This window comes from Microtus oregoni, unplaced genomic scaffold (assembly GCF_018167655.1).
Source record: "Microtus oregoni isolate MIOR12 unplaced genomic scaffold, Mior012 000026F_ref0000081, whole genome shotgun sequence".
Taxonomy (NCBI): Eukaryota; Metazoa; Chordata; class Mammalia; order Rodentia; family Cricetidae; genus Microtus; species Microtus oregoni.
The window spans coordinates 9,093,704-9,670,419 of NW_024543085.1; the positions used below are offsets into that span (position 1 = coordinate 9,093,704).

General features: G+C 36.8%; 1 protein-coding gene across 1 annotated transcript; it reads right to left on the reverse strand.

Moving 5' to 3' along the window:
• Positions 1–51,803: 51,803 nt before the first annotated feature.
• Positions 51,804–453,112, reverse strand: Thsd7a (thrombospondin type 1 domain containing 7A). Its single transcript, XM_041675563.1, has 28 exons — positions 452,508–453,112; positions 274,703–275,534; positions 228,030–228,278; positions 225,432–225,613; positions 191,377–191,532; positions 189,683–189,895; positions 142,940–143,134; positions 132,424–132,658; positions 127,473–127,588; positions 122,095–122,227; positions 120,845–120,948; positions 104,072–104,266; positions 102,281–102,544; positions 91,458–91,636; positions 89,050–89,055; positions 87,439–87,572; positions 82,895–83,048; positions 79,377–79,521; positions 77,983–78,098; positions 74,384–74,501; positions 74,000–74,145; positions 73,408–73,582; positions 71,356–71,529; positions 63,759–63,854; positions 60,715–60,797; positions 60,159–60,369; positions 57,711–57,798; positions 51,804–56,560 (listed from the first exon to the last, which is right to left on the reverse strand). Exons 1-28 carry the CDS (start codon positions 452,821–452,823, stop codon positions 56,476–56,478), a joined length of 5,100 nt encoding a protein of 1,699 aa, XP_041531497.1. The 5' UTR covers positions 452,824–453,112; the 3' UTR covers positions 51,804–56,475.
• Positions 453,113–576,716: the final 123,604 nt, after the last annotated feature.

Sequence of the window (576,716 nt, forward strand, 5' to 3'; positions counted from 1 at the left end):
ACCTCAAGGATTGAGTTGAGTGTTGTAGAATTATTTTATCTAGGCGTGACATGACCATGACACTCTTTTACTTACATCATGTCTGATTATCTTCACAAGAGCCGTCTATGACCATCTTATCCTCAATGGGAGACATGTCCTTGAGGCACCATGCCTTGCTGGGATTTATAGAAAATTATTGGTTGCTAGAGGAAAACCTTGATATAGTCACTGGTAAGGTGCTCATTCTCCTTCAGCTAGCTTTTCACTCATGCTTCCTTAAGCAAGACTAGTAAAACTCATTGGGTTACATTCAAAAAGACAGGGCTAGCTGAAAGGAATAGGAATCAGGGAAGTTTGAAGGGTACAAAGAGGGAATTGGCACTACAATATAACCACACACATTATATACACGAGAACATGTCACAATGAAATACATTATTATGTACAACTTATATGTGGTAAGAAAATATTTATAAAAGATGGTGGCAGTCATTAAAAAGACACACTATGAAACTGAGAAGAACCAGCTTGTGAGAACATGTGAGGTAGTGCTGGGACTCTCAGGAGTTTCTGGAGTTGTTTGCCAAAGATTGTGTATGATGAAGGTGGTATAAGGCTGGTGGTATGTGGCTCATAGCCACCCATGTGATCTTATAGATAGTTTGTGACTGACAATGCCTGGGGAAGCAGGGTACTGAAGTGAAACATTTCAGCCTGGCTTTGAACTCATTACACTTTCATTCCTACAGTGTTTGTACTGTGACATCTTTCTGCTTTGTCCCCCATGACAAGAATGTTGTGGTAGAGTGGAAATAATATTAGACAAATGTCTAAAGGATCTGCCTATGCTTTGTGTTCTACCGGATAAGGTGAGGCGCTCGTCCTTGAAATTCCTTATTGAAAACTTGGCTATAATACAGTCTTTCAGAGGGTTTTTTATCAGAAGTGAACCGATGTCTATGACATCCTTTGTAAATCACTGTGAATGGCAGGTCTTTCTTTTGACCTGTGATGTCTTTTCCATTAATCATGCTCCTCATGTGACTCCATCGAGCATTGTGACTTTTTATAGCCAGATGATTTCTCTTATGCTCCCGTTTTTATTGTCATCCTAGTTCCTGCTAGTTTAAGCATCATAAACATGTCCGAAATTGAACACCTCTCCCGCGCCAATTCTATCATCATGCTTTATCCACCTTCCAGCATTCAAGTATTCAAACTGAACTTCCTTTAGTGATGCTGCATCTGTGAATCTTTTGTGATAATTTGGAAGTCGGGGGGAATTCTGTCTCATATTCCTCACTTAATTACACACAAGTTTAATTGTAATTGATATCCTTTGCCCATCACCACTGAAATGTCTCATGTGGCACTAATAATAAAAACCCAGAGACAGATACTCGGATTCAGCCTGAAGATAAGGAAAGCAAAGCACCAAGTCACTAGAGAGCCCTTACCTCTGCAGTGGGACAATGGTCTTAGACCCTGTAAAGGTTTGTCAGTTTTACTGATTTAATACAATGCTGATTGGCCAGTAGCCAGGCAGGAAGTATATGTGGGGTGACCAAACAGGAGCATAAGTGGGGCATCCGAAAGAGGAGAATTATGGGAAGAAGAAAGGCTGAATCTACAGTCATCATCCAGACGCAGAGGAAGCAAGATGAGAATGCCTCATGTACCAAGATACATGACTGACACAGACGAGAACTAAGAGTTAATGTAGGATATAAGACACAATAATAAGCCTGAGCTAAAAGGCCAACCAGTTTATGATTAATGTAGACCTCTGTGTGTTTTCTTTGGAACTGAATGGCTGAGGGACTGGGCGGGACAGAAATCCCAGTCAACATACCTCTAAGAAATCCTCAGACTGAGAAGGAGTTACTGTTTCATCCCAACTTATATTCCTTTCTAGTGCTAGGATTAAAAGCATGTGACTCCCTGGTACTGGGAATAAAGGTATGAGTCACTGCCACCTGTATCTCTTTCTGCATTGATCTTGTGTAGTCCAGGGTAGCCTTGAACTCACCGAGACCCATCTGCCTCTGTCTCACGCGTCCTGGCATTAAAGGTGTTTGCCACCATTGCCTGATATTTAGTGGCTTAGTTTTACCTTCTAATCTTCAGACATAAAACATCACTATGGTCTCACAGTTTGGTTGGTAGTTTTTATGTTCTTTATGCATCTGTTCAAAGCTGCTGTCAAATTTACTGCTAGATATCAATAACTACTTTTGTGTGATAATCCAGAGTACTCTACACAACACTCAAATAAATTGTTGAATTCTATGTTCTTTGATGGACAGCGTGGGTGTTAATAAGAAAAGCAAATTATCATTGGATGGTAAGTTAAATTTTGTTTACCAGATTTAAAAAAAAATACTAGCTTTAAAAAGGAATTCTTTATTTTTTCCATTTAATTTTCAGGACAAAGAAATAATTTTAGGAGGACAATCTAAAAATGCAGTTGTGGTTACTTTGCTATTTGGCCCTTGTTCTGTAGTGATTTAGTCTGAACAAGACCCAAGTGTGTGCTATTCTTTGGCTTTATAGTCTTCTAACCATAGGCATTGATGGCATTCACGATTATGGATTAAATAGGCCAACTCTCGTCAGTAATTTGTTACAGCATTCCCACAGAGATCCCTATGGTGCTGCTGAACAATGATGTTGCAGTGTGTTATTTTGCTGTAGGGGAAAGCTACAGCATTCAAGCCCAGAGTTCAGAGCTTGCTACTGCAAGCCTCTTCTCTATTTACTGCAAATTAAACCTCGAGTATACTCTGCTCAGGATCAAAATTAGCATCTGGATTATGATCAAACTTTAATCTGTACAACTGAAGATTGCTTTACCCCATGGGTAAGTCATATAGTCAGTCATATCTTACCTTTGCTATGGAAGTCTGCCTGGGGTTGCTAAATCATAGCTGCATTCTGCCACTGTGTGCAGCCAGTAGGTTCTTGGAGATTTTAGTAGGAAAAGCTCTCAGGAAAATACAAGAACCTTTTAACCTGAAGTTGTCTCCGGGAGACTACTTTTTGGTTTAGTTATTCAATTGTTTCTGAAATTACACTCTTTTCTTTAGCTCTGCTTAGTGTGTTTTAAAGGGACATACTTTCCTAGTAGGTTTTCAGGTCTTGTATTTTCAATTTCACTTGGTGGTGGGGTGGAAGTTTCAGGTGAAATTTGAAGTGTTTTATAGTATGGCAAAATTAATATGGCAAAATAGCAGGTGGTAATTTGCTAATCCAGGACTCTTAAGTAACAGAAAACATATTTTTTTGAAACAGCCAATAGAAAGATTTCTGTTTACTTATGATGATTTTCACAACTTGGAGGTCATACATATACACTGAGGTAAGATTGCTTCTTTGTGAAGAAGCAACAGAGCCCAGCTGTGTTTACATGAGTGCTGGAAATAACATCTTGTAGAATAACTCAGGTCTGCAACTTAGCTCTATAAGTGAAGAATTACTGGGGGACAGCCAGGTCTACTCAGTTATGTGTATTCTCTGGCTAATTTGTGGACATGTAGTCTGTAAAGTTTAAAATAACTACTCTCTGTCTCCTTCTAGGAAAAATTAGTTGACCCATGACTTACATCATTACTTTTATGTTGTGGGATCAGTGATAATTGTGCACAGTCTAACGAAAGAAAAAAAAAACAGTTTACGAATCTGAGAAACAGTTAAAGCTAGGCCCTTTCTGTTCTTTGGACTTTGGTCTAAAAGTGATGAATATTAACTTCAACAACCATTTTCCTTTTTCTCAGATTGTGTGACCCCAACTTTTATCTGTGATGGTGTCACTAGCTGTCTGCATTTGGTAGGTTATATTTTTAGGGTGGCTCTTGTTTCCTTCTGATTTTTTTTTTTTGAAATGGGGCATTCACTATGTAGGTATTCCATGCTGGGCTCTAACTCTTGACCTTCCAGGCCTTGATCTTCCCAGGGCTAAGATCATTGGTGCTTGATGTCAAACCTGGCCCATGGTGTATATTGTTACTTAAATTCTTGGAGTGAGGGTATTGTTTCTTTGATTTGAAGTTTCACACTAAGAAGTGATGATTATCTGCATGTTTGCTGCTGTGTTGGTTAATCTTGGTGGTCAATTTGACTTGCTCTGGAGTCAACTAAGCGATAAGCCCCTAGGGCTACCTATAAAGTAATTTTTGGATCAGGTTATCTGTAGAAAGACCCACCCTCGATGTGAGCTACATTTTCGTGGCAGCCAGATAAAAAGGGGTCAAAAGGAAAAGCTTTGCTTTCGTTTCCTGCTCTCCTTCGTGTTGCCTTCTTATCATACTGTCACCCACCCTGTTCATTCATGCCCTGCTATTGAGTTCATCAGCTCTGTTCACCTACTGCTGCCAGTTTTGGTGATATCAGAACCAAGCATCTTCAGCTATCCAAAATGGACTAAATACTTTTGGGTCTCCAGGAGTATTATCACCAGGATGGGGCAGTAAAAGCCTACATCCTGATGGATGTCTAAGTTCTCAGCTTCTCCATTGTGTAGATAGGCATTTTTGGAATACCCAATATTATATCATGTATGACAATATAATAAGTTACCTTTTGCTATTTAATATATATATATATATATATATATATATATGCAATCTGAGAGTTATATTTTTCTAGAGAACCCTGACAAATAAAGACTGTACCAAGAAGTGGGGTTGTTGCTGTAGAAGACATGACCATGTGTATGTTAAACTTTTGGGATGGTTTTCTAGGAAGACTGTTGAAGAGTTTGATGTTTTGGGCTGGAAAAGCCATTCAACGATGCGAGATGAATTTAGTAGGCCATTCTTGGTGCATACTTGGAAGGATGCTGGAAGAATTACAGGTAATGGAATATCTGCAAATGAGGTTTCAGAGTAGAAATAGGACTTAGTTCTTGGGTTAAAGGCCATTGATCTGATATTGGCCAAGAATCTGGTTTCATTCTATGTGTGTCCTAAAAAGTTGAGATGAGTTGAATATCAAAATAATGGACAAACGTGTCTGATGAGGACATTGCTTATGGGTAAGCCTAAAGTTTTAGGCAAGGAAAGTGAAGCCAACAGAATAGCTAAAGAGTTTAATGCCATTTAAAAGAAACTGACTTCTGCACTGGGGCAACATGAGAGTTTCCCCTCAGGGTCTGTGCATAGGAGTTGACACATTTATGGTCTAACAAAGCTGGGCTCTATCATGAACTGGCACCAGAACTTGGGAACATCATCCATATGGTGTGTATTTTGAAGTCACAAAAGATACAAAATTAAGAGAGCCCTGAAGAACACTTGAGGCCTGGCATTCTGTATAGTAGGGGTAGAATTGTGACAGTTAGTGCTAATTGTCAACTTGACAGAATATAAGATCACCAGGGTGTCAGCCCTCTAGCAAAGCCTATGAGGAATTATCTATTACCTTCATTGTGTTAGTTGTGGTGGGCAGACCCAGTCTTCAAACCAGCAGTACTATTTCCTGTGCTTAATATCTTTAACTGTACAAGAGTGGAGAATGAGCTGAGCACTGCCTTGTCTGCACTGATTCATTGATCTCTGCTTTCTACTGTGGCTGAGATGTAACCAGTTGTTTTAAATTTGTGTTGCTTTGACTTCCCTCATTGATGGGCTTCAGCCTTGAGTTGTGCTAAGTAAACCATTTCTCCATTAAATTGCTCTGTTGGGGTATTATATAAGAGCAACTGGAACAGATAAGAGAAGTTTCATATGATGTAGTTTGCTCTGATAATATAAAGTGTAGTAATGAGATTTTCCTATCTCGTTCTCTAAAAGTGGTCATATAGTCATTTCTGAACTATTGTTAGAGCAATAGGGATATGCATGGTTTGGGGATGGGTTCGCTTGCTCTTGCATTACATTAAAGAAAGAGCAGATATCTGAGCATCAATTTAATAATTCTATTGTCTTTCTAGAATGGCATGATCTTTGCTTAACTTAAAAAGTATTCATTTAGTTTATAGGAATGTATATGTATGTCTGAGTGCATTTATGTATACATATGCCCGTGGGAGACTCCAGAGGTCGCAACCGGGGATTGAGTCTTTTGTAACTGCATTTAGAGGTGGTTTTGAGCTGCAGTGAGGGTGCTAGGAATCAAACACAGGTCTTCTGAAAGAGCTGTAAGGGCTCTCAAGCACTGAGCAATCTCTCCAGCCCTATGATTATTTTTATCTCTATTTCCCTCAAAACCAGCGGTTGTGAAAAACTATATAGGCAGGCATTTTGGGTAATATTCCCAGGGAACTATAATGATGTGAATAACAGAAGCAAGCATTGACAGTGGCATAGCTAATTCATGAGGAACGTTACTAAGGTTGAATGTGAGTTGATCTTATGGGCAAGAGGGGCAGGTGTTTGCTGAGATGTCTCCGTACAACTGCACAGGGTTAGCCTTGGATTTGTTAGTTGTGACCATGGGAAAGGGTGTATTTCTTTGTTACTGTGTAGCTCAAATTGGTCTAGAGTTTCTTCAGGCATGGCTGCTTTCCTTGCATACACAGGTTGGACATGCTGAAGGATGAATGAATAGTCTGGTCTTATATAGGCATCTCATGTAGTGGAGGCCAGAATCCCAGAGGGGCATGGGACCTTTTTGTGGGTAAATCAAGGTTCTATTATTGTGGTTTGTTGCTAAATCGTTGGGTAGAAAAGACGGCAATGGGGAAATAAAATCTAGGATTAGTGGCCTTGTTGGAATAGGTGTGGTCATGTTGGAGAAAGTGTGTCACTCACTGTAGGGGCAGGTTTTGGAATCTCCTATGCTCAAGCTATGGCCAGTGTGCTGCACAGTCTCCTTCTACAGTCTGTGGATCAGGATTTAGATCTCTCAGCCCCTTCTCCAGCACTTTGTCTGCCTGTACATGTCCATGCTTCTTGCCATGTCCATAATGTACTAAAACTCCAAAACTGTAAGCCAGCCAGACTCAGAAACACAATTATCACATGTACTTACTCATAAGTGGTGTTTAAACATAAATCAAAGAAAACTAGCCCACAAATCACAATCCCAGAGAACTTAGACAACAATGAGGACCCTAAGAGAGACATACATAGATTTAATCTACATGGGAAATAGAAAAAGAAAAGATCTTCTGAGTAAATTGGAAACATGGGGATCTTGGGGGAGGGTTGAAGGGAGGAAGGAGAGAGGTAGGGAGGGGAGCAGAGAAAAATGTAGAGCTCAATAAAAATCAATCTAAAAAATAGAAAAAAAAGAAAGTTTGATTACTGAAAAGGATGAGCATTTAGTATAATGGGGAGATTTGCTTTTCTTTACATTTGACTTGATCATAGTTGGTTTTTTCTTACATTCACATATTACTTCTTAAACTGGAAAACTTTTGGGAGACAGAAAATGACTGTCTTTTAATTGAGATTTAAACACGAAGAAAATACAAAATCACCGAAATCAGAGAAGAAAGATGATACAACAAAAGTCAGGATTGAGTTTCTACATGGCTATACATATGAAAGGAGTTAGTAAGGTAGCTTAAATTTAAAAAATTTTTCACTGAGATGGTTCAGAGTATAAGCCATTTGTTAGATAAGCCTGACAATGTGATTTTGGTGCTTGGACTCTTCACAAAGATGGAAGGACAAGAATGACTTTACAAAGTTGTCTTCTGACATCCACATATACACTATGTCACTCATGATTACACACAAAAAGGATTGTTTTTATTTTTAGAAGAAGTTCATAATGTAAAGGAGTAAAATTAATATCTGTACTAGGAATACTGGAGATACAAATAAAATCACATCTTCAGAGAAGTTGTGTGTAACTTAAAATATGTCTTTTAACAATCCTCCCAGAATCTGGAGAATTAATAAGAAAGAAGGCTGTAGGCATAAGAAGACAAATAGAATTTCAATCTCAGACCCCATTTCTAAGAAGAGAACAAACTAAAACAAACAAACTGAACGGAGATATAATACTATAAAACCTTCTTAAAATTAAGAATGAAAGCCTGCATATTAAACTATAAACAGTGCAAACACAGGGAGATATTTACTGGGGAAGAGAAGCAGGTAGACTAGCTGGAAATCTTGGGGTCAAGAAATGAAACTTTATTAAGTTTCCTACATGTTCTATTTGCTTAATGTGTATCTCAGACTTGGACCTAAAGAAGAAAATAGCTCAGATAAAACACCAAGGAATAGACATTTAAACTACTTCAAAGACAAGCTTCATTCAAGCCAAGGGATCAATGTTCAGCTATTTTTTTTTCTCATTGCATTGATCAGATATCTAACAAGATGCAACTTCAAGAGGAACTGTTTATTTTATCTCATGGTTTCAAGGCATTGTCCATCATGGCAGAGAAGCTATGGTACAGATAGCTGTCCACGTGAGGAGTGAGGCTACTTGCTCACTTCTCTATGGGTCAGAAGGCAGAGAAAGCAGAGTAACAGAGCTCAGGTAACTTTTACTTCACTTGCTTCTTATTTCATCTAAGACTTCAGCCTAGGAGATTGTGCCACCAAAATCCAGATGGGGCTTTTTCAAAAGTGTTCCTAGGAAAGGGCTCATAGACATATCTAAATGTGTACTACACTAATGCCCAAGTGTTTCTTAATCCATCAAGCTGACACTGGATACTGACCATGTCAACCAAGAAAGAAACATCACAGAAAGATAAAAAGTAAATGAAAAACCACCACAAAACAAACAAAGAAAACAAATCAAAACCACCTTTTGGATGAAGAAGCACCATATTCTAGTCATACCTACATAAGTTCTGTGATCTTACTCACTCCAACACCAGCACAAGTTGAGGATGATTCCCCATTGTGAGAAAATACCTATCAGCTCTCTTGGGGTAATGTCCTGAAGGGGTAAGTAGGAGTCAAATGTTTTAAACTCCCTGAGCAGTAATCAGTCTTTCACCTCCAACCCTTGAAGTCAATGGACACCATGAGGTACTGGAATTTTTAAGTCTTTATGGAAGAAGTGAGGCTTATTTAGCCCTTCCTGGAGGCATCACGGGAGGTCTAAGGTCTAATGGAAAATATGAAATGAAAATGGAATTGAAAACTCAAAAGCCCAATTGTAATATCTATTAGTTATAGGCACAGAAGAGTCCCAGAATAGAGGTAAGATTAGATATTCAGCAGGATCATAGATGAAAAATGTTGTCTCTTGGAAACCTGCTATTTTTTGAAGGGAAATGGAAGGGGGTTGGATCTGGGAGACAGCAGGGAGACGTTGGGAGGAGTTTAGGGATAAGAAACTGTGGGCAGAATGGATTGTATGAGAGAAGAATTTATTTTCAATTAAACAAAAGAAAACTTCATTTCATACAAAAATAAAAAGAACACAAAACACTAAACATATAGAATCAGGAAAGAGTCCATAATCCTCATGGTATATTGTAGTTAAAATTCCAAAAGAATACAGAATGAAAAGACAGTAGCAAAAGTTTCAAGAGAAAAACCCACAATGAAAAGACACCTGTCAGGGTCCACAAATGTGAGTACATTCCACCTGAACTAGAGGTCAGGGAGTTTCTGCATGTTTTACTCTTTCAACGTTTTTGACAACAAGTGGCTATAAAAGAAGAGGTCCTGACATAGAGTGGTTAATTAATATTTTGAGTATAGAAGTGTATCAGCTCTATCTTGACCAAAGGTCCTTTTATCATGTTAATGAGGTCTGTTGCACCCCCTCCCCTTTTGGAGTGGGTTATAAGAAGCCATGTGGAACACAAAGGGGAGGTTCAGTATTCACTGAATTTCCCTCCTGATGCTGTTCTGTATTTTTGTTTCTTTTTCTCTTTTATCTTAATAATTCGAATCTTCATGCTACTATCTTGGAACCTGTGAATCTAGTCAAGGCTGGTCCTCCACAGACAATAGAATAACACCTGACGTCTCCATGGAAACTTAAATGTCAGAAGAGTCTGGAACGATGTGCTACAAGTTCTAAAAGATCACAGAGACAATCTAGGCTACTACCCAGCAAAACTCTTTGCCATTGTTGAAGCAGAAAGGAAAACTTTCCATGATACAAACAGGCTAAGAGAATTCATGTCCACCAATGCAGCCATATTGTGAAACATGGATGTAATACATCAGCCTGGAGAGGAATACGCACAGCCAAGAGACTGGAGACTGTAGAGAGAAAACAAATGCAACCGTAACTACTGAAATGTAATATAAGATTATGACCGTGAAGCGCAAACAAACAAAAACATCACAGTCATTAAAACTTACCATTCAATATATTTTTAAATATTAAAGGCCTCAACTTTCCTATCAAAGATACAACTTTTACTGAGTTGCCTTGTCTAGCCTTGCTATTGAGGCTTTGTATCTTGTCATATTGAAACATGTTTTGCCATGTTCGATTGATTTCCCTGGGAGGCCTGCTCTTTTCTGAAGTGTAAAGGAGGAGGAATAGAATTGGAGGAGAGAGGAGGTAGGGAGGAAATTGGGAGGAGTAGGGGGATTGTGGCTGGTCTGCAATATATGAGAAGACAAAAAAATGAGATGTGACAAACCATGCTAAAACAAACACACAAAACAAATAAAAACAAAATAAAAAAGATACAAGTTAGTTGAACTGATTGAGAAACAAAATCTATGTTTTTGTTGCTTTCAAGAAATTCATATTACCTTCAAGGATAGGCACCACATTAGATAGTAAAGATGGATAGAAGTGTTCCTAGTGAGTGCACCAGAGAGGGGAACAAAGGAGTGTCCCCACATTTAAACCTGAAGAAATAGAGTTCAAAGAAAAACTAAGCAGACGAGCTAAAGACACACACTTCCTTTTTAATCAAGAAGACATTTCTATACTAAACATACTCTGGCAAACCTAACTTCAACTTCAAGGAAGGTAATCTGCTGGAATGAAAGGCACAGATTCCCTCCAGTTAAGTAAAAGGTTACTTTAATATCCCACTGTCTCTGATGTGCAAGCACACGTCAAATGGACCTAACAGAAGTCTAGAGAATATTCTACCCACATCCTAAAAATCTACATTCTATTCAACAATTCACAGAGGCATCTCTAAAAGACTGCATACTAGAACACAAAGAAAATCTCAAATAGTATATACAAATTGGAATGACTTCATGTGTCTTATCTGACAGCAATGAAACAAAGCTTTTCATAAAAAGAATCAAAAATAAAATAATATTTGGTAATTATATGAACTCCCAGAGATTAAACAACACATTAGTGAATAATGAGTAGGTCAAAGAAGAAATCAAGGAAAAAATTACAAATTCCCAGAATTAAAGGAAAAGTGCTACATTCTGTTTTTAATTGTTTTTATTGAGCTATATATTTTCTCCACTCCCCTCCCTTCTTTCCTCTCTCCTTTACCCTCTCCCATGATCTCTCTGTTCCCAATTTACTCAGGAGATCTTATCTTTTTCTACTTCTCATGTAGATTAGATCCATATATGTCTCTGTTAAGGTCCTTATTGTTGTCTAGGTTCTCTGGGATTGTGATTTTTAGGCTGGTTTCTTTGCTTTATGTATAAAATCCATTTATAAGAGAGTAAATATGGTAATTGTCTTTCTGGGTCAATTCACTCAATATGGTGTTTTCTAGCTCCATTCATTTGTCAGCCAATTTGACGATGTCGTTATATTTTTCTGCTGTGTAGTGCTCCATTGTGTAAATGTACCACAATTTCCTTATCCATTCTTCTATTGAGGGGAATTTAGATTGTGTTCAGGCTCTGACTATGACAAATAATGCTGCTATGAACATAGTTGAGCACATGTTCTTGTGGTATGATTGAGCATCCATTGGGTATATACCCCAAAGTGGTATTGCTGGGACTTGAGGTTGGTTGTTTTCTAATTTTCTGATATCCAAAGGGGCTGTACCAGTTTGCACTCTCACCAGCAATAGAGGCATGTTCTTTTCACCCCACATTCTCTCCGCATGAGTTGTCATCAGTGGTTTTGATCTTGGCCATTCTCCCAAGTATAAGATGGAATCTCAGAGTTGTTTTGATTTTCATTTCTCTGGTGGCTAAGGATGTTGAGCATTTCCTTAAGTGTCTTTCAGCCATTTTAGATTCCTCTGTTGAGAGTTTTCTGTTTATGTCTGTACCCCAATTTTTATTGGATTACTTGTTCTTTTGATGATCAACTTCTTGAGATCTTTGTATATTTTGGAGATCAGACCTCTGTATTATATGGCGTTGGTGAAGATCTTTTCCCGTTATGTAGGCTGCCATTTTGTCTTGTTGACCATGTCCTTTGCTTTACAGAAGCTTCTCAGTTTCAAAAGGTCCCATTTATTGTTTCTCTTCGTGTCTGTGCTACTGGGGTTATATTTAGGAGGTGATCTCCTGTGCCAATGTGTTCAAGTGTACTTCCCAAAGGAAAGTGCTACATTCTTAAAGAGGATTGGGCTCTTTGGCCTCTGTTCCTATGAAAAAGTATAAGTCAGTCAAATACTTATTTGTTACCAGAACCTGAAAATCAAGTCAAGTAAGGGCTTTTTATAACAAAAGTGAAGCTGACTTTGGTTGCACTTTATTGCCTTGAAAAGTCCACCTTTTCTGCCTGTACTGTTCATTCTAAATTCCTTTTAACAGGTGCCAAACCTTCACACTTCAACTCAGAAATAAAACCATGTTGGGAATAAAATGATTTTGCTTTGCTTCAAGATTTGTTCCTAGAAATCCTCCTTGAATGCACAATTTTGTGCACCACCAGGTTTCTGTGTGCTTCTGAAAAACAAGACCACTTACGTGAATAATTAACCACTCCTTGTGATGATGCATTAGTTTCTTTCCCCGCTGCTGTGATGGCAAAAGAAACTGAAGGGAGAAACAGTTTGTTTCTGTTCACAGTTCAAGGGTCGGGTCCACTATGGTAGAGAAATCACAGTGCCAAGAGCTTGAGGCAGCTGAAACCATTGTATCTATATTCCAGAAGCAGAGGCAAATGGGTGCTAGTGTCGGGCTCACTTTCCCCATTTTATACCATCCCCCATCCTCTGCCTAGGAAGTGGTCCTCCCCTCAATAAAGGTGGGCATCAATCCAGCTAATCAAGACAATCCTCTGCAGCCAGATCTCAAACCCTATCTTCCAGGTGATTCTAGATTCTCAAGTCACAATACTGACCATCACAACGCCACTCCTTGTCAACTTGACACTTAACACATCACTGTTAAGCCATAAACTTTCACTTCTTATTCCTGTAGGGTTGTGACAATGTGGTTTAGTCATTTCCTGTCTTAGTTTTGGGCTCCTTGGTAGAATACCCTGATAAAAGCAACTTAGGGAAGAAGGATTTATAGTTCACCTTTAAGTTCTAGCGGCTTGCAGTCTATCGTGGTAGTGAAGACAGAGCAACATGCAGTCAAGGCATGGCCACAGAAGCAAGAACCTGACTGGTCACCTTGTGTCCACACTCAGAAAGTAGAGCACGCATATGAAGCAAGGCCAGCCTCTAACACTTTAAGGCATGTCTCCAGTCACCCACTTCCTCTAGCAGGATTCTACCTCTTTAAAGTTCTACAACTTCCCAAACAACACAACAGCTAACACACAAGCTTCTGGAGACATTGCACATTCAAACCTCAACAGAGGACTTCATTCCTTTTCCAAGCAGCCATTTTCTAGAAAAGAACAACAGACTGTTGAAATACGGAGCGGCGGGCTGTGTCCCGCCACCCGGCTAGCTTTACCCGAAATAATTACACGGAAACTGTATTCTTTTAAACACTGCCTGACCCATTAGTTTCAGTTTCTTATTGGCTAGCTTTTACATATTGATCTAACCCATTTCTATTAATCTGTGTAGCCCACGAGCTGGCTTACCAGGAATGATCTTAACCTGCGTCTGTCTGGAGTGGGAGAATCATGGCGACTCCCTGACTCAGCTTCTTTCTCCCAGCATTCCGTTCTGTTTACTCTGCCTACCTAAGGGTTGGCCTATCAAATGGGTCTAGGCAGTTTCTTTATTAATAAGAAATCACTCCCATATCAACAGACAAACTAGAAGATTTTTAAGCTAAGGGCACTTTTTGGCTATGTTGATTAAAGTGATAGAAACTTTTCTGGGCCGGGCAGGGAAAGCCATATGTCAGGTCCCTATGATAAAACTCTCTCCCTCTCCTTCTCTCCCTCCCTGTCTGTCTTACACACACACACACACACACACACACACACACACACACACACACACATTGTGGTATGAATGTTCATAACTTCAGGTTCATATCTTGAAAATAATAATCAATGGGATAATCCTGATGGTATTAGAAAGTGAACATTATCTAAGTAGTTAGATCATGACGACAGGACCCTCATAGATTGGATTAAGGGGGTTCCATGTATGAACCCAAAAGTGGGCATTCATCAAAGACCAAATTTGCTGATGCTTGATTTTGTTCTTCATAGCTGCTAGAATTGTGAAAAATATTTTTTATAGTTTATAATTTCATAATTTATTCACCTTTTGGTATTTGGTTAGAAAAGCTTATAAAGACCAAGACATTGTGCGGTACCCTTGTGTTTTCTATAGTTAACATGAGATGAAATGATACTTCTTTTTTTCCATTGTCAATATTCAGTCCTCAGATGCTTCTGGATTTTTTGGCCTGTGTAAAGATCAACTAAATTGAAAGCTTTAACATCAAAATATTGAATAATACACAGAATTTATATTTTCAGTTATATCTGATGCAGCCTTGCTTTCTCTTGCCTCCCACTTGGAACAATCTGACAAGCTCCTGTTTAATCAGGTGGATCTCAAGAGCCTGTTCAGAATCCCAACAAAACTTCCCACCTCCCACATAAAAGATGGGTTTGCCTTGTTGGGAAGGTCACCTTTTCTGCGGCTGTAATTAATTCTTGCCAGGCTAATAGTGTTCCCCGTGAATCACACAGGTCTTAAGGGGAGAAAATTGATAATCTAATAACCATAGCAAAGTGAGACAACCTTACTGCCCAGGCCAGGTATCTGGCTCTTTATCTTTTTTGGCTGGGTTGACTTGGTCTGTACCTATGATCACAGCTAATAGAAGAAGGTTAAAATAAAAAAGCTCCCTCATCTTATGTCAAACGGCATCTTGGCCCCTGTTTTCAAGTACAAAGGCATATTCTTTGTCAGACCATTCCTCTCCCGGAAGCAGAGCCTTCTCCTGCAATAAGATACAACAGCTTAGCTTGCATGAGGTTTTTGGTAAAAGGCCAAGTATTCAAAAAACCATCTGCTTGCACTACTCATAAATCACAGAAATGATTGCCCTTGATCTGAAGCCATTCCCCATTATAGAGGATATTGGTTTCCAAAAGATGTCACTGCATATTGAAATGAGGGGGCCTCTTCCAAGCAGAAAATTCCTCTTCGCCATTACATTATTACAGCTGAGTAGAATTATGTCATGTGAGTCCTCAAAGGCAGAGAGGCTCTCAGAGAAGATGCAGGTAGAGAGCTGGCTGTAAATTTTGCACCTAGCACAAAGGACAAGGTGTTAAAACTTTTAATGCCCTACTCTAGCTACATGCTGTAAGAATCTAAAATGATTGGGAGCAAGATCTATTTCTGAAAATGTCTTTTAACTGAATGTCCATCTTGTCACCCATGACACTCTTCCTTACCAAGAGTGGAGACTGCAGTAGTAAATAGAATGCATATAAAGAATGACTGTACTGCAAATCGCCTATGAAATCTAGACAGTGTAATTATTTAGTACTTGGGAAACCATCTGCGGTATACTTGGCTTTCTGCAAAGCACAGGGGAGAACAGGACGTCTGGCCAATGGCTTTGATGATCTAAGTGAGACACAACCTTTGGAGGAGCTGGCATGACACAAGCATACTCCACTGATTTGTCTTCTGTTCTAGGAGCCAACGGAGTGCAGGCTCGAAACTCACAAAGCACAGTAACATTCCTGCGACATTCTTTGACGCCAGGGTCCACTCCAGCTGGCCTGATCTGACAGTATGCTACCTGGTGACCTGCAGAGAACTGGTTGCAGTCACAGGTTCCTGTGCAGTGTGTTTGTCCTGAAATAGGTTGCAATAAGGGCTTGCTCATCCTGAGATTGCTTCACCATCTGTTTGAAATCATAAGGAGGCAAAGTGGGCGAGATGCACAGGGAGCTCTCTCTAAAACTATGATGAGGTGAAAGTTTCTCAAAAATAAGTCTATTGAGAACATGGTCTCTAGCCAAACTCTACTCTATATGGGTAAATTTCTTTTTATGAACTTAGGTTCTAACCAACATCTAACTTAGAAATACTAGGAATCCATGGAGGATGCACTTAGCAAACTGGTTAACTGGAGAGTGAGGGATGAAAAAAAAATGAGTATGTCATGATTAAGTAATTACCTGGATTTGTGCTCCAGTACAACAGTCTTTGAGGTAGGTTTCTTTAGGTAGGTTATCTAACTTCTGTAAGTCTTCATTTTCGCCACTGATGATAATTGTATTATCTAAAAACCATGTAAAGATTAAAATGAGGGCGTCTATGCAACATGTCTTCAGACACAACTGACGCCATGATGGAGGTAATTTTAGACAGTGGAACCCCAGCCCATAGGCAGCAACACCTGCCGAAATGAGAACAAAGACTCAACTCATTAAAATCCCTAATTCTCAGAAAGTTTCTAAATGGACTAACGTTGCTCTCTGGCTTCTATAGTTCTACTTCTCATTACTGTTCTTACTAATTGAAGTGTGTAAACATGGGATGTGGTTTTTGTGCTTAAAAGTCCATCCTGAGAAAGGCTTAGAATCCCATGTGGGCTCCCAATACCCGGTGCTGTTGCCAGATGGCTAATAAAGACTTTCAGTTTGTTTGAGCTTATGTCTGAATGGTCTTCTCTGGTGGACATGTCACAAAGTGTGTGTGTGTGTGTGTGTGTGTGTGTGTGTGTGTGTGCCTATATCTATTGTTATCTTGAGAAACATTCAGAACACGAAGTCTGAATAAACACCCAATAAAGGGGAGATAGAGTCATTCCTCTTCAAGAACCGTTTCTAGAGCAGACTTGAGTAGTTGGGAGAAGTTAGTGCTGAGGCAACCAAAGTCCTGGTAACCCCATAACACTGGGCAGGCCAGCTGCTTCTCTGTTTCACCAGGTCCTGTGGGGGGCAGCTTAAAAATTCATATTGAGCCAACACTGAGCACCTTGTGAACTGGCACATGTGTGTGCACACATGTATTTTTCTGTGTGCATGGATAGTTCAGTTTTTGAGGAAAAGAAATAGGCTTAGTTACTGCAGGAACAAGGCTTTATTTCAAGGAAACCTAGGCCATGATTAAACACAGGATGCTCTGCAGCTATCCTGGGCTTCAAGAGCCTGGAATGAGGATCCCAACTGTGAGGACAAGAGTAGCAGATCCAGGCCCTGCAGCAGCTACAAATGCTCAACTTTTCATCTCCCAGAGAGGGTTGCTAACTCCCCACGGCACCATGGATCTAGACAGCACAGTTGTCCCAGTTCACTTTACCTTTCCCTGGTCCTCCAGACTTCCAATAGCTCACTGACCATCTTCAGTAGCTTCTCCCCCAGAGCTGGCTTTCAACCACTGGGTATGTGCCACAAGGTCTTTCTACTAAACTGATTGATCAGCAGCTGGATACATCCCCTTGTCAGAGACAAGGATTTTTTTCTTTCCTTCTAACTGGAATTGTAAAACCAGAAGAGAGGCCTGATGTGGAGTAGCTGGGTTTGTCTGCCTTAGCACCGTCGACATTTTAGAGTGTGTAATTTGCTATGGGACCTGTAGTGTGGAATGCATAGCTGGACCCTGTCTTCTACGCACAGCCTCACTTTTTTAAAACATGGGACACATGAGCAGATAGATTGTTCACTCTCAACAGTGCATCCATGACAAAGTAAAGACCTGATAGTCCCCAAGCCTAACTTGGTGGACCAAGGAGTTTATAGTGGTTATGTACAGGGTCATGGGTGAGGAGCCATTTCTAGAAGCATGGATTGATGTGGGATGTCCTTCTGTGTTGCTTTTATTGGTTGATGAATAAAGCTTTTTGGGCCAATGACTTAGCAGAGCAAAGTCAGATGGGAAATCTGAACAGAGATATAGAGAGAGTAAATGGAGTCAGGGAGATGTCATGTAACTGCCAAAGAGACAGACTCTTACTGGTAGGCCACAGTCTTGTGGTGATACATAGATTGATAGAAATGGGTTAATTTGAGATATACAAGCTAGCTAGAAATACACCTGAGACATCGGCCAAACAGTATTGTAATTAATATAGCTTCTGGGTGATTATTCACATCAGGGCAGCTGGGAAAGGAACAAGCAGTCTCCAGTTACAATGGGTGACTCGGTGAATGACTGAAGTCTCCTCACCCTACACCCAGTTCATCACCCACAAACTTGTAACAAATGCAAATCACCCCTAACTGATTTATGCAAATCAGAAGATCTGGGGATGGAGTCTCCAGTGATCAGTGTTTCAGCTAGCTTTGCAGGTGTTTCTGATGCAGCTAAAGTTCCGGCTATGACTGCCAACTAGAGTCAACGTAGCATTTAAAGAATATTGAGGCTTGGGCATCAGCAAGAGATTTTATAATGAACTCATGATTATAGTGTGCGGTCAAGCCTGAGAATCAGTACCAGCATGAAAGGCCTTAAATCTCTGCTGTATATTTCTCAGGGTCCCATGGCTTCTTCATATCTCAAATCATCACTCTTCAACTCTTATTATTTGTAAGGTACTCTTATAATCTTCCAATAATGTTTTTGATTAGGGTATCCAGAATGCATTTCTGTTTCTTGGAAACTTACCTCTACAGTTGCTATAGTCACTGCACTGTGAGAATGTAGGCAGTGGGCTCTCAGGAGATGTAGGTATTCGGAATTAGTCATTGGAGTGTATATGTAAACACACCCTTTCTTACTTCAATATGAACTAGCATCATGTGATATTAAGGCCCCTAGATAAATTCTTCTTGCCTGTAGCCTTGACAATGTCACAGCTGTGAGTAACCAGCACGCAACGCAAAGCAGCTGGGCTTGGTCCCATTTCAGGTGCGTCCCCAGGAGTAGGTACTGTGTGGGTTCATTATATTGATGATGTCTAGTAATGGATCTGGAAGAACAGGGGGTGAGAAGCACCAAGAGAATTTGGCTCAATGGGAAGGAGGTGACTGCCACTGGAGTTGGCGAGTGTGAACTCTTCACCACTTTAATGATGTAGAGTGTGTCGAGACATCATTTACAAAGTAAAGGAAGTATTTCCACACCCGGTGTCCCCTATCATGGAAAGGGTAGGACATGTGGTGTGGTTTTATGTCACACCATGAAGAATCATGTTTTGCAGTCTCTGGTCTTTCTATCTGGACCATCATCTGCCATTACTAATTTTTGCTATACCAACACCAAGTACCTCAGTTGCTCACAAAAACAAGCATTCATCTCTCTTTCACTTGCATTGCACAGTGACCCTGCAGCTCTAATCCAAGGTTGCAGGCAAGGCTTAGCTATACTCCATGTGTCTTCCTATTGCAGGACTCAGTCAGAAGAATGTCACTCTGTGGGGACATGATGTCTGGTTGGAATTTATGACTATGCTTACAAACATATTTCCTCTTTAATTTTCCTTTAGCATATGAAATACAGTTATATTCACTCATATCCCTCTGATAAAAGCCAGCTAGCATTACAGTCTAATCCAAAGTCCATGGGTGTGAAAGTGAGCCCTCACCATGATAGGAAAACAAAGGAAAGTAGTACCTCTGAACATCTGAAAATCTCTCAGGACAAAAGAAAAAAAAGCTGGCTCCTATGACAAAATTTACCTTGCTTCTTCCTCAGCTCTTATGACTGAGAAATTCCAAAGGTGCTATATGATATAAATCCATGCCTTGGAGAACTGACTATCTCTGGTTATTTTCTTTGGAGTTGGTCTCTTGAGTTTAAGGAAAAGCCATGTTGCCTTTGGTTGTGTACCCTCTTCAGAACACGTATCTAGTTTTGTGTGGAGTTTGGAGAACATAGAAGACCTAGTCTTGGAGATAATTTTTCTTCAAGCTACTCTTAAGCCAGTGATATATGTGATAAGTATCTTCAAACTGGCTGGAACTCAAAAGTATTCCATCCTAAGTCTAGGCATAGAATGTGTAAATATCTTGTGCAATCTGGGCATACACACTCCTGTTGTTAGCATCACTGTGTATCAGTTGGCACTTGATAGAAAATTAAACCTCATTCCATCTTGGTTCAGTGTGAAATTCTGGCATTAGCTAATGTGTTCAGTTCAGTGTTACAACTGTAGGCAGTGTCTCTGAAGATACCAGAGAAGACCATGGCTGTAAATATAACACTTTGATGTTTACTTTGCCAGAAAGAAAACATGTCTGGAAATCAGGCTGTGTATAGATTCCCCGAAGGAAGTCATTGGTTAGCCCTGGTTCTTCTAAAAGCTCTAGGTTAGAACACCGGGGACAAGGAGGTGAGGTACGGGTGGGTATGAATGCATCTTTAAGAAAGGTGCTTGGCTGAGAACAATTGTTTCTCAAAGAAGCAGAATAGAATATTTGCCACTGGATATACAATGTAGCCTATAAATATCAGCAACTTTCTGAAACATGATTAATAAAAACTCAGGGTCAGAAATTGGCTTCAACCTGAAGATCTGAAAAGTAAAATAGCTAGTCATTGGCTCTTAACTTGACCTCAGTCTGAAATGGCAATTCTACCTCCTGGAATCTCAGAAGGAGACTGCATGACAGAGAACTGTTTCCTCCCATTTTATAATTCTCCCTAGGGCTAGGATTAAAGGCCTGCACCACCATCATTAAAGGCATGCACCTGCCAGTTTCTATGGAAACAAGTGTGGCTACTGGGATTAAATGTGTGTGTCATTATGACTACTGAGATTAAAAGTGTGTGTTACCATAGTCTGGTCTGTAAGGCTAACCAGTGGGACTGTTTTACTCTCAGATCTTCAGGCAGTCTTTGTTTATTAAAATACAATTAAAATCTGCTATAACTTTTGTTTATTAGTTAGTATGGTGTTTAATCAGTGCACTCAAGAATGTGGGAGGCATGATGATAGAGACAGATGCTAGGCTTGCTCTGGGCTCAGCTGCATGAATTTTCCAAGGAAACATGAAGTGAGAACACACAAGGTCTGGTCAATAATTTATTAAGGGGTGCAGAGGGAAAACAGACTCATGAATACAGAACAAGGTAGATGCCACTGCTGATCCAGCTGGGGTGTCCTGCCATTCTGCCCAAGAGTGATGAGGATCAATCACAAGGCTTGCTCCTGCTCCAATCACTGAGAGAGAGCATGAGATCCTTCTCCTTCTTTCTATTCAGTCATGTATCCAGGAAAACTATGCTCATAGACATTAGTCACCCAAATGTTATTGGCTAAATGGAACAAGCTCCTGCAACATTTCCCCTTTTTTATTATTAAGAACATTCTAATCCTAACACAAAACTATACACAAGAACTATCAAGTATTGTCCAGAAGAAAAAAGGTAAGAACATAAACAAAAATGAAACTACAACCAACAAGAACAACATCAAGCAAGAAACATATTATAAATATCCAGACCATAGATAAATGGCAAATTACAAAGATTACTCCAATAACTGTTTTATCTCGAAGAGTGTTAAGTCTTGTATCTAATATGTCCTTAGTTAAGTTAAGAGATGATTATAACTCTATCTAGTCTTCAACCCCATCAAAGACCTTGGAAAGAAATTATATTATCCCCAGTAAATAGGAAGTACAATCAAGAGTCTTCCAAAAATGCAAGAAATGACAGGAACAGCTGGCTGTTTGGAAAGTCACCCAATGTTTATATGTAACATTGGGGCATCCAACTGTGGCCAGACCTAAAATATCTGACAGACAATTTTCAGAAGCAGGAAAATTTGAAAGACTGTGGTGGCTTTTCATTTGCATTTGAATAAATAAAGCTTGCCTGAAGACCAGAGAGTAAAATAGCCCCACTGGTCAGTTTTACAGACCAGTCAGTGATAGCACACACCTTTAACCCCATAGCCACACTAGTTGCCATAGAAACTGGGCAGTGCATACCTTTAATCTCAGTGCTACATGCCTTTAATCCCAGCCCTAGAGAGGATTATAAAACAGGAGGAAACAGCTCTCAGTCATAGTATCTCATTCTGAGATTCTTGGAGGCAGGATTTGCCATTTCAGTCTGAGATCGAGGTAAAAGCCAGCGGCTGACTGTTTTGCTTTTCAGACCTTCAGTTGAACCCCAATTTCTCTCTCTGAGTTTTTATTAATCATACATCAAAAGACTGTCCTATTCTATCTTGGCAAAGTTCAGCAGTCCCTTTTCCTTGTGTCTTGCCTGTCTAGATCAGACAGTGTGCTTACTGTCATCAGTTGAAGCAAGAACAGTTTTTTTGCATAATATGCCAGTTTTGCCTGAAAATTGCTGGATTAATTTCATGGCAGTAGAAGTTTCAAAACAGCCTAATAAAGACTCTGTCTTGTGGTTTTTAGTAGCAACTCTAATGAATATTTATAATGAGTAAGATAAATCACAAAATAAACATTTTGAGGAGAAAAATAGCACCAGGAAGTGGAATGGAGCTAAATCCTGTATTCAAGGAGATACATAGATTAAGAAGTTGAATAAAAGGGAATGGTGATCTCAGGGCAAGATCCTACTGAGCCAAATTTCCAACTTGTAAAAAGGAACTAAAGAAAAACTCAGAGTCATGTGTGGTGGGGCACACCTTGAGTCCCTGCCCTGGGAAGGCAGACGCTGACGGATCTCTGAGTTTGAGGCTAGCTTGGTTTATAGAGCAAACTTCAGGACCACGAAGCTTAGACAGTGAAGGACAGAAAGCTGATGATGTAATTGAACTAGGGGGCTAACTTCCAGCTCCAGTAAGCAGCAGACCTTGATGGTTCTGACTTTAGAGTTAAGGATAGAAGAAATGCATTACGGAATTTGCCTCCGCACCTAAAAAAAAAGCCACTAAAGCTAGGAATGTGCTAGGAATACTCTTGAATGGAGGCCTAATCGAGAGATCATTGCATGGAGCTGTGAGTTGAAGCCTGGATTCCTTGCAGAACCCAAGATGGTAGAGATGCCAGAGTCTTGGGAAACCTGCCAAGGAGAGCTAATAACAGGTAGTAGTACCAGCCCATTAGAAAGAAGTGTGTTGCAGTCAACAAAGTGGAAAGAATTTGGTGATGTAGAAAGCATTTTTCATCAGACCTGGGGATACAGAGTGTAGAGTTTGCCCAGTTGATTTTTGCTCTTGTTTAGGTCCAGTATTTTCTTACTATGCTTTCTTTATTAAGTTTTGAAATGGTAATGTATATCCTGTGCCATTATATGTTGGAAGTATGTGATCTGCTTTTGGGTTTTTAATTTTACAGGGGATTATAGTTAGGAGAGTACATGAATCTCAGAAGAGACTTTGAACTGTGGATTTTAAAACAGTGTTGAGGCTGTGATAGACTGTGGGAATTTTTGAAATTGAACTAAATGCATTTTGCATTATGATCTTGTTATAAGCTTATGGGGGCCAGGGAGTGGAATGTTGTAATTTTGGTGCAATTGGCCCCTGTATTTTCATAGTATAAGAACTGTAAGAGGTGTGGCTTTGTTTGAGTGGATATGGCCTTCCTGGAGGAAATGTGTGATGGTAGGGGTGAACTTTGAAGTTTCCTATGCTCCAGGTTGTTGTATGAGAGCTGCGCTGCAATCCCACCACCCATCTAGCTTAACCCCCAAAATAATCACAAGAAAATCTGTATTAATTAAATTGCTGTCTGGTCCATTATCTCTACCCTCTTATAGGCTAACTCTCACACCTTGATTTACCCCATTTCTATTAATCTGTGTTTACCACGAGGTCGTGGCTTATGGGGAAAGCTTTTAACCTACGTCAGTCTCAGGCAGGAGAATCATGGCCTCTGCCAGATTGCCTTCTTCCCAGCATTTTGTTCTGTCTACTCCACCCACCTAATTTTCTGCCTATCAAAAGGCCAAGGCAGTCTCTTTATTTAACCAATGAATGTAACACATAGACAGAAGACCCTCCTACACCACCAGGTACTGTCAAGGGTCTCAGTTGACTTTCCATTTCCTGTGAGATGTAGGACTCTCAGCTACTACTCCACACCACATCTGTCTGCATGCCACCATACTTCCTGTCATCATGATAATGGATTGAATCTCCGAAACTGCAAGTGAGCCACCCCAGTTAAATGTTTCCTTTATAAGAGTTGCCATGGTTATGGTGGCTTTTTATGGCAATAGAAGCACTAAGATAATATGTCTGCATACACACACACACACATGTTTAGATATGGAAGCTTCTGCAGTAGTGCGTTTCCATGTTTTTACCAAAAAGTCTTCAGTGTTATTAATCACTCCTCATACTCCCTACCCTCCACTGCCCCACTGTTGTTTAACCTTTCTGCTATATTTTTCTATTTTAACCTTTTATACAAGAGCATTTATTCTCCTACCCCTTAACAGCCCCTAATCACAACCCCCTTGTAACTAATTTCTTGACCTTTTTATATCTCATGTAAAAGAGTAATACAGTTTATCTTTCTGTGAGTGGTTTATTTCACTCAATAGACTTTTCCAACTTACTCCCATGGTATATCATGTGATATAATTCCCTTATTTTATAAAGATTAATAATTCAGTTGTTGGCATACCACATTTTCTTTGTTCATCTATCAGTGGGCTAGAGAAATATCTCAGTGGTTAAGAGCACTGACTGTTCTTTCAGAGGACCCAGGTTCAATTCCTAGCACCCACATGACAACTCACAACTGTCTGTAACTCCTGTTCTAGAGAATCCAACATCCTCACACAGACAAAGATACAGGCAGAAATACCAATTCACATAAAATACAAATAAATAAAATAAAACAAAGAGTACCAGGAGATATATAACCTGTTACAAATTCTCGATGGGAATGTGTCATCTCTGAGCCCTGGAGCAGGAAGGACTCTTGGAAGTCTGTCATTAAAACCTCATGCCAGGATAAATGCTTGTTGGTGGCCTGTCTTGCCAAGGACCAGGCTGGGGACCTGGGAACAGACTCTCTTCTGGTTTTGTATTCTTTTGCAATGTCACACTCATCTTTGCTTCTCTGTTCAGGTTTTCCCCTCTTATTCCAGGTTTACTTTTGACTCCCCTCCCTGACCCTGCCACATCTCCATTTCTGCTCCAACTTTTGCTTCCTTCTGTCCTAAAATAGACTCCCTCTGCTGGCCTATATGAAGACACTTTGTATCTATGGTCTCTTAACCTTAAAATTCTGAAGTAAATCTGCTAATTCCCTTTTTTTCACTGACACAGCAATCACAGGCTACAGAGATCAGGACACGAGTATCTTCAGGACTATCCCTCAGTCGGCACGAATGCTGGCTCCCTTTTTACTTCTACATAATCAGAAAGAGTAGCATGGTATAGTGAGCCACCTTGGGATGTCTTCTGAACTCAGACTTGTAAGCATAAAGGACTTACAGAGGCAGCGAAAGAAAGCACAAAGGTGCACTTGAACCTTCCACCCAGAGAGATGATTTTGATGGTTTCTAGAGTAAAGAATCTGCAAAGAAATAATCAAAGTTGTTGGTTGTGTTTTCTGGCTATCAGGAGCAGGGAAGATTATTCTGGGAGTGGATAAGAAGAGAGAGGAGAGGAGAGGAGAGAAGAAGAGAGGAGAGGAGAGGAGAGAAGGAAGGAAGAGAGAAAGAGGGAGGGAGCATGGGAAAATGAAGCGAAAATGCTTGTCTGGTAGAAACCTGAGGCTTCTCTGTCCCACTGCCTGTACCTTACCCTGTTGCTTAAGTCTTCCTCATGCATGAGTGACTATCTCTGACTTGACAACAGCTTCCCACTAGGTCATGAAGTGAAACTTCCAGGATGCTGTGCTTGGAAATAGCTCATCCTATGAATGATGCTGTAGCAGGCTGCAGAGAGCCAGTCAGGGAAGGATGGGGCAGGAAGTGAACATAAGAGAGAGCTGACAAGGGCGTAGGGCAGTCAGGGAAAATGAGATTACTTGCCCAGGGGCTGGCTGTGCCATTGGAAACCGTCTCATGCAACTCATGCACAAAGGCGGAAACCTCCAAGCCTTTGGAATTAGCTGACTAGAAATCAGGTCTGTTGTTAATGCGCTTCATTCGGCGTGATAGTGGAATGTGATAGTCTCTGGCTCTGCATAGGGACGCTTCACTGGAGGCTACGAGGAGAGTGAGCCTACCGTGTGTCAAGTCCTGTCTAGCCCAAGAACTAGCTGACTTACCACAGTGCAAGAAGCAATCATCCAGCCTCACGTATACGGAGCACATTAGGGTATCTATATGTGGTACCCATGTCTCTTCAAAGTATGGTGCCATACGAGCCAGCACTGGGAAAGCAAAGAGATTGTCTCTGAAAGAAGCAAAGGGTTAGAAATGGCAACAGCACTGCAGGGGTGTCCTGAGCAGTGGGCTTCTGGCGGGCAGAGTAGGGATGAGGCCTTGAGAAGCTGGCAGCTTTTGAGTGCAGTGGAGTGACAGCGCCATTCATTGTCCCCAGGCTGAGTTCTGCTTAATTCACAGAGCAGAGTGACTTAAGAGTTCTCGTCTTCCACTTGTTTCCTGTGAGAGACGAGGCCATTGGTTGCTAGGGTTACCTTCTAAATGTGAACTCCACTGACACGGCATCTCTTAATAAGGGCAAGTCCTTCATGTATTTTTGATAGTGCGCCGGTGACAAAAATCCTTCTCAGTTTAGCAGCGTAGTTCCGCAAGAGTGAATTGTCAATGACAACATCGGTGTACTCTCTGGGCTTCGGGGATTAAGTGAACAGCAGCCACTGTCAGGCCCTGATGTGGCTTCAGGCTGCCTTAAAAACAGCAGCTGAATTATAGGCCCTTACCTGAGGGGAGCGAAGCCTTCCTTCCCTAGCAGGGAGACCCCACGATTAAGGCTCAGCCTGACCTTCCTGCTTCGTCTCTGCGGAAATAGAGACGCCTTCCCTAAATGGCAGGACTTTACAGAATCATAACGAGCAAGGACCAGGGTGCCGCGAGCGGCGCGCTAAATTTCCATCTTCATTCCTAGGGCCCGCATAGGAGGAAATAAAGGAGGCCTCTATTATTTGTTATCAAAAGAGAGCAGCCCTCCTTCCCCCTTGTTTCTTTTGTGCGGAGACACAATTATCTGTAGAACAAGTAATTCATTCTTCAGCTCTCTGGATTGCCTTTCTGCACACCGAGTTCGTGGGGTATTATCGCTTAGTGGGTGCCAATGGTGTCATGGGGCGGCTTCGATGTTGAGGGTGATATGTATTAGTAAAGAATTTGCGCTGGGGAAACAGCCCAAGCTTCAGGGAATTCAAAACAAAAACAAAGCCGCACAGACCAATCTGTTTCATACTTAATGAGGATAAAATAAGCTCGCGGGGTTTTTCCTGGTAGGTTCTTTGATGTTCCATTAAGTCATAATTACTTAAATTACAAAATGCGCTGGTAGCCTACGCAATCTAAACACTTTTCTCCTTTAAATCACTATGTGTAGGAGTTAAACAATTTCTAACAAATTGGAGAATCTATATCCATTGCATCGCTGTATTGTTATTTGCATATTAAAATTTAAAAATTAATAAAAAGTGAGACTTTATGTTGCCAGCACCCTCCATTTGAGTGTGTTTGCGAATGGACAATGGAGCCTAGTTTCTTTGTGACGTCTATGAAAGATCACAATGTTCCAATGTTCACAGTGCTGGTTGTTTTGAGACCAAATCCCCAGAGAATCTTAAAAAAAATGTTTTTAAGGCAGAAATCGGAGAGTTTCGTCTGTTGCGTTTACACGATTCATGATGACCACGAGCGACGCTATCTGTCAGTCTCGGTGAATCTGCGCTCACCGAACAGAGGAAGGCGATTTTCTGAAGGGCAGCAGGACGGTTGGAAAGGAGATTCACGCAGTTTGTGTAGGGTCAGTTACCTCATCTCAAACAGCACCTAATGCCGGCTCAGGGCAGTGTTCCTGCAAAATGAGAGCATGTCTCCAATAAAAAGTCACCCGTGTCTGCGAAGGGAAGGAATGCATGACCCCACATCGCTTTTCCAGACCAAACGAAACGTGTTTGTACTTTGCAACTGTAAGCATGAAGCGGGGGCGCGAGGGGGGGGGGGCGAGCCGGAGAAAGATTGGAATTTTTAATTAAAATGGCAACAAAACCCAGTAACGAATTCATTTCAAAACTAAGGATATGCTGCCCTCTGCTGGCAAAGACAAATATTGACATGCGCTATGTGGGCACCCCAAAACCTGTTTTTTTTTTTTTTTTTTTTTTTTTTTTTTTTTTTTTTGGATTTCAGACTAACCTGGACAGTTATTCTTATAGTATCTACCCAGTGTTTAATCCTCCCACCTACCTTCTGATGCAGTGGACTAAATCCACACAGCCTATATTTGCCTGTCTGGTGTTCACACTATCGTGACTTCAATTCTCCCGCATCTTCCCTCAGCATCTTCCTCTTCTACCTGGTTCAGGTGAATACAGTTTATAGCCTTCTTGGAAAGATAAAGTGGAGCAATCTCTACATTTCAGGAATTTGCTGGTTTGTAAAAGAAGGTAATTCAGTTCTAGAAGTTGGAGTAAATCTTAACTGAAACCAAAGACAGAATTGGAACAAACTGAGGAAGAGGACCAGGAAGAAGGAAATGGAAATATGGAACTGTCTTCTTCCACCTGCCTTCCCTTCTCCTTGGCGAACCAACTTGGTCATTCAGGCAAGATGCGGAGGACCACTGTGCTTTCTCCCCTTCACCAACAATCACCACGTGTATTCTTTTACAATTTTTCTTGAGTAATTGTACTTATTTGTATGTTAATTTTGAGTTTTCTCTTGGCCCACAATGGAAATATTTTTATCCAATCTATTATTTGTATTTTAGTATTATGTTTGCAACACTTTAAAAGCTATGTCCTTTGCAAAATTTGAATTTCCTTTTTGAGTCTCAGGATGTAGCATAGGCTATTCTTGAACTCATAGTTCTGCTTAAGTGCTGAGATTATAGACACGCATCATTCCACTTCGCTTTAGATTTCATTACTATTAAAATTGGGGTTTTCTTTTGTGTCTTTTAAGCATGTCCCAGCTAGTCAGTGGTGTGTGCTTTTAATCCCAGGACTTGGGAGGCAGATGCAGTCAGATGTCTGCATCTGAGACCAGCCTGGGCTACAGAGCGAGTTTCAGGACACTTAGGGCGACACAGAGAAACCCTGTCTCAACAAAGTAAAATCAAACCCAAACTCAAAAAGAATGTCCCCATCTCCAGCAAACATTTTCGGTCTAAATCTTTTTAGTTCATTGTTTTTTTTCATTCTGCTGCCGTGGCTCCATTCTCCGTTCTCTAGAGACCTCTCCCCACGGGTGCCTCAGACTCAGTTCACAGAGCCTTATTTTAGATGAAATTAAAAACGCAACAAACAGAAATTCTCATGGAGTAAACTTTCAGGTTCACATTGAGTGCAATATTAAACAATAATTTTGGTGGTAGAGAGATTGTTTTCCTTGAACCAAATACTTGATCAGGAAATATATATATATATATATATATATCCATCAGAATTTCGTAACAGGTAAGGCATTAATAATATTGTTTTATTTTACATTTTCAGTAACCATGTACTATTCATGTTTCGTTTGAACATTTCGCATTCTCTACATTTTGAACCTTCAGACTCTGCTTAAATTAAGACTTGGTGTGTCCCGTAATTCTGTGCGACATTCATGACTCCTGGAATATCTCCGATTTACTAATAAAATTATAGGTGTGCACTGTGCCGGAAGAATCATAGAAGAGACCGATCAAAGCATTACGTTTTGTAAAAACGAATAAGAACTCTTCCTGATGCAGCCAGTGAATCTCGTTAGCTGGTTCCTACCAGCATCCAGTGTTAACGATGACTCTAGCGGGAGTAAAAGTTGCCAGTACCAAAGACGCAGGGACAGCCTGTTGTCCATGGCTACACTGACAATTTAGGGCTGCTGGGTATTTAAGAAGCGTTCCGGAATAACCGGAAACTTCATTCCAAAGGCAGGACTGGCAAGCGGAAGAGTTCAGGGGTGAGTAAAGAGATTGTAGCTGGCAGTGACCTGGGGCCACTGACCTCTTGACAGTGACCCTGCTGCTGCTGTCTCCTGTCCTCTCAGTCCTGGGGAGACAGTGTGCCTCAGAGGGGAGTCTCTGAAAGCACTCTCTAGGGCTCTTAGTGATCTCATTCTTACACACAGCATTGCCATTGCTAGAAGAATGAGAGGAATCCTTCAGTTAACTCAAAGCGGTGTCGTGGGGGGTGAGAAGCTACAAAGGGGCGTGGCGAGTCTGTCCTCTTAGTAGCAAATTTGTGCCTTTGTTTACCCTTTATGTGCACTCTCTGCAATAAAGCGTCTTCACACAGACCCCGACCCTCAAGGCCTGTGTGCACGGCCGGGCTGACACCAGAGAGGTGACTTTGGCAAGGTCACGCTGACTATGGCTCGTTCGCTAAAGAGGGTTGGTTCAGCAGAGACTGACAAAGGGACACAGGGAAGGGAGTGAGCGAGCCACGCTGAAAATCCACTCAGCACGGATGTGAGAGCAAAAGCAGTAGTTCCCATTATCAGTCCCAGCTGTGATTTCTAAATATTTCCCTCCGCTTGTTTCTGTTTTCTTATTTTAGCATTTTAAACATCATTTCACCTTCTCGGCGCTTTGGTTTGTCTCTTTTGGTTAAAGCTCACAAAGTCCTAGTTGCTGCATACAGCGTCTGAAGTCTGCCATCTAGTGGAAAAAAACGGCCAAGACGGTTTTCTCCGGCGATCATTTCAGAAGTCGTCCAGGGCTGCTTTGGGTGGAAATGGCTCCTTTCATCAGACTTCAAAGACGCGTGGTCTTCAATTTGCGAGACTTGAGGACTGCAACTAGAAGTTTCATTTAATTGTCTCAAATGGCTTCTAGATGAACCACTATGTTTGCTGCGGTTATTATTTTGAACTTTGCAGAGCTCTTGAAGAGCGGGTTGGGCCAAACTAGTCCTTTCTGTGGCAGTGAGAAAATGGGAGAGATGGACGGAGGAAGAGAGGAGGAGGTTAAGAGCAGGGACCTTCTCCGGGTACCTTCAAAGGTCACAGGGCCATTTTATCCTGTGATTAGGAAGTCCTAAAAGTCGCATTATTAAGTTCCTGTATTAGGAGCGGTTGAGCTGCGGTGAATGTTCTTTGCAAGCAAAGAGAACTCAGAGCTGTTACTGCGAGATGACATGGTGTGGTTTATATCATGTCTTCATATTTTTCTGCATAGTTGGATATACTACTATAAATTGATATTTTTTTTAATCTTAGTTTTTATTTTAAATTGCGTAGCCTGCTTATGAAGATGATATAAGTTTGTTATAATAAGGAAAAAAAGAGATATTTGAAGGATTGCCTGATCAGCTATAATTGATCTCCAGAAACAATTCCTTTAGAAACATTTAATTATTTTAGTTTTTGAATTTATAATACAATTACCTTAATTTCCTTATTCCCTTTCCTCCCTGCAACCCCTGCCATGTATTTTCTTTACTAATTCTTTGTATTTAGTAAATACAAAGAATTAGTAAAGAAAATCTTCTCGATCCCATTCATTTCCCTGTCCCTTCATTTCTGCCCTCTGCCCTGGAACTCCTTGCCCAAGATAAAATAAAATTTAAGAAGAAAAAAGAGAAAAGGGGAAAAAATCTTTCCATGGAAGTTGTAGCGCGACACAGTTAGTCACACAGGAGACCCTTATGTTCACATAGCTTTACCTGCAAGAGTTCAATGCAAGGAGTCATTGGTCTCTCTTTTGAGGCCCCTGGTTTCTGCTACACTATAATGCTGGGCCCTCACTGGGATTCCTCTTGATACCCTGCTGTTGCCCTGTGTCTTGGAGCCCCTGATGCCTAGGGTCTGCACAACCCACTACTTCCCACGTACCAGCAGATCACAGATGAAGTGGATGTTGAGGTGGGCCAGCTCATAAGCCTGGTTCTGGACCTCGGTAGTTGCGGGGTTGGTCTCCCCAGTCCTTACCACCAGGGTGAGCTCTCCAGCACTTCGCTGGCTAGTTCACTTCTTGCAGCAATGAGCAAGGGGCCGGGGCCAGTTCTCCTGTTTTCACGTGGAACCACTTTCTTCTTTGAGGTTCCCTTTTCTCAATTGACTTCATCCTGTGTCAAGTTGACATAAACTATCCAGAAAACACTTGCTCTCTCTCAAATTCATAGCTTGCTTTTAAAAATTGTTCTTACGTACTTACACACATATATGGATCGGAGAGCTTTATTTCCCTATCTGTAGGCAGCAGGTATAAAGAGAGACGCTGGACCTGGCTTGGACTTTTGAAACCTCAAAGCATCAAAACACCCCCTCCCCACCATCCCATCCCCTATCCAGTGACCCACCTCCTTCAACAAGGTCGTATCTACTCCAATAAGGCCAAGTCTCCCAGTCCTCTCAAACAGTTTATCAACAGGGCACTAAGCTTGTAAATATTCTCATCCAAACCACCTCCTTGACACACACATGGTTAATACACACATTTTTCTTGCTGGGTCCCTTTATTGTTTCCTGTATGTATATGATCTCAGTGCTGACTACTTGGAGAGGCTGCCACCGTGAGCATGGCTGCCCAAACAAAATTTGAACAATGATGATACTAATGAAGGTGCTAACACGGGAGGGGGAGGCTGTGTGGTCTCAAACCCAGACAAAGAACTGTGGGCAATTGGGGAATATACCGAGAGCGAGAGACCAGGCTCTGTCTTAGAGTTTAATATCTTTGTAATGTCAAGCACTTAGGATTTTAACTTGACAGAATTTTGATCAGTGTGATTCTACTTTCATAGTTACAAGATGAATATCACCCCTATATGACTCAGGAGAACAAATTTTAATGGTAGTTAAACACGGTATATATATATATATATATATATATATATATATATATATATATATATATATTTATGTGTGTGTGTGTGTATATGTATATAGGTAAGCTTCCTTATATATGCGTGTGTGTGTGTATGTGTGTGTGTGTAAGCCTCCCTATCTGTTAAAAGTATAGGATTTTCTTTTCAAATATTTTCTAACAAATATTGTCATCTTGATCTTGTGAGATGCCCTCATTGATAAGAGTAGCTTATTTCCTGAGGGCAAATTGCCTTGATGGTCAAGACTAACAAGTACTTTGTTTGAATTGACAAAGTTGCCTTATATGAACTTGGAATGATTGACTGTGTTCAGGCTGTCATGGTGTGGCAAGATCGCTTTGTCCTCCTCCTTGGCAACACGGTCATTTCTATTCGGCTGAGTGAACATGCAAAGACTATCTCGTGGGACGGCAGGCTGCGTGTCTTTTCTTACTAAGTGACTTTGTGTTTACTAGAAGTTGCATTTCTTGTGTCATTATTTGAACATCTTTTTCTTGTGGCACTGCTCTGTGTTGACTTATTAGGGCTGTCAGTCCCATTAGCTATTCCTCACAGTGTCTTCCACAGCCCATGTTCCCAGCTTGCTCTATTGCTTTGTTTGGTTTGTGACTTTTATGTTTTCTGTGGGGTAAGAGGCATTGGTGTTTGCTTTTCTCTGTGGTTTCAGCTTTCATGTTCAGAAATAGCTCTTTCATTTCTCCCCTTCATCTCGGGCCTTTGCTTACGCTCTTCTGTTTCCATTCCGTAGAGGCCGTACCTTTTCATACCTCTCTGAAGGCATCCTTCAGAAATGAAAATCAGGGTTTGTTCTTTTATTAAATTGCCTCCTAGTGTAATTTTACACCTAGCCTTTGAGAAAAGGGAAACAGAATTATGTACAGATGATAATTAGTGAAAAGCTTCCAGTTGTAGAAGTCGTTATTAGTTTATTTCTAGTATTATGAAAGCTTTTAATCTATATTGTTATATTTCCATTAATTTCTTATGTGACACAGGGAAATAGTAGAGGATGGATTCCTTGATAGAGCCATTTTAAGCCATGTACCTGTTTATGTCTTTGGTCCTGTAAAGACTAAGAGGGAGGGTAAAGAGAGAGAAGGCTGGAATTGCAGAAATCAAGATGAAACGACAAGTTGGTGTAACAGGGAGGCCGGTGTGCCCAGGGAAGTCAGGGATCAGGTTAGTTTTTTAGACAGCTCAACTGTGGATATTGAACCAATGAAGCTTAGCGAGTCTCAGTGACTGGGTGTTTGGTTGTATAAATATTTCTCTTGGGCTAGGGAGACGACTTGGGGGACGTGGTGGGAAGTGTTTGCTGCGCAAGTGTGAGGACCTTGGTTCAAATCCCAGAGTTCATGTAACACTAACAGTGGTAGTAGGCATGTTGTAATCTCAGCACTCCGATGGGAAATTGGGGACAGAGGCTGGAGAGGCCCTAGAGGCTGCTGGACTAGCTAGCATGCTGCACAGAAAAGCAAAACAAAGCACGAGATCTTTTCTCCAGCAAGGTAGAAGATGAGGACCATTGCTGATGTCCCTGTGTGCCATGGCACACGCACTCCCTCATTTGCAGATGCAAGTATACACACAAATAAATAAATTGCCCTGAAGTTAATAAACCATGGCATCTCCTTTTTCTTCCACCTATCCTCGTTAAAGTGTTAGATAAATTAAACAGATAATTATGACATTTCAAGCTCATGTCCATAGGTGACGTGAACCAGCCCAGCCAGTCTGTACTGTACTATAGCCAACACTTCACTGTTCTCAGCAAGAGTTCATTTGAGGACTGTTAATTACAGCACTCAGAGACGAATTCCTCTGTGAGACTATACTTGTAGCTGCTATTCGACAAGATTTATTTGTCGTTTGAATCTACCATCCAACTACTGCCAACAGTTTAGAAACCTTAAGTGAAATTTGTGTTTCTTGCAGCCAAAGATTAATGACGTCTGTTCTTGGACAAAGCTGGAAATTATGGTTATAAATTTTCTCCTTGTTAATGTGCAAAATAGAAAACTCTGTTTTCCCACATTCTCCCACCATTCTGCTTTGACCTTCCTGGACTTTCAGGTTCCCAGTGTTTTCCTTTGTGTCTTCTTCAGTCTGTCAGGAGAAGCAAACCGGGGTTCAGAGTCCTAATTGAAAATCAGTTTTCTTCTCTCATCTTCACACAGGTATTATTTCAACAGTATAGCAAAAGGCATGTAGACAGTTAATGTGTTTAGCCTTGTATTTAACAAATGTTAATATTTTCTTGTTTTGCTTGAGACCTTTTCGTAACTGAGTCATCTTGCTAGCCCAGTTGTAGATTCTTTTTGTAGCCTGTCCATGAACATTGTAACTGACAGAACAGAGTCCACAGCTAAGGTTTTCTGAGGCTGAGATCTTACCTGGTTCTTGTTGGTCAAGCTCAGAGGTCTACTGCTGAATCCTAAATTCATTAGCGCTGTACCCAGAGCAGGTTCCTCATTTGCTGGTCGCGCTCCATATATCTGCAGCTCCTAGGGCCTTGACAAAGGCAGCATGGCAGCATATTCCAAAGACCCCAAATGGGTCCGCTGGCTTCTCATTTAAGTTCATTTGCACATTTTCCTGTCAGGGTTGCTAGGCGGAACAGGCTTGGCAAGTTTATCTTCAAAACCATTTAGAGTAATTTGTGATGGAGATTGGGGGCACTTCAGCTGCCTGACAGCTGCTCCATAGTCAATCATGATGGCAGAGGTAAATTAATGCCCTGGCTTGCTCTCTTGAGAAACGTCTCTCCAAACAATCTTATCCAGGAGAGATGCAACTGTGCAATATTAAATAACTAAAAAGTGTCTTTTATTTTTAATTTTTAGATGTGCCAAAGCTATGGGTAGGCGCTTCAACTTGACTGCTGACCTCAGTTAGAGATGCTGAAGCACCCTGCTAGGATTGTGAGATGAATTAGAAGCATGTCTATGTCTGATGCCTGGGGAGAATGCAGGGCTGTCTAGGGACTGCAGGTTGTTAAAAATGCTTTTGGTGTCTTATGAGCAGAAATGAAATTTGTGGAAACCTAAGTAGCTCAGACAGGGCAAGGCTGTTTAAACCAGTGGATTCCACTATGAGAGTGAGCACATTTTGTCATGCTTTGGTATTATCCTAGGAAGCAAGGGGAAGATCAAATACCTAATTTTGACTGACCCGAAGTTAAAAAGTATATGATTTAGGTATTTTGGAGGATGACTTTCCATTGTTCTTAGAAAATTTGACAAATAGTTTTTGCAAGTCTAAGAAGCAAAAGTTGAGTATTCTAGGTTTGTTGATAGATTTGCCCTGTTCTACTTCTTATTAGGTAGACGGCATACACATCTCGTTCTTAAAGAGGATGTTTTAGCTTAAAGTAAAGTAACCTCCAACACTCACGCACATCACCCTCTCTATTTCTTTCTGGCTTGTGTAAAGAGAGAGAGAGAGATATCACATTCAATGCACCGTGTTATTCCAGGGAAATGTCTCAAAGAACACCAGACTGGTGTGTTTCTGCTTTTGGTTCCAGTTACAATCAGGGCCAAGCAGACAGATCATTGTTCCCTTGTGTCTCCACACAGACATCTAATTTTTAGTGTTATTCTTTAATTAATTAAAAATTGGTGTGTGTGTGTGTGTGTGTGTGTGTGTGTGGTGTATGTGTGTTTGTGTGTGTGTGTGCGTATGTGTGTGTGTGCATGCGTGTGCACTTGAGTTTATGCCACATGACTGCAGGCTGCCACAGAAGCCAGGAGAAGATGCTAACTCACCTATAGTTGATGTCTAAGTGGTCCAGTGTGAGTACTGTGAGCCAAACTCCGGTCCTTTGGAAAAGGAACATGTACACTAAAGCCCCAAGCCACCTCTCTAGCCCTGAGTTTGATCTTTTTATCTCAACATCTATGTTTTGGACAGAAGGCAACAGGCTCCATTTCCCATGAGGAAAGTGGCAATATGCTTTCTTTAAATCCTTATGGCTAGTTAGTGAGAAAACTAGCAGTCTCACACAGAGGTCAGCCTTTAAGCAACAACCCAGAAGGAGTTATTCCACACCTGGCTCTAGAGCTGTTGCTTCTGTTTTCAGTAGCTTCTGGCTTCAAAGGAGAGTGCTTTCCAGCAAGCAGGGTATCTCCCTCCATTAAAAAAAAAATTTGGCTATAAGATTTAAAGTTTCATGTGTTTTTGTCTTCTCCTTATTTTGATTAATCATCCCTGTCTTGCCCCACCCCCACTTGCACATTTATTATCCCCACCCCACCATTTCCACATTTCCACCCTCTCTACATTCATATTGTCTGTGACCTACTACCCTCCATCCTTAAGGCATCTCCATCCTAAAGGCCTCTTTCTAGACTTCTGGTCAATACAGGATATATAATTTCAATACAGAAAGGTAGAGACTCATAGCTCGGATCCACATTGCAGAAGAACATTTTGGGGCTTGCTCTTTTGTGCTCAGTTTACCTCACTCAGATATGTGTGTGTGTGCGCGTGTGCACACGCGTGTGTGTGTGTATTTCAGTTTCACCCATTTATCTTCAAATTTACAACTTCACTTTCTTCATAATTGAATAACACTCCATGCGCATGTGTGCCAGCGAGCCGCAGTGTGATTACCAATTTGTGGCTGATGGGCAGGTAGGCAGATTTAATTTGTCAGTGAACAGACTGACAATGAATGTGGGTGTGCACACAGACCTAGAGCAAGGCATTGAGTCCTTAGAGCCCGAGATGCCCAGGAGTAAAAGAGCCGAGTAACACAGATAAGTTTCCTTCCTAGATTTAAAGAACTTCTACATTGATTTGCACAGTGGTTCTACAAGTTTGCACTCTCCCAAAAGTCGATAAGTCTTCCTCCCCTACTATGTCTTTGCCAGCATTTCTTGTTATTTAATTTCTTTCTTTATTCTGTAGGATTTCATATAGGTACACAATGAATATGATCACATCTACCTTCATTCCTCCCCTCCATTCTCTCTGTGATCCCCCTAATAATAGAACATTTCCCCCTCTCAACTTCATATCTTTGTATCTTTGTTTTTGATAATCTGTAAGTCTACTTAGTGATTCCCATATGTATGTGAGTTTTGGAGCGGCATCCACTGAGCAGAAACTGCAACCTCTTTGAGCAACTGTCCACTGTTAATAGCTCCTCAGTGAAGGCTGGTACCTGGAGCTCACCCAGCCCATCTATGGCGGAATTTTGGCTGGCTGGATTGTGTACAGGTCTTATGCAGGTAACATCAACCGCTGTGAGTTCAGGAAAATGTTAGCCATGTCATGCCCAGAAGATACAACTTCATCAAATTCCTCTGCATCATTGCAGCCCAGTCAAAATAACCACGAACAGGAATGCAAATCACCACAAATGTTGGTGTGGATGTGGGGAAAGGTGAACTCTTACACATTGCTGTGGGGATGTAAGCTAGGGCAGCCATCTTGGGAATGATCCTGGGGGATTCTCAACACAAGCAAAACTAAGACAAGCAAGCCTAGAAATCGACCTGCTATACCCAATTATACCACCTTTGGGCATGTACCCGATATACTTTATATCCTACTGTAGAGATAACTGTTGATCTTTGTGAATTTCTGATTTATTCACGATAGCTACAACAGATAGAATCAACAGAAGAATGAATAGGAAAACTGTAGTAAATGTAGACAAAGAAATATTACTCTACTATAAAGAAAAATGAAATCATGAACTGTGAGGGTAAATAGGTGGAACTGAAACACATATACGTACATTCACACACATATATGTACATACATACATACATACATACATACATACTGAGAATACAAATAGAAGTCAGGACACTAGAAAAGGTACGTTTAAATAGGCACACTAAAGGATTGAGAATAGTAGATTATATATAAAATGAATGTAGAGAGATGAACAGTAAACTTTCAACAGGTAGGGAATGAGGGTGTGGGGGAAGGCCCAGGATAGAGGGGAGGGCTAAGCCAGAAGAACTGTGCATAAAGTTATATAGCTATCTGCTATCTCACAATCCTATTTAGAGGTAATTGCAGGGATAGTGGGATATGTGCTAAATGAGCAAAGAAACATTAACGAGTTAAATAAAACTAATGGTGGGAGGAGGGGAGAGAGGAAGTAATTGTAAGTGCTTTCATGAAAACCAAGAAATCACCTTATGAAAACCCACTAATTAAGCTAATGTAAAAATATAACATAAAAAGGAGTTGAATGGAATTATTCTACATGGGCCAAAAATGTCACACCCAGAAGATGTGGGTTATTAATTGAAAACTACAATGCCAGGCATGGAAACTTCCCTACCAGTTATTGTTGCAGAGTTCCCAGAAGTATCTAAAACCAGCAGTCTACTGAGGTTGCCTTTGTTTACCCAGCATATCTCTGTAAGACCCTAAGGCTGAGAATTCTTCCCCCTCTGATTGCAGGGGGGAGAGAAATCATTTGACATTTGATGGCAGTTAACCTGATGGAGTGAGATGGAATCTCAAAGTTGTTTTAGCTTGTGTTTCTCTCATAACTGATGGTACCGAGCACTTTAAAAGTGCGTGTTTGCCATTTGTGTGTCTTCTTTTGAGGACCTTCTGTTGTGATCAGTAGCCTGTTTATTGATTGGGTTTTGGTTTTCTTGTTGCTCTGTTTTCTGGTTTATTTGTACACTCCAGATAATCATATCTAAATTTGTTAATGTTTGCGTTGTCTACCAATAAACGGCCTTGCTTAGAGAAACTTCATGTGGGTTCCTGAGGCAAAAACCAAGATGAAGAGAACAGGTTAAATTAAGTTATAAGAATTAGTGGGCTAAGCATAAGCTAAGGTTGAGCATTCAAAACTAATAATATGTCTGTGTCATGATTTGGGAGCTGGTTGGTGACCCCAAAGAAAACCTGCTACACTACTAACCTTTCAGTAGCATGTGGGTAGCTAACTACAAAGTTAGAGGTGAATGACTAAACTTTAACTTGGCCACAGGCCTAAAGGGTAAACTGATAACAGTAAAGGCAACAAGCTATCCCTTCCTGGCCTAACACCGCCTGAGCTAAATGTTAAAAATCACACAATAAATACATTTAGTTAGGACTCGTTTTTGGTCCCATAAACTATTATCTGACTAGAGGTTAAACCAAATAATACTAAGGTTATATCTTGCCTCTTGGGTTGTCCCAAGTCTTATACGATTCCTAGGTGAAGTCGGTTTTTTTTTTTAATGTATTTACTTTTTATTGAAAATTTCCACCTCCTTCCCTCCTCCCATTTCCTTCTCCTCCCCCTCCCTCTCCCCCTTCCTCTCCAGTCCAAGGAGCAGTCAGGGTTCCCTACTCGATAGGAAGTCCAAGGTCTCCCTGTTTCCCCCAGGTCCAAGACGGTGAGCATCCAAACAGACTAGGCTCCCACAAAGGCCGTCCATGCAGTAGAATCAAAACTCAGTGCCATTGTCCTTGCCTTCTCCATCAGCCTCCACTGTCAGCCACATTTAGAGAGTCCGGTTTGATCACTTGCTCCATCAGTTCCAGTCCAACTGGCCTTGGTGATCTCCCATTAGATCAATCCCGCCGTCTCAGTGGGTAGACGTACCCCTCGCGGTCCTGACTTCCTTGCTCATGTTCTCCCTCCTTCTGCTCTTCATATGGACCTTGGGAGCTCAGTCCAGTGCTCCAATGTGGGTCTCTGTCTCTATCTCCATCTATCGCCAGTTGAAGATTCTATGGTGATATGCAAGATATCCATCAGTGTGGCTATAGGATAAGGCCAGTTCAGGCACCCTCTCCTCTGCTGCCCAAGGAACAAGCTGGGGACATCTCCTTGGACACCCGGGAACCCCTCCAGAGTCAAGTCTCTTGCCAACATTAAAATGGCTCCCTTAATTAAGATATCTACTTCCCTGCTCCCTCATCCTCCCCTCCTCCATCCCAACCATCCCATTCCCTCAAGCTCTCCCCATCCTCCACTTCTCCCTTCTCTCTCCCCATCTCCCCTTATCCCCACCCCACCCCCAACCCCGTGCTCCCAACCCGTCTGGCAATCTTGTCCCATTTGATAAAAACTATGAAAACACAAGTCCTAAGCATTCAGCTCATACTCCTTTTCCTGATTTTCCTACCCTGCTCCCCAAGACAAGACTTTTTGCTTGATTTTATTATAAATATAACATTCTAGCGTTTCCTCTTCCCCTGATGTTGTAATAGGAGCGGAGGGGCTGCGTCCCCAGCACCCCGGCTGCCTGCTAGCTTATGCCTCGAAATAATTACACGGACACTGTATTCTTTTAAACACTGCTTGGCCCATTAGCTCTAGCCCTTACTGGCTAATTCTGATATCCCGATCAACCCATCTCTAATAATCTGTGTAGCATTAGTCTTACCGGGAAAGATTCTAGCCTACGTCCATCCTGGGTCTGAGCTTCATGCGTCTGCCTCAGAGAGCAGAGCTATCACGTCTACCAGGGAGAGGGGAGCATGGCGACTCTCTGAGCTCACTTCCTCTTCCTCTCAGCATTCTGTTCTGTTTACTCCACCCACCTATGTTCTAATCAATAAAATGGGCCAAGGCAGTTTCTTTATTACTTAACCAATGACCTTCCTCCATCACCTTGATAGTATTGTCCTGATATTCTGGGCATCTCTTCCTCTATTCCCAGGAAATTGTCCTTCGTTTCCTTTCCCTGACAGTTTTAAAATTGTTTGACCAACAAGATCAAGAGTTGCAGAAAGAGAACTCTGTGCCCTGTGACAATTACAGTGATCACAAAAATATTTATAGCACTTGTATACTTACATATTATATTTTCATGTTTATGCATATAAAACATACAATTTAAGTGGCTTCAAATCCAAGATTATTTAGCTGTGTTTTAAAAAAAATAAAACCTGAGGCAGAAAAATCAATGGCCTTTTATAATCCTTTATAAATAAACCATGACTGTAAACTATTCTGCTTTTGAGTTGGGACATAGAATTCTGGTGGCTCCTTGGTAGAGTAAGTTTTATATGCAGGCAGACTGGGAAGACTTGTCTTAATCGGTGGAACCTGGGCTGTGTTATCTTACATGGCAATGGGGATTTTTACAGATGTAATTAAGTGGCTGATTCTGAGGCAGGAAGATTCTTCTGCTGTTTCTAAGTCAGCCCCATATAGTCACAGAGAGAGGAGCAGGGTAAGGATGAGAGTTATTGGGCGAATGACAGGAGCAGCAAACAGCTCCAATGAAGAAGGGAAAACAGTGGCCAGGGACCTCTAGAAAGAAAGCAGGCCCAGGAAGCTCCTTTGTGGTGCTCCCGAGGGAAGTCTGGTTGGCCTGCCTCATGCTTCACAGCATACGTTGATTTTAGATCCCTGATGCTTAGGCCTTTGGGGGAAAGACAAGTGTGTTGTTTTAAGACACTGGTTTGTATTCATCTGTTTCAGCAGTATTAGAGTACTCAAAGCAGGGGATTTATCTGCCCCTCCTATTCAGAGCTCATTTGTCAAGAAAAAGAAGAAAAATGTTCTTATGATGTTCTTATTATGAGTAAAAGCAAATGATTTACGATGGAATCTTCTGTGTCCTGGAATCATCACTAGGGCCATCAAGGAATAAAAAGAGGACAAACAGACACACACAGGTGCATTAAAGGCACGATCATGCAGGGTTCCACTGTAGAGACCTGGAATCACAACATATTAATTTGGCACAGCACTGAGCACGGGGTTCGTTGTTTGGGTATGCAGGGAACAGTCTCAGGCCATAAGCAACTAAGTGGAGGAGGCTGCATTTGCTAGTCTTTGCAAACACTGAATTTTCACTCATGAACACTCACAGATAATTCTGAAGAAGAGCTTGGCCATCCCTTGTTAGCTTGCCCTATGTAAAAAATTGGCTCCGCCAATGTTTCATGGAATCTAGGCCTTAGAGTACTCTAATGGCTGTGTTCCTTATGGCTTCACTTATGCAGGGTTTCCTCTGTTTCCTACAGGGGTTATGTCACAATAAATCAATCATAAATTGAAAGTACAGGAGAATGAAAAATGCATTCAATACAACACTGAATATCACAACACAATCTACATTAAACATGCTGAAAACACTTGGGTAAGTTGTACAAAACTACCTAGCTTAAAGACTTTTTAATAATAGCTCTGAATATCTCATATAATATATTGACCACCATAGTAGAAGTAAAAGCAGAATGCCTTTTCATCATAAAAAGTAAAACAAAACAAAATAACAACAACAACAACAAACCCCCCAAACCAAACACCAAAATCAACAAAAAAATCCATAATAATGAGATCGTCTAAATAGAAAAGAAAGACAGTATTCTCTTCTTCTATACTTCTATGAGTGCATTGTGACAACTTACTGGTAACGAGTAACTTTTGTTTAATTGAAATTAACTGGCTGATATCTATCTCAAACACCTGTGTTGCAGCTCCCTGATTGGTTGTCAGGCAGGTGTGGTTATTTTCGTGGTCAGGCCTGGCTGCACATTTGTTTTCCTGGAATTGGGGATCTCAGTCTTAGGAAACCAAAACTAAGTAATCAGAAATGGAGCCTTTTACAAAATGGAGTGTTTTTGGTCCTCACAGTGATTTCACGTTTCCCTTGGCAGGACACAGGTTTGTCTGAACCTCTCCATGACTTCTTGTTTTTGACTCCAGCTAACCTGAGGGAGCATCATACCCACCAAGTTGACAGAGTCAATAATGACTGAGATCAGTGTTTTTCGCTCCTGCCATTAATTCTTTGTGACAGATTCTTGTTATTTCCAAGTACATTTTTTCTCTTTCTGAGATATGTCTATACTTTTAGGCTATCCTGTGTTGTTTTAGACATAGTCCCACTGATGTAATGTAAACAATGTTATGTAAGACATAACAGGAAGAGGCCTGCAATTGTACCACAATGGTTGGACACTCACCTTGTATGCATGAGGACCCAGGTTCAATTCACACCAGGTACTGCCATCAGAACAAAACAAAATAGTTTCCAAGAACCTAGATTCCTGATGATGTAAATGAGACAGTGATCCAATTTATCCTGCAGTAGTCAGGTTTCCCTGCTGTGTGCCATACAGGATGGTCATCACTTAAGCAATTTGAGTCAGGATGACTTATAGCTGCAAACAAAAGAGAACATTGGGACCAACTACTTCATCTCTAGGCATTTTATCAATGTCTCTACCAGAGAAACCTTGACTAATTTATACAGACTTCTCAGTCTTTTAAGTTGAACTTGATCTCTCTCTCTCTCTTGTTTTAGTCAGCATGTGTCTTATTCCTGTTGCTATTTAAGTGTAAGTTTTACTGTTCGTCAGAGGAGAAAAATTCTGGGTGATACATTGAGTGCTATTTGGCACATCTTCTCAGCCACTTCTACTCCAGTGTTAATTAATCTCTAGAACTTTAAGTCTTTCCTGATATATCTTATTGTATAGCCCTTTAATTTGGAGTGAGAGCAGCTAATTATATTCTCATCTAATTGCTCTTTTTTTTCCCTCTGTCTTAAATTACTTTTTACTGAAACTTCAGTACTTCAGAAACTTGGGCATAAATTGTCTTAGTGTGAGTACTTGCTTTTGGGAAGCTATTCAATTTCAACCTGCTACCCTGTGCCCAAATCACATGGTACCACATGATAATTAAATCAACAGTGGGCAGTGTGTGGTGTCACATGATGTAATACCAGCACTTGGGAAACTGATGCAGGAGATTCACACTTCCAAAGGATAACCTGGATAGCAAGCTCCGTTTTCCAAAACCATTCTACAGGAAAAGGAAGGAAGGAAGGAAAGAAGGAAGGAAGGAGGGAGGGAAGGAATGAAAGAAGGAAGAAAGAGAGGGAGGAAGGGAGGGAGGGAGGGTGGAAGGGAGGGAAGAAGAAAGAAAGGAAAAGTCAAGATGTGACAATAATAACCACTATGGAGGCATCTTATTCTTCACACACCTGCCATTCCTTCTTTTGTTTCCTTCTCATTTTTATCTTTCCCAGATTAGGATACTAGTTTCCAGTTTCCGGGGCTGCAATATCATTCCAGCTTGTAGCTTTTTAAGTTCAAACTCTACATTATAATATTTATGTTCCTTTAAGCAATATGAATATTTCTCTGTTTAGTCCTAGGTCCTTTCCCTTACCACAGGACAGGGAACCCTGACTGCTCTTTGGACTGGAGAGGGAGGGGGAGAGGAGTGGGGGGAAGGGGAGAAGGGTGGGAAGAGGGGGAAGGAAATGGGAGGCTGGGAGGAGGCGGAAACTTGTTTTTTTTCCTTTTCTCAATAAAAAAAAATTCAAAAAAATATTTCTCTGTTTAACAGAATCTTAGACCAATAGTAATGCTTGTAGAGCTTATTAAATGTATGCATATATTCTCATTTGTAATTTTGTAAGATGAGATGAAGGGGTCTCATTCTTTTTTGCCTTTGTAGGATCAGAACCATACATAGTACAAAGACAGAAAGACGGTGGGGTTCAGATACATTCTCCTCCTAATAGCAAGACTGTATCTGAACCCCACCCTCTCTCTGTCTAAGTTCCCTGTTACCTTACACTCTGCTATGGGGCCACACTAAAGTCTGTTATTATCATGTCTACTGTTTAGTATCTTGTGCATTTTCACTGATTCTTATTATAAATCCTTCACACGCCAGCAGTTTTCAGTAGTAGCAGCTTACAGAGCCAAGTTCCATGTGTCCACTCACCTTCCTGGTTTATCATTAAAGTATATGCTTTCCTTTTCTTCTTCTTCCCATTCCTTTTCTCAGCGTGTTTCCCCTATCCTTAGGGATTCTCTAAAGACATTGCCTTCCACTCTTCCTCTAAGGTTCCTTCTGTATCATGTGGCTGAACTCCAGGTCATCTTAACTCAAAAGACGTGGCTTTTTCTTTCTCCTCTCTGTCTCCCTCCTTCAGGCAGCAGCCAATATTTATAGTTTGCCACCATGGGTTTTGTTCTTCAGTTTCTGATAAAACTGTCCTTGAGTTTTAAAAAAAAAAACTTCATTACCATCATGTTGCAGATACTGATAATTTTCCTTGTATACACTTAACATATTTCTTGGATCGTGCCTCTACAATTTCACACATATATTTCCAAGCACTAGTTTTGACACTGCAATCAGGCATGTAAAACTTACCAATGCTAGACTATTTCTAAGAATTTCTAACATGGAAGAACATGGTTACAGGCATTCATATTTTAAGTCTTTTTACATGTACTACTTAGATACTTGCTTGTAAATAGACTAAGACCAATGTGTGTTTAAAGGAGACAGAGAAGTTTTCTATAGTGTTAGAGGGCTGGGGTGATCCCGACACTGGACCTTCATTCTCCATGGAATTTCCAACAGGAGCAGCATCGTACTGCATGTCTCAAAGGAGAGGTGGGGGATGCTTCCCCATTGATCAACTCACCTTCATTGTTTGACAGAATTCTCTGCTCCACTTTTGACTATGCAAGTTTCTTATGCACAAACCACGTTTCCTCTTGCTTTTTGCACACATGTTTCCTGTCTGTTTCACAGTGTGTCCTTCAGCTTTTCCTCCCAACATATTCCTCTCAGGTGACTTCTATTTCTCCACATGCCAGCATTAGTTACTGCTGTTGTCATACTTTACTTTTGTTACTTGCCTTTTCACCAGTCAGCACACAACTGCATTTCTTTCTGCCTTCATTTATTGTCTAATTCCCATTATTAGAATGTATGCTCCATGAAAGCAAGTTTCATCTATTTGTTTGTTTGTGCCATGTCTTTGAAGGTAAGAAGTTCCTGGCACTTATTAGGCTCAATTATTACTTATAATAAATGACAGGGTAGAGGGATACACATTACATCCCACTGCTCGTGTCTAATAAGTTCACACTGCATTTACTAATTTGTTTGAGAATTTTTTGACATCTCATCAACTGAGTGGTTTTCTATCAAGTGCTTGTATTTAATTCTCTGCAATCCCTTTCATGCTGTAGTATAAATAATTTACGCATGACTATCATATTAGTAAATCAGTTGGGGAATGTTAGAGCTAATTCTTTTTCATCTGGTAAATATCACCCTAACTTCTTCTGTACTAGACATTAGGACCTCATTAGTTTTCAATTTCCTCTAAATAGTTCTGGATGGAAGACAAAAGCGTCCTCTCTTGCTCTTTGCAGCCAAGTTATAATAGAGTGAGTGTGAGGTACGTAGATAAGCGTTTATTTCACTTTTCCTCTACAGGCTTATTGCCCATTTTCAGACCCCTTTCCAGCCCTTTTTATTAGCTTCAAACACTGAGAATGGTTATATAATCATGAAGACAATTATTGGGAATCCATGTGTCCATGTTGGGGTTTTCCTGAGTCCAGATGAGCTGTTCTTTATTGGGTATGTGCTGACCATTACAGACAGAAAGAGCCCCCTTTCCCAGCTGCTCTCCCTAATGTACAGAAGCCTTCTTTCTCAGTTCATTAAGTTTAACCTCAGGCTATTGCTGCTTCGCCAGATACCTCCTCTTTGTTGTTGCTATTATTTTGGCATGTCCAAAGTTGGATCTTGCATTAGCAACATTGATCCAGGAAGTTTTCATTTTTTAAAAGTCTTTTTGTGAGAGAGGGGTTTAGGTTGAATAGCTTTCTTTCTCCAACGACAGATAGCTAACATTTTTTTCTTTTATTTATATGGATGAGCCTCAGTTATGATTGCTTTTAAAGCCAGCTTTACAAGTGCATGAGTTGGAGGAAATAATTTAAATTTCATCCTCTGTCAAAACTCTTGAGCCAATTTCCAATCAATGGTTGATCTATTTAGAATAAATAAATTGGGCTCTGGGTGTAGTTTGGGCATAGATAATGTCAAAATTGATTGCCTAGCATGTGCAAGGTCATTTGTTGCATCCCCAGCAGCACACAATTAAGTTAGTTGTATACAAAAGCATATAAATAGATATATGATCGATTAAAAACTAAATGGCTTCATGGTCATTAACAAAGCATAATTGATAAATTTTTAATGTGTCTGTGATTTTCCACTCACTGTTGACCTTTCTGATGGAGACAAAAGTTAAACGAATGTATGTACAAAATTTTGTGTTATTCATTTACCAGAATCTAGCATTTTGTTATGTCTGCCTATTGCTGAGTTTTTAGAATTCTGTAGCTATAAACTTGTTCCAGTAAATATCACTCCAGCATTAACACTGTGTGGATGCTTTACAATAGCCATTCATTTACCTGTCATCTCCTTCACACATGTGCACACACACACACACATACATAATACAGAAACACAAATATATTGTGTTATCCTGCTAACATATTTTCTTCTCTCTCTCTCATATATATATATATATATATATATATATATATATACATACACACACACACATACACATACAAACATATTTCTATGTATTAGAATAAGTTCTGAGAACTGAAATTATTAGGTCAAAATTATTAATTTCAATTAACATAGTGTTGACATTGCTTCTTCTTGACTTATATTTAATTGCTAATTAAAGTGAAACTTTAAAAGACTTTTTTATCTTTGTAAGATAATATACTGTGGAAATTTATTTTCTAATCTATTGTGTCATCTCCTCAGTATATCAGTTGGTTTTGTTTCCTTTTCTTACCAGACCTGGCAAGACATGCAGGTTCCAGTGCTTGCAGGGGTAGGTATTGTTCTTATTAATTCCATACAACACACTTTTCCTCCGCACGGCATTGCACTCAAAGACAGATCAAGCTGTTGCTCCATCTCCTTTGAATGTGAGTTCCATAATTGCATTTAACTGTTTCTGACTACAAATGCTTTTTGAAAGCCACATGATACCTAGATTGAAGAGGATTCTACCAAAGACTTTAGTATTTATTGCTGAACAAATCTTTCCATAATTATTTTTGCCAGATCTGGCCTCTGTCTCTCTCTTTTTATAAATCATTATGGGGAAATTTTTAATTTTATTTTCCTGTGGTCCCTCAGCCTGTACAAATGCATGCTGAAGAGTCTTTTCCAGGAGCACCAGAAGCTATGAGTGATTAATCTTTGTGTGAACGTATTTCTTCAAGCCAAGTCCCACAGAAGCATGACAGTATCACCAATAGAAAGGGGGCGGAACTCTTTCGTGAAGAAACAGTACAATGTGATAAATGTTGGGAAAAAGAATGCTGTTGGCAATTATGAACACATAGTCCTTTCCTAAAGAGAACTCGTGAAATGAGCAGTGACCCATGAGCTGTCTGTAGATCAGCCGAGGGGGTCAGTGGGAATATGGTTGACAGGATTTTCTGTCAACTCACTGTGTTTACAGAAAACAGATGTGGGCCCTCACTGCTTGTCAACATGCATGCTTTGTCTTCCACACCACCCTCTGGACTGACCAGCTGACTTTCAGTTTGAAATTCGTTTTATTTCTCAGAGAAGTCACATCAGTATTCCACATTGCTTTCTCTGTGGAATGGATTTATTCCTTGGTTTATTATTGCTTTTCATGGTTGCTGAATGGCTGTCTCTATACTCCCAAAGCAATATTTGAGGGTTTGGGAATCACTTTGATTGGCTCAGTGCTTTGTTTTGCTTTTGTTTTTCTATTGTCTTTTGTATTGAAACAAATAGCACATAATTTAATCATTACTGACTCAAAAATTAATTAGTTTATGACTGAATAGAAAAATTAGACTTCGTTTATAGTTTGGAATAAAGGCTTTGATTTTGAATTTTCAATTGTCCCGTTCTTCATTTTCTAGTATTCTGAGATCTCTGACACAGCCACCGTGGGATTAGATGTGCGTCTGGGTTAAATAAACTCCAGGGGAAAGTACAACGGAACTCTCCTTACAGACTTTGCTCTCATTGTGTTTTCAAATCAATGGCACTGCCCACTTAGCTCTTTGATGCTCTGTAGTGCCAGCTTCTATTCTGTTTATACCACATGTTATGTTTGTGTACCATAACTTAGACAGACAGAAATACACAATAAAGTGTGTCCTCAACAGTAGAGTGTCAAAACGGGGAACTTTGGTGGAGTTTTCTGGTTTCTAAACCCCTGTAACCTCTTTGTGTGGAAAGACGTACAGTTTTGAATGACTTCATCAGTCTCCTATGCCTAGGCTCTACTTTATTTCTTGCTATGTTTGTGCTCAGTTACATGCTATTCATGATTGTGCAGCTTATTAATTAACTTCATTAATTAGGCATTCACTAATTGATTATTCCTACTGTGTGTTGAGCATCATTCCAAGCAAGGGATAAACAGATAAGTTTCTCTCCCATGTGTAGAAATGGAGGTGGTAGCATCAGCAAGCAAAATAAAAAGAAAATAAGGAGATAAGGGAAATTATGAAAATATTGATTAAAGCAAAGTAAGGAGAGTGTGAGGGCGGAGTGATTGCGGTCATCATGGTGAGCTTCTCAGAAGAGGTGGCATCTGACTGGAGACCCCACAGGAGGCAAGGGGCTGCTGAATAAAGAGAAGACTTCTGGGTAGAGGTGAAGATTCTTGTGATGTCTTTGACCTGCCCTGGCTCTTACATTCCCCTGACCTCTCTTCGGCAGGATTGTCTGAGCTTGGGCAAGGTTTGACTGTGGATCTTTGCATCTGTTTCCATCAGTCACTGGATGAATGCTTTCTAACAGTAGGAGTAGTCATCGGTCTGATCACAGGAGATGACCAGTTCAGGTTATGAATCCACGATGGCTAGGAGTCTTAGCTGGGTTGTAGACTCATGGGAGTTCCCTTTGCATTAAGTTTCTACTTAACCCCACCATGCCCCCCACCATGTCTGGTCATCCCTTTCAGTAGTCTCCTCCTCCATCCATCCCCTAACCAGACCCCTCTAGTTCCCATCCCCACCAGCCCCTTGTCCACACAAGAAATGTCTTGTGTTTCCTTTCCAGGGAGATTCATGCCTGCCTGCCTAGGTCCTCCTTGTTACCTAGCCTCTCTGGCATTATGGATTGTAGCATGGTTTTTCTTTACAGCTAATATCCACTTATGAGTGAGTGCATGCCATGTTTATCTTTCTGTGTCTGGGTTCTCTCACTCAAGATGACTTTTTTCTAGTTCCATCTATTTGTTTTCAAATTTCCTGATGTCATTGTTTTTAACAGCTGAATAATACTCTATTGTGTAAATGTACCACATTTTCTTCATCCACTCTTTGGTTGACTTTTAAAGAGAAACCTAAATTTCTCAAACTTTTTATATTGGAATTGCAAACAAATGACAAATATAAAACAAAGAACTGTAAAAGACTTGGATAATCACTAAATAGATGTTTTTATCGATGCATAAGAAGCAGATGATGCAAATAAAAGCACAGACCCACATAGTTTGAATGAAAATGACTTCAGATTTATGTCTGTCAGCAATATAGATATTTACAAATAACCCATATGAAAATGTAGAAAAGCACATTACATCTCCACACGCCGTCCCATAGCTGCATTAAGCTCAGTGACAGAGTTTGCCAATCTGCAGTTGTTTGTACATAGACATTTTGTGCATTAAAAATAAGTATACATAATTTAAAATAAATTACATTACACAATTTACAAAATAATATTAACAAAAAAGTTCACAGACAGTTGCCTCCTTACTACAGTAAAATAAATATTCAGGTAGTTAAACTGACAAAAGTGTAACCACTTACAGTGATATAATTTAAAGAAAGAATGAGTATAAATGTAATAATATTATATTTTACAGCAATGGATACTGATCTCTTCAAAAATTCTGTGATAAAAGGAGCAGAAAAAGTACCAGAGAAGGAATCTAAATGTTAACTTAAAAAAAAAAAGCACAAACTATCCAGAAACCTTATTGAGGCTCAAAATTAGTTAATAAATAATTACGTAAAAGAAAAATTAACAACTACAAAACAGAACAATAAAACTTATAATCAGTTATATTCTAATTAAAGTAGGTTTTTGCCCACTGGCAAGTTGGCTTGGTTCCGATGTTTGCAAGTTTCTGGTCTGGTTTGACAGAGCAGAATAAAAATGCAAATTTAAATCTATTTGTTTAACATTTTTTAAATTCTTTTACTATTGCAAACATAAGCACTTCCCACTGTCTTTATTACATAAGGATGATTTTTATCACACTGCAAATATCTTTTTGATAAAAAAACAAAAAGAAATAAAAGAAAAAAAAAGCCACTTACTGGGTCCACACCTCAGTGTTAGAAGCCTGTGCCAGGACTTCTGAAGGCAGTGGGGTGGGGGTGAGGTGGCTATCATGAGGAGAGGAGAAGAGGGAGATTCTGTTCTCACACCCAAAGTAGACCCCGAATGCTCAAGTGTGCTCTGCAGGAATTCTTATAGACTTGTTCAGGGGCTGCTGGCTCCCTCCTTCCTCCGTGCAAGAGAACTGGACAGAATACATTCGAGCTGAACTTAAAAACATTACAAATATTGAGATTCCAGGATGTTTCTGCAAATCTATTCAGGTTTTAACTCCCCCTAGAATTAGGCCCTCCTTTTCATTCATTATGGATAGATACAGACATTTTCACTGTTGTGCAAAGTGGGGAGTGAACAAAGATTTTAGATGAAATTGGGAGAATAAGAGGATACTGGCTAATAACAATGTAAGTATAGAAATCGACATTTTCACACTGAAGATTTTCTATTCTTCTCTTGGCATGCCACCTGCACAACTCTTCTTTACTCTTTATTCATTGCTTTGATAAGGATAGTCCACTTAATTAAAAATGTTTACACTCTAATAGTTGTTTGTGTTTCAATAGGAAGCGTTAATAAATGTGCTTCACTCTTCCTTGTAAAACTCTGGGCGTGTTTAGTGGAAGGAGGTTTGGAAGGAAGTAGCCAAGGCTGTAACAACCAGTAGGAGAGTAAAGTTGGAGAGACTAGGCAGAGAGAAGCATCACACAGAACCAAGGATACAGAAGTAAGAGGAGGTAGGTGTGAGGGAATGCTGCCTCTTCCTCCAAAAGCAATGGCTTCATCTTGGAATATTCAGGAACCTAGTGATTCTGATTAAGCCACTGTGACAATTGTCGCCTCTTACAGCATGTTCTGACACTTAGAGTCCCTGTGGAGAAGGACTAAGCACACTCATAAAGGATCTATAGCCATGCGTTCCAAGCCAAGTGCCTCTCACAAAGCAAACTTTTCTTTTGGATGTCTTAGTAATCTATGCATACAAAAGCCATTGCTAATTTTAAGTGCCCAGCAGAGTGTCTTACATGAGATAACTCATTAAGTATGTCTTCTTATAAGTATTTTGTGCTTTATTTTATAAATGACATGCTTTAGCGTACTCCTTTTCAATTAGCTTAAGCTACACTCAAAAAGTTTTGAAATAGAGCTTATTTATAGTCAGTATATTGGATGGCACTGATTATAGGCAAATCAGTCCCTTTCAAGCAGCCATGCTGCTCCTTCTTGGAAAGTCCAACAAAATTATATAAATGCCTGCATTTGTCCTGTCTTTTAAAAATCAAGTAGAAAATCTCTCTTTTGTCCTTCCTTCCTTCCCTCCTTCCCTCTTTTCTTTCTTCCCTCCTTCTATCCTTCCTTCCTTCCTTCTTTCCCTCCCTACTTCCTCCCTCTTTACCTCTCTTTCTATTTCCCTCTCCTTTCATTTCTTCCCACAGAATTTTTTTGAAAGGCAAAGGGCTCAACAGACAAGTCTTTACTGTTTACCTCCTGAATTATTAGATGAACTAAGAGAATAAAATTCTGGTGAAATTCCAGTATTTATTTCCCTATAAACTCAATAAAGACATATATACATGAATATAATAATCATCTATTTTGTTCAAATTATCCAAATGGATACATTTTTCTTTCTACATTCCTAACATGAATCCATGCGATATCAATTTATCCTGATACTGAATATCCAATGTTTCTCCAATATTAATGTGGTGTTTCAAATAAAATTATTTGTTCATAAAAACCTTTCATCTTCACAATATTTTATAACTTTTGATTTCTTATTATATCCTATGTAGGAGAACACTGATTTGTCATTATAATTAATCACATTTTATAAAATACCTTAAGTGTAGTTCGTGTAAGGCAAAAAATTTTATCCCCTTTCTCAACATCATTAGGTGATGCCCATATTTAATCAGATTGTTATAGTATTACACCGAATCAGAGTAGATTATGTTTCAACTATTTTGGACAAACAGAGTTTATTTTATCCAAAGAGATTAACTTGAAGATTATTTGGAAGACCTCTAATGTGTGTGTGTGTGTGTGTGTGTGTGTGTGTAAACAATCACAGTTTTAGAATAACAACATTATTTTCTTTCCTCTTCATGTTTTACCTCAACTAAATCCTTGACTTAAAGTAAAGCTCATCCTTCTCTCTGCTCTCTTTAAAATGATATGTATCATCTAAAGCCTTACTTTTGGAACCAATAAGAAACACTTATCACGGTTTTTCATATTGAATTATATATAATGATTTTCATTTGGGGAATTACAACATTTTCTTAGTCAGAATTCTTCTGTAATCTTTGCAGGAAAAGCTGTTATAGCGGACAGCAGAGGGAGCTCAGACCCAGTCTATGAAGGTAACTACCTCATCACCCAAATCAGCAATGTAGACTTGTTTAAGATTAAAAACAAACAAAACAAAACAACAAAACCCAAAAGGTGTTTACTGTATTTAAAAGACTGGAAAGCATAATGGTCCCTTCCAGAGGCTATTTGTAGTAGTTACTGCCAGAAATGAGTGACTGTTGTTTTCATTTCACAGTTTAACTTCTTTTTTAAAAGAAGAAAGTAAGATAGATTCCACAGTGGCATTTCTCAGGCTATGCTAGTAAACATAGAACCATCTCCCCAACAATCACTAAGTAATGACTCTAAATTGTTACCTGTGAGATTAAGCCTGGTAGACAGAGAATAAACAACTGAGAACTAGAGATTGCATAATGTAGAACCAGCTCTGAAAACACACCTAGAGTGCAGGATGTGTATATATAGCCTGTTGGTTGTTTTGTGGAAAGGAAGTTCTATTGGAAAACAGTAATGATGTTCTTTTTCCTGACGAGTTTCTTCTCTGGCGACACTGCACAGTGGCAGTGTTGTGAGCTCAACTACAGACTTGACTGAAAACATTTCCTGTTTGATCTTTTGCTTAAAAGATTTGTGACCCTTGCTCTAGAGACTTAAGTAAGCTCTGGATGATATCATTCACTCCTCTTTCTTTTTAAATTTCAGGTTATAAAATCATACTTCTTTAGATTTCAGCCATGAGAACAGCAAAAGATCATGGCTATGAATACAGCCTACATGGCAGAATGTCAACCTCACGCCAAAAAAGCAAATCAAGAAGAAAGAAAAGCTAACACATAAGTTTGATTTTTTTTTTGTTAAAAAATCATTGATACATTATTTTCTCCATCTGCTCAAAATTACGAAGATAACCAGTCCTTTTTTCTTTTCTTTTCTTCTTCTTTTTTTAAACAAAGGTAACAAATATATAAATCTTATCTGAAACAGCCTTCCAAGAGCAACTGTAACCCCACCAGGGGATTCCACCTTTTGAAGGTTGGTGTGTTAGGGATTTCAACACTTGAATTCTTCCCGTGTTGTCAATTTTATAATGGCTGTAGTTGAGAAGGAAGAGTATAGACAGCAGATGTCATAGCAGATTCAATCCTGTTACCATCAAGACTGAACTAACTCTCTTCAAAATACAAACTCTTGCAAATGTCTCCACAGCACTCTTGGCACAGATATCTTCATCCCATATGAAAAGAGGCAGTTTCTATGGCAATACTGGTTAAGTGCCTATCATGCTGCACTAATATAGTGCGAAATGTGCCTTCCATACAGCAAAAAAGATGTTAGGCAACCAGTGTGAAATTAGGGAAAGTAGAAATGTATTAATACACGCTTATTTGTTTTCTAGACAGTAACCACTATAAAATCCCGAACTTGAGGATTCTGTCTTCTAAGATACTAGTACGTGTCCAGCATTCACACATTGGAGAGAGACAAGAGTAGTCTTTTAAAAGAGTTTGTTTCTGAAACGCAGGCCAATAAAAGCCACTATCAACCGTGAAGATGCTATATTGTTCAATGTATTTTCCCTCTAGTATAGGACTTACGTCATCTTCACTGTTAGAGGTTGATTATTAACAAGTATATAAGATGACATCATAATGTAACTCATTTGATCAAATATATGTATTGTTATGCTTAAGTGTAGAATTGTAAAGCCTTCATTATGAACTGTTCATGCTAGAAAGTTTTGTGGGTTAGTGTTGCAAGCAGTCTTGCATGTGGCTTCCCACTTGGCCAATTTCCTCACTGATTTTCAGAGATCGAAGTGTCTCTTTCTTCAATCGGTAGATTTCAAAAAAGATGATACAAAACTCTCAAGACACAACATGCATTCCACTGCATCTCTTAGGATTCTCAAGGTTGACTCTCTGTATGTCAGTGGTTTTGTCTTGAATATTCCCAGTGGGAGTAGAGTTTTCTCTTTTTTTCCCCCTTAATGATGGTGTTCATAACAGTTAAAGTTAATTTAATCAACACATTTCAATACTGATACTGTGGCCCCTGAATGGCTACTACGAAGGCAAAAGGCCAAGTCTGGTTGTTTCCAGGAATACTCCGTGTTACATGTCAGCATCTCCATCATAGGCTAAGGTTAAAGGTTTGAGGCGGTTATTTTGTCGTCTTTGGGGTTTCTTTGGCTTTTTGCTGTAGGAAATTCAGGAAAAAAAACGAAGAAAGAATGTCAGTATTTCATGTTAAATATTATTGTTTGAATAAAAAGCAAAACAAATTGGCTGATCTAAGTTGTCTCTTTTCTAGCCTGCCTTGTAGACTATGACTTTGTGATCTCTGAGTTTCACAGTTTCAAGAAACTGTGTTATAACTATTTTGTAAAAGCCAGATTATTCAATTTCCTGATTGATAACAATGCTATTTAGTACTAGGTATTTTGTTTATTAGAGGTCCGGTTGTTGGAAACCAATTCAGCTGATATTCTAAATATCACTTCCTTTTATACCTGGAGGTTTAAAAGTGTTTTATTCCCTGTTTATTTCCTCTTTCTTTCTCTCTTTCTCTCTCACCTTCTTTCTTTTTGAATTGAGTTCAAAATCAAAAGGACTACTACTAGGTTTCTTTGCTGTGAAAATTATTTAACAAATATTCAAAAATCAAAGTTTAGAAACTTCTAAAAATAATGCACATTTATTTAAAAATACATTAAAGTTTGTGGGGCAACTTGCAGTGGAACCAGTATTTATCCCTAGTGCATGAACTGGCTCTTTGGAGGCCATTCTCTTTGGTGGGATGCTTTACTCAGCCTAGAGACAGGAGGGGAGGGCCTTGGTCCTGCCTCTAGTAATGTGGCAGATTTTGTTGACTCTCCCTGGGAGGCCTTACCCTGTCTGAGGGATGGATGCTGGGTGGGGTGTGGAGAAGGTGGGGGGAGTGGGAGGACTGGAGGGAACTGGGATTGGTATGTAAAATAAGATTCTTTAGAAATAAGAAAACAATTATCATAACATCGTCCTCTAGGGAAAATTCAATGTAAAATATATATTACACACCATTCATGAAACGCAATATTCTATGTCATTTATTCATGAGAAAATTCTTGGGAAAAAATGACCTCGAACAGTTCTGACTCATTGCCACAATCTGAATGACTCAGACAAGGCAGGCAGAGTTCAGATTCTCTAATCTTAAAGTTTGTGTGAAGTTGGAAGAAATACAGCAAGTGCATTTCACACACTAGCCTGTTCCAGTGGTACTGGGAACTGAAAGGGTTTTTTTTTTTTTTTTTTTGAAATAACAATGTTATCTACCCTTCTAGATTTAGAAACCTTTACTCACTCACCAAGCTAGATAAATCATGGAGACGACAAAGACGAACAGCACAAATGCCCCTGCTGCGACACCGTAAACCCAGGTCTTTAGTCTCCCATCTGAGAAGAACAGATATTAATATTGGTGTACATTAGTCTGGAACATATAGGACAGGTTTGAATATGACCCCTGATCATTCACATGTGATCACGGGTTCAAGACTTACATTGAAGTCTTTCCTAGTACAGGCGCCACTAATGGAAAGCAGCTACTAGGGGTTAGGCAGCACCGCATTCAAGGGAAGTAGCAATGAAAACAGTCAAAAAATGACCAATTGTGTTTACGTTCAGGTGCGGAGTTCATGCTGAAATTTTTTATATGAAATCTTATCTCAGATTCATTATGTGCATTGTTCTACCCACTTATGCTTTGACTTTTTCCACCTATATCAGGAATGGTGTATTATATTAAAAAGATATAAACAGTGCAGCTTTTAAGAAATTCATAAACCTAGAGTAGATGCCAGCAGGTATTTGACCATTTGTTGTGGTTTCAACTGCTTTGTACCAGATGAAGCTTAACAATTAACTTATTTGTTTTGCAAATACAATTTTATCTATTCAGTACTTATACTGTATGTAACGATAATAGAATTGGCAGAAATAATGACACAGAGTAACAAGCAAAGGATGTTTAAATGTGTCTTTGCTAACTATTTGATATTTGCAATCACTTGAGACAGGCACAACTTTAGTTCAGTTTTTGGGCTTATTGTCCTTGAAGTCTTAGGCTCTGAGTAAACTTCAAATGTCCATTGCTAGGGATGATATTGTCTAACTTAATTTGATGCAGATATTGTAGGCAATAGGTATGTACAAGTGTGTACTCAACACTCAAATCACAATATGATATGAGTATGAAAATTACACGTGGACAAAAGTGACTCTGCGGAGATTTAGCCAATACTCACAATGAATCAAATGCTATTTAGTACTAGGTATTTTGTTTATTAGAGGTCCGGTTGTTGGAAACCAATTCAGCTGATATTCTAAATATCACTTCCTTTTATACCTGGAGGTTTAAAAGTGTTTTATTCCCTGTTTATTTCCTCTTTCTTTCTCTCTTTCTCTCTCACCTTCTTTCTTTTTGAATTGAGTTCAAAATCAAAAGGACTACTACTAGGTTTCTTTGCTGTGAAAATTATTTAACAAATATTCAAAAATCAAAGGGTGTATTTTTTTCAGAATATGTGCCTCTTTACTATTTTGACATGTTCATCTTGGGGAAATTATTAAACAAAATGAAAAGGATATTTTTTATTTAAATTGAGCAAAGTGATCTCATTTGTGGATATCTGCTTTGATCTTAATTAAGGTCAAAATTGCTAAGTGGTAATTTGTTCCCCTAGCTAGGAGAGGAGAATTTCCAACATTTTAACAGATAAATCAGCTTTTCAAAACTCAATTGTGTTTTCAGCTAAGAATCTAATAAAAGTAGTGATTATATGGATAAAGGTAATCAACCAGGTATTTAAAACACCTTAAAAATTCAATATTGGTTTTCTAATAATGGGAATACTTTTACTTAACAAATCATCAATAGAGGTATGCTAGTTACACAAGTTTTTCCCTTCATTTCTCATGTTTCTAATGAAATAATAAAGTTGATTATGTCTTACTTTGCATGGGTGTTCTTTAGGTGAGAGAGAAAGAGAATCCATGTTGCTTATGGAGTGCTAGTAGGGCACTTTTTGAACCTGGAGATAGGTGTGTACTGTCTATTCCAGTTAGAGAAAATATATAAAGTAGAGCATAACACTTTTTCAAGCCTGCAAGCTTGTTCCTGTGCAGATCAAGTCCATTCCTGGATATACTAAGAGCATACATTGTAATATGACAATGGTTTGGTCCATGTCCAAGTGTGATCATCCCATCAGGAAGGGAAGGATCTAACCCTGTCTCTGTATATTTGCACTAGTAAGGATTCTGAGGGATTGGCAAACATTAACGTTTGGAAGGTTACTTCCATCCGAGCACCCTGTGACATGGGACTGCATTTGTCTTGGTCTTTGTGAAGGTTCACACCACAAACTGTATGTTTAAACCGAAAACTCCAAATGCCTTTGTAGTCTTATTTGTCCTTGTTGTAATTGAAAACAAATTTTTCCTCAATATTTTCATTACTATATTGAATATACAATATTCAATGTGTATTTATTATACTTATAACTTTAGGACTGGGCTTTTGATAAATAATATCAACACTAATTTTTTTCTGAGAAAAGTAATTTCAATTCTACACATTTGCAGCATGGGTTCTTCTTTCAATAGGAAAATAAAATTACATAAAGACAACTGCAATGTTAAAATGAGTAAATGGGCTAAGAAATAATCATTTATTTGAAAATCCTTGGTTGTTAAAAAATGCTGTAGCATTGTTACTGGTATAATGTGTAAGTAAAGAATTTTGTGTTCTTCACCTGGCCCAAATGGCTGTAGAAACCAGGTCCTGCCCCGTCCTGTTGGGTTAGTGGAGGGTTGGGTTGGGTGAACTGCCCGGCTGGTTTTGACATCGCCTCTTTTGTCCTCCACAGTGGGAATCACCACCACTGGGATAAGTGTACATTGCTCCAGGGTGCTGTTGGAGGACATGACTTCGGTGTACCCTTCTTCACAGCGACACACCTTCATCTGCAGAACAGGGAAGTTTACACTACACACTGGACATGATCTAGGAAAGTATCACTAAGCATATTCAGAAAAGGAGTATTAGGAAGCATTTTCAAGAGGACTGACGACATGCAACATCTGCCTTAGCTACCTTAACCCAGCCTACTCATGATACTGTGCCCCATCATTCTAAAGGTAAATAAAAGGAGTGCACTGAGAGTTGTTCATATAGTTTAAAAAAATGCTTCCAAGTGAATGGTTCCAGCCTTAAATCATGGCAATCCGGGGCAGGGGAGGCATTGTACCAGAGACAGTGGGTGACAGTTGTTGGAGAAGGCTTGTCCATTTTAATGAATGTGCACATACCTCACTACAGTATGAGTGGGGTTGACTACAGGGTGGGTTACAAGACCTGTCGGCATCAGGCTGGCTCACCACCAAGCAGCCCCCTGCAGAACAGAAAATCATATTTTAACAAATGACTCCTCTTGCTGTAATAAACACATACACTCTTTTAGATTTGTCTTGGAAGTCTGAAACACTTTGGAAGTTACAAGAAGCTCTGGACTTCTGAAATGGCTGGCTAACCTCCGTCACTTTCATTAGTAACTTGGGACCTTTATACCCAGATGATAGTGTTGTGGCTTGTGTTTTGCAAGCATCCAAGACACATTGCCAAGAGGCTTATTTTGTAGCTGCTATTTTTGAAACACCAGTTTCATATAACCTATTTCTGATAATAGTCAGAAAAAATAGGTCACATAATCTGTTTCCTCAACCCAGGACCAGCAATTGAAAAGCAAAATATTTTAATTTTATTTTATTACTAAATACTTTTATTGACTACTCAGAATGATAGTTTTCACATCCCTTAAAGTAACTCTTCAATTTATTTGATCATTACACAAAAATGCTTATTAGAATGCATATCTGTTTTTAAGGAAAATTACTGTTCTTGTAGCTAATTCCAGATACTTGTGGTTTCTGGAAAGAAGACCAATGTAACCAGCAAGTCTTTTGCTTGTGCTATTTTCCAATTTGCCATTGAAATTAATTTTCCTAGTTTAATTCTCACATACAATACAAATTGTGCATTGCCTGTTATTGCATTTTAAATACGGAACTGTTGTCTGAAGATACAATATTGGTGATATAGGTGTGACCCATAGTTTCGAATTGTACTTACTCAGTTGAACAAAACTTTAGCCAAACAAATGATTTTTTTCATTTATGGAGCTCATAGTATTTTGGATCAATCAAAGGTTCCCATCATCAATTCTTTGTTTTTCCTTTAATCTTATAAATTCTTTTAAAAAAGTTTTTATTAATTAATTCTTTCATATTAAAATGCATATAATAATGCAAAACAAAAGCTATCACAACAAAAGCAGTTAGTCATTGTAAGGCACACATGGCTTAATGACCATACTGTCAATTGCCAAACACAAGAAGAGAAAGAACAGCAGTTCCATGACGTCCTTACAGTGATAATCTGTATATTACAGCAACTGATCCACAGAGATAATGTACTTACACCTGTTTTCATAGGGAACATCATCTAAACGGTGGAAGAAGAATGCATCTAGAGGTTATCGTAAATAATTCCACATTGGCTTCTTGGTAACAGAGAAAAATAATTGTATACATACTTTCATGTATTAAAATAAATTAAAATGTGACATACTGATGAATCATTAAATTTTGACTTAATTTTGATTTGGGAAATAGTCTCAGTTTCATTAGAGAAACAATAGAGTCAGAAGAAAAAGCAAGCAAATATGATTTGCTTCTATATTTGAAAAAAAGCAACCTTAGGAATCATTTAAAGAATGACGTATATTTCCTTCCATGACCTGAGCTTAAAGAATGACCTATATTCCCTTTCAGGACCTGAGCAAAGTGAATAGCACCTGGGATACTTGCTTTGGAATGGCTATTCTTCCTTGTCTGTGCTTTTTTATCCCCCATTTCTTTTACAGTGGAATTCTGGTTCATTGTTTTCATTTCCCAAATAATACTGTTCAGACAGCAAAGAGCTTCCTGGTGGGAATGTTTTCTATTATATATTATATGTCCACTGGGAGATGCTATTATCAAAGGCTTTTTGATGGAGTTTTTATTCACAAAAATTCCGTCTTCATAAGAATGTAGTTTTGCATTCTGTTCTGGCTTTTATAGGGAATAAATAAGTAATTAGGTTTCAATAAACCTGGGTCCCTTGAAATTCGATATAAAAATTGATGTTTTCCAAGAAGCACATTGATCCTGGCTGAATCCTTTGATCTCACTGTATATATGAAAGATAAATCGCAGTGGACTTACTCAGGGTCAACTTGATGCATACTACTTTGTTTTTCTTGCAGAAGAGTTGAAACAAGAGCCCCCAGTCAGCAGGTGTCCTGGGCAGCTGACAGTCAACATTCCTCCTGCCTCTGATATGGAAATCCCTAATAACTAAATTATTTTAAGATGATAATAAAGGGATAACATTTTAAGTTTGTGTTTATGTGCCTGAAGTTGAGATTCTGTTTCAGACCTTGATTTTTTTTCCATGAAATTTGCAGGCTATTCAATATAGATTCATCTTGAAGTCTTTCCTTTATGTTTAGAATGGGCCCTTGACTTTACTGAGCTCATACAAAGAACTTGTATATTAAAGAATTCCATTGGGGATATCTTTCAAAAATCTTCTTTTGATTTTCTTCTTTGGAAGTATAATAATAGTTTGTGATGGGAACATAGCAAATGTTCCTCTCAGATGCCCTGGGTTTGATTTTACTGGTAAATTTTTCTTATTAATCACCAAAATGTCTTTATAATAGATTTGATAATTTAGGTATATTATGTTTATATGTGTATTCTACCTTGGCCTGTACCATTTTCAAAGCACACAAGCAGAAATAGTGAAAGGCATATTATTTTCTTTTCATATAGTAAGTTGTTAATGTCTAAAATCTCTAGGGAAAAGCAGGAAATCACTTATATTCATTTATTAGTGCTAAGTAGTATTTCAGTGAAATATAGTCTAATGTCTAAGGTGACAGATAAGAGAGAACTTGAAAATGTGGTTCAGGCCTTTACTCCCAGTACTCGGGAGGTAGAGGCAAATGGATCTCTGAGTTCAAGGCCAGCCTGGTCTACAAGAGCTAGTTTCCTCCAGGACAGGCTCAAAAGCTAGAGAAACCCTGTCTTGAAAAAAAAAAAAGACGAGAGAGAGAGAGAGAGAGAGAGAGAGAGAGAGAGAGAGAGAGGAGAGAGAACTCGAGATATTTTAAAATAAAATAATTGTCGTTGGTCACCACACATGTACAACACAAATTTCTTGATTCCAACAGTGTGTTAACAATTCAGTGTCCTTCAGCAGTCAACTACACATGTGTTACAGGAGTAAATGCAGAAAGTCAAGATACCTGTCACGTTTACGCCATCTGACCTTTGACACCAGACTGTGCGAGAGGAGCCCTTCCAAGCGCTGGCCATCCACTTATACTCGTAGCACTGCCCGTCTGTAGGCACAGAGCAAGCACTGATGTTGCATTACTCGGGACCACCGTGAGAGAGGGTTATCAACGCATGCGTGAACGAATGAAAGGGGACAGGAAGTCTGCTGCTGGGCTTCCTGAATGTTGCAAAACAAGTTTGATAAAACTGCAGCTGTCAACCTAAGTCCCCACTGATGTTCCAACGTATCTTTTATGCTGCTACTTTATGCCAGACACTGGATACTTCTAAAGTTTTAGCTCATTTTTATTTTTTTATACACTGAAATAAGGAACACAGAGACAAATCAGAGAATAACTAACTGTAGAATATATTCAATTATTTATCATGTAATTCTAACAAACATTACCATTTAGCCATACTGGCTTTATTTTTCATTTGTTTGCTCATCAATAAAAAGAGTTAAGAACTTAGTATTCCCTAACATCATTTCTTGACCCTACTCCTAATTTCCCAGCCACACCACATCACTCTGAGGTAAATATACAGCTTTCTACATCATTTTTACTTTTTACTATAAATATACTTATATGCATATTTTATTCAACATTACTTAATAAAATTAATACTTTATTCAAATTAACATTTACTCAGTATTATGGATTCGCACAAATTATGATTTATATATAATTCAGGACCTTATTTGTCATTGTTACAGATGAACTATCTCAATGTGATTTTAATGCAGCTCTAGTCAATTTATTTTAACTGCCACATGGAGTTGCATTGTATCAGGTTTTATAATTTATTTGTTTTCTTTGGTCATGTTATTTTAAATTAGTGCCATTAACATGCCCTGTTGGTCAGCCTGAAGCAAGTATATTGGTGCTTTAAAAATATAACTATCTAGAAAGGAAATCTCTGATATAACTGCAGACAGCTGATACTTTGCTAAATATTGTTTATATTTGGCACTACATAGCGAATACCCAATGGTAGCTATGACTCTATTGCTCTCTCTACACAAAGGAAGTAACACATTTAATTTATTTTTAATCAGTCTTGGCTGTATAAAAATCTATCTTATCATAATAAATTAAGTTATTGATAAATAAAATTATCAAACAGTTTTAAGAATGTTTTGGATTTCTTCTGGTAAAAATGGCTTATTGCTATTTCAGCCATTTTATTTCTTATTGACACCCATGTCTTTACTCACTGAAATAAGGGAGTTATTAATTTTAAATAGTGATCATTAATGTATGCATCAGGAATCCCAGACTGTCTTGATGTTCCCCAACAAGAGTGTGTAGCTCAGTTCCATGTTTAGCTACCTATATGCCTGGTGTAAGGCTTGATTTGCAAGCAGTTCTGTCTGTGCTTAGAGTTGGTCATAAGAAAAGGCACTAAAATCTCCTGTCCTTTTCTCATAATTTTTGTTTTCAAAATATTTCTTGGTTCTTTTTGTATTTAATTCCCCCAGAATTAACCTTAGTATCCACTTCTCAGATTCCCTTAATAGCCTTTTCAAATTGCATGGAATTAGGTAAATACGTGTAAAATTCACATTGTAGCACTGAAGCTACTATGCATGAAATGGTCTATTGCACCAGTACTTTAGTCCTTTATTCATTTCAGCTCAGAGTTTATGGTTTTCCCACACATTTTTGTTAGACTTAGGTACAGCTTTTTTCCTAGTGAAAACTTTATCATTGAGTTTTCCTTACAAATAAAACTAATTATTTCAGTGTTAGTTTAAAATCATGCTTCCAAGTTTACCTCTTACTTTCAAGTACTTATATATTTAAGTAAATTATTATGAACATTTTACCCAATTTTAGTGTAGAGATTTTGATTGTACATGGGCTCACAGTCACATTTTATACTATATTAAATGTGAATATGAATCTAATATGTTGGAATTTGTAGTAGTTAATAAATCCATGGCATACCGTTTCTGTTAGTGTTGATAGATTAATGACAACCTAACTTGTTTTCATTTAGATATTTATGTTTATTAGTAAAACTTCTTTTTTCTATGTGTAATAATGGAAAATTTTCTTTTTTCATTACCTATTTGCTTTGAAGTAGTCATTTTGTTCCTTTGTCATATAAAACATGCTATCATTTCTGTTGGCTATTTATTCTGCTTTATTCAATTTTTATTTATTAATATAGGCTACATACTACTTACCTTTTCTGACCTTTAAAATTTAATTAAAATATATTTATTGCATTTTTACTATCCCTCTCCTTCATCCAAAATCTCTCCCTTTCCCTTTTTCCCACTCCTCAAATTGTTGTTTTTTTTTCTTGAGTTTTTATTGTTATATAGATACTTCCTCTTAAAAAATAAAATTTCTTGCCAGATGGTAGTGGCATACACCTTTATTCCCAGCAATTGGGAGGCAGAGACAGGTGGATCTCTGTGAGTTTGAGGCCGGGCTTGTCTACAAAGCAAGTTCCAGGACAGGCTCCAAAAGCTACAGAGAAACCCTGTCTTGAAAAAACAAAAATAAATAAGTGAAAAATTAACATTTCTTGATTTGAATACGCAGCTTACTTTTGCTCTTCCCCCCATATGTGACCATATAAGGCCCTTAGTTCTCCTGTAAACACTTATTTCCTTACTAAGAGCTAGCAGGTAACAATCTGTCTGACTTTCAGGTTTTGCTTGTGTGTGTAGGAGAGGATGTCTTTTTCTATTTTGCTATTGATTTCTAATTTTACTTCACGGCATTTAAGATTAACAATTCATTCCTTTGATCTGGGATCTATTTAATTAATTGCAAACCTCAAGCTTCTGTATTTCTTTGCCTACTTGGTCCTAGAAATTGAGGATATTTTATGTGGTTGGTAAATTTAGTAAGATTATATTGACAAACACACACACACGACATATATAATTATATATAATGACATATAAATGACATATATATAATTATATATATGACACACATATATTATACATGTATATATGTACACATATTCATATATATATATAATTCTTAGGTTAAGTCATTAATCCATTACTTTCATCCTAAGTGTTCTCAGTATCTTAGTTCTCTTCCTCCAGTATTTAAACATAAGGTGATATTTTCTTTCATATTTGCTATTTATTGCTTGTCATATTTCTTTTTAAATTGTTTTTATTGAGCTATGTATTTTTCTCCATTCCCCTCCCTTCCTCCCCCTTCCCTTCTACCCTTACCCATGATTTTTATGTTCCCAATTTACTCAGGAGATCTTGTCTTTTTCTACTTCAACTGTAGTAGATACTAGGGTCCTTTCTGTTGTTTCTGGATTCTGTCAGTATTTTATTGTGTATCTTTGCATCAATGTTCATGAGTGATATTGGTCTGTAATTCTCTTTCTTAGTAATGTTTTTGTGTGGTTCAGGTATCAGGTTAATTGTAGTCTCGTAAAAAGAGTTTGGCAATGTTCTTTCTGTTTCTATTGTGTAGAAAAAAATTGAGGAGTTCTTTAAAAATTTTGTAGAATTCTGTTCTGAAACCATCTGGTCCTGGGCTTCTTTGGGTTAGGATACTTTTGATGACTGTTTCTATTTCTTTAGCAGTTATAGGTCTACTTATTTTGCTTATCTGGTCTCAATTTAACTTTGATAAATGATATTTATGCAGAAAGTTGTTTCTTTTAAGTTTTCCAATTGTGTGGAGTATAGGTTTTCAAAATATGACCTGATGATTCTCTGAATGTCCTTCATATCTGTTGTATGTCCCCCTTTTCATTTCTGATTTTGTTAATTTGGATACTCTCTCCTTGCCTTTTGGTTGGCTTGGATAAAGTTCTGTCTGTTTTGTTGATTTTCTCAAAGAAACTATTCTTTGTCTCATTTAATCTTTGTATTGTTTTTTTTGTTTCTATTTTGTTGATTTCAGCTCTTATGTTGATTATTTTCTGCCATCTAGCCCTCCTGAGTGAGTTTGTTTCTTTATGTTCTAGAGTTTTCAGGTGTTCTGTTAGCTAACTAGTGTGGGATTTTTCCTGCATCTTCATGTAGGAATGTAGTGCTATGAAATTTCCTCTTAACAATGCTTTCATTGTTCCCCATAAATTTGGATATTTTGTGTGGTCATTTTCATTGAATTTTAGGAGGTCTTTAATTTCTTTCTTATTTCCTCCTTGACCCATTGGTGAATCAGGTGAGCATTGTTTAATTTCCATGTGTTTGTGGGGTTCTGAAATTGGTATTGCTTTTGAATTCTAAGCCATATTGATTCATAAGATACATGGGGTTATTGTGATTTTTGCATCTATTGAGGTTTGTTACTTAGTATGTGGTCATTTTTGAGAAGGTTCCATGAGGTGCTGAGAAAAAAATATATTATTTTATGTTTGGATGAAAAGTTCTGTAGATATCTGTTAAGTCTAGTTGAGTCATAATATCTGTTAGTTCTCTTATTTCTCTGTTAAGTTTCTGTCTGATAGACCTGTCCAGTGGTGAGAGTGGGGTGTTGAAGTTTCCCACTATTAGTGTCCACTAATATGAGATTTACATTTTAGTTGTGTTTCTTTTACTTATGAGGGTGCCCTTGTATTTGATGCATAGTTGTTCAGTATTGACATTTCCTCTTGATGGACTTTTCCTGTGACGAGTATAAAATGTCCTTCTTTGTCTTTTTTGATTGATTTTGGTTTTAAGTCTATTTTCTTAGATATGAGGATAGCTATACCTTTTTGTTTCTTAGGTCCGTTTGATTGGAAATTTTTTTACCAACCCTTTACTCTGAGGCAGTGTCTATCTTTGAGATTGAGGTATGTTTCTTGTATGCAGCAGAATGATGGATTCTTTTTTATTATCCAGTCTGCTAGCCTGTGTCTTTTTGTAGGTTAATTGAATTCATTAATATTAAGGGATATTAATGACCAGTGATTGCTAGTTCCTGTTATTTTAGTTTTCATTGTTAGTGATATCATTGTGTGTGTTTTTCCCTTCTTTGGGATTTGCTGCAGTAAGATCACCTATTGTCTGTGTTTTTGTGGATGTAGCCAACTTCCTTGAGTTAGAGTTTTCCTTCTAGTATTTTGTATAGGGCTGGGTTTGTAGCTAAGTGTTGGTTGAATATTGTTCTGTCATAGAATATCTTGTTTTGTCCATTTATGGTGATTGAAAGTTTTGTTGGGTATAGTAGTCTGGGCTGGCATCCAAGATCTCTTAATGTCTGCATAACGCTTGACCAGGACCTTCTGGCTTTCATTGTTTCCATTGAGAAGTCAGGTGTAATCCTGATAGGTCCTCCTTCATATGTTACTTGGCCTTTTTATTTTGCAGCTCTTAATATTCTTTATTTATTCTGTATGTTTAGTGTTTTGATTATTATGTGACAAGGGACTTTTTTTGACCCATTCTATTTGGTGTTCTGTAAACTTTTTGTATTGTCATAGGCATATCTTTATATTTTCTGTGCTTTTGAGTTAGATTTCTCCTTTTCCTATCCCTATTATTCTTAGGTTTGGCCTTTTCATGGTGTCCCATATATCCTGGATATTTTGTGTTTGTGTTAAGCCTTTGATAGATTTAATGTTTCCTTTGACTTATGAGTCTATTTCCTCTATTGTATCTTCAGCGCTTGAGATTCTCTCTTCCATCTCTTGTATTCTGCTGTTTATGCTCGCAGTTGTGGTTTCTGATTGTTTTCCCATATTTTCTGTTTCCAGAATTCCCTCAGTTTGTGTTTTCTTTATTGTTTCTATTTCAGTTTTCATGTCTTGAATTGTTTCTATTATCTGCTTGATTGCTTTTTCTTGGTTTACTTCAAAGAATTTGTTGATTTCTTCCAATTTTTCTCTTTTCTTCCCTTTCTTTGAGGGATTTTTAAATTTCCTCTTTAAGGGCCTTAAGCATTCTCCTAAAGTTATTATTTAGGTCATTTTCTTCTGCTTCATCTATATTGGGCTGTTAAAGTCTTGTTATTTTAGTGTCACTGGTTTTTGTTGGTGTCATGTTGTGCTTTGTGGTGTTGAGTGTTCTTACCTTGTCTACCCATCTTTCCCTCTGATTGGTGTAGTTGGGGCTGTACCCCTGGGGATCAATCTTCCAGGTGCCAGTGGATCCAAGGCTTGGATGGTTGCCCCTTGTAGTTCAGTCAGGGCCATGGTACCAGTCACCTCAGAGGTCACTTGGTGTTTTCATTAGACACTCCTGGCAGGCTGTGCAATCCTGGGGGTGATTTGGGCCTGCTCACATGGAGGATGCTTGTTTGGGCTTGCTCCTGCTGAGGTCGCTGGCAAGGGCTGGTTCTTGCAGATGTCCATGGCTTGGGCCTGGTTCCAAGGAGGTCTCTGTCTTGGCCCTGATCTCTTGGTGGTTGCTCTCTTGTACTTGCTCCTGTGGAGGTCGCTTGCTCAGGCTTACCCTGGAAGAGGTTGCTGTCTCAAGCGTGTTCCCTGGCTGGGCCTGGTGTCACAGAATTCTCTGGCTTGGGCTTGCTCTCTTGGTGGTCGCTCCCTCGAACCTGCTCCTGAGGAGGTTGCTTGCTGGTGCCTACTTGCTTGGATGTGCCTGGCTCAGCCCTGCTCACAGCCCTGCTCCCATGGAGGTCCCTGACTTGGGTTGGCACCTGAAAAACCTCTGGCTCAGGCCTTCTCTCTCAGCTGTTGCTCCCTCATACCTGCTTCTCTGGAGGTTGCTTCCTTGTACCTGCTCCTGCAGAGGTCACTGGTTGGAACCTGCTCTAGTGGATGTCACTCTGTAGTCACATATCTTAAACATTATAGAACAAAATCTAAGAATCTGAGCCTTACATTCTCCACTAGATACAAAGTCTTTTGTTGTTCTCAAGATGTCGCCATAGTCCAAACACTAACATTGTAATGCACTGAGGGTCTGGATACCGACTGTTACTGAGTGTCCTGCAAATATTGAAGGACTTCGTCTGTATATGCAATCCATGCATAGACACCTGAACATGTATTCATATAATGCTCTATGTCCAATTATTGTGAATTTAAAATTGCTACTTCTTACCAATGAATTGATCTATTAGCTTCTTAGACTATGTTAAAGGTCTAATTTTGCTATGGTTTTGTAGTGTTTAATTTTGCAATTTGTTTTCATTTGTTACATTTGTTACACAAATGAAAAATACTAGATTTGTGTTTGATCACAGATTTTATTAATATATAATCAGTTTTTCCTAATTATCTTAGGTTTCTGTAATTTATAAAACTAGGAAATATTTTTACAACATTCCACATTTTAAATCAGAATATCCCCCCACCCCGTGTGTGTGTGTGTGTGTGTGTGTGTGTGTGTGTGTGTGCATATAGAGCCTAGAGGCAAGTATCTGAACACTATAGTACCATCTTGGTTGTTGGTCATCCACACAGAATCTGTCTTTTGTTGCTGTTGAATATACTAGGCTAGGTAGCTCTCAAGCTATTGGAGATTCTTCCGTTTCTGCCTCTAATCTTTGAGGATTCATACTCACATCTTCATACTTGCGTGGCAAGCACTTTACCTATTGAAGCACATTCTTGGGCCCTAGGAATATTACTTTTAATTTAATTCTCAAATGAATAGAATTCATGAATTGAAGCACTCACCATCACATGACTTGGTTTCTAACATCTGCTCTGGGCATAGATGTTGATTTTCCAGTTCCTGTATAATCACAGCTCTGGATCGGACCTGTATTCCACCAAAACCAAGATCCTCACCATTCACACAGGTCAGCTGACACAGACTCCATGAAGACCAGTCATTCAAATAACAGTCACCTGTAAGAAACAGGTTGGTAATTTATAGCCCCAGGGAACAGTGTTGCAGATACTTATTTTGATTCCAACAGTGCTAGGCCATGTTTGTAAGTATGCTAATTATACATGACATTTATGATATTTGAATATACAATAAATATCATTTTATATGTACTCAATATGCTATTTGGAGAGATGGGGTGATCTCTGTGTGACTTAATGTTATAAAACGTAAGCTATGACTTGAAGGAGTTTTCCCACCATGGTAATTTCCTTAAAAATGGATAATACTTGTCTAAAACCTAACATGATGTTTGTTACTATTGTCAAAGGAGCTAGTACAACCTAATAATACCTAGAACTTGCCTCTAGATATTCATAAATTTGAGTGAGCTATAAGTTCAAGGTGCAATAATCAGTGATTAAATAATATTTTTTTCTTCCCAGATGCATCTAGCCGAGGCAAGCTGCTGAGAAGTTGACACAGTGGAAATTAGACTGGCAGTTTCTTCTAGTCTACATCTCCAATCAACTGCACCCCCTTTGGAGAAAATGCATAGTATCTGCAAAAGGCCAAGTACCATAAATGCACAGCAAGTTTCCACAGTCTGATTAGGTATCTATGCAATCAACATCTAATCAAGAACAGACCATTCCCAGAACCTCAGAAATCCCCAACCATGTTATTCTTGAAATCATATCCTATATACCATATATACTTTTTTACCTTTGCCATTTTCCACTCAGTCATGTTTGTACGATCTCTTATGCATTTAAATGTTCTAATTTGAAACTCCTGTGACTATTGAAGTAGAAGCTTGTGCTGAACATATGTGTTATATGTGTGATTTTCTTGAGCATATGCATAGGAATAGAATTACATGATGGATCCATGTATCCAATATCTTTTACGATTTTGAGAACAGGCAAGGAGAGAGGGAGAGAAGGGTAGAGTTGGGGATATAAACAGAGGAGGATAGGGAGAAAGAGAGTGAGGGGGACTGAGCATGAGAGGGAGAGAGAGAGAGAAAGAATAGAAGCTGAGTGGGTTCAGAGAGAGGTGGCGGTGGTAGATCTGGGAGCAGTTGTGGGGAAGGGGTAATATGATTAAAATATATTGTATGACATTCCGAAGAAATTAAGAAAATCTTATTTAAAATCTTGCACATTTTGAAAATGCCAAGAAAAAAGCAACTAGGAAAAGAATTTATGAAAATTGTAGGAATGATTGCATCTCTGAGATGTCACATTTTGGGTTACCCAGTGTTTACCAGGAAAACCTGGTATGGGTAAAAATAAAATAGAATAAAGATTAGAATATGAATTAGGAAAAAAACAGTTTTCATCTTTGAAGGGTGTGGCATAAATTTATTACCCCAATGGGCTTAGTGAAATTATACAAGTGTGTTTAGCACTAGGAGTGTTCTGCTCTCAGATTGCTATTACATCTTGACATGGATATTTCAAGATGATGACTAGGTAATGAATGGACCACAGCAGAATAGAATTAGTGGATTTCTCTGCATTCCATGACAATATCAAATAAAGATACATTTAGAGATTAAGCCTACTCATACAAAAGAGAGATGGATGTTTCACTCAGTTTCTTGTCGCTTTGGGAAAGTTATACATTCATATTCTACTCTTTAAAGCTGACTGTGTCAAATTTGTCTAGCTTTCAAGATATACAGCAGAGGGTTGGGGATACAGCTCAGGATATTAGAGACCCCATTCCCTGCAGCAATGCAGTGGTTCCCTGACTCACAGAGTTAGTACAGGTTTTACTGAATAAGATTGTTGATGTTCTTCATTTGGACTATATACATAACCTCTTCTTGACTCTGTTACTAGGATGATGTATCTAAAATATCTAGAATATGAATGGTGTTCTGTTGTTACCTGGACAGGGCTGGGTGCAGGTTTCCTCCAGAACTATCTGCTTATTACCATCTACGATGAGCTCAATATCAGTGCAGAATTCTTCATCCACCGCTTTGCTGAAATCATCAGTTGAGCCGTCAGTCACCACACAAGAAATATTCCGTGTCCTGGTTCCTTCTCCACACTGGGCATCCTGGAATGGAGGGAGAAACAGCTAATTAGAAAAAGAAAAATAATTCATTAGAGAGCTCACGGCTTGTAGTCAGTTTTGCATCACCAATTTGATTTATGAATAGCTAAAGAAGCATTGCAAACCCCTGGGAAGAAGTCTTATAGGGCACAAGCTATAAAGCACACGTGGAACAATTTATTTGCTTCCTAGACAAAGACAGGCAAATAAATTTTCATTAAAATGAATCAGTCTCCAAATGATTTTAAAAGTACAGGACAGGGGGTGCTTGCTATCAAAACTAATTAAAGGACTGGGTATTTGCAAAACCACTAAAATGTTTATGAGGGAACTGATCATCTCTAATTCAAAATAATTCTAGAACCAAGACTTAGCAGATAAAGAATGCTGGCATCCACATAGCTTCCTGAGATTTGATACCTGAACTTGGCATGGAGACCACTGGCCATATTGCCAACAATAGCATGGTTTCACTGGGCAAGGCTTGGACTGTTCCATGAGGGAAGGGCAAGGTCTCCCATCACCTTGAAAGGGCTGGGTCACTGTTCGTCTTCTAAACATTTTTCCTTTAAAAATATAAAATGATACAACTTCAGTGTGTCGTCATAATTGTACAAGTAGATGGATATATTATTGGGAGATAGTATCATATGTATCTTCCTTGAGGGGACCTCAGAGAGTCTTACCTGTGTTTACAAGGAAGAGACCTTTCTGTAGCTCAGTTGATATCATTTAGAGCAACAGAGATATTTTCTTTTGTGTGGCTTGATCACTAGCTTAATGTTAATTGCATTACAAACCAACCTGTGAGTCCGCATGTTTGAGAACATTCTGACCATGGCGACCAATCCGAAAGCTGACAGTTCAAAGGGCATTCCACCATGCAGGAAGTGTTCATTTGCCAGTTCTTCTCCAGGCCAAGCTGAAAGAGCAGAGGTAGATCTGTTTGTATAGGCAGGGAGACAGGACCTTGAGAGCTGTCAGTGGAAAAAGGAATGACAAGAGAGGAAAAAAGTAGAAGAGGAAAGAACAGAAGAGAGCATAGATAGCAGTGGAGACGTGGAGACAAGAGGGAAGAAGAGGAGACTGGAGAAAGGCAGAGGGGATGAGAGAAAAGGAGCAAAGGTAGCTGCCTGGTATAGGGGAAAGTCACCAGAATGACAATGTTCCTAAATATTAAGATTACAGTCAACCAAAAAAAGTAACAGCCAAGGACAGAAAGTGAATTCAGGGGCATACTGATTCTATACAACTAGCTATGTACTATCTAACATTTTCCCAGGGAACTCCTACAGTTGATAAACCCCTTCGGTAATGTGACAGAATACAAGATCAACTCAAAAAAATCAGTAGCCCTCCTATATATAAATGTTAAAAAAGCTGAGAAAGAAATCAGAGAAACCTTAACATTCACAATAGCCACAAATAACATAAAATATCTTGGGGTAACACTAACAAAAGAAGTGAAAGACCTGTTCGACAAGAACTTTAAGTCTTTGAAGAAAGAAATTGATGAAGATATCAGATTATGGAAAGATCTCCCATGTTCTTGGATAGGTAGGATCAACATAATAAAAATAGTAATCCTACCAAAAGCAATCTACAGATACAATGCAATCCCCATAAAAATCCTAACACAATTCTTCACAGATCTTGAAAGAACAATACTCAACTTCATATGGAAAAATGAAAGACCCAGGATAGCCAAAACAACCCTGTACAATAAAGGAGCTTTCAGAGGCATCGCCATCCCCAACATCAAGCTCTATTATAGAGCTACAGTAATAAAGACAGCTTGGTATTGGCATAAAAACAGACAGGTTGGCCAATGTAATTGAATTAAAGATCTGGATATTAATCCACACAGCTATGAACACCTGATTTTTGATAAAGAAGCTAAAATAATACAATAGAAAAAAGAAAACATCTTCAACAAATGGTGCTGTCATAACTGGATGTCAGCATGAAGAAGAATGCAAATAGATCCATACATATCCCCACACACATAACTTTTTCCATAAGTAATGAAAAAATAGAATTAATCTAAAAATTAGTTGCAAGTTCTTAAGTGAAAAATAAAGAAGTATAGATGAAACGGCTTTGAAATATTTCAAAACTCAAAATATCGCCAAAATACAGACCTATAATTTTATCTTCTTGGTGTTATTTATCTTTTATGTAGACACATTAAGCTGAATAACCAAATGGCTTTAAAGACAAACGGCCACTTAAAACCAAAGATAGAATGCACTGAAAAAAAAAAAACATAGACCAATTTGGGAGCTGGAGTGTAGCTCAGTGACAGAGCATAGGGCTATTATCCTGAAGGCTCTGAATTTAGTCTCCTGCACCGAAAATGAATGAATGAATGAATTAATTAATTAAATTAAAGCCTCATAACGATTTTTAAAAACTATATGAGGGTGAAGAGATAAATCTTGGGGTGATATAGTGAATGTAATGTGATATATTAATGATATGCTGTAGTTTCAGGAGGGAGTGTTCAACACAGAATCATCTGTTACTAATTTACTTCATTAGACAGCGTTTGGCTATCCATTAATTACACTTTTAAACTCTGTTTCTTTCTCCTAATATTTATTTCATCTTTTTATTCTGTCTGTCTGTTCCTCTGTTCTTCAATCATCTATTTCTCTGTGTGTGTATCTATCTATCTATCTATCTATCTATCTATCTATCTACCTATCCAAGTATATCATCTGCCCAAATCAACACATCTATTCATGTAAATATGTTTCTAAGTAAATTTTAATAATCTATTTAGGTTTTAAAGAAAAGAAAATGAGACACAATGACTAGGTATCAAATGAGTTAAAAAAAAAAAAGTCAAAACCACCAAAGGGGAAAATGCACTACATAAACACAAGTGAATTTAACCCTAATTTTCCTCTTTGTTGGGCAGTAATGACACATTTCTTTGTGCCTATTAAGGAAGCAGCAAGAGTTACCTACCACTGCGGAATGTAATGCAGGGTTTGCACAGGGGTTGGTAGGTAGGTGGTCTGACCATTGTTTACAAAGATAGCACGGTTTGCAGAGCCAGCTGGATTCCCAGGGATGTATAAAATGATGTGTGTGCTGTTTAATTTCCACAGAGACTAGCTCAGGTTTCCCTAAAGACAGTATTTGCCAGGATGTTTGGATTTGAACCTGCAGTTGTCGCTGCAGACTTCACATTACATGAAGTAATTTAAAATAGTCTTGAATGCTTTGGGCTCACCTTTCACAGAGGTCTCATTTCATGTTCTTGTAAGGAGGGAACTTCGCCTGCACTGGCACTCACCAGCAGCTTGTGTTAGATCACAGACCACTCTCTGGGAAGGTTGTGGTTGTAATAATCTTCACTCACAAAAGTGCTATTTATTGTTGACTATTTTGCTTAAATGGTATTAGTTTAAAAACTCATATTTAACTTACTTTAACTATAACATGTGAATAGGTTGACTCATGGCCAAAGGTTTTAGGTGTAGGCATTTATTAACTAAACAACTTGATGTTTTTAGAGTATCTGAAAGTCTCCCCTATAGACAGAGATGTAAGGAAGTTAAAGTTTTGACAATGGCACTAAGTGGATTCAAGTAGTTCCGCTGATGGCTTTCCCTTCAGAGTTCACACTATTCTGTTTCAGATCTACTGAAGCACTTAGTTAGTCTGAAAATGACCTTGTGGATTGCAGAAGCACAGGGAGCTAAACAACAGGAATATCATTGCCATTGTGGTTTGGAACTCAGACAAAACTCACCGAAAGGTGCAGCTTTATGAAAAGAAATGTCAGTTACATGTTTCTCGACTGTTCATAAGGTTATAGCTAAGAGGGATGACATTACTTTCATTCAACAGTTAACTATAAACCATAGTTTTTCTCAGCCTTAGAGATAACGGTGACAGACTTCATTCCTTTGCTTGAACGTTAGGCTTTCTTCATGACCTAAGTACGTAGATTCTCGCAGCTGAGTAGCAGATATTAATATCGAAATCTGCTCTGAAGCTGCGTGTGATCAATGTTTAGCAACAGAAAGAATAAATGACGGCTCTTGGCAGGTGTCCAAGCTCTGCACCCAATTCACATGAAATTACAAAAGATGATGAGTGCTCTGATTAAGATTTATTGCCTTTATTCACCTTGATTGCTTATTGTTTCCTAAGCATTTCTTCCAGAATGGGCTAATTAGCATACCTTTGAGCTCCAAGCAGAAAAGAATACAGGAAATTATCTGTGGAAAGGAGTAGTGTGGATGCTGTCTCTTTTCAAGAGGGCACTAGACAGTTTGTGAAAACAGCTGTTGGCCGTGCACTGTGTGGCGCACTCGTCACTAGGCTCCATGTGAATTTGAACTGTTAGGGAAGAATTTCCTGCAAAGATTATCACAGCACTCACCCACCTCTTCACAATATTTCAGGTCAACAGACTTGCCATCACTTCGAACACAGTCCAGCATCCTCGTTTTAATGCCATTTCCACAAACCGCCTTTTCACTCAGCTGACATGTGCTCCAGTCTGAACAGAAAACACCCATCAGAACAGGAGGCGATGCACGAGCAGATTTCCGATGAAGCTCTGATGACCTGAATCCCATACCTAATTCACAACTGCTTCCTAAGCCACACAATCCATCATCCCACATGCAGAGCATATGGGTCCCAGCACTGAACATATTAGGAGTCAATGGAATTGCTGCGGTTGCACATAGCAGTGGGGATTATTCTTTAAGGCAGATGTCTACTTGATAATGTTGACAGCTAGCTATTGAGTGATATTGTAAAAACGGCTTTGCTCTATTGATCAACATCATTTCAAAACATTTTTTTAAGAACAGTTGAATTTAAAAATTTACTATTATGTCTCTTTTAGCAAAGTCAGCATAGTTTTAATTGATATAACTACACAGAGTATGCATATATGCTATGTATAGGTAACTACATAGTTATATATACTAGTACTCTATGTAGTTCTAGTTTCATAATGTACTTCATTTATTTCTGTTAGTAGGATTTTTCAAAAAATGCAAACTCATTTATTTTGTAAATAACTTCAGCATATTTATTAAACTCCCTTATTTGTATGTTTTGTGAAAATCATTCTTTCATCTTTCTCTATGCTAGAACTACATAACCTAGACAACTTTGATTTCCTTTGTGTCATCAAAACAAATCATAGAGAAAACTAAAGAGACAGAAGCCAATGTGACTGTTGTTTCTTTTTTCAATTTCTTGAGCTTATTTTATTGTGGAATTCACTTGGGGAAAATTCAAGTTAGCTTTGATGCTGTACCAAACCAAAGGAACAAATGAAATTGTTTTGATGTGTATGCTTTGATAGTATTAAATGAAATTAATGAAACAAATGCAATTTATTACAAGTCTACTTTTTTGAACATTAATTTTTAAGATTACAGACTTTTACATCATGTGAATGTTGTTCATAAATGTCCCTGTACCACAACAATTATTTATGTTGATGTTGTAAGTATCAAACATCTGCTAAAAAAGAAAACATATTTGTACCCTTCCAAAGTGGGAGAAGGTTTTAAGGATTGCCTGGAATATTTACTACCTACTATGAAAATTTAGTCTTTGTGATACTTGCATTCTCTATATTTTGATGTTTACCAAAATATAAATCAGCTAACTATTTCTTCATGTTGTTATTTCTCAGAGTGTAGGCTGTGTCTTCAAATGGCACACAGCATAGCTGGCCTAGGCAGATGAGACTGCCTGGAGCAGCTTTACATGTGACTGTACCCCAGACTCTGTGAAGACAAGATGACAAGCTTACCTGTGACATTGTAGTCATAGTGGTAGCAGTTTTTGTTCAGACTACAGGGCTCCTTCTCCACGGCATCAGGGCAGACTCTTCCTTCATCAGCAGGCTGTCTGATAGGCTCAGCTGACCTTTGCCGGGAACCACTTGGATTGCAAGGCTTACAAAGAACAATATCATTTTTCAGAAAGATAAACTCAGCCTACAAAAGTTAGCATGTTACTGGGGGTGGCAGTAGAGCATTCAATTCATTGACTAATTTGAACAGGTCAGTAAACTTCATTGTTTCAGAGTTTTCATATGTAAAATGTTAAGTGTTGACTAAGAGTCTGATGTCCCATCCCAGCTAGAATATGTTTAAGTCATTACCTCATAGCTATATAAACACATTCATATGGCCATATTTAGCAACAAAGAATGTTAATCCCATATGTTATGATGATTTAAGGTATATGTATAAAAGTGTATATGTGTGTATGCATATTTGCACCCATGTGATGTGTGTTAATTGACATAAACCAATTTAATGGTGACTTCACATAATTCTCTAGGTATTATGACTTTTATTTTCTTAATGCATACATTCATATAATCAATTTAGCATCTATAGAGTGGCTGGCTATTTTCTTCCTGGTGCAGCTTTCTGAAAACATGTGCCTTCTAATAGTAGAAAGGAACAATTTTGGATTTCTTAGGCCTTAAGTAGTTATTGCCTTGTCCTTTGATCTCACTGTATTTTGATCATGTCACTGAAGCAACACTTTCTGTATTTAGAGAATGCAAATTATATAAAGGTCCTGCTACCATCCTCAGTGTTAGCACATTAAAAAAATTTCTGTCTTCTCTTTTCTATATTCTTTGAACACAACAATTCTTTGCACACAGTAAATGCTTTGTGTTTATTTATGAATGTCTTGGATGAAACAAAGTAACTTATAAAGTCCAAAAGGCACACCCATTCAACTAGCTGAATTTTAATCTCATTTCAAAATTTCTTTTGGCAAATGCTCAAGAAAACAAAGCATGTTTCATTAACTCTTTCTTGTTACACATGGTAGAACTCAATATTTTTCTAAGATGGTTACTTATGGATATTTAAAACAGAACCCAGATGAACATAGTTCCTGTTTGGTGGTTCCTATTATTCCTGCTAAGGGATTTAAGAAATAGCCCAAGTTCAACAGCCTCTGTTTTATACAAGCTGAATATTCTTTTAACACAATCTCTGATGTTAAGAATTCCATCATTGTAAATAGAATCAGACACTGTAGTATACAGTTCACTGCAGAATTAAAACAGGAATTCATTTGCAGACTCTCATCCAGGCTGGAGTCTTCACCCTTCTTTCAATACCTGTTCAATTCATATATTGGGTCTGTTTGTTTCTAAATAGTCAATTGGTTTCCAGTTGGCATTTTAACAGTGTTAACACAGAGATCAAAAAGGCAAATCTCCTTGGAAAACACAGACTATAAACTTGCCTGAAGTGGCCCTTTACTGTAATTTGAGCAATTTAATATTAGGTGTATCTTTCCAGCTTTTTTCACATTGTTTTTCGCAGATGTGCAGGGCTAAAATAACTGTGCTGGGTAGTTTTATGTCAACTTGACACAGGCTAGTGTCATCTGAGAGGAGGAAACCCCAATTAAGACAATGCTTCCATAAAAGTGGGATGTAGGCAAGCTGGTAGAGGTTTTTCCTTAATTAATGATTAATATTGGAAGACCCATCACATTGTGGGTGGTGGCACTCTGGGCTTGTACTCCTGGGTGCTACAAGAAAGCAGTATGAGCAAGTAGGAGGGAGCAAGCCACTGACTTCTGTATCAGTTCCTGTTTTCAGGTTCCTGTCCTTCATGAGTGCCTGTCATCACTGCTTTTAATACAGATATATGGAAATGTGAATACAATAAACGCTTTCCTCCCCAAGACACTTTTGGTCATGATGTTTCCTCAGGTGATAGAACACTAACTAAGACACTAACTTTTCTGCACATTGTTTCAAGTGATTTTCTTCCTCTGGTTGGGTCTAAGGCCCTCACTGCTATTGAAATCTAGAGTTCTGTCTGGTGTGAACTCACTTGGCTTCGTAGGAGTCGGAAAGCACAGATTATGTATGACATTCAGGATGTGATAGCTGTTCTTGTTGTCAATTTAACTACATCTGGAATGAACTAAAACTCAAATGACTGGGCACATCTGTGAGGATTTTTTTTCTTAATTATATCATTTGAAGTGGGAAGATACACCTTTAATCCAGATCTTGGAAATGGGAAGATACAGCTTTAATACATATTTTTTGAGGTGGGAAGATCTGCCTTTAGTAGGGGTTACACCTTTTGTTTGCAGCCTATATAAAGGACCTGGAAGAAGGACACTCTGTCTGCTTGCTTACAAGCATGCAAGCTCTTGGTAGCAAGTCCACTCATTCCCTGCATTAGAGCCTGCTTTGGGATTCTGGCACACGCTGAAGACCAGCTGAGACAGACAAGCCTCTTGGACTGAGCAATTCCTGGATTCTTGGACCTCAGTTGATAGACAGCCATTGTTGGATTAGCTGGATCACAGCCTGTAAACCACTCTGATAAATCTCTTTCCTCAAGAGATAAGCTCTGTAACTTGCTCCTGTAGAGAACCCTGACTGATCCACAGGTGAGCTACCTTTACAAGGGAAATATCATTCCCAGTCCCTTCTGTGAGACAGGCACTAACAAGAAGTGGTTCCAAAAAGAAGTGTTCAGGGAGGGTGCAGTTTGGGTACACGATCGTTTTCTTCTCATGATTTTCAGAGATTTTCACAGTAGATTCCACAGATGAAATTCAAATTGTCACACATCCTATTACAAGACAGTTCTATTGTAAAATAGATGCTGTTGCACTCACCGGCTGCTTTTGAACTCAGGGACAGGGATTCTAACAGCAGGCACAGTGAACAGAAACTATGATCGTTTGGTTTCTATTTTAAATGTTCACAAACAATCATCTTCGAATATTTGAGGTCTCACCACGTGCAGCCTTCTTCCTACTTAGTACCTTTCTCAGGATCCTTTACTTCCTGGTGTCATCACGCCTGCTGGAGCACTCCCCGTGTGCAAAAGAGTGTTCCCACTGTTTAAACTAAGCAGATTTGACCAGAAGCAAGGGCTGTCAAGTGGATATCACTAAAGTCACTCCGCTAGAATTTCATTCTTTCCTCACTTTCACTACAGGGGATCCTTATGACCATTGCAGTTTTTAACCTTCTGTGCAATCTGTAAGGCCAGTTGAAGGCACCACAAGCTGGTTTAGGAGTGTAGTTGAAAGGAGCAAAGGAGCAAAAGGTTTGCAAGATGGCAAGTTGTTGTAGAAACAATGCTGAATTTACATTACTTACCCATACAAGGAGGTGGCCAAGAAAGCACACCTTGCTTTTGAAAACAAGACTCATTGCTTTTACAATGAATATTTTAAAAAAGATTTTTGAATTAAATTATTTGTTAGAAAATCTTCAAAAATTAAGCAAACTCCATTTTACCGAAATGCTAATAATCTCACCAAGGCACACTGGGTCCACGGCCCCCACTCAGATATCACACAGTCTTCAGGGCATGGAAGTTTACATTCTCTTGAGCCCAGGGGCATATCTTCTGGGTCGCATAGGTAATCCTCCACATGTTCAGAAGGGCCGTCAGCTGTATTCTGCATGCATCTGAAAGTAAACATGCACACCAGCAAAAAGAACCAGGACAATTAGAATGACAGCCAACACACAGGATGGGTAGTTCTCATTAAGACATTAAGACACCAAACATAGCTAGTACTTCTTTAAGATGAAAAAAAATATGCTGATATGCATGTTCAGAATACTTTAATAAGATAGTTTCAGTGCCCTGGGAAATGGTATCCAGTTTCTTTGCAAGGGAAATGATTTTTTTACACCCATTTGTGAGATGTGTGAGACAGGAACAACTGAAAAATGATCCAAAGAGATTCTGAAAGAAGATACTCTTGACTCATAAGTGATGGGGGCTTAATTACAGTGCAATATCCACACAAAATGCTTCATTAGGTGATTTCCAAGATAAGGCATTGATCAGTTTGTTTTGTCATTTAGAAATTAATTTTAGCTGCCAGCAAGAATACTCTGAACCAAACCTGAAGAACTGATTTCAGTACCTAGAAGTCAGTAGGAAAGAAAAAACTAATCCCTGCAAACTATCCTCTACATAGGCCATGTGACATATTTGTGTGTTTCTGTGTGTGTGAGAGAGAGACATTGAGTGTATGACGTATGTGTCTGTGTGATTGTATGTGTATGTGGTTTTGTGTGTGTGTGTACGTGTATGTGGTTGTGTGACTGTGTGTGTGCTGTGTGAGATGTGTGTTTGTGTGAGACGTGTGTGGCATATGTGTATACAAATAAATGAAGAGAAATAGTTTTAAAAGCCATTAAAAAGACAATTTTAGTTCTCATCCGCTAACTTGAAAAGAAAGCCAGAAACCAGAAGAAAATTCTAATTAGAACGGCACGACTTCTCTAAGTGTGGTTATTTGATCTTATACCAGGATTTATTCTTAATTGTTAGTTTTGCTTTTATTAGAAATAAATTTAAATATTAGTTCATACTATTCCATTATGAACAATCAAGAATTCTTCTTTACTGATCTCTTGAGAAGCTAATTAATGTGGATTCCCTTTACCTTAGTTAATAATCTCTGTGAACTTTCACAGTGGCAGAGAAAACCCTGATCTTTGATCTATAATGTAGAAAAGGTGAACGAAATTAATGGGGCCAGGAAAGAAGGTGCCTATGGGAAGATTAAGAGGAAGATGGGTTCTTAAACCTCCTGAGCCGTGTTTCAGAAGTTGGCTGAGTCATGCCGTACTTATATGCCTGCCATTTCATCTTTGCTCAGAGATTTCTAGTAGGAAGGACAGTGTCTTTAAAAATATGCCCTGAATAATTGTTCATTAGTAATCGCCGATACTAAATTTAAGAAAAATGTTTCTATTAAGTGAGACACCTTGAAAACTTGGAAAACCATCAATAATAGTATTTTGATTGGACATGCAAGCTAAAAAAATCTATAAGTACTGATCTCTGTGATTTTTCAAAAAATTATTCACAAAATTAATTAGCAGATATTTGATGATTTAATTGTTGAAACATTAAATTATAAATTTATTTAAAAGGGCTTTTAGTTATATAGGAAAAGTTTATCTTCAGTGGCATTCTAAAAATGTTCTTTTGACAGTGGTCTGGCAAAGACATTGAAGACAAATCATTTCCACATCCAGAATGTGGAATTGATGCTGAGATCACAGTCTTAGCAGATATTGATGCAGCACACAGGATTAACTTGTAAAATTGCCTATTGATCCAAGTTAAGAAGATATGTCCGATACCCTAATAGGTAACTATACAATACAACTTTATTGGTAAAGACTTTTATCTTTCTTAATTTTGTATTGTAAAAGTAACTCAAAATTCAGAATAAATAATAAACTGCAAATTTACTACTCAGGGATGACTTCTCTTAACAAACTTGATTTGTTTTAAGACAAATTATTATTTTGTAAACACATTTCCATTTCACAAAATAGAAACAAACTCTACCTACCAAGATGTTTGTTTTATTTGGCATGAACATTTTTTTCAATCTAAAATTCAGAATAGATACTTGAATTAAACTTAAGCCCAAATAAAAGTTTTAAGTTTGCTTCTTTCTTAGCCTTGTCCTTTCTATTCTAATGAGCAATAATAGTTGTTTGGGAAGACTGATGTATGTTAGAAACACAGACTGCAGGGCCACTTTGGAGGTGAGAGACTCATTACAGATATGGAAATACAGGACGCATTGCCTGCACGGATGGAACACAATTGCTACAGGAACAGCAACTAAAACGGCCTCTTTTTATTTGTATTGTCACTATGTGCATAAAATTGTAAAAACAAAAATGTCATTGACAGCATGCCCTTTTCTTTGCCTAGCCTCTTTGAGATCATGGCTTGATTCCTCGCACCAGGGGAAGGGAAGAAAAGAAAGATGGAAAAGAAGAAAAAGAGAAGGAAAGGAGTGAGGGAGAGAGATGGCAAGAAGGAAGGAAGCAGGGGAGAAAGGAATTCTTATTAGAAAGGACCACTTCTGTTATCCACTTCCTTATATGCCATTCCATCCTCACTGAGAAAGACTGAACATAGGTAAACACAAACCTGTTCTTTTATAGACTCATCTATCTCGAAATGTCAGTCCACATTTGCAAAACATCCTGACCCTGACTAGCAGACGATAGAGTTTGAACCCTGTGCCACTCAATCAGGGACAAACAGGCACATTATTACACGATCAGAGATCACGATCAATACTAACCTCTCTCTCTATTGCATCAACTTCAACACATAAATTCATCTGAAAAGTTACTTTGTTTCCAAAGTGCTTGGAAACATGAAAAATAGCTATTTACAAAGAAAAAAGAATCATGTACATAACAGTTGGCAGAAAGTGCAATACATATTCTTTTTTTTTTTTTAAATAATTTTTCACTAACAAAACAAGCAACTGACCGAAATTCTTCGCACAAGGGAATGATTTTTAAGTTTGGAGGGTAAAATTTTAATTTGGAAACAGAGTTATAGACAAAAAAAAACTCCAGTTTTACCTTTTCATTTCCTATCTCCTCACATTCCTTCCTGTCTTCATCATTAATCTACCTTTATTTTGGCCCATGGAAATTGTAAATGGGTTTTTGAGACAAACAGATTTTTTTTATCAGAAACAAGGTTATACAAAATTTTCATATGTAAAATTTTTATGGTATTAACATTAATTAAATAAAACCTTTACTAAAATATATTGTGAGACATTATTAAATAATTCTAAAGCTTGTGATAAGTTATAGATAAGAATAAACTAATATCTAGTTCTGGATTTATTATTATTATTTTAGACCCTTTGTGATGAAAAGAATATTCTACATTTCTGTTGTCCAACAGAACACCCACATGTGGCAGTTGAGAATATGAAATTATGAATAGTGTGATTGAAGGTATGCATTCAAAACTTTATCTAGTATAAGGTGGCATTGAAATAGCCACACATGACCAGTAGCTACCCTATCACACATGATAACTGTATTCAAATAAGTGAGAGACAATACTAGCCAGAGGGTGAAGAGAAGGCTTCCTGAAGGAGATGAGAACATTCCAATGCTAGCCAGGATTACAAAAAAGAGCAGGAAGTCAACGCAGGGTACTTGAAAATGTGTGTTTATGACTATATTTGGCTTTTCTGGTAGTGAAGATGGCTTAGTAAGACAAGTGCTTGCCACATAAGCATGAGGATCCGGGTTCAGTTTCCAGCATTCATGTGATAAAATTAGTAGGTCCTGTAGCACACATCTGTAATCCTAGTACTGAGGAGGTAAAGACAGGAGATCCCTGGGTCTCATTGGCACACTCCAGGTTCAGTGAGGGACCATAACTCAAAAATAAGGCAAGGAGTGAATGAGATAAATACCCAGATCTCTGGCCTCCAGACACTCATGAACATATATAAAAAATTACATATGTATAAAAGAAACATATTTGGCTTTTACGAAGTTGCTGAGGTTTAACATCTGCACTTATCAAGCTTGCTTTCAACATGTATTTCCAATGGTCAGCCCTGAGACATACTACATACAAGTAGCATACAGATCTAGCGGGTTGTATTTAGGAATATATATTATCTGTATATATGCATATAATACATGTATGTAACAGTAATTAATGATAAGATAGACCATGAATTTTCAAAAGAGCATGGACCAGTATTGGGATGGTTCTAGAGGAGAAAAGGAAAGGAGATATAATTGTATTATAAACTCAAAAATAAAAATTCAACTTAAAAGTTGTAATGTGGAGCTTTTAAAGTCGGGAACTAGAATACACAAACTGCTGCTTGAAACAGGTAATCTTAATTCTCAGGTACCCAGATTCCCTAAAACCAAAACCAACAAAAGTTTTCAGTGCAGTGGAGAAGAGGGATGCCCCGTGTTATTGCCTGTGAGATGGGAGATGATGGCCATCTTGCCTCTCTGCCATTCTCCTTGGTCTTACCTCACTTTGCGGGTCTGCACACCCTCTCCACAGTTCTCTCGCGTGTTCACAAAGGTCACCTTGCAGACACTCCACGGCTCTGTAACCCATATGTACTGATTGCAGTCACTGTGGCACGGGACGACCTCATACACCTGAAACACACATCTGGTATCTCAGGCAGTGGGATGAGAGTGGAGGTGGGTGGATGGAAGACACCTGTATCATCACAGTCCTTATCCCATCAGCCTAGTTTCGTTCCTTCCCCTTACTGTTCATACTCTCACTTAGTAAGAAAGATCTAGTCTAGTCAAGACGGGGAGGGTGGGCTGAGCTGCATCCCCCGCCTCCTACTACACAGTGGGCATAGATCTAACCCACATTCTGTGCCAGATTCAAAACACAATTTCATAAACTGACATATAACACATTATATTATATTCTTCTGGACTATCTCTTTTGTTAAAACTTTTGTGTCTTTGTTCCTTAACCTAGGGCACTCAGGTGCTAGACACTCAGTGAAAATTTGTCAAATGAATGAATGGATGAATGAATGAAATGAATATTGTAAATATATGTTTTCTAATTAAATGTAATTTAGCCAGCTTTACATATAAATGTGTATAGTTGTAAGAATAATCATTTCTTTTTTGATACAAGAAACTAAAATGATAAATGAAAAGAAATAAACCCATCTTAAAACTAATCCTCAATCACTTGAGGTATGGAAACAAAGTCCTAAATTAATTTTACATGATGCATAGCTACAGATCCAGCTGTCGGCAGTAAGGACCTCACAAAGCACAGCCAACTGCTTGCAATTACTGTCCACAAAGCTCTCAGTTTTGAACACAGTATATTATGTTTGTTTCAAGAATTCTAGAACAATGAAGCTACTGTGCTGTTTTCCAAAGAGAAAAATAAGTAGAAGAAATAAATGGACCATGATCTACTGCAACCAAGAATGCAATATTAAAGAAAAATATTTTAAAAATTTTTAAAGTATGTGAAAATCCAATTTTGTATTCTATTTTACACTCTCTCACACACTATGGTATATAAAGGATTTAGGTAATCTGTCCCAGGAAACAGATTTAAACAGTCCTTTGGAGCTATTTTTTACAATTTAGTGGACTAAAAACCAAAATAAAACAGAAGTACCCCAGAAAAAAGAAAAACATATGCAGTGCTGGAATAAGACTGTAGCTAAACCACAGCCAGCACAGGTCCATTTGGTGTGTTAAATCAGGACCATTGTCACATGGCCCAACATCGCCGCCCAGCACTTCTAGGTAATGGACGAACTGAAATGAAGGAGATCTGCTGCCATTCCTAATCCTTTGATAGATGGATCATTATTCCTCTTTGTTGGGATAAACGCAAATTATTTCATAGTCACACCCTAATAACCATTTTCAGCCCATCGTGCCTTCCTCTCTGCTTCAAGTTAAATAAGGGGTGCCATTTTCTCATCAAAATGGGACGGGTGAAATCCACTCACTCCACCCTACAGGCCCTACAAATAAAGAAATTCTGGTAACTAAGTAAAATAAATAGGGAGTAGGCAGAGGAAAATCTAGTTGAGAAAGTAAGGATGTTTTAAGAACTCGTAAGAATCAGCTGATTGCTTACCTGTGCCTGGAGGGTGTTTGGCAGGAATGAAGAAAATGACAAGAAAAAAGAAAGGTTGAAATGTCAGTTATTTTGATAAGAGCTCACAATCTACATTTCAGTTATAAGGGCTTTAATATAAAACATCATTTTTGTAAAAGATTAGGATGTCTTACTTAGCCTTTAACTTAAAAACTTAACATGACTTAAATTTAAGATGTAGAGACAAGGATTTCACAACTAAGGAAAGGATTCTATGTGCAGGGTGACAAAGGTTCAAAAACTGAGTGGATCTCACAGCCCCTGTCATGGTAAACTGATGTGTGACTGCAAATAACTTAGGAGCCAAGTGATAAGTGGGCTGTTATCTATATATTGACCCACCTTCAAATCCATTTACCCTTTCGTCCACTTTAATCCACCCATTCACTTTTAGTGAAATAAGAACCTTCAGATTTAATCTGAGCTAGGACACAGAATCTGAGTCCACTTTCACGACTACAGACAGGTATATTTACACCGAGGAATTAATTATAGTGAAAATCTCCGTGCTTAATATTTTTAAAACATTAACACACATTTTGTGTATTTTATTTTCGTGTCAATTTTACTAATACTTAAATCCCTGTTTATTTTGGAAAGTAACAGTGAAAGGGTCTTAGACTAGCGATTTGTACGTTCCAGACAACTTGGCTCTGGTCATGTGCCCTTGGAGACAGAAGTGCTCAGGCAAATGTGGAATATTAACATTACTTACTGATTCTTTGGCGCACACACATTGATGTGTTATGTGTATGTGCACATCAGCTTGTTAAAACCATGGGTCATGATTTGTTAATATTTAAATTTGTCACTGGAAAATTCAAGATTTCCTAAGTCATACACAGGCATTCTTCTCGATCATAAATATGTCACTTCTGTGTTCTGTTTCATATTCACACAGTTATAGCTTTGCAGACAAATTTCTGCTTTGGAAATGAACACTAGCAGTGTAGAAATACAAAGTATCCAATGACAAGGCAGTTCACCTGCCAGGAGATGGCGATAGCAGAGTGTATAATTTTGTCTCCATTGTCTAAATTCACCAACTTAGAAAACTTCAGAGTAATTGAGAATACTTTCCGTGGACTTAATTCTTCCATGTCTTCATTTTTATTTACTTAAAATACTTCTTAATGTTTATAATTTACTTAACATAATTATATAATTATAACGAAGATTATAGCAATATAGTTAAAATTTAATAATATCTCTTAATATTTATTTACTTAAAATACTTATTTACTCTTCATGTGGTTTGCTTCTATTGTTAGCAGCAATCTTAGGTTAATCAGAAGGAAACTGCTGATAACAATGTAGTTAGAGTTTCAAATGAGACAGGCTTTGTCCCCGTGAAACAGTTTTACATATTTAAATACTTGGTTCATTTGATCGTGGCTCTAATTCAAAACGCAGCATCTGCACACACTCTGCAAACTCCATTCTGTGCTAATTTACATGCCGATCAACTGTGATAACAATTGTCTGTTCCGTTACACTTAAATTAATCACAATTCCGTCATTAGCCATGAGTCTTTATCTCCAATAGAATACAAATAACAACCATTGGCAGCAGTTAATGAAGTATGCATGCAAGCTCTGATACAGCTTCAATGTTAGAAAAGGCAGAGACTAAATTACTAGTATATATATATATATATATATATATACACACACGCACACACACAAATATATATACATGTATATGAACTTTGAGAAACTTTGTGTATTTCTTGATTTTATTTTGCATGAACTAGGTTAAAATGAATAAATAGAATTTTTCTTTTTCTTTTTTTTTTTTTTAAGTTTTTCGAGGCAGGGTTTCTCTGTAGCTTTGGAGCCTGTCCTGGCACTAGCTCCTGTAGACCAGGCTGGCCTAGAACTCACAGAGATCCGCCTGTCTCTGCCTCCCGAGTGCTGGGATTAAAGGCGTGCGCCACCACCGCCCGGCTAGAATTTTTCTTAATGTTAGAGAATATTCATGTCCTTTCTTTGCTTTATCTTTAGTACTTCGCAACTGAGAACTCTCTCTGGGGGTCTACAGAAACCATAAGAATTATGTGACTTTATCACCACAGTTATGCACAGTTGCATGACAGATTAAATACCTTGCCATTACTCATGAGATAGGTGTCATTTCACCTCTATGGAATTGTATACCTATCTAGACGCTTGCAGGATTCTGAATCCTCAGAGAATTCAGAGATGATATATATAATTCGAGATTTTAGATTTTAGTAAATTACACGTGATTGACTCAGACCTTATAAAAATAGGATAGAACATATTTCTTATTCAGGAGCTGTTATTTAATTTTGTTCATTTTGGTTAAATAATAGATCCTTGGGAATCTCAGAAATATCGTAGTACACTTGGGTTTAGGAAAATACCTGGTTGACATGATCCAGTTTGGGGCAAGGCCTTCCCCCATTATAAGGCTTTTCTCGCAGCCACTTGGACCGGACCTTCACGCCGCTCCCACAGGATTTGCTGCAGCGGGACCAGTTGGACCACTCGCTGAGCTTGCAGTCCGAGGGGCAGGGAATGATGCAGGCTTCTTCTATGTAACCTGAGCAAAGGGTAACAGAACAAGGAACAAGGTGCTGAGTGCCCTTTTCTGACTCTCACGAACCTTTCCAGCTCATTGAGAAGGTCCACTTTTGACTTGACAGCACATGCAAATGCAGAGATGTCTGCATCCTCAGGGACTCAAATTAAATTCTGCAGGGAAATAACACAACTACACCATGACGGTGTTAAAATAACCGCCGAGTAGCTGCCATATGATCTGCTTAGGATTGGTGCCCACCATGTTTCAACATTTCTGACTTTGTGACAGCTCTTGTTTAATTGACAGTAACCTGTCGGCTAACCATCTCACTCTCAATGCTGCCAGAATACTGTTAAAAATCTAACGCAGATTTCTGTGACACCTTATGTGTTAATGCCACACACCGGCAGGGCTCTGAGTCTCCAGCATTCTTCCTCAAGAAAAACCCGTCTGTCTCAATAAACATCCGAAAGAATCTATTTAATTTAGCGCCTTATGCTCCCCCTTCCTTGGAAATCAATTCAGTGGATGGAAACTGAAGGCTGTTATGCCAGCAATGTGTCATATCTCCACAGCACAGTCACTATTAAAGCCACACCTCGTCTTGGGTCCATTTGACTCTCTTGGAATTTTAACTGTATTAGGCATAAACCAGAAAACAAATGCAGAGGGATGATTGACAAGGTCTAGGATCTCAGGGAAAGCGATGGCATATACTCATTCCGTCAGCCCACTAGCTAAATGAATAGTGTATAGATTTGATTTGAAACAGGCTGCTTTCTTTGATTAGTTCTTTACTACCAACTTGACATTATCAAATTATCCCTGTAAGTCTCAAGGCAAATATATGGAAAAGCAAAATTCCTCTGGTCAAAAACCAAATGCCTGTTCTTTTTTCTTCTATAATGTTGCCTTTAGAAAGAAATCAAAAGTCAGTCAGCTTCACCAGTTTAGATCAATGGCACAGACTTGATCATGCAAGTGACTATCATAGTCACAACCTACGAGGAGACAGGTAGATTGGAAACATTTTGAACTAAAAATATATTATAGAAATCAGCTTATGTTTTAAATTTTTGTGTATTTGCTAAATTGTACATTTACCACCATCTAAATTGTAGGTTTCTAGATCATTTTTAAGGTCCTTTTCTGAATGCTGCCCTTCCTATCACCACTCGATAGCTACTTCTCATCTTCGTATGCCAACCATATTTGCTGTTGGACTCTACAAAATTGTCTTTTAATTGATATTTCAAATAAATAAGACCAAATAAATCAAAATCCATTTTTGTTTTTGTTTTGTTTTTTCTTAGTTTAATTTTTCAGCATATAGAGGCCGGAAAAGGCAACCCAATAGGTGGAAAAAAGTCCCAAATGTAGACAATGGATATTATCTAATAAACAACCAACCAACCAAACAAACAAATAAAATAAAATATTCAGATGTTGATGAAATCCACCTTTTTTTTCCCTCTGTGTTTTCTTGTGCTTTGGTTTTATGTCTAGAAAATTGTCTTGGCTGTCCTGGAACTCGCTCTGTACACCAGGCTGGCTTTGAACTCATAGAAATTAGCCTATCTCTGCCTTCTGAGTGCTATGATTAAAGACATCCACAACCACTACCAAGCTCTTAAATTTCTTCTAATGACTCTGCTTGGTGTTTTTATAGTATTCGGGTCTTAAATTAATTTTATTAATTTATTTATATTTTATTTTTATGCTTTAAGTATATCTCTAAGATATAAGTAAGTTATGAATATTGATATCTTCAAATACAGACAAAGAGTTTGTGGCAGAATCTGACTTTTGAAAATGAGCATAAATTCTTGTGTTAACTCACCTCACCTCTATTTTTTAGCCTAAAAAATTTTAGTGAAACAATAATTGATGCATATATAATTTAAGAAGTAATATGCAGAATTTCTTTTATACTTCCTCTGGCTGCTTTAACATAATCAGAATGTACCTCCAGCTGAGATATTGACCCTGACATAGACCACCGAGCTTCCTGAGCTGGCATCAGTTTTGCTTGCACTCATTTGCATGCATAGCAGTTGATGCAAGGGACACTGGTAAGATGCTAGTGACACCCAGAAAGTCTGGAGAAGGAACAGACTCATGGCATATTTTTTAATAGTGTTTCCTACCTTGACTTCTGAGAGTGCAGAATAGTTTTAGTTTTAGAAGCTGCATGTAATTAGAATTATACAGAAGGTGGTTTAGATATTAAGGGTCCCCAGAATGTCCTCATATGTTGAGTATTGGTCCCAGTTTGTGGAATCAACCACTCAGAAGTTGCAACAGGTGGGTTCTAAATTCGTCAATAAATCAGTCATCAATGATTCATAATTTTATGGTATTACTGGGAAATGATGGAAATAGCGGATAAGATCTAGGTGTGCTGTTAATAGGTGTTTTTGACATATTGATCTTTCTTCTACCCTCTTGGGCTGCAATCAGGCAAATACAGATCCATTATAACATTCCTCAAGACAGAAACTGCAAAGTTACCTAGATAGGCACTGTCAACTCTAAAACTGAACCAAAATGAACCCCTCTTTCTTTATTTTTAGGGCTACTCTTTCACAGCAACGAACAGCAGCTAATTAACCTATGTTAGTTAATGTTAGTTAACTATGTTAGTCTATGGTGATTTGTAGCCCTTTTCACTCCGTATTACATTGTGAGATTCTTCCACATTCTGTACACTGTTGGAGATACATTTTATTTTGTGATGTGTTTTGTCTTAAGTTTTCATTGTATTATTTGGTGAGCATTGAAGTAGTTGTAAATATAAAGTTAATATGAATACATCTGCTATGAATATTTCAGAACATGTATTTTGGTAAGTTACGTATATACTTCGGTAATTATATTCCAAGAAGAGAAACATGTGTTGGGGCATTACTTTATATCACTTTATTGTAGAGAAAGTATGAAGCAATTTAAAAATGCAATCACAAATTTGATGTAAAGAGGAAAGAACAGCAAAAATTTCCAAAGGATGAGTGTTCCGATGGACCCGGTAAGGTTATAACAGTCATAGACTGTTACAGACAGGCAGAAGGTGACCATACTATTTTGAATATATTCTTGATTCTGAAAAAGGAATCTAATGTATTCATGACAAAAAGAAAGTCTAACAAAGAACCAATGGGGTACTTCATAGTGCCTTTAAAAGTGTAGTTTTTCTTTTAATAAATTGCAGTGACTGACTTTGTTGACTTTAATTGTAGTTTGAGGTGTGTAAAAAAGCCACCTTGAATGTTTTGGGTGGAAACCTTTTAAAGCCTAGATCCTTTGTTCTGAAAAGATTTCAGGTGTTTGACTTCAGACTGATTTATTGTGTGTCACTGCAGAAGAAGGTATGACAGTTTTACATCTGATTTTTCAATAGAATAATCCAGAAAATATTTCAAAATCCACCTACCTATTAAAATTAAAATGCACAATTTAAGAAATAAGATAAAGGCAAAACAGCAGAAGACTATGTTTTGAATCTTTTGTTTTTATTTCCCAATGTGTAGCCACATTCAATAATTGCCTGTTGTGTTTATCTAGCACTATTAAAATCTTGAATGCTACCAGTGAATTGCCAGATAAGCATTCCCTTGCCTGTTCTGCTAAGATCATTTTTGAGAGCAATTAACATCAAACAATCACAGGAGATGGAACATTTCAAGCATTTTAAGGCTAAATAAATTGCTGGCAACTTAAAGCAATTGATGGTTTCTGAGGAAGGCTAAAGCACAATAAATGACTTCATGTTGAAGATGTTAAAACTTTAGCAATTCAAAACCTATTCTGATACTCAAGAAAATCAAGCTGAGAATTCTGATCATATGTTTTCTGAAGCGTTTATATGTTCTGCATACTGTTTCAGTTAGAAAAAACAAAAAAAAAATCCTAGCAAATTTCAAGGGGCAACCACAGGACATAGTGCCTCTGAGACATATGCAATCACCGCGTTCATTTGATTTATGAAAATGCAGATAAAGAAGCTGTCAACAGCCGGGCAGTGGTGGCGCACGCCTTTAATCCCAGTACTTGGGAGGCAGAGGCAGGCGGATCTCTGTGAATTTGAGACCAGCCTGGTCTACAAGAGCTAGTTCCAGGACAGGCTCCAAAACCACAGAGAAACCTTGTCTCGAAACAAAAAAAAAAAAACAAACAACAACAACAACAACAACAAAAAAATAAAAATAAAAAAATGAAGCTGTCAACAACCTTCACAATTAGTAAATTATGTTCCTGAAAGGTGCGCTGTATATGATTAAATAATTCATTCTGAAAGCACATAATAAGTGTTGGTTTGTGTGATTTACACCTCCGTGAATGAGTAAGTCCAGTGAAGTCTCTGAAACATTAGGATTAGTCTAAAAGAAACTTCAAAAATATCTTCTACCTAATATGCATAAATTATCTGCTTATAACTGCAACCAAGGACAGGGTAATTTTACTAGATATTTATCAGGGACTGGAAAAACCAGAAAACATTACTTTGTAAATTAGGTATTCCAAACTTGTAATTTGATAGCTTACAGAAAACCAAACTATAACATATATTATCTAAACTCCAATATTTAAGTGTTCTGCCCAGGATCATATATTAGAATGAAAGTTGTGAATCAATATTGAGAAATTAATTATCATGGTGAAGTACTCATGACAAATACCATTTTGATTTTATCTGTTTGCTTTAGATAAGTACACATATTTTCTATGTACTTATATACATTCTCAGAAAACTTGTGCATTGTTTGAAAAACTGAAGGATTTCTTATGTTAGCACTGAATAATCCTCTACTTACATCAGAAAGCTTCCATGGGATCAGGGAGGTGGCTCAGCATCAGGGGGTACTTGTCTCTAGTCCTGAACACCTAAGTTTTATTCATGAAGCCCACATGATGAGGAAGATAACTCATTCCTAGAAGCTGTCCTTTGACTTTCATGAATATTGTGGCACATGCTTCCCACCACATACACACAATCAATCAATTAATCAAAAAGCTATTTGGATGGCATTCTGTACTATCACAATAGAAGCTGTGAGAGGTCAAAGGTTAATAGGAAGAGGATTAAAATACAGTGGTGGAAACCATGAGTAGATAATTTTTCTACACTTGGTTTATTATTGAACATAGTCAATTGTTCTCAGCTGAAAATATAATCTAAGGAATACAATGTGTTAATACTAAAACCAGAAACCAAATCCAAACAAACATGGAAGATATTGAAGACTGCACTGGACAGCATAGCCTGGGGAACTCTGTGAAACCATTTTAAGAATGATATTATTAAGCAGGAAAATAAGTTGAAGTGTGAAGTTGTGCTGGCTAGTTTTATATTTTCAGGACACAAGCTAGAGTCATCAGAGAGGAGAGACTCTCGACTGAGAAAATGTCTCCATATGATTGGTCTGTAAAAGCAAGACTGCAGGCCATTTTCTTAATTAGTGATTCATGGGGGAGACTCTAGTCCATTGTGGGTGGTTCTATCCAGAGCTGGTGGGCCTGGGTTCTCTAAGAAAGCAGGCTGAGTAAGCCCAGGGAATCGAGCCAGTAAGCAACACTCCTTGATGGCTTTCAATCTGCTCCTGCCTCTAGGTTCCTGTCCTGACTTCCTTTGATGATGACCTATGTTGTAGATGTGCATGCTGAATAAACCTTTTCCTCCGCAAGTTGCTTTGGTCACGGTGTTTCATCACAGCAATAGAAACCTCAGCTGAGACAGAGGAACAAGCACACAAAACTAAACTGCAAGGACAGCTGTTTTTCAACTGTAGCTGTGGGGATTCCCAAAGTCTATTGCTCTTCACCTCTGTGGTTGGGGCTCCTCCCCTCCATGTTGGGGCTACAGGGAGACCTGGAAGTATGCAGCTGAGAACACATCTATCTTAAATCAGTACCTGCACCATCACTTTCTCTTTGTGTTAGGTGTCTACAGCAATTACCCATTTCTCTGGTTCTTCAACTTTGAGCCCAATTATCTCACTCAGGAAAAGTCAGATGCAAACAATCTGCCTTCTTTTCACATTTGAAAAGCAGAAAAATACTCATTTTTTGGATAACTGTATAAGGCAATACTAGTGGTATGTGTGATCTCAAATGATAAATTAAAAATTCTAAATTGGATTAGACATTAAATAAATTGTAGTAACTGAGAAGACTTTTTGGAAATATTAGAACTCTATTCCAGTTTGTTTATAAAATTCTCTTCATTGTCTCTTCTGCTTTATATAATGAAATACACACTTCCCAGGCTACAAGTAAGCATGACAGAAAACAGCTTTTTATTTAATTTTGCTTGTAATCAACTTTTAATAGTAAATCTACATCCTCCCACTCCAGAATCCTAACACAAATGAAACACATTTCAGTTACTTTGTGCTGAATGGACATATGTCCTATCTGAAAAATCTATTCTATCCACATTCACGATTATTTTTATCAGTAACATTTTGAGTGTTAAATGTAACATAAACCACAACTTCTCAGATTAGAATCTATGCAAAATATCAAACTTGAATGGGTATGCTGTGAATCTTATAGGTGCTTACAAAATCTACTGTTTTTTTTTGTTGTTTTTTTTTTTTTTTTTTTTTTTTTTTTTTTGATTTTCGAGACAGGGTTTCTCCGTAGCTTTTGGTTCCTGTCCTGGAACTAGCTCTTGTAGACCAGGCTGGCCTCGAACTCACAGAGATCCGCCTGCCTCTGCCTCCCGAGTGCTGGGCAAAATCTACTGTTAAAGCCCCTCAATGATGAGTAACCCTTTCTATGATTTTTATCATTTGTTAGCATAGTAGGCAAAGAGAGAAAGCAGGAATAATTTAATACAAATTGCCCTTTTTCAAAATTAAGGTTAGGAGGAAATAAACACCACACTAGTGGGGTGTTAGAGAAACTGTTCACAACTTCATCTTTGAGGTGACAGAAAGCAAATAAAAAAAATAATGAAAATAATGAAAGTGTACTATGCTATCTATAAAGCATGTAGGCTCTGAAATGTCAGCATGACATCATATGGCAAAGGAAGATTAGAGAGTTATTTAGTCATGACTATTGAATTCTCCAAGTAACCTGTGACTAATACGCTTAAGGCAATTTGTGCTCTGCAAACAGAACAGCATATAACTTGGAGTGCTCTCTTCCTTCTTGAGCAGAGATGAAATCACGTTCTCCTGTCAAGGCTTTGACAGATATATTGTGAAGAGTTTTGACAGATATACAGTTATGCTATTTTTATGATTTTAAGAGTTATCTTATTTATTCATAAATACCATAATCAAATGCTAAAGGCGTATTCACCCATAAAATTTGATTTTCCATGAGCAAATTGGAACTTGGGCATCTGATGAGAATCATATAGACATCTTGCAGCACATATAGCTCTTATTTGTTCCAAAGACCACAATAATTTTCAATGATCCAACAGAAATGTGTTGCACAGGGAAGGTAGTAAGAAAAAGAAAGTGTCATAGTGGTCCTGGTCAACTGTAAGCACACCAGGAACCAACTCCTTTCATGTTGGAAAACTGTCTCTAGTATTTCATTCATTCATATATTCTGCAAATATTTATCATGTATCAACTCCTCCAGAGGCTGAGAATATATCCATGTCTCAAGTGTCCTAGAAAATGTGTTTATGCATGATAGTAGATGAAAACACATGTAATGAGCATAATTGATAAAATTTATGGTATATTTATAAGGTGATACATGTCTTTGAAGTACCAAATGTGATTTTATAATGTTGGGTTGGTTTAAGAGTTGCATAATAAAGTTTTATCGCTTACAGATGAATGAAAATCATATATATATATATATTACCAAGTTATCCTTGAGACTCTTTTAAAAAATTAGGGCTAACTAGCGTAATTGTTTTAAATTTCATCATGGAAAGAATAGAAATTTATGTAACCCTACACTTCACATTGAAATCTTATCTTATTAAAAGACAAAAAGTTTATATGGACTGAGCAGAAACCATTTTATAAGATCTAATTGTAGGGATATAACTGTAGCATTTCTCAGCCTAGAGTCTATCATTATATGAAAGCCAATGCTGGGGTAATAAAACCAAGCCCCAAGTTTAGGAAATGAAAAAAGGTGACCCCATGGGAAATAGTCTAAAAGAACACACAATTAAACCGGGGAAAGTCAAATTGCATAACATTGTAATTACTGATAACATAAGTCACAGAAGATGGACGGTAGTGATTAAACAGAATTGCCCCAAGGCTAGTGAGACTTGAGTAAGAGATTAATATCGTTGTACTTTATACACATAGGGGTCCACTTTATGCTTAAATTGAAGCAGGAAGACAGTTTCTTTCCAAGCTACAAAGAACTCCACATCCATCATCCTTAGAGAAGGTTGACTTGACTGGGAGAAGGTATAGAGCATGCCTAGAATGGCGTAGCCAATGCTGGCATTTCGTAAACTATCAGAACTGACTGCACACATCACAGACACGTAATTATAAAACAGAAATCTGTCAGCAGAAATGAAATTTCTTAGCTGCTGCTTAGAATTGATCAGTGTTAGCAAATGTGAAAACACCTCACCTATTATAAATGAAAAGAGATCACAGACGGTGAGGATGATGACAGAGACACTGTCATCATTAGAAATGACAGGGGTACTGAAGAACTCAAATGGAATGGTGATCTTGGCGAAGGGTTTTTCTTAGATTCTTCCACATTCCTCCTGATATTTTTTTTTTTTTTTTTTGCTGTCTGTACCTACCCTGGTGTGTAGAGTTGTAGTCTCCATGCCTCGACGTGATCACACTAGGTAAGAAGTTTGCCTTTGGCTAATATCAATGACATTTCTGCTTTTAATCTTTTAATTATGTGACTTGTTAGTTAGCAAATTGTGATAGTCTTATAATTTTTGAAGGATTTTTTCTAGGCACTGGATATGTGTGCAGCTCCGGTGAAATACTTCCCTAGTATGCCCAAACTTCTCCAGCACCTCAAAAATTACAAGTGTTTCTCTTCTAACACTAAAATATGATTATTAAAGTTCTCATGCATTTAATTAGTAGACCACAGTAGAAGTGAAACTGTATGAAAGCCACGCTGGAAGCTCAAGGTAATATTCAAATTATTTCAGTAATCAGCACACTGAAGAAGTTAAATTTGAGCAAATACTTGTATCCTGTCCTCCAAAAGAAACTCAATTCCAATAATTTTCAGTTTTATATTGAATAACTATGTAAAATTTCATATATTATCATCTCAAAATAGGAACTGTACCAATATATTTAGAATCTAATTGGTAAAGCATTCATTATTTGGTGCAAAGTGATACTTTTTTGCAGATATTTTCAAAGTTTAAACCCTGTTTGCTTACAGCTGTTGCTCAAATGCAGAGAGATCGTCAGTTTGGCAATGCCATCTTACTAACCTGAAAATACTTATATCTACAGCTTCTGCTGTGTGGACTCTTCAGGATTTAAAAAATAAAAACTGTGAGACAAAGTTAAAATAAAGGGCAAGAGTTTTAGAAGCTCCTTTGCTGGGAAAGGCTTAAGGGACTCCAAGAATTATGTCAGCACGATAGCACTTTGAAGATTTATAAACGTGAGACAGTACTATTAGCTTACATTTTCTTCTGGACCTTATAATAAAACTGGACCAGCCTTGTTTCAATTGCAGAAGTTATTTCTACAAGGTTGGAGGGTAACTGCTGTGTACTTGCGCCTGGCGATTTAATTCATCCTTTCCGGGTCGTTTCTATAACAAGGTAGGACATCACTGCCTAACTTTAGCAAACACCTTTCATCCCTGACTCGAGCAAATACACTGAAAAATGACTTCATTCTACAAAAAAACAACAGATTTATTAGGGTTAAGGAATAGTGGTGATATATTACTCCTGTTACATTCAGATCAAAACTCAAGGGTTCATTGTACACACTGGCTCCAGGAGCCACTATTTACAAGTTTTTGGCAACTTAATTATTGTCTGTGCAGTTTACTTTACAAAATAAAATCTGGCATAGTTTTCTAGAAGTATATTTGTTTGCTTGTTTTCCACCCTAGTCTCAACTCAATGAACAGAAGATGGACAGATCTTTGAGAGTTTTGTCTTTTCTCTCTATTACTGTAACGACATTCTGGGCATATTGCAAAGTTTGCCAGTTTGTTCTTTAAAGAGGCAGAGGCAGGTGGATCTCTGTGAGTTCGAGACCAGCCTGGTCTACAGAGCTAGTTCCAGGACAGGCTCCAAAGCCACAGAGAAACCCTGTCTCGAAAAACCAAAAAAAAAAAAAAGTCTCCCTCATCTAAAACATCAATCTCTTTGAATTCAAACCTTTTCTCTTTTAAGTCCCTTTCTATTCACAGATCACTTAGGGATTGGTGGGTCTGTTGAATGAACAGGGTATACATTCCAAGGAATTTTTTTTTTCACAGCTATTCTTGCCTTCTGTTTTAAGAATGTGAGCCTCATAATGTTGCTTCTAGACAACTTGGGACTCATCAAGCAGCTTTGAGTCACGAGACTGTGCTGCTTTGTGTCCTGTAACGCACACAAGGTGGACTATGTGGTGCCCAGCCTTCCATTTAAAACACACTTGTGCAACCTTTCCTTTTCTCTCTGGAACACCTCCACTACCAAAGAGCAACGTGAGAACTGCAGGGACATTGGGTTACCGTGGCTGTTGCATCGCGATGTTTCCACAAGCCTGCCATTTTGATCGTAGCATGCCATTGCTTGGTAACGGTATCCTTGTCCACATTCCTTGGTGTCTCCTTGTACCTTCATTCCCAACAGCACCTCAGCCTTCCCTTCCGGTAAAATACAGTCCGACCAGTTTCCCACAGGCTGCGCGTTGTACTTGTCACAAGGACAAAACTGAGTTTCTATCAGAGGGTACAAGTGGGAGTTTTTACATTTTTCCTTCTTTTTACTTTTCCCTGTAGAAGAGAATTATGTTGGAAAATAGCATTATTATTTTCTAGCATCCTTAGATTTTTTTCACATTCTTATACTTCCGTGTTCTGCTTTTGATTCCATTCAATAGTAGCCTATAAATAAATGATAATTTTCATTTCTAAGTGCTTTCTAAATACATTTTTTGCTGATATTGGTTGCTTTGGACTTTGCATAGTGGAACTTTTCTTGCTTTTCATTTAAAAATAGTCCACTTTGCAGAAAGGATTGTAGTTGATTTCACACTCTTGGAAATGATTGAAATCCTCTTGTTTGTTCTGACTCGGGAGTTTGTGGCATTTGCATAAGCCTCTTCTTTTTAATATATGCAAAAATACAAGCGGCAGAGAGATAGACAACTCACTGCACTGCATTCTCCTTTGATGACTACAAAGACGTAGCAGAGTTACAGGGGTTATATAAGTTATATGTGCATTTTCAAATTATATATTTAATTCTGCTAGTCATATCATATGAAATGCCCATGATATGTAAGTATAACTCTGTCACATATATATTCTTTAAGTGCATTATGAGATTTAATCACGTATTTAATTCTAAATTACTCACACTGATATATATATATAGCTATATATGATTTATATATGTGGTGTATATATACATATATGGTTTATATATGTGTATATGTGGCATATATAGTATACATGGTTTATATGTGCATATATTGTTTATATATGTGATATATATACAATATAGTTTTATATGTGGGACATGTACATATAAACATACACATATATAACTTATATGTGCGGTATATATACACATACACATATATGGTTTATATGTGTGTTATATATGTATACACACATATAGCTTTATGTATGTGTGGTATATATACATATACATATACATATATACGGTTTATATGTGCAGTTTTCCAGGGTCTTCAGGCTTTGGTTCATTTTATAATTTGACATCTCTAAACAGTTAACATTTTTGGTTTCTTTTTTCTTACTTGCCCCTTACAGTGTATTCAAATGCATTCAGCTTCAGTGTAGTGCCCTGTGTTCTGAACTGCGAGCTATGTCATTGCCTTTTCCACTTTTTAAAACCATTGTGACTATATTTCAATGTAGCATTCAGACATAGAATTAATGTCACATTTCGGATCATAGGAGATAAACTACTCACTGAATTTGTGGTCCTGAGAACAGGCTGAGATGGGAAAGGGGTAGCCTCTACTCCCTGTTCTAGGCACTTCAAACTTTCTGGACAATGCACTAATGATGCATGTTTAAACAACAACAATAATGTTTTGCTTTATGTTTTGCTTCATAGAGAACTTAGTTGCCTATTCTTTCTTCTAAAATAATAAGCTTTTATCATTATTACCTTTCATTAAAGTCCACACCTCAATATACTGAAATACTCAGTAGAACTACAGCAACAATAAGAGTTTTCAAGCATATTGTCAGAATGCTCTTGGTTTGAATTTCCGTGTATTTTTTTGTCATGCTGAGAGTTTCCTTTAGCATCCCAGTTATTCTTACCAACAATAGCACGCTTTCTGGTCCTAACGGCACCGCAGTCTCCATTGCATGAGGAAAACTTGGACCAGCTGGTAAATTGACAGTCATCTTGGCAAGGGATCTGGCAAGCCTGTGTTAGGGCTGGCACAGGGCCTGCATGCTGGAGGCACTCCTGGATACTAGCCTGTCCTCCATCTTGCTTTCGACAAGTAATGGCTAAAAGAAAAGCATGTGTCTAATTACTCTATTGTTTAGAAATTAAAAGCATTTTCACAAAGTGAGGAATCCTCTTCTGAGTCCCAGATTACAGGAGAAATGTTGTTAGAGTATTTCTAAGAATCACAGTAGACATAAAAGTTTGTGTGTGAGTGGTGTACTGTGAGTACATTTGGAAGTCAGAGTTTAACACTGAGTGCCATTTTCTACCTCTCTCTGCTTATTTTTGATATAGGGTCTTTCACAGAACCTGCAGGTCAACCATTGTCTGGCTGGGCTACAAACCCTAAGAATCCTCTGGCATTTGCCTCCTAGCACTGGATTATAGTCATGCTCAACTGCATCCTGCTTTTATGTGGGTGCTGGGAAGCACACTAATTTCCTCACGCTTATGCCGTATACACTTCACTCACTAAAGCATCTCCCCAACCCTTGTACATCTTTAAAATAACATATAGACTTCATTGGCTGTTTTGTAACAGGAAAACATACCGTAACACACACACACACACACACACACACACACACACACACACACTGGCATTTCACAAATTTTGCTAGATTCTAAGAATGATATTAATCAATTTTGCATGTGGGTTTGGTTTAGAAATTAATTTTACCAAAAACTCTTGAAAAATGAATCTCATTTGTGTTGACCATGGAATATTTGCCATGGTGCTAGAAGCTTATCATGTGTCTCCAGTGTTGTTTAGGAAATTAAACAATCTAAAATTTCTCTATACAAACGTCTCAGTGAAGACCCATTTCTTAGGAAACTGAGGTGGAGGAACATGCTTATGTCCTTATCTTACAGCTATATCAGCATAGAAAGCACCATTGTCCTCAACAATGAGCATGTACTGGGGTGTCTCCTGAGTGACTAATAGGAAGTATCAAAGCCCTGCATGACTTCTGATCTCAAGTTTATCATATCACAGAAATATTAACTCTGAATTTAAGACTAAATTTGGGAACTTTTAATAAGCTTAAGGTATCATGTCACTAGTAGAATTCTCATGACGACATAAGGACTTTAGCGATGATCAAACAATTTTTATTCACATAGTGATTCCTTCCAAGATATTGCTTCAGTGGTTTATTTAAAGCAAGAAGCAGTTTTATGAGACATGAAACACGGATAGACAATATGCATTTTATGGAACTGATCTTAAGGAAAAAGATAAAATGGTACAGTTTCCTTTCTCTTTACCATTTTACTCTATAGATTATAAAAACAATTCATTTATTTATCAAGGAAGCCAAAGAAACATTAAACTTTCATCCTGAATTGAAATCTTCATTAAATTATCTTAAATGGCCTCATTCACACTGGCTTATATGGCCCTTTCAGGTCTATGGTGGAGATCTATGTCCCTGCTGCCTAGCTTGCTCAGGATCACATCATCAGAAAATTAAGGGAAGAATCTGTCAGGTTGGTCTGAATTCCAGCTGGGACACACGGCTCCCCAGATTAGGCCATATCATCTGTACCTGTGAGCTGAGACATAAAGGACCAGTGCACATTGTACAACGGGCTTCAAAGAGAGGTAGTTGACAGTTGGAGAAAGGAAAGATGCTCCCTGCAAGGTGAGCACCATGTGGAACAAATCCATGAAAGATTATTTTGGTCTGTAGGAGCAGTTCCAGGACTTTTAAGCATTGAATAGAGCCTCATTTGTACACTCTAGTTTTGTAGAGCCAATTTATAGAAAGAGAACAGAGGTCCTTGAATCGGGAAGTCATAATGCTTGGAATGGTGGGCATTGTGAAAACCAGGTGATGACAAAAGGTCACTTTCACCACTTTTGGGGAGGCTGGCCTGGTTCTGTGTTTATCACAGAAGTCTAAGGTACTGGTTGTGTCAGGCTGAAAAGTGAAATAAACTGGTTAGCTTTTCAAATATAGCCTTCTAACTAAACTCAAATGTTTTTATTTCATTGGCTAAGGACATGGTCCTGAATATTCAATTCTTTTGCAGATCTGATGATTTCAATTTGCTGTCTGGATGGAAGCTACTGCTCTAGGAGATAATGTAGTATTGCCTGGAGCAGATGCATCTGGAAAACTATTTAACACTTTGGTTCTTGGATTTATCCAAGATGTGACTTTACTGTCATTAAGAAATAAGAACCTTGCTCAATCTAGGGGAAGGACCTTGGTCATGCTTCAAAGTGAAGTGTCAGACTTTGTTGACTCCCCATGAGAACTTTTACCCTTTCTAAGGAGTGGGTAAGGGAGCAGGGTTGGAGGAAGATGGAGAAATTGGAGGAGGGGAGGGAATGGGAACAGGGATAGCTATTTGATATGAGAAAAGAGTATATTTAAAAAATTCATGATAAACTAAAATGCCTTAAAGACACTAAAGGAAATGTTCAACATCCTTAGTCATTAGAGAAATGCAAATCAAAACAACTCTGTGATTTCATCTTATACCTGTAAGACTTGCCAAGATCAAAAACACTGATGACAACTTAACCTGGAGAGGATGTGGGGTAAAGGGAACACTCCTACATTGCTGGTGGGAGTGCAAGTTGGTAAAGCTTTGGATATCAGTTTGGCAATTTCTCAGAAAATTAGGAAACAACCTACTTCAAGACTTTTGGGTATATACCCAAGAATGCTCAATCTTACCACAACGACATGTGCTCAACTATGTTCAAAACTGCATTATTTGTCCTAGCCAGATTTTGGAGACAATCTAAATGTCTTTGAACCAAAGAATGGACAAGAAAGATGTGGTACATTTACAGAATGGAGTATACATAGCAGAAAAATGACACCTTGAAATTTGTGAGCAAATGGATGGATCTAGAAAATATCATATTGAGTGAGGTAACCCATACCCAGAAAGACAAATATCATAAGTACTCATTCATAAAGCAAAAAAAAATCAGCCTACAATTCACAATTCCAGAGAACTTAGACAACAAAGAGGACACTAAGAGAGACATACATGAATCTAATCTACGTGGGAAGTAAAAATAAGATAAGGTCTCCTGAGTAAATTGGGAGCATTGGAATCATGGAAAAGAGGAGAAGGGGAGAGAATAGGCAAGAAGGTATCAGAGAAAAATACATAGCTCATTAAAAACAATTTTTAAAAATCTTGATAAAAAAAGAAAGAAACACTTTTCAAAGCTGTTCAGTGTTCAAGGCACAAGAGTTCTGGACAGACTAGTAGGTAAGATAGAAGCTTCTCTGGTACTCAGTAACCCTTGCACTATGTCAAGCTTTGGAAAAAACTGGTGAGAAGATCTGGGACTTTAAACAAGTTATTGTTCTCTCAAGAAAGTTTTATAGGACTTGTACAGGCATGGCTCAGTGTGAGCATCCTTTTATTTTGAAGGGAAGTCTTCTGTAGCACCATAGAGGTGGAAAGTTCTGATGGGACTTCCCACTTCTCTTTATTCCCGCCATTTGCAGATAGCATCAACCACTTACACACCATAAATCCAGCAAGTTGCTATAGTTTATTGGCAAAGTTGCCCCAGATATGAGAAATGAAAATATTTGACATTTTACTACCTAGGATATGTAGAACCTCCAAGAATGGTTAATTAGGAATATTAGATGTGTGACCATATTAGAATTCTTCTGTGGTATTTGTAACTAAAATTAATGATTTTAAAAATAAAGTTAGTGGTCTTCAAAATGAAATGAACATTTCTCTCTGAAACAGAGACTTAAATAAAAATCTTTTGAGAAAGTTAGTAAAGTTGCCTTGGGTTCTCCATGAGGATCTCAATCTCTCTCTCTCTCTCTCAAGTCTTATTTCGGAATTACTCCATGTATCCTCACATTGTGGTGTCAAAAGGAAAATAAAAATGACTTCACTACCAACATAATTATATAAATAAATTAACACTGTTGATTAATATACAATTCACAAAAATCTAATGGTTATTTCCTCATACTCAGGCCTGGCATAAAATTTTGTTAGTGCTTCAGTTAGCTGAAATGGAAAATAAATGTGTAAACTTTTCATAGCTGTTTTCAGAAATCTGCTCAGCGCTCTACTTCCCTTATCTGGGATTTTCAACAGTGTGCTTTTGGAATGAATCATACCATGCTATCCAAACAAGACCAAGAACACCGTTTGTACAATATATTGAAAATTTATCATACATCTTAGTCTGTTTGTATTCTAACTTAGAGGAAACACAACAATTCAAACATAGAAATGCAATCTAAAGTGAACTTCCTGCAACTGGGTGAGGAAAAATATAAATGTTTGGAAAGGGAACCATCTGGTCTCTCAACTTTGTAAATCTTAAAAATCATTTGTGAGCCCTTGAAAATAGGGTGGTTTTAATTGGAGCATAGGTGGAGCATACCAACTTGGTTTGCTGGCATTTCAGCAAGCTACACAAACCCAAGCAATTGTGCTTGTATTTGCATCTGTCTTCATGTATAATGATTATGTAGATTCTCCTTTGTGTTGAGGCCTTATTAGGAAGATGGGTCAAAATTATGCTATCCTATGAATAGTGGACACAAAATCTTCTTGGTGAGATTAGCAGCTATCAAAATAATTATTTTAAAGGGAAATAACACACCTTGCAGTATGTTGACTATATTCATTTGCTTCACTTATGAAATATAAAGATATAGATATCACAGCAAGATTTATGTGTTGTAAAATTAAATGACTCTAGCTGGATAAATGCATGAGAGACATAAGTATGAATAACTATGGACTAAAGATGAATAACCTTAGGCAAGCATCAAGATTCAGATAATATGAAATTACAAAATATTATAAAAGTAAATAAAAAATTCAATTTCTTCAGCAAATAAGAGCTATAAGAAAAAAAACTCAAAGTAGGATTAGATCAAGGTAATTCATAAGGATATACTAATCAAAGAAAATTTGCAGACCGTAGGAAGACAAATTTGAAAAAAAAACAGTGTGTAATCATTTTTATGAGTGTACAGGATGTGTGCATATGTTGTGTGTGTGTGTGTGTTTACATGTCTCTGTGTGCTCCCGTGAGAATGCTTATGTCTGTGAATATAGGCATGCACATGTCACCATGCATGTGTAGCATCCAGAAAGTGCCCTCAGAGTGATGCTTACATTCCTTTTGCTTGAAGACAAGGCAGGCTTCTGGTTTTCACAGATGTGTGGATTGGCCTACCTGACCCATAACCTTCCAGAGGTTCTCCCATTTCTGTCTCCCCTCTCGGTGCTGCTGCCTTGGAATTACAGCATGTGCTGTTATATTCAGCTTACATGGGTTATGGATATGAACATTCAGGTCCTGTGCTTGTGTGGACAGTGTCTTACATCCTGAGACATCTCCCTAGCCTGGGTATGTAGACATTTTTGAGATCATAGGGGAAAATTAGATATGGCCTAAATATTAGACAACATTAAATTATTATTAATTATATTTGAAGTAATAGTATCATTTATCATATCATATCATATTAGAAAATAATAAAATGTATACAGGAAATAAGTATCTTATCTAGGTGTTGCTTTAAATACTCCAGGAAAATTATTTTGCAGTGTTCTGGGAATGACAGGGGACCAAGATGGTAACATATCTAAAGCCTATTATGCTGAATAAATGATAGCCACACTGTGAATACTCATTCTGGTATCCCCATTTTTGTGTGTTTTTAAAACATCTTCCAAATTTAAGTGTCAAAGTCTAATAAACTGAATAACTAATTTCAGAATATTTTTGTGTGACCCTCTCTGAACTATGTTTTATATTTATTTTAAGTTACATGATGTGTGCTTCCATGTAGAAGTATGCAAACACCAGAGCAGCTGCCCACAGAGTCCATACGAGGGTACTGGATCCCTTGGAGCTAGAGTGGGTCTGATAGAAATGTTGGGAATTTAGCCAAGGTCTTCTACAAAAGTGCTAGAAGCTAGGAAGGCACGGTACACACAATTTTAATCACAGTACTCAGGAGACAGAAGCAGGTACAACATCATGAACTGAAGGCCAACTTTGTTTACATAGTGAGTTCCAGGATACTCAGGGATACACAGGAACACCCTGTCTCAGAAACAAAAACAAAAACAAACAAACAAAAGCGCCTGCAGCCCATGTTCCTAACTGATGAGCCATCAGCCACAGAAACTGTGTTTTAAATAGAAAAATATTAAAGACTCAAGGAATGAGAGGAAACAGAGATAGCACTGTTAGCAGTTGGAGATGGGTACACGTTTATATGAGTATCAGATTGAAGTTATTGACAGAACTTGGAGTGTGCAAATCTAACAATACAAAAACGTCCCTACTCACCTTCATTTTCTTGAAGAGGTAGAAACTCCCCTGTTATTCTGGTTGCACTAAAGTGGGAATTCAACTAGACTGTGTATTACTCTGCACTATAAGCCCATGCTGTTGTTTTGCTTAACTAATCAGAGTGAAAGAAATTGCTAAATCTAAAATATGCATACAGTTCATTACAGGAAGCAGAATCTACATCTTGATGTAATGAAAACTGCTGAATTATGTGTAACAAAGAGGTCAAGAGGCTGTGAAACCTTATTTATTACATTGAGTTAGGTACAAACGTGTTGTATCCTATCACAATAGTGACATCCAGACATCATATGCTCAGCTGCTAAGTTGAGTGCATGAGTTATTTTCTCATAGTTTTATGTACAAATGCAACAATGGGAATGAAACAATATAAAAAATGAAACAGAAAAGGCTTAGCATGAATAAGAGTTTGTTACCAAGAGACCTAATTGTGCTTAGATCCAGCCTATAAATAATGCAAGAGCTTCCCAGTTGTTTCCTAGGTAGATATAATGATCCTGGTCTTTCTTTGTAGCAAAGAGATTTTCACTAACATAGTTGCTAAATTATACTTTCTAATTACAATTTGTGAACACAAGCCTGTCAGAATGAAAAAAGAAACCACTTCATTTTTTAAAAAAAAAAGTACTCCTAAATAGTTTCCAACGATCCCTATGTCATTGATGCAGATAATGTGTGTGAAAACATCCACCCCTCTTACTAGAATAAAATGTCATCTCCCAAAAGAGCAGCTCAGATCTAGTTCAGCTAGTTTGGAGAGGAGATTTCAGGAGGTTTATTTAACTGCATGGCCATGTGTGGAATATCCAGGAGCAAGCATGGTCACGGGATGGTACCATGTGTATTTTATGAGCAGCTATTTGAAAAATGGCAAATACTGGCAAACAGTTGATAACAACGGTCTTGAAGGGATAAAAGAGTGAATCAGAATGTCCAAGGAAACTAAGATGTTGAGATTCATAGACTATCAGGAGAAAGCACTTGAAAATGGAAATCATTATCAAAGCTTTGAATAACAGTTATAGAAGTGAAAAGTAGAAAAATTAGGAAACAATCAATAAATACAATCTGTCCAGAGAAGGTTTTAAAACTCACTCATAAGTGGTTCTTAAACATAAAGCAAAGAAAACCAGCCCACAAATCACAATCCCAGAGAACTTAGACAACAGTGAGGACCCTAAGAGAGACATACATGGATCTAATCTACATGGGGAGTAGAAAAAGACAAGATCTCCTGAATAAATTGGGAGCATGGGGACCTTAGGAGAGGGTTGAAGTGGAGTGGAGAGCGAAGGAGGGGAACAGAGAAAATGTAGAGCTCAATAAAAATCAATAAAAAAGAAAAAAAAACACTCTAACATAAGTTTCCTTAAAGCAACACTCCCTCTTTTTTTACTTAGTTATTTTCTGTTTTAAATGAACATAGTAATATGTGTTGCTGAAATAAACTGACTCAGATATTTGATCTGATCTTAACTTTAATAATACCTCTAAAAACATTTTTTTTAAAAAAAGAATAAAATGGACAAGAGTCATAGGCAAAGGATAGGGCTCAACACATTGAAATTCAAGATTTAAGCACATTTCTTCATAAAAAGCAATGTGTTGTGCAGTTAAATATTTTTATCTCATATTCCACAAATTATTTCGATTTAATTATGATTACATAAAGTATCTCTGACAGGCGAGAGCATTGGGATCAATATGGATATTGAACTAAAAATACTTTGAAATTATTTGTATGAAAAATTTATATCTAATTTTTTTTTCTTTTTTTTCTTTTTTTTTTAATTAAGAAAACAAGTTTCCACCTCCTCCCAGCCTCCCATTTCCCTCCCCCTCCTCCCACCCTTCTCCCCCTCCCCCCACTCCTCTCCCCCTCCCTCTCCAGTCCACAGAGCAGTCCGGATTCCCTGCCCTGTGGTAAGTCCTAGGTCCTCCCCCCTCCGTCCATATCTAGGAAGGTGAACATCCAAACTGGCTAGGCTTCCACAAAGCCAGCACATTAAGTAGGATCAAAACCCTGTGCCATTGTCCTTGGCGTCTCATCAGCCCTCATTGTTCGCCATGTTCAGAGAATCCGGTTTTATCCCATGCTTTTTCGGTCACAGTCCAGCTGGCCTTGGTGAGCTCCCAGTAGATCAGCTCCACTAACAAGACCTGGTGCCCTCTTCTGACATGTAGGCATAACGTTGTATATCTAATTTTTATGACTTTTGTACCATGCTCTTTCACTAATGTATAATAAATAACAAAATCCAGAATTTCATACTGATATTTCAATAACAGAAGCTGCTCCTTTTTCTTAGAACAACTGTTGAGAAAAAAAATAAGAAAACAGCCTGAAACAGGTCATTACTAGCATTTTTTTAATGTTCATTGACCTTTGAACTTTTTGGCTTCCTCTTCTCCAGAGGTGCTCTGCTTCTCCAGTCTCTGTACCTTTGATCTGTGGTTTCACTGACTCAGACACTGTGCTGCCATCATGACCCTACAGGAGGAGGTCATATTTTAGATGTTTGCATAGTGCTGCTGCTGTCCAGGCACTGAGAAATCCTCTCAGCCCCAGTAGGGGTAAGAGGACTTAGCCTTCAGCTTTCTTTTCACGTCTGGGCTCTGAATCCCCAGCCTGGTCCAGTCCCTTGACCTAATGTATGTCGACCAGGTATACCAGTACTCTGAGATCTTCCAACCATAAGGAACAGTAATCCTTAATGTTCCTCAAACTTTCTGGTTTTGTAGAATCCATTGGTCTCCAAAGACTAATCTCTCTGATGGTTTTGAAGAGAGGCTTCCAGTCTGAGCGGGACCTTTGATCTTTTCTATTATCCCATAACTTTGTTTCCTAGACACTGATTATTATCTATAGGTCCTTGCTCAGCCTAGATTGGATGCAGACAGCCAATCAGCTGTTCTGTGATCTTCTCACTTTGGATGCCACATAATCTCACTGTAACCTGGGCCACCATGTCCGCTCTGATGGCTGGTGAAACAAGACGTGGAGAACTACAAATCCAAAACTTTGGTGCCTGTGTAGATACTGACTACATGCTGGCTAAGAGCTAGTGCTGGTTGATCTGAGGGATGTGAGTACTTTGGAATTAATTGGTGGAGAAATTTGAGGATTTGTCATGCAGTCAGGAGAAGAAGGCATGGGTGTGGGCTGCCCAAAATTATCATAGTTATGAGCTCCATGTTTTATTTCTAATGCAAGTCCAGTAAGATAACTTTACCCTTAAGTATGACTATGATTTAACAATGTATTCACCTGGTAAAGCAGTGACTTCATCTTGTAAACAGCATCTGGAGAGCAGGAGGGTGAATAGAGGGACAGACAGCACAGGCTGCAGCTCTATGTCATTTTTATGTAAAAAATGACTCGAGAAGTATGAATTAAAATTTTAACACCACCAAATCTTGTTGATCATTTCTTTCAAATCTCTTTTCTTTCTTTCTTTATTGATTTTAAGCCATTAGCTAATTCACTACTTCTGTTTATTTTTTTGTTTTAGATTTTAATTGAAAAAAATAATCCATTCTTTTTCTCCTGCTCTTCCAGTCCCTGAGGCATGACTATCTGCCTCAAATACATTTAGAGAAGTACCAGAGAAACCAACCAATACTCTACCCTTAAGTGTATAGATTTTCTATCATGCTCTTTTCTTAAGTCTTCCTGTGTTGAAATGTAATTTCCTCTTTCAGTGGTGTATGGAAATAGTTATCTCTGATATTTTCCTCCAAATTTTCTGACACTGCAGTGCTTATCCAATAATAATATATGCACTGCTAATTTGCCTTGAAACTCAAATCATGTATGTTTTAGAATATTTCATACTATATGAAATTATCTAGATATTTTTAGTCTCTCAACTGGCAAATAACATGAAGCAACATGAGTTGTGTGGCATGTATTTAACAAATGCTTGTGTATGCAACCATTATTATATTGAATACTGTTCAGGAATTTACATGGGCTTTAGAGACTGGTGTTACCCTGTTTATACAGTTTTTTGAGAAGGTTCAGTTTAATAGACTTGTAGACCTTTGTGTCATGTGATAGGAAGTTTAAGACGTTGATGATATGGCCTGAGCTATGTTTCCCCCAAATTCATAGATTGTGGCTCTACTCCCAATGTAATCGAGTCATGAGATGAAAACTTGGGTAGGGAGTCAGGGTCAGATCTGTTCACAAAGAAATGATCTCTTATTATGGGATTGATGCTCTTACAAAATGAGACTAGAGAGAGCTTCCCTTCCATGTTCACATGCCTCTCTGCCCAGCCTGTCTCTGCCTCTCTGTCTCCATTTCTCTATCTCTTTTTCTCTCTATTTAATAAGTTACAGGGACAATGCTCTCTGATGGCCAGGAAAAAAAAAAGCCTTCGCCAGAAATTGAGCTGCTTAGCATTTTGAACTTGTGGTATATTGTTATAGCAACCACAGCATACCACTGATTGTGTATTTATTTTATAAAAGACTATTAGATTTCTATAGGATCACATATTATGTTTAAAGAAAGTTTCTGTCTGAAGCTGCCATGGGGCATAGGAAAGAATCTATTAATACAATCTGTTATAGTTTTCTAGTGATGCAAAAGCTCATGTCTTCTGAGAAAAACTGAACCATAACAGGACCTTGCAAGTGATGTGCTGTGATGTGCTTATTTATTACACAAAACAAACACTTTTGCTATTCTCTATGCAACACATCATGGATAAGCCAGAAATTAACACCTAGCTGTGATATGATTCATCATTAGAGAGAAGAATTGCAAAAACCTAGAACTGTTTCTGGTTCTTTTCTTCCACATTCTCTGAATTTTCAAGTCTTATCTTTATTTATTTTTCCCTTTAAAACTTTACTGTTGGAGTTCAGAAAGCCACCACTGTATTCTCATATTTCCCCAAAAATACTGCCATTCAATTCTAAAGGGAGGTATTTTATTAGTATAATAGATTTTGGAGTCTTCCTTTCTAGTAACATTAAATGGGTTTCTTCACTGATGGCCATAATTCGGAAATTTGAGCTAAGGACAAGATAGAACTATCTGATGTTAATGATTGTAGTACTAATAGAAGTTGAGACTACATCAGTGATTTGCTTCTCATTTACATTGGGACAAATAATTTTTCTGTAAATCTGAGATAGTAAATGCTTTTTGTTTTCTGAAATATATTGTTTCTTGTAGCTACTCAACTTTGCCACATATCTTGAAAGCAGCCATAGATATTGCATACAAATGGGCATGACTGTATTCCAATAAAATGCTAACTACAAAGAAGCAGGTTGTGGACTGGATTTGGTTGACAGTCCATAGTTTAGGCAAATCATTTGATAAATGGTATAAAATAAATATATCTATTTTTAGAGTTCTAGCACTGTGTTCAATAGTAGTGGCTATATTTTAATTTATATAATTGATTTCTAATGTAAAGTACTAAGTTATAGAAATATTAATTTTAATCTACATTCTTTAGACTAAAAGAAATAATTAAAGAACCTTAGAATGTGTGTAGGCTGGAGGAAATATACTAATGGAAAAATATTATTACCATATTTTAATATAAATACATATGATATCTACGAGAGATGTGAAGTTTTCTATAGTACAGCAAACCATTTTATGAAATGTTGATCAAATAACCACCTACCATTTATGTCACCTTTACAGTTACATATCCCTTTCAACCTTAGATTAGGCACTTTGTACTTGGTGACTATACTATATAAATTATACAAATTATAGCCTTCCAAATTAGCTCTGCATTCAGAATTAAAAGTTTCCACCAACATAAGTAATATGAAGTTGAAAATATTGGAGTTAGGGAGTACAAGTTTCAACTTTAATTCTTATTTCTACTACCCATTCTGTTTTCTGTCATGAAGTCATACAAACATCTTCATTATTTTAAATCCAGTATCTCTTTATTTCTGTACATTTTCATACTGTGGCTCTCATCTGGACCTCTGATACTTCAGCCTTTTATTGTTCCAACAGTATCTTAGCCAGAAGCTGGACCCAAGTGTTTTGACGTTCTAATTTATCCTGCACATGCTGACAGATAAAAGGCCTTGCTTTTCTCACTTATTGAACACAGTCTCAAACACTGATCCTGACATTTATAGGTATCCGCAAAAATCTCTCCAGGCTTCAGCTCACATATCTGTGGCCTCAACCTACCCACTTTTTAATGAGCTTATTAATTATATTTCATAGCTACAATACTTAGCTTATAGAACCGATCACTTTGCACATTCCTCTCTCCTTTCTGCTTATTCTAGGTAGATGGGACAAGTCAAGTGGAAGCCGGTGCTTTAAGTCTTTCCTGCTCCTTCAACTTCAAATGATCCGATTTGCAATCAATTGCTTTTAGTGTCTACATCCTATTTGTTGGGTGAAAGTAAATGATCTCATTTCCCTAAGAAACGCTACCTCCTTGGTTTCAATCTCCCCAGCCTTTTTTTCAACACCCATGCTTTTTTCTGCATAGCCTTCTTAATGCAGCCACAAATGAATGTATGGCTAGAATAGGAAGTCTGACAAACTAGACAACACAGACCTTCCTATTCTATAGACTTTGATGACTTAATACAACATGATAACTTCAATAACTAAAGGAAAACATTTTCTTTCATTTTATTTTGCCTGTTACCATATGATGTCAATGATAAAGACACTGAGACATTAGCAAACTAATCATTCACAGTTTTGGAATAAACCATGAACATCAATATAAGAACACATTTCTTTCTTTCCAAGAACAAAAGATAGTTCCCTCATTCTCATGCCCATAGGATCATAGGCAAGAAAAAGAAATCTCCATGGACTGGAATAATAAAGACAAGAAGTTTGTTTTCTTTTTTTTTTTTTTTTTTCGAGACAGGGTTTCTCTGTAGCTTTGGAGCCTGTCCTGGAACTAGCTCTTGTAGACCAGGCTGGTCTCGAACTCACAGAGATCCGCCTGCCTCTGCCTCCCGAGTGCTGGGATTAAAGGCGTGCGCCACCACCGCCCGGCAAGAAGTTTGTTTTCATGAAAGTTGTTTTCCTAAAGTGAACTACACACAAACCAGTTAGTACAATGCAAATTTGTCCTCCCAAATTTCCTGAAATGCATAAGATTTCTGGGGCAGAGTGAGCAGTGTGGGGACTGAGCCAAGATTAGAAAGCATTGCTTAAAGACTGGGGGAGGAAGAGCCACCAAACAGGAAGCCAACAAATGAACCTTCAAAAGTCGAAAGAAAGTGACATTGAGGAAGCCATAGACAACTTTCCTTTTCCAAGAGAAAGTGGGTAAATGTATTAGATATTAAGAAGTATTCGCTAGGACCAGAAAACAACAACGTCTATGAGATTTAGAAACGCTAATGTCAATAAACACCAGAAGGAATCAGCTTCTGTACAGACCGTGTGTCAAAACAGCAAGATGTCCTTGTTCATACTGTGGACGCTGTGCCCTGTGATATCAGTCATCAGGGTTATGAATTGACAGGAAGGGGAAGGAATTATCTTTTAACGAAGACAACATGAGCCCAGTTCTACAAAGCTTTTGTGTTTATCCTCAAAGGGAGGAAGTGAATCACTCAAGTTTGTAAAGCTTTTAATAGCAGAGTTTTGAATTATGAAGTCATTTCACATGTGTACCACTTTTATCATTGTCTTGCTAATGGGTACTATTGCTTTGATTGGGCACGATGGCTAAAACCAACTTTAGAAGGGAAGGGTTTATTTGTATTATGATTTCATATCATTCTTTATCATTGATGGAGGTCGGGACAGGAATTGAAAGGTAGCAGGAATGTGTAGACAGGAAGTGATGCAGAAGGCATGAAGCAATGATCATGTCCTCAAGGCTTGCTCAGCCCACTTTCTTATTGAACCCCGGACCATCAGCCCAGGACGGCACCACACACAATGAGTTGGGCCCTCCTATATCAATAACTAGTTAAGAAAATGTACCTCATGCCTGCCTACATGAAAACCTGTCGAGACAACTGAGGCTCCCTCCTCTCAGGTGCCTCTAGCTCTGTCAAGTTGACACAAAACTAGCCTGCATAATCATATCCAACATTTTCTCTAGTGGTATTCTATAAAATATGCCTTTCATGTTCTGACCATTGATCTCAGAGAACTATTTGTGTGTGGTTATATATTAAAATGGAAAGAATTCTACATTTGAGCCAGAATTTTTCTGTTCCACAGAGAAGGATTAGATGAGGAAATTCCACTTTGCATTTGTACTAGAATTGGAAATGAAACTTGAATATCTTGACTTCCAAACTAACCCATGTCCCTGATCATTAGCAACTCTGTGTGAAGCCAGAAATGTACATAAATTCATACTTGGTTTAAAGGGAGAGTGGTCAGCAAATGATAAGTCTTTGCTTTTCTACATTGTTTTGAAGAAAAATTTACAGTGGGAAGGGTGACTCGGTTCAATATAGCTCTATTCCGAGCTGTTTTTATCTAAGGTTTTTGACAGAGATGAGACTGAAAGATGGGATCAGAACTGTGTGACCCAGAAACCAAGGAAGGCTATCACTTGGATAGTCCCAGGCTATCTCAAGGAATGGACAAGTCCCTGCTAGTATTACACACACACACACACACACACACACACACACACACACACACACACCAGCCAAGGAAAGATTCACCCCATCAGAGAACTTTTCTTTGTCTTCAGATAAATAAATGTACCTGGACCCTAAACCTAGAGCTTTTAACCTGCACATTTGCCAGAACCTGTTCCCATCCTCTTCAGGACAGTCAGCACTTTACTTCAATTTTCAATATTTCTGTATTTTTCACTATCAGTATGAGATGGTCTGTGCTGCCCGACTCACTGCTTGAGACACAAAGGATCAGAACATCAAGTTAGCTCATGGGATATCACAGACAACATCCCCCACAGCAGAAGGGACTCAGTGGAAGCTATTCAAGTAAAGGTCAATCCTAAATATCACCATGTCAATAATTATGGGGGACTGTGGACCCATAGACCCCCTCTCTGCCTGAGTAAAGAACTTGCTCTGCAGCAGTTCTGAGCATGAGAACCTCAGGAGTTCCTGATAGCAGGGGAGTGGTTTCTGAGGGTCTTGCAGCTGAGAGTTAGGGTGTAGCTATTAGTCAAGACACCCTATATAAGCTCCCATGGATCACAATAAGAGGACATACTTGGTGTTACCCGTGTCTGTGTGTGTGTGTGTGTTTTAATCTCCAGCCCCTTGCCCGACTCGTGAACCATACCTAGCATGTAGAGCAGGCATTGCACTACAAATAATATAAATAATAGAGTAAAATTTATATTTCGAATGAAGATTTCTTAAAAGAACTATGTAAAAATATATTATTTTTAAAAGGAATATTTTTTAATGTAAAGGCTCAACTTCATAGTAAAGTCTACAAAAATGGGAATTCTGTCCTGTATTTTCAAACTTTTCTATCCTCATTAAGAAAATAAATACAAATGACAGAGCAAAGCTCATCTTTAGAGGTTAAAGAAAGGCAGAGGCATGTGCAAGTATATATTATGTTACATTTCTGGTATACGTATTAACGATCGACAGTCTGTATAAGTTAAAATAATGAAATATCTAAACCCCAGCTTTTCTATTTCATGCATGGGTATAAACAATATACTCCAAATCTTGAAATTTATTTCCTATAAAAATCCAGCACTTAATGCAAATCTGGAAACTTTCTACCACTCACTTCTACAGGATTCTTTGTTTTGTAGATGTGCAGACAGTCTGCACTTCCTGTACTGCAAGTTTGAATAAATAAATATGCAACTTAAAAGCCAGCACCAGTATCATCGGGGTCATGGATAACTTCTGTGATATTAGGGTTGTCACCATTAGGAAACCCAGGAAAGCTATCCAGCTTTACTACATTATGTGTATGGACAAGTGTGATGTACAAACAAAGATGTATGAATCATAGTGATTTTTAAGATCTCAAATAAAGTTCTATAAACTGTCATTGTTGAAAAACACACAAATGCTTAGTGATATCATTATGCCATAACCAAAACCTGCACCAGATTTTCTTCCACCTATTAACGAGGGAAGAACTCAACAGTTATGTGTTCATTCCAAAGAACAAAATTTCAAAAGCTAAGTTTCTGTTTCTTAGTGTTTTGTAGATTTGTGTAAAGCTGTGCGTACCTGCTCTGCTCTGTATGCCAAACCTGATATCAAAGCAAAATGCAACAAGGCAGTGGTGGGGGAGATACAAGATAAAATAATGAAGAAGTGCGAAGCAAATCGACCCTTGTGTGCATTCTCCCACCTCTTGCCTGCCGTCCAGGCCCGCAGCCTTCCTGAGCTCCAGGGACATCCTGTTGAATGCTCCAAGGGACTAACTGGCACCTGCGCCATTTGTGAGTCTTCCACCTACAGGAGGAGAATAAAATCTCAGTGAGAAGAAGCAAAACGGCAGGCAAATCACAGAGATAATGTGTTAACAAAAAGCAGGCTGTTTATCCATGTTCATTTTTTACCTAAGTTTAATTTAGCTACTCACTAACCCCTTCTAAAGGCAACATTAAATACAAAATTCTTTTTTATGGCACTACAAACAAGACTATATCATTAGCAAGTTCTGTAGAAGCAGACTTCACAGAGTGACAGGAAGCATTTGAACTTCTTATTTATACTTCCAAGAGATGCCCCAGCTGGCACCAGAAGTGTTGCATTCCATTGAGTCAGTGAACTTTGGATGATCACTGCAGAGGTAACAGCGACTGAAATTATAATATCCCCTACTGAAAGCAAATTCCAAAAATCAATACGTTGGGAAAGCAGTCAGTAATGTTCATTGTGTAAATACATAGTAATGACATTTGTCACCTCTGAATTGGTGATACATGTATGAATACGGCAATTTGCCACTAATCACCACTTAGTTATCATGTTGTGATCACACATTTCTTGAGTTAGTGCCATACTATATAGTGTTTCATTTGTTGTCGGAACTGCAATGACACACTTCAGCAAGGTTCAATGAGAAAGTTTCAGTCTTAATGTCAAGGAGGCCAGGTTCCTATAATAAAAATTTCAGGTTATGTGTAGTTTCAATGACTTCAGCTTTCCTAGAATTGCAAATAGATGAATAGAACAGACTTCTCCCTAGCATTTCAGTAGAACAATGTCATTTCCTGAGCCTCAGTGCTCACATTACGAGAAACAGGGGCTCTTTGGAGACAAGAGAGACAATCTTGGTTATTATTCCCCAGTGACAAAGAAGTCCCTTCCTAAGGAACATGTATCTTGTAATTATAAACTCTTTTATGCACTTCTTATAATTTATATCAATATAAGATGTTCTTCTCACCTACTAGAGGTACCTAAACAGTTGGAAATTGACACATATTTTTGCCTTCAGGAAGGTAACATCAGAAATGGAGAGGTTCTCTGAAATACAGGTGAGGGATGGTTGCTTGAGCAATGTACACCTACTGAACTGGTGGAAAGAATACCAGCTTAAACGATGTATTCGGGAATTACCCAGTGCACCATGTACATCCTTTTCATTTTTACCTGTAGCTGTGACACGTGGGAGGTGCCTCACAAGCCTTCTCTTCATACAAAGGGTCTGAGCAGTCCCGGCCTCCATTGGTTGGCAGCTGAATGAGGACCCGATGTCGAGACTGCTTTCTGGTTCCAGAGTTCCCTGAAAGGAAGCAATGCTTCAGCCTCTACACATTGCACATAGCAGAATCTCTCAGCAGCGGTTGGTGTTGAAGAAATTCCCCTCACTCTAGGGACATATGCTGTGACATACCTAAATGAGAGGGCTTATTTCATCTAACCATTTACTAATTGTCTCTTTTACAGACCACTTATATCCAAAGCCCAATCAGTTTATATTTTAAAATGTAAAGAATAAAGAGAAACTCTTCCACATTCAGCCAGTCTTTCTATTGTGCAGTTGCAAAGTAATTGTCGTTTCGTATTTTTTTATCCCCTTGAGAAATATGGCAGACCTAATTAAATCCTTCCCCTTACAGTAAGTTTATTTTCATGTCATCTCATGTAGCCATGTTTGCCACATGGGACTCATATACTTGCTGTGAATCTTCCTTAGGAGGGTATATTCAATGTTATAAGGTTATTTTGTTGTTACTCTCTTAATTTGAAACTCATGACTTATAAAGTATTCCAGCTATTTATTATTCATTCTAAGCAGCCCAAGAGCTTCAATTCAGGCCACACTCTGAGCATCATGCTCCATATGTAGAGAAGCAAAAGAAGTTTCCTAGAGGAAGACAATTTTTAGGGAACTGTCAAAAATAGCAGCAATTACTTTAAATAAATAACTCCAAATGATTTCTAAAAATGGGTCGGGGGCTTTACCTTCAAGAAAGATAACAGTCTGTCAGTATAAACGTATTACTGATTAAAGAATGTTCAAATTTGCTTTTTAGATTTTAAGTAGAGATATACAGTTAATCAGCTTCGATTAACTATATTTCAACTTTCAATACACACATTTTTTTAAGGGTGAGCCGTTGTATGGTAAAATTTCACTTGAAAAAAAAATTCTGTATAGAATTCTGTATGGAGATAATATAATTCCTGATATGTTTAGACTATTTTGCAAGATTTTTAAATATGTCATACACAGTCTACAGGAACAGTGGGGTCTTAAGAACTGAAGCTCAAATGGAAAAAAATAAAACATTTCAAAAGTTATTGTGGTTAAAAGATAAAATGATTTGAAAGTGAAAATTTTCACACAACAGAAGCCATTTTCATGAACTCAAGATATTCCTTAACAAGTGGTGGGCAAACAATGGCCATCAGGCCTAGAGAGGACTCCTAAGCCAGACAGAAGAGCTGTGATTTCTGAATAACTCTTCTGAATAAGCCTTATAGAAACAGTAAGAATAATAGCAGATAGCTGAGCCCAAACCATATGTACTAAGTCAACATTTCTGATAGCAGGGTTCAAGAGTCTGTTTTCAAAGCATTCCAGGAGCTTGTGAAGAATGGTCGTGGAAAGAAAGAGCACAGAGTGGACTGAATAGATGGTTATGTGCACCTTGTTCCAATTTAACATTCTAGATTACTGTAAATTGTTAGGATTGTTCCCATTGTGTGTGAATCATGTTTATAGCCGTGATAATTACGTTAATGAATAATTGGAATACTATAGTTAATGGAGTAGGGAATTGGGGACTGGAATTACTGGCGACTAGGAATTGAAGTATTTGAGAGCACTGCTGTGAACTTTTTATTGTAGCAATATAAATTTGAATACTGACTCTGGATTTTACATATTTAATAAGCTGTGTTCAGAGATCTACGAAATGTCAGTAGAAATTTAATGTTACCAATGTTTCTCTATTTATTATATTGTTCAAATGATTTCTCGCTTCAAGTTCAGGTGATAAATGCCTCTGACAATCCAGAGCTAGGGGTATTTTCATTTCTCTGGATAGTTTTCAGAATCCATTAGGCTTCTATTCTTCATTTTGGTCACTGGAATCTCAGGTCTAATTTTCCTCTCCATTACATGAGCAAACATTAATTTTGAGTTTCTCTTTGTTATTTTTCTTGGTTCGCCTTCATACCCTCCCCATTCACTACTTAGTTCCACCATTCTATCATTTTGAATATTTATTTTATTTTGGTTTATGCTTAGGACCAACATTTAACATTTCTAAAAAGAGTATGCAAACTAAAACAACACCTGATCGTTTGGTTAACGACGGAAGAGGGATTACTTTACCTCCTTCCATCCCTCCCTTCGTTCATACCTCTTATTTCTATGTCAGCAAGATCCTGAACTGGTGTTCCTGCGCAGAGGAGTCTCATGTCAGATCCAGGAGAGAACTGTCACCTAGTGGCAACCTGAGTTTTCACTTCTAACAGTCACCTATATATGACCAAGTGATCAATCCAACTCAACCCATTTTACCTCGCATTATATCAAATCAGCACCCAAGGGTTTCTTCATTATCTTTCGGATCCACGGCACTGTCCAGAGGCATAACTTATTAGAACTTTTTATTTTTTACCACCTCTGATGTTTTTATGTACACACTCATTTGGAATACCCAGTCTCTCATCTTCAGTTATTCACTGAAATTTTCTACACTTCTTTTAATAGACACCACATAGTTCCACTTAGCTATTTCTCATTCTTTCTCCTTCCTTCTAACTTTAAAAATCCTCAAATCTCCCAAACTTCTGACATTAGTCTCACTCTCCATCTACCTTGTGGCAGTAACTTTAAGAATCGTTATTAATTAGTTACTTTGTTATAACCTTTGCTGTAATCATCTCTTTCTACCTGTTTCATTTCTTTGAAAACAGCAAGTTCATTCCATTCTAGACACTGCATTCAAAATGATACTTTCATGCATCTCATGGACTTCTCTTTTATCTTGTGTCGGTTATTCAGTGTTCTGTTAAGACTTTAGTGTCATAACCATCAGTACTTGCATATTTTTATTTTCAAATATTTTGTATGCTGACCATTTCCCCTACTTGATAGGTCATCTAATTATTTAATCTTACTAAAATTCTTCAAATTCAATATGGACCAATATGAACTTTTCCTAACATTTTGTAGTGCTCTAATGTTGCATTTATTACCTCATTTCTATTTCAATGTAACCATTATTATTATAAATACCCATAATCATCCTTCATGCTCCATCTCCTTCTCCTCTTTCACTGATTTTGCTCAAAGAAATTATTTTTTTTTAATTTCTGCACATTCCGCTTGCTGAATATGAGTTAAGTTATACTTGCAGTGTGTTGAGGAATTTCTTTATAAGTGAAAGGCTAAATGAAAATTTGATATTGCCTATACATTCTACCATAGAATATTAGTGTGCTTATTTTGTCATTTTCCAAAGTGAAATTTCTGCTCTTTTTTACCCTGTTTTTATTTCACTGACCCTCACACTCAGTGATGATGCTTTATTTACACAAATTAAGAGATATCTATAGGATATCATCTTGTTGACTGTGATCAAGCTTGACACATTGTAGCTAATTAAAAAGCATTTAGAGTGAAAGAATGACTGTCTTTAATGAAGTATTAAAATAATAAACATATTAGGAAATTGATAATAAGATCCAGTTAAAATTTTCTAAAGGAGTTTTACTCTATTATGATATCAATGTGTTTCCCAGAAGTTTCTCAGAAAAATTTCTTCCAATACACCAAACTAAAGCATTTGCCACGTAGTGACCACGTGCAAGTGTGCTGTGTCCACTCGATAAGATTTTGTAATTATTATAGACTAAACCAAAACCTGAGCCAAAACAACAATAAAAAACACTACAAGGTTTCACATGTAATATGATCTAATGTAATGTAACATAATGTGATGTGATACAATGTAATATATAATCTTTATCACTGACGTGATGAACAGCACCAGATACTTCAGAGATCACAGCTTACAGCAAAGTATGGTAATTGATTATGACCAAGAAACTATAACTATATTTTATATGATTTTAAGGAAAATAAATAAATAAGATAATAAAATCTATTTTAAAAACCAGAAAATGCCATAGCTTTTTAGAAAATTCATGTCATTAACATTTTCTTTTCTTTTTAGTTAAATTAATATTTATTAAACCATTAATAATTTTACAAAAGCTAATGTGAACTGGGGTTATAGCTCACTTGGTGGAGTAGCTATTGGCTTGGTCTTCAACAGAACACTAACAAAATGGTATGGTGCTATAAATCCTCACCTACACTGAGAGAATCTGTCTCAAAAACAGAAAAGCAAACTAATGGCAGTAACCCTTCCTCTACTAAAGCTACTGAGAAGTTTAAAAGACATTGAAAAAAATCTTTTTGTTCCACTAGCAGTTTAATTTTATACAAGACTTATAGTACGCTATAAAACATAAAAGCAAACATTCTATATGTGGTGTATGCACATCTGATTCCAGAAACTGACACAGAGGAACAAAGACTTTAAGTACCACGCCTGCCTGCTCAACATACTGAGGTTATATCTCATAAGCAAAAATTTCCAAAACTTGTGCTTCACCTCTGCACAATGACCATCTGCAAAAACAATCAATTAAACATTCAGAAAATTGAGTGGTTTAAAATAAAATTGAGCAAGTTAAAATCATCATCAAACTGGAAATTAACTCTTAATTGCAAATCTCCACTGAGAGTCAAGAAGCTTAAACATAAAGAAAACATGAAGACAACACACAGGTTGAGAGAGAAAATGAGTAAATAGAAGGTGATTTAGTCTGTCACACTGAGAGAAAATTTGCTGTTACTGTGTAAGTGACATGGAAGGTGTGAAAATTTCTCTCAGTGGGAACGCTAAAAGTCCATGTCCTGAAGGGCAAAGAAAGATTTATCAGGGGACTGACCATGATAAAAAAGAGTTTTTGCAAGCCACAAAAGCAAAACCAAACCTCACAGGAAAGAAACACTCATCCTGAAAATGCCTCATGGCACATTAAGTATTGGCAGGGAGTCAGTTTGGTCGTTTTTATCTTTGCTTTATTCCCATCTTTGGGCCACATAATAGAGTCCACAGTAAACCTGGTCTCAGGCTATTTCTTGCCAGTAAGTTTAGAAGCCATATCTACTGGGTCATTGGAGACACTCTTAAAAAATTCACAAGAGCAGTGTACATTCTCTCATGATTAATGAAAGATAAGATATACTAATAAAATTTAGAATCATTTCAATTTGCTGCATACAATAAAAATCCGAGGCATACTCTGGCATTAAATTTACTGCCTACCAGGTACTCTAGCATGGTATTATTTCCAGGAAGAAACCCAAATGTTTTGACATTCATGAAAAGCTAGGACAAGGCCCTGTGCAAGAATCACAAATTGCTCATCCAGAAGAAATCAAATGCCTGCTGAATGAGGGTCCGGGGGAAAGAGTCTTCAGAATCTATTCCCCATACCTTCTCTGCATGAAGAAGGACATGGTGTCCAGTCACTATATGGGGTCACGATACAATCCTTCCTACAGGGAAGCAAGCAAGGCCTCACTGTTTCGGGCCGAAGGCTTTCAGGACACCTAGAACAAAGAAAAATATTATTCAGTCCTTAACAATCCACAAAGCCAATTATTTTAATTTGCTACCAATTTTTGTTGCTATATGAGTCGCAGCCACCGTCTCTTTTTTCTGGCATTCATGGCTGCTTTTAACAGGCAATTAATTCACTTCAACCTTACTTGGACAAAGCTACAGAGGCAAATACGAATCCTTAATGACATTCACACTATCTAGAAGAAATATAACCACTGTATCTTTCCCTTTAGGATGATCTCTCCGCTAGTAAACATGTATTATCTAGTATGTACAATAAAAGAATTGTAAGAATTCAAATTATCAATATTAGGACAAAATTTTTTGATCTGTAGCTAAATATTTCATGATAATAGGACAAAAAATATTATGACAGTATTTTTAAATAATAATAATAATAGTTATTATTATTACTATCATATGTATGCATGCATGTGTGTGAATAGAATGTGTGTGGGTATTGACATGTGCCAGTGCATGGATCCTGGTTCTCTGATTGAACATAGGTCATCAAACTAACTTCCTTCCTTCCTTCCTTCCTTTTCTATTTTTTTCTATCTGTTTTTTGAGATAGGGTTCCACTGCACAGCCCCGGCTGGCCTGGGAATCACTTTGAAGACAAGGCTGGCCTCAAACTCAGAGAGATCCACCTGTCTCTGCTTCCCGAGTGCTGGGGTTAAAGGTGTGTGTGTCATGCCCAGTTCTGTATTAGTCACTTTTAAAGAGTAAATAGTGAGTAACAATAATTAACACTATTTTTTCCAATAATTTCTTTATAGTATTTTGCTGATATTTCCTATAATTATTTGCCTATATGTTCTTTCTCACACATAAATATAATGCTCTATACTATTATAAAAATGTGTCCTCTTTTCTTGCCCACCCTAAAGTGGCTCCCTTAACTAAGAATTGTGGTTCCGTGCTCCCCTATCCACCTTTCCTTTATCCCAATTCTCCTGATTCCCCAAGTCCCCCCTCCTTCCCTTCTACCTTTTCTCTCCCCATCTCCCCTTACCCCCATCCCACCCCACCCCCAAAATCCTAATTTTCTCCCCGGCAATTTGGTCTACTTCCCTTAGCCAAGAGGATAACTATATGTTTTTCCTTGGGTTCCCCTTCTTACTTAGCTTCTTTAGATTCACCTATTGTAGACTCCGTGGCCCTTATTTATGGCTAGAAACCAATTATGAGCGAGAACATCCCATGTTCATCTTTTTGGGTCTGGGACACCTCACTCAGGATAGTGTTTTCTATTTCCATCCATTTGCATGCAAAATTTGAGAAGTCATTGTTTTTTACCGCAGCATAGTACTCTAGCGTGTATATATTCCATACTTTCTCCCAACTGCCCAAGATGAGGTTCCCAGTTAGTTCCTTGGGCAGCTGAGGATTGGGAACCTGAAATGACCCTATCCGAGAGCAATACTGACGAATATCTTGCATATCTTCATAGAACCTTCATCTGGTGATGGATAGAGATAGAGACAGAGACCCACACATGAGCACTGGACTGAACTCCCAAGGTCCCAATGAGGAGCAGAAGGAGGGAGAACATGAGCAAAGAAGTCAGGACCACGAGGCGTGCACCCACCCACTGAGACAGTGGAGCTGATCTATTGGGAGCTCACCAAGGCCAGCTGGACTGTGACTGAAAAAGCATGGGATAAAACTGGACTCTCTGAACATGGCGAACAATGAGGGCTGATGAGACGCCAAGGACAATGGCACGGGGTTTTGATCCTACTTAATGTGCTGGCTTTGTGGAAGCCTAGCCAGTTTGGATGTTCACCTTCCTAGATATGGACGGAGGGGGGAGGACCTAGGACTTACCACAGGGCAGGGAACCTGGACTGCTTTGTGGACTGGAGAGGGAGGGGGAGAGGAGTAGGGGTAGGGGGAGAAGGGTGGGAGGAGGGGGAGAAGGGTGGGAGGAGGGGGAGGGAAATGGGAGGCTGGGAGGAGGTGGAAACTTGTTTTTTGTTTATGTTTTTTTTCTTCTTTTCTTAATAAAAAAAATGAAAAAAAAATGTGTCCTCTTACTTTAAAAATTCAGGTTTATTTGGAAGTCGATTTATAAAAATATTTAAGATTTAACATGCCAATAACCTTCCAGCTTAGTTGAGAATAAACTTGGATTTTCCTAATTGTTATGACTCTTTAAAATGTTGGGCAGAAAATGTTTAAGTATGAATCATGAATTATGTGTTTTATGCTTTAGATTTTTATAAGACTAGAATTACAATTTTACTTGAAAACATCTTATGACAAAATACAACATATAATCTAAAGAATTCTTTTGGTATTATAGAGCTACTGGTCAATAATTCTTATTGAAAGCAATTCTTTTCAATAAGGCATTTTATAACTTTAACAATGGGAGGCCATTACTCAATTGCATGCTCTTCAAATATGTAACCTTAAATAAATCAATGGAATTTACAATGTTATCACTGACCCTCTACATATTCTTTTAGTTTGGAAATAGCCACAGCAAGATACTGGGCTAACTGTGGAGAGAAAAATTACCAACAATGAAGTCATTAAGCGAACACACAAAAATAAACTATCCAGCCTAGATCCATCCAATAAACTGAATTCTGACTTCCTTTGGTGAGGCAATTGCTTTAGTCAACCTGCTTCTTTTCCCTGGAACTGTTTGTATTTAGCATTTGTGGTTTAAATCAAAGAATTGATTCCTCCCTCCTCCTAGTCTTATTCAAGGTCAAATTAAACAGATGTGATAGGAGTTGAAGTGTGTTACTTGGGAGGATAGATAAGATCAATAATATTGATTTTGCCATCTCTCAGTAATTTATTTTATTAAGAAGAGTTTAAAACAAGGCATCTATTTGCATTTTTGTTTCAAATGACTGGTATTGGAAAGTGTTCATTGAATTTAACCTAGCATTTAGGGAGAAGGGCAATAACATTTTCTTTTGGACTCACTGACTTGGCTTAATTTTCTACAGTTTTAAGGGCAAAGGAACTCTACATGACTCAAGAAATCCATGGGCATATCCAGGACATTGAAAAACAGCTGTAGGGCATATAAGCTTTTACTGGATTACTGTGGTGGTCTGATTTGAAGCATCAGTACACCCTTCTCATTAAATGATCTCATGACGCTGGATTCATTGGGTTCTATCACACAGAGATCCTTTCACATGTACATGCCTCATCCCAGAACAGCATTTTCTTTTGTAGTAGCTCTAATTTGCAATCTTCGAAAGATAGAGGAAGGCATTTGCAAATCAGTATACTATTGTTCATCCTGTCTGGTCTAGTGAGCATTCTGTCTCTGTTCTCATCCCAGCCAGAATCAGGCTCTGCCAGACTTGGGACTTTCACACCCGCTGCTGCTATCACCATTGGATTTTAATATACTGCAAATTAATTTCCTGAGTGAGATTAAGAACAACCTTAGTGTAGTTCCCACTAACATACTAGTTTGAGTCTACCATAGGAAGTGTGTAGAGTTTCTCAGTTTATATGTATCTCTTTGTCACTTATTTTCTAATATATTTTCAAATTTGAAATGATAAATATAACTAGACTATGGTGCTAAATATCTTCAATATCTGGAATGCTAGCCAGATAAAAGTGTATAATAGGACTCTGATTTATTTCCATATATGAGATCAATTGCTCTCATCCCCTTGGAAAATGTCATAGAACAAAACCAAAATCATGCAACTGAAAAAGGGACAGATAAGGAGAAGGGGGCATAATATGGATGGGGAGAAAAAGAGATGGGAGAAAGAAAGAGTAACTTGAATGCTTTTCATACACCCACAAATTTGTCAAAAAGCTAAAGTCACTGAAGCAAAAAGCTAAAGAAATATCTTGCATTCTTAAAACGGTAATTTCTAATGTTTATTGAATAACTACATCAGAGTTTTTTTTTTCATTATCTATCCCTTTCCATAGCTTTGACAACCAAAGCCACCTGGCTGATAATTAGGAAACACAAGACCACAGTTACACCGATGTAAAACATGTTGGTTGTGCTGTCCACATTCCATATGGCTAAGGACATTTGAGTCACTAAAAACATCATTCTGTTTCAGAAAGTAAATGGGATGTTCCCACTCAAAGGAACATTTGTAATTTTTTTTTTTTTAGAAAATTCACTTGATTTTTCCTTCATGACATCACTTGGTTTTGCTTAAAGTTGTCACAAGATACCCTTAACACTTCTAGTCTGTTTTTTGTCCTTCCCACTAGCAAATTGTTTCCCTTGTTGTTACCATCTTCTTAACCCATAAAAAGCTGATATGTTTTCTACTTTATCACAACATCTGTCTTATCCCAAGGCTCTTTGTTGGAATTAAGTGGTTACTCATTTTACCACTGAAAAATATAAGTTGGCCTTATTACTAGTGATGCAGTATTTTTCTAGGGGAAATGAAAGATGACTTCTACTCAATTAAATAGATTGTCAGCCTCCAAGCCTAGGGATATACAGGAGGTCATGGATGACCTTCACTGCTAAAACTTTGTATATGGTCATTATTGATCAGCCAAGCCTAGAGCAAGACTTCTTTCTCTGCCTCAATAGCTTAAGAAAAGCAGACTGTGTTGCAATAGAGTTGAAAATGGGAACCAGGTAGAAAGGTTTCTATAGAATTTATGGGTCCCAGGTACAAGAGTCAGAAGTAGTTACAGCTTTATCAGCACCTGACACTGAAAACAAACAAATCTTCTCTTGAGGAGAGGAATGGCAAGCATCAAAAAAACTCCATTTAGTGAAGCAAGTAAAGCCCAAGCCAATCCTCCGCATGGCTGACCACAGGATTTACTGCAGATATTCCAAAGGCCTTACTTCTTGGGTCCCACTTGGCCCACGTTGACTCGCACACAGATGACTTTTCGTGTCTGCATGCCCACAGAACATGAGGCCTCCCCGTTCCACGTTGTAGTCGTATTGAAGGATGACACTGATGTGTCCTCTATACACTGACCCCAGGGACCAGTTTGCCAGTGGTACACAGTGCAAGGATGCTCATTGCAGCTGCGCACCTCTTGCAAAGCACTGCTGTTGGGGCAGCGGATTCCACCTACAAAAATGGACAATGATAACAGATGAGACAGATAGCAAAAGGGAAATTCATTGTTCTATCCTCCTAGGAATGTGCAGGGCAGGTAACCACGACGCTGACCACTTGCTGAGCACATAGACTGATACCAGCCTCCTACAAAAGAGGAAAATTATTCTCTTTCATGATTTAGCTTAAAATATAAAGCATACAGTATATATACTAGATATTGAAGATAATTTAGGGAGAAGTCATTGTTCTTCAGAAGAGCCCAACATCAAAAGCAAGGAAGCAAACAGTATTGTTAACTGCAAGCAACAGACAACTTCACACTGTGGGTGAAAATATCTGAACGTGTTTCAGTCACCATCATTTAAACTGAATGTCTTAATGAAGGGTTTTAAATAATGTTAAAATTGAATGAAAATGTAGAATCTTCTAGAGTATTATTGAGAAAACAATGGACTATTAATAGTTGTTCAAATCTATGATGTCATTGGTTGTGTAATGCACCATCATTTTATGTGTTCCAAAGAAAAAGTAATGGCTTGAAGTTAAAATATTAATCAATAATTTCTGCTTATTTCCTATTTTTATGCTTATTTAAATAGTATTGATGACTTAATTCCATGTTTGTTTTTTTTCTGTTAGAAGAAAAGATAGTTCTAAACTTCTCTGTTCGGAGTCCAGATCTTTGAAGTCAGTGTACACTCGTTCACATCAAAGTTTGTGTTCCTCGTAGTATTACCAAGTGTGACATCAAAGATGTTGGTGAGATCAGATATTTCATTTTTCTTAAAAAATCAATACATTTATTCATTTTTTGTGTGACTACATATGTATATATTTATGAATATATATGCATATATATGTATATAATATATATATGAACATACAAATGTCATGGTGTACATGTGTAAGTCAAATGCAAAGTTGTGGGAGTAAGTTATCTTCACCATATGGGTCCCAAACTGAACTTAGATCATCAGGCATGGCGGCAAATACCTTTATCCACAGAGTCGTCTTACCAGCCTAATATGATTTTTCTCATAAAAATTTGTTCCAAGACCTAGAGAGATGGCTCAACCATTAAGAGAATATACTGGATTTGACAAACAATGCGTTATTTGTCTTAGCCAGAACCTGGAAACAACCTAAATGCCCATCAAATGAAGAATGGATAAGGAAAATGTGGTACATTTACACAATGGAGTACTACACAGCAGGAAAAAATAATGACATATTGAAATTTGCAGGCAAATGGGTGGATCTAGAAAACATCATATTGCATGAGGTAACCCAGACTCAGAAACGCAAATATCATATTACTCATTCATAAGTGACTTTTAGACATAAAGCAAAGAAAATCAGCCTACAATTCACAATCCCAGAGAACCTAGAAAACAATGAGGTCCCTAATTAAACCGACATTAATCTAATCTACATGGGAAGTAGAAAAGAGATCTCCTGAGTAAACTGGGAGCATGGGGACTTTGGGAGAGGGATGAAGGGGAGGAGAGAAGCAGGGAGGGGAGCAGAGAAAAATGTAGAGCTCAATAAAAATCAATAAAAAAAGGAAAAACATCTATGAAGGAAAAAAAAGGAGCATACACTGATCTTGCTGAGGATCCCAGTTTGGATCCCAGTTTGCTTCTGTCTTATCAGGCAGGTCACACCTGTCTATGTCTTTAGTTGATTTTGATTCTCTTTCTCTCTCTTTTTTTGGCATATCTGGCATTGTTATTGCAGCTAGAATAGCAGAATTCACTATCATTATAAGCAATGATGCCATACCTTCTGCTTAAGTGCTCCATTTTAGAAATGCATTCGGGGTACAAAGCAATAAAGCCAGTGATGTTAAATGGTTAGATAGACACAACTCTATCTGGTAGACTGGGATCTTAGGGTTAACACTCTAGAATCATTTTTGTGCAGCCATATTGTGTGAATTTTATAGGTGGAGTTCTAATTTGCATTCACAACTGTCAAGTGAATAAAAATAGAAACCCAAGTACAAAACGATGTGACCAGTGTGTTAATGAGGAATGTAAGAAGAGCATGTTTTTTTTTTTTTTTTTTTTTTTTTTTTTTTTTTACCAAATGTGAAAATAAAAACAAAATGTATTGTTAAAGGCAGGGATTAGAGAAATTCAATGCTCACTTCATTGATGATTTAATTCCTGTGGTAACACCAGAGACGACCTCCAGGGATTGGAGATATTTTCAGACTTCCCTCTTATCAGCAGCTAATCAATTGGCAGTTTGTTCATAACAATTTAGAATCTTTCCTGCATTGGTGAATAAGGTTACAACAACAGAGTGACCTGTCCTGAACATTTTCATTGGTGTCCCTGCTTCATGAAGGTAAAGACATATGTCACACTTCATGTCCTGTCTGTTATCATACAGTTTGATGACTCTGGACTTGCTTGGACTTTTAGGATCTGAATACACTGAATTCTAAAACATGCTAATTGTATTGGGGAGAAATAAGCGAGAACGCCTAGCATTCCTTCCTCCAGGTGCTAGATGTATTCAGCCTTAACAAATTTTAATACCATATGTATATGGTATGTATTTATGATATATATATAGTATGATTGTATATAATTAACATATATGATTATGTATAATTAACAGTTCCTTTACATTTAATACTAAAATTTCTGACAAAATGTCAAATTTTTGTACCTATACCATTTTCACTGTAAGAATAAGTATCCTGTTTAAATTGATTTTTAAACTCTGAATTGCTTTTGACACTTGAATTGACTGCTTGGCTTAGGGGGAAAATAATAAGAGAAAGAAAAGAACTTTTACACCATCAGCATAACACGTCAAGGAACTGCAAGATAGCTGTTCAGTTTGAGGACACAAAGGCTATTTATTTTCACGCCCTAATCCACATTAAAGCCACATCAGCAGTTTGGATCTGATGGAGGATCCTTGCACCGATAAATCCTAGTGTGGTCTTAATTATTACAACATTGCAATTTTGAAAGTATGGTTTGTTGTAATCTGCCACTACAGCATCACTATGTTGTTTGAGGGATAATTTTATGTTAGAAAATTGATAACTATAATGTTGAAAGTATTTATGGGAAAACCAAATTTTAGACATTTGGGAGTATTTCCATAGTTACGGAGAAATTATAAAATGTGAATGACAAAATTAGTAACAAGTGAACTTTAAACTGTTCTCAAACATGCAAAAATATAGGCTTTACACTAAAACTGTTACTTAGATTTTTTTAAATAGTTTCAGCAACAGGAAAGAATTTATTTACCAGACAAAACTTCTGTTATATAAACAAATATTTAGAGAGGGGGTAAGGAAGAACTAGGAGGAGTTGAAGGGGTAGAAACTGCAATAAGGATATATTATGTGAGAAAAAAATCTATTTTTAATAAAAAGAAAGAAATAAACATTTATATACAATATAAAATGTGCCAACTATCAGGTGAAACTGCTCTATTAAAGCTAGGGAGATGGCTCATCAGATAATGTTACAAACATGAGGACTTGAATTCAAAGCCCCAGAATTCATTTAAAATACTGGACGTAGCTGCATGATATGGTTACTTCAGCACTGTGAGGCCAGAAACAGAGGCTGAAGGATCGTAAGGACTTACTTTAGTAAGCCTCAACCTTAGTAAGAAACTATCTAAAGTGCATAAAATAGTAGCAATTCAGAACACCTAACATCCTTTTCAGACCTCCATGTGAATGCACAAGATCATAGGCACACACAAATACAAGTGTGCATATATCATACACATATATTCTGTAAAAACAAAGAACAATCAGAATATGTAAAATGTGACATAACTTTTCCTATATGCATCAGTCTTGAAGAAGCTTTGTTAGGTTGCATATCGTGAGAGTTAGGAAATTGCTGCTTCTGGCGTTGATGTACTTACCACTGATATGATAGTTCCAAAAAACCCCTACTCACGACACCAGCTAAGACTCATCACAATAGCAGATACGTAGCCTGAACTGGCCATCTCCTGTGAACAGATTGGTGCCTAGCCCAGTTGTCACCAGAGAGGCTTCATCTAGCAACTGATAGAAACAGATGCAGACCCACAACCAAACATTAGGTAGAATTCAGGAATCCTACAGAAGAAAGGGAGAAAGGTTTGTGGGAGGTAGGGGGTCAATGACATCACAAGAAAATCCACAGAATCAACTAATCTGGGCTCATAGGGGATTAAAGAGACTGAACCAACAACCAGGGAGCCTGCATGGGACTAACCTTAGGATTCTGCATATCAGTTAGAGGTGTATAGCTTGGTCTTTTTGTGAGACTCCTAACAGTGGCAACAGGAGTTGTCTTTGACTCTTTTACTGGCTCTTGGTACTGTACTCCCCATATTGGATTATCTTGCCCAGCCTTAATACATGGGGAGGTGCTTAGTCTTACTATACTATACTATACTATACTATACTATACTATACTATAGCTTAGTATGCCATGTTTTGCTTATAGTCATGGGAGACCTGCCCTTTTCTAAATAGAAATGGCGGAGGAGTGTATTGGGGGGTAGGAACAGAGGGTGGTGGTGAAAGAACAGGGAGGAGAGGAGGGAAAAGAAACTGTAAAACTGAAAACACACACACACAGAGCCCTATTCAATATGATATAGTAACTAGATACCTGTGTATGGGTGTGATACTCATCATTTATGTTGTCTTTGTCAAGGTACACCAGAGGGATCAGAAATAGTTCACTCTAGGATATTGTGATGTGGTAAGGAAAATAACTAAGAAGGGTAGAATGTCTGAGACATACACATGAGGAAATTTTTGTGGAATGTCAGAATTATGTTGAGAGGTACATACTTTAATAACAAGAGAAGTAAGATTCATTGTGTTTTGGAGACTTAAATTTGTCTGGAAGAAGGGGGCACTGGGATGAACTAAGAAGAACTAGAATTTTTAAATAGCAAGTTTCTGAGATGAGAAAGAAGAGATTGTTTTTATCTAAGCAAAATTAAAAATAAATGCAAAAGAATTTGTGTAGGTATGGCTGTGGAGATTAGCATGGTGACATGTCAGTCAGAGTGTAGAGTTGATGTGGGAAATAAATGGCTGCAAAGACAAGGAAGAGGATGGGGTGTCCGCTAGGAAGAGGTGACACTGTGTTTCTACTGTCAGCTCCTGTTGCAGCCCCATCTTCTCATAGCAGACTGTGCTTGGTGAGAAGCTTTGGTCCAGGGCATGGTAAGTGCTTGGGAGAGCTGAATCATAAAGAGCATGAGTAGAAATGGGAAGAAGAGTTCTCATTGTGCAGCCTCCTCAAATTCTCTGAAGCAGGAGGATGGGGAAATGCCACCATCGACTTAGACACCAAGTGCTGTTCGTATCTACACACAACCCGGATCTGTGGTTCTTTGAATTCTCTAAGAAACACAGCTGCTTCATGGCTCAGATAATCAAAATCACTAAATTGTTAAACACGAACATATTAAAATAGAAGTATTACTTCTTCCAAGTTTTCTCTGTAAAATATGATTCCGAAGACTTCTAATTATTTGAGAAAATTGGCGTAATTCTATTCCAATCTGCATCTATTCTCTGCACACGACAGATAAGACAGCACAGTGACATTTGGTTAGTAAAGTTATATCAGGTCATTCTAAATTTTGCAGAAACAAATGTCTTCCCATTTTCACTCTGTGTAGGTGCCTGGATATAATTTTTACCTTTATAAATGAAGTTGGTTGAAGATCTTCACGGGGATTCAAAAAATGAAAAACACTGAGAATTTAACACTAAAGTTTATATTTGGTTCAAACTCATCACATCACTACTTACATTACACACACAACAGGTTCAACTGTTAAAGGATTTCTTTCTTTTGGAACTTGACAACATAAAATTTAAAAGTAGGTTTTGGGACAAACCCTAGTATACATAATATCACAAAGACGCTTATTCAAAAAAAATCACACAATACTTAATTAGTAAGTTCTTGATTTTATATAAGTAGAAAACAAGAAGTAAAATTCTGAGCCCAATATGGGCTCCTTACCTTTCCATGTATATGTAACTGTGTTTGTGTGTGTGTTCATATGTGTCCAGGTATATGCCTGTGTGAAATTCAGGGGTCAGCATCAGTCATTGTCCCTCAGGAACTGTCCATCTTGTATGCATTATGATTTCTCTCACTGTGACTGGGACTCACTGAGTAGGTGATGCTGGCTGGCCAGTAGGCCACAAACACCCCTCTGTCTTTGCTGCCCCAGATCTGGAATCACTAACACACCCCACAACACTAGATTCTTTATACATGAGTATTGGGTATGGTCCTCATCTTTGCATAGTGAACATCTTCCCATGGAGCTCTTTTCGCGACCTCTTACCTCCACCTGGTTTAAATTAAAGTTCTCGTCAATTTTCTCTAGTGTTCATGCCTTGACTATCTCTAGATGTTTCCAATTGTGATTTGGTTTCCTAACGATATTTCTGCATGAATTGTTTTGTAGGTATTTTTGTTTATTGCTGATACTACACTGTATAGTGTTATCTAAGACTGTATGGAGAAAATATACTCAAACTATTTTCATTCTTTTGTTTTCTTTTAAATTCTTTGAGTTAATTTTATAATTGTAGCACAGAGTCAACAATTATTTTCATGGACCGTTTGTAAGATGGTGATGAATGAGGTTCATCACTCTGAACAATTTGATGTATATTTTCTGTAAATAAGACATCCTTCCATACATAAACATATCCAGTACTCTGAGCCCCACTGAATCTTCCAACTATCCCCAAATAGTTGTCATAGCACAAAGATTTAATTCGATATCAATCATCACATTTAGGCATCCTGTTAATTGTTGGTCTCCTTTAATTGGAAACATTACTTCTGTATTTTCTTAACTTTCATAGGCAATTCTGAAGATTTAGTGTTCTTTATTTTATAATTATATAGCACCTTCTTGACTGATGCCTTTTCAGAGTAAGATTCTATGCATGCATTTCTGGCAAGGTTTATCATAAGTAATGCCATGTTGTTATTGAAAAACATTCAGGACATGTGATTTTGAGTTGCTCCATTACTCTCAATTACTTGGATCACTAGATTAAGCAAGATTTGTTTGTAGTAATAAGAGCGGCGGGGCTGCGTCCCCAGCACCCCGGCTGCCTGCCCGGCTAGCTCAGTCGGTAGAGCATGAGACTATCAGAGTAAACGAATGCAGACAGATTGTAAAAATATGTATAGCTTTAATGGCAAAATAGACTTACAGAACCACTGTTCCCGCGGAGACCAGGAAAGCAGAAAAAGGGGCGGCTGGGAGCATGCTTGCCAAATTTATAGGCCAACATTAGCCCGAGGCGAACACGCCCCCTAAGGGGCGGGACTTATCCCTACATTTGTTTCTTTTAAAGACATCTCTATTTCTATTTATATGTGTGTACCTGTGTATATGCATACTACAGTGTGTGTTGGTGCCTGGGAAGCCAGGGGAGTTTCAGGTTCTCTAGAGCTGGAGTTACAGGTAGTTGTCAACTGTCCATTGTGGATGGTAGGAGCTGAACTGTGATCCTCTGGAAGACCAGCAAGTGCTCTCAAGTGCTGGAGCATCTCTCCACCTCCACTCCCTCCACCATGCTATCCTGCAGATACAGTACCCAGTGATGACCCAGTCTCTCCTTAATTGGAAGCAATTATTTTATGGCCAGAAGTAGGCTTCCCCACAAATAAAAGCAGTCATCTCAGGATAGTGATGAAGGTGGGGATTCATAAAATAAGGGCTTTTCCAGGATCTTGCCATAGCAGACCTGGAAACACTATAAACTGAATCACAGCCTGGTCAAATAATAAATGTGTCCCTCTTGCCCTGCCCCAACTCTCCCCATACTTAAACTCATATTCACATTAATAATTAGAAAGAATGACTGAAGGTTAAACCCCTTGCCTTTGTGGTATAGATACATTTATTAACAGTTTACTATATAATCTCCCCCATTTTCTGAACATAATCTATTCAAATTAGAAGGGCTGTTTGACAAGTCAAGAAACATAATTTTCCCTCTGGAAGTCTCCATTTTGTTGTGTTGTTCAGATTCCTTTGGGTAAGACCACCCCCTGGCCTACAGATTACTCACAGTTACGGTTATGTCAAAATAGAATCAGAAACCATGATCTGGGACTGCGGATATGGCCCACAGGTAGAGCACAAAGGCCTAGTTCAATCCCCAGCACATGTGACTGACTTCCTGCTACATTACAGAGACCTCACACTTATGCATTTGCCACTCTCATTGATTTCTTCCTAGAAAAAAAAGACTGTATAATCTCATCTCTAAATACTACGTATCACTTTTATCTTTTGTTTTCCTATAAAATTATCACAGCAGTTTTCATAAAAAGAATCCGAGACACATTCCAAGCTCTAATTTTTGTAGAATAATAAAATACTCACTTTTGCAGACTATAATATTGTTGATTAGAACACATAATTTAAGACTTATGATAGATGTATTTCTTTCAAAAAAGAAAGCAGAAACCATTTTATAAAGCCCGGTATCATAGCTGTCTCTTTTCCTACAAAATTAAAGGTTATTTTCATATCCAGCAAATAACAGGTATTAAGGAAATTTATTTTGCAGATGAGCTCTCCATTAGGTGTCTCACACAATTATGCTATGTTTTGTAAATATCATTGGTGGAGAGCAAGACATCCACTTACAGATATTCAGCCTGCTTTATACTTAAAATGATGTTTTGATATATGCCCTTATGGTATATTAGAAAAGGACGTGCAACATCCCAGTATAACTGGTTTATGATACAGCTACTAGACTTAATTTAAAAATTAATGAAGATGCACCCTTTCAAATTAGGTAGATAATATGTATCAAATACCAGCCATGAATTTCTGCCTTTAAAACATTCAAGACCTTTCAGTGTCTCATCTACAGACAAAATGATCTGCTGCAGTTTTGCAAGCACAGCAAAATCCTTGCTATGTGGCCCGGGGTGAAAAGTCACTCATTATAAGTCACACAGCAAATGTCTGCCAGGAATAATGGGTTTACAGGAAGCAGGGTGACCACAGATCTAATTTTAATGAAACCCAAGACACAATCTGAGATGACAGAGTTTGTAGTCTGAAGGTAGTCTTTTCAAGCTGGAGGTGTTTAGGACAGCACAGAAAAGTTAAGGTTTGTTTTCTCTAAAATTTGTATTTTTCTATAAGTTTTCTATTTTCTTAGCAAACAGTTATATTTTTATTGGAAAATATTTGAGGGGTCTATAAAAATTATAACATTTCCCAAAGGATAACTTTTATATATAATATGTTGTACTTGTATATTAAAGCCGAGGTAATTAAACAGTCTGCAAAGTTATTACATAAATAATAGCAAATATTGTTAAATAAGATTATGAGACACTAATATCAAAAAGCCTGGAAACATCAAAAGGCACAGATGACATAAAATCAATCAAAATCAATTAATTTCGGGGATTAATAGGTATGTATGCTTATTATAAAGAGAAATTGTGATCTGTAAGTCCTAAATGTGACTAAGAAGGGTCATTTAGTGTGGGATGGTACGTGGCACCCTGCATTCCTGAAGGAGCATGGACCTCAATGTGAAACAATTTGACTCCCGTGCTTTCCAACACTTCTGTTATCTTCCAAAAATACAAGAGCTTGACACTGTCTCACCCAGTCACACAGAGGACAAATTAGCATTGGGAGAGCAGCACAGAGGCAATTACTGCCTTGTATTTCTTGGCAATAAAGCTTGTGGGCGAGGTGTGATCTGTAAAAGTCATGCCTTATTCACGCCAGAGGGTGAATCTGTGTTTGGGTCCTGTGGATCTCAGAGCCTGTGCTAAAATACAAATGGTAGAGAACACACACAATGTTCAGCCACGCAATAGCCATGCTAAAAATTAAAATAAACTTTCTTATTTTATAAGTGACAATTCTATGAGACATTAAACTGCCAATGGCTAAAACAAATTACTGAAATAGAAAGCAATGGAATGTTTGGATTTTTAGACCATTTCTCAATTTCTTCTGCTTTGTATACTTTGGATTAAAAAAAAACATGAATTAGAGGCTGAATGAAAAAAAAAATTAAAAATCATTTATTCTTTATTAAACATCCATTTTCAAGGTTAATTATAAGGGATAGAATGAAACCATATAAACAGATATTTAAAGTCTTTCATTGTTGGAGTTCTGTCAGTTTTCATAGAATATTGTCTTACACACGTTACACAGTAAATGGCCATCAGTTTTCAGAAGAAACAGTCAGGAGACTGGAGACCTTACCTTCGTCACCTGCATAGGCCAGAATGGACCGAGCTCGGATCTGTTTCCCTTCTGTAGTTTTCCCTGAGCAGGTGTGTGAACAGGAGGACCATGTAGACCATGCCGTGAGCACACAGTCCTTTGGGCATGGGGCATCACAGGCCACAGGAATGGGAAAGATGGCGTCTCTGCATAGCTGTCTGTCCACTTCTTCTCCTAGGAACCACATTTATTAATATTAAGTCCAGATGTATTAGACTATTGCCCATTAACTCTTAATTAATAACGAAGTGAAAAGAAGACATGGTTGTTATGGTGAAATGTTAAAAGAATATCAGAAAAATACAAACATAGAAACAGATACATAAAGCCCTAGATAAATGAGGTTTCCCTAATTATCAGAGTCAAAGGCACAAAAATCAACATATTACTGAAAGTATTGTTACCCTACAGTATCTTCCCATAAGTGATTTTTACATTTTAAATATTAATGTGCAATAAAGAGCATTATGAAATTGTTTCCCTCCATATTCAGAGGTAAACTATGCTTTACAGTGACAGATAGCTATAGCATGTGTCCGTGTTTTCATGAATCAACTCACAGAAGTGTTTATAAATGTTATTGTTTCTACAAGAGAAGGCGTTTTTATACAACTAGCCACCTTTCTCTTTCTTAACAACCCTCCCCACTCTGCAGAAGTAGGCAGGAAAGGTAAAGAGTAGAATAGAATCACCATGCCAGTTCTTAGGATGGCCACATGGGAAGAGGTAACACTGATGACAGGACAGAGCATGGGCAGAAGTAAGCAAGTGTCACCCAAATGCTTTAGAGTCATTGACAGTTTCAATGGGTCTTTAGGTATAAAGCTGTTTCTTTACAGCAAACAACACTTCATATAACACTCTCTACCATTGCCCCAAAACTCTAGAAAGCTACATAGCCAACACATGTGGTTTGAATATGAAATGCTTACCACAGGCTCATGTCTAAATGATTGGCCCCAGAGGGTGGTGCTGTTTTGGGAAGGCCTGGGGACTTTAGGAGATGGCCCCTGACTTGAGGAACTGTGTGACTTGGGGAGAGGCATATCTTTAGGGTTATATTCTGCAGTTCTTCTCTGCTTCCTGTCCTCCATAAAGAGGATAGCCTTTTTCTCCTGCCATGGTATTCTGCCTCATCATCAGCCCTGAACCAATGCAACCAAGGAGCATGGATTTAAATCCCTCAAGCCAGGAACCCAAAGGAACAATACTTATACTTCACTTCAAGTTCTTTTCCAGGTATTTTGTCACAGTGATGAGACAGGTAACTAAGACAATGTTTGTTAATGTCTTAGGAGTGAATGACATGAGATAAACAAAAGGCCAGAGAAAAGAAAACATTATTGTTAATAAATAACAAGGAGAAGAAAGAAGACTGTGAGAAACATGGATAACAGAAGATGTCTGTTACAAAGTCGCGACTCTGTTGCCTTGGTTACAAATGTGCTCCTAGGTCACACTGAGTAGAACGAAACAACATATCATGTAAGCCATTGAAAATCTTTCTTCTGTTTGCTGTGGAACATATCCACAATCCTGGATGATCTTATAAAAATTGTGAGTGTTGTATTAGACATTCAGGGGAGAAAGGTCCCTTACTGTGCTGTTCTTGACAACTATTACACCAACAAATCCCAACTAATTTCTCTGGTTGAAGGCTAGGAACATTTTGTGCTGCACACTGCTTTAGACACGTCTTTGAAAAGTGGCACAGAAAATTGGAAGTAAATTGGAAATGTGCTAACATGTTGATAACTACTGTTTTGATGGGCCTTTTACGTTAGAAAAAAAATCAGAAGTCAATCGAAGTGTATTTATAGCCACTACTTTGTAAGATCCTAAATTATCAGATTTCTTCACTATTTATAGCCACTACTTTGTAAGATCCTAAATCATCAGACTTCTTCACTAGTAGAAAAGGTTCATTAGAATTACAACGAGGCAGCAAGGCCTCATTCTTTAAAGTGGGGCTGGGACAACCTGTCCACACATAATGGGGCCCAAACCAGGTGGGGTCTAGGACAGCCTGGCCACACAAGGTGCCCAGGCCACAAAGCTGCGGTGGCAGGCAGCACCAGGTTTCAGGAAAAGCTGTAAGTTGACATACCACCCATGGAGGACCAACTTCTGAAAAGCACCTGACAGTCCAACCATTAGATAAGATTAGATAGGACCACCAGATGTCCCCGAGTCCAGGACTCAATTTACTCTCCTTTTGCCAAGACACCTAGACAAATGTCAGCCAATCAGGGTCCTAAACCCTGGAAGTCCCCTTACCCTAACTTCTACTATGATAAAAACCATATCCTGACTGGGCTAGGCACTCTCTACTCTCAACTGTTCTGTCTCAACAGATGGAGAGTTCAAATTTAAGGTCAAATACAGGCTCTTTGCTTTTATATATAGGGCTCGGTCTTCTAGTTGGTTTTTGGGGGACTCCATGATCTGGGCATAGCATTTCTACTAGCTGCGAAGTTTGGCATATAACCCAATAAGACAATATGATTAATAGGTGGATACATAAATGTTAAGTAGAGTAGGAAATCATGATTGTGTAATAAGGCAGTTAACAGTTTATATTTTATAATTTACATAGTAATAATAATAATAATAATATCTTTTTCAATTAAATTGGACTTTTTCTTAGTCAAGGGATTATCTTTGTTGTTACATCTCGCCTCTCTCATTTCTTGTCCTGTGGAATGATAGGAAACTTTGAAAATGCAGCTGATAGTTAACAAATGTGACAATTCATGTCTTTTCCAAAAATTTCCAGTCACCTCACTCAGAAAGATATAATTCTGCAGTAACTGGAGTTCATGCCAAGAATACTGTAATGGCTTAAGTAAAATGCTGTAGGTCCATGAGTGGCTGCAGCAGGCAGTGGTCCTGAGATCATGCAGCAGGTCCCCTAAGTGGTGGCAGGCAGGGGGCCATGAGACCACGCCCAGGTCCCCGAAGTGGCAGCAGGAATGGGCTGCAAGTCACAAGAGCAGCCAGTCCCAGGCAGAAATGGTGCAATTCTCTAAGTGGATGCAGTGGGCCATGAGGGGCAGCGAGTCCAAGGCAGAGAGCCGTATGGTGGGTGTGAGACCTCAGTGGGGCAGCCTCTTTCACGAGGAGAGACAGATTGATGGCCATGCATGCCATGGGACCATGCCACAGGTCTCCAAAGGTGGCTGCAAGAACATGTTAGTGAGATTTAATAAGAGGTCATAACACCACTTTTTGATACATATTTTATGTGTGTGGCAGGGTTGGGAAGTGCAAAAATGCCATGTTGTGAGTGTGGAGGTAGAAATAAATAAACAACTTTTTGGAGCTGGCTTTCTTCTAGTGTGTGGAGCCTGAGGAACTGAATTTGAGTCTTCAAACTTGGCACATACAGATTTTATACATTAAGTCATCTTGAGCACCCATCTTTCTTGTTTCCTTATACTGTAATTCTATAGCTGGCATATAGTAGAAAACTAATATTTTGTGTATAAATAAAATAAATGAATGACCATTGTATTAAGGAAACCATCAATTCTGATATATATGGATTAAAGAACTGCATTTGTTCAGTTTTCATGCATTCCAGCAGACTAGGACCCTACCAAACTGTACTCATTGGGAAGCCTTGTATAAATCCTCTGTTGGCTGGAAATGCAGCCTCTCTTTCTTTTAACCAGAATGTGCACTTACAACAGATCCTCAGCTGGCTCACACACTCATACAATCTAAGAAATATCGTTCTCACATTTATCTATGTTTGTTGTCTTCTGGTTTGAGCAGAATCAGACTTTCTCTTTAGGGCAGCTACATAAATTGAATTTCCTGCTTTGTAATTCTATCTTTGCTGGGGGACATGGTTTCCACTTCTTTTCATACAGAGAATATACAGAGGTGAAACTGTGCCTTAAAAAATTGTTACTAGATGTCCATTCTGTCTAATAAATGTTGTATTTATTCATCTTAGCTATGTCTCAGACAGACACTCAGATGTAGGCATCAATATTTTCTGAAACTTATTTTTAAATTTAATTTTTAGTGACAAATATTGAACCCAAGGCCTTGTACATGCTCAGTACATGCTATGACACTGAGCTGTACTCCCAGATCAAATGTCCTTTTTTAACTTTAAGGGAAATTGAGAGTTATAAATCAATTTGTGGTATTTGTGACAAACAACAGAAGCTTGACTAAAGTGATAGAGATGGTAACTAATTTCCCAGTCTTTAAAACTGTGCATTGGTAAGAAGAACCAAAACACAAAAGTAGTTGATGGATGAAGCTTGTCTACAAAGAAGTCAAGAAATTGGTACTCTTGAGTTGCTTCTCAAAACAGTGGTGTATGGTGGCAGCTACACACAGTACAGTCCTCGGTACAGACGCAGTGTTAACCTTTCTATAGTTATGCAAGTATATTGGGCTTATGTCCACTGAACAGACAATAAGGCACCTGTGAGGGTTGAGAATCATTCAAATCTTTGGCTTTATTTTTGATTTTTTTTGTTTTTTTGTTTTTTTTATTTTATTATTATTTTTTTGGCTTTGTTTTGATGAGAGCTTTAATCAATGTGGCTAATTGGAACCTTTAGGGGCTTTATTATTTCAATGTCAGATTCCCAACATCTAGGGCTAAGTCATGTGTGAATCACTAGTTAAAAGAAATAAATGTAAAAAAAATCCAAGACAAGTAACAAGTAAATAGTAAAATGTGCCTATGCTTTTCACCTGCAGTTTCATATCCGAAGCACCTTGAGAATGTGTCATTTTTACTTTATTTGTGAGAAATGGATTGAATATAAGGTCACACAAAAACAGCCAAAACCAATTTTCTCCTTTATAGTCTTAGAACTTGTTTCTTAATTATGTTTACTTTAGTTGGATAAGTATAGTTTTGTGTTACATAACTTCAGAGAGTATATAGATATGAATATGCATATAGTCAAAGATCACGTAGAATATTTCTGAATAAGAAATGGAAATTTTTCTGCTGAGAACTTTGGGAATGCATATTTTTCATCTTGACTCTACAACGATGGCACATTCAGATATTCCCTGCGGGGCCTTTTGAGGCTCTGCTTATATGAATTTAAACCCAGGACATGTGTGATGACGACTCTTGTGGTGGATGAAGTTCTGCAGCTGGTGCTGATATGAGCCAGCACATTCATTTCTTTTCTTTAGTTGCTCTGAATACAGTATTTTAGTGAGACACTTATGATGACATTAAAAATGTTTTGTGTTCTCCTTTGTTTAGTAAAAGGAAAATAGACTCCCTTTGGATCAAATTTAACATATAAATAATTTCAAAGAATTGTTTACATTTACATAACTCATTGTATACACCTACAAAGCTCAGGATTTTTTATAACCTTGCAAACTCATATATTTTACAGAAAACATAGGACACAGAACTCAATTTTGAATTTAGATCTTTAACCTATACTTAATTTTGAAGGCTAATTTAAATGTGTCTGTGAGATTCTATGAAAGAAATTGACCCACAAAATTGAATTGGTGTGCTTATTAATTTTTATAAGTTGAAGTTGAGATATAAATGCTCAAGTTGATATCTGTCTATTCAGTTTTTTAATCACAATTGTAATTTTAACAGTATATTTTAATTATTGAACAATGATGAAAACAAGAGACATGCTTATGTGGACAATAAGGAAGCTTATAAGGCCTCAACCCTTCACAAAGAACTACAAGCAACTATAGAATACTGATTTGAAGAAATAGCCTCCCCCAGGGATGAGCCACACCAATTGGTTGTCCCAGACCAAATTTTCAGTCCGGAGAACATTCATAAAAGTAACATTATACAAAGTGAGCAGATTATACTTAGGAATATATAGGTATATATACATATAGAAGTGTATACTTATATACAAATGTAACCTAAAAAGCAGAGGCAATGAATTTAAAAGAGAGAAAGGAGCAGTGTACAGTAGGGTTTGGAGGGATGAAATAGAAGGGAAAATGATGCAAATATATTATAATCTTAAAAAGTATGTTTTCATAATCAATTTTTTTATTATTTATTTTTCATAAATTGAAACATGTATTTTGACATCTTTAGCTAAATCTGCAAATACTCTGTGTCTAGTCTGTTTTAATGAAGATTCCAAACTGTTTCATAAGATTCCCAACTATCTTTTCCATTCTACTGCACTTCCTATCACTAGTAAAAGACTTGAACATCTGCTTGAAATAATAATATTAAAAATTCATGAAGTTTCCAATGGAAATAAAACAAAATAGGAAAAGAGATTCAACATAGATTTTCTTCCTTTGTTAAAGCACATACCAGAAACTTACCACATTAATTTTCACAGATCTTAAACCAAATATAAAAGATAAACCATTGCTTGTCAAGACTTTGAAAGTATTAAAACCAAGACTGAAAAAATAAAACACTAAGCTCATAATAAACTATGTTTTAACTATATGCTAGCATGTATATCTTAGCACTGTTCCATATAGGCTTGCCGAATTATTCTAGTTTGCCTTTTAATTCTTTAAAATTATTTTTTTTTGTGTGTTTGGGTGTTTTGCTTCAATGTATGTTTAATGTCCACAGAGACCTGAGGAGGGTGTCTGATCTTTGTCACTGGAGTGACACACAGTTGTGAGCCACCATTTGGGTGCTGGTGATTGAAATTGGGGGCTATGGAAGAGCATTGAACACTCTTAACCACTAAGGCATCTCGGCAGAACCGATATGTATATTTTGTGGTATATATCTTGGCTTACACTATATGTCTATGTAAAGCATCTCAACTTACTATTAAAGTTCACTAATATAATGAAGCTGAAATAGAAAACAAAAAAGAGATCTTAGACAGAGTGAAAGTAGATACAAATGTTACCTGATAAAACCAGCCCTGGCTTCTCATCAGCCCTCATTGTTCGCCATGTTCAGAGAGTCCGGTTTTATCCCATGCTTTTTCAGTCCCAGTCCAGCTGGCCTTGGTGAGCTCCCATTAGATCAACCCCACCGTCTCAGTGGGTGGGTGCACCCCTCGCCTTCCTGACTTCCTTGCTCTTGTTCTCCCTCCTTTTGCTCCTCAGTTGGACCTTGGGAGCTCAGTCCAGTGTTCCAATGTGGGTTTTGATCCTACTGCATATACTGGCTATGTGGGAGCCTAGCCTGTTTGGATGCCCACCTTCCTAGACCTGGATGGAGCGGGGAGGACTTTGGACTTCCCACAGGGCAGGGAACCCTGACTGCTCTTTGGACTGGAGAGGGAGGGAGTAGGTAGTGGGGGAGGGGGAGGGAAAAGGGAGGCGGGGAGGAGGCGGAAATTTTTAATTAAAAAAATGTGGAAAAATAAAAACCAGCTCTGTGGTGAGTCCTTAGAATTATAGTTTGAGAATTATATTTGTCTATTCAGTCTCGACAAACTACAGCAACTATGAGAAACATCGTTGGGTTATCTTTTGTATTGTTTAAAAATCGTTGCCAAAGTCATACTAACATCGTGAATATGTATATTTACATATTTATTTGGTAGCCAAAAGCTTAAAAATTAAAATAATGGTCTCATATTTGCATTATCTTTTTAAAGAAGATGTTTTCTTATTGCCTTAATTAAACTCTCTGCAACTAATTGCAAAATTGATGGGTTCAGAATCAGAGTAGCTTTTTACTGTATGTTTGCTCATCCGTACCCCAGTTAGACTATGAGAACCTTTTATTTAGGGGCTTGTGTTACTCTGGGTCTTCAGATCTGGCAATATACTTGGTTCAGACACTGTCACTTTGCTTGTGAAGTGAGGAGAAATGGGTCTGAAATCTGTTACAAATTTGTTTTCTAACAAACAAACAAATCCTCACTGGTGTTTGCTCCATTCCAAAATATGAGTTCATTAGGACCTGGCACATTTGGCCTTAACAATTCCTTCATCAGACTAAACTCTGACTTTCTTCTGCATTCTAAGCCCCCTAGGGTCTCCTGTGCTAGCTGAAAGAGGACAGAGGTACAGTCCAACGCTGCCACCCTCAGCAGTCGGACTTTACCTACAGTTTACGGATCAGGCGAAAATGGGATTTGTGACTTCTGAAAAGAAGTTCAGGATAAACCATCTTAAGAAGCAGTGTTGAAGATTTGTCAATTATATTTTAGTATAGGCTTAAGCCTGAAGATTGGGGGAGGAGCGAGGCTCAGAAGAAAGGAAAACTCACACAGAATTTTGAGTCTGTGAGCTTATTTCGGACCACGTCTCCCCTCATTGTTTTCATGGTAGTCATATACAGGATTCTGATGGGGTTTGAACTTTATCTTTGTACTGGATGGCTGCCGAGGAGTGTGTGACTAGTCTATAGTTCATAAGATATAAGTGTAGCCTCCATATGCAAGAAAGTAGGTGTCTTTTTCTTTGCTGTAAATAGTGGTTTTGGTCCTCAGGTGATTCTGGGTAAGGGAATCAGGCCATGACCATTAAGGCCTGCATGTCCATTAACCCTAGTTCACTAGTACCTTGACATAGATATCTTTATATTATGAAAGGAATTCTATTCTATTTCTATGGCTGGAAGCCTCACAGCAAATGTTAATTGTGCTGGAATTCTTGCTTTTGATTTGAATAGATGTTTGAATCATTCTTTGGGATGAAGGCTCTTTCCACCCGTATTTTCTGTTTGAGCATTTATTTTAAAACATAACTGAAAATTCTTTCTTTCTCCCATTGAAATCTATGTAATTCTCAAAGCTGTTTACCAGTATTAAATCCTAGAAACTATCTTTCTCAGAGTTGAGAATTATCCCTCCTAAGTGATAGCAAGTAAAGTAAGTGCCTTGGGTTCCCATCTCCATGAGATGTGGAGGTGCCTATCATCCTTGTATTGTGGTGTGCAAACACAAATGGCCCATAGAGCAAAGCCTTGAAACTCAGCAACAGCTCACTGTGAGAGATGGATTCCACTGATCTCATCTCCCTGCAGGGCTCTGCCTCACCTTGCCAGTAGCCTGCTCTTGCACTTAAAACACTCGCCGTCTTTTGTTTCTGCCAGTTTGACTTCAGCCTCTCTCCATTGTAACTGTATAAAACAAACCGTGTAATATTGGAGCAATTTTTTTACTTGACAACGTCTTTATGTAATTCACGACATGAAAAATATCTCTAGCTTTCTTTTTATCCAATTATGTATTTACCTATTGATATTTAAATATCTTTAATTTCTTCAAATATTGCTTCAAGTGATTTTTCTTCCTTCTTTGTTTCCTGTGCTAAGATTCCCACAATTATGTCTTCTCTGTCACCTTTCTCAATTTTGTTATTATTTCAAATCCCTGGCCAAGTTTTCATTCTTTCAAGACCATAAAAAAAAGAGTCATGAGTCTCTGAATCCAGTGTTCCCATTTCCTGTGGTCATCTATTCACCTCCCATTCACCTATTCCAGGCTTCAATTTAATCATTATGACCCTCATCTTTTTTTTTTTGTTAGAATCTATCCTAATCAGGTCCAGTAAATAACATGACTCATGAATGACTGAATGCTGAGTCCTAAATGGAATTTAAATAGAATTTTCTTCTTGAATTTAAGTCACCTATGATGTCATTTGGTCCCCTAGTAAGAAAGATCTACCAACCATAGCCAACTCTTCTAAGAACTCCTATGTTGGTGGTACCTTGACCTTCCTATTGCTCGCTAGATTTTAAGTGCATGCTTTCTATGTACTTTATGGGAAGACTGAAAGCCCATGACTTTTGGGAAAAGAAGTGGGACAAGTTTCTTCATTTCTATTAACTGAAGATAACAATCTTCTGTCCTTTTCTACTGTGATTCTGTCTTAGTTCATATTATGGACCCTCTCACTTTATTTTTACTGATTAAAATGTATTCTGACTCAGGTTTATAGGAAAGATTCTCAAATCTGTAGAAAAATTCAAATAACTTTATTTTTGACAAAATTTGAGATAAGTTTTATTTTATTTCACTATTTTTTTTTTTTCGAGACAGGGTTTGTCTGTGGCTTTGGAGCCTGTCCTGGAACTAGCTCTTGTAGACCAGGCTGGTCTCGAACTCACAGAGATCTGCCTTCCTCTGCCTCCTGAATGCTGGGATTAAAGGTGTACTAAATAAAAAAAGACAAAAAGTCTTTTAAAATTTCTTAAAAGACTTTTCGTCTTTTTTTAGTTTTTAAGATTAAGACATAATCACATCATTTTTCCCTTTGTCTTTTTCCCTCTAAATTTTCCCATAAACTTGTCCTTGTTCTCTTTAAAATTCATGGTTTCTTTTTTTTTAGAAATTTTATATATATTTAAATATTTATATTATATTTATATAACATTCTTCATACACAAAGAGCACCTGCCCATGTATTGTAGGTATACGTTTTCACAGATGTACATTTGGTATTAGAGAGTCAGTTTGTACATTCTTCCCTGGCAAAGGTTATTTCTCCCTCTGTCGCATCTCCCAGTTGCCTATAGCTCTTTTTCTAGCGCTGAGCTTTCCTAATTTTCTACTTTCAAGTAAGCATGTCTGTTGTTTCCTTTGTTCAGGTCATGTTTAGAGAGCAATGTCAGTGCTTGGATGTAATTTCTCACATTTCCAGGAGACAAAATCTCACAGCAAACTCCTGTGCCTTTTATTCTCACAATCTTTCCACTCATTTTCCCACAATGATCCCTGAACTTTAGGTATGAAAGTTGTGTTGCTGATGTATTTCTGGTTTTCTCTCATGGCTTTCATGCGTTGTAAAGTCTCCTTACTGAGGAGAACTACACATTTTTGCAAGCACAGGAATAAATTGTTGAAATGAATTTAGGGGATATGCTGGATTAGTAAAGCAGAGGTGCTAGGTTGTCCTCCAAGTTCTAGTATTATGTAGCACTGGGTTATTTGGGTAACTTTTCTGTACCACTCACCATTTACTTCCTGTTGAACATGCCTGACATCCAATTAGAAAGCTATTGGTTGATACCTAGATATATTTGCCAGGACAGCACCCTTAGATTGTTATTGTGCAATACGCGTTGTGATTCATTGATGTGGGAGTCCCTGCTGTATACTATGACTATGTTTTATTACTATTGGTTATCAAAGAAGCTGCTTTAGCCCATAGCAGGGCAGAATATAGCCAGGCTGGAATATATATATATATATATATATATATATATATATGTATAGACAGTATATAGAGTCAGAGAGACACCATGTAGCTGCCAAAGGAGACAGACACCGGATCCTTACCACTAAGCCACAGCCTTATACCAATACACAGATTAATAGAAATGGATTAATTTAAGATGTAAGAGTTAGGTAATAGGAAGAGTGAGCTAACAGGCCAAGCAGGATTGTAATTAATATAGTTTCTGTGTGATTATTCAGTTCTGGACCACCAGGAAACAAAAGAGCAGTCTCTGACTACAAAATCATGCCTCAAAATGGTTTGTATGTATTTGGGACTAACCCGCATGGCCAGACACACATTTTGGGTCAAAATGATTGTACCCACTCATGGTTAGGAGGAAAGTAGGTGAGATCATGCCTGCCGTTTAGCACCCCTCCTTGGGAGAGTAGCTGGATTGGGTCTGCTAGGTGTGCACAGGCAGGAAAGCATGTTGGATTCCCACCACCATATATGGATTTATTTCTCAGCTGCCCAGCATGCTGCATGGCAGATTTAGCTTTTACTATGACTAAGAGGGTTTACATACTACATGGTGCTTCCCAGATTAAGAGTAAGCACTGCTCCCACCCAGCCGTCCCAGAGCTTGCCAGAAACTGCCTGTCATATTGAAAGGTCAAGAGAGGCAGAGCCAGCATCCAGGGCTGCTGTGACCGTGCTTACCATTTTAAAATGTTCCTTGTCGTAAAAGGATTTCAGATACACAATAGGACAGATTCAGACATAAAATATCTCTGAAAAAGACACAGCATGTTTAAAAAATGTACATTGGCTTGAAGAGAGAGGAAAAAGAATATAGACAGTTATAAAAAGAAGTAAATTGTTTTAAAAATAAGACAAAGTCTTTAAAAAGACAGTAAAAGTAATATAAAAGAGGAAAGATAGTAATCGATTAAAGGAGTAGAGAATAAAAAAAGCTGTATAAAGATGAAAAATACACAGAGGATCTGGATTATGTTTATTATTTTGTTTTCTTTGAATTTTTTGACTGCAGAGAGAAATTTGATTCTGCGGACTGCTACGTTAAATAATATAAAAGTATCTTGACTTCAAAATTTGACTCTAAGAATATGTTACTTTGAAAAAGAGATTCTGATTTTGTTTCAAGAAAAGATGGGAACCTGTGGAATCCTTCAAGGCTGATATGGTTTGATGGAACAAGATCCCAAGCAAGGTCTCCATGAACCCTAAAAATACTTCATCCAACAAACAGCAGGAAGCAGTTTGGAGAAAACTACACCCAAATTCCCCAAAATGGTTGTTTATAAATGTTTGTTTTCATTTAAAGGTGGCTGATTATAAGTTATTAATGGTCACAATAAATTTCTAATAAAAAATAAGGGAGATATAATATAGAGATGAATACTTTGCACTGGTATGGATCTTGCTCTCTTGATACAAATTTAAGGTCAATTTCATTATATATATTTATATATAATTTCTGTTCTTGTTTAAGGTATTATGTTTAGATAGCTCATTTAAAAATGTAATATATAATTAAAAATTATAGACTAAAAGTCATTTATAATAGTTAAGCTTTTAATAACATTAGTTAGATTTTCTAGATATACAAAGATATTTCAGAGGGTTAGGTTCTTCAAACCTTTCAAAGACATACAGAATATGGTATTTAAAATGTTTTAAGAACTTAGACTTTTCTTAACAGTGAGACATGTCTGTTTCTGGAAGCAGCAATTACTTCAGAGAGGTTGATGGGCACTGAATAAACTCATTATGGAATTTGCCTTCAATGTGACAAGGCAAGAAACTGCTCTTGCCTGGACTACTTGCTGGTATGCTGTGTGAAATGGACATACAGGATCTACAGAAAAATGACTGCTGAACTTGCCAAAAGAAGATGAGACAGTACTACAGGGATCCTGCTCCACCAAAGAAATTGTAAGACATTCTGTAGAACACAGAAGAAAGTGACTGACAAACTGCCAATACAGGCAAAAGAATCTTTCAAATTTCATGTTGTATACTCTGGGCCTGTAGGCTGAATATGGGTGCATAAAATGTTGAGTGACTTTCCAGAAAGTGAGATGTCTTGGTCAATTCTTGAGTTTTGGAAGTTGCTTGAATAACACTTCCTTTTTACTTAGGTAATATTATGTCATTCTGGGGTCCTTGAGGAGTTGAAGACAGACAGTAGAGTTTTCCTTAGTTATGATAAAAGATGAATTAGATTTGAAAATTTAGGCTCACAAAGATAAAATAGATGATATTATATTTTCTTTAATTTTGCCAGATACAAATAGACTAAATATTATAACTGTAATTCTTGATTGAACCTGGTTTGTTATATGCAATTTTATTATGTTAAAGTTAAAACCTTCCTTTTTGAAATTGTTTTTATTGAGCTATATATTTTTCACTGCCCCCTCTATTTCCTCTCACCTCCCCTTCTACCATCTCCCATGATCCCCTTGCTTTCAATTTACCCAGGAGATCTTGTCTTTTTCTTATTTCTTATATAGATTAGATCCATTTATGTCCCTTTTAGTGTTCTCTTTGTTTTCTAGGTTCTCTGAGATTATAAATTGCGGGCTGTTTTTCCTTTGCTTTATGTCTCAAAGCCACTGATGAGTAAGTACATATAATATTTGTCTTTCTGTGTCTGGGTTACCTCACTCAATATGATGTTTTGTCGATCCATCCAATTGCCTGCAGATTTTAAGATGCTATTTTTTTTCCTTTGTGTATTACACCATTGTGTAAACGCACCACATTTTCCTTATCTATTCTTCAGTTGAGGGTCATTTAGAAAACTTTCCTTTTTATTTAGACAGAAAAGGGAAGATGATATGGGATTACCCTCCGTATTCTATGAATATATTTTATTATTATTTGTTAATAAATTATCTGCTTCAGTCTATTGCAGGGAAGAATATAATCAGGCTGGGATATATATATATATATATATATATATATATATATATATATATAGAGAGAGAGAGAGAGAGAGAGAGAGAGACAGAGAGAGAGAGAGAGAGAGACAGAGAGAGAGTAAGTATGTGGAGCCAGAGAGATACCATGTAGCTGCCAAAACGAGATAGACGTCAGTCCCTTACCAGTAAGCCTCAGCCTAGTGCCAATATGCAGATTAATAGAAATGGGTTAATTTAAGATGTAAGAGGTGGCCACGCCTTTAATCCCAGCACTTGGGAGGCAGAGACAGGTGGATCTCTGTGCCTGGCCTATAAGAGCTAGTTCCAGGACAGGCTCCAAAGTTACAAAGAAACCCTGTCTCGAAAAACCAAAAGAAGAAGAAGAAGAAGAAGAAGAAGAAGAAGAAGAAGAAGAAGAAGAAGAAGAAGAAGAAGTAGTAGTAGTAAGTGTTAATAAGGAGCCTGAGCTAACAGGGCAAGAAATGTTGTAATTAATATAGATTCTGTATGATTATTTGGTTCTGGGTGGGCGGGAAATGAAAGAGCAGTTCTGACTACAATTTATGCTGCCTTCTTGATAGAATGAAAACTAGTCCTTGGGAAGGAGGCATTCATGTTTTATCCAGCTGAGGTCCTCTAAGCCCTGTGTCTGAATTGCATGGTATCTTCAGCTACTAGTTGTTGTTAGCACTTCCAGGATGAATCCAAGGACAGCAATAACAATCAATAGCTTGTAATATTATGGGAGTTTCTTGGACAACCTTGTCCAGCAACTCAAAAGAGGATTTCTCAGGTCTGGTGTTGGGGTTTATTTTTCATACAGTTTGTGGTCTTTGGTGTGGGTGAGGGTTATTTTGGAGCAGTGGGGTTATTTAAACCTTGTAAATTTATTTATGTGTAATATTCATATGTATTAGAGACATTTTAAATATTGATAGTTAATAGGATGATTCTTTATGGCTTTCCAGTCATCTTAACTGTTATATTATCCTCCTCTGGATATCAGTGTGGATAAGCCTCAAAAATCTAAAGTTAAATCTAATGTGTGGCCCAGGAATACTAAAAGAACTGGATATTCTACTTCACAGATATTTGCTCATCCATGTTCATTGCTATTCTGTTTACAAAAAGCCAGAAAATGAAAACAACTTTGATGTCTCTTAACTTACGCATAAAAATGAAAATGTGGTATACACACATTCAGCCTTAAAGAAAAATGAAATTATGAAATTTGCAGGCAAGTTAAGAAAATTAGAAAACATCATATTGAATAACTTAACCCAAACACAGAAAGACAAGCATCACATGATGTTTTCATAGAAGTTTCTAGTTGCAGATCTTCAAATGCAAGTATATAATCTGAAGGAACTGAAGAAAGTAAAGAGGGACCTGTGTGAGTGTGCACACATGTGTGTGCACACGTGTGTGTCTGTATGTATGAAGAGGGAAGTGAAAATGGGAAAATGGCATTAATTATTGAGAGAGGTAGGCAATTCATACTTTCATGTGTAAATAGGCTTTTTTATAACTTCACTTCTCTTAATAGTTTCTGAGTTTGCAATTACCTACAATTTCAATTTCCATAGCTTACAGATTTTTAGTGAATTAAACTAACAAATTACTCTGCTTCAAGTTCTGATTTTTTCCAATATACTAAAAATGCATCCTCGAGTACTTATTTCCATATTTAAAGACTTAGTTTTCCATTTCTCAAATAGAAGCCAATATTTGTATTCACAGATTTGTTGTATATATTAAATGAATTTTTTAAACTAGGAACCTAGCACAATGTCTGCCACACTGTTGAAATATATTTTCTGATGCAATAGTTTAGTACCTATAATGTAATCATACTGTGTTTATGATGCAATCATATCATTCCTATGCCATAATAATACTGTGTCTGTGATGCAGTAATACCACGCCTATGCTGTAATAGTACCATGCCCATGATGCAATTGTACCACGCCTATGCTGTAATAGCACTGTGCCTACTTCATCATCTGTCAGAAGAGACGATCCCTGCCCCACTACTGTGAGGATGAACATGGTCCTTTATTAATTCCATTGTGATCTGATCAACTTGGACTAATGTGCTAATCATATTTTTCTAATTCTACTAACAAGTAGACTTGTATAAAAGTACCCTACTGGTAAACACCATTGTACCCATAGCATAAGTTTGGTAATTCAGTGATTTTCCATAGTTAGTTTTGCAAAAATAATAAAATGATAAGTAAATGAAGAAATGTTAATTTGTTAAACAATTATTAAATGTTATCATCTATTTGAAAATGATTTGAAATTGTGGTATTTGGCTCTTGGTATTTATTTATTTATTTATATATTTATTTTGGTGCTAATATATTTTAGTGCTAATTATATATTTATTTTGGTACCAACCCTTCACTGGGTAAAAGTCATACTATAGTTTAGGAGAATTAGCTCACAGTGATCAACAGAAAAATAAAGCCATCAGCTACCTATAATGTTACATAGTCAACTCTCTCTGGATCAAATGATTAACATGGGATTTTAGCAACTGTACATGAAATAGCTGGCAGAACTACAGTCAGTTATTATACTCTCTGGGGCATCTTCTAGATAAGAAAGCCAGTTCATCTTTGATTTGCTTCAATACTGCTAGACTGACTGAATGACAAGAATTATAGTCAAGAATAAGAGAAGTAATATATTTTGGCCATCTTTATGAGAAATCAATACAATCACCAAGAGCTGTCACATTTTTTTACAGTCTATTGGTTTAAAAATGCTATCTTTAAAAGCTTACGCTCAAAAGTAGCTGCCTTGTAGAACACCATTTCCTTAAGATGACACACAAATTCTTGGTAATCCCCTGGCTACCTCTTCTTACTAAGACATCTTGTAGGGGCTGGAACATTTTGTGAGTACCTCAAAGAACAACACAGGCACTACAGAAATTGTTGTTTTACAATATTGAAATGCACGAACACACCTACAGTATAATAGATAAATTATATTAAAGAAGACATACTGATTAACACAATACAGCATCGGGCTCACTGGTAAAAAATCTTCTGGCTATACATGGCAAAGTCATTAGGGGACATGTGAATATATTTAGGAAGCGTGTATTCTAAACATGCTTTTAGTCCAAACATGAAAGAAAACAAAGGCACATGTTGGAGGGGGATTTTACTCTTTTAGAACAGAGCAAATACTTTCTAAGTTTAAGACAGTGTGGCTTAAAGATGCTAAAGAAATTTATGATATAATTATTGGAACCCTAGTTTCTTATGTGCCCTGGCTTATACAGAAAAACAAGATTTTTACTTTGAAAAATAAACTGGTTAGTCAAGGCATCTGACCTGAGTGGCCAGAGCTGTTCTTTGTTCAATATTATGGACCAATGAGATGAAATTATCATTAGTAAGTGATGATTATCACTTAAAAACTAATAATCACAAGAAAATTACATCACTCTTTGTAAGTACAATTTTCTTCATTCACTAATTACTCTTATAATATTAAATAAAAACAAATAAACATGCATTTAAACTTACGAACCTCTGCCCTTTCTTCATCTGCATAAAGCTGAAATTCTAAACACCATTCTGGGAAAGTATATTATTATGCTACTTGTGTGTTCTACAGCTATGTTTAGGTAATAGTGCTTATTTGGGTGAAAAAAATACACTTTAAAGGTCTTACTGTGTCTAAGTAGTGGAACACTGTAACAGGTCAGGAGAAACTCATTTTGGAAAATAACTTTAAAGGATTTGGAATAAAGCAACCAAAGTAGGCTTCTTTTCCTTAGTTACCATCATGTATTGAATTATAGAGGTAGGATTTCCCAGCACCTTAGTGGCCTTTAAAGTCTTGAGAGAAGTTGGTAAAAATAAATAAACATATTTTACTTAAATCTTTATACTAGATAATTTCCCAAAATATATGTTTTATGTTATAGCCTACTTTTAAAATAAATCAATTCAACGTGGCATAACACAGTTTGGAACTCATCCATACTATGACTTTGGGAAATGAGATTACCACACAGAGACAACTTTTTACAAATGGATATTTAATTTCTTTAGGAGTTTATTCTTTTGTGGAATATGATTATTCCTGACATTTCAGTAATGCTTTCATGAGCAATTTGACCTTTGATACAGTTCTTTGTGAAAACTTGTAGCTTGATAAATAGACAGAAATACTGCATTTATGATAAAAAGTTAAACGCCAAACAAAAGCCTGACTTATAAAACATTGCTGAGTCAGATGAAATTTTTCTCTTTAGTTTAACCTTCCATTTTATTTTTAGCACCTGGCATATATGTGGTTCCTTGATTTAGACTTTTCAAAACCTTAGGCTCAGAACAAAGCAATCACAAGGTAGCTAAGCCTTAGCAAGGCCCTGGGCCATTTGTGCATAAGAAGATAAATGTTAATCACATAGCTAAATATGCGAGTAAAGAAAAGAGAAATAGAATAGAGTTCGCATATGAATAGTCTTGCTAAAAGTAGGTAAGATGCTGAAGAAATCCTTATCACATTCATTTTCAAACTAATAGCACTTTTCATCCCTAATTGTGTCATAATTGCCAAACATTATCAATGAGGAGAATATCAAATCAATTTGAACATGTTCAGCTATAAAACTGTATCTTCTAGCATTGTGTCCCGTAATAGTTTTCTTCAAACCACTAAAATATCAATGCTACCATGACCGAAAGAAATCTTCAGAACTGTTTGGCTTATGTGCATTTGAGATTGACGAATTAAAGACTAGAGACAGTTCGAGTGATCAAATGCAGAGAAAAGATGTAGGCAAAATGAGGTCCTGAAATAACCGTAATACTTTTCAAGTCTTTATCCTGAGGGTAGGAATAATAAGATAATGCACTTGTGTTTGGATGGACTTACAAATCCAGACGGAAATGGATGAGAGTAAATGCATAGACTTAAAACTAGAGGGCTTGGAGAGTTAAGAATTTTAAGCAAGGTAACTTATGAAGTCAAAAGAAAGAATAATAAATACCCCAGTCGGAGAAGACTGGTATGTAGCCTTATAGTTTAAGTATAAATTATAGAGTCCAAAGCATAAAGACTGTTCATTTAGAATACAATGCTCTCTCCATTTTCCTTCTAGAGCAGAGAAACATAAAACCATAATATAGCATTCATGATTGCTGACATATTTTGTTTACTCCTATGTGTTTGGTGTTAGGTGTTTTGTGGCTTTTAACAAGTGTAATTTTTCAATAACTTTATGAGGAGATATAGTTATTATAGCCATACTATTTATATAGATTAGAACTGAGCATGTATTTGTCAAATTCAAGAAACTTGCTAGACTTATTTGACTACTGTGCAATTCTCAGGTGGAATATTTTAGTATAAAGACATGCAGAAAGAAAAGATGCAAGAGATAATTTAGCATAAGGATTAAAAGCGAAGCATGTAATAGCAAAAGAAAAATGTCTTAGGTGATGGCATGGCATTTTTAGTGATCAATCATATGGACCCAGGGTTTAAGGATTTGCTTCCTTAGTATACCTTATATTTATCACAATTCTCAGAAGCAAATCCTTCTTCTTCTAAGAGCCAAGTACCTGTGGCTTCATGCAATAATTACTGTATTCCCTAGATGTAGGACAATGTATCAAGCTTTAAAAGTGGGAAAAACATGCAAATAAAATATAAAAGCAAAAAATTTCATTAAACATCCATGGATTTAAAACATGGATTTAAAACATAGAAAGATAAATAAAAACAAGAAGAGAAATTCATTAATCATACGTTAAATTGAACTCTGCAATCATTGGAGTGAGGCATAGGAACTAAGGTTAAATACTGTGAGGCAATCATGGAAGGTTGTGTTTATGTCATGAATCCGTAAGTTAAACTTTCTAATATAACTCACTTCAATAATTTTAATGGAAACATTTATTCTGCAAAGGACCAGTTGCTTTGATGAGTGTGTCACTCAATTGTGAAACAAATGGCTCTCATAAAAGATACTCTGTTCAGTTTCTTTAGAGGTATCGAAAATAGGGCATTTTTTGAGGAATCAGTCCAAACAAAACCAACTCCCAAACCATGTTTCTTTAAAAAAATATAGCAAATTCTGACCATCCTTTATGTAAACATATTTCTGTTGTATCAGGTACCATCTCTAATCCTTAACATTTAGTAACACTGTGCTCTTAGAAAATGATCTTCTAAGGATTACTACCACGGTGCATTGTACTATATTGTACAATTAAGGAAACAGGTCAAGGACCTCAGAGATGCAGGCATATCACAGAAGCTGTTGTCAAACTCAGTGTGGTTATATCACTGCCTCATCCACTTCACCTGCCATTAAATAGATTTAACTGGTTTAGCCTTGCTTAGGAAAGTCTTCAATGTATGAAGCTTTAGAGGCTGACAAAATTCCATTGAGAGGAAATAGAATTGTGTATTCTGAATATCAGAGGATTGATATTATTTGATAAAATGAGATAATAATGAAAATATCGTGACTCATTTCATCAATTACTCTATGTATTCTCCCAAATGCTTTGAAAGTTAAGATTTGCTAATTCCAAGTATCCACTTCCAACATTAGACATAAAAATCTAATGTTGTTTTTCCTATTCAGCATAAAGTAGTAATAGATTCAATATACTTTGAAAATCTCAGTTACAACTTATGTTTTGAAAAATTAGCATTTCATTGCAAAGGCATATTTATTTTTAGCTCAGAAGAGTTGAATGGTGTTTTACAAGATAGAAATGGTTCTTAAACTTGAAATTAGCATAAAAGCCTTTTCAATAAGAGAAACACTGAAGATAAAAGTAGTATTTTATACATGCATTTAAAATAAATAATAAAATGCATTAGTACATTTATATAATAAAGGTTACATAAGTTCAGAAGAATAATTTTTTCTTTAGAGTCTGTTAAGTGAACAGTTATAGAAATTTTACATTAAGCATGTAAGTTAAGGGTTCAAAATAATTAAGAAATGAAGCATGCTAAATGCTTGTCATTTGTGCTATTATGACAAGTACCGTGACTTGATTTAAGTGAATTTTATTACCCAGTTTCTTCTTATGCTGGTACGGACTTGGCAAGATAAGTGTCTGAACTTATAGGATGGAGACCCTAGGAGCACTTCTGTAAGACTGTCTATCTCTAAAGTACTTCTGATGCAAATAGTAATAAGAAGCCATAATCTAGAAGAGGCCAAACCTTCCATGAGCAATGGTCCTTAGCAGGGACTAAGGCAAAAAAATCAGCAATTATTGATTTCTTGGCATTCCCAAATGGTTCTAAAAGTATTGGAGTGTTTGTATTTTTGGAATTTTTGTTAATTAAATGTTTTCTTATGGAAAATGTGGTGGATTATTGTTACTAATTAAAAATGCATGTTACTTCAAGATGGCAGCTATTATTTGTATTTGGCTCATTTATATTCTGATAGTTCCAATACTGATTTCATTACTTTTTAAGTATACCTTGTATTCAGCAGTCAAACAATAATTTTAGACATAATTTCTGTCATTAATTGTTTAATGCAATTGCCTAGCGAACCCTGCTCAATGTGAAGTATTTCCCTGGTTCTAAATGGGTCTCTGATCTGAGTCTTAGCTATCTGTATACTTTTGTTCTGAACACAATGGCTTTTTTTTTTATAGATAAACACCGTGACCAAAAGCAACATGGAGAGGAAAGAGTTTATTTGGCTCACAGGTTATATCCAACATTTAAGAAAGTCAAGGAAGGACCTCAGTGCAAGACCCTGTAGGCAGGAACTGAAACCAAGATCACGGAGAAATGATATTGACTTGATCTTGGTGACTTGCTCAGTCTGCCCTCAAATACAACCAAGGATCCCCAGTCCAGAAATGGCACTGCCCACAGTGGATTGGACACTCCCACATCAAACATTAATCAAGAAAATGGCCCACAGACATGACCACAGGTCACCATGGTGGAATCAATTGCTCAATAGAGGTTTCCCTTTTTAAGGTAACTCAGTTTGTTACAAGTTGACAAAAGCTGACAACTGACATGGTAAGATTTGACCACTGGTGCCGCAGGGGCACAGCTGGTATGGGGGTAGCCAATCACTTTTTGATAAGATTTAAGACTTGTTCTTCAGGACAAAGTACATGCTTGGTACTAGAAAACTGGCCAAAGATGCCTCCAGTGCTCCCAGATTCCAGAGGTGAAACTAATCTTATTTTGCTAAATGTTTAGGATATTAAATTGGCCTCAAAATTTATATATCTGCACCTACAGATTAACATAATTCTTAAACATCATTTGATAATGACTCTTAACTGGTCAAAGTGTAAAGAACACATTCTGTGGAGTTCTTAGCCACAAAAACACACACACACAGACTCACAGACTCACACTACACTGCATGTTTATACTTCAGGGATTCTTGAGGAAGAAGAATAAACATCTAACTGAAAAATGTATGTTAAAGATGCATATCCTCTCTTCTGGTCTCCATTCTTTTCAACAATTGGTGATCATTAAGGAGATTAGACATTTGTTATGGAAACTAGAAGAGTTTTCACATATTAAATTCTGTTATGTAGTAGAGGTCACAGGATGCTATGGGAGCCATAGACAAACAAAACAGACACATCGTTTCGATGGAAGCGAAAGAGAGCATGACTCCAGAGGCAGAAGGCTCTGAGGGACCAACAGGAGCAGGGTGACTGCTAGATGTGCCGCTTTGGCCACATTGTCTAACTTGTTGCTTATAAATACTGATCCCTACTTAACTTTGCAATCCTCTACAAGATCTACTTGCATAGCTCAAGACAAAAAGATGGATGGTGCACAAGGAAATAAAATGCATGGAAGGCTTAATATATGTCATGACAGAGACACAAGAAAATCATTTCTGGAATACAATGTGGGAGGGCATCAGGTTGTGTCAGGGAAGAGATGGCATTCAGAATGTCTCTTGAAACACGAGAGAAATTTCAACAGAGATGTGAGGAGGAGAGTAAATAAGTTGACGGAAGAGCAGATCTGCTGAGTGTTTGACAAAGAACCTATGAGCTTCACCCAAGTATTTACAGGCAGGCTCTACACACATTGGGTGCCTCGTGGAACATAGGAAGCTGGCATTTTTTCTTTAAAAAGTGAACCAACTACTATCTTAGTAGAATAAAGGAAGAGAAGCACAAAACATATACATAGATATTTCTGTCTGAGATTAAGTTACAAAAGAAATATTTTCTATTCATTATCCATTTACTCAGAACTTGGTTCTTTGGAAAATTAAGACTCAATTGAAATATTTGAAATTTATAATCTACTTTAGTGGACAAGAAATGATATGGAAATTAATTATCATATCTGTGCTTCTTGATATAAATGAAACTAAAGACTGGGAAATGGTTAGGGAAAGATTTAACTCACAGGCCTTTTATAACACTTGTATTTTCAATATTCGCTATAAATTAGTTATTTTTCTATTGCTTGATATAATATCATGACCAAAACAACTAATGGAAGAGTTAACTTTGGCTAATGGGTCTAGTTTTGGGTTGGTTAATGCTCATAGGGAATGAAAAGCATTGCAGCAAGTGACTGAAGCAGAAAAATGAGAAGTCAAATCCACTATACATAGAAAGTGGAGACAGTTTGTGTGAACTCTGAAAGTCATCTGCCAAAGACATACTTCCTCCTATCTCTCTTCACACTCCAAAAGCTCCAAACCCACCACAAACAGTGCCACCAACCAGAGACTAAGTGTAGCAACTCATATATTTAATGTTGCGTACTTTGAATTCATGTAATTAAAGATTTTAGCGATCTTAGAATAAATTTAATATCACATATCTTACTTTTTATTATGCACTTAAAAGTAGGGTCCCTAAGTCATCATTCACGAGAATCTTCATTTTGTTAGACAATGGCAAACTTACTTTACTCCAGGGGTTTTGGAGAGTCCCTTTGCTTCACACCCTCACCAACTCTTGGTGTTAATAATGATTCAATTTTAGACATCCCAATAAGTATATGGTGGACGTTTGGGCTTAGTCGGTGTATTGCAGTTATTAATAAAACACATTTTAATGAATTTATTTACAAGTATTTCTTTTATTATACTAATTTTTCTATTGCAATTACTGTTATTACTGGCTTGTATCAATTTATAATATTTGTGTTCATGTAAACGCAAGTGTGCATTTATGTGCGTATTGATACTGGAGATAATTTCAGATTTTGTAAGTAACATCTATCCTGTTGTCATTTTGTTTTGCTTTGAGACAGGTTTCTCAGTGGCCTGGAATTTCCCAAATGAGTTGGGTAGGCTAGCAAATAAACCCCAGGTATCCTCTTGCTTTCATCTCTTCAACAGCCTGTCTCTTCACTGCTGCCTTTCTTCTCTTTCTCCTCCATCCTTCTTCTTCTCCTTCTTCTTTTTCCTCTTCCTCCTCCTCCTCCTCCTCCTCCTCCTCCTCCCCCTCCTCTTCTTTTTCTTGTTTTTTTGGAGACATGGGTTCTTTGTGGAACAGTCCTACTTGTCCTGATTCTTGCTCTTGTAGACCAGGCTGACCTTGAACTCACAGAGATCTTCCTGTCTCCTAAATGCTCAGTTTAAAGACATGCGCCACCACTGCCTAGCTTCACTGCCTTCTTAAATCTTCAGTACTTCATACATTTTTATGAATGCTTTCTAGGATTTTTAATTGTTTTGAGCAATAAAATTGGTCTTAATTATTACTGTTTTTTTCAGTTATCTTTATTAGAAGTCTTATTGTGTATGAAATTCCTAGCTACTTCACCTCTGAACTCTCTAATTTTCTATGAATCAGAAATTAAATTATTGCCTTTAAAGTATCCTAAGCAATAAGGGGTGGAACAAAAGCTCTTCAAATTTATCAACAAACTGAAACTTTCAGATGAAGTTGGACAACTAGTTATATTTAGCTCTCCAGAATCCAAGAGATCACATTCACGTGCCCTTTCATGCTCCTTGGTGTCTTTGGGCCTCACTTCAGGGCTTCCTCTTAGTTTTTAACTAATCACATTCTTTTCTTCCTGAAAAGCTGAACCAATAATGACCACATTGCCAGATATTCCTGCCCACTATACCTGAAAGGGATTTCTAACTCTGAACTTGAGTAACATTTACTCTTTGCTGTCGGAGAGGCTATAGTCATGGGAGTCAATTGTGTTTGTTAATTTCATGAATCTAGTTCTTTGTCTAATGGAATTAAATAGTCTGGAGATTTGTTTTAAGGGTTAAATATTTTTGATGTAATAGCTTAACATAGCACAGAAAACCTGCAAATAACAGTCAATTGTTATTGGTGCTATGACTCATTTAAGAATAATTATGTATATTTATTCTCAGTTAACTTTAACCATATAGTTTATATGTTTTCACTCATTGTCATTTTTGTCCTTCAGTTTTAAAGTTCTATATCATAGCAGCCACACAAAGATATTTGTATATACTGTTAACTAAATCACACCTATATATGAATATATAATATTTTAGAAGTAGGCAGTGAATATTGTTCAGAAAAATGTGACAATTTTATTTTAAATTTCCAAATCTGACATGATCTTCCAACAACCTAAACCAGCCCATCTTCCACTGACAAATGTCATCCCTGGGAGGTCTGGAAAATCTGTGACCATAAACATATTGATGATCATGCTCCCTAACAACGGACCTCTTCTGCAATAATACAATCAACTATCACTTTGGCATAAAAGAGAAAGTAAGTATGATGACAGGCAAAAGTCTCAGTAAGTCAACGATCAATTTTAGTCATGGAAGCAGCAGGAATCAATATTCAGATCACCAATCAGCAAATACACTGAAAGATTTTATAGGGAATAAGAACGCTGACTGTGCTATTTAGAAATGGTGATTGACAGATATTAAATGTCATCATTTAATATCCCTATAATTCTATTACAGAATTTTCTAAACATAACCAATTGTCCTGGCCCAAAGAACACACAAGATTACTATATACTCAGACACTTCCAACTTGAACATATCTAACTACATATTTGCAAATAGACATACAAAGACTGTTGAAAAATCTTCAGCCTGCATTATCCTTTATGTCTTACTTCAAGCAATCCTACAAGTCACTTCAATTCTCTTAGATCCTCTATGAGTTCAACATGGCCATTACACTCATACAGGCTCATGTTCTTAAAGGAATGTATGTAGACCGTAAAGTTTTAAAAGATCATAATTGGCCAGCATGATTTCTAAGACAGAAAGTTTTATAGACACAGAGTACAAAAGTTTAGGATGTGTGCTTATAGGATTTTTGTTTTATTTAATAACATAATGATTCCATTATGACTTTTCTTCAAATGACAGATTTCGGTTGATTTGTTTCAAAATGTATAAGACAGATAGATATATGCATTCACTAGTTTACAGGTTATCTAGTTTCCCAAAAATGAGATTTAATGTGACTTAACATATACATTATTAATTATAATTAAAAAGAGACTAATGATAAATTTGTTTTTTGAAAATAGAGCTAGAGGATTTAGGTTTAATCAAATATTTGTTTATATGAAATCTTGGGCATTTGTTCCAGGTACCTCAAAAACTTTAATTTTCAGCTTCTTAGTACTCAAAAGGGAGATTAATTGTGGAACTCACCATAATTATTTAAGAAAGGTAAATCTGTTCTTGAGTATAGAACACTAACAGATTTATTTCCATGAATTCTATTATGGGAATATTCTATAATGTAATATACAATTGTTATCATAATTTTCAATTGAATTTTTTGAGGTAGTAGTTTCATTGTATGTACAGTTAAGAAAAATACTATTTATGTTAAGGATGATTGTTTATGGGAATTTAGAATATGCTTTCCTATGGAAACTATTAATGCCTGATGTTTATATTTTAAAATGTAAATCATTTCTAATATAAAGTCAAACAATATTTCTAATGTTAAAGTTTTAGTATTTCTAAAATCATGAGGACCCAAATACAGAGAAATATGGCTAAAAATAAGGAAAGTAGAATTAGCTTGACAAGAATCTTGATAACAGGGCTTTCCATGATAAAAAAGTCAATGGAAGGAAAGAGCCATTCACCAGAATGAGCTCATTCACAGCACCCAAACCCTCCTTTAACTCAGACAGAACACTTAGAAGCCCATAAATCATAGTCTGCTTCCTATTCTCTCCTTAGAAAAGTGCATGTTTCCCCATAGGATACTGGGCACACATCCAGGTGAAGCAGGTCGCTTTTGCCTAATAAGTAACAAGCAGAGATCAATATATCTTAAAATATTCATGAGTAAATATTCATTGCATTGATTTATACAACTTTTTATATAATCTCATGTTTGTAGGTAAGATTTAATAAGAATATACAGTTTTAAGATATTTTGTTTATGTATCTATGTCTTATTTTTAATGCATTGTTTCTTAATTTTGTTTTCTCTTCTATTAAATAGTCTGACATAAATCTACTGTTGGTAGTTCAAAATTAGTTTATTTTTATTAAAGGCTATTACAATACAAATTATAAATAATATATAAAATAATGATGGGTTTATGGCTTAAACATTGAAAATTAGAATGAGATCATATCATTGTTCTCCAAATAAGAAAGAAAGAATTCTTTCAAAGTCTTCACATTGCTTTCACTTTTTTATGGGAAACTAGTTATTGCTTGTGATGGTTTTGTTTGTGTGTTTTTTTAATTTGTTTCCAAAATAGTATAAACCACTAAAAATAAAGGCTTATTTTTCTTAATAGCTGAATAATATTCTTTTATAAATATGTTACATCTTTTCTATCCATTCCTCAGGTGATGGACATGTAGGCTGTTTCTGTTTTCAGTAACTGTGAATAGAATAGGCATGAACAACGATGAGCAGGTATCTCTACACTAGGGTGTAAAGTCCTTCAGGGAATATTTCCAAGGATGGTTTAGCTGAACCATGTGTTAGATCTATTTTCAGAATTCAGAAGGACCTCTACATTGATGTTTACAGTGGCTGTGTTAGTTTGTAGCCTTCAAAAGTGGATGAGTGGTGCTTTTCCCCATTTTCACATCACCGTTTGTCACTATTTGTTTATTTATTTAATCTTAGTTATTTTGAATTGGGTAAGGTGAAATCTCAAGGTAGTTTTAGTTTGCATTTTTCTAGTAGCCAAAGATGTTCCACATTTTTAAGGGTTTTTCAGTCATTCTTACTTCATCTTTCAAAAATTCTCTGTTTAGTTTTATGTCATATTTTTAAAATTGAGTTGTTTGATTTCTTGATCCTTAAAGTTTTGAATTTCTGTATATTCTAGATATTAACCCTTTATTTAGTGTATAGCTGGTGTAGTGGTTTGAATTAGAATGACCCTCACAGGCTTATATATTTGAACGTGCAGGAAGAGGCAATAGGAGATGTTGTCTTGTTGGAGTGCAGGTGGCTTGTTGGAAGAATTGTCACCAGGAGAGGACTTTGTGGTTTCAAATGCTCAATCCAGGTCCAGTGTGTCTCTCTTTCTGCTGCCTGCTCATCTGGATGTAGACCTCTCAGCTACCTCTCTAGCACCATGTCTGCCTGCATGTTGCCCTGATTCCTGCCTTAATGATAATGGACTGAATGTCTCAAACGTAAGCCAGTTCCAATTAAGTGGTTTCCTTTATAAGAGTGGCCATGGTCATGATGTCTCTTCACCACCATAGAACACTAAGACAACTGGCATAAAACTTTTCCCATGGTGTAAATGCCACTTCATTCAATTCAGTTTCTGCTGCACAGAAACTCTTTAGTTTCATGAGATCTCATTTATTATTTATGGATCTTAATGCCAATGTTATTTGCATTCTGTTCAGAAAGCATTGTGTAAAAATAAATTATGCAATTTGCAGGTAGATGGGTGGAGCTGGAAACAATCATTCTGAGGGAAGTAACCAAGACTAAGAAAGTGGTAAGAAAGGTGTGCAGATGTTAAGAAAAGTTGAAAGAGGGCAAGAATGTGGTCAAAACACATAGTGTAAAATTCTCAACAACTAATAAAACCATACAAAATAAATGTACCAATGCATTGCACATACTTAATTTAAAATAACAGCATATTTACATTATGTTTTCTTTGTCATACTTCGACTATCCTTTTCCTGATAGTCTATGTTAAATCTGTTTAGGTGCACCATTTAGAATTTTTATTGATATGATAAAACAAAACCAGCAAAGGGAGGAAAGGGCTATTTCAAGTTACAGCTTGTAGTCCATCATCGAGGCAAGTCAGAGCAAAAGCTCAAGGAACGGAAAGTTGGGAACCAATGAAGAGGCCATGGAGGAATACTGCATATTAAACAGCTCTTCATGCCTGGCTCAACCTTCTGTCTTCTAGCACCCAGGACTAGGTCACGGGTGAGCTTTGTTTCCCTCATAGATCATGAATAAAGGAAAAGCTCTACAGTCTTGCCTAGAGTCAACAGGCCAATCATGGGGTCAAGACGTTTTCTCAATCAAGGCTCTTTCTCAAATGACTGTAGCTCATGGCAAGTTGACATAGGACTAGACAACGCATGGAGGAGTCACATTATCTAAATTTCTCTGTCATTTGAACACTAAAAAGTAAAAATGTAACTAATTGACAAACTCAGTTTAACTATCTCAATGACATAACTATAGAGACTAGTTAGAGATAATATTTTTCACTTATATTAATAAATATTTTTACATAAATACTTTCTTAATATTGAGCACATACGAACATATAATCTTCAGTTCTATATTAACTTTGTACTTTCCTAGATGGAGATTCACAAGGTTCAATATATTATTTGAAAATTATTCAATAGTACAATTATAGCTAAAAACCTGCTTTTTTCTTAATAACTAAAAATAAGATTTAAAACAAAATATTAATTATTTTATTTTGTGCTTTAAAAAATAATTACTAAATAAAAAACAGATATCATACAGTGTGAGCGATTGTAAAAAATAAAATATCCATCTTTTTGCAACTTTATAAAATTTTCATAACATTAAAAAATAAAACAGCAAACCATGGAACAAAAAATTGTAAGTGGTAAAGATAGTATTTTTCTCTAAATTATCTTAAGATTTCCACATTTCTGATAAAAGAATTATAAAAAAGGATTTTTTGAACTGAGACAACATTTACTTAACTTTTTGATGTCATGAATAGAGAAAGAGGAATGTCTTTAAAAATATGAAAACAAACTTTCAAGCTTTGATCTGGTTCTAGTAAAGAATAAACAAAAAGGTGGAGTTAATATAAGAGACAGAGAAGGAGGCCAGAATATTCTGTGACACTTTAAATATGCAGTAATTATCATACTAAAATGTTTTTTTAACCATAAGTTAGAAGTATTTTATATGTTTATTACAGTCACAGAAATAAACCCAAAGAGAGTTAAAAATGTTGCTCTCTTCAGAGACTGCATCTTTTGATAGAGTTCATCAAAATTATCAGTTCTATTATGGATAGAAGATAATTGGTATAGAAGCAATTATTAATAACAAATATTTTCATTGTTAAAGAAAATTGTCTCTAGAGCAAAACACTTTAATTAAATGAGACTCATAGAACTTCTTTTTAAGGTATGCTAAGGTCAAGATAAAGACTACCACAAGGTTATCAACAGAGTGCAGAACTTCTGAGAGGCAGCATCCAGCCAGAACAGAAGCAGAAAGTCCAAGGGAGATTGCTGAGCAGACCTAGAATTCCAGTGAAGTGCTGATTTTAGTCTTTGGTAACAGGGATTCCCGACATGGAGAATAAACATGACAGCGTTTTGGGTGAGCAAGACAGGTGGACAGAACATGCAGGCACAGAGAACAATTTAGGGTGCTGTTTTTAAGTGACCGGACTACTAAAGAGATAGTTTATTGATAGGGTATTAAACTATATTAGTGGCTTTGAAGAGTAAAGTGTAATGGACAGATGTAGGAGAGATTTTAATGAAGGTAACAGCAAGGCCTTGAAAGCAGGTAGTATCTTGAACAAAGGAGAGGGAAGCCAAAGTAGCATTAGAGATTTTATGCATGAGTGACTAGGATAAAGCTAGTGCCATTAGCAGAAATTAGCGCAAATAAAGAACATTTGGCACAATTCTAAGTTCTAAATGTGGTCCTGAGAAGTCGTGCAATGTCTAACCAATGACACATTCCTATATAAACAGACAACAAGATGGAAATTAGTTCTCCCTCTGTATATTTAAGATTATGCAATATCTTCCCTCAGGATGCCCTCATGTGGCAGGGAATTAAGAAACTGCTGAGATATGAAAGCTGAATCAAAAATAAAATAAAACCAACTGGGTATTTTTTCTTGTTAGTAATACTATAATTTGTAATGATTTATAAGTACAAGTAAAAACTTACTATAGAACTATTTTGGGGGGCATTTAAGAAAGGTATCTTAGTTAACGTTTCAGTCACTATGAAGAGACACTATGATCACAGCAATTCTAATAGAGGAAAACAATTTTTGTGGTTTACAATTTCAGAGATTTAATCATCATCACTATGATGGGAAACATGGAGGTATGCAGTCAGGCATGGTGCATGCCATGACCAGCAACACTTACATTAAAAACATTCAATTCTGGTGGTTCACAGTTTTAGAGGTCTAGACCATTATCATCATGTGGGAAATATGAAGGCATGCAAACGGGTATGGTGCTAGAAAAGGAGTTGAGAGCTCTACATCTTGATCCACAGGTAACAGGAAGTGAACTGTGACAGTGGAAGTAGCTTGATCATAAGGAGACCTGAAAGTCCATGCCCACAGTCATAAACTTCTTCCAACAAAGCCACACCTCCAAATAATGCCACTCCTTATGAGATTATGGGAGAGCTAATTGCATCCAAGTTCCACAATAGCATTCCTCTGTGTAGCTCTAGGTGTCATGGAACTTGCTCTACAGATCAGACTGGCCTCAAACTCAGAGATCTGCCTGCTGCTTGTTGCCTTTCAAGTACTGGGATTAAAGCCGTGTGCCACCACTGCCTGGCTAGAACTAAAATATTTTTATTTAAACACACATATTTTCTGTATTCCCAAATTTTCTGGGGTTCTGATTGGGCGGCTGTGTTCATAGTCTGGTCCTCACTGGCAAATTGTCAAGTCAGTGTGTTGAAATCTAGGGGCATCTTGCATGTACTATAACCTAAATATTTCATAGGTTTGCTGAGCCAATCAGCAGAATAGAATCTAGACTTTAGATGTTGACCATGTTTTCTCCTGGTACAACTAGACTCTATTTCTTCTTAGCTGTTTAGGCGGGAGTGGGGTTAAGATGTACTGTTTTTAGAAAGAGCCCAGACTCCAATGACTTAGAATAACACTTTTATGTATTTTAGGAAAACTTAAGTAGAAACTAATCCTCTTCAGAGGAATAATCATCTGATCTGTATGGGATAATAAATAAATATTAAAATACAGAATATAATCAAATATTTACAGTACACAGAGGGATGATTTGGGCTTGAAAACATTTGCAGTGTTACAGATGTCTAATCAGGCAATAAGCAGCTCTCCAAAGGTTGAGCTCTCCAGGACACTTGGAATAGATCGTAGAACTCTTCTTGTATGTGTAGGAAGTCAAAGCAATAATAGGAATTACTCTACTTTGAAAGAATTATTGTCTTTCTCTTCTGTGAAAAAGGGTAAAAGTGAAAAGAAATCAATACATACTCAAGATTATGGTTAATGCATATCTCAAATCCATAGGAAATACAATTTGGTAAAAAGGAGTTTTGAAAAGGAATGCTCTTTGTTCCCTTTTTTGACTTTGACAGAGTGATTACAGGATTATTCTTAAAAAGAAACAGCAGGGAGACAGCACTGCCTTCCTTCATTTTAACAAGAGATAAACACTTCTATTTTCTGAGAACTGACAGGCACATTCTTTATAGAGATTATCAAGTTTTCACATTTAATATTAACCTTTCTATTGACCAAAGCTACATTTTAATCCATCATCAAATCCACTGTAAAATGTTTTATTTTTTATCAAATTAGAACCTGAGTATATTACACTAAGCTTCCTTTATGACTCAGCTTTGACTTTGGTTTATCATTTTCTCCTAACTGAAATCAATAAATTATATAGATCATATTTTCAGTTCCCTTGTATGGCCCAGGCTTTTTATTTAAACCCATACTGCTAAGAAATACTAGTAATATGCATATCAATTATTGGAAAACCTAAATATCATAACATTTTCAACTTAATTTTAAAGTAAAATGTGCAAACAGTCAGCAAATAGTCAAACAGAGTATAAGCAATGGACTACTTGTATAAAGCAGAACTGATGTATAGTATTATTTTATTTTCTTAAGAACATAAAAAATGGTTTGAAATTAGAGGTTTGTTAATATTATATTTATGCTTAGAATGTAAAATTTGTTCAACAGTTTAGTGAGTTTAAACATTTAGTCCCTGTTGTTGGACACGGTGATACACTTAAGATTTGGAAGTGGGTCACTAGAGATCTTTTTAGCATCTCCTCCCTACTTGTCCGGTCTATGCTTCTTGACTAAGGGCACAGTGTGGCTAGCAGTTTCTTGATCATGTAGATCCATGGAGCTACATGAGCCAAATAAACTCTTCCTTCTTAAGTTCATTTCATCAGGTATTTTGGTGCAATAATGAAAAAAGTAAACAGCATATATAGGTTTATTACATACTGTCACATGGTGGCCACAGATGTTTACACACAGAGTTCAGATATAAATTTCTCAACATCATCATGGGGAGGCTACAAAATAAATTAGAAGTGGGTAATATAACTTCTGTCTTTATTTACTTGATGAATGTCATTTGAAACATTTCTTCTTTTGAAGATAACAATTTACAAAGGGTATTTCTTATGAAACCAGACTCTGAAACATATGGTTGTAGATCCCTGCCTTGTAAATTGAATATGTGATGTTGGAGCAAGAGAGCACCAACAAGACCAATTGAAAACAATTGCACTCTACTGAAAAACTTCAGATTGTTCTTTGATTAACTTTCTTTCATTTCTAAAGTTTCTTTCTTTTGTTTTGTTTAATTTTCTAAAGGAAGACCATTTGTTTCAACTTCCCTTTCTCCCCCCCCCCCCTTGCGGCTGGAGTTCTGTTTCTAAATAATGATCACACCACCCTCCAAACACTTCTTATTTGGACAGACTGTTGTGCACATTGTCTCCTCTTTCATGGACTCTTGTCATCCACAGAAACTTGTCTCATATTTCTCTTGGAAATTATGATAGGTCTGAATCCTTGTAGGTTTCTAAATGCTTTCCCACAGCTCTGATTTTAGTCTAACATATCTTAGCCTTCTTAAGAGTTGGTATTCCTCTGTTTAACAGAAGTCTTCCTCCTCCTCCTCCTCCTCCTCCTCCTCCTCCTCCTCCTCCTCCTCCTCCTTCTTCTCTCTCTCTCTCTGTCTCTCTCTCTCTCTGTCTCTCTCTCTCTCTCTGTCTCTCTCTCGTGTGTTTGTGTGTACTTGTGCACATATGTGTGCCACAGTTTACATCATAAATGTCTCTCCTAAAGGTCCATGATGGTTTTTACCTTGATGCTATTAGTACTTCTTGTTGCTGCTGTTGTTATTTTTTAGTTAGGAGTCATGCCTTAGTGGGAGGTTTTCATGTCATTGGACACATGTCTTGAAGGGGAGAGTGAGTCTTTGTTTTTTTTTTCTTCTTTATTCCCTCCCTTTTTTTGTTGCCTGGCCATGAAGTGAATGTAGTATTTTTACCTTGTGATTCAACATCCCCATCAGAGGCAATGGGACCTTTGTTTGTAGACTAGAACTTTCAAAACTGTGAGTCAATATAAGCTCTTCTGAAATAAATTGATTGCTTCACATTTCTTGTTTCAGTAACAGAAATCAGATTAACAAATTTTACACATGAACCTGTGTTCAATGTTATAATCACGGGGTTCCAAAAACCGACTCTCAAAAAAATATCAAAAGATAAAATCTTGCTGGAGATATTCTTCAAAATTCAGGGATTTATTTTTTGGCCTCCTGTTTATTTTTTATCCTCATGAAAAGATAGCATCTATTTGCTCCAGTGTACTGACACTTGAGAGTAATTGAATTTGAAGGCACGTCCAGATGTTAATAGGGTGTGCAATTTTAGGCCAAGTTTTATCTGACGTCTGGTGGGCAAAGCTGGAATTTGCAATGAGAGCAATAACAAAAATTTATGTATAGAAAAATTGAGAATCGTTTCTTGAAAAGAGGTGGTGTCTAGGGATAAAAGAAAGAAATTAGTGATGGGCCAGAGACTTATTGACAGCCTATTATGTGGCGGTAGTATCAAGAAATAGGCATGCAAAGATAATAGGACACTCTCGAGCAGCGACTCACAGTACTACTTGGAGCATTAGACTGATTGCTTTCCAAATGGTGCAAAGTGTACAGCGGTGACATAAAAGGAGGGGTGCCAAGGACAAATGGCAGAGTGAAATGACAGAGAGCATTTTGCAATTACAAAATTGCTTTGAACTTCACAAAGACGCCCCCAGGAAGCCAGCAAGTGATTGTAAAACAGGCACATTGTATAATCTAGCAAGGAAGAATTCATAGTAAGCCTCTTAATGGCTACATAAAGAACACTTGATACTATAACAGCAGTATCTCCAGTAACTTCCCTGGTTCTTCCCAATTAAAGTAATTTTTTTTTCAGACCATCATCCTGGATGGCACTATCAGAACTTTCCTTTAAGATAAGCTATCTTTTCTCACCTGAACAAATGCTATTGCCCCCTTATTCTTTTTTTCCCTGCTCAGGAAAGCTCAATCTCAACAAAACAATGCAAGTGATTATTTGAGAAGATGTCAATGGTTGCTTGTTTGCTCAGATGCTGGAGATGCTAATCTTATGATGAAAGTCCTGGAATGTTCCCTGCCTCTGCAATCTCTCTATGCCCATCTTGCAAGTTGTTTCCCACTACATAACTTCACTGCAAGCACACTGAGTACTTGGCTGTTTCTCTGACATCTAGAGCATTTATCTCAAGTTGTTGCAACAGAGGTACATTCTGCTCTGTTCTCTGTGCTGTCACCACGTGAAATTTGTCTTTCTGTCTACTTTATGTTCCTCTACATCATCACTTCATCAACAGGGTTAAGTTGTGGTGACATATTCTAGGCTCTTAAGGCTAAAGAAGAAATCAAGTTCTTAAAAAAGATGATGAACTTAACTTTGGTAGACAGTGACTTTGGAATATCAGAAGGAGTTGGTTGGGGCTTCCGGGTGGCAGAGAATTGTAAGGAATTCTTTGGGAAACAGAGCCAGTAACCTGTGGTCAATTAAACACAACTACTACTTTTATTGAGTACCTCACATCAAAATGTGTGCTGTTTCACAATTTCTTTGGTCTGCTTAGGCTTTAGAATAACTTTGATCATATGATTTGGGGCAGGGGTGTTAAACTGATCTCTGAAGACTTTTTAGCTGAGTCAGTGAAATTACTAGGAGATAAGTATCAGAGAGGAATCCTTATGACAATCCAAGGAGCAAAGAAGAGGGTGGAAAAAGTAATGACAGAGATGCATTTCTCTGTTGATTTAAAAAACTCTTGCCTAATTTGACCATAACTTATTCTTTTTATCTATTCTGGTTAAAGAAAACACACATACATAAAAACTGGGTGCTCTTTCTGTGTTTTTACCTTACCACTGCCTATGACAACATGGGGTCTTTTTTTCTCTTGAATTGAGCATTGAGAATGATAATTTTAACAATCAAGTGGTAAATTTATATTAATAGGTGGTAAATACTCAAATATTTACCTAAATTTCATGGAAAGTCTTTGTAATTTGATTTACTTAAAAATTGGCCATATATTCCTCTTGTTAGCTATAACATTGCATTCAAAAACCATTGTCCCAGTACCATTACTTTTTTTTAAAAAAAAGAAATTATATTAACAACGTTTCAAAAATGCGTTATAACACACAGAGATCAGTATAATTGACACCTGATCTTTTAAAAAATCCATTATTAAATTGTGGTTACTACACAGCAAGACTGAAGTGTAACCTGTTGTCTTAAATTTTCTAAAAGCGTATAATAACTTTTATCTTTACAACAAATTAAATAAGAATCTTAACCCAATTATATAAAATAAACTCTAACCTACAGTGTTAGATGATCCTAATTGTATGTAAGAGACCTCAGATTTGAACACAATACCCAATCTAATTATATTTCAAACACATTAACAGGCAGAGTGGCATAGCATTCTACCGGAAGGGAACTTCTTAGGAGATTTATTACTTAAATTATAGAAAGAATATTTGGTTATAGGATGGGTTCTTGCATTTACAAGATCAGTCTTTCCATGTAATGACCATATAATTTGTGTTAGGAAATAGATTTCAGTGCCAGTAAATGGTAATACAGGTGAAATGCTATTATCAGCTAGCTGTGTAGAGAAGTGCACTGGACTAAACTCAGAGTTGTCACCCAAGCTACATAAGTAAATTTTCTTTAAATAAAGCTCCGCTATACATATAAATACACTGTGGGTTAATTACTGGTCTCTCATTCTTGTATATCATGATATTCGTATCATTGGTGTTAATTTTGATAAAATATTAAACAAAAGCTTTTATGTGTAGAAAAAGATAAAAATATTTATGAATATATTTTTTATTCAAAGTCATTAAATGTATTCTGATATTTAAAAATAAGAATCAATCTAAATGCCTGCTTTGAGTCTTCAGGTATGAAGCCCTCTAAAGTTCTTTTAATCTCTAAAGATAAAATAGAATTATTTAAATTTCACAGAGGAACCCAGTAACCCAGACACTCTTGAGAGCAAAAGAGCTACCATTAGTAATGAGCTGAAGAAACCAGCTGTCTCTTTCATACTAAAGGGCACTGATAATTAGCTGTGGCCTGCCTCAAGTTTCTTCCATATCTTCCTTTGAATTTTTATTGATGCATTTGATTCCAGACACATCTCATATCTACTACTGCTTTCAAATTTCTTGTATCTCTCTTCAAGATAACAGAGGTGAAGTACAACTTCTCATATTTTAATTTGAAGGACACGTCAACTTGTTTTGGTGTTGCTATTATGCAGGGAAAATAGAGTACACACATTTGTTCACCAAAATGAACAACTGAAGTCTTCTAAAATGAAAATCAACATATCCTAATGGTCAATCCTTTCTAGGCTTGAAGATACTCTCTTCTTAATCTTTTAGTTTAGATACTATTTCTACTCTTTTGTTTATCATGGAATCTTCTTTTGCATCTGTGCCCATGGTAAACATGGATGCCATGGAATCTCTTTCATTGGTTCTTTTTATCCATTCAGATTATCCAGTCCTGATAAAGCTTCATTCTTCATAATTGACTGATGGCCTTTATTTGCTAGGCTCTTGGAATGATGAGGACAGTACTAACTTTGTCTGATCCACCTTCTTTCTTCCAGTTAGCAGTTGTGGTCTAGTGATTGATGCCAAACATATAAAACCCAGCTTATTTCCTTCTAGTATCACAACCTTCAAAGTTTAATTTATACTGCTAAGATTTTATCAAGTTAGACCCAATGTGCAAATCAGGTTCCACTGTAGAGCAGTCTCGTTCCTCTTACCCTGTGGTTCTACTTGGAGAGAATTCCTGGAAGCTTGTGCACTAATTCTTCTGGAATTTGTGCCATGAGCACTTTGTTGTTGTTCACGGCAATTGAACAGCAATAGTATGTCTGTTGAACTTGTCCATATTGGATTCATAATCTCAGTTGATGAGGATGACTGGCCAGGTCTTTTCCACTTCATGTGGTTGCCTTTAGCTGACCAGACGAACCTCTTTCCACCTACGCACTAAATTCCCCAGTTTTCCAGAGGACCTAGCTGGAATTGCAGACAATACTTTGACACCCTATATTGTCAATGACTCTAATGCTGTCAATGTAGACTACAAAAAGAAACTCTTCAGCAGCCATTCAAACACCAGAGACAATAGAAAATATTAAATATTGACAAGAACGAGATAGAGGAAGCTATCAAGAGAGCAAAACACAGGAAGGCCCCAGGAATAGATAATATCACGGTGGAGGAGCTGGAGGTGGCTACACTAGACTCAGGGACCAAGGTGCTTCTCAGACTCATCAGAGAGATATAGGAACACAAAGTGACTCCCATGGAATGGAAGCACTCTGTCATAATTCCCAAACAAAAGAAGAAGGACAAGCTGGACTGCTCAAATTACAGGGGCAGTAGTTTTTTGCACCATAGCAACAAAATCTTCTCCTCCATTATCCTGCAGAGGATCAAGGGCAGAACAGAGGAAATTCTACTAGAGTCCCAGTGTGAATTCAGAGCTAACAGGAGCACAATTGAGCAGATCTTCACTTTGAGGCAACTGGCAGAAAAATACAAAGAATTTGGAAAAGACTTATATGTCTCTCACATCGATTTTGGGAAGGCATTTGATAGCATTTGGAAGAATGGACTTTGGGAAACTATGGGGTTCTACAGGTACCCAGAGGAAACTATAAGAATATTAGAAAATGCCTATAAAGATACCTTGTGTCAGTCAAAGTCTGTGGAGAACTAAGCAATCGATCAGTTTAAGATACTCGTAGGAGTGCTGCAGGGATGCATCCTCTCAATATTACTTTTTAAGGTATTTCTGGAATTAATAATAGCAACAAGCCTGGAGGATGAGATGATAGGCATTCAGATAGGTGGTGTGTGAATTAATAACTAGTGTTTTGCAGATGATACAGCACTATTTGCTGAAAGTCCAAATGAGCTTGAGGCCATGGTAAATAAACTGGTGGAAGTTAGTGTAAACATTGGAATGAACGAAAATACTGAGAAGACTGTGATACAGCAGCACATGGGAAGAGAGCACAAGGATTTTAACACTGTAATAAAGAATCAGAACCTCAAGCAAACAGCCAACTTTGTCTACTTGGGAAGAAACTTCAGTTCAAAGGTGGGAACACTGTTGAAGTACGGAGCGGCGGGCTACGTTCTTGGCACCCAACCACCCACATGGCTAGCTTTATACCCCGAAATAATTACACCGACACTGTATTCTTTGAAATACTGTTTGGCCCATTATATCTAGCCTCTTCTCGGCTAACTCTCACACCTGGACTAGCCCATTTCTAATAATGTGTGTAGCACCCCAAGGTGCGCTTACTGGGAAGATTCTAGCCTACGTCCATCCTGGGTTGGAGCTTCCTCGTGTCTGCCCCAGAAAGGAGAGCTATCAAGTCTGAGCTCACTTCCTCTTCCTCCCAGCATTCTGTTCGGCTTACTCCACCCACCTATGTTCTAACCTATGAGGCCAAAGAGTTTCTTTATTAATTAACCAATGACCTTCCTCCATCAGAACATTTCAGAGGTCAAGAGGTGAACAGGGATAATGAGGGCTGTATTCCAGGCACTAGAAAAGGTTTGGTCAGCAAGAGACCTAACAACAACAACAAAATTAAAAGTATATGAGACATTTGTCTTGAGCTGCCTTCTTTAAACTCTGAACCTTGACAGTGAAACACAACTCAGAACAGCAACTGAATATGTTTGAGATGGCATGTCTCAGGAGGGTTCTAGGCATCATATGAAGAGATAGGCTGCGCAATAATGATATCAAGAAACATCTCCATCTGCAGAAGGAAGTAAACTACAGGATATAGCAACAATGCTTGAGATAATTTGGCCATGTTATGAGAATGAATGACAGAAGATATCTGAAGATAGCACTGCTTGAAGGAGTGCATGAGACAAGGCAAAGAGGAAGGCCCCAAATATGCTGATTGACAGCATAAAGGAAGACTGAAACCTTGCGTATAATAATAATACAAGCAGCTAAGACTGCCCAGGATAGGAACAACTGGAGAACTACCAGAAACTGGCTGGCCATGCATGTTTAATAATTGCTGGGGCATAAATGATGATGATGATGATGATGATGATGATGATGATGATGATGATGATGATGAAGGATGATGGTGGTTGATCACAGTTGTGGGTACAATCAAGTGCTGGGTCCTGTGATTTTTGGTGAATCACTGAATCTCCAAATGGTCTGATGAATCCTAAACCTATACTATTTAATGATAGTTAATTTCTAACTTGAAAGGAATGAGGTGCACTAAGGAGGGAAATGACACTTTGGTATGTGTGAGAGTGAATTTTCAGAGAGGACTTGGTAGAGAAGCATCATCATGGGTTTGGAAAGTACCATCTTATAGGCTGAGGTCCAGATGGGCTGAATAGGGGAACAGAAAAAAGTCAACTAGTAAAGTGTACTCTTTCCATTTCCTGACCACCAACATGTGAGATGCTCCTCTTGAGCATGAAGACCTGACACCTCTGAGACTGTGAACTAAAATAAATACTCCACTTGAATGATTTTCCTTGGGTGTTTGTAACAACAATAAGAAGATTTGACTAACATTCTACCTTTCCTATTTGACTCTTTGATTCATATTCATGTAGTTATTCTTCCTTGGAGTGTGTCCTACATAAACTCCAGGCATTCTAATTTTTGATTACCTCATAATTCCAGAAGAATACATAATGCTTTTAAGTCAATTAAAGTATTAGCTTTGACCAAGAGCTCTAGCATCTTTATTCAAAGAAAGCCTTGGTCTACACCTTCTATTTTTTGTCTCTCCTACATCTATCTCTAAGTGATTTTTTAAAATAAATATCCATGTGGACAAATTGACTCAGTGTTAATTATTTTAATTTGCATAAAATAGTTTTCTGGTGCTTAAAATAGAATAACAACTTGTCTCATCTGTTCTACTTTGAATCCTATTATTTAGAAGTAAAATGTTCAATAGCTAGATATTTATTCTTTTGTTTCCCTCAAGATACTGAAAAGGTATATGCCCTTATTCTTCTTGATACTGACTACAAAGAATCAATGAAGAATAGTAGCAGGAAGTTCTCAGAGAAAATAGGATATATCTTTCCTTTCTTCCACTTAGATGGGGATAAGCACACACCCCATTACAGAGGGCAGAAATTAGTAATAAAATTTCTGAAAAGATTAAGTAGCTACATGATAAGTCACTGCCCAAAATAATAGAACCTCATGTGGGTGTTTTTATTCAGCTCTCTTGATACTTTTAATGTTAAATTGAAATATTTTTCCAAACAAGCAGAATTCTTTTTTTGAAGTTCACCTCATGGTAATCCCAACATAATGCAACTCTAAACCAGATTAGTCACTGTTTTTGTTCTTAATTATTTCATTCATAAATTGCATACATATATTCTTTTTCCCATTCTGTGGCTAAATACCTGGTGCCTAAAATAGAATAACAACTTGTCTCATCTGTTCTACTTTGGATCCTATTATTTAGAAGTAAAATGTTCAATAGCTAGATAATTATTCTTTTGTTTCCCTCAAGATATCGAAAAGGTATATGTCCTTATTCTTCTTGATACAGGGGAGGATTTATTTTGGCCCACAGTTTCAGACTGTTCATTATTTCACGGTAAGAAAGGGAAGTTATAGTGTTAGAAGCATGCAGTTGAGATTCTTCATCACTTTATATATTTGAAGGAAAGGAGATTGAGCTAGGATAGGAGGCAGGGCCTAACAAGAAACCTCAAGGCTAGCCCCAATGACCCTCTTCCTCCACCTTTGCTCCATATCCTAAACAGTCCACAATCTCCCCAGACAAGTACATCAACTAGAGATAAAGGGCTCAAGCCCATGAACCTCTGGTGACATTTCATATCCAAACCATAAAGCGGGTTTTCTTCTGTATTTTGAAAATTGACCCAGAGGACTATGACACTGAGTATTTGGGTGAAATAGTTATTCCACTTGAGAATGACAAAGCCAAGTCCAAAAAAGCAATTCCTTCCTGTGTTCACAACTGCACCTGTAGTTTTGTGGAATGAGGCATCATACTGCCTAAATTACAATATTATTTATAGGACTGCGATATACCTCAGCATCAGAGTCCCTTACTAGCCTCACAAAAATACTTTTTGTCTTCATAAAATTATGCATCAGATGTGAGGGTGAATTGTGCCTGTTACAATCATTAATTAAATAACATTTACTGACAAGAATAAAGTAAAAAAGACAGAACAAAGCAATCAACATTTGAAACTGCTGCTGAGATTTAGCTGCTTATAAGATTAAGTAAGAACACTGAGTGTGGGGGCATTCCTACAGAACAATGTCAACATTCTGAAATGGATCCCTGTAAGAAAACACTGATGCCGTGATTTCTTTCATTCTTTCATGAGGAATATAAAAAAAATAACATTTTGTTTATATATTCAGGCCATACTACTACAACTTCCCTGCACTCCTATTTATTTTATTCATTTGTTATCTTGAGACAGTTCTCATAGTTCAGATTAGTTTAGAACTTGCTATATAGTTCAAGCCTGCTTGATCTCTTCATGTTCCTCTCAGCCTCCCAAGAACCGAAATAATCTATCACACTTCTATTCACCTTAGTGGAGTTTGTTCTGAGTCCAACAAACCAATTTGGAAACAAAACACTCTTAGCTCCCAAAGTGTATACCTTTAAGTAAAATATAAATATATCATGGGAACTAAGGATGAGATTGAATATTCTCAAAGCTTTAACACCACATAGGATTCTGTCTTCCTCTACCCCTGAAGCAGGGCCTCCAATTGTGCTAGAGATCTGGCATTGGCTTTATTCAGGATCTTCAGTTTTGGCTACACATAAGATGTTTATCTCTTCTGAGATTGTCTCCCCTGTGCAGTTCTGCTACATGCCCTCATTTGCAAGAGAATCTGCATAAAACTCCCTTGGCCCTTCTCATCACTGTCCTCAACCCTGTTCCGTACAAGACAATTAGAGAATGAAAAGCAGCAGAAGCCCTAATGGTCTCTGGAAGCCTACTTAAGAATATCTCAGAACAAAGCAGACACTTCACATGGTTTGTGCCGTTAACAAAGTTGTGAAATTTGTGAGAAATGTGGGACCAGAAAACTCTTTCTAATATTTTCCAGATTCATTGTCTCTAATTCTTCATGTCCCTAGTCGAACTTTAACTTAATTATAAAACAAAATCTATAGCTGCAGCTCCAGCCTGAGGGGAGAGTCTGCACTACTAATCAATGTTAATTCCCTGGGCCCAATTTAATTACAAAGCAACATTTGGTACAGCTGCTAAACACTTACCAGGTGACCACAGGATGATACGGGAGCAGGATTTATAAGTCTCCAGTCTCGCTCACACTCTTTCAGCACAGCTACGGATCAGTCATGTACAAATTTTAGCAAACCCTTAGATTTATTCTAAAGATTTGCTTGACTTTGTCTCTCTCTGTAACTGAGCCTAAATTACACCTTTGACAAATTAGTATTGACTTCAGTGTGTACAAGGTCAATGTACTGATGGAAGAGATATCCTAGTAAGGAAAAAAATGTGACAAATGGACAGTATATGCACACCTCTTAGTTGATTTAATTCATTTTTTTCAGTAGACAAATGGAAATGAACTCACACATATTATGAGACACTAACTTCTGTTTTACTTGTAACAAACAGTTTTTTGGAATACAATTAGACTTATCTAACGTATTTCTGCTTTTAAAAAATATTCCATAAAAAGGAAAAGATATGATTTATTAAAGTTTTATTACTAAAACTTTTCAATTTAAAAAAATTAAAGTTAACCACTGTTATTATTTAAATAGGTGGCCCCTCCCGTATATAAACTATTTTCAGTTTGCATGATATTCATTAACATATTTGCATCAAACAAGATAAGTCTGATTATTTTGTGATAGGCTAACATGGAGGCAGAAATTTGATGATTAATTCACTTCTGTTGGAGTTCTTTTGCTCTATTAAAATACTCATTCTGCAATCCTTGGGACTTGAATACCTTCTTCGGATTTTAGAAGGGCAAGAGAAGTTATTTGAACAGAGAAATGAAATTAAGAAGAGGTATTAAAAGAAGAGTTAAAGATCACTGATGGATTTTCAGCAATTGAGACTATAAAGTGGACTCAATTCAAATTAGGGTTTGAAGTGTGAGTTCTCAGTCTTGTTCAAAGAAAGGCAAAGATTATTTCTTTCTTTTGGTTTGCTTTCTTGTGTGCTAGTCTTAGAGTGCTGATCTTTGTCTCCTTTTCTTTCTGCTTTAGAGCAGAGCAGGGGAAAGCTAAGGATAGGATGCATCATACCTTGTTGTACTTCATAAAACAAAGCAGGGCACAGAAATTCATCCTGAGAGATCTGGAGCAATAATCTTCTCCATGGTTCAATTTCAAGCACCCGCTGAGATTCTACCCCGTGTTGCCCTGTGTGGCAACTGCAGACTCTGGACAGGATGACCGATTATGTTTTAGTGAAAAGCTAATTTCAGTGATAGCAAGTCTGTTGCCCACCTCAGAGAGAATTCTTCTTACGACTGAGCAGTGACTGAGACACAAGAGGAAACAATTTTCTTGCTGGAAGAAAATAGGATGGAAGGAATTATGACGACTGCCAGATGCTGCAGTGCCCCTCCGGGGGCCCCAGGATGCTTCCACATATGCTGCAGACATCAGAAACTGTCAGACCATGGGACTCTGGGGTTCAGTGCTCACACTTCACTGAGATGCAAAGTCATGGGATTTGAGAGTGAGCAGGACTCTTAAAGATGATCTGTCCAGAGGGCTTAAACTGTGACTTTGAGTGTCCTATGATTCAAAATGTGGCTCAAGAATTGCTGAGTGTAGGGAGTTCTCTCCCACAGAGGAGCATCATTCTCAGGAAGAATGCAAATGTCATGTCAGACACCACATCAGGAAATAACATTTTCCTACATAATAACTAATCGTAAAGTCCAAGTTCGTATGCTGGTTGACGAAAAGAACTTTGTGGACAGCAACCCTCTACTGGCTAAACTGAACACCTGGAAGGGAGGAGACACTGATTTAGACACACTGTGCTGTGGGAGGCCTTGCAACATGTGGGCTCAGAGACGAAATTAAATCATTAAGACAGATCTAGTGGTAATAAAGGAGTTCTGGAGTCATGCCAATGATCTTTTTGATTATTTACATTGAATAAGCAAGCAAACAGAATATTACTTAGAAAATTTTGCCCTTCCTTGTTATTTTAAAATTTGCTCTTTAAAACATTCTTCCACTGATGTTATTTTTTCTTATCCAACTTCATCTGCTCTACTTTCCAAGTTAAAAGTACTGTGTCTATTGATGGTGGAATGGGTAGAGATGATGCGGTAGATACAAAATGGAATATTTCATCCATAAAGAATAATGAAATTATTTGCATGAAAATGTATTCAATTGAAGATAATTGTATTATGTGAATTATGTCAGTCTTAGAAAGACAAATATCACAAATTTTGGATCATTTGTGGATTCTAAACTTTTATAGAGATCAATAAAATCTTATATGTCTATATGACACAAGACCAGAAAACAGTATGAGTGAAGGAGACTAACAGGAGGAGAAAGGGGAAAAGAAAGGGAGAATGATTACTAATAGGGGGTAAATGCACAGAAATGTACTTATGAAACTTAGAACCATGTATTACAAATATATAACAATCAAAATATTATTAATAAAATGCAAAATAAAATTAATACTTTGGATAGTTAATGAAATATCTATACTGAATAGCAATAAGAAAGAGAGAGATTCATCTGATATTAACATAATGTAAAATCACATCCATGCTGAGAAGCTTTTTGATAAACTATGACAAAGCATATGTCTTACCATCACTGTTGATGCATACGACCTCCTGAACTTGAGTGCCAGACCCACAGTCTTTTCCATTATCTGGTTCACAGTCTCCAAGTCTCATTGCTTTCCAGTCATAGCAGGATGGCTCTTCACAGGGAATGGCTTCCAGTAAGTGAGGGCAGTTTCCAGTTGTCCCCGAACCTCCAGTAGGCTCATTCGTAATGCGCCGCTTCCTTAGCTTGAATCCTGAGTGATTAGGGAAGGAAATAAATTTATTGTTAATGCCAGAGTTATAATATTTCAGAAAGATGATTTAAATCTCAGAGTGAATGCTAGATGAAGGTAGAAGGAAGAGTCATGAGGGAATTGAGTAACAGTGTATATATTACCAAATTGAAATATAATTTGGGACAACCAGTCATTTATTGATAGAAGAAAGAGAGGAAGGAAGGAAAGGAGAGATGGAGAGAAGGGGAGATGGAGGAACCGAGAACGAAGGGAAAGCAGGAAGGAGCAAGAATCAAAATCGTTTATGGTTCAATTATTCCCCTCTGCCCCTTCATACCACTGTATTCTCTCCCACACCTAAAAGCCCCTTCTACTGGCTAAGGTCTTACAGTAATTTTCTAATTTTTATGGTATTTAGACATAAGTGCACATATTTAAAGGTTTCAAGCTAACATCATAAATGAGAGGAATGATACCACATTTGTCTTTCTGGGTCTGGTTTACCTCACTTAGAACGAAGTATTAAATGTTGTGAGGGGATGGAAGAGTAGCACAGAGGAAGAATAGATTAACTAACACAAGACCTTTTGAAAATTCATATGGAAACTTAGCGGAAAATTCTCCTAAAATAGATTCACATATAAAAGAGATTAAATATAGTTATTCAATAATAGAAGGATATTCCAGCTAGTCATCACACACTGCCACAAAATACCCAGCCACAAAAATGGACTTTTCTTTTTTGAGATTGACGGCTACTGGGCGTCATAGATTCTCAAATATTCTAAGCTGTTGCCAGTGCTCTTGATGGTAAGATACTATGTAAGTTGCAGGCCAGGAGAATCTATGCTTGTATCAGTCTGAAAACTTTAGACACACTCAAATAGTCACAGAATGTGCTGTGCACAGACCCGAAAGAGAAATAGTAGCCATCTATCTTACCCAGCTTTGAACCCTGAAAGATACAATAACTGGTCTGGCAAGACATGTCCACTGGTTCAATAGTGACATAACTATTATGGAAGTAACAAACCACTTTCTGATTGGATTTCAGACCCAGTTCACATAAATGAAACCCATATTTGGCAAATTATCGGGGTCAAGAAACTATAGCTATGTATGACATTAGGGGAGAACCTGAAACTATTGTTCTGCTAAATGGACATAGTATTAAAACAACCCCTTATGATTTATCATTACACCCAGAGAAAAACAAGTCTCTAAACTCTCATCAGAGAAGCCTCTGCAGTGGATAGTGATTAACACAGAGATTCACAACTGGCCAAAGGACAAAGAATAAGACTCTAGAATGCTCAGTCCTAAATAAGGTATCTGAGCCATAGCCCCTTCTCCCCAGCTCATCAATCAGTGTGATAGAGGGGCCAGAGGTGGTGAATGATGATTCCAAAGAAACAGTGTTTTCCAAATACAAAATGGCAATTGCTCATATGAACTTACTGCAGGTTTGACAGAATACAAAGGAGGCTACCATTTCCTACCTTTTCTCCCTTGTTGGTCATTACAATTTTCATAAGTACAGGGTCCCCAGGCAGACCAAGGTGAGACCTCACATTCAACTGGACAAGGAATGTGGCACAGCCGCATGGTGCTAGGAAGAGGGCCACTGCATAATTTCGAGTCCACTGGTTTTGAAGCTGTTGGAAGAAAAATACGGACATCTCTTAATACTTAGACAAAGATAGATGTTATGGTCGATACTATAATTTTTATGTGCATGCAGAGGAGAGAATTTCAAGATGTGTCACTAAGATATTATCGCAAGATTTCTCTATTTGCTGAGAATAAACAGAGGGCTCAGGGGGAATGAAGAGGCTAAGTGAAAGAAAGGGAAGCACATCATCAAATAAAACTGGACTTGGAATCTGATGGATTGTGTCGTTTATAACTGATGGGCATTGGAATTAGTAAAACAAATGCAACTCTTCTAACTATCAAAGTAATTCTACAGATGAATCCTAAACTTTAACATCCAAAGTCTAAACAGAGTGGTTTTTTAGAGGACTGATCATGGTAGGAAAGGGCACATAACTTTACTAAACATGAAAAAAATCCAATTATTGCCTTCTGGTAGAACAAAATCCTTTCTACTTTGGCCTACTGTTTGCAGAGATGTCACTTGGATGTAGGGGAAAAGAAGATCCAATGGTATTACCCTTGATTTTCATGGTGAAGTTGATCCAATGATTCTCCAGAAAAAATGTCCACCCTATAATCTTAATATCTGCAAATCTAAGAGCTGCTAAGGAGTCTGATTTACAGTTATTTACGCTTAGTCATAAGTTGGTCAAAAATAAGTAAATGTTGTTTGCCTGTTCATCATTTTTCTTCTCTAGATTTGATAACTGCTGTTACCTTTCTTTGTACCTACATATATTAGACAGCAAATATAAAGATCTATCCATAGATTATAATAGATACATTTGATTGTACTGACTGGTGAAGATGAATGAGCCAGGAAGATATATAAAGTTCCATGGACAGGATAGAAAAATTATATCTGTGTTTATTATCTGTCACCTGTTGTTTGCCATTAATAGCTATAATTACTATCACTTCAAAAATGTTTTCACTATGTCTTCCTTTAGAAAAGAGAGTTTAACTCTGATAATTTGGATAGCCCAATCTTATAGAATAAAGGACTTAAATGAGTGGAGCTGGATAGTACTCGTTATTGTGAGGGAATATTGTCAGTTTCCAACTATCCAAGACTGCATCTAGATACTCATAGGGAGCTAAAATTTAAGTTACTTATCTAACTTTTAAATAAAAGTACTTTAAAGGTTCATGTGTTGTTGAAACTGTAAGACAGGTTCAAGTACTTGAATTTTCTGACATTCCTGTACATGTAACTGCAGCTAACACAAAGGCTTCTAGCGGATATGATGGTGTCTCCTCTCATGGTTACACTTGATATTTAGAAAAGTATTACAATCTTTATTTATTTTTTTTCAGTTCATGATTTTATTTATTTATTTATTAAAGATTTCTGTCTCTTCCCCATCACCGCCTCCCATTTCCCTCTCCCTAATCAAGTCCCCCTCCCTAGTCAGCCCAAAGAGCAATCAGGGTTCCCTGCCCTGTGGGAAGTCCAATGGCAATGGGTTTTTAATCCTACTGCACGTACTGGCTTTGTGGGAGCCTAGGCAGTTTGGATGCTCACCTTACTAGACCTGGATGGAGGTGGGTGGTCCTTGGACTTCCTACAGTCTTTATTTTTGCTTTTTATTCCAACAGATCTTTTCCTCCCATCCCTTACACACACCACAGTGGAAAAAAAATGACAGGGCACAAAGGCTTTGGTTAGTCTGGAGCACAGTAATGATTCTCATTCAAGTCTGGGGGTGTTGCAAGTGCATCTTATACAAGACAAAGCCGAGGACGATGGATTTTATTGCTTTCTAACAGGGCAAGTACTCCACATATCATTGACAGAAGATATGGAAATAAATGTTTCATTTCTCTGAATATAAAAATTCTAAGACACAGTGATACATATTTTCCAATATTCAATCTAATTGAAAATTATAACAGAAAGAAAAACATGTAGTATGAAGTTTAATTCACTGAAAATTAAAACAAATGAAAGCTTTAATTTGTAAAATCTTTGACACTGAAAACCTTGCTTTACTGAGATCTGAATAGCTTCTAATGTTTTGAAATTATAATATAATTGCATCATTTCCCCTTTCCTATTCTCCCATCTAATCTCTTCTACAAGCCTCTCCTTTCTCTTTTTCAAATTCATGGCCTGTTTTCCATTATATAATACACATATATTTTCAAATACATAAATGCAGTCCGATCCATCTATATAATGTTACATATGTATGCTTTCAGGGCTGATCATTTTGTGTTAGCTAACCAATTGGTGTCATCTTCCTTGGGGAAGACTGTTATTTCAGATTTCAGCATTTCTTAATGTCCTGTAGTTCTTTGTTTAGAATTGAGGCCTCCTGAGTTTTCTCCATCCATGTTTGAATGCCTCTTGGTGTCATTCATGTTTAGCTCATGTTTAGGCAACCATGCTGGTAAGGTTTTATGTGTATAGCTTCTGACATTCCTAGGAGACACACTCTTACGAACTCCGTTTCTCGGGCTCTTAACACTCTTCCCAGCCCACTGTACTAGGTCAAAACCCGGTGTGTCCACCTTTATTTATTTTTGTCAGAAGCTTAATTTTAGTTTTGATACATTCCAAATGGATTAAAAACTTGCCCACAAAACTTTTGGGCATTTAGAAGAGGAAGTGATGAATAAAGGTTAAAGAGAGTACTGTTACTGTGAAATACTCTTTGAGTCTTGCTCAACTGCTAAGTCAACTAAGTCAATGCTGTGATAATATATCTTCTAATTGACTTCTATTTAATAGATATAATTTTACACATAAAAACCTAGTCATTAATCAGAGATAGAAAGAAAAAACATGTTTGTAATATTTATAGTCCTTTTGTTGTCTGTTTTCTTAAAAAAAATTTATGTATTGATTAATGTAAATCTCCAACACAACTTGAGTTTCTAAAAATTATGTTAATTTTATAATTGCTATTGTCCCATGATTCATATAGATATATATTAGATAATTTGATATTGTGTAATTGGCTTCATATTCTCAAACACTGAGATAGGAATTTTAGATGTACCAGTTTTCACTCTTTTGACTTAGGTTTACCTGTAGCATGATGAAGATAAAATTTATCTAATACAGTTGTAAGTTTTATTGCTGACATCTTAAGATATTTTGCTTTATTATAATATTTAAACATATTGAAGTGTACACTTTATGCTTAATGAGGTTACAGTGTCTGAATTTCTTGGGGACATCAAAACAAACAAACAAAACCCAACACACAGTGAAACATTTGTAGGTCCGAAATATTTTTGGGCTTTGTATGTTCAGAGCAATTTAAATGGAAACATGTTATTAGAAGAAACAAACATTAAACTTCTATTTCCACTAAATGGTCAACGTATATTTTTTAAATTTAACATTTTATTTTTAGATAATTTTGTCCTATACCTGTTACACCCATGGTAAGATATGACAAAACTAATATGCAATTTGAATTGTCCAAATACCGACATTGAATATTGAGGTAAATGTTTGAAGAGTATGCCTATGAAACACATGTAACTTGAGCTCTGTATTCAGTGCTCTGCCTCATCTGGCAACCTCTTGTTGCATGCTCTCATTTTAAATTCTGGTTAATACCCCACAGCCCACCCATAACCTACAAACCATAACTGTGCCACATCCAACCTATCTACCCCATATCTTGTGCCAGGGTGTAGATATGTGACTCTACCTAAGTCACCCCCCACCTCCACTCACTTCCCCCAATCCCCAAGATACATTTAGGGTCTCATATCCAGGGCCTAGTCTGGACAGCTTTGCTTGCATTTAATCTCCAGGCTTTAGCTAGGACCATAAAGAAACCCTGTATACTCCATGCAGTCTTTCCACCAAATCAGGTCCTGCACATCTTAAGATAGGAACTAAATAGGTACGCTTGCCTGATCTCTCCCTCCATGGAACTCCTTGATATTCATATCTACTGCCAAACTTCAGGTTTGGACAATGTGTGCCAGCTCAGCCTTTTGAAGCTGCCTGACTTCTCTCTACCTAAGCCATATCTTACCTTCAGGTCCAAATCTGACCCACACAACTCTGCTCTGCTCCAGTCCATCAGACCCAGAACAAATAATAGGTCCACATGCACAGATTTCATCACAAAACTGCAGAGTATAAAAGATCATGGAAATATTTCCTCCCACAAATCCATTAGTCCTAAAGAAATGTCTGCCAGAGATAGTTATCTATATGAACCCCAGGACACAAAAATTAAAAGAACAATAAAAATATCAAAGAATTCAAGTTTAAAGATGATACAAACAGCCCAGTGAACTAAATGCTCAAGTGATGTCCCTTATCCCCCACAACACAAGCATAAGGTTGATGGAAATGATGACAATAATCCAGGATTTGAAAACAGAATTCAATAAATATGTAGAAACCTTGAACTTAACTCAAGCTGAAATGAATGTGGAATTGAAAAACTCAATAACTGAACTACAAAACTCAAGGGAAAGTCTCAAAAGCCAAATGAATCAGAGAGAAGATAAAGACTCTAAGATAAAGTACAGGAACTAGACCAAACAAACAAAGGCTATGAAGAAAATGGAAACACAGATATCAGCCTTTAGTTCAGTTCGATAGTTGTTGGCTACTACTGACATGTTGGTGCTACCTACTGTACCTTTACTCAAGGCTTACTAAACAGAAAAGAAATAATATCTGGTGCTAGAAACCTAACCAGCTTTCTAGAGCTACAGAGGTCATGGACCTTAGAAAACAATCTACTACTAGCAATTTTCTAGACTAGAAAAAATCCATACTGCAGCTCAAATTATATCTGCATACTCAAAGGTAAGTGTAGCTATTGTCTCTCATCAAAGAAGCCTTTCTTACAGAAAATGAATACTATCATAGATTGTGTGGAGCCCAGTCCTGACAGATATCATGATTGCTGCCTTTTTGTCTGAGAGGACACCAGAGAAGACACAACAGAAAGATTTTAAGAACCAAAATTCCATTAAACAGTCTTTTCTAGAAATAGTTATATTAATAAGGCCAGAGCAATTGCAAGATCAATGGATAACTAACATGGAATGGGGAAATTTTGTGGGCTGCCACCTCTAGACAAAGAACTACAGGAAAGACCAAGAAAGAAGGAAAGACCAAGTCTTTACTTATAGAAATAAATGAAGAAAAATCCTAGACCAATGGCATAGATCAGTTAATCAACAAAATTACAGAAGACTTACATAAACAAAGAAACCATACATCTATACAGATATAAGAAGCACACAAAACACCAATTGGACAATAGCAGAGAAAGGAACTTTCAGCAGCATATCAGAGTTAAAATTCAAAGTATACAGAGTAAGAGTATTGAGAGCTGGAAAAGAAACAAAAACTACAAGACTATATAAAGAAAATTACATTAACAGCTGATTTCTCAATGCAAACTTTAAAAGCCAGAAGAACCTATAGCAATACATTCTAAGTTTTAAAAGAGCACAAATGCTAATCCGGCAAAATTATCTGCCATAGCTGAAGGAGAAAGAAACAATTTCAATGAAACAAACAGACGTAAACTATTTATATCCAATATACTCTAACAACTAAATAACCTAAACAGAATACAGGAAGCAATACTCTGGGCTGAAGAGAGAGATAAGCATAGCAAACAGATTGCAGAAAGAAAATAAATAAAGCAATAAAGCTATAATTACTGAAACACAAAGTACTCCTGAGAACACCACCACCAATAACAACAAAAACATAACTATAATCAACAGCCATTTTTTTCAGTAAATAATACCTCTAAAATTAATTTCCTCAATTCTCTAATTAAAAGCTAGAGATAGACTGACTGAGTGGATCAAAAAAAAATTCCATTTATCTACTAGCCTTGATTTTCATCTAAGCCATTCCTGGTGGACCAAAGATCGTTACTTTTTGGAGAGTGATCCTAGTGCTGCTAGGATAACTTCTTGCATAGTGCTGAGATCACAAATTAGGTGTTTGCCAAAGTTTTCCATTTACTTTTCATTAGAATACTTAATATTAGGTGATTCATTTGAGAGTCACTCTCTTAGGAATTAGAGTATGCTTGAATCTGCCTTTTTTTTTACTGCAAAGTGAAAGTGATCACAGATCTATTTTAGAAACTTACATGAGGTTCTTCTAAAATATTTCAATACAGGATTTTTGTTCCCTGATTTAAAAAATATTCTTTTCTTATCCTTATCAGCTGTTGATTCTAGATTTAACATCAGAATTATGAAAGAGAAGAGACTAAAGGTGAGGAAAGAGCTAGCAAATTAGCACTGATTGTTTTATTTTAAGATTTATTAATAGATTGCTTAATTTTTTATTATTGTGTAGGATTTTTGAGACAAGATGGTTGAAACCATATCACAAGCTAGCCTAGAAATCATTATGTAGTCCAGGGTGAATCTGAACCCTTGGGAATTGTCGTGCTTTAACCTTTGGTGTTCTTCAGTGATGAGCTATCAGCAGTGTTTTAAAAGGTAGATAAAGACTTCCAAGGCAGTAGACTCTTAATCAGAAGAGCAAGACCAGTAATGTGGGATTCCTCTCTGTATGTTGTGAATACCATTGGTTAATAAAGAAGCTGTTTTGGGCCTGCACAGGGACTAGAGGTAGGTGGGGAAAACTAAACTGAATGCTGGGAGAAAAGAGGCAGAGTCAGAGAGTTGCCTTGGAGCTGCCCCTGGGCACAGACACACTGAAAAGTTGCTGGTAGGCCACGGCCTTGTGGTGATGCACAGATTAATGGAGTTGGGCTAAATTAAGATGTAAGAGTTTGCTAATAAGAAGCTGGAGCTAATTGGTCAAGCAGTGATTTAAATAATATAGTTTCTATGTGATTATTTCCCGGGCTGAGCAGCCAGGAACCAAAAAGCAGCCTCCCTACGACAGACAGCAATACAGTTGCTCTTCTTCTTCTTTTTTTTTTCTTTATTGAGAAAAAAAAAATTTCCTCCTCCTCCCAGCCTCCCACTCCTCTCCCCCTCCCCCCACTCCTCTCCCCGTCCCCCCACTCCTCTCCTAGTCCCCTCACTCCTCTCCCCCTCCCCCCACTCCTCTTCCCCTCCCTCTCAAGTCTGAAGAGCAGTCAGGGTTCCCTGCCCTGTGGAAAGTCCAAAGTCCTCCCCCCTCCGTCCTGGTCTAGGAAGGTGAACATCCAAACTGGCTAGGCTCCCACAAAGCCAGAACATGTAGTAGGATCAAAACCCAGTGCCATTGTCCTTGGCTTCTCATCAGCCCTCATTGTCTGCCATATTCAGAGAGTCCGGTTTTATCCCCTGCTTTTTCAGTCACAGTCCAGCTGGCCTTGGTGAGCTCCCAATAGATCAGCCCCACTCTCTCCATCGGTGGGTGCACCCCTCTTGGTCCTGACTTCCTTGCTCATCTTCTCCCTCCTTCTGTTCCTCATTGGGACTTTGGGAGCTCAGTCCAGTGCTCCAGTGTGGGTCTCTGTCTCTATCTCCATCCATTGCCAGATGAAGGTTCTATGGTGATATGCAAAATATTCATCAGTATGGCTATAGGATAGGATCATTTCAGGAGAGAAAAGTGAGAAGGGTAGGAGGGGGAGAACTTGGGGCAACGGGATGATTGGGATAAAGGAAGGTTGGATAGGGGAGCAGGGAAGCACATATCTTAATTAAGGGAGCCATCTTAGGGTTGGGAAGAGACTTGGACCTAGAGGGGCTTCCAGGTGCCCAAGGCAAGGTCCCCAGTTAGCTCCTGGGACAGCTGAAGGTACAGTTGCTCTTCTTATTAGAATGCTGCCTGTCAGAAGAATCAGAGAGCATCACAGTATAGGACTTGTTAGTACTCCTGGCTTCAGCCTTCACTGCTGAGCTGGAAAGTTAGATGAGACTGATTCTTTTCTACTTCAAACAGACTCTGTTTCGTCTCACAGGTGTTGGCTCTTACCATGGTCCATTCAATTCCTTCAACACTGTGGCATTATCGTCTGAAAGAATAAAAACTTCTCTAAGAGCCAAGCCTTTGGTTGACCTCTTCTTTCACTTCAAGGACTTGTATGGTGTTTCTTTCCTGTTTTCATCAGTCATGTTCAGGAACATAGAAGCAAGTTCAGATTCAATGCTACAGAAAGTAACTGTGGGCATGGCGTGACTCATAAAATAGAATTGTACAATCTGTTTAAGTACTTAGAGAAACAAAAGGAGACATTTTTCTCTCACTGACCCTGTTTCATAAAAGATAAGGACACTCATAAACGTGGGGTTTTCTAAATACACATCTCTAGAGCAACAACAATCATTGTTAGTATTTAAACCTAACATATTTTGTCAGCAGCTTGACTGGAGCCTCCCAGTCCTACTACACAGATGCACCATCTGTTGCTTCCCTGCAAATACAATTTTTCTTGCTTTTCCCTCTTTTAAACAGGACATACTGTAGAACATTACATATAAAAACTCCTACTGAAATTTTCTAACACTTCCTATTGACTCAAATTTCCACTTATAATGGCCCTAACTAAGAGAAAGGTGTGAATAGATACTGTAAATTAAAATAATCTGCTCTCAACATGCATATTACCCAAAATATGATAGAATATTAGCATTTAGAAATTCGAAGAAATACAGTCTTCTTAAAAGTTAGTGTTAAAAAAAACTGAATATCAAAGCAAATAAAATTTTCAACCAGCTCCACACACTGGCTAATCTACCTCAGTAGCCACTGCAGCTATGCAAATGAAGGTGTCTTTCATTCTGCTATGGCTACTAGAACAAATTTCCAGAGATGAAGCGACTTAAGAAACAATGTGACAACTTACTGTATCTAAACTGAAGCACTGTTGGCCAGTGGAGTATCAGTGGTGAGGAGAGAGATACAGGTTTATTCATTAGGAGTCTTTTCAATACTACAACATGGGACAAGTGGCTTCCACCCAAGTATGCTAGTGGCCCAGAACAAAGACAGAAAATAGAGGCAGGGGGATTTCCTGAGCAGTTGTAATAAAGAAAGAGGAGACAAGAATCGCTCCAGAGAATTAAACATGTCATGGGTAGATTGACTGCACTGTCTTGTGTCTGTCTGCTCCTGACTCCCGGTACTGTAGTGAATCTATGTCTCACCCCTGCTTTCAAGTGTTTGTGTGGACTCTGCCCTATACCACACCCAATACGGCAATCCCCTCACTTCCTATTTGGCTTTGCTTAATCTTCATTTAATCCACCCCTCCAGCAGCTGCCATCTGAACTCGCAGGTTGGATTCAAATACTGACCACATTTAAACAACAGAAATTTCCTTCTATGCTCCTCCTTTGTTAGGCTGTAGCATGAAGGGTATATTTTCTGGTCCACTCGTGACTGGATTTGTCGAATCTATGCAGAGTCTCCTTCAAAGAACTGCAGTAAAGCACTACAGTCATTTCAGCTCTAATAAAAATAAACACCAATTGTGGCCAAGATACTATCGTCATGTGGTACTGTAACTTTTTGAGATGTGAGAAAATCCCGAAGCGCAGTCAGGATTCTCATGATCCACGCTGAGGTTTGCAGCAGTAGGTTTTCAGTTTTCAGCACATGAGGTAAGGGAAGAAGAAGTGGGCTTCTAGGAATCAACTTCCAAAAACATGGGCTTGCTCTTTTTGAATAAAAACTTGGGAATAATCTAGGGCTGGGGAGTTTGAAAGTGCCCTTCGGATGATCCCCATGCAGTAAAACTCAGGCTATTCTTCCAAAGCAGTTTGAGAATTGCAGCTAAATTGAACCACAGGATGCCACAAAGCTCTGTTTGACTTCATCTTACCCATCAGAAAAAAAAATGAAAAGCACTCCAGAGTGGCTGTATGCACACCAGGGAAGGACTGCTTGCCATTGTCGTTGGCTACAAGAAGCCAAAGAAATTTCCTAAGGGTGTATTACTTCTTTCTACTGGTAAAAGAGTCATAGATACTTTTCTGATTCCTAAAGCCATTTTTATTTACCACAGCATATAAAGTGAGTTCTGTTAATAAACAGTGTATTCAGCTTAATATACTGCTTAGAGGATTGATGCTGGAGACCCTAAATGGTCTATCGTGGAAGATCTCAAAGCCTGCCAGAACGTCTTTGTGGAGGATGACACCCCCTCCACATACACACTTCATCTTTCTGGGCTAGTAAAGTCCCATTTCAGGCAGAAGTATAAAAATAGTCTATTGAGAAAAGGGAGGAAGGGAAAAGGAAGTTTCCTAAGGCAGTTGTTTCTGTTTATCCCCCAACAACCACCTCTAGTTGTATTGATTTTTAGGTCTCTCCAGTTCTAACTTGCTATGTAAAGGCTAATAATCTTTTAGGGCCCATGAATCACAATGCTTCAGGAAGAATTTGCATTGTTCTCTGGGTAACTGAATAGAGCTTCCTTTAAGAAAGTGATTCTTAGCCTTGCTGCACATTGGAATCAGCTGGAGATGAGACGTACTGTGTAGGGTAATGGTTCAGAATAAGGTCCAAACACCAGGATTCTTTTTTTTTTTTTTTTTTTTTATTGAGCTCTACATTTTCCTCTGCTCCCCTCCCTGTCTTTCCCTCCCCTTTAACCCTCTCCTGTGGTCCACATGCTCCAATTTACTCAAGAGATCTTGCCTTTTTCTACTTCCCATGTTGATTAGATCCATTAGGGTCCGCATTGTTGCCTATGCTCTCTGGGATTGCAGTTTGTAGGCTGGTTTTCTTTGCTTTATGTTTAAAAATCACTTATGAGTGAGTACATGTGATATTTAACTTTCTGAGTCTGAGTTACCTCACTCAAAATGATGTTTTCTAGCTCTACCCATTTGCCTGCAAATTTCAAGATGTCATTTTTTTTTCTTCTGTGTAGTACTCCATTGTGTAAATGTACCACATTTTCCTTATGCATCCTTCAGTCGAGGGGCATTTAGGTTGTTTCCAGGTACTGGCTATGACAAACAATGCTGCTATGAACATAGTTGAGCACATGTCCTTGCGGCACAATTGAGCATCCTTTGGGTATATACCCCAAAGTGGTATTGCTGGGTCTTGATGAAGGTTGTTTTCTAATTATCTGAGAAATCACTATGCTGATATCCAAAGGGACTCTATCAGTTTGCACTCCTACCAGCAATGGAGAAGTCTTCCTTTTACCCCATAACTTCTCCAGCATGAATTGTCATCAGGAACACTAGGATTCTTAAGGGCTATTCATGTGATTTAATGAAAAGGTAGCTTGCCACCCACTGCTTCTGTTTGAACTCTTCTGTTACTCCTATTGCACATATTCTGATCTCAGCTTATTCTAGGCCTGTTCTAGTATTTTCCTTTTCTTTCTCAAATCATTACTATTTTTTAAATGTCCTTGTAGATTGTGTATGCTCTTATCTAGTTTCTGTTGAAATTATCTACTATAACAAACCAATAGTCCTTCCTAAAACTTATTGTGAAGACTTTTGCCTTTATAAATATCTCTGTGTCTTTCATATTAATGTCCAGTTGATGGAAAGTCTAACTGAAGTCATTCAAAATCATGCCTGTTAATTTCTCTATAGTTTTCATTTACATTTTTGTTGAAATGACAAAACTTTCTCTCTCTCTCTCTCTCTCTCTCTCTCTCTCTCTCTCACACACACACACACACACACACACACACACACACACACCTTACTTGTCTTTAGTATGGGGGACTGAGCCTAGAAACTTGCGTTTGTTAGGAAGGTACTGTGTTCTAAGCAGTGCCTGAGCAGTGCCTTTCACTTTTGTTAAATTTTTAAATTTTGAGACTGGGTTTCACTCAAGTGTGCTGGCTTGTGTTGGTCTTAGTCTATAACCCAGAAAAGCTTTCAACCTACAATTCTTCCACATTATCAGGCCTGCTTTATTGTAGTGATATTTAAGTGTCATACCTATATCTTCAATATTTTTTTTCTCTAAATCTTTATTTGCGGTTTAACAACTTTACTTCTAGTCCTTATCACTATTATTGTTATTATTATCGTCATTATGTTTTCAGTGCAATGTTTCCATGTATTTAAAATTGATTTTCCTCTGACAATAAAATGATCATATCCCTAACAACCTCCACGAGAAGGGTGCTCACTCTCGGCATTCAGACTTTCCATTTATTCCCAAAACATCTCTGAGAAATTCCAAATATCACACAAAGAAATGGAATGGCTGTGCTTCCTAGTCTCAGGTCGCTCAAAGCTAAAATGACAGCCCCATGTTTAAATATCCACTACACTTGGCATTTTAGCATTACTGGTTGAGGAGGAAATTATGCCAGCATAACCCGTAAGAAAGATCTACAGGCAGAATATACTGTGGTGATTTGGGCTTCCAGTTTTGCCTTTCTGGGGCATCTCATAGAATAAAATGTGAACCGAACACTTGACAAAATATTGAGAGGAACATCCACAACCAGAGGTCTGGTATCAAATGTATTTAGCTAATTTTTATTTTGATGTCATTTCTGAGTCCATTCTTGAAATCCTCATAGGACCCTCTCGGGCATGGTTTTCCTCAGCTTGTGTCTCTGAAAGGGAATTATTCTACAATGGTCTCAGCTGCACTCCAGATGGGAAGTCACATTAATTTGTCAGGAGTTAGGTTTGACCACCTGGCATCAAACAAATCTGAGGAGCTCCTAATATGAAGAGCGAAGTGGGTTTCTCTTCAAGACTACATGATTTAGTTCCGCTGGGTGAAGCTGTCTGCAACAGAGGAGACGGGGGAGGTTATTGAGCCATGAGGAATTAGCATCTTCTGAGGGAGGACAGAGAAACTGAGCCCTGCATTCTCACTCAGTCCCGTGGGCTTGGTTCTTACAGTACACAATACTTATCCTGAAATAAAACTATTTCTGCACAGCATCTAGCAGTCTTGTTGAAAGATAACCTACTCTAAATCACTGGCTTTACCTAATAATTTAGATCATATTAAATGACGACTTAGTGTATGTCTGATATGATTCCCACTGCAGTACGTGGATTCTTTTATTTAAAATCTCACCAACTCATTCACAGGGAAATGTAAAAAATCATCCAAGAACACACGACGTACACATTCTATTTTCACTTTGTGTATTCCTAAGTGCTTCATAAGAAATGCTTTTAGCTGTCATTTCTTTCAAGACGTCAGTTTGCCATAATTTATAATAAAGAATATTTTCACGGAGAGAATTCTGAATTTCTTTTCAGCAGATGTTCCATTGTTTCAAGTTTTCTATTTTCTCTGACAAGATTTCCACCCTCATTTGTTACCTCCATTCACGTGTGTGAATTGCACTTGATTTTTTCTTTTCTTGTTGCTAGTCTGCCACAATTAAAGCCAATACACCCCCATCGTTGTGCTTTTGTATGCTTTCTTTTGAGACAGGCTGAGTTTCATAGATCTGTCAGCTGAATTGTTTTTCAACAAATTTGATAAAATTTCAAATGCTATCTATTCCAACATGTTTTCTGACAGACCAGTCTTCCTCTGTAATATCACGACCACACATACTACATGCACTTGTTAATACCAGCCATTTACGGTGCCTTTGCCTCTCCTGCTTTGTGTTCGTGCTTTCTTTTCTTTAGATCTGATCATTTCTATGTTTCTGTCTTCAAGAACAATAATCCTTTTGTCTATTGAAACGCAGCAATTTCTATTTTCTTCCACACCACTTAGATTTAGACTTGTTTTTGAATCTCCAATTGCTAAGCCCACTCTATGAGTTTATTTATTGCAGAGTTGGAGCATCATTTATTTCTACTTTCCTAAATGGCTGCCTAGCTCCTCATACCCCTGTGCATTCATTCTCCTACACAATTTTTCCAGTTAAGACTTCAAGCTGGTGTTCCTTACAGCCCTCATCTACTGATTCTAGTATCTCAGCCATTTCAGTGTTACTTCCAGTATTTTTTTTTCTTAATAGAGGGTGTCCTATTATATTTCTAGTCATAGACAGCAACATTTACTCTACTTTATGAACAATGCATGATAAAGGGTCTGGGAGATACACCTATCGTTTATAATGCATTGTTTATTTGATACCTAAAGATCCTGATGATTCTGTAAAGGGTGATATCAATTGTATTAGGCCTAGTTTCAAATTTTAGCTCAACTGAGACCGTATGGCCCTTACTTTTAATGATACGTAAAAAGTATCATTTAACTTTCTTGGATATTGTTAACACTGAACTACGGTGATAATTTGTTTGTGCTCTAACAAATAAAGCTTGACTGAAGATCAGATTGTGGAGCTAGTCACTAGTTAACCATAGAGGTCTGGAGGGCTGTACAGACAGGCAGAAAGTAATACGGATGGACAGAGATAGAAGAAATAAGACAGGTGGAGACAAGGAGTTCAGCCCCTTTTTCACTGGGGTGTTGGCAAGGCAAGAGTTGGCTGTGGCTTGCTCCTTTGTCTCTCTGATCTTTCAGCATTTACTCTGATATGTGATCTGAGTTTTTATTATTAAGACCAATTAGAATTCACGTTACTAGGTTGTTTCCAGGTTCTGGCTATTACAAACAATGCTGCCATGAACATAGTTGAGCATATACTTTTGTTGTATGATAGGGCCTCTCTTGGGTATATTCCCAAGAGTGGTATTGCTGGATCCAGGGGTAGGTTGATCCCGAATTTCCTGAGAAACCGAAACACTGCTTTCCAGAGTGGTTGCACAAGTTTGCATTCCCACCAGCAATGGGTGAGTGTACCCCTTTCTCCACAACCTCTCCAGCAAAGGCTATCATTGGTGTTTTTTATTTTAGCCATTCTGACAGGTGTAAGGTGGTATCTTAAAGTTGTCTTGATTTGCATTTCCCTGATCGCTAAGGAAGTTGAGCATGACCTTAAGTGTCTTTTGGCCATTTGAAGTTCTTCTGTTGAGAATTCCCTGTTCAGATCAGTGCCCCATTTTATAATTGGGTTGATTAGCCCTTTACGGTCTAGTTTCTTGAGTTCTTGAGTTGAGGAAACAACCTAGATGCCCTTCAACGGAAGAATGGATGAAGAAAGTATGGAATATATACATATTAGAGTATTACTCAGCAGTAAAAAACAAGGACTTCTTGAATTTTGCATACAAATGGATGGAAATAGAAAACACTATCCTGAGTGAGGTAAGCCAGACCCAAAAAGAGGAACATGGGATGTACTCACTCATATTTGGTTTCTAGCCATAAATAAAGGACATTGAGCCTATAATTCATGTTCCTAGAGAAGCTAAATAAGGTGAATCCAAAGACAAACACATAGGCATCCTCAGGAATATTAACCTTCATCAGGCGATGAAAGGAGACAGAGACAGAGACCCACACGGGAGCACCGGACAGAAATCTCAAGGTCCAAATCAGGAGCAGAAGGAGACGGAGCACGAGCAAGGAACTCAGGACCACGAGGGGTGCACCCACACACTAAGACAATGGGGATGTTCTATTGGGATCTCACCAAGGCCAGCTGGCCTAGGTCTGAAAAAGCATGGGATAAATCCGGACTAGCTGAACATAGCGGACAATGAGGAATACTGAGAATTCAAGAACAATTGCAGTGGGTTTTTGATCCTACTGCACGTACTGGCTTTGTGGGAGCCTAGGCAGTTTGAATGCTCACCTTACGAGACCTGGATAGAGGTGGGCAGTCCTTGGGCTTCCCACAGGTCAGGGAACCCTGAGTGCTCTTCGAGCAGATGAGGGGGGGGGACTTGATCGGGGGAGGGGGAGGGAAATGGGAAGCGGTTGTGGGGACGAGGCAGAAATCCTTAATAAATAAATAAATTAAAAAAAAAAGAAGCTACAGGAACTGTCTCACCCGAGGGAAAAAAAAAAAAAAAGAATTCACGTTACTTCTCAGTTTTGCAGCTAAAGGTCACCATTGTGCCTCAAAGCTTTCTTCCTGCATACATACAGCCACACTCAGGTCAAGGACTTGCGAAGCATAATGTAGTAGACAACTAGACTCTGCTTCTGCCCTACAAAGCAGATGCCCACGTTCTGTGTCCTATCCTCAGACCCGAGTCACTCCAGCAGCACAGAATGTCGATGGTTGACTTCTTTGCATAGCTCATCCTGACACAACATTTATCTTTCCTTCTCTGTGGTAGAAAGAATCTCTAGAGAAACACAGATGAAATTGTAAAGCTTTGCTCACAGTGTTCACAATCATGGCTGCTTTTTTTTTTTAAAGTGTATGAAATAGCTATTTTACATGTTTTGCCAAATGTCAGAGTTTTATTCATTGGGATGTTACCAGTTATATTATTTTGTCAGGAAATAGAAGTCAAAAGCATTTTGCTGATGATTTTGAATATTTACTTGCTAGGTTTTGTGTTATATTAATAATTATGCATTCTTTAGGTCTTCTGTCCCTAGCTAGTACTGACAGAGTTTGGATTAGTTGCTAATCATATTGATGACTTGACTTCATTACTGAGTGCATTCTTTCTTTCTTCAATAAAAATTTACTGAACATATAGTAGCTCTATTTTAACCCTGTGGACTATGCACATGGTTATATGATATTTTCTTGTTTATTATAACCTGGTTCCTTCAATTGAAATCATTTGGCAACAGAGAGAAGTTTGTGTGGGTTGTTAACAGCTCTGTTTTCAAAATTCAGAATAGTGTCCATAATACACGGAGCACTCACTGAACAGACAAAAGCAAATGCACACACGAATTACAATGTTTGGTACCGTCAGAAGGATAACTTTAATAGATCGTTGGCTTTGAGGCTGAATTAGAATTTTTAAGGCAAATATTCTAAAAGTAGTATCTGGAGGGGAAGTATCTTTTTCCAATTTCAAACTGGTTTGCTCTTAGTAATCCTAAATCCATAGCACTGCAATTAAAAGTAAACATTCAGCTCCTTGGCTCTCCCCTACCCATGTCACCACTTGAAAAGTCCAGGTGAAGAGAATGGGTAACACCATAGTAGCTATGCCACAAGAGGGAGTCTCTAGCAAAAGCCCCTGGTGACCTACCAGGCAGGCAAAATTCAGAAAGGGTTATCTTTCCCAGGGGTCATGGACATCTGGCTCACCACGAGGGTAATCTTTTTAGCCAGGCATATTCCAAGGATGTTGGAAGAACTGAAGGGTGGGGACAGCCTCACATGAATTAAACTTATGACAAGGGAACAAATACCAAACGTATGCCATCGGTCATGTGGCTAGCTGTATGTTTCAACTCCATGGTAGCAGCTCCCTAGTACCATGTGAAGAACAAACTAGTTTTTTGGTTTTCTTTTCCCTTTCAGTTTTAATGTTATGTAATATATTTAAACCCTTATTTAAATAAAACTTGTTTTCGGAAAAAAGTATACATTCAGACTTATTTGATGAAAAATCATGGGTATAACTTATTATATAACTCTATACCTTAATATTATTTAACAGTAATTATACTTATTCATAGGCTTAGGCTCTATCAGCAAATAATTGCAAACCACTTAGAGAACTGTTTCACATACTATAAGCATTGGACATCCCTCTTTTCTCCCTCCTCCCTGTCACTATAACTTCAAAGAAAATAAAGGTCCTTAAACATATTCTGTTTGTTATCAGCCATAGCAAAAGCAGAAAAGAAATACCAGGAATACTCAGAATCAACATTGCAGTCTACTTTCATATTAATGTAGTAAAAAGCTGTAGAAATTGTTTTAAAATGAGTCTTTCTTCTAACTCCATTGTAATATTTATTATATTGATTTCCAAAATAATCAGAAATATATTTTATTATTTTATGTATTTTTTATAAAACAAAACCAAAAATAGCATAGAAGACTGCATCTTTTTCTTACTATTCATTTGTGTGTGTGTGTGTGTGTGTGTGTGTGTGTGTGTATGTATGTTGTGAGTTTTTATTCAGTATATGGTACAGTGCCTTTGCAGGCCAGAAGAGGGCATCAGATCCCATGGGCGTGTAGTGACAGGTTGTTGTGAGTTACTTGATGTAGGTACTGGGAACTAAACCCAGATCCCCTGGAAGAGCAATAAGCAAGTGTAATCACAGAGCCAAATCTCTAACCCTGAAAACTGTTTCTTATAACAGAAATAAAGGAAAATCAGGCAAAATTTAAGGTACTAGCTTTTCATTTTTAAGTTTTGTATTTTTGTATTTCTGCTTATTTCTGAGATTGTAATTTAATTTCTTTTTCCCATTTCTTTTCATTTCATCACCCCAAATTCTTCCATATCAAGCTCATGTCCTCTTTTTCATTAATTGTTTCAGCATACACACACACACACACACACACACACACAACTTAAATTGTAACCTGTTGAGTCTATATAATGTTACTTATATTATGTTTTCAGTGCTGAATATTTGTAAGTAAACAAAAAAATGGAGTGCTCTTCCCTGGGAAGACCACCTCTCATGCTCTCAACTATACTCAAGAAACCACAACCAATCAAAAGGCAGAGTTGTGGAGCCCAGTCTCAATAAATGTACAAAACACTCTTCTGTAACTAAGACAAAGGGAATATTGTGTAATAGTGGGCAGAAAGACCGTGTGACCCAGAGATTATGGAGTTTACCATGAGCTATTTTTCTCATAGTAATATCAGAAGTTATATCCATAAAGTCTCATCAACATGACTGTATGAACATAAGTTGAACAAGGGTAGCACCAATGAGCCAAAGTGGGTGGGCAAATGTCCTTAACCCTACACAAAGAACTAAAGGCAAATGAGTTAAGGAATTTTTAGGCATCAACTCAATTAAAGAGTTCACAAGTCCAGTATAAAATTTGACTTTTGCAATAGTTATTTGAACTAGCATGTCAGAACTTATGGATCTGTCATTTTAATTTTAAGAATGATCAGTTATAGTAATTTCATGTGATTAAAGGAAAAATTACCTTAATGTATTTTGCTGTATTACCTGGCATGAACTTTCCATGCTAGACGTGCAGAAACAAGCCCCCATTTTCTAATGATGGATTGTGGTTCTTGTTTCCCCAGGAGATATATGCTACTTATAGAACAATAATAGTCTTCTATAAAAAATATGTAGGTTCTCCAAAGTAGATAATCTTCATGGAAAAATAACTCATGTTTAGGGCTTAGGAGTGAGTTGAATTCATCAAGAGGCATTTATGCACAGATCAAGAGATATCTTCAGGCAGACGCACACGGCGGAGATCCTGCGCTGCACACAGACGCACGGCAGACACGCGAAGGGCCAAGCATGAATCAGTGAAGCCCACACTGAGAGTAGATCAAGTAGGTTATTTGGTGGCTGGCCTGCAGAGCGGTAGGCCTTTTGTTGGCGAGGTCCCTGGCAAACGGGGAGCCTGGTCCTGTCCCAGAAGATCCTCCTGAGCGGTGAGACTGTTCTTGGTCCTCAGCTGGACCCAGGAATCAAAGCGGGGGCATTCCCTGACCCCCTTGTCTCCCCGGTCATTCTGCGGGAGCCGCCCCCACTCTGCTGGGGCTGCTCCTCCACTGCCACGACTACTCTCTCCCTGGCCCATATCAGCTTATGCCCAGGGGCTTCCTTCCTACCCCTATCCAAACTAATTAAATGACAGAGAGAGAACATGCAAATAAATAAGATCAGAAATGAAAAGGGGGACATAACCACAGACACAGAGGAAATTCAGAGACTCATTAGATCTTACTACAGAAGCCTGTATGCCACAAAACTGGAAGATGCAAAAGAAATGGACATTTTTTTTTAGATAAGTACCATATCCCAAAGTTAAACCAAGACCAGATGAACGATCTAAATAGACCCGTTAGTAGCGAAGAATTAGAAGCTGTTATCAAAAACCTCCCTTCCAAAAAAAGCCCAGGACCAGATTGTTTCAATGCAGAATTCTACCAGAACTTCCAAAAAGAGCTAATACCTATACTCCTTAAAGTATTTCACAATATAGAAAAAGAAGAGTTATTGCCAAATTCCTTTTATGAAGCTACAGTCACCCTGATACCAAAACCTCACAAAGACTTAACCAAGAAAGAGAATTACAGGCCGATCTCACTCATGAACATCGACGCAAAAATTCTCAATAAAATACTGGCAAACCGAATCCAAGAACACATTAGAAAAATTATCCATTATGATCAAGGAGGCTTCATCCCAGAGATACAGGGCTGGTTCAACATACAAAAATCTATCAATGTAATCCATCATATAAATAAACTGAAAGAAAAAAAAACATATGATCATTTCATTAGATGCTGAAAAAGCATTCGACAAAATTCAACACCCCTTTATGATAAAGGTCTTGGAGAGATTAGGGATACAAGGGTCATACCTAAATATAATAAAAGCTATTTACAGCAATCTGACAGCCAACATTAAATTAAACGGAGAAAACTCAAAGCCATTCCACTAAGATCAGGAACACGAGAAGGCTGTCCACTCTCTCTATACCTTTTCAATATAGTGCTTGAAGTTCTAGCAATAGCCATAAGACAACATAAGGGGATCAAGGGGATTTGTATTGGAAAGGAAGAAGTTAAACTTTTGTTATTTGCAGATGATATAATAGTATACATAAGTGACCCCCAAAAACTCTACTAAAGAACTCCTACAGCTGGTAAACACCTTTAGTAATATGGCAGGATACAAGATCAACTCCAAGGAATTAGTTGCCTTCCTATACACTAAGGATAAGGGAGCAGAGAGGCAAATCAGAGAAGCATCACCTTTCACAATAGCCACAAATAGCATAAAATATCTTGGGGTAACTCTGACCAAGGAAGTGAAAGATCTATTTGACAAGAACTTTAAGTCTTTGAAGAAAGAAATTGAACAGGACACCAGAAAATGGAAGGATCTCCCTTGCTCTTGGATTGGGAGGATCAATATAGTAAAAATGGCCATTCTACCAAAAGCAATCTATAGATTCAATGCAATCCCCTTCAAAATCCTATCAAAATTCTTCACAGACCTTGAGAGGACAATAATCAACTTTATATGGAAAAACAAAAAACTCAGGATAGCCAAAACAATCTTATTCAATAAAGGATTGTCTGGAGGTATTACCATCCCTGACTTCAAACTCTATTATAGAGCTACAGTATTGAGAACAGCTTGGTATTGGCATAAAAACAGAGAAGTCAACCAATGGAATCGAATAGAAGACCCGGACTTTAATCCACAAACCTATGAACACCTGATTTTTGATAAAGGAGCTAAAAGCATACAATGGAAAAAAGAGAGCATCTTCAACGAACTGTGCTGGCAAAACTGGATGTCAATCTGTAGAAGAATGAAAATAGATCCATATCTATCACCATGCCCAAAACTCAAGTCCAAATGGATTAAATACCTCAATTACAGTCTGAACACACTGAACCAGATGGAAGAGAAAGTGGGAAGTACTCTACAGCACATGGGCACAGGAGACCACTTCCTACGTATAACCCCAGCAGCACAGACATTAAGGGCAACATTGAATTAATGGGACCTCCTGAGACTGAGCAGCTTCTGTAAAGCAAAGGACACTGTCGCTAAGACACAAAGGCAACCCACTGACTGGGAGAAGATCTTCACCAACCCTGCAACTGACAAAGGTCTGATCTCCAAGATATATAAAGAATTCAAGAAACTAGACCGTAAAAGGCTAATCAACCCAATTATAAAATGGGGCACTGAGCTGAACAGAGAATTCTCAACAGAAGAAGTTCAAATGGCCAAAAGACACATAAGGTCATGCTCAACTTCCTTAGCCATCAGGGAAATGCAAATCAAGACAACGTTAAGATACCATCTTACGCCTGCCAGAATGGCTAAAATCAAAAACACGAATGATAGCCTTTGCTGGAGAGGTTGTGGAGAAAGGGGTACACTCATCCATAGCTGGTGGGAATGCAAACTTGTGCAACCACTTTGGAAAGCAGTGTGGCGGTTTCTCATGAAATTCGGGATCAACCTACCCCTGGACCCAGCAATACCACTCTTGGGAATATACCCAAGAGATGTCCTATCATACAACAAAAATATGCTCAACTATGTTTATAGCAGCATTGTTTGTAATAGCCAGAACCTGGAAACAACCTACATGCCCCTCAATGGAAGAATGGATGAAGAAAGTATGGAATATATACATATTAGAGTACTACTCAGCAATAAAAATACGATGACTCCTTGAATTTTGCATGCAAATGGATGGAAATAGAAAACACTATCCTGAGTGAGGTAAGCCAGACCTAAAAAGAGGAATATGGGATGTACTCACTCATATTTGGTTTCTATCCATAAATAAAGGACATTGAGCCTATAATTTGTGATCCTAGAGAAGCTAAATAAGAAGGTGAACCCAAAGACAAACATATAGTCATCCTCCCGGATATTAACCCTCATCAGGCAATGCAAGGAGACAGAGACCGAGTCCCACATTGGAGCACCGAACTCCAACCCCAAGATCCAAATCAGGAACAGAAGGAGAGAGGGAACGAGCAAGGAACTCAGGACCGCGAGGGGTGCACCCACACACTGAGACAATGGGGATGTTCTATCGGGAACTCACCAAGGCCAGCTGGACTGGGTCAGAAAAAACCTGGGATAAAACCGGACTCGCGGAACATAGTGGACAATGAGGACTGCTGAGAAGTCAAGAACAATGGCACTGGGTTTTGATCCTACTGCACATACTGGCTTTGTGGGAGCCTAGGCAGTTTGGATGTTCACCTTACTAGACCTGGAAGGAGGTGGGAGGTTCTTGTACATCCCACAGGGCAGGGAACCCGGTCTGCTCTTCAGGCTGATGAGAGAGGGGGAGTTGATTGGGGGAGGGGGAGGGATATGGGAGGCGTTGGCGTGGAAGAGACAGAAATCTTAAATAAATAAATAGCTATCTTCACTTGATAGTGTGCTTTGCAATGCTCACTGTGCTCCACTGTATCATGTGGAAATATGTACAATACCGGGAGACGGAATGATTTTAAGGACTGATTTTAAGGGCAAGGACAGACGTGAAGAGACAGGAAATCTAACTAATTGCGAGTGTAATAAAGAAACATGTAAATGTGTGCCCACGATTCTGTAATTTTCCTGAATTAGGTCACAGGCTCTAGGTCTAAGCTTATAATAGTAGTTTGGAGAAAGTAATAAACATCTACTTTAGCCTGTACATTTACAATGGAGCAGATTCCCAGGGCAGGGAAATATTTTTGAATCATGGCTATACTTAGTTACGAAAAAGCTGGCTTCAAGTCTGGCTTTGTCTTTTCTCGTTTCAGAGTGCAGGGGAAAATTATTTTCTAATTAACCACTTAGTCATATAATTTACGGAAAACACTGTGTACCACAACAAATGAGTGACTTTGATTTCTTTCCTATTTTAGTTTTTTTAGAAGTCCCGTAAGAAGTGATCATCTTTCTCATTGAAAATGAGCCTTTATTTTAAAATTACATTTGATATATGTTAAGGAGTTAGGACTTATGGATTCAAGTCTTTTTAAGTAACAGAGCTATCAGAAACACGTAAACAATGAGTTTCTTTCCCAAATATTTCCCATTTCTTTTCAGTCTTACTATTATGTTAACAAGAGTTAAGGTTTTCAGGCATAATGTTCCCTATACATACAGTTTTTACATTTCCAGGGATCCTGTGTGATGGAAGGTGAAGGTCAAAGGTGAAAAGTATTCTTTTCAGAGTAACCAAACAATACAGTTACAAACACTTTTTTTTATTACTTTTAAGCAATACTGTGTTCCTTAATCTTCTCAAGCAGTGACTCACAAAGGAAGGAAACCTGCAATTATTCTGTCTCCAACAACTACAAAAATAAATTATCCATAATTCTTTTTGCTCTAGAATGATAATGTGAAAACTTTGGGAAAAATATATACTTTCTCAAGAAAGGAGTAATTTCATATATAACATAAGCATACTTAAACATATTTACAACATATTATAAAGAGGCTCTCTGCATAATACATCTACCGCCAGGTTTCTCAAAGGCCAACATACAATTACTGTTTTATTGCATGCAAAAGATTTGGAGCAAAACTTTTATTTTTAAAATCCCTCCCCTTTTTTCAATTTAATCAGTAAAGCAAACATAAACAAAAGTAATATTTATTTGCCATGGAATAAAAAGTCCTGATGGTAGACCTCACATGTATTGTACCACTATGTCTTGTCAAAGGAAACATGCAAAAAAAAAAAAAAAAAGAGAAAGGGGTAGTTGATAAGTCAAATAGATTGATTCAAGATGATACACTGTAAGTTAGGTGTCCAGCAAGTTCACATCCACCAACTGAAGAGAGCTCTTTAGCTTTCTTAAATGTATTTCCAAATGAGAGACTAGTAACTGGGTGGAGACATTTGTGGAGAAGGATGTGTTATAATAAAGAACTATAATGGAGAGAAAGCACCATGTCCTCTCTTGGAAGCGTAACATCTTTAGGAGTTGAAATTAATATTCATGAAGTAATTGTAAAAGACTATAAGCATATATATTGAAATAATAATTTTTGCAGAACCATAAGAAGGTTATGGACTTTGAATAAAGGAAAATGAATGAAGATCATAATTTCTTAAAATGGGAAGAGATAGTTGAGTAGTCAGGCAGTGACTGAATACGTTTCAATCTATGAAGGAGTAGTAGATGTCATCTGTCTCTGTTTTGGGGACCTGAGCATCAAGAAAGCTCATGTCCTTTCTTGTGACTATAGATAGAATGGACTCTAACACTAAGGCTAGACAGCTTTGTTGAGTAAAGAAAATATAAATGATAATGAAGTACATCAAATGCATATCATTATAAAAGTATGTTAACACCAAAATAAATGCATTCCCTTCAATATTTGATTCTTAATTATTAAAACTGACAATGTTATACTTATATAGAATGTACTATGTAAATACATATGTTTTTAAAATGACTTCATGTAATAGTAGCATTACACAGGGTTTCAGGCTAATAATATAATAATATGGATCCTTACATTTTATATACAGATTTTGTGTGTGTGTGTGTGTGTGTGTGTGTGTGTGTGTTCAAGCAATAGATAGTGAAATTTTTCCAAGACAAATCTGTTGTCATGGCTTCCTTTCCCCATTGCTATTCTCCCCGGTTTATTTCCCTTTTTATTGCCCATTGCTTTTAGAAGGAATAAATATTAATGAGTTCCACAATGTAGTTTGTACTCCTCTGTTAACACTGGAGAGAGTACCTACTCCCTATTGTGTAATCATTAGTGAGGCAGTGAACAGCTAGTGCCAACCACAAACCATTTCTTTTACGTCTCTACATAGCAGGAGTGTGCCTGCGAAAAAGATGCTATTCATTCTTCAATGCACATCCCTGAGTGCTAGTTTCAGAATTCCTTCTGGAGCTATCAGTCATCTTCAACAGACTCCACAAAATAAGTGCTTAGGGGTTACAAAAAGAATACAAAGCATAGCCACTTCCTCAAGTCATGCTAGGAAACGTTTTATACTCCATATTTCTCTTATTAATGGGATGTTCTGTACTAACAGTTATGAATTTCTTTCCATCTCAAGTAATAGGACTGGTGTACAATGACATTATGTTGTTGCCTCCAAATTTTGTGAAAGATATGGGGAAATTTACAGATGTACAGCCGAGTGACTTCAAATACGACTCAGTAAGTGGTGAGTTGTAGAAGAGACAATTTCACCTCTGAAGACAAGTAGTGACTTCTTTTTATTCCCCTTTGTCTCATGTAAGAACTATGGAATCAAGGCTTTTCTGGTTTGACCTACTGCTTCTTAAAGTGGTGATGCTCTTTTTCCATATATAAAAGCTTAAATTGCCCATATATACAAGCTAATATATGTTGGGATTAAGAAAAGACTAATTGAGAAGCATATAAGAAATTTCAGGTTTGAGGTTCTTCACATGCCGGGCTTCTCCAACTCTATTAGTACATCTTGAGTGATTTGTATTTGGAGTAGTTCATTCATTGTCTTAATTAGAAAATCATTAAAAAGAATGTATCAGCTTTGGGACTCAGCTTTCCACAATCTCAATCACTCCCAATGCTCAGCAATTCAGTTTCAAGGGGTGATTCATTATCATGGTTACCCTCAACCAAGACACAAAATATGTGGTAGTATTATAGCTTTGCTGGGTAACATCAGCAGTTTTCATTTTCATAAAGTGGGGAGGACTCTCTGGGTATGTTTGCTTGTGGTTAGTACATTGATTAGTTAGATTAGGTTGAGATGTGAAGACCCACCTTAACTCTGGGTTGTACTATTTCTTGGGCTAAGATTCCTTACTGAATAAAGATAGAAGACAAATTGAATACTAACATTCATTGCTCTATGCTTCCTGACTGGATAGAATCTGTTCTACAGGCTCATGTTTCATCTGCCAGGCCTTCCTAACCACGTTGGCTCTCCCCTCAAACTGTAAGGTAGAATAAACCCTTTCTATATTAAATTGTTTTTGTAGCAGTATTTTATCACAACAATAATAATATTAACTAATATGGACCATCTTTCTGAAAGATGACTGCAATGCAGCACACTCAGGACTGACATGGATAGCTACAAGCTGGCAAGTCTGTAGGAATTTCCCATGTCAGCCTCATGAAGGGTAAGTTCTGAGCTTCAAATAGAAAAACGCTGTAAATCCAATACTATCTGGATTTAAGATTTCTTATGACAAGGATCAAGGCTATTTATGAAAAATTCTATCTTCAACATCTCAACATTTAATGTAACTGAACAGTTGCTCAACTGTCATCTACTAAGCAGATGAAAGCCAAGTAGACTGCAAGAGAGTAATACCTGGGAGAACAGATACAAACTGAGTTCACTGTCAAACACTTGATCCAGCCTCTTCCATGGATAAACATATACACGTCCACAAACAAATATTTAGGATAGGACTTTAGTTAATATTATCATTACACTAAATGTTATTACTGCTGTGGGACAATGGTTTTACCCTGTAAAGATTTGTTTCTTGTACTTGTTTAATAAAATGCTGATTGGCTAGTAGCCAGGCAGGGAGTAAAGGAGAGGTGAACAGACAAGAAGTAGAAGAGGGGCAGGGAGAACAAGAGAATTCTGGGAAAAGATTCAGTCTTCAGTCCTCACTCAGACACAGAGAAAACCTGATACAGAGCAAGCAAGATGTGACTGCCTCACTGAAAAAGGTGCTAAGCCACGTGGCTAACACAGTGAAGAATTATGGGCCAATATCTCTGATAAGCATAAATACCCAATAAAATACTTGCAAACAAATACCAGCATACATATAAATATCATATAAAATTAGCTTTTCCTTGTAGATACTGGGAGGGTTTGATATACATAAGTTGAAAACTTTATGAAGAATAAAAGAGATTTAAAGACAAAAATCACATAAGCATTTAAATAGATACAGAAAAAGTCTTTGACAAAAGACATACTTTCATGACCAAAGCCCTAGGAGAATGGGATTAGAGGAAACTTCCTCATCATAATAAAGGTTACATATGACAAGCACAAAAGAAATATCAACCTAAATGGAGAAAAACTTGAAAGAGTACCATTAAAAGCAGGAGGGGTACAAGGATGTCCACTACCCAACTCCTTTTCAATAAAGCACTTGAAGCCCTAGAAAAGTAAGATGATAGAAGAAAATTAACGGACTCAAACAAGAGAAGAATAACTCATATTATTCTTATTTAAAGACTCGGTATTATACACACTATACAAATATCTGTCTCGAAAAATTCCACCAGGACTCTTTTAGAAATGATCAATACTTTAAAGAGGAGCAGGATACAAAGTCAACTTATATACCAATAACAAAAAAGAGATCACAGAAACACTTATAGTTACAATAGCTACAGAAAAAAAGCAAATGCAAAACTAGGAATTAAGTGTAACCAAGGAGGTAAAAAACTTATACAATAAAAAAACCTTAAGTCTCTGAAAGAAGAGACAAGAAATACACTTGAAGATGGAAAGACTGCCCCACCACAGTCATTGATTGACAGAATTACTGTTGTGAAAATGACCCTCCTACGAAAAATAATTCACAGATTCAATATAATGTCAACACTATAATATTTTTCCCAGAAATAGAAATTTACTGTTTTTGTTGGTGCAATGGATTGTGAAAGTCCTGTGTTCTCACCTTAGGTATCCCTGTTAGTAGTTTTTACCTTTGTCTTTTTTTTTCAGGTGGTTTCATTGGCTTGGTACCATTTGCTATATTATTTCCCCAGCTTTTATGCACTTAGGACTCCCAGAGTAACCATAAATTTGAAAGTAAAACTTGCGTAGTAGAGGCCCATTGGTATGTCTCTTCAGAGAGACTCATTTTCCCAACTCAAGCTGAGCTGCTATGCTGTCAGCTTCCTGAAAGGGAAGCTGGGATTCCCGAAGCACTCACTCAGAGCTATAACCTCATTAGATGATATAGCAATTTACTATTTCTGTGTCTTGCCCTTATCTCTTCACTTCTCCTAAGTCACAATAATGCATAACCCTCAACCTGCACCATTCCCTAGCCCGAAGTAACCACAGAAAGCATCAGCATAACTTTGCTCCTTCGTTCTGGGAATTCCTTAGTCAAGGAATTCACTTCTGTCCTTAAAAGCATTTGAAATACATTGCATTTTGGGTGCCTAAGTAGTTTTGAAAAGATGATTTTGAGATAATGTAGTCTGTCATCCTGATGAAAATGAAGTGGGAGAGCAACTTTTAAGTATACAGGAAAAATAAAATGAAATGAAAAATAAAATAAAATGAAATGACAAGAATACAAGGAAAAGTAGAATCTTTCTTGAGTTCTGTTTCAGGTTCCCTTGAAGTAGCCTTAAGGACAAAAGTACAAAATACAGTGAATCTAGCTACTTTAAGCCACAAAAAAATGAATAAAGTTGTTTAAAAATGTTCAAACACTTTTAAAATAAAAAAAAAAATTAAGTAACCAAACCAGTCAAAGTACATTAATGTTTCTTTATCTTTGGCTCTAACATGTCTATTCAAATTCAGAGGCACTATTAACTTCCCATTTATAGGTGACTGGCAGAGTGAATATGGTCTCTTCCTGTGTTAGATAGTTTTAAAGAGGAGAATCCATTCACATATTTGAGCAGCCATTTTTCAGAAGAATTTCAAACAGATTGTGTCTGTTACAGTGGGGGCAGTAAGCACACTGAGCACATGACCTAAGTTAAAGGCAAGGAATACTTCTGAACTACTCCAACAGAGTATTTTCTTTGATTGTACTTTTTGTTTGAATACTTCTTGAGATCTCATGGGTAGGCCCTTCCTCCCATAAAAAGTCCCAGAAGTCACCTCTGGGTAGAACACTAACCACCTTAATCTAATTCCCAGGAGGTGAGTTCTCATTAGCATTTATCCCACTGACTGAAACCTCTTAACATCCTGGAGATGTTGAGGAAACTGCAGAGGGTGTCAGACCTTCTCTTTTGTTCTCTCCAGAGAGCTCACTGGCAAGAAAGATCTGATTCCTTCAAGGTTTTTTTTGTGTGTTAATTATTCTATAATTATATTGCATTTCACCTATGTGAAGGATATATTTCAAAAATGTAACCATCATGCCTTTTATTTTTGTTTCAATTTGCCATATTAGACTTAGTCAAGCATGGGACGGAATATTCAGACAAGTGAAAACATTATGGAAAGTGCTTAATTTCTCTCAGTAAGGATGTTTATCACCACACTTTACATACCTGTATGCATGGCTATTATATATAAGGTATAATAGTTACTGTTGAAAGTCTTAAAATATAGCAATCATTGCTTTTTGTAATCTACACCTATAATGATATTATATTCACTCTCAAAAAAAAAATGAGACCATTAACATGTCATGGGATAGCTTGATCCACGCCAAGAATCCTATGTGTGAAAGCACACTCTTCTCTGACACGGTTAAGCATCCCATCAATGAAGCTGTGAAGTCTTTCCTAGGCTCATAATACTCTGATGCATATTGCTGATGGAAAAGTGATGTAAAATAGTCTCACCCATCTGTTATTTCAAAAGTGATGGACAGGAAAGGTGTACCCTCTTCTTTTGTTTTTCAAGATAAAGCACTGTCTAAACTGTGCTTACTATTAAAACTATAGATAGCTACGAGCAAAACGAATTTACATTATACTGAGGAGGAATGTGATTATTTTATTCTCAGTTCTTGATAGAGCATGGGGAAATATGAGTTTATAAACCTTTCTCCAAAGTCCAGTTCAGCTGTATTTTCCTTTTAAGCACCAATCATTTTAGCTATTGTACTTCATCACAAAGGTTCACAGTCTGGGCTGTCTTTTTTTGGTAGCCTGAGTCTCTCTACTCTTATACAGATTTTATTAATGTGCTTCCTACAGAACACCTGTTCAAGATTTCTATGATGTAAATCACCTCGAGTATGATCTACTCTTTCACTCTGTTTTAGTTTCAATAAAACAAACCATGTTTAAACTGCACCCAACGAAAGGATCCCTAGGTTATTGTACTTAAAATCTACTTCAGTTTCCCTTTGATCTCTGGAAGCAATCAATGTGTTCCTACAGAACTGATGATGAGCGTCCAAGAAGAATAATTTTTAGCTGCTGTCTAAGATATACATGGGTGCTATCCTGTCATAATGTGATAAGGGTTGATTTTATTCTAGTATGAGCTGGATACCATTTACAGCTTACTTAAATCCTGATCAGGTATATCAACAAAAATTAGATTTCCACTACTCCTCGGTGTGGATCTGACCAGGCCTTTCCTTTAAAGAGATACAGTCATTTTCTTGTTGGATATTGTCGGAGAAACATTGTCAGGAGTCTGGCAGTAGTATTTTGTGATCTGTGTGGTTTGAATTAGTTAGCAAAGTATATATAACAATGAATAAAGTGATAAAGGTGATTCTGTCCTAATAATAATGTGGGCATAAACATTCAATTTCATAATGAGACCTAGCTGTCAAAATAATAAAAAAGTTTATATGAGCATCATATCACCTGCTTTCTCTGATTATATATGAAGAGATTTATTTTGAGTCAAATTATTTTGAACTGATGTTAAAAATACTTTGTTACTTGTGAAAATGACATCTATAGAACAGTGTGAATCTGTAAAAGAAAGTGTGGAATTTGTTCTTTGAAATAAGTATAATATGGATGGCATATGGGGTGATCTGTTCATGGTAACACAGTCAAGATTTCTTGAGACTATTATCTTCTAATTAGGCCTGTTCGTAGAAGCTGGTCTGAGAAGTCTCTTTTTATAAATAAGATCTGGCCTTTTAGTATTTATTGAAAGAAAACAGGCTTTGAATAATCTTCATAGGGTTCAATTGTCCTCCATTCACTCGTGTTTATAATCCACATATGTCACCCCTGGGATGCTGGTACATTGGATGGGTTTCTATTGGGAAATGTCAACAACTCCTAAGGGACATTCACATGTATGTTTTGAGGAAGGAAAGGAAAGAAAGGAATATAAGCTGTTTTTGCCCAACACACACATACACTTACAAACACAGACACACACATGCACACATATATACACACACAACACACATGCACCTGATGCACACATCAAAACAAAACAAAAAATACAACTTCTAAGAGGCTTATTAATATTCCTAGTACATAAAGGGATACACATTCCTAAGTTACTCATGCCATACATACCAATCATAAATATTCATTTTAGGTGAAGTCATTATTTTCGTATCTACTGACCTTTCTTTGGCATTTGCTTTATTCTAACAGATACATCTTAATAATGATATTCATTTTGTGTTGCTGTCTCTCTGTTTTACTTTTGGTTCTTTGCAGTGGTTTAGAAGAGGAGTGAGGGGACTCTGAAAAAATGATTTAAATCATAACCAGTTATAGTTCAGAATTCTCAAGATCTTTTGAAAGTAATAACCTACAAGACATAATTGACATTCAGAAAGTAAAATCTGATCTACCTCGAGCAATGAAATTATACTACTCTGAAAAGCTTACTGTAATAAATCTACCTAAAAGTCTTAAGAATGCAGCCATTAAAGTGGCCAAGAAAATATCAATGTACTAACATTTGTGTTTTATGCTGGTTCCTTATAACCTCAAGCTACATTAGTAGTAAAATCTATCCTAAGGCTATACTCCTAAATGAGCTGACATGCTGGGTAAAATTAGTGGACTGCAGAACAGTTAAATTTTGTAAGTTGCAAATGCAAACCTTCATTGCTTATCTTTGGTCACTGACATCGCATCGTTTGCTAGGGCAGTGGAGCCAATCTTGGTTTTAAAAGCCTTCATTTGTCTTCCTGCCCTTGCTCCCTCGCCCTTTTTTGATTATTATTGTTCAGAATTTTTCTCCTTCTTTCTCTTCTTTTATTTTATTTTTTATCAACTAGCTTTTTTTTTTTCTAAATTTCTCAACCTACAAGCTTTCTAGGAAGTTCTCTTCTATTCTCAGTTGTCAAACGCAGGATGTGTGTGCTTTGTTTTGACTTTGCTTTAGTGTTGTGCCTTAACACACAGTATTCCCCATGCCTCGTACAGACATCTACAGTTCCTGCCCTTACCCTCTTTTCCCTAAGTAGCCTGTCAGTCGTCATTCTGCCCCAGTGCTATTCCCACTAACCTTTCTGATTCATGGTTGTACAGGTCCCCATAGTGTATTGTAACTATTGTTTTGTGTACCTTCATGATGAGTTTAAGAATTTTATGATAAATATATATCATATGTTACCCTATCATATATGTCTTTGGATATCTGGTGATTTTTTTTTCCTGATATCCAACAAATGCCTGCTGAATGAATTATTCTCTGGGGCTTTGCTGGTATACAGATAAAGAACTGCATGCAGAACTGTTTAAAAGTAATTAGTATAAACTTGATCTGATAACATGGTGATCTTCTTGCAGCCAGGGTCAATTTTAAATTAACTTGCTGTTTTGTACACTTATCTATCTAGTCCCCAAGCCATGATTAAAATATAATAAAAGGGAGGGGTGAGATCTATACTTATCTCTGAGTATAGGTACAAATATTTGGAATGTAGTTAGAAATTATGCTGGTTTAAGTAAATAGCACTTGGAGATTCTCCTTCAATATCCATGACTTTACAAGCTCAAGTATTTGGCAGGTATCTAGTGCCAGGCATGGCAACTCCTGCATCGCATCCAAAGCTCAGGGATCATAAAGAGGAGGAGGTGGGAAGACTGTGAGAGTCAGAGGAACAGCAAGCTTATTTGTCTCCTAGAAAAATCAGAGAATCCAAACCTGTGAAGTCTCATCAACACGGCTGCCTAAACAAAACCTGGAACATGGATTGTACCATTATCCATGCTTTTATAGATGGAAGATGTCTCATGGTGATTCCACTTTAGATAAAGAACTATAGGAAACTAAAGAATGTCAAAATCAGTAAAAACAGTCTTCCCCAAGTAAGAGTCCCCAATATGGCTATCCAGTACTAAGGGGCCAGTTGTGAAATATATACCTAAGTAACATTATACAGACTGAGCAGATTTTATTTATATAATTAGGAAATAGATAATAACATACTCAATCTGTATAATATAATATAATATATATAATAAATTATAAATAATAAATTGCATATAATATATTTAACAAAGTAGCAATAATTGAAAACCAAATATACACAAGAAATATCAATATCATGTTATATTTATTTTTAATCCCAGTTTAACAAAATGAGATTTTTTTAAAAGTTAATTGTGCAATTACTATCCTTTTCTCTCATTTTATATACTTGCGCTATATGCATATAAAATACAAGATAAAATTTTAGTTTTATAAACTAATTACTCTTTCTAAATTTCAATGCCAGAGACCTTTACTATTTTTTTTTAAGAGATCTATAAAAGAAATCAATCCCAACCACAGACAGAGTTGTATTAAGTTTCTTACCAACCATCAAGTAGGTCACTCCTTATCTGACTAGGACTCTTGTCACAGTAAACACAGTAGGGGGCTCTTCTTGTCCCCCATGGGCCCATTTACATTCCTCAATGACAACCACCTGCTCACTCTTCAAGAGCAAGTTATTTGAGGGGAGAATCACTTACCTTCTTTGTCCTTTTGTGTATCTAAGTGGGAGAGCGGGTTGTCGTTGGTTTGTGTGCAGTATACTTCCCGGGTCTGGATGCCAGCTCCACAGAGGGCTGTCTGATTGGCACGCCTCTTGTCCTGCTGACTGAGCAAAGGGTCCACGTGACACTCTGTCCACTCTGCAGTTCTCCAGCCGTACCTAGATAAAGAGAATTCAAGAGTGGTGGCAAGGTTTACGCAGGAAAACCCTTCTCAACTCTTTTCAGATTTTGTTGTAAAACTTAAACTCAAAAGCCATTCCTTTGGATGCAGTACAGACTCTCAGACTGACACAGATTCAGTTCAGTAGCTGTTTTTGTCCTCAGTTGGACCCCGTTAGAGGAACTGAATGCAGACCGTGCCTGTTTTAATTGCAACTACTAGAAGTTACTTATCAATATTTTATGAAATAAGAACATACTGCTGAAAACATGAAATTTCATGTGCAATTAAACTGAACTCAAGCTTGCCCTTTCTCAGAGCTTATAAACGAAGGCAGGCTGAGTCTCAGAACGCCAAACATGCTAAGTGATGACGAGGCCAAACACTTGCTTTTGATTTTAACAAAATGCATGAAAATTGCTTATTCATATCGGAGCAAAATTATAATTGCATGCTAGATTTAAAAATATAACAGAGCAATTCAGAGCTCTCTCATTACTGTCAAGAGTCAGAAGTTTCTCGTGCACATGCTCTGTAAGAGCCCCACATTCCTGATGAATGCCAGCGAATGAGGAGAAGAGCTGACTTTGCTGCCAGGAAAGCGCATAAAAGATGATCCCTGATTCTCAGAGCTCCAATCAAGATTAGGATGTGAAACCACTGTTGGGGTTGTCAGCCTGACTCTCCTTAGAAGGAGATAGGGAAGCATTTCCTCATGTCACCAACAATGGGAAGTGATGGCTTTTCTCCACCTCTAGGAAAGCGGATACCTTAAAAGCCCCGAGGAAATGGCTCCAGTAGCACTCTGACAGTCTAACCATGATGCTTCCCCATGGATCAGATTAATGGCTAACACAGATATAAGTGGATGTGCTCATCTCAATCCGACAAAGAGGTTAAAGGTGCCCTTGGATGTCTGTTCTGGGTGCTTGACTCTGTCAAGGGTGAATAATTTGCTGGTGAAAGTGAGAGGCCTTCCCATTCTCATTTTTATAAGTAGGAGTTTGGGGATGCACAGTTGTGGTATTGTGCCATCAAGGAACAGCAATAAACCTTGTTAATAAAAGAAGAGCATTTCTAGATATATGGATAATTGATAGGGTTAGAGGAAAGTAAAACAGAAAAACGAATTTTCTATGGGAGTTAGAAAGCATTGAAAAAATACTTAGAATGGGATTTCAGTTTAGATCATACTAAGGAGTCCTGTGATAGAAACAGATTTTCAATAATATAAATAGTTGATATATTCCAAGAAAAGTTCTACCCTAGAAAATGGAGACGACAAAGAAAACCAACGATATCGGCTTGTTTTATTAATGGCATTTGAAAATTTGAGAAGATAAACGATAAAGCCCCACAGTTAGACAAACGCAGAAGAAACTGTTGGGAGAGACAATATCCAGAAGTCTGGGCAGTATCCCTTGGTTCCTGTCATGGAGAAGGGACCCAGAGAGCATTAAGAAAGGAACTGGATTTCTCAGTCCCTTCTGCTATGAGAAGACTGTGGGTGATTGCAAAGCACTATAGACAGACTCATGTAAACCATTGTCATTTTGGTTATAATGCCTCATATACTAATAGCAGTAATTTGCCTCCTCGCTGATTTATGAATTTTAAACTATATCCAGGTCCATTGAAAGTGTGGACAGTCCAGAGACACTCCCAGTGGAGTGTGTGCACTAATATTCTCTAAGTTTCTTTATAAGTATTCCATATTCAGATAAACTAGAAATATTGCTAATATAACTCAGTGTTATATCTTGGAATTAGTATTTTTAAGAAAAAAAAACTGGCATACTGGCAAATATTTCAGAACTGGTTTTATTTCACCTGAAGTCAATGAACATCTCTTAGGCACTTAATGTGTGTTAGGCCCCATAATATATGCTGGTGATGAAATAAAAAAAAATGAACAAAAATCTCCACTCCCAACAACTGAAAACCCCTTAATTTTGTTGTAGTTCTTTACTCTTTTTAATTAAAATTGTTACCCGCATTACTGATTACGACCCAACTATCTACACATGATGCTGACTCATTGCAACAAAGACATATGTAGCCTGTTCAATCTAGTGTCCTCAGTGTGAGCCATCTACTAATATAATTCACCAACCGATATGATTGGATACGCTGAAAGAATTGCTGTTAAAAGTCTAGCCTTTATGGAGATTTGGAAATGAAGTTGTTAGTTATATTTTCATTCTGTAGAATAAGCACATCTTTAATGGATAAACTTTGTAATGAGCTATCTAGTGTTCTGCTTAAAACATCTAAGAAAATTCACCATTTCTCTATGGTTGAATCTGAAATAGTGTTTTAAGTTAGATTACTGATATAGCAAGTTTCAAATATTTGTGACATCAGAGAGCTGAAAGGTCATGGCAATTGAGGACATCCAGTCTTCCTTTACTCACGTAGCACAGAGGACAGCTCCATCCCCCTGAGACAAACACGGTTCTTTCTCCTCAAGTTCTGGACATTCCTTTTCAGTTCCAATTGGAAACTGCTTGATAGTCCTTGTCCTTACACGAGTGCCTGCGGGGGATGTGACGTCATGGCATGTTTTTGAACATGGGCTCCATTCCGACCATTCGGACACCTGGCACTCCTTGGTGATCACACAGGACTGGAAGGTCATGGGCATTTTCTCTTGTTGGCAGAAGCTGTAACAAAGCATTGATATTTTTACCTCAGACTCACAGGCAGGTATAAACTTTGTCTTCTACACTCCCAAATAAAATAGCTTGGGCAGTTTAATTGCTAAGTGGACATGCAATTGACAGTTTCACTGAAAACATGCCAACATTTGCAAAGTGTAGTGGAAAAACAAGCTGAACATTGATATTTGCCTTGCCTCCATTTTGGCGGGAGTTGTTAAGCCACTCCCAAGAAATAGAAATAATGGGAGTCAGAGAAACTGACGAAAGCTGAGTTCATCACATTGATTGCTATTCATTCTAGGTTTACTTTAATTTAGAAAAAGAGAAATGTGAAACTGTTAATATTTGTTAATTTCCATTCTATTTTACTGATTGAGATAAGCCTAACCACTTAGCTTCAGTATTTTTGGAATAGAAAACATAATTTAATATGTGCCTTATCATAATCTGATGTCATTTATGACGTATAGTTAATATATGCTTATCTAAATTTATCAACCTTTTTAATGTCTACATTTTTAAATTTTATTTTTTTATGTGGCCATGTATAAGTCTGTGAGTATATGGTGTGTGCAGAGTTCAGTAGAGGGTGGCTGACTCTCAGAAGCTGAAGACAGTTGTGAGTTCCTTGATATGAATGCTGAGAAACAAACATGGGTCCTTTGGAGGAGCAGCAAGTGTTTTTAGTTACTGAGTATTGCCTCCAGCTTATCTAATTAACATGAACTACTTGTGAATATCATGATTAAATACACAGTAAATATTTTAAAAACATTTATCTGCTACATATTATAGAGATATACTCTAAAGATATCTTACCAATAAAATATTTGAGTTCAAATTCTTTTCTTTTTAATTCTCCTTGAAACTGAGGCATATGGATTCAAAACTGTAATGTCAACAAATAAAGCAAAAGATTATGGATGTCAACAGCAAGTGTCCAAGTAGCTTGAGTTTTCCTGGAATTGTACTCTGAGTTGGACCCTTGTTCAGATTCAGTACTGTGCAGTGACAGAGGCAGCCTGTTGTGATCACAGTTATCCAGCCTGGTGGGAGAGGCCACTGATCAGTCCATCTCATTCAGGTTCCATATTCATTTTTTTTAATTACCCGCAGAGGGAGCCAGGTCCATTCTACTCTAACAACTTACATCCTGTTGTCTTAATCCTACTACTATTCATATTTTTGAAAACTGTATTCCCACAATATAATTAGAGCTGAAAACATCAAAATCAATTCATTGAACTTGGAAAGTCTGAGCATAAAATCATATGAGAATGCCTAAAAGGAGTTCCGTTGAGTTAGTTCTATTTCCCAACACCAGAGCAAAGCCCTCCTGTGCTCAAATGTTATGGAAATGCTGGAATTAATGGTGTCCTTAGGTGTAACGCCATTGAATTTTCTTTGCCATAAGCAACTTTTTATCCTCATATTGGAAGTCACTTCTGAGAATCAGGGAAAAATCAATAACCAAATAATGTTCCCTATAACTCCAATTTTACAAAATGCACATAATTTGTTTTCTCTGTTTTATTACCTTTCTTGATACTATTTTCCTCCACATTGGCATGTATTGACCTAAAGGTAATACTTAAAAAGTTCATAATCTATGTACAGGTGAAAGATCTTCTATTTTAATCTTTTCCAGATAATTTTACCACTGGTTTACTGCCTATTAGTACAAGTTACCTTGGTTATCTGACTCAAACTCACATGTCAACTATATTACTATGCCACATTCCCTTGTGATAAAATGAGCCCTTTACAGTTTGTAGGGCTGCTGTTCGTTGAACCAGTATCTATCCCTGTGAGGACGGAAAAGATTTTATTTTTATGCTGGGAACTTGTGGGACTTTGAACTTTACCCCTACCCCTGAGAAAAGCCTGGGTCATTAGCCCTTTTTTAAGGGAAGTATTAGCTAATGGGAAAAATCCAAGCTACACAAAGCTGCCGACAAGATGCTGACCACCTAACTTTCCCTATTGGTTGAGTAACAATGGACCAATCAGATAAATTTTCAGGCAGACCCTGTGTTAGCAAAGGGTCAGCAGATGTCTGGAGGACGTAAATAAGTAGAATAATATACATTGGCATTAATACACTGACTCATAAGTTGAATAGTGTCAAGCCTTTGTCTTACAACTGTACCAGCCTGTTAAGTATATATGGGCTAATAGTCAAAATTGATAACTAAGCCAATAAGGGTCCTATAATAGCAGAAACAAGGGTAATTAACCAAGGAGAGCTATTAAACCAGGATTTGAACCATCCCTATGAAGAGTCTAATTTTTTTGGGGGGTGGCCATTTTTTTTAAACTTTAGCCAAATTATTTTCTATAATCTGAGTGGTTAGTGCAAAAACAGATTTTATTTTTCTAAGACTATACACAATCTTTTTATATAAGGGTGGGTTTTTTTTGTTTTTGTTTTGACTTAACCTCTTAATCAGGAATTACAGGATGATATATTTTTTTAACTGCTTTTGGCTGACTTTGGGGCATCGTTGTCAAGAGCTAACAAAGGTGAAATGTTAGTGAAAACCAAAGAGGCAATTTAGGCAATGGGGTATTTATTAGCAGCATCTTGTTTATGGACTCTGTTGAAGAGCCAGGGAACATTTACATCTGCTAGACTGACTGGTCCATATTAGTTTTTATCAAGTCCAGTGTCCATAGTCATTTGGAGTGGACTGCAGACACAACTGATACTTGTTTGTGTCTGCTAGCCAAGGGGAAAACTGTTGAGACAAATTTAAACTAGGAACAGAAGTAAAAATTTATATACTAAAAAAAAATAATACATTTGAAACTTTTAGGTCTATATTGAAATACATATTACAGACAAGGCAAATAACAGATATCTATAAAACAACAACAGAAATAGACTCATACCTTTGAGTCTTGGCAAAACACAGATTTATGTTAAAAGTGTATAAACTTATATTTAGAAGACAGCCAAAAGAAATTTAAAATCCTGAGTTTGTGATTCAAACAGTAAATAGTCATTGCTCTATCAGCTTATTAGAACTATAACATAGAAGAGGAAAGAAATTTGAAATCTAGCGTTCAGAATTGAACTTCATCTGAAACTCCTAAGGAAAATTGTAAGGCCAGAAAATGGTGTAGGAGGTGTTTTGGTCTATATGTAGCTTTCATTGGTTAATTAATAAAGAAACTGGCTTGGCCTGATTGGGTAAAACTTAGGTAGGCAGAGAAGACAGAATTGAATTCTTCGAGGAAGAAAGCAAAGGGGAGAGCCGTCATGGAGTCACCAGAGTCAGGCATGCTGAATCTTTCCCACATGGCGATATACAGATTAATAGTAATGGGGTAAATCAAGATGTGAGAGTTAGCCAATAAGAGGCTAGAGCTAATGGGCCAAGCAGTATTTTAATTAATACAGTTTCTGTGTGATTATTTCGGGGCTAAGCTAGCCGTGCGGCTGGAACGAACAAGCAGACCCTCACTGCAACAAGAAAAGATTCCATTTTTATGCTGGGACCTGTGGGACTTTGAACTTCACTCCCATCCCTGATAAAAGCCGGAGGCCGCTAGCCCCCTTTTAGGGAAAGTATTAGCTAATGGGAAAAACCCAACCTACACAAAACTGCTGACAAGTTGCTGACCACCAAACTTCCCCTATGGGCTGAGTTAACAATGAACCAATCAGATAAGTTTTCAGGACCAATGAGATAAGTTAGCAAAGAGTCAACAGATATCTGGAGGACTTAAACGGGGGTGTGGGGGGCTGTTGCTATCCCCCTTAAATACTAATTACTTATCAGGAACTAACAGCTGAGCTTTACCTCACACCTTTAGCCAATTGTGATATAGGAAAGGCAATTTTGTATTTTGAGACTGTAACCTTGTGACTGCTTTGTGGTTTTTGTCTTTATAAATCCCTTACAAAAATAGACGAGGTCCTTCTCCCTCCATCTGCTGAGTCAGACTATGAGGCAGAGGACCATGTTAGCCTGTACTTAATAAACGAAACCTTGATTTTTACATTCAAAAGTGTGACTCCATGGTGGTCTTCTTGGGGGGCCTAAGACTCAGGCACAACAACCCCTAGTGCGTGAACTGGCTTTTTGGAGCCCATTTCCTATAACGGGATAACTTACTCAGCCTAGATACAGGAAGAGGACCTTGGTCCTGCCTCAAGTGATGTGACAGACTTTGTTGGCTCCTCACGGGAGGCTCCACCCTCTCTGAGGAAAAGATAGGAAATGGGGTGGGGAGAACTGGATGAGGGGAAGGAGAGGGAGGAAGACAGGGAGATGTGATTGGTCTGTAAAATAAAAAAGACTTTTTTTTCTAAAAAAAAAAAGAAATAAAAATATGAGCGCTTTAGGTAAATTCACTCAGTGAGTGTGGCAAGGCTCGGAGAAGACAAACTCATGGAAAGTTTTGAGACTGAGAATATGAGATTCCTTCAGGAGATGCGGACTCCAGTGTTCCATGAAACTTTTGAGTTATCTCCCTCACCTACCTAATATGAGAGCAAAATACATACATTTCATAAGATGTTCCTATACCTCGGTTTTGAATGTCATCCCACCAGATGAAGAATGTGACAATTAGGGTAGGTTTTATTTCCTATTTCATATCTTTCTAAGTAGGTCTGCAACACATGCTGTTGTGCTATTGTTAGTATGATCAGTTTGAGAACATTTTAAAGCCTAAGTTTAAAACTGAGCTCATATACATCATTTGATAATTTTGTTACCCTTCTATGGGTGTCACTGTTAATTCCATTGTATAATGAAGCATTCTGGCAGAGGCTAGGCTTGCTGAAGAATTTGCTAGTTCTAAATTGTGGTATGTAATTTAAGCTTTGATTTTTTTTTTAAACCAGAGCTCATTTCTTAACCATCCCATTCTCAGTCACTTCTCAATGACTTAACTGACATTAAGTCATAAAATTATTGCTTTAGCTGGGGAGAATGCCAGAGTAAAACTGTAAACAACTGGCACCAGGGCTTCAAAAACACAATTTGTGCCAGTGATAGGCTTCCCAAGAGTTTTGCCATGTAGGGACTTAGTAGTAATTATTAAAATCACAAATAAATTTTCCAAAACCACGGTCACACTGATGATCCTATTTAAACTCAATGGATCTCAAAAATTAAACAAAACACCAGATACTCACGTGCGCGCGCACACACACACACACACACACACACACAAAGAAAAAGAGAAAAAAGAGACATGAATGTTCAAAAAGAAGATGTAGGGAGAAAAGATGGGAGGAGGGGTAGCTAATAAGAATGGAAGAGAGAGCACAGAGTATGGGTTACAGAAACCATTGTAACTGAATGCACTTTATAGATGCATGAATTTGTCAAAGAACCAAGTCAATTAAAAATCTATCACAAGTAGAAAACAGTTTTCTAATAGATGTTAATCTCAGTATAATTCTCAAATGAAGAAAGTGAAGCAAACACAAACACAAGGATAACATCAAATTATGATTATATACTGCTATGTGGGGCACATAGAATGTAAACTTATGTGTGTGTGCTTCTGTGTGATGTTCTATTATGCCTCAAGTTTCCAAAAATACGGATGAAGAAACTCATACACTGGGACTTAGAAACACAATGACAGGATGATAGTAATTAAGTTAGAATCATAAGTATTTGATGAGAGGCACGTAAGGTCACTTCCAGTAGTAGGTGACTGTGGTGAATAATCACGATATATCAGAAGTTTTCAGGTTGAGGTAAAATTAGTTGATGATGATTAACAGAGATAAAACTAATCTGCGATGAAATAACATATTGACCAGAAAAAACAAACATATTGCATTCTTGGCCTAGAGAAATATAGAGTTGGCAATAAGTAGTAAAAAAAAAAAAACATTACAAGCTTCGCTTACATAGCCAGATATTATGCGGAGATTGTCTAAATTGGAGGTCTCTTTAGGTCCCTCCCCCTTGAAGATTGGGTAACCCTGCAGAAGAGGAGGAAAGACTGTAGGAGTCAGAGGGATTGGAGAATACAAGGAGAACATGGCCCATTGAATCTCTAAACTGGGCTAACTTGAACTCACAGAGACTAAAGCAGCAAGCACAGAGCCTGGAAAGTCTTCATTCTTTCCTGCGTGCGTGCGCGCATGTGTGTGTGTGTGTGTGTGTGTGTGTGTGTGTGGTGTGTGTTTGTGTGTGTGTGTGTGTGTGTGTGTGTGTGACTGTTAGCTTGGTGTTTTGTGGGACTCCGAATAGTGGGAGTGGATGTATCTCTGACTCCTTTGTCTGCTTTCGGGAATCTTTTCGTCCTATTGGGTTGCCTTGTCCAGCCTCAATATGAGGGCTTTTGCCATGTCATATTGTATTCTGTTTTATTGTAGGTGGTTGTTGTCTCTTGGAAACCTGTTCTTTTATGAAGAGGAAATGGACAGGAAGTGCCTCTGAGTGAAAGGGGAGGTGGGAGGGAGCTGGGAACTGGGAGGAATAGAGAGAGGGGAATCTGGTTGGCAGGTACTGTATGAAAGAAGAATTATTTTTTGAAAACTTTATTAACATTTCAAGCACTCTTTCAGGTCCAGTATAGTACAGCCAATGGTACTTTTAGATTTCTGAGAGCTCTCCACACTGATTTCCATAGAGGGTGCACAGATTTGCAATCCCACCAAACAATGATTAAGAATCCCTTTACCCTGCATCCTTCTCATTATTTCCCGTCAGATTCTATACCACCCCTTGTCATATACCCAAAGAATTTGATATCCTACCCCAGAGATCCTTGTTCAACCATGTATGTTTATTGTCATTATAGCCACAATAGCAAGGAAATGGAAACAATCTAAAAGCTCTTCCACTGATGAATGGGCAATAAAAATGTAGCAAACTATAAAACTATTTAGTGATAAATAAAAAAGAAACCAGGCAATTTTCAGATAAATTAATGGGGCTGGAAACTATTGTACTGAGCAAGGTTGACCTAGACTCAGAAAGGAAAAGACTATTTGTGGCCTCTTATTTGTTGGTCCTACTTCTGGATCTTAGATTTGCGCATATAGCCTGAAGTATTCTCAGGAGAATCTAGAGAAGAACAAAGAGACCATGGCAGGAGCAGGGAAGGAGTTCCAGGGAGGGTAATAGTAGGAGACAGGTGTTATGAAGTGAATGGTGGAGTTAGTGAGGGAGGAATTTAACCAGGAGAGAAGGGTAATACAGGAGAAAATAGGAGATATAAATAATATTAAGGATCCTTGAAAAGCTATAGAGGAACATTGTTTTATGCTTATTTAAAATATATTTTATGTATTCAATGAAGTTACACCACATAAAGTGATGGTGCTCTACCCGAGAACTATACAGCATTTAATAAAGACCCCAGTCTCTGATATGAGAAACCTCCCAAGAATTTTTGATTGGAGAAATACAACATCTTTCAAAATAATATAGCCTACTGCTATTCTTCTTAATTTACCTCCAAAATTTACAGGTAAGATTGTATTGCTGAAGATGCCACATTCTTTGGACATGGTAAGTGGAATGATTGATATGAAATAATTTGGACTGCCTCCTTAAGGGCTGACTGGTTGTCACAGCACTGAAGTACTCTGTAGCTGCCAAGGGAAAGGAGCAGTTGCCGGTCCTATTCAGCATGAAGCTCATGAAGCACATTGATAACTGGACTTGCACAATATCCAAAACTGAGAAATGGTGTCACTTTTATTCTGGAGGCAACCAAGAGCTGTCTAATTGGACCAAGGACCTGCTCAACAGGAGGGAATTCATGCTGGTTACTATAAATAGAACTAGTTACTCATGGCTGGAAAATCCATAGACCACAAACAAGAATCTGCTGCTGCCACATTCCCAAAACAATGTAATGTTAGCTTCTTAAATGCCTCTCCTTACACCCAAGGCAGGCCTCATCAAAGAAGCTTCATCTTGCAACTATAGAGATGATCACAGAGATACATAACTCCTCGAAGTGTATAGAATCAGTTGGACAGAGGGTGTCTAGCACCAAATAATGTATCCACAATGCTACTCCTATACTCATAGCTTGCAGAAAGTCACATAAGAGTGGGTGGAATGACTGTAAAAGTCAGGAGACCAAAACAGCAGCTGTAAGATAGTGTCCTCCCGACTTGAAGTGCTAAATGCACACATGAAATCTCCACAGTATAATTATTTGAGCACGAATGGCATAATGAAAACACCAGTTGATATGTCAAGATGGACAGGAAAAATTCACATGTTCCCACTCCTCGATTAAGAGCTACAGATGGTCCTTGACTGCTAAGAGAGTGAGAATTAGTTTCCTCCAGGGACCAGATTCCCCATTGGTTATTTCATCCAATATGGGGCTCTCTAGATTTATAGCCATACAAGCAACATTAAATGGGATCCATATGTTATATATGCATGCGTATAGCATATATATGTATATATATATATGTGTGTGTGTGTGTGTGTGTGTGTGTGTATGTGTGCTTGTGTGTGAAGATTTTGAGTTTGAGAGGTTAAAATCAAGGGTCTGGGGAGAGTTGGCTAGGTAAGACGAGATGGGAAGGATGGAGATGTAGTGCTTATGTATCAGTTTCTCAATATAATGTTTTTGTAAAAAAATAAATCACCTCCTATGGGTAAAGATTTGATTAAAAGATATGTAGCATAAAGATGTATTTGTGTTTTATGCAATGCCATGCAGCAAGGTGGAAGAAAAAGCTATAATATAAGATTGAAGACAGTGACTATCACAATGATTAGTATTCATAATAAATGCATTTAATACGTACTATCAGATAATTTTCTAACCTTTATGTGTGGGAAATATATAAAACATTATATAATTTTATGCTCAGAAAAACCTTATGAGAAAATGGTTATTAGTTCAACTTGATTACATCTGAGTAAACTAGGCATAAGGGGGTCGGAAGGCTTTTGTTTCTCCTAACACTCCTGAGATCTTTCTTAGCATTCTGTCAAGTCAAAAGATGTCAAAATGGGGTTGTCTCTCACAGTATGTCTACACCAAATCTAGGTTTCCTAGACCATGCCATATAGTCCTCTGTAAAAGGGAGTTTTATACTATCATCTGTACATATATGAATATGCATGAACAATTTTGGTCATTAAGTGATGGAGGAAGGTCATTGGCTAATAAAGGCACTGCCCTGGCCCATTTTATTGGTTAGAGGATAGGTGGGAGGAGAAAACAGGACAGAACACTGGGAGGAAGAGGAAGTGAGGTCAGAGACTCACAGCTCTCCTCTCGGGAACAGACGCCTGAGAGAGACGCCATGCCCCGCTCCCGGGATGAAGCTCCGACCCAGGATGGACTAGGCTAGAATCTTCCCGGTAAGACCGGTTCTCACAGATTATTAGAGATGGGTTGATCGGGATGTGAGAATTAGCCTGTAAGTGCTAGAGCTAAAGGGCCAAGCAGTGCTTAAAAGAATACAGTGTCTGTGTAATTATTTTGGGGCATAAGCTAGCCGGGCAGGCGGCTGGGGTGTTGGGGACGCAGCCTCGCCGCCGCCCTTATTACTTCAATTAAGACTTTCTTAAATATTGATATTGTAAAAGAAACCTGCATGTATTTCCCGGTAGATTTATTTGGGTGCAATTTATTTTACAAATGATGTAATACAGTCTTTGAGAGTCCTCCATATCATACAGCTAGAAAGTAATGTATAGACCTTTCAGCTGCTGGCATCTATGAGGGTGTCAGTAACAGTAGCAATCACTAAAGCTATTATCAATTATGGAAGAAGGGAAATAAGAAATGCTTTGACCTAGAGGACAGCAGGAGCCAAAAGGAGAGAAGGAGTCATTGAAATCTTAGAAGCATTTAGCTTTGAGTCAGGTAAATGGGTCAATCACGAAGGAATAACTGAGAAGAACCAGTTTTCTAGCAACTCGTAATTAATCTCAGCAGTCATACCCTTTCTTGATGTAGATTCACCATGGATGAATCCAGTAAGAAGTATTATCCAAGGACAAGGTGTTGCTGAAAGTCTTGAATAACATATACATGTATGAAAGTGTAAATTACAAGCTCAGCATATTATTATATTATATACATACATTATAAATAACAAGATCAGAGCCAAAATAACAGGGACAGAGAGGGCTCACACATCTGGGTTCATTTTAGATCCGTTCCTTTTACACATTGTGTTACAGATGATCAAGGTGGTTCCATAAGCAGTCTAATGTTTAGCTGTGTTATTTCACAGTTATTAATGAGGTCCAACTGACTGACAAGATCATTTATGCTTACTAGTTTATTCATCTGTTATCCTCAGTCCTTCCCTGCTTAATCCTGGCCAGAAAAAGCTGACATCATGAGGCTCAAAGGATAAATATATTTTGGTTCCTTACGGTTTTTTTTTTTTTTTTGAGTATGCCCCTGTGCGAAGTGGGGATGCGGATAAGGGATGCTTTGACGAGGATGCTACAGTAACTGTGACAGCTTTCTTTCTTTTATGAGGTGTGGTAGGAGAGCCAGATGGCCAATACTGATAGAACAAAACTCTGGCTTGGAGAGAGAAGCAGATGTTACTCACTTCACCTTTTATTGGAGAGAGGAACTAGATAAATATTGAAAAATGACAAACAAGCTAGTATTTATGTTAACAACTTCCCCCATAGATAATGAGCAGAGACTTTCCTCAATCTGAAAAATGCTATATTTACTTTATTTAACCTCTTTTAATTCATGTTATACTTTAGTAGAAAGGAAACTATTTCAATCTTTTCACCAAAAAATTTTGTAGCCCATTTAGTGATGATTGTGCTTAAGAAAACTACCTTCTAAAGACTGCACATTAAATTTTCTGAAATGACGTGGGTATTTTTTTAGCTTCTTAAAGAGAAAACTCCAACACCCTCATTTTCTTAAGATCAAATTCAAACATTCCCATCTGGTAACAAAGGCTCATGAAAAATCTGTCACTATTTTCATTGCTTTCTCAGGCCATCATCTGATAAAATTAACTCTTATCTGGGTTTCTCCAGCAGCCTGAGGTGTTGCTTATTCTCCTCACTGTCTCAGCAGGAAAGTAACCTAGACTCTGGTTCTCAATCTCCTATTTGCCACTTCCTTTGCTTCTGAGCAAATTCTGAGGATCTTGGTGATATAGATGAAGAATCTCAGGAGCTCATGGGCCAGATAGGCTGGGCCATGCAGAAGAATAACAACAACCTTGTCTCAAATAATAAAAGTGGAAGGCAAGGATTGAGCTTGTCCTCTGACCTCTGAATACATGAAATGTCATATGTACATCTGCATTCATACGCATGAACATGAATGTGCACACAAATAAGCAAGCAAGATGCACAGACATATAAAAGGATTTTTATAAGTAAGTTGACTATATTTGGTCAAAACAGATATCTGTGAATGCTATTTGGTGCCTCTGCTCTGAAATTACTTGCTCTCTCTCTCTCTTTCTCTCCCTCTCTCTCTCTTTCTGTGCCTCCTTTCCTTCTGTTTATGTCCATAGATCTGAACATATCAAAAGTATTTTATATTGTGGTTCATAATATTGAAAAAATCAAAAAGATAAAGGAGGCAATGGTTTAATGTTAGATAATATCATAAGGCTAGCACTGACAATCTATAATCTGTAAGAGGAATCTGTTCCCATGGACTAGTGAAACATAGGGTTTGATTTTCTATTTGCACTGTGCACCAAGATCACTGCCTCTAGATGTGATCTTGTTATACATGTGAATTCTTAGATTCTTTCTAAACAACTTAACTAGACTATGAACTTTAACAAAATCCTCATGAGATTTACTTGGGTAGTGAAATTTTAGGATGAACAGAGATGATTCACCTATGTTCATACCCAAACACAAGCATAAATCAGTCATTAATAACAGCTGGGAAAATGAATCCAAATCAAGGTAATACAACTTCTCACAAACAGTAGAAGTAGCTCTCACACAGAAAAGGAATTTGTTAACAGATAGGTGATTAACCATAATAATTTAAGAATCGGGAACAGAAATCTATGCAAAGTTTTCCTAACAACTTTGAGCACTGAGGATTGCACTGGCACTTCTCTGGTTTATGAGGTTTTCTGTGCTTACAGGAAGTTCTGCTGTTTCTGGCACCAGCTGTTCCATGAAATATATGTGCTGCCTATTTCTCCTGCCCTCAGCTCAGAAGCCAAGCCCAGCACTAGCATGGGTAGTAGACTCTAAATCACATTTAGACCCCTGGCTGCAAGCACATTTGGGAAACATCAGCTTTAGCTTTTAGACTTCACAGCACAGAAATTCCATTAGGGTGTTGGTAGCCAAAATGTGTTCCATACGGGAAAGCAAGAGATTTTTTTTTACAGGTTTTCTATATCACTTGAAAACAGACCCTAAGGCTATTTTGTGGGAATTAATAGATGCAACCCCCCATTGCATACTCAGTGAACTCAGCTGAGGAAGAATGTCTAATATATTGACCATGGCATGAACTACATAATAGGCACAGTAGACATAGTAGGACCATGTCATTTTATCAGTAGGAAATGAAACAAAAATAAAATACCAATCTCTAACCCTTCCACTCAGGTACCTTGAAATGCTCTGAACTGTAGAGGTTGGATTATTGAGAAGTCAACCATATGCAGCACCCTCCCAAAACCAGGTAATTCTTTACTCCTTGAGAATTATTATACTGTGAGGAGTCTATATAACTGTTTATAAATGAGTCATCTTGACATTTATGGATATACTATTTAGAAACAATATAGCAGTATGTCAGTTTTAACACCCTGTAGACTTAGTCTGTAGGCAAACACTTAAAATGTTCTTAATACATTGAAAAGTAAGTTTTCCTTTTTTTTAAAAAAAGGAAGTAAATGCATTAGCATTTCTTAGTTCACCAGACGGTCTCCTTTAAGATGAGAAATTTTATGTTGCTTCTGCACAATATTACCAAACCTTCCCAATATGGGTGATATAACCAAATACATTTTGAGTAAGTATTTAAAATATATTTAATGTGTGTTATACAAAATGCCTAGGCTTGAATACTTTGTCATGTCAGAATGGTCATTGATGCTATGTCATGAAATGTATTGTCCTAAAAAGGAAAGTACTTGTTTTATTCTTGGGAAAGAAAAGAAACTGACATGCATTTTTAGGCAGATAAGTTTTTGTCTTGTACCAATATTAGCAATTGGCTATTATATCTGCATCCCAATCTCAGAATCAGAGATTCTATGCTAGAATACAATGCTAATAAGGCATGCGAATTTTTGATTCTATGATTTATAAAACTGACTGGAAGGTTTCTCAGATCCTCTTAATCCCCAAATTGTGGCATGTCAGACAGTGATGAATACTAGGTTCAGAGCCAAGAGACCTAGACAGTCCCAACCTGCTGATCCCGTGTTACACAACCCTGGTTAGCTAATGAAGCCTCCACCTCATGGTCTTTTAATATGTGGAAATTATATTTTACTAAAAGATCAACAAACTTCTTTCCTCAATAAATGTATATGCCTTAAGTTTTTATAACCTAACTAGTCAGTCTAAATCATGATTTGTTTATATTTAGATGAAACCTTGCTTAGAGACTTCTTTAACTTGTAATCATATTCAAGTTGAAATTCTGTCATTAGCAGAAAATTATGTTTCCTATACCTTATCATTTTTGTATCAATTTGAATGAATACATTTACAAATTCTATGAATTTTATTATCAACCCTTTCTTTCAAAGTATTCAACAAAACAGATGTAATAATACCTATGGAAGCAAATGCATACACATTAAAACCTTTTTTTCTGAGAAAGACAGAGGTCTTTGCCTTGCTTTGATATTTGAAAATCTTTTGTTGAGTTGTTGGGAACGTTGCCAGCTGATGTCACCTGCCAGCTGGAGTGATCATATGCTCCCTATTAAACCTGAGGGCCACATTGCTGGTCAGCAGCTGAATCTGATGTTAGCAGCATGGTGTGTGTTCCGCAGTGGAACACTGCTACAGCAGTGAGGCCCGCCTGAAAGAGCAAATGCTAGATGCTCCATCCTTCCATGTACAGCAAATGCCTGCATGCAGCTGCTTCCTTATCTCCATGCTGCTCCAGTCCTTGCAGTGAAAATTCAAGGCCAACTCTCAAACCTACTCCACGTGAAAAACTGTAACCTGTTTTTAGAAATAGGGTAAAAACTTGATGTAGGTGGGTCTTCTGTGAATGTGTTAATTTTATTGGTTAATAAAGAAACTGACGTGGCCTTAGATAGTGGGTGGAATAGAGAGAACAGAATGCTGGGAGGAAGAGGGAAGTGAGGCAATGACCATGCCTCTCCTCTCTGGGTCAGAAACCATGGATCCAGCCACCAGGTCAGACATGCCGAATCTTTCCCGGTAAGCCACCACCTCATGGTGCTACACAGATTAATAGAAATGGGTTAATAAAGATAAAAGAGTTAGCCAAGAGGAGGCTAGAGCTAATGGGCCAGGCAGTGTTTAAATGAATACAATTTGTGTGTTGTTATTTCGGGGGTAAAGCTAGCCATGCAGGAGCTGGGCAGCACAAAAAAGCAGACTTTAAGACTTTTTTTTAAGACTATGAAAATGATAAAAACAAGATTTTATTAATTTTTGCAATTCTTATCAAAAGTACCATTTAGCAGGATTTTTGCCTGTCAGAATTCTTCTCCACTTCCCAACACTGATAACAGGTCATACTTCACTACCTGCATTTTCACATGAGCACTGTGGATCTAACTTCAGTATCTCATGTTTGTGTAGCAAGGACTTTACCCAGTCAAATATCACCACAGCCCCATGTGCTGGTTGGTTTTTGTAAACTCTACACAAACATAGACATAAATCTGAAGAGGGAATCTTAATTGAGGAGTTGCCCCCATTAGATAGGTCTATAAAGGAAAGTCTGTGGAAATTTTATTGATTAATGATTGTTGGGGATGATGATACTTCTGGGCAGGTGCTTTTGGGTTGTTTAAGAAGTAGCCTGAGCAAGTCATGGGAAGCAAATGAGTAAGCAGTGTTTATCCACAGTCTCTGCTTCAGTTTCTGCCTTAGGTTCCCCATCTCTCCTTACTATAAACACACTGATGCCCAGTTTCCTGCAATACTCCCTAAGTTTCCCTGCTTTAGTTTTCTCATTCTTCACGATTCTTCATGTTCAAATCCTCTCTAAGCAGTTTAGTAACAAAGCATTGCAAATCCTGCTAGGACACATTGGTTCAAATCACCCAGTACTCTCCATTTTCACTTTAAAGTCATGACCAATTGTTCTCCTTCTTCTGACAGACTTAGGAGGCACTACCTTACATTGTTCAGTCAAAAGGCAGTTCTAGTACACCTATATACATCCCATTCATCATCTCTTTGGAAGCCCAGAGTGCCTGCCTTGTCAGACTGCCCTAAGTTAGAACCCTTCCACCTGACCTTCATGACTCACTCTCTATCATCTTCTGAGTGCAAAATACTGCTGTGTGATCTCTCTGTTGATAAAGTTTACTTGTTTCTCTACAACCCCCGATCCCCTCTTTTTCTCCAGCTACATAAATCAGTCAAATACTTGCTAAAGCCCTTGAAGCTTTCATGAAAGTCTGGTTTTAATAAGAGAACATATAAGATATTATATTTAAATGGCAATTGCAGAATGTGTCGAGTTATTGTAATATTGTAATAGTCCTTATAGGATGGTTAAGCAAACTGACAGCTACCGTTTAAGCTTTACACAGAGTGAGGAATCTGTGTTTGAAATTTTAGTTCAGAATATCAGCAGTAAGTTTTCTTATTGTTTATCCCCTTGGAATTTTATTTTAATGAGTAATACCAGCAGTGTGTAGCTGTTGAAAAGTAATTCCTTAATGAATTTGTTGTTATAGTGGATTATTCCTTTTTGCCATTAAACACTTCTATGAGGAAGTTCACTTTTCCAGTGACTCAAATATGTATTATAAGACTACATATGAAATATTTTGGTTACCATCTTGTGTAATTATTTATTAATGTAAAAGATCATTTGAAAAGTTGTTACCTCTCCTCATACAGAAAAAGACATTAGGTAATTTATTGGCTCCCATACCTCTAAATGTCTGCAGGCAAAGTAGTGCTTATTCTCCTATTAAATTTTACACTCTCTCAAAGATTTCAGGGTGGTCTTATTTATTCATTAGCTTATTGTGGTTCAATATAGGAAAAATATACAGCATGTGGTCAGTTAATAAACTGTATAATGCTAACAAACAAGATGAAATTTTGATGAAAGTTGTAGGTGAAGGTAGTAAAAATTATTTTATTTGTAATAAAAGTGGAAACTAGGCTTGAAATTGGAATATATGAAGAGTTCTTGAATGGTGTGGGAAGTCCTTCTGTTTATGTGTTGCTTTCATTGGTTAATGAATAAAGGACCTTCCTTGACCTGTGATAGTGTAGAGTAAAGCTAGGCAGGGAAAACTCAACTGAATGCGGGGAGAAAGAAGGTGGCATCAGTGAGAAGCCATGTACCCCTGCCAGAGAAAGACACTGGAAAAAACCTTGCTGGTAAGCCACAGTCATGTACAATACACAGATTGATAGAAATAGGTTAAGATGTAAAAGATAGCCAATAAGAAGCTAGAGCTTACATGTTACCTTTCAAGCCTTCACTCTTTTGTGTTCATAATGTTTTCCAGGCAAAACTTGCACCATGACTAAACACAATGCTCCATCTACACCGTGTCCCACAGAAATTACACACAACTGAAGAACAAGTTGACAAACATCTGCTTGCTCCAATTTAAGAGCATCATGCGTTTCCACTGGGTCCAGCTCTGGGCCACTGGTTCTCCTACTGCTATCTCTCATCTCCCAAACAAATCCAGGCTCGGTGGTGCTCACCTGTCTTAACCTGTCCTAGAGAGAGCTTCCTCCTTTCTGATCCACACTCTCTCATCTATAAAAGAGGCAGAAGTGATTTAATTAATACAGTGTCTGTGTGGTTCTTTGGGGGCTGAGCAGCCGGGAACAAACAAGTGACCTCCTACAACACTTGAGAAATAGATAGTAATTTAAAACATATTATCCAACCCTCAGTAACCCTTTAATAACTTTTTGAAATACGTGAGTAGCATGGAAAACACAAAATGCTTAGCTCTTTCTACACACACTGAGAGAAGTGGGAAAGCTAAACCTTTTAAAAGAAGATAATCCTGTTTGCCATTTTATAATACCTTCTCAAAGGACTGAAGAGGCTCAGGAAAGAAATTCAGAAATAGGATTTAAAAATCAACATCTTTACATACATTGTAATAAAGAGGACAAATGAAAAGCCATTTCAGCTGTAAGGAAACACTAGAACTAGAACATTTGTTCCACTTGATGGAAGTTGCCTGGTGTTGATAACAGGTTTAGGCCATAACGTCTTGTCACTATGCTTCAACATGTGCACTTTGTAATTTCAAAGGTATTTTTTGTATAATGGAAGGGACCTCTTTTTCCAATTACGGGTGCATAGAAGGCTATGCTTAAGGGAGACTAATAATGAGAGGAGCCAGACTCTGTTTAAATGCCAGTCTGACATGGCACAAGACAGGTAGGAATTCAAGTATTAAACTGAGGGGCAATCTGGGCTTAAATAACCACAAATGTGAACATGTTCTCCCCTTCAGTACCTATCTGTCAAAATGGGTAAGATATTTTTAATTAAAAGGTTTCCTTTATTAAATATTTTCAAGTGTTATAACAGATCTAACTAAACTGACATTTAAAGTAGAAGGAAAAGAAAGCAATTTTCCTTCAGAGAAAAAAAGTAATGTATGAATTATAAACTGATAACATTTAAAATATATAGATCTTCTTTTGGGGGAGGGCAAATAGATCACAAATTTTTATTATGCTACAGGAGGCTATTGGAGATGACAGGTTAATATAGTTAATAATAGTTACTATGCCTGGCAATAATTTCCACAAGAAGTACTTATATAAGTATATATCTTGTCCATGTTCATATAATTATTACTATGAATATTAGCCATGGAAGTGCCTGTGTTTCCTAAGAAGCCTGAGTACTCTAGGAAATGCCCTCAAGCTCATGTTATCTCTTGAATTGCCAGAAGAGAAGGTACCAGATTTTTGCTGTTGAACATCTCTCCAAATAATCCCATGTTGCCCTCCTTCACCACAACGTGGTCTCCAGGAAGACCTGTCACCATATAGGACTCTGATGGTATAAGATGTGCACTGCAGGCTTTCCAGACAATTCTCTCCAGACACTGCCAACATGGAAATGTTAGTCAGGCAGCTCTGACTCACCCAGATTCCCAGATCTCAGGAGGCAAATTTGTCCCAAGGAAAGGTCCCTCACTGGGTGGATGTGGAGGGAACATTAGGTTCCCTCACAAAAAGTACTTCATGAATCATTTCTTAGTATTTCCACGAGTCTTCGTATTCTTGCAGTAAACATGAGGATCATTATCTACCAAATGAAGGGCAAAATGTCTCTACTTATGATTTATGTATGTATTTCTTAAAGATGTATACAAATCTTTTAAGAAAATCCTTAAGCAGATGCTGATATTTATTTGAGTGTATACATGTAAGCCATTATTTGTAAAAGTATCAGAGATCACTTTAATTGTGTCATATGTCCAGCTGTTCTGGTGGAATGGGAATTGAACAGAGAGCCATGTGCATGAAAGAGTAGGTGTAATTTAAAAACATGGCACATGAGAGAAAGACGCCATGCAACAGAGCTCTTGTGTGTGTGTGTATGGGGCAGCTAATAGAAGAAAGGGAATGTAAAAAGGGGGAGGGAAGGAGGGAGATCAGCCTGTGAGGCAAGGAGCAGAAGAAGAGAAAAGAGAGGCAGAGAGAGAGAGAGAGAGAGAGAGAGAGAGAGAGAGAGACAGAGAGAGACAGAGAGAGAGACAAAGAGAGGAACAAACAGAAAAAGAGAGAGATGGGAGGTGGGCATGGCCCTTTTAAAAGGGATCATAGTAAATGTGCACAGGAGGTGCTCTTAGTGGCTGCAGCTGAGGACGTATCCTGTAAGAACCCCAAGGTCAGATTAGTATAGATGCCTAAATGCTAACACTGGGGCTCTACCACCGTACTGCATTCTCAACCACAGGATCACACAGTTTAACCATACCACCAAAACATCCTCTAATGGGGCAATTTCAATTTATATTTCCTTGTCAGTGTATGAGTTCCATGCCATCATACTGTAAGCCATTTCTCACATTTTAAATCATTATGTACATATACACATTAGTAAAAATAATTATAAGACAGTTGGTGCATTGTATTTTCTTCTAGTGACCACATAGCATGGGGTAGGGTTTTCATTTTCCTTCCTTACAGGCACCTCTACATACTTCTAAGGTTTAAGGTGTAGGGGTTCTGTTCCTATCATAATCTGTCCCCCTAGATATCTGTAGAGTTGTCTGTCTGCCATTGAACTCATAATTAGAAAGTAGCAATATAGCGAGTCCAGTGTAAAGTGAATGCTAGAAATGAGAAAGAGATCTGATGTAGATGCAAAAAGTCTCACACGAAGGGTTCTGGATGTCCTACAGTCCAGGGCAACGCTCTTCAGTGACAAATAGCAGTACCTTGCTTCTCTAGGGCCTAAGGGGCATATGATGCTTGTTGAAATTTTGAGTCTTAGAGGAAATATACACACGTTTTTCCAGTGTTTGCTTATGTTTTTCTGTTTTCAGACAGCACCTTCTGATGTAACCTAGAAGGTAGTTCTCTAAGTTACTTAGACTGTCTCAAACTCATGATTCTTCCGCCATAGCCTCTTAATGCCTGGAGTGTGTGAAAAGTAACACCATCCCTGACTTCTTTAGGTGTTTGAATATGATCCATTTACTAAGAAAACTATAAATTGGCAGCATCAAATGAGTCTCAATGTGAAGCAAATGCATTTTAAATTCATCCTATCTTTAGTAACAGCAGCTCCAAACTTGCTTGTCATATGTCTTTGGGACAAACTCAGGATTTAGTGTAGTTGTACCTTTTCTTGAGTTTGGAAGCACAGTAAATTTCCCAGTCAGTTCTTGTATTCTACCATCACCTCAGTTCTTGTACCTGGAATGGGGTAGCCAGACTTGCAAGTATGAGGATATTGCATGTACTTCCGTTCAATGCAGTGAAGAAAATTCTCTTGATTTCTACTATCTGGGTAGTAGTGGGCGGTCCTTGTTTATGAACACCAGTGCATTTTAAAAAACAATGGTAGACTAGACCCTGAGTCCAGACCTTGGCAGCGGCAGCAGTTTAATCTCACTGGAACAATTATATCCTGCTATTAAAATTAATTTTATTCCAAAATGCTCACTAGCAATTGACTCAATGCTTATTTACAGTACTGGCATCCTATTGTTTCTGAATAAGGAACTAAAATAAGTAGCAGAAAGATAAAGGCAAAGGATTGCTGAAGCAGAACCAGCAGATCCTAGAAGGCATCCCAACACACGGAGGAATTAACCTTATGGGAAGAGAAGAGGCATGACACGTTTTAGTTAATTTGTTACCTGGGAAATACTCAGTGTTGGGACTAATCAACACACGAATGTTGCTACTTATCTCAAAGAGCAAAATATATTTCTGGGAATAGAAAAATAGGATAGAGACTTCATGATCCACTTGAAAAATCTAGAAGTTTATTCCCATGACTTTGCAAATTCTGCCATAGCAATTTTAATCTCCCAAATGGTGTATGCTTTCACCCAGAGACAGCATTTCCACTGATTTGGCAGTTAGGGAAACCAACAGATTATCTTTTCTTCTTAATGCTAACCAATCAACTGTGGAGAAAAAGGGGGGAGTATTTGGTGTTGATGTTTTCAAGCAATGGACTTCTGGTTCATAACAAACTGTTTCCTTGGTCTACTCTTACAAGGTTTGTGAAGGCAGATCCACAATTCCAGACCAATAGAACCCTAACACGTTTTCAGTATCTTAGGAATACTGACTGCAGAGATCAGTTTCTTGCTGGAGGCTGTTAGGAAATTGAATATGTACGAAGAACAAAAATATATTTTAATATGGTCTTACAACCAGTTAGAGAAACTGGGATGTTGCAAATTTCTTTCTTTGTCTAGGAAATCTTTATAAATTAAATTTTTGTATGAGTCACGTTAATTTTTTATGTGTTTATCTTTGCATATAAGGCCTATTATATTATATAATATAATGTAGTAATAAGGGCGGCGGGGCTGTGTCCCCGGCACAACGGCCGCCTGCTCGGCTAGCTTATGCCCCGAAATAATTACACGGACACTGTATTAATTTAATCACTGCTTGGCCCTTCTGCCCTAGCCCTTACTGGCTAATTCTGATATCCCGATCAACCCATCTCTAATAATCGGTGAGCACCGGTCTTATCGGGAAGATTCTAGCCTAGTCCATCCTGGGTCAAGCTTCATGGCGTGTGTCTGCCTGGGAGCTGGGAGTATGGCGTCTCCCTGAGGCGTCTGCTCCCAGAGCAGAGCGGTGGAGTCTCTGACCTCACTTCCTCTTCCTCCCAGCATTTTGTTCTGTTTACTCCACCCACAGGGCCAAGCAGTTTCTTTATTGGCCAATGACCTTCCTCCATCAATATAATGTATATTTCAATTAATTGTGAATTATAATTTAATTAGAGGAGAAACAAATGTCATCAAGAGATACAAAACAGTCAAAAAGAAACTTTTTTGGGAAGGCTGAATATAATTTCCTTTGCAAAGACACATGAAATTTCAACAGCATTATGCTGATATTGAAATATCAGGGTGAAACATTAGGATAATTATTAAATACACAAATGAAGGGACTGATTAAGGTAAATATCATAGCTTGTTACTCCATGCCAACCTTGAAGTGAGTCTTTCTGCCTCTCTTACAGCCCAAGTTCTTTGATTGCGTAGTTTAGAGGGTCTAAGGCAGTTGAAATTATTTGTGGCTTGGAGGAGATGGGAACACAATTAAACGTTGGGATGTAAGCTTCCAAAGGTTGAGTCGAGGGTTGTTTGTTTTTTGTTTTTGTTTTTGTTTCAGTTAGAGAGCATCTATAGCTCTCCAGACATTGAGTATTGAGTGAGGAGGCCTGGTCTTCTTGTGGTAACTGTGCCCTGATAGAACAGTACAGTTTATCCAGCCATTTCCTCTGTGGCATCCAAACGTGATTCTGTGACTCAGCAGGAATTCCTCATGATGCCTTTTTATCTAGCTCACAAAGAAGTAAGATTTACAGAGCATATAGTCCAAGTAGAACTTGCATTTTTCTCTTGCTCATTCTCAAATATGTCAGAGTCTAAGGAATCGAGTCCAACAGCATTTATTATATTGTATACATTTGCCTGCTCTCTTAAATTCCACAAAGTAGCTCACTTTTATAGTTTTTTTCTCTGCTCTCTCAATTCCTAGTGCTTCATCTTTCTAGATTCACACAGCTGTGCATAACTCTTCTCAATGTCTTATTCATGTTTCTCAGAAGACACTTAACAGGATATTTTATTCCTATAATTGATTCTTTTGAAATAATACATTCAGTAACATTTTACCATATTGTACTATAAGAAAATGTCAAAGGAAAAAATATTTTTGTAGGAAATTATGAAGTCACTGATTCTATTTGGTGGTTTATTTGCAAATTTGTTTATTTTATTTAAATAATTTTATTTAAAATTCATCATTGTGACATTACATCTGTGCTTTACAAGCAACTGTGAACTGTATTTAAAGATATTCTCAACAACTAGCAGACAGTCATTTGAAAGAGAAACAAGTAGAAGGAACACACAAACATGTGCACACATTTTATTTTTAATTGAAAATAAGATTTTTAAATATAATATATTTTGATTATGGTTTCCTCTCTCCCAAGTCCTTCTAGATTCTTTCCTATGTCCCCACCCCTCAAATCCACACCCTTTGTTTCTTTCTCTCATTAGAATGCAGACATACATCTAAAAGTTAATTATAATAAATTAAAATTATTTTAAAGAAAAATAAAATACCCAGAGTAAGGAAAATAAGTAAGCAAACAGAAGAAAAAGAGTCAAAGAAAACCCTTGAGAAGCTCATATAGACACAGAGACACACACATTCATACACAACAAATCCCTATAAAAACAAAGAACTGGAAATCATAATGTATACACAGAGAACCAGTAATGAAAAGAAAAAAAAGAACGTGTCAAAACATTATGAGATGAAGAATTTCCCAAAATGTCATTGAGTTCCTTTTGTGTTGGCAATCTCCTACGGGGCATGGGCCTAGACTTAAGGAATTTGTATAGCCAGTGAGACTCCGCTGGGGAAAAAATAAGTTTTATTTGTGAGAAGTTAGCAACTGTAGATAGCTTCTTGGTGAACAATGTGGGCTGTGCCTATTTCCCATCTTGCCCCAGACCTGTGAAGGCCCTGAGCATGCTACGACAGTCACTGTGAGTTCATATGCATCAGTCTGACTGTGTTTAGAAGGCTTTTTTTTTTTTTTTGGTATTCTCAATCTCTTTTGCCTCTTACACCCTTCCTTCCTTTTGTTCCATGGGGGTTCTCTGAAATGATAGACACGTCACAATTAGAACTGAGTGTTCCAAGGTTCTCATTCTCAGCACATTATTATCCATCATATTATCTGATGATGGCTGAGTGAGACACTGATCTATGGATTTAGCAGAATGTTATTAGGAGTCATTTTATTGCTGTTCTTTTAAGAGAACAGTATTATTTTAATGCCCCCTAGGTCCATGGCCCATCTAGTCTCAGGTTCTTGAGACCTAAGCAGTTTGGGGAATGGGTCCCATCTTACAAAATGGGATTTAAAAATCCAGTCAGATATTGGTGTGTTAGCATTACATATGCGCTGTGCCACTGTAAACCACTGTGTCTGGCAGGATGGCCGCTATTATAGATTGAAGGGTTTGTTGCTAGGCCCTTGGTAGCATGCAGAGTATCTTCTAGCACAACGAACACTACTCAGTAGGGATGGAGGCTCTAGGTAGGCATCAGCTCAACTTCTCCATCTTCGTTGATTGTTTAGGTGTTGTCTTCAGCAATAGGAGCTTCCCATCAGTTTGGCACGCACAGTTCAAACACAAGTGATTCTATTTTTCAGATACATGAACTAATTTTTGTTTCCAACTGATATAGCCATAATCTCAAGCGATTTGAAATTTTCATAGATCTTGGGTTATATTCTCAATATCGCCTTCATGTGTGTAAATATGTAGGTATCATTAAATAATAAATTCATTTTAAAACTTAATCTTGTTAATGACCCCATAACTTTATTGGAAACACATTAATTATAGCTGTAATAGATGAATACTAAGAGACACGTGGAAGATATAATAGATTTGAGTATATTTGTCTAGCAAATTACGCTAATACACCACACTAGTATCTACTTACACATATTACCAACAGTCAGAGTCCAGTTTCTTTATTGTTACATTACATTTACCTTCATTAGATTTTAGTGTCTATGTAATTAGGAAGAGAACCAGGAAAAGCAAGATTAACCATCATGCTTTTTATTAAAACTTAACTTGCTGTTCTTTAAATAATAGGGCATGAAAAGAACATAGAGTTAAATGAGCATTGCCACATTAAGGGTCTCTTCCCTTAGCAATCAGAAGGAAAGTACATACACTATTTGTGCCTTATTTCAAGACCAGTAAGTCTCCTGGCCAAATCTGGGCAGCAGTGGAAGTTAATGGAACACAATTTCTAAACTGTTCGTGTTTTGCACTTTGTTAAACAGAATTCAATGTTTACAGATTCTGTAACACAACCAATGTTACAAGACTTCTTGTCCGTGATTATTTTATAATAGACTAATCTCAACTTACATACAGAAAAATTTGATTATCCTAAGCATGCGACTTGAAATTAAAGAAGTTAAATTTAAAAAATTAGTATTTCTAAATATCTTGATTTTTAATTAACTTTCAAATCTATCTTAATCATCAAAAATTATTGCTTCAGTAAGTTTAAATGCATCCTCTGCAAAACAAATTTCTTATGTCTTGTCAGTGTTGAAAGTTTATGCAAGTTAAAATATGATGCAAATGAAATTCCTGACAAGAATATTTAAAAGGGCAGACACATTTGTTTTGTTAGCAATGTTGGACACTGACAGCTTGTGGGAATGTAGTAAACATTTTTGGAATTCAAAGGAATTTGATAGAGTTGATGAATAAAACTCATATGTATAAAAATCAATAGTTTTATTCTAATAAGCACCTTGGCCTATGAAATCCTTTAATAATTATTTTTATAACAGCTGGAAAACGCGCAAAATAAGTGTAATGAGAAAAATCAAGCATTTTAATTAACACTATACCATTTTAAGTATAAAACATGACTAGGAAATGGAAATTATTAAGATTATGATGGCAATTACTAATCTTATGAGATATTAATTTTAGCAATTATAAGTAAAAGATAAATTTTTTCTTAGATGTGTAAATCTTACTACTCATTGGGGTCAAAAAGTGATCCAGGTGTGATAGCAAATGTCTGTATCCTCAGGAAGTGGAGTTTGAGGCAGGAAGACCAGGAGATCAAGATGAGCCTGATTATATAGTGACGTCAATATGTAAAGACTATGGAAAAGGAACACTTATTGCCTTCACTGAGTGGCAGAGCACTGTCACTGTGGAAAATGTATATGGTGTTGTATACGAACAGATGAATAACTCAGCCTGAGAAGGTCATAGTCCAGGTAAATCTAGATGAGTTAATCCACCTCGAGTTTCACAGTACAAGCAGGCAGACAAAGGAAAGAGTCGGGAAAGCGAAGCTATTCCTCACATATACATAAGGTGAAACTGAGATGTAAGCTTAATGTTAAACAACTTAATGTAAATATTTCAAGAAATCTAGGAGATTACATAGATGTTTATTAATAGATATGCATTGTACATCAGCTACAATGCAGAAGTTGTGGCAGAAAGGAAACATACCCCAGTGTTGAAGACTTGTATGAGTTATCTCATTATTGAGCTGACATTCTTTTTTTTTATTTTTTTCATTCAAAAATTTACACTTCCTCCCCTCTTCCCATTCCCCTCCTGCTCCCCCACTCATCTTCCTTCCTTCCCCTCCCTTCTTAAGAGGGGGCAGGGAGCCCTGCCCTGTAAGAAGTCCAAGGCCCTCCCTGCTACATCCAGGACTAAGAAGCTTTGCATCCAAATAGACCAGGATCCCAAAAAGCCAGTATATGCAGTAGAAACAAGTCCCAGTGTCTTTATCAATGGCTTCTCAGTCAGCCCCCATTGTCAGCTGCATTCAGAAAGTTCGGTTTGATCACATGCTCATTGAGCTGACATTCTTAATGTTTATTACAAAGATTTAGTTATTATGAAATAATATGAATCACTATAAAACTTAATGCCACAAATAGAAAGCAAAGCTTACATATGCTTTGCTTTTTATCTACATACACACATATAAATAAAAGAACAAAAGAAGCCATATATAAATGAAAAGAGTGAGTAACAAGGAACTTGACTTTGCAGGAAAAGTATTTGTCCTACAAGCTTGGAGAATGAAGTTTGGATCCCCAGTACTCAGGAAAATGCTGGTTGAGTATGTCAGCCCACTGTAGTAGCAGGACTTGGTTCAGACACAGGGGAGTCTAAGAGCAAGCTGACTAGTTAGACTATCCAAATCAGTGAGTTCTGAGTTCATCAAGAAAACCTGCCTCAATAATGTGGAGAGTGAGTGAATGAGGAAGACACCAGACATCAATTCTGGTCTCCACATGCTTCTGCACATGGCCACACATGTCCACACACAAATGCATATCCACCCACGAATATTTACACAATAATAATAAATCATTCAATAACTAAATGTTCAGATTTGTGGCACACAAAAATATAAATTCAAATAAAGATGTAATTTCATTAGACATGCATGAGGCTGTCAGCAAAAACTACTTAGAGAAATAAGATAAAAAAAGATTTTTAGGCCAGGCCGTGGTGGCGCATGCCTTTAATCCCAGCACTCAGGAGGCAGAGGCAGGTGGATCTCTGTGAGTTCGAGGCCAGTCTGGTCTACAAGAGCTAGTTCCAGGACAGGAACCAAAAGCTAAGGAGAAACCCTGTCTCAAAAAATCCAAAAAAAAAAAAAAAAAAAAAAAAAAAAGGTTTTTACATAGGCGATGGAAATAAATACCAAGTGCTATAAACTTTGGAAAAAACACCAGGAGATGTCTTTTAAAATTTAATTTGATCCAGCAAGTCCATATACACTCTATATTTAAAAAGAATATACTCTATATTTAAAATATAGACTATTTTACTGCTGTAGAATACTGAAGTAGAGATACTTCAGCAGTATCTTACTGCTGAAGAATTGGGTCTTGGAACACATAGAAATAAAGCTGGAAGTGACCTGGAAGCTTAGTCCTTAGTGGCTTGCACAGTGTAGGAAGGTGCTACGCACATTTCCAGAGTAGAAAAGCAGTGATCAGTGTTAGCCAGTTTTGAATGTTGTGAGCTGCAGTAATGATGGCATGGCAAGACATGTCCACCTGCACTGGTACAAGGCCTCACCCCTACATGAAGAATTAGAGGCAATTAATGGCTCCTATGTAAGGAAGAATCCATAATCTTCAGGGACAAGCTTGCTGCTAAGTTAAACAACCCCAGTGGTCAGTCCTAAACATGTACATATGAGCAACACTAAGAGGGTTCAGCAAGTTGCACTATATATAATATTTAATATATAAGTATACACAGTATAATATATGTATACAGTATATATTAATATATGTGTATTGCAACAACCAAATAAGAGGTTATGAGCTTGAGAAGGAGTTTCAGGGGCAGGAGGATTTAGAGCTGAACAATGATATAAAAATAGGATTTATATGTGAAATTCTCAAAAAGAAGAATGTTCTAAAACAATAATAAAAACAATAATTCTGCCAGCAATTAATACTTTTATTTTAGCTTTACACTTTCTCCCTGCAAATATTCTGAATTTCAGTTCTAATAGATGTTCAACAGTAATTTTTCTTTTGTTTAAGTGAGCCAGTCTCTGGTATTTTGAATATTTTCACAAGTCATAGAGTTCTGTGTGGAAGATTCTCCAGATACAAACAGCTGGCATTTCAAGAAGTAAGTGGAACAAAATCTGCTTTATATCCAGGTTTCTTTAGAATGTCGTGCTTAAAGTGAAGGGCTAAATTAATTTTGGGTAAAATCATACAGATATGATAGACAAATAAAAGCAAATCTGTGATACAGTACTAAGTTCAATATCTTACTTTAAGGTCAAAATGCTCCGTGATCTTGACAATCACAGATAAACATTTAATTTCTTAGACATCACCAATACCACAAACATGATCTTTACATATTCTTGGCATGAGAGAATGACTTTTGCACAAAATAATTTTATTTTCTGCTCCAAAATTAAAGTTAAAGATAATACCTCTTAAGTGATATATTTGATATTTCTTAAATTTAAAATGGCTCTCTTGGCTAGTACAAATAGAATCAGAAATTTTGTGACTTGGGCAAAATAAAAACATATTGTTACATAATATAAATCTATTTTACTGATAATTTAATCTATTCTAATATATTAAAGATAGATCTAAGCAAGCTTTTTAATTTGTGGAATCACACATATATGTATATGCTGATTCTTGGCCATTCATATTACTCTATTTAGAAAGCCTAAGTAGTTAACAGTTATTATGCTATCTACTTTCCTATTTTTATTCAGGACTGTCTTTGATTCTTAGTATCTAATTATTTTTAAAGCTATCTTTTATTATTAATTGTTTTTCAAAGCCATTTTCTCTTTCCCAGCTTTTACATGCATAACCTTGTGTATTCTTATAATAATCCTGTTATATGTGCAACTATGGGAATACTGTTCCATTTTGGAGTGAAGAAGGGAGTGGCAGAATTCTTCCTGGAATCTAGGCTATCTGATTCTATTATGCAAGTGGCACAAGACCATTCCTCTAGTGTCCAATATCTTATTTTCCAAATACTTTTGAGAAAGGGCACTAGACCTCTCTGACTTAGCAAAAAAAAAAAAAAAAAAAAGTTTACCTAAAAAAGTACCACCAGGGAGTCTCTTGTCCTAATTTCTTTTTTTAACATCCCTAAATATCTCAATGTGTTTACTCAGTATTACTTACTATTAGTATTGTGAGGAGACGTATATTAGTGTCAGGACTAGATTATGTAAGTATTTTGTTATTTTAAGTAGCCAAGCAACTACCATGAACAAAATAAAAGCCTGGTATAATTCTGACTTTATAGAGATAGTTTCTAAAATGACAGAGTGTATGGTGCATGGAAGTTTATCTTTCCCTTTCAAGGGAGAGCCAAAGAAAATGGAATTTATAATTTTGTGCCTGTTCTCTCATACATATTTAAATGTAAAATATTGATAGATTCAGAATATATAAACCATAGGGAAGAAGACCATTAAAATCAACGTCATTCAAAGACTTTTTCAAGGAAAAGATTAGGTAATATTAGATGCTTATTATCTGTTCATTGACTACACAAGTATATATGATGTATATAACCTTAAAGGGAAAAGATATGATATTCCTCAGTGTAACAGTCAATTCTTTTCTATCCTTTTCCCAGTGTGTGTATGTATGAAATATATGTGTATATATACATATGTGAGTTATCTATATAAATATGTGGGTATGTATCTATAAGCAAGTTTAAGCTGGGTATTAAATATGAATGTAAAAAACTGAAAGTGAATGTTTCAGTCCTCTTGTTTGTGTAAGAAAATCATTAAAGTTACATTTGACTTTAGAATTAAATTAAGTGATGCAAAATTCTCACTTTCTATAACATTTAAATGAAATAATATAAAGACTTATTTTGATTTGAATATAATTATCGTCATAGAGTGCATTTCTTGTTGAAAGGCCTTTTGTAGCTGGGTGTGGAGGTACTCATATGCGATCCAGTGCTTAGAAGGCTGGGGCAGGAAGGTTATTAGTTTAAGGCCATCCTAAACTGAGATACAAGATCCTGTCTCAAAACAGAAACAAACCTTGTTTTGTATTATATTCCTAGTCTATTTCCTTTCAAAACTTATTTTATTTTTGAGAATTGCATGCACATGAAATATGATCATAAATCCTTATTTCTATGTTACATGCTAATGGCAGATATTTTCCTCACATTTCACTAAGGATGAACAAATGTACGGGACAGGAATTAGAAAAGAAAAACAAAGTAACTTTTCAAAACCAAGAAGAGAAAATCTGGACATGAAGGATCTGGCTAGCACACATAACTAGAGAATCAAAGGTTCTAAGCCAGCATACTTGGCCATGTATACGTGTTGAAGGAAATTTTGGTGGTTATCATGAAGTCATAGACAGGTACAGCCAAAACTCAAGTTTTAGGATACTTGATTCTCAGGCCTCAGATACTTGTAGTCATTCCCAGTGTCTCAAGCTTTGCTCTACTGAGGATATGCAGTCCAGATAAAAATATACACTTTGAATTGTGTGTATAATTTGAGACATGAAATAATAGAGTGCCAGAAAAGTCCAGAAACTTCTCCTTAATGTTTCAGTTATTGGCAAGGAATCCTGACTATTCTACAATTTTCTTTTATTTACCAGAATCTTGGGGATCGGAGGTTGCTGGTAGGCAGCAATCGGAAGATAAAACCAAACCGTTACATTGAAATTGTTACTGCTGTATTTCATAATGAGTTCTTCCTCCATTGTCTATTTCCAGTGTTGGAACCTTGCACCAATTAAGCTTTCCATGCCATGCCATTCCTGCCCATGGACATGATTTTTCTCCCTAGATTCCTGGAGGAGAATCCAAAATGTTTGATTGTCAGTGCTGTTAGACTTCCTGCCAAGGTTGTTTGCTGCTTTTCTGTCATCAGTTCAATGTAGTATAACTAGTAACTTCCCTATCTCTGTCAAAAAATTGCTCACAACAGTGCCAAAATTATTTTAAACTGTGGGCTGACTTGGAATGTTATTTTACATGACGAGGGTAGGGAGTACTCTTCCCAAGAACCAATCAAATGGTATCAGCTAGTCTTCTTCCCTTCCCTTCCCTTCCCTTCCCTTCCCTTCCCTTCCCTTCCTTTCTTTACTTTTTACTTATTGAATTTTATTTTACATCCCAACCACAATTCTCCAACTCTCCTCCTGCCCTCCTTGCCTCACCATCAGCTAACTTCCTTTCCACTCCTCCCAATGGGTAAGTGCTTCCACGGGGAGTCAATAAAGTTTGGTGCATTAAGTTGGGGCAATACCAAGCCCCTCCTCCCTGCATTAAGGCTGAGCATTTTATCCCACCATGGGGAATGGGCTCCAACAAACTAACTCATGCACCAGAGATAGATCGTGGTGCTACTGCCAGGGCCCTCTCAGATAGTCCAAGCTTCACCACTGTCTCCCACACATGGAGGGTCAAGTTCAGTCCTATGGAGGCTCCACAGCTGTCAGTCTTTAGTTACCTAGTTTTCATGAGCTTGGTTCAGCTGTCTCTGCAGATTTCTCCATCATGATCTTGTCCTCCCTTGCTCATATATTACCTTCTCTCTTTCTTCGATTGGATTCCTGAAGCTCATCCTGGTGTTTGGTTATAGATGTCTACATCTGGTTCTGTCAGTTACCCTTGACTTCAACTCTACTATAGAGCTATAGTAATAAAAACAACTTGTCATTGGCATAAAAACAGACACGTGGACCAATTGAATAGAATTGAAGACATTGACATTAATCCACATACCTATTAACACCCGATTTTTGAAAAAGAAGCCAAAATGATACAATGGAAGAAGGAACGCATCTTTAACAAATGGTGCTGATATAACTGGATGTCAACATGTAGAAGAGAGCAAATAGATCCATATCTGTCACCGTGAACAACACTCAAGTCCAAATGGATCAAGGACCTCAAGATAAATCTAGTTACACTGAACCTTATAGAAGGGGAAAATCAGAAGTAGCCTGGAATGCATTGGCACCAGATACCACTTTCTAAATATAACACCAGTGGCACAGACACTGAGATTAGCAATCAATAAATGAGACTTCTGAAACTGAAAATCTTCTGTAATGCAAAAAACACAGTAAATGAAACAAAATGACAGCTTACACAGTGGGAAAAGATAATCACTATTCCCACATAGAACAGAGGACTGATCTCCAAAATATATAAAGAACTCAAGAAAGTAGACATCAAAATACAAATTTATCCAGTTAAAAGTGGGGTACAGAGCTAAACAAAGAATTCTCAGCAGAAGAATGTCAAATGGCCAAAAGACATTTAAGGAATTGCTCAAATCCTTAGTCATCAGGGAAATGAAATTAAAACAACTCTGAGATACCATCTTACACCTGTCAGAATGGTTAAGATAAAAAATACTGAGGACAATTTACTTTGGAGAGGATGTTGAGTCAGGGGAACACTCCTCTGTTGGTGGGAGTGCAAACTGGTACAACCACTTTAGAAATCATTATGGCAGTTTCTCAGAAAATTGGGAATCAATTGATATCAAGACTCAGAATAACCACTAATAGGCATATACCCAAAGGATACTCAATCATACCACAAGAACACTTGCTCAGCAATGTTAATAACAGCATTATTCATAATAACCAGAACCTGAAAACAACCTAGATGCTACTCAACCAAAGAATGAATAAAGAAAATGTAGTACATTTACACAATGGCGTATTACTCAGCTATAAAAAACAATGACATCATGAAATTTGCAGATAAATGAATGGAACTAGAAAAACCATCCTGAGTGAGGTAACCTAGACTCAGAAAGACAAACATGGTATGTACTCACTTATAATTGGATCTTAGATGTAAAGCAAAGGGCAACCAGACTACAGTCCACAGCTAGCAAGAGAAGCTAGTTAACAAGGAAGACCCTAAGAGGGATACATGGATCTCCCTGAGAAGGGGAATTAGATGAGATGGATTTACAGTGAGGAAGAGCTGGAAATGATGGGAGATGAGACCATGGGGGAACAGGATGGTTGAGAGGGGAAAGGGGCAGTGTGGAAGAGCAATGGAAGAGAGATCTTGATAAAGAGAGCAACTGGGTTAGCGAGAAACCTGGTGCTGAGCAAATTCCCAAGAGTCCACAAGGATGACCTCAACTAACACTCCTAGCAATGGTGGAGTGGGTACCCGAACTGGCCTTCCTGGTAATCAGAGTGGTGACTACCCTAACTGTCATCATAGAACCTTCATCCAGTCTCTGGTGGAACCAGATGCAGAGACCCACAACCAAGGTATCAGCCTTTCAAATGACTGTAGCTAATTTAGGAGTCCTTCTCCTAGATCCCTAATTGTTTTTATGTTAGATTTATCTGTTCATTAAATGCTTTTTTTTACCATGTGTAAGGCATTGACAATACAAAATACCTTCATCAACTTAGATTCTAATCATTCAACTATTTTACATATTATTTTCTATTATGCTGATAAAATTAAAAATTCAAGGGCAGGGACAAGGTATTATACAGAATTGAAACTTTGGAGTGTGTTTTGGTTCATTTACTTCCTACACAGTTTTACTATATAATGCCATGAAGAATTAGAACATGGCAGAGAAGTCAGTGTTTAATGCAAACTGAAAAACTTTGTGAGTTTCAACTTGTACCAGCGCACTATCCAAATGCAGTCACGTGTCAGACAGCTGACAACAGTTTCTAACAAACTCATATCTTCTATTTTTGTACGGATATATGTATTTATTTCAGTGTCTGACTTAGTTCACATCCACTCCCCAGTGGGAGTCTGTGCACGTTTATACCTCTATGGATGTGGTTTCGCCTTCATCTACTTGTGTCTTTTTCAAATGTTTGTTTATAAGGTGAGGGAGAATAATTAGCGTTCCAGCTAATATCTCGGCTCCTTGTAGTCTTGATGTAGTCTTCATCACAAACTTGGTTTGCTTATTTCAGAACACTACACTACACATGGCTGGGTGGGCATTCCCGAGACTTTACAGTCCAGAGGCTGCTTGTACTAAACAGAGCACAGTAATTTTGTTTATCTAAAATCATTCTGAACCCAGCAAGTACTTCTCAAAAACGTTACCATGATTACATCCTTTTAAAATCTAGTGTCTGTGCACACATCTTTGTAATCAACATAAGACAAAGTGTCTCTCAAACACAATCTCTCATGTAATCAAATTATATAATTAGAAAAATAAAGAACACTGTGTAATACAAGTATGAAAAGAAACCTAAAATCATGTAATCAATGAATGAATAACAATTTCAAAAGCCAAGTAAATAAAAAAAAAAACCCAACACATGAAACTGTAAAGCAACTTGTCAGTAAACTCTGCAAGCTAGTGTATTCTTAATTAGATTATACAAATAGAGCTTTACAAAGATTTATTTAATTCCTTATCCTATGGGAATTATTTTTTCCTTTTGAAGTGTTTCCTCCCATTTAAAAACCTTATTGATTTATTTGTCAGAGGAAAAGCCATTACTAGTGATGTGGAGCTCGCCAAATTCCAACAAATATGTGAAAACAATGGGTGAGATCACTTCTGCTGCCAAGGAGCTCCAAGGTCACTACCCCAATCAAAGTCCATTCTGCTGGAGGGAGTGCCGGTTCCCATAGGAAACATGCTCTCTCAATATCTCCAGCAAGGAGTCAAACAGAACTGTGAGGTTTTTATAAATTCACCAAGAAATGTGAGGAGGGTGGAATGAACTACACTAAGTTTGTGTATTGGGAGAAGATTATGCAGGAATATCTCTGATCTGATTTAAGGTTAGTTCGAATTCCAAATCTGTTCCTGTAACTTGAATAACAAATACTTAAAATATCCCCCTACAGCTCACAGTTTCTTTTTGTTCAACGGTCCCAACACAGAGACCTTGCTTTCACAAGAACAGTCCATGCTGTGTTTCATACTTATCATTTGTAAAAGAATAGATTTTAGATATTCTCGACACACAAAATATTGATAAAACCTATGTAATAATAGAAAGGGTCGGACAAAACATTGTGAGGCAAAATATATAATTTTATTGCCTTGATGATTTTACAAATATATTCTTATCATTAAACTCAGCCTGCTTCATCTAAAATCATTCTGAACCAAGCAAGTACTTCTCAAAAATGTTACCATGATTACATCTTTTTAGTTGCTTAGGGATATGAACTTCTTCCGAGAGAGGCATCATTAATTGTTTAGTTCACCTGCAGACATTAGAAAATGTATGTACAAACACTTAGACAGTACAGCCTACTTCATACCTATTATTTATTATTGCATGTGTTATGCCTTTATTTGACTGGCAGCACAATGTGCTCACCCCAGCATGACGGCAACATACGAGCAAAGAAATGTTGTTATATTCCAATGGCCACAGCAGCACTTGGTGGTACAGATTTTAAAGTTTCATTATAATTTTAGTCTAATCAGAAAAACACTGTTATGAGCAAATAAATATATATTATATATGTATGGATTTTACATGTCAATCACACCACTCTAAAGTGATTTAAAGAAAGTGACCTAGAGAAGTTTGAAGGAGGTAAAGACATTTTGGCTGTGATATAGTTTTACCTTTGAACTGGTAAGCTAACCTGATGTTCACTTTGATAGTTGGAATTGCTAGAAGTTAAAAGATAGACATTCATTATAGGGATTTTTATTCCTTCTTTATTAACAACATCTAAGTGACACTGGTGACAAACTACCCTGCCCTAATTGATTAAAGATTTGAAAACAGGGTGGGTGAGATGGGCCAATGGGTAAAAATACTTCCCGTGAATGCTCGCACACAAATTGTATCCTATGAATTCTTTTTTTTTTTTTTTTTGGTTTTTCGAGACAGGGTTTCTCTGTGGCTTTGGAGCCTGTCCTGGAACTAGCTCTGTAGACCAGGCTGGTCTCGAACTCACAGAGATACAGAGATCCGCCTGCCTCTGCCTCCCGAGTGCTGGGATTAAAGGCATGCGCCACCATCGCCCGGCTTATCCTATGAATTCTTAATGGAAGGAGAGAACTGACTCCCAAAGCCCTCTGACCTTCACATGCATGCCATCCCATGTATGTTCCTAACATACAAACATCATATACATAAAAATTAATTAATTAAAGATGTAAAAACAGAAGTAAAAGAGAATACAAACAAGGATGCTTATTTGTGAAGCTTTAAGCTAAATAAACAATTGCCAAGAGAGTACCAATGTGTACTTATGTAGTAATATGGGCGGCAGGGCTGCGTTCCCAGCACCCCGGCCGCCTGCTCGGCTAGCTTATGCCCCAAAATAATTACACAGACACTGTATTCTTTTAAGCACTGGTTGGCCCTTTAGCTCTAGCACTAACAGGCTAATTCTCACATCCCGATCAACCCATCTCTAATAATCTGTGAGAACCGGTCTTACCGGGAAGATTCTAGCCTAGTCCATCCTGGGTCGGAGCTTCATGCCGGGAGCGGGACATGGCATCTCTCTCAGGCGTCTGCTCCCTAGAGGAGAGCTGTCAAGTCTCTGACCTCACTTCCTCTTCCTCCCAGAGTCCTGTTCTGCCTACTCCACCCACCTAAGGGATGGCCTATCAAAATGGGCCAAGGCAGTTCCTTTATTAGCCAATGACCTTCCTCCATCATACTTACAATGTTAAAAATGTACATTTCCTAATTTTAATTGGAAAATATAATTTTAACAATGTGATAGCAATTGATTGGTGTTTACCAGGCACTGTAATATATATATATATATATATATATATATATATATATATATATATATATGGGATAGTGTCTCATGAAATAAACATAAGCCTATATTCTCTTAATTGAATCCAATGTTCCTTTCGGCAACCTTCTTTCATGTTTCATAAGCTCAAATAATTACCATATCTCTCAGTTGACACCTTGTAATTTTCTAAATGTTTCAAGCTCTAAAATCGAAAAAACTCCTTTAAATTTTAGTGTTTTCTGGGAGCTGAATACATGGTAAGCATTATTTAGGTGAGTAGAAACTGTACTGGTTAATTTTGATTCTTTCTGTTAAACTACAGTTTACCTAGCCCTGTATGGATTATAGCCATTTACACATATAAGTAGACATGTTCATTTCTGTCCTTATATATGAAGGATGGGCCACCTACTCATTTGTTTTCTAGTTATTTTCTTAAGGAAAATCAAGTTGAAATCAAGTTGAGGAATAGAACAGAAGAAAGTAGACACGAATTTGGATGAAAAGAGGAAGGTAGGATTATCCATAAATTCAACCACAAATTTTAAGAGAAATGGATTGTGGTTAATAAATGGTGTAAAATGGGGCCTTAAAATACTGAACAGGAAATGTCCTTCCTTATAATTTGACCACAGTGGATATCTTAGATCCCAGCACTAGTTCAATGGAGAAGCTATGATTATTAGCATTTGTTCTCACTATTTGGTGCTCTAGTATTTTGAAATGAATGTAAACACCCTTGGTAGAAAGAACATGAATGGGCATGTTTCCTTCTAACTGATTGTAGACAAGTATATGCTTTATTTCCTTTCTACTATTACACTCTGGGGACAGACAAACGAAGACAAAAGAGATTAACACTATGGCTGTGCACCAACCTTATAAAAAGGTGCAAAAAAGCTATCTGATCAGATCCAAAGAAGTTTTTCCTCATGAGGGAGAATTAAATTATTTCAATTAATTTTTAATGGATTCATTTCATGTTTTGAAACATGTCCATATTTTTGAGACTGAGAGTCAGCTTCCTCAAGAAGTGTACACAAACAGACACACACAAACCTCACACATACATATGCACATATATACCTAATAAATTAAAATTAACTAATATAGTTTACCTTACAACCCCAGTAAGGTATTGGGGAGATAAAATTCATACTAAATTACATTAAATTTATGCTATGCAACCAGTGGGACCTGAGTTAAGCCTTAGAACCGATGTGAAAAACACTGGGCATATGTTCTACATTTGCAATTGTGGTGTTGGGGAGGAAGAGGCAGATGGATACTTGGTACTTGTTGCCAGCCAGTTTAGCTCCTACCTATGAGACACCCTATGTCATCACCAAAGTGGCAGTACCTGAGGAAGGACATCTTAGGTTCATCTTCTGGTTTTCACATGCATGCTCCCATGTACGTGCTTGCCTTCACATAAAAGTGCACATATACACACACACATATACTCAGTAAAAGTTAAATGTAGTATAAATCTATGATGATTATTAAGCTAATTATTTTCTTATTTCTTTACCTTAAATTTAATTGTTCCTATTTTTATACACACAGCATGTTTTAATATGTCCCTGTTTACAATGTATCAGTAAATAACACACACACACACACACACACACATTGGGACATGCTTAATAACTGTGGAGATGTTTGAGCCAGGAGATATAAGGTCCAAATATTTAAGGTGGATTTCACAAGCTCTCTAAGTTACAACAGATGCTCACTCTTCCTCCCCCCACAGCTTAGTCTGACACGTGAGGAACAGGTGAACGTGACAACCCTGTACAATGAACTGCCATTGGCCTCCAGATTTCAGCGCCGTTGTTTTCCTGTTCCCATATTCTTCACTCATCACCCCCTCAACTCTGAGCAACTTATTTAGGATTAATAACATCTAATAGTATCCCTCTGGAACCCATCAAATTCCTCCCAGAAAGAGATCACTGCCTTAGTTGTTCTTTGCCTGTATGAGCTCTCCTTTGGCACCTCAATATCTTGTTGGTCCTTTAGGAGCAACTGTTATAATGAAACAATAAGTTCCTGAAAATGAAGCTTTGCTTTAAGTATGTGTTCCAATGTTTAGCTTGAGGTTCCAACATTGTTCTCTCATGTAGCTGTCACTTAGTCAGGGCAGCAGAAAAGAGGTAAAACTATTATTTACAAAAGAGATAACTCTCCTAGTAATGATGAAGCACATTAGAGCTGGGCACAGCGAAAATGGTGCTTTAGAATGACAAATGGATCAAGGGGAAGGGTTTTCTCAGAACCTGGGGCAGACCTAGAGCTGAGGAGAGAGCTGCCTTTTTTCAGAGAAATTCACCATGACTGATTCTAAGGGCTCCCTTTTCCCCGCTTCTGTAATACTATTGTCCATCCTTTGGTAGAGTCCTAGAAAGAAGAGAACTAGGAAGCCTCATGAATATTCTGCTCACAGACCCTCCTGGGACACAGAAGCTGGCTGGAGAATGCCAGAGAATGACCCTTTCATACCTCTGGCTTAATACACCTACCTGACAGCTCTTCCTTCTGAGAGGATGGAGGACTTCTTGTTAGCTATCGACTCTTTAAGAAGCAGAAATAGTCACACTGACTCTTAGCATAATCAAGAGGAAGCAGAGGCAAGCTTGTAAGATGTGAGGAGGGCCATCTGACAGGCATGTCAACATTGGATACTAAAGGAAAATTGTAAATCTGAAAGCCTGTTATGCATGCACAGGAAATTGTAATTTTATAAATGGATTCTGAATAACCTAAAAGGAGTCAATGCTGCCTTAAATAGCAGGTAATTTTCTCCCTTCTTTTTGGTAAGGGTAGAATTAAATTTGCAATTTCATCAGTTCTCCAAGTCTTAGTGCAGGGAAGGGCCTCAGTAGCCATACAGTACATCAAGTGAGTGAAGCCCTCACAGGCACACACAGGCTGCCTTGCTGGGGCTCCAGATTCACGGCTTAGAAATTCACCCTGCGTCAGGATGAACTGATCTGGAGGACATGCTGGAAGTGAATGTACTTTCTTCTAAGGAAAGTATATAAGATTTTATGTCCACAATTTTTGACATTCTTTTGTTTTTGTTGATGGAGGAGGGTCATCTTTCTATCTGTTGTTTCATTGGTTAAGTAATAAAGAAAACTGCTTGGCCCTGACAGGACAGAAAATTAGGTAGGCAGAGTAAACAGAACAGAATGCTGGGAGAAAGAAGCTGAGTCAGGAGTCACCATGATTCTCCCACTCCAGACAGATGCAGGTTAAGATCTTCCCTGGTAAGCCACCTCGTGGGCTACACAGATTATTAGAAATGGGTTAGATCAATATGTAAGAGCTAGCCAATAAGAGGCTGGAACTAATGGGCCAGGCAGTGTTTAAAAGAATACAGTTTCCGTGTAATTATTTCGGGGCATAAGCTAGCTGGTGGCCAGGAGCCCGGCGGCAGGAATGCAGCCCGCAGCACCTCTCAACATTTTGTTTTTGATTTTCAAGATAGACTTTGTGTAGCTTTGGTGTCTGTCCTGGCACTCACTTTGTAGACCAGGCTGGCCTTGAACTCACAGAGATCTGCCTGCCTCTGCCTCCCAATTGTTGGGATTAAAGGCATATTCCACCAACGCCTGGCTGTGATACTTTTTTTTTTAAGATTTGCTGGTATCACATAATTTGGAACTCTTTTACAAACTGTTTTCCCCCTCATCTCCCTACCCACATACAATTTTATAGAAACACTACTCCATTGCAGGAAATTTACATGATTTACTCAAAACTACACTGAATAGCACTAAATTGAGGTCACAATTTCTCTATTCTTATATAGCATTTCTTTCCAGAAAATTTCTTGCTATTATTGTATGTGTTTGTGTGTGTACACAAACAGGAGAAGACATGGGTAGGAGTTGAGGAAGGACAACAGGGTATGAATGTCATCGCCTTCATATGGAAGTCAGAGGATAAACAATTGAGATAAGTCAGTTCTTTTTCCTTCTATCTTTATGTAGGGTTGGGGGATCAAACTCAGGTGGCCAAGCCTTTCCAGAAACTCCTTTGCATTCTGATCTATTTCACCAGCTTTGTACTCAATTTTCCCTGTCATCTGTTACTTTAATTTCTCTACTTGTTTTGGCCAGTTTTCTGATTACTGTCAAGCCTACAACTTTATATTTATGTACCAATTAATTAATCAATTAATTAATTGACTTTTTTCTTTTCTGTTTTGAGACAGGGTTTCCAAATGTAGCCTTGCCTATCTTGAACTCTCTCTGTGTAGATCAGCCTGGCCTCACCTCAAACTCACAGACATCAGCCAATCTGCTTCCTTAGTAATGAGATTAAAGACTTCCAGCACCATGTACAGTTTATATTCAAGCTTTTTATTATTATTATTATTGCTGTAGAAAGCAGTACTAGAGACAAATACTGGATCAGTTAACAATTGGCATTTTAAGGTAAAATAAGACATGAAGACATTGATTTTGTTGAACAGCAATGTAACTTTCTGATTAACAATTGAAGATAAGAGAGGTTGTGTTACAAAATTCCTGACTATGAAAAAATAACCAGAAAGCCCTATAAGAACCACTACCCCCATCATTTGACATGCTGTGGCTGTTATAATTGTTTGTACAAGCCACACCCACTTCCTCCCCCATCCACTGAGGCAGGCTGATCTTCAGCTTTCAGCCTGAGCTCGCTCTCTTTTCTGTCTTCTTCTCAGAGAGGAACCTTGGCTTCTGCCTCTCTCCACACTTCTCCGCTCACCCCCTTTCTCTCTCTCTGTCCTCTTCTTCTCCCCCCCTCCCTTAAGTAATAAATATCCAATTCTATTGTGTACTATGTGCCTCCCACCCACTCGCCTGCCCAGATGCTTGCTGCTGGGAACCTGCACCTTCCGGGGACTCACCATCGTGGGGACCAGCCCAGCGCCCCATGGCTGGGCCCTGCTTGGGGTTGGCAGGTCTCCCCATCAGGGACCTGCTGCTCAGGACCAGGTACTGGGACCTGTGCGAGCTGCTGGGGACCTGCAGGAAAATCCTAACAGTGGCTTATTTTCTAGGCACATAAGAATAAACTCAGTAACAGAAATGAGAGATACTTTGTCAGTATTTCTACATGTTATTGTATTGTTCTGGTTTTTATGTATTTACCTTTTTATTTTTACATAAGTTTTGTTTTACGGAATTTTCCCAGTACTGGATAAATCTACTTCTTTGATTTAAACACCAAAAATCCTTTTTAAACCCAAATTCATTCCTATTCCCTCAGGAATCTCTTGGGCCGAATTTTTCACTATTTTGGCAATGTTTCCAATGGGCTTGTAATTACAGCTAATTGCCTTTGTTAGAAAATGTGACACAACAAAGTGCATTTAAATGGGAGGTACTTTCTAAAGCTGTCAAGTACTTCCACTAAATGTGTCTTGTTTTACTTACAGCACACTAGCCATTACCGAAACTTGTGACTTAATATGCAGATGGGAGTCTTTACTTCAGCAAGCAACAACGCAGACTGAAGTGGCTCTTATAGAAGAGTTTCAAATTAAGACTGAGCTCACTGCAGGCTGGAGATGGCCGCCTGCCACAGAGTGTTGTCCTAGCATCATTTGAATGTCCCAGCTTCTGTTTGAACACTGACTTTCCTTCCAGTTTGGGACCATTTTGTTCTTTAATGTTTTTGATTTTCTAGAAAAACGATTTACATACTATCCATCAATTCCTAGTCTGAGTAAGATTTCTGTTCAAATCTGGCTAAAAGTCACTGCTGCATTGAAAGAAACTTATGTCCTCCTGAGTAGAATGATTCTTACAACCCCACCCACTGATTCAGTTTTTACCATTGTGTAGAATCTAGCATGCTCACCTAGTTACTTCAAAAGGCAATATGCTTAAGTATGTGAAGATGTCCAGATGTCCCATAATATTACAGCAAAAATGACATTTGCATATACATTTCCCAGAGGATATGGATCAAACATTATAAGTAAGTGAATTGATAATTAATTTCTTCTTAAAACTATTTTGTGCAACCTTTGACAACTTGACACACTGATGATGAGTTTCCTTGTTCAGGCTTACCTTCAAGAATTTTTAAACATAACTGAAGGATGTTTGAGCAATTCTATCCCAAACCCTGGGATAGAATTATAGCAAGGAAATGCTACTCATTTGATGCAGGAGAAACTTGATGCTATGGAGGATTCACTAATACACTTGCCTTGGAAATACTGACTGATACTAAGTAGAATTTGGTTAGGAGCATGACTTCCAATATGACTAGATGATAAATAGTGAACTATCCAGGCTTTTTTGGAGCTGAAAAAGAAATTTGTGCCACATTTGAAGTTTAGGGTTGCTGAAAAAGTTTCTGCTATTGTTTATTCATCAAGATGGACCTCAAATTGGGCTCCTTCCCTATACAGGAGACAACCCTGACTTAAAACCAGCCATTAAGCCCATCCCCATATGAAAGACCATGCCTTTAAGGATAGCTCAAGTGGGCAATGCTAGGTCACAGCCACCATTAAGTCCTAGTTTGCCATTAAGGGCCCTGTGCTGTTATCAGAGAAAGCATAACTCTGCCAGCTGGCCATGGTGACACTGGACAACAACTCGGGGTACTTAAGAAATATTTCTGACAATATGTTTACTGCACAAATTGATCATTCAACTACATGGACAGATTTGCAGCCTCTTGCTTCTGTGTAATGTTCAAACCATAACTTTGGACTTGGACCCAAAAGATTTAAGAATGAAAATATATGTGGAACGCATAAGCCAAAATCAGTAACATTCATTCGAGGCCAGCTTCACGTTGGGCATTAGCCAGAGTCAGATCATGCTATATTAAAAAGCTTTTGCCTTTGTTAATCTCTAGTTGTGCAGAGTGATTTCTTACTGGGAAAGCATATTACTTCTACAACATCTTCACCCCATGAGAATTCAGGCTTCTCTGAGATATTAAGTGCTCACAAAGTGATAAGACACAATGACTCCTCAAGTTTCCTATCTCTGCTACATCTGAACTACCACACTGTGCAAAACTTCTGTGTCAGTAGAGAATTGAGACTGTGATTTTTTTTTTTTACTGTCATAAAAAATGAGATGTACTTTGCATCCACCATCTTTATTGATTGTGATCTCACTGAATGCAAGATATATATGTTTTCTTTTTTTTTATTTTTTTGGTTTTTCGAGACAAGGTTTCTCTGTAGCTTTGATGCCTGTCCCGGAACTAGCTCTTGTAGACCAGGCTGGCCTCGAACTCACAGAGATCCGCCTGCCTCTGCCTCCCGAGTGCTGGGATTAAAGGCGTGCGCCACCACTGCCCGGCTTATATGTGTTTTCTTTAATTTAGACAATTCAGCAGCAACTCTTTGAAACACTTTACAGGCCTGGAGAGAAATTCCCAATGAATCGCTGGTCTATTTAGCTAAGTTATTTTAGCTACTGGAATGCAATATTGCAAGTCTTATTCAATCATTATTTAGTCTCTTATGTCATAAAGATTCAATGGGAGGGACTTTAAATTCAGTGACTAAATCCCCGATTGTGGCTCTGTACTAGTTCACACCTTACTGTACTGGCTTCCTTGATGAAGTGGTGTGAAGTTTGGAGAAAATGTATTCAAAAGACCTGATTTGTGTCACATCTTGACTAGAATTTTAATCTTATTAATAACCTAATAATTTATATTGAAGAGAAATGTTGGTCATTTCACTATTTTATTTCATAGCCTACTAATATTTATGCGGCTATCACTGTACGGGGATAGTCATGTACGGTATTTCTAAAAGGTTATATGTGACTGATCAGAAAATCCCCACATCTTTAAGTATGTTTGTTTGATTCACACAACTGATGTGAATATTAGACTTTATGCAATGGAAGCTAATAGCCTAATTATACTTTTAATCCAGTACTCAATATTAAATTAAACCTCTACAGCATGCTAACCCAGTGACAGCAGGAGTCAACTCAAAGTTGCTCATTAGTGGCTCATTCAGTTACTTAATGGGAGTCAAACAACTTAGATAACTGTACTGCTACAGGGAAGAAGCCTGGGGAACCATCAGAATAAAGACCATCAGGAAAAAAGGAGCAAATAGGGAGTGAATTGAAAATGGATGCAGTGTGGAAGTACAAATACACACGCATCCATGAAAGGAGGCTGCGGTAAGGAGGTGGGGAAACAGAAATGCTTAGCGAAGTCAACAGAATTAGGAAGAGGCTACAGAGGAACAATGGGAAACTTCCTGTGCATCTGAAATCAAATGGAATTGTGTGAATTCAAAAAGGAGAACAGTGGCAAATAGATTCAAGACCACAGCTAGGACTGCACGTGGATCAATGGCGGAGTGCTGGCCTAGCATAAACACAGCCCAAGGGTCAGAATCCAGTAACATAAAGTCTTGAAATGAAATAAAAGGCCACCAGAACAATAGTATTATGGGAGAAAGTTTTTAGCTTAGATGAATCAATCATTCATATTTATTTACTCATTTATTTAAGCTATAACCTCTTCCAAGATCTTTTTACCTATATCTGAACATCCACAGTAATGAAATCAATAACAAGAATAGCTGAAGTAAAGGTAGGGAGGGTGAGGAATTAAAAAAATAAAGACAGTGTGCTATTTTAGGAAACAGTAGGCATGCCACACAATTCTACTCAGGTTTCCAACCTCCAAAGTAAACAGGAAATTGTATCTTTCACAAGATTTCCAGGGGCAACGAGACACAGACTTTGGCTGCTCTGCAAAGGCATATGTGTTGAGACAGCAGGGAAATTTATCTTATGTATTTAATCAGGAGAACAGGTTTCATGATAAAAGAGATAGCAATGGAACCCAATGCTGATTCTATAGTAAATAAGATATCAAATTCTGAGTGATGATGCTGTAATTTCTAAGATTGAGTCCAAATCATAACTTCATAAATATTTCAGAAAAGGCAATTATGCAAATGATCCAGATAGCCACTCCCAGATGATCTGGCTCATTCAAGAGCAACATTTAGTCAGTCTACAGAAATCATAACCTTCCTGTCATTCTCAACGAACACTGTGTTCACAACAAATGAATCACACATGAAGTAGCTTCTCATAATGTAGTCATTACGTACCAGAGGATAATCTGCCAAATAATTTCCTTCTAGGACTTACTGCCAATTAATTACATTTTCAAACCTAAGCCACTACTGGTTAAATACCCTCTGCTTTCTTTATTTCCCGCTGCTTCCTGTTTTCTTCTCTGGAGAGAGTTACTTTGTTTTATGAAATGTGGGAGAATATTATTCTTAGCTATGGTTCCCCAGGTGCTTGTTAAGAACATATTTTGTTTATAGGGTAATTCTGAAAATGCTATAAACCTGGAGAGATTACAGGTGTGCCTCACGCTGTTAACTTACTCAGATAAGTATCTGTGTTCAAAATCCCAATACTCCAAGCTATGAGTTATTCTACTTTCTTTTGTTGTAGGAGAAAAGATGGTATAAAGAAGCTGTCTTGCTTTCTCTCAGTGGTACTGGGAACTGAACTTTGGGCCTCATACGTATGCTAGGCAACTGCTCCATACGCCCTGCCTAAGAATCTGCATTTTGTAAGAAGCCCTAAAGCAATGTGGGACCTACGCATGGACAAAAGAGAAATTGCACCATGAAATCAAGCTCAAAAGCCTTGAACTAGGGAATAGCTGCCTCATGGTTACTACGGGAGTCAGTACGGTGAGTCTGAAGCCCCGTTTTTCTGCAGACAGGAGACAGGTGATGTTATTAAAAGGTTACCTGAGATCCGTGGCTTTCCCAGTCTTGTTCGTGCACATCACGTCCCTGGTCTGGTACCCAATCTGGATGTCCCAGTATCTGTTCTCCTGTCTGTTTTGTCTGTTTCTGTTTCTCTTTTTCTTGATGAGCTCACGGGCCTCTGGGTCCTTCACCACTTTGCCTCTCTCCCTCTCCCGCTCTTTGTTCTTGCCACGACGCCTGGCTTGCCTGGTTTGCCTTGAGTGTGACACTGAGCATGCACTCCAGGGCCCCACCTGCAAACTATACATGCTCTCCTCTGCCTCGCAGGGGTTGGACTGGCACACCTGGAACTCAGTGAGGTTGGGACAACTGGAGCCTCCGAACTGGGGCGGTGCGACCACGTGTCTAGTGCGGTGCTGCAGGCCGCTGCCACAGGTCCTGGAGCACTCGGACCAGGCCGAGAACTCAGACACGATGCAGTCTTGCTGGCAAGGGATGAGGCAGGCCTGTTCCAGGAGGGGCTTGGGCTCAAAGTACTCGCAGATGATGTCCTCTGCGGGGATGTCCTTGTCCTTCTGGATACAGGTTACCTCTCTCACCTGGATGCCTTCCTCTCCCTTCACACATTCTCGAGTTTTCTCCAGGCTTTTGGAAATCACAGGCTGACACTGATTCCAGGGTCCCAGCCTCCAGTCATACAACTCTTTGTGCCAGTCACACACCTTGAAACAGTTCTGCTGGGTACTCGGTCTCCCAGCCTGCTTGCAGTTCGCAGGCAGCGTTGTCCAGCCTTCCACATGAGCACACCACACAGACCGGGATTGGATGCCGCCTGGTCCACAGTCATCTCCCATACACCGTCCCCAGGTACCTACAAATCAGCACAAGAGTTAGTTAGCAGGGCTACAGGAAGAGAGTGACATGCTATTCCCATTTCAGAAAGACGTCTCTAGACTCAGTACATTAACTTTCCCGACATCTTATAAAGTAGGTCTCTGTACGAGACGACTGGAAAGTAATGATCGCCCCTGAGTACTTCTACAAGAGGGAACTGTGTCAAGGTGTCTATATAAGGTAACAGCTGGGGCAATTTCACTCCGGGTCCTTTTGGGATTACTAAAAGTTTGCTTTGATTCATTTCCTTTATTTCAGGTAGATAGAGATCGTTTCTCATAAAGGGCATCAGAAACTAGTGACAGCAAAAACCCATTATTCTTGCCTCAGATCCTGAACTCCGTTTTAGTAACTGGTAAAGAAAATAGCCGCCCTGAAAGCCTTCTCCTGCAGGCGTTCTATGCCTGGGCAATTAACTATTTTGAAGAAATTGGTCTGCCTCACCTGCATTCCGATTGTCACAGGCTGTGACTGCAGAGGTCTAATGGCTGAATACAGTCTTGCTGATAGAATTCAGAGTGGGAACTAAATCAGAGACATCAGACCTTTTTTTCCAAGATATTTGCTGTTTTTTAACTTTAAAAAATCCTCAATGAACTACAGAGATGAGTAAAGAAATTAATTTCTGCTAAGATAAACACAGAAAAACTTCCCAGTTGTGACTCTTTGTTGAGCAATGTCTTTGAGTTCTTTCAGTTCATTCATTTGTTAAATATGACTACCTGGGTATTTTATGGGACACTTAAGTCAATTGTTTCCATATGAAAGGGGGCTTGTCGCCCTGGAACACTTTTTAAGAGACAGAGGTCTTGCATTTCTTATAAATTTCTTCTGTAAATCAGGTTGTACTGTTTTCAAGGTATTTACAAATTCTGATGTGTTAAAATGAGAATACATTTTAGAATGGCAAATAAACACAAAGATCACATAATTACATAATTTTCAAAACATTGTCATGAAGATAAGAACTTATTTGATGACCCCTGAATGTCATCAACAAGTCCTGAGGATGTCAGTTTCATGAGATGGCTACAGAGTTCTCTAAGACACACAGTCTGTCAGTCTGTCAGTGAGTCAGGCAGACAGACAGACACACACACACACACACACACACACACACACACACCAAATACACGGCTGCTTCCCTCTTCCTACAGTCCTGCTTTCATAAGAGAAAGTCTGGCTTCACATTTATTTTTATTCATGTGTGCATTATGCATAAGGTTTGGTCTGCAAGATGTTGAAGAAGAAATAAAGTTTTAAACTAGGCCAAAGGACTTATTTTGTGGCTCAGAAAAACAGGACATGAAAGAGGGCTGATTTGCCCAATTTGCATCTTGAATAAATAATAGAACCAATTGCAGTTTAGGTCCAGTTCTTCTGACACTTGGGCTCTGATAAAGCCAAAATCTAAAGCTTTAGCTTTAGGTGCTTTCCTCTGTACAAAACAACCATCAATCTACACAAGAAGAAGTACAAAGAATGCATTTATAGTATCTAATTTTATTTAACAAGAAAGATGCGTTGGCTTTCATTCAAGTGTCACAATCAAGCTGTAAATAGAAGATTGAGGCTTATCTGAAATATTGTGGTAACTAATAATCTTCTCATTTAAAATAGTACTACATATTTGTTATATCCAAAATATTATTTTATGAGAATAATATATAAAATTGTATTAGACTTATATTTTTAGAAATAGTATTCCTAGGATGTTAATGTTTAGAAATATTTTATAAACTAAAAAGGCAGTGAATTTGTTAAAAGTGTTAACATATAGTACCTAAAAATATTTTAATTCTATTTTTACTTTGTATATTTTTTCACTGATCTTATGATCTTATGATGTCTTCCTGCAGATTTCAAATTATTACATTTGAGACACATAAACTTAAGATCTACCTCAATAAGAACTTTGCAACATGTATAAGATTTTAGAATTAATTCCATATAGCTTTAGTTTTAGTTTCCTCTGCCCATTATGTTTGAACAAAACTGTTACCCTTTTCCCACCACAAACACCTCACAGAAAGATATATCTATATTAGACTCAAGGCTAAACTATATGCTGCTCGATTGGGATGTTAAGGCATAGGTGTTAACTCAGAACCTAAATCCAAAAGCAACATAAGAGAATTTCTTGATGCACTGAAGTAATAAGGGCAGCGGCGGGGCTGCGTCCCCAACACCCCAGCCGCCTGCCCGGCTAGCTTATGCCCCGAAATAATTACACGGACACTGTATTCTTTTCAACACTCCTTGGCCCATTCTCTTCTAGGCTAATTTTTACGTATTAATTTAGCCCATTTTCTAATCATCTGTATGTAGCACCCCAAGGTGCGCTTACCGGGGAGATTCTAGCCTATGTCCATCCTGGGTCGGAGCTTCATGGCGTGTGTCTGCACAGGAGCGGGGCATGGCGTCTCTCCCAGGCGTCTGCTCCAGAGGAGAGCTGCAGACGCTGTGGAGTCTGAGCTCACTTCCTCTTCCTCCCAGCCTTCTGTTCTGTTTACTCCTCCCACCTATCCTCTAACCAATAAAATGGGCCAGGGCAGTTCCTTTATTAGCCAATGACCTTCCTCCATCAATGCACTATAATTTTCCATCCTTAACATTATTTATGAGATTAAACTGAATTATCAATGTTTAGTATTTTATTCCTAGAATAAAGTCAAAAGAAAAATTTTATAGGAAATGTTCATAGTGTTGACTCTACTCTAAAGACTGGTTAGATAATGTTGTGTGCCTTTTCTCGTTAGGGAACATGAGTAAAAATCTATTCACGTTAGACAGGCACCAATAATATACCACAGAAATGGTTTCACTCAACTCTCATTTGATGAACCAGTGAGTTCATTGGGGTTACTAATATTGCTATAGGCGGATGACTCCGAGACATCTGAGTCATTTTAAAGCCTGTCTAGCTTATCCCTAGACTTTCCTGCTCAACTTGCAGCCTTCTCCATAGGAGACAGTTTTCTCTTGCTAGCCATTGTTTACAGGTTACATAAAATTGAGCCGGAGCAATGTTCCTTGAGAAGAATAATATTAGTAAGTTTTCTTCAAAGCCAATGACCTGTGTAGTCTCAGGTTCTTCACCACTTTGGCACTGTCAGTTATTTGTTCCTATGGAATGGCGATGTGGGATTCCTCTCTGTATGCTGTGAATACCATTGGGCGAATAAAGGACTGCTTTGGACCTATAGCAGGGCAGAACTTAGCTAGTCAGGGAAAACTAAACTGAATGCTGGGGGAAAGAAGGGTTGAGTCAGGGAGAAGCCATGGAGCTGCTGCCGGAGACAGATGTGTTGGTAGGTCACAACCTCGTGGTGATGCACAGATTAATGGAGATGGGTTAAATTAAGATGTAAGAGTTATCAAATAAGAAGCTAGAGCTAATGGGCCAAGCAGTAATTTAAATAATATGGTTTTTGTGTGATCATTTTCGACAGCTGGGATGAACAAGCAGCCTACTATAACAGAATGGGCCTTAAATACAATTAGCAAGTAGTTGGTTATTCCAAAAACATTTGAATACTGTTATTCTGCTAAAGGAACATAGTAACAAAATAACTTCTAATGACATACTACTATACCCCTAGATCAGTGCATCACTCAGCCCTCAGAAGAAAAGTTTCTTCTAGCATGGATAACTCACAAATGGACCACTGGAAGAAAGTAAGAGAGTATGAGCATTCGGTCCTAAGTGAGTATCTTCATCAAAGCTCTTTCCTCGGGGTACAGTGGTCTATGTGGAATAGAAAACAGAAAGACTGTAATAGCAAGAAGAGATGAATGACTTCAAGGCAACAGCATCTTCCAGACACAACTGGTATGTATCTGAGCTTGCAGAGCCTGTGGCTTCACACATAAAGCCTGTAGAGGTTCAAGCTACATGATTCGAGCACAGAGAAAGTAAATACAGGCTCCCACACGTAAAAAGCTATCTCCAATTGATACCCAATGCAAAGGAAAAATCAGTTTTCTCCAATGGAGTCTCTCTCACTGGGGGCCTTCAGGTAAGGGGACATCTTTGGGAGTATTTGACCAACACAAAATTATCTAAGTGTCATTTTATACTTTTTTTTCTTTTCTTGCTTTGTTTGGATACTTTTTTTGTCCTTTAAGTTTTAGCTTGTTTATTATGAGTTTTGCTTTTTGTACTTCTGCAGAGTGTTTTTGTGTGTGCTTCTTAGTTTTGCTCTTGTCTTTGTCTGGCTGTTTGTTGTGGGGTAGAATCGAAAATTGGGTAGATAAGTGGGGAGGTTTCAGGAGAATTGGGGAATGGAAAATCATGGTCAAAGTCTATTATATAAATAGTTTCAACAAAAGAAAAGCTTTAAAAACGATGGGCATAGGTCCTGTGAATACTATAACTTTCTAAGCTTTTAGAATATGGTTTATTACTTTTATGAATTGTATTATTCTCCTTCTAACATCCAGGAGTGAATGTTTCAGCCCCTAAGAGGGATCTCTATCACTCAATGTTAATCTAAATCAGTCAGACAACAGTCAATGACAACAGTTCTTGAATAACTGACTTTAAAAACTTTCTATTTGATGCTTTGATGCATAGAAACATATGACATCAGCCATTAATATAAATTTAGCTTACTAGAAAAGTAAGAATATTTTTATTTTGATGTTCTTTTTTTAAACTTAAAAATTTTGATTTTAAATATTTCCCATTTTACATATTCATTGTATGTGGTCCTGTGGTAGGTACATAAGGACATTAGTGTAAGTACATGCTGTATATTTATCTTTTTGGATGTACTGAATATCATACACATATGTGAGCCATCTTTCCCATATGTTTGATTATATTTATATGCATATAAAATTTGTACTGCAACTAATTTAATGGAATAACTTGTCCCATAGTTTCTATCTTTTAATTTCCTGGTTTACGCTTGTGTGAATACCCTCAATACTTTGTTTATAAAGAGAGGAGAGGACTTAGCTGGCAAATAATAATACTGAAGACATTACATGGTTGCTGTCAGTTGCAACAGATAAAGAGATGGAGTTCAAGAGAATTCTACAGGATTTTCTACCAAAAGATAATGAGAATCTCTCAAGATATTTCAATCGCTAGGCAAAACATAAGTTATGAATGCAAGTATGGTCCACTTTCAATTCTCATAATATGAACACAGATTCTTACTGACTCCTTATAGACAGCCTGTGCATTTTCACATATACTCACTCCAAGAACTCTATGACAGCATCCCACAAAAATGCAACAGAGATCCATAAAGATACCAAAGAAAAGCGTGCATGAGAGTAATTGCAAAAGCAGAGGTGGCATTACAATCATTATTGAAAGAACTCATGCGCCTCACAAGCTCCAATGGCTATCTTATCTTTTCATTGCACCTTGGGTATTGCATGTGTGTCCAATTAAGTACACTCATGAAAGATCAGACTTTCGGCCCAGTATACCCGATGAATGCCTGTCCATTTATGCCCTCCGAGCAGTCTTGAAATATTCACACCCTGACTAGAATGAAGCCATATCTAAAATTGCTCTTGACAACCAAGCATAGTTAACCCAATTAGCTACTGTTTCTAAGAGCACACATGGTTTAAAATACAGCTTGACAACACAGTATGCAAATTCTATTAAGGGAAACAAAAAGTCCACTGCCAAACATGATCTGAGAAAGTAACATGTAACATCAAATATCTCTGTGAAAATGTCAAGATTCAGCTCCACAGTTTACATTACAATGATTGAGAAGAGGTAGAAAAGAGGCAGGGTTTGTGCATAATATCTAACAAGATCAGTAAGAATTTCCCTTGGTTTGAAACCTGCCTTATTTATTCTTGTTCATGATAATTTAGGGAAAGTTGGAATTTAATTGGGTAAAAGAATAATAAACAACTTTCTCCTTTAAGGCTTGGATACTATCACTTTATGAACAGAAATGTATTTCTGTGTACAGATTTGTAGGACTGTGTTTATTCACTATCACACAAAAATCTGTCTAGGATGTAGGTCAATAAATATGTATAAACCCACTGAGCTTGACAGATTTTATGCAAATATGAACGGAAACATTGGATGTCTTATTCTACCAGAAATAAATTAAAACAACTGTTTGTATGCCCCAAACATTTACGTCATTAATACTTACAAAACAAATATTTTCAAATAGAATACATGTAAAATTAAATATAACTAAGATAAAAAGCATTTAGTGAATGTTTCTTGGCTTAGTTTCCATGTAGTCAGCATTTAAAATACAACTCTATACCAACTTTGAAAATATGTGGTTAAAACAAGAGCCTATCTTTACTAAGGAGATTTTTTATAATACACCTAGTTCAAAATTCTGTCTTTACATCAGTTTGCAAAAGATGAACTTCTCAGTTTAAAATAGATGGTTTTCTTACCAAGTTGTCCACTCATTTCTCCTAAGACTCTTGATTTTATATGTGAAGGGCATGAGAACAATAAAAGGTTGAGTCTATAAAAGGCCACATTATTGACAGGTGGCCAACAGCTGTTCCAAAGAGCCCTATAAAAGATAAACACTATTAAAGGAACATTAGAAAATTATGCAAACTACTCTCCATCCTTGTTTGCTATAAAACTCTTAAATGAGCCAGGTTCTTGTTTGGCTAAATACATCTGCATCTCTCAAATAGGACAATATGTTTTCCCACCTGAAATTGGTTCCTGAATAGCACATCCTGCTTACCACAAGGTCAAGGAGCATTTGCAGAGCTTTGTTATAGACTGACTGCCCTGTCCTGTTAGCTGTAAGATATTACATTTTAAAATTCACAGATAGTAAAAATGTATCCATTTGTTTGTACTAAGCAAAGTGTGTAAAAATATTAGAAATTTCTGCTATATGGCAGAGAAGTCTTCAGCACTTCACATTTTGTTGTCAACTAAAGGGACAATTAATTTTGTATCTAAATATATATTTAGAATTAGGATAAGTTGTTTTATAACCAGCCTTTGTACCTTACAGAATTATATAAAAGTAATTTTATTTCAATACATATGCACAGACTTGACTACTGTCATTTCTTTAATCTCCTTGACTCTTTGATTTTCCACAGTTATAGCTAAACTATGCTTATATAATATTCAATTTTCAGCTTTTCAACATGTTGCAAGTGCCCCTGAAAATGTACCATTTATCCCTTTTTATGGCAGTTTATGAGGATGTTCTCCTCACCTCTCAATAGCTGTTGCTTCAAATATGGATTATTGCTGTGGTAGTTATATGTTTATTTTTGCCTACTGCCTGCACTTGGTTTATTTCAATTCCAATCCTTTGTGTAATGTATCTCCAGAGAGTCCGTGAAGCTGTCAATATCTTTTTCAGCACAGAAACACAGTCTTGCTTGTCCTGTGCTCATTTATCATGCCAAGACGTTTTTCTGTGAAAAAAAATAGTCATTTGTGCTTAAATTGTCTGCCTTGAAATATTTTCATAACCTTTAAAACGCAGGTTCTCTGCATATCTGTCATGGCTGTTAGCTCAGTGTTTTTGTGGGTTTTCTCACAGTGAAAGCAGGTGTGTCTCTTTCTTTTAGTTGCTCTCAGGACTCTTGTCCTCCTATTGGGTTGCCGTGTCCAGCCTCAAGATGAGGACTTTTTCTTTGTCTCATTGTATCTTGTTTTGTCCTGTTTGCTTGTTGTCTCTTGGAGGCCTGCTCTTTTCTGAAGGGAAGTGGAAAGGGAGTGTATCCAGGGTAGAGGAGAGATGCAGGGGATTGGGAAGGGTGGAAGGAGGGGAACGTGTAGTTGAGATGTATTGCATGAGAGAAAACTGTATTTTCAACAAAAACAAACAAACAAAAAAAACCCCACAAGGTACCATAAAGCATTTTCGTAGATTTTGTTGATGTACGTGCTTTGCCTCACAGATCTATTCGTACACACTGAAGAACACACAAGTATAACACACAGCTTCAATATTTACCAGCCTAAAATAGAAACATTTCCTTTTTAAATAAAAATAAAAGGAGAGTGAAAGGCTTCTTTGACTTGAATTTTAATTTAATTAAATTTAATTTAGAGTATAACTCTCAAATGACAAATCAGTTTGGTGGATGAGGAGCGATTACTGTGAAAGTCAAATGTGCTTTCATCTCAGTCAGTAATTAAACTTTCATAAAATTATAAGAGTATCAAATTAAGTGTTCAAAATTGGAACACACTTTAAATCTGATGAGAAAAGGGGAGAAAATCAGTAACTAGGAGAGCCTTTTAACAATTGCTAAATACAATAACCTATTTTTAGGACCTATCTCACGCTTATACTTCTTGAGAAAATTACTCAGTCTTCTGGGTCCTGGCTTTGATTTTTATAAAATAAAGTATAAAATGAATAAGTCATTTACTCCCACTATCTCATGATGACTGAAATATCATTATTAGAAGGAAACATTGTTTTCTCACACAAAAAGAGTCATTTTTTGGTGTGACAACATTTTAAACACACTTCTTGCCTACACTTCCATTTTTTTATTGTAGAAATTCACCAATATGACTGGCCAAAGCAACAATAATTTAATAAGACTAGTCTCCATTAAAGCAAACAAGAGTTCAAAGCATTTGACAACTCTGAAGATTTCAAATTTATGTTGCGAAACTGATTTTTTTCAATAAAATATATTGAATTTCAACACATTACTGCACCCAAATAAATGCTTATAGTAAGAGTTTTTCTGTGGAATGATACACACAAATCCACCATGGCTTAAGTGACCATCTAACAATTAATAAGCTATCTTCTTGCCCCCGAATTATTCACTAACTTGAATTGACATATTTTCCAATAGCTTATGTATTTGTAGTCTCATAATTGACTTGATGGCATATTTTAAAATATAGAGATTTGTGAGATTGCATAACAACTTTTATCTTTTCATGTTTATTTGTATAAATATTTTATCCTTACTTGGAATTTATGGAGCACATAAAAACTTTCCATTGTTCTAGTATTTTTATACTTATAAAACTTCACAAGCCTATACAAAGATAGTAATGGAAACTTTATTTTTAGCCTTAAATATGGAAATAGCTAATTACATTAATATATCCTAATTTGTTGCTATACTTTACCTATTGTTGGTCATTATATAGTGAGTCATATATATAATCTCACTTGAACTTTTACGTCCAGTGTTAGATATGAGCAAAGATTGTGTCATTCTGAATGGCATGTTTAAGCTTGATAGACTTGGGAAAAATATAAAGTCATGAGCCCCTCAAACATTCTTTTGTTTAAACTGATACAATTACATATCCTCCAGTGTATGAAATCTGTTCATCATCAACATATGCCTTTTGAGGGAGTTGACTGAAGTTAGCAAGATCAAATATGATAAATGCTGTAATCATTGGAAATAAGTTTTCTTAGCACTGATGTTGAAACAGCATTAATGAGAATATAGAATGAAAATTTTCAACACATATAAAATTGAGCATATTTAGTTATAATTGCCTCAGAGAGAGCTGCCTGACATGAAGCTGAAAGGAATAAAGTCAATAGGGCCTCAAAGAAAGCATTCTTTTTATAAGTTATACATCATCCCAAGGACGGAGTACCTGTAAGTACTGAATTTCCTCCATGGATGGGTTCTTCAAATCAAAAGAATTTTAAATATTGTGGAAACCTAACACAGTGGAAACTTCCTGAAATCTATGAGAGTGATCTTAGTGATCCCTCTTAGTAATGGAGGTTACAGAGTTTGTACTAGACATCTTTGTAACAAAGCTTCCAGAAATGTGACTGATTTTCATTTGGTTGATTTGTTGACCAAGGCCAGGGTCTCATCAAGATCTTTAAACAACCCAGGTTGATGCTAAGCCAGAAGGTCACTCTCTGAATACTGACAATAGGCCCATTGTACTGGGGACCACATCCACACAGCTCACTGAATGTAGATACATCAAGCTGGTATCTGCCTTCACCCTACATTTTAGTTCCCAACCCAGTCATAAACGCTTCATTCTGCCTTGCCTGAAAGATGTACCGGGGCAATGATGGGCCAGAACTTGTGGGAGTGGCCAACTAATGTTTGGTTTAGCCCACATCATGAGACACATCCCATGCCCTACACTATCTGGATGGCCAGAAATTCTGGACTAGATAGTACAGACACCTAGGGTAGAACTAAACACTACAGGAAAATAAAATCAATAAAATGATCCTTAATGTTACTCTGCTATACTCATAGATTAGTGCCTTGTCAAATTGTTATCAGAGAGGCTTCCTTCTACATCAGATGGGAGTAGGTACAAAGACCCATAGTCAAAGATTATATAAAGAGGGAGTCTAAATTCGAGATCTCTATCATGTCCCTCCCATCATAGTTGGGAGAGCCCACAGAAGACAAAAGGAAAGATTATAGGCATCAGAGGGGGCAGAGAATACCAGTAGAACATGACTCACTGAATCAACTGAGCAGGGCTCACATGGGCTCACAGAGACTCAAGAAAAAAATACAAAACCTGCATGGGTCTACATGATATCCTCTGCATATATTCTATGGCTGTTAGCTTGGTGCTTTTGGGAACTCCTAATAGTGGGAATTGATGTATCTCTGACTCATTTTGCCTGATCTTGGGACTCTTTCTTCCTATTGGGTCTCCTTGTGCAGCCTTGATATGTGGGCTTTTGTCTTGTCTTATTGTTTCTTGTTTTGTTGTTGACTCTTGGAGACCTGCTCATTTCTGAAGAGAGAATGGAGAGGAATTGGATGTAGGGGAAAAAGGAGTTTCAAGGAGGAGAGGAGGAAGCTGAAAGCAGTGGAATGAGAGGAAACTGGTCAGTGAATTGTGTGAGAGAAAAATCCATTTTAAATAAAAATTTTAAAGAATTATGAGCATTCACAGCACAAATTCCTAATAAAAGAGCGATTATCAATCAAACTTTAAGAGCATGTATTTTCTTATGTCTATTAGAAATAGGACTTGAAACAAAGGACTGCATGTTCATAGCTTATTTTAAATGTTCTATTGTGATAGAATAAGGCACAGAGTAAGACAGAAGGGGATTAAGGACAAGTCAATACAATCATGTGCAATCAATTTGAGCACTATTGATAACTGGTTTTGGCTCTATAAACTTTCTGAAAGGCCTTATAATAGGCATTGTAGAACTGTCACTTCCTAAGGCAGAAGAGCTAAGCACTTTGACTTTGACTTATCTACTAGTAACTTGTCTTGTTTCTGGGACAAAATACCCCCCCGCCAAAAAAAAAAAAAAACTTAAGGAAGGAAGGGGTTTTTTGGCCCACACATTCAGGAACTAGAAAGCTACGCCTTCTGGTGCTTAACTAGCTCTTTCCTTTATATTCAATATAAAACTTCAGGCCATGAAATGGAAGTGACTATACTGATTATGTGTTTTCTTACCTCACTTAACTCAGTGCAGACACTTCCTTATAGACATGTATGTTTGTCCCCTAGATAATCATGTAGTCTGTCATGTCAGTCATCACAGCTCCTATTGCTCACTGCTCAGTTTTCTTGAAGTGGCACATAGGAAGTTGCTGATGTACCTGTTCCTTTCATCATTCAGATACCTTTGTTATGTATCTTAAGCCAAACAAACTATAGTCTCACCTATAAATTGGTGACCAGTTCAAGTTTTGTAAACATGGGTTTTCCCCCCAGAGCTGTCTTCCAACATTGCAGAATTTGAGATTTGGGTATTCCCAATGTGGCTAATGGGAAATTATGGACTTAATTTCAATTAATATTTCACTATTCTGTATGTGTATGTGTGTGTGTTCACACATTCAATTTTTTGAGGTGAAATCTATCACTGAATATGAAGCTAATTGATTTAGTGGGGCTGGCTGACCAATGACTCTAAGGTATCTTTCACCTTCCACTGTTGTGCCTGACATACATCTGAGTGTTAGTGATAACTCAGGTCTTTATGCTCACACAGTAAGTATTTTACTGACTGAGCCAACGCCCCTAAAATTCATAGAAAATAAGAAAAATGGAGAATACTGGGGATTAAAGGGGGGGGACAATACAGGAAATTAATGTCTAGTAGTTACATAACTTCAGTTTGGTATGATGAAATCATTCTGAATATGGGAAGTGGTAGTGGTAATGTAATAACCTGAATCATAGAGCTTAAGAATTATTCAGGCAAACATGATTAAATGGCAACATAGTGTGTACATTTTATATATATATATATATATAATTTGACTATATGTGTGTGTATATATATATACATATATATGACTTCTGTAAACACTAGACCATACTTTATATTCATATTTATAATCCTTTGAAATCTGAAAAAGCTTTCTTTAAACACATGGGAATTACTATCAAGTTTGAAGCTTTAGGGAATTCTAACATTTCCTAAACCTAAAAGCAATTTCTTTGAGACCTTCAAGCAAAAGGAGAGGTTTAATTATATATTTGAAAGCACTTCTTTGTCTTATTAAACACAAGAAGAGGAAAAGAGTAACTCAAATATACCATCAACATCATCTCACTTTTAGTGCCCATTATAAGTAGGTACTCATTAGAAATAATGCATCCTAAATTCATCTTCTGATGATTTCCCTTCATCTTCTGATGATGCCCCTTTGTCAATTGCATATCTGAAGAACTGCAACACAGTTTTATCCAGTAATTTAAAATTATAGCTATGATCTTCCCAGAAGAGAACATAAAAATTAAGTGTAGGTGAGTGCCTTTAGACTTTTATGATGTTTTCATTGCACTTATAAACATATTTATTACTCATTTCTTCAGAATATTTTAACCCACACTTGAGTTATCAAATGTCTACATAGCTGTTACATTTTATATTATAAAACTCATTTACTGGTATATATTAAATTTTGGTATTTATTTTTGTATAATAAATCAGTCCTATAAAGTAGGACAAGTTTCTCTCTAAAGTTATATACCAATTAGGAGGGATGAGGAGTAAAAAGAATATAAATGAATTAATTTTTTTCATTTTGGATATTGGAGTAGGGCTTCCTTTATTAGAAAGAACTGCTAAGAAGAAAACACACAGAAGTTTTGTGAAGATTAACACTTCAGACTTAAGAAAATGGAGAGGTATAACTTTATGAGATAATAAATTTTAGAGATTCTCCTAATCATTAGCCATATGCATTACTGTATATTTTTATAATATCCACATAATTTCTATCCCCAAGTGTTATAAGTTTTAAGAATAGAAAAGTAAAAGATTAAAGTATCCAACATGTTAAATTTTCAGCTTGTTATCTGGTGGATAAATTAGTGTATGTAGATGCAAATTTTGTATTATCTGAATGTGCAATTAAATTGGGTGAACCAAATTACTCTTTCTGAATTCCATGTGACCAGAAAATTGAATATAGAGTTTTGAGTAATAATTTCCATCATTAGTGACTTGGAAATATTTGTTAGAACTTAGATTAGTATTTCTATCCTGGGTAAAAGTGAAGCCAATTTTATAAGATTAAACACTAGTTTGATTTTTAAAATGGAAGGAAAACTAATAGGTAGATATTATATAAAATATTTGAATGCAAATATTTTAATTTGTCAAAGAAATAGGTTAAAGAATATTACAGATTTCAGTAGAACATTCACACTTGTTTATTATCACAATAGATCAGTATTTTAATATCACTTTACTTTTTTAATTTTTTTTTTTTTTTTTTTTTTTTTGGTTTTTTTCGAGACAGGGTTTCTCTGTGACTTTGGAGCCTGTCCTGGAACTAGCTCTGTAGACCAGGCTGGTAATTTTTTTAATTTTTTAATTGGATATAGTATTTTTTATTTATTTATTTAAGATTTCTGCCTCCTCCTCTCCACCACATCCCATATCCCTCCCCCTCCCCCAATCAAGTTCTGCTCCCTCATAAGCCAGAAGAGCAGTCCCGGTTCCCTGCCTTGTGGGAAGTCCAAGGACCTCGCACCTCCTTCCAGGTCTAGTAAGTTGAGCATCCAAACTGCCGAGGCTCCTACAAAGCCAGTACGTGCAGTAGGATCAAAACCCAGTGTCCTTGTTATTGACTTCTCAGCAGTCCTCATTGTCTGCTATGTTCAGCAAGTCCGGTTTTATCCCATGCTTTTTCATACCCAGGCCAGCTGGCCTTGGTGGGTTCCCGATAGAACATCCCTATTGTCTCAGTGTGTGGGTGCACCCCTCGCGGTCCTGAGTTCCTTGCTCGTGCTCTCTCTCCTTCTGCTACTGATTTGGACCTTGGGATTTCAGTCCAGTGTTCCAATTTGGGTCTCTGTCTCTGTCTGCTTTCATCGTTCGATGAAAGTTAATCTCCAAGAGGATGACTATATGTCTTTCTTTGGGTTCACCTTCTTATATAGCTACTCTAGGATCACGAATTATAGGCTCAATGTCCTTTATTTATGGCTAGAAATCAAATATGAGTGAGTACATCCCATGTTCCTCATTTTGGGTCTGCTTAAGTCACACAAGATAGTGTTTTCTATTTCCATCCATTTACAAGCAAAATTCAAGAAGTCATTGTTTTTTACTGGTGACGATTCCATTGGTCGACTTCTCTGTTTTTATGCCAATACCACACTGTTTTCATTACTGTAGCTCTGTAATAGAGTTTGAAGTCAGGGATGGTAATGCCTCCAGAAGATCCTTTATTGTATAGGATTGTTTTGGCTATCCTGGGTTTTTTGTTTTTCCATATAAAGTTGATTATTGTCTTCTCCATGTCTGTGAAGAATTTTGATGGGATTTTGATGGGGATTACATTGAATCTATAAATTGCTTTTGGTAGAATTGCCATTTTTACTATGTTTATCTCCCATTCCAAGAACAAAGGAGATCCTTCCATTTTTGGTGTCCTCTTCAATTTCTTTCTTCAAAGACTTAAAGTTCTTGTCAAATAGATTTTTCACTTCCTTGATCAGAGTTACCCCCAATATTTTATGCTGTTTGTGGCTATCGTAAAAGGTGATGCTTCTCTGATTTCCCTCTCTGCTTCCTTGTCCTTAGTGTAAAGGAAGGCAACTGATTTTTTTGGATTTGATCTTGTATCCTGACACATTACTAAAGGTGTTTATCAGCTGTAGGAGTTCTTTGGTAGAGTTTTGGGGGTCGCTATGTATACTATCATATCATCTGCAAATAATGAGAGCTTAACTTCTTCCTTTCCAATTCGAATCCCCTTGATCCCCTTATGTTGTCTTATTGCTATTGCTAGAACTTCAAGCACTATATTGAAGAGGTATGGAGAGAGAGGACATCCTTGTCATGTTCCTGATTTAAGTGGGATGGCTTTAAGTTTTTCTCTGTATAATTTAATGTTAGCTGTTGGCTTGCTGTAAATAGCTTTTATTATATTTAGGTAGGACCCTTGTATCCCTAATCTCTCCAAGACCTTTATCATAAAGGGGTGTTGAATTTTGTCAAATGCTTTTTCAGCATCTAATGAAATGAGCAGATGTTTTTTTTTCTTTTAGTTTATTTATATGATGGATTACATTGATAGATTTTCATATGTTGAACCAGCCCTGCATCTCTGGGATGAAGCATACTTGATCATAATGGATAATTTTTCTAATGTGTTCTTGGATTCGGTTTGCCAGTATTTTATTGAAAATTTTGCATCAAGGTTCATGAGTGAAATGGGTCTGTAGTTCTCTTTCTTGGTTTGGTCTTTGTGTGGTTTTGGTATCAGGGTAACTGTAGCTTCGTAAAAGGAATTTGGCAATGACTCTTCTGTTTCTATATTGTGAAATACATTAAGGAGTATAGGTATTAGCTCTTCTTGGAAGTTCTGGTAGAATTCTGCATTGTATCCATCTGGTCCTGGGCTTTTTTTGGAAGAGAGAATTTTGATAACAGTTTCTAATTCTTCAAGACTAACAGGTCTATATAGATCATTCACCTGGTCTTTGTTTAGCTTTGGTATAAGGTACTTATCTAAAAAAAATGTCCATTTCTTTTGCATTTTCCAATTTTGTGGCATACAGGCTTTGTAGTCAGATCTAATGATACAAAAACAGGATCCAACATTCTGCTGTTTACAAGAAATACATCTCAACCACAAAGACAGGCACCTACTCAGAGTAAAGGGCTGGGAAAAGGCTTAATAAGCAAACGGACCTAAGAAACAAGCAGGTGTGGCCACACTAATTTCTAACAAAGTTGACTTCAAACTTAAATCAATCAGAAGAGATGGAGAGGGACATTTTATACTCATAACAGGAACAATTCATCAGGATGAAGTCTCAATCCTGAACATCTATGCCCCTAATATAAAAGCACCCACGTACGTAAAAGAAACATTACTAAAACTCAAGGCAGCCATCAAACCGCACACACTAATACTAGGAGACTTAAACACTCCTCTCTCACCAATGGACAGGTCAATCAGACAGAAACCAAACAGAGAAATTAGAGAATTGATGGAGGTAATGAATCAATTGGACTTAACAGACATCTATAAAATATTCCACCCAAATAGGAAGGAATATACCTTCTTCTCTGCAGCTCATGGAACCTTCTCGAAAATTGACCACATACTCGGTAACAAAGCAAACTTACACAGTTACAAAAAAATAGTAGTAACCACCTATGTCTTATCGGATCACCATGGATTAAAGTTAGAATTCAACAACAAGGCTACCCACAGAAAGCCTACAAACTCATGGAAACTGAACAGTCAACTACTGAACCATACCTGGATTAAGGAAGAAATAAAGAAAGAAATTAAAGTCTTCCTTGAATTCAATGAAAATAAAGAAACAGCATACTTAAACTTATGGGACACTATGAAAGCAGTCCTAAGAGGAAAATTCATAGCACTAAGTGCCCACGTAAAGAAAACAGAGAAAGCACATATTGGAGACTTAACAGCCCACCTGAAAGCTCTAGAAAAAAAAGAAGCAGACTCACCTATGAGTAGTATAAGACTAGAAATAATCAAACTGAGGGCTGAAATCAACAAAATAGAAACACAGAATATGATCCAAAGAATCAATGAAACAAAAAGCTGGTTCCTGGAGAAAATCAAAAAGATTGATAAACCCCTATCCAAACTAATCAAACGGCAGACAGAGAAAATGCAAATTAAAAAGATAAGAAATGAAAAGGGGGACATAACCACAGACACAGAGGAAATTCAGAGAATCATTAGATCTTACTACAAAAGCCTGTTTGCCACAAAACTGGAAAATGTAAAAGAAATGGACAATTTATTAGATAAATACCATTTACCAAAATTAAACCAGGACCAGGTGAAAAATCTAAATAGACCTGTTAGTCGCGAAGAATTAGAAGCTGTTATCAAAAACCTCCCTACCAAAAAAAGCCCAGGACCAGATGGTTTCAATGCGTACTTCTACCAGAACTTCCAAAAAGACCTAATACCTATACTCCTTAATGTATTTCACAATATAGAAACAGAAGGGTCATTACCAAGTTCCTTTTATGAAGCTACAGTTACTCTGATACCAAAACCACACAAAGACTCAACCAGGAAAGAGAATTATAGGCCGATCTCACTCATGAACATCGACGCAAAAATCCTCAACAAAATACTGGCAAACCGAATCCAAGAACACATTAGAAAAATTATCTATTATGATCAAGTAGGCTTCATCCCAGAGATGTAGGGCTGGTTCAACATATGAAAATCTATCAATGTAATCCATCATATAAATAAACTGAAAGAAAAAAACATCTGATCATTTCATTAGATGCTGAAAAAGCATTCGACAAAATTCAACACCCCTTTATGATAAAGGTCTTGGAGTGATTAGAGATACGAAGGTCATACCTAAATATAATAAAAGCAATATACAGCAAGCCGACAGCTAACATCAAATTAAATGGAGAGAAAGTCAAAGCCATCCCACTGAACTCAGGAACACGACAAGGCTGTCCACTCTCGCCATACTTCTTCAATATAGTGCTTGAAGTTCTAGTAATAGCAATAAGACAACATAATGGGATCAAGGGGATTCGAATTGGAAAGGAAGAAGTTAAACTTTCGTTATTTGCAGATGATATGATAGTCTACATAAGCGACCCCCAAAACTCCACCAAAGAACTTTTACAGCTGATAAACACCTTTAGTAATGTGGCAGGATACAAGATCAACTCCAAAAATATCAGTCACCCTCTTATACACAAAGGATATGGAAGCAGAGAGGGAAATCAGAGAAGCATCACCTTTCATGATAGCCACAAACAGCATAAAATATTGGGGGTAACCCTAACCAAGGAAGTGAAAGATCTATTTGACAAGAACTTTAAGACATTGAAGAAAGAAATTGAAGAGGATACCAGAAAATGGAAGGACCTCCCTTGCTCTTCGATTGGGAGGATCAACATAGTAAAAATGGCAATTCTACCAAAGGTACTTTATAGATTCAATGCAATCCCCATCAAGGTCCCATTAAAATTCTTCACAGATCTTGAGAGGACAATAATCAACTTTATATGGAAAAACAAAAAACCCAGGATAGCCAAAACAATCCTATACAATAAAGGATCTTCTGGAGGCATTACCATCCCTGACTTCAAACACTATTACAGAGCTACAGTAATGAAAACAGTGTGGTATTGGCATAAAAACAGAGAAGTCGACCAATGGAATCATATAGAAGACCCGGATTTTAACCCACAAACCTATGAACACCTGATTTTCGATAAAGGAGCTAAAAGTATACAATGGAAAAAAGAGAGCATCTTCAACAAAGTGTGCTGGCACAACTGGATGTCAACCTGTAGAAGAATGAAAATAGACCCATATCTATCACCATGCACAAAACTCAAGTCCAAATGGATTAAAGACCTCAATATCAGTCCGAACACACTGAACCTGATAGAAGAGAAGGTGGGAAGTACTCCACAACACATGGGCACAGGAGATCGCTTCCTATATATCACCCCAGCAGCACAGACATTAAGGGCAACATTGAATAAATGGGACCTACTAAAACTGAGAGGCTCTGTAAAGCAAAGGACACTGTCACTAAGACACAAAGGCAACCTACTGACTGGGAGAAGATCTTTACCAACCCCGCAACAGACAAAGGTCTGATCTCCAAAATATATAGAGAACTCAGGAAACTAGACTTTAAAATGCTAATCAACCCAATTAAAAAATGGGACACTGAACTGAACAGAGAATTCTCAACAGAAGAAGTTCAAATGGCCAAAAGACACTTAAGGTCATGCTCAACCTCCTTAGCAATCAGGGAAATGCAAATCAAAACAACTTTGAAATATCATCTTACACCTGTCAGAATGGCTAAAATCAAAAACACCAATGATAGCCTTTGCTGGAGAGGCTGTGGAGGAAGGGGTACCCTCATCTATTGCTGGTGGGAATGCAATCTTGTGCAACCACTTTGGAAAGCAGTGTTTCGGTTTCTCAGGAAATTTTGGATCAACTTACCCCTGGATCCAGCAATACCACTTTGGAATATACCCAAGAGATGCCCTATCATATGACAAAAGCATTTGTTCAACTATGTTCATAGCAGTATTATTTGTAATAGCCAGAACCTGTAAACAACCTAGATGCCCTTCAATGGAAGAATGGATAAAGAAAGTGTGGAATATATACACATTAGAGTACTACGCTGTGGTAAAAAACAATGACTTCTCAAATTTTGCATGCAAATGGATGGAAATAGAAAACACTATCCCGAGTGAGGTAACCCAGACCCCAAAAGAAGAACATGGGATGTACTCACTCATAATTGGTTTCTAACCATAAATAAGGGCCACAGAGTCTACAATTGCTGAACCTAAAGAAGGTAAATAAGAAAGTGAACCCAAGGAAAAACATACAGTTATCCTCTTGGCTATGGGAAGTAGACAAAATTGCCGGGGAGAAAATTGGGATCTTGGGGGTGGGGTGGGATGGGGGTAAGGGGAGATGGGGAGAGAAAAGGGGAGGATGGGGGAAACTTAGGGAAACAGGATGATTGGGATAAAGGAAGGTTGGATAGGAGAGCAGGGAAGCAAAATTCTTAGTTAAGGGAGCCACCTTAGGGTTGGCAAGAGACTTGAACCTAGAGTGGCTCCCAGGAGCCCAAGGCGATGTCCCCAGTTAGTTCCTTGGGCAGCTGAGGATAGGGAATCTGAAATGACCCTATCCTATAGCCATACTGACGAATATCTTGCATATCACCATAGAACCTTCATCTGGTGATGGATGGAGATAGAGACAGAGACCCACACTGGAGCACTGGACTGAGCTCCCAAGGTCCCAATGAGAAGTGGAAGGAGGGAGAAGATGAGCAAGGAAGTCAAGACCACGAGGGGTGCACCCACCCACTGAGACAGTGGGGCTGATCTATTGGGAGCTCACCAAGGCCAGCTGGACTGTGACTGAAAAAGCATGGGATAAAACTGGTCTCTCTGAGCACGGCGAACAATGAGAACTGATGAGAAGCCAAGGACAATGGCTCGGGGGGTTTTTCTCCTACTACATGTTCTGGCTTTGTGGGAGCCTAGCCAGTTTGGATGTTCACCTCCCTAGACATGGACGGAGGGGGGAGGACCTTGGACTTTCCACAGGGCAGGGAACCCTGACTGCTCTTTGGACTGGAGAGGGAGGGAGAGAGGAGTGGGGGGAGGGGGAAAGGGGTGGGAGGAGGGGGAGGGAAATGGGAGGCTGGGGGGAGGTGGAAACTTTTTTCTTTTTTAAAAAGGAGACCTTCATCTCCTCTCAAACAAAAAACAAGCACAGACACACACACACACACCACAAAGTGTAAAGAATGAACTGTTAGCAATTCACAACAAATTCTTAAATAAATGTTGTGTCATCTAATTAATAAAAATGCCATGTGATAAAGTTTACACAGTGTCCTACAGTTGTTGTTTTAGATGGGGATAAAAAGTCATGTACTGTTGGAATATAATCTTAGTTACTTTAAGCCATAACTTCACCTGCAGTTCAGGTTAATATTTAGTTCCTATAGATAGGAGGATGGACTCTGTGAATATATCTAGCGTGGAACAAAAAATAGGAAACCAGGACATCTGATCCATGTAGGAAACTCACGGGTTTGTGGAAACAGTGGGGTTTTAGTTGAAAGGTACAAATGGCAACCATGAACACTGAGGCTGGGCTGTTAGAGGAGTGGGTGGACAATACTAGGAATTGGGAATATGAACAAAATAAGTAAGCTGTTATAGTGAGAAATGGGACAGAGAAAAGGAAACCTGTATCATCAGCTGTCAAAAATCTTGAAATGGGGCAGGTAAATTGTGAGTTAGTGTACAGCATCTTATGATGCTCTAACACAGAAACACACCTGCCTGTCCTTAGTTGCCTACCAGTGTGCTCGCCTGGTCCCAGAGTGTCTATTACATGATCTGCCCAAAACACTTTGAAATACATTTCCATTGTACCTTCCACTGTTGATTATTTCAAGCATTTCTGTAGTAAAATTTTAAACTAGCCAAAGTCAGGCATGTGGTCCTGTCCTTCCTCATTCAGTTCTCATTGAAATGTAAGAGTACCAAGAAAAAGTATGTCAAAATGCATTTGATGTGTAATTGGTATTGGTCACTAATAAATTTTTGGTAAGTTGTAGGCTATAGTATAAGATTCTGAATTAGAAGCAGTATTTTGACATTTTTGTCTATTAGTAAGAAGATTGAACACAGAGAATCTGGCTGTGAAGACCAAGGTCACATAGCACTCTGAAAGTGACAGTAATGAAAATTGAGTACTAGATAATTTGGACCCTTTGCCAGCATCTACAAGAGGAAGTCAATGAGTCCAATATGAAATATGCATTAATTGTAGAGCTAATTAGTGAGAAAAAATGAATTAAAAGGTTAAGGAAACTTGTGCCTAGAATTTTATCTATAATTAATCAAGATTCAGAGAGCTACTCAAAGACATTATTATGTAATTAAAATGTAAAGTGTGGCTACCACTTTTTAGGAAGGGCCACCTACTAAGGCTGAGAATAATAATTAGCAAAGATAAATATTATTTTTCTAGTGGTTTATTTCCTTTTCTCAGAGGTTGTCACCGGAAAAAAACTTGAGTCTATCACGTCTATTTTATTTTAGACCTGTTTGTCACTTGTTAATATGCTTGTGACCAGATGACGGCAAGGAGTGATGGAATCCAGATTATTTTTGCTTTCCATTCTGATGGTGCTAATGCTCTACTCGCTATTTCAGTGGCATTTGCTTCAGCGTCACAAGTTCTGTCGGAAGGTGCTTTACATTTAAATAATTGCTCCCCTTCTGAACACATCTTGGCTTTTCCATGTGACAAACACCACCCCTAGGCTGTAAAATTCATTGCTCTCAAAGGAAATCTCAATCACTGGGAGGGCTCTAGTCATTTTTCCAAAGGTTGAATTTTTTTTATTCCCTGACAAGCAAAGTTTCAGAATTTTGTGCCATAAAATACTCTGATTTTACTTATGTTTCTTGCTGACTCATGACATAACGAATTACAAACCTTCTTTGTTAAAGAGCTATTTTCCCTAACCTATACACAGCTCATGAAATGTAGGCTAAATTTTGCTTTTAATAAAAAGAAAATGACCATGTATAAAATTTATTGGTTGTATTTTGAGAATCTAAACAGAATTCATAACATTACCTATGCCTTAAAAAGGATTAGTGACAGCTATGTAGCTAGGTAAGTAGGTAGGTAGAAATTAAATGGGCTTGAACTGATTTTGGAGACATTTCTAAAAATGACACAATGCTTATTACATTTGATCACATTCAAATATTAAAATCACATCTCTTATTATCGTTTTTTTCTTTTTCATTTGCTACCTATTTTTTCTTGGTTGTATAGTCATTTGATTACGAATTACTTAATTCTGAGTGGCCACCCATTTGGATCTAATAGGAAATCTCAATTTTAAAAGGTGCCCATGAAACTTAAATCATATTTAGAATTGTAAGATTCAATGCCACTCGTGAACTTTTATCCATCTCTAGTTGGCTCTGTCCTGAGAAGCCAAAGGAATCTTGTCAGCATGCAGAGTTATTTGTGTCACCATGCATTAATTGTTAACATTAATTATTAATATTAATTGTTAATGTTTGAGAAGCATTGGTAATTTACACCAGCTACTCTACCTAAGGAGACATTTTTTATCATAATGGATGATATTCATCGAAATAAATGGTTAATGTAGGAAGGCTTAGTATGAAAATTTATGATTTTTTTCTGCTTTGAGCAAGCTGAGACTGTCTATTGACAACTGATCAGGTGCTATGGAAACACTAGATATTCCCGAGAGTTCAGTGGGAAAGTGGGTTATTATCGTCATGCTACACAGCTCCTTCTACATGGAAGATCAACTTAAGCACAACGTATGTAGCTCATTCTACACGGACAGTTAAAGTCAGGAGCAACAGTATAGTCAAACTCATATAAATTAGAGAGAAATCTGCTTCAAACTTCATATCTTATAAAAATCAGCTTTGTAACAGGACAAACTTTGCTGGACTGAAAACATGACTCAGCGGTTAAGATCACTGACTGCATTTACAGAAGGCTCAGGTTCATGTCCCAGAACTCACATGGTGGTTCACAGCTCTAGTTCATCAGAGTTTGACTCCATCTTCTGGATTCTGTGGGCACCAAGTATGCTTATGATTTGATTCATATACATACAAGCAGGCTAACTTTCCCTCATGAAAATAAATAAATAAATAAATGTTAAAGATAATCATTGAAAATAAAAGCAATAACGTGCTGCATGCTTTTCTACATACTAATATTTCGTTGTCACATTAAAAACAATTATGATGCCTCAATAAGAAAAAAGAATTGTGGAAAGATATTAAAAAACATAGCCATATACATGTGTAAGTATATATAAAGATATAAATATACATTGATATTATAGCTGTTGTGTAAGCAAAGTATAATTAATAACAGATAAAACCAAATTTCATTTAAACGATTCTTTTGTGTGCATCTGTGTTTGCGTGTGGGCACGAGTACATGAGTACAGGTACATGTGGAGCCAGAGGCTTCAGACCCCAGGAGTTGGAGTTACAGGCAGTTGAGAACTGCCTGGTGTGAGGGCCTAAGTGAGCTCGGTTATTTGCAAGGGCATTAAGGACCCTTAACCATTGAGCTATCACTCCAAGACCCATGATAGTGTGGGAGCCAGCCATAACAAACTAAGTCTGGGCAGGTCATCCAAAGGAAGTTCTTTACTTCCAACCATTATCACCTGCCAGAGTTGGACTCAGCCTCCATAAATTTAACAAGAGGCCTGGGTCTCCATAGTTTACCCTGAAGCAGTATCTGGTGGCAGGAAGAACCACAAGCTGAGATTACCTGAAAGCCAGGAAAACAGACCTTCCAAAGGAAATGCCTAGCATTCCAACCACTGTAGATAGGACTACCTGCCAGTACACACTCACCAGGACATCCCTAGACAAATGTCAGCCAATCAGGGGTCCTAAGCCTCAGAAACCCCTCACCCCCACCTTTACTACTATAAAACCCTATTCTAACTGAGCTCAGGGCTCTCTGGATATTCCAATATGTTGGACATGTGGAGAGACTGAGTTTACAAACTTGCTTAAAATAAAGGCTTTTTGCTTTTACATATGGGACTCAGGCTCCTTGTTGGCTTTCTGGGGGGACTTTGCAGATTTGGGCATAACAATAGGAAGTCTTAATTATCATTTTTATGAAAAGAACATCAAAACCATAATTTACAGTATATAGTATAGAATTTCATGTATATTAAGTAAGTTAAAAAGAGCTTGATAGATCCAGAAAAAAGAAATGTATAAATGAATATATTTTCAGAGAAACTTTCCCATTTCTGACTCTGCCATTTTTACGCCTATCAGATCAACTTTTCTAAACAGAGCCACTACAAAAGCTGGAATATTTCTAACAACCTTCATCACAACACCAGAGATACATTAATCCAGCTTGGACAGAAAGAGCTGAATTTCTAGGCACAAATAAAGACAGAATAGTGAGTCGGACTCCTGTCTTCATTTGGACTCTTAAGACTTTTACCTTTTCCTAATCTGTGGCCCAGAGCTAAATGACCGTGCAGTTTGAGCAATGGTATAAAGCTTGGGGTAAGAGTACACGATTATTAGCCAAACTGGAGCAACGAGGGTGAATGTAGGCTAGTCGTGGTTTTCAAAGAGCATTTGTGGACAAGGGAAAATAATCTTCTTTTATAAAATCTAAAATAAGGAATATGATAAATAAATATGATTGCTTTTCAAATGAATGTAGCACTGGGGTGTTTTCACAGGTGATGGAGGTGGGTCTTGTATCTTATCAGTTGATTTCATTGGTTAACTAATAAAGAAAACTGTTTGGCCTGATGGGACAGAAAATTAGGTAGGATACTATGGGCCTGAAGGCCAAAGATGGATGCCCCAACAATACAAAAGAACTTTGGGTGACTGTCCTGACAGCGAGTTTGCTTAGGTAATATTATATCCTCTGGAGTCTTTGATAGAATTAAAGAACGGATAGTTATAGTTTTCCTTAATTATAATAAAAGATAAAGTAGATATAAATATTGTAACTGTAATTCTTACTTGATAACTGTTTTGTTATGTGTAATTTTACTATGTTAAAGTTAAAGCCTTTCTTTTTTGTTTAAACAGAAAAAAGGGGAAATGATGGAGGTGGGTCTTGTATCTTATCTGTTGCTTTCATTGGTTAACTAATAAAAAAAAACTGCTTGGCCTGATAGGACAGAAAATTAGGTAGGTGAAGTAGACAGAACAAAATTCTGAGAGAAAGAAGCCGAGTCAGTGAGTCGCCATGATTCTCCCATTCCAGACAGATGCAGGTTAAGATCTTCCCTGGTAAGCCACCTCGTGGGCTACACAGATTATTAGAAATGGGTTAGATCAATATGTAAGAGCTAGCCAATAAGAGGCTGGAGCTAATGGGCCAGGCAGTGTTTAAAAGAATACAGTTTCCGTGTAATTATATTGGGGCAAAAGCTAGCCGTGCAAGCGGCCAGGTGCCAGGAATGTAGCCCGCCACTTCATATTTCAACACACAGGGTCTGAAAACACTCTATGTTCATTTTCTTGCCTTTTCAATCACTCTGCTTAGTACATTAGTATTCTCTGGCTTCAGCCCTTAGTTTAAATCATTCTTATTCATGTTTTATTTAGTTTAATACGTGACATGTTTATAGGAAAGATTTGACATTTTAAAAACATTAGACATATCAAAAAATACTCAAGAATTTAGGTGTTAAAATAGAATTTAGACGTTAGTGTTCTCAAAGGTTCCATATGTGTGTTGTTCCAAGAACATAACGTGTTACTCAACAGTCAGAACAAGTTACAGAGGGAAGCTTAGCTGCCCGGTGGAATTATGCTAGTGTTGGTATTTGTAGTTTACTCTCTTTTTCAAAATTTGGGTTGTTTGCTGAACTTCTGAAAAACACAGTAGTTTTTTTTTGTTTGTTTGTTTGTTTAAGAAGAGAGATAACAGAATCATTTTCTTAGGGATGCTGTATGCTTTAAATAGATCAAACATTTAGTATTGTTTTATTATAAAAGAAAAGACCTAGAAATAAGAAATTTTATCTGCCTTTTATTCTCTCAACAACAAGCACAAAACTGACAAAGACCCGATGTGAGATGTGGGTACCTATCCATGGTAGCATCACTGGAATCTGCTTTGCACATAGGAACGTAAAACGTGAAAGAGACACAATTCTAAAGCACGGTATTTCTCCCCAGCAAAGAGTAGCAGAGTAGATTTTCAAGTAAACAATTACACTATTAAAAGATTTTTCCTCAGCTCTGAACAGGGTACCCACTAGCAATCACTGATATGGAAGCATTGCTTTCCTTAGACACCGCCCATGCATCACCTTGGGGAAACTCTTATCTCTGTCACATTCCTGCTCTTTTTCTTATCTTCTCTTTCAGGGGCAGAATGGAATCAATAAGACAGTGTCACTTTCTAATGAGATGAATGCTAATCAAAGAAACAGGAAATGGTGACTTAAGTATGAAATTGACTGGCCTGTTACTTCTAGCAGAATTTCACAATGCAAAGGCACCAATTCACAGGTACAGCAGCCTCAAAGGCTTTGTGATGTCAATCAGAGTTTATGCAGTTTCTTGATGGCATGAGTGTGTTGAAATCTCCAACAGAATATGAAAAGAACCCCCCTTCCCAGTACTTTCTGCATAAATGAGGGCACAGGGCAAAGCTTATTTCCAAGGAGAAAATGAGAACGCCAGAAGAGGCAGCCTGCCGATCTTATTATTATGCCTAGCACCAAAGGATTTTTTTTTAATTTCCACTGAAAATGTTCATGCCCATTAATGTTAATTACCAATAATTTTCAAACCCTGCCAGCTGCAGAACAGCTTTGCAGGCGTATAAATTCAATAAATATGGTATGAGTAGAACTAATAAGTGGTGGGGTTGAGACCTAAAGCCCTAGAGAAAAATAAGGCAAATGGGAACTGTGTTTTTATAGTGTCCTTAATTGAACCTCCATTGATAGGTCTACCATATTCACATATTCCCACACTGAAATACGATTCTCATAGCTTCTTAGCGTTTTTCTGTATTGTGACTATTACAGGCTTTCCTGATATTTTTACACGAGCAGTGTGCATCATTTATCTCGTTGGGCTATCTCTAATTGCACATAAAACACATTTTACCAGAGACAGCGCTCTATGAACTGTGGAATCCGTGGATGAAAGCACAGCCTGAGAGCCTGAAAGTCTTACAGACTGAAGACCAGATTTTGTGCAACCTAAAGCTTACATTCTTCTCTCTGGAGAAAAGGAAAAGGAAAAACAGAGAAGAAAGAGAACAGTAAAGAAAGAAGAGGAAAAGAGGCTACCATAAACAACGAATTTAAGGTACATTTGTGTAACAAGTGACTTGCTATACAAAAAAATAAAAAAAGAAAAACAAAGTATCAGCTTTTGAAGCACAGCATGTGGACACACATGACCACATGACCATGTGGCCACTGTCCTTCCCACCTCTTTAGAAGGTATCTGCATTGCAGAGAAGGGCTTTACTATTCCCAAGGTGACTCTGCTCTAGTTTAGCAGGATCAGGTCAAACAGGTTATTTTCTGTTATCGATTCCCAATTAGTTGTTTGGTCTTCAAAAGATTATAAGGAATAAATGAGAAACAAAAGACCACAATATTTTTGCAATTTGTCCTGGGCAAAGTTTATAAGTCTTCAATAAATGTCAGGCATTTATTTACATTGGTGTTAAGCTATGTGTGGTTTGGGTTTTATTTTTCTGCCTCTTGCGGAAACTGGATATGGAGAACTCCTATTTCATTGGATAGTATTGTATTTGAATTAAATCTCAAAAGGCCCTGTAAATTTGGTTGTTGAGTGGTGAAGGAAATATGTAATCCCCTAAAAATTCTTCTAACAAAGAGTTTGAATTTTTTAAAACATGTGTACTAAGGATATTACATAAAACATATTAAAAAGCACATAGAATGGATGTTTCTTTTTAAAAATATGAAGACTGACACTTCATTTTATGGTAACAAACAAAAAATTTCACCGAAGAAATAATCAAAGCATTTGAAATTTTATATTGATTGATGCATTTAAAATAAATTTTTGGATTTCGTGCAGTCGCATAGAAATAAGTCACACACAACTAGAATGTTGAATCTTACTAGTGAAGTTTGTATAGTTTCGTTGCTAAAATCCCAGGTCTTCTCAGTGCTGATGCATGAACTTGAGTGGGCCATTCATTAAATATTCATGAGGCATCCTAGACTTCGTTGACATTTTTATATCTTTATGGATACAATATTGTCTCAATCTACAACCCAAATGCTTGAATGTCATCTTTCTCATGGTGCTTGCTTCTAATAGTCATCTTAATCACACATTGTTATTCATAACAATATTGCTGTAATGGAAGTGACATCAACACTAAATTGTGTAAGTGGTAGGGCGGGGGAAGGGAAGCAAGCATCTCTGCCCTGTGACACAGTCACAATGCTCAGTGTCAGAGACACATTAGAGTGAGCAGCAGCTTTGTGGGCCTAGAGCTTCACTGTCAGTCAAGGTGAAAGCTGAGACCATATTTTGCTATCAGTGTTTTATACAGTGCAAATACAGAAAATTGAGGGTTATACAAAATTACTGATTTTTTTTTCATAATTTCCAGTGATTTATTTTTAAAGTTGAGCAGCTTAACCTTAGGGGAAAAAAAAGCTGAAAGGAATTGCTTATTTGCTTCATTGAAAGTAACTATTTGAAAAATGACCCGGGTTGACATTGAACAAAATTATACTAATTTTCACAAAACACTTATGAGCTTCATAAATGTTAATTTTTACAGGAATGAACCTCTAATGCTTAGGAGTCAGAAGGGGCTTCAGAGGTTACTGAGTCAATTGCTTCAACTATGTTCATGGAAAGCAGAGGATGAAATAGTATTTTCAAGGCAAGACTGGGTTTTGATGGCAAACGAGAACAGGAACTACCTATTGTTAAGTCCACTTGTGGTCTTTCCTCTCTCTAAGTGAGATCTGTTATGTACTCCCAAAAGAAATGGAATTATTGATTTTTGGCATCAGAGTGCATCTGCATAATTATGATAGAATGAGCTAACCAAACAATGAACATGTAAACAACATGTAGTGGTTATTGGCCTGCCTAGAGACTCACAGTCTTACATTGTCAGTAAATGTTAAGTCCTAAGATAGAGAAATGAAAAGAGGGGCGTGGAAATATGGAGGATAGCTCCCCTAGAACAGTAAAAATGGACTATTTCATTACAAGTCAATGGTTTATTTTAAGCCATTTTTCCCCCAATGCTAGTTATTATGTATAGGATCCAGGTATGAATGCCTTTCCTCATCCTTAATATTCTACCTAACCTACCAGAGACTATCAATTTCATAGAAGCACTACAATGACTGTGTTCTTGTCAATAGATATGGTATGAGTTTCAGCATCTTATATAGTGTGATGGTTTGACTTTGCCTCCTTTTCAAGTGGTTTATTACTTAAGACTTGAATTTTCCTAGCCCATAAACTATTAATAACAGGAAATCAAATATTCTCCACTACCAAAATACCTAACAAGGAATGTGAAAGGTGGGGGTGAATATGTGAATTCCTTCATTCTAAACAAGCTATCTTGAAGATAAGTAATTCATACAGATAATTAACCTCATCCGAGGTAAGGAAAAGAACCACACTACTGGTCTTTTCCAAAGGAGGTGTTTTTTTACTGTGATGGGACAAAACATGTAAAAAGGTGATTCTTAAGTCAATATTTTGTCATTTATTTTAATTTCATCTTCTTTGCCCTAGCATGCCATTTGTTAGAGATATAGGGATTGAGATGCTCCCCATGCCCTTGAGGAACAATCTAACTGGTGGAAGTAAAGAAGAATAGTCTAAGTGATGAAGTGAGGCAAACAAAGTGTGGCATGAATGTCAATAAAGTAATGAACATTGTTTGAGAAATTAGAAAATGCTAGGATCATCTTTGGTTATAATTATTGAATATTTAAAGTCAAATATTTGGATTTTTAAACTTTTATATTTGGAACTTTTATGATTTTAAATTGGTATTAATTATTAATAACTTGCTTAATATTTAATATAAATGATCTTGGCATAAGATTCTAATGATTTCTTCTTAGCCACATACACAATATTGATGATTATTTTGTAATTAAGTTCTATAGATATTAAGAAGTAAAAGTGTCCTCTTTAAATAATAATCCTCCTTCAAAGATCTAGTTCCTACAGCCCTTTGATTGAGCTTTCAAGGCTTTGATACCTCTTTGGAATCCTTAGAACCATTTTATCTCCCGTGGACACCTCTCCTGAATGTTTAATTACTAGTTCCTGCTGTATGCTTTAAGTGTGGTATGTATACAAACATGCGTGACAAATATGAGCAGTATAATTTACATAGCATAACATTCCACAAACATACAAAAATTGAGGGACATGTACTTGAAACAAGCAGAAAGCAAAAGGATGGCAAAGGCAGAGATATTTGTATTAACATATGGTCGGAGAGTCCAGTTCTGCTACAATATAAGATATGGGGAATAAGAAATAAAACCGAAAGCTTACGCTTCCAGAAATTCTGAAGAGCTTGAGAGGCCTACCTACGGTTTCAAACTTTCAGGTTCTGTTGTATGGACAGGGCAGGATTATGACTGTAGTACAATCTTTGCTGAGCAGGCAGAGGGGGAAAACTTACAAATGTGTGATTACGTAATAAAAAGAGATAAATTATCTAGTCAGCATGCAACATGTCTAGATCCAGAATTCTAAATGTCTATGTTTCCAAATGAATAGAATGCATGCGTTACTCTGGTAAACAGTTAAATTAATGGATAAACAAATAGAACTAAATTTAATAAGTTATAATAAGCTGGTGTTTAATTTTGTCCGGGGTTGTATAAGCACACATGTAACATTGGCCTGCTGGAGACAACCTGACTTTAAACAAGAGGCACAGGCATAAATAGATAGCCGAGGAAGACATTTGTAGACCCTGATAATTCAGGCGGAGGGATTCACATCAAAGTACCGTAGACAGCATCAATTTACTCTGCAACGGCTTACATTTCAAATTCTTGCTTTGAGTCTATTCACTGAAATTCAGTCCTGTCCTTTTGATTTCACATTATCTTGGGCTAAAGTAACTTGGTTTTAACTCTCAAGCTCTCGCCAAATATTTCCAGTTCTTTCTTGCTGCAATGCTAGTCTAATACCTTTTGCTAAACACTCCATCGCCTAAATAGACCAGCAAGCAGTACCGCACTGACCTTGGGTGGTGTGACTCCCTGGCTCTGTAAAGCAATGTATTTTCCAAAGGATTTAACAAGTTTGCTGATGCTTTGAGTTTGATGAGAGTGTTATTGTGTACAGTTCTGGAGGCTATAGAGATAATGGTGAGCATTCCTGTCATGTCTGCAGAATACCTGAGGGCTACAAAAGAGCATTAACAGACCTTCAAGGGCAAACAGTGGGGATGGAGATAGCAAATGTTTTTACTTGCTTTACCAATCCTGTTAACACTTGTGAAATCAATCCTCAAAGTGAGAAGGCAACCTAATGGCTGGCTTCTGCTTGTGCCCTTGGCTCTTAATTGCTTAGTTTTCTAATGCATTACAAACACCCAGGAAAAAGCAGTTTACAACTTTTCAGTTTTAGGCATGATTCAGAAGTATAAATCGTTTGGTAGAAATAAACTAACGCAACTACATTCAAATTATAAGAACGATAGAAGATTTCATAGCCGTGAGATTTTTAAAGTCTGTAAGGTGTCCTCTCACTGAGAACAGTCTATGGAACCGGCCTAGCTTCATCCATTATTCATTGTAATTTGCAGCTTACTACGTTGCTGAGAATCCCATTTGCAGTGTTATACCTTCTTTTAAGAGACAGTTGCAGAAAACTGTTCTTTTTGTTTTTAAAATTTGATGTTAGCTTTATTTATAGGTAGATAACTGGAATAATGTAACATATGTAATGCATTAAAACAGAGGGAGCTCACATTACATAAATATTTTGGGTTATCACAAACTCTTTCTAGGATAATGAAACACTCTGTACCCATTTCACACTGGAGATGAACCTGTGCAATCAAATTAGGATGATTAACTTTTTCATAGCAATTTCTGTTTTTTTTTTCCATTTTGTGGTTATCTAGTTACCAGAGTCCCAAAGGGAACAGGACATTTATTATCAACAGCTATATTAAATGTGTGATGATTTAGTATTTAGGATGAACTTTTTATTTCTACATTGCACTCTGCTTTGCTTTCAGTTTGAAAAAAACTAAATATTACCAACTATTACTGATAACAACATCTGTAATGATTGGAGACTTTTTAATTATTAACCTTTATAAATGTACTCTTGGTCCAGTTCATAAAATATCCCAGGCATTCTAGCACAGTGGATATCAGTGCACTGAAGGCTGGTCCATTTCCTCATTAAATTTCTAATTGCAGATGTGTGGTTTTTCTACCTTTTTTGTTTCAGACATTCTAAGAAGAATTGACTGCCAAATTCAGGATGTAATTTTTTATTTTTTCCTAAGGTTCTACTTATTTCCTTTTGTTTGCTATTAAAGAGTAGCTTCTAGAAGTACAGTCTTTGAAATTGCTGCACTGTTGTAAACTTCTCAGAGATGATAAGCAGGTATTAGAGAGACTGTTTACTGCACCAGTAAAACCCTCTCATTGGATTACGTTGTATCTTAAACTAATACCAGTGTATTAATCTTACAATTATGAGCCACTCTACTGTCCTTCTATTTTGAACATAGTCGCATATTTATGTTCATCATATTATCTGACATGTAAAACAGTATAAATGTCAAATATTCCCTTTTAATATATAGTAGTTGTCTTTACTTTTCTTGTATTTTTTGAATCGAATTTCATTTTGTTATGATAATGTCACATTACCTTGTGGGAGGTTAGTTTATGAATTGACTAGATAGTTATCAGGTGTACTGTGCTTTCTGAAAAGTGTGGGGTTTGTTTGTGTGGTGGTAAATTTGTCAGTCATATTTCTAACATCCACTCCTTTGTGTTTTTCATTCATCAGAGAAAGTTGGAAAGTGGATAAACTTTCTTGACTAAGTGACAGTCAACCAGCTTCACCTGATGTAAAATTAAAATGAACTGCTTTGTTACAAAGAAGACCTGATGCCATTCAAACATTTGCACCATCTATAACACTCTGGATATCCATAAGATAGATAAAAACCTATAGCTCAGGAGGTATTTTTTCCTTTTGATGTAGAATCTGAAGTGTCTTTCAACAGTGGTTATCATTCACAGGGAACACTATGGGAGATGGGTCAGAAAGACTGTAAGAACCAGAGGATCAGGAAATCACCTGTGAGATGATGTCTCCTAGAATGACAGGGAATTTTCACCCCAGGTATGTCAACTTTCTGACTGCCTAAGTAAGACTCTAACAATGACAACTCCAATAGACATGCTACCACAGGAGTGGAAGTCTCACTGGGCCCCACCTGAGAAAAAGAAGTGTAGACAATTAAAAGATGCTGAGAACAGGGAAAGCAATCTTCTCCAAGGCATGAGCCCTCTAATTGGTTGTCTGAATCAGTCCTGACATATGTACGTATGTATGTATGTATATCAGTAAACAGACTCAGTCAGTTGCATTTATATATTTATGCATACATGTATATGTATGTGTATGTGTGTGTGTAACTATGATAATTAAATAAAGGAGTAAGGGTGTAGGATGAAGTGAGAGGAGTTGGAGAAAGGGAAGGGAATGAAAGGAAATGATATACTTATATTTTAATATGAAAAATAAAAAATATATTTTATTCATGGTAGATTTTTGCATTATATTTTATTTTTAGAAATATGATTTCAAATACTAAAATTTTGATTATTGAGGGTTTTATCATCCTACTTAGATTTTTACAAAAAAGTGCTTTGCCCACGTCACCACAGTTTTGGGTCCTCATATACCAAATATGCCAATTTATAAAATACACTAAAATATAGAAAATAGTGAAGAAATAGAATTAATTTTGAGAAAAAGTAAAGAAAGGTTTGATACAATTCAACATAAAACTTGTCATTTTGGTTGTATAAGCATAAATAACTCCATGCTTGCCATACTCACTCTGACCTTAGTGATCCATGGTTTTATTCGTATTGCACAAAGGATCTCTCTCTCTCTCTCTCTCTCTCTCTCTCTCTCTCTCTCTCTCTCACACACACACACACACACACACACTTGCAGTGCACCACACCCGTCTCTGCTCTATGAGCTGCCATACCGTTTGTGAACCGGGCAAGGAGGCTGGAGACTGAAACACACAAACACTCACAGACAGAGCCATGGGTCATCCTTGAAGCCAGAATGCCCCAAGAATGCCCCCTTTAATGTGTCCAGGGGAAGCTTATATAGTGGTAGCCATGCCCCAGCCAAATGGCACCAGAAACCATTCCCCTGCCATCAGGAACTCCTGAGGGTCTTGTGCTCAGAGCAGCTATAGGCACTCAGATCAGGGGCAAACAAGAAATTCAGGATCTGGGGATTCACAGCTCCAACACACACACACACACACACACACACACACACACACAGAGAGAGAGAGAGAGAGAGAGAGAGAGAGAGAGAGAGAGAGAGAGAGAGAGAGAGAGAAACAGAGAGAGTTGAGAAACAGGAGAGAGAGACAGAGAGTGCTTGCAGTCACATTTCTAAATACGAAGCAGATCCTGGTAAAGAGTTCTTTGTAGGAAAAGACTGGATGATTTTTTTTTCTCTTATAGGAAAGGGGAACTGGGTTTGGCTTTGAAGTTCAGAAGAGCTATTACACTTTCAAGTGTCTTATTCATTTAAGCCTTGACAGTGTTGTTGAGAGTATTTCTGTCCTCTTTGTGTAATATTTTGGCAAGAGAGGGGTACTAGAATGCCCAGCTATTCAAACACTCTTTTCCTACTGATGCTGACATCTGCCAGGCTGTATCTAGCCACTGGCTAAAGAGTGGACAATGAAAATGACGAGAGGTTTCCTAAAGGTCAGAGTAGAGCTTTGTTGTGAGTTTGTCTTACTTCAGAACATCTAAATAACAGTGATGAGTAGGCCTCACCTCCAGAGCTCTGGAACTTTCCAGGTGCTGGGACTGAAGTCAATATTGTTTCACCATTTCTCAGGAATTACAAAGTACAGCCATGTTTAGATCTTACTGATTTGTAGGCTAAGGAGGATAAACAGGCCTAGTCATTCTTTCATCCCAGAGAGAGCAAAGCCGTGCTGTTCTAGAAAGGACTGTGTCCTCACATGGGAAGTGGAGACCATTCAAGTGGGATCATCTAAAAACTGAAATGAAGAAAGATGTTTCAAGTACAGAGAAAAGCATGTAAGGGTTTGAATAGAAGGAGATGTGTAGTAATGGCTGCGGGCAGACTGGTTTTCGTCTTGCTCGGTTCCCGCATGGCTAGCTTTACACCAGAATTAACAACACACAAATTGTATTCATTTAAACACTGCCTGCCCCATTAGTTTCAGCCTCTTATTGGCTAATTCTCACATCTTGCTTAACCCATTTCTAATAATCTGTGTAGCACCATGAAGTAGTGGCTTATCAGGAAAGATTCAGCATGTCTGACCTGGTGGCTGCCTCCATTGCATCTTACCCAGAGAGGAGAGGCATAGCGATTGCCTCACTTCCCTCTTCCTCCCAGCATTCTGTTCTATCTACTCCACCCACCAAAGGGCTGGCCTATCAAATGGCCAAGGCAGTTTCTTTATTAACCAATGAAATCAATAAAAAACAGAAGACCCTCCCACATCAGAGACGGGTGTTCCTGAGGTGCAGTGCAGGGATGATGAACAGAAGTTGAGAGCCGGCAGCTCAGAACGTGGAGTAACAACTGTCTAAGAAACAAGTTTCTGATGGCCTCTGGCTAGGGCATGGGAAGGTCTAAGTTCTCTTTAAGGGGCTGCCCCTGAGAGTTTGGCCATGCTCTGAGGAGTATTGGGCGACACAAGTTGGATTTGGTGTTTTTCTTTTCTTGTATTGTTTTTGTCTTTGGGGGAAGGGAGCAAGGATAGGAGGGTGGACCTCAAGAAATGGGAAGTAAGTGTGATGGCATGTGTTATGAAGTTCCCAAATAATTAATAAAAATATTATGTTGGGAGACAAAACAGAAAATAAAAAAGTAGTTTTCAGTGGCTACATTTCAGCCGTCTTACAAGGCCTTCATTTTGCATTGGCACAATAAATACACATAAAACCTAAAAATCAGAGAAAACAGGATACATGTAGAAGCTTCAGTCACAAAGAAAGATATATCAGAGTGTATTGGGATTTCTGTGGACGTTGTGTAAGGATGGACTCAAAAGAAGCTTTTTTCCCTTTTTCTGTTTCTTCTCTCAGTGGGGAAAAACATTTTACAGACTTCCCTTCCATGTTGAATCCAAAGATGGGTGATGACAGTGTGAGCGCTGAACTAGACAGGGCTGCTTCATCGATGATTAAGCTCCAGTCCCTACAAGGGACTCCTTATTTGCAAACTATCTGTCTAGCAATTATGATCAAATTGGATAGAGCTGCTGAAATGATAACTATTATGTAAGGTCAAAGCCCTTACTGGATCACTGACTGCTTTAAATACCAGAGCATGCAATAAAAAAGTTTTCTCTTAACTGACATTTTCTGTAATTGACTGAAGTAGAGGAGTGACTATCACTAGGAAAAGATTATCACTTTAAACAACTGAAAATATGGGGGGTTACAAATGACCTTTATGACATTTGGATAGCCTGTGGGGAAAGGATTTCAAAAGATTCTTAAATGAATGGAAGAAAAATCTCTCTCTCTCTCTCTCTCTCTCTCTCTCTCTCTCTCTCTCTCCTTCATCCTCCCTGGTAGTCTATCCCTTAAAATATAAAACCATGGATTATTTAAAAACAATTTTGATGTTATAAATCTGAATCATCTTCCTAAGGGCCACAGGTTAGCATCTCAGGCAAGATTCCTTGGTCGTGTTACTTTAATAAATGGAAATGCCATCCCCAGTTGCAATTTTCCTTCAGGCAAGAAGGTTAACCCATATTTTCAAAAACTGTAAGCGGTCAGACCTTTAGAAATCAATAGTAAATAGAGTGAAGATAAGCTTTATATGATGAGGTCTATTCCAATTAAAGAAACCCTCATCCACTTAGAAGGACTAAGGAAACACTGAAAACTGGGCCAGCATGGCTGAAATTCCCTGCCAATCCAGACTCCAGGGGATTATATCTGTCCACATACAATTCAAAGTTTTGATTGCTACTACAATTATGCCAAGCTATAAATTTTGGTTCTGTTTTAAGGAAAATGTTATGATGGGATTAGATGCAGCTAATTCACATTAAATAACAAATACAGTCCTAAATTCCCAATATGACCATAGAGTTCTAGAATGGAAAATGTCACATGACTAACTCAACTTCAGTTCCTGAAGACTTAAAGGTATTTCAATCCATCACATCATAGCATAGATAATTTGTCTGTTATATTAGATGATCAAATATCTTCTTACCTGTCCTTTTGATTGATTATCCTTTTGTGATTAAAAATAACCAAGTGATAACTAGATGAAGTAGGAAATTGCTAGGATTGGTGGCAGAGTAAGATCTACCCATCTATTTTTGATGTGTTTGCACTTTCTCAAATCCAAAAGTTAATGGCAGATTGATATTATTACATGGGAAATATATGTATGCTTCAATGAAGGTTACAATAAGGTTCAAACTGTTTCTAGAATCTGAGGTCTAATGTGTATTACAGTTAACCCCACTGGAATTTTATTTCCTATGTTGTCATTGGTAATCTGTTACAGAAAGGAGTTACTCTAATATTGTGAAACATGTGGACCTAAACTAAACTGATTCATTGATGGATTTGCTTAATGAAAGTCTTGTGTTCAGCTCCTCTGAGTACATATGGGTTTTTTGAAAATAAATACTAATTTGTACTGTACTAACAATAGCATATGCTTTCTTCTAGTTTCTCCTTGGGGAAACGGACTGTGTTTCATTTCAATAATATTGCTATAGGTAAATGCATTTGGGAAGGAGTAAGTACAAAGAAAAAAACAGTAGGGACAGAGAAGTAGGAAGGACAAGAACCAGAAAGCTCTCATTTTTTCAGATAAAACATATATATATATATCATAATGCATACTTTTTAAAATATAAATTTAAAAGATTTTAAAAACTAAATATAAAAAAGAACCTCTATGTTTCCCTTAAATGCTATGAAAAGTCAACTGGTGAAAACATGGTTGTGTTCAAGTGATGGCACCCAATGATACTTCCTTCATCAATCTTTAGTTTTCTTTGAAACTCTGAGTGAAATTTTATACAATGCAAAGTTCTTTTTAAAATAGATAGTTGTCTGAATATATATATAAAAAAAATAAGAAATAGCAATGATACAAAGCCAAAGGACATTTAATCAGTTCCTTACACTTTCATTATATTTTTGGCAGAAAAAAAAACATTATTTAGGCATGAAAGAAATCTGTTTAATTTGCTAAGATTGGCTATTTTTTAACATTTGTGATCTAGAAGTTTCTAAAGAAAGAAACCAATACAAATACATTTATTTGACACAATTCTTCAAACTGGAATATGCAGCATTAGTATTGGTACTAAGGACCCATGAATTCCTGGGTCCTCAAGTACCCAGTCAAATAAGGAGACTTTTGTTAGTCAATTCAAAAGGAAGTTCACAGGAAACTGCAGTTGTAATGATTACTGTTAATGAGAAGTGTGTGATGTTGTAAGAGAGAACAATTGGGCATTTAATAAGATTTTTGGGCATTACTAGATACTTTCTGATGAAATATAGTCAGTTTAATCAAAAGGCTGAAAGAACAATATTGGAACAATAACAATAAAAGCTTACCTGGGACCACACGGGTATGCATTTTTGAAATTCATACAATCATACAAATTGATATCATGTGAGGCTTTTAAACCATAACATATAAAAATAATATACTTCTCTACTTATAACACTTTACATGTAATTAAGAAGTCATAGCGTATTTTGGAAGAGTAATGTTTTGAACCAATAACTATACTGAATTATTTCAAAAAAGAATGATAGATATTATGCTACATATATGAGTGAAAGTTTGTCATGAAAATATTAAAATAGAAAACCTACTATTTCTGATGGTAATATGAGCCACTGACATCAACATAGTCCCAATTCTAGTAGGTCCACAGACCTAAACATGGCCCTTAGATATAGCATGTATTGGGATGTCACCATGACCTCAAGTGGCAGCACTGATCCCTAGGATCAATACTGCTGACCTGAGGCTATGCTAATTTCAGAGGCTGTGCTGAGCTGTCCCCACTCCATGCTGGACCTGGGAGAGCCTGCCTGCCCTATGTTAGCCAGACAGCCAGCCAGCCAGCCAGCAATCACTGGAGAGCTTGTCCCAGTGGTGAGCGAGAAGAGCCAACTCCACATCTCGTGGGGGTAGTGCCTCAGTGGAGGTTTAAGCTTGTTAACCCAGCTACCACCAAGGCACACATCAGTGCTTTTAGTTTGCCACTCAACATCCATCCCATCTATGACCTGATGGAACATGTGAAGTGACCAGTCCTGCTGAACTACATCCAGAGACTCTCCATGACTCAGCACAACAAAAAAATACATGAATGATGTGGGATTCCCCTCTGTATGCTGTGAATACTATTGGTTAATAAAGAAACTGCTTTGGCAGGGTAGAACAGAGTTAGGCATGGGGGTGTGTGTGGTAGACACTGAAACTGAATGCTGGGAGAAAGAAGGTAAAGTCAGAGAATTACCATATAGCCTGCTGCAGGAGATAGATGCACCAGAACCTTGGGGATATATCATAAGCCACATGGTAAAATATAAAATAATAGAAATGGGTTAATTTAAGATGTTATAGTTAGCTAAAAAATAAGCTTAAGCCATTGGCCATACAGTACTGCAATTAATATATTTTCTGGGTGATTATTTCAGGTATGGACATTGGGGAAACAAACAAGCAGCCTCTGCCAACAGAACATTGCACCAACATGAGCTGACTACACCCACATAAAACCCGAGGAAGCTTGGAAAGGAATTCTAGACACAAAAGAACAGAGTTAAGCATGGCTTCTTGGTAGCTGGCATTTTTTGATGGGTTCTGCTTGCTGGCAGTGAGCAGAAGCATCATGGCTCCTTTAAGAGAAGGCTTACTGAGTCAGCATAAGGAAAGGCATAAATGGCAGCTTCCTGGTTTGTGCTGGCAGCATAAACTCTGACTCTTTCAGGAGGCCAAGTACTTAAAAGGATTTGTGAATAGCATTCTACTAGTTGCTTAATGGTGACATAGACTCACTGTGACCCTGGAGCTGGTGCAGCATGCATAGCTCTCAGAGGCAGCAATCATGCCTTTACCATGTTGGACTGGATGGAGCCAACAGGAGGGACAGGAATTGGTCCTAGCCATGCGTGCTTGGCATTCTAAGAAGCCGTCCTGGTCAGAAAAGGATTATAGATACACAATAAAAACAAATTCAGATGGAAAAGAACTCTAAATGGGTCATCATGTTGGATAAATGTACATGGGATTAAGAGAGAGAAGAAAGAGAATATAGAAAAAATAAAACAAAGTCTTTAAAGAGACAGAGTGCAGACAGTCATAGATCAAAAAAGTAAAGAAAAATAAGCCATGTAAAGATAGAAAATACACAGAGAGTCTGGATTATGTATATTATTGTGTTTTCTTTGATTTTTTTTTTTTTACTACAGAGAGATATTTGATTCTGAGGGCTGTTAAACTAAACCAACATATATACTTTAAAGGTATCTTGACTTCAAAATTTGGGTCTAAGGATGTGTTGCTTTGGAAAACAAGTTCTGCTTTTGTTTCTACAAAGGATGAGAACCTGTGGATTCCATCCAGGCTAATGTAGTTTGACGTACCAAGACCACCCAAAAACTCTATATGAACACCCCAAAATTACCTCACCCAACAAAAAGCAAGAATCAGTTTGGAGATAAATACACCCAAATTCCCAAATATTGTTTATAAATGTTAGTTTACATTTAACGGAGGATATGCTATAGAAATGAATACATTGCATTGATAGGGATCTTGGTTTATTGATACAAATTTGAGGTCAATTTTGTTATACGTATATTTCTGCTCTTGATTAAGGTATTGCTTTGTGCAGCTCATTTAAAATGTAATGTATAATTAAGAAATACAGGTTAATAGTGATCTCTAATAGTCAAGCATGAAGTAATGTTAGTTAGGTTTTCTAGATGTACAGAGATATATTTCAGATGGATAGATATTCTTCAATCCTATCAAAGACTAACAGAATATGGTATTTAAAATGTTTTAAGAACTTAAAACTTTTCATGACAATGAGACTCAACTCTTCCTGGCAGCACCAATCTACTTCAAGAGGATGATGGGCATTGAAAAGGATCCTTATGGAGTTGGTTTGCCATTTATGCAAGAAACTGCTCTTGACTGGATTGCTGATGTTATGCTGTATGAACTGGACATGCAGGACCCACAGAAAAATTCCTGCTGAACTTGACTAAAGAAGATGAGATTGTCCTTCAGTGTTCCTGCTTCATAAAAGAGTCTGCCAGACATTCTTCAGGACACATAAGAAAGTGACTGACAAACTACCAATATAGTTGAGACTATCTTTGAAATTTCCTGCTTCATGAAAATGTCTGGGAGATACTTTGAATCTGTAGGATGAGGATGGGTATGCCAATGTTACAGAAGAACTTTGGGTAACTGTGCAGGCGGTAAGATGTCTTTGTCAATTCTAGAGTTTTGGAAGTTGCTTGTAATGCACTTTCTGTTAACTTAGGTAATATTATACCCTTCTGTAGTCTTTGATGGAGTTGAAAAGTAGCTATAATTATAGTTTTTCTTATTTATTATAAAAGATCAAGTAGATATAAATATTGTAACTGTATTTCTTGCCTGGTACCTGTTCTGTTATATATAATTTTATATGTTAAATTTAAAATCTTCTTTTTTCATTTAGACATAAAAGGGAAAGTGATGTGGGATTCTCCTCTATATGCTGTGAATGCCATTAGTTAATAAAGAAGATTTTTTGGCCTGCGACATGGCAGAATAGAGTTAGACAGGGAAGACTAAACTCATTTCTGGGAGAAGGAAGGAAGAGTCAGAGTCACCTTGTAGCTGCTGCAGGAGACAGACATGCCGGAAACTTTCCAGTAAACCACGAGCCTTGTGGTAAAATATAAAATAATAGAAATGATCAATTTAAGATGCAAGATTTGGCTAGAAATATGCTTAAGCTATTGGCCAAAGAGTATTACAATTAATATATTTTCTGTGTGATTATTTCAGGTCTGGGTGATGGAGAAATGAACAAGCAGCCTCTGACTACAGATGAGGCATCATGGTGAGGATCCAGTATTGATTGTATAGCACAAGCCAGAGACTAACATCTTATTGTAATGTTTTGTTTGAGCGAAAGGGTACACTGTGTGCCACACCACAGCACCCAATGTTTTTTAAGTTGAACAAAAGAAGTGTCAGATAGGTGAGAAAGATGGCAGAGCAAAGTGATTTCTTTTAAATTTCTATTTTTTAAATTTTTCTTTTGGGGGAGAGGCTACAAGTTGCAGAACAGGCATGGAAGAACAAAGAAGTACCTGGGATTCAAGTGCATGATATGAAATTCTCAAAGAATCAATAAAAATTTAAAATAAAATATAGGGTCACTATGCTTATATTTAAGAGATGTGTTATGAAAATATAAATGTGAAGGCATAGTTTTCAGTTAAAAAGTTCACTTAGAAGAACTACTGTTTCTCTTAAAATTAAAGGCTTATCATTAGTATTGGGATCAAGGATTTTCAGAAAATGGCATATGTTAGTGAGGCACTCAGAGAAGCAGTAAGTCCAAGGGGAACCTTTTGAGTCACACATGACATCACTGAAACCAGAATCCATAAACAAGAAGAACGCTAAGAATTCCAACCATAACTTAGACTGTAAAGATAATTCAATCATGGGGCCAGGCAAGAGCAGTGTCCAGATGGGCCTTATGGGCTTTATATGTCTCAATTCCAGCTCAGAATAGGTAGGGAGAGTGAGGTCTAAAACAGAAGCCAAGATCTATCTAAATAACACATAAGCTAGTAGTAGAGATACAAGTGTATTCTTCCATGACCAAGTCTCTGTCATTTCCCATGGCCAGAGAGAATAGCCATATTTAACACATTGCCTTCTCACTTTAGCAAATTATTATAAAGGACAAATAATTAAGAACAGCAGGAAAACTGACTCGGGTGGTAAAATCACTTGTAGCACAGGCCTGATTATCTGAGCTTAATCCCTGAAACATACTGTGGAAGAGAGAACCAGTTACCAAATGTTATCCACTAACGTTACTGAACACAGTAAAAAAAAAATTTAAGTATATAAAATTAATCCATAATATGAGGTAAGTGCTCAATGTATACAACATATATAAAAAGCTGTGGGGGAGGATGACATCAAGTGCTGGGGTATTTCAGGACTTCTGCTTTCCAGTCAATCAGTCTGCTGATGAGCTACACTCTAGCTGTTAGTGCTGCTGTTTTCTGAAAGTGTGCTAGGCCACAGTTCAGTGAACCACACCCTTGCCATCTTTTCCTAACCCCTCCCCTGAGTAATCTCAGTATTCGTTCTGAGAACATGGAAGCTCATTGTTATAAGACAAGGAAAAGAAAGCATGCTTCAGTTGTTAAGGATGTTGTCCTAGGGAAAGCCTTGTAAATGCTGGAACTGCCTTTTCAATAGAGATGTCCAGACATAAGTATTAAATTGTGTGCATAAAGGATCCTACATGGTATCTAAACTTGTAGCAAATGTTACACTTTAAACAATAATTTAAGGCCAGTAGCTGAAATACTACAGTAAAAGATATTTTTGATTGTCTATGGCTCTCCAGGGGGCTCTTGAGCTCTTTGATTTGCAACCCTAGGTACTTGAAAATAAAAGGAATCTCAACCTAAAATATGTGTTCTAGGACAATATGGAGGTGAAATATCTAATATATTCCTTATGATTCCTCATGATAGTAGTTATGCCTAAAAAGATAGTGAATTTTGGAGCAAGAAAGATGCCTCAGTGTTTAAGAGCACTTACTGTTCTTGTAGGGGACTTGTATTCTGTAACATGAACGGGGGCCTGCTTGTTGGGGTTTTCTGTCCTGCCAGGTTTCCATAGCTGGTTAGCCCCATAGAAAATCACACATAGGTCTCCATAAATTATAAGCTGATTGGCCCATTAGCTCTAGTCTCTCAATGGCTAACTCTCACATCTTGATTAACCCATTTTTCTGATCTATGTTAGCCATGTGGCTCAGTACCTTTTTAAGTGGGGTAGATCACATCCTGCTGCTTTGGTGATCTGGGCAGGAGTGCGAGGAATCAGCTTCCCCCTTCCCAGAATTCTCCTGTTCTCATTACCTCATTTCTACTTCCTGTCTGGTTTTCCCTCCTATATTTTCTGCCTGGCCACTCAGCGTTTATTTAAAACATGATTGACAGAAGACAGACAATTCTCCTGCACCAGTATTCACACTGCAGCTCACAACTTGCTGTAAATTTAGTTACAGAGGATCCAACACCCTCTTCTAGACGCTGTAGGAACCAGACATGAACATAGTATATATACAAGCATGCATGTGCACACACATACATAGTAAGAAATAAATTTTAAAATAATAATCAGTGTTAAGGACCTCAGTTAGAATAATTTGTCTCCATCTTTATTCCCTGTTGTTCTCATCAGGAAAAGAAAGTTAATAATTGCAGAGCCACTGTTGACTAATAGAGACTATATACACAACCTTTGTCATATATCAATTCATCATTTATAACACATGAGAGTTGATGCATTACAGGTGTTATTAACATTATTGCAAATATTATCACTTTCATATTTTATAATATGTGAGCTTGTCCTAAATAGCTCATCTTATTAATTTCTTGAAATGTCAATGAATAATTTTGTATAGTTCCTTCATAAAAGTTGGAGAAATGGTTTGATGTCAGCATTTTTCTCAACAACCCACTCATTACCTTTATTAAGATATTCAAAAGAGTATTCAGGTTGAGATTTGAAGGCATACAGTGAACAAAAGTGTATGTGAAGACATTGAAGGGTTTTGGGTCAGATTAGCCATCAGTGATTTTTTTGCTGTCTCCCAGGGACTTGTTCTATTGCTATCTTGCTTATTTCTCTAACCTGACTCCAAATAACTGGTTACTTCATCTTTTTATCTATTTCTATAATGTCAACCCTTGGGATGTCATTTACAATAATTGCTGCATGTCTCCATGTATTACACATATTGAAAAAGAAAAGTAGCTGGAGTCTCTTGTGCTTAGGCCACTGAGAGCCACATTTTGGCCCTCTGGAACCATCTGATCTCCGGATACAAATAATAATCAGACATAGTTTTCATAAGTTTTTTTTTCTTGTTACATGTCAGTCAACAAAATGCAAACTCTATTATCTACAGTATCTGTTTTCCAAGTTACACCGAACATTCATATATTCAGGTACAGGGTAAAATCCAAATAAAAGTGCTTCTATAAAAGAACAGCCAAATATGTTCCCACCAATCCAATAAGAACCAGATACAATTTCATAAGTCAGAGTCCATATATAATCACCCTATTCACTGGGATTATCACATATAATTCAAAAAGACCAGAAGACGCTTGATTTCCGGACCATATCTTGGGTGGGCAAACTAACTGTGAACATAGCTATTTTCAACATAAGTTGAAAATATTAAGTATGCTTCCTATTTCAGCATTTAACCCAAACGTACTAACACTTTAGAGTTCTTGTCTTATATGATTAAACTCACTTATAAGTTATTTAAAAGAATTATAAATAAATGTCTGTGGGATGATTTAGCATAATTACTACATATTATAATGGCGCAATGCATACTTGAATATAAACTTAATGCAAAAATTTAAATATTTATTGGACATGTGCCAGAACTCTTAAAATGTCTCATTCAATATAAAAAAAGGATCTTTCATTCAAATATTATTACTCATATTTTACACATGAGGAATAAAGAGCTAGTGAGACCAGTAAAACTCTCATAATCATATAGGTAACATTCAAATGGAATGAGACATAAAGTCTGCTCTATTGGACTTTCAGGTTCATAGATTCTCATCATAGAGCTATATTTCCTATCCATCTCTTTTTGATCATAACACACCTTGATTAAAATAGAACACTGACAAAGAGCTGGTTTGTCAGAAATAGAGAAGTGAATGACTTAGAATTTATGAAAACTTGGACATCTTAATGTAGAATGAGCAACTTATTGATTTATTCAATTAATTTTCTTGAATGCCAAACAATAATCAGTGCCTGTAGGAGATACCGGAGTTCAAAATATATTGTCTCCTCCTTTGTCTTTCTTATTGTTTCAAAGAAAAGTTGAGTTACAGTAGTAAGTGAATAGTTGGAAATAGATTCTGAGAGATGAGCTAAATAGTTTGAACTTCAGGTTAAGTATAATGAGAAAACTTCCAGCATCAGAACAAAGATACAGCAGGCATTGACTGATGGCAAGGGAGCTAGGAGCCTGTTGTATTTCACATGTAAATAAGAATGACAGATTTGAAATAAGTCCGAAACAGTTAGGTAACTGCGGAATGGAGCAAGTATAAAGTCCAGAAGATTTCAATCCTGTCATATGGTGAATGTGGAAGTCAGTTACCACGTGAAGAAACAGAGTGCATGTGTTTTTCCTCGGTAACAATGAATGCGCTCACAGTACAGCTAGTTTGTCTTTGAACAGTTGGAACAAAAAGAAAAAGATCTAGAAGTGGTCTGTAGGTAACTGCAATTATGTGGCTGCTCGGATAGCAATAAAATCCAGAAAGGCAGATAGCTTTGCAACAATGACGTATGGTTGCATTAGTTGTTTTCTTTGTGACCAAATGCCTGGCATCAGTGACTTGAGAAAGGAAAGGTTTACCTTGGCTCATAGTTTCATTGGGTTCAGTCCATCGTGGTAGGGAGGCTGTGATGGAGCTGAGCTGTACCTGTCACAGCAGGCCCGAAAGTGGAGTAAAGGGGATCCCTGAGCTACACTGGCTTTCTCATTCTCCCTTTTATCTTCTTTCCATGGTCCTAACCAAAGGAATGGCATTGTTTATGTTCAGGATGAGTTTTTCTCTCTCATTTAATTCTCTTGAAATGTCCCTCACAGATAGATTCACAGGTAAACATCACTCTTCTTCTAGATAGTCATAGTACAATTAAGTTAATAAAAATGAACTATCAGAATGGTAGATATTAACAATTTGAAAGCAGACAACTATGTGATTATAATGTGATTAAGTATGTTTAGAATAAATACCTGGAAGAAACCAGGAGAATAATATCAAATCAATATAAGGAAGAAGTCATAAAACAAGGACGGGCTATCCCAGTAGTAAAAACTTGGTAGTATGGAAGGAAAGGAAGGTAAAATCTTATATAGATGTTAGATAAGAATCCCTCTCATACACTGAGGCTTGAGAACACATATCCTTACAAGCACTGGGGCAATTGACACAAATCAGTGAGGAGAGAGAGAGAGAGCACACATTCTTTCCATAGTGACATGAGTCCAGCTGCAATTAATTATGGTTTTGGTAGGATATAGACCCATTGCCATAGTTGAAATAGAAGTTTTAGAAAGCTACAACTAAGACTTTCGTGTGAAATTCCAATTTTTTTTAAAATAATTTATTTATTTATTAAGGATTTCTGCCTCGTCCCCACAAATGCTTCCCATTTCCCCCCCCCTCCCCCGATCAAGTCCCCCTCCCTCATCTGCTCGAAGAGCAATCAGGGTTCCCTGACCTGTGGGAAGCCCAAGGACTGCCCACCTCTATTTTAAATAAAGGCAATGGATTTAGAACTTTTGAATTTGCCTGGCCAGGGTATTTGCCATTCCTGTGGATTTAAAATAGATTCTGATGATTTTTTTTTCAATTATGAGTTTTATTGTTTTATTTAAACTATTACCAAATAAATATTAGTGTTAAAATGTATATTAATTTAACATTTCCTATATATAAAACTGCCCTTTCATTACTCTCATTCTCTTTAACTTTTTAATGTTCGCTTCAGAGCATTGTGTTTTGCAACTACAAACTTCTTAATGATACTGATGATTGGCACAATTATATGTGTTGTATGACATTCTGTATAATTTAGTATATGCTAAATATTTCTTGAATGACTCTAGAGAAAAGTAGCAGGAGAAAATATCACTTGCTTGATAAACAATTGTTCTTAAGATAAAAGCAAAGGGTGTGAAGAAATTTTGTATATTATTTGCTTATTAGATTCATCCAAAGGATAAGGATTGTTATTCATTCTTCATAGCAGTGGTTCTCACCTTGAAGGTCAAATGACCCTTTCATATGGGTTACCTAAAACCATCAGAAAACACAGATATTTACATTATGATTCAGAACAGTAGTAAAATTACAGTTCTGAAGTAGCAATGAAAATAATTTTCATCGCTTGAGGTCACCACGACCTGAGCAACTCTTAAGGTCACACATTAGGAAGGTTGGTAACCACTGCTTCAAAGTTTATAAAGCACCCTCATATGTCTGCTCATTACCTAGCCTAAAAATAAATCTTCAGATGAGAGAAGCAGACATTGTTTTTAATCTCCTACCTACTTAATGACCTATATATACACCAATGCCAGGATCTGAGTAGTTGGGAAGATCTTACGGAAGGTCACCTAGTTTCCTACTTAGGTGCCTTACTAGAAGAGAAAGTAACAAAGTTCCTCCCCCACCAGGAATAGAGCATCAATTAAGTGCCCTTAAATACGTGAAGCACCTTGCTGTTTTGTAGTTAACTATTCCAGCATTTGATACCTACATGTTATTGCATACTTTCTCCCTCATTATACGGAAATGTTCTCTATGCTTATAAAACAAATTAATAATATTAATTAACATCAGCTTTATTATATCAACGGACTCATTTTTGGAAGATGGCTTGCGTGTCTGTTTCCATGTAATAGTAATTGTTTTAAAAATAAAATTTGTTGCATGTAATATACCTAAATATGATGCAATGATTGTTTCCTTGTTAAATTTTTCAAAAGCAGGAAGCACAAAAATAAAAAGTTCATTCTTTCTCAGATACCAGTGGCCTGCTTTATTTTTAATTTGGAAAATGGGATTTTGGTAGATAGATGCTTCTTGGCTTTAGAGACCTGCAATAATGAATCTAAGAAGTGTTTTATTTAATTTTTTTGCCTTAATTTTTTCATTCTTTCCAATTTCATGGGTTGGTAAATCAACAACATTGTATTCATATAATTTATTCACTGCTGCAAGGAGACAAGACCCTGCAGGGATGTCCCCCATTTATGTAAGGTTGCCTCTTACTGTATTTTTTATTTTACTACAGCTGACAGATGTGACAAAATTTGAAGTCGCCAGGCAACTCTGCCACCTGGGCCTGCAAAAGTAACTCCCGCAGCTGCATAGAAGAAAGACTGCAAATTATTCCACACTCAGATTCAATTATTTCAAGTTAATTTGCACTTGAAGTTCTTTCTCCAAAGACACCTTTATTCCTCTCTGCATCACGGAGCTGCTCAGGATGTGTTCTATTTAAGTTCAAAACAACACTTGAAACTGGAAATCTTCCAACTTAGAAAGGAAGTAAAAAGATGAGGTAATTTGCTGATTTCAAAAATAGTAAAATAAAGTCAGAACAATGATAATTATAGAAACTAACAGTTCTAATGAATTCAAATAATTACCTGAAATCAAAGAATCGGGTCAGGTTTTGCACCAGCTCTCAGCCCAAGTGTATTCTTTACATTACATGAAAGAATATATAGGTGCTTTGAAATGTTTCTGGATTTATCATTGATGCTTTTGTGCACTTACTATTGCAGGAAACCAAAACATTGCCAAGGGGCAGATAACTAATTAAGACCCAGAAAATCCAAATATAAAAATTTGCAGCAAGAAAGTATTGAACACTTGTCATGCTAATAAAACAAGGTAAGTTTAGAGGTTGTCATTTCAGGCTGAATTTTGGGCATGGAACCATAACTTCTATCTCAGCACTACATTCTCTCTCTCTCTCTCTCTCTCTCTCTCTCCCTCCTTACCTTTCTGTTTTTGTTTTTTTTTACAGAAATTGGCTTTTGACACTCATTTTTATTCTTTAAAAAATTGTGCCTTACAGTTATAGACAAGAGACAATTAAGTATATAAATACTTTTTAAAATATCAACTCAACCTAGGTGAGTTTATTTGTATATAGTTTTTACAAATTTCCCCATAGAAACTACAAAAGAAACTTGTTTCAAAATCCCCTTCACTAATACAAAACCAAAAACTATTTATTAAAAATCTTATTTAAAAATCCTAATTTTGTGTCTTTTAGAATACCTACATTATTAATAGCATTGATTTCTGTCCTTAATTTTCTGATTTTATAGTAACAATTCTGGAGTTCTGAATACTCAAAGTCTAAGTGAAACATACATCATAAGTACACATAAATAATGCATAAGGAATTCTTAAAATTTGAGTGTTTCAATTACCTTGAAAGTAACTATGGTTAATTATTTTCACAGTTGCACCATTATGCCTTCTGGACTTCGTTCATTATGTGGAGTTCATTGCCTATACAAAACCTCCAAATAAACACAAACCTCATAGTCCTGTTCTCCTATCTACATCTAACGTATCAAGGAACTCTATTCTCTAATCAGGCTGAGTGTCAAAGTAAAATTTTACTTTATGAGATGGGTGGTGGTGGTGCATGCCTTTAATCTCAGCAATCAGGCAGGCAAATCTCTGTTAGACTGGGGCAAACCTTGGTGCAGGAGAATTGTCTGCATTCTGTCAATCATGTTTTAAATAAACGCTGATTGGCCAGGCAGGAAGTATAGGTGGGTCAACCAGACAGGAAGTAGAGGCAGGGCAATGAGAACAGGAGGCTGCTGGAAAGGAGGAAGCCCATCCCTCTCAGTCCAGCCCAGAACACCAAAGAGGCAACATGTGACCTGCCCGGCTGAGAAAGGTACTGAGCCACATGGCTACCATAGATAAGAAAAATGGAGTAATATAAGTGATAAGAGCTAATGGGCCAATCAGTTTTATAACTTATAGAGATCTCTGTGTGATTTTCTCTGGGACTAAAAGGCTGGGGAGACCTGGCGGGACAGAAACCCCAACAAGCCAGGCACTCATTTTACAAAACCTTGTCTACAAAATGAATTCCAGGACAGCTGGGACTATTACACAGAGAAACTTTGCCTCAAAAAAACAAAACAAATATTGCATTAATTTTAGCCCTTACTACTATAACATACACTAATTCGTGTGCAGTAACTCTTGTTATTATTCATCTATCATTCTTACTAATAAATGGATCAATTACTCCATCAGTATTCACCTGTACTCAAGAGCATAAGTGACTTTTATTAATTAATTTATTAATTAATTTATTTATTTTTGCCTATGTGACTGCTATCACATGCTAGGATTCATCTTTGTCCCCTTGGCCTGGAGTGCCATATCTTAGATAGATAGATAGATAGATAGATAGATAGATAGATAGATGATAGATAGATAGATAGACGATAGATGATAGATAGATAGATAGATAGATGGATAGATAGATAGATGATAGATAGATAGGTAGATGATAGATAGATAGATAGATAGATGATAGATAGGTAGATAGGTAGATAGATGATAGATAGAAAAATAAAGCACATCATGTACCTTTTCGTTTGTTTTCTGACTTACACTCAGTTACAGAATATGACAGTTTTGCTATCTGTTAGCATCATTTCTCCATCTTCAGTTCCCCACCTACAATGTTGAAGTGTTTTGGTTACCACAGAACTGATTGCTAGAGCCCATGTCAGTAGAATGTATTATAAAAAAGTTTATAATTTATACTGATGGAAGAGACAGGATATGGTACTGAAGAAGTACATATAGATGGTTACTCTGTCACAACATATCTTGTCATTCCCTGAACAAAATCTATACACAATCTCTCTTATCTAAAGACAGTATTATAAAAGTGTAAAAGAACATTCATAAAGTTATATGGCGCAGTACTTATTCAAATAGTATAAGGAATCATGTAAACTTAAGTTGTTTATATTTATATATATAATATATATGTGTATATATGTATATATATATATATATATATATGTATACATCTAGTGTTAATAAAATGACTACTTTCAGACAGTCCCAAGAATTACAGTATGGAAAGTACATGATAGTGTTTGTGTCAGTACTGTCTTCTAACAGGCTAGAAACATGTTTCTTGTTAAATCAACTTCTGGAAAGTGTTCAACTTATGGGCAGGAGAAAGAAAGCTGATTAAATCAATTGTGCTTTTTTGTCCAATAACAGTATAAAGACACCGTTAAAGAAACTTCAAATAACAGTCTTATTACTTGATATTGGAGTACTGGATCTGCTTTATTACTTTGGGAAAGTAGTGGAATGTTTTGAAATTCTGTTTTCCCCTAATAAAAATATCTATTCATATCTGACCTAAAGATAATTAAATTCAATGAACAATTAGGATATATGAATAATGAAAAAATTCAAATTCTATAACAAAACAACAAGAACTTTATATGTAAAGTTCTGGAAAACGGTTGGTGGGAGGCTGCATTTTGGTTCCCGGCTGCTCAACCCCAAAATAACCACACAGAAACTGTATTTATTAAATCACTGATTGACCCATTAGCTCTAGCTTCTTATTGGCTAGCTCTTACATAATAATTTAGCCCATTTATATTAATCTGTGTATTGCCATGTGGCTGTGGCTTGCCAGCTAAAGTTCCAGCATCTGTCTCTGGTGGGGTTACATGGCTTCTCTCCTGACTCCTCCCTTCTCTCTCCCAGCATTCAGTTTAGTTTTCCCCTCCTAGCTCTGTTCTGCCCTATCAGGCCAAGTCAGTTCCTTTCTTCATTAACCAATAAAAGCAACACATAGACAGAAGGTTCTCTCACAACAGAAAACATTATGGTAAAGCTGCATTTGGCAAGTATTACATGTAATACTTGTTTATACACAGCCTTCTCTGAAAAAAAGATGAGGACCATATCAGCTCCTTGATCATTTCTGAAAATTGCAATAATTTATTTTAATCTCAATACCTATTTTTCATAGAGATTGTATGTTCTGAATTTCATTACTGTTTGCTCTGGCTACCTTATCTGTCTAACAAGCAATACTGTATTCATGATTACTCCACAGCCCCGGGAAAAATAACAGGCTTCATCTGCAAGTAATTCTAGTTTCCACTTGGAAAAAAATGTCAATTTTAAAGAACTCTCTATATTTAAATTTATCTGCCTAGGATGTTGGCAAAGATTTCTGTAAAGAAATGAGGTATTTGATTTTATTAATTTTATTTTACATGGAGATGAAAATTGTCTTTCTGCTTCATGGAACTGATTTTCAAAACTTTCTTTTCATAGTTCTGATTACTTTTAAAGGTGTGTCTGCAGAACTTGACATTGTACAGTTTGCTTTAGAAATTCTACATGTAATAAGTCCTGGTTGGATTTTTCTTACTTGTAATTTTCTAGATCTACATGCAACTCAAGGTATTAGCAAACATAATGCTTACACAGGAAGTAATTTGATGTGAGCTATGAAAGATACATTAGAACACATACCATAAACACACATTTTGTCAGGCCTTTCAAATACCATTCAGTTGAAGCAACCTTTACACTTTCTGTCTGCAGTTCTTTCTTCAAAGATTTGTAAGTCAGTATTCTCTTACTGTATACTGCATTTGTTTCATCATTAGAGTATTATAAGCTATTCGTATCACTGTAACTCAAGTGAAAGATATTTCATAGTACAAAAAAAATCCAACTCTTTATTCCTTTTCCCTCGACTTCTACTAGCAAGTTGACAGTGTTATACAGTAACTAGTTTGTCCTTAGTTTAATATTTTTCTAGTAGTAGTATACAAATAGGTCAGGCTAGTGGGAATTGTTAAAGGCCACATCCGAGCTTACTAGGTCCTGGTTGGGAGCTGACATTCAGCATCTCTAAGAATCTCCTAGGTGATACAAAATTTGTCAGTTCTCAAGCCGACAGCAACCTCATAATGGACCATGTAGACTATGGATAGATTGCACTTCTCAACCAGGCTGGGTCTGTTTTCATTATCTCACAAGACTCAGGGATACCTAAGGTCATTTTTCTTCCTCAAAGGTGGCCTATCATGTCAAGTTACTTCCCATGGCCACTTTGTTGTTGTTATGCCTCACCTCTATTTCCAGCCTAGATATATTTTGGGGGATGAAATTTATCTCAGTGTCTTAACCCTTCTAATTCCATAGAGCTTCCTAGTAAGTACTGTCATTACTGTAATTAGATTTATTTTTTAATGGTTGCTTAACAAATTACTGTAAAGATCCATTTGAAATAATACCCATTTATCAGTTTACATTTCTATAGTTAGAAATTGATATTGTACTGATAAGTTTACTGCTTAATGTATAACAAGACAGTAATTAATGTATTGACTAAATTAAGTGTGATAATATGAAGAACATGAGGAGTAGGGTCATTTATGATGCTTAATCAGAATGTAGACAAAGTCAAAATTCTTGATACTGTATTACCATGTTTCTTCCTTTCTTAGGTAAGAAATTGTCTGGTCTTCTCATATTATTAGCTACACCATCTAAATATTAATGTCTTTATCATCTTTCCTCTGCTTTATATTTTACACTTTCTTTTCATCTTGCAGCCTGAGAAAACTCTTTAACTTTAAAGTGCTTATATGATTTTGTCAAGCAAACCTACTTGGAAAATATTCTTATCTGTGTTAATTAAACTGGAATTTTAATTATATATACAGAAATTCATATCCAGGAATCTACATTTCAGTGTTTGATTGAATATCTAGGAGCTGACTATCTTGGGGAATTATCTTGGTTTCTGTCTGAGCAAACTGAATTTCCCTGTATTTATTCCACCTGTAAATGACGATAAGCAATCAGCTCAGAAGACCTTTGGAAGGGTGGAGGAATAAATGTAGATCATCTAGACAATAATCTGGCTCATTCAGCACATGCATCAGTTAACAAGAGCAATCATTGGTGTTTTGGTTGCAAAATATCTGGTTGCTCTTGCTCCCTCAAGTATCTTCCTGACTCTGTTGCTAGGTTAATTTAGTGTGATTGATGTAGCTTTCTCAGGGAGAAACTCATAATTATCTTGGCTTAGCTCTCTGGGAACTCTCTGAAGAGGAAACTTTACTGAATATTCTCTGTGTCAATATGCTGGAAAGGGAATGATTTATGCACTAGCCTGTGTATCACTGTACACCATTATCACAGCTTCCTGGATGTCTTTGGCGCTAGAAAGCTCTTACTTAGGCTTGATTGGGTGCAGATATAGGTATACCTCTGCCATGCTTCAGAATTGGCTTCAAATTAATTCACACACTCAAACATCTATGTATTATTTGCACAGACGATCCATGTTTCAGGATCTAAAGACTAGAGATATTTTATTTTCATGTTCCATACTTAGTAAGAGGAAGGGGCAGCATTAAGCCTTGGGTCAGCACAGATTGAATGTCATAGTATTGCTTTGCCCTCTTATTAAGAAAGAAGTCATTATTCTTTGGGAATTAATATTTGACATTACTGCAGGATATTTGCATTTCTTAAATCTTCATTTTAAAATCCCCTATTATGTACCACGATAGTGTGTGGCATAATGCCTTGTATGAAGTATGCATATGAAACAATTCTGTTCAGAAACCACAAAAATCAAGATATGCAGTGTAGTATCTAACTGCACTTGACCTCCTCTTTCCCTTTGATTTCAATACACCCATTATATATCCTTAATGCACTGATCAAATATCTCAGTGGACAACAGAGCCTATTGAAATGCAATGAGTAAATCTCTGTGTGTCATATAGCTTATGATTTTTGAAAGATATGCAAAACTAGAGGATCAGAGAAGCTTCAGTTAAAGGCACTCCTCTAGTGCAGTGAGAAATGAAAATATTCTCACACTGAAACTAGAATTAATTGGGGTATAATTGGCAACAGATACAGACTTTGAGTTGAAAACTAAACAGGTTTCAGAATACATTAGATTATCACTTAATTGGTGGTATCTTTGAAGCATAAACCAATCTTTATTCTAATTCTGTACACAGAGCCAGTATTTAATTGAGAAGAACAAAGCAGTGAAAGCTCTCTCAACAGTTATTTAATACAAGTAGAAAACGACAGTGATGGGCTTTGACCTACAAATTATTTGAACTTTTAATGTAACTTTAAAGCAGAACTACAAGTAATGAATCCTATACATATATCACCATTTCTAACATTCTAAGACTGTCTCTAATTCAAAAATAGGATTTTAAAGTGCATATTGAATTGAAAGAAAGAATGCAGTATTAGTGTAGGTTGTGACATAAATGTCAGCAATTCTTACTATATAGGAAATCTTACTAGTGTATAAGCTAGATATTTTAACAGAGAAGGTAACTGGGATATAGATAGAAAATAATCACTGCTAAGTATATTATTCTGAGAGGCAATGAGAAGCAGCAAGATATATATACATATATATTTTTTTTCAGGTATTCATAAAGTGTCCATGGTTGAGCAAAAGCCATGTTTGATCCTCATAAAGGAGATTTTTTTCACATGAGATCTTTTGGAAGCATTTCCAAATAATAAAGTTCATAAGCTGAGGCTAATTGAGGTAATAAATTAAATGTGTTATATATGGTTATTTGTGTTTTGTCCAACTAATTTCCTCTCATAAAGGATCTATAACTCATGGTTCTTGATCAAAAGAAGACTATAAACTATCCCCCCATAGTTCCTGAGACATTTGTGAGCATAGTTTGCCAAGATGCTTGGTTGCTTGGAAACTATATAATATGGCATGTTAAAAAGAATGAAGTACGCCTCGGCTAAATGACTTCTCTAAAATAAAGGCATACTGTTAGGGATGATTTGTCTTGCGTTTGTTTTATGAGTGCCTGTCATGAAGAACTAATCATCAACTGATACTCCAAAACTAAGAGCCTTCTAGAACACAAAGCTCAAGGCACAAGTTAAGATATTAAAAAATATCAAGAATGTGACCCTGCTAATCTTTAGATGTAACACTTTAAATATGACACAAGTTTCATCATTATTATGTTGAATTAATAAGAGTGACAGAAGTGGTTAAATAACCTAAAATTGTGTTAAAATTACATAAATGAGTAAATTAACATAATAATTAAAAAATAATATTAAACATTTTAATACTTTGACAAATCCAGGGTCAATTTGGCCATGCCTAAGCACACCTCCAGTCCCATCTGCTCTGGCTGAATCATGCTGGCACTAGCAGTCATTGTCACATAACATACATGTGGTCTACTTGTTCCTCACTTTCCTGTCTGTCAACTTGTTCCAATTTGGGCTGACATTATACTCCTCCACACCGACCATCAAAAAGACATATAGAAATCCTTTTTCATAATGCAGCCTGGATGAGTGGGGTGAGATTTACCACAGGATATTTATTTAATTAAAATCTGTGCTTTACTTTTGCTACAGTTCTTTAAAGCTGGTTTAGTTGACAAATGTTTCATTTTTTTCCTGATTGAAGATACCCTGGAGAGTGATGCTCCCTTAGAAATGGGCTGTACATTTGTCAACGAGGCTACAAGGGATTGCTCAAATAATATGCTTAGGCTTCTTTTGTTTTTAATTTTTAGTGGGTTTTGTGTATGTATAAAGTGTGTGTGTGTGTGTGTGTGTGTGTGTGTGTGTTATATCATCGTGTCTGCACATGTATTTGGGAGCAGAGGTTGACAATCGGTTGTCCCTTTCTATCACTTTCCATGTTGTTTGCTAAAGTGGGATCTTTCTTTTGGTTCTCATCAGCTGTCTAGAGTGAAAGCCTGCACAGCTGTGACTCTGTCTGCCTGCCCCAGCCTCAGTGTTAACATTACAGTGTGCATGACAATGCCCAGATTTGCACTGGGGGTTGAGGATGCAACTGGGTCTACAGGCAAATGTGGCAGGTACTTTATCAACTAAGCCATCGCTGCCTTCCCCAAGTAAATATTACGGGTGAGTTAAATACCTATTTTCCATACGTTCCATTTTTTTTAAAAGAATATCTACTACAAAGACATCTTCTAGCTAGCCCTTAACACAGACTGAATGAAGAAAATAAGCACATAATATATGCCCGCAGCATAAATGCTGCCTGTTGTTAATATTGCCCTTTGGTGTACTCAAGTCTCTCTGACATGAATTACACCTTTCAGTAAGCATTGTACAGTCATATTAATCTGGTTCTCAGTGGTATTTCAGTTTGGGCATGAAAGACTATCTGAAGCAGCAAATATGCTTTGAGTTTGCACATAGTAATAAGGAGCCACTTTCCTAGGAAAGGATGTGTTTGCAAAGATACTCATAATGCTTTAGCAACTGCACACCCACCAGCATTAGCAAGTTTAGTCTGTTAAGACAGGACACTGTGTTTGCTTATGTTTAATAAATAAAAGGAGTCAAGACTATTTCCTTCTTAAGTTTTGTTATCACTTACATTATGAAAGTTACAGAGCTGTTATGCATTTAAATTACCAACTGCTTAGCAGGAACATGTTTGCTTCTTAAACCAAGTACATCAATAACCACTTGCAAGAATACAAAGCAAAGAAAATGTGTTCCAATTGCTCTCAAAGATTAAGCTTGAGCTTTACAGAAAGTCTTTAAAATATATCTATCAGAGTCTAAAGAAGCAACGGTTCCTTGGCCAATACATTAGCCTTCACATGCTTGTCATTACCTTAACATTTCAGATACCAGGCAGCCACACCTCTGCCTCAGTGTATTCTGCAGAAGTATTTCTCATTGACACTTTTTTTGTTTGATAAAAATATTGGGAAATGAAAGTGCAATTGAGAGAAAACTTTTGCATAGAATGTGTAGCTGGCTTAAATTCAGAAAGAGTTTCTACATAAGTCAGTTGCAGAACTAGTGGATCACACTGAGCTGGGACAGTGAAATATCCCTTTCTGCTCCCCTGTGCAAAGCCAGCTCTTTGAAAAAGTCTTCCAAATTCTTATCTATAGCCAGGAATGTGTCTGGTTCCTTCCACTGCGTTTCTTTGAATTCATGCCCACGAAGCTGTAAATCACAGCGGAGCCACAGTGGGAAGGTAATCACAGTATTTGTCTTTGCTAATTTTTTTTCTCTCCTCTTTTCATTACTGCCTCTCAGTGATGGAGCTATTAAAGTTTTACATAGCTTCTGTTTACCCTGACACCCTGTGCAGAATGCCAAGAGTCTTGGCTTCCTGCCGAACCAGTATATCTAAGACCGTTGGGTTGAGGAATCGTGGAAAACTGGGTGTGTTATTAGAAGAGGAGCCCCAGCTGATTCTTGTTTCTCCATTTGTTAGTTCAAATCAATACATTCTTTCATTATAATCTCTGCAAAACCTCAAATGTGCATGCCTGGCAGGCAAACCCATGAGAGAGACTAGGATCTTCCCCAGACAGAGGAGAGTTCTTATTTTTATTTTTAATTAATATAAAATGTGCATCCAAACCAGAGCCTTTGATACCCAAAGGAGTCTGTTCTAAAGCCTTCAGCAGCATGTGGTACATTATCGTCTCCAGGTCTGCATCTTTCAATACTGATTTGATATTCCTTTGAAATTCATTTGGCATGGGCCAAACTAACCCTTGAAAATTAAAGAGTTGATGGAAAGAAAATATTTTATTCAAGAATCTCTCTGGTTTGTACTACTTTATTTCTTAGCAGACTGATAAAAGTTGGACTCTACAGTTTTTATCTCTTCTCCATTCATTTTTTACTTCTACCACCAAATATGCCAGTAAACTCAGGAAGAGGAACATTATGCAAAATTAGCTGAAGGACACCAAGCTATTTCTTATGTTTTTTGTAATCTCCCACTGTGTATCTTTCATTCACTTCTGCAATCTCTACATCTCTACAGCCGTCCTAGCTTCTTTCCCCAGTCCTGCCTTATTAATCTGCAGCAGGCCTGGCTCAGAGCCCAGAGGTAAAGATAGTAGATATTTTGTAGGAAGCAAGGATTATTAGGAACAATATTTACAATTTTTAACAAGACAGTGAACTTATATAACTATTCCTATATTCTAACAATACATGCTATTGATCATTGGTATTTTTATAAATGCAGATAGAATTGTTTCATTTTTTTTATTAATAGCAAATGAACTTTTCTGAGGGGGTCCACAGATTTGAAAATATGTCCATGTGTTTAAAGAAAACAAAATACTGAGCAGGAGCCATAAATACTTATTTATTGTGTGCTTTACTATCTCATCTGTTATATTTCTTATGCTGTTGAGGGTATAACAGGGAAGTATCTTTGCCCACAGAACCTCTAATACAGTCAACAAAACAATGATCACCTCTAGAGAACAAAGTACATGTCAACACAAAAGTGAACCTCAAGACATTGAAGATACATTACCTAGTCTCCCAGGAATAAGGTACTCAATGCTGACAGGAAGGTTTTTGATGAAAGTCCTTTTCAATTCCTTCCTGGCCCTTGGTTTCTGCGATACTCTATTGTCTCCACTCAGATAAACAGCGGGGAATTACAAAGAACTTAAGCAATAGTTTGGTGTCCTTCATAATACCTACTTACTCTGATTTAGAAAATTGTCCAACTCAGTGAGCAGTGCTCTGCCGAGTCTCACCACAGTGCAGTGGCATGAAATGCTCTAATAAAATATTACAGTATCATGATATTTCACTCTGCTGACATGAGCTACCACCACAATCATTAAAAGTCATTGTTGATAAACTAATATAAATCCTTAAGGTATTTAAACACACTGTAGTAGTTTGAATGAAAGTGGCCCCTATAGGCTCATAGGGATTGACTTTGTTGCAGTAGACCTGACCTTGTGGGAGGAAGTGTGTTACTGGGGGTGGCTTCTAAGTTTCAATGCTCAAGCTAGTCTCAGTAGCTCTCTCTCTTTTTGCTGTATGCTGATCCAGATGTAGAACTCTAGGCTCCTTTTCTAGCACCATGTCTGCCTGTGAACCACCATACTTCCTGCCATGCCAACTAGGGAATAAATTACTGAAGTGAGCCCCAGTTAAGTATTTTTCTTTATAAGATTTTCTGGGAGGTGGGAGGTCCTTGGACTCCCCACAGGGCAGGGAACCAGGTCTGTTCTTCCAGGCTGATGAGAAAGGGGGAGTTGATTGGGAGAGGGGGAGGGATGTGGGAGGTGGTGGCAGGGAAGAGACAGAAATCTTTAATAAATAAATAAATTAAAAAAAAAAAGCTTTTCTGTGGTCATGGTGTCTTTTCTAAGACACATACCCAAAATATAATTTAACAGAGCTTTTAGATGTATAGACAATTTATGTTGGCAGAAATACTGTTATCATATTATAGGAAACATTAAAAAAAACGTAAGCAATATACAGTCTTAAGTAATGGGAGCTTTTATAAAATGTTATTAAAAAAATTCAGAGGAGAATACATTGAAAAATTTCAGTTTATTTTTAACTCGCTATACATTAAACTCTATATTAAGTCCTACAGATAAATGAACAATAAATCTGAGCTAAGATGTGACTAACAAACAGATATAGAGTGTTTGAGACAATTTTTCAGAATTATTTTATTACTGATTTGTTGTCCTCTTTCATGTTGCATGCGTTCAGTGTGAGATTTGTCTTACTCCTCCTGGTTTTGCGGTGAGTCTGTGAGTGCTCAATGGATATCCCTGAAATGAATGATTGTTTTTAACAACATAAATTTATATCCACAGGTACATTGTTATCACCAGGTCACCCTGCGATAATAAAATGTACTGTCATAATTTACACACTGCCTGAACACTGGGGCTTCAGAACCTTTGATTTATCAATCTCGAATTTGGCCTGTTAAAGGCATCATAGTGTGTTGAATCACTTGTGATTCAGATTTGATCTTATAGCCATAATTCATAGCTGTGATAAAAGAAACCAGAAGGAATTTCTTTTCTACTCTTCTTCATTGCTGTCTCTGTTGTCTACTTTTCAGTTACTCCTTGTCATATTAAAAAACATAAAACTGAGGGTTTGTGCAGACAGATATGTAGCAGTTTATTCTTACTTTGGATGTGCTAAATATTTTGAAGAAATCGGTATTTGGAGTTTGTAGAAAACATTTTGTTTTTCTCAACAGAAAGGCAAATAGACCAAAGGCAAATAATGGCTGGAACTCAATGAAAGGAATAGCAAGTTGTTTTTATCAGAAGAGCATATCCCATGTTTTAAAACGTGTTACCTTTCCAATAAAGATCTAAGCAGAAGATTCTCTGGCTTCTGCATGGAGTTAAAACAAATATGTTTTCTAAAATGCACACAGTTTTAGCCAAACTGACCAGTGACTCTTAAAAAGGCGGATCAAAAAAATGTGCTACCCGCACACATTCAATGCCATTGTGCTTAAGCATTTTGTAACTTTAAGTGTGTTTAATCCTATAATCTGATGCGGAAGAAGATTCTTTTTTATCAAATAAACACATTACAGAAATTGGAGAAATCAGTTACATGCATAACAGGGTATTTTCAAAACTTTGGTAAACAACAAAATCTCATAGACGTTTTAAAAGTATAAACTGTGGGGGGACCATATAAAATCCTTGTGATTGAGCAAATCTGGAATGAGGCTCAGTAATTTGTCTGTAACCAGTTCCCACGCAATATTAATGCCAGTGGGCTAGGTAAGAATCCTTAAGCACCTTTGCATCAAGGCCATAATATATGTATACAATAAGAGAGAAAGAACAGAAAAGCAGATAAGGGTATTGAACAAAGTTTATTGTAGGACTTAAATATTCTGTTGTTAAGGCAAAATCACTATGCAGTGACTTTTTTATGTTCAAATACACGAACTTCCAAGTTCTCATATTTATTTAATCCATGTAGGGAATCTGAATAAATTACTAGCAACTGACTTGTGTAATCTACTCATCAGTGTGAAGTGCCAGAGGTAAAATTGAGAAACAAGTTATCTAAGTCTTCATACGCAAAGTCTGCAGCAGAATCCATAAGCTGGGGTTTTCAAAAGGACAAAAGCCAGAATTAGGGAATAGCTGTAAAATTCTGGGTAGATATCCCCTACCGGATTCCTGCATGATGAAATAACAAACACTTCCTGAGTTCTGATGCAAAGAGAATCTGGATGCTGACCTACTTCTCCAGAAAGCATTACTGATCAAGTCTGGCAAAATGCTCTGAGGTGGAAAAACACTTGATGACATAAGAGGCAAAAAAACTATTTCTAAAGTTTTTTCTAAGTTACTAAATTTCTGTTACCTGCATGTATTTATCCTGTATTTCCTACCACAGTGGTTTTATGAAAGTTACAACAAAAATGTCAAGCTAAGAAGATAGATAACCGAGTTTGAGTAAATTACAGGACCATCATTTCATAATAAAATAGTGTATTTAGAGAGGACAGACAAACTATGTGTTAAAATGTTTAAAACGCATCTATTAAAGTACATGTGTCATAAATAGCTGTTAAGTCAGCAAGCATGGGAGCTGTAGTTTCCTTAGTGGAAATAGTTTCTAGTTTTTTTTCTTCTTTCATTTTTCTCCATCACTCCCTCCTGGACTTACACAAAGTTCCAGAGAATTGAGCTAATATAAAATAGTCAGTAAAGAAAACTAGCTGTATTTGTTTTTGCTGAATAAATAGTTAAAAGCTGTTTAGTTATTTTCTGTATCAGTGATTTAAATCTTAAGTTTGCTGTCCTTGATACTCTATAAACAAAAAAAATGATCCAAGACAAAACTGTCTTCTGATTCCACCTGTTTTGGACTATACCCCACATGCTGCTCAGGTTTGCATGACTTTTCTACCCAGGTAAAATCTCTGGAACGTTGCTTCAATTTTAAATATGACATTTATCTGATCTCTATTTGTACATTTATTTGGCTTTCTGTATAAATCCATACTTGCCCATCATGTTTTAACCCCCTCTATTTCCTCATCATGAAATTCACATTTTTATTGGCCATAAGATAGATTGTCATTACTTATATGAGGTAATAAATGTAGTTATAAAACACTTGAGAAATTATAGGTACCAAAAATAATGTTTTCGTAAAGAAATATTTTTAAAAAGTAATTGCATATTTCTTTCAAAGCTAGAAAGAACTGAAAAAGAATTAGCAGAAGACAACTCTAATTCCAAAGACAAGAGGCATTGCAGTTTCACCTCCCGTAACCTCTCAGAACAAGAGAAAGGATATCAACTGTCACTCAGCATGTTTGTCTCCTAGCTAAGATGATTGTCACCTTTGCATCTCTATCCATAAAAGCTTCAGGGCCATCTTGCCAGTATTTTTTCACATTATTTTGTTTCTTTGTCACTAGAAAGTGTTGACCTTCAGAGTTGTCCAACTAAGACAGGCATTGAGCAAACAGGTTCCAATTATAACATTCTTCGTGCCTAAGAAGTTACCACGGGAAGACAAATACTCAAAAGAATCCTCAAATAGAAACTGTATCAATACAAGCATAGGAGAACTGTTGAACTTGTGTCTATGCTTCTTGTCTCTAGGTGATTTCTCAGCCAGTTACAAAGAGCAAATTAATTAAAAGAGAACATTATCTTCAAAATGACAGGTACCCAAGACTTCATACTCTATATTAAACACATATACCATGTTCTACAATATAGTACTGTAGCTACAGAATATTCTCTGTTAGTTTCCAAACCAGGGAAAGGAATAGATACTGTTTTTAATATTATCACATAGCAAGCAGGTCTAATAGTTGGAATTATGCCATCCAAACCTTACCCAGCTTTCACTCAAAATATTTATCTCTGAAAAAGATCAACATTCTGAGATGTAACCAGTAATCTGGATAGTAGAATTTAGGTATTTTCCCCATAAATATCAATAGTTTTCATTATCCATAGTCCATCCATTAGAAATATTCTAGCTACCCATGACTTAGACGAATTTAATGCCCCACAGACCTAGCAGAGTCTTAGATTTTCTCTCCTAATCTTTGACTATGTCTTTCTTTAGCTATTATTCCTCTTACTGTAACATTTGATGCATACATATTTCCTATTTGATTCTAAAATTAAATTTCACTTTTAAGTAAAGGTTCATATATGACTGGTGTGGGTAGATTATTTTAAATATAAACTGTTCCTGTAATCCATTTAGAAACCACCAATATCTCAATAATTTCTAACGTGTAAGTCATAGGAAAAGGCATAATTAATACATAGAATTGGAATACTCTATCTGCACTGAGTGCAGGTTTTATCCAACTTGAACCTTCAAAGCCTAGGAGGAAGTGTATCATGTATCTTGTCTCTTAATAGCCATAGACTTATATCTGTAATTGCTTCGGAATAAGTTTTATCTCCACATTACTAGGAATATGGAAAGAACAATTAAATTAACACATAATTTTCTTAATTCTTCCAGACAGAAAGACTCAATCTCTTTATGCCATGAGTCCTTACAAACACACCTCTGCACAGCACACTGCCCATGAGCCAGCTAAAAGCCAGATGAAGAAAGATAAATATCAACTCCTAAAGTGTGGGATATTATGTTTCTCAACTGCTTTGTGAAATCTTTCTCTATATGTGTTGCTTTTATTGGCTAATAAGTAAGCTGCTTTGGAATATATATATATATATATATATATATATATATATATAGAGAGAGAGAGAGAGAGAGAGAGAGAGAGAGAGAGATTAGTCAGAGTCTGAGAGGCACCATGTAGCTACCAGAGGGGAAAGATATGAGCTGCTATCTGGAACATTGCCACAAACATCGTGGTAAAATATAAAATAATGGAAATGGGTTAATTCTAGATGTAAGAACTAGCCAGCACTGTGTTCGAGTGATTAGTCAGGCAATGATTTAAATAATTTATTTTCTGTGTGATTATTTCAGTTCTGGGGAGCCAATAATGAACAAGCAGTCTTTTGCAACAAATTGGTGGTCCAACATGTGCTAGGTAAATCCACATAAAACCTGAGAGAGCTTGGAAAGGAATTCTAGACACTAATGAAAAAAGTTTAATGGCATTTTTGTTTCAGCTGGTTGCATGCCACAACTTCCTTAGGAGAGGTCTTCCTGATGCAGCAGTAGCAGAAAAAACAAACAAACAAAATCAACAACAACAAAAAAACTCGCACAGTTTTGAAAGAGTGGCTTCCTGGGCCACTGCCAGCATGAACTCTACTTTTTTGGGATGTCCAGCTATGGAGCATTTAAATGGGGTTTGTGAGCAGAGTGCTACAACTTGCTTAATGGCAACACAGACCTGCTGCGACCTGACCCTGGATCTGGGGCAGAGAGAATGGCTCTCATAGGTAATGAAGGGACCTCTGACATGTTGGACTTGGCAGAGCCAAAAAGCAAAGCAGTCTTAGTCCTAGTAATGCCACTTAGCATTTTAAGAAGCACTACTGGATAGAAAAGGATTTCAGATACACAATAATACAGATTCAGACATGAAAGACCTCTAAATAAGACACAGTATGTTTAAAAATGTACATAAGCTTGGGAGAGAAATGAAAATAGTAAAGAGACAGTAAATGCAACACAAAAGCACACAGACAGTCATACATTAAAGGGGTAAAGATAAAATAAATATTAAAATCAAAGAAAAAGTAATAGAGTAAGAAAAGTAAGCCATGTAAAGATGAAATATATACAGAGAGTCTACATTATGTATATTATTGCATTTTCTTTGAATTTTTTGACTGTGAAGGAGCTAAGTACAGAGAGATATTTCATTGTACAGGCTGATAAGCTAAGCCTACATATATATATATATATATATATATATATATATATATATATATTTTTTTTTTTTTTTGGTTTTTTTTTTTTTTTCGAGACAGGGTTTCTCTGTGGTTTTGGAGCCTGTCCTGGAACGCCTACCTATATATTTTAAAGGTATCTTGATTCCAAAATTGGGTCTAAGAATTTATTGTTTTAGAAAAGAGGTTCTCCCTTTGTTTCAACAGAAGATGAGAACCTGTGGATTCATTCCAGACTAATGTGGTTTGATGAACCAAGATCCCCTGAAAGGCCAGCATAAACACCCCCAAAAATTATTTCATTCAACAAAAAACAGAAAGCAGTTTGATGAGAACTATGCCTAAATTCCCAAATATTGTTTATAAATGTTTGTTTGCATTTAAAGGGGGATATGATATAGAGATGAATACTTTGCGTTGGTATAGATCTTGGTTTATTGATACAAATTTATAGTCAATTTTGCTATAGATATATTTCCGCTCTTGATTAATGTATTGTGATTGAGCAGCTCATTTAATATGTAATGTATAATTAAGGAATACAGGTTAATAGATAATCATTTTTAAGAGTCAAGTTTGTAGTCATGTTAGTTAGGTTTTCTAGATATATAGAGATATTTCATTTAGATATATATTCTTCAAATCTTTCAGAGACCTTTAGAATATGGAATTTAAAATGTTTTTAAGAACTTAGGACTTTTCATGACAGTGAGACACATCTGCTCCCAGCAGCACCAATTCAAGAGGAAGATGGGCATCAAAGACGCTCCTCATGGTGTTTGTTAGTCATTTGGGCAAGAAACTGCTCTTGCCTGGACTACTTGAATGGACTTCAAGGACCCACAGAAAAATGACTGATGAATTTGCTTTAAAAAGTCAAGATGGTCCTTCGGGTTTCTTGCTCCATGAAAGAGTCTGCCAGTAATTCTGCAGTATACAGGAAAAGGTGACTGACAAACTGCCAATATAGCCATAACTGTCTTTGAAATTTTCTGCTTCGTGGAAATATCTGCTGGATACTGTGGGCCTGTAGGCTGAAGATGGATGCTCCAACGATGCAGACCTTTGGGTAACTGTCCAGGCAGTGAGATGTCTCCATCATTTCTAGAGTTTTGGATTTTGCTTACAATGTACTTCCTGTTAACTTAGATAATAGTATATCTTTCTGGGGTCTTTGATGGAGCTGAAGAACAGATAGTTATAATTATAGTTTTCCTTAGTTATAATAAAAGGTAAAGTAGATATAAATGTTATAACTTTAAATTTTGTTTGATACCTGCTTTGTTACATGTAATTTTACTATTTTAAAATTCATCCTCCTGGATATTAGAAGTAGACAAGATAGCTGGGCAAAAGTTGGGGGTGCAGGGGTGGGATAGACAGGGAGGTTTGGAGAGAGCTTGGGGGAATGGGATGGTTGAAATTGAGGAAGGGTGGATATGGGAGCAGGGAAGAAGATATCTTAATTAAGGGAGCCATTTTAGGGTTGGCAAGAGACTTGGCTCTAGAGGGTTTCCCAGGTATCCAAGGGGATGTCCCCAGCTAGGTCTTGGGCAGCAGAGGAGAGGGTGCCAGAACTGGCCTTCTCCCACAGCCACACTGATGAATAACTTACATATCACTCACCATAGAACCTTCATCTGGCTATGGAAGGAGACAGAGACAAAGACCCACATTGGAGCACTGGACTGAGCTCCCAATGTCCAGATGAAGACAGAAGGAGGGAGAACATGAGCAAAGAAGTCAGGACTGTGATGGGTGTATCCACCCACGGAGACGGTGGGACTGATCAAATGGGAGCTCACTAAGGCCAGCTGGACTGGGACTGAATGAGCATGTGATCAAACTTGACTCTCTGAATGTGGCTGACAATGAGGGTGGACTGAGAAACCAATGATAATGACACTGGGTTTTGATTCCACGGCATGTACTGGCTTTTTGGGAGCCTAGTCTGTTTGGAGGCACACCTTCCTAGACCTAGATGGAGGGGGGAGGGCCTTGGACTTCCCACAGGGCAGGGCACCCTGACTTCTCTTAGGACTAGAGAGGGAGGGGGAGGGAGAGTGGGGGGACTAGGAGAGAAATGAGTGGATGGGAGGAGGTGGAAATTTTTAATAAATTAAATTAAATTAAAATCTTCCTTTTCATTTAGACAGAAAAGAGGAGGTGATATGGAATTCTCCTCTGTATGCTATGATTGCCATTGATTAATAAAGTGCTTTGGTCCTCTATCAGGGCAGAGCAGAGTTAGGCAGGAAAAACTAAACTGAATGCTGGGAAAAAGAAGGTAGACTCAGTGAGAAGCCATGGAGCTGCAAGAGGAGAAAGATGTGAGCTACCAGCTGGAATTTTGCTGATAGGCCATGACCCTCATGGTAAAATATAAAATAACGGAAATGGGCTAACTCTAGATGTAAGAGTAATATGTATAAGTGATTGGCCAAGCAGTGATCTAACTAATACAGTTTCTGAGTGATTATTTCTGGTCTGGGCAGCTGGGAATGAATGATCTGCCTCCATAATACTCAACCACTCTCAAAAAACATATAAAAGAAAATTAGTCATTGATTTCTCTTTGCAGTGTTTAAAGTTCATAATCTTTTCCAAGAATGTGGTTTATTCACCTCTTCCAAATAATTCATGCTGCAGTGGTGAAATGCTTAATTGTTTATGTCCTCTCTGCCATAAATAAGTTTCTGAATTCAATTGTTTTTGGAGGATGAAGTCTAAATTTTCTGTCATCCTACTATTTCAATAGGTTCATGAGTCCAAAATAAGTTTAGGAACACAGAGAAATCTTCTAAACAGAGTGGATGCTAAAATCTATTATATGAACCAATAAATATATGTATATATATAAACAGATATATGTACATATATATATTATATACATTTCCATTTATTATGCATGGAAATCTTAATTTCTTATGATTGGAAATTTTTTTATCTTACTTTTTATTGAAGATGTCAGGCAATCTTGACCATTGAATTGTGAAAAGTCAAGTGATTTTTAGTTAACTATCAAACTTCTGAAAATTCAACATGTAAGCTGAAGAGTGAGACAGGGCAATAGTGCAAGCACAAACAAGCACTACAAACTCACAAAACCAAGATTGGCCAAAACAACCTGTCAGTGGACCAAAAGCATGGTACCTAATGATGCACATTCCTAGCCAATCACAACACACCAACAGGGACAGCCAGTTTCAAAAGGACCAATCAAAAACATTCTTGTGATAGCTTAATTTACCTACCCCCACTAAACCCCCTGTCCCTTTTAGAATAAAGAGCCTTTACATCGAAATCTCTTGGAGTCCGTGTCATTTGTCTTCTTACTCCCTGCTCCCTGGAAAATGGGCATCATACAACAGAAGCAGCAACAAGCCCACAACAGAAGTGAAGATTCTTCATTATTTAAATCATAATTCTTATCAATGGGTCTAAATTTCTTAGAATGATGGCTGTAGTTTAGATTATTCATTGTTCCGTAAAGGCTCATTGATGTCATAGGCTCAGTGTAGTAAAATCTCAGGGTTCCAGTCTCATGAATGGAATGATCTTGTCTCCTGGGAAATTTCCAGATTTAGTAGAAGTACATTAGGTCAAACACCATTGGGCATCACAAAATGATCATGATCATTAATCAGTTACATATGCAATGTTTCATGTAAGTGGTTCTGCCATCTGCTATGATTTTTCAAAACAACCAAGAAAATGGAAGTATTGGCTCTTAAATGATAGTTGTGAGCCAAATGACTGTTGTTCTTGATAAAATGTACAGCCTTGGGGGATGTCCTATAACACCAACCAAAATTATCATAAATAATAAAAATGAACAGATGCACACTATAGTTCTTTTAAATGGAATGGAAAAAAGTAGGAGGATATCCATCACACAGAGCTAATTACTTTAATTCTTAATTTGTTAAAATTTATTAATATGAGGTTAGATACCTAAGTGGTCCACTTCTTGTTTATGAAATACATAGTATCTATTTAATAACCAATTCTGTAGTTCATTACTTGTTTGTTTATCAAATATATAAGAAGTATTTTCTTATCAATAACAAACAGCAGGTATGTCCAAAATTATTCAAATTGTGCATTTTAATATATCAGTTACATAAATTTGTCAGAAATCCCTATGTACACTGATTGTATTTGCAGACTCTACTGTTCACTCTCTCTCTTACTTTCTTTCTCTCTCTCTCCCTCTCTCTCTCTCTCTCTCTCTCTCCCTCTTTCTCTCTTTAGGCAATACCTGTCAGGCTAGATACTTGCTATAGTTGTTCAATGTTTTTCATTGAAAGAAAAGGTACTTGAATAACTTGATTCTTTAAGATCAATGAAACATTGGCTCAGGAATTCGATTCACTCATTAGTCAGGCAAGGAAAAATAAGCATTCACAACTATATTTGGAAGAAGTGGATCATTATACTGAACTCATGAAAATTAAATTCCATTTTGAAAAAATCCTATTGTTTCCTTTCAGAATCAGAGAAACACCTTAATCTGTCAGTCAATGCTCCTTTTATGAATGAATGGAGAATCTCATGCTATAACAGGTAAGGGATAATTCTACAAGGAGACTCCAAAATAAAGTGTAAATAATTTGATTTGCTGAAATAATAGAAGTTTTAAGAAGTTTTTAAGAAGTCTGTTTATAAAAGACAACTTGAAATTCTTGTATCATTCCATGGCCTCTGTTTGAAACTAAGTAATAACACAGATTAAAAGCAACAATTCTTTCTTTTGCTGTTTAGCTGGGTCATAATATGACATGAATCAAAGATATATAGTAAGTTTCTACAGAACTCTCATTCTGTTGTACTGTCTCTAAGGTTGTATTAGGGTGTTGTAGGTTACATGCTATGCCCCCTGTGGTGGATAGTTTTAATTTTCAGTTTTACATATGCAAAGCCAATTGGGAAGGGAGTCTCTGTAATGAATTGTCTAGATTCTACTGGCTTTTGGATATGTCTGTGGGACATTTTCTTGAATATGTTAGTCAAAGTGGAAGACCCAGTGACTACTAGAGACTCCGTTACTCTGGAGCACCTAAGCTGTGTGAGTGGAGACCGTCAGCTGAGTGAGCAGACATACTTCACTGCTCTATTTCTAACCACATGAGCAGCTAGCTACACAGGCTGGACTGTAACCTGAAACTGTGAACCAAATGACCCCTTTCTCCAAGTTGCTTTTCTCTGAGTATTTTAAATCCCAACAACAGGAAACAACAACTATAAAAAGTAATACCCCCAAAATCTGAAATACCATCTTATTCCTATTTTTCAAAAAACAAAATCAAACTATATATGTAACCAATTACCTACTTCCCCTCTCACTAACACACACACATATGCACACACACAGTATATCAATTAACATATAATTTGAGCTATGTTTCTCATATTAGGAATGCAATGTTCTCCTAATGAGTACCTAACCTGATTATGTATACTCGTATTTTATACTGTCCACTAAAATATTTGAAGATTAAATGATGGCACACTTTGTCGTTTTTAAATCTTCCATGGGACTAGCAAGTAATACATTCAGTCTTGTGTTTATCATTAAGTGGTAAGCACAACTATGATAAATATCTACTTTTGTTTCCTTTAGTCATTCGTCTTTAGCTCTGTTGCTTTAATCAATAGATCCTGGAATAGTAGTAAATTACCGAATGCATTTAACTCGGATAAGGAATTGACCAAAGAATTAACTGATAAGAAATCTTCACACCACACATGGCACCATTAAAAGTGACTTATAGATAGGATGAAGAGATGGCTCAGTGCTTAAGAGTGTCTACTGTTGTCCTGACTGCAAAATATGCTGGGACAATGGTGTGTCAGAACTTGCAAGAATGGCCAACCAATGACTAATCTAACTTGAGGTCCATGCCATGAGAGGGAGACCATCCTGGACATTGCCTGGATTTATGGGAAACAGAAGCTGGATGGCCCAGAGACCTAGGGCCCCACAAACTGCCCAAGCCACAGAACTGGCACTTACATTCAGAGGGCCTATTTCGGTCTTAGGCAGTTTCACCAGCTATCAGTCCAGAGTCAGTGAGCTCCCAAAAGCTTGGTTTACCTGTCTCTGTGGGTTGCCTCATCATGATCTTGATCCCTTTGCTCAGATAATCCCTCTTCCTTCTCTTTGACTGGACTCTGGGAGCTCCACCCAGTGTTAACTGTGGAGCTGTGGATCTTTGCATCTCCTTCTATCAGTTTCTAGATAAAGGTTTTATGATGACAATTAGGGTAGTGACTAAGCTGATCATAGAGAAAGACCAGATCAGGCAACCTCTCCACTCTTGCTAGGAGCCTTAGTTGGGGTCATCCTTGTGGATTCCTGGGAATTTACCTAGCACCAGATTTCTCCCTAATCCCATAATGATTCTCTCTATCAAGATATCCCTATCCTTGTTCACCTTTTTTGTCCCTCCCCCAACTCAACCATCCTGTTCTTTCCTCCCCGTTCCTCTTCCCCCCTCCTTCCAAGCTCCCAATTTACTCACGAAATCTTACCTATTTCCCCTTCCCAGGGACATCCATGTATATCTCTCTTAGTGTCCTTCTTGTTACCTAGCTTATCAGAGGTTGTAGATTGTAGCTAGAGCCCAGGCTTTCTATGAAGTCTTTACTTCTGTTTTCCTCCAAAGTTCTCATAATTGCTTCTCTGCTCAGTGAACTCCAGAATCTAGAAGCATGCTTTCTCCCTGTCCTAATGTTTTTCCTGAGTGTCTGTCATCCGTGAATCTTGCACATACTTTTCAGCTTTTGTTTTTGAGACAGGGTTTCTCTGTGTAGCCCTGGCTGTCCTGGAACTCACTTTGTAGACCAGTTTAGCCTCATTCTCAAAGAAATCCACCTGCCTCTGTCTCCTGAGTGCTGGAACACACTTTTATATGTCTCATTCCTCATTACTTCATTATCTGCTCATCTTCCTTTATGACTATTACATTTCTTCTCCATTTACTGCTTGTTACTCTTATTCATGCATCAATAATTTTCACAGCTTAAGTTTTTCCAATAGTACTTGATCTTCATCAAAGTGACGAAGGCTGTTGTCACCAGTTATAGACCCAGTGGTTAGATTTTCTTTTCTTCAACTCTATTCTTTCACTTTATTCCTTAGATATAGAACTATATCTCAAACTGCATAACAAAGTAGGCGCTGTTCTATATTTTTCATCCTAAATCTTTACCTTCAAAACCCTGTTCTCCTAAAGCACATTGATTTCAATCACTCTAGCTCTTCTCTATCACGATAGCCTTAAGAACCAAAGGGTAAAGACGCTGTCTCTTCAGTGTATCTCAAGCACACACATAAATATAGTAGCTGTTAGATAAACATTTATGGAATTAATAAGCTCTACTTTCTCATTAACTGTAATTTGTCTTCATATCCTACTGACTAAGATAACATCTCATATGAATAAACACAGCTACTGCTTTGTCTCAGTACTAAATTATTTGCTTCAATTGCTTTTGTCCTATTCCTCTGGCATGATTTCAAGAGATCAGTTTAGTGTTGCTTGAAAAATCCCTTGAGTATGTAGATAAGCACTTCCAAACCAGCACATTGTCCCAAACTTCAATAGATCTGTCACAACAACCCTAGAAGTCCTACTTTGTCACCCTTCTCAGTTTACACTAGCATTCTTTGCCAAGAAAATGTCAAATTTCCCCACAAGTCATTTCCCTCTTGACCTTCTTCCTTAGCATCTGCCATTATATTATAATTTAATGTCTGAAGAGTCTTCAGATAAAAATACCTCACTTTCCATTGCCAAGCTGAAATGATATTACACTCCTTCACATATTGACAACTTCCCTAGCCTCCATGTGTGTTTTCTCAGGAATCTGGGTATGGTGCAGCCTTCATCACTTTTTCCATCAGTTTTTGAATATGTTCAAAATCTCTCTCTCCTCTTTTTTCTCTCTCATTACATTCTTCTTTTCTTTTAAGTTTTTGTTTCTTAAAACACAGGGTAGCTATGTTGCCTAGGTATCCTAAACTCATTATGTAGTCCATGCTGTCCTCACACTAATGGCAAACATCATCCCTCAGCTGTCCCGAAAGCTGAGATTATGAGTGTGTACCTTCACAATAGTTACATAGTGATATAAATCCATTCTTTTGTTCCACCACATTAAATGACTACTTGCTGCATAACAGCTGCTGTATAAACCCTATGGAAATGAAGAATAGCATGTATTCTAAGAAAGAAGATAATAAACCAGATTAAATGTACCTCAAAGCATATGCTAGCCAGTAATATAATACTTAGAAAAGTAAAGCAGACACAGAAAATAGGTAGTGTTGTCATTTTAGTCTTCTCTTTGGTTGGTTTGCACTATAGTTTCATAACTATAGTCCAAGTGCTTAAGTGAGGATTTTTAGTAGGAAAAGAAGCTCCGCTATGCTACATCATGGAGAGAATTTCATAAGAGCACATAACAACTCCCATATCTGAAAAGTAAGTAGAACTTTTGTGCTTTGTTAATAAAGGCAGATCGATGGGACAGAAGCAAAACAAGCAAGATTAGTTAGTACAAAGTTGGGTTAGAGAGAAAGTAATTGATTCTGACCATTAAGACATCGGAGATCATCGAAAAGACTTCAGATTTTGAGTGGTAAAAGGTACCTGGGGGTTTTGTGTACTGTAGATGAAGTACTGAGAATGGGTTCTAAAATTAACAAACATAGAACCAAGACCAATTGGAAGGCATTGGTAAAACCCAGACAGAAAATCATGGCAGCTCCAAATAGGGATGACAAGAGTACAAGTAGTAATGAGTTGCAGAATAGGTGATGGTCAAATATTGAGCACAAATTATTTGTGAAGGGATAAATAAAATGGGATGTAAAGAGACTTCTTGTCCAAGTGGTGGAAGACTAAAAGTACCATTTAATAAGAAGTGACAGAATAAGGGTCTTGAATATCATTCTGAAATCATATAAAAATTTCTATTACAAATTCCAATATAGCACAGTCTTCCTGCATCCGAGGAGGCTTTAAACTATATAAAATTAGAAGAGCAGTTACACAGAATGATACTGTAAGCCAAAACCTAGGCAAAACTTCTTTCAGAAAAGAAAGTACATATGATACACACCAATATATAAACATATAATTCACATACTAACTCAATGTATAACATAAGCACATACTTTTATTCTGAGTAGGGTAAAGTTTTTTTAACTTGTTAGAAATATTTAAGGATGTAGAGCTTTAAAATGAAATATTATTTCTTTACATTTTAGTAAAACAGTTTTTTAAGACCATCATCATAATACTGAAATTCTCATTCCACTGAACAAAACCAAAGTGACTGTATGCAATATATGCATCAGCGAATATCCATTGTTTAAGGTTATGTAGGCACTGAGTGTGGTCATCAACAGCACCACTGAGAATTTCGTCCTAAACTTATCTAGGGAAACAACCTAGCCACTTTTTGTCTTTTAAAATATAAAGAAAACTTTTTGGTAGATCACCCAAATGAAAAAAAAATGCAGAAGGAAGATTAGACAGAGGAGATAGGGGTTAATGCGGTCATGAATAGTGCATGAAAATACACTTGAAAGAAGTTGTCTGTACATAGAGAATATTTTAGTGTACATGCCAAAAAAATGCATGGCAAAGAAACTCTTCAAAATGAAGAGAAAGGACACAGTAGGAAATGCAAGCTGCTTAATCTTCCATTAGTTATTTATGAAACAAGAAATAATGATCAATACACCTAGGTACGAGCTATAGGGAGTTAATGGTCAATACACCTAGGTGAAAGCTATAGAGAGACAAATGTTTTGAAATACATTTTGGTATTCTCTCCTTTTCTCTATTGTAATGAAACAACGGTGAATATTCAACATTTGCTGTGTCAAATACTGAAGTTTAAACAGAATAGGTAAAACTAATAATTAAAAATGAATCCTCTTTTAATTTCTAGGGATAGTTAGGTTTGTTCCTTAATTAGGCATGTAAATGGTGGCGCATGCCTTTAATCCCAGCACTCAGGAGGCAGAGGCAGGTGGATCTCTGTGAGTTCGAGACCAGCCTGGTCTACAGAGCTAGTTCCAGGACAGGCTCCAAAGCCACAGAGAAACCCTGTCTTGAAAAACCAAAAAAAGAAAAAGAAAAAAGAAATATATAATGGAAATTAACATTTTTCTTCTTAAGATTAAGGAGTATCTGCTACAAAGCAGACATAGGAATCCGCTTCTTCAAGCCTCGGCTTCATTTCTTGTGGAAAGACCTGAATACATAACTTCAGAAACACTTGATTTTTTTCTGAAATGTTTTCAATGTTTACATTTACTTAACTTGCTTGACTTTGAATAGAAGCAACTCATAAAATACCCCACTCCCTCATTGTATTAAAAAAAAAGTTTGCCTTAGTTTAGAATCAGGATTGGAAAGTAAAGTGTAAAATGGGTTATATAAACATAAAACAATTTTTTAATAATTATGATTCAACTTTCTGTGATTCATTTTTTAATTTTAAATTCTACTTATTTTTAATTTATTTCTCTTATTTTTGAGATTATAATTACATCATTTTCCCCTCCCCTTCCATCTCTCCAAGCACTCCCATAAAGAAACAACAGCTACAGATTTGATGTAGTCTAGTCTTATTTTCACAAAATGAAATGGTCACGATAACCTTTCCATTTAAATCTGAACACAAAAATAGGTATGCATACACCTAATTATACTCTTGTATGATTTTGTCACTGCATACATTTTTGGTGGGTGGATCTTACTTTCTCTAAACTTCACAACTAGTCACTTTCTTTCAAATTATAGGATTTATGTTTATATTTAAGTAATGGAGTCTTTTAAAAGAAAGATATGTCACTGTTTGAATCTTAAGATCTTATTTATAAGAAATGGATAATAGAGGTTATGAAACTAATCTTACAGCATGTACATGTTGCAAATATATTGAACATTACTCATAGAACGAATTTTATCAGTATTTCCGATAGAATTAATGCTCTCTAAATTGAATCCTTTTCGCTGTAGCTTTCAATGAAAGGTTTGATCACACTTTAACATTATTAAAAATAGTACTTATAGGCAGGCATGGGGGTATATGCTTTTAATTCCATCATTCAAAGGGAAGTCACAATGTAACTACATGAGTTTGAGGCCATCATGGTCGACAAAGGGCGTTCTAGACCAGGAAAGGATACATAGTACGACCTTCTCTCAACAATAAATACAACAAAAATATGTACAATATTTGTGAAATAATTTCCACAAAAAAGAGAGTTAAAAGTTTCTTAGCTAGACTGTCAAATAACCTACTTTTTGCAAAGTTGTGTGTCATTGAATGATACAGTTGATTTTGGCAGCTGGAGGCAGAGTTCAAAAGGGAGAAGTGAATAAAACATCATATTTTATAATCCTAATAGAAAATGAACTTTTCTATTAATAATTTGACAATGACAATCCATCATGCCTCACCTCATCTGCAACTTCTGCCACACATCATAATTTTAGGTCTGAGAAACAATGATTAGGTGCAGCTGTAAAACACACTGATTCAAAATGAAAGGTCCATTAGTCACATAATAGGAACTTTGCAGTGAAATCCAGGATTTCCCTTTTGTCTCCTTTTCAGCGCTCAATCTGTTTTGGCCTGAGGTCTGCATGCAGACAGATGCCCAGAATTGATTTTTTTTTTTTTTGCACTCTAATGATTCCCTTTCCACCCTTTACATTCAGCTGATGGAGGTGGACAGTGATTGCACTGGTATTCTAAATGGGTTGTGACTCCCTCACAGTGTACCTGGATCAAGAATCAGGGCAATGTGAATGAAGGCTTTCTCCACACTGGCCCTCTCATCAGTGTGTACCACACGGACTCAAAGTAGCGTGAAGACACTGCTGAAATTGTAGTTTCCCTTGGGTTTGTCATTTATAGGCTGAAGAAATAGCACTGAATAGGGAATCATACAATACAAACACTTCATGTCTGGAAGGTTTCCTAAACCACATTTTAGTCATCTAAGAATAATTCCCTATGTCCATCCTAGCCTCTGCTTTGTAATGAAAACCCAGTGGTTTGGGGCACAGATGCTGAGCACAGCTGTGACATGCCATGGCTGAGCAGATAGGTTCCTACTCCCACTTCAGAGGCATCCAAATTGTTTCTACGTTACTCTTGAGCTCCTAAGGCTAGTGTTATTTCACATGGTAAGTACTGTATTTCCAGAGAAACGCAGCCAAGCACCCCAGGTGAAAAGAAGAGCAAACTGTCACCAGACTAGGAAGGAAAGAGGAAAAGGAGACAAATTTGTTAGTTGCCACTGAGAAATTTTGGCAACATTGTTTAGCATTCAGTTTTTACCAACTTGAGTTCATCTTTCATTCCTTTCATAGGACCTCTTTGTTTCTCCTCCTGTGTGTTATCTCCTTTTAGGCCATTTGATTTTCACTTTTCTTAATATTAACAATATTCCATCTTGGTGTCTTTTTCACTAATAATTAAATGTGAAATCTCAAGACACTGACCTTCCCAGTAAAGAACTGAAGAGTTTAAAACAACTATATAATGGCAATAAGTAAATAAATAAAATATTTCTAGAAATGCCTTTTAAAAGTATACATTAATATACTATGCTTTCTGGATATCTTTTGGGGTTAAGAATATTAACATAATTAATATATACAACAAATACCAAATTAGACTGATGAGCAGATATAGACCATAAAATGTGGTTTTATGCTTAATTAATATGAAAGACCATCAGCATATTTTACTGGTTTATTAAGAATTAAGTTTAATATCTTTGTTGAATAAATAGAAGAAATTTTTAAAATAATTACAAGCATTTCAATAACTGTAGGATATATTTATTCATAATAAGATAGGTCTTTGTTTTAGGATCTATCTTATTTTTATTCTACACAAAAGTTAGAACCAATGGTATAGGTATAGTGTGGGTAACACTTTAAAAAAATCATCAAATTTAAAATGGCTTAGTTATTTTATATAATTTTAATGATTTATTTTTGTGCGTACATGAGAGCAGGTGCCCACAGAGTTCAGAAAAGAATGTTGGGTCCCTGTAGCTAAAGTTACAGGCAGTTGTGAGTCCTTTGATGTGGGTACTGAGAACCAATATAGTTCTTTGCAAAGAAAGTGTTCATACCTTCTTGCCTGTTAAGAGAGATTAGCCTTAATCACATTTTTAGAGTACTTAAACTTAAATTTGTTTGTACTCTTAGAAAATTCTTAAGGGATATAACCCATTGTCTCTGACCATCTTCAAGCTGGAATCAAGTTTCTTAAAGTGTGCATCAGATGAGTAGATTCTATGTAAAATCAAGTAGCTTCAAAGATAATGTGTGGATTAGAGGGCTCAGATTATCCAGGATCTTGGGAAATACAAGTTCTCGGGCCGTACTTGTTACCCACTGTATGAGTAACTGTCAAATGGTTTCAAGGTATTTCAGGTGAATAAATATGCATATTTTTAGTTTTTTTTTGTTTGTTTTGAAACTGGGGCTCAAAACATAGCTCAGACTGGTAGTATACTTGTAGCAATTCTTCTACCTTGGTTTATTGAGTGCTAGAATTACAGGCATGCACTATTAAACCTGGCTTCAAATTTTATTTTGTTTGGCTTTGGATTTGGTTTTCTGAATCACGTCTCACCATGTTCCTCAAGAGGTCCTAGAAAACCTATGTAGCTTTGCATGAGTTCTCCTACTTCTGATTTGTGGCTACTTAGATTACATGTGTGCATCACCATACCTGACTGTCTCATACTTGTTATATGAAAATAAGTATATTAGATGTGAGCAATAGCCAATGCACTACTTGACATTGGACATCTCACTTAGTCCACTTGGTACATACACAATAGAGTGAGGACCAAGATTTGATTAATGGGATGACACAAGACATTTTCAGTCTTCTCCTGTTTCATTTGTTTAGTGTTTTATACATTAACCTGTATATTTATGCAAATGTTTCATGATTAGATAACAAAAAGCATTGCAGAGTACTTCCAAAACCACGGCTTGAAAAGTATAGGAAACATCCTCAAAGAAAAGTGGACGAATATTTCAACAAGTTAAGGAGACGACTGGTAGGGTTTATTTTTCTTATTTTTCCCAAGTGATTTTTCAGTTATATTGTTAAATATAAATAATAATGTTTGTCCTAGATGATAAAAATTATTTTACCCAAACAAGACATCAATGAAAATACTATCATATTTAGCCTTCAAAAAATACTTTAAAATGTAAAGGCAGACAAACATGATCAATCAGAAATTCCATCATTACATATTCTATAATGATGTATAGTGGTTATAAATATCAATAATATAATAACACATATTGATGTTTTTCCTATGACAATTATTTTAAAGAATTATATTTAAGGTCACATTAAAAAGTTTTCTCTTATGAACTTATGAAAAAATACAAATTCACAGGCATACCACATAATGTCACTCAGCTGATATCTTGGAAAAGCTGTAACTACATTTTATCATCGTTTCAATGCATAATTCTAAGTAAAACAGATCCTAAGTATACTATATACCCTTCAGATTGGAAACAGAGTTTGCCAGCTTATTTTAAAATGATTAAAGTAAGAATTTTAGTCATTCTAGAAGCTGAGGAAAACACACGTGAAAAGTCTTCCAAGTGGTATGCCAGACAAGTGATTGACATTACCAAAGAGATGAACCTGGGTAAGGACATGTTGAGATTGCAATGTTGAGAACTGCCTCAGAACATTTTCTACAATTGGTGAGGGAATCTGCTTTTGTGGTTATGGCTTTGCAGACATGGGCAGTATTCTTCTCTTGAAGTCACCTATTTTTTTGTGAAATTCTTGTGTATTTAAAATAGGTTGAATCAAGTTTTAAATTATCTGAAATTAGGAAGAGCACACTGCAATATTATGTTATAAAATGTTTAGCTCTAATTTAGAATTGTAGAAAAAGTGGGGCACATAATTTAGGAATTTTAGAAATTTAGAAATAATTTAGAAATCTGTGCTTAAAAAATGAATAGGGCTAAAGAGTTAGTTCATCAGTTAACAACACTGGTTGCTCTTTCAGAGGACCCGATTTGATTTTCAGCACACATGAGGTGTCTTACAACCATTGTAACCTTAGTCCCAGTGGATTTGTTGCCTTCTTTTCACCTCCATGGGCATCAAGCAAGCATTTGATGCACACACATAATTCAGGCAAACATTATGCACAGAAAATAATAAGATAAATTTTATTTAAAAAACAATCAATTTAGAAGTGTTTTTTTAAAATTCTCTGAAAGACCTGGTTTTATCTGTCAGTGATTAGATTGTTTGTATATATTCATTCTTTTGAAAACATGCACATATATTTTTATTTTAATAGAAGACAATTCACATGATTTTTTTGGCAATCCCCTTATTATATATGTCTTAAAATTTACCACCCAACCCATTTCTTCAATTATTGGGAAAACCTAATCTTAAAATGTAAATAGAAGAGCCACAATTCAGAAATCTGAAATAAAATAATGAAAATCAAATGCAGTCAGCCGTGTGGCATACTTCAGGATCCAATGCAGAATGAAACCATGTTAAACTCGAAATTAATTCTTATTCATGAGTTTAACTCTAAAGGGATTATTCCTCCAACCTTGTATTTCAGTGCCCTTTTCACCTTTCAAAATATTCGTGCACATTTTAATGTAAAATATATTTTATATTTTGCCTATAGCATATCGCTTATGTATAAAACATAAAACAAAACATGTACACTTGTAGTGATGACATTTCAATTACTGAAGCAGCGACAAAAATAAATGTGTTCTAAACTCATCTACAGAGTATTGCCTAGCCTTGCATCCAAAGACAAGTATCTATCTATGTGGCTTCAAGTATAGATTTGTAGGCTATGAAAGTGACCTTATGTTAGGATAATCAAACGGAGGCAATGGCAAAAGATTGAAAGTCTATTTCTGTAGATGAACCACTCTTTAAGTTCATAACCTATGTGTAGTCTGTGCATAGATTTTTTTTAAAAAAGTATCATTTCAAAGAAACAAACATGACATATTTAACATAAAGTATAACATTTAGTGAATATCAAGTAGCTAACAGAATTGGCTAATGTTATTACACAGATTTGTAAATTAACATACCAGTGTGATACTACATTGATAATCACTCAGAATCTTCAAATTGTTTAGTTACCACCTAACAAGCCAGTTTATTACATGTCTTTAACATTGAGACAATTTCTCTTCCCTGCAGGGCAATATTAGTGTTTCATGGGAGACTGCTATTTACAGAAATAGTTGAGAGACCAGAATGAGAATTATATATCCACCAGTGATGAGTGAAGTTTCTCTACTTCCCATTATGTCCACATTAGTCTTTCTATTATTCCCCACTGTTGAATTATCACTTGATAGCTAGCTCCAAATGAAAGAATCTTGACTTATCCATACTGGTTAGTACATCCTTATAATGCTGGTAAATAACATTTGAGATAAAAATCTAAAAAATAAAAACGTGCATAAAGTGAACTCAAAAAGTTATGATATGTTCAAAAGTAATAGAACTTTACAAACTTTGGTCTTTTATCAGACCCTGTATTACATTTTATATAGCTCATTGAAAGTACAGAAAAATAGTAATGAGATTGATCTGGCTGCAGTAATAATAATATGATAAATGAACAGGGTGGGGAAATTGCACCTTTCAAAACACACGAAAAAGGTACAAACAGAAGACAGGGAGTCAGGATATAAAGCACCAAGTCTTCAATAAGTCAAGGCTGAGGGATCTGTAACTTTGAGAAAGATGAGAGATAGCCAAGAGAAGTTAAGCAGACACAGCTCTAAGTAAGGTAGAAATTGAGCTCCCAGGTACCACAGGATGCTGCTTTTTTCTCTTACAAATGTTCATAAATATTTTACAGTTCATATTCTGAAATAAATGTATTAGCAACATGACATTTAGTGCTCCATACCAGAGCCTTTTAGACTTATACCATCCTGCCCATCATGTAGCCCCTCTCCTTGTACTGTTCCTGTATCTGGCGTGTGTGTGTGTGTGTGTGTGTGTGTGTGTGTGTTTAATATGCATATATAGATATGTGTATAGTTATATACATACATATACATATATATTGACACTCACATATGTATTCAGCTTCCCAAAAGGCAGATTTCTTTAAGTTATGTAACTTTCCCTATTAACCTCATTTCTGATCTTTGCCTTCAAAATTCTATTGCATTCTCTCTTTACCCTTCCCTATTGATTAACTGTCATATCTTCTTAGCTCCCACACCTTAAAATATTAATTGTAGAATATTTTGAGAAATATCTTTCCATTTTTACTTCTGTGAGTATGAAAGTCATGACTTGCCCTCAATTAATAGCCTTTAGCTTAAATTTTTGCGCTGTCTCAAATCTTTCATAACTCATAAGCAAGTTAATTATTCCTAGTAGGCAGATCATTAATCATTTGACCAAATCTATCTGGCTCTCTCTTGGAGAATAAAGAAAAATTACTACAGCAAAAATTAAATATATCTATAATGTCATTTCAAACTTTACTTTCCTGACCTTTCTATCCCTCACAGAACAAAATAGTGAGAGGTTGTGCCTCATGTATGAAGACCTAAGTGTCCCTCATCTTACCATGAAATAGCCACTTTGTTATCTTGATAATATTTAACTCTTTAGGGAAATCAGTGATTCCATGAGAAACCATTGCTTCTCTCTAGTCTGCTGTGACCTCTTTCTCCTAAATATTGAATCTTATTACTTTTGCTTTTCCCTTAGAGCTCTGACAATGATCTTCATTTTGCTACAAGTATTTGCTAAGATTTTATTCCACTTTTTTTACAATATAAACTCCCTAAAGAGGGAGATTGTTTATAAGAACAGAGATTTCAATACAATAAATTTTTCATTCTCATTCAGACAACAACACACTGCCTTGCTGTGTTTCCTGAAATATATGAGTTCAATTACAGGGAGAAAGGATTTGAATAATGTATGTAACGAATCATTTTCTACTTGATTGTATAGTAATTTTATAGAACTTTTTGTCACTGAAATTTTATTGCTTAGAGGGTCAGATCCAATTAATTAATTGTTGAAAATTGAACTTTCTCACTTTTATGAGTTCCAACCACTTTTTGTAAAATCACTCTGCTTTTAATTAAGCCTTGCCCACATTCATGTAACCTGGCCCAAATCCTTCTACCTGTTGACTTAACTCACTGGAATGCATCTGGGTCATTTTTAGAAAAGTTTTTCTTCTTTTTCATAGACAGTGTGCTAATATATTTTTCTGAAAATGTCTTTAACTCCTGCCTTCAAAGAGATTGAAGTTTTGTCAGATCTTGCAGCTAAGTTAATAATATATGCTGTAATCATTAAGACTGTATTCTGCCTATTATCCTACTATACGCTCAGTCTTTTTAAATTGAACTTGCCTTAAGAAAACAATGCAATCAACCTTTCGATACCTTGGATTGCCCATGTAATAACCTTTTATAACATAAGCTAATTGCATAAACTTCATCTTGTTGTGTATTTTTCCATGCCTTTGTCGCAGAATAATGTATGTAAACCCTGTGGTGACCATTTGCCAACAGAATGAAAGCAGGATTGCTTAAACAAAGAAAATGCTCTATAAATGGTGGAAGCAACAGATAGGCTGATAATATCTGTGCACAGTCTTGAGTGCTAATCTTCTTTCCTTGCAGAACTCCGTCGATGATTTCTATATAAAGGCCACTATCATCTTTTCCCATATCATGTTTTCTATGCTGCTTACTAAATACTGAGCAAAGTCCTTTGTTATGGACAGGCAAAACACAGCAGACAGGCATCATGGACAAACACATGCCTCAGGGACAATAACAGAGACAAACATAAGCAAGGATTCAGACAGCCCAGCAGCCACAGACTATAGACACATGAATGACACAGGGAGAAAAGTGGAGAAATCAAATTGGGGCTTACACTTGCTCAAACTACTCCAAGAGCAGGGGATTTTTTAAAATTCCTTAATGCAGCATTAGTGCAGATAAGAAACATTCCCTATTTGTCTTCTAATATATATATATATATATATATATATATATATATATATATATACATATATATGTATGTGTGTGTGTGTTTGTGTGTCTATTTATCTATAACCATATGTGAAGTTTTCTGAAATGTCTGTAATAAGAAAACTTTCTATGGAAAATAACAGGTAATATGGATTGAGCCTAGGGCCTCACACTAAGCAAGTGATATATTTCCACCCTTGAGAATTTTCTTAACAAGTATTAAAGCAGAGAACAATGTGTAATAAATGATTGCCCTGCAGGCATATGAAGTACAAACTAGAGAGTTCAAACTATTTTTCTTTCATTTAAAACATAAGAGACAGAAGTAAGATCTAAAATGATGCTAAAGTTATTAGTATTAATATGGGATAGATAATAGCAATTATAACTCATTAAAGGAATTAATAGATAAGACCATTTATTTGTAATATTAGTGTGTTGATTGCACATTCTCAGTATATTTATAATTGAGAAAAGGATGTCTATGTGAAGGATAAAACACATGATAGAAATTAGAAGCATATTATTTGATCTATATTATACTCAAATGACAGTGTGTCACATTCTTACTTTTTTTTTTGCTAAATGAATCATATTTGAACTTTTAAACATGTTCACATAGTAAATACCTACATAGATATAAAAGCTCAACAATGTATTTTTATGTGTCTAATTTGTAATTCAAAATTCAGGTTTTATCAAGTATATTAAACCCTAAGTGTAGTATTTAGATACTTAAGATGGACATGTAGTGAGTAAATAATGGTATTTGTTGGTAAAAGATATAGAAAGTTAAAGATACATTAAATAACAGAAACCAACAGTACTAGGCCTGTATATATGCTAAAGCAAAATATTTTGCTTTTACTAATAGTTAACGCATTTAATATAGTCAGCATAGAATTCAAGTAAGCCTTCATTTCAAGGCTATTCAGATGTATAATGATGCTTTAATGAAAGGCTCTGGATGCTTTTTTAAATCTTTTTAATAACAAAATCATAAGAAAAAACCATTTTTTTTACAAGAAAAAGAAAAAGCTAAGCATAACCACAGCCCGTCTATATGTAAATGGGAGGCCCGAAAATTAGAAATGATGAAGAAAACGCAGTTTAATTTCAAGCGGTTGAAAATGACTATGAAAATATTTCGGCATCTACTTCATTTTGCTGACATAAAGGGAAACCCTTTGTTGTTGTTGATATGAGAATATTAGAGAGCAGGAAAGGTCAGTACATACAGCTAGGAGTGGCTGCCTGGAGACAGAAGCTGCCTTATGTGTGGTGGCCATGGGGGATGGTACTGAAGACACTTCCTTTGAGATTTATGCAAATGAAGAGTTGGGCTCTTGGCAGGTGGTGACATCTGGGAAGGTCAGAGCAAACATGAGGGCTGAGATGAGGGAGAATAAAAAGTTCATGAAAGGATGGTCTGATCCTATCCAGTACTCTGTCTTAAGACTTGTCAATGCTGAATATATTTATACAGTCTAGTCTGTCCCTGGGAAATCACCATAAACTTTGTGAAAAAGTGACATTTGGTCCCCAGAAAAGCATAACACACTGAAAAACCTAAGGCAGTTGTGAAGAAACCACAAATTGCCAAAAGGGATCTAAATGTTTTCAGACAGTGCAATTTTGTTAAATACACCATGTTTTTCATGGAGAAAGTTCTCCGGGGATATTTGGGACATATAGGTACTATAATTTGATTACTTTACATGTTTAAATTAAAATATAAATTAACAATTAGTCAACATTTCGAGCAATATTGTAGATCAAAGGTTAATTTACCTTCAAAACTTTTTTCCCATTCTGTAAAGCTGGAAATGACTATAGCTTTTAAGTATGTTACAATAAGATGGTCAACCAGTATGATCATTAACTAGGACTTTGTGTTTAGTAGCAAAAATTGAACCAGTCTTCCATGGCTCACTTTGGTAAGCACAATGGCACTGGAAAAATGAACTAAACTGTATTAATTCCATTTTTTTATTCCTATAGCACCTTATGTATCTAACACCTTTTATGCATGTTATATACTTGCTTGCATAGTAAATACTTTATTTTGATATTCATTGTCTTTTCTCTTAGGTTCTTGAATGCTGGGATCTATGGTCACTTAAATATTGTATGCATAATGATAGTTTACATGATATTTTAAGATGCATAACATAATATTATCTCAACACTGTTATATAATATTGTCCAAAAAAAAAAAAACCCACACAGGCAAGGTTATACAAGTAATTTTATTCTCCTTTTAAAGTAAGAATATGCTTAAAAGGGTGGTTGAGTACTCTCCAATTGCTAGTTCTTTAGATTTTGATAAATTTCTTAATTTCTCTGTGTTTTAGTTTTCACTATAAATGTTAATGATACATGTGGTAAGAAGAATCATGACCCCATCTTCAGTATGCAGGTGTCCTAGTCCCTGGGACCTCTCCAATTTTGTATTGAGAAATGCTGGCATGTTTGTTTAACCAAAAGATGTGGGTACTGTTCCCCAAGGCTAGCTGATATTTGCTTACATAAGATTTCATCTAAGACTCAAGCTCAAATTTCCTAAACTAACATTGCTTCTGTTTTTTTTTTTTTCTCACAAGTCTTCCCCTTGCTTTTAATTTCTGGAATTCTAATATACTGAAATATTCAAGTAAAACCTTATTATTTGTTGCTAATCATATCATGCTTTTCAGTGGAAGCTGTCATGTGCATAGGCACTATAAGAAGAAGTGTAACTGAAAAAAATAGTAACCATAGTCAAGCCTTTGATTTTAATAACTAAGGTAATAAGTAAGAAGTTAAATAACTCTAGTTTTAAAGTTACCAATTTAAAATTAGATTCTTCTTTGAACTGGTTAATTTAGCAAAAAAAAAAATCATATCCTTTGGATACTGGTTCAATTCTTCTGATCCTTCAAAGGGAAATAAATTCTGCAGTGATCTTTGCATTCCTTTCTAGAATATAGTCCCAATAGTGATATAAAAACCCTCAATTCAAGCCATTAGGAAAACAGCTGATGTCTTATTGTCGTGTTTTCTGGGACCTCTTCTTTACATTGTCAGTTGATGAAGCAATTACCTGCATGACCCAGAAATCCTGTGTCATTTCTAAGAAATGCTTACAGAACATTTACATTCTTTCAGCTAGAAAGGAAAGCCTTTGTGCAAGTTATCTGCTCTTGTGGTGGCTGTCAGATAATGGGGGCTGTCATTATTGAGAATCCCTGCTGCTGCCACCCTACTGATTTATCACCTTCCCATCTCAAGTGGGAGGAGGCCAGATCATCCAGAGAAAACTATCCATTTAAAGGTCGCATTTCTTCTGCCACCGACAGCACTTTAAAATATAGTAATTCATACTTAATTAGTGGCTGTCTTTTGTAGTATGATAGTCCTGTTCATTGAGGTTTACAATGCAAACTGCCACTCTGGATATTAGCATCAAGGTTAGAAGGATATTGCAGCAATAAGAGTTCCTCTACCTTATTGAAAACTTCTGCTAAAATGCACAGGCATTTTGAATGAACAAAGATTGAAGAGCCTATGGTTTTATGGTCTTTCTAATGTCTAGTTTAAACTCATTGACATTTGTTTACCTGTCCTCTTTCATTAACATTTATGAAAGCATACTCATATTTTAGAGCCCTAATAGATGACATACTTAGCAATGCTTTAGGGGCTTCTGTTATCTTATAAGGCAGCTCAGTAATTAATCATTAGGGTGTTTAGAACGTAACACCAAATCTGATCTTACCAGTGCTGTTTCCTTATCTCTGAGGCCTGAAATGTATAGTAACTGAAATTAAAGTCATCTAAGCTTGAGATGAAATTTAGATTATGCATGTTCTTTGGGTGTCACATCAATATTAGAATAAGCCCAATAGAGAGCAATGTTTATTTGAGAATTCCATTTGTTTTGGTAGTCCAAAATATTATTCATTGAGGTTTCAAATTTGTCTTGTAGATTAGTGCATTGGAATGTACCTCTTCATATGTGATGGGTTTTCCTGAGAACACAGTTGCTCTGGAATGTACTATCATTTCCTTTTAGAGGTGCGTGCCATCACTTCACGAGAGGACCACAAAGAAAGTCACATGGAAATACACCTTTTACCTCCTGTGAAAAACTTCAAGTATTGTTGGTAGTGTGAGATATGCCCAATGGTTGTGCACTGTGATTAGAAATATTTTTTAAACTATACCTTGCTCAGTTTGTGACATTCCAGCTGTCCATAAAAAAATCACACAAGCTTTAAATTTTTATAAATTGAATTCATAGTTAAGGACTGATTTTTAAAATATTCCAATATCAAAGAAACTCTAGCCAAATTCCTGAATTCGGACTCCATTCAGTGTTCCCTGCCCTAATACCATCATTTAAAATGCGCTCTGTTTGCTCGATACTGAGCACCAACGGAAAAAATAACAGCAACTATCAGAGCATCATGGTCCTCATCAGATAGCTTTCTGATAGAAACACCATTGTTTTAAGGAACAAAAAAAATAATCTCTATACGTTTCATGAATTGTCATTCCATGATGGATATTTGCACATAATTTTAAAATATATTTTACTTTTGTTTCAGCTTTGGATCTGTAGGACCAGCTTCTTCATATTCTCCAGGAGATCATAATCAGATAGGATAGATGTTGTGGTGGGCTAAGTCATAGCCCTGGTTCTGGGCCGGAGTAGTTGCTGGGTTGGTTAGCATTCCAGCTACCCTCCTATATCCTCACCACCAGGGTGAGCTCTCCAGCACTGCCCCAGCTAGTTCACACTATGTAGCAAGAAGCAAGAGGCAAGATTGATTCTCCTGCTTTCATGATCACAGGAACAGCTCTACTGTGTTTCCCAGGTGAGGTGCAGTACCCACTCTCCCAAGTGACCTCAGGGCCAGCTCTACCACCTGTCACAGGAGTGTGTGTGTGTGTGGGGGGGGGGGTTGGGGGGCGTCTCTCCCTGGCCTGTGCTGCCTTATTTCAGATAAGGGGCAGGGCCAGATTTCTCATGCTCACATTCTGGTGGCCAGTTTTGTGGTAGGAGGCTGCTTGTTTGTTTCCCAGCCACTCAGACTCCCCAAATAACCACACAGAAACTATTAATTAAGTCACTGTTTGGCCAATCACTATTGCATATTCCTAGCAAGCTCTTACATATTAAATTCACCCATTTCTATGATTTCATATTTTACCAGGAGGCTCAGGGCCTACTGCAGGGTTCCAGCTGACAACTAGTGTCTTTCCCCTCTGGTAGCTACATAGCATCCTCTGACTCCGCCTTCTGTCTTCCAGCATTCAGTTTAGTTTTCCCCTCGTCTAGCTATATTCTGCTAAAGCACTATCTGAAACAGCTTCTTTATTCACAAACCAATAAAAGCAACAAATAGACAGAAAGACCTCCCACATTACAGTTCCTCCAAGACCCTGCCAACGATGTCAGTTCTTTTGTGCTACCTAGGCAAGGTGCAGGAAAGGGCCTGCTCTCCTGCATGTTGCAGCTGGCAAGATTGACAAGTTCTTAGTGTTGCAGCCAATGAGGGGCAGGGCCAACTCTGTGCAGCCTTATCCTCTCAGCCTTCTGACAAGGACACCAACACAGACCATGACTGAAGCAGGGCCATGTATGGACAGCCCTTTGCATATCCCTTGACAGCAGCCCCGGCCTGGGCATCACCATGGCTCTGCTTAACACCTACCACAGTCCACTCTCACTGCTTTTACCTCTTTGGATCTCTCTCTCTCTCTCCGCAGGTCATGAACTATTCTATCTATCTCTTCCATAACACACCACATATTTGCTTATCATAACAGTAGTGCCTGGCAGACCTGTGTTTTCTCCCATATGCCTGGGACATTGAGCCTCAGGCAGATGTGTGGGTCTCCTTCCCATACTCTTAATGGTGCTGGGAAGATTTGTGTTTTCTTCATTATGTATTCTCAAGTGAGTTTATTGTAAACTCTTTTAACAATTGAATAAAAATAGAATAACCCTCAGTGTCCTTCAATAAATGTAGATGAATATTAATATGGTTGTCCTCCTAACACAATTCTAAAAGTAGAGCTTGTTTTATTCTTTATGTAACTGATGTTCCTGAATTTTAACGTAAGCTTGCTTTCTTTCTGAAAAGTTCTGATGGTTGTAAAAAAGTACACAAGAATAAAATTAAAAATAACCAGTGATTCTTGCATAAAAATTGAATAATACATACTCATTATATGCTATCAATTAAAATATGCATATTCACACAGTTTTTTGATACCAGGCTTAATTTTAATTAACTGAAAACTGCACTCTTTTGATATTTTAAGTAGTCACATTTGTCTTATATTTTATATGTGAATTTTTATTTTTAATAAATAGTTGAAAGATTATATATAAAATACCTCTAAAACCTTCATACAATCTCATCTAATGTTGATATCTTAGATTGCCATGTTTTATCTATCAGAACAAGGAAACTAACACTGATATGTGATAATTACTTGAATTTCAATCTTGATTTGCATTTTCATATTAAAATTTATTTCTATTACACAAACCATCCCAGGGTCCCACACACACCGTATTGTTCAGAATTTCAGGAGCTCTGCAGGTTGTGCCTGCTTCTCATACATTCTTAGTTTTTGATGGTATTGTCTGTCTTGAATAGCAGTAAATACACATTTTATAAAATATTAATCTGGGCCTGTCTAGTTTTTTATTGTTAGCCTGCGTGGTTTTGGTTTTATGAACAAATATACCGTATTCAGAATATTCTCATCCATGCACACAAAAAGTATTTATTGACATGGCAACATGAGTGGCAATGACCAGGCTTGTCATAATTCGCCCCTGTTTGGTTATTATTTCACCTTTCCATGCTTCACTATTTTGATAGGAAATCAGTCGGTAAAAGGAACATGTATTCTGGAGGTGATGTAAATGTTATTTGAGAGGGAAAGAGGTGTCTAATGGGTTGATTTGAATTTTGTGTACAAGATGTGTCTTTTCTTCTCATTTATGTTGAAACCACATATAAATATACAGTATAAAGCTGGTGTTTCACAGCAATGCTTTCTTATGTAAATTATCATTACTCACATTAACTGATCATGAATTCTGAAATTCAGAAGGAAAGCTAGTGTGATATTTTGGGGAGCTGCTGTAGGAAATCCTTCAGCCAGTATCCTTTAAGTTACCCACCCACTTGGGTGTGGCCTCATATTATAAATGCCTATATAAAGTGTGCACTTTCTCTCTCTCTCTCTCTCTCTCTCTCTCTCTCTCTCTCTCTCTTCCTGCTGTTGGGTTTGGTTGCTGTTCCCCATTTGAGCAGAGGACTGTGATCTGTGAGTCTACCCCTAAATAAATAATTCTTAATTATACTCAATTCTAAGTGAGTGTAGGGTTTTTTTTTTTTTTTTTTTAGCGTCCATCTGCAGGGAACTGTGTTTGGCTTTCTTAATATCAAGGGAATGGGTATTCTAGTTTTTTAGTAGTGGTTTTTCATGACTTAATGTACAGAGATTACATTGAAAAATGAGAATCTAATATCTTCACAGGAAATAAGACTTCAAGTCTGAGAAAAATCTCAGCGTACCTGTTACATGGTTTCTTATTGCTTTGTGCCATTAGCACTGTGCATCATCTTTATTAACTGCTGTTCTTCCAAAGATATGCTGAGAGGCAGCCCTAGGCATGAACATGAAAATTTGCTCTGGGCTCACTTCTCTGAAACCAAGTTATTCCGATTCCAAGAACTTTAATGTCTCTCTCTTAAGCAGGTTTTAAATAAAAATAATAATAATAAAGTGAGTATAGAATAGCAAAAGCAGAGAAATTAAACCAAAACTTTAAACTGGCATTAATATGCATATTGCTGGATCAATCAGATAATGCGAGTAGATGACAGTTTAGTTTTTATCAGTTTAATATTTGTGGAGTGTTTTAATTCTTTAATTTTGTGACTTTTATGTCTAGCACATTGCAAGTCCAGTTCTTGGGTGCTGGTGGTGTTTATATTAAAGACAGTCTCTCCACATGAGCGGATGATTATCTAAGATGTGTGGCAAACACACAAAGTTAGCAACCATTTGACAATATACATGTGCTGCTGATGGGCACAAAGCCAGAAGGAGTCATTCTTTGTGGAAGCTCACAGAGTATGTTTCCAAAGAAGTGACAGTTTACTCTGATCCTTCCTAAATGGTGCATTAACCCAAGGGCTAATCAACAAATAGAAGGTGTTTGATATTGGGGAAAAGGATATATGAAATTTCAACCACAGTAACGCAACAGAACACTCTTGGGGCCACATGGTTTTTCTAATAAAATATATATGGGTTCTTCAGATAAATAGTTGGAGGAAAAGCAGAGGGAAAGAAAAATCATCAATTCCCTGGGAAGAAACTTGCACATCAACCTAAAGACCACGGGGGTGGGACTGCTGTATAATGGGATTTGTATTTTTCAAGGATTAGTTAGGCTGGTGCACTGTGACCAGAGCTAAGAAATTTGAGGACCTGATTATAGAGAGGGTGGATTATTAACTGCAGTGTTTACAAAACAAATTTGATACGATGGACTGAATTGATTAAATTAGAACAGTGAAGGACAGATTTCCCTTTGGGCAAGCTTGATTAAAAAGAGAGTACAATGAAACCTAATTTGGATAATGTAAGTGAGTCAGACTTACAGTAATTGGAGATGAAACTGTTTTCACATTATGAAAGGTAATTTGTTCTTAACAAAACTGACTTAAGTCAAAACATAAAAGGTGGTTTAAACCAAGTGTGGCACACACCTTTACTTCCAACATTCAGTAGGCAGAGGAGGTGTATCTCTGTGAGTTTGAGGCCAGCCTGGTATTCAGAGCAAGTTCCAGGACAGGATCCAAAGCTGCAGAGAAACCCTGCTTCAAAAAACTGAAAATTAAAAAAAAAAAAGAGGAGGTTTAAGAATATTTGTTAAGTAAATTTTTATCACATAAATACATAATGCTTGCAAAACTAAATATATTTGCAATATTTCTCTAATTCTTAGTTCCTCTTATTCAGAGAAATAAGCAAGAGAATATTGTCTGAAGAAATCATTACAAGCCATGCAAATTATATGCATATTATTAAAGTTTTAAACTTTTAAAGTCTAGACACCTTTAGAGTCAAGAACATCAGTTATGGTAAGTTATTTAGTTAGTTATAGAGACTCATATAATAAAAACATAGCTGTTTTTATGAAAGCAAAATGTGTATTCTGTTAACTAGTACTAAAAGATAAAACTTCTTGAAAATATTTGCTATTTATAGGGTGTAACAGGGCAATACTGATATATGAAACTTAGAGATCTATAAGCTATATAATTATTATCTTTGAAGTCGCTCATCTATAATTCTATATAAATATAAAACATATTATAATATATAATTATATGTATTATTAAATGTCTATATTTTAACTAAAACATTTAGAAGACAGAAAATAATCTGAAATTTGTATGCTTATATAGAAAGACAATCAATAGAACATCACCACTAAGAAACCCACCTAGTAGAGTTATTAGACATATACTAACAATTATCTTTGAAGGAATCACAGAAACAAGGCTTACAGAAACCAAAGGGAGCATAGGCATGAACTACGTCACAATATTAATGAGGAAACTCAAGTGCTCAGTAGTATACATAGGTTGACTTAGAAGGTGTTGTGTTTCATAGCTCATGTTACAAAGCAGAGAAAGACTTATGTTGTGTCATGAAGCCAGCACTCATAGGCTTAGCAACTGATAAAGTGAAAGGTAACAGAGTAAACCAGGGTTGAGCTTTGAGCATGTGTCACTGAAGGAATCACTTTACTATTCTACCAGTCCCAGTATAAAAGCTCTGCTTCTGTCAAGGTTGCCCCTTGAAAAGAGCTTTTCTTGATATGCGTATTTCTGCTTCTGTACTTTAGTCCATGTGTTTAGTCCCATCTGGAAGTTCTTTTCTGAGAAAAATCCTTGTCAAGTTTCAAAAAACCTGTGTCAACAACTGTGACCTAAAAACATTTATTATTTCAGGTATAATGGGAATGAGAGTATAGTTAAATTGGTTTAGATCTTGACTAGGCTTTGACACCCAGCTTAAAACCAGTCATGGTGGCTACGTCCACAATACCAGCACTTGGTACATGGGTCACGAGGAGCAGAATTCAAAGGCATTTCTTGCTGCATGATGTGTTTAAGGCCAGTCTAACCTCTGGTCTCACTCCATGTCTCATGTCTTACTTCCTAGGACAAAATTGTCTTCACAGATATTGTAGGTGTGTATTTGCTATTCTGCAATTGTATTGGGCAGTTTCTGTCAATCTATATGATAGATTGACAATGCCATAACCATAGAACTATATATAAATAATACCCAAACTAAGTTCAAACAGTACCCTAACAGAAGCATGGGTAGTAATAGCAAAAATTGCATGCTTCCCCACTGATTTTTAGTGAGGGCCTAATTTGCCTACTAGAACCTATTTAGTAATGTTTTAAGTCATTTGACATTATCTTTTTTTTTAATTTCTATCATGCAAAAGGCATTTTTATTACATTCATATGAACAGACTAGATTTCAAAACAAGTTTATACAGACTTCAAAAGGTATAGTAGGCCCATAGAAAAAGTGGAATTCATTTAAATATTACTAAAATTACATCAGATGCCACTGGGCATACTCATATTCACAGTTTATGAAGTTAAAAATACTCAACTTCTAAAGTCATTTGACATTATCTGGAGACTGGGGGACCACTCTAGTGGGTGGAGGGACTAGAACAGCCCTGACTTTAGATAATGCATAAACAAGGCAAAATTGAGGATAATTTAGTCAACTCTTATAACAAAGTCAAATTTGGGAAACCGTTGTATAGGGACATAGTGTGCAACAATTACTATCAATGTAATTCCTTGTGCAGCATCTACATTGAATCACATAAATCTATTAGCCTAAATCTGTAATATAGAAACTACATGAGTGACAGTCCTAAAAGAAAAAATACAAAATGCAATTTTTTAATATAGTTGTATCATTTGAGCTTTCCCTGAGATGAGAATGATCATGACAGATGTCTTGTTTAGTAGGAGGAGTATGCTTGCGTAGGTAAAAAGGGAAGGAACTTGAGAGGGCTTTTTGATGCTTGACTGTGACAGGGATAGGGAGAGAAAGATTGAGCAGGTAGCACCTTGGCCAGCACCATAAGCCTGAAGATATTTCTGTCAGGCTCACAGAAAGTTTTTGGACTCAAATGCCAATTAGAGGATCACATATCATGTAGAGTTTCTTGGCTCTAGTACCCCACTGTGCACTTTTGGCTAGGATTAACCCAGAGGAAGTGCGATCTTGGCATCAACAATGTACAGGGACCTATAGGTGTGGCAGCTGGAGGCAGTCCCTAGAGCTTACTACCCATAGCAGAAGATCAGTAGGAAAGAATTATGTATCTATCACATTTCCCCACCAGCCACAATGACTATTGGAAAATCAATAAGAATGTCTTATTATGCTTATTAACCTACTACTTTCTGCAATGAAATAGAGGGAATATTGTTTAATAAATAAAGAAGAAAAGAATATTATTTTTAGGAAACAAGCTGTGTCATTTACTTTAAAGCTTGAGGGCTGATAATATTTGTACATTAACAAATACATATAATTAAGGAATATGTGTTGGACATTTCACTTGTTACAATATTAAGATAGAGGTAAATTTTGTTGCTTATGCTTAAAATATACTCACTTGAAAATAATTCTAAATGTTTCTACTTCAGTTAAAATCATATAGGAAATTAATAAAGCTTAAATATGTATGTCTTAGAAAAGGGGAAGAAAATATACTAATAAATTCAAGAATTAATTCTGAAAGGACAATTTAAAATTAATTTTATACACACACACACACACACATATATATATATGTATATATATATGTTTTTGCTAAATATCCACTTAATGATTTTTGAATTTTTTTAAGCACAACCGTTCTCAAAGAGATTTTATTTATACAGTATTTGTATGCACTTACTTTGAGATACCACTAAAATCTATCTCTTCTATTCAGCACACTGTGCCATGTTATTTTGGTGTTTCTCCCTACTTCTGTCTCTTTCATCCCCATTAGCTTCCTGAAAGTCTGAGGATTCTACCTCTAAATTGTTTCTTTTATTTATTTTATTTTTGCCTCTACTTCTGGTTGTCTCTGTTTTATTTAGAACACGTTCTAGTTTTTTGAATATTCACACACAATATTAATCTCCTTTTCAGATATTTTCATCCTCTCCCTTTCGAGTACCTGTCACAGACGCTTTTATTATGCAGGACAGCAATTTACCAGTTCCATGTGCATGATTTCCAAGTTGATATATTTAGACCAAACTGGTCTCCCTATTTCCCAAATCACATGCATTAGCTATAGAATGTTTCCATGTTTTCACTATGGCAGAGTAGGAACCAAGCAAAAGGTCTCATTCATGTGTTATCACTAAGTTAAGTAACAGGTTTCATTTCTATTCTGCTATGTATCTCACATTTAATAATCACTTTATCAAAGAAAACAAACCCTTTGTTTCCTCTATATACCTCATCTTCACCCAATATTCCTTTTCTCATTAATTAAAATTTTTCTTTTTTTCCCATTACTTCCATGCTTCTAATTTTTACTTGCCTTGCTCAGCCAGACTAATAGCACAATTTTGAACTTATCGTTAAAAAGAAGCTTATTTTTAAAACATAGGAACATAAGTTCTAAGGAATGCATTGCTAGATTTACTGTGCAAAACCATTATTTTAAGTGGAGAATTCATCAGTGACTAAAAGTAAAAATAATTCTTGCTTTCCTAAGGCCCCAGTTGGATTCAGTGTAAATGCCATTAAAGAAACAATGTGAACATAACTTTTAGGTGTTCGCATCTTCAAGCTCAGATTCTTCATTGCTTGCCCACATCCATCCCTGTTTTGGTGGATCTAAGAATCCTTCACTTTTGATGTCAGAATGCAGGTATTGTTGGATGCCAGTGTGAGAAACTTTGGTATATTTTAACACACACTGCGTGTCTGGATCCTTTGCTTACAAATAGCAATAGGCTTAGAACTTCCTGGTTAAAAATGAAATTCATAGTCTGTCCCATAAATGAGGATGAATAAATTTTATTTACAATGTTCAGTACCTGCTCTAAAGAACAGTTAGAGTTGACACTCCGCATGTCATCAGACTCATAGGGAGTGCCTCACATCTATAAATATCTGTTTCCTATTATAAGACTGAATACATAAACAAAACTCAAGAATAAAGCTGAGTTTCCCTGTTGTTACTACCTAATGACAGTTTAACAACAAATGAGTGTGCAATTGTACATGCACACACATATAAACATATCTAAATTTATATACTGTATATGTTTAAGTGTTTCTATATTTCTATACATGTATATGTTCGTCAGTATAAAACATAACTGATTCAATTCTTGAATTTAGTTCAGCCAGATTGTCAACCTGCAGAATCCCATTTTCAGTGCCTAGTGCTTGTCCTTGCTTCTCACGGGGTGTAGACTATGATGTCTTTGAGCAAAAACTACTATACATAAGGGAATTTGTCTTAATTTGTCATCAAGGACCTTTTTGTGTTTCTGGCAAAATGGCCATAACCAAAGATCAATACTCAATAAATGAAGACTTCAAAGAAAGTAAAATAATGTTAATGAAATTGAAATAATCCACAATTGTCATAGACTTTTCAAATAAAGAAGGTATTCTCTTGCATGCAGGAACACATGGCTTTCCAGTTGGCTCTATGGTATTTATTTATTTCCCATCAAAGCTGTAAAAGCTTATTATTTGAAGTGCACTTTCTATAAGGAGGGTGCTATTTATACTGTATTATCCTACTTCCCTGTTTCTATATTTATATTTCTGTTACTAAGGCAAACGTCAGTGGGAAATTAAAATAGTATTTTGTGTCAAAGAGGAAAAATTGCCTGAAGTTATTTAAAGAGTTTTGTGAAACTTTGAAAGGAAATGGTGTGCTTTTTCCTTATTGAGTATTGCCTTCTTACACGAAATGAATGCAGATTTTATTTATCTCTGCTGAGCAGAATGTGTAAGCTTCTTAAAGTCTTGTTGATGAAGTGGTTCTTGGTTTTAAGTGATGATATAGTGCCTCACTCCCAGGAATGCTCAGAAAACATTCAATTACACAGCTGCCAGTGTACAGCTACTATAACTACAAAACAGAACAGAAAAATTGGGAAAAATAATTAAAAGCCCAATGGTATAGCCACATCCTGAGAAGTTAGGAATAAAATTACTCAAAAGATGTTGGTATCTATCAGATCTGCTTTCATGTTTAAGCACAGTGATTAATGCAGGACCAACTGGAATAGAGGAGCAATGCCACAGATGGCATTTCCAAAGCCCCATCCCCACTGCATAAGCCCTGTGTGATGTAGTGCAACTGTCGTCACCAGCCCAGTACTCCCTTAGTACTGTTCTTCAAAGAAGACAGCATGACCATCTTCAAATGTCAGGAATCTCAGACCTCACCCCACACATGTTGATATTTTAAATCCAGATCCTCTAACTTCTAGACTATTTTGAAAGTCCAGGGAAAATATTTACAAACTGTATATCTGAGATGATGTTAATATTCAGAACATGTAAGTAGCTCTGAATGCCTAATGGCGAAAGACCCAAGTTACAGTGTTCAAAAATAGCTACAAATATAAATTGACATCTTTCAAAGAAGCATATACAAAAGGATAACAGGTATGTGAAAAAAATGATCATCACTAATCATGAGAAAAATGTAAATCAAAACCACAAGGAAATATAATTTACCATAGCTAGAATTATTATTACCAGAAAATACTAGTGATAATAAATATAGTTTGAGGATATAGAGAAAAGTTAATCTTTGCACATGTTCGTAAGAACCTAAGTCTGTAGTGTCATTACGCAAAGAATATGAAAATTAAAATTTAAAATTAGGATAGTCATATGATCCTGAATTTCCACTATTGGATATACAGTCAAATGTAGAATATTCCTTTACATTGTGTGAAGGCGTGTCACTGTGCATGATTTAATAAAAAGCTAAATGACCAATAGCTAAGCAGGACTATAGACGAGATTTCTGAGGACAGAGAGCTCTGGGGTTGTGAGCTGGATGTAAAGGGAGCAAGACATGCAGGAGAAGAGGTAAAATTTGGGGGTCACATAGCAGCATATGGATGGAGAGAAATAGGTTAATTTATGTTAGAACAAGGAGCTGGACAAGCCTAAACTATAGACTGAGGTTTTTTTTTTTTTTTTTTTTTTTTTGAGACAGGGTTTCTCTGTGGCTTTGGAGCCTGTCCTGGAACTCTCTCTGTAGACCAGGCTGGTCTCGAACTCACAGAGATCCGCCTGCCTCTGCCTCCCGAGTGCTGGGATTAAAGGCGTGCGCCACCATCGCCCGGCTAGACTGAGGTTTTATAATTACTATTAAATCTCCCCAGCATTGTTTGTGAGCTGGCAGTCCAAAGAAAAATGCAGTTACAGTCAAAGGAACTGAGGTCAATGTGACACAGAGAAGCTCATGTTCCCATTTTTAGTGTAGCACTGAATTGTGATCTGTCACAAAATGAATACAACGTGTGTCCATTAACTTATGAATGAATAAAAAAAAAGTGAGACTTCTAACGAGTGGAATACTAGCCAATCATAAGAGAAAGAACTTTGAAGATCTGGATTTATAATCCCATCATTGATAGTGCTAAGTCTAAAATTTAGGAAGGAACAGCTAATGCTTCAATTTCTCCAAGGATAAAGTAAAGGTGGCTGTATTGCCTGTTACATTGTCTCTAGTGTAGGGATAAAACTGAGTATCCTTACGTCAAGTGAAATAAGCCAGACAAAGATAGACTGTGAGGATCTTCTTTTGTAAAGTCTACAGAAGTTTGTTTTAAATAAGATTGCAGGGCAAAAGTTGTGAGCATGGGGGCGGGGGCAGGGGTGGAGGTGAGATTGGGGTAAAGGGGAGAGGGGGAGAAGGAAGGGAGAAGGGAAGGACTGGCAACAGCTTGGGGGATTGGGAGGGTGGAGATGGAGGAAGAGCGGATATAGGACCAGGGAAGAAGATACCTACATTAAGGGATCCATTTTAGAGTTGACAAGAGACTTGGCTCTAGAGGGGATCCCAGGTGTCCACGGGGAAGTCCCCAGCTAGGTCCTTGGACAGCAGAGGAGAGGGTACCTGAACTGTCCTTCCCCTACTATCACGCTAATGATTATCTCGAATATCACCATAGAATCTTTGTCTGGTGACGGATGGAGATAGAGACAGAGACCCTCATCAGAGGAACTGACTGAGCTCCCAAGATCCAGTTGAAAGGCAGAAGGAGGGAGAAGACGAGCAAAGAAGTCAGGACTGCGAAGGGTTGGTCGACCAACTGAGGCAGTGTACCTGTTCTCAAGGGAGCTCACCAAATCCAGCTGGACCAGGTCTGAATGAGCATGTGACCAAACCGAACTCTCTGATTGTGGCTTACAATGGAGGCTGACTGAGAAGTCATTGATAAAGGCACTGGGACTTGTTTTTGCAGCATGTTTTGGCTTTTTGGGACCCTAGTCTATATGGATGCACAGCTCCCTAAGCCTGGATGTGGGGAGGGGGCTTGGACTTCCCACAGGGCAGGGTTTCCTGACCCCTCTAAAGCAGGATGGGAGATGGAGGAAGGGCTCTGGGGGAGCGGGAGGGGATTGGGGGGAGGGAAGGAAGTGTAAATAACCCCCCCACAAAAGATTTAAGTAGAATGGCCATTACTGGCAGCTGGAGAGTGCAGTAGATGCATGAACTCCACTAAATGACTACATCAGTAGGTAAACTGAAAAAAAAATAAAACCAGGGGCAAATCTAATCCTACCATCATGTCTGAAGAAGAAAGTATTATCCAGAAGAGTTCACTTGAAACAGTCAGAGTGTGTGGTCTAAAACCACAGTCAACAGAGATTTCCTGTGAAGCATGGATAGTAAAAATTTCTGGCATTGGGAGTCATAATGGCTCATTTTGCCATTGTAATAGCTAATCAGACATGGACAAAATATTAACATAGCTGTAGTTACATACAAAGGCAGGCAGAGCCCTGCTTTGTTCTATAGGCTGAAGTTTGCTATACTGTGGCCCAGAATACCTTCTACAAAAAATTTACATTAAGCGGTTATACCCTGTTAATGATTCAGAAAGTGGCAGAGGTAGCAGAAGTTGTCTCTGGAGAAAGTGTGTAAGGTCAGGCTTCAAAGAATTTTCATAGCAATGTTTCAGGAAATGCAGGCTTCAGAAGGAAAGAACAATCACTACTGAAAGTTAATTTGAAAATTATAAAGTTTGGGTGTAAACACAACAAATAATGAAATTCTAAAACATAAAAAAGGAAAAAAAATATAACCAGGAATGCTTGAATGTTTAGTAGGATAACAGTGTGTTTTCAGAGTGTGATGTAATGATAGTTAATACAATCACAGAACACTTGTAAAAATACCATAAGATGATCATAGTAAAACATACGCGATTAATTTTTTGAACTCAGAGAGAATATTAAGTAGAAGACTGGATGTAACAAGGGAGAGTTAATGAGTTGCAATACTGATTCGTAGAAATGATGCACAGTGTGGCACAGGCACACACAACAATGAGAAATAATGAAAAGGCAAAACAAATCTAGGAGGCATTCCGTGCACATACTATGCAAAGAAGAACAAATCAGAATAAATCATGATTTAGAATTTTAAGAACTGATCAAAGATATCAGTTCGCTGACTCCACAATGCAAATAAATCATTGTGGTAAAATGCATGTGCATATATAGATTCTCATCTAAGAAGTAGAACTGAACCAAAAAGTATCTATGAAATGAACCCAAAGTGCTGAGATTATAAAATTCTCTTTCAATATCTATCTTTATTTATCTTTAACTCTCACTAAAGAAGTTGATTGTGGTTTATAGCTTCTGTTTTAATGCTTAATGATCAGTAAATGAATTGAAATAAAAGATAAAAATTCCAAATTAGAAAACTAAGAAACTAAAGAAGTGGTATTTGTGAGATTTCCATGCCCACATAAGAATATTCGGCAGACACATATACAAGATGCTTGTGGGAAGAAAAGACATACCTTGATGAGAATTAGTCATTATAGCATTACCACAGTGTTTAATTCTATAGCAGAAAAAAGAGAAAATCAACAATAATTCTAGATTTGTATCAAATTATATCCACAGAGCAGGCCTGCAAACTTGAATGACTGATCATCTTTAAGCCAATGTTGCTAACTCAAAGTACCAGTCAACAATCGTAAACTGTGAAATCCTATGAACATTGTGAACTTCTTGTTCCCTGAATTTCCAGGAACAATTGTAGAACATCAGCCTCATGGGAGGCCAATTATCAAGACAGCCTCTAGGCTCACATAATCATGGCATCTGTAAAAGTCCCCTTTGTGGATGATTTACAGCAGATTTTATTAAGACTTTCATGGAGTATACATGGCTTCAGCATGTACTGAGTTAATAACAACAGCCATCATCAGTGTAAAAACAGACAGCCAAAATAATGACGTTTAACTGGAACTAGCTTGTCCTATGATATGGACACATGCTATTAATATGGTGCTTTCTATCCACTCTGGGTATAGAATGCTAATGTGATACCGGTGGCTGATTTGTTTCTTTGTGAACTACCTACCCGTTACTTAATTCTCTACTAGCCTTACTTTAAAACACAGAAACTATTGAACTAAGTAATTTATAATTCTAATACAAATTTCTCAAAATGGTTAGATAAAATAAATTTACGAATCATTACATGACTGAAAGATAGAAAAACAAAACCTGGAAGGTAAGCATGAAGATTTTATTATTATTTCAGAAATTTGGAAATCTAATTGCATCATATAATTTTTAAGAGTTTTATTCTGACAAAAGAAAAAGTTATCTTGTACTTTCATCAATAAACCACTCTTACCAGTGGCTACACAGGCATAAAAGTAAGTGAATTTTTAGTGGAGACCTAAAATCTACTAATCAAGGTTATGTGATATAATGCTGTCCTAAAATTATAAATTTGTTCATAGTGTAGTATCTTTGCACTCATATAGAAATGTATTTTCCTAGAAATTAGGTCATAAAATGTTTTATTATGGATCTTTATCAATAAAGGGGTATTATCTCACTGAATACAGAAAGTGTTTCCAAAAGGAGGCCATATTAACATAAGAAAGAGCCTTGTACAATACTTCCCATTTATAGTTGAAAGCCTCTGAGAGGGTTAGAAATTGAACATCTCTAAGTGCCCTTTACTCTTGCCAAGAACACATTTTAAATGATGTTTTGGTAACATAATTGTCTTCTTAGCATCAAACAACTAAGTCAGTCCTTTGAGTTTGGTCCCTATTGTAGCTCAGGAGAAACAGTAGCGATAATAATAAAAACACTTCTGTATAACACAGAAATCCATTCCGTATTGTTTTACTATTAATCAAGTTTTCATGAAAATAAATGTTAAGGTAGAATTCTTGTTGGTAAGCAGGCATTACACTGCAGACACATGCAGACACTGTTTTCTCGGCTGAATGAATTCCTTCATTTAGAGCTACCCTGAATTATATTAAATTACCTGTTACCAACTTATTCAACTTGCTGTCTTAGCTCAAATGTCAGTTTTTGAGTCATCCTATGCTACAAATGAGTTGAGTTAGGTGTTTTTCCTCTGTGTTTACAAATAACACAATTTATTTTATTATGTCTTAGTTATAAATGTATCTATTTATATATGAACATTTGCATAAACATGTATAGATATGTATGGATGAATATGCATGTGTCTATATTTTTTACCCAGAAATGAAACATAAAGTGCAGAAGAATATGTGAAAATGACCAATTCAAATATATTATGTTTGTGGATTATTAAGGAATGTTAGCAATTATAATTTAAATAATAAAAAAGTCAGGTTCCTTTGAACTAATTTTCTTCAATGATAAAAGCACTATTTGTCATTAAATACAACTGGTCATTAAATACAGTTTATACATTTCCAGAAAAGTTATGTTTAAATAATTGTTTCAGCTCTTTTCAAAAGTCTAATAAGTTGAACATTTTGTTGGGACTTAAATGTGATATGTTGTATAAAAACATGTCAATTGCACTGATAACCTAAAATTTGCTATGTGGATAGGGACATTACAATAATATTATGACTAGTGTTAATTGGATGAATATGTCAGATTCTACCAAACTTTCAAAAGAATTGAAACTGATTGACTATTCATATTGTTTTCAACTTTAATCCCTGTCTCTAATATCTCTTCTTCTTAATTATAAACACATAAATATAATAGATAAATCCCATTGATAGTTTTAAACACTATTAACTTACTGTTCTGAGGAATTTTATTTACCACAATAAAATTACTCAGTCCTACCTCCAACTGGGCAACTTACATGGAAACAGAAAAGTATAGACTGGAAAGATCAATGTTTGGCAACGTGGGTGTGTTTGTTGTTAAACACCAGTTGAAATTAAAAGGGATTTCTATATAGTATATAAGTTAAATGGATAAAGAAATAACTGGAAAAGAATGGACCTATAGTTACAAAGTTTCTTCTGTAAACATAAAAGATGAACCTGATAAATCTTGATTTTGGTTACAATTATAATTTTGAGTGATTAAGGGCTGAAATAATGTAGTAAATTAGTGAGTATAGAAGAGACTTGAGCAAGTCAAGTTTTCAGCTCCAGCCTTCTGGAAAGTATGGCATTTCTAATAAAGCAATTAAAGTAAAGTGAACTAAATTTCCCTAACTCATTAAATCAAATGGAAAAGCTATAAAAATAGAATAAGTATTTCAAGAGGGCAATTTGTCAAACCCTAATGTAGCAAATAATGACTTGAAAGTATGTAATACTACAGAAATTCAGTAATGACCCTAAGTGGTGAGGGAGATGGTAGACATAGCTAAACACACAGGAGTATGTAAGATAAATAATGTGTATTTTATTGTTGAGAACGGATAATAGTAGAAGATCCACCAAACATGAAATTTCATTTTTATAAGATGCAAACTATAGAAAAATATATCTTAACAAACAAAATAATAATTCAGGGGTTATTAATTACAATTTTACTTCAAAGTAGTAACATAGGCTTTATTTCCTTATTTTTCAGCCTGTTAAAATGGACTTTTGATGAGTTTATCTAAATGTATCTTGCTTTAGTGTACTTCCTAATAAAATTATGAATTCACTTTAAGTTTAGGAAGACTTGGCAGAACCATGTTCCACTCCAGTCAAAAGCTGAAAGAGTATCACATTCTGCTCTTACAACTGGCCAGTTGACTTTTGTGAACAGCAAATGAACTAGGTGGGAAGCAAGTTACATTTTAGTTCCTGGGATATTACTATCTGTTTACACTAATTCACATGTAAGTATATTATGATTTAGATAACCTATGTAAAGGAAGAATTCTTGTTACCAGTATTTTAAATTTGTCTTTGAATTATGTGCATCGGGTGACTTGAGAGTCTCTTATCTCCTCCCACCCTAAGGAAGACTTTCCACAACTGAAGCATCCTTTCAGCATATTCCCAAACTGGATATATTTTTACACCGTGGTCCCTCCCATTCTACATATGCACAAAGCGTATATGACTCTGTTGGAAAGTAAGTTTAATTCTCCTCAGAAATAATCCAGAATCTGTAGTTTAATAAACATTGGTAATTATCCAGGTTTGTGTTCCCGATTTTAAAATAGACAGTTTACGTTCATTTTAACCATAAATCCAAACAGTTAATATTGCAATGGTGGAGTAAAAGATGTTCTCAGACTTTAGAGCACAGTGTAAATTTAGTAAGCTGGACTGTGCTTAAATAGGTAAATAATAAAAAGTCATGGAACCGTTTTTCTAGGGAAGGACATTGAATTTTAAAGGGTTTATGAAGTCTATGCCCCTTGACCTTCTCTTATTATTATTGTCTGGTGAACCTGTTCAAGATGAATGGTGTATATCTTTATCTATGACAGTCTATTTAACAATCACAATATTTCCTATAACTTAGATAAATTGGTCAGTCACTTAACATAAAGTAAGGCCAATGTCAGTTGCAGCAAAAGTCACTCAATCCAGTGCTGCTCTATATTAAATTGTCATGAGATCTGAACACTGATTTCATCAATAACACATCTGACTTGATGTTCCAAACTTCAGAAATCAACTACTAGACCCAAGGGATAAATGAAGGAGATAAATATGATACAACTTTCCAAGGCAAATTGACAGGCTATTGAACCCCAGATTATACTCCCCCAAGATCCTCATCTATCATTTAAGCAAAAGATGTCTTTAGAAATAACTGTGCTGGTTCAAGCATTTGTCCTAATACAGATCACACAAGTGACTGTCAGTGTAGACTCTGCTCACACAGATTTGACTTTCTCTGCCTATTCAAGCAATTAATATATGGAAAAAGCAAAGCAGAATATAAATGTATGCTGCCACCCAGACCTATTAGAATAAGGGGTGACCTACAAGAAAAATGACCCGGAGTCTCTCAGAGATTAAGTAGCATGAAGAACAAAAGCAGGAGGGTGCATGATGAGGAGAACACAGGTTGTTTATGAAACGCATTAACTGGGTCTTACATTACATGAGATTGGAACACAGCATTTTGAGAGACCTCAGGGAAATTTGAAAACTGTATTGTTATTGTCTTTGTAATCATGTGATGGCGTGGCTAGGTAAGAGATTTTTGTTCCTAGAAAGCATAAAGTGAAATATTTAGAAGGGATGGCCATCGGTGGGCAACTTTTAGTGACTTGGTAGTGTCTATTTGTGCACATGCATGTGCATGTACATGTGTCTCTGTGTGTTTGCTAGGGATTTAAAAAAATTCCTATTGGAACTTTGAAAAACAAAATCAATAGCTCATGTAATAAAAATACGATAAGCAAGAAAAAACCTTATACTCTTTTCACATTCTGTCAATTCTAAATAATTCTATACTTAAAAAATCAGATCATGTTGTTCTTGTGCTCAAAACCCTCCACTGGCATCATGTTCTTTGGATTCAAAGTATCCACCACTCCATGGTACATGATCAAGAACTTTGGTCTCTGGCTGTGTTGTTTGTTTTCTAGTTCTTCAAATATATAAGATGTTTTCCTCATTCTGAAGCACTATTAATGTACACTATTGACCCTTTCGTTACACTCTAAAGAAACCAACTCTGAACACTGCATAAAATTGTAGCACATTGTACTCCTTTATTGTTCCATGTGATTCTAAAAGTTATATTTGGTTATGTAGATCTTACTTTTATATTCTGCTTCAGACCACAATAAAGTCTGGGTGAAATCTTTATAGAATACTTCTTCACTGACAGCCCTACAGAAGATCCTGGCATTGAATTTAGTCTGAAATAATTCCTCTCAAAAAAAAAAAGCATTCTGAGTGAAGAATGCCTTCCTTGTAGTTAGAAAATGAAACATGTGATTTCAAATGGTGAAGGCGTAAGTCACAAACAATCCCACACCAGTTTGGAATTATTATTAATAAAATGGTTATTTATTTAAAGGGAAAAGACTTACAGATCACCATCCCAGACAACAGCCCACTGCATGATGAGGAAAGGAGTATAATACCCAGAATCAGGTCCAGAAGAAAGAGAGTGAGCACACACTACTGCTGCTTTTTAAAGGAAATGAGACCACGCTCAAGTGGACTGGTATTTTAAAGGTTGTTGGCTGAAAAAGTGGAAGGAGCTCCTGAAGCACCTCCACCTTTTGTTTAAGTAAGAGAGTTCTAAATCTAATACAAAACAATAAACACTAGGAACAGATATTAAGTATAAGATTAGAATTACAATCATCGTAAACAATGTCAAGCAAGGAACATATGCTAAATGTTTCAATAAATATTCTATCCTATGGAGTCTACGTCTTGTATAGGAAATGGCTTGACTAGATCATAAGAAGAAGGTAACTATGACTACCTAATCTTCATCCCTATCAAAGGTCTGAGAAGGGAAATAATGTTACTTGAGCAGGCAGGACATACAATCAAGTAGCTTCCAAACCAAGCAATATATGACAGAGACAATTAGCTACCTGAGCAATCACCCGAAGTCTCATTTTCCAACGTTGAAGTGACCAACTTTGTCTATGGCCTAGAATAACTGACAGACCATTTTCAAAGGCAAGAAAATTTTCAAAACTGTCTTACCCTGTCTTGGCAAGATTTGACAGTCCTGTTTATCCATTTCCAGATACTATATCTTGTCAGTGGTTGAGGCATGGGCATTTCTTTGCCCAATGGCCAGTTTTTGCCAAGAAGAAACAGACTCCAAGTGGAGTGACTTTGGTGATCAACATTCTCTCGGGAATAGATCGATGCTGCCAGAGGCAATCATGTCTCATGTCAACAAAACCCTAAGTAATTTAAATGCCATGTTCCACAGATCCTTGAAGTGGTTGAAGATTATCTATCTATACAGATTATAATCTCTATGTACCTTAAAGAACCTGATTAGTCTAACTATAAGTATGACAAACATAAATGACTATTGATTTATAATTCTTAATACCTATCTAACTTAAAGACTAAGACAATAAACAACTGTGCAATAAATGAGGACAATGACCTCCAAATGTAAACAATGTATAAGTATCTTGATCAGAGGTAGAAATGTACACTGGAATATGGTATCTATATCTATCTATCTATCTATCTACCTATCTATCTATCTATCTATCTATCTATCTATCTATGCTGGCTCTGAAGGCACTAATTTAACATTCCCACCAGTTTTCTACATGTTCATGCTTTAAAGCATGGATTGATACATAATTCTGTGTTCTTCATGGAAACAGCTGAAAATATATGGAAAACAATAAAGTTTTGTTATGGTTTCCTAATAGATCTTTAAAACTGGTCCACTTTAACTTTTTAATTTTGTCACAATGAAAGACCTATTTCATTGACTATAGTAAGATCCTATTAATTTTAACTGATTAAAAATTTTAAATTAATATTTTACTGAGAGGAAAAAGAAACTAAATTTTTATTTTCCTAGTAGAGAAATCTTTCATTCTGAGAATTACATTTTAATTGCAGAGTAACTTGGGTTTGCTCAAAATGTGATCTAAAAACATTTCAATGTGCATCCTTACACAATGCATTTTGTACCTTCAAGAGTGGACTCTACAGAACAAGGTCACTCTGACAGCGTGCCACATTTACCAGTGTTCCTTAGGAAGAGAAGTTATCTTATCAGGTAGAAACCAACAAACGACAGCTTACACGTGACTCTTGAACTCCAACATGACTGACATCTAAGAACTCTCCCTTCAACCCCAAATAAAAAACATTGAGCCATAGCCAAGACTTACAAATAGTCTAATTTGTGTGAACTGCAAGATTTTACACTTTCATTACTTTTGAGTAAGCTGTACACAATATCACTTCCTTTTAAAAATCAACTAATATATATTTATTGAAATATTATAAAATATCAATATTACAGCCTAATAATATTTATATTCAAATATACCAAAATATCTTGAATACCTAAAATTATTTATAACATAATAGAAACATTGCTTTTAATATTTTCTATATTTTTTAAATTTCAAAGTTTGTAGTTGTATGTAAAGGAATAGACTATTATTTGCCTAATGGACATTTAAAATGTATGGATTACAATTATTCAAACAATCATCATATAAGACTTTTAGTGCTTATAGTTGCCTTTTATATGTAGACCTTTCAAAGGTGAGAAAGAATATAAAATATTTAAATAAACTTTGGTTATTAAAAGTTCTATATCATACATAATATAAAAGAAAATGTTTATGATATGAAACATCTATAGATATATTCATGACCATTACTCAATTATGAAAACCAACATTGTAATTTTCAAGTTGATAAATACTAGACAAATTTGAATTTTATAAGTAATAAATTAACTAATATAGAGATGAATAAAATAACATAATAATCAAAGAGCACTAATTTAATATTTAAGAGCACTACTTTAAAATTTATTAGAAAAAGTATTAAACAACAATATTGTGATTGAGTTATCATATAAAAAAATTAGTATTTGAAAATTTTAGTGCATATTCAATATATTTAAAGAACCAATTTTTAAGTTGTAAAAACATTATGATTGTCACCATAAATCATGATTTATGAGTAATGAAACTTAGAAGCTTAATTATAATGGTAACAGTCATTCTCAGGCTACTTAATGCAATTCTGAAACAAATATAAGTGGTTTCCTTTTTCCTAAAGTAAGGAATGAGTCTAAAATTCATCCTGAAGGAAATATAAAATTAACCAAAAACATTTCAGAGAAGTCCAACAATGAAGCCACATTAGATAATAAAGAAACACTAATGACAGTAAATTGCAATACTTAAAAGTTGTTAATCACGAAGGACCAGAATATTGTTAATAAAATAGTCTAAAAAGTCTGACATTCAGTTTACAAAAGAATTGGGTATTTATTTATAATAAAGACCCCATTAGTTGTTAGTGTGGAATGAGAGGATGAATATTCCTGGGATGTTAAAAGATCACGGTAGCCACAACACCTACATTTGACATGACTTTAGCAACTAACTATAAGGTCAAACTTAAACAGTTCATAAAGAAATTGCTAATAAACATTATAGATAGTGAGACATCCTTTACAAATTAGAAAAATAATGAACCACATATGTGAATACGAAGAGTTTTAATTTTCCACATGCCAAAATCAGAAAGAAACAGCACTAGGAGGTGAACACTAATGATGTGGAAAGGAAAGTCAACATCCTGCAGGAAAAACCGAGCACAGGAATTGAAGAGACCATTCATAAAATGCCTCTCAGTTGTAAATTAATGGCTGGAACTTCCTAGACATTTGCCTAACAATAATTAGCAAGTTAAAATAAGAGTTTTGTTTTTTTTTGTTTTTTTTTTTTTTTAGCAATAAAACTACACAGAGTTAAGTAATAGTATTAATCAGTGTTGGAAAGTGTAAAGGTGACACCTTTATACTGGAGGAAGAGTATGAATTAGGACAGGAATTTTGTAAAACAATTTGCCAGAAAGGCTATAGAGCATACTATGATTCTAACATGAAAAAATAGGATTATCATATGATCCAGCAACCCTACTTATGAGTACATACCTATAAGAATTTCATGCAAACTCAGACATTCTGAGCATTTATGTGTTCCTAACATCAGTGCTCCTGACAAAAGAAAGAAACATGTCACTTGCATATTGGTGGACAAATACAGACGAATTGGAATGTACATATAATAGAGTATTATTCAGTCCTAAATTAGAAAGAAAATTTGGGCACATTTTACAATGTAAATAAACCTGAAAGACACTATATTAAGAAAAAAAACCATCGAAAACGTAATTGTAGAATGACTCACAGGGATTTGGTTTAGAAAAGAGTGGGGATGTATTCTTTCACTGCTGCATGGTCTCAAGGCTATAGGATGAAAGTTTCAGAAGATGGGTAGTGTTATTGGCTCACAGAAACATGGGTAGGCTTAATCCACAGAAACCTGCACAAAAGCTACCTGGCTTGGTGACACATGCCTGCCATCCGCACTATGGCAAAAGAGCCTGAACCATCAGGAGTTTGAAGTAGACTTAGTTACAGGAACCCTGCCTCAGAGAAAAATCATAAAAGTGTGGGAAGATGGCTCAGTGTGTAGACTGCCTACAATCTGAGCATAAGAACTTAAGTTTCAATATCCAGAACCCATACACCATACTTTCTTTACCAGTTTCTGTAATAAAATGCTACCACAAAAACAACGTAATGGAGAAATTGTTTATTCTGGATCATAGTTCAGGGTTACAGTCCTATGTAGTTGGAAAGTTAAATTTGCAAGCTTCAGAAGCAGCTGGTCATGTCACATTAATGAATGAAATCTACTGCGCACTTTTCTTCTCCATTGATTCAGTCCAGGATCCAAAACAGGGAATGACATCACCATAGTGAGAAGGTCTTCCAAACTCAATGAACACATTTATGAAAATCCCCCATTAGCATTCTAAGGGGCCTGTGGTGGTTTGAAAGAAAATGGTGCATAAAGGGAGTGGCACTCTTGGAAGGTGTGGCCTTTTGGAGTAGGTGTTGAAGGAGGTGCACTTTGAGGTCTCATATATGCTCACGCCCTGCCCAGTGAGACAGACAGCTCCTTCTATAGCATCCTGTCTTCCTGCACACTGTCATGCTCCCAATCATTATGACAGTGGACTCACCCTCTGAAATGTAAGCTACCTCCTGGATTAAATATTTTCCTTAGTAAGAGTTTCCATGGTTATGGGTGTCTCTTCACAGCAATAAAAACCCTGCCTAAGCCAAAGCCAATCTTTGAGATGATTCTAGTCTATAGCTGGCAATTAATTGTAAACACGGTACTTTTTAAAGCAGACAAATTAGTGAGCATCTGGATTCCCAGCACTCCTCTGACAAAATGGAAGAAGACGGGAGGATCCCTGAAAGCTTAGAGACCAATTAGTCTAGGTAACAATGACAGACAAGAGGTCACATGTCAAACAAAGAGGAAGGCAAGGACTGACTCCTGACATTGTCATGCAAACTCAGTGTGTGCTCTGGCATATGTGGGCCTGCATTCACACAATTCACACACACACACATATCACAGAGACACATCATATATACATATACACAAGAGATAAAAATGAAGAAATTAATAAAAATAAGATTATAATAGTAACTTTGTATTATGTGCACTTAAACACAGTTTAAAAAAGAAAAAAGGAATCAAAATAAATGTCTCATAAAATAAAAACAACTAAGAAGATTTTTTTTAAATGAAAGTTTTCTATTTTTTCTAAATTGGTCTGCAAATGTTCTCACTACATAATTATGAAGATACAGTTATTTAAGTTAAATAAAAGATGTCTGTACTTTTCAAATGTAAGCTGATAACTGAGCAGGCTTCCTTTGTGAATCTCAGCTGGTGTTGAAGCAGATGGATGTTTCCTAGGTCGGGGCTGGCCCAGGGGAGCTACAATTTCACGGAGGCCAACTGCACATGGTTCTCTGGGTTGGTGTCTACTTGGTGTGGAGGGGCTGTCTCCAGCCCACCAAAGAACTGAAACATGAAAGTTGGTACATATGTTTCATTTTCTCCTCCGGGGCAGCAAACACATTTGTGGAAGTAGCTGTTCTCACTTATGAAATTTTGCCCTAGAGACTCAATCTGCATAGAAAAAATCAGTCTCAATCATGGGACACACCAATCTGCTGTTGTTACAATGCCTGGAGGGAAATGTTGAAGGCTTTATAATTTTTAAGAATACCTGAAGAGAGAAAAAAATAAAAAGAGCCCTTACTTTATTTTCTGGTCAATTTTCTCAGCCTTATTTGTTAAGAGATGGTGATAGAGATGGCGGTCCCTTATAATCAAATCTCATTTTCTTTTCCATGACTTTATACAAGCTCTACTTTAAATTCATATTACACTGGATGAAACAACATATCTGGTTTGTCTCTTACTTTGGCAGCATGGGATTTTTATCATACAGTTTCTCAAGAACAATTTGCAATATTTAAAAAAACAGTTTGAAAACACAGACATTGTAAAATGAAGAAACAAAAAAGTGTTTGAAGAGAGCTAAATATACATTCTGACCAGCAATAAAACGTTCTATCAAAAATCTAAGCATGGAAGGATTTGAAAACAATCTGCGGCAATTTGAAATTATGAAGTGGGATTGCTGGAAACCCTCTCTCATTACAGCTCAAATAAATATAAGGCATTGCAGTTGTGACCAGCGTTTTGCACATCACTATAGACTCTGTAATTTAACCCAAAGTAATGCTGCACAGTGGTGCACTCAGGCCTTCCTCCTGCAGATAATCTCATTGGTTATAAAAATCATTACCGGATATATTTTATGATTTTGAACACTCAATGGAAAGCAGTATTTATTTTGCATGACAGAAAATAATCAGCGATAAAGTAATGTAAGAAATGCAAAGTGGAATCTAAGTTTCCCTGGTCCGGTTCTTAAAAGCTCATTTCTTTTACAGCATGTGATGTCATAGTCATACTGAGCAGGAAAGGAACATTTGGAGCCATGTGATAACAGTATTGAGAGATTCTGAGTGGTATTTTGAATAAGGAGACTATAATTGGATAATGATTATGCTCTTATATTCCACCCCAGAGAGAAAAACACAAGAGCAAGGACAAAGAACGAACTATCAGAATACAATTTTATTCTGCTGGGATGGTACACCAAAATAATGCTTTATAGGTAGATTAAATCATGCACCCACCCCCCACACATATGAAATTCTCTATGTGGAACAATTTTAGTCAGAATCCATGAATAAAGACATGAAGCTACGTCCCTTCAATGTGAACAGATCCCCATGTCCTTACTGAAGACACATCAAGATACCCTTGCCTCCTTCATCTTGTTTGTGTGTGTGTGTGCTCTGAAAGCTTACTATTTTCATATAAAAACAGGAGTTTAATTCTCAAATTTATTATCATTCAAAGGTCATGGATATAAAAAAGGCTTTAGTGATGTCAATTTTAATAAGCAAGATTAATTCAGTATTTACCAGGAATTTAATAAATGGTGTGTGTGTGTGGGGGGGTTATGTCTTGGCTAACCCAGCATATTTTTCCTATTGTAGTCCTGAATTTACTACACTATGGAGTTATTCAAACTGTACCTCCTCCTATATGAACACTAATTCCTATATATTAGGTACAATAGTAGTTTGGAGGTATAATTTTAAGAACAGACTTTGGAAAAGCCTTTGGAATCCAGAATTCACCAAGTGGATTCTTCTGCTTATTTTCTTTCATTTTAACGAGTATGGGTATTTGCTTGCCTATAATAAGTCTGCACTATGTTCATATGCCACACCCTCAGTGGATAGGAGGGCTCAGAGTCCCTGGAACTAAACTTACAGTTATCTGTGACTAACCATATGGGTGCTGGAAACTGAATCTAGCTCTGCTACAAAAGAAGCAAGAACTCTTAACCCTGCGCCATCTTTCCATCCAACACTAATTACAGGATTCAGACATTGGTGTAAGAGGTCCTTCTTCTCTTTGTGTGTTGCTTTCATTGGTTGAATAAAGAGACTGCTTTGGCCTTTTGATAGGGCAGCCCACAGGTTGGTGGAGTAGACAGAACAGAATGTTGGGAAGAAGGGAAGTGTGGCAGACACCATGATTTTCTTTCCCGATTCTGACGCTGGTTAGACTCATGCCGGTAAGCCACAGTCAAGTGGCAATACACATTAATGGAGATGGGTAAACAAATATAAAAGAGTTAGCCAATAAGAGGTTAGAACTAATGGTCCAGGCAGTGTTTAAATGAATACAGTTTCTATGTAATTATTTTGGGGCTAAGTTAGCCAGGTGGTGGGACACAGCCCCCTCCTCCTTACTACAAGACATAAATACTAACATGAAGAGTCATAGAAATACTGTAGAGATTTCAGCAGTATATTCTAGGAAACCTTCTTACAGATTCAGTTTCCTATCATTTTCAAGATATGTTAGTATCTAGGGATGTGACTCAAAGAAAGGCTTAAGAGCCCTCTTGGGAAACACAGACTTGATCAAAAATACATTTCTTAAAAGTATTCAGCTATTGGTCTTAATTCATTTTTTGAAGTGTAATATTTTCCACAAGTTTAGATACCATGTAGGGTCCTTTGTGCACACAATTTAATACTTACACATGGACATCGCTACTGAAAATGCAGTTCCAGCATTTATAAGGTTTTCCCTCGGATGCCCATATAGTTGAAACATGATTTCTTTTCATTGTTTGATAGTAATAAACTTTTCGTGTTCTCACAACGAATACTGAGGTTTCTCAGTGGAGGGGTTCAGAAAAGATGACAAGGCTCACTGAACTGTGGCCTAGCACACTTTCACAGAAGAGCAGCACTAAGGACAGGAGCCCTGAAATACCCCTGATGCCATCCATCCCTGCCCACAGTCGCCTTTTCTTATATGTTGTAAATATTCAACATTTGCCTGACATTTTATTTTAATTGCATATATGTTTTAAGTTTTTATTGTATTTGTGTGTGTGTGTCTGTAGCCCATTTACCTATCAAAAATGCCCTCTTCCAATCAGGGTCAGCTCTCTCTCTCTCTCTCTCTCTCTCTCTCTCTCTCTTTCTCTGTATGTAGCTCTTTTCCTCAATTCTTCCCTTTCTCTTATATCTCTCTCTCTATTCTCTATCAACCTTAACAGTCTCCACCATAAGTTAACTTGAAAATAAGTTACCTGGGCTTTTTTTTTCCTTTTCTCTATGTTTCCCATTCATCCTTGTCTAGTTCACTGAACTTATTTGTCTGATGATATGTCGTGGTGGTATAATTGAAAACTAGATTTATTATTTAACTCCATTTCTCTCCATGTGTTTTGCTATCTTTTTAAAAGGGATTTTCCTTTCTATAAGCAGACACAGAAGTCTTCAGAATCATCTGCAGTTATTACTATCATGAATTTATCTATCATTGTAAATCTCTCCATCTTTCTCCTTACAGAAAGGTCTATTTCTGCTGCATATGCCTGGATCTTTTGAGTACTCTTTGAATTTTAAGTTTATATTATTATTGTACATTATATTATTGTAGTGTATTTATAACTTTAGATTTATAATTTGAATATTAACTTTCATATTGATTTCCCTACTTCAAGTCTCTTTCAATTCCAAGGCATCAATTTTTGAATTGTGAAATTATTATAAAACACAACTAAATAATTTATGAACATAATCTATGAATAAAAAAGAAAGTAAAATCTTTGGCTATCATAAAATATTTTATCATGTCTATCAGAGTATAAGTGTTGAGAGCAAAACATCAGGTGAACTTCTCATAATTGCTACCTCTGTCCTAGTCTATACTTCTATAACAAATTATCGTAGTTTGATCTCTCTATCATGTATTTGCATAGTTTTAAAGTCTGTGAAAATGCACTTTCAGGCTTGTACATCCTGATCCACAGACAAGGTAAGGAAATAGAGACAGACAGAAAGAGAGAGAGAGAGAGAGAGAGAGAGAGAGAGAGAGAGAGACTAGACCTGGGATTGACATTTGAAACCTCAAAGCCCACCTCCAGTTACAAAGTTCCTTCATAAAGGCCACACCTTCAAATCTTTCTAATCCTATCAAAGAGTTCTACTCTCTGGTAATTAAGCATTCATATATATGTGCCTATGTGGGCCATTCTCATTCAAACCCCCACATGGCGTTCTGTGGCCCCTATAGACTTGTATTCATACCATAAAGCCAAAATGCATTTAGTCCAACTTCAAAACTATCCATATTCTTTCACAGTGTCAACATAGTTGCCTAAAAATTCAACTCTCTTTTTTTAAACACAAAGCAAACTTTTAAACAAAATCCCCTGTACCAAAAAAAAAAAAAAAAAAAAAAAACCAAAATCAAAGAGCAGATGACAGTCTTTCAATGTACAATGGCATAGAATACACATTACCATTACAAAAGGGAGGACAGGGAACATAGTGAAGATAATATTGAACCAAAACTAGTCCAAAAATCATCAGGGCAAACTCCAAAGTTTACATCTCCATGTCAGAAGTTAAAACGTTCTTGAGGTCTCTACTTTAATATCCAGGCCCTACAGCTTCACACAACGGCTTCTGATCCTCCATGCGGGGACACTCCTGATATTTCTTGTCTCCAGGTTTTCCTTAGCCATGGAAGGAGATTCTGCAATCCTTTTTTTATATTCTTGACTCTAAAGCTAGAACCAACCACACGGCAAAACTGCCAAGTTATGCTGGTTGGTGTGTCTGGAACTTTCTCCCCTCATTCAAATACATTTTCATCAGCTTCCTGTTTTTGATGTCTTCCTTCAGTACTAAAGTTGTTCTTTAATTACTTTTTACAAGTTGGAAACGTAGCTGGGCTGGGTGTTGCACTGAGGTCGCCACTCTTTTTATTCTATTTAACATCTAACATTTTATGAAGCTTTATCTTCTGGACCACTGCACTTGGAGTCAACATTACATTTTTCTGGTGCTCCTTTTATTCTTAAACTTAACATTTTATTGTTTCCCTTGCTCAGCTTACTCCTACTTATTATAGATATGCATAAAGTGACCACTGATAACCACATGACACAGTACTAGGCTCTCAAATTCTCCTCTTCCAATGCTATTAATTGAAGTCTTCAATTTAGCCTTGGCAGACTTTTAGGACAAGAGAAATATGCAGCCACATTCTTTGCCAAAATATCACAAGAATGGTCTCAAGGCCATTTACTAATATTCTTTTCCCCCAGAAGCTTTTTGAAATGGGCTCCCATAGTTCAAATTGTCTTCAGTCCTATCCTGCATGTTTCTACAAGGATGGCTCATTGTGCTATGCTTAATCATCAGGTCTGTCACAGAATGGTCAGTTCTGTCAGAGGAGTACCTGACTCCTGGAACCAACTTCTGTCTTAGTCACACCATGGTAAGCTAGGCGGTGGTGGTGCTCATCTTTAATCCCAGCACTTCGAAGGCAGAGGCAGGCAGATATCTGTGAGTTGGAGGCCAGCTTGGTTTACAGAGTGAGTCTCCGAATGGCTAAGACTGTTACACAGAGAGATCCTGTCTCAAAAATAAAAGAATGGAAAAAAAAAGAAAAATGAAAGAAATACCATGTTCAAAGTAACTCTGATAAAAAAGCAATTACTTGGAGGCTTGCTTACAGTTTCACAGGTGAGCCCATTATTATCATGGTAGGGGCATGATGGCACATAAGCAGGTGTGATGTTGGAGAAGTAGCTGAGAGTTCAACATCCTGATCCACAGGAAGCAGAAAGCAAAACAGAGTCCTTCGCCTCTGACACATTTCTATCAACAAGGCCTACATCCTCATTCTTCAAATCCTATCAAATTGTTCCACTGCTTGGTGACTATGCATTCAAATGCATGAGCCTATGGGGCCATTCTCATTGCAAACACCACATTCAGTTTCTCATGGCATCCTTGATGGTTTCAAGGAGAGAGAAAAGTGAAAGACCTTATGCCTTTTTCTAAGGTTCCTCATTCTATTCATAAGATACCACTCTTCTCTCATTAACTATTTACTTCCAAGTGGCCACAAATTTGAACACCTTCATATTAGAAGTTGGATATATATGCTTATAGAACAAAAGCATTTGACCCTTATATGTGTTATTGTATGGTTTCCTTCCACATAGAATAAAAGTGAACCACATACCAAGAGTAATTTATGTATATGTAAATATACATATGTATACATATGTAATTTATGTATATGACTTGTTTTTAAATCACAAAATATATTCTGATTTTCACTTTTATTTCTAGTTGTCATGCTTTTAGAATGTTTGATATGTAAGTCCATATGATAAACCCAGGTTCTAGCCAGCAGTTAGCTATGACATACTGGGAATCTTAGCGAGCCATCTTATGAATGGATTCTGTTGGTCTAGTCAATCGTTCAGATGACTTTGCAGGTTTTATACTTTGAAAGTAATCATATAAATTACTAAGAACCTAAATTACTAGATAATTTACCCTGTAATTTCTGAATTACAGAAACTATTCCATTGTTGATTCATTGTTAAAAAAGACTATTGTGGAAGAACTGCTGGCTGATTCTGAGTTCAGAAGATTTAACCAAAGGAAGTATTCAGAAATCATGGCTGAAAAAGCAGCAAATGCAGCAGGAAAGAAGTTCCGGAAAAAGAAGAAATTTCACAATTAAAATCTACAATGCGGGTTGGAGAGATGACTCAGAGGTTAAGAGCATTGTCTGCTCTTCCAAAGGTCCTGAATTCAATTCCCAGCAACCACATGGTGGCTCACAACCATCTGTAATGAGGCCTGGTGCCCTCTTCTGGCCTGCAGGCATACAGACAGACAGAATATTGTATACATAATAAATAAATATTTAAAAAATAAATAAAATCTACAATGCAAGCCATAACATTTTATAGGTCCCCTTCATTTGCTGAAAGTCATCACATAATTTATATAAATAATGTATAAATATTTAGTGATTTCTTTTTGGAAATAAAGCTGACTTTATTTTGACAAAAAAAAAAACCCTGAGATTTAGAGTAATGTTTATAGCTGAATGAAAAATCTAACATGACTTTTAATTTATATAGAGAACTAAAAGGTTATAAATATCTTAATAAAAAAATCAAAACTCAAGTGATAAGAATGATTTATTGAAAGCACATGCAAGTAAAGTAATTCCCTAGGTGGGGAGATAAAAAAAGACCATTTTGAAAACAATACATCAGAATAAAACTCCAATACAACAATACAGTAGGTGACATTATGCCATAATTTTTTTTGTTTTTTACAAATGTAATGGATATTATTGAAATCCAGACATATCCATAACTAAAAGGATTCGTCAAGTAACACTTTTCTTCTGTTTATACTGTCCTTGAACATCTGTTCTCAATGTGCACAAATAAACAAAAAATGTAATTTAGAATCTGGCTCTACATTGATTCAAGAAAAGAAGCCCAACTTTTCTTTGTGAAAGATTGCTTCTAATGATCTCCAAATGGAAATGTTTCCCGTAAAAAAAGTATCTATATTTTATAAATTATTGAAAATTAAAAGCAGACACTTTTGAAATCTAAAATGCCAGGATATCTTAGCCTCTGATATACATATTTTGAGTTAAAAAATTCTTATTTCAGGATCTGTCTTGTGTCTGGTAGGGTCCTCAGCAGTATCCCAGGTCAAACACCCAGGTACCAGTAGTGGTATTCTCAAAGAGGTGAGAGTAAAAATTATTTATAGAAAATAACAAATGAGACCAGAGTGAAAGGCTAAATCTCATATTGTCAGAAAACAGTAAAGGTATAATTATACAAGATAATTTAAATTATTTACTCAAAACAACAGTTTTCAACAATAGCAATGCTTCCATCTGCTCTGAACCATTTCATTTTTAGGAATGAAATTCATTTCATTTTTAGGAATGAAATGAAAAGAAATTCTAGAACCTTCAGTTTGGATATTCCTGGTTAAACAGTTTGATGCCATCTGTTGTAGTATTAAAATCTGAAAGATTTCCACAAATTGTCAGTCTTTGTCCCAAATCATTAGGAAAAGGCTGTTTTAGATATGAGTCTTTGATAAAATCTTATTGTTAAATATGCAAAGGAAATTTTATATTTTATAAAATCCATACACTTATACACTCACCACTCATTGATGCACACACATACATGTTCTCTTACCCATGCACATAGACACACATGCACACAAACACAGAGGGGTAGAAAGAGGGAGATAAAACATCCATTCATTCCCACCACTTTCTAGAGTCAGAGTCTGAATGAACTGAAATTTTATGTAGAGGCAGAGAAAAATCAATGAATCTTAAGTTACAGAAACAACAGAAAGTGGATAGCCAAGAGCTCCCAATTGTTGAAATTTTCAAAGGTTGAGTAAACGGTGGCCATCAATTAAATTAAGCAAATCTTGAATAAGTTGAAGAAACGTTGTGAGTCTTCTAGTTAGAAGCATTAAAGATATTTCAACTGTGAAATGTCTAATGCATTATTTTGTGGCACTGTTGTTTACAGAAAACAAAGGGCTTGGATTTTTCTAGAATTAGGGATTTCTCTGCCACATCATAAGGTACTATAAAATTCAATGCTCTAAGGAATATTGAAGTGATGATTTTTCCATTTTAGTTGCATAATTGATGACTATTTTACTGGAAATTTTGCAAAATAAAGCGTACACACAAAAAAAAACACTGTGCTATTGGCGGTGGGGGGGTTCTGGGACCCCTTAGAAGCAGGTATTTATACAACTGTGTAAATTTATACAAGTATGAGCATATTTTTATTTTCTGGTGAGGAAGCAGAGTGCAGGGTTAAGGAAAGATGGTCAATTATGCCTTTTGTAATTTATTCATGACTGGAAACAAAGTCTACTTCCACTAGGGAAATATTTAAAGCCAGTACAGATATACAATTCAGTCACCCTGAGAACATACCTTTATAGGTTAGCAATGGACTTAACTGAGAAAACCTCACCTCTATATAAGTAGCTATGGTATTACACATGCATAAAGCTACATCCTGATTCTTTGCACTATCTCAGAAACTAATGTCACAGTAACTTCCCAAACTGTCTCATCACCTATGAGCACTAAAGGAGCCTTCATATTCAGAAGGTCCTGGTTTAGTTTTATATTATTTATATTGTGCTTTTGAAACCTCTTTGGGAGCTAGATACAGTATCTCACATCTGTAATTCTAGGACTTTGGAAACTGGGCAGATAGGATATTTTATGAATCCCAGACAAGCCTAGACTACAGAGCAATATCATTTCAAACAACAATCAAACAATGAGGACTATGGGGAGTCACACTGTAAGAGGGAACTCCAGTACCATCATGATTTGAAATATGTCACGCACTCAGAAGTATTAATTATTAAAATTTTTTAAAATAAAAATGGAGGCCAGAATTTAGAGAGACAATGAGGTGGTGATAGGGCAAGGGGGAAATTGGAAGATGGAAAGGGAATGGATGAAAATTATGTAATTATATATTAAATAAATTTAAAAGTCAAAATTATTTTTTTTTTGTTTAAATGTGGCATGTAATCGTGTTTGTTTGCTTGCTTTTGTTTTTGTTTTCTTGAGACAAGGGTTTTTCTGTAGCTTTGGAGCCTAGCCTGGAACTAGGTTGGCCTCAAATTCACAGAGCTCTGCCTGTCTCTACCTCCCAAGTTTTGAGATTGAAGGCATACACTACCACTGTCTGGTGGTATGTAATCTTTTATAAAATATTGATTATTTTTGGTTATGGATTCTTATATTAAGATTTATTTTTACACAATACTTCACTAACTAGTCTTTATTTTGATTTCTGGGGTATGAAAGCTTCTAAATTTTGCCCCAAATGATACTTGATTTTTCTCCCAACATAATATTTTTATCAATTATTTGGGAACGTCATAAAATGCAACCCAGTCTTACTCACTTCCAATTCTTCCCAGGTCCCACCCTCCCACCATTGTGTCTCTTACCCCCCACAAAAAAAGAGAAGAAAATTAAGCTCAATTGTACTCATTGGAATATGATCAAACTCCCAATGGCCAGCCCCTTAAAGAACGCTGAGTCTTTTCCCACCACACTTTTTCTCCACCCCCACCAGAAGCCATCAAGTGTGAAGAATTACACTTCAGCTTCTTCATCACAGTTTTTAAGGACTCATTTTAATAGCTTCCTGTATGGGTGGTTTCACTTTGGGGTGAGAGAGGCTTGTCAGAGAAGCCCTCAATGTTTCAGTCAAAAACATTTTTTCTTCTCTAAGAATCTGCAGCTTAGAACTCAATGGACTGCAACCCTGATGTGGGTATCCCCTCTGTATGCTGTGATTACTATTAATGAATAAAGAAACTGCTTTGGACCTATAGCAGGGCAGAACTTAGGTAGGCAGGGAAAACTAAACTGAATGCTGGAAGAAAGGAGACAGATGCCAGAACTTTAGCAGGTAAACCACAGCCACATGGTAATACACAGATTAATTGAGATGGGTTAAATTAATATGTAAGAGTTAGCCAATAAGAAGCAAGAGCTAATGGGTCAAGCAGTGTTTTCAGTAATATAATTTTTGTGTGATTATTTCAGAGATTAGGGGCTCGGAACTAATAGGGACCTCATTACAACAAATTGGCTTCCACATGGCCAACTAAAATCCAGTTAAAACCTGAGAGTGTGGAAAGGAACTATAGAAACACACACACACAAACAAACACACAAACAGAGTTTAACAGAGCTTCTTGCTGTTTGCTGGCTGTGTGCCACAGCTCCTTTAAGAGAGGTTTTTCTGACTCAGTGATAGCAGATAAACAGCTGTACTGCTTTAAAATGCTGGGTTTCTGGATTGTGCTGACAGTGCAACCTCTGACTCTTTCTGGAGGTCTGGCTATGAATCATTTAAATACTATATGTGAACAGAATGTTACAACTTGTTAATGGCAACATAAACTGACTGTGTGCCTAAAAATGGGGCTGTGTTTATGGTTCTCAGAAGCAGCAAACAGCTCTGCAATGCTGGACTGAGCAGGGCAAGCAGGCAGTGCCACATATATGCTAGCAATGCCGCAGCATAGATTGTCAAGTGCTTAGCATTTTAAGAAGTGCTTCTGGTCAGAAAATAACAGATATGCAATGAAGACAAATCCAGATGGAAAAGACCTCTAAATGGGTCACCGTGCTGGATAAATGAATGTAGGCTTGGAAGAGAGAAGAAAGAGTATAGAGAGTTATAAAAAGAAGTAAATATATATTCTAAAGGTATCATAACTTCCAAATATGGACCTAAGAATATGTCGCTTTAGAAAAGAGGTTCTGCTTTTGTTTCCACAAAGATTGAGAACCTGTGGATTCATTCAAGGCTAATGTGTTTTGGTGGACCAAGAACCCCTGAAAGGTTGCCATAAACATCCCCCAAAATTACTTTGCCTTACCCCCACCCAAGCCAGAAGCAGTATGGAGAGAACTATGCCCATATTCCAAATATCATTTATAAATGTTTATTTACATTTAAAGGGGGATGTACTATAGAGATTTGCATTGGTATGGATCTTGGTTTATTGATACAAATTTACGGTCAGTTCTGTTATGTACACAAATCTGTATATTTCTGTTCTTGATTAAGGTATTGTGTTTGTCCAGCTCATTTAAAAATGTAGTGCATAATTAAGAAATATTGGTTAATAGATAGTCATAATAGTCAAGCTTATAGTCATGTTAGTTAGGTTTAGGTTTCTAGATATATAGAGATATATTTCAGTTATATAGGCATTTTTTAAACCTTTCAAAGACTACAAAATATGGCAAATAATGAAAGTTTGACTTCTTCCTTTCCGATTTGAATCTCCTTGATCTCCTTCTGTTGTCTTATTGCTATTGCTAGAACTTCAAGCACTATATTGAAGAGGTATGGAGAGAGAGGACAGCCTTGTCTTGTTCCTGATTTTAGTGGAATGGCTTTAAGTTTCTCTCCATTTAATTTTATGTTAGCTGTCAGCTTGCTGTATATTGGTTTTTACTATATTTAGGTATGAATCTTGTATCCCTAATCTCTCCAAGACCTTTATCTTACAGGGGTGTTGAATTTTGTCAAATGCTTTTTCAGCATCTAATGAAATGATCATATGTTTTTTTTTTCTTTCAGTTTATTTATATGATGGATTACATTGATAGATTTTCATATGTTGAACCAGCCCTGCATCTCTGGGATGAAGCCTACTTGATCATAATGGATAATTTTTCTAATGTGTTCTTGGATTCAGTTTGCCTAGAAAACTTTGTCCACATTTCCAGAAAATGAATTATGGATGTTTGTCCTTGTTTATAGTGTTGGTTACAAGTTATTATTGATAATGGTCAGGAAAAAAAGTTAAACAAAGGAGATTAGATTCAGAGTTCTTGTTTTGAAAGAAAAAGGGGAAGTACTGTGGGATAATACTCTTGTAGCCTTTAAGATTTGTCACTTGTATTGGCTTAATAAATTCTGATTGGCCAGTAGCTAGGCAGGAAGTATAGGCAGGGCAACCAGCCTAGGAGAATTCTGGGAAGAGGAAAGGATCAGTTTGCAGTTACCACCCAGACTCAGAAAAAGCAAAAAAAAAATGCTGAACTGAGAAATGGTACCAAGCAACGTGACTAAACATAGATAAGAATTATGCATTAATTTAAATTGTAAGAGAAAGTTAATAATAATCCTGAGGTAATAGACCAAGTAGTTTATAATTAAGATAAGCCTCAGTGTGTTTCTTTGGGACGAATGGTTATGGGACCAGTCAGTGCAGATATTTCTTTCTACGTCACTATTAATCTGTTTTTCCAATATGTTCATTCTCTTATTGCTTTATGTAATTCATCATACTTTTATATCCTCCACTTTCAAGGTATCAATGATCAATCATTAAAATCACACCATAATACATTTATATAGATTATCTTTGTACCATGCCTACTTTCCAGTCACAAAAAAACTGAGTGTACCCTTATCTCTGCTGAATTTTACATGCTTTTAGTATTGGCATTCCAAGCATTGGTGGAAATAATAATAGACTAATTGTTCGCTCTACAGTATAAGTCTCTAAATTCAGATGTGCTCCTTGGCTAATTTATAATCTTTAATTCATCTTTCACTAAATCTTTAAGACTTTTTTTACTCCCCGTTGAATCTCATTTCCCATTTCAATTTGAAGCAATTTCTTTTAAACTGGTTTAGGCATTATGGAATAACTCTGCATAATTAATCTAACCCCTTTTTCCTTCTCTTTCCAGAGAATAATTTGTTTTGCTAATTATTATCTTTTCTTTTGAATCTCCCATTGTTCCTTCTGTAATAGATTATTCATCCTGTGTTCAAATATCTTACTTCTTCATACTCATTCTTTCCCCAGCTCTACAGTGACAGACAATGGCCTAAACAGGCAGAACCCACCAAAATCTCGTTATCTCTTGTCTCCCTCCCTAACAGAAACAAACAAAGCAAAAACCTCAATTTTGGAACTCACCTGCAGGCAGGAACAGCTGGACTACATGGCTATGACCAATAAAGCCCGGCTAAAAGATCCTGAGGGAGAAACTCTTTTATAAAATAGAAGGAGAAGCTTGGCTAGAAGAGATAACTTTTGTCCCCTTGCTTCTTTCACTTTTTCTGCCTTAAACATGGTTATTAAGCTTCTTAGTACGGCAACTCTCTTACGTTATGTTTTTACCTTAAGAAAAAATAGAAGCGGGAGTCTAAAACTATGACATAGATGAAGCTAAGGGAAGCTGAGAAGGATGTTTTGCAGCAACAGAATTCTCTCAATATCTTACTCAGACATCTTTCTAAGAAAACAATCACCCTTTAAAAACAAAGGAACAGACAGAACTTGCTGTATTTTGATTGTGGCAACTAACTTGTAGACCAATATAATATAATATATTCCTTCTTTAATTTCTCTCTTCCTCCACACTCAAAAGCTGAAAATTAAAACTTCACATAATCCATTGCTTTCATGTTTATCCCCATTTTCCCCAGTTATTCATACTCACCAAGTAGTGGTCTGGAGATAGTAGTCTACAGACCAATTAGTACCAAAAGGTATAGCGTTTGCTTCTGCAGCTTCTACTTTTGTATTAGTTACTAACCCTTGACTTTAGTTAGTTTTCTATTGCTGTACAAAACAACATAAACAAGACAACAAAAGGAAGCATTTTCTTTGAGGCTCATGGTTCTCGAGGGTAGTAGAACCCACAGGTATCACATCAGGAAGCATACATGGCAACCTGCAGTAGGCATGTTGTTGGAGCATGAGCTGAGAGCTTATATCTGATCCACAGTCACAAGGCAGAAGGAGAGAGGCTTGCTGGAAATGACATGAGTTTTAAACTTCAAAGCCCACTCCCAATGACATACCCCATCCAACAAGACCAGAACTCCTAACCCTTCCCAATAGTTCTACATGCTATAAGTGATCGAGGGCGGGGGGGACAAACATTCAAATTTGTGAGTCTGTGGAGACCATTCTCATTCAAACCAATACACACTTTAAATTCAGAAAATTGAAACTTTTTTAACTTCTGGGATAATTTAAGTAATGGATAAGAAAGCAGTAAACTGATCTAGGCTTCCTGAGAGACAAAACTGCTGACCTCATATTGGAGTTGTATAATGTCTATGCTTAAAAATTAAAGCAAGATATTCAAGAAAGAAAAGACTGTCTTTTCAGCAAATGCTTCTGAGAAAACTGGGTATCTACCAAGGAAAACAGAAGTAAAAATGAACATTTCAAATTAAGTCAAAATGTAAAATATAAAAATTTAAAAAGCCTACATAATAACATAGAAGATAATCTAAATAATGTTAGTCATAAAACTCACTTTTAAGATACAATATTAACGATAAAATCAGTGAAAGAAATAATTGACAAATCTGACTTTATTAAACTAAGTTTTTCCCCTTCTTTGTGCTATCAAGATAATGTGACTTTATCACGATAATGTCAACTGCAACTTAGAGTAAAATACTTTCAAAGTCCATGGCTAATTGTTACTACAGTTCCAGTTTGCTTTCTTCTCTGTGATAACCTAATGGTCAAACCTTGGGAAGAAAGAGTTTGTTTGCCATACACATCCCAGTTACAGTCAGTCCTTAAGGGAAGTCAGGGCAGGAGCTGAGGCAGGACAAGGGAGCAACTCTGGAAGAAAGCTGCTCACTGGCTTGATGTTCCTGGTTCACTCAGCTTGCTATATTGTATAACCAAACCCAGGAGTGGCACAGTAGATTGTACTTTTCCATTTCAATATCAATCCCTAATGTCTTCCATAGAAAAAACCCATAGGACAATTTGATGGAGGCAGTTCTTAAATTCCTTCTTCTCCAGTGACTCCAGTTTGTGTCAAGTTGATAAAAATTAACCAGGGCACTTAAGAATACCTCCTAAGACTCCATGAGGAAGCAGTCTAACTTTAAAATGGGCACAAATATATAAATAGATACCTCACTAAAGCAAATACACAGATTTACAAATAAGGATGCAAAACATTTCACAATATCATATGTGATCCTGGAAATTATATTAGAACAATGAGATATCACTACCTGATGATGAATATTTTGCTTACATCCTAAAATAACTAAAGACAACACAAAATGCTAGTGAGGATATGAAACCAGAATACTTCTTTGATGACATAAATGCAAAATGGCCCAGCAGCATCTCTGGAATGTAGTTTAACAGTGTCTTATGTACGAGACATTATGACAACCCTGACCCCTTACACACACTGGCTTCATGATTCCAGTGCCTTCCAGAATTGCAACTCAGTATTCTAAATTGCTGAAAATTTGTAATATACAAAATGAAAATAATCACTAAGCCTAGATAATTTGCTTACACATTTGCTTCCGTTTGTTTTTAATTTCCTTCTGATGGGAACCTACATCCTACAAATATGCATTCTCAGAATAATTTTTGTGTCAAATTATCCCAGTATTCCTATGAATTCTTCTCTATGATAGGCATGTCCTTTGCTTATTTTCTGTGTGAGTGATACAGCTGGATTTATCTCCACGTTTCTGCCACAGTGTCCTCATATATTGGTTCCTCTCTCCACTGTGTATATGGTGTGCATATGTTCTCCATATGGAGAGCAGAAGAAAACCTTGGTGTTTTTTTCAGGTACCATCCAACTTTTTGGGGTAGAGTGTCTCTCAAATGCCAGGAATTCTTGAAGAGGCTAGCCTGCCTGGCCAGGAAGCCCCAAAGATCCACTTTGATTTGCATCACTAGTACTGAGATTACAAGTGTGTGCACCATGTTTATTTGCTATTTGTTTCTTTATTAATGTGGACTTTGAGGGTCAAACTTGAGTCCTTACGTTTATAGCAGCACTTTGAAGACAATGATATTTTCCCTGTACTCTGCCACATTCTTTTTCTTAAAGCATAACTTTTATATTGTTACCTTCCTATTTGATTACATTCACTCTGTTCTCACTGCCTCATCTTCTCTGGAATATCATCTTCATAGTCTGGCTTATCCAGATTTACATTTCTAAAGTATTCAATATTTTCTGCATATGCCCCATTTTTTTCTATGAGAGTCATTTGGTTTTATTTACTGCCAGCAAAATTGCTTCTTTTCAGCTGCTACCCAAGCTGCATATATCTTTCCTATTATTATAAATGTTCTTTTACATTTAAAGGGGGATATGATATAGATATAAATAATTTTCATTAGTATAGATTTTGCTTTATTGATAGAGATTTAAGGTCAATTTTGTTATATATATATATATATATATATTTCTGATATTGATTAAGGTATTGTGATTGTATAGTTCATTTAAAATGTAAAGTATATAGGTGTTAATGGATAATCATTAATAGTAGTCAAGTTTGTAGTCATGTTAGATTTTCTAGATGTACACAGATATATTTTAGATTGGCATTCTTCATATCTTTCAAAGATTATAGAATATGGCATTTTAAATGTTTTAATAACATAGGACTTTTCATGACAATGAGACACTCTGCTCCTGGCAGCACCAATCTACTTCAAGAGGACGATGGGCGTCAAAGAGGCTCCTTATGGAGTTTTATAGCCATTTGGGCAAAAAACTGCTCTTGCCTGGACTATTACATAAACTGGACACAGAGAACCCACAGAGAGAGGACTACTAAACTTGCCAAAAGGTGAGATGATCTTTCGGGGTTCCTGGTTCATAAACGAGTCTGCGAGACATTCTACAAAACACAACACATAGTGACTAAACTAAGTTTAAAATCTCCTGCTTCATGAAAATGTCTCTGGATACTATGGGCCTGTAGGCCAAAGATGGATGCCCCAAAGGTACAAAAAAACTTTGGGTGACTGTCCAGGCAGCGAGATGTCTCTGTCATTTCTAGAGTTTTAAAAGTCGCTTATTTCTTGTTTAATTAGGTAATATTATATCCTTCTGAAGTCTTTGATGAAGTTAAAAATATATAGATAGTTATAGTTTTCCTTAATTATGATAAAAATAAAATAGATGTAAATATTGTATTTTTTACTTGATAACTGTTTTGTTATATGTAATTTTGCTATGTTAAAGTTAAAGCCTTCCTTTTCTTTGTTTAAACAGAAAAAGGGGAAATGATGGAGGAAAGTCATTGGCTAATAAAGAAACTGCTTGGCATCATAGGTTAAAACATAGGTGGGTGGAGTAAACTAAACAGAATGCTGGGAGGAAAAGGAAGTGGGCTCAGACTTGCAAGCTCTGCTCTCTGGAGCAGACACGATAAAGCTCCTACCCAGCATGGACTAGGCTAGAATCTTCCCGGTAAGTGCACCTTGGGGTGCTACACACATTATTAGAAATGGGCTAGTCCAGATGCAAGAGTTAGCTGAGAAGAGGCTAGATATAATGGGCCAAGCAATGTTTAAAAGAATACAGTTTGTGTGTTGTTATTCCGGGGCATAAGCTAGCCAGGCGACCAGGAGCTGGGGTGGCAGGAACACAGCCCTCAGCTCCTTCAACAATTATTCAAATCCTAGAAGAGTTTTTTTTAAAATATTAACAATTATTAGAGTGCACACAGTGAGGCATGATCTTCCTATACATTTCCAAATAAGTCATTCAATGAGACTTAAAGTATGATGTGGAACTATAAACACAGAAGCTCACGAGTTAGGTTGCTCTAACACTCATGTGGAGGCAATGTTTAATCTCTTGCTGATCATATTTCATTCATATACATATATATGTCAAAAGTATAGTAAACTTTTGATGCTCTTTGAGATTAAGCTCAATCAATTTATACATTCTCATAGTGATTACTGAGTAAATACAAAATAAGTACCAGAAAAAAGTGAGCAATAAATGTTAGCTATTATTTTTTATTGTATTCTAGAAAGGGAAATCTTCAAGAAAAGCATAGTAATGTAAACAGATAACTCTCAAATAGCAGTAGGTACCATGAGAAATACTATACCAAGGGAGATAATTAGAAATAATTCTTACTGAGGAGGCAATTAAATGAAAGGCCTCTCTGCACAGCTAACACTGCAGAAGAGTCCTGAGTTACCAACTAGCCTCAATCCCCCAGAGAGACAAAGGAATGCACTCTCCAGCGTGGGGAAGTAAGTGCAAGAGACTTGAGTGGTGTCACTGAACCACATAAAGGCCATCATGCTGAGCACAGAGAAGAGACTGAAGAAATTAGAGAAGATGAGCAATTGACCCTTCATGTACAACAGTGCTTTCATTCTCAGGGAACAGGGAAGCCTTTGGAAAACTCTGAGCCTTTTGAAAACTCTGTAATGTAGAGGATAAAAGTAATACAGGAAAGACCATAGTCTCCATAGCATAGACCACTGAAGTCAGGCAAATTCATGAAGGCAAATCATCCATTTCTGTCGTTTTTTTTCCTTTAAAGATAAAAGGTATATTTATCTGATACAAATGATACTGGAAATGTGTTTAAATATTTCCTAGTCTTTTATTTTTTTTTCTCTCAGTTATGGAACAAATGATCTATCATCCTACCAAATTTTAAAATGCATAATACTGTACTTGCCACTGAGGTGATGACGCTCCTGTCAGGAATTGATCTTACTTAATTGAACCTTCACATCGGCTGAATGTCAATGTCACCGTATTTGATAACCAAATCAAAAAGTATCTTTCCTTTGGAGACACACTTCACTCCCCTCTATCTGAAATTCTTCTGTAGTTTTTTATGGCAAACACATGTTAAATCATTTGCATCACTTCTTCCAATGTGCCTTACAAGCTTTCCTTGCTATCAGGACTCATCTGCTATGAACTTCAGTGTTGCTAATTTGTGTTATAATAATTTGCCAAAATATATTAGTGTTTCTATTTGTTGTATACAATTATCAAATACTACAAATTATTACTAAAAAACAGCTTAGCATTTCATTTCGAATTTCTTTCAAGATCTACAACAAGGTAAATCTTATGAATATAAAAGAAAAGGAAGCTAAAATGACGCATATGTGTCCTGAAATAACTTGTTGAGTTTAAAAAGGAAAATTAAATTTTATTGTCTTCCCAATAAGAGACAAAATAAAAGCATGCACTGCTTAAGCTAAAAACATGAAGTGTTTTATGAAGATGATAACTAAACATGGTTGAAAATCACACTTAACAGTTCAATTAATGTTGTACCTTCGGGATTTTTTTTTTCTTTTTGGTTTTTTCGAGACAGGGTTTCTCTGTGGCTTTGGAGCCTGTCCTGGAACTAGCTCTGTAGACCAGGCTGGTCTCAAACTCATAGAGATCCACCTGCCTCTGCCTCCCGAGTGATGGAATTAAAGGCTTGCGCCACCACCACCCGGCCCTTCGGAAAATTTTTAAGAAAATAAAGGACATCATCCTGATTTTCATTGCATATTTAGTGAGCCAGTGTCTTTTTAGTTACTATTGTTATGATGAAACACTATGACCAAAATCAATGTGGCAAGAAAGGGCTTGTTTGCCTTTTATATCCTGAGTCACAGTCAACTGAGGGAAATCAACACAACTTAAACCACTCCCAATAACCCAGAGGCAAGAGCTGATGTAGAGGCCATGGAGGGATGCTGCTTGCTGGCTTCCTCCCCATGGCTTGCTCAGCCTGCTCTGTAGAGCTCTCAACCACCAGCTAGAGTTAATACCACCCACAATGGTGGTATTCTTTTTCACTAACCAAATTAAGAAAATGCCTTACAGTTGGATCTTATAGAGGCATTTTTTTTTCAACTGAGGTTCCTTCCTTTCAGACTATTCTACCCTATGTCAAGTTGACATGAAACTAGCCAATACAACCAGCAAAACAAATGAAGCTCTATTCAAGGGAATTGAGTTGTAAGCTGATATCCTCTGAATTGCAAAATTGATGCAGAAGGAACAATGAGCACATTGTGCATTACATTGGTGCTATTTTGGGGCAGATAACCAGTTTTTTACCATGCATTTAGAAATTTGTATGTTACAACATTTAAAGCTTTAGCTCATCATGCAACCATAATTTTTATACAATAACATCTTAATATGGCAGGAATATTTCTGTAAGAAGAAATTTAAAACATCATTAATATGACATTTTTCACTTTGAAATTTCTGCTGAGAATGATTAACTTGATGGATATTAATATCATCAGTCTGGATAAGCTTTTCCCTAATATTTTTAAATTTTTATTTTTATTTTGTATGTGCATGGCTGTGTGTGAACACATGTGTGCTCATGGTGAATGTTTGTATGTTCATGTCATCATGTACATGTGGAGCTCAGAGGATAATTTGTGGGAGTTAGTTTTCTCCACAATGTGGGTCATAGGAACTAAACTCAGGTCCCTAAGGCTGACTGCAAGTGTCTTAATTGTACATATGCACAATACCATTTTTTCCAAGTTCTATAGGGTAAAGAGTTGTAATTTATCTGAATAAATTTTTAGATAATAAGTTCTTTTAGTTCTCTAATTGTATATAAAAATAAAGTTAAAATGTTGTTTTTGTTCAGGCAGTTACTTACATTCCTCTGCCTTCATGTTTGAAGGGCTCAATATTCATGTTTAAAATGTAGGGAGGAATAAATATATCTTGAGAAATGTTAGAGGTCATGTCTACTAAAATCATCTACTATGGTTTCCCAAGATTGGGTATAAAGGAATGTCACATTAAAAACTTATTTTTGCAGAGAACTAATTTGAAAATGTTAATAACATGAATTTAATTGGCCTGCTAGAATAGTCCAAGTTCACCTAAACTCTTGAAATCTGCCTGGTCCAGGAGCTCACTCTGCATTGCCATTTTTGGTTTTCATCAGGGGCTACCATCTGCTTTCCATGGCAACTGGAAATCTGTTGTCTCACTGATAGTTTTGAAATGTTGAAATCCTTTTCTGGTTTTCTGATAAGTATCTTGTTTTCCCCATCGCCTTATCTCTTCTTTCCTGAGAAGTTCATGGAGTCCAGGTATCAAGATGAGATTTGTTCCTGATGCCCCATGGGGGTTAGTGACAAGTTTTAGTTTCCTGAAATTGCATTTAACTGTCATTGCAGTTTTCTGTAAGCTGTATTACATGGTGAGTTTTCTAAATAAAGTTCCATGGTAAATGAACAGCACAGTATTTACTGTAGTCTTCCCTTAAAGAATTTACTTTGGAAAAAAGAAACCATAACTTGTAGTTTAGCCTTTTTTTAAAAAAAAAAAATAATCTTATAGTTTGATTCAGAGGCTGCCTAGTTTATTTTATAAGCAAATGTAAAAAAGAAATGTACATTTTAAACGTGGAGGAATGGAATGAAAAAAGTGAATTGTAAAAGCAAAATGTGCTATCCTCCCCTTTTTTTCTTGCCTGATCCTCTGTACTTGTTTCTTTCTGGACTGCCCTCTATTTTGTTGTATTTCTTGGTGTTATCTTCACCCTATTTTATTTTATTACTAAGTGGTGTTATGTTCCCTATAACTTCACAATGATTCTCCACAAACACAGCTTACAACACCTAAATGTGAAAAAACAAAAACAAAGAGTGTTTTTTTTTTAAAGCCTTTCTATGGAGTCTGTTATATCCCACCACAATGTGCCCCTCTGTAATATAGATTTTGAAAGCGATTCTTCTACTCCCTACTTTTATTTGTATTCTGTTTTTGCAGAGCATTGCTTTTCCATCATTTTATACACACACACACACACACACACACACACACACACACACATTGCTGTTTCTTGGCCATTTTGGGTTACATTACCATGAGTTTTAATTAACTATGCTAGTAGTGGAAATGCTTTTCACCTTTCCCATAGAGGTTTCCCTTCAACCATCAGTGATGTACCTGCCTTAAAGCTAAACGTGAATGTCATTTTCTAGTCTAAAATCATATATGGTATTGCAGGCCACTATTCATGGAGCATGAATTTTTAACAATCTGATTTTTCACTGCAAGTTCTGCCTTCCGTGAGCTTATTAACAACTAACTCTACTCCATTATTTTTTAAAATAGGCCTCAGAGTGGGGATATCTGATCAGATCCCTACTGCAAATACAGTACATTTTAGTATAAAATCCAGGAGCAGCAATATGATCACTGCAGCGAAGACCATTTGTTCAGTCTATGGAATTAATGTCCCAATTCTATGAAATGAAGGAAGCATAACTTTAATGAAAGATATTAAATGGTCTTTGAGAGAGAGATGGATGGATAATCAAATGCAAACAAAATTAATAAGTTTTTTAAATAAAATATCTGATATATTAGAAGCCCTCATATATTTTATATACTGAGTCATAAAAATATTTTTTGTCCCTCTAGGTTTTTTGTTATTGTTGTTTTCTATTATTGTTGCTTTTTTGTTTGTTTTTTTTTCAAGACAGATTCTCTCTGTGTAACAATTCTGGCTCTGTAGACCAGTCTGGCCTCGAACTCACAGAGATTTGTCTGCTTCTGTCTTACTGAGTGCTGGGATTAACGGCATGTGCTGCTACCACCACTGCCTGGCTTATTTCTATGTTTTTTTTTTCATCTGAATTATTCTACTTTCCATTGGACCATACAGGTGTCTATGGGAAATATGTTAAGAAACATGAGTTACAGTTTTCTAATCCTTGAAACTGACTTAACTTTCTAATTTCAAACTAAGAAACCTATGGTTTAAGATTGTGTGTATATTTTGTAAGTTATCTTTAGACACAGGAGATGATGACAATAAAACACCAAGAGATTTTCAAATGAATATAAGCATTTCACAGTCTTTATACAGAAAGGGACAATTTAAGGGTGAAACTCTTGTGGAATAATCCTTCTGTACAACTTAAAATGTATTGTTCTCATTTGTTAATAAAAAAACTGACAGGCCAGTAGCCAGACAGGAAGTATAGTTGGGACAGCCAGACACAGAGGACTCTGGGAGGAGGAAGGGCAGAGTCAGAGAAGATGTCAGCCAGCCACCATGGAAGCAGGAAGTGTAGAAAATGAGGTAACAAGACATGAGCCACGTGGTAGTGTATAAATAAGAAATATGGGTTAATGTAAGTGTTAAAGTAAGAGTTATCTAGCAACACACCTGAGCTATCAGCCAAGCATTTATAAGTAGTATTAAGCCTCTGTGTTGGGTTTTTTGGGGGTAGGCATTTGGGGCAGGAGAAATCCAACTACATATGCTGCTCAATGCAGAGCTCAAATCCATGACCGTGAGATTAAGAATTTCATTCTCTAATGAGTGAGCTTTGGGACAGAGGTTATGCTTTTTTCCCATAGGAAATGAGAGGCTATGGATTCATTCCAGGTTAAGGAAAACCAGGCTTAGTTGAGGAAGATCCCCTGAAAATTCAGGTTACAAACATAAAAAAATCCTAAAATATAACCACAATACACATGATGAGTATTTTACCTGCTCAAACATGTAACAAAAGCATCATCTTTGGCTGATTTATGTATAATGTACAATCTATACCTGCATTAATACAAATATGTATGTTACTTTTAAAAGTTTATGTCATCTTCAGTGCAAGGGCACCAGACACCAATGAAAACAGATCATCCAAATGATCCAGCATCCAAACAGCTTCAAGTTGCTGGTTGAGATGGTCCAGTCTCAGAGTACTTCAGCTGGGACTTCACTATTTTTCTAATTTCATCAAGGTTTTCCAAAAGATGTCAGTGCCCCCAACCAACAAGAAGCAGTCTAGAAATCTATGCACACATTTCAAAAAAAAAGGATGATGGATGTTTATTATATTTAAGGGGGGGGTTGGTTACAGGGTTTTTTTTTTTTTTGGTAATGGTCAGGAAAATGCTCAACAAAGGAGATTATATCTAACCTCAAAGAAAACGTATTAGTAATGAAAAGCAGAGAAGCACTAATGTCAAAAATCACAACTGTTGCTTGTTACACAGATGACAGCGTCCCAAGAGAATGTGCCTGTCTCACAGAAGAGGAGAAGGAGGGACAGAAGAGTAACTGCCTGGTGCAGAGCCCCAATGCCTACTTTGTGGATGTGAAGTTCCCAGGATGCTGTAAAAACACCACGTTCTTTAGCCATGCACAAGTGGAAGTCTTGTGTGTTGACTGCTTTACTGTCTTCTCTCAACCCCTAGGCAGAAAGCACTGGCTGACAGAAGGATGGTCCTTCAGGAAGTATCAGCACTGAAAACGCCTGAGTGGAGATGAGTGGGAGCCATCCCAACAAACACATTTTGAATAAATAACAAAAACAAAAACTGCTAAAATAGGAATTTTCTGAATCATTAAATGTGCTAATGGTATAAACAAAAGTGATGTGGAAATGCTACACTGCACTTTCCAGGTTAAAATAGATGGCATAGGCAATTTTATCTAGTCTCTGAAGTCTTTAATTAATCCTAAGAGCATGGACTCCAAAGTCTAATACTTGCATCAGTTTAATCATTAGTTTTATCAATTTTAATTTTTAAAAAAACGACAAGCAAAGAGCAGAAATAAAATGAAAAGCAGGTGCACATTTGCTTTCCATGAGGTGATCAGATTATCATTATCCATTATAAGATAATTTAAAGTTTGGAATATCTTAAGACCAAGGCAAAGATAGCACATTTTATATATAATAGATTTGAAACCATGAGGTATTAGAAGAAAATTGAACAATAAAAAGTTTCTAGGTGAATAATTCTTATTTTCATTTACTTCATTGTATTTAAATTCATTTTATTTCTATTAAATTTATAAACACAAGGGCCCGAAGATAGTTGAATAAAACTGCCTACCTCATTTTGGACAATAGAAATATAAAGATGCATACAGAATTGTATGAATGTGACTTCTAATAGAAGTTGAAAAATTACTAGTGCTTCGGTGCTTACGTAGAAATTCATAGGTTCACCCCTCGCGGTCATGAGTTCCTTGCTCGTGCTCTCCCTCCTTCTGCTCCTGATTTGGACCTTGGGATTTCTGTCCGGTGCTCCACTGTGGGTCTCTGTCTCTGTCTGCTTTCATCGCCCGATGAAAGTTAATCTCCAGGAGGATGACTATATGTCTTTCTTTGGGTTGACCTTCTTATTTAGCTTCTCTAGGATCATGAATTATAGGCTCAATGTCCTTTATTTATGGCTAGAAACAAATTATGAGTGAGTACATCCCATGTTCCTCTTTTTGGGTCTGGCTTACCTCACTCAGGATACTGAGACATTGGGGATGATCTATTGGGAACTCAACAAGGCCAGATGGACTGGGTATGAAAAAGCATGGGATAAAACCAGACTCGTTGAACATAGCAGACAATGAGGACTGCTGAGAAGTCAAGAACAATGACACTGGGTTTTGATCCTACTGCACATACTGGCTTTGTGGGAGCCTAGGCTGTTTGGATGCTCACATTACTAGACCTGGAAGGAGGTGGGAGGTTCTTGGACTTTCCACAAGGCAGGGAACCCGGACTGCTCTTCGGGCTGATGAGGGAGGGGGACTTGATTGGGGGAGGAGGAGGGATATGGGAGGCGGTGGAGGGGAGGAGGCAGAAATCTTTAATAAATAAATAAAATAGATCTGAGTAATCCATATTAATCTTTGAATTAAAATGTTGTTTGGCCCTAAAAAAAAAAAGAAAGAAATTCATAGGTTCGCATAATTTAATTGAAAAAATTTTTAGTACATGAAACTGAATAGCACTCCCTTGGCCTCCACTCAAATCCATATCAAGCCTTTGCTTAGGAATTAATGCTCATTAGCACCGCCTTTTAACCCAGCTATAAAAGAAAGTACACTCCTTCATATACATCCACTCCTCTCATTGCTAACTCCTATTTTTATCAGGCAACATGATACAGGATTTAATTCAGGTCAATCACTTACTAATCCACAGCATGATAGAAAAGCAGTATTGCCAAGGGGTCTGCAGCAGTATTTAAGCTAGCTTAATTTTCTAGTATGCTTTAATACCATCGTCCAAGACTTAAGAATCAATAATGAGAGATTCATCCCCACAAAATCACTTGAAACCTGTCTTTTGGCTGGAAAAACATTTTTCAATGGCAATCCCAGCTGTCTCCCACCGTATGAGAGAGCACATGCCATTTTGGCTTCTTTGAAATAGATTTTTAAAATTCTACTTATCAAAGCATTGTGAACCTAGAATTTACTTTTTTTCAATTATTCTATATGTAGAGAGTCTAGTGGAACAGAAACAGTATTTCATTTTTATAAACATTAAGAACAACTGAATAAATTATATATCTAATAAACACTTTCACTGGCTTTTGGAACCTTTAGTCTGTTAAATAGTAATACATATGATATGCAAGGAATACTTTTATAACTTCAAGTTAGAGGATTCATGGTAAGCTGTTTTTCAGGCAGATTACATTTTGATCGGCTGCTTCAGGGCTTTGGTTTTATAAATGCTAACTGGTTTTGCAAAAGTATAGGCTTTATAACATTAGGGAACTGTCCTCTCATTTCAAATAAATACAGCATTCTGAAGAAAATTAATTACAATTTCAACTTTTAAAATAATACATTGTTCTAGCTTGCATTTCCCATTGATCTCTAATCAAACACATCTTGGGGAGTAAACAGTTTATTCCATTACAGGTTACAGCCCATCACTGAGGGAAGCCAGGGCAGGATGTCAAAGCAGGAATTTGGTTTGGGGAACTGGAGCAGTTTCCAAACACAGAAGAGTGCTCCCTGCATATTGGCTTGCTCTTCCTGGCTTACCCAGCACCCTTTCTTATAGAATCCAGGACGGCATGCTCAGGGTCAGCGTGTCCCACAGAGTGCTGGGTCTTCCTACATCAGCTATTGATCTAGAAAATGCCCCCACAGACATGTCCAAAGGCCAATAGAATGGAAGCAATTTTTCGATTGAGGGTCCCTCTGCCCAAGTTTCTTCAGTTTGTGTCGTTGGCAAAACAAACAAGCACATACACACATACAAACAAATATCTACATTAAAAACACATATGTATATATTTGCCATTTTGTGGCTAAAATAAAATATATTTTAAAGTCACAGTAAGATTCTAACAGACCTGCTCTTCTCCCACCAACAATATTGAGCCATTTATGGTTCTTCAAAAAAACGATCCTTCCCTTTACTTAGGAAATTTCACAATCAAATTGGTATTATATAAATAATAAATGGTTTTAGATTATTTTTTCATGGATGGACTGATGAAAACAAAATTTAACTGTTGTCATGATCTGCAGACTTCATTCACTATAACATAGGGTATTATCTGTGGGCTTATGCTTTACAAAATAGGACTGAAATAAGGGTTTGCTTATAATAACAAAATGAGCCTACATTTACAAATAAATCCACTATTGTTTTACTGTTTTCCATTTAACTTCCAGTCTGCTTCCTGATAGGAATGGAGACAAAAAAAAAAAAATCTTTGAAACCACTACAAAGGTGCAATGAAATGATGAGTAATTGGCCCTGAGTAAGCTGGGGTTACAGATTTATGGTAAAATCATCATCCAGTTAGCACAAAGGCCTGTGTTTGAGCCCCAGCACCAACAAGAAAACAAAACCCACTAGAAAGATATCCTAGAAAATACTACATTGCAGATGACAAAGGAGTAATGCTACGGGGTGAATTTTTTTTTCTAATTAAAGAGACAGCAAACAACTAAGTGAAACTGACCAACTTCAAATTTTATATAAGGCCAGTCATATTAGAATAAAATTAAAACATTATAAAATGTACTACTCTTAGTTATGCTTATACTATATTGTTAATATCTGCCAAAACCAACTTCTTAATTTTCTTAAACATTATTAAAATTACATTCATAACAATGACTTGTAGAACAGTATCAAGATCTGCAAAGGTTTGGTAATATAGATGCATTGGCAAGCACAGATCAGCTCTTAAGTTCATCTTGGTGTTTAAAATAGAGACTCTCATAAATACATTGTTTTTGGCATATATTTGAATGTAATTCTCGATTGCACTTTTCCCCCCATATATTTTCATGTTTTTATCTTATTGTAACAGGGCCTAGTAGACTTTAGTAGGCCATGAGACCTTAAAACAGCTGACTCCATGATGGAAATACCAGTGAGGTTGTAAACTCAGCATGTAGATAGCACCACCTGGTAAACCTGAAACAAAGACCTAATCCTAGTTCATAAGTCTTGAGAAATCTCTAAATACACTAATCTTTATTTTTGGCTTTTGGAGTTCTGCCTCTGGCTAACTGTGCTTGCTTACTGAAGTATGTCCAAACATGGTTTTTGTGCTTTAAAGGATATGGTTGTTGAGCTTACCAGCCCACTCTGAGAAAGGCTTGGGGCCACCGCAGAATACTGAACACCTAGTATAATAGTTGGCTGATAATGAAGACACTCTGTTAACTTAAACTCACGTCTGAACTGTATTCTCTAGTGAAAGCCTTAAAACACTTATGCCAAAATGTATTATTTCATATAAAGTAATATTCATTAAATGTTAATATAAAGTTAAAAAACTATTTTTCAACTTTTATTCTTAAAGAGTATACTGGCATGGGATTTTCACTAATGCTTAAATCAAAAATTCAAAATAATTTTGTAAAGCTCAATGCGAAAATCTACTGGGATTTAGATTATGTACACCAAACTTACATGTGAGTTAGGGGAAGGTTATATTTCTTCAGGATTTCCATCCTGCATATTTTGCTGCTGTATTCAGTTCTTTTTTATCAGAATTTCCAACAAAATGTAATAGACTTTATCATTAAATTCCTGCTGTGTTCTGAATTATTCCTTTATATTTGCTGTATTAAAGGCTATTTATTTTATTTTATAGTATTTGGACAGGTCAATTATTTTCCTTTCTTTCTTAGTTATTGTAAAAAAAAAGTAACAGAAATTACCTTGTCTCAAAGTAATAAGTAAAATAACTAAAATTGAAAATTAATTTTAAATTATTTTTTAATTAAATTTATTGTTATGTATTTATTAAAATGTTTTTGATACTCAATTTGTAATTTATTTATTAATAATTTTAAATAAAATATTTAATAAAATCTTAATTTGTTTTAATACCAACAAAACATTCCACAGAGTGTGTACAAAATATGCTTTTGATAGATATTCATGAATTAATATGGATTTGTATATATTTATTTTCACTCTAGATACTTACTCAACTCTTATTAATATTTACATTTTTGTTCACTATTTCCAGTACTACAGATATAATAGGTAGTGGTAACACTACCACCGGCAATGCAGAAGTGTTGCCTTTACCACATCCTCTCCAGCATAAGCTGTCATTAGTGTTTTTGATCTTGGTCATTCTGACAAGTATAAGATGGAATCTTATAGTTGTTTTAATTTGCATTTCTCTGATGTCTAAGGATGTTGAGCATTTCCTTAAGTGTCTTTCAAAATGCCATGTACTTCACAAACTTTATAGTTTTGAAAAATTCTACCTTGCTTTCTAGGGAAACACGGTAGGTCAGATGCAGAAATCATTTCAGTAATTAAACTATTTCTTTCTTTCTTCTATAGTTGAGAAACTTTTTAACAACATCTTAACTCCCCAAATCAAAGACTTTTTAGGGAGCACCCTTCTCCAGCTTTGAGGAAATCACAGTCTTTGTATTCTCCTGAAGTGTGAGATCCATATATTGTATTACTTAAACTCTGCAACTGTGTTACTGAGTTGACTTTGCCTTGGATGAGGAAGGAGCTGAGCATTTACAATATTGTTACTTCTGGTAACAAGGATTTTGAGAAACACACTCTTCATCTCACTGTTAGGGACTCTCAGACGGCAAACATGTGAGCTCTCTACAGAGAGAAAACTTAAGCAAGGACACAGCAGAGGACGTCTCAGAGTATGTGGGAAAATTTATTGCTTCTGACCTATGAATAAAAAAAAAACAGAAGGGAAGGGCAGAGGGCAAAATACTGGATTAAGAAAGTGTTGCGTGTTAAGTTTCTTCTATTTTCTGATTTTCTTGGCAATTTGTTATGGCAAGTAAACCCCCTTTGACTGAAAATTAGTGATGAGAGTTGAGGCAGCCCTCAGAAAATGCTTGACTAACAAGCATGAAGTTCTGGATTCCATTCTGCGATATGCAAAGAAGAAAGAAAAAGTAAAACAAAACAATACAAAACAATCACGAGGTAAGAGTCTTGTGAAGAACACAGATGCTAATAAAATAATCATGCAGATATTAAAGTAAGTCTGTGACAAATGGGAAGGCAGAAGGAATTGGATAATACTAGGGTAATTTGATGGGGACAACACAGTAAACAGTTTCCTGAGACAATCTGAAAGAATCATTAATTGTTCAGAAAGTTAAGACACAGACTGTGAGCTTTGGGTTCCTATAAAATGCCTCTTTTTCATGCTGGCTGGATGTCATATCATTAAAAGGCACTAAGCTTTATGCGTAAAGTTTCCATCAATATTTTATAGTGAGGAAAGTTATGTTTAGAAAAATTAAATACTTAAGCAAACTCACAAGCAAGTAAGTGTTACACATATGAGTAGAACTTTAACCAATTTCAGTGTCTTAACACATGCTTCTCTATTTGGTCAAATATTTGTTTCGAGCTATAAATTAAGCACAGATTCTCTTCTGAATTAACAGAAGCGGAAGCATAAAGAAAGGAGCTAGTGTAAAGGAGGAAAGGGAGATAAAGGATCTGTGAAGTAGAATTTGTCTCCTAAAGCAATGCTTTGCTTTGAGCTTCAGTATGAGGGTTTCTGGTGGCAGTTAAATCAAAGCTGTGAAGGATCTTCATTCCCTGCATGGTTACACTAGATAGAGTCCACCCACCGTAAACTCTAATAATGCCCAGTGGAATCTTTAATCCTGCATTGGTCTTTCCCCCTCCCCTCTCTCTCTTTCCCTGTCTTCTTCCTTCTTCATACTCCTCTGTGATACTTTTAGTCTCTTCCCTTTTCTCTCTCTCTTCCTCTTTATTTTTTTATACCTTTTTGGCAATTTTGCCCTTTGGATATGGAGTCTATGCAGCCTAGCCAGCCCTAGTACTTTGGATTCTCCTGCCTCCTGTATGTTGGAATTACAGCATGTACCATCCAACCCTACTTTATCAACTATAATTACCCTTATAATTATCTGCATATATCACCAGGTTTTTTTTTTGTAGGGCCAGAGGTGCACAGGGTCTGGGTATATGTACCATCTACAATGTCCTCAGTAGCTCCAAGGTAGCCAGGCCTGAAAGCCAATATTCTATCCTATAGCACAAAATATAGATTAAAAGATCTTAATTTAATACAGCAAGCTATGAAATAGAAAAATAGCAAATTTCCAGTTTTAGGCATTTTATTCATAGCAGTTTTAGGATGATTTAGTTATCTAGCTTTTTAGCAGAAAGTTAGAGATATTAGCAGATATTCAGATTATAGATTTACATTTTATTCTTCAGACATGCAAGTGAATAGTCTAAATATCTCTGGTTTTGCCACTAAATTTTATTTTATTATTAATTACAATGGCATTTCTTGACTTCCATACTTTTAAATTGTGGATTTTGAATATTCTTTCTCTTCTGTTCGAACTGTATAGGAAGAATCCTATGGTGGCAAATAGATCACCATTCTTCTCAGTATTTTCAGCTACTTCTGAAAAGTAGGTAAATTTCACTGATTGCATATCAAGAGTAGAATTTAAGTGAAGAGCCATTTTGTGAGTCACCATTTTTTGGAGAGTCCGCTTGCTTTGGACACATGTACATCAAAACCTCCCATTCTTGCTACCATTGGAGCTGTTATTCATTCATGTTTCTTAAAAATAATTTTTATTATATTTGACAAAGGATTCAAAAGAAATGGAAGTTATCACTGTTGTGTGTCAGTGCCTGATCCCAGTTATTTTGCTACTAATTTAAACATTGTTTCTTATGTACTGTCTTGAGTACAGATAGAAATAACATAATACCATGACTTCCATTCACCAAATTATAAAGTAATGTACTTGAAAGTCTCTTATAGTTATACTCTATATCTTTTAATGTAGAATTTCTAGGCAAATACGTAAAAAATATTACCCACAAACTTTTGATATGGTATATATTGTGATGGTGACATTCTAAAAGAAATTATTTGCATCTCTTTAAATCTTTTTAGAGAATATATTTTTATATCATTCACAGAGAAAAAGTTGATAATTTTAGTTCATTTCCATTTTCATGTGGTTTTGAAATGTCAAGTTGTAACTTAGATATAATTTAGAAGAAATTATATTTGTATTCATTATAAAGTAGTAACCGTGCTTTCAAACTTCAGATGAATTTATAGATATGTGTCATTTGTAACATTTTAAAGAATCTTATGGAACCATAGGAGCTAGAATACAAAAAGGCTTTCAGGTGAGATTCAGCTAGAATATCCAAGTTCTGCATCCTAAGTGTGCAGTATTTTCAGCACTAAGTGCCTACCCTGAATCCCTGAGTTGTAACTAAGGGCTACATTCATATTCTACATTGCTTGTGGAGTTACCTGCCCTACTCTGTGCAACCATTTGAAAGGATATTTATCCTGCCTGGTGCTGGATTTTAGTATGTTAATGGTTCTTGTGGGGAGTATATACTGGTATATAAATATATAGTATACATATTTTACAGATATTTTATATATAGTATACTGTAGTTAAACATATGATGGAGGAAGGTCATTGGCTAATATAAAAAACTGCCTTGGCCCATCTGATAGGGCAGAATTTAGATAGGTAGAGTAAACAGAACAGAATGCTGGGAGGGAGAGGAAGTGAGCTCAGAAATCATGTAGCTCCTCTCAGAGCCAGACGCGATAAAGCAAGCCGCCAGGTCAGACATTCTGAATCTTTCCTGGTAAGACTGATGCTACACAGATTATTAGTGATGGGTTGATTGGGATATGAGAATTAGCCAGTAAGGGCTAGAGCTAATGGGCCAAGCAGTGTTTAAAAGAATCCAGTTTCTGTGTCGTTATTTTGAGGCATCAGCTAGCCAAGCGGCCAGGAGCTGGGGCGGCAGGAACACAGCCCGCAGCTCCCTACAACAAACATAGAATATTATTATTCTTAGAGGCTTTATTAAACAAACTGTGTATTGTTTGTGCCTTGTCCCTCCTTCTTCTGTATTGACTTCTGTTCCTTATTCCTAATTGGACACTTCCCAGTTTTTCAATTTCCCAACTTACATTACCTGCATCTTGCTATTTCCCGCTAAGAACACTCTCAACTACGGTTCCTTTAATACTTTAGTTTCTGTAGTTACTCAGTGTTGTACACTCACATCCGAGGATTTGGATGAGATGAGAGAGAACAAGCAGCAACTGTCCATCTGGATCTGAGTTATCTCACTCAACATAATTTTGTCTAGATCCATCCATTTACCTTTAATCTCTTGATTTCATTTTCTTTGCTGCTGAAAAAAATATGCAAGCTGCCAAAGAAGCAACTAAGCAGTTCTATCCAGCCTCTGTACCTATAAAACAACAACAAACAACGTGGCAAACTACACATAAAGGTGTAACAAGTGGCACTGAGAATGTCAACGGTAGCAAATACCTATCCAGTTGGACCTCAAGCCCACTCAACAGGAGGAAAACCGTGCCTAGTAGTAGAAATCTAAAGCACTAGAAATCTAACTAGCTTCCCAAGACAAGCCAGGTCATGAACCTTGGAAAAGAATCTACTACCGCCATTTTGCTAATATAACTTACCATATTCTGAATCTTATCCTTTTATCCAGAGATAAGCTACTAACCCTCATCAGTGAAGCTTCTCTTACAGAAAATGAAGGTCTTCACAAAAAATCACAACTGGAAACAATGCAATGATGAACAGGTTGTGAGGAACTCAACCCCAATGGAGATATCTATGTCACAGCCCTTGTATCTACTCTTGATAATCCCTTATGAGGGATTATCATAAGAGACAGAGTAAAAGATTACATGAACTAGAATTGCAGGAGGTTTGCTGTCAAGTATTCTCTCCTTGAAATGACTGGATGAACAGGACTAGAGCAATATAATATCAATGGGCATATTAATGCGGACAGGAGAAATTTTGTAGGGTTTTATTCCTAGACAAAGGTGGTTTTCTCTCGTTCTTTTTTTTTGTATTTGTTTTTTGAGACTGGGTTTCTCTGTAACTTTTTAGTCTATCCTGGAACTAGCTTGTGTGGACCAGGATGGTCCCGAACTCACAGAGATCTGCCGATCTCTGCCTCCCGAGTGCTGGGATTAAAGATGTTTGCCACCACCACAAAGCTGGACAAAGTTCGTTAGGCAACTAATGAATGCTGGGAAAAGAAGAATTAATCTCTTTCAGGAATAAATCCTTTTGTTGGTTGTTCAATAATGAATGGTCTGTCTTAAAACCACAGACAGAACAGACAACAAAAACAGACTTATCAGGTTGAATATATATACACACACACACACATCTATGTATATATGTTTGTGCATATACATAAAAAATGTATATACATGTATGTAACAATAATCATTAAAGAAAATATGCTAAAAAAAACTTCATATGGTGATGGACATAGGAGGAGTTGGAGAGATGCTACCTTGGAAGGGATGGGTGGAAGGAATGGAGGAAGGAAAGTTATATTATTCTACTCTTTCAATTAAATAGGCAATACATTTTTGCATATGTTTTTAAATAGGAATTGTAGCAATTAAAACTGTGCTTGAGTAATATTGAAGGTTACCATCTGAAAAAAATTATTATGAAATAAAGTAGTTCTTGAAAAAATGTATAAAGCCCCTCAGTATTTCTATTCAGAAATGGCTTCTTGTAATCTGCTTATATTCAACATTATTTATGTATCACTGTTTCTAAAATATGGCTCAGCAATAGCCTGCATAGATCTCAATATTTCATATGTTTTGACTGCAGCTAATAAATTATTTTGTAGAAGGATATTATGAATTACAATTGTCCTATGGGATGAGTGCAAACATTTGCAAGGGCAAAATACCAGATTCAGAGATTGATTGTTTTTATTTTGACCTTGAACAATTAAATGCAGCTTTGTCTTCTTTTTTTTTTGACCTCTAGCACTTATAATTTCCCATTTTCTCTGTGAGAAGTGATGCACATTTGATATTTGTCAGCAAATCAGGATGTACCTAATGCCCTGTGATCATCTGAATAATTCATGCATGCCTTTTCCACAGTGCTAACCAACATCACACAGGTCTCACACTGGAGTGTCACTTCCCATTTTTTTAACTATTTATTTTTTGTGTGTGAATCTCAAGTTATACAACTAAATTTTCTTAGTTTTTCATGAAGAATAAAAGAATATAAGCAAAAGATGGTTTCATGAACTAATTTTGCAAGTATGCTTAGTTCACATGTAACATTTATTTTAAAAGCAATTGGATATTAAAATATTCCATTCAAAAAACATATAGCTTGTCGGAAATGAACTACCCTGCCCAACATCTCTCAGCATGATGAATAAAAAATATTATAAAAATGTTATTTCACGAAGTTATTAGATGGCTATTGGTATAGAATTTTGATTGAGAAATTTCAAAGAAAGAGAATTTCGGGTCTTTTTGTATGAGACATAGCCCTCAAGGAGATGGTGATGCCTCTTTAAAACATCCTGTATGCGCAGCCTACCAGTAGGAATTCCAGGTGATCAGTCTCATCCAGGACTTAATTAAGCAGGCAGGGAGGTTCTTAAAGGTGGTCATGGGCAGCCTGTGGGAGGGGTGGTGGTTGTGGTGTTCAGTGAGAGGAGAAAGTGCCAATCATCAGGCACTCTCCTGTTCACCTCCTGATTGGTCTTTCAAGATTTCTACCTACCCCACTCAACAAACACCTTTGGAATGTTGTATTTCACCTGCTGTGTTAACTTCAGACCTTAGAGATAGCTCTTCGCCTACACAAAATATTGAGGACCATATTAGCAGAGTAAAATAATTTGTATTTACTTAACTCTTTGTGTGTCTGTGTATCTTCAGTATTTTACGCTTAATAATAACAAGGGCTCATGTAGCTGCTCCATGCTCTTCTTTACCACAAAATGATTAAACAAATGCAAGCTCTTGAACTATGTCTTGGACAATTTTCCCATAGGAAGTTGTACAAAATTTGTCCCTCACACCTTTCATCATCATCTTTGGTAGTGAACTGCAAGAGTTGTACAGGGATCACAGTGGCCACATAAATACAGATTTAATTTCCTAAGACCTGTTAGGGAGTAGAGTTTGAATCAGTCATGTGGAAATTTATTTGCACCAATATTTACAATCGCCAATTAGTTCCTCATCAAGATAGTGTCCTGAAATAAAAGTGAGAGAGGGAAGAAAAACACACAAGATGCACCACTTATTTGAGTACCTGCAGGATGTATAATTATTTGTTATAATACTTATCAAAGAAAGCTCTGCTTTCTTACATGTATAAACGATGTAGACAGAGAACTAAAAGAAAAGAAAATAGAAGGGACATGAAAGGGAAAACAAATTACTGGTCTTATCATTTGAAGACTTATATAACTATGAACTAAGTAAGAGTAATAATGAGCTCTATGATTTTAGTCCCATGTAAACTGAAATTTAATTTAAGCAAACCATTTAAGCATGATATGAATGTGGCAGTATTGATTTATGTATTAAATTAATAAAGTATCTGTTTTATTTTTCAGGAAAACAGTTTTTAAGGCTTGGCCTTATGCATTCACCCTAGAATATCCTCTGGTATGAATTTTATTAGTGATTACATTTCTAAAACTAAAATATACAGATCTGAATACACACATACACACATTTATATGATTCTTTATATTTATATATATCCACACAAAGATAACTTTATAATCTTATTTTCCTGGATCTCACCTAGCGCCAGTACTTCAAAACTTCAGGTCAAAATACATAATAGTAAAGAAAACATTGTTAGGTAAATAATGACAGTCCACACACCTTACAAGAACACCATTACAGAGAGGCCCCTTGGGCTGTGCAGACCTGCTTCTGCTTTCTGAAGTCTCGTGATTATACTCAGGTTCTATCTTTTTTGAGGAAAAGTGGAAAGAGATATGAAGTGAAAATGTCTTGAAATTTCACATGCTATGAAAAGGTTCTAAGTTTTATGTTCAGGTATGGTTATGTGAAATAGATGTCTTTATTCCTTACTAACAAATTATATATCTATAATTTAATAATATGTATTGAACCTTAAATGTGTTCTGTCATCCCTTCAAATCATCCTTTGTAAAACCCCAGAAAAACAAGAAGGAAGAAGTATAGGAATATAACATCCAGCTCCTTGTCTCTACTTAAGAAGGAAATAACTTGTAATGTCAGTATTAAAGAATGGTAAGTAGGTACTCAATTCATACATTAATAAGATACTTGATCTTTTGAAAAAGAATGCATCAAAATTTCAGTTGGTGCTTAGTAAAACAAGAACATCGTCCCAAAGTGAAACTCTGTGACACATAGCTAAGAACTTTAAGTGAAGATTCATCCTCATTGTATCTAACAATACTTCGCAAGTGAAAATATTTGGGAGCCGACTGAATGGTGCAGGCCCTGACTTTAAGAGTTTTCATTGTGGTAATAAGGGTAAAAAATGAATAAGGAATTAAGTACGGAATCCAGACATCTACAAATTATTGCTGGGGCTTTGAGAAAAGCGCATACCAAATGTGCAGAGGTGTCAAGAAAATGAAATCAAATACCTATGGAAATGATACTACAAATCAGGGACATGACTTTTGCTTATCTCCAAGTTACTTACTAAATTTGCTAATCACAGCCATCCTTCCCCCTCAGTGTGGTTACTTATGAACATTTATTTTAAAAATAAGTCCACTTATTGCAGAAAAATTTATAGCCTGACAATAACACTGATGAATGTGTCAAATTATAGTTTGGTAAAGTAGAAAAATTGGAACTAATTGTGTTTAATATTAATTTAAACACCTCTACAACCATTGTCTTTTCTAAAATGAACTGTTTAAAAGACTGAAACTTGATCCCTTGCCTCATTCTAAAGTCTAAAGAAGATGCCAACAATGTAGTTCTCATGTGACATACTGATTTGTTTTTGACTCTGATCCTCCATCAGATCTTACCTGTACCAAAGATTAAATGGATATGGTATGAGTCCCAGAACAAACACTTGAAAGGTACAGCAAGTGAGAAAGTAGTTATTTATTTGATGCATCCAAGACTGTGTGGAATTAGAGTTACTGAAACAGTGGACAGTGGAGAAAGTAAAACCGAAGGAGCCAAGGACCTTGGACAAACAGTGGACCAAGGAATGAAATAAGTGCCTGGAACTTGAATATCCCCACAGAAACACTGAAATGCTGAACAGGAGCCGCATAGACTATAGCTGCTAACAGCATCCGCTACAGGAATGGAAACTAGGTGTGAAGGGGAAGAATTCCAGGAAGCCTGCTAAGAAGGACCTCAGAGGCCTCTTTAGCACACAGGGAGGAAGAAAGCCTTTCTGAGTGGCTAAAGCACTCAGACACTAACTGCTTACCTTTACACAATATCCTTTCCTCTTTCAAATCTAAGATTTTTGCTTGTTTTTTTGAGCCTAACCCAAATGTAAATGTCTTTGTCAGGCTTGTCTTGGTCTGCAGCCCAAAGTAATTGATCACTCCCTTCAGTATCCTGAGAGCGCTTCAAACATGCCTTCCTGATAGCCCCAATTATCTTGATTTATGGCTGTTATGCTCCTGCATCTCTTTCAAAGACATGAGCTCATCAGTGATAGAGATCCAGTCATGTGTCCAGACTTCCCTATGGCCAAATAGTACAAAGCCCAGAGTTCAGTCAGAGGCACATGCCATAAGCACAGGGGCTTAAAACCCAGCACACTCATGTTAATATCAATAGTATGTGTGCAACACTAAAATGGAGGTAGGGTTATAGTGCAAAAAAGACAAAACATAATTTTTGGTTAATCCTTCTAACCTAGATAAATTAAGATGATGTAGCAAATAATGGGAGACATGCAAGTGTACATGTAGGTAAAATCATTGACGGTATCGGATTTAACAAATGCTTCAATTCTACATTCTCAAGATCTGCCTATGAGTGAAGTTTTGATCGGAAAAAAAGAGTTCAGAAAAAATGTTGATATTCTAAAATAAGACTTAAATTTAATTAAACTAGGAAAACAATGACTCATCACACCTTGCCCTCTTCTACATTTTGCCTACTACAAATTTCTCCCAGAACTTCTGTACATTTCCATGAGCGTTGTACATATTAGTTCATTAGTGAGGACTCTGGTGTACGTCAAATGTCAGAAGACATTCAGATTAAATTATGCAGCATATAATGTTAGTGTTAAGTGCATTATAGTAGTTTTTAGTATTTTAAAACTTGGTGATTTGTGTCTAATGTCTCTTCTGTCCACTAGCCAATCTTTGATTAAGAAACAAAATTTCCTGTACACATTAATCAAGACTTTTCTCTCTTACACACACACACACACACACACACACACACACACACACACACACAAAACCATATGCTCTACAAATAGAAAAAATAACATTCAAAGTTTCTTCTGAGATAAAAAGTTTTGTCTTCATACTTAGGAAACAAAACGATGCATTTGGTAGTCAATCCTCTCACATATTATCGAGAAATACTGAACACTGGTCTAGTGTTTAGAATGAGTCCAGCACAAATCTGAATTCCAATTAAAAGTTGTAATATCCTGGTGTGTTAAAGAACCCACACACAGATCTCTGAATGTGGAAGGACTCACTTTCATCTCTTTCATCACATGCCTTAAGATATATAGCATTTTCATATATATATATATATATATATATATATATATATATATATATATATATAGTCATTGTTAAAGTAAGAGAGACTGAGTGAGGCTCTTTCCAAAGCCTATGTACAGCAATGTTTGCAAAGGATTTCATTTGAATAAATTTACACTAGTTCTTTTACCTGCCGTAATAAAATTTAGCTCATTTCACAGCTGCGTTCCATACCACAGTCCACACTGAATATATCAGCTTAGATGCCTTCAGACATCTATAATGATACTGTAAAGTTTTTATTTTGTCTCATTCTGGGAAGAGAAGAAAAAGGAAACTGCAGTTGGATTGTAAGTTCAGGATGCTGAGGAAATCAGCATTTCTATTTTTGATAAATGCTGGTTCAATAAATTATATCAGTTTACACACTTAGAAGATTCTCTGACAGTAAAGGTAGAGAGCAGTCCCGTAGAGAACACAGGCAGAGGGCCAGATGAGAGAAGCTGGGAAGAAGGGGAGAAAAGGATTTAAAGCAAAGAAACTTCTAAGGAGTAAGAATCTGATGGCATAGAAGGAATAGATTTGGGTTTGAAGGAGAGGGACTGGAGAGAAGAAGAGGGAGAAGGAGCTGTAGATGGATTATTATTCTTGTTATTATTTTACTCTTTGACTTTTGCTGCCTTGCCATCCAGCTTCCAGATAAATCCATGGAGATTTATTCTTACTTATTAATGCCCAACCTTAGCTTGGTTTACTTCTAGCCAACATTTCTTAAATTATCCCATCAACTTTTGCTGTTGAGCTTTTACCTTCCTCTATTCTATTGTACTTTCTTTATTTCTTACTCTGTTGCTGGTGGTGTGGCTGTGTGACTAGCCCCTGGTATCCTCTTTTCTTCTTTTCCTTTCCCTCCTCCCTCTTCTCCTTTTATTCATTCTCTCTGCCTGCCATCCCTCCTATCCCTCTACTGTCTAGCTATTAGCCATCCAGCTCTTCAGTAGACCAATCAGGTGTTTTAGACAAGCAAAGTAACAAAGCTCCATAGAGTGAAACAAATGCAACAAAAAAGTATGCAACACATTTGTGCATCCTTAAGCAAATGTTTCATAGCATAAACGAATACAGTACATCTTTAACTAGTATTCCACAACCGGGAGCTATATGTGGAGTATCTGGGGAGACATACTGGTGAAGAAAGATTAAGGACATCCAGTATAAACTCTTGTGATACACTTTTAAGAATAGTCACAGTAAAAAGCGATAACAAGATAGTGAGAATGAGTATTGAATTATAACTTTAAAGGAGAGGTAAGATTCATTATATCTTGGAACAATATGATGATCTGCTTATATTTGATAATAGGGTAATTTGTTGTTTAGATCAGATATGCTATTACTCTGTCATATAACTGAAAGCTAAAAGCATAAATGGCAATTTAGCAAAGGTTTCTGTTGTGGGAGGCCGCTTGCTTGTTCCCAACTGCCCAACCATGAAATAACCACACAAAAACCATACTATTTGAATTATTGTTTGGCCAATAACTTAAGCATATTTCTAGCTTGTTCCTATATCCTAAACTAACATCTGTGAATCAACACGAGGTCATGGCCTACTGACAAAGTTTTGGAGGGCTCCAGTGGAGGCATGGTGGCTACATGACTTCTCACTAACTCTGCCTTTTTTCTTCCAGCATTCAGTTTAGTTTTCCTTCCTAGTTCTATTCTGCTAAGCCACTGGCTGAAACAGCTTTATTCATTAATCAATAAAAGAAAAACATAGAAGGACTTTCCACACCAGGCTTGTTTGCCTATCTCAGAGATTTAACATCAAATTTCTGCAAAATATGTTGTCTATATTGCATAATGCTAATTTAATTTAATAAACTTACTCTTCACATAGCTGAAGAATATTTTCCACTTGTCTTCTTCAGCTATATTACTAGGAAGTATACTTTAAGTGGTTTATAATAAGTTTTCATTTTTTTGAAATAAAAATATGATGACATCATTTTTTTCTTCCCTCCAACTCCTCTCTCTCAATCCCTCTAACTTTCTCTTAGACTCAAAATCTTTTATTCTTGTGTTTATATGTATGTGTACATATCTACTCTTAAGTATACAGTTTCAACCTGCTCAGTCCATTATTATATTCTTGTATGTACATAATTTCAGGGCTGACCATTTTTGTGTATATCATAAAATATAGCAAAGGATATTTTAGTAGCAAAAATGTTGTTTAAGTCATATCACTTAAACTCTGTTATACATGTTTACTCTTTGAAGGTGAAGGATATTACTTCTGTCTTTGTATCAACGAAAAATGTATACATTAATGAGTGTTCATTACTGTGAGGAAATATAAAAGAACAATTAAGTTAAAAGTATCTCTTCTGGAGTGTGGATCCTTAAGAACCACAAAGTATACAAAACTTACAAGACTCAGAAAGTAAAAAATCAAGCAAACATTAGAAACTTCTAGGTCTCCAGAAGCTCCTAAATTTTACACAGATTCCCAAACCCCTTTCCTCCAAGGCTATATCACCAACAACAACTAATGGGGAGAGACACTATGTCCTTCCTAGTTGCTTGAAGAAGGAAAGCAGATGTGAACAATCAAACAAAGAAACAAAGAATAATGTCAGTGGTAATGTTCACAAGGGTCTCAAAGTTGAAATAACCCAAATATCCATCAACAGATGCATAAAAAATTTGCTTGGTTAATGAAATGAATAATAGGGAACAGTATCACTAAATGATATGTGGACATGTATTGTAATATTAATGAACTCTGAACCCAGAGAAAATTATTTCATATAAAATGTTAAGAATTAACAAATCTATATCAAAAAAAGCAGCTACATACTTACACAGGTCACAGGTTAATGACTATAGAGTACAAAATTTCTTTGAGCAAGCTATGATAATGTTTTAAAATTGAGGGAGTTATGCATACACCATTCTGTGAATATACTAAAAAGCACTAAACTGTCTTTTTTTAAATGAATTATTGCATAGCAAAAATCATGCCCAATGTAACATTAAAAATACCACTCTTGTAAAATTCCCAACTATTTATTATATGGCTACAAAGGAATTCTATCTTGGACAAAATTTAAAAAAGAAACAGGAGTTAATTTTTGCTCATAGTTTCACATTTTTGTTCAAAAAAGATTCTCACCAACTTAGCTTTTAGATGATGCTATCAAAATAAAAAATTAGCACAAGAAGGGTCTTGCAAACTTTTGCTACAGCCAGGATATCACAGCCTTGCAGAGTTCTACCCCAAGGTTGAGACACCACCTTGTCTGATGAGAATTAGTTATGTTTGTGGAACTTTAGTGGCTAAAGCAGTTCAAAGCCAGCGCTCTTACAACATGAGCCAAGGGAGCTGAAGAAGCTCCATTAAATTTTACAGTCAGAGACAAGCAAAGAAATGTATCTTAGCTGCCGTCAAGGCTTTCTATATGAATTATTTGATTCCATAAATCCAAATCTGCTTTGATGACTCTCCCATTAGAGATATGCAGTTGTGACTGCAAGCTGTCAGAAGAAGCTGTTTTATAGAGCAGCTGAACTTGGAGATCCCACTCCATTCCTGTAATTTTCTATACCAACTCAGAAGCCAGGAATACACCGATGCTGGCTCTTCCTCTCCAGAGAGCCCTCCTCCCCTCCATAGTAAACCATAGCCAGTAAACCAACAAAGGATGGTATATAAAATATAGATGGGCATACACCGGATTTTTCAGACACCCATGTTCTCATATTGAATCATTCTCTAAGATTAAAACAAATGCATTTTGTAATATATTTTCTACTGTCACACTTAAGTTTTATATGCTTTTAAAGTGGAGCATGATTTGGTAAAGACAAGGGTGTTAAACTTATCATTCAATTTTAGTGCACTAGGTGTTGTAGATGAACCACACTATTATCCCTTATGAGATATTTTTTTTAATTGAGCCCTATTCTTAAAGGCAACCAAAGAATCTTTAGGGAATTAGGGAATAGCACTCCCACAAACCAAGCAAGTTGGCAAAAAGAGTTAGCTAAACATGCCTTGGGACCATCATGGTTCACTTTTCTCACATTCTCCACCACAGACTCCACCAGAGAAAGACTGTTTATTCAATTACTATAGAGCAACTCAAAATTGCAGCAGAAAAAATGGGACAGTAAATGAACTTTACAAATAAGTCAAAATAGATACTATACAGTACTGTGATTTATAATTTGTTTTAATAATAAAAAACCCCATAGTCAGATATCAAGGGAATAAAAGCTGAAATATCAGAGAAGCAGAGCAGCCAGTGACTAGTTCTTACCTATAAAAAAAAATCCTTGGACTCAAGGGGGCAAGATCCTGTCCTTATGAACTGTCTTGAACTCCTGTCTCCTCCTGCCTCATATTCCTCTCTGCTCAGCCATTTCCTTTCCTGTCTTCCCCTTCTTGGTGTTGTTGGTATTAAAGGCATGTAATTCCCAAATACTGGGATTAAAGGGTTGAGCCACCACTGCCTGGGTCTGTTTCTCTTTGAGACTGTACGAATCTATTGTAGCCAGGGTGGCCTAAACTCACAGAGAATCTGTCTGCCACTGCGTCTGGAGTGCTGGGATTAAAGGTGTGTGCCACCACTGCCTGGTCTCTATGGCTAGCTAGTGGCTAAGTCTGCACTCTTCAGGCAAGTTTTAAGTGTTAGATGACAAACAAAATGTCACCACACTGTACTAATGGAAAAAAAAATGCATGTAGAATTAGAAAGACTAACGAATGTCAAAGCATTACAAGGGGTACTTCAAAATTCCTGATTTGTTAAGGTGGAAAATGTAAAAGAAATGGATGAATTTCTAGATCCAACTAAATCACCAAAACTAAACTACAAAGAGGAAGAGATCAGCAACCTAAACAGACCTATAACACAGAAGATTGAAACAGTAATGAACTCCTTTAAGAAAGGAAGAAAGGAAGGAAGGAAGGAAGGAAGGAAAAAAGAAAATGGAAAATGTCAGGACCATCTGGATTCACAGTACAATTAATTCTATCAGACTTTTCTTTTTCTTTCTTTCTTTCTTTCTTTCTTCCTTCCTTCCTTCCTTCCTTCCTTCCATCCTTCCTCTCTTTCTTTCCATCTTTATAATTAATTTATTTAGTGTATACCCATAATATTTTCCCTCCCTCCTCTCCTCCCCACCACTTCTCTTCTTTCCCTCCATCCCTTCAATTCACTCCTTCCTTTCTATTCAGAAAAGGGCAGGCCTCCAATGGATATCAACAAAATATCAGCCAATGATTCTTTTTTTTTATTTTTATTTCTTTATTTTGTTTTATTTTTTTAAGACGCTTTTTGCATTTATGTGGAGGACACAGACATGTCATGTGGAGGTCAGAGGACCTTGGACCCTGTGGGTTCCTGGACAAAACTGAGGTGGTCAGGCTTGGTAGCATGCACCCCTACTGGGCCACCTCACTGGCCCTCACGATGCTTTTCTTGTCACAGCTGCAGACTGGGTTTTTCTCTGTGAGGAAGACCCACAGGTAAGTCAATTTGGTCAAGGTCATACAGCTTCGAATTCTTTTTTTTTTTTTTTGAACAAGAAAGTGATTTATTTTTAAAAATCAGAGCAAATTATTATTATGTATACAGTGTTCTGTCTGTCTGTATGCTTGCATGACAGAAAAGGGCACCAGATCTCATTGCAGATGGCTGTGAGCCACCATGTGGGTGCTGGGAATTGAACTCAGGACCTCTGGAAGAGCAGTCAGTGCTCTTAACCTCTGAGCCATCTCTCCAGCCTCAGCTTCGAATTCTTTTTTTTTTCTTTTTTTATTGAGAAAAGGAGAAAAAAAAACAAGTTTCCACCTCCTCCCAGCCTCCCATTTCCCTCCCCCTCCTCCCACCCTACGCCCCCTCCTCCCACCCTTCTCCCCCTCCCCCCACTCCTTTCCCCCTCCCTCTCCAGAGATGGGGAGAGAAAAGTTAGAAGGGAAGGAGGTCGGGCCTTGGGAAAGCAGGAGGATTGGGATAAAGGAAGGTTGGACAGGGGAGCACGGAACCACAATTCTTAGTTAAAGGAACCACGTTAGGGTTGGCAAGAGACCTGACCCTAGAGGGGCTCCCAGGTGCCCAAGATGAGGTCCCCAGTTAGTTCCTTGGGCAGTTGAGAATAGGGAACCTGAAATGACCCTATCCTTGAGCAATATTGACGAATATCTTGCATATCATCATAGAACCTTCATCTGGTGATGGATGGAGATAGAGACAGAGACCCACACTGGAGCACTGGACTGAGCTCCCAAAGTCCCAATGAGGAGCAGAAGGAGGGAGAACATGAGCAAAGAAGTCGGGACCACGAGGGATGCACCTACCCACTGAGACAGTGGAGCTGATCTATTGAGAGCTCACCAAGACCAGCTGGACTGTGACTGAAAAAGCATGGGATAAAACTGGACTCTCTGAACATGGCGAACAATGAGGGCTGATGAGACGCAAAGGACAATGGCACGGGGGTTTGATCCTACGTAATGTGATGGCTTTGTGGGAGCCCAGCCAGTTTGGATGTTCACCTTCCTATATATGGACGGAGGTGGGAGGTCCTAGGTCTTACCACAGGGCAGAAAACCAATGATTCTTAAATTGTTCAGAAAATTATAAACAGAAGGAAGACTGCTAAATTCATTCAGTGAAGTTAGTGTTGTTCTAATATTAAAACAAGGTAAAAACAAAAGAAGGAAGGAAGGAAGGAAGGAAGGAAGGAAGGAAGGAAACTATAGACTAATATCCTTGGTATACAAAGACTCAAAAATCTACAATAAAATACTTGCTAACTGAATATAGACATATATAGAAAAAGATTATCCACTATGAACAATTGGTTTTATCTCAAAGATGTTTCAATATACAGAAGTCAATAAATTAATAAACTACCTAAGTAAATGTAAAGGCAAAATCACATGATTATCTAGCTGAAGAAAAGACCTTTGACAAAAATCTACCACGTGTTCATGATAAAGGTCCAAAAGAATGTATAGGATTAGGGGAATGTACCTCAATACAGTATGTTATATATGAGGAACCTATGTAAACATCATTCTAAATGTAGAAAAACTTGAAGCAATCCCACTAAAATCAGAAACAAAACAGAACTGTCCACTACACACAGTCCTTTTCAATACAGTACTTGAAGCATGAAGTGCACCAATACAACAAAAAAAAAAAAACTTAAGAGATGCAAATAGTAAAACAAAATGTCAAACTATCCCTATTTTCAGATGATATGCTATTATACATATGGGATCTCAAAAATTCTAACAAAATAAACTTCTAGAAATGACCAATTTTAGTAATATGCCAAGATACAGAATTAATATACAAAAATCATTAGGGTTTTCAATACACCAACAACATTCACAAAGAAAAAGAAATTATAGACACAAACACATTTACAATGACCTCAAAGAAAATGTGAGTGTACAACTTGAAATATCTGTAGGAAACAGGAAAGTAAAAAGTAATCATGGTAGTCTTGGGGAGCAATAAAGAGGGGGATAGCAAGGTACAAATAATTGAGGAAATGGGAAAAATGGGGAAGGACTTTTAATTACGGAATGCCAAGGGAGGTCAATACAGGAGACAAAAGGAGGATTGAAAAATAATTAGGATGTCTAAAAAAATCATAAGGAATCACACTATCTACTTTCCTAAAATGGCATGTAATACACGTAAACTTTTGTACACATATAAAATTTAAATCAAATTCACCTAGTGGGGCAGATAATGCTCTTCTCAAGGGTCATAGACTTTCTAACAAAAAACCCTAACCTCAGGCTTAAAAAGCCCCCTTTTTAGTTACTGGTCAGTTTTATTTAAGAGACCCTACCATCATTATAATCTATTGTTGTTCCCTTTTGTTATCTCCCAGAAGTGAAATTTATGTTTCTATTAATGAAGACGCCATCCACTTCAGACACTGAACTGGGAGGCTCCAGAACTGGTCCTGACCTAAATGATTCCTCCCTGAGGACTAGTTTTCATGGCATAAAAGGCACAATGCTAGCTTCTAAGGAGGGAATCAACTAATATTCCTACCTGACTATGATGTGTATGATCTATAACAATAACCAGTGTGATGTGTGACCCTATTGGGCAATGGTAGCATGCATATCTTGGCAGAGACCAAGATCTCTCTAATTGGACCCAACAAGAGTAAAATCATGCCGGCAATGAAAACCTAGCAACTAACTACCCAGGGCTAATGAAGTCACGGGTCTTTAAGGAAAACCTACAACCTCTACTTTTCTTACCCAGCGTAATCCTTACGGATATTCCACACCTTTGCCCTTGTACTCACAGGCAGGTGCCCTTCTCACCCTTCATCCCTGAAGCTTCATTGTAACATATAGAGACCATTACTGAAAACTGCTCCAGCTCAAAATACAGAGAACAATGGCCTTGAGTTGCTCTGCTCCAAATGATACATCAAAAACACAATTCTTAAGCCCAAGGCTTAGGCATAATTGGGCAGGAGTTGGAAGAAAGATCACAACAGCCTAGGAATAGGAAGGTTCTGTTATTACATCTCTTAGAAAGGTCAGAGAACACTCAGAAAGTCTGATCAACATGATATAAACAAATACTACACCAATAGACAGGCTAACATGAAGAGATAAATCTTTATTGTCCCACCCCATGTAAGAATTATAGGCAACTAAACTAACAGCAGGGGAAATAGTTTTCAAAAAAGAACTCACAGTTGTTTATTCAATAGCAAGAGGTCAGCTCTGAAGTTATACACATGGAAGTAACATTATGCAGATTGAGCAGTTTTTACTGAAATATCTAGGAACAAATGTGTCTAACAAAAAATGAAAATGGATCATGAACTTAAAAATAGTAAGAGGACTATATGGGAAGATTATAGAGGGGAAGAGAAAGGGGAGGAATTATGTAACTACATTCCAATTTCAAATAATAAGAAAGTTATTCTAGAAGTTTGTGTAATTAGTGTCATTAAAGGCTGTGCTTGTCTTGCAAAGTTTACAAGAAAAGTGAAGGAAGTTCATTTAGAAAAACAATTGTATGAAATATGTATGTTCCCCTTGCTTAATATTTACAAGTATATTCTTTTACTCCTGGAGATGTTCTATACATACTTTTTTCCATAAATCAGAGGATGAAAAGTCTTAGAGAATCTCCTTAAATCAGAAACTCTGCATAGCCTGCCCATTCCTCACCATCCAAAACATACCAACACATCACGCCATTACCAAGTCAACATTCCTATTTATTAATTTGCTTACTTATTTATTTATTTGTGGAAGAGTATGTATGTCCCCACGCCTGTGTGCAGACACATGACACTTTTAGGAGTTGCTTTTCCCCTTTCACTTTGGGCATGTCAGGGCTCAAAGACATCAAAGCAGGATGCTTTACCACCTGAGTCATCTTGCTGGCTTTCCTTTGAGCCATCTTGCTGGTTTTCCTTTGGTCCTTTGTAAAAAGTTTTATTGTTTCTCTCTGTCTGTCTGTCTATCATACTCTCTCTGAAGCCTGGCTGGTTTTGAGCTAACAGCCCTCCTGACTCAGCTTCCTGAGTACTTGTGTTACAGGCATGCATATGATCTCGCTTAGCCTCTATTCATTTTGTTTTGTTTTTAATCAGTGTTCCTTCTTTGCATGTAATTCTATCTGTTTTAGCTTCTGTCTACTTTGTAAATTGTTTATCTTTCAAGCTTATATTGTGGGAATATATTCCTTGCTTGTTCCGTTTTGCAAAAGAGTCAGTGTGTCCTGTATTGACAGTCAGTTTGTTTACTTCAAATGACCTATTGAAACTTAATGGGGAATTCCAAGAGATACAGATTCACATGCTCTTTAAGTCTGCTCTCCTGTTCCTTGCATAGAGCGTGCCATAAAATAGTCACTACAAACCTGGTTCTACTTAATTGAGCCTGCTCGACACAAGCCAGAGAGGAAAAAGACCACCTATTTCTATGGCTGGCATCCTCTGAAGTTACAAGAATGTGTTTTCTTTACCTTAACTGTCCCCTCTGGGTAGCAGGAATACATTGCCTGTACTATTCTGCTTGGGTTTCTTACCAAAACTGTCTTCACAATGTTTTAATCAATGTTGACTATTTGTAACACAAATTGGAATTTGTTGATGTGATTGCAGACAGATACTACTAAAAGAAAGAAATTCTTAGAAACATATGCAAGCACTGTAGTTTGTAGATATGGTCAGACACCAGGGTGGCAAACACAGGAAGATGGTTAGATGTAAAGTATCTAAAAATAAAACTTTTAAGTGGTGGGAGATGGTATAACAACTTGCATAATAAATGTTTTTATGGAGTTTTATTGAGCAGAAAAATTAGCACAAAGCACACTAAAATAAAATTGAAAATAATTAATATTTTAGCAAAAAGGATGAATAATTGAATAACATTGTAAAGCCTGTACTATAAATAACACATACAAAACACATTTCACAAGTTGTAATTTGCTAATAGATAAATAATGAAGTTCTGTGTAATGATTTAGCTATAAATGAGGGAGGGTGTTTGTGCATACAAATCTATATTTATATGTTTAGGACACATCTGGATAGATATGTGTGTTGTGTGTTAGTGTGCTTATAATGCTACATTATTGTGATTCTACCATAAATTTGAAATGCTCAATGCAATTTAGAAATATATAGGTAAATATGTTTTAATGGGCATGAAACAGTTTTGCACAGCTAGCTTTCCTCCAAGTAGAGATTAAATAGTTTTGTTAGTAATATATTGAACCATTTAGACTTAAGTGTGTAAATTGTTAGTCTAACTATATATGTGACCTAAATGTAATAGTCTAATTATATATGTGACATAAATGTATACACAAAAACACATTGCACTTTGGGAAATGCAGCGCTCACTTCCTCTTCACACATCACAGAGTTAACTCAACTTGCCAAGAATAGTCTCAGGTGTTTGTGCACTAGGTTTTTGGAAGCTGCATCGCCCCTCTTGAGGAATCTCATCTCCAGCATTCCCAGCATGGCAAGGATGTGTGCAGTCTCAAGGAAAAACATCAAGGCAGAATACCCTGTGCTTTCAAAACTGTACTCTGTTTAAAAGCACTGCATTTGCTAAAAAGGGGTGATGCTCTTTGTCCAGCAACAGGCAAGGAAAAAAAAAAAAAACACTATCAGATGTAATAAGGCACAGGCATTGCACATAGATCCATGGAGGAAGAACCAATTAGAAAAAGTAAAAGATGCTAACTACAGACATTTCCCTAGGGGTGAGGAGAGCATTTTCAGTTCACAATGAGAGCACTGACATGGAGTAGATAATTGTTTTATGAGTAATTACCAAACATTGTTTAAGTCCTGTACATGTTTATCTTATTTTCTTTAAACTATATTGAAAAGTAGACCATAATGCATACCTAATTAATAACTGAAGAACAGAATTTAAAAAGAGATTAGAAATCACAGCTCTAATTTTTTGAGCAGTTCATGCAGAGCTGGCCCAAAATTCTGTTCTCAAATACCTTATTTTAATAAATGCAGATTTAGGTGCGTGTAAGCAAACATACCACCAAGTAGTTAGTGCTGCTTTCATTCTAACTGTGGATTTGGTCCTTCAGCACTTTCGGGGACAGAATCTGGGACACTGGGTTGGTGACGTTTACTCTCACATTCTCAGATTCTGACAGAGTGAATAAAAATAACGTTTAAACAATGTAGCCCAGTCTAAGGCCATAGAACCCTCAATGCCTCTGATCTTGTCTAATCTTGGAAGCTAACCAAGGTCTGGCCTGCTTAGCACTGGATGAGGAAACACCTGTGAAGTCTGGGCACTGTAGACTTGCTGGACACCATTAATGGCAGACACCATTAATCCCAGAACTCTGGAGGCAAAGGCAAGCAAGGTTTTTGTGAGCTCAAGGCCACCCTGGTCCACAAAGTGAGTTCTAGGAAAGTCATGACTACAAAGAGAGACCTTGTCAAAAAACAAAAAAAAATTAAGATGATAAAATGTAACCCAATAGTTACTATTGGTACTCTGATGTCACTATTTAACACATGCTAAAACATACCTGTAAACATATTCATTTACAAGACTCAAATATCTAGCTATTGCTAATGATATCATAATCCAAGGAAGAACACGTATGGAACAAACCTTGCATAAATTAAATTGTTACCTCTGCAAAATCAGTGTCTACCTCTGATGATTAAGGGACTTGGTTTTCCACCGAGGTCCTGAAATAGCTTTAAATTGTCTACTTTGATAGTGGTTCATGTTTTTCCATTTATGTATGCAAAGTATTCACTCAACAGCCATTGTTCAATTGATTCCTTCTTGTGGGCACTCAGCCCAACATTTCAATGGAGAAATCTAAGTGTCTCTCTGCCTTGGTTCCTAGGTTCCCTGGTAACCTGAACACAGTGTCAGCCCAATGGGATGTTACAATTTCCACCTGTTCAAAAGCAGAGTTTATGTACAACTTTTCCCAGTCATGTCTTTCTTTATGAGAAAAGAAAAAGTACAGACAACTGTAATAGTTATTGTTCTATTTCTGTGAAGAGACGTTGACCAAGGTAGTCTTACAGGGAGGCATTTGATATGGAGATTATGGTTCCAGAGAAGAGTAGAGTACATGAATTTTGGTATTAGTCCATTATCATCAGGGTAGGGAGCATGGAAGCAGGCAGGAAATCATGGTACTAGAGAAATAGCTGAGAGTTTTATATCTTCTTCAGGCAGCAAGCAGAGAGGGGGCAGGGAAGAGAAACTGTGTCTGTTGCAGTCTTTTGAAACTTCAAATTCCTTAGTAACCAAATAAGTTGAAACAAAGACCCATAGAAACATATTTATATTTATAATTTGCAACACTTGAGGGCAACTTCAGAATCCTTCAGTAGGCGAATTGATAGACTGTAGCATATATAAACAATGGAGTATTATTCAATACTAGAATGAACTACTAAACAATAAAAAAACTTGCAGGAATTTTAAATGATTATTATAAGAGAAAGAAGATAATATGAAGAGGCACTGCATGATTCAGCTATTTACCATAGAAAAACTCCAAATGTAGAGGCAATAATATCAGTTGCCGCTAGAGACTCAGAGACATCAAATGAGGAATAAATAGACTGAGCATAGATAATTTTATGTCAATGAAATTTTCTTATAAAATACCAGCATGACATATCATAAAGCTTCATGTGTATGTCAAATCCATAGAATGTATAGCACAAAGAATGAACATTAAAGGAAAGCATGGATTAGTTAAGATAATGAATTAAGTAACATGTTGTATCAAATATATAACATTGGCACAAGGGTTCTATGTTTGTTTGTCTTTTGTTTTTGTTTGTTTTTTTTTTTTGAGACAGAATTTCTCTGTGTTGACTGTCCTGGTGTAGATTAAGTTGCCCTCGAATTCACTGAGATCTGCCTGCCTCTTCATCACAAGGTTGTAATAGTAGAAGAAAAGGAAAGATGGTAAGTTAATGGAAAGAGCAAATTCTATGTAATTTCCCATACACCTAGAACAAAAAAAGGACATGGTACAATATAAGCCTCAGGAACTTAAACTGCTTATTCAAATAATTGCCTACAAAGTAAAACAAGCCAACACATAATGCTGGAGCAATGCTATCCAGATGAGGAGCTATTGGCATTGATAGCTGTTGAGAGAGGGAGAACCCTTTTTTTGGAAGGTGGCCATTGGTGGTTACACAGGCTCAGTGTGTGATCTCATCATACCCATGTACTATGGCCAGCACTAAGCGGTCTTACTGGATAATAAAAACAATAAAGTGAACGAATAAAAATAGGAGTGGGAATGGGAAGTGGTGGCACACGCCTGTAATCTAAGCACTCAGGAAGCAGAGGCAGACACATCTCTGAGTTCAAGACCAGCCTGGTCTACAGAGCTAGGTCTAGAGCAGTCATAGCTATACAGTTCTCAAAGAAAACAAAAAACAAACAAACAAACAAAAAGCCAACCAACCAACAAGAGAAACACACAAGAACTAAAAATTGGGGCAAGGGGGAAAAAGTTAGAAAAAAGGCAGGGGATATGTGTTTGGAAATCTGAGGAGAGTTAAAGAGGAGTGATATAGAGTAGACATCAAACATCATCGTATGCATGAAACTCTAAAATAAGATTTTTTTAAAATATGTGTAATTTCAGTCTCTTGCTCAGTCCCCCGAGACTGAAGTACTGAAAATGAAGTACCAAAGCTTCTATTGCACAGTTAACCTTGGAATTGTTATTAAGAATATTCTTATGATTTTCAGTAAGTGACAATTTAAAGTAATAGTTAGGCCTATGAACAAATAACTTCATTTTCTAGATTTTCTTGTTTGTCCCTTAGTTGAAATCAGCAAACACACAGTTGCAACCAGTTGAACCCTTGCGAATTATATCTGCGACGAATTATATTTGCGCGTGAATCTTAGAGGACCTAGTTAAATACTTTCTGTTTAGTACCTGTTAAAACTTCACAGGTACTTTTACACTTCAGAACTTCTGTTATCATTCTAATATAAAACATCATAGTATTTAAATAACCAGTATAATCAGGTAGGATCTAGGTTAAAACAATTCTGTATGATCTCAATCTGTGTGCATTTCATTCTATAATGTTACATTCCTTATAACCTGTGGTATTTTAACTATATCAATATAAGATAAATTATGTATTTACAGAGAAAAGAGTGTTTTAGAAAGAGCTAATATACATTTCCAGACTTGATTGAAGTTATAAAATTGTGTAGAAGAATGCTAGCAAACTATTAAAACCATCACTATTGAATTTCTTATGTGAATGAGAAAGTACCTTATACATGTTGCTATATTAAATTCTAGAGAATATATGCCATTAAACCATAGTGGAGATAAAATAAAATATTTTATTGTTACTCATAGGCAATGTGCTCTTTCATGGATGGAGATGAAAGAGGAAATGATTAGGGATGAGAGCGGGAATGGGAGGGAAAGACTGGAAGGGGAGATTAGGGAAGGGAGGCTGCAGCAAGGATGTAAAATAAATAAATGAATAAATATTCAGGTACACCAAATAATTTCATAGGTAACAGAGACAGAATGTTTTCAAACACTTTGACCAGAACAAAATGATATTGGTGTTCATTCTTTCCTCGAGTTTATGAGTAAACCGAGTCATGGTTCAAAGAAAGGCATTTTTCCAAAATAACTGAAGTTCAAGAAATGTATCTGACTGTCTGGTATGATAGGTCTGTCTTTTCCTATGTGTGGACTGGTATGAAGAGATGATTCTCTGCAGACATTACAGGTGACTTTATTTTCAAACTGCAATAATTCTCAGTAAAGGGAAATAAAAGCAAAATGATTACATTTCCTTTCATATTGAAAAATAAAGGTATCATTTCATAATTAGTTGTGTAAAGGACATTGTGACTACTAAAAACAGTATAGCTATAGTGCATGAACCTAATGTGAGCGGCATTCTTCTTAAGAGATAATTATACTTGCAAATAGTTCAGTTCGAAATAATGGACAATATTTTCATGTTTCCCATATTTCAATATAATCCAGTTACCCTAAAAGTATATTTATTGTTCATTATGACAAACTGAGAATAAGTCTCTACGACTTAAGTTGGTGGAAGCCAGATGTTCTGATGCTGTGAAACACATTCGGTCAGTCTGTTCTTTCTTGTAGTGTGAAATTGTTGGTAAATATAATAACCAAAACTATTAGGTGAATAATTCCATAAGCAAATAAAAGTATAAACACTAAGAAACCATTTAATACTTAGAGTGATTATTTGCCATCTAACAATATTTTATTTTTTCAAATTACAATGACACCAGTAATTTGACATACTGATGTAAATATATTATTAACAATTCATATAAAAGCAAGATAATTTTAATTAGCTATAATTTAAAACAGTTGAAAATTTAAACTTTTTAAAAATTGATATTATTGAGCTCTACATTTTACCCTCCTTCCCTCTCTCTCCCCTCCACTTCAACCCTCTCCCATGGTCCCCATGCTCCCAATTTACTCCGCAGATCGTGTCTTTTTATACTTCTCATGTAGATTAGATCTATGTATGTCTCTCTTAGGGTCCTCATTGTTGTTTAGGTTCTCTGGGATTGTGACTTGCAGGCTGGTTTTCTTTGCTTTATGTTTAAAACTCACTTTTGAGTGAGAATATAAGATAATTGCCTTGCTAGGTGTGAGTTACCTCACTCAATATGATGTTTTCTAGATTTATCCATTTGCCTACAAATTTCAAGATGTCATTATTTTTTTCTGCTGTGTAGTACTCCATTGTGTAAATGTACCACATTTTCCTTATCCATTCTTCAGTAGAGGGGCATTTAGGTTGTTTCCAGGTTGTAAAGCTAAGGCCATGGTCAACAAGACAATTTAAACTCTTATTATGTTATGTACTCACTCATAAGTGGATACTAAATATAAACAAAGGATATTGAGGCTATAGTTCATGATCCTACAGAAGCAAAGTAACAAGGTGAAGCCTAAGAAAAACATATAGATCTACCTGGAAAGTTGAAATAGACAAGATCGCCTGACAAAATTGGGAGCATAGGGGTGGGGAGAAGGGAGGGTGGAAGGGGAACAGAAGGGAAGAAGGGGAAGGGGGAGGAGAACTTGAAGGAATGGGATAGTCAACATGGAGGAAGGACAGAGATGAGAGCAAATAAAGAGATATCTTGATTGAAGGAGCCATTTTAGGGTTAGCAAAAAACCGGGCTCTAAAGAGTTTCCCAGGAATCCACAAAGGTGGTCCCAGCTAAGACCGTACTAAACAATAGAGGAGAGGATGCTCAAACTGACCTTGCCCTGTAGCCACACTAATGAATATCTTAAATATCACCATAGAACCTTCATCCAGCAACTGATGGAAGCAGAGGCAGAGACCTGCATCCCAGCACTGGACTGAGCTCCCAAAGTCCAGTTGAAGAGTGGGAGAAATGAGAATATAAGCAAAAAGATCAAGATCATGATGGGTACACCCACTGAAACAGTCTATCCGAGCTAATGGGAGCTCACCAGCACTAGTCAGACTGGGAAGGAGCAAGCATAGTTCCAAACTAGTCCTTCTTAATGTTGGTTACGGTTGCATGGGTGGGGCAGACTGAGCGGCCACTGTCAGTGACAGCAGGATTTATCCTTTCTGCTTGTACTGGCTTTTTTAGAACCTATTCTCTTTGGATGGACACCTTGCTCAACCTAGATATAATAGAACAAAATCTATTATATACGTGTATGAAATGTCTAAAGGAAACAAGTATAATCAATAAAAAAGAAAATTTAAGCTCATATTTTAAAAAATAATTTAGTTATCTCTATAACAAAATCACCTTGAAAGTATAGAGAAAGGCTTAAATGCTATTGGTTATTCAGTTGAATCATAGAGCTTGATTTCTACTGTGTTGTTCATTAATTAATTAATTTCGATATCTAGCACTCTAGCCATCGTGTTCATCCCAAAACCGCTGCTCCCTTAGCAGTCATTCATCTTGCATCATATTCCCTGTAATGCTTTACAATCCCATCCCAAAGAATTTCTGGAGTTTCTTGTACTTTTACATTATGATTTAATAATCCACATCTATCGCTGAGTACCTGCTGCTATTGCCTTACAACTTTTCTGATAATATTTTCTCAACTTGTTTAACTAGTTTATGACGTTCCCCTTGAGAACTTAATATTCCTTGTGAAATATCCTTTTTTTTTACATTTCAATATTTGCTTTTATTAGCAAACCACTCATAACTCGAAAAATCATAATTGACTTCCGAGCCTCCTAATTCATCACAGTTCCCTCTCCTAATCACCCATTAGATTTCTTTGCATTAATTTTATCCATTAGATCACTGTACCTCAAGTTCAGTGTACCATAACTAAACTGATGTTCTTCCCAATCCTAAGAAATCTGATTTTCTTCTTGTCACCTTGTATCTCAATTCTTGGGTACTGAAATGATGGGTACCCTTATGACTTCTTTAGGAATGTTAAATCTGAGCTGATGCCTTCTGAGATACAAAGCAGAACTGTTCTCTATGCTTTACTATAACATCTGATGCTCTTTCTGTTTTCTTATTATACCCACAGCTTTTAGATTCACCTCTCTTCTTTCTCATCAAATGATAATTTATCTTCCTAAAGCTTCCAATAGCTCTTAACCTCCTTGTATGTTAATCTCTAACAGCTTTTTCATAGATTTAGAATTTTCTTAAAATCTGTTTGAAATTGGCTTCATTGATATTAATACTTCTCTACTGAGTTATGAGCTGCACTGTCATTGAGACATTCAAGATCTAGGAATGTTGAGGTAAATCTTTATTTTTAAATTCTCTCTTGCTACTCTGCTGCACTTTATATTTGGCAAAAAGCCAGGATCAAAAGCAAAAGGAATTTCTCATTGATCTATACCCTCAACTATTTTATCAATTACATGACCTCTGCTCTTGTACAATGTTCATGAGTATGGTACGCCATGTATTAATTATTGTGACTTTATAACATTGTTTAGTTTTAAGCTGGTCAAGGGCAAAGATGACAAAATCGCATTCACTCCCTACTAAAGTGAGAACCAACTGAAAATCTTCAATAACTTTGTTTTAAATTGACCTAAAATTGCCATATAACACATATAATATATTATCATTCATATATCATAAATCTAATGTACTCTGCATAAGTCACAAGCACTTTACTACATGAACATGTTGTCCTTTAAGATATGTGCATTTGCATATATATTTATGCAAATAAAAACTTAATGGCTGAGTAGATATTTAAAAATTATCTTTTATAATCATTGAACCAGGTACTCTCTGAGGCCACCGTAATGGACATCATGCTGTTGACAGTTCAAGCTCCTTCCCCAGATCTTTATTCAGTGAAAACTCCACCTACATGATGTCATATTTCATGATACTTCCTGTAAACAGTTGAAAGAACAAGTTCCCCTGATTGGAGCAGATGTACTCAACTTTTCTATCCTCCTCTCCCATTTCCTTTATTCCTACCTTTCTCTTGCTTCATTTCTCGTTTAAACCAAATTTATTTGCTTGCTTTTCATCAAAGATAGACATGATTCTATCACCTCTGTATTTTTGGTTACTCTTTTCCTCTACAAAAGTCCTTGTTCCTCTGAGAACTATTCTCAACTCATTTCAGACCTAGTAACATCTCCCTTTCTCTAAGTGGGTTAAAAAAAAAAAGAAAGAAGAAAGGAAATATTATTTTGTCCAGCAGGTTAAATTCTCCATTATTTTCCATCAAACTGGAAATCACTGTGGGAAAAAAAAACAGTAACACCATCCTCATCCTCTTGCTTGCACAAAACTTGGCAATGCACGAGTTAGTTTTTCACAACCCACTTGCTTTTACCATTGCATATGTGGGCAATCAAAAGAAATGCTGTCAAACTGTAGGCAGCTGAGGAAGCAGAGGTCAAAAGTCAAGCAAACTATTCATAGGGCAAGATAGAGCTGAACCTGGCACTGGTCTCCATCCCCTTGATCCCGAGTGTTTCCTTCTATTTTAAACTGTTAATTGGCTTGTGTTCCTGCTTTGACATAAATGTTGGCATATATTGGCACCCGAAAGGCAGCACAGTACATGTTGAATACACTCCCTTTCATCTGAATTACTACTTGGCTCATGTTCCTTTGATAGTACAAATTTCAACTAGCCCAGCACTTTTGCCCAATACTTATCTGAGAAGCCTGTTCTAAATACTACCAATTACTACCAGTTTAGGAAAAATAAATAAAACTCCTAATTCTTTGTTTAAAAACCAAAGGAATTAATTTGATTTTATCTGCATTCACCCACCAGTTGGTTTCAAAGGGTTAATAAGAATGATTTTGCTTTAACTAGCCTGTGTCCACATTTATGCATTTATGCATGTGGACACAGGCTAGTCAAAGCAAAATCATCTAATATTCCAAGGTAAAGTGTATTTTATCTTTAAGTCAGTTTTGTTTAGTTCCCTCACTACGTTGTTTGGATATGTGGTCCTTCTTTAAACGTTCAGTCATCAGTGTGATTCTGGTGTAAATTGATCTGCCTCCTCAGCAGGGCTTAGAAGGACTGAAGCCTGAAAGGAGACCCTACTTTGAGATTTAGACACCTTTTCTTTTGCCTCATCCCACTCAATATTTAGGAAACGCTCAGAAACTCTCAAGTCATCCTCAGCCCTCAGCAAGGAGAATACCTCCTCCACTTTCTTCCTGTGAGTGTATGAAGTCTCAGGCAGGCTCGGGAATTCCATCTCCCATAGCGGACAGAGAGCATCCACCCACCCCGCAGAGAGGGGAGCCTGAAGCCCTCAGGTTTTGTTGTTTGTCTGAGGATTCCTGCCTCTACAGAGCTTTCTTTTCAGGGAGAGTCTTAGGAGCAGTGAGTTGCTGCCTTTCTTGTCTGGTCGAAAAACAAAGCGAAAAAAACTTCTTTCTGGGAAGGAAAAGTTTCAAAACCCACATGCTAATCACTCCACACTGTAAAAACGATTTTAACACACTCATTATAAATTGCGCTATCCAGTCTTCCCTAAGGGTCCCTAGGAGCCTCCCTTGCTTCTTACTGTTCGATCTGTCCTCACAGGGTGTCCCCGAGTGTCCCACACACCACAAATATACACTTAAGAAATATAACTCTGCCCCCTCACATATAACAGCAGTAAGCATACTGCTTGCCCAAACACGACATAAACATCAGCAAAACTGTTTACTTGTTCTTTGCGAGACTGTCATTTTAGAAAGTCTCAGGCTGGAAACCCAGAGAAGAAAAACACTTCACTTTGTAATGAAAGTACAGCGCTGCCCTCCTTCACTGCCGAGCTGCCAGAGAAACAATCACCCCAGTGACTCACTGTTGCCTCTTAGTTATGTTGTTCTTTCCTGATGGCTTAGGACGTGACCTAATTCGCTTGCAGGAATCATCCTTTTGACCTGAGGATCCCGGCATAAACAGAACCAGCTGGAAGGACAGGGATCCCTCCAGGAGTCCCCAGCTCCCTATCATGGTCCCGGATTTAGAGATGGAGGAAAAGGGCAACTCTGTCCCACTTACCAGTCCTCCACAGATAGAGGGTGGGCACCTCGGCGTCTCCCTGCGCCTCAGCCCCGCGGGCGCCGGAGCTCAGCAAGAGCAGCAAAAGCAGTGGCAGCCGCAGCAGCTGCAGGACGCCCCGGCTCGGGGACGCTAGGCGCCCGGCTCGCAGCCCCATGCTGTCCGCAGCCGCTCCAGCCTCTGGAGCCGTAGTACTCTCGCGGGGAACCGTCCTTCCTTCTCCACCAGAAGAAAACGCAAAAGCTTTCTCCGCTGCTATTGTTCGCTCCAGATGAAAAGCAGCCAAAGAGCAACTAACACTAGGGAACAATAGCATCCGCGGCGCCCGTGGACGCCACCGCCGCCGCCGCTGGCGGGGATGCTGGCAGGGATGCTGCCGCCGCTGCCATGGCGCGCAGACTGGCAGGTCCTAGCGGCAAGGGACACAGACGGCCGCAGGGGGCCCCAGCTGGCCGAGCCGGCCCAGAGCTCTGCGAGGAGCAGCCCCCGCCGCCAGCTGTAGGGAGGGGAGGGGGGCGAGAACCGAAAGGAACCGAGGGGACCCGAGGGGACCACAGACGCGGGGCAGCGAGGGCACAGGGCCAGCACCCAGACTCCACGCGCCCGCCCCGAGAACTCCCTGGCACATGGTGCGCTGAAATATGTTCGCAAGGATACACCAATAAAAGGAATCATCTCGGGGCAGGCTTCAGGATGACGAATAACTGACATTGAAATTCATCGTCACCCAAGGAGTCAAATGCTGATCTAGTGGCGTGTTATTCTCCCTGCATATTTACACAAAGCATCAGCGTTGGTCATTTATTCTGAAGCCGTACCTTCCGAATCACTTTATGAGAGGAGCAGTATTATGAATCTATAAAGGAACAGACTAGTGCTCACTGTCAAAAAGCAACTGAGGACTTTCTAAAGTGTTTATTTTTTTTTAACTTCAGTCCATTCTCAGTTAACAATGTGACCATGGTTAGTCTGTGTCAAATTCAACACATTGTCTTGTCATCCATCGTCTTTGAAAGTGAATTCGTACTTAAGAAGAGTGCGCGATGCCGTCTAATTGCGTGAGTAATAATATGCAGACACTGTTAGCTGGATCCTAGTTCAACCGTGAAGTGAATAAAAGTTCCATTCCATCTCTTTCTCTCCTCTCTCTGTTGAAAACACACTAATAAGCAAGTCTCAGAGGTGGGGAGAAAAATTAAAGCACAAATGTGTCAGTAACTGTAGTTGGCTATTTCCCAGTTAATAAATATTTTCACTTACATTTTATTCCTGAGACTAATATCTTCTGATTCTGTTAAAGGTGCTTTCCACAACCAAAATAGGAAACCACATGGCTTGTTCCTTTTGTTCTCTGTTTTCATTTTCTTAGATCAGTGCTAACAGAAGAATGTGAGCAGTCAGATAGAGCTTTGTCCTCCTGCCACAGATTCACAATAACAGTCTTTTATTATTAATTCATTTCCTCATAAAGCTTAAATAATGTCAAGGCAGCTAGCCATTTAAAACAAAGCAAAACAACAACAAAAATGCCCCAGCAACCAAAAGCTAAGGATAACTATTGTCATTTGGTTCCTAATCTCACACTACCTACAATAACATTTGAAAAGCAGAAAACTTCTTTTGGTGACTTTACTCACTGGGATGCAGCCACCCAGGACTCTGAAATGGGAAAGCTACTGTTTCTTAGGGAGGAAGCCTTACATAGTGCTCCCTGGGGAGGCTTATCATTATGCAGAGCTTTCCAGACACAGCCCTTCTGCATGCATTAGATTAAAAGCAGGTTTGATCAAATAATTCCCAGGTCCTGCCTGTTTAAGTATTCTGACATCAGAGGAAATTAGCTGCATTCAGGGTTGCAAATTTGGTCTTTGTTTACTTTTCACTGTGTTAGGCCTCTAAGAGGGAATTAAAAGCTCAGAGAGCCCTGGCCTGTGTCTGTGATTAGAGGCAATAAGCCATTGTGGCTTTCTATTTCTACACTGGTGAAAACGAGGCAATGATCAAAAGATTATAGGTTGATAGGGATACAAAGGAAGCCTGATCCTAACTAATGTATGTTTCCCTGAAGGAGCAAGTCTTTCAACGTTCCCTCTGTCAAAGAAGAAAAAGACCTGCCCTGGCCTCCTGGGTTCTGTTCTCTCAGAATTTCCTCCTCCTTGCAAGGCCACCCTGCAAGGAAGCATCTCCCTACCCCTTCTGGTTGTACTTCTCAGTTGTTGTTCCTGCCCAGCCCTGAAGTGCTATAACCTCAAGCTGCAGGTTTTGTTGTTAATGCCCATTCATGGCATTTTCCATAAGCCCCAAGTCAGTTCACCAGGTGGAGAGAGAGATTCATTGTACAACAGAAGAGGCGTGGAAGGAGGCAAACACAGGAGCTGACGTCCGAGCTCGCTGCCTAGACTTCCTAAAGCCCTCAGAAGTCACACTCTGTAGCTAAATGTCAAATGAAAATTTAAGATTAGATTTTCTTATTTATCCAGGATTGTATAATAATTACTTATCCATACAAGATATTAAACATGACAAGCTATAATGTTAAGGCTAATTTCAAAATGAGAATCTGTTATCATTTAAAATACCTAACTAAGGTTAACACTTGTGCAGAAGTGTCTGAAATTTTTCATCAGTAGGTTCTCCTCTTTTAAATGAAACTTAAATCAAGCTTAGGGGACCCCCCACCACACGTACACATGCAAATGTTCCGTAGTAATGGAAACATCTCTAAATAGTGGTATCGAAACTAAGTCATAAGAACATATGTCTACATCAATGTCACATTCTGTTCATATATTGCCATTACTGCACTTGAGGACAAAAATGCTTGGGTCGCTGAGGAGACAAGGTGATGTATATATTCAGATACACAACTCCTTGAGAAAAAAAAGTACTGCTCACGTGGATTAACTTTATCAATAAACCTGATACATGGCAAGGGATAGCAAGAAATATAGATCTTTGTTTTCTAGAATGATATAAATAATAAACAAATGTTTAATAACACCATGTCAAAATGCAGTTCTGAGACATCTCAAGGATGCAGATTTAAATTGGCCATCTGTACAGCCTGCCATGAAGTAAATCAGTCACCATTTTTCATAAATTGTTCAAGTATTAATGAGCCAGGACAAAAAATGTTTTCCAAACCAACAGAAGATAAATGTAAAACATTTCTAAATGCTAGAAATGGCACAATTCTGACCCTATTCATTATAAGTATGGTATCCTTAATTGCCCTCTGTTATCTTTGCTCTCATTTAAAAGTCATACTGTATAAAGGTATAAAAATTCATACACACACACTCCTGTATGTGGGTATGCATGCATGCACGTGTGAGTGTGTGTGTAAGGCGATACATAAGGCAAATATAAAAATTGCTTATTTGATGATTAAAACTATTTTAATGTAATTTTATGAATATATTTAAATGATGCAATATTGACAGAATTATTTATTGATACAATATTACATAGATAATTATGCAAAATGCTTATTTTGAAATGAAAATATTAAATTAATTTCTCCACATAGTTGCTACTTAAGTCTAATAACAACAATCAAAACTCAAAGGGATTCTATTTATGCATCCTCTAGGTGTCATACTTAACCAAGATTTGTATTCAACAAATTTATTTTAGAATCTTTCCCATCAATCCTCTGCTACACCCATCAAATTACAAAGTAAAAAACATTTCCCATTTGATCTCTGTCTTAAATAGCCATGTATCTTATTTTTCAAATTTGACTCATATTTGTCCTCTATTTCCCTTCCCATTCCTTTTTAGTTACCAACAGAATACTATGTTGGTTTTTTTGATTGGTTGGCTAATCATCTGGTTTCTGATTTGGAGTTTTATTATATTGTAATAAGAGGTAAGATGTTAAATGTTAAGGTTTTACAGAATAATATTGTCATATATTATCCATGTTATTAAAACTAAAGTCTTTTGGAAACAATGGAGATTCTATTTTGTGCATCAGGTGAAAGCACCATGTTTAATTTCAGATGCTTCAACATTGGGGTTAGACTATTTACACATGCTCTTAGACTCAGGGAGTATCCTGTTCTATGTGGTACATAAGGCATCAGCGGTACTTGGCAGAAGATAGCAGTCCATATGTTCGAGTAGTCTACCAATGGTAACTAGGGAGAATGTTTTTAGAGAACGGAGCACTCTGGCTAAACGCAGTGATTTGTATACTTGAGAAACACAGGAGAACAACACACTAAAAGACAACATCACTGATTGTAGTGGCATTTCATTTGTATTTTAATAAATAAAGCTTGCCTAAAGATCAGAAAAGTAAAACAGCCCTACTGGTCAGCCTTACAGACCAGGCAGTGGTGACACTCACCCTAATCCTAGTAGCTACACTAGTTTGAAATAGAAACCAGAGAGTATATGCCTTTAATTCCAATGGTGCTCACCTTTAATCCCAGTCCTAGACAAGATTATAAAATGGGAGGAGATATATCTCAGTCTCAGTCTCATTTTGAGATTTTTGAAGGCAGGATTATCATTTCAAACTGAGGTAGAAGCAAAACACAATGGTTGGCTGTTTGCTTTTCTGACCTTCTGTAGTAGAAGCTGTGGGCTGCTTTCTGCTGCCCTGCTCCTGGCCACTGGCTAGCTTTACTCAAAATAATTACATGGAAACTGTATTCTTTTAAACACTGCTTGGCCTGTTAGTTCTAGCCTCTTCTTGGCTAACTCTCATATCATGCTTAACCCATTTCTAATAATCTGTGTAGCACCACAAGGTGGTGGCTTACCAGGAAAAATCTTAACCTGCGTCTATCTCAGAGAGGAGAAGCATGGCGACTGCCTGACTCAGCTTTCTTCCTCCCACAATTCTGTTCTGTCTTCCCCACTTACCTATGTTCTGACCTACCAGGCCAAGCATTTTTCTTTATTAATTAACCAATGAAAACAATAGATAGATAGAAACCCTCCTACAAATTTCCCCTTTTTCTGTTTAAACAAAAAAGAAAGGCTTTCATTTTCACATAGTAAAATTACATATAACAAAATAGTTATCAAGCAAGAATTACAGTTACATTATTTATATCTGTTTTATCTTTTATCATAACTAAGGAAAACGATAACTATCTATTTATTCTTCAACTCCATCAAAGACTCCAGAAGAATATAATACTACATAAATAAACAAGTAATAAGCAACTCCAAAACTAGAAATAACAGAGACATCTCGCTGCCTGGACAGTCACCCAAAGTTCCTCTGTACCATTGGGGCATCCATATTCAGCCTACAGGCCCATAGTATCCAGCATATATTTCCTTGAAGCAGGAAATTCCAAAGACAGTTCATTCACTATCTGCTGTGTCCTGCAGAATGTCTCCCAGACGTTTTCATGAATCAGGAACCCAGATAGACCATCTCACCTTTAGGCAAGTTCAGCAGTCCTCTCTCTGTGGGTTCCTTGTGTCCAGTTTATGCAACAGTCCAGGCAAAGCAGTTCTTGCCCAAATGGCTGTCAAACTCCATAAATAGCCTCTTCGATGCCCATCTTCCTCTTGAAGTAGATTTGTGCTGCCAGGAGCAGACATGTCTCATTGTCATGAAAAGCCCTAAGTTATTAAAACATTTAAAATGCCATATTCTGTTGTCTTTGAAAGATATGAAGAATGCCTATCTGAAATATATCTATGCACATCTAGAAAATCTAACGTGACTACAAGCTTGACTGTTACCAATGATTATCTATTAACGTATATTTCTTAATTATATATTACATTTTTAAAATAACTACAAAATCACAATACCTTAATCAAGATCAGAAATACATATACATATAACAAAATTGACCTTAAAATCCATACCAATGCAAATTATTCATATCTATATCATATCCCCCTTTAAATGTAAAAGAATATTTATAAACAATATCTGGGAATATGGACGCAGTCATTTCTCTCCAAACTTCTTCCTGCTGTATAGGGGCACTGATAATCAGATCTTTCATGGCATAACCTGTGTGCCAGGGTCATCTTAGCTGACAGTTGAGCAAAGTAATAATTTATTGAGGGTGCTCACAGCAACCTTTCAGGAGGGCATGGTCTATCATACCATATTGGGCTAGAAGCAATCCCCAGGGTCTCATCCTCTGTGAAAACAAAAGAAGACCCTCTCCAAAGCATTATATCCTTAGACCCAAATTTGGAAGTCATGATACCTTTAGAACATACACGTTGGATCAGCTTAGCAGCCCACACCATGAAATGTCTCTCTGTATTTAGCTCTTTCACAGTGAAAAAGTTCAAAGAAAACATAATACACAGAATCCAAACTCTCTATGAATTTTCCATTTTTACATGGCTTATTTTCCTTTATTTTAATATAATTTATTATATTTTTAATTTTCCTTTAAAATTGTGGATTTTTATTTATTATGTATTCAGTGTTCTGTCTGCATTTATGCCTACTCGCCAGAGAGGGCACCAGATCTCATTACAGATGGTTGTGAGCCACCATGTGATTGCTGGAAATTGAACTCAGGACCTCAGGAAGAGCAGTCAGTGCTCTTAACCTCTGATCCATCTCTCCAGTCCCCTTTTTTATTTCTTTTAATCTATAACTATCTGTACTCTGTCTCTTTAAAGACTTCACTCTTTTTTAAAGGCATTAACTTTATTCTCTACATTCTTTTTCTTCTCTCTCCCAAGCCTACATACACTCATCCAACATTGTGACCCATTTAGAGGTCTTTTATGTCTGAATCTGTCCTATTGTGAATCTGTAATTTTTTTTTTTTTTTTTTTTTTTTTTTTTTTTTTTTTACTATCCAGGAGCACTTCTTAAAATGCTAAGCAATTCTTAAAAACTTAAGTTGCACCAAGTAGAGGTAATACGGTACCACCTGTGTCCTGCCGAGTCTAAACCTTAATTGCGCTGGTATTATGGTAATTGTGATAGTTCCTGCTTGTGATCAGGTCAGCATGGTGGAGCTGTTCCTGCCTCAGAGCCATTTGGTGCCCCTGAGTCATGTGCAGTTCCAAGCAGGAACTGCACTCAGCAGTCCAACCCGAGAATGAGCATGCAACACATAAACAGTTTTCATCTGAGTTACAGACAAATCCGCCATGCAGAGCATTGCACAGCCTGGAAACATCTCTGTGTATGGTGGCCAGAATCAGCCATGCTCTCCTGCTTGTGCATGCCTAGTAAACCTGATCCTGCCACCTGCCCAGGTGCAGGAGAGGAGCGCTGAGCCATTGGCATGGTTTCAGAGTACTTTCTTCCTGAACCCGAGTGGACATGCAACCATCCAGTCTCATAAAAGACACTGAAATGCTTTATAGCCGGTGTTCACGCTGGCGGCACATCCCAGGAAGCTGCATTTTAAAATGACCATGGCTTTTTTTCTGCCACTATTGCTGAAACAGGAAATATCTCTATGGCAGCATATTCTAGAAACCAGAAAAAAGCTGTGTTAAACACTCTCTCTCCTTTTTAAGCCCTCTCAGTTTTTTTTCTTTCTTTTTTTTATTGAGAAAAGGGAAAAAAAGTTTCAACCTCCTCCCAGCCTCCCATTTTCCTCCCCCTCCTCCCACCCTTTTTCCCCTCCCCCCATTCCTCTTCCCCTCCCTCTCCAGTCCAAAGAGCAGTCCGGGTTCCCTGCCCTGTGGAAAGTCCAAGGTCCTCCCCCCTCTGTCCATGTCTAGGAAAGTGAGCATCCAAACTGGCTAGGCTCCCACAAAGCCAGAACATGAAGTAGGATCAAAACCCCGTGCCACCTCTCAGGTTTTTAAGTGGATTTAGTCCATCATGTTGGGCGCCAATTTGTAGTAGGAGCTGCATGCCGCTTCCTGCCACCCTGCTCCTGGCCACTGGCTAGCTTTACCTGAAATAATTACATGGAAACTGCGTATTCTTTTAAATATTGCTTGGCCTGTTAGTTCTTGCCTCTTCTTGGCTAACTCTCATATCTTGCTTAACCCATTTCTAATCATCTGTGTAGCACCATGAGGTGGTGGCTTACCAGGAAAGGTCTTAACCTGCGTCAGTCTCAGAGAGGAGAGGCATGGCGAATGCCTGACTCGGCTTTCTTTCTCCCACAATTCTGTTCTGTCTTCCCTGCCTACCTGTGCTCTGATCTATCAGGCCAAGCATTTTTCTTTATTAATTAACCAATGAAAGCAATAGGTAAATAGAAACCCTCCTACATCAACCTTCAGGTGAACCCCAATTTCTCTCTTTGAGTTTTTTTTAATTGTGTATAATTGACCAGTTATTAGTAGTGTATTGATGTCATGACACCCTACAGAATGATAATGAAGAAACCTTGGCCTTTAACAAACAAATAGACAAACATGAAACTAATAGAACAGAAGTTTTCTTTTGTAGTTAAAATATAAACTTTTTTCTCCTTCAGTGGCAGAGTAGAAAAACCTGAAGAACAAACTGAAAATCTAAAAAACTGTTTGTTGATAACTTCAAAAGTTATGGAATGATATTCTGAGTCAAACCTGTTGTATTAAGACTGGGGTCTACTGAGAAAACCCTGTGCTTTCTTTCTGTTTTTGTTTTTCAGCAGCTGGAGTGAGCAGCTTGTTCTGACATGCAGCTGGAACCCTACCACCCCATCACAGGCTCAAAAGCAATGGGAGAAATCTCCAAAATAGTAGAGCCACACCTTTTCCCCTTTAGTTGATTACCTTAGGTATGTAATAGCAGTAATGGAAAGATAGCATATCCAGTTGTCTGCAAATAATTTGTTTATAAGATTATTACTTTTCTCACTGAACTGTCTTGGCATATTTGGAATATTTATTTCTATTCTTTGGTAACGATGCCAACTTCAAGCTTATACCAATTATTCAGAGGAAATTGTGAAATACATTAAAAGCTTTAGCTTTCTTCTTTGCTAATCAAAGTTGTCTGTGTTTTCAAAAGCATTTTCGGGAAATTTTTCAGCTCCCACAAATTGCTGACAAAGATTTAAATGGAGACAGTAACAAATCTCCAGATAAATTTGAAGAGTAGTTAAGAGTCTACTGATTCATAAGCATGGATATGCCACCCATTTATTTACTCTTCCTAAATTATTTTTACACATATTTTGGGTTTTTCAGCACAAGAATATTCCATATGTTTTGTGAAACTTTCCCTTAACCACTTATTCATTTCTTATTTTTTAAAAAATATTTTTCTGCCTTTGATTTCAGATTTTTTATTGCTGGATCATAGGAATATAGTTAACTTTTACATATTGATGTTGTGTGCTGCAATTTCAGTTAATAATTTTTACTTCTTGAGAATTTCATACATGTATAAATTAATTTTGACCATATCTACCACCTATTATCTTCTCCAACTTCTGAAAAAGCATTAAATCTCCTCACTTACTTACAGTGTCTTCTATCGTGTGTTTACCTGTTTGGGCTACAGATATATTACCTTCAGTTAAATTCGTTCCTAAAATTTTATATCTTTTTATGTTATCATGAGGTTATTTTGTTCATTTTTGTCTAATTTATTGTTGATTAGAGAGGTTGTATTGATGTTTTTATCCTGAAATTTCACTGAATTTGCTGATTTTGATGTATTTTGATGGAATCTCTTTGTAGACTCATACCATCTGCACAAGGAGATAATCTGACTTATACATTTCTGACTAGGTATTCTAATGTCTATTTAAGTGCAGTTACTTTAGTTAGGACTTTCACTAGAGTATTGAATAGAGGCGAAGGGAGCTGGCATCTTTGCATTATCCTGGAACTTAATGCAAAAGCTTTTAGTTTTTCAACATTGATTAATTACAATGTTAGCTCTCCCCCGCCCCATGTCTGTGCAGTGTAGTATATGCGTGTGTTTTAATCAATTGCTTTTATTGTGGTGAGGTAATCTATTTTATTCAGGGTTCTTGCCATGAATGGATGTTGGACATTGTCTACATTGTCTACATGGACTATTACTTCCAAGTCTACTAAATTGATCCTGTACTTTTTATATTTGGATGCATTAACATGGGGCATCACATTGTATGATTGTAATACATTCACTTACATTTGAATCCAGTGATAAATCCCACATGATTATGGTGTCTAATCTTTTTGATGTGTTGTTGAATTTGATCTGATATTAAAATCTTGAGAAATTTTTCATTTGCGTTCACCAATGATTTTGACCGTTTTGTATGAGATATTTTATCTCAAACTGCCTGGTTACGTAAAATGGGTTTGGAAATGTTTTTTAATTTTTTTTAAATGTCATAATTCAGAAGTCAGTGTTTTTTTCTTATAGTTGTTAAACACTTTATTTTACAGAGGTGCCACTTTTTCACTCATTACTTGGTTTTCAAACTTTTGGGTTGTCTCTGTTTTCTGACATTTCTAAACAATGTTATTTTTAATATAAGTACTCATTTCAGATAATTTTGATGCTTCTGTTTCTTGTTTATGTCTTCTTTTATAACCATGGATACAACTACTACCTTAATTCTAGTGCTTTTCAATGTACCCTTTGGATAAATTTATTTACAGACACTCTAGGGATCACAGTGAGTATCTCAGCTTCTCACTATCTACTTAAGAACAGTCATAACATAATTCACACAAAGCATACTTCTCCCTACATCTCCTTCCTCCCCCTCTCTTCTGTGTGTTCTACATATGTGACTACAGCAAAACAACAACATAAATAATTCTATGTAAAACCTCACATGACTTGAGAAGTTAAAGAATTAACAAACATGAGTTTTATATTTTCTAAATATATTTATCACTTTTATTTCTCCCTGTTGAGTATAGTTACTGTCCAATTTCACTCTGACCTGTGGACTTTCTTGATAATCATGTAAGTAAGATCTGTTGTTAGCCATAGAGCCTTGGACTCTATCTATTGTGGTCTTTATTTCACCTAAGTTTTTAAGATTGGTCATCCTTAATAAAAAATGTGCTTAGAGCTTTTCTTTTGAGACTTTGATTATAATATGTCACTGTTTTCTAAGAGCTATTATTCCTAGTTGTAAAATAACTGTTAGTATTAAATGTAGTTTCTTTGTGCTTGATGTTTCATTTTTCTTTTAATGAATTATACTATTTTCTCTTCATATTTTAAATGATTCTCTTATTATATATCATGTGTTTTGATATTTATTATTATTTCATGCTACACTCTAAACTCAGGGCAATTTTGAGCACTCAGTCTTCAAATAAAAGTTTTCTTGTTCTCCTTTACTCATTTTTTGATAGTTTTATTACTTATTCATTCATTGAACATTTGATGCTGCTTCACGCCTCTGTAGAGATTTGCTCATTTTTCTCTTCTCTGTTCATTTGGTTTCATCATGCTTATTAATCCACGTTAAAGTTGATTTATGCGGCTTTTCTTCACCTAAGGGATTATACCAACTTTTGAGTTACCATCCCAACTTTGTGACCCCTGTGTTTGCCACCAAAGGAAAGAAGACACCAAAAGTATTTGGTGTAGGAGGCCCTTCTGTGTTTTTGTTGCTTTCATTTGTTATTAAAGAAACTGCCTTGGCCTAGTTGACAGGGAGAAATTCAGGTAGGCAGGGAAGACAGAACAGAATTCTGGGAGGAAGAAAACAGAGACAGACATAAACCACGGTTTTCGTGCCCAAGACGAACGTTGGTTAGACTCAGGCCGGTAAGCTACAGTCAAGTGGCGATACACAATGGAGATAGGTTAAATTAATATGTGAGAGTTACCCAATAAGAGGAGAGAGATAATGGGCCAGGCAGTGGTTAAATGAATACAGTTTCTGTGTGGTTATTTCGGGCTAAGCTAGGCAGGCAGCAAGACGCAGCCTGCCACTCCTCTTACAACAACTATTATACTAGATGTTTATATTCTCCAATTCTCTGTTTACTTTTGGGGAACTTAACATGACATAACTGCCATTTAATTGCATGAGAAGCAGGAAAACTGGTCTATATACAGGACCAAGAAAAGATCAGGTTTCAAAAATACATAGCATTAATTCTGTCATACTGTCCAATAAGGTAATCGTGTCCTTAAATGGCTTGTATTTTTTGTCTACTTACTCAAAATATCATAACCCTAAACTTTTCAGGTCGAACTACTAAGTCTACAGATAATCAAGCATATTTATAAATTATTGAAGTTAAAACATAAAGATAATTTTATAAAGAGACAACAGGAATGAAGTTGGCAACTCTGAACTAATAAGAAAGCAAATTCACAAGTGAAAGGGGCCCAAGTGATCACACCGTAGGAAGGGAAAGACTCAATCAAGGTGCATAGATATTTTCTCTGTGTTACACATCTCTTAATACTTTATTTATAAAGTTAGGTTTTCATTTTTTAAAAAAACCATCGTATGTCACATAATAATTCCTCAGGAAGCATTCTCATGACATGCAGTGTCTGTTTGACATAAAAGCAGTGCCTCACCCTACCTTGACAGTTTGAGAGACCTGCACTGCCTGGCCTTCCTTCAAATTGTTGCTTTGATTCTTTGATACCTGTAATGTTTCAACTACTCCAACAGTAGTGAGATATTTAAAGGCAGGCCTTTCTTACTGAGTTTTCTTTGACTTTAAAATATTTTTTCATTTTTTATTTGCCATTATTTCTTTTTCTCTTCTATTTAGCCTTTGCATTATGCACGGTGTTGACGTTTTAGTGAGGTGAGGCATTTATAATGACACAGAGAAAGGCAACACATCACTATTAATTGCTAGTTGATATTTTCTTACCACTTATATTCATCTTTGATTTGTATAATCAACTGCAAAAAGAAGTCATAATGTGTAATTGACTGGATCTCATTGCTCTCACATGTGCAAGGTCAGTTAAAGCTATCACTGTCTGAAGAATGAGGTACTGAAAATAATATTTTATGAGACCACCAAAAAGTAGCCGAAGAGATTGAGCATTTTTTCAAAATAATCAGTGATTAATTGGAAGTAACAGTGCTTGCTATACATAGTACTGCCCTTTAATAAAGATATTAAAATTGTTGATTCTATAGAGAGCTGCTTTATTGAAACAAAATAATTATAAATGTTTGTATGATTTCCATGTATTTAAGGTAGCATGAGGTATATTATAGATATAAACAATATGAAAATAGATTAATAATTTAAGCAAATAACTTCAAAGCTTTAAAACTGATAAATCATAAGGTTTTGATATACCTGATTAGGAAGAGAGAAGAGACTCTGCCTCGTGTTATAGGACTTTGAAATAGTTCAAAGAAAAGACTTTTCAAGAAAATGAGAAAATCAGCCTTGCACAATTTTCCCCCCCAAATTAATTAAGAAGTACAACTTCCCTTTGAATTAATGGTAAAGCTATTATGTAAAAGATACTTTTACTCTGGAAAGTTTGTCAAGTAACTTTGATGTCTCACTAATATTTATTTTCCTTTCTTTCTATCAGAGAGGCTGTCTTTTGCAGTCTGCAGAGTAAGTGTTGAAAAGGGATCATCTGTTCAATACAGCTTGTCATTCATGAGAGTAAACTGCGTTTGTTCCTGAAGACTACAATGTGTTTAGAACTCACACACATCATGGATTGTAATTTAATTCTGAAAAACTATATTTATGCTAAATTCACCATTTGGCAATGAAAACCAAGCTCAATGTAAGCTAAAGATATGACAATTTGAGGGGAAAGAAAGAACAAACCCAGAAAATGTCAGTGAATTAGCTCAGTTTATGGTAGTACCCTGTGGTGACAGCAGCCGTCACTCCATTTCCTCAAACTGGTAGTACATGTCTGTTACTGCAAACAACGTGAAAGGCTTTCTCATTAATTGCCACTGGCGGTTCTGTTACTTTCAAAAGTTTTTCCCTCGAGATGCAAATGCCAACATGTCTTCTTATATGACAATTGCATTGTTTGGATCTTTAAAAACAAAATAATTTTTTCTCTCATTTTCTAATTTGTAGCATGGGTATTTTGTTGCAGTAGATCCAAGAAGATAATAAAAAAAAAGTGTAAAGGATTTTTCAGTTACCTCTTGTCTGTGTGAAAGCTGCCACATTAGCCGAATAACAGGTCACTCTCTCATTCCGTGTGACTGAAGTTGGACAGGCATGATGAGCAGAGCCGCTAAGATGGGATGGGAAGAGAAGCAGCCCCACAAAACAGTATTAATAGGGAAAGCTGTAAAATACATAGCACATTTACTTGCCAAATTGTTGTGAGCACTCAATGGGTTGGGGATGAGAGCTGAGACATCAGCACATATCTTTAGAGAAATAGTGGTAGAAACCACAGTTTGGAGCTGTTTGTCTCTTTGGCAAATATTAAACTTTAACCAAAAATTAAACTAAGTCAATTTAACACTTGACTGGATAATCACGCACATGCCCAATGCAGTGGTACATTCTTTCCAATGCTGGTTGAATCCATGGATTAAGGATTGTGGACCATTTTGTAATACACTTATTTCATCACAGTTTTTTATTACAGGATTTTATTATGTTTTCTGTATCAGATTGTCAATGAAAATGAGATCCCTCATTCAACCCACAGAGTAAACTATTTCCTGAGAACTTCTATGTCAGCCATTATGCCAGACTGCAGAGATGGTGATGTCAACACTACACCCGTCTCACTGCTGTTTATGGCGCGGAGCTTTGAGGCTCAGAATGTGAAACTACACAGGCTCACTACACTGCTTGTGCCTTTGTTTACAACACTACTAAAACAAATATCAAATGTTAACAGTATGGGAGAAAAATGCAGCCACAGCTGAAAGAAACATTCCCTTATCCGAGCCTCCTCGGCATGTAAGTAACTAATAGTGATGATTATCCTCAATCAATAAGTTTTAGAGTAAATTGTTCCAGGCAGGCAGCCCCATAGAGTGGAATGAGTAGAAACTTAGGTCTCCCAGGTTGTCACTTCTTCTGTTTGCATCCTGCTGTTTCCACTCTGAGATGACTGCACACTCTTAGCAGCTGAAAGGGAAAGTGGCTCTGGTCTCCTCCATAACAAGCAAAGGACAAAACCTATAATCCATTTTCATTTCAGCAGATTTCTTTGAAAGGAGGTGTTGGTGCAAACAAGACCTTGACAGCGGTTAATGTGGAAAAAAAACTAAAAGTAAAACCAAGACATTAAAAGGATGTGATGGCAATTCTTGGTTGTCAACTTACCTTAACGTCTGGAATAAACGAAAAATCCAGTAACTTAGTATCCCTGTGAGGGATTTTTTTTTCCTATTTGATGCTACATTGCTTGATAAAGAAATTGAGGAAAGAAAACACAAATGTCTAAGCAAGCACATTCTTAACCAAGTACGTCAGAAACAAATGTTCATGTCACTTATAAAATCTTCATTTCTAGTCTTGAATAGTTTCTTTTATATGTTTTGTTGCTTTTTCTTGGTCTTCTTTAAGGGATTTGTTGTTTCTTCCCATTTTTGTTTGTCTTTTCCTCCATTTCTTTGAAGGAATTTATCATTTCCTCTTTAAGGGTCTCAAACATTCTCCTGAAGTTATTTTTTAGGTCATTTTCTTCTATATATATTTTCATCTATATATATTTGGTTGTTCAAGTCTTGCTATTGTAGGGTCACTAGATTTTACTGGTGTCATGTTGCTCTTTGTGGTGTTGCATGTATTCTTACCTTGTCTACCCATTTTTTTCCTCTAATTCATGTAGCTGGGCCTGTCTGTGACTCTGGTGATCAATCTTCCAGGTGCCAGTGGATCCAAGGCTCAGATGATTGCTCCTCATGGTGCAGTGAGTGCCGTGGTTCCAATTACCCCACTGGTCACTTTGTTCCTGGAGGTCATTCAGTGCTCCAGGAGTTTGTTCAGCTCCCATGGAGTTTGCTGTCTCTGGCCTGCTCTGGCCTAGGTTGCAGGCTGAAACCTATTTCTGTAAATGTCCCTGTTCTGAATCTGCTCATGCAGAGGTCCCTGGCTTGGTCCTACAAAGGTCTCCAAAAAAGATCATTTCTATGACTAGTCTTGTTGCCTTAGATGGTATTTATAACTCTCTTCCTCTACTACCCATTCTGTATTTCCTTTTTCAATTTGTCCAGAGAGGCTGGGAGCAACCAACTGGAATCATCATTTTCCTTACTTTTTACAAATTCTCAAAAGTTTTATTTACAGAGTCACCAAATCTGTTGCTTCTCACAAGAGATGAATCAGGATAACCAGATGCATGTGTCTTCTCAAATTTGTAAATTAGCTCAAACCATGGACTTTTAGTAATTTCCAATTTGCCAGGAGAAGCTTCAATAACTGGGGAGGGTCATTGGTAACCATGGGTGTTGGCAAATGAAAAAACCTATTCCAGATATTTCAATACTCCTTCTTATACTTATGTTGTTCTTGAACAAGATATTAAAGAATGTTCCTCAAGGGAGCATGCCACCTATTTTAAATTTATAATGGTTGGCAGTTGTACAAGGGATAATATATCTTGTGAAGCATAATTATGACCTGATTATTAAGCATAGCATGAGGAGATACAATTGTGTGTCAAGTTGACAAGGGATGGAGATGTGAAGGCTATTTTTGAGTGTCAGTTTGACTGCATGTGAAATTAACTAAAACCCAAATGGCTGAACACACACATGAGTGATTATTTTCTTCATTAAACCATTGAAGTGGGAAGACCCGCTTGTAATCCAAGTCATTGGGATTGGAAAACAAAACTTTAATATAGATCTTTTGAGATGGAAAGATCCACCTTTAATCAAGGCCATACCTTCTATTGACAGTCTGTACAAAGGATGTGGAAGAAGAAAGCTCTCTCTCTCTTTTTTTTTTAAATGTTTGATCTCATACTTGCTAGTAAGTTTATTCCTTCACTGGCATTATAGCCTACTTCTTAGAGTTCTAGCTTATACTCAATACCAGCTAAGAAAGAAATCCAGCCTCATGGGCTGAACAGCTACTGGATTATTGAATTTACACTCATAGACAGACATTATTGGTTTAGGTAGACCACAGCCTGTAAGTCATTCTGAAAAAAAAAATCTGTAAGTTCAGCGGAAAACCCTGACTAATACATATGACTCAAGGGGTTTAAATGACAAGACATTTTCAATTTTCTATTCAGTAACAGTAAACACATCCATGCTCAGATATTTTCAAGATTATACAATCATGGTGACTACCTGTTATCTGTGGATCCTTTTCAGAGTCTTGAAAAATAAACACAGATTGTTAAATTTGGCAAGACATTGTTGTAGACATTAGTAGAAATGACCTTTTTAATAAAAAGAGAACTGATATGTTTTATCCTTTTAGATCTGTAGTTTAGGAGAATTCTGCCCACTTTTAGTAACCACTTTCTTATTTTCTTAAAAAATCATAATTAAATGTCTATCTGTGAGATATTAAGGACTGACTCCTTGCGCTTCCATATCATAAACGGGAAAAGAAACCTTATATACCTCACTCTGAGCTATTAAGATGCTATTCAGTCATTTAAAGGATGACTTCATCATGGGATAAACCTCATGCTTGTCTCTAAACACTAAGTACTTAAAACACAGAGGAAACATTTACATGTTTCTTCTGTGAATTATGATTTCTGCAACATTTCTTTGAGCAGTTTTTACTGTTGTTGCATTGCAAGAGTGAGATCATATTCTTTGTGTGCACTTCATTATCTCATTTGATTGGGTTTTAATTCCAGCAGCATACAGCAAAGGCTGATGTGCCTTTTGCAATTTGAAACAGTGATTGCATGCTGAGAATAATTAGCTTCACTAAGGCAGAACAAATGATTTCTTTGCAAAACATCAAGTCTGTGTTTCAACAGAGATAATCACAGAGCATCCCAGTTATCATGGGTCTTCTCTTATGGTGTTTACATTTAATTAGCAATTTTGTAATTTTAACCCATTAAAATTATAGGAGATCAGAGATTAACACAAAATGTTACTTTCTGAAATGTATACATACGGAAACATAATCTTGTTAAGGGATTCGTTTAATATGTACATTTCCATTAATATGTCTAGTTTACATAGCTGCCTGACAAAACATAAATTTCTAATCATAATTCACAAAAATTTCCAGTTGTTTGTTAGAGATAACAGAGCTGTAGTAGACTTTCCTTGTTCAATTTGCCCTAGAAATTTGAATATCTTCTTGCTTTAATTTGACTAATCCCGACATTTATAAAAAGACAAGCAAGTAGATTTGCCTATGCTTAGTTTTAGTAAGACTCTGTGAATAGTTGTTAGGTCAAATTCCTTCTGTTAGGCAATAAAAATCACAGAGATGATTATAATTTCTTATAGTTAAAAGCCAGTTCTTCTGTAAAGCCAATAAATCTAAGTAGTTGATTCAAAAGCCGGGCAGTGGTGGCACACGCCTTTAATCCCAGCACTTGGGAGGCAGAGGCAGGTGGATCTTTGTGAGTTCGAGGCCAGCCTGGTCTACAAGAGCTAGTTCCAGGACAGGAACCAAAAGCTACGGAGAAACCCTGTCTAGAAAAAAAATCCAAAAAAAGAAAAATTCCAAAAAAAAAAAAATAAAATAAGTTGATTCAAGTATCCATAATTTAGAGAATATCCTTTGGTAGTTAATGATTATGATGAAACCTGAAGTAGAAGCATTAATTACAGTTCAATGGGCAACTCTAAGGTTGCGAATGTGCAACAATTGATATTAAATCCTCCCCCTCTCTCCCAATGTGATTGCAGGAAACTTATGTTGTCATTGTTGCTGCATTGTGCAGATCCATCCAAAGCCCAACAATTGTACTTATCAATGATTACACAAATGTAGTGCTGTGTCAAAAGCCTTTAGCATCTCTTACCTTAATACTACATACAAATGAATCCTCTCAATTATCTCTGTGAACATGATTAAGTTAACACAAGCTTCAAAAGATGTCAGTGTGCAGCATCAGTATTGTGCCTACAGCTTCACTTACAGTTAAACAGACAAAAAACATTTTTAATTCGGTTTCATCCATTAGCTGTAGCTGTAGTCCCAAATGTTAACAGATACCTGTCATCATCTACTTGATCAAATGTGAGGAATGCTCTGAGGTTCTCAGTCACTGTTCTTGTTCGCTGAGTTTTAGATGAATAAGATCATTTCTGGGAGGTTTGGGACGTTTTGGAAGCTGAGAATTTTAACTTCAGAATCATTGATTCCAAGCACAATTTAGAAATGCCAAGTGGCCTTGTTATACAAATGCAAGTAAACGATGAGTATGACCTGAAACCTTAGTCACAGTGGGAAGAATCTAGACTAACAGGGGCAAACTTTTCTTCATTTTCTTCAGTTAGCATAGAGACAGCTTTCTTTACATCCCCAAACCTTCAGAGTTTTTCAAATTAGTCTTCTAAGTAAATGCCTTCAATTGCACTCAAGGTATTATACTCTGGGATAGTTAAAGTACTAACTTACATATCACAATGATTTAGATGCAGAAATACAGAATTCATTTTTCTCCTCACGATAGATTGCTAGTGAAGTATTTTTCTCCCTGTGCTTGAGAGAATATAACATATTTTTCTTGATTATTAAATTTCATGACTGCTTCAGTTGCCTATATTAGATTCAAATATACAGAGATATTTTTAATGAATGGATTCAAAGGGTGTTTAAAATAAGAGGGTTCATTGAAGTGCTTTCCTAAAGTAGAAAGTATTAATTTTTGTTGCAAATCAAATTTGGTTGCCTTAGCAACACTTTTGTTTTTAAACGTCTAAGAGAATCAGACCCTTTGAAAAGAATGTAATTGGAGAACTTTGGAAATTTACTCAAAATATCATGATGGTAAAATAGCTCAATCAGTAATTGTGAAGTGGTGTTACTAATGACAAATTATTTAGATTTCACAATAGAGGATGACAGCTACTGCGTCGAAGTGCTTAAATGTCAAAAAAGTTTTCTTTGTGTGTGGTGAAATAATATCAACTTGATTTTACCTCAATGGGAGGACTAAGTATTAGATACAATCATTATTATATGCTTAATAAAATAATACACAACACCAACCTCTTTAGTAAGATAGATGATAGATAGATAAATAGGTAGATAGATGATAGATAGATAGGTAATAGATAGATGATAGATAGATAGATAGATAGATACATACATACATACATACATACATAGGTAGATAGATAAGAGAGAAACTTCTTTTGTTCTTTAATCATGAACAGTTTACAAGTAAAGTGATCAATATATACTTTATGCGTGAATAAACCTCTCAAAGAATAAGCATAAAATGAAAGCTAGGGTTTGAATTGCTGTAATACAAACTCCATGCCCAAAAGCACTGGTTGAAGAAATTTCACCTCACAGCTTCACAGGAACTCGGAACTTGAACCTGAAGGCAGAAACTGGAACAAAAGCCATGTGTGTTTGATCTCCATACCTAGTTCAGCGTGTTTTCTTATTCAGCTCCGGACCACCTGCCCAGAGGTGGCATCTGCCTGGGATCCTAGTTTCTCATCCTCACCAACTTAGTAGATTAAATGCTTATTTATATTAGTGTGTCACTTAGTTATTTTTCTATTGCTGTGATAACACACTATGACCAAGGCAACTTATAAAAGAAAGTTTTAATCTTGGCTCAGGGTTTCAGAGCATGAGTCCGTAACTATCATGGTGGGGAGCATGTCAGGCAGGGCACTGGAGCAGTAGCTGAAAGCTTACTTCATTTTTATTGATTTTATTGAGCTATACATTTTTTTCTCTGCCTCCTTCCTTTTTTTCTCCCCTCCCCTTCCATGCTCTCCCAAGGTCCCCGTGCTCCCATTTTACTCAGCAGATCTTGCCTTTTTCTACTTTCCATGTAGATTAGATCCTTGTATGTCTCTCTTAGGGTCCTCATTGTTGTCTACATTCTCTAAGATTGTGATTTGTAGGCTGGTTTTCTTTGTTCTTTGTTTAAAAACCCACTTATGAGTGAGTACATGTGATAGTTGTCTTTTTGGGTCTGGGTTACCTCACTCAATATGATGTTTTCTATATCCATCCATTTGCCTGCAACTTCTTGATCTATAAGCACAAGATAAAGAGTTTAACACTGAGAATGGCAAGAGCTTTGGAAACTTCAAAATATACCTGCAGTGACAGGCCAACTCCAGCAAGGCCATATCTCTCGATTCTTCCCAAACAGTTCTACCAGCTGGGGACTAAATAGTCAAACGTACAAACCTATAGGGGACATTCACATTCAATCCACCACAGTATGAGTGGAAATAATGGCATGATATTTAACTTGAATTATAGTCCAAGGATATCTGTTCTGCTGGTCAAAAGTTCTAATATGGCCATTGAGTTCGGTTGGCTGGATCACATGCTGCTTATAAGTTTTATATGTTTTTATTTTATACAATTTTAAATATTTCTGAAAACGACTAATTTATAATGAACTTATATGTGATCATCAGTTAGATTCAGTGTAATGATTTTTTAAAAGATATTTTTTAGTTAAAGCTACACCACCTTTCCCATTTACAACCCAGAATCAATCTCGAATTCATGTTCTATTTTACTTTACCTAATTTATACACACACACACACACACACACACACACATTTCTAAACAAACAAATATATAAATGCAACCTAGTGAGGTCATTTAATGTTGTTTATATGTAAATGTTCTTAGGGATGACCACTTGTTATTAGATAACCAATTAGGGGGCTCAACTCTGGAGAAGACTAATTCTCTCAGTAGTCCTTAATTGCTTGTAGATCATAATCTAGGGAAAGAAGAGACTTCCTGTGAGATTTCCCCTATCCATGATGAGATGCTGATTAGTATTTTCACTGTTCAGGTTTTGCCTGGGCAGTCATCCATATTATTAAGATTTCATGAGTGTATCTTCTCTGAAATATAAGAATACACAATCTCACAGCAGGCTTCTAGATACTCAGACCCTTGCAAAAGTTTTCCTTCTTCCATGAGGCTCTCTGTGTCTTAGGTGTAGGGGTAGTGTTAGAGATGTCAGTTGTTCTCTCGATAATGTGACACATTGTGACCTTGTATAATGGTGTCTGCTCCTGTGGCTGTTAAAACATTTCTTTGATGAAGAGTGAAAACCAAATTCACCTGTGAGAATAAGAAAAATCATCTTAAAGGCAGTTAAGAATTAAACTGTTTAGGCAAGTGACTGTAGTAGTTCTTCTCTAAGATCCATGCTTTCATTAGCCACAGGTCATTGGCTAGTTTTATGGTAGCAAGTTAAGTAGTTCTATGTACAATTAGACAACTGTTGGTTACATCCAAGATACAACAAGTGCAACTATTGCACTCTTAAGGGTATCTTATCATGCTGTTAGGATTCATAAACATCACAGTTGATTAGGGCTACTAAATGTTTCCTCTCCATGGAAACCTGCATAGCACCTTCAGTTAATATGAAAGCTAATCTTCAGATAACAGCTTCCCAGTTAGATCCAGATTGATCCTAAGTCCTGAGTGCCAAGAGCATGGTGTCTTCAGCAAAGAAATAGGGGCATACCTTCAACTTCTGGGAGATAGCCAAGGGCAGTAACAATAACCTGTATAGTTTTGAAAGTTTCTTAAACCTTTTTGACCTACAACTCTAAAGTTTCCTCATATCTAACACTTGAGTTTTACTTGATATTCTATTTCTACAGCTCTTGGGAAGACCATTTTCACCCCAAGTAGTGTAACTTGATATATGTGAATGTGTGTGTGTGTGTGCTATCTGTAATTTTATGTAAATTTAGAATAATTTGATTCCCTGTGTTCTTTTCAGACATCCTATTTTTTTATGTATTCTTCCTCCCTCCTATCCTTTAGTATTGTCCTCCCTCCTTCCTTTCTAATAAAAGTAAAAACCCTCACATGTTTCCTATATTCTTCTTCAATTTGCTTGTATCTTGCCATCCTTTATCGAGAAGTCTTCTCTCTTCCAGTCTAATTTCGTGGCATTGTAATATAACAATTCATATAAGTACATACTTTTTTTCTTGTTGAACTATTTTATAAGTTGGATATATTTGAATATTTAAGCATTTAGCTTCTAAAACTAAGAAATTTGTCTGTGTGTGTTATTTTACCTTAAAAGAATTAGAATAGTTCTACTCTACTATGTAACTATGCAGTTATAGCAAACTTATTATTTGTACCAAAAAAAAAAATCAGTGGATTTTTTAATTGTTCATTTTCTTTCTCTGCATGAACAGAAGTCTAATGTCTTTTTAGCCTTTGAAATAGCCTCACCTATACCTGTAATTTGGGGGTTGTCCTCTTATCCCCACTTTCACTTGTTTGTGCACGATGGGACCTGGAACTTCCTGAACCCTCATCTCCAACAACAACAGCAGCAGCAAGAACAACATCAAAATAGTAAGCATTCACAAAAATAGCAAACCAGTGGTGTACCTGCTTACTTTATATCTGCCTATTACTATCACAATCCTTGATATTTGGATGAAGTAAACCACTGGTAGTTGGTCGATAAAATTTGTATTACCTCATGACCCATATGGAGTTGTTTTTCTTTGTCTCTGAGTTGGTAGATGCAATACAATTAGATGCCCATGGCTGGGCTCTTGGTTATATTTTTCCAACATGTTTTTAGTCACATTCCTTAGCATTTTCCTCACATAAACAAAAGTAAAGCTAATACAACATTTAATTCAAGGGCAGTCTGTGGACTGCAGGAAGATAGAACTTTTTATGAGCGAAATAAAAGATATAGCATGATCATTTACTCTTGCAGTGTGCAAATGGCATTTGTCCCAATTATTCCCATCAGGGAAAAAAATAGGACATTTAGCATTGTTGGCAAAGACATTGCTAAATATAAAGTAGTCACAAGTTTCTGGAATCTCATCTTAATTTTTAACCCATTAACATGTGCATGAATAAATTACATTGACATTAAGACTTTGGAATTAAAGTGAATAAAAGAGAAAAAAAACAAGTCACTCTCCAATGGTCTATGCTGACATGCAATTCCAGCCAAACCATTAGAACACATAATCAGAGGGTGATAGTAAAAACACAGAAAAATTACAGAATGCATGCATTTGTAATTCTCTAAAGCAATTACAGATGTGTATAACAATATTGGAGCAAAGATTGCTTTCAAGATTATGGAAATAAATTTAAAGCATATAAACACTGTCTGTATCACATTATGTGGTATTTGAAAATAGCCATGTTTCTCAAACTTCTGTTTATCTGTTTACATTCCAAGGATTTCTCACTTTTCAACAGATCGGTATTTAAAGTAAAGTTGACTTAAAAAATTTGCCTTGGATTTAAATCTCTATTTCCCAATCCATGTACATCCTAAATAGGAGTGCATGTATCTAGAAAAAGGTGGGGCAAGTAATTTACAGGTGATAACATTCAGCCAGGCTTAAGATGTACAAAAATATTAAAGCATCTATCACCTCCCACATAATTCCTCACCATCCCCTAAATATCCCAGGGGACTTCATTTTGCCAGCAATATTAGTGATCCCAGGGGTTGGCTATACCACATGCTGGTACCTTTAGAAGTGACATAAAAGCCTTGCTACTTCCATGATTATCTCAACCCTCACAGCCCTAACAGTGTCCCTGGGCCATAATTACACAGTCTCTTTTTTCTTTCCATGTGAGGCACCTCTGTAAAATAGCTATTATGTTTCTGTTCCTCCATAGTTTACTTTAAATAAATGTCTAGAATGTAAGAACAGATTATTAGCACAAATTAACCTGACTTTCTCTTATCAGTTTGACACACTCATGGCTGTATGTTTTACTGTGTTGTGCTAATTGCTTATTACAGTTTATTCAATATACGTCCATTACATGGACCTTGAACTTTGCGTCTTCATCCCTCTAGAGTTCTAGAAAGAGGAGAATATTTAGCCTTCTTGTCTAAGGCTGACAGCAGTTAATAGGGCTTTTAAATTTTACTTTTTTTCTTATTGTCTGACCCACACTGACATTACCTAATTTACTACTTAGTGTTCATTATAAAAGCCATATAATTTTTTTTTAAAAAATCATTTTGGAGTATGAAGTTTCTTCTCTTTTACAAAGCAGTCTGTATTTCAGCAACTGACTCTCACCCCTGATTTTATCTTAAAGATTTTTTTTTAATTAAAATAATTGTCTCCCTCCAGAACTAGTTTTGATCAGTGACTGGAGCCTCAGAAAACATTTGTACACAGGACTTGGCTTGAGTTCCTTTTGTTTCCCAGGCCAAGGTTTCCTTAAAGGTTCATTTCCACTGTGTAAGAATGTGGTTTCCAAAGAGATATTATCTAAAGAAAGATGAAGACTTATAAAGTAGTATACAAATTGGAGCACAATTAGTTCTCAAATTATAACTCCCTACAAAGGTTCTTTCCAGAAATTAAAATATATTAAATAAAGCAATGAACATTTGAGGAGAGAGAGTATAACTGTGAGATTTATTTCTAAAATTAGATATGTTATATGCTGTGTATGTTTGAAATGAATGTTTAGTTTATCTCTCAGTGAAACATCATCAATGAAACTGGGCATTACTTCCCCCAAGACTGGTATTCACATTGTTCTGTTTTTTTCTGTCCTTTGAACAGAACTGTCACTTTCTTGGTTTCCCGTGAGAAAATTTTCAGTGAACATTTATTTAGAGACAACATTTTTCTTTATAACTAAGCGTGCAATTATGCATGGTTAATGGAGAATGTTCAGTCTGTTTTTACAGTTTTACATATTACATCATAAATGAAAACCTTTTAATTTAATGGCCAACAATCAAAACCACTAAAATGCAAATACTTTGCTTAGTATTGTTTTCTTATTAAAATTCAGAATTGCAAAACTCTTTGAGATAAATTGCCTTGTAAAGCCTTGATTAAATTATGTAGGCACAGCTGTATATAGAAGCTAAAGTCTAGTAAATATTTGCAATCCATTATATCCCCTGCTTTGGTGATTAACAGTCCATAAAGAGATGGTAAGCACAGCTTTAGGTTTATCTTTCCAGGCTCTATAGGAACGGAGGAGGATACACTGAAGCCGGCTGATATGGGTGGAAGTCAATGGAGCAGCCACAATTTCTAAACTATCATAGTGAATTTTTTAAAACCCTGAGGAATTGCAGGCCCATTGACTCCATCTGTGGTACACAGAGAGGGGAACAGGAGCCGGGGTGTACATACAAGACTGCAGTCACTGCATGTAATGATTCTTCCAGGCATGGAGCGCCAACACACAGCATTAGCACAGATGCCCTGAAGCTTTAGCGTCTTACACAAAGTCGTAGGCACAGGCCAACCAAACTGTGTTCGAAACCAATCTATTCCAATTTTTAATTGTCCAATAAGCATTTTATGACCCTTTATCAAAATAAATTTAAGGTAATATATTTTTTTAATCTTGCTTTATTTATTTGCTACAACTAGGATATTGGTGAGGGGTTCTCTGAAGGTGTCATGCAGAGAAGAGGACTGAGATGGTATGTGAATGAAAACGGTTCAGATTGACTTCATTAATCTGGATCAAGATTTCTTAAAAGTCTAGTATCATGCCATTCAGACCTAGTGTATTTAATCCCAATATAATTTGGAAAAAGATTTCTTGGTGTAATACAATTCTTAATGCACAAGAAAGTGCAAATAAATAAAATTTGACTCAGGGTACATATCATTTCTTCAAAGAAGTTGGATTCAAGAGATCGGCTACCTGTATTAGTTTAGGGGATTAAGGGTCTGTCATATAGATAGCAATAGTGTACTGGTCTCTTGGACTATTAGCCGCCTCTGGTGCTGGTTTGTGGGAGCTTAGGAAGCCCCTGGCTGTAAGGATCAAGTAGATTGTTAGCCACCTCTGCCCTGATTATAGGATGGCCTGTTCCAACAGATAATGCAGATAGCCAGACTATTAATCACTTGCAATTCTCAGCTTTCTGGGAGAACAGGTTTTACATTTCTCCTACTGGAAAGACAATCCTGGATGCTTAACATTTCTGGTTTCTCTGGAGAGCTGTGGGTGAAAGGACCTTCCTGTATACTCTCAACAACTTGGTTCCACTATTTTCAAATGTAACATCGTATGACAAAAGCCTTGTACAAATTGTAGTGACATTGCATAGGTGTAGTAAGTGAAATCTGTAGACTGTATCATGGCAATGCCCAACATTTACAATCAGGAAACAAGGGAAGGGTGGAAATCGACAGCCACAGTTACAGGTGACTTTTTCCTTGTTGTTTCTTTGATGGTTTGATTTGTTTGTATAGTTCAGTGGCTGTGTGACAGTCATACAACTGAAGCCCATATCTAGGGTCCAGATGGTGCTCAGCATTGGCTTGCTCATCCTTCACAGGGCACGTGATATATTAAGCAAACAACTCAGAGTCCCTTTACTAACACAACATTGTTACAGTTGTTATTAAAGCTGAACTAGAATAATTTTGAATGTTTTCGTGTTCAGACACATTTGGAGTTTTATCTACATATGATTAATTAGGCTTAACTGTTCACTTAATTGAAAGAAGCCTGTAAAAAATAAAAGACAACAGATAAATGACCAAATGGAATTCACGTTCATAATTCTTTTGTTGACACCCTGTTTAACAAGTTTGTTCTTTTCTATCTGCTGCCCCATCTGTGTTATCAAGCTGTATGTACTTGTATCTCCTCTTGACTTTTTCTATAACCATTTAAAGTTTAGTTCTTTTATAAATAGTCTCAGAAGCTAATGCAGCTAATTCCTTCTATTTACCCATTTATTTATGAAATTTTTATGCTCCGTGAAACCAATAAGGTTGAGTAGTATGTTAAATAAGTATAATAGACTTTTTTCCTTGATTGAAGAAAATGCATCAAATGACTATAAAGGATAGGAAATTTAGATGGATTTTAGCATTTTTATTTTTAGATTTGGACATAAGACATGAATACGGTTTGAATGTATTTGGAGATCATCTCTGTTGTTTTTGTTAATGTTTACAAAATCAGATTTATTGTTACTGTATATTAATGAATAATTCATTGGTCAAAGGCAACAAAAATGCTACCAAGTAACTAAGATAAGACACCACATAAAATATTCTTTCTAACATCCTTTATTATAACCTGGGAACATACAGTGACATGATTTAGGCTAAGTACTATTAAATCTTATAGTAACTTCTAAGTGTATACCACCCCAATAATTGATGGGGAAGGACTGTCATCAGAACGGGATACCCTCTCCTTATAATCCCAATCACATCAAAGAGTTAAACACTAAGAGACCACAAATATACTGGAACAAATCACCCCAATTTTTGTGAAACAGACTTTTCTAAACACCATACAAAAAGAATTACCCTAGGAAAAAAAATTATAAATATGACTGTAATTTTTTCAAATATTTACAAAGATAAACTTTACAAACAATATTGAAAGGAATATGGCGAAATAAGGGAAACTAGGTCCATCACACATTACAGAAAAGTGATTAACTTTAAAAATTTTAAGAACTTTACAAATAAGTACTTTTTGCTAGTAATAAATGAACAAAAAGTGGTGAAAATGTTTGCATTTGTCAACTACCAGCAGCATTGGAAATCATGTAATAATAGTATATGAACATGTCACTGTGGCATGTGACACTTGGAAATCATGATTTGCTTCTTTTAGCTACAGTATAACTTGAATGAGGTGGAGAAAACAAAAAGTCTAAATAAATGAGAGTAGGGTTTGGGATAGAGGGGGGTTATTGGTGAGACTGAGGTTTACTATGCAACCACTTTATAAGCATGGATCCTCTGTGTTGCTGGATCATGGTACCAGTTCTCAGGAGTGACATAGTATTGCTGATCCTCGTGTAGCAGTGCAAAGCCTGAAATCAGTGCAGATTTTCTAGCCATTAGGTAAGAAGCCAGGTGTATGGTGAGAATTACAGAGATAATGCCAGTTTGGGTCCCTTTCTTTAATTAACCAATGACCTTCCTCCATCAAATATCCCATTATCTTTATACATTCTATTCTTGAAATAGTAATTGAGGTTCGAAACTCAAAATAATTAAAAATAAATCGACATATGGGTAAATTTATCCAAGATCACCCAAATGTTCAAGAGCTCAACAAGTTGTGTAAGATGAAGCCAAAGTTAGAATCAAGTGCTGAATTTATTTTCCAAAGTTAGAATTGAGTGCTGAATTTACCTTTCAAAGTTAGAATCAAGAGCTGAATTTACCTTCCAATTTTGTTCGGGCTAAGGCAGGGAATTTGAAGTATTACATAGTCCATTTATTCTATGAAATTAAGATTTAGAAAAAATTTAATGATGGTTTTTACATACAAACAAGAATATGCACAACTTGAAGATTGTACATAAGTTGTAAAGAATCGATTCAAGGAGTTGGTTTTGTGTTGAAACTCAACCATTTTAGGATAGGCCTAGAAAAATGTGAGAGAACTCACAGGTCTATAATAGTAGCATTATCTTTAGAATAATCAGACAATAACATCCATCTTTTTACTTGTGCTAGAATAATTTTCATGCTATCAAAATTGGATTTGAAATAATCAAATCAAGTGCACAAGTATTAGGTGAAAGGGGTCAAGTTTTCCACTCTTGGGAAAGGGAAAAGGCTCCAGAAATCAGAAAAGCAAATATTCTCAGCACGATGGGTTGAGAGGTTGACCTGATGATGTCACTTTTACTATGAAAGCCTGTCATGTTAACCAACAGACGAAATTCCTCAACATTATTTTTAATTTTTAAATTTTTAGTTTGAGAAACATCATTTCAATATGTTTATTTTTCTTCAGAGACACTTACTAGTAGTTTTTTTTTTCAACCCCCTTCTATAGACTTTAAAGAGGACTTGAGGCAAAAACTATTAAAGTTTTTGCAAAATGATAAAATAATCAGAATGGATGATCATAGATAATGATATGAGCCAATTTTGTGACAAAATGAAATTAGCTTGAAATATTATAATATAAAGCATCCAAATATAAAAAAAAGCCTATGAAAATCTAGCAAGTAATAAGTTTATATTAGCCATTATTACTCCTATAAAGTTGCAAAGATCTGTTTTAACTAACTGCATATACTAGAGTGACTTGGTGATTCCGAACCAAATGTGGCATCTGCATTTCCACTTGTGGGTGTGGAGCAACACAAAAGTTGGCCCCCACACTGCCATGCTGTATGAACAAGGGATGCACAAGTATTTGTTATCATAGACTATAAATGAATGTTTTACTGTTCTCTAGGAAGTGATAAAACACTGGAATTACTAGACTTAGAAAATTTTATTTCTCCCTTTACCTTCATTTCAAGGTGTCCTATTGATGGGAAGATTAAAATAAACTTGGGTATTTAGAGAACAACTTAAGAATGAATAACTACTAAATAAAGACAATGGAGGATAAAATTGTGACAATTTTGTCAAGTATCGGGATGATTTCCAAAGAAAACTAAATTTATTTGCCTGTTGTGAGTAATCTTAACTATGGATGACAACACCAAAATAAAAGCAATTATGAACTGTTAGGTATATTAGCTCAGGCTTATTATTAACTGAAACTTACAACTTAAATTAACATGTAATTTTTGTCTACATTTAGTCATGTGGCTTGGTACCTTTTCTCAGTAAGCCATTCTCATCTTGCTTCCTCTGCGTCTTGCTTGGTACTGAGTCTCTGCCTTTCCTCTTCTCAGAATTCTCTTACTCTGGACCATCTTGGGTAGCAGCCTCTTAATTTATACACAGGCTAATTATATCTTTATTAATAGCTACCTTTATGTAGAAGAATAACCTATTAGGCTAATTTCAATTTAAGTAAGTTACTATACTGCCCTTATATTTACTATACTACCACCTATATTTACTCCCTGGCTACTAGCCAATCAGCATTTTATTAAACTGATATGAGTGACAAATCTTTACAGTGTACAAGAGCGTTATCCCACAGCAGTAGTTATTTGAAAAAAAAATGAAGAAATAGACAAAAAAAAATGTGTTAGAGGGTTAAATATTCACAAATCGATCAATAATAATTATATATATTCATTTACTTATGACTATGATTTTAGAAGAAAATCTCTCATTATTTCAATATGATTCTACAATCCTTGACATTGAAGAAAGTTTTTAAAATTTTTTATATGAAAGCTATAGTAAAAGTAAAGATATTTAAAATATAAATATCTTATGGGCAAAATATTTTTTTTTTATTTTCGAGACAGGGTTTCTCTGTAGCTTTTGGTTCCTGTCCTGGAACTAGCTCTTGTAGACCAGGCTGGCCTCGAACTCACAAAGATCCACCTGCCTCTGCCTCCCGAGTGCTGGGATTAAAGGCATGCGCCACCACCGCCCCCCTGGGCAAAATATTTTTAAATGGGATTTTTACAATTAAGGACCATTACTAACAACAAATGATTCTCTTAGGTTATATTAATATTTTTTATAAATATTTTAAGCATTGAACTTCAAAAAGAGTGAACACATATTTACAGGTTTGATTGACATCTTCTTAAGGAAATGTTTCCACATGGAACTATCTTAGTTATGTTTCTATTGCTGTGATAAGACACTGTGACCAAGGAACTTATAGAAGAAATAATGTACTTGGAATTTACAGTTTCAGAAGGTTAAACTCCTTGACCATCATTGCTAGGAGTATGATGGGAGGCAGGCAAGCAAGGAATGGTAGCTGAGATTTATTTATTATTATTATTATTACTTTAAAAAATACCAATTCAAATTCTCAATCCCTTCTCTCTTTCCATTCCCTCCACACACCCTCCAAACCCACCCACTCTGATCATAAGAGAGGGTAATGCACTTTGCCTTGTTAAAAGTCCAAGGCCCTCTCGACTACATCTAAGCTAAGCAAAGCATACATTCGAAGAGAATAGAATCCCCCAAAGCAATACATCCAGTAGAAACAAATCCCAGTGCCTCTGTCAATGGAGCCTCAGTTGCCCCAACTGTCAACCACATTCAGAGGGACTAGTTTGATCCTATGTTTGTTCATTCCAAGTGCAGTTGAAGTTGGTGAACTCCCATTAGCTCAGGCAAACTGTCTCGGTGGATGAAGCCCTCATGGTCTTAACCTCTTTGCTCATATTCTCACTCCTTCCACTCTTCAATTGGACCTTGGGAGATCAATCCAGTGCTCCGATGTGGGTCTCTGCCTCTGTTTCCACCTGTTGTTGTAAATGGCCAAAAGATATGTAAGGACATGTTCAACTTCCTTAGCTATCAGGGAAATACAAATCAAAACATCTCTGATATACCATCTTACACCTGTCAGAATGGCTAAAGTCAAAAACACTAACAATAGCTTATGCTGGAGATGATGTGGAGTAAGGGGAACACTCATCCATTGCTGGTGAGAATGCAAATTTGTTCAACAACTTTGGAAATCAGTATGACCATTTCTCAGGAAATTGGGAAACAACATACCTCAGGATCCGGCAATACCACTCTTGGGAATATACCCAAAAGATTTTTAATAATACTACAAAAGCATTTGTTAAACTATGTTCATAGCAGCATTATTAGTAATAGCCAGAACCTGGAAACAACCTAAATGCCCCTCAACTGAAGAATGGATAAAGAAAATGTGGCACTTCTACACATTAGAGTACTATTCAGTGGTTAAAAAACAATGACATCTTGAATTTTGGATGCAAATGGATGGAATTAGAAAAGATTATCCTGAGTGAGGTGACCCAGACCCAAAAAGATGAATATGGTATATACTCACTCTAGCCATAAACAAAGGACATTGAGCCTATAGCTCATGATCTTGGAGAAGCTAAGTAATAAGATGAACCCAAAGAGAAACATATATAGACACACCTGGAAATCGAAAACAGACAAAATTGCCTAACAAAATTGGGATCATGGGGGTGGAAGGTAGAAGGATGGGAAAGGATGTGGAAGGATGGGGATGAGGAGAACTTGAGGGAATGGAATAGTTGAGATGGAGGAAGGAGAGATATGAGAGCAAGGATAAAGATATCTTGATTGAGGGAGCCATTATGGGGTTAGCAAGAAACCTGGCTCTAGAAAAATTTCCAGGAATCCACAAGGATGACACCAGCTAGGATCCTAAGCATTAGAGGAGAGGGTTCCCGAACTGGCCTTGCTCGGTAGTCAGACTGATGATTACCTTAAATATCTTCATAGAACTTTCATCCAACAACAGATGAGCTTTCACATCTTAAGACAGAACCATGGGACAAAGAGAGAGCTAACTGGAAATGCTGTTGATATTTGAAACCTTGAAGCCAGTCCCTCATTGACATGCATCCTCCAAGGCCATAATTTCTGAATCTTCCCAAAGAGTTTCAGCAACTGGGAACAAAGTATTCAAATATATGAGTGTCATTTCAATGAAACCACCACAGGTACTTATCCATGCTGGAGAACAATAATGGTTAAGTTCACTTACCAAGCACCAGGATCTGGTCCTGAGCACTAAACAGAAATGGCTTATTTCATGATCCCTGGAAATCCAAACTAACAGATGTTTATTACTGTAATGAATTGAACCAGAGCTTAGTGAGTTCTGGGTTTCAAATGTCCATCTTGCTATACTAAACATTCTTTCAATAGAATAACTAGAGCCAAATTTGTTGTAAACTACCATCAAATTAGAATGTCATTTGAACACCAGTTTCAGAATTTCCATCATGAACAGTGGTCTGAGTTGGTATCACCTATAATTTTCTAAACTTCATCCTAGCCAAACAAAAAGCATGTATATTATTACAAGCATTGATCCACAAAATGTGAGCAGTATATTAATTCTGAGTAATAACTTATCTCCCACTTAAGGGACAAAGGTGTATTGAAATTTAGTGTTCAGTTAAAGAAATCCATTCATTATTTGGCTTATCAAGACCTATATAATCATATCAAGTTTGAATACAACTATGACTTGTCTATTTCTTCATTATCTTGTAGATTATAGGTAGTCAATCCTAACTCATCTTTTTGAATAATAAAGCATTCAATTATTTTTAATAAGAGCAAAGATATTGGCTTGAAGAAGAATAATTTAGTGTTTCATTCGAAACAAGGATTTAAAATAATTTGACAGTAAGGGACTAGACAGGAAGCACAAAGCACTTAATTTTTCAGAGGGTAACTGCCCGATTCTAATTAGGCCATGGACACATGAGCCTCTACTTATTTTCATGCCTCCTTAATGCCCAGGAGATAAGAGAAGACAGATCATGCCACCCAAGCAAACCATCTGGGAAGCCGGAGACCACAATTTAATTAGTCCTGAAAATTTTTGCCAAAAGTGACAGTTTCCATTTATATATTTCTTCTTAGAATTTCAAGGCATTGGTAAACTTTAACCTTTATTATTTAATTTATCCTTCTTTTAAATATTAGATTGCACCATTATAATATTTACAAAAATTACAGTATCACACTTTTATGAAAGCATTACCTTACAAAAATCATTTTGTCGCTAATATGTCACTAATATGCCTTGGATTTTGACTATTAAAAGTAAATTTTATTTTGAACAAATCACAAAGGTTTTATTTATATAAACATCCCAAAGTATAATCTAATAACAAATATTAAATTTTAAGTATAAAACAAAGTTTGGATTGATTTTGTAGCTTAAGTATAGTTCCTTTTGTGTTTTATGATAATCCAACATAGTCAGCTGAATTTTATACCTTGAACATATCCTTGATAGGGCATTATTGCTCAGGTATAGAAAAGGAAGCAAAATTATAGTCATTTGGTTACAGGTAAGAACTCTTTTCTAATCTAAAAGGCAGATAAAATTTCTAAGAAACTAGATTTAATTTATATTGCCATTATTATACTTTAAACATCTGTAAGAACAACAATAAAAAATGTTGCCACAAAATGCCTAAAACTTAAGTAAATGCTATATGACGTAAACCCATAATATTTATGCCTCTATAGCACCCTGGATTAACGGAAGGAATTTGGTATGAGTGTGATCAAATGCATTTTATGAAATCACCAAGGAACTGATAAAACAGTTTTTAAAGCTATATTTGTAAATATCACCTGCATTATTTGAACCTGGAAAGGATCATCAAAAATGTGTACTTTCCATGACTTGTACAGGATATTAGAGTGAGAAAGAGTCATTCATGAGGATCAAGTAAGCACATTCAGAAAGCAATAGCTTGGAATAATTAGTCTAAAATAAATAACAATTAAATAAAAATCTTCTATTTGGATATTTTTTGTAAAACTCTTTGTTGTGCCATCTTCCTCTAGCCAGATAACAAATGTTGCTGTCGAGATAGAAATGACCAATTATCTAGAAAGAAATCCCAAAACATGAATAGTCCAGTCTGCCATTGTTACCTTCTACATTTAATGAATCAAATAATTCATTAGTCATCCTGACTATTTTAAACCTAGTTTAAAATATGTTATACATGTACTTTTACATAAAAGGCTATATTTTATTTATTTGTGTGTTTTCATATTTTGGGAAATCACAGGGTTATATGTTTTATGCAGGCATATAAATATATGAAAAATAAAAACACATAAACTGTATCATTAAATAGCTAGTATAGTAAATAATTGCACAGTAGTAACATTGAACAAAGGATTTTAGGTTTATATAATACAGTTGCTCATAACATAAGCTTTTTATACAAATTGATAAAATGTGATTTGATTCAATATTATAAAATTGCTTTTTTATTCATACTTAAAATATCTTCTATGAGATCATATAAATAGATCAAGAGAAAATAGCAGCATAATGGAATAGTAAGATAAGGCTTTTTACTAATTTTAATATTTTAAAGTACCATTAAATGGAACTGAAATGAAAACATTGAAATATCTAAATAAAAAGTTATTTCATTTCTAAATATAGAGCTCCAGAAACTGAGTAAAAGAGAACCCTGGACCAGTCCAATTTTAATAAATGAGAAAAGGAAGAAATTTATGAAAAGCAGCTGTGACTTCTACTGATCAGGTACTACTTGAGATTACCCTTTGATTGATTTTTATTTTTATATTTGAATCTTTCTTCCATTTTTCAGATTATCATGTAATTACAATATTTATTTATTCTCCTTTTCTCCCTTCTTAATCTTATTTTTGTCATTTCATCCCTTCATACACAAATCATAGAGTGCATGAAGCCACAATGACTTCTTTTGCTCCAGAAAGACATCTTCAGGAATGGGCCAAGTGGAAGCTGGGATGTGTTTCCATTGCACAGTATTTCCTCATAGAGAGTAAAAAGAGTTAAAGAAAAACAGAATGACACATATAGCTCTCAACAGATCCCTCGGTGCAGTCTTAATGACCACATCACGCACATAGAGTTCACAATTGCTTCCCCAGTTGGGCCCTAGTGAATTATGTACCCACAGGTATCACTTGGCGGTGTTCAGCAGGACCATTCCTTTGCCTTAACTGTTTGTACGTTTTTTTAAATGGGAAGTATCATGAGACAAAGGTTTAATCTGAGGTGTGAATATAAAATTAATAGATTTCCAGTATATTATGGTTCCTAAAGTTCATGATAACCTATTTAAAATCCAGGAAATATGAAAATGCAGTCATACTCAGTGAAGCAACAGAAACATTCAGAAGAATAGATGTGCTTCTCAGCAGACAACAGAACAGAATTATTTTGCATATTAAAATTTTTATAGATTATGATTTGTCCTTGCTGGAAAGAAAAACAGGTAGGTTGTTCATAACACAGAAAAAAAGTACAAAATTGTTGTTGATTAGATTCATCTTCTTTTCCTTATGGATATTATATTTTCTGCTTTAGAAGGAAGGACACCTGTGGTATGGAAAAGATACTACCTGCCCCTGCTCCCTTTGCTTCTCTATGTGGAAAACCATGCTCCTGTCAGATATGATTCTATCTACTGCCAGCTCATGGGCCCTCCTTTCCTCACAACCTGTCACTCTGACTCAGGCTTGTGGATCACTCTGGTACATAAATGACTGATTTTATAGAATTATTTAGAAAGCTGGATATAGTTAGGCAATTGTAACTGATAATGATCACCTTAATTACCTATCTCTTATTAACATATATGTTCATAACATATGTGGAGGTTGAACATATATATAATATATATATATATATATATATATATATATATATATATATATATGCATGTATGGGAAAGGAAGAGAGGGATGTAGAGAGGAAGGGAGGGAAAAAGAATTTAAGGAGACTATATCTATGAAATATAAGCATGAACTATCTTATAGAAATTCCAGTGCAACAGCCTTTAAAATGTAGTGGTATATTTTTGCAATCCCAGTACTCATGAGACTGAAGCAGAAGGATTTTGAAATACAAGTCGAGACACAAATGCACTATGAGACATTGTCTCAGAAACTAAGAGATGTCATGTATCTCAGTTGTGGTTCCTTTACCTACTTGGGTGAAAGATACTTGGTCTAATCTTTTATATAGGAGAAAAATCTGAAAGAATAAAATAAGAAAGAAAAATGCTTCTTTTGACAACACTATTCCTCTAAGAGGATTTAAACATATGATTGACCTGGATCTAGAAGATCCCACTGAACATTGAGAAGATTGTAGTGTGTTTCCTGCTTACTCTCTTCTCTAGCATGTAACTTCACTATTTGCTATTTCCTGGAAACTATCTGCATCTCGGATTATTTAAATTTGTTATCTAAAGTCCTGTTTTGCATCGTGTTGTTTCTTTATGTGTGAGTGCACATTTTGTAAGTTGAATGGATTTAAAAGTTCTACTGCTATTATTCAGACATTTTTCCCATTTAGATACTTAGTACATCCACAAACACTTGGTTAATTATTTTTACTTTATGCATGTCCTTTTATAAAAAAGGTTTTAATGATTCTTTGTGGATGTCATAACTTGCATCCTGCTTCTACTCATTCCCCTGTCCCCTCATGTCTGCCCTCTGTCCTTGCAACCTACCCCATAAAACAAAATTTAAACATAAAAGTGAGGGGAGCAGAGAAAACTGTAGAGCTCAATAAAAATAAAAATAAGTAAAAGCAAAAACAACAAGACAACAAGACAGAACAAAACAAGCAAACAAACAAACAAAAAATATTGGCACAGAAATTGTAGTGTGGCCCACTGAGTCACACAGTACACCCTTTAATCCATACATCTTACTTGTTCCTGTTCATTGCAATTGTCATTGCACCCTCAATACTGGGCCCTCACTGTGACTCTTCTGGGAGATCCTGTTGTTGCCTTGTGTTATGGTGATCCTCTAGCTTTGAATCTGCAGGTCCTGCTCCTTCCTATACTCTGGCAGTTCACAAATGAAGTGGGTGTTGCCGTGGGTTACGTCATGGTCCTGGTGCTGGACCTGGGTGATTGCTGAGTGGATCAGTGTGCCAACTTTCCCTCACAGTCCCCACCCAAGCAAGGTCTCCAGCACTACTCCCGCTCGTTCATACAATGTAGCAGACATGAAGGCGTGCAACTTGTTCTTATCTAATACCCTTGGCTCTAGCGCAACCACAGACATACCACCAAGGCCAGTTATACTGTTTTGTTCAGGTTAGGTTCAGGGCCTGCTCTTAGGATTAGGTAAGGGGTAAAATCAACTCTTCTGTTCTCAAGGCTCCAAGAGCAGCTCTCCCACCTGTCACAGGTGGCAAGGAGTGGACTGGGGGTCATATTTCCCTTACCCTTGTCACCCTATGGCATATAAGGAAGAGGGAAGGGGCAACTCTCCTGCTCTCATGCCCACAGGCCAGGCTCACCTGCGCCCCTGTGAACAGGATAAGCTCTAATGTGCTGTCCAAGTGAGGTGCCATATCCACTCTCTTGTGTGCTGTAGCTGGTGAGTGGCAGGGCCAGTTCTCGTATTCCAGTAGCCCCGGGGCTGGCTCTCTCACCTGCTGCAGGTGGCAAGGGTGAGAAGAAGGAGAATGTGTTTTTTTTCCTCATCCATGCCACCGCAAGTCAGATGAGGTGGGGTGGGGTTAGTCCTTCTGCTCTATACCAGCTGCCCACTCCCTTGTGCCCCTGCCAACAGGGTCAGCTCTACTATGCTGCCCAGGCGATGTGCCCCATGCTCCCAAGTGCTGTAGCCAGTGAGGGGTAGGATCAGCTAACACCTACTCAGGTGGCAGCCCAGACCCTGCTCAGGGGTATCAGGAGCCTTTGATGGTATCAGGGTCCACAGGCATAGACACAGACCCTGGCTATTGTAGGGCCACAAACACAGATATGGCCTATGGCCACAGTTAAGGACATGGCAACACCAAGGCATCAGGTGTTAGCATGGGCCACTCAGATCTATATGGCCCTGGTGGCAGCTTGACCCACTAAGACCAACATGGACTCAGGTGTCATCCTGGACTGTGGGTCTCTGCACGGCCATAGGAGGGAAAAGGAGCCATGGATATCAACAAAGCTCAGCCACAGAAGTGACTTGGTCCTAAATATGACTCCAAGCATCAGTCAGGGCCTAGTGCCACCATGGTCCTGGGAGGCAGCGCAAGAATCCTGGATACGCATGGTTCCTGTGGGGCACATCCCTTGGACATTGACTTGGTCACAGGTAGTGGCCCAGACTCTGAACATCAACAGGAGCCTCAGACATCAACACAGACCCCACTGCTACATCAGGGTCACTGACTTAGTCAGTGATCCTCGGCAGCAGCTCAGGCCCAGATATTGCCATGGCCTTGGGTGGCAAATAGGGCATCTACCCTACCCAGCTCCTCACTGCCCTTGCCTTTGCAGATCTGCTGCTCTCACCAGAGCATAAATCATTCCCCTCTCTCTCCCATTTCGCCACCCTGTACCCACCCACCTTAATAATTCCCGACAGTGGGTGGGTTCATGGGTGAAATTCATCCCATCCCAGGTCTATAGACCCTGGAGGATATGCATGTCCTTTAATATTACATGTTCTGTTATATTTGTCTTGGTACATATAATGCAGTTTTCAAAATTCTGCCCGTTGCTGTATAGAGCATTTTCTCATTGAGATTACTGTTATTTCTGTGAGTTTCAAAAAAATTATTTCTCCCTTCAAATGGCCATATTTTGGAGTCAAGGGTTCAGTGGTATCTTTTGCTTGAGAATTCTGGAATACGTCTCTCACTCTGAGAATGGATAGTAGAGAAAGTGATTCATCCTTTGTCTACTTTTCTCACTTATATTGGGATCATTCTATTAAATTATGATTTAAAGTTTTCTAAAATTTCTTTTTACTTTATATGTTTTTTAGTGATTCGTTGGGAATTTCTCATTATGCACCCCAATCCCACTCATTTCCCTGTCCCTCAAAAGGAAAATTAAAAAAAAAATTGTCCATCTTTCCCACCTCTCTATGACACACATTAGTCCTAGTAGCCTTGGGAGCTGTGGTGTGTCATGCAGTATACCTTTTTGCCCAAATAGCTTTACTTGCAAACTATCATTGCAATGAGTCACTGGTCAGGTTCAAGACCTCTGGCTTCTGGTACAGCATCAGTATTGGTCTCTCACCAAAACTTCTCTTGGATATCCTGTTGTTGCTCTCATCATAGAGATGATGGTATGGGACTAGTCTCTTAATCTACTCCAGCAGGTCATAGATGGGATAGATGTTGGGCTGGGCCAACTCAAAGCCTTGGATATGGGCCTGGGTGCTAGATGAGTTGTCCAGTCTGGGCATCCACTAGGACCACCACCCTCAAGCAAGAACCAGGGCCAGCTCTCCTGGGTAGAGGGAGAAACATGGGGACAGCCTTTCCATGTGTATGACCTGATTTCCCATTGCATTGGCTAGCAAGTGTGGGAGTGGTTCTCCAAGGGCCTTCAAAGGTCAGGGACGGCTCTCCCACATCCATGCATTTCGTGCCAGTTCTCCTTGGAAGTAGGGCAGCTCTCATGCTGAGGTGGCCTAGGAGGGTCAGGATCAGTTCTCTGGTGCCCAGGACATGGTGCCAGCTATCTATTGACCTGGTGATAACATGACCCCCAGAAATCAACATAGAGCACAGTTGTGATCGGACCAGGGACCCAGACATGGCCCCATCCCACAGCTTAGGCCCAAACCTTTCCATGGCCCTAGGGGGCACTGCAGGCTAATAATATTGGAATGGCTCCAGTTTGTGCCCTCAGACACAAACATAACCTCCAGTGACAGTTCCAACACTGAGCATCCACATGGCTTTTGTGTTAACATAAGCCATGGTCATCATCTCCTACCCTGGCTGTAGTAGGACCAGAGATCCAGACATGGCACTTCGCCACAGCTCCAACCTAGTAGTCACCATGATATCTGATGGTAGTGTGGCCACTTAGAATAGTAAGGCCCTGGTAACAGCATAGCCCTTGGACATCAACATAACTTAAGGTGGCAGCCCAGACCAGGGTCATCTGTATCACCTCCTCTAATAACAGGGGGAAAAAATTAACACAGACACCAGCTATAGTAAGGCCACGGAGCCAGACATGGCATAAATATCACATGGCTGCCGGTGGCAGCACAAGCCAACCATATCAGCCTGTTCCTCACAACCATCACTACTTCATTGTGGAACAATATTATACAGGCCACATATTTCTGCGTTATATTGGCAGCCAGGCACTCAAGCCATAATAGCAACTGAGGTGCTAAAAGCACTTACAGACTGGCTGTCTCCTGGGGTCAGGATATGTTGATGTTGTTCTGTTTCCTTTTTTGTAATTATGGGGACCACCTGGGAAGAGGTGTTAATCCAAGCTAGTGACAGAGCTGTGGACATGACTTTAGTCCTGCTACCTCAGACACAGAATGCTAATGAACTTCCCCCTCAGTTTACCTTTGAAGATAAAAGCTCTTTGGAGAATAAACGTGGGTGATCTTCAGGATTTGAATGAACCCTGAGAGTCCCTTCCGATATTGCTATGTGAATTATGTCTCAATTATTCCCATGCTTCCATTCTGGTCGAGAAAGATAGTTTATGTCGGGGATGAACCCCAACATAATTGTGCCCAATGTGAGGCTGACCGCTGAACCCTGAAAAATGGTGGAGAAGTGACCAGAAATATGGAAGAGACAATGAGGAACCCACGAGAAAATACTGTGCCACAGGTGGAAACGTGAGTAATGAGCATTCAAGAATAGAATTTAAGGAAGCATAGAATAAAGCAGGACAGTAACATTGGGAGTAAACTTTGCAAATATAAAAATATGGGGCAATGAAAAAGAAACTAAATGGCTATACAGTTGATTGGAGATATATGAAAGGACAGAGATGAGAGAGTACAGCAGCATCTCTTAGTTCTATTATTTCTCTTTTAAGCTTCTGCCTGATTGACCTTTCCACTGTGGACAGTGGGGTATTAAAGTCCCCTACTATTAGTGTGTAGTGTTCGATGTGTGTCTTATGCTTATTGGCTAGCGCTCATATTGGTGCTCTTGTATTAGAGGCATAGATGTTCAGGATTGAGACTTCATCTTGATAGATTTTTCCTGTCATGAGAACAAAGTGTACTTCTCCATCTCTTCTAATTGATTTTAGTTTAAAGTCTATTTTGTTAGATATTAGGATAGCTATACCCGCTTGTTTCTTAGGTCCATTTTGTATAAAATCTTTTCCCAAACCCTTACTTTGAGGTAATATTTGTCTTAGAGGTTGAGGTGTGGTTTTTGTATACAGCAGAAAGGTGAATCCTGCTTTCATAACTGTTGTATGAGGTCATTTGTTTTTTCCCGTCTATCCAGACTCCTGAAATAATCACACAGAAACCATATAATTTGCATTACTATTTGGCCAGTAGCTTAAGTGTATTTCTGGCTAACTCATATCTTAATTTAAGCCATCTCCATTAATCTGTGTATTACCATGAGGCTGTGGCTTACTGAATAAATTTCCAGTGACTGTCTTTGGTTTCTCTCTGACTCTGGCTTCTTTCTCCCAGCATTCAGTTTAGTTTTCCCCACCTAGCTCTGTTCTGCCCTGCTCTGCTGTAGGCTTAAAGCAGTTTCTTTATTAGCCAATGGTATTCACAGCATACAGAGGGGAATCCCACATAACATATCCACTCTCTTAGTCTGTGTCTTTTTATAGGTGAGTTGAGCCCACTGATTTTAATAAATATTAATGAGCTGGGTTGAAGTGAAGCACGCCTTTAATTCCAGTACTTAGGAGGCAGAGGCAGGCGAGTCTTTTTGAGTTCAGGTCCAGCATGGTCCATAAGAGCTAGTTCCAGAAGTGGATCCAAAGCTACAAAGAAACCCTATCTCAAAAAAAAAAAAAAAAAACCACTAATAAAAAAAATAAAAAAGAGAGATATTAATGACCAGTTCCTATTATTTTTCAGTGGTAGTGTTTGTGTGTTTCTCTTCTTTGGGGTTTATTGGTGTGAAGTTTTCTGTTGCCTGTGGTTTTTGTGGGTGCAGTTAACTTCCTTGAGCTGGACTTTTCCTTCTAATACTTTCTATAGGGCTGTATTTGTGGAAAAGTATTCCTTAAATCTGGTTTTGTTGTGGAATATCTGGTTTTTTCCATCAATGGCGATTGAAAACGTTGCTGGGTATAGCCGTTTAGGTTTGCATTCATAGTCTCTTAGTGTCTGCAGTACATCTGTCCAGGACCTTCTGGCTTTTATGGTTTCCATTGAGAAATTGGGTGCAATTCTGATAGGTCTGTCTTTATATGTTGCTTGACTTTTTTCATTTACAGTTTATAATAATCTTTCTTTATTCTGTATGTTTTGTATTTTGATTATTGTATGGTGAGGGAAGATTTTTTTTTTTAGGTCCAGTCTATTTGGTGTTCGGTAAGCTTCTTGTGCTTAGGGATATTCTTTTTTAGGTCGAGAAAGTTTTCTTCTTTGATTTTGTTAAATATATTTTCTATGTCTTTGAGCTGGAGTTCTTCTCCTTCTTCTATCTCCATGATTCTTAGGTTTTATTTTTTCATGGTGTCCCAGATATCCTGGTTGTTTTGTGTTAGAAATTTGTTGGATATAATGTTCTCTTTGACTTTCAAAACTATTTTTTCTATAGTATCTTCAATACCTTAGATTCTCTCTTCCATCTCTTGTATTCTTTTGGTTATGCTTGCCTCTGTAGTTCCTGTTAATTTACCCAGATTTTCCATTTTTAGAGATCCCTTGGTTTCTGTTTTCTTTATTACCTCTATTTCAATCATCAAGTCTTAAACTGTTTGAACTGTTTGTTTCACCTGTTTGACTGCTTTTTCTTGGTTTTCTTTGAGAGATTTATTAATTTCTTCCATTTTTTGTTTGTCTTTTCCTCCATTTCCTTAAGGGAATTTTTCATTTCTTCTTTAAAAGTATCCATCATCCTCATAAAGTTATGTTTAAAATTGTTTTCTTCTGCTTCTTATGGGTTAAAATTATCAAGTCTTCCTGTTATATGACCACTGGGTTCTAATATTACATTGTTGCTTTTTAGATTGTTGAATTAATTCTTGCATTGAACAGCCTCCATAACAACTCTTATAAAGGAAAACATTTCATTGAGGTTTAGTCCATTCTCATCATTGCAAGACATGTCAACATGCAAGCAGACATGGTGCTGGAGAAGGAGTGGAGAGTTCTATGTCTTGATCCCCAGGCAACAGGAAGTGATCTGAGACACTGAGTGTGGTTTGAACATTTATGAGCCCTCAAATCCCACCTCTACAGTAACACAGTTCCTCCAAGAGGGCCATACCTACTTCAACAAAGCCACATTTCTTCATATTGCCACTCCCTATGAGCTTATGGGGGCCAATTGCTTTCAAACTACCACACCTTCTTATTACTGAGACTTTATTAAAGAATAAAATTTATTTATAATGAAGTATATATTATTCATATTTCAGCATTTTTCTTGTAGAAAAAAGAAAACAGTGTACAAATATTCATTCATATCTCTAAATATTGAAAATAGAATAAATAAAGGAGCATTGTTCACTGTGTTCACTGTAGTATATTGCTTTAAACTCCCTTTAGGAACTCCTACTACCTCAGACACGACCTTATTCAGAAAAGAATTTCTTCAGAAAGATTGCACCCCTTTAGAGAGAACACACTTTGAAGAACCCCTGCTGTGACAACTCTCCCTATGGACTGCAACTGCATCTCAGTACAGCCTCCTGGTCTCCCGCCCAGTCAGAGGTGAGCTTGATGAGAGCAGTGTTAATAAGGTCTCTGCATGGAAAGCCTGGCTCAGAATCTGTTTCTATGATGAAAATAACAGAGCAAAAATGAATACCCTTACTAATAGTCTACACTTGCAAAATACTTCTCTGTGTTACCAACTAAGTACAAATGTTACTATTCATGTGCTGTTTTCCAGCAAAAGCATTGCCTAACCTAAGGCAGACCAGAGACTTTAAAATTTCCCTGTTTACCACTAAAATTCCTTATTTCCATTTAGCCTGAAAAAAAGAGCAAGTATGGACATTCTGATGACATAAAGAAAACAAAATGAAAATACACTATTTCTCCCAGTACTTATCAAAAGACATTATTGTTACTGATCTTTTGAAAATGAATTACCAAGCAAAGAATACTGAATGCTTTTCCACATGGAGGGATGGGGAAGAACAAGCATCTGTAGGAGTACAGTTCAGTGATAGAACAGCAAGTGGAAGACCTGGGTTTGGGGCTGCACTTACAGGAGAAAAAAGAAAGAATGCAGTGCTATTGAAATCGCTGGCCATCGATATCTCATAGACCCACAAACTTTATAGGCCACTGCCAGTGTTCATGGTTTACCTCCAGAACTTGATGATATAGACCTATATCTGAAAATATAACATATTTAAGTCATAGAACATGGAGAAATCACTCAAGAAATTTCATCCCTAATGCCTCGCTTTCATAGTTCTGGAATTCTATGTACATTACTAGAGAAAAAAAAAAGATATGATAAGTCTGTAATCATCATCATGCAACTCTAAACCCTGCAAGCTACAATAAAGACTGGATGACAAGACATACCCACCGGTGTAATATTGGCATAAGCATCATGAGAGTAACCAGTTACTTTCTGATTGGATTTTAGCCTCACTCCAAAAGATGAAAACCATTATGAGACTAAGAAGCATTAGTTAGGCTCTAACTAATAATGACCCTAGGGGTGATCTGATATTATTAGTCTTCTAAAGGAGCACAGTAACACACTGACTCTTAATGATCTTTCAACCTTCATACTATTTGGAGTAGATGAGAAATAATACAGAGGCCCTCAGCTGACTTTGCTGAGAAAAAGAAGCTAGAATAAGTCTAAAGAAAATATCTATACCATATCCTTCTCCAAAGGCTCCGGGATCATTGTGGATGAGATAGTAGAAAGGTTGTAAAAGCCAGAGGTTATGAAAGACTACAAGGAAACACATCTTCTGCATACAGAGGGCACACTGCACATGATACTGTAGCAGTAGTCATAGGAGCTGTGCAAGTACAAGTCAGATCAAGAAACAGAAGGCAGGAAGAAGTTTTGCGTGAAGTTCCACCCATAAATGAGGAGCCATTGGCAATTGATAGTGACTGAGAAAAGAAAGTTTTCTCTAAGAACATAGCCCCTGGTAAGTTGACACCACCCGTGGAAGAAGACTGCACATCAAAAACAATATCAGCAGCACAAATTGGACTCAAAAGACTTAAAAAACAAAAGACACAAGTCTCGTTAGTATGGAAAAGAAGTACATCTTGGAGGAAATGAAGGAAGGAACAGACACAGCATCAAATTGTATGTATATTATAGTTTCTTTTTATTATTTATTTATTTATTTTGGTTTTTCAAGACAGGGTTTCTCTGTAGCTTTGGAGCCTGTCCTGGAACTACCTCTTGAAGACCAGGCTGATATCAAACTCACAGAGATCTGCCTGCTTTTGACTCCCAAGTGCACTTCCCTGCTCTGGCCAGTACCTTCACCATGAGGCTAGACTTTCAGAAAGCTAAGGAATGGGGTGGATCAAGCCATCAAAGCCACAGCATTAATCCTAGCCATTTCACTTAGCAAATTAAAAACTCATGTGGTCAGAAAAATAGAGATATACAGTAAATATAGATTCAGATGAAAAAAACCCTCTAAATGGTTTACAGTATTTTTAAAAATACATGTATGCTTGGGAGAGAAAAGAAAAATAATATGGCTGAGGAAGAAACAACAGACGCTAAAAGACATTTGATTATAATATACTTTGAAAATACTTTGACTTCAAAATTTTAGTCAAAAGATATGTTACTTTGGAGAAGAGGTTTTGCTTTTGTTTCTACAGAAAATGAGAGGCTCTGGATCCAATCTGGGCTAAGAAAAATCAGATTTGATTAAGGAAGACCCCCTGGGAAATTTTCCCATATGAGCAGATGGTCCAGATGTCTGAGTTCTACATCCAGAACAGATTCAGTACTGCTGTCTGAGATGATCAAGTCTCACAGGATACTCCAGTCAGGACTTGATCATAATTCTAACTTTTCTTTAAGTCCCCATAAGATTATCAGTGCCCCCAATCAGCAGGAAATAGCTTAGAAAACTATGCCCACATTCTCAAAAAAAATAGACTATGGATATTTTTCTTTGTTTGGAGTGTTGGCTACAAGTTGTTATGGATAATGGTCAGGAAGAAAGTTAAACAAGGGTGATTAGATTCAGAATTCTTTTTTTTAAAAAAGGGGGTAAGTTCTGTGGGAATATGGTCTTGTACTTTGTAAAGATTTGTCACTTGTATTTTAATAAAACACTGAGTGGCCAGTAGTCAGGCAGGATGTATAGGTAGGGTGACTAGGCAGTAAGTATAGATGGGATGACCAAACAGGAAATAGAGGTAGGGCAATGAGAACAGTAGAATTTTGGGAAGAGGAAAGCTCAGCCTGTACTCATTACCCAGATGCAGAGAAAGCAAGAAGAAAATGCCTCACTGATAAAGATACCAAGCCATGTGGCTAACACAGACGAGAATTATGGGTTAAAATGTAGAAATTAGTTAAAAAGAAGCCTGAGTTTGGTGTAGGAGGTTCTTCTGTTCATGTATTGCTTTCATTGGCTAATGAATAAAGAAACTGCTTTGGGCCTGATAGGGCAGGAATTAGGTAGGCGGAGAAAACAAAACTGAATGCTGGGAAGAAGGGCAGAGAGAGAGAGAGCTGCTGCCATGGACCTTCTGGCTGAGACGGACAATGGTAATAACCACCGGTAAGCCACAGCCACGTAGCGATGCACAGATTAATGGAGATGGGTTAAACTAATATGTAAGAGTTAGCCAAAAAAGAAGTTAGAGCTAATGGCCAAGCAGTGTTTAAACTAATACAATTTCTGTGTGGTTATTTTGGGTGTAAGCTAGCCAGGCGTCGGGGCAAACAAAGGGTCCACCTCTACATGCAACATGAGTTAATAGGCCAACCAGTTTATAATTAATGTAGACCTCTGTGTGTTTCTTTGGGACAGAATGGTTGCTGCACTGGGCAAGACAGAAACCTTAGTAAACAAACACTAAACAAGGAAGAAAGTATTCCAAGATAAATAAAGAGACAGATACCAGATGTATTCATTTTCCTTTTGACAGAAGTACAAAAGATGCTTAATGCATTTACTGAATACATAAATAAGAAACAATAGGATATATAACACTAAGAATACTATGAAATTGTAGTCAAGTTCTAGAAAGAATTGGAGCACAGGACTTTGAATTCATGCATATGTGATGTTGCAAAAATTCAAAAAGTTGAAATCACTCATGGAATATAAATACTGAAAAAATCAAAATATTAAAATTGGTCTTATAAAGTTTTTTCTTAATTACTATTTTATTGTATTCATATAAGTGTTGCTTACATGTATGCACATCATATACAAGCATAGTTCTCAGGTTATATAATAAAATGGGCATATAATAAAAAGGTTACTAGTATGTTAATAGTGTGTAGGAAAGAGAATCCATCTTTGATAACACTAATAAAAGTAAATATGGTAATAACTTGAAAAATTCTATACATGGAAGCACAATGGTCTTATACAGTGATTGTATCCTTTGTCTTTAGTTATTTGAACAGATAATCACAACTATGTGAAAAAAAAACAATATTTTTAATTTAAACTGTCTAGTGCCAAATTGTTAGCAAAGAAAATATACAATAAAACACTTATTGTGGATGTTTAAATTCATTAACTTTTTTTAAAAAATGTACTTTTTATATACTATAGAGATATAAACATACTATGCCATGCATATAGAGGTCAGTTGAAAATGTATTGAAATTAGTTCCCTCCTCATACAACATAGGACCCAGAGGTCAAACCCAGGTAACTAGACACAGTATCATTTGCCTTAACCCACTGGGCAGTTTGACAGCACAAATACGTTTTAAGTCTTATTAACATACATATGAAATAACATGTATGGTTTAAAATTAGCAGTCATCAATGAATTATGAACTATATCACAGTACTTATGATACCATAAGTACTTATGGTACCAAAAGAACTTATCACATATTTTTATTTCTTGCAAATAATTAGCATAGCTAAGATGTTCTTGAATCAGACCATGGGTAACTATTCAGTCATTTAAAACATGTACCTTTATTCCTAGTTCTTAAGTTACTCAGACAGCAATCAGTTCACACTTAGGAATTCATAACCCATTGAAATTTTTATGTAACTAGGGAAGACAAAGACCTTTATCTCTTAAAACTAAGTGTTTAAAAACTGTTAACAAGTGTAAAATTGAGGTATCTATGCAATGTTAGAAGAATAATAAGTAAAATCAACATAAAGTGTTTGAGTTTCCTTTTCAAAGATTTTATATTTATTTGGATTATAATTTGTTTCAAAATGTAGAATGCCATTTAAGTTAATCAAAGTTCATTGACCCAGGACTTTAGAAAATATCTGTGAAGAAAAACTAATCTTATAATGTTTTCCTTTCTTAATTACTATTTTATTTTATACATATGGGTGTTGCTTCCATGTATATACACCACAAACATGTCTAATTCTCATGGAGGCCAGAGTGTGTATAAACTGGAACTGGAGTTACAGGTGGTTGTTAGCCATCGTGTAGGTCAAGAAATTGAACCAAGGTTCACTGGAAGAAAAATCAGTGCTCTTAACCACTGAGCAATCTTACCAACTCCATTCTTATGATTTTTAAATCGATTTCAGACCAACACACACACACACAATTTTATTAACTTGACTACTAATGAAAGTGAAAATGAATACTTCTATGTGATCAAAATGTATTGCTAGAAACATTGCTGGAAGGAAGAAGAACATTGGGAGAACTAAACTTAGAGTGACAGAGTAACAACACAGTTACTTTTAAGTTATACTTACACTAAGACAAGCACTAGAAAATAATGAGATCTGAGCAAATAATGCAATGCAGGTTTGACAAAAAGGCAGCACATATCCATGCTTTTGGTCAACATTGTTATTGATTGCAGAACTTTTAGACCACTTGACCATTAAGTAGATGTGGATTCTGTCTTTTCCCACAGAGCACTCCAGGCAACCACGTTTTATTGATTGGTATTGAATAAACAGTGCTTTCCAGGAAAAGAGGTAAAAACTGTAAATAAAAAATAATTATGAGATTCCACTTTTGGTTTTCTATTAATCTCACCAAAAATATTTTAAATTTTACTAATTTTATTGTGCTTTACAACACATTATCTTAGTATGAGACTAACCTCAGTTTCAGTGCAGATTACGCCTTTCCCCAAAGTCAGAGAATTTCATCACACATCTCCCGAGTCCATCTGTCAAGACTTTCTGCTTTTTCAGATCTATGTGGACCTCATAGTTTCATCCTTCAATATTTAGATAAGTTACAATATTTTGCGGTATTTCTTTTAGTGTTCTATGTTTTAACAAACACACAGAAAATAATGGAATGGCATTAAAAGAAGAGTTCTCATACAATACAGTGTGATTAGTGGTAATAAGACTTGTATCAATTATGTGAACTTAAATACAAAATTATTTTTCATACATTTTATTAATACATATTTTACTATTAGTCTTATATGTTTTGAAAATCAAGATTTTAGTAAGAAAAAATGCAAATGAAATATGCTAACTTTTCATGTAAGGCATATAAACAACATAAAGTTTTAAATAGATAAGCAATAAAAACTATGAAAAAAATCTTCCTATGATGATACACTCATTTTTACCTGACTCATCTTGATCTTTCTGGGTTCACACCACCAGTTGCCTTGGCCTGGATGGTGAGTCTTTCTGGCTTCAAACTACTAGTTGCCTTGGCCTGGATAGTGAATGGTTCTTTGGTTTGGATTCCTACTATCGCTAAGGTATATTATCTTCTATGTAGCTCAGTTGCATTTCTAGCCAGGGAAAAATATAGTTGCTAGGAGGCCCCTGCTGCTGTTGCTGTGGCCTGCAGGGCTCCTGCTGTCTGGACATAAAGGCTGCATTTAACACTGTAAGTCATTTTCTTGCCATCCAGGAGAACTATTATCATGAACATGATGAATTCATGAGCCAGGGTGTACTTTTGCACTCTATTCTATTTTTTCATTTATTTGGTTTCTATTGTTATGGTGCCTCAAATAAACATGATTTATTTTCCACAGTTATTTATAGAACATAATGTGCTTTTAGATATTCACTGCCACAGATTTTCTGTTTCTATGTGCTCATATTTTTACCTAACTTATACATGTCACTTTTGAATTTTCTTTCTACACCATTAGGTTTCTTCTTTAGAAGATGTATGATTGAAATTTCTGGCATGGGGGAAAACCATACCTATAATGAAACCAAACTTAATTTCTCATGCTGAGACATCAAAAAATTATGAAAATCTTTAGACTTGGTTTCACTATACCGAAATGAAAGTAGTAGTCCCATGCCTTAAAATAACTGTGATAACTAAACAGAACAATGTACACTCCAGGTTAAGTGAAAGAAGGCGTCAAATAAATCTTGACATTCTTTTTATATTAGGATCTCAACACATTTTCCAAATTTGTAGGGGGATGATCAATGTTCTTCATTGCGATTTCAGTACTCACAACCCCTTTCTTTTTCTGCTCATGACCCATTTCCTTTTTATTTTCTTTTATTTTAAAACTATAATAAAATAAAATAAAACAGAAACTAACCCATTAGAATTGAACAAAACAAATAAACAAAGGAAAATAGCCCAAGGGAAGGCACGCGAAATAGAGACCCACTTGTTTACACACTCAGGAATCCGATAAAGATGCTAAAATGGTAGACATAATACACACTCAAAGGACCTAGCTCAGACCTCTTTAAAGCCAATGCATGCTGCCTCAGTCTCTGTAAGTCCATATGAGCTTGGATTATGTTTAGGGAGCCTTCTTTTCTTGGTGTCATCTGCGTGCTCTGACTCTGAGACTCCTTTTGCCTTCTCTTGCCAGGGTTCACTGAGCCCTGAAGGGAGGGATTTCATGAACGTGTCCCATTTAGAACTGAGTGCTCCAAGGTCTCTTATTCTCTGCACAATATCTGGCTGTGGGTCTTTGTTTTTGTTCCCATCTGGAGCAGGAGGAAGCTTTTTCAAGGATTGCTTAGCCAGGCACTGATCTGTGATTATAGCAGAGCATCATTAGTGACTTTTGCTCCTGAGTTTTCTCTTTAGTAGTATATGATTTTACTTTAGGTCCGTGGGCTAGGTAGTCTCAGATTCTTGGTGACCCAAGCAGTACTGTGTATATTCCATCTCATGGAGAGGGCCTTAAGTCATATCAAATTGTGGTTATTCCCACAAATTTTGTGCCACTATCGTATATTACAGCCTGGACACCATTGTGGATCAAGGGGCCTGTGACTGGATTGGCATTTCTGCTTCACTTTTGGTAGCATGCAGAGTACCTTCTTATACAAAAGACACTTGATGGAGGAAGGTCATTGGCTAATAAAGGCACTGCCCTGGCCCATTTTATTGGTTAGAGGATAGGTGGGAGGAGTAAACAGAACAGGACTCTGGGAGAAAGAGGAAGTGAGCTCAGACTCCACAGCTCTGCTCTCTGGAGCAGATGCCTCAGCAGAGACGCCATGCCCCGCTCCAGGGATGAGCCATGCCCCGCTCCCGGGCAGACACACGGCATGAAGCTCCAACCCAGGATGGACTAGGCTAGAATCTTCCCGGTAAGACCGGTTCTCACAGATTCTTAGAGATGGGTTGATCGGGATGTGAGAATTAGCCTATAAGTGCTAGAGCTAAAGGGCCAAGCAGTGCTTAAAAGAATACAGTGTCTGTGTAATTATTTTGGGGCATAAGCTAGCCGAGCAGGTGGCCGGGGTGCTGGGAATGCAGCCCCGCCGCCCCAATTACTACAGTTGGCGCCCAGACGTGTGGACAACTAAACCCACTTAAAAAACCTGAGAAGGCTTAAAAATAAGGGAGCGAGAGTTTAACACAGATTTTTGCTGTTTGTTGGTGGAGTGCTGTAGAGAGATTTCCTGATTCGGCAACAGTAGCAGAAAAAAAAGCTGTGTCATTTTAAAGCGCGACTTCCTGGGGCTGTGCCGCCATTGCGATCTCTGTCTGGCTCCTGCGGGAGACAGAGCTTTTGAATAGAGCATTTGGAGTAAAGGGCTATGATTTGTTTGATGGCAACTAGACTAGCTGTGTTCTCGGGTCTGCTCTGCTTGCTAAAAAGCAAGCTCCTCATCTAAGAGAGGCTTCCTGACTCAGCTTCAGCTGCAAAACCCTGCAGCTCTTAAGAGGTCCTGCCACGAAACACTTAAATGTTGTTGACGAAAAGCTGAACACATACTTTTCGGTTTTCAGCCATAGCAGGAAAAAAGCTGCGCCGTTTAAAAATGCCGGCTTTCTGGGCTATCCTGCCAGGACAAACTCTGACTCTTTTACGCAGGCGGTTCGTGCGGTTTGCAAGCACAGGCTGCTGAAGCGTGCTTGCTGGCAGGAAACTTGAAATGCCATAGAATTGTCGCAGTAAACGTGGCTACAGCCAATACCTCAGCCATGAGGCTGGAAAGCTAAGGAATGGACTGGATCTAGCTGGCAAAGCTACGCCTTTAATCCTACCCATATTGCTCAGTAATTTAAAGGCTTGTGTGGTCAGAAAAAGAGAGATATACAGTAAAGAGAGATTCAAAGACAAAGAAAATTTCTAAATGGTTTGAAGTGTGTTAAAAATATATGCAGACTAAAAGTTGAAGTTCTTAAAGTAAAAAACAAAAAAAGGAAGAGAGTTGTTGTGTGTGGTAGCACACGCCTTTAATCTCAGTGCCTAGAAGGCAGAGACAAACAGATCTCTGTGAGTTCAAGGTGTAGTAGTGTACACCTTTAATCCCAAATGCCTGGGAGGCAGAGACAGGCGGATCTCTGAGAGTTCAAAGACAGCCTGGTCTACAGAGTTACTTCAGGTCAAAGATACAGAGAACCTATCTCAAAAAGCAAAAAGTTAAAAGTAAAAATAAACAAAATAGAGGTTAAAATAAAACGAACAAAGATGGAAAATACACAGAGAATCTTGATACTGTATGCTATTATGCTCTCTTTAAATTATTTGAATGCTGAGGAAGGAGCAACAGCTGCTAAAAGATATTTATTTATAAATGCTGCCGAACTAATCTGACATAGATATTTTGATGCCTTGACTTTGAAATTTGGATCTAAGGACATGATACTTTGGAAAGGAGTTTCTTATTTTGTTTTCACAGAGGATGAGACGCTGTTCATTTCTTCTATTCCAATTTGGTATGATGGACCACGCCCTCCTGAAGGATTGGTGTGAACACCTTCAGAAAATTGCTTCGCTCAACTGCCAACTGAGATGAAACTAGCACACAGGTTATACCATGAAAGACCTCATTAACGACGCCCCCATTCAGCAGGAAGCAGTTTGGAGAGAAAAAACTGCGCCCATGTTCCCAAATATGGTTTATAAATGTTCTTTTACATTTAAAGGGGGATATGATATAGATATGAATAATTTGCATTAGTATAGATTTTGCTTTATTGATAGAGATTTAAGGTCAATTTTGTTATATGTATAAGTGTTTCTGATTTTGATTAAGGTATTGTGATTGTGTAGTTCATTTAAATATGTAATGTATAATTAGGAAATATAAGTTGTTAATAAATAATCAAATAATAGTCAAGTTTGTAGTCATGTTAGTTAATATTTTCTAGATGTGCGTAGATATATTTTGGATAGGCATTCTTCATATTTTTCAAAGATTATAGAATATGGCATTTTAAATGTTTTAATAACTTAGGACTTTTCATGACAATGAGACACTCTGCTCCTGGCAGCACCAATCTACTTCAAGAGGAAGATGGGCATCGAAGAGGATCCTTATGGAGTTTGATAGCCATTTGGGCAAGAAACTGCTCTTACCTGGACTATTGCATAAACTGGACACAGAGAACCCACAGAGAAAGGACTACTAAACTTGCCTAAGGTGAGATGATCTTTTGGGGTTCCTGATTCATGAAAGAGTCTGCGAGACATTCTGCAGGACACAACAGATAGTGACTGAACTGACTTTGAATTTTCCTGCTTTATGGAAATGTCTGCTGGATACCTTGGGCCTGAAGGCTGAAGATGGATGCCCCAACGGTACAGAGGAACCTTGGGTGACTGTCCAGGCAGCAAGATGTCTCTGTCATGTCTAGAGTTTTAAAAGTTGCTTTTTTCTTGTTTGCTTAGGTAGTATTGTATCTTTCTGGAGTCTTTGATGGAGTTAAGAATAGTTAGTTATAGTTATAGTTTTCCTTAGTTATGATAAAGATTATTGTAACTTTTACTTGATAACTGTTTTCTTATATGTAATTTTGCTATGTTAAAGCCTTCTTTTTGTTTAAACCGAAAAAGGGGAAATGATGGAGGAAGGTCATTGGCTAATAAAGGCACTGCCCTGGCCCATTTTATTGGTTAGAGGATAGGTGGGAGGAGTAAACAGAACAGGACTCTGGGAGAAAGAGGAAGTGAGCTCAGACTCCACAGCTCTGCTCTCTGGAGCAGACGCCTCAGCAGAGACGCCATGCCCCGCTCCAGGGATAAGCCATGCCCCGCTCCCGGGCAGACACACGGCATGAAGCTCCAACCCAGGATGGAGTAGGCTAGAATCTTCCCGGTAAGACCGGTTCTCACAGATTCTTAGAGATGGGTTGATCGGGATGTGAGAATTAGCCTATAAGTGCTAGAGCTAAAGGGCCAAGCAGTGCTTAAAAGAATACAGTGTCTGTGTAATTATTTTGGGGCATAAGCTAGCCGAGCAGGTGGCCGGGGTGCTGGGAATGCAGCCCCGCCGCCCCAATTACTACAGACACTAGAATGTGAAGGTAAAGGCCCTAACTTTACTTCTCCCTATTCGATGAGTTGTATGTGTGTTGTCTTCAGCAATGAATCCTTGCAGTAATTTTTGTAGAGAACAATCTAGAGTCTTGGCAACAACCTGACTCAACTCTTTTTCACTAAAGCCAATTTTTATGCAACCCTAGGTAATAGATATATAATTTAGGCATACAAGTTATCATATATGGCTGATAAATCATAAATAAATTTTTAAAAAATAATTTGGTGTGCATATGATTTTATCATTTTTCTTTGATAAGATGAAAATAGATTGTGCAGTAATATAAAAGTGGTACTCATTAATTTTACAGAATTTGACCTTAGCTATATATTTGGTACTATCTGGCACAAACCATCTTAAATATTTTTTAGAGTTGGTTAATATTCTGATTTTATAGTCAACACTGAGGGCATCACGTCATATTGATATGTAGTATACTTATCTGGGTATGTTTAAGATCATTTTAGCAATTATTGGAAATCTTGTCTAACTCCATGCCAAAAGTTATTTAATAATAATTTCAATGAAATTCAATAATATAGTATTGGTAAACTTTCTCTTTCCCACCAGTCAGCTCTTTCCCACCAGCCAGCTTTCAAATAACTACACAGAGACTTATTATGAATTATAAATGCTTAGCCAATAGCATAGACTTGCTATTAACTAGTTCTTACATTTTAAATTAATCCATATTTCTTATCTACACTCTACAACATGGTGATACCTTTTTACACCACAGTGTGTTAATGTTCTGCTTCTTCTGCATCTGAATCTCTACCTTAAACTCTACCTTTGTCTACAAGTCCCACCTAGCCTCTGTCTGCCTAGCTATTGGCCATTTAACCTTTTATTAAACCAAACAGAAGCCATCTTGGCAGAGGCACATCTTCAGAGTACAAAAAGATTATTTCATAACAATGCAGAAAAGGTTTTAGTGGAATAGTAGATCACATGGCAGCAGGAATAGAAAAATGTCATACAGAAATAGACCAGATAAACTATATCCCCTAGCACATGACCCTGATGCAGACTGGCTTCATTTCCTACATTTCAGGTATTTTTACTTTTGTATTTTTGTTTTTGTTTTTGCTTTTTGAGACAGAATTTTTCTGTGTAGCCCTGGCTGTTGTCCTGGAATTCACTTCGTAAACTGGTTTCAGACTCACTGAGATATGACTGCTTCTGCTACCCAAGTTCTGGGATTAAAGGTGTTTGCCACCACCACCTGGCTATTTCCTATTTTTCAATAATGCTCCTCTAGCACGACTCTACCAAGAAATTAATCTATTCATAAGTTATCCATTTTATATTACATTGATATAACATGGTATTCTCACCATTGACATTTATAAAATCAAGTTATAAAAAATTTGAACAACTAAAAAATGTTGATGATAGTATCAATTACAAGGGAATCACCTTTTAGACCAGTTTTATTCATTCATTTGGTTTTACTCTATTCTTTTGCAGTTAAAGAGCCTTTGATCAATGTTGCTCATTGTGAGTTTAGTACTCACAACCACACCCCGTTTTTTTACTCACAACCCCTCCCCATATTGTTTTATTTTAAATTTATAATAAAATAAGATAAATAAATAAACTAGCACATCAGAATTGAATAAAATAAGCAAACAGAAAAAAAGATCCCAAGAGAAGGAACAAGAAACAGAGACCCAGTCATTTCCCAAATATTTCCTGATAAATGGCACTGTTCTACTTCAAAGTATAAATCTCTGAGACAAAGCCAAGACTTTATTTTCAAATGTTACTAAGTTTGAAAATCTTAGTACAATCTAAGAAGAATCATTCCATCTACCCCAGTGGCATCAGTGCTGAAACTGTAATTCAAAGCCAATTTCCTTGTCAATCTCTACCTAAATTTCAGGTAATTAATTTTCACACATATTCATAATGATTTAATTCAAAACAGACTGACCCTTTATTATGAGATGCATAAATTAAACATTTGTCATATTTTAAAATCATCTTTCTACCTTTCAATAAAAATATTTTATTATCTGGTAGAATTTTTCCATTTCCCAGAAATAAAAGACAGAAGAAACTCCCATTGTTCAAGTGGACAGAGGTGTCAGCTAGCCAACTCATCAGTCACTGGATTGCCCTTGAGCCACACAGTTTTATGATATTTCTAAGGAGCCTGTTTGCTCCTCAAAATGTTCTTCCATTTAACAAACGCACTCTTGAAGTAGACACATTTTTTTTTGCCGCTTCTATTCTTAGACAAAGAAAATAGAGAAAGAAAAGATATATATTTTTTACTGCCTTTCTTTGTTTTCTACAGGCACATTCAATAAACTCTTCTGTCAAGAGTAAGAGCATGGGGATCCATTCAATAAAAAATTGCAGTGATTATGCTATGCAATTTTGCTCTCACTACTTTATCACAATTTGCCATTCAAGTGGATAATGCTGTGCTTCCAGCTTTAGAGGGGAAAAGGCCCCATCTCCCACAGCAAGGTCATTGGCTACTCAAAGACACTAGACCTATTTGAGAGCTTGTCTTAAGTCATATATCCAGCAGTTTTTGTGTCATAAACCAAGTCATGTGTTCTTTCTTTCACAAAGTAACCAAATGTATCAATTAAAATATATTGTCAAATAACAATTATTTACTTATATAATATTAGGATCAGAGACAATAATTGCCTGTTGGATAACAAAATGCAGTTCTTTCAGGTCTCAGAGGTGGATTTAACTAGTTTCTTTTATCCTGATTGCTGTCAAACTTCAAGGCCATTCTGTTGGGTATAATATACCAGGAAGGGGTTCACTTGAGAAGGTAATCTGATTTCTCATGCACATAAAATTGAAAGGAAGGACAAACAAAAAGGCAAGTTATTAATCCCCAGGATAAGCTGGGTGTCTGTTCAGTTATACTATTTTTTGAAATCTATGTATATCCAAAAATCAATTAATATATACATTATCAGATTTGTCAATTTCTGAAAACAGACACATCTGTTATAAGTTACAATATATGTGCAGCTGGTGACCTAGAAATCTATGCATTTTATACTCACAACACAAATTCATCATGACTAATCATATTGAAGTGCCTCTTACTGGACAGTACCTCTCTAGTCTCCTGTGGAATGCCCCTCCCCCAGATCTCTACACACTCTTGAAATTGTTAGAAAGTACAGAGCACACTGGCCTGGAGGCTCAAGGGTGGTTTATGACTGTTTGCTCTGCTCTGATAAGACTTTGGCAAAGCATGTGAGGAAGTGAAAAGATTTATTATAGGCTTTAAAAGCATAAATAAAACTTGAAGGTAAAAGTAGAATGTACATGAGGAAGACAATATATTATACTGTGCCTAGAGGTGATTTTAAGAGGACCCAGGCACACAGAAGCTAATATGACGGCCACCAGCAAGACAAAGTGAGTGCTAGTGTTCCTCAACTTACAATAAGATTTTCTTCTGATAAACCCACTGAATGTTGGAGAAATCATAATTTGAACATGTATTACATTACCTAATCACATGGACATCATAGCAACATAATATACATTAGAGTATCATTTTTTGACCTCATAAAAATAGAAATGACTCCGAATTGTAGCTTGCTGCTGTTGCTGCATCTCTGCCTTATATTGCACAAGAGAACCATATTACATATTCCTGACCATGAAAATGACAAAATTCAAAATATGATTTCTACTCAAGGAATGTCACTTTTGCATCATGGTCAAGTGGCAAATGTATTAAGTTAAGCCACTGCAAGTCAAGAAACATGTACACTAGAAAATGAAAATATATTGGAGATTTTTCTGAAAATCTTAAGGACATTTGCGCTCACATAAATTTTAGTATTAAAGAAATTATGATATTTTATCAGTAAAAGCAGATTAATGGACATTGGAAATGGCCCCTCAGAAAAATCATTGAATCTGGTGATGATAAGAAAATCTGAACTAAAGCAATTGCTTGGTAGTTAAGTATGTTTGTTACATAAACATGAGGAGCAGGGGGTCTCACCCCAGCATCCATATAATAAGTGATTCAATAAATGCCTGTAACCCAGCACTGAGAGAGGCATAGAGAGAGAGCACATTGGGGATTGCTGCCTTTGAGCCTAGACCCCGGCCCTCCAAAATAGTTCCAGGTTCAAAGAAATAAGGTATGAAGCAAAAGGGATGATACCCACCTATTCCTCTTGTCTCCATGAACTACATGTACACACAAACCTTATACACATACACATATATTTATACACATGAAAAAGAGAAGAAATAACCAGAATGGATAATGTTACAAAATTTATATTTTGGACACACTACTGAAGTTAGAAATGAAAAACAAATGACTGAAGACAAATCTAGAAAATTTAAAAAAGTGGTAGACCCAAGACTATGAAAAGTATCATGGCTAACACATAGGATTACAAGTAATAGAAAAGAAGTAAGCTTTGAAACTATGAAAACTGATGTGATCAACAAATGAGGTAATGCATCCAAACAGAAAAGCAATACAACCTTCTATGTCCAAAGCTTTCAAGAAAATCAAGTTAAGAAATAAAAAGAACACAAAATACAAAATGTTATTTATCTCAATACCTCATGAATTCTTAGAGTGGCAAGCCCTAAGTAATGTAGTAGAGAAAGTGGCTGCTCACTCCACTGTACTTACTATTAAAGTACCCAATGAAGTATAAAAAGTAAGACTGAAAAGTTATGTGTATAACGTCTGCATTATTACACGTTGAATCAAGCTTTGTGATTAAGAAAGCAAATTATTCTCATTTTCCCAAGAATATGAACTAGATAAAAGAAGAAATCTCAGAGAGTTAAACTCCAGAGATTTGATTCTCCTGCATTTCACTGGAAATGGCCAGACTAGGACTGGGGCAGAGAGATAAGAAGCACTGTTTTACATGGAGAAGTGTGCATTCTCCTTTAAATAAGGAAGGTCTTACTTAAACACAGAGTAGGTCTGTGATTTGTAAAAAATAAAAAAAAGCCAATCTCTGCACTCCTGAGATCAATTAGATTCACAAAAGTAAGCTGAAAGTGGGGTCGGGAGTACTGACAGGCATACTTCTTGAGAAACACTGAATCTGCACAGTTTTTACCTCACAATGAGAAAGTGTACCAGGAGCTTTCTCATCCTACCTGCAGCCACTTTTAAGATAACTACTCTGAGGATTAATATTAATTACAAACTGTTTGGCCTATTAGCCCAGGCTTATTATTAACTAGTTCTAACAACTTAACCACTTAATTATTTTATATTTTACCATGAGGCTCATGGCTTGTTATCATTTTGGTTTTCCTGTGACTGCTAGTGTCTCTCTGCCTCTGCCTTCTTTTTCCATTATCTTTGCTTTACCCACCTAGCTCTATTCTGCCTGGTTATCAGCCAAATAGGCTTCTTTATTAACAAACACATTTACAACATAGAGAATGGCATCCCACATTATCTCCTCTTTCCTGTCTAATTAAAAACAAAGGTTTTAATTTTAACATTATAAAATTACATATAACAAAATGGCTATCAAGCAGAATTCCAGTTGTGATATTTACTCTATTTGTATTCTACAAAATTAAAGAAAATATTTTATCATCTATTTTGTCTTTGTGAGTCTAGAATTTTAGATCTAATTTATCTATTCTCACAATGAAGGAAAACTATAATTATACTAGAAGGATATGATATCACATGAGTCACTGGGAAGTGTACTGTAAGAAACCTCCAAATTTCTAGAAATAGCAAAGATATCTGACTGCCGAAAAAGTTATCCAAATTTCTTCTGTAATGTTGGGGCATCCATCATCAGCCAAAAGACCTAGAATATCTGGAAGATATCTCAATGGAGCAGGAAATCTGAAGGACTGTCTCACTTATTTTGACAAAATTCATCAATCACTTTCTTCTATGTCCTGTAGAATGTCTGGCAAACTCTCATGAAGCAGGATTTCTGAAGGAATATCACACCTTGGTTTGGCAAGTTCAGCAGTCATTTTCCTGTGGTTCTTCATGTCCAGTTTATACAGCATGTTGTCAAGTAGTCCAGGTAAGAGCAGTTTATTGCCTACATGGCTAGCAATGACACATTGAAAGAGAACTCCATAAGGAGCATTTCCAATGCCTATTTCAGGATGCTCTTGAAGTAACTGGTGCTGCCAGAAGCAGATATGTCTGTAGTGGGAAAAGGGAGGCTACTTGTTGGTTCCTGGCCACCCGGCTAGCTTAGGCCCCAAATAATCACACAGAAACTGTATTAATTTTGTTTTGTTTTAGTTTTTGGTTTTTCAAGACAGGGTTTCTATGTAGCTTTGGAGCCTGTTCTAGAAATAGCTTTTGTAGACCAGACTGGCCTTGAACTTACCAAGATTCACCTGCCTCTGCCTCGCTAGTGCTGGGATTAAAGGTGTGCACCTGTTGAAGGAGCTGCAGGCCGCTTCCCACCACCCAGCTTCGGGCCACCTGGCTAGCTTATGCCCTGAAATAACAACACACAAATTGTATTCATTTAAACACTGCCTGGCCCATTATCTCAAACCTCTTCTGGCTAATTCTCACATCTTGGTTAACCCATGTCTCTTAATGTGTGTAGCACCATGAGGTGGTGACTTACTGGGAAGATTCTAGCCTACATCCATCTTGGGTCAGAGCTTCATCACGTCTGCCCTGAAGAGGAGTGGCATGGCGTCTGCCTCACTTCCTCCCAGCATTCTGTTCTGTCTACTCCACCTACCTAATTTTCTGACCTATCAGACCAAGCAGTTTTCTTTATTTATTAACCAATGAAACAACAGATTGACAAATGACCTTCCCACATCATGCACCACCACTGCCTGGCTTCAGAAGAGGTATTAATTAAATCACTGTTTGGCCCATTAGCTATAACTTCTTATTGGCTAACCCTTACATCTTAATAGAACCTATTTCTATTAATTTGTGTTTCACCAAGTGGCTGTGGCTCTTGAGTTGTATACAGAGCTATAGTAATAAAAACTGCATTGTACCTCTGAAGAAAAATGATAGAGTCTAATGGAAAACACAGACAAGTCCACACATTATGGACATCAGATGTTTGATAAAAAAAAAAGTCAGAAAGATACAATGGATAAAAGAAAGCATCTTCAACAAATGCTGCTGGTCTAGTTAGGTGTCTGCATTGAGAAGAATGCAAATAGTTCTACAATTTTCACCTGTAACAAAACTCAAGTTCTAGTGGATCAAACAAGGCCAGATACACAGAATCTTATAGAAGAGAAAGTGGGGTATAGCCTCAAATACATTGGCACAAGAGAAAACTTTCTGAACAAAGAACACCAATAGTGAAGGCAGTAAGATCAGCAATTAATAAATGTGACTTCATGAAACTGAAAAGTTTCTGTACAGTAAAGGATAATATCAATTAGAAAAAGTGGAATCCCATCCAATTGGAAAACATTTTCACTAACCTCACAGCTGACAGAAGTATAATATTTAAAATGTATAAAGAACTCAAGAAACAAAACATCAACCAAACAAATAATCCAATTTAAAATTGGGTATAGACCTAAGAAGGAATTCTCTATAGCAGAATCACAAATGGTTGAAAAACTGTTCAACATCCTTACCCATCAGGGAAATGTAAATCAATCAAAACTGCTTTGAGATTCCACCTTATACCTGTCATAGTAACAAAGATCAATAACACAAATGGCAGCTTGTGCCACCAAGGATGTGGAACAAGGGAAACAGTTGATGGGAGTACAAACTTATACAACCACTGTGGAAATCAATATGGTGGTTCCTCAGAAAACTGGGAACTGATAAACCTCAAAGCCCAGCAATACCAGTCTTGGACATATACCCAAAGGACACTCCATGTACTACAAATACACTTGTTCAACGATGTTAATATTGGTTTTATTCAAAATAGCCAGAAACTGGAAACAATCTTGTTGTCCCTCAACCAAAGAATGGATAATGAAAATGTAATACATTTACACAATGAAGTATTACTCAACTTTAAATAAATGACATCATAAATTTTTCAGGCAAATGCTTGGAACTAGAAAAAAACTCATCCCAATGAGGTAATTCAGAACCAGAAAGACAAACATGGTAGGCACTCACTTATAAATGGATAATAGTTATAAAATAAAGGATAACCATGTTATACTCCAAGACCCAGAAAGGTGAAATAGCAAGGAGGGAAGATGTAATAGAATAGTTTTTTTGTTTGTTTCTTTGGTTGGTTGTTTTTTTTTTTTTTTTTTTTGATTTTTCGAGACAGGGTTTCTCTGTGGCTTTGGAGCCTGTCCTGGAACTAGCTCTGTAGACCAGGCTGGTCTCGTACTCACAGAGATCCACCTGCCTCTGCCTCACGAGTGCTGGGATTAAAGGCGTGTGCCACCATCGCGCGGCAATGGAATAGTTTTTGTGGCTGGACTGTGAAGGGTAGGAATGGAAACAGGAGGGACCAAGGAGGGGGTGGTGTAGAGGAAGAGACTATGGGGAAGGATGACTAGAATTGGAGGACATTGTATTCGGTGATGTGGAAATCAAGCGCAGTAGAAACTCCCAAAATTCCAAGAGTGTGACCTCAGTGAGAACTCCTAGTATTGGAGGTTACCGGGCCTGAACTGGCAATCTCCTGTAACCAGGCAACCTCCAGTGGTAGGCCTCGAGCTCCAACCCAGCCACAAAACCTTCAACATACAGTCTTTCCTGCCTGCAAGATATGCTGTGGCAATGGAGATGCAGAACTTGTTCTTGTGGAAGTGGCCAACTAATGAATGGTCTACTTTAAGACCCAGGCTGATGGAGGAAGGTCATTGGCTAATAAAGGAACTGCCTTGGCCCATTTTATTGGTTAGAGGATAGGTGGGAGGAGTAGACAGAACAGGACGCTGGGAGGAAGAGGAAGTGAGCTCAGTCTCGACAGCTCTCCTCTCTGGAGCAGACGCCTGAGAGAGATGCCATGCCCTGCTCCTGGGATGATGCTCCGACCCAGGATGGACATAGGCTAGAATCTTCCTGGTAAGTGCACCTTGGGGTGCTACACTCAGGTGATTAGAAATGGGCTAAATTAATATGTGAGAATTAGCCTAGAAGAGAATGGGCCAAGCAGTGTTTAAATGAATACAGTTTGTGTGTTGTTATTTCAGGCATAAGCTAGCGGCCGGGGGTGCTGAGAACGCAGCCCCGCTGCCCTTATTACTACACCAGGCCATGAAAAAAAAAACCTATGTAGGACACTTCCTTGATGACCTAAAATTGGGAGCTGAATATCTCTGAGAACTACGATAGGAAAAACAAGTTAACAAAATGATTCATAATGATATTGATCTATACTCATAAGTTGGTGCTTAGCCCAATCATCATTAGAGAGTTTCTCCAGCAGCTGATGGGAACAGATGAAAAGACCCCCAGAAAAAAAATTAGGTAGAGAAAGAAGCCAAACTGGAGACCTGCATCTGCTTCCTCTATTTGGAGCTCTGGGAAGCCTGCAGAAGAGGAGGAGGAATAATTGTGGGAGTTACAGTGGTGGAGAACACTGAGAATACCAGTAGAATATGATCTACAAGATCAACTAAGCAGGGCTGATAGGGTCTCACAGAGAATGAAATGGCAGTCATTGAGTCTGCATGGGTCTGTGCTAGGTTTTCTGCACATATGCTGCAGTTGGTAGCTTGTATTTTTGTGGGACTCCTAAAAATGCCTGTTCTTGGGACGTTTTTCCCTCTACTGTGTTGCCTTGACCAGCCCTGATATAAGGGTTTGTGCCTAGTCTTATTGAATCTTCTTATGCTTTATTTGATTGATGTCCTTGGAGTCCTGCTTTTTTCTGAAGGGAAATGGAGCAGGAGTGGATTGGAGAAAGAGGGAAGGTGTGGGTGAGTAATGGGAGGAGTAGAGGGAGGGGAAACTGTAGTCAGAATATATTGTATGAGAGAAAAATAGCTAAATAAATAAAATAATATTGTATAATAGGTACATTTACTTTTTATGTGTTTTCTGTTAAATGGTTTGTAAAAAAATTATGAATGGTCTAACTATTCAATACAGATATATCTTTTGATAAAATGTAGTTCATATTTATTATTAAATATATGTATATAAAAATAATATATTACATGTTATCAACATTGAAAAGGTTTAATATGTTAAAGGAAGAAGCTTTCAGTAGATTATATACCATCTGTCAAACTATATGTGTATATATAATCTCTTCCAGGTTGATAGTAGAAAAATAGTAGAGGAGATTTAAGACCTCTTTTCTCCTCTCCCAAACAAATAATAATCACATTTAGCAGCCAATTTTAAAATTTTACTCAAGGTAAAAAGAGAAAAGCCACTATTTAATAGTCCTAGGCAGAGTAATTAGGTAAGTGAAATAAATGAAAGGCATACATCAGGAAAAAGATGTTAAAATACCTTAGTTTATAGATAACATCTTATGTCATTTCTATGAGTGTCAACAGAAATATGAACAAAATATATCAAATATTTCTTTTAAAATATAGACAATTATCCTGTAGACATATAAAAATGTATCTTCCTTAATAATTAAATGAAATTGAAATTAAAGTCATGGAAGCAATACTTCACTCATTTAAATCAGGTTTCTTAAAAAAAAATGACAGCTAATACTGGTGAAAATGAAGCCCTGTTCCTCATTGCTGGCTGGAATATAAATTGGTAGAGTCATTATGAAAAACAGAATGGAGATCCTTTTGAAAAAGTAAAAATAGATCAACTATGTGATCCAAGCACCTCCCCACTAGGTATATAGACAAAGGAAATGAAGTTAGTATTTTATTAAGGCAGTCATATGCTCTATTTTTGAGTCTATTTATGTGACGAATTACAGTTTTTCTTTTCATTCCTGTTGCTTTTTTACATACAAGCATCCTTAAAATTTTTTGAGATTATAATAATATGATTATATTATTTCCCCCATTTTCTTTCTTCTGAGTTATCCAATGCACCCACACCATTCTCTTTCATATTCATGACCTATTTAAAAATATTTTTATTACAAATTTTTCAGACAATATATTTTGATCATATTCTTTTTCTTTCCCAACTCCTCCCTGCCTCCCTTCTCATATAAATTCAAGTTTGTTTTCTCAATCTTTCTTTTTATGAAAATACATGCAAAATAAACAATAAAAACAACTACAAAAATATTTTAAAACATTAAAATATAAGCATAAAACAGACTTAAAGACCAAAACATGAATGCATATAGCTCAAAAAGTATTCAGTGTGTTACATTGAATTGATCTTTGATAATATGTACATATAAATATATTCAATAGAGAAAGTAGATTTTTTTTCAGTAAATGATTTAGGAAATATATATATATTCATAATTTCAAATGTATCCATACATTAAAGAATTATCCAAAAATACATATATAACTCAAATCAATAAGAAAAGAATAATCTGAGTATAAATTGACAGAGAATGGCAGTCACACAAATGATTAACAAACATATAAATAAAGGCTCAACATAATTACACCAGAAATACCACAGCATGATATCATCTCACATTTGCTTGAATTTCTGTTATCAGAAAGAATTTAACAGGTATTGGGAAGGACATGAAGAATCGGAAATTTATATATAATCTTGGTAAGAATGCAAATTAGTATAATTTTTATGGAAAACAGTCTAGAGATTATTTCAAATCTTGGTGCAAAATTGAGATTGATTAATTCTCAAAATGGAACACACACACACAAGTGAAAATTATTCAGTCTTTAAAAGGAAAGAAGTCCTTTCACTTATATAGCTTGTATAAAGGATATGGATACTCACAATATTTCAGGCATAAAAAAGCAAATAATCCATTATCTCAGCTTCACATGAGAAAATAAAAGTCTTAAACTTAAAGACACAAAAAAGGTGGTTACTGGTGTCTAGGAATGGGGGGATAGAGGTGAAAGACACTCTTCAGAGAGTAAAGGGTTCTTATCAGCCAGAGGAAATATGTTGTTGCCCTTTATATGGCAAGGTCCCTCAGGCTAATGATAATGTACAGTATATTTAAAATTTTGGGGAGCATGGATCTTAAGAATTTTATTTTTCCAGAAATCATAAGTACCTATTGATGGGTATCTAAATTATGTAAGTTCAGGAAATTTACAATATACATACCAACACATCAAAGTACCAGGCATAGCAATCCCAACACTCAGGAGACTGAAAGAGTAGGTTTAATTTCAGTTCAAGTTCAGTCTGAGCACTATAATATTTTAATACTAAACCTAGGTAACAAAGTGAAACTTGGCTTCAACGTGAACAAACTAAATAAAATTGCATTTTGTGCTGTAAGAATAAACAATGTAATTCATCAAATCTGCATAAAACTAGAATTTTTCTTCTCCTAATAAGTATCTACTTTCTAATAATCTATAATGATCATTCATTGCTTTTATTATGACATTAAAATAATTAAAAATTTTAATTTTACTAACTTGTCACTCTTGAAGTGGTTCTAATGTTAATCAAAAACAATTATTTGAGCATAATCAGAAATCAGTTATGTAAATACTATGATAGTCATTGTGATAAATAACCAGCAACATGCCATGTGCCAACTACTCAAAGTATCTATCCCATTGCCTTTTGCCAGAGGCAAGTTTCAGTCACTTAATGTCAGAAACTACTATGTCAAAAATAAGGAAACATATATGACAAGACACTATTGTAAAAGCTTATGTGGTTCATTTGTGTAGTATTCATTACATATATAGGTTTGTTAATTGAAAGTGCTATGTGGTTGAATTTTGCCTCATGGCTCGATGAACTTTCTAAAATATGATCAAGGATGATTATATACATAATCAGCTTTAAGTATCACTTTGTTTGGTTTATTCCCCATTTACAATAATAAAGAAGTATTATGAATTCTTTACAAAGAAAAATGGCTTATTCAATTTCAAGATAGTTTAGGATTTAAAATATCAATAAGTTTTAAATAATTCACTCATAGGAAAATGTTTGAGAACACAATTAGAATATGACAAATTTTCAAAATTTACTTCAGAGATTGTGTGCCTCTGTTTATGCATAGCCTAAATGTATCAGTTTTTACTAGTTTGACTATTAATAAACATTTGCTGTCATGAAATCATGAAATATTCCATTTGTTTCTACTTTATGATAGATACTTTAATAAGAGTCATAAGAAACACAGCACAATGCTATCGATTCACCAATCTATACATGACTATGGGGTGGGATGCTTTATGCCAGACCATTTTTAGTGTAATTATCTTAATTACTCAGGTCCCATTCAGAGAACATGTAGGAAATCAATGACCAAAAAAGAAAAATACAAAAGAAAATATCCTTTATTGATGCTTTAGAGAGAGAATTTTTAAAGACTTTCAAATCAGCCAGCTGTTCAAATAAATAATGCATGTTGCAGCTGGCTCTTACATAGGCCTTGAGTGTCCAATAGCCACAGATGTCCTGATTCTATAAATGCGCTCTTAGAGGCAGGCCCGAAATTGACTGTGAAACAAACTGTGACGCAAGTTCACAAGTGAACACTTGATGATAGAAGTCATAGTTTGAATGAAATTGTTTCCTAAACATTTTTCTAGACATCAGAATAAAATGTGTTTTAGAATAAAGATTAAAAAATAACCAATACTCTCAAAGAATGAAGTGATATTTTCCTTGGTTTTGTTTGTTTTGCATAAACTCCTCAGTCTCTGTATTTGGGGAGGAAAGTTTCCATTTCATATTAGAAATGTGTTTGAGACCAACGGAAATGACAGCTCAGGAAATGAGCATAGATCTGTCAACAGTAAAATTTATTCAGTAGTGACTTGGTGAGGACCTGGCTAGAGTGTATAACTGCTGATAACATATCAAGACAGAAAAATTCAAACTAAATATTTAAGGAAAATATTAAAGTGTAACACAGACACTATTTTCAAGAATGTTAACTTAAGGAGAAAAAGAAATTTGAAAACATACAATAGTTTAACTCAAGCAAGAAAAAGGGATTACTGTGACACAAATAAGCATCCATATAACATCATCATAGCAAGATCTAGAATTTCTTTCAAAGGGTGAAATGAAAGTTGGGTCTGTAGTCTTTATAGGAACTCACTGAGTAAGTAATTTTATGGTGAGGATGAAATTCTAGACAAAAGCACTGATATGTCTCATCACATCAGGAGTATTAGAATATGTATTTACCAGATGTGAAATGGCCAAAACTCAGGAAGCAGAATTCAGAAGAAAAAAAGCAGGAGTAGACACAAATGATCATTTATAAACTTCAAGTAATTAGTTTTTACTGTAACAAACACAATGCAGATTTTTCAGTTGTGTAGGGACACATTTTGAATGTTTTACATTAAGAAAGTGAAGACTTTTTCATAGCATTGAAATTCTTCACTGAATTGAAAATTTGGATCTTTCTCATCTATGTAAACTCATGCATTTATCAGTGTCATGAATAACCTAACTAATCTTTCAGATCACTTTTTTTTCTTTCTTGTTTCTATAGCTATATTTTCCACAGAGCAAAAATAATTCTAGAGGATGACGTCCCCTCTCCCAGTAAAGTTTGCCCTTGGGTTTAGGGACATCATTTAGGGGTTGATTATAATTAGTATATGGTTGAGGGTTGGGGGAGGAATTTTATAAGCTCAGGGATCATTTGAAAAAAAAAGAGCGATAATGGGATTATGAGATAATAGATTGGTACTTGTTGGTACTCGTGAGTTATTGCTTTGAGACAAATATATTGGTATCGATTCTTATATATTGATAAAAAGTGAAATTATATTGACTATTGTATCTATGCATGTTTCTAACTCTGTTTAAAACATTTTTTATGTATTGACATATATTGTATTGATATATATATTGTATATATTTACCATATTGCAGTGTACATTTCTACCTCTGATTAAGATACTTATATAATGTTTGTGTACTGATATATATTTACCATATTGCAATGTATATTTGTACATTGTTTATATTTGGAGGTCATTTTCCTCATTTGTTACACAGTTGTTTATTGTCTTAGTCTTTAAGTTAGATAGATATTGAGAATTATATAGATCAATAGTCATCTAAGTTTGTCATTTATAATTAGACTAATCAGGTTCTTTAGATATATAGAGATTATACTCAGTATATATAGATAGTCTTCAACCTCTTCAAAGAGCTGTAGAAAATGGCCTTTAATCTAACTCAGAGTTTCGTGATAGTGAGACACAATTGTTCCTGGCAGCACCAATCTTTTCCCGAGAGAATGTTGAGCACCAAGACACTCTACCTGGAGCCTTTCTTTTTGGCTGAACTGGTCTTTGGGCAAAGAAATGCCCATACCTCAACCACTGACAGAGATACAGAATATCCATGAATGGAAAAAACAGGACTGTCATATCCTGCCAAGACAGGGTAAGATAGTTTTGACAAGTTTCTTGCCTTTGAAAATGGTATGTCAGTTATGTTAGGCCTTAGCCAACGTTGGTTGCTTCAATGATGCAAACGTGACCTTGGGTGATTGCCTAGGTAGCTAGTTGTCTCTGTGATTTGTTGCATGTTTTGGAAGTTGTTTTACTGAACTTCCTAATTACCCAGGTAACATTATTTCCCTTCTCAGATCTTTGATGGGGTTGAAGACTATATAAATGTAGTTACTTTCCTCTCATGACTTGGCCAAGCTATTTATTATATAAGACCTAAGCTAGTTAGAATAGGATATTTGTACTTATTGTATATAATTTCGTAGTAGGTTTATAACTCTCTTACTTAAACAAAAGGGGGAGGTGTTGTGGGAGCCAATAGCCGCTGAGATACCAGCCCATTGGGGCGTGGTCTCTCTCTTTTAAAAAGCGGCGTCTTCCCTCCTCACTCTCTCTTACTTCCTGCTCCGCTTCCAGCGACTAGACTCCTTCCTGATTGCGCAGAGGGCTGTTGTCTGGGACGGTGATCTGTAAGTTTTTTCCCCCTTTAAATAAATACCACCTTATTAATCATAATTCCAAACTGCTGTGGGATTGTTTGTGACTTACGCCTTCAAATGTCTAAGGGTGCTGAGGTAGTATCTGAAAGAATTTGTGCTGTTGAATTTAACAATTGGAATCTATTGAATAGTTATGATAGGTTAATCTCCAAGAAGGCAATATGTACACCATCAAAATTATATCCAAGGATGAGACATTATTTTTATTGGACAAATTTCATACCTTGGAATCATCAATGAGGGCATTAGAATAGAACACTGAACAGGAGATTCAGACTTTACAAAAAGCAGTGTTTAAAAGACATGAAAATATTGACAAAATTATTGAAACTGATGAGCAGGAAGAGAAGGTACAAGGACAGTATTTAGCTTTGTGTGCCATAGTCTGGGATGACTCACCCAGAGTTTTAGTTGCCTATCTGGTAATATCCTCTGAGAAACCATCTGGCACAAAATACCCTAAGGTAATCAAAGAATATATATGGCAACCTATAGAAGAGGGAGCTAAAAGAAATTAAGCAATCAATAGTATCTTATGACCTGTATTTACCATTTGTTAGGAAAATGGTGAAAATGTGGGCTCTGAGCAATAAGGCTACCCCAGATGATTGGCTTTAATTAATCTCAGTAGCCCTATAAATTGGACACCAGATGTTATGGAAATGCTGTTGGAGAAAAGAGGCAAAAGTTTTAGAACAACAGGGTAAAACAAAGGGATTTGAGGTGTCCCAAGAGCAAATGCCTCGTGAGGGTCATTACTCTGATCCTCAGGACCAGGGTTTCTATAATGAACACACCTTTTCACTATATAGCAGTTTAAATGCTTGTGGCAGGACTCAGAAACTAGGAAAGAGAATTGAATTGTATATCATGGTTAAATAGGGCCAGTGAGAACCTTTTAGTGATATTTTTACAAAGATTAACTAAGGTTGTACACGTAGGAGTAATAGACCCAGAAACTAGATGTGACTTATTGAATCTCTGGCTTTTGAAAACGCCAACTTAGAATGCAAAAAGATCCTTGAACCTTTGCAGGTCAGATCAGCACTAATAGATGAACTGAATGGATTTTACATACAATGAATGTTGAGACTTTGACTATAGTACTGAGGCATGGGTGGGAAAGCAATTTTCAATAGTATGAGGAGACACCAAAATGCCAAATGCTTTAATTGTGGCAGAATAGTACATACTTAGAAGGGATTGTAGAGAATGAATTTCTATAAATAATGTCTACCATGGGAACGGCAAGAATAGGCAGTCTCAGCATTTTGAAATATGTAGGATGTGTGGCAATGGTTGACATTGGATTAATAAAAGTAGGTTGACAAAAGACAAAATAAGGCAACCTGATACCATTGGGAAACTCCTTGAGGGCCCTCTTACAGACCCCCATATCAAACGTGGTCCAGTCATTCCAAGTCACTGTGACAAACAGGTCGCACTGGTAAAATTAAAAGACCCAGTGCTTTCTGAAAAAAAGCCATACTGTTCTGGATGACAGAATAGACATACAATATGAATCAAAAATTCCAGTAGTGTGGCGGACCTCTCGACTGGCGAGAAAGAACGACCACCACATCAGGATTCCACTCAGATCACGCTTTTACTGGAGTGCCCTTGATTGATGGGGAGCATGGGATGAGAGGGAGGGAAAACGAGGAACAGGGAGCGGAGGGGCAGGGAGCGAAGGGGAGAGGCAGCAGGAAGCAAAGGGGAGGGGGGCGCTTAGGCAGCCGCTTAAATAGGGAATTGGCACATGGGTCACCCTGTGATTGGCTGCCACCAACAGCTGACACCAGACAGCATCGGGATAGGATCAAGGATCCTCATCCACTGCGCATGCGGGAAGCAGGGATGCGCAGCTCTCAAAGCCATAGCCAAATATGGAGTTGTTTATTTCCAACAAGACAGGATGTCGGCGCCATCTTGTAATGGCGATCCTGTCCGGCTCACTACACAGTATGAAATAGGAAATGTATATTTTGGCAGACTTCAACAAATAATCAAAGATAAAAGCTAAGAGTGTGTATAAATAGCATTGTAATTGAGGAATTACTAGACATGGGTGTGGACATAAGTGTCATTACTCCAGAATCTTGGCATCCAAATTGGCCTCTTCAAGAGGCAGATATTCAATTCCTAGGAATTGGAACCCTATCTCCAGTGAAACAAAGCATGATATGGGTTGAATACATAAGACCAGAAGGCTGAGGCAATATTGTAGCTAATATTGCACTTAACTTATGGGGTTGTGATTTGTTAAAGTGATGGAATACCCAGATATAACATTCCTATACTCCCAAACCTCTTGTTTCTGGGAAAGAGATTATAAGGTATTATAAATGAAGGTCGCCAGCCATTTAGACTGTATAAGAACACAAAGCAACTAGCAAACCTTGAGAGGTACTAACAGCCATGACTTTAAAGTGTTTAACTGAGAAACCAACATGTGTTAAACAATAGCCTTTACTAGAAGACAAACTTCAGGCTTTATAAAAGTTGGTACAGGAGTAACTAGATACTCACCATATTGAAAAATCAACGAGCCTTTGGAATTTTCCTGTACTTGTTGTTAAAAATAAATCTGGAAAATGAGAATGGTGACAGATCTTTGAGCTATCAACAAGGTTATTCAACCTATGAGCCCTCTACAATCTGGAATTCATCTGCCTTCTCTATTACCAAAAGGATGACTTCTCATAGTTATTGATTTATAAAAAATATTTCTTCACTATACCTTTACAAAAAAAGGACAGAGAAAATATCGCCTTCACAATGCCTACTTAAAATAATTCTCAGCCTAATAGAAATTATCAAAGGATCATCCTCCCACAGGGAATGCTCAGTAGCCCTACTCTGTACCAATAGTTTGTAAATCAGCCATTGGAAATATCACATAAGCAATTTCCTAAGTCTATAATATACCATCACATGGATAACATTTTGCTATCTGATTCAAAAGCCAATACTTTATTATTTTTTTTACAAGTACCATACATTTATTTTTTTCATGTGGTTTCTGGGGATCAAATTCAGGTCCTTGTTCTTGCAAGGCAAACCTTCTACCAACTGAGCTATTTCCTTGGCTCCTGTCAAGGTATTTTATAATGCAAACAAATTCCTGATAAATGAAATTCTTAGCTTGTTAGCAACACATCCAAGGCATAGTGTAAATAATAAGAGTGGAAGAGAAGAAATTACAGCTGCATACATTCCTCAGCACAGAGGCAGGGACATCAACAATATTTAGGTAGGGTACTTCTATGCCCTGACATATGTGTGGCTGCCTCATTGATCAACAAACTACATGGAAACACACATTCATTTTAAAATTTAAAAAAAGCGTAATTAAAGCAGGGATTTTTTTTTGCCTTTGTTCCTAGAATTAATGAACATGGTACTTATTTGTGAAGAAACTGAGGATGGGGAGCAGATGGAATTCTTGGCAGCCATTAGGCAAGCCTGACTGTTGGCAGTGGGAGCTACCTAGTGCTCTAGCATACGGTGCTCAAAATACCTCAAGCAATTAAGAAAGTGTCACCTGGAGTCTGCCAGTGAGGAGACACCTTAACTACCTCCTCAGATGCCAAGAATAGCTCTTTTATAACCTGTGAGGCCAGCCAGCCAGTTTGGGATTCCCTTACTGATTTGCTGATGTCAGATTTTTTTTAATTTATATATTTATTAACGATTTCTGTCTCTTCCTCGCCACCGCCTCCCATTTCCCTCCCCCTCCCCCAATTAAGAACCCCCTCCTCAGCCCGAAAAGCAATCAGGGTTCCCTGTCCTGTGGGAAATCCAAGGAACCCCCACCTCCATCCAGGTCTAGTAAGTTGAGCATCCAAACTGCCTAGGCTCCCACAAAGCCAGTGCGTGCAGTAGGACCAGAAAACCAGTGCCATTGTTCTTGAGTTCTCAGTAGTCCTCATTGTCCGCTATGTTCAGAGAGTCCGGTTTTATCCCAGGCTTTTCCAGACCCAGGCCAGCTGGCCTTGGTGAGTTCCCAGTAGAACATCCCCATTGTCTCAGTGTGTGGGTACACCCCTTGCGGTCCTGAGTTCCTTGCTCGTGCTCTCTCTCCTTCTGCTCCTGATTTGGACTTTGGGATTTCAGTCCGGTGCTCCAATGTGGGTCTCTGTCTCTGTCTCCTTTCATCTCCTGCTGAAGGTTAATATTCAGGAGGATTCCTATATGTTTTTCTTTGGATTCTCCTTATTTAGCTTCTTTAGGATCCCTAATTATAAGCTCAATGTCCTTGGTTTATGGCTAGAAACCAAATATGAGTTAGTACATCCCATGTTCCTCTTTTTGGGTCTGGCTTACCTCACTCAGGATAGTGTTTTCTATTTTCAACCATTTGCATGCAAAATTCAAGAAGCCCTTGTTTTTTACTGCTGAGTAGTACTCTAACATGTGTATATTCCATACTTTCTTCATCCATTCTTCCGTTGAAGGGCATCTAGGTTGTTTACAGGTTCTGGCTATCACAAACAATGCTGCTATGAACATTGTAGAGCATATACTTTTGTTGTATGATAAGGCCTCTCGTGGGTATATTCCCAAGAGTGGTATTGCTGGGTCCAGGGGTAAGTTGATCCCGAATTTCCTAAGAAACCGCCACACTGCTTTCCAAAGTGGTTGCACAAGTTTGCATTCCCACCAGCAATGGATGAGTGTACCCCTTTCTCCACAACCTCTCCAACAAAGGCTATCATTGGTGTTTTTTATTTTAGCCATTCTGACAGGTGTAAGATGGTATCTTAAAGTTGTCTTGATTTGCATTTCCCTGATCACTAAGGAAGTTAAGCATGACCTTAAGTGTCTTTTGGCCATTTGAAGTTCTTCTGTTGAGAATTCTCTGTTCAGCTCAATGCCCCATTTTATAATTGGGTTGATTAGCCTTTTACGGTCTAGTTTCTTGAGATCTTTATATATTTTGGAGATCAGACCTTTGTCAGTTGCGGGGTTGGTGAAGATCTTCTCCCAGTAAGTGGGTTGCCGTTGTGTCTTAGCGACAGTGTCCTTTGCTTTACAGAATCTTCTCAGTCTCGGGAGGTCCCATTTATTCAATGAGGTCCTTAATGCCTGTGCTGCTGGGGTTATACGTAGGAAGTGGTCTCCTGTGCCCATGTGTTGTAGAGTACGTCCCACCCTCTCTTCTTACAGGTTCAGTGTGTTCAGACTGATATTGAGGTCTTTAATCCATTTGGACTTGAGTTTTGTGCATGGTAATAGATATGGATCTATTTTCATTCTTCTACAGGTTGACATCCAGTTTTGCCAGCACAATTTGTTGAAGATGCTCTCTTTTTTCCATTGTATACTTTTAGCTCCTTTATCGAAAATCAGGTGTTCATCGGTTTATGGGTTAATGTCAGGGTCTTCTATTCGATTCCATTGGTCGACTTCTCTGTTTTTATGCCAATACCAAGCTGTTTTCAATACTGTAGCTCTGTAGTAGAGTTTGAAGTCAGGGATGGTAATGCCTCCAGACAATCCTTGTTGTATAAGATTGTTTTGGCTATCTTGAGTTTTTTGTTTTTCCATATAAAGTTGATTATTGTCTTCTCCAGATCTGTGAAGAATTTTGATGGGGATTGCATTGAATCTATAGATTGCTTTTGGTAGAATTGCCATTTTTACTATGTTGATCCTCCCAATCGAGGAGCAAGGGAGATTTTTCCATTTTCTGGTGTCCTCTTCAATTTCTTTCTTCAAAGACTTAAAGTTCTTGTCAAATAGATCTTTCACTTCCTTGGTCAGAGTTATCCCAAGATATTTTATGCTATGTGTGGCTATCGTGAAATGTGATGCTTCTCTACTTTCCCTCTCTGTTTCCTTATCCTTAGTGTATAGGAAGGTCACTGATTTTTTGGAGTTGATCTTGTATCCTGCCACATTACTAAAGGTGTTTATCAGCTGTAGGAGTTCTTTGGTAGAGTTTTTGGGGTCGCTTATGTACACTATCATATCATCTGCAAATAACAAGAGCTTAACTTCTTCTTTTCCGATACGAATCCCCTTGATCCTTTTATGTTGTCTTATTGCTATTGCTAGAACTTCAAGCACTATATTGAAGAGGTATGGAGAGAGTGGACAGACTTGTCGTGTTCCTGAGTTTAGTGGGATGGCTTTGAGTTTTTCTTCATTTAATTTAATGTTAGCTGTCGGCTTGCTGTAAATAGCTTTTATTATATTTAGGTATGACCCTTGTATCCCTAATCTCTCCATGACTTTTATCATAAAGGTATGTTGAATTTTGTCAAAAGCTTTTTCAGCATCTAGTGAAATGATCATATGGTTTTTTTCTTTCAGTTTGTTTATATGGTGGATTACATTGATAGATTTTCGTATGTTGAACCAGCCCTGCATCTCTGGGATGAAGCCTACTTGATCATGATGGATAATTTTCCTAATGTGTTCTTGGATGCGGTTTGCCTTTATTTTATTGAGAATTTTTGCATCGAAATTCATGAGTGAGATAGGCCTGTAATTCTCTTTCTTGGTTGGGTCTTTGTGTGGTTTTGGTATCAGGGTAACTGTAGCTTCATAAAAGGAATTTGGCAATGACTCTTCTGTTTCTATATTGTGAAATACATTAAGGAGTATAGGTATTAGCTCTTCTTGGATGTTCTGGTAGAATTCTACATTGAAACCATCTGATCCTGGGCTTTTTTTGGAAGGGAGATTTTTGATAACGGTTTCTAGTTCTTCGTGACTAACAGGTCTATTTAGATTGTTCACCTGTTCATGGTTTAGCTTTGTTATGTGGTACTTATCTAATAAAATGGCCATTTCTTTGCATTTTCTGGTTTTGTCCCATACAGGCTTTTGTAGTAAGATCTAATGAGTCTCTGAATTTCCTCTGTGTCTGTGGTTATGTCCCCCTTTTCATTTCTGATCTTATTTATTTGCGTGTTCTCTCTCTGTCGTTTTATTAGTTTGGATAGGGGTTTGACGATCTTGTTGATTTTCTCCAAGAACCAACTTTTTGTTTCATTGATTCTGTGGACTGTTTTCTGTGTTTCTATTTTGTTGATTTCCACCCTCAGTTTGATTATTTCTAGTCTTCTACTCCTCCTGGGCGCGTCTGCTTCTTTTTTTTTCTAAAGCTTTCAGGTGTGCTGTTAAGTCTCCGATGTATGCTTTCTCTGTTTTCTTTAAGTGGGCACTTAGTGCTATGAACTTTCCTCTCAGGACTGCTTTCATATTGTCCCATAAGTTTGAATAGGTTGTTTCTTTATTTTCATTGAATTCAAGGAAGACTTTGATTTCTTTCTTTATTTCTTCCTTGAACCAGGTGTGGTTCAGAAGTTGACTGTTCAGTTTCCATGAGTTTGTAGGCTTTCTGGGGGTAGCATTGTTCTTGAATTCTAACTTTAATCCATGGGGGTCTGATAAGATGCAGCAGGTTATGAATATTTTTTTGTAACTGTGGAAGTTTGCTTGGTTACCGAGTATGTGGTCAATTTTCGAGAAGGTTCCATGAGCTGCAGAAAAGAAGATATATTCTTTCATATTTGGGTGGAATGTTCTATAGATGTCTGTTAAGTCCATTTGATTCATTACCTCCAGTAGTTCTCTTACTTCTCTGTTAGGTTTCTGTCTGATTGACCTGTCCATTAAAGCAGATACTTTAGAAAGAATATTTGAAGAAGTGAAGAAAGTTTTGCCTAAATGGGGATTACAAATTACTTCTAAAAATACATAGAGGAGTTTCAGTTAAAAATAATTTGGTTATAAAATGGGTTTACAGAAATTAGAACACAAAAGGAACAAGTTAGGAGAGACCAATTGCGGATCCTTAATGACTTTCAAAGATTGTTAAGAGACATTTTCAGTCTACAACTAGCTGTTAGGATAACACCTGATCTAATAATTAATTTAAACAAGACTTTATATGGTGACAAAGACTTAAATAGTCCCAGGGAATTAACAGCTGAAGCTGAGAAAGAGTTAATGGCTGTTTAAGAAGAATTACTAGAGACTCATGTTGATAGGGTAGATACAAATCTTGATTACATTCTAGTCATATTGCCTTCTAGAATTTCCTCTACAGGAGTTTTAATGCAGAAGAAAGATGTTATTTTGATTGATCTTTCTACCACATAAACCAAATAAAAATCTAAAATCTTATGTAGAAAAGATCTCTGAAATAATTACAAAACGAAAATTGAAATTTCTTCAACTAGCAGGTATAGACCCAGTAGAGATTATAGAGCCTTTTACTATTGAGATTAATAGTGATTATCCCAAAGTGATAGAATTAACCTTATAAGGAAAACTACTTGAATTCTTTCCTGAATTGTATATGACACACCAATAATTAGAGCCCATACATTTTATACTGATGCAAATAAATTAGAAAAGGCAGGTTGTAAATCAGAAGATTTAAGTACGGTGGAACAAATCCCTTAAATTTCTATCCAAAAAGCAGAGCTATATATTATATTCATGGTACTAAGGTATTTTAAAATTTATGTATATTTAAAGTTGGCATTAGATTTGGACAATGGTTATCTTTCTCTGAATCCAAGCATGTTGTTAAAAGAAAAATTGATAGTTTCTGTCTCATGTCAGGAGCTGTATAATATGGCACAGAAAGAAAAAAAGATTTTAGGATAAATTTTATATATACGATACCTTTCATTGAATATATGTCAATATGAATAATGTTCAAGTTTTCCACAATCAATAATACATTTTCTTGCAGTAATCTTTGAAGTTTCCAGGAAGAGGATGTGGCCGACAACAACAATTCCACCTGGTTGATATGATGTCATGATGCTGATAACACTACTTTAAGACCAGTTTCGGGTACCAGCTGCTCAAAATGGTTCCAACTTGGGTAGCTGAAATGGTGCCCCCTCTGAAGTGAAAGGGTATACCTTTTACAATGTTCTGGTAAGAACTCAAAATAGGAACCTCAGAAAAACCCTATTGACTATTCAGAGACTATTTACAATTATACTAGAGAGTAATCCTGAAACTTAACTATATTTTTACTTTGATAGAATCCCATAGAAAGAACATCACTCCCATGATGACTGGAAGTAATTCTAGAAGATGATGCCCTATCTCCCAACTAAGTTTGTCCTTAGGGTTAAGGACATTATTTAGGGGTTGGTTATTACTGGTATAAAGTCGGGGGATGGTAGGGAAATTATGTAGGTTCCGAGATCTTTTTATTTAAAAAAAATGATGGAATTGAATGGGCTAATAGGTCAATCAGTGTAAGCTTACTCACACTATTAATAATAATAGTGAGTAATAGATGGATACTTGTGAGCTATTATTTATAGACAATTTACATTGATATATATTCTTGTATATTGATACAAATTCAATTGGTTATATTTAATATGCTCCTATTTTTTTACAATATTTGTACACCTGTGCAAAGTTATTTTGTCATATTGTATGCATGCATGTTTTTAGCTCTGTTTAAGACATGTTGTATATTGATACAATTTTGGATATATTTATCATACTGCATTATACATTTCTTCCTCTGATCAAGATACTTTTCATGGTTTACATTTTGAAGTCATTGTCCTCATTTGCTGGACAGCTATTTAAAGATTGTTTAATATTCTAATATGGACTCTTATTCTAAAAGTTACCTAAGTATTAAGTATTATAGGTCAATAGTCATTGATGTTTGTCATACTTATATTTAGCTTAATCAGGTTCTTTAGATACACAGAGATTATATTCTGCATAAATAGGTAATCTTCAAACACTTCAAAGAACTGTAGAACATGGTATTTAAACAACATAGGCTTTTGTTGAGTGAGACACAATTGTTCCTGGCTGTACCCACCTATCCCCAAGAGAATGTTTAGCACAGAGTCACTTCACTTGGAGCTTTTTTTTTTTTGACAAAACTGGCCTTTTGCAAGGAACTGCCCATTCATCAACCTATGACAAAATGCACAGTTTTCATACTGAACAAGAAGGATACAAGGAAACAGACTGCCAAACCTTGCAGAGGCAGGGTAAGATAGTTTTGAAAAATTTTCCTGTCTCTGAAAATGCTCTGTCGGTTAATCTAGGCCTTAACCAAAGTTGGTCCCTTCAACTTTGCAAATGATACTTTGGATGATTTCCCAGGTATCCAGTTGTTTCTATCATCTACTGAACATTTTGGAAGCTGCTTGATTGCACTTCCTGCCTACCAAGTAATATTAGCTCCCTTCTCAGGCCTTCAATGGTGCTGAAGATTAGATAATCGTAGTTACTTTTTTCTTATGATTTAGCTAAACAACTTCTTATAAGACGTTGGCTCCTTTGGTTAGAATGATTATTGAAACATTTAACATATGTTCCTTGCTTAATATTGTTTATGCTGGCTGTAATTCTAAATTTTATACTTTATACTGTTCCTATTGTATATAGTTTTGTATTGGGTTTGTAGGTCTCTTTTTTAGACAAAAGGGGGAGGTAATGGGGAACCTCATTCAGCTAATGGCCTTTGAGAGCCTGGACCAGGTTGCAGCATGGCTTTATGGTACCAAAAAGCCATGGCTCTTCACAATAGCCCCCTTTTTTCTGTGCTCCTGGATGTTGGACAGGAGTTCCTGTTCTGTGAGTTGTTTTTTTTTTTTTTTTTTTTTTTTTTTTATAAACAAAAGCCTTAGTATACTCTATTCAGAGTTAGCTTGGGATTATTTGACCTGCATTCCCCCCATTTGATGTGTTCTTCATTATCTATGTGTCTATGGACCCTGTTTCTCAGAACCATGGCCAAACATTTAATTAGAAATACATTTTGAAATGATATTTTCAAAAAGAAAATTTTATCTTAATAAAAAATTAAAACTGTTACTCAATTATCTCTTTTCCTACAAGTATCTATCTGCAAATTTAAAACACTTTATTTCTGTTTGTCAAGAGACTGAAATATTACCTCACCATGTGTGATCCCCATGTATAATTGAGTTAGGATAAGATTGAGTGGTAAGAAGAATCAACTAAATGGGACGGAGTCATATTAAGCCCATTTTCTACCTCCAAATTCAAACTGATGGATAAAGATATACAGAATATTTCAGATCTGATCTTTAAGAAGGATTTTTCTAAAATGGCTATATATAATATAAAACTCAGTCTAGGTAAACTAAAAGCAAATCAGGCATTGGACGCATGACTGTGCTATCCAGATAACAAAAGAGCAAACACGTTACTAATCATCACAATACCATTTAGCTCTAAATTTTACATCTTTGTCTTAGATTTAAAATACTTCTAAAATTAATTTAACAATACCATCTCCCTGAAACTATTAAAACAATTTCTCTCTGGGGAATTGTCTTAGGATTTCTATTGCTGTGAAGAGACACCATGACCATGGCAACTCTTCTAAAGAAAAATATTTAATTTGGGCTAGCTTACAGTTTCAGAAGTTAGTTCATTATCATTATGATGGTGAGCAGGCATACCTGGTGCATAAGAAGGTGCTGAGAATTCTACATCTTAATCCCCAGGCAGCAGAAATAATTGTGGGCCACACTGGCATAGCTTGAGCATAGGAGACTTCAAAGTACACTACCACAATAACACTCTGCCTTCAGCAAGGGCCCACCTACTCCAAGAAAAGTCACATTTCCTAACAGTTACCCTTCCTATGTGGGTCATTTTCTTTCCAACCACCACAGGAATGTTCACAAAAGAAAGAGATTATCACTTTTGTTGTTTTGAACCTTTATGAATTTAACATGAGCTTTTGTTCTGTTGTTAGAAAAACTAATTTTCCTCATTGCATTCTTTATGTGGTCAAAGGTTTTTGTTGTTTTGTTGGGTAGTTTTTTGTTTTTATTTTCAAAAGTGCCACTTGTCTAACTGTATTTCAGGTACTATCCACATTTTTATTTTCCTCAAAGATAACATGACATAAATCATTTTATTCCAAATAGCTTTTGTAGCAATGTAGTTGTGTCTATATAACATTAATAAAGCATTATAAATTATATTTTTGGACAAGGAATTTTGAGAAGTAAGTTTAATATTGTGTTTTTAGGTTTAAAGAACAATCACTATTTTTAAGAGCCAGGAGAATTTGCTAGGCTGTTAAAATAAAAGTGGGCCATTATTGCAGCCATCTGTCTAAAAGACAAATAATCAATTGATAAGCTACAATCTGTAAATTATAATAGGAAATAATTTGGTTATTAGGAAATCACTTGCTGACACAGTTCCTCGCCATGTTAAATTGATGTGTAGGGCTTTCAAACCATAAATGGTTGAATCCTTTTAAGAGTATCTAGAAGCATACAGAAGAGATTCTTTTGAGAATTTAATTCTACTTAAAGAGCATTTATACAACCCATACCCAGATTTATGCTTCAAAGTATCTTCATTTAATCCTTTCCTTCTCCTAATCCATGCCCTAGGAATTAAAATGAGAGATTTTTGTACTTTAATGAATGCACAAATACAGTATCAATATTTACCCAACAATAAATGTGCAAATTTCTCAGTGTAGAAGACAATGGCAAACTCATTACCATTGATAATTACTCAGCATGGTTTCAGCTGACCCCTCCCCCCTGCCCAGTGCTATTGCACACTCAGTGAGCACAATAGGCAAGCTGATGCCAGGACTCCTGCATATATAGCTTTATTTCTAATACTCAATGAAGAAATAATATTTTAAATTTGTTATTTGTAGTGGGGGTTGGTGCAGGAAGCATGCTAAACCTAGAAAGTTCTCAGCATGAGAACAAAAAAGCACAATTCCTTCACAGAGATATGAATAGAAGCCAGTTTAGTGGATTTGTTCTCTGACGAAGCATAGCAAAAGAGCTTCTGAATATCACTAAGTGATAAGAGATCCTAGTCTAGTAAAACGCTAGAGGAGCTCATGCACACATTATTATGATTACAATGATTAACTGTGATTTCATTAGCTAAAAAAATTGTTAGTATTTCTTTATCTTTTTCTCTAATGTTATAGCTTATAAGTACATAGATTTCAGTTTGTTTGATTGATGAGTTTATTTACTATTTATTCATGTATTTGTTTATTGTTGGATTGATAGTTTTATAAATTTGAAATGCCCATTTCTTCTGTTCCTCTATAATATATATAATATTATTACATAATATATAGTAATAGCCAATCTACTATTATTATATATTAAGCATTTCAAATTTTAGATCTAGTATCATCCCTAAACTAGAACTTAAAAGAAAAAAAGATGGAAACATTTTAGGGTTTGGTTTTCATTTTTTTTTTTTTTTGCAAAAACACTGGAGTGCGTTAGAGTAAGTGTTACTCTAGAATAAGAACTTAATGTTCTTTTTTCTGTTCTCACCAGTAGAAGTATTTTTATTAGAATAAAGGCAAATATGTCTAAGATAAAATATAAATAAGATAGTAGCTGCATCTATTGAACCTCATACTTTACTTATTCGATTTAATATTTTAAATCTTAATGTGCACCTATCAAGGCAAAAGGAATTTGTACTGATTTATACATAATAAGATTAAAATAAAACCAGAAACATATTCAGTGAAGTAGCATTGGGGATTTGGAAATAACTGGAATTGTTGAGTCAATTCTCCTCACTCCTGGTTTGTAATAGAAAAAGCTGTCCATTTTGTCCTCTCCTTGCAGAAACACAGAACCTTGCTGAGCTATTTATAGCAGGCACTTAGTAGTTATGTACTCAAATAGCAAACAAAATAATAAGATGCTTATTATAGTATTTGTTTAGTGACCTGCTACTGCTTTTTGGGTTGGCATGGTCCTTCCCAGCATGCCACACTACTAGAGAGTTTTCATCAGAATCATACAAGAAATGGGCATGTTATTTTTTACCTTCTTGAGTTGTACGTCAATCAGACCTTTTAGGGCACGGAATATCTGCAAATAGCAGGGGGCTCCAAGTCTACTCTATGATCTTTCAAGATAGTATTTATATGGAATGTATTGAGAGTTTGCCCTTTGGGGTGCAAAGAGTTCCTCAGAATTCCCTTTTCCATCACACATTCAAATCCTGTCATACAGAATGAAATGTCATACAGATGAAAGGCTGGCAGCCCTTCATAAAATAACTTACTTGTGCTGGAGTTAAAGATTTTGTTATTTTGTTTTTTTAATAAAAAAATAGTATATTTGTCATTTGGAAGAAAAAAAATATACACACAAATATTTATGTGGTCAAACAGTTTCTAATGTAAACATGCAGTTAAAGTTATAAACATCTCTTTTCAGTGAACAGCTGGGTCATATAGAGACTCATGGTTGTTCTGGGTGCTGAGAATAAGTGATAATTATGTGTTCAGCCCTAAAAATACATTTACACTGCCTCCACTACAAAGTCTAGAGGACATCTTGGAAGAAAGGACAGAAGGAAAGTAAGAGTTGACAGCTACTAAAGACATTTGGTATCTATCATGAGGACCTGAGAATATCTGCAGAACCCAGAGGTTTAAAGAATAGAATTGGCTTTAAATGTTGTCTGACCTCCATACTTTCAACCTGTACACACACACATAACAACAACAACAAAAATAACTTAGAAATGTAACCAAACACTTAAGTAAGGAAAGAGCCATTAGAAACACAAACTCGCGGTAGCTACAGTTATCTACATGGGGCTTACAGAAGAGTGGAACTATCAACAGTCAGGCATGGGCAAGGGAGGGCTCTTGAGTCCCTACCCTTCTTTTCTGAATTATTGAGTACTGATAGATTTGGGGAGAGGCAGGGGCTGGGTGGGATTATTGTCTTCCATTGTACATCAACTGATGAGCACACTAAGACTCCAATAGAGAGATCCAAACAAACATTCACAGATGGTCCGGCTAAACTCACTGTGTCACAAAACAAAACAAAAAGATATAAATGTGCAAAAGGGGGTAATGGGGAGGACAGAGTTCATAGGCAATAAGAGAGGGCAAAGGCATTGAGATTAATTAAAATGTATTATATACTTGTGTGAAATTGTGAACAAAACAATAAAAAAGGGAAGAGATAACTTAAAAGATTCACTTGTCATTTTACAATCTAGCAAAATATCAAGTCCTAAACATGACTTCTTGAAGTCTGTGTTTCACTACTAAGGAAGCGTTACTTTCACCTAGTTTCTAGCTAGTCTCGGTAAATCAGGATATATTATAATGATCTAACATTAATTGTATGAAGCAGATGAGTGTATTGATTAATCCTCAGAAATCACTTCTATATCTCTAGGGAGAAACAGAGTTGTAATAACTATATTGGATACGAGTATTTACCAGTACAGTTTCAAGGCTAATTAGTTGATATGTAACTAAGAGCATTTACAGTCTATTGGTTGTCAAGTCATTAATTCACTATGAAATTATGGTTGCCATGGGATACAAACAGTAAATTTAATAGAAATAGAACTCCTTTGTAATTTTATTAAGAAATACACTACCTATAGTTTCACATTCAGCTATAATAAAGCTGCCTGCTAGCCTCACTGATTGTAAGCACATGAACAAGCACTGCCAGCAATAAAATCCAGACATTATTCACAGCCACTGACAGGAAAATTCGCTTCATACTGCAACTTTTTGTTCACTATTGACCAAGAATAAAATTATTCAGCATCTGTTTGCTTAACTTCCATTTAATGAATTGAAACATACAGTTTGCACACAAAAGGAAAAAAAATGGAGAAATATAAGCAATGAGATGCATATGTATTTAGGTGCCTGTCTTAGCCAGTCTTCTATTGCTGTAAAGAGAAACCATGACCATGGCAACTGTTAAAAATGAAAGCATTTAGTTGAGACTTGCTTAACAGTTTCAGAGGTTTAGTTCATTTTCCTCAGGGTGGAAAGCATGGTGGCACTCAGGCAAACATAGCAACTGAGAATTCCATATCTGGATCTGCAGGCATTAGGAATAGTGAGATTCTGGGCTTGGCATGGATGTCTGAAACCTCAAAGCCCAACCCCAATGGCACACTTCCCCCACTTCACCACATATCCTATTACTTTCAAAGGGTGCCATTCCCTTCTAACCAAGTATTCAAATCTATGAGCCTATGACGGTCATTCTTATTCAAACCACCAGATTGCACAAATCTATGCTCATTTAAATGTGATTAAATAAATAGTTACATTGTAGATATCAAAGACAATGCATTTTAAGCTATAAATGCTCTGAAAATCAGTTTTAAAGGAAAATGGCAACCAAGATGTATAGCCAGAATCAACCTGTCATCCCTATTCATTCCTTCTCTTTAATAATAATATTAATGATAATAATATTTAAATTCAGCTGTCATGATACTTCTGGCTGGCTGGAAATCATCAACAACATCATCACCACCCTTAGATTATTCCACATTCTTCTTCCTTTCTTTTTATTTCCTTTTCTTATTATTTTTTGTTTTATTCCTTTTAACACTTATTGCATAGTTTAACTTTTTAAATTGCTATAAACAAGTATTTGACAAGAAAAAGAACCGGAAATTTTTTCAGGAGCATGGCATAGCTTACTGAGCATTATGATGGCATGATGGCATCATGAGGGAGCACTATACAGTTTGTACCTGAAGTAGTAGCCCATAAGTTTGCTTGCTCACATTTCAAAGGACAGGAAGCAGAGATGAAATAGAAAGCAGAGTTGGCCTATCAAACTCAAGGAACAAATTCCACTACTGAGAATCCATTTTCTAAAGAAGCCACAGCTCCATAAACAGAACAATCATATTGTGGCTATATATTCAAACACTTTGGTGAATGGAGGTTTTCAAATTTCACACCATATTATGCTACCTATGGCCTTCATGGGCTTAATGAGCTTATTGCTATCTCTGGATCAAAATATAATTTCAGCCCACAACCAAAAGTTTCCATAGTCTTATTGTTACAATATTGTTCAAAAGTTCAAAGTCTTTTTTTGAGAGTCAAGACAATATCTTAACTATTGGAACTTATAAAAATATATATTTACAACACCAAATGTAGCAACATAAACATTCATACTCTAAAGGGTATGAATGATATATTGAGGAAATATGGAATCAAATAAAGACATAAAACAATCAGGATGTTGTGATTTGAATTGATACGACCCACATAGACACATGTGTTGGAATGCATGGCCCATGGGGGACTGGCACTATTAGGTGGTGTAGCCTTGTTGGAGTAGATGTGTTCTTGTGAGAGGAAGTGTGTCATTGTAGAAGTAGACTTAGAGATCTCATATATGCTGAAGCCACAACCAATATGACAGTTCACTTCCTGTTTGTCTACAGATCAAGAAGTAGAACTCTGAGCTACCTCTCTAGCTCTATGTCTCTCCGCATGCTGCCATGTTTCTCACTAAGATGATTGTGGGGGTTTTGCTCCCTGTCACTGGGGGCTGGACAGAGGAAGGGTGAGGGAGTCAGAGTCACAATGTGTTTCCTGTGAAGCAGGCTTGAGACCAGCATGAAAAGATCTGGTTTAATGTGTACATTCACTGGCATATAAGCATATATTATCCGTATCCAGTTACAGTCATATCAAGTTACTGTCAAATCAACCCAAATTATATGCAATTTGTGTTATGTGAGGGTATATGGGGGGCAGAATGTCCAGGCAACATCTATAGACAAAAGGCAGAAAGCAGGCAATTCCTTGGGCTTTGGTGCCAAATTAGTGGGACTCCCATCAGCTGGGATTACATTATGAGTCATCTAGTGTTCTAGAGACTCAGTTCTGCTCAAATAGTTCCAGGAGGTATAGTTGCTTCTCATCTTCCCTGTGTTTTACTCATGCCATCTGAACAGAGAGACTAATACCTGATGTGGGAGGTTGTGTATGCTGTGAATATGTTTTATTGCCATTGGTTAGTAAAGAAGCTGCTTTCAGTCAATGGCTTAACAGAGTAAAGTCAGGCTGAAAAGGTTATATAGAGAGAGTAGGTGGAGTCAGAGAAAAGCCATGTAGCTTGCTGCAGGAGACAGATGCCTCTGCTGGAGCCCACAGGAAACTTGCTTGTAAGCCACAGCCATGTGGCAATACATACGTTAATAGAAATGGGTTATTTCAAGTTATAAGAGTTAGTCAGAAATATGTTGAAGCTATCGGCCAACCAATAGTGCAATTAATACAGATTTCTGTGTGATTATTTTGGGAGTCTGGGCAGCCAGAAAACGAGTAAACAGCCTTCTCCAACAAATTGGCACCAACATTGTTGACAAAATCCAAGTAAAACCTCAGAAAGCTTAAAAAGGAATTACAGACAAAAACAAAGTTTAACCCACCTTCTTGCTCTGTTTGCTGGTGGAAAGCAGAGATGTGGCTCCTTTAAGAATTTTTCTCACTCAACTTTAGCAGTAAAAACTGCAAATTCGTTAAAAATGGTGGTTTCTTGGCTTTGTGGTTTGCTCGCACAAATGGTTCTAACTCTTTTGAGAAGTCCGGCTATGGAAAATTTAAGTGGGATTTGTGAGCAGAATGCGACAACTTGCTTAATGGCAACATAGAACCACTGTGTGCCTGAAAATGAGATTGTGAGTATGGTTCCCAAAGGCAGAGAATAGACCGCCACCATCTTGGACTGGGCAGAGCCAAAAGGCAAAGCAGCTTTAATCCTAGCCATGCTGCTTAACACATTAAGAAGTGGTTCTGGTCAGAAAAAAAAAATTATAGATGCACAGTAAAGACAGATTGAGATGGAAAAGACCTTTAAATGGATGACTGTGTTGGATAAATTTACATAGGCTTGGGAGAGTGGAGAAAAAGAGCACAGATAGTTATAGAAAAAGGAAATCATCTTTTAAAAAAATAAAATATAGTCTTTAAGAGACAGAATACAGCCATAGATTAATGGAGTAAAAAATAAATAAGATGGAATATATACAGAGAGTCTGGATTATGTATATTATTGTGCTTGATTGAAATTTTTGACTGTGAAGAAGCTAAGTACAGAGCCATTTCATTGTATGGGCTGCTAACTAAACTGACATATCTATTTTAAAGGTCTATGACTTCAAAATTTGAGTCTAAGGATTTGTTGCTTTGGAAAAAAGGTTCTTCTTTTGTTTCCACAGAGGACGAAAAACCTGTGGATTTTTTCCAGACTAATGTGGTTTGATGGAACAAGAACCTCTTACAGGTCACCATGGACATCCTCAAAAATTATTTTACTCAACAAAAAGCAGGAAGCAGTTTGAAGAGAACTACACCAAATTTCCATAAATTGTTTATAAATGTTTGTTTACATTTAAAGGCTGATATACTATAGAGATTTGAATTGGTGTGAATATTGGTTTATTAATGTAAATTTAAGGTCAATTTGTTGTGTGTAAATTTCTTCACTTTATTAAGGCATTGTGTTTGTGTACCTCATTTAAACGTGTAATATATAATTAAAAATACAGGTGGTCATTAAATATTCAAGCTTGTAGTTATGTTAGTTAGGTTTTCTAGGTATATAGAGATATATTTCAGTAAGATAAGTATTTTTCAATTCTTTCAAAAACTTATGAAATATGTCACTTAAAATATTTTAAGAACTTAGGACTTCTCATGACAATAAGACACATCTGCTCCTGGCAGCATCAATTATTTTAAGAGGAAGATAGGCATCAAAGAGGCTCCTTATGGAGTTTGTTAGCCATTTGTGTAAGAAACTGCTCTTGCCTGAACTGCTTCACTGGACTTTCAGGACCCAGAGAAGCTGCCTAAAGAAGGTGAGACAGTCCTTTGGTGTTCCTGCTTCATGAAAGAGTCTTCCAGACTTTCTGCAGGACACAGAAGAAAGTTGCTGACAAACTATTAATATGGGTGAAACTGTCCTTGAAATTTCCTGCTTCATGGAAAAGTCTGCTGAATACTATGGGCCAGTAGACTGAAGATGGGTGCCCACAACCTTTTGGAAGAACTTTGGTAACTGTCCAGGCAGGGAGAAGTCTCTGTCAATTCAAGAGTTTTGAAAGTTGCTTACAAAGCACTTCCTGTTTACTTAGGTAATATTCTTTCCTTCTGGAGTTTTTGATGGAGTTGAAGAATAGATAGTTATAGTTTTCCTTAGTTATGATAAATGGTAAAGTAGCTATAAATATTGTTATTATAATTCTTGTTTGATGCCTGTTTTATTATACGTAATCTTGCTATGTTAACATTTGTTTTATTTAGACAGAAAAAGGGAGATGATGTATGCTGTCAATATGTTTTATTGCCATTGGTTAATAAAGAAGCTACTTTCAGTCAATGGCTTAACAGAATAAAGCCTAGCTGAAAGAGAAATATAAAGAGAGTGGGCTGAGTCAGAGAGAAGCCATGTAGCCACCTGCAGAAGACAGATGCCTCTGCTGGAACCCACCAGAACTTTGTTGGTAATCCACAGCTATGTGGTGATACACAGATTAATAGAAATTGGTTAATTTAAGATATAAGAGTTAGCCACAAATAAGCTTAAGCTATTGGCCAAACAGTATTGCAATTAAAACAGATTTGTGTGTGATTATTATGGGAGTCTGGGCAGCTGGGCAATGAACAAGCAGCCTCCACCAACAGATCCCTCAGATGATAATACACTAAATCTCTGAAACTGTCAGCCAGTCCCAATTAAATGTTTTCCTTTATAAGAGTTGCTACAGTCAGGGTGTCTCTTTACAGCAATAGAAACCCTAACTAAGCACAGGACAACCATTAAATCCTGAGGATTCTTATCTGACATCTGAGGCTCTAGGTAGCATTATCTGGGCTAATCTGTGTAATTACAATGCTGCCTAAGGACATTAGTGACTCCTCTCACTGCCTGCAGCTTTCCTTAGTAAATATCTTGTGTTCATAACCTTTCCAACTCTCTGGGGATTTTACTGAACTTTGAACTTCCTTCATAACACATTCAAGAGCTCTATACAGGGTGTATAGACCTGCCACACATACGGACCTACTTACGAATTGCAGCCACTTTCTTAGCTCAGCCTTAATCAAGTCCAAGCTCTCTTTCTCACGGCAGCGAACATTTCTGTCTGCTACTTTGACTAGGTTCATGATCCTTCCTTTGCCAAACTGCAGGTTTCACATATTTCTGCCCAATATTTTCTTTCTCACTTGAATTTTCACATGCCCATATTTAAAACAAACATTAAAAATAAAAACAGAGGAAATGTTTTATTAATAATTAAATTTTCTGAAGAAGGTAAAAGAAGACAAAAAATGTAAAGTCCCAAAAAACCTGGAATAAGTCTCGCTCAGTACCTATGGCTCCTTCCAGTACTTCTCACCCATTTCCTACAATAAATTTCTCCAGCCCAGGACCGGAGGTTTTCTTCCCTTCTCCTCCTTATTTCTATATAAACCTGATATTTTGGCCACCTGTTCTCTTGACCCTCCACTATTGACTCCTGCCTGTCTTGCTCTTTTATGGTTAGAGGTTACAAGATGAGCAACTGTATTTTTTTTTATTAATTAGTTCATTTATTTTACATCCTAACCATGACTCCTCTTCCTCCCCTCCTCCTACTCCCTCCTTCCACCAACCTCTACCCTCCCAACCCACCCGTCCACCATATTGCTCATAAAGGGGCAGGACTCCTCTGAGCATCAGCAAAGCATTACCTATCAAGCTGCTCTAAGGCAAGGCACCGCCCCCCTGTATTCATGCTGAGCAAAGTAATACAAAATGATGACTAGGTTCTCAAGAGCCAGTAAAAGCACAAGGGACAGGCCTGCTTTCATTGCCAGGAGGACCAAGCTACATAACTGTCATATATATATATACAGAAGACTTAGGTTAGTTACATTCAGGCTCCCTGGTTGTTTGTTGAGACACTGTGAGTCACCTTGAGCCAAGTTAGCTATGTCTATGTGTTTTCCTCTGATGTTCCTGATCCCCATGCCTGGATAGCCCTTCCTTTGTCTCCTCACTAGGACTCCTGAGCAGCTCAATGCTTGCCCATGAGTCTCTGAACCTGCCTCCATCAGTCACTGGACGAGAAGCCTCTCTACTAAAAACCAGGGTAGGGACCAACCTGATAACAGGGGATGGCACTTTCAAAATGTGCAGTCACTGCTGCCAGGAGTTTTAGCTGGGGCTATACTTGTAGATGGCTGGGAGTTATCCCTGCATCAGGCTTGTACCATATTCTATAAAGCCCCCCTTTCCAGTCGTCTTTCTCAACAATCCCTCCTCTGTCTACCCCACAAACTGGTCACCAAGTTCTCATGATCACCTCTTCCCAGTCCAACAAAGAGATCTTTATTTTCCCTTCCCTGGAAGACCTGTGAATGTCCCCTTGGGCCCTCATTGTTACTTAGCTTATGGATTGTAGTATGATTAACTTTTACTTTACAGTTAACATCCATTTATGAATGAGTAAATACCATGTTTATCTTTGTGGCTCTGTGTTACCTCAAGATGATTTTTTTTTCTAGTTCCATCCACTTACCTTCAAATTTCCTGACCTCATTTTTTTAACAGCCGAGAAATACTCAATTGTGAAAATGTACCATATTTTCTATATCCATTCTTACCTTGAGGAATATCTAGGTTTTTCTAGGGCATAGCTATTACAAATAAAGCTGTGGTGAATATAGCTGAGCAAGTGTCTTTGTGGTATAATTAAGCATTTTTTTTGTGTATATGCCCAAGAATAGCATTGCTGTATCTTGAGGTAGATTGATTCCCAATTTTCAAAGAATCATCTGTATTGATTTTTAAAGTGGCTGTACAAGTTTCCACTCCCACTATCAATGGAGGAATATTCCCCTTGCTCTACATTCTCTCCAGTATAAGCTGCATTTGTGGTTTTGATCTTAACCATTCTAAAAAGTATAAGGCGGAATCTTAGAGTCATTTTGATTTGCGCTTTCCTGATTATTAAAGATAATGAACATTTATTTAAGTATTTCTCTGACATTTGAGATTCTTCTTGTTGAGAATTTTCTGTTTAGGTCTGTACCCCATTTGTTAATTGTCTAGTTTCTTGACTGCTTTATATGTTTTAGAAAAAAGTACTCTGTTGGATTTGGTATTGGTGAATATTTTTTTCCCATTCTGTAGGCTGCCATTTTGTTCTAGTATAGTGTCCTTTCCCCTACAAAATTTTCAGTTTTATTTTGGCCCATGCACTAACTGTTGATCTTAGTGCTTTTGCTACTGGTGTTCTGTTCTGGAAGTTATCTCCTGTGCAAATCAGCTTAAGGCTATTCCCTACTTTCTCTTCTGTAGGGTTCAGTATAGCTGGATTTATGTTGAGGTCTTCAATAAACTTGGGCCTGAGTTTTATGCAAGATTATAGATATGAACCTGTATTTGCATTCTCTTACATGGTGATATCCAATTAGTCCAGCCCCATCTGTTGAAGATGCTTTGTGTTCTCCATTGTTTTGTTTTGGCTTCTTTATCAAAAATCTAGTGGCCATAGGTGTGTGGATTTATGTATGGATCTTCAATTCTATTTCATTGTTCAATGTATCTGTTTTATACCAATATCATGCTGTTTTTTAACTATAGCTATATAGTAGAGCTTGAGATCAGGGATGGTGATTCCTCCAGCAATTCTTTAGTTGTACATGATTGTTTTAGCTATTCTGGGATTTTGTTTTCCATATGAAGTTGAGTATTATTCTTTCAAGGTCTGTAAAGAGTTGTGTTGAAATTTTGATGGGGAGATTGCATTAAATCTGTAGATTGCTTTTGGTAGAATGGCCATTTTTTGCTTTGTTAATCTTACTGATCCATGATCATGGGTGATTTTTTCCATCTTCTGATAACTTTTACAATTTCTTTCTTCATAGCAAAAGTCAAATTACAGTGATAAAGTAGGAATGATAATAATTTTATGGTTGTTGTCACCATGATATCAGAAACATTAGAAAATAAAGGTTTCAGCATTAGGAAGGTTGAGAATCACTGCTATAGAACATAATGTGAAATGCAAGATACATCTATTCACTAGCTTCAGTGAGCAAAACTACATAGAGAATGATATTTTTGTCAAATTATAAGTTTAAAGGTAGGTTTTAATGGAGATAAAGTTTTGCATTCTCATGTGGGATTACCCTCTGTTTGGTGTGACTATGTTATATGACCACAGGTTAATAAAAAAGCTGCATTGGCCTATGGCAGAACTGAATAGACCTAGGTGGGGTGTCCAAAATAAAGATACAGAGAGAAAGAAGGCAGAGTCAAGAGATGCTATATAGCTCCTAAAGGGGGAAAAATGCTAGACAGCTGCCAAGGGAACAAGATATGTAGAAAATAAGATAATGCCTCAGCCATGTGGCAATACATATACAAATAGAAATGGGTTAAAAAGTAAGAGCTAGCTAGAAATACACCTGAGTCATCGACCAAGCAGTGTTGTAATTACTATAGTATCTGCGTTTACATTCAGGTCTTGGCAGCTGGGAAATTAAACTGCAATCTCCATTTATAGCAATCCTCAATAAACATTTGGATGTAGATTTTGAAAACTATACTTATGACTAAGTATTTCCAGTTTACTGAGATATGCAATACTATTACTTAACATGTGAATGATGACTTTCTACTTAGGGAATTCTGTAATCGGAGACTGCACATTCAGTTTCAAGCTGCCAAGACCCAAATAATTACACCAAAACTATATTAATTACAATGCTCTTTGATCAATGGCTCAGGCATATTTCTAGCTACCTCTCACATTTTAAATTCACCCATTTTTATTAATATGTGTATCACCACAAAGCTGTGGCCTACTGGTAAAGTTCCGGCATCTTTCTTATTTTGCAGCTACATGGCATATTTCTGACTCAGCCATTTTTCTCACTGCAATAGTTTAGTTTTCCAACCTAGGTATATTCTGCTCTGCCCTAGGCCAAAGCAGCTTCTTTATTAACCAATAGTAATAAAACATATTCACAACAAACAAAGGGGAATTCCACATCAGAATGCATTCATTGCTTCATTTCGCAGCTTTTTAAGTTCATAGAGAGTTTGTTATCACTCATTGTGCATACAAAACAAAAAAATCTTAGGTTAACAAAGTTTGCCTGCAGTCACAAAACTAATGAAACAAATTCTATTTTTTAAACAACAAAGATACAAATATCTAGAAATTAATTAAAAGCATCAAAATATGACATGCATAAAACAAGCAATATTAATGGGAGCTCTTATTCTCCAAACCCTCCAGCTTGATCAGTACAATTTGAGAATTTTATGGAAAATATTTCATTTATGATTAAATCCTCTGTTTTTTTCCCCAATGGCCTATTGCAATACTTTTCTTTGTAGCACAAAAATGTGAAGCATTCCTGTGCTGTTACATTATAAATTAGAACACAGAAGTCCAATTGACTAACTTAGACAAATACAGACTGCCACACTTTAAAATTAAAGCAAAGCAATATGATCCCTTTAGCTCCATTATTTTGCTATGTCTAGCGACTAATATAAAAATTGTTAGTAAAACATAATATTATTTTTGACAGATTTTGAATGTTTCAATTGACTTCATTTAGTTTTAACCTTCCAGTCTGAACAAAGGCAAAAATGTCTCATAAAAAATATGTTTATAAACTATGACTCAGGAAAGGCTAAGATGAATATTCAGGCTTAGTCATGTCCTTAAGTTAGAAAGTTAGAATGATTAGTGATATTCTCTCTCTCTCTCTCTCTCTCTCTCTCTCTCTCTCTCTCTCTCTGTGTGTGTGTGTGTGTGTGGGGGGGAGATACTTACCAGAGATGATTACTAAGGTATAGGTTTGAGTTAATAGAAAATCTTTATTAGTCAGCTAGAAATGACACTGGATATTTGGGATACCAGTTTAGCACCAAGCTTTTCTCAGTTAAGGTTTAACCCTGAGTGACACACTTCAGTTGACAAGAACAGTTAGCTGGAAGAGGAACTACAGAAGCCATAAAGAAGGGGAAGCACATTTAGAGACTTTCCCAGAACTGAGAATTATGGACTTTAATGGATTAGTTCTTTGCTTTTGTTTTACTTTGTTTTTGTTTTGGCAGGTGGTACTGCCCACGTGGTGAGTTTTATGGCCTGAATGGTTATTTCCATCATAACAACAGTAATACTAGGCTCTGGGGATCTGTTAAACACTCCCACACACAATACTTCCTCCTTCTCCCTCTCTCTTTTTCCCTCCTCCTTCTCTTTCTCCATTTCCCCCTTTCTCCTTTTTTCAGTTCCTCCCTCTTTATGACAAAAGGATATAAGAATTCTATCTGTATAGGAATATTGAGATCAGTCTATGTCATGACCTAAGTTCCTTCATATTGTATGGATTACAGATACACAGTAGGACAGATTCAGACATAAAAGAATTCTAAACAAGTCACAGTGTATTTAAAAAATATAGAGAGAAACTTGGGAGAGAGAAGAAAAAAGAGTATAGAGAGTTATAAAAGGAAGTAAATGGTTCACTTAAAAAAAACATCGTCTTTAAAGAGGCAGAGTACTGAAGTCATAGATAAAGACACTTAAGGTCATGCTCAACTTCCTTAGCGATCAGGGAAATGCAAATCAAGACAACTTTAAGATACCATCTTACACCTGTCAGAATGGCTAAAATAAAAAAAACACCAGTGATAGCCTTTGCTGGAGAGATTGTGGAGAAAGGGGTACACTCATCCATTGCAGGTGGGAATGCAAACTTGTGCAACCACTTTGGAAAGCAGTGTTTCGGTTTCTCAGGAAATTCGGGATCAACCTACCCCTGGACCCAGCAATACCACTCTTGGGAATATACCCAAAAGATGCCCTATCATAAAACAAAAGTATATGCTCAGCTATTCATAGCAGCATTATTTGTAATAACTAGAACCTGGAAGCAACCTAGATGCCCTTCAATGGAAGAATGGATGAAGAAAGTATGAAATATATACATATTAGAGTACTACTCAGGAGTAAAAAACAAGGACTTCTTGAACTTTGCATGCAAATGGATGGAAATAGAAAACACTATCCTGAGTGAGGTAAGCCAGACCCAAAGAGAGGAACATGGGATGTACTCACTCCTATTTGGTTTCTAGCCATAAATAAAGGACATTGAGCTTATAATTAGGGATCCTAGAGAAGCTAAATAAGGAGAACCCAAAGAAAAACATATAAGCATCATCCTGAATATTAACCTTCATCAGGCGATGAAAGGAGACAGAGACAGAGACCCTCATTGGAGCACCAGACAGAAATCTCAAGGTCCAAATCAGGAGCAGAGGAGGAGAGAGAGCACGAGCAAGGAACTTAGGACCGCGAGGGGTGCACCCAAACACTGAGACAATGGGGATATCCTATTGGGAACTCACCAAGGCCAGCTGGCCTGGGTGTGAAAATGCCTGGGATAAAACCGGACTCGCTGAATATAGCGGAAAATGAGGACTACTGAGAACTCAAGAACAATGGCAATGGGTTTTTGATCCTACTGCACGCACTGGCTTTGTGGGAGCCTAGGCAGTTTGGATGCTCAACTTACTAGACCTGGATGGAGGTCGGGGTTCCTTGGACTTCCTACAGGACAGGGAACCCTGATTGCGTTTCGGGCTGAGTGGGGGGGACTTAATTGGGGGAGGGGGAGGGAAATGGGAGGTGGTGGCGGGGAAGAGACAGAAATCTTTAATAAATAAATAAATAAATTTTAAAAATGTAAAAAAAATAAAAAAATGTAACGTGTAATTAAAAATACAGGTTAATAGGTAGTCATCTATAATAGTCAAGCTTGTAGTCATGTTATTTCAGTTTTCTAGATATATAGAGATATATTTTAGTCAGAGAGATAATCTTCAGATCTTTCAAAGACCTTCAGAATATGTCATTTAAAATGCTTTAAGAACTTGGGACTTTTTATGGCAATGAGATACATCTGCTACTGGCAGCACCAAGCTACTTCAAGAGGATTATGGGCATCAAAGAGGTTCCTCATGGATTTGGTTAGACATTTGGGCAAGAAACTACTCTTGCCTCAACTTCTTGATGTTATGCTGTATTAACTGGATATGCTGGACCCATAGAAAAATGACTACTAACTTGCCTAAAGGTGAGACCATCCTTCACAGTTCCTGCTTGATGAAAGAATCTGCTAGGCATCCTACAAGACACAGAAGAAGGTTGCTGACAAACTGTCAATATAGGTGGAACTGTCTTTGCAATTTCCTGCTTCATGGAAAAGTCTGGGAGATTCTATGGACCTTTAGGATGAAGATGGATGCTCTACTCTTACAGAGGAACTTTGGGTGACTGTCCAGGCAGCAAGATGTCTCTGTTAATTCTAGAGTTTTGGAAGTTGCTTACAATGCACTTCCTGTTTACTGAGGTAACATTATATTCTTCTGAAGTCTTTGATGGAGTTGAAGAATATATAGTTATAGGTTTCCTTAGTTCTAATAAAAGATAAAGTAGATATAAATATTGTAACTGTAATTCTTGCTAGATACCTGATATGTAATTTTGCTATGTTAAAGTTAAAACCTTCCATTTTATTTAAACAGAAGAGGTGATGTGATGTGGGGTTCCCCTCTGTATGTTGTAATTACCATTGATTAATAAATAACTGTCTTGGGCTTGTGCAGAGAAGAATACAGCTAGGTGGGGAAAACCAAACTGAATACTGGGAGAAAGAAGGCAGAGTAAGAAAGAAGTCATGTAGCCCCACTGGAGACAGATGCCAGTAATTTACCCAGTAAGCCACAGCCTTGTGGTGGTACACAGATTAATGGAAATGGGTTAATTTATGATATGAGTTACCAGAAATACACTTAAGCTATTGGCTAAACAGTATTGCAAATAGTATAGTTTCTATGTCATTATTTCAGGGCTGAGCAGCCAGGAACAAACAAACGGTCTCCTACTATAATGTGGGGCAGTGTTTTTATGGTCTGTATTTTGCCATATGAGATCCTTTTCCACGAGCAACGTTTGAGACCATTTAGATAGAAAATGTGGATGACTCCATATGTCTGGCACCACCTGTGTGATACTTTCTATGAAGCACAAACTAATAAATGTTTTATTCTTGAAAATAGAAAGGGTATCATCTTACAACCTTAATGGGGTTAAATAGGACCATAGGGCGAAAACTGTTTACATAAAGTCATATTAGAAAAAAATTATATATATATATATATATATATATATATATATATATATATATATTTCTACAGTTTATATATACCTGGTAGGGAAATGGATATAACACCCTCACTTGGACCCAAAAAAAGGAAAGAGCATCTTTCTGTGGGGTGGCTACAGCCCTCACTGATGATCTATTATGTGTACTTTGAGGACTGAAAATCAGAAAACCCCCATTGTTCCAGAGACTTCAGCTTGTGTAGGTCCCTACTGCTGATTATGGCCCTATTCAGATTGCTATCTACTTGTCCTTTTTCTTGCCCAACTGGATCCACCTGCCGTCTATCTGCATCTTTGTTCATATGAACCTGGCTCTGCTTTTACAGCACCTGGACCTACAGCATGTATGGTTGGTCAGTGATCAATAACCATAGCAACTTCTCTACTTTCTCCTGCAGCTGAGTTTGGCTCCTCATCTTGCTAATAAAACTGCTATTTGCATTTCTTTCAGCTTCCCTGTCTGTAAGAAATTCTAAAGTCCCTTTGAGCTCAGCTTTTGACTTTTTACCATCATCCTAGAATACATCCTATATACACATAGAGACAGACAGAGACAATTAGGTAGAGACATAGAGAGATAACTATGTGATGTGTAAGGCTAAAGTTAATAGTAATTAAGAGAGAAATGAAAGAAAATATGTTTTAGTTGGCCAGAGTTATCTAGGAAAACAGGGATATCTTTCTGGAAAAAAATACTATCACAGAAAATGTTGACCTTATGAAACTACTGGAATTCAATAAATTTTGATGTGAAAAGACCTAAAAGTGTTCCTGTACACTTTTATTATAGCACACTCATTACAAGGAGTCTGTTGAGAAAAGGTAATACCTTTCTTTCCTCACCATAAAATAATGGATTTTATCATTAAGCAGTAATTATAGTTTATCTAAGATTTGTTTCAGTATGCAATTTTTAAGTTATAAATAAACAAAATAAGTTCAATGTCTCAAGCACATCTCAGAAAGGTTAGATATTCTAGTTATCATACTATTCTTCCATTTCTCTTTATCTAAAACAAAACACCCTCCCTTACCAAGTATTCCTATTTCTGTAGGGCAGTCATGGCAGAGTAGAAAGTAGCATAGGATATATATGGTCACTCTAAAAATCTACAATGGAAGTGTATTCATCATATTCATTATACTCTATCTTCTTGTTGAAATTTTTTCTACCTCTGGAAGGGAGCCATGACTCTTTGCTTTGGTTTATATTCTTTAGTGTTATTCTTTTCTTTCCTTCTTTTCTATTCTTCTCTCACAGAATACATTTCAACTGCAGTTTCTCCTCCCACCACTCCTCCAAGCCCCTCCCCCACCTCTCCTCTCCCCCAGATCCATTCCTCCTCCATTTCCCTTCATAAAAGAATAGGCCTCCCAGGGACATCAACAGCACTTGGTATAACAAGTAACAATAAGTCTAGGCACAAACCCTCATAACAGCACTGGGTGCGCCAACCCAGTTGGAAGAAAAGGGTCCCAAAAGTAGGCAAAAAGTGTCAGAAACTCCTGCTTGCATTATTAGGAGTCCCACAGAAATATCAACTAACAATCATAACATATTTGCAGAGAACCTAGTGTAGATACATGCAGGTTTCATGATTGCCACTTCAGTCTCTGATAGTCAGTATGAGCCTCGCTTAGTCAACTCTGTGGACCTCTTCGTCTGGTGTCTTGCACTACTCTGGCTCTTGAAATTCTTTCTCCCTTTCTTCAATGGGGGTCTCTGAGTTCCAAGAGCCTGGACCCAATTGAGATCTCCAATTTGGGCTCTCTCTCTCTCTCTCTCTCTCTCTCTCTCTCTCTGTCTCTCTCTTTCTCTCTGCCTAATCTCTTGCTATGGCCTTCTGGATCTGTTCCAATCAATTGCTGAAAGAAGCCTCTTTGATGTTGAATAGACAAGACACCATCTATGAGTTTAGGAAAATATAATTAGAAACAAGTTTATTGATTTTTTTTTATTCTAAATCTCTAGGTTATTCAGTCTCTGGTTCCAAGCTTTGTGCAGCATGGGCCTCATTTAGACAAGTCATTGGTTGGTGACTCCCACAAGTTTTGGAACTCCATTGTCCCACATATCTTACAGGCAGTATAGATTGTAGGTTGAATTTTGTTTTGTGGCATAATGACCCAGTCCCACTCAGATTCTAATGGGGATACATAGCTCTACATTGGGAAGAGAAAATTGAGTAGATTTTGTGAGTGGACTGGGGACAAGTAGGGATGGGAACAGGAGGAATCAAGTAGAGGGAGAGGGATGGAGGGAGAGAGCATGGAAAAGATGACCAGAATGGAGGGCATTTTTGTGGTTGAAAGTCCCAAGACTCTATGAAGGTGACCCTAGTGAGGACTCCTACAAATGGAAAACATGGAGCTTGAACTGGACATTTTCTCTAACCTTAGTGTTCTTAAATTAAGTAGAACAAATTTTATCATCCAACTATCCTACATTATTAGTAATATACTAATATACTCTGTAAAAGTATGCTAATTCTCAAATTTAAAGCATATTTCAGTTGTAAGCTTGTAACTAAATAAAACACATTTTCCAGAAGATTTCTTCTACCAGAAATTTTGTACAAACCATGTCTACTACTAAGCATAAGCAAGTTGACAAACTTTGTAGTCTAGAAACAGTCAATGTTGGTCTTAACATTGCATAGGTACAATGAAGACTTTCTACAAATAAATTACCCACTCTCCAAAACAAAGACTCAATGTAAATGACCATAATATGTATAGTTTCACATATCATTTATTGGATCACTACCACCAATAGTAGCAGTAATTTGTTAAGTATTAATACCATTATAGTATTTTTTCTGATAACCTCATATTCTCGCATGTATAATACTTAGCTGTACAGTCTCTCCCAAATTCAGAGTGATAATTTCTATACCAGCAATCAATTTGCAGGGTGTTGCTGTATAATCCATGATGTCTAGTCTTAGCACCCAATCCTCTTGTCTTAACCTCTATAGTATTGGCCAGAATTACAGGTATGTGTTGCCACACCAGACAGGATGTCTTCTTTAAAAGATCCCTTTGTTGATTCCCCAAGGAAGGTCTCAGAGGAGTGGATAGGGGAGCACAAAAGGGAGCGGGAGGGGAAACTGAGGTTAATATATAAAATAAATAATAAAAAAGATCACTAATTGGTTATCCAATACCAAATGGTCAGCACTGAAAACGTGCATACAAATAACATTATATGGACTGTTCTGGTTATATTTAGGAAAATATATGAATATTCATATACATAAAGCAATTAATGAAACAAGAGAGCATAGATATGAAAGAGAACATGGAGAAATGTGCAAGAAAGTTGGAAGGAGAAAGGGGAGAGAGAAATGTTGTAATTTTACTCCAATTCCAAAATAATTAGAGTGAAAATTTTATTTTTATTATTTTTTTCTCTGTGTGTGTGTCTGTGCGTTTATGTGTGTACATGTATATGTGTGTGTGTATGAGTGTGTGTGTGTGTGTGTGTGTGACTGAATGTCACATTGTACAAGTACACTCAGAAGAGGACCTCAAGTCACTTAGAACTGGAGTGATAGGCAGACATCAGCCACTTCTATCAGCGTTAAAAAGTGAACAGTGTTCCTCAGGAACAATAAGTGTGTGTGCATGCACACATGCACAAATTGTATTTTTCAAGCAAATATTATTCAGATTTTAACATGATTTTCAGCACGTGTAGCTCTGACTGTTCAAGAATGCAGATCTGATTTCCTTTAGTCTACAGTGACTTATATTTGCACATTACTATTGAAATATTGGGTAAACAATCATGGTAAATTATTTACTTCATCGTAAATTAAGTTAGGAGTGTGCACAACAAAATGTACTTTGGCTTTTGAGAAAACAGCAGAAGTAGAACAATCACTCATTTCCTTTCCATGTCTCCTCTGAGCAGATCATAAAACATTTATATCCAGAAGGAAGAAACATCTTTGCTTCAAAGACTGCAAGAAGAATGCTAACAATCCGGCTTTGCTTCGCTGCCTCCTCTTTATTACCGCTGGATCATATCTTCAGTGTCCACTCATACTTCTATGTGGTCACTATAAAAATACACAAATTTTCCTATCTCGTTGGGCCATCAATTCTCTGTGTCACATAAATCTTTGCATTGAAAACATTTACATACTTTTGCATTATTAATCTTTACTTTTATTGTGGATGCAACAGCAATTAACTTGTTAATTGGTAAGAAAAGTTTCTCCTTGTAATTGGAACATCTTCTAAAATCTCTTGTCACATTTTGCAACACAGTTTGAAGGGCATGAAAGAAAGCCATTATTATAAATCACTGGTCATTCTTTGCAGAAAAAAACACTGTCTGCTGAGTCTCTGTAACAAAGCATTTTGCTGGAGAGTGGGAGAAGGACTTCAATAGGGAAGCATCTTCAGGCACACAAGAGAAATGAGATTTAAAGTGGGTGGACATTTCCTTTGAAAACTACTGGTTCCCCACATTTTTCCCAGGTGGCTCATACACAAATGTGCTTTGGGCACTGGGCCAAGGCACTGTAATATTAGACCTGGGAAGCAAAAGCACACCCTGAACACCGACAGAATAAGTGGTACAACCGAAAACGATCACAAGTGAAGATAACCAGGACAGACAAATAGTGGGAAAGAACATAAGAGAGGAAAGTTATGAATGAATTAGGTACTTTCTGATTCCCAGAGATGGTATTTCAACTCTCTGAGTAGTCAAATAAACACCATCCAAAACTCATTTTCTCTCTCTCTCTCTCTCTCTCTCTCTCTCTCTCTCCCACCAGCCATTTCAGTTTATTAATGGTATGCACCGTTAAATCACACATGGTACTACAGCTTTCTCTTCAGTTCCTTTCAGTTAACAAGTCACCTGCCAGTTTAAATATAACACAAATGCAACCTCCACGACTCCTATTCTACAAGAAATTTTAAGTTCTAATAGTTTTAATTAATAATCATATTTTTTATAGTTACATATACTTTAGTATATCTAACCAATAGAAACATCTGCTACCATTTTTATAAGAGTTCAACATTTTATGAGTTACTTACCAATACATTTTTAAAGTTCATGCTCTTCAATATTTCCCCAAACAGTCTGGTGTTATAATATATTGCATCATTTTTTTATGGTAAAAGGATTTTAGAAATTCCCTTTCACCCTCTTTCCCTCTCCCATATATGGTCACTTCTCAGTTCCCAAAACACACACACACACACACACACACACACACACACACACACACACACACAGAGAGAGAGAGAGAGAGAGAGAGAGAGAGAGAGAGAGAGAGAAAGACACAGAGAAAGAGACACAAGAGAGGGACAGACAGAGAGAGAGACAGAGAGAGAGATCTATCTTAAAATAAGTAAATAAATCTTTAAAATCAAAACATCAAGGGCATTTAGATAAATAGCACTGTCACTGAGCTTGACCACCTGAGTTAGAGCCCTGTGATCCAAAAGGTAGGAGAGAATTGTTTTCCACAAGTTGTCCATTGGACTCAAATCACATTCCTTAGCATGTGTACACTTACACATATACACCACACAAAATAACTGGATTAAAATGTAATAAAAGTTTCAAAGACAATAATTATTTCAGATCAATCTTATTCTCACATTAATAGATAAGAAATTCTCTACTAACTGCAGGAATAAAATACTTTATAGAATCAAATAAAAGTTCTTTCAATACATCCTAGAATATATAAGGGTGAAGAAAAAATCGTAGCAGACATTTGATACAAAAAGGAAAAGAGAAAAGACCTGTCAAAATTAGTTTTATATGCCCATTTCATACAAACCTAAAACTGCCTTGGGAGAGGAAGAGGTAACTCAATAAGATTGGGCTGGGTCTTGTGTGAGATGTGTTCTCTTAATTGCTAATTAAAGTAGGCAGGCATAGTCCAGTGTGGGCCATGCTGTTCTCAGGCAGGCAGGGCTGGGCTGTATAAGGAAGCTGAGCAAATCAAAGAGTGAAAGACTACAAGCAGCATTCACCTATGCTTTCTTCTGCCGTTCTGGAATTTCCGCCCTGAGTTCCCTCAACTGTGGACAGTAACCAAAATTATCAAACATTCTGTGTTTACAGGAAACAGAAGACATGCTGGGAAATCACCCTAAGATTACAGTAGAAAACAATTGCTCAGAAGTTGATTAGTTTTAATGGAATAAATACAATGGGAAAAATGGAAGATTCAAAATGGCACTACTAAAAAATAGAAGCAGAAATCAAATGAAATAATCAGTTTTCTAAATTAGCAATTTTTTTAAAAAAAATACCTAATGTTAAACAGTAGAGATGCTACAATATGATAACCTCTCAGTTACTATTAGTAGGGTGCTGTCTGAATCACTAGGCATGCAGCATCATATGTAACATACTGCATAAATTAACAGATATTTTATTTTCTCAGTTTTAGGAGATAAGTATCGAGATGAAGTTGTCAGTAGGGTTGGTTTCTACTCATGTTTTCTTGTCTCCAAGTTATGCCTTCTTCTCCTTTTATAAGGAAAATAGTAATTTTGATAGGAACTACTCAAATGACCTAATTTTACCCTCAAATACTGACTTATAGGTCCCATCTCCAAATACTGCTACATCCTAAGGACTAGGGAATTAGGGTTCAAAACACAACTTTTGAGTGAAAATAATGTAGTCAATAACAATTGTGAAAGAAAGAACAGCAACAGGTAAGAAAGATATTTCTCAAACCAGAGCTTGAGCTGAAGGCTACTTATACTGAAGCAAAACAGAGTCGAGAGCTGAAGGGCAGCTATTGGGTCATCTGTGTACACTAGCTGGCTTTATCTAAAACAAGAGTTAACCTTCTCCTCTCTTCAAGATAGGAGGCAATATGACAATTTAAAGAAAATGCTCATTGAAGAAATACAATTTTGGGAGTAAGGCATTGGCAATGGCGAAAATATTTCCACCATGAACAGTTGCTAAACATTGTTTTCCTCTCCATGGTTTGACCTACCACAAGTCATTGGTTGATCGACATATCCCTGTACATAGAAGTATAGAGTATATGGAAGCAAAACAGTGAAGACCAGTTAGTGAAGTACTGTTTAAACGGAAATGTGTGTCTACCAGATGCTATAGGAAGGAGCCAAGGCAACCAAGGACTTACAAACATGAATTCAAAAGACAAATGTATGAAGACTGATTTTTTGGTTAAAAAAAAGCAGGATTGCCATCAGGTGACAACCTAGTATGGTGGGATATGAAGCAAGGAGAGAGGATGATCAGGAGGATAATTTTAAGGGACTCAGGATTAATAGGAAATCAATTGGAACAGACCAGTAAATATGTAGTTGTATAATTCTCTAAATCAAGAAAAAGAAAGTGTGGTTTCCTCAGAAATATATCACTGGCTGAATTGATGATCTCATGGGTTCCTATTATAAATTCACAGAATCCAGAAAGGTGCAGTATGGCAAGGAAGAACACAACTGATAATTGATATCAAACAGAAACCAAACAAGACCAATTTTTCAGTTTATTATCTGCAATGTCTAATAACAGTTTGTTGACAAAGAACGGTGTCATGAGTTAGAGTGGATAAATTTTTCCTGAAAATTAAATTAAAAAATAATTTATACTTAAAGCACGCTGGATTGCACATTTGTCTCTCTTTTAAAACTATCTATGTTCCATATAATACTTCAAAATTAACACAGTTCCTTAGTCAACTTGTAACCTGTTTCTCCCAGCTTTTTGTATTTTGCTTATTGCAGCCACACGTCCCTCAATTAATGTCCCACACGTTTCCACATCTAATCTACATCATGCTGAACAAGCTGGCTGTATATTAAATCAACAGGCCCAGAAAAAAAAATCCCATTCTACTAATCTTAATGAACTGTAAACTATAAAGCTGTATCACTACAGATACTCTTAGGAATGGATGTGGTAGCATATACCTTTAATCCTAGCACCCCAAGGACAGAGACAAGTGGTAATTTTTCATTTCAGGGTCAGTCTGGCCCATATAGCTAATTCCATGCTCTACAGAGCTACACAATGAGGTCCTGACTTAAAAAAATCTCAACACCTAACCAAAAAACTAAACATACTTCTTTATACTTCTTTCATCCTACATCACACTGACCTCATGCCTGCTATACTAGCTGATGAACAAGTAATGTTCAATGAATTGGTAGGTGACGATAAGGAGCATTTAGTTTCAGGAGAAGAAAAAATTCACTTAATAAAGAAGAGTCATAATTTCTCTAATATTAATATTTTTGGTTAGGAAGTAAAATTTATCTGTCATTGTAAAAATTTGTAAAGACCTTTAAAGTGATGTTTTTTGTTTTTTGTTTGTTTGTTTATTTATTCATTAAAGATTTCTGCCTCCTCCCCGCCACCGCCTCCCATTTCTCTCCCCCTCCCCCAATCAACTCCCCCTCCCTCATTAGCCCAAAGAGCAGTCAGGGTTCCCTGCCCTGTGGGAAGTCCAAGGACCTCACACCTCCATCCAGGTCTAGTAAGGTGAGCATCCAAACTGCCTAGGCTCCCACAAAGCCAGTATGTGCAGTAGGATCAAAACCCAGTACCATCGTTCTTGACTTCTCAGCAGTCCTCATTGTCTGCTATGTTCAGCGAGTTCGGTTTTATCCCATGTTTTTTCAGACCCAATCCAGCTGGCCTTGGTGAGTTCCCGATAGAACATCCCCATTGTCTCAGTGTGTGGGTGCACCCCTCGTGGTCCTGAGTTCCTTGTTAGTGCTCTCTCTCCTTCTATTTAGTTAAAGTATACTGTTATTCAAACTTTAAAAAATATACTCTTTGTGCTTTAGTCAAAATCAGCTGTCGCCATTTAAGATGAATCTTCTTTTCCTACTTAAAAAAGTCCCAAGAAGAAAATTAGTTCAGCTTAATGAAAATTTTACTATTAAAAACCAATATTTATTATGACTTAATTCTCTGGGAAAAATATGTAAGTGCATGAGTATAAATATACAGGCAGGAGTACATTCATAGCAGAAGTCTAAAACAGCAAAAGCAAATAGAAATCTCAAATTCAAAATATTAAATATGGCTAATGCCATTTCTTAGAAGGGTGAATTAAGTCAATTCGTTTCCCTACACTCATTTTTTCTTCAAATCACAGGCCACTCTGGCTAGTCTACCTTGACTAGCCATATTCATCATTGATTAAATAAAGAAAGCTGTGGCCTAATCTATGCTCTTCAGTCCAACTCCATTTGTTTTTCTGAGAATGACCTCGCACTTTATTCTGTATAATCTGCCTAGCAGGCAGTTCCTTATATAGTTTTTCATAGTGTAATTTCTATTGCCAAACATCTGTTTTAACACAATCTTCTTTATTGTTCTAACTCCGTCTGATTGCTTTATTTTGGTACCAGAAGAAAAAAAGTAATTTTAAATGACATCTATTGGAATTGGTCCCAATCTAATTAGTTTTTCCCCTCTTTAAAAGATGTAAAAACAGATGTTTTTGTTACTCTGTCCTGATATGGCATATCTTTTTATTATGGAGTCAATTTGTTTAATCCCTTTAATTTTCTTTTGCATTTAACTGATGTTATTCACCGATTACAATCTTACAGAAGTAGTCTTAAAACACTTCCTCTTGTAACTTTTATGTTTTAACTACTATTAACTTTCAGATCAGATATTCTATGATGTGAAAAAAGATGGAGAAATTATTCCCACTTAATTGACCAAGCATCTGCCAGAGAAGGATTTAAGACTAGGTAGAAGAATCCATGCACAAATACTAACTCTGGAAGAAATTAACCTTGTAACAACAGAAAACTGATTAAAATATTTCCTAATTTATAATAAAGGATAAAAGCTAAGTGGCATCTCAATTCTCAAGACCCAAGGTGAGTATGACAGCTTTGCCCATTTAGAGTGGGTGGTCATTAAAAATGAATCCCCAAAATTGACAGAGATAAAGACACATTTAGAAAAGGTGATAAAAGTGAGGATGACTGTCATGGAACCAGAAAGAATAAAGAATTTGTCAACAGTACTAAGAAATAATCATAATCATTTTCAATCTTATCTACTGTTTTACATTTATCAGATAAATTTCTTATACTATAACTTGCTATAAGTTATAACACTATTAGGGAACAAAATGGAGGTGATTTTTTTTCTTTCACAGGTTAAACATATGTGGATGAAAGCATATTAGAAAAGTCACCTAAAAAACTGTGGATGTGAGAATGTCTAAATGGCAGAAATTTTTGCTCTGCTTATTAAAATCTGTTTCTTATTCCAATCACAAATAAAGCCTCTCTGGTTTTCCATCTAAGACTACTTGAAATGTTCCCTGGCACTTTGACTCTCTTCAGCCTTGGTATGCTCAATTTTTAGGTACAGATACTGAAAACTTAAAAGGTTTCAGTGAGGATTAAATAAAGTTGGACATGTTTAAATCATTCAATAATTTCTACTTATCATTATTACAGTGATAAAGGGACCAGTAGATGGAGAAGGTAGCTATATCATCCTTTTCTAGGTTATCTCCTCTCTATGAGATACTAGATGAACTGAGCAGCAAACAAAATATGTCATGGAATTGTCAGTGAGAAATGGTCATTCAGCTACTTAAACATACAGATGACAGGTCCATGTCACATCATCCCAGCAGAGGCTGAGAGCACCGTGGTGGTCCTGTGATTGAGGAATGCACAGGGCATGCTGAACTAGCAGACGCTTAGACCACTCTGCTGGGGAGTTTTGTTTGAAGACGGGCCATTAAAAATCATAACATGAATTTAACACCAGTGTAAGAAATTGTACAAGTGTAAGCATGTAAGTTAATTACCTTTAATGTTGAAGACACAATTAACTCATGTAGTAACATCTGGTAGGCCTATTTGCTTTTTCAAATTAGGATAATTAGAACTGACAGAGTGCCTTCCTTCTAATTTCACTTTCTTATTGCCCTTAGATTATTTGCAAGTTTGCTTTTTTGTTGTAGCAGGCTTTTTTTTTTTCTTTTCACTCAACATAACAAACTCATTTCATTTTAAATTACGACAGTTGTAATCGTCACGGCAACACCATTAATAACGCATATTTATATTATGTTGAAACTGTATTATTGGTGTCATATAATATTCATGAAACAAGATGAAAGATGAGTTTATTTCAGATGGATTCAATCTACTATCCCCATCTCTTTAAATAGGGGCCACTATACAAAAGATATATGTTATTGTTGTGAAAGAATAAACAAGTTAGTTATTATATGCATTATTAAATTAAACATAGTAAATAAAACATAACTATTTTGATCTTATTTAAAATTCTTATTAATGTGATGTTATTTTGATTGTCAACTTGATGGAACTTAGAATCACCATTGAGATAAACCTATAGAAATGTTTGTGAAGCAGGTTCTAGATAGATTGGACTAACTGAGGTCAGAAGTTACACCTTAAATTTGGGTTGCACTAATACAAGGCCTGGAGTCCTAGAATGAACGTAAAGGAGAAAGTGAGGTGACAATCAACATTTTCACTATTCCTGAGTGTGACACATGGTGACAGGCTGCCTCAAGCTTCTCCCACCATGAATTTTCCGTAAAGAAGAACTGTATCCTAAAACTGTAAGCCAAGACGGACCATTTCTTAACTTTTTTTTTTTTTTGCGGGGGGGGAGATTTTTCGAGACAGGGTTTCCCTGTAGTTTTTGGTTCCTGTCCTGGAACTAGCTCTTGTAGACCAGGCTGGCCTAGAACTCACAGAGATCTGCCTGCCTCTGCCTCCCGAGTGCTGGGATTAAAGGCGTGTGCCACCACCGCCCGGCTTTAACTTGCTTTTATCAGGCATTTTTTTCCTCACAATAGTAAGGATTAAAGTAACTAAAGTAGAATATTGGTCTTGACAGTAATGATTATTGCTGTGATAAACCTGACATGGTTGTTAGGCCATAAAACTGGTTTGCACATTAAGTATACAGGAGTTTTGAACTTTGTTCTAGAAGAACATTTGGATTCTATAAACAGTGCTTATAGTCTGCTTTATTGTGGTAGCAGTTGGAAAAACTAGAATGCCAAGAGAAATGTAGCGAGTAATGAGAACCACTTAGGCCCAGAAATGTGTGGAAAGGTCAAAATCCCCTGCAGGAAGACAAGAAGAGATCACTGGATGAACATGTGAAGATGTAGTCTAAGTTACACTCAGCATGTTGCAGGTAATGGTATGGGCACAAACTCCCAAAAGATTTAAAGTATGTAATAGAGATGCAACCGAGGAAAAGCTAAATGCACATTACTAAGCACTTAGTGAAGGGTAAAAGGAAGATAAAAGTGATTTTGAGGAAATAGGAGACTGAAAGAAGAAACTTTTAACTAACTAAACACACAATATTGCTTACTATTCAGTACCTATGAGGACTGTGTAGCTTACCTCCTAAGAGTAGACAACACTACTTTATATTAGATGGTTTCCTTCTTTAAACACACATACCAGGAGGCAGAACTCATAGACCTTCAACTCCAGCCTGTAGGCAATTCTTACATGAAGCCATCAGAACTCGAAAAACTATTGTATTCAAATACCTTAATAGATAATACAGATGGGGGGTATCTAGGGATGGACTTTATTCCATTTTAGTGTCTTTCAGTTCCACAGAGTAAATCAAGAGTAACATTAACTACGTGATATTAGAAAATAGCTTAAAAGATATTCACAAGTTACAAGGAATTAATTAATGGGTTTGACTTTCTGTGCTTTGTTGATGTGGGATTCTCCTTTGAATGATGTGAATATGATTGGTTAATAAAGAAGCTACTTTGGGCCTGTTACAGTGCAGTCTAGGACAAGGTGGGAATTCCAAGCAGATAGAGGAAGAGAGAGTATGCAGTGTCAGGATGACAGACACCAGACACCAGGTAGACCTTTACAGGTAGGCCACAAGCACATAGCCATACACAGATTAATAGAAATGTGTTAATTTAAGATGAAAATATCTAGGAATATGCTTAAACTATTGGCCAAACAGTATTGCAATTAATATAGTTTGTGTGTAATTATTTTGGTCTTGGCAGCTAGGAACAGCAAACAGTCTTTGGCTACACTTTGTTACCTGTTGTCAAGGAGAAGTTGACCAAAAACTTTGTATAAATACATTAATATTGGCCTTTGGTGTTACCAAGGAACAAAAATTTATTTTGATCTACATGATCTGAGACTATATTATATGCAAGCATGTTGAGTCTGTTACAAAATGATTGGCTGTTTATATAATGTCTCCTTTTAGGGAGAAACCTGGTGCTAGAAAAATTTCCAAGAATCTGCAAGGATAATGCCAGTTAAGACTCCTAGCAATAGTGGAGAGGATGCCCTAACTGCCTTTCCCTGTAATCAGACTGGTGAATACCCCAAATAGCATTTTAGAGCCTTCATCTAGTGACTGATGGAACCAGACACAGAGATCTACAATCAAGCACCAGGCAGAGCTTTAGGAATCCAGCTGAAGAAAGGGAAGAAAGTATATATGAACAAGAGAGGTCAAGATCATGATGGAGAAATCTACAGAGACAGCTGAACCAAGATCATGGAAACCCATGAATTGTTGACCTACAGCTGTAGAGCCTCCATGAGATCAACTAGGTCCTATGTATGTGGGAGAAAGTGGTAAAGCTCGGTTCATCTGAGGGGACCCTGGCAGTAAAACTAGGATCTATCCCTGGTGCATAATCTAGCTTGTTGGAGCCCATTCCCTGTGGTGGAATGTCATGTTCAGCCATAATGCAGGCAGGAGGAGTTTGGTCCTGCCCCAAGTAAATATGCCAAAAAATGTTGACTCCCCATAAGAGCCCTTACGTTTTGGGAGGAGTGAATGGGGAGGTGGGCTGGAGAGAAGCAGGGAGGTGAGAGAATGAGTGGGAAGGAGAACTGCTGTTGGAATGTAAAATAAATAAAATAAAATGCAGACAGGTTACATAAAGGGGAAAAGGGAGAACAAAAACCTAGTTAATTAGGATTTTATAAGGGTCTGTGGCTCTTGAGAAAGCCCCTAAAATTTTTATGCTGAAAATTTTCTATGAAAAAAAATCAAACTATGGAGCCTGCCTTACGCTTTTTGTAAGGTTTACATTAAGTAAAACAATAATTGGAGGGGATGGAGAGATGGCTCAGTGGTTAACTTGATTAATCACTGTTTGCTGGAGCAAAGGACATGGGTTCAATTTCCAACACTCACATGGTGGCTCACATTCACTCGTTCTCAGTTTCAGGAGATCTCAAGTCTTCTTCTGGCCTCCTTGGGCACCAGGTGTGTACATGTTGCAATACATATTCACATAAAATAAAAATAAATAAATATTTTTAAAAAATTAAAATAATTTGCTCTTTCTAAATTATTATAAATAGTAATAGAACAAATAGTATAAAATGTGTTAAAAAATGACTTCCTAACATATTGGAAATGTTGCTCTGAGAAAAATCAGTTTGCTAGTTACCATTTAACATTACTGTGCATATTTATGCAAACACACAGAAATATCCATATATACTTCCTCTGTTTTTTCTAACTAATAAACAATTTGCATATATTAATTTAGGAGCAGTGATCTCAGCACTATGGAGGGAAATGTCGGAGGATTGTTTGGACTCCAAGAACCCAAGACTTGTCTGGTAATGTAAATGAGAGAACCTCATGTTACAAAGCAAAACAACAAATAAACAAACAAACAATCACAGCAACAACAAAGGCCGGCAGAAGTCATTGAGTAGTTATACTGAATTCTAGCCAGCTTTTCAATTATTAATAAGCAGAAAATTCAAATAGGGTACATAATTTCTGAAGTGCTTGTGTTCTCCAGATATTTTTCTCAATAAACATAAAACTAAAGGTTAAAAAAGTAAAGTCATACAGAGAATACAGGTCATATTTCAAAAACCTGTACTTCATAAAATTGGAAAACTTAAAGGAAATGGACAACTTTCTGGATAAATATCACTTACCAAAATTAATCAAGACCAGATAAGCAAATTAAACAGACCTATAAGTGTTGAAGAAATAGAAACAGTCATAAAAGTCTCCCAACCAAAAAAAGCCCAGGACCAGATGGTTTCAGCCCAGAATTCTATAAGATTTTTAAAGCAGAACTAATACGAACAGTCCTCAAATCATTCCACATAATAGAAACAGAAGGAACATTGCCAAACTCTTTTTATGAGGCTACCCAAACCACAGAAAGACATTACTAATACAGAGAATTACAGACCAATATCACTCATGAATATTGATGCAAAAAATACTAAATAAAATACTGGCAAATCAAATCCAAGAACACATAAGAACCATCACCCACTATGATCAAGTTGACTTCATACCAGAGATGCATGGATGGTTCAACATATGAAAATCTGTCTATGTAATCCATCATATAAACAAGCTGAAAAACAAATATCACATGATCATCTCATTAGATGCTGAAAAGCTTTTGACAAAATACAGCATCACTTCATAATAAAGGTCGTGGAGAGTGCAGGGATACAAGGAACATACCTAAACATAATAAGGCAATATACAGCAAAACAACAGCCAACATCAAACTAAATGGAGAGAAACTCCCAGCAATCCCACTGAAATCAGGAACAAGACAAGGTTGTCCACCTTCTCCATATCTATTCAATATAGTTTTTGAGATCCTAGCCAGAGAAATACGACATCATAAGGAGATCAAGAAAATACAAAGCAGAAAAGAAGAAGTCAAACTCTCACTATTTGCTGATGATATGATGGTTTACATAAACGACCCCCAAAATTCTACCAAGTGACATCTACAACTCATAAACACTTTCAGTAATGTAGTAGGATAATATTTTTTTTAGTTAATCTTTTAACTAAAATAAAAATCATTACCCTCCTGTACATAGATGATAAAAGGGTTGGGAAAGAAATCAGAGAAACATCACTCATCGCAATAGCCACAAATAGCATAAAATATCTTGAAGTTACTCTAAACAAACAAGTGGAAGACTTGTATATCAAGAACTTTAAATCTTTGAAGAAAGAAATTGAAGAACACACCAGAAAGTGGAAAGATCTCTGATGCTCTTGGGTAGGTAGAATTAACATAGTAAAATTCAAAATCTTACCAAAAGAAACCTACAGACTTAATACAATGCCCATCAAAATTCCAGCAAAATTCTTCACAGACCTCAAAAGAAGGATATTCAACCTCATATGGAAAAGTAAAAAACCCAGGATAGCCAAAACAATCCTGTACAATAAAAGAACTTCGGGAGACATCACAAACCCTGACTTCAAATTCTACTACACAGCTACAGTACTGAAAACAGCCTGGTACTGGCATAAGAACAGATAGGAGGACCAATGGAATAGAATAGAAGACTTAGGTATTAATGGACACACTTTAGATCACCTGATTTTTGACAAAGAAGCAAAAAAAATATCAAATGGAAAAAAGGAAGCATATTCAACAAATGGTGCTGGCATAACTGGATATCAACATGTAGAGGAATGAAAGTAGAACCATATATATCACCATGCACAAAATTCAAGTTCAAATAGATCAAGAACCTCAACATAAAGTCAGCCACACTGAACTTTCTAGAAGAGAAAGTGGAAAGTACACTTGAACGCATTGGCACAGGGACGACTTCTTAAATATAACCTCAGCAGCACAGACACTGAAAGAAACAATTAATAAATGGAACCTCCTGAAACTGAAAAGCTTTTGTAAAGCAAAGGAGACCGTCAACAAGACAAAATGACTGCCTACAGAATGGGAAAAGATCTTCACTAATCCCACTTCAGACAGAGGTCTGAGCTCCAAAATATACAAAGAGCTCAAGAAATTGGTCATCAAAAGAACAAATAATCCAATAAAAAATGGAGTACAGACCTAAACAGAACTCTCAACAGAGGAATCTAAAATGGCTGAAAGACACTTAAGGAAATGTTCAGCATCTTTAATCATCAGAGAAATGCAAATAAAACAACAATAAGATTCCATCTTACATCTGTAAGAATGGTCAAGATCAAAATCACTGATGACAATTTATGCTAGAGAGGTTGTGGCATAAAAGGAACACTTCTGCATTGCTGGTGGGAATGAAAGCTGGTCCAACCACTTTAGATGTCAGTGTGGTGATGTCTCAGAAAATTAGGAAACAACCTTCCTAAAGACCCAGAAATATCACTTTTGGGTGTATATCCAAAGGATGCTCAATTCTGGCACAAGGTTATGTGCTCAGCTATTTTCATTGTTTGTCATAGCGAGAACCTGGAAACAACCTAAATGCTCCTCAACCGAAGAATAGATAAGGAAAATGTGGTACATTTACACAGTGAGGTACTACACAGCAGAAAAAAAAAATGACATCTTGAATTTTGTAGGAAAATGGATGGAGCTCATTATTTTGAGTAAGGTAACCTAGACACAGAAAGACAATTACCACATATACTCAGTCATAAGTGGTTTTTAAACATAAAGCAAAGAAAACCAGTCCACAAACCACAATCCCAGAGAACTTAGACAACAATGAGGACCCTAAGAGAGACAAGCATAGATCTAATCTACATGGGAAGTAGAAAAAGACAAGATCTCCTGAGTAAATTGGGAGCAAGGGGACCCTGGGGTAGGGTTAAAGGGGAGGTGAGAGGCGGGGAGGGGTGCAGAGAAAAATGTAGAGCTCAATAAAAATAAAAAAAAAAGAGTAAAGTCTTTCTTGACTAGTCTTACAAAAGAAATTTGTCTAAAAGTGAATCCCAAGCCCTATGTCTAACTAACAAGGGTGTACTGAATTTAATGTAATATGGAATGAATATTTCAGATAGGGGAATTAATTTATACAAAATTCTCTTGTTAAATTTCTAGGAAAATAAATTCTGAATATGATGTAATAGACAGGATGAGACATTAAACAAGGAGAACATTGTAAAAGATAAAAACCCCTGTCATCCATTAAAAAACATAAAAAATATATGAAGGAAACTAAATTTTTATTGCATGAACCATCCAAGTTTCAGGATTGACACAATTCTATATTTACACAAAATTTGAATAAAGATACAGAAAACTTCATTCTTTTTTAAAAGCTTTATTTTGTTATTTATTTTTATTTTTGTCAGTGTGTATGGGTATTTTGTCCACATGTATGTCAGTACACCCTGTTCTGTGCCAGTGCCTGTAGAGGCCAGAAGAGGATGTTAGATTCTCTGTGCCTGGAGTTATAGGCAATTATGAGGGTCCATGTGAATGCTGGGACTCAAACTTGGAGCCTCTGGAATGACAACCTGTGCCCTTATGTTTTGATATCCCTATCATTCTCCAGCCAGAAATCCTTATTCTTAAGTCTAGTGATGGTTATAAAACTTATAACTCAGATAATCCTTTTAATCTGACTAAGAAAATCAGGGAATCAGAAAGCAATTTATGCCTGAAGCAATTAAGGAGATAATTTCAAAATGTAAAATGAGTAGGCTGCATTCTAGGGATTGCTATCTCTTTGAGTCATTTCCGTGTATACATCAATGCAGTAGAGAGACAGAATGCTTTCTCTAGCTTTGTTAAACCTGCAAGGCAGGAACTGGAGCCTGGTGCCAGCATTCAAAGAAGGGTCCATTCCCATGGTGAAACCTCTTTATGTAACAATGATGTGTGTGTGTGTGTGTGTGTGTGTCTGTCTGTGTGTGTGTGTGTGTGTGTGTGTGTGTATGTGTGTGTGTGTGTGTGTGTGTGTGTGTGTGTGTGTGAGAGAGAGAGAGAGAGAGAGAGAGAGAGAGAGAGAGAGAGAGAAGCAGAACAACACCAGGGAAAATAAGATGCCTTAAAATCATCAGATATTCTTTTTTTTTCTTTATAAGTTATTCAGTTTCTGGCCATTTTGTCATAGAAGACAAAGACATTCAATTAAGGTAAAGGTAGAATTCTACACAAAAAGCAAAGAAAGAATCCTGGATTTCTTTCTTGGTTTTGTTGAATATGTAAACAGAAAGACAGAAAACTCAATTGATAGCTTGCAATTTTCACAAAACAGTGACTTCTATTTGAATTGTGACCCTTGACGTGTAAATTAAAAGCAATCCATCATTGAAAACATCCTCAAGTCCTTAGAATCAGGAAAGCTTTTTTAACAGGGAGAATAGAAATATTGGCCATAGAGAAATAAGGTGAGAATTTTGTTTACAATACATTGAAATTGAAGAAGTTTTTATATAAGAAATGTCAACCAGAGCCGGGCAGTGGTAGCACACGCCTTTAATCCCAGCACTTGGGAGGCAGAGGCAGGTGGCTCTCTGTGAGTTCGAGGACAGGACAGGAACAGGAACCAAAAGCTATGGAGAAACCCTGTATTGAAGAAAATCCAAAAAAAAAAAAAATGTCATCCAGTAAAAATTAAGAATTGGTAAGATATATTGCTAGCTGTTATAAATAGTATAACAAAGTACACAATGGGAAATGTACCACAAATATCAAATAAGAAAAGAGAATATCCAAATATCAATAAACATAAGAATAGGTTTTAAAATGATCAGTTCCTGAAGAAATGAGAGTTAAAACCACAGAATAATGCAACTTCAAATCTACCCATGCAATTACGCCAGTGTCTTAGGGTTTCTATTATTGTAAAAAAGACATCATGACTATGGCAATTCTTATAAAGGAAAACATTTAATTTGGTGACTTATAATTTCAGAGGTTTAATCCATTATCATTGTGGCAGTGTTCAGGAAGACATTGCACTGGAGAAGAACCCAAGAGTTCTACATCTTGATCAGTAAGCAAGAGGATGTAAACTTACACTGGGCATAGCTTGAGCATAGGAAACCTCAAAACCCACCTTCATTGTGACACAGTTCCTACAATAAGGCTATACAACCTCCAACAAAACTACACCTCCTAATAGTCCCACACCATGTGAGATTATGAGGGCCAAGGACATTTAAACTACAACCACCAGAAACCTAAAACTAACAAGATTTTCAAATGGAGAAAATTTGCCTCAGACTTTACAGTAATGTAGACCCCTGATGGTAGGCTCTACCTGCTTGATGTGTATCCTTGCTAATATATCCCCGATGTTCCTTGAAGAGTTCACCTTGTGCTGCAGTAAAAGCCACATATCTTAACTTTAGAGAAATAAACACAAAAATGGTGTCCTGGGTGAAGATTTTCCTCATCTCACTTTCTGTGAAATTATGTTCATAAACTAAAATTGGCTGCAGCCTCATGACAAACACTATCAGGGTTTGTTTTCCTTTCTGTGTGATCTACTCACATTATGTGAGGTAGCAACTTTGCCTTCTGATGTTTGCAGAAATATATACTGAATCAATAGTTCAGAATTCTCACATCTAATTTGCAAGCTAAACCAATCCAGTCAACAGAGAGAACTTCAGAGGATTTTAAATTATTTTACAAGCTGTGGTGAATAATTTGCCTCTGACTGCATCAAAATCTTTCTGAGCAGTATTTTTTCCTTTTTAAAATTTTCTTTCTTTGTTTACTTTCTTTTTTTGGCTTTTGAGAAATGTTTTCTCATGTAACAATTATGGCCATCCTATAGCTAACTCCATAAACCAGGCTGGCTTCTAACACACAGAGATTCACCTAATTCTGCCTCCTGAGCCCTGGGTGGTGTCCAGCTTGGAAGCTTGGATATCTAAACACAGGGCCTGAAAATGCTAACATGAGTTCTGGACAAGGAAACAAATGTGACTTTCTACAGTCTCTTAGGTAGGCCAGTGATCAGCAAAGACCCAGCTATCAGCTAACGCTGAGTGCTGGCACCATGAGCCAGCAACATTCACTAAGCTGAGGTGTAGGCTGGTTGACATGACAGTGTGATGTTTGTCTCATAAAGCTAGGGAATGCTGCAGGTGCTTAATAAAACTGGGTTCAGACACACAAAAATCTTCTAAAAAGGAAAAGTATGTTTAAAATGTGCTTAGAAGGTAAATAAAGAAACGAATATGGGAATAGAGAGTCATAGAAAAACATAAATCATTAAAAAAATAAAGCAGATTACTTAAATAAAGATTAAGTACTATGAAAAGAATAAGCCACATAAAGATAGGAAATAAGAAGTATGTATAGATCCTGCATAGTGTTTTATTGACTAAATATTTTTAAATGCTGGTATACAAAATACAGTAGTTGCTGAGAGATATTACATTATGAAAACTGCTAAATTAAACAAAATTATACATTTTAAGAAAATCTTAAATTCAAAATGGAAGTCAGAAAATTTGTTGTATTGAGGAGCTGAAGTAATGCCTTTGTTTTCATAGGAAAGAAAAAGTATTCTCTTCAAAATTAATGAAGATCAGATTTGATTGCAGAAGACCTCCTGTACATCTTGGCAACAGATATGAAAAAAATAAACAAAGAAATAGTACAAGGCAGTTGACATATATGTTGATCCCTCTACTATGGGAACTGCTCTGATATGGTTGATACATGATAAATCTTGTTGGCTATTTTATATGTAATTCTTACCTGATAATCATTCTTATATGGCATTATTGTGTTAGAGTTAAACCCTTTTCTTTGCATTTAAAACAGGGAAAATGTTGCAGAATATTTGTTCCTACTGTGAAGAGGTATCTTTGCCATGACACCTTCTGATTGGTTTAAAAAGAACCTAATGGCCAATAGTTAGGCAGGAAGAAGTGAGGCAGGCAGAACTCTGGGGACAGAGAGCATGCTGGGAAGAAGAAAGGCAAAGCCACTAGCCAGTTGCAGTAGGAGCAGGATGAGCATTATAGATAAATGAGGTAATGAGCCATGTGACAGAACACAGATTTTAAAATGTGGGTTAATTTAAGTTATAAAAGCTAGTTAGGAATAAGTCTAAGATAAGGCCAAGTTTTGATAATAAATAAGAAGTCTTCCTCTTCCTGTTGCTATTTATATAAGCTGGTGGATCAAAGAAAGGTACTGCTTCAACTTGGATTAAAAGCATGAGAGAAATTTGCTGGTAGATGTCAAAGGTCTTCTCTATACCAGTTCTCTACTCGGTACTGAGCAGGACATTAAGAAGATGGTTGTCTGAACATTGCCATCCACTGAGTTTTTGTCTTAATTCTCAAATCATGGCTTTTAGAGATTTTATTATTATTCCATTTAAAAATCATCCAGTGATATTGGGTCATGAACAGAACACGTATGAACTGAATTTTAACAAACGTAGCACAAGGAACTTTTTGAGTCTATTAGATTTCTGTGCTTTCAACACATGGTCCTGTACTTAGCTGTTGTGATTTTTAGGAGCCAGTGATTATCTAGACAGTCTCTGAGCTTTGTGTGGTAGGTTTTAAACTACATAGTTACTGGCAAATTAACTAGCACAATGACTCTAACCTTATAGCGGTATTGTGTTCACTTGCTCTATACCTATACAACCCTTTTAGTCATTCTCAATGTCATTCAGTGTCTTCAACCAATAATAGCTGCTTCATTCTTTGGTTACTCATAAATTGGATCTTGTATAGAATTAGGGCAAAAAGGGATTGTTCAGAGCTCTATCTTAGCAAGAAAAGCTGAAGCAAATTTTGTGCATAAGGAGAAGGCTTTTGAAAGCTTGTTTGGATAATAGAAAGACAGAAAAATATAAATAATTTCACAAACTTGTCTTGTTGCAATTCAATAATTTAATGTATCTTCAGTTCAGCAATTCATGTATAATTTTGTCTGTAAAATATTTTTAATTACAAGAAAATTGAAATATATATATTTTATCTCATGAATCATTTTAGAGAAGAATAGCATACACTGAAAATGGAACAATTTCTGTTTAAACTACAGAATAAGCAAGCCTTTAAAAGTATCATATTAAATAACAATATTACCTTTTCCCACCAGATCCAGAAAAAAAATCTATAAGAAAGACAAAACATATCATTTTAGGAGCAAAGGGGTTGAGGGCAGAAATAAAGGGGAAAAAGAATAAAGAAATTTGAGAGTCACAGTTCCATAGACCAATGGTCACTGCTAACTACTATCTAAGAAATATGACTGAAAAAACCTTTCATAACAAAATTATAGTCTCCCTTTTTGAAAAGA

What these genes read in the sequence shown, in the direction of transcription:
- Thsd7a (XM_041675563.1), bottom strand. Translation starts at nt 452,823, where the DNA reads ATGCTATTGTTCCCTAGTGTTAGTTGCTCTTTGGCTGCTTTTCATCTG. An exon ending in CGTGGACCCAGTGTGCCTTG is followed by an intron (nt 79,522 to 82,894) that starts GTGAGATTATTA and finishes GTTCTTTGTAAG; the next exon opens with CCTTGCAATCCAAGTGGTTC. An exon ending in TCCATGATTTATCTAGCTTG is followed by an intron (nt 56,561 to 57,710) that starts GTGAGTGAGTAA and finishes AATTTCCTACAG; the next exon opens with CAAAAAGCCAAAGAAACCCC.